Below are 576,716 nucleotides of genomic sequence, written 5' to 3' on the forward strand. Positions count from 1 at the left end.
GATAATTCTGACATCTCACACTTACTGTGAGATGGCTCTACTGCTGGCTGTGTCAGTCAAGAAAGTTTGAGGAAAAGTCCAGTCCTCACCCATAAAAGGACGCAGTTTTCATAAAGAACAGAATAAGAATTCCATTGCCATATTTTGTTGTAATGTTTTCTTGCTAAAAGGAATGCCATGAGAGAATGATATTGGAAAACCTGAGTTCAATAAAGTTAAACAGGTGTTTAGTTTTATTTGATGTGCTTTGGTTTGATTTTACTAGGGGGATCCTCAGAGCCTTTAATATGGAAATGCACTTAATGAAGCTACAAGAGAGTAGTGCTGTAATGAGACCTTTCCAGCACTTACTTCATGACAAGAGTCCATCCTATTTCATCTTTCTCTACACTTCCACATACTTTCCTTCATTCTTTCTAGGGGTGTTTGGGAGCTATGCAGTTATTGAGGATGTAAGTTTTCCAAGGATTGGCTCTACTACTAACAAGTAGCTTTGGGGAAAAAATCAATGTCATAGTGAGAAATTACTGATGCTTATTGTGAAAAATGAATAAAATGTTCAGAGAATAAAATACCCCAATGTAGATAATGACACAAATTGTGAAGAGCTACGTATACTAGTTTTTTTTTTTTTTCTTTTCAAATGGCCAGTAATAGTCCAGTTCCAATTCAGCCCAGTAGAAACCATGAATAGCCTAACACTGACTTGACAATCACTATAATCTTAAACATCTGAATAAACTCCAGCTTCTGGTTCTGACTCCAAAGAAAATTAATTTCAAATGAATTTGCAAAACAATAAAAACCTAAAATAAGGACGTGATTAAGAATATAGTAACTGAGAGGGTTACAGAAGTGGCTCGGCAGTTAAAGGAACTTGCTTGCAAAGTTAGAAGTCCTGAGTTTGATTTCCCAAGACCCATGTCAAAGCAAGAGGCCAGTTCTGGTATTCCCATTCTGTTTTCCATTTCATTCTCTCTGTCTCTTTCCTCTCTCTTTCCCTCCCTCTTTGCAAAAATATCTACAAAAAAAGAAAATAGAAATTGAAAAGTATTTGAATTTATAAATCAAAGGAACATCAAGTTGTGTTGAGGTGATTACTGCTATAAATCTTTTGAATGTTAATTGTAGTTTCCTTTTACTTTTCTAAACTATTAGATGTATGACTACAAACCTTAACTTGTTGATATTGTTTTCATCTGGTATCTTTATCAAAGCTTGTTATAGGTGTATTTAAAATAACTACTGACAGGCTACAGAGACAGCCTAGCAGTTAAAGCACTTGTTGCAAAGCCTAAAGATCCATGTTCCACACTTTAGATCCCATGTAAGCCAGATGCTCAAGGTGGCACACATATCTGGAGTTTGATTACAAAGGTTGAGGCCCTGGTGTACCAATTCTCTTTCTCTCCCTCTCTCTCTCCTGCATAAAAAAAAAAAAAAGCCAGTCTGTTGGGCTTGGATAAAAACTAAGTAAATAAATAAAATAACTACACACTCTGTCACTTTCCTCTGGACAGTGATTCAGCCAAAGTAGTATGTCAAAACATCAGGAAACTGATTTCAGTGTATGAAAATGTTTCTCCCACTCCCAGAGATTCTGTGTCATGGGTAGAACTCTGCATCAGTAAGTTTTAATTCCCTTGGTAAACAAGATATAAAACCATGGCTGAGACCTACTGACCTAAGAGTCCAAAAAATGTATTTCCCATTACTAAGAGGATAAAACTAAACATAAAGAATCAAGAATCACTAAAACTCACATGCACTAGTATAGTGAAAAATTTTTTCTTTATATCACAGTATGTAGTTTTTACATTGTTCATCTAAAAAGGGTAGAATATGGCAAATATAATCATGCTGAGACTTAAAAGGCTATCAGAAATAAAGACAGCTTCTTTCAAAGAGTCAACAGAATATGATCTATAAACAAAGTTCTAATAGAATTATCATGTCTGGGTACTTTGGTAGGTACTTTTTATGTTAAGATTGTACAGAAATCAAGGGAATAATGCCTTGGGACATTGCATCATCTTACCTATCTGAGATGGGATGGAAATGAGTGATCACATGTTAGTGTTCGGCATATAAAGTGAAAATAATACTGTATCCCAAGTAATCAACTCGTGAACTTAAGTATCATACACACATGATTTTTATTTTCACAGCCTTAATTTGATTGTAGTTATAAAACCAGGCACATTTATTTATCCACTAATTCATATATTCATCCATCTATTTATGTAGAAATGCACCTACAGAGTTATTGCAATTAAATCATACACTATTTCTCCCTTACCCTCCGGAACAACCCTCGTAGATATTATTGTTACCCACATTTTACAAATGAGACAAAGATCTGTGGTCATGAAGTCATACATATTGGTATCTTAGTGTATTTTATTAATGTACAGAATATAGAGATATCTAATAGCCTCTAAACAGAGTTTAAGTCTTTGATCTGCCCTTAAATTTTCTCGACAAAGCCCTCTGAGCAAATGTTCAAATATCTTCCACTCATCATTTAGCTATTTAGTTCTCAACCAAGGTAAATATTAAAATATAGATTGCAGGGTCCAACTCCAGACTTTCTGAATTAGAATTTCTTATAGTGAGGCATAAAATTTATGTATTAAAAAAACCTCAGGCAATGATCAAACAGATATGGATCTCTCTGTTCCTATTGGAGGTTTAATGAATATGGGTGTTACTGCTGCTCCAAAGAAAGAATAGACAAAAGTGTTCCTTGGACGAGTGCATATAGTCCTTCATAGAGGTTAGGAAGTAGCATAAGAGAACATGGTGACTCCAGTTCTGTGCTTTAAATTCAGGTAGAATTTCACTGAGTCCCAAGTTGCTTGGGGCCTTGAAAGACACATTTATTTCCTACCAATTGAGAATAGTGACAGTCTTTGTTTCATAGGCATGATATGGATTAAATAAAGTATCTTTCTGCGAATTACAATGCCTGACACCCTGAGAAACATAGGCCACATCTTACTTTATTGAGGAGAATTTTAGTGAGCAGGAAGGAAACAGAGAGCTTGCACCAGCAGAAACTATATTTTCTCAAGCTCATATACCTGTCTTTAAGGGTTTGATATTCTAGAATACTTTTCTCCTCCATCCAACCATTGCTAAGCTCTGAGTAATTTCATAGTTTTAATAATGCCCTTTTCTATGTCAAAAACAAATAAATCTTTTTTGTGGTGCTAAGGATTTAACCCAAGGTCTCAGGCCTGTAAGATAAATACCTCTACAACTGGACTACACCCTAAATTTTCCCCCAGTCTTTACAAATGCTCTCCCCCCCCCACAAAAAAAGTCTACTCGACTCTACCCCTGTACAATTATATAGTATGCAAGCTGATACTGTGTGTTATTTTTAAAATAAGAACTTTGCAAATGCATGATACAATTAGATTACATTTCTCATAATCATATAATATGCAATGCAAGGTACACTTCATAGGCTTGGTTTTAAATGTAATTGTAATAAGTAAACTGATTTGACCCTGCTGGGGAATCACTGAAACACTAATCCAATCTCATTGCAATCAAATGCAATGCCTGTCTATTTCCTTGATGCCTAATGATGAGCTAAATAATGTATATCTTTTTATTTACATATTTGACAGTACAAGGCTCCATTCAGTGAATGATGTTCTTCTGCCACTTGGTGGTGCCTGCCAGTTTCAGGACTTGTTTCTTGGTGGCACTGTAGCACTAAGTGCATAGTAAAAGGGACGGTGTCACAGCATTCTCATTGGAAAGCCTTTGGTTCAAACTGCTTAATAATTTAAATAACCTCTAAGGAAGCAACTGTATTTGTTAACCAGTCATCACCGGTAATTAACCCCTTTGGAGTCTAAAGTTACTTAGGGCGACATATCTAAAGAAGTGTACTTATTATTACAAATCGTGCCAAAATTTTACTTAGCAGCGAATTAAACAATTTTCTTTTGCCAATCGGCGCTGTAAAATTCTAGTTTATTGTCAAACCCTGAAAATCCTAGCAGGTGGATTGACTGTCATAATTACTACGTAAACACTTTGAGTGACTTTGACTTTAGTTCCAAGCATGACTTCTTTTCATAAGCCTGATTAGCTGCCACCCAAGCCTTGCAATGAAAAATGACAGGTTCTCACTCTGTAATATGGAGCTGTTAACGCTTGTTCTGCATTAGGCTTGTATTTATGTTGCCATCTCCACTGCAAGACATCTCTGATTTTGTTTTTGCAATATCATTTGGCAGGTCTATCTTCGGAACATTCGTTTTCCTTCAAGAATTCAGCTGCTCTGTCTAGAAGCTGATTTTCTGATGCCTCCAACGTCTGGTCAAATTGATCTGTTTTAATGGAGTCCTCGTCTGTAAGGAGCGAGAGCAATGACTGGAACTCTGGGATCTGCAGCCGCTAACTTGCCAGGAGGCAGAGAGATTCCGAAATCTTTTGAGGTGTGCAGGGGAGGGGAGGGGCCATCTCAGGACTAGGACTGAGGGGGGCGGGTGAGAAGACGACATGGGTCTCACATAAGGAGAGAGATTTCTTTGAGGCTTGGACGTGTTGCATGGTCATATCTCTCAAAGGAGAAGTTAAGAAGCAAGGAAGTGGGAGGAGGTTGGAGGTTGAAGTACTTAAAAGGATTGCTTTGGCACAATTTGTTCTGCTGGTGGTGTCTGCCAAGGATAGATAGTCCCCGTTTTCAAAGTATGTTGATGCCTCTTTTAAGTGTTTGGGAATGGACGCTAATTACTTGTTAGATGCCATCAAACAATGCTTAGTCGAAACACAGTAAGTACAGAAGGGGGGGGGGGGAAAGCAGGGAAATTTGAAGAAAAGAGGAGGCTATGAGCTCTTGAGAGGAGCAAGAGGAAGAGAAGAAGGCGGCCAGAGAGAGGAATAGAAAAGAATCGAGGTGCGGAGGAGAAAAAAAAAATCCTGAATCATTGAAACAGCATACATAGAAAACTCCTTCTTCTAGGGCATCCACAACTGTGACTGCAGTAGTGACCCAAGCCACTCCTCCCCATGCTTATCCCAGAAAGCTCTGGGATCCTAGGGACTAAAATATCATTAAGTCAAAGAGTGTGTCTAACTGCGTGGCCTGCAGCAGGAGGAAGGCGGGTCCCGCTGTGCCTTTTTGCCCAGGACTAGCTGGGAGCGAAAGAGAACCGCTCCGAGCCGCGAACTCGTGCCCAGTCAGACCTCCTCGCCTCTCCGGTCACTAGTGATGCGCAGCCTCTCGCTTCACGCGCCCGGGGCCGCAGCGGGCGCCACGAAGTGAGCCCTGGCTGGCAGGACGCCGCTTCCCCGGCTCGGAGTCGGGGTAAAGGGTGATGGGGAGAGGGATGAGCCTTTCTCCAGCCTTTTTCTATGCAGATGGGCCTTCCGCGGCCCCGCAGGCCACCTGCCCCGACCAAATCTGACCTTCCAAACACATTTGGCCGCACCTCCCAGGCAACCACACAACTAGGCTGCACCTAAGCGCCTGACGGGGAATGGGATTCAAACCTCCGCCGGCCGAGCGGGGTGAGAACTAGGGAAGGCCCAGCAGGGGAGAGGAGGAGCGCCCAGGAAGCTTAGCGAGCGCCCTCGGGGTGGAAGGAAGCGCCGGGGGCAGGAATGGGGGGGGGCATGCTGCGGCTTGCTGACCAGCCAGCGCCTGCTTTCTCGCGCTCTCAGCACCACCTCTCGCCCAGCACCCTCGGCTACCGCCCAGAGCTGCAGCGCAGGGTCCGCCACGTCCTGCCCAGCCTGGAGCCGCTTCCCTCTGCTCCCTCCCTGCGCGCTTCTCGCCTCCGCGGCTCCACGGCCACCGCCGCTCCCACCACCTCCAGCTCGGAGGCGACGCCATCCAGCCGCAGCCGCAGCCGCCGCCGGCGCGGGTGCTCGCAGCCCGGGGTCACGCGCCGCCGAGAGGCGCGGGTCCGGCCCCCGCGCACAGTAGGGGGCGGCCCAGAGCCGAGAGTGGAGCGAGTGGCGAGAACGAGCGTGGGGGGCGGTCGCCCTCCCTGAAGCCCGCGCTTCTCGCACGAGCCGTCCCCAGCCTAGCCCCACGCGCGCGGGAAGCCCAGCGAGCCGGTCCATCTGTGGCATCCGCGGCCGCCTCCTCCCGGCACCTCCTCGCCGACCCCTCCCTCCCGGGACCTGCATCCCGCTCCGCCAATCAGAGTCCGACTGCCGCTTCCCACGTGACCCCGGGCGGGCTAAGGACCTGCTGCTTCCCAAACGCCAGAGGGATGCGGGCGGCAGAGCGCGAGAGGCGGCTGTGGGGCTGCGGGGCGCAGTGACGGTCCCTCCACCCCGTGTCCCCCCGCGCTCGCGTCCAGGGCTCCCCGTCCCCTCCGGTGCCCTGCGTTTCCCAGAGCACGCTTCCTATGGCTAAAGCTTTCCACGCCTCCCGTGCGGCTCCTGGGCGGACGGCCGTGTGGTTAATGGGGCTGCGCCGGGTCACTGGATGTTGCTGAAACTCTGGAGATCATGCGCGGGCTTGGCTGCCGCTTCCCCGCAGGCTGTCCCTGCCGCCGCCGCCGCGTCCTCCGCCGCGGTGCGAGGGATGCTCAGTAGCCCGCCGCGTGGCCCCTGCGATCGCGCGTTCCCCCGAAGAAGCCGCTTGCTGCCGCCGCCGCCGCCGCCGCTCCCGCTGCTGCTGCTGCTGCTGCTGCTGCTGCTGCTGCAGAGTTGCGCGAACTAGTCATGGTGCTGTGGGAGTCCCCGCGGCAGTGCAGCAGCTGGACACTTTGCGAGGGCTTTTGCTGGCTGCTGCTGCTGCCCGTGATGCTTTTCATCGTAGCCCGTCCCGTGAAGCTCGCTGCTTTCCCTACCTCCTTAAGTGACTGCCAGACGCCCACCGGCTGGAACTGCTCTGGTGAGTCCAGCACCTCAGCCCTGCGCCTTTGCACCCTGCAGAAGAGCCCACCTACCCTCGCGCGTGTACCCAGGCCCCCGCGGGGTCACTGTCCCAAACCCGAGACCTCCCATCTCCATCCAGAGAAACGGGAACTGCTCCTGGCCAGGCGCTGTGCAAGGGTAGTGCTGGTGATGGTGGCGATGGTTCTGGAATCAAAAGAAAGTGCAGGCATAGGATCCCTATAAGTGTCTGCAGTTAGACAGTTTTCCGGGTTCACTGAAAAGAATTCCGATCCTAGAGCCTAGAGGAGACACTGACGGACTCTTCCCCATCATTAAAGAAAAAAGTCTAGCTAGGGTGAGCGAGAAATAACTTTATGAGATAGAACAAGAGGGAAAGCAGTACATTCTCTGGTGACCGCAGAACATTTGATTGCTGCCCAAAGTGCCTTGAGAGACTGAGTGCCTGAGAATCTATTCAGGATAAGGTCACATAGATTCTAAAGGAGGCAGGTTTCCCTCCCTCTCCCTCTCTTTCCCTCCCTCCCCCCTCTCTTTCTCTCTCTGTCTCTTCTCCTTCCATAATCCCCCTCCCTTCTTCCCTCCCTCAGCGTGTCTCCCTCTCTTCTTCCTAACCTCCCTCCAAGTCTTTCTCTCTCCCTCCTTCCCTCCCTCAACGTTTCTCCCTCCCTTGTTCCTAACCTCCCTCCAAGACTTTCTCTCTTCCTCCTTCCCTCCCTCAACGTGTCTCCCTCCCTTCTTCCTAACCTCCCTCCAAGTCTTTCTCTCTCCCTCCTTCCCTCCCTCAACGTGCCTCCCTCCCTTCTTCCTAACCTCCCTCCAAGTCTTTCTCTCTTCCTCCTTCCCTCCCTCAACGTGTCTCTCTCCCTTGTTCCTAACCTCCCTCCTAGTCGTTCTCCCTCCATCCCTCCATTCTTCCTTCCCTCCTTGCAAGTGTTTCACCCTCCCTCCCTTTATCCTTCCTTCATCCCCCTCCTTCGCTCCCTTCCTCATTCCCTATCTCAAAGTGTCTTCCTCTCTTCTTTCTCACCCCCCTCCAAGTCTTTCTCGTTCTCCCCCCCCCCCTTTCTCTATCTCTTTCCTTGGTTGCAATTGCTTTCGATTTTGATTTTTAATTCCCTTGATTTGTAGTCAAGAGGTTTCCATTCAAGGCTTCTCCAAGCTCTTAGATCGTGGTGGAGTTAAGTTGAAATAGAAACCCTCACAGATCACCCAGGCCATAATATGTATGGTCTATGCTGACAGGCTCACCAGGGCACACAGTAAATTGACCTATTGTTGTCAGTGAGCTCAGACTTCTCTTCTGTACAGGGTTGGCGGAGTGGCAGGCACTCCTCTTCAAAGTATGAATATCAGAGCTTGGCTGGCTAAAAACCTCTTAAGTGAATAGGGCCCAAGAACTGGAGTTTTTGCTTTCATACTAGCTGTATTCACGTTTCAGTATGACAGCTTCTGGTATACTGAGTGGAATTGTGGTGTGATTTCATTGGCATTTTAAACACCATTAACATGTCTGGGTATCATCCCCTAGGTCTGGTCTGTTTGGATTTTAGCAAGTGTGTTTGTAATTTTTCATCTTCTGTATACATAATTGTGCTACAATTAAATCTGACTCCTATTGAAGTGGCTTTCAAGAATGTATGTGAGCTGAAGGAAGTGAGTGTAACTTTTGAGAGGAGGGGATGACTAGGGCTAATTTACAGGTGAAAGTATATAATAGTATAAATTGAAGAGAAAAATTATTATGCATTATTGTAGTTCATCCTTTGTTAAGACAAGTGGAGAATGTGGCCCTATTGCATTTGGGTCAGTAGATTGACTTTGTTCTGCTTTTGGTAGTTTCTAAATTTGGCATTTTATAAAACTCAACATGTCTCTAACTTATTCTTGGTTCTTGCATGCATGTATGCTATTTTTGAAAGAATAAGTTCCACTTAGGAACATAACAGCTTTAAAAAAAATGATTATTTCTAATGTTGGTGATTTTGTAGTCCATTATGACTAGTTGGCTTCATCATTAACTAATACTGTTTTTGGAAATAACTAAGTAGGAGATTGCCATTGGCAATGAAGAAATTCATTATTAGTCAGATATCTTAAAGGCCGTGAACAAATTTGTGTGTGTGTGTGTGTGTGTGTGTGTTTGATTAAGAAAAAAATATGAACTGGGTTTCCAGCAGACTGTCAAGAACTTGGAAGTCCCCTCCCACCTCTGTTAACTTGCAGGTAATCCATCTTCATTTGAGCCAGACAGACCATCACAGAAAACACTGGGCCTGTTTGTCTTTATTATTGGGGCTTTGTTTCCTCTTTGTCTGAAAAAAATTCCAAAAAAGGATTGCTTCAGACTTTAAATCAAAGAAGCATTGAAGGTAGTGAAACAGTAAAATGGCATTCACATACCATCACCAGCTCTTTTCCCAAGTGCTGTGTTTGGGAGTCATAAATATCGCACCCATAATGAAAAAAAATAAGCTGAGGAGCTAGCAGCAAACTTTTATTCACCACTAAGCTAACATAAATAGCATGATCAAGACATGACATTGAGGGAGTTTGACTAGGAAATTATTGTGTAAAACATTAATTAATATTGACCACTTAAATAGATTTTGAAATGATCAGTAAAGAGCAACCTGGCAGGACATCTGTGACTGATGGCATTAAATAAGCAAATGTCAGGGAAATTCTGTTACTGGGATTAGATAGTGTGCTTTTTGTTCAAATCTATAACATTTTTAATGACTAGAGTGCTCTCTTTAAATTTGAGGTTATGATGACAGAGAAAATGATCTCTTCCTCTGTGACACCAACACCTGTAAATTTGATGGGGAATGTTTAAGAATCGGAGACACTGTGACTTGTGTCTGTCAGTTCAAGGTAAGACAACTTATATTTGCATCTTCTAATTCATTCATTAAAGAGACTACAAGGTAGAGTGTTACCTTTACAGTCTATCAGTTGGCAGTTGAGAACTATACAAGCTCAGAGGAAAGCTGGAACCAATCAAGAGTACAGATGAGAGAACCAGCTGATGTCAAGAAAACACATTTTCTTGATATTTGTATATACAATTAAGAGTGGCACTGGAGGTAGAAAGCTTCAGGTTGTGCTTTCCAGGTGTGGAAGGACAATTATGTCTTCCTGACCCTTGTAGCATTTTATAAGTAAATTGGCAGAGGATAGTTGTCAAAAGAGTCAATGGGTAGAAAATGTAGATCTGTACTTTCATTTTCTTGGACCATGGTTGTCATCCTTTGATCTTGTTGTCCTTTGTTTCAATGGGCTTGATTTTTATTACCCTGTCAATGTAATTAAAATTTTAAACTAACTTCTTATTAAGATGACTCCGAAACTACTGTTCTAACTTAGATATTAGGGACCATATTGACTTTTCATGAATACCACACTCAATGACAATTGCTGTAGGCACAAGCCATTTCATGAACACAAGAAAGATGGACTTTGCCTGTGTTATAAAAAATTTCAACAATTAAAGCAGAGTAAAAGGACTCAGAGTAGATTTTATCAAAACTAAGTTATTAGAATCAATTCAAAATAAAACTTCAAATGTTATTATAGTCATTTATCATGTACTGTTCTACTTTGTAAATTATGACCTTTCCTCTCACAATAATCACATAGTCATGTGTATCCACAAATACCACATATGTTGAACTAATACTCTATACTAACCTTTGAGTATGAAATTGATTACTTTAGGAAGAATACTTTGACATCTAACAAAAAACTTAATGAAGAAATTTGCATGTAAACAGAACTGAATGGGAGATCAAGAACATTTTCTAAGACTGTAAGAAAATTATGTTATACAACAAATAAAACATTAAACTGAAAGCCAGCAAAAAACATCAGATTTAATATGAACTATTCAGAATTGAAATTTAAATATTCTGGATTGAATTCAACATCATAGTGAGACAGAGACAGATAATGGAATTCACATTTTAATATGGCTTGAGTTACTTTTAGATTCACTAAAAGCTGCATGTGCATTATTCTCTCCTTTCTAAGAAACAGTGAGACCCCACTCCCTGTAGAGGTATTGCTGTGACTGTCTTTAAGACTATACTATACTGTTAGAACATATTTGTGAGATTTAATATGCAACCCACTTGCAGAGTCTCCACTGCACTGAACGTTGTAATTATGTTCTTTCAATGAACTACATGAGGGAGAATGGAGCATGAGAACTCCCAATTCATACTTCCCTCAAATGTTAACTAAAGACAAAATTCACAGGAAAGTCACTAATCAAAGGCACACAGGATTTTATAGATTTTATGTATGATTTACCTGAATTTATATTTTTTCTCACTCAGGGTAGTTATAAGGCGTGAACTCATAAACAGTATAAAATGAACCAGGAAGAATATTTCTCAAGTAAAAATCCATGTTTCTAAGATATCATCTATAGGAATAAAGGGGTTGATAGAACTTGATGAATGCTATGAAATGAAAATGTATTGTTTTCTTCTTAAAGGAACTGTTTTGACTTTTACTTGCAACATCCGCTTTTGAATTTTTTCTTATCAACCAAAACATTTGTTTTTCACACATTGGTCACCTAAGTATATCTGTTATTAATTTAAGTAATTGTTGTAGAGTAAGTTATGATGGAACACATGCAAGTTTGAATGGAAAACAAAAACAAAAATGTTTGTTTCCTAATGCTTGTAGCATTTTAAATCTAGTACTTGATTCCACTGCTATGAATGCATGCTTTGACATAGTCATTCTTGAAGGACAAAAATAAACATCTCCCTATTTGAATTTTGTGATTTAGGATATGTCAGTAACAAAGAGTGACTAAATTAAGGTGACAGATACAGAAAATTATAAAAGTTGTATGAAGAATGAAAGCTAAGATATCTTAAGACAAGATTTTCTTGATTTTTTCTAAATAATGCCACATAAATTTGAGTTTCTGGTTTTGCTTTTAATGTTTTTCCCTTCCATCTGATAAAAAAAAGAAGAGGTCCTAAAAATCTCTTTTATATACTACTCTAAATTTCTGTTTCTTGTGCATTTTAAGATAAAAGCATAAATTCATCTATACAAGTAGGATACAGATAGTCTTTTTTAGCTGTGAGATGAATTTCAAATGGAAAGGGGCATATTTATGGGCAATCGATACTATTTTACAATTTTAATTCTTACTAAAGCAGTAAAGAAAACAGATATTATCTTTTACTTCCCTAGATTTTAAAAATATATTTATTTATGTATTTGAGAGAGAGAGGGTAAGAAAGAGAAAGAGGCAAATAGATAGAGAGTGAGAGAGACAATGGGCATGCCAGGGCCTCTAGCCACTGCAAAGGAACTCTAGACTAATGTGCCACCTTGTGCATCAGGATTTACATGGGTACTGGGGAATTGAACCTTGGTCCTTTGGCTTTGCAGGCAAGAGCCCTAACTGCTAAGCTATCTCTCCAGCCAGATTTTTAAAAAAACTTATTTGTTTGAGTATACTGACTCATTTATGCCTTACAACTAGATTAGATAATATTTGTTTTCTTTCTTTCTGTCTTTCATTTGCATTTTCTTTTCAACCATGACTTTTTTCCATTCCTTTTCTTTTCATTCATTTTTCCTCAGCACTGAATATTGAATTTGGGACCTTGTCCATGATAGACAATTACTCTCCCACATTCTCAGGCCTTTCATTTCTTTCAAAAGATGTGGAGATTTCGACACATTAGTACAAATACTTTAGCCTACGTAGAGATCCTAGAGTAAGTACCTAGGAACTTTGATAACAATCATAGTATTTCCAAGATGTACATACAAATGAAAATACCACTAACACAGCAACAACATCCGCTTATTGTAGACAGTTCTCAATATCCAAAACAGTAGAATTCAAGCATCTGCAATCTGGGAATCCCACATGATGGTAAATCAGTATGAGATTTGGGAGCATTTTGGATTTGGGATTTTTGGAGTAGGGATGCTTAAAGGGAAAATCCTATGAGAATATTGTAAAATCCCCCATACAGTAAAATCTCAAATGGTTTTTTGTCTCAATCAATTTTTATAAAGGATACTCAGCCTTACAAATAATATGAACCCCAAAACTGACCTGCCATCTCATGTATTCCACTATAAACATACCAAGTGACTTGCTAGTCAATTTGATGAATCAGATGTGAGAACAGAAATATAGTGACAATTGATAGCTGAATTGATATATGAAAGAAGAAAGGGAGTTAGAATGATTAAAGGAATAAACACACATGTAGTTGTTCTTAATACTGGTCGAAGAATGGCCAATGTACATTTTATCAGTTTAAAGTCTTATGTTATCTATTTCTTAAGGTATTGCACAGTTCAAGTAGTAAACATTTTCACTTAATAAACCATGTTTTAGCATGTATAATGTTTCATTTACTAGGGTTGTAAAACACATTGCCCAAAATTTAGTTGTTAGACCATAAATGCTTATTTTGTTAATGAATCAGCACTTTGGGTGAGGCTGTTGTAAACTGCTCATCTCTCCTTAGCTAAGAGTGATGGGAGGGACCTAAGAGGCTTACTTCTATGATCAACTGAGGGCTCTAATTCGTGTTTTGACTACCAGCTAGGGGTCTTTGTTCTTTTGCATGTCCCTCTCTTTGTATGGGCTAGTTTGGTCTTCCTTGTAGCACAGCAACTGGGTTTCAAGAGCAAATACCCAGAACCAGAGACGGAGCCATATAAAACCTATATGTTTCAATAACCTAACATGGGAGGTCACACAGAACCACTTCCACTACAATTAAAGGGCTGCCCACTGTAGAAACCACAGAACTTTCTATCTAGGGAAAGTGATCCAGAGAAGTGAAAGTTACAGATGGATAATCAAACAACTGCAACATATGTAGGATATTTTTTATCATTTTCTTTTCTAGAAGAGAAATATGCTATACCCCAAGCCATTCTTCCTGCGCCTTTGACAACTGGGGATATAACAAAATTCACTTAACATCTGTTGAGAACATTCTACATGCCAGACTGTAGAAGGTGGCAGAAATCGAAAAAAATTATACATAACTTCTAGATAGTGAAATAACAGCTTAAAATCTTTATTAGCCAAACAAGGGATAAATCATATGAAAATGTCTAATGCCATTTTTATCTGTTGGTGCCATAAAATAAATTCTGTATATACCAGTGTGTCACAGTAAAGTATTGTTGATTACTTAATCAATGTAAAAATTTTGGAACAAAACTTTCTATTGAAGACACATATTCAGAAAATAAACTCAAGATTAACAAAAAAATAATAAAAGCTAGGAAAAATAGAATCACGTTTCTTCTTAGAAGTTGTACAACACTTACATTTATGAATTTAGCCACCTGGAATTTAGCCTTACTTTTTCTTTCCAAGCCAACTGTGTTGCCTTTAGTAAGTCACTTAATACCCAAGTTGCCCCTTCCTCAGATAGTGAACAGACAGTATTAGGATTATCACTAACATCCATTTATAATAATTTGGCATATTTTGATGCAGTCTTATCCTAATTTCTTACTGAGAGGTATCCTGGTTTTCTTTGTTTGAAAATTCTATAAATGCCATACTTTGCTTCCAATACTAGGTGTTGAGTCTTCTAGTTAAAATATGTCGAGTTTCAAATGATTTCCATTTCTCTTTATAAAGTTGTATTTCCAAAGGATCATGTGTTTTAAAGCATATATTTGTTAATTTTCCATATACACCCATTACCCATTTCAAATGGAGGTAATAAGCAAGAAATGATGAAAAATTCAACCATTGAATAATATACTCAGGACCTATTCAAGGACAATAAGGAAATAAGAAAACACTTGGTAATTCTTGCTCCCCTTGACCCTTGGTGATTTAGTACGTGCTTTTCCCCTGTGTTATTCATATTAATGTGTGAAAGTCATGGTCAAGGGCCAAAAACATTGTGGTGATAATCTACAGTTAAGCTCTTCCCAGCTCTCGACAAATCTCCCTTTTGGCATGTGCATGGAACTTGGCAGCTCTGTTTTAGCACTGTTCACATTTGGCTTCCCTCATCCCTCAGAAGTGACATATGAACACTTTATCAGTTTGTTCGGTATTTTAAGATGCATCAGCATTGTGTAATAGCACCTGACAGAGATAATAAATACTTCCTAGTCCCAGCTCAGTCCATTGTCTCTACATTTGACAAATATTCAGAAAAACATGAGAAGTATGAGGGGCACAGAAGAAAATATGGACCTAAATGATCTACACACCAAGTATTGCAACTCAGACTGAAGCTGGATAATAAAATGAAAACCAGGAGCAAGAATTCAGGGTCCAAGCCTGAGAAGTTAACTAGTTTCACTGTACACACTAATTTTAGCTCTCATATGTCTATTGAAATAGTGAGCAAATCTATTGCTCATTATGTTCCTGTCTCTTTCTTTCTGATCTTTCATCCATTGTAGATAATAATGAGCCCAATACAGCCCACCTACATTGTGCTGTCCCCGGTGCTGAATACTGCCCATTTAAGAACTTCATCTCTTCCTGGTCGGGAATGTGATAGGAACACCAGCCTTGTTTACTCTTCATGACTGCCCACTGGGAAATTTACCTCTTTACTGAAATTTTGCTATTGTCTTTTGTCTTTAGTAGAAATAAAACTTTTCTTTTTTATGGTAGTTAGTCTTCATGTTAACTAAATATATGAAAAGCTTGTGGATGACATCCCTTTCACAGTTTTTACCCAACCAGAAGGGAACTTCTTAATGAATTAGAGATCAGCAATGGATTGTCAAAAGTTTACAATCAAGTAAAGGTCTTATATAATTGTATAAATAGAGTGAGTCTAAGGACCAGCAGTATAACTGTGGAATAGAATTATTGAATAGGAACCTCCTAGGTTATCTATATGATCAACTGTGGAAATGGAGTGAACATATTTAAAGTGTAAATCACCCATTTAGCAATTGTTACCATCATAATATGAGGATACTACAACTTGGATTTGCTGTTAGGAAAAACGTAGATGACAATTAGCAGAGCAGAATTATTTAGGTTATCCAATGAAGATCAAAGGCAAGACATATAAGACTTTCATTTCAGAGAACGTTGATTTACATCAGGATGACTAAACTGTTATTACTTGAGGACATAGACCAAGAGGTAAATACTTGATAGAAAAATATATATTGTTGAAAAATACTTAGAGCATGAAATACATCTGAAGATTTTATTGATTTCTTACCTTATTAGCAGGTTTTTTTTAAAAATTATTTATTTATTTATTTGAGAGCGACAGACACAGAGAGAACGACAGATAGAGGGAGAGAGAGGGAATGGGCGTGCCAGGGCTTCCAGCCTCTGCAAATGAACTCCAGATGCGTGCGCCCCCTTGTGCATCTGGCTAACATGGGACCTGGGGAACCGAGCCTTGAATCGGGTCCTTAGGGTTCACAGGCAAGCGCTTAACCACTAAGCCATCTCTCCAGCCCCTTATTGGCAGGTTTTGCATCAATCCTGGTAGTAAACAAATTTATTAGCATTCATATTAATAATGCTTTAGTTTCCCTAATAAGTTGATAGTTTATTTTGTATTACAAATGTATAGTGTATCATAAGATAAAAAATTTTAATTAAAAATGAAAAAAGAGGGCTGGAGAGATAGTTTAGATGTTAATGTGCTTATCTATGGAGCTTAAGGACCCATGTTCGACTCTTCAGATTTCACATAAGCCAGACACACAAAGTGATATATGCATGCAAGATTGCACATGCACACAAAGTGGTACACGCATCTGGGGTTTGATTATAGTGGCTGGAGGTTCTAGCATGCCAGTTTTCTCTCTTTCTCATGCTCACATATAAAAGGGCTAGTCTGTTGGGCTTGCCTCAAAAAAATTGGAAAAGAGAAAGTGTTTTCACATATATCGTGTGTACATGATTTTCCTTATTCACTTTCTGGCCTAGGTAAGAGTTTATAAGTAATCATCTTGATCATTTCATTTGTTATAATTAACAATGAAATGCATCAGTAGTGATAATCATGAGATAATAACGTCCCAGTGTAATTATCAGGTATGGGACACAGCCAAGTATCTCTACTGCCTTGGAGTGTGACTGTGTTATGATGACGATACCCAGGAGGTTTCTTAACTTTGATTGTAAAAATGCATAGTTTTTGGTAATGAGTTTTTTTTAATAAACTTTTATGATTCTGTAATATACATTTACAGTGATACTTGAAATATTCAGAAAAGTGGACATTTGACACAGTATCTGTGAAAGTTTTTCTCTGTGTTCTTTAGTCATTTCTGGACTATATCAATATGCAAAGCTCTAAAGACATCTAAAGAGTAATTAGTAAATTAGTATCTTATCTGAATATGCCCTAATCCATAAAGATTAAAATTAAATAGGGAAAAATAACCAAGGACTAACTGGATTAAATTCATTAATTTTAGTGTAGCTTTGGCACTTCAGACAAGTACTTCTGCTCCAAACACAGATCAACATGAACCTTGTTGTGAATAGCTTGGACAGTGTGGTATGTTTGTTTTCCCATAGGAAGTCAGGTGTTATCAGAAAAAAATTAAATAGTAGTGTTATCAGAAAAAAAATATATAGTAGTGATACATTTGTTGTTATATGTTCTCTGTGCTGCTAATGGCTCAGTCTCTTCCTTGGAATTGCCTGATCAATTGAGATACTGTTTGTTGCCTCTGTGTAAATCAAATGACAAATTGGCTGACTTGACACTGCTTTTGTGTGCCTTTAAATGATGCACTTACAAGGTTAAAGACATACAGACTACAATGTGGGCCATTGTAAATGAAGGATGTGGTTTATTTATTTATTTTTTGGAAATGATTTCTTGTGTTTAAGATGTCAGAGAGATACAGACTCCAGTAATAACTTTGGTCATATCTCTTTGTTCCCCAGTGCAACAGTGACTATGTGCCTGTGTGTGGCTCCAATGGGGAGAGCTACCAGAATGAGTGCTACCTGCGCCAGGCTGCCTGCAAACAGCAGAGTGAGATTCTTGTGGTCTCTGAAGGATCCTGTGCCGCAGGTATGATTTCAGGGCTCCCTGTAAGCTAGTGGGTTTTCAGTCTAAAGGCTGTGGCTCCTCTTCTCCTCCAAAATATCAACAGATTACATACTGATTGATTATCTCACTTCCTTTTCTTCTGCACAAGGAATGCCTTTTTCTGTGTCTTTACATTTTAATCACTTTTGGAAGAATGTGGAAATGTATCATAAGGGAACTGGTAGATTTAAATACATATGTTGTTTAATGGCGTGTAGACAGTTGAATAAAAATATAATTAGAAATCTTGATGGACTGCCCAGATACCAAATTTATAGAAACCAAACTATGCATGGGTAAAGTTTTTGTTTGACTGACTGATTGATGCTTTGAAAAACATAATTATCTTCTAGAGTCTAGCTCTTTGAGATTCAGTTCTGCAGTTAAAAATCTGCAATTAGTGCCTCCACAGAATGCACTTCTACCATTTAGCAGATCTTACTGAAGAATGCAATCGTGTCTATGTGATGTATACTATCATCTGTCTTCAAACACATTGAATCTCAGATTCTGTTGTCCCCAGAATGCCATAAAGAAAGGGAAGAGGAAATGTACTTTCAACTTCTCCTTAGTTTTTCCAGTTCCCCCCTTTTGTGTAGAGGTTGTTATGCCTCAGCAATATTGACTGATGGTGGAGAAAGGGGGTTGGTTGGCACCTGCTTCAATAAAGCAATGCTTAATACAGAACTGGCCAAGGTCTCATCATTACTTATATTAAGGGAATATTGCTCTCTCATGATAGTTATCCTTAATGACAAATGACTTTCTATGAAGGTGTTCTGAGAATTTGAGTAACCTAATCATATTCAAGAAAACTAATGGTGTAATATGTAAAGTTTTTATTTTATTTTATTTATTTATTGAGAGTGAAAGAGGCAGAGAGAAGAAATGGGCATGCCAGGGCTTCCAGGCAGAAAGAAAGACAGAATGGGCTTTCCAGGGCTTTTAGCCACTGCAAACAAACTCCAGACACATGTGCCCCCATGGGCATCTGGTTTACATGGGGCCTGGAGAATCAAACCAGGATCCTTTGGCTTTGCAGGCAAATGTCTTAACCTCTAAGCCATCTCTCCACCCCCATATGTAAACTTTTTATGAACTTAACGAGAAAAATGATATCAGAAAAATAATATTTTATTTATGTCCCCTTGTATAGTAGATATTTTTATTTTAAGATACTATTTGAAAAGTATGTGTTTGGTAGCTGAGGTAGGGTTATAAATGAGCACAGAGAAAAGTCTCATGTTCCATAAAAGATTATCTTTAGCCTGTTGAAAGTGAGCAATGAATAGAATTCTGTGGTACACTGATGGCTACCAAAGTTTCTAAATAACAGAAGAGAATTGGTACCACTTCTCAGGGACAGTGATATAAGCTTTGTTGCTATTGTTTTTGTGTTGTTTGTTAAGCAGTCTTTTCTCCTAACTGATTCATTGCCTCAGGATATGAGGGACCTTTCTGGAAAATGGTCAGGAGGCAAGCTGGACTGTTGCTTCACTTCCTTAATTGGCAGAACATACAGGTCATTGCTGCTTGATCTTGTGCTGGGTAAAAGCAGCAGCAGCAGATGTGAGTCCACAGCAGTGATAGCAACTCACTGTGGCACTTTCAGAGTAGGGGCAGGAGAAGCAGAAAGAGTACCAAGCACAGATGATGAAAACCATTACCCAACCACACCAAAAGAACCAAAAAAGGAAGGAAGGATGAAAAGAAGGAATGGTGGAACAGAGGAAGAGAAAGGAGGAAGGAAGAAAGTAATGAAGGAAAGAAAAGGACATTAAGACAAATGGAATCTTTGGCTCTTTCAGGAAGGCTATAGGAAAACATCTCAGAGGCTGAAGGGAAGGGCTTGCTTACTCATCATCAAGGGGCCATAGCTGTGTTCCTTGCACATCACCTAGTGAAGACCCACAGCAGTAGTCATAACAAACAGACCAGGAGTTAGAGTTACAGCCAGTGATGTTAGATACCAAAATTTCTGTATTTCTGGCCTCCATGTTCTTGTCAGTACACACAATCATGCTCGCTGGATTCATTCAGTCTTTCATGCTAGTCCCTGATGCACTGGCATTACTATGAAAATAAATACTTAGCCAAGTAGAAAATTTAATCACAATTGAAGAAGCTGTCCTTACCTCATTTGCATGCTTAGATTTTGGCAGGATTTAATTAGTCAGGCAGTTTGGCTAAATACATCTTCTGTTGACTACTGAATCTAAAAGGGTTTTGATCTGAGCAGTGATGGAGAGACCAAGTGATTTTTGATTAACCAGGTCTGATTGTAAGTAAATTGGGGCTCTTTTTTCATATTTTTTCATAATTTTTAATTTTCTTTGTCAGTTAGTGGAGGTGGAAAACTGCTTTCAAGGAATAGAAAGACAGAAAATATATAGTTTATCATTATTCTATGCCACTGAGCTTACAAATCTGTTTTGTCCAGAATGTGGTTTCCTACTGTGCATGCTCCCCAATGGTCCCACTATCAGATTAACACCTTGTCTTGTCAGAACTGCATTAACAAAAACCAGGATTTGAGCCCGACGGCATCACTTCTTTCTCGGGTGTTTCTGTCTCATTTTATCTTTAGTAGGCTAGTCATTTCTGGTTTGCCAAGATGACTCATCCTATAATTGAGCAAACATTAAAGCTTCCCATAACTATTTTATAATGATGATATTGACTTCAGTGACCATTTTCCCATCTCTTGTTCCTTTCTTCCATAGCTATTTAATTTGGGTCAACTAAAACACTAATTGCATTAAGGACCACTTCTCTTGAAGTTTAAGAAACATGTGGTAAATGCAAGCCAAACTACTAGTACACAATTTCTTTTTCTGGTATTCCCCAGCTGTGTGTGGTTGTTGGAAAACATAAAGATGAATAGGCAAGAGGTTTTCTTAATATTTTAATCATTGTGTGCCAGGCAGAGCTTATAAGTGTAAAATAAGCTTCAACATAGCCCAATGGAGTTTGCATTACCACACACATTAGACAGGAAGTATCACCTTAGGAAGACTGAATGAGAATTCTTGTGTCATCTGTTGAACAGGTGTGTCACATAGAAATACAGAAGGATAGACCATACATTGTACTTGACTTCCAGTTTATGGTCTTTGTAGGAAAGGGAAATAAACTATACATTCAGCTAATATGTAGACAAGATGCATTCACTCTAAAATAGTGCATCCTGTGATTTAGTCCTTATGAATCAGATGATACTGAAATAAGCTTTCAAATTAATTCAAATACAGTCAAGTCAGACTGTTCTTGTGAAAGTACTTTAAGAGGAAACACTGAACATTAACTATTTAAATGCTGTTCTTTCCTAAAGAAACCATGTTGTGCTGTACCCTAACAGGGTAGGTTGAGTTGTCAGGAATATGATCTGATACAAGGCTGAGTGTTTCAGCCTTACTGGATATGTTTTTATTAAACTGCTAAATCATAGGATTATAATCCTTCGCTTATTTCTATGTGTGCTAAGCAGAGTTTTTACTATAAATTGTTTTTAATCCATTAGCTTGCCTTTAAGGAAAGAGTGTGCTGGTCCAAAGATACATCTCCAATCCAGTAGCACCCAATCAATGAATTGACATTCTGATATCTTCACAGTGTTAGACCCTATGAATTTAGTTATGTGAGTTACAACTAAGACTGGCAATTTAACTGCTGTTCCCTCATGATAGTGTTAATGCCATAACAAGAGGGGCCTTTGGGGAGGTTCCCATTTTCCTATGTATGTTGGCCCTCTGTTGATTTTCATATGCCAAACCACTCACTGTAGTCTCTTGGCAAAGTGTCATGGAAGTAGATAAGTAGAAGATATATTTTATACTAACTGGGCTAACATATCAAATGCAAATGCATACAGGTGGCATTTGATGTGTGTCCTGAACTTTGGATAAGGTTTAATTGTGGGATGAGAGCATACCTGATAGAGAATATACATATTGTCATATTTCCAGCACTAACTGAAATTCATATAATTAAATAGAAAGCAATGAAGTAGGAAGGCAGTGAGATGATAGTGTCTACATAGGAACTGATGGAATCTTAATGGTTTGACTCAAAGTAAGAAACTGAGTACTCTTAGAAACTTGAGTTCTCAGACATAGACAGTCTGACTAGGGGTAAGTGCATGGACAGGAGAGAGGGGGAAGTAGAGATTCCCAGAAAAGGGTGATGTTTTCTCTGTCATCATCTCTCACTGTGGAGCCAATTTTGAGCACAAGGGCAAAAGTTAGGCTTATTTTTTTACTCACTTAAAAACAAATACTTATTTAGTTGAATATACCATAACCCACAATTGTGGCATTTGTCAACCTATTATCCACTATATAAAGTGGATATTTTAAATGTAGTTTGCAAGAATATAAGTCTCAGTTATGAACTTGCCACTTGCATCATACTGTTTAATTTCTAAAACCTGATTGTTTAAAGCATTTCATTTTCAATTTTTTATCAAAATATACAAATTAAGCCTGATCAAAATTAAAAAGGACAAAAAAGAAATTAGAATGTGAGGAATGTTATATAGTCAAGTTTAAGAATTTTCAAAATTTGGATAATATCTGTGTCATAAAATTTAAGAATAGAAATAATATCTTGTTGTATTAATTATATTAATAGAAATTAGTTTGAATTTATACGGCTACATGTTATCAGATGAAATATTAGTAATTTTTAAAACCAATGATGTTTCAGTCCTAAGAAGATAAACAAGCTGTGTTTGGTGCTGCATGCCTATAATTCCAATTCTTGGGAAGTGGAGACAGGAGGATCAGGAGTGCACTGTCATCCTCCTGTAGGCAACTAGTTCCAGGCCAGCAGGATACAAGATTCCCTGTCTCAAAAGTCCAAACCAAACAAAAAAGAAACTAACCTTGATTGTTACAAAGTCATATTTTACCAGGCGTGGTGGTGCACGCCTTTAATGGCAGGATTTAGGAAGCAGAGGTAGGAGGATCACTGTGAGTTTGAGTCTACCCTGAGACTACATAGTGAACTTCAGGTCAGCCTGGGATCGAGTGAGACCCTACCTCAAGAAAAAAAAAAACAAACAAAAAATAAGTGAATATAAATTATTTTTTTCTCTTTCCAGATGCAGGATCGGGGTCTGGAGATGGAGGTAGGAATTGATTATTTTCTAAATTTGAAGATTAGAATGAATGTTTACTGATGCATCTTCCCTTATAGATATCTGAGACAAATTTACATTTTTAAGCTTAGAAAAGGACAAATAAAGGAGAAATTCTTTTCTCTTAATTAATCAACTAAATCAATATATAATGCAAATTATTTGGTCCAGTTGTATATTATACCATGTCCTCATGTAGTCTTTCTTGCTTGTTTATTTGTTTGTGTGTGAAGTAACTTTAAAATAGATATGCAAACTGCTCAAACTTCCTGATAGACGCTTACAAGTGTTTTAGCAGAACAGAAAGAATTCATTGGGACAGTGTTTAACTATGACAGTTGTAAAAGACATAATATTTCTCTCAATTACCAAGTACAAATATTAATAGTTACATGAATTTTATGTATCAGGATTTTAATTTTAATTCAAAGGCATGGTAGTTCATGGAAGCAAAAACTAAACATTGCTTACTTTGGGAAACATGAAAGGTTTATCAAGATGCTTCATGTAATGAAAGGGTTAATTGTAATAAGCTGTTCCTAGAGAACATAGAGCAGTCCACTGGCCCACATATTCTTCCACAAAGCTGAGCAGGGTTTGAAACTATAACATGCAACCTGATACCACATCACAGAACAGTGGGAAGCTCCTTCATGTTTTGACAGATGTCTCAGAAATTAACTTCTCTGGGTGATAAATATGATATTCTCAAGAAAACTTCCCCAGAGGCTTGAAAATAAGTAACTCTTGAAGCATAATACCAGGACAAGGAAATGCCTCAAGGGCATGTTTCATCATTGAAATATTAAGAAATTGGTCCATTTTGAAAATGTTGCTTTGTAGGAAGTAGTTTCTGTGCCAGGTCTGTTCAGTACCAGTCCTGAGGTGTGATATGTGGACTCATTTGGCAGGTGTTGTGTTGAGATTGAAATGTTCCACTGTTCACCCAACAAGGCTTGTTCATTTCCTGGCATCTTGTAAAAGGAAACAAAATAATTCTCAGAACATAGAATATCTTCATTTACATTTCTGTTAAATTTTCACCAGACACTTTTTCCTACTTGAGTCTCATATCATATCATGCATCATTTCTTCTTTTTGGAAATAATAACGTGTTTTCTGTTCAGATACTGTTACTGAGTTTTCATTCATTATCACATGCAAATGAAAGTGAAGTCATCCCCTTTTCTTGTCATATTTTATATTGAAATCTTTGGTTCATTATGCTCTGCTATGATCTGGATAGGGTTGTATTTTAAGGGGAATAATTTTCATCTCCTGAGTATGACATTTATAACTTACTTCATAACCAATAATGCATCACTGAAAACCACTTTCTTTTCCTTACATAAAAACATATATTTTTACTCTTCTGTTGTTGTTGCCATTGTTATTATTTTTAAATTTGTATTTATTTGAGAGAGAGAAAGGAGAAGGTAGAAAGAGAGAGAGAAAACAGGTACACTGAGGCCTCCAGCCACTGCAAACAAACTCCAGACTCATGCACCACCTTGTACATCTGGTTTACATGGGTCCTGGGGAATTGAACCTAGGTCCTTTGGCTTTGCAGGCAAGCACCTTAACTGCTAAGCCATCTCTCCAGCCCTGTTCTTATCCTTTTTGTGACTGGATCTCATTGTGGCCTTGAACTTGAAGCAAGCTACTGCTTCTGCCTCAGCCTCCCAAGTGATGGGATTGTAGGCCTGAGTCACTGCACCTGGAAAAAATACTTCTTTAAGAGACATTCACTTAAAAATATAGGACATATAATAAACTTTTGCATTCTGAGTTATATTATTTATTTAGTTTTCTGCAAAATTTAACAACATGCATAAACTTAAAAAATTATTTTAAGTATATTAGAAAAAAAGTTATACAGTTTTATCCCCTTACCCCTGCTCCCATTTCCCTGGGGGCCATCTGCAGTGGGATTATGGTGTTCACTGTAGGGTTAGGTTCATGAGGCCTCAGTCAGTTCCTGTGAGGTAGCAAGGGGAGGAGAGGCTGTGCCTCAGTTCTTCCTAGGCCCTCTGAGGCTCTTACAATCTTTTTGTCCTCTCTTCTACAATGATCCCTTAACCATGGCAGACCTGTTAGTAGTCTGATTTAGTGTTGAGTTCTCTGTAGTCTCTGGATTTCTGATTTCATAGGTTTTGATTGATCACCAATTCTGTCACTTTAAGGCTGGGTAGAAAGCGATATTCATGTTGCAACTTCCTCTGCATTTTTTCCTGGACCTGGGCAGATGTGTTATAGTAGGTGCATCTTGTGGTGGGCAGTCGGCTATCTTCTTCTCTTATAAGTGGGTCTCAGCTCTCCTCCGATTTCTCTGTCATCAGTAAAATAAAACAGATTCTCCTGACAAAAGCGAGAGAAGCTTGGGTTAAAGGCGGTATGCAAAGTTATTTGAGAGATTTTTTGGTGTGCAAGCCCACTCTTCATCACCAGAGAGCAATGGTAGCTTCTCTCTGAAATATGATTTTCCTAACTATGACAATCAACTTGTTTCCAGTACCAGATATAAATTGTTTCCCACTGTTCAGGCCACATGCCCAATGAATGAACAGTTAGTTACCTACAGAGGCTGTGTGTCACCATTGCAGAATTGTATATGTCTTGTCCATCTACTTGAGTTTGGAGTCTGCAGGGTCCCCTGCTTTTTCATGCTGTTGGTTACTGTTGTCCTCCAGTGACTCCCATAAGACTTTCCAGCATTATGAGGGCTAACCTGTCATTTCCAACATGGTATTCCAATGTCCTATGACTGCAGCTTGTGGTGTCTTCAGCAGTAGGTTCTCACCCTTTAGCTTTAGCAGGTAATCAAGTGTTTTGACAATTGCCTACATTGTTTTGGGGATCTCAAGGGATTTCCTGGTCAACAGCTTACTGTGGGAAGCAGCCCAATTCTGGGTTTGGGATACCAGCCAGAGTCAATGGTTTTAAGGCTAAGCTTTTCCCCCCTTCTGTCTGGACTGTCCTCTCTTACCCTGTATAGGTGGTTATATCTTGTAGAATGCTAGCCAGATGAGGGTTGCTATGAAACTCATTTGTGTTGTGTTAACTTTTGTGTAAGCACCCCCACAGAGCCTCCCTGCACCCATCCATCCAAGCCCTTCTCACCCCTAATATTCTGTCCCTCCACTAACCTGTCAGGTTACTTCTTCTCTCTCTTATCCCTATTTCTTCTCTCTCCTGGTCTCATTCTGGTTTTATGTCCATATTCCTGGTGCTCACTACTGTCTGCACTCATCTCCAGTTGATCCCAATTAGGAACTGCAGATGAGAGAGAACATGCAGGGCCTGTCTTTTTGTGCCTGTGCTACCTCATCTAGAGTGACTTTTTTCTAACTACATTTTCCTGAAATTTTCATTACTTCATTTTTTTTTACAACTGAGTAGAATTCCATTGTGTAAATCAACCACATTTTCATCATCACTTCATCAGTTGATGGTTATCTATCTGGGCTGATTCCAATTTCAAGCTATTGTGAATAGAGCAGCAACAAACATGGTTAACTAAGTAACTCTATAGTAAAGAATACAGTCTTAGTTAGGTGTGGTGGCACACGAATTTAATCCCAGCACTCAGGAGGCAGAGGTAGGAGGATTATTATGAGTTCAAGGCCAGCTTGAAACTACAGAATGAGTTCCAGATCAGCCTGGGCTAAAATAAGACCCTGCCATTAAAACATAAAATAAAATAAAATAAAATAAAATAAAATAAAATAAAATAAAATAAAATAAAATAAAATAAAAGGCAGGAGAGGTGGCTCAATTGCTGAAGATATTTGTTACCAAAGTCTCCCAGCCCTCATTTCAATTCTCTAGTGCCCATGTAAAGCCAGATGCATGAAGTGGCACATACATGTGGAGTCTGTAGCTACAAAAGTCCTTGGTATGCCCATTATTTCCCATCCTTCCCTCCTTCTGTCCCTCTCTTCCTCTCTCTGGTTGCATATGAATAAATAAAGTATTTTTAAAAAGAATACAGTCTTTAGGATATGTGCCTAGGAGTGGTATAACTGGATCAAGTGATAGACACAGCTTCATCTTTTTCTGCAGTCACCACACGGATTTCCACAGTGGTTGTACGAGTCTTCATTCCCACTAGCAGTGGATAAGGGTTCCTCTTTCCCTCAGCCTTTCCAACATTTGTTGTCATTTGATTTTTTTGTTTTTTATCAATGTCATCCTAACTGAAATGAGATGAAATCTCAGAGTTGGTTTGATTTGTGTTTCTCTGATGACTAAAGATATTGAACATCTCCTTAAGTGTATAATGTCATTTGTATTTCTACCTTTGAGAATTCTCTGTCCAAATCTATACCACATTTTTGATTGGGTGATTTGATTTTTTTAATTTACTTTTCTAGGTTCTTTGTAGATTCTAGATATTAGCCCTTGCCTGAGGAATAGCTGGTGAAGATTTTCTCCCCTTCTGTGGTATATCTATTGACTCTTTGATGGTTTGCTTCTCTGTACAGTAGCTTTTTCATTTCTTGAGGTTCCAGTGGTTGAGTGTTGATCTAATGGGGTCTTATTCAGGATGTTTTTTCCTATGCTTATATTGTAGTGTCCTCCATATATTTTTCTTGTTGTTTCAGAGTTTCAGATATTGTATTGAGATCCTTAATCATTTAGAGTTGATTTTAATGCAGGGTAAGAGAAGTGACTTTAATTTTATTACTCTATATGTGGTCATCTAATTTCTCCAGCAACATTTGTTGAAGAAGCTGTCTTTTTTCCACTGTGTATATTGGGCCCCTTGTTAAAGATCAGGTTGCTATAGTTGCTTGGATTTAGAGAAGGGTTTTATATTATTTTCCATTGATCAAAGTGGCTTTTTTTTTTTTTTTTGCCATTACCATGCTATTTAGTTAACCTGGCCTTGCAGCATGTCTAGAAATCACGTGTGGTGATACCTGCAGATGTATTTCTTTTGTTGAGGTTATTTTTGGCTATGCAAGGCCTTATGTTTTTTTCATATGCATTCTGAGACAATTTTTTCTATCTGTGTATTTTGTGGAATTTTCATTGGAATTAAATTACTTTTGATAGGATGGCTATTTTTTACAATGTTAGTTCTTATAATCCATGAGATTAAGAGGTCTTCCCATCTTCTTGTGACCACCTCAACTTCTTTCCTCAGTATTTGTATGTGTTCTTTGTACAGGTTTTTCACATCCTCAGTCATATTCCAAGGTATTTAATTTTTTGACTATAGAAAATGGGACAACATCATTTATCTCTTTCTACATATATTTATCTTTGGCATATAAGAAGGCTATTTATTTTTGTATATTGATTTTGTATCCTATTACTTTACTGAAAGAATTTATCACCTTTAGAAGATTTTTTGGTGGAGTCTTTTGGACCAGTTATATATAAAATAATGTCATCTACAAATAGGGCTAGTTTGAGTTCTTCCTTACCAGTTTGCATACCTTTTATTTATATATCTTGTCTTATCACTTGAGCTTAGATTTCAAGTACTATGTTCAAAATCAATGGTGAGAGTGGGCCTTCCTGTCTTGTTCCAGAACTTAATGGGAATGCTTTACATTTTAATCTATTTAGTGAGGACCTTAAGTACATTATAAATAGCCTTCATGATGAAATATCATCCCTTAATCCCTAGTCTCTCCAGTGTTTTAATCATGAAGGGATATTATAATATGTCAAAGTTCCTTTCTGCAAGCATCTGTTGAAATAATCATGTTGACTCCTGTGATTCAATTTATTTATGTGGTGAATTGCATTTATTGATTTCTGTATATTGAACGAGCCCTGCATCCCTGATATGAAACCTACTTGATCTAAGTGGATGATGCTTTTGATGTGTTCTTGAATTGAGTTTGCATGGATTTTATTGATAATTTGTATGTGTAAGTTCATTAGGAATATTGTTCTATGATTTTCTACTTTTGTTGCATCTATGTCTGGTTTAGGTATTAGAGTAATGCTGGATTCCTAGAAGGAATTTGGGAGTATTCCCTCTATTTCAGTGGTGCAAAATAATTTGAGAAGTGGTTTTAGTTTTTGACTGAAGGTTCTGTAGAACTCAGCACTGAATCTATCTGGGGCTGGTCTTTTTTTGTTGGGAGATTTTAAATTACTTTTTAAATTTCATTAGAAGTAATAGATTTGTTTAGGAAGTCTGTCTTTTCTGATTTTAGTTTTAGGAGGTTATATGAGTCAAGGAATTCATCCATTTCTTCCAAGTTTTCTAATTTTTAGAATATAGGTTTTTGAAATATGTCTTAATGCTTCTTAAGTTTTCACTGGTATCAGTTGTAATATCTCCATTTTCATTTCATTTTTGCTGGTTTGAGTCTTCTCTTTGTTTTCTTTGATTAATTTGGACAGTGGTTTATCAATCTTATAGTTTTGTTTGTTTGTTTGTTTGTTTTTTTGAAGTACCAGCTATTTGTTTCATTTTTTAATTGTTTCTTTATTTATAATTCATTGTTTATTGCTTTGATATTGATAATTTCTTTCTGTGTAGTACTTTTTTTAAATATAGTTTTAAATTTAATTTATTAGTTTTCTTTTCAGCAAATACAGGTAGTTTGGTACCATTGTTTAGGCTCATCCATGACCTACACCCTCCCAATGGCCCCTCCTTGTTGATGTAAATGGGTCATGCATTATGGAGTTAGCCCACAGTTATTGGTACGATAAATGTCTCTGCATATCATGACCCAACACGTGACCCTGACATTCTTTCCGCCCCCTCTTCCGCAAAATTTCCCTGAGCCATGTTGGGTTCATTTTTGGTCTGCTTCAGTGCTCAGGTATTGGGGGCCTCTGAGGCTCTGGTTCTCAGATTTGGTAGGAGTTGATTTTTCTCTGTTTTGGTCTCCTTCCCTTTTGTGTTAGTATCTGGTTCATCAGGAAAACAGGACCCTTGCTTGTTTCGTCAGTTTTCCTTAGTGTGGTAATTTTGGGCTTGGACTTTTCTTATCTTTCCTGTGCCTTCAAATGGCTATGTAAGTTATTTGTTTGAGATTTCTTTATTCTTATAATGTAAGCATTTAGTGCTATGTACTTCCCTTTTAGAGTTGTATTCAATATGTCCCATAAGTTTTGATATGTTATGTTTTCATTTGTCATTCAGATTGATAAATATATACCAACTTTTAAAATTAGGGACAGAATGGAAGATTGGCTGGATTTTCTTTATACCAGCACACCTGTAACTGTGCTAAAGAGTGCCACTAATTTTAATTTTATTTAAATTCTTTAAAATGTCAAAAATGTAGTAACTAAAATTAAATGGTATATACAAATTCAGTTCTTAGTTTCCTTGGGTTGTATGTAAAATATATTTAACTTTCTTGCCTCTATAGTTAGACAGAGATCCGATAACCAAGGGGGAAAAAGGTTCTAGGTTCAATTTTCTTTAATAATAATGAATGGTTGAATAAATTACATTGTAGGATTTTTAACTTTTTTTTTTTTGCCAACTGAACAGTTATAGCTGGCAATTTTTCTCAAAGATCTTCAGAGGACATATTGTCAATCACATGTTCATTAAGAATTGGGTCATCTTTGCAAATACTTTGGAAGGTTAATGATTATGTTTATTATTTCTTATTTAAGAGAAAGTAAATTTAATGCCCAAGTGGAATAGTGAAGTAAAGAAGAGTACTTAGAAAACATTTACCAAGGATAGCTATTATAGGTGAAATTATTAAAACCTCAAAGCTATGATTATTTAAAATTACAACAACATTGACCTTGGCCTATAATTTTTCAATGAATACTATAGTAGCAAAATTAAACATGATTATTTTAATTTAATTTTAATTTAAACCTAGCCCATTTACACAGGACTTATCTGTCATTTAGTGCATTAGACAATATTGTTTTTACTACAAGTAAAATGGATATAAGGGGCTTGGGTGGTTAAGGAAACTTGATGCACAAGCATGAAGGCCTGAGAGGGTCTGAGTCTGATTCCCTAGGATCCATGGTAGTAGTTGGGCATAGCCATGTAGATCTGTAAGCCTATTCTGGTAGATTGTCTACCCAGACAATAATTGGGGCTGGCTGACCAAAATATAAATGATTGAATGAATTAACAAAACAAGCAAATATGTAAATAAGTGAAGTGAAAACAGCCTCTCTTCATTCAGTGAATAAGGCACTGTAGCTCAATGAAATAAACAAATGAATGAAAAGAAGAGGACACAAAATGTTTTCATTTGGCCTCCACATGTATACACAGAGTGTGTACATACAGTACAGAACCACACATACACACCAAAAAGAAGGGGGATGGAGAGATTGCTCAGTGGGTAAGGTCCTTATCTGCAAAGCCTAATGACACAGGTATGGTTCTCCAGTAACCCACCTAAGCCAGATTCAGTTTGTTTGTAGTGGCTAGTGGCCCTGGCACACCCATTCTCTCTCTCTCTCTTTCTCTTCTCCTCTTCTCTCTCTCTCCCCCCCCCCCTTCTCCCTCTTTCTCTTTCTCTTCTCTCTCTCTATCTTTGTAAATAAATAAATAAATAAACCCTTTTTTAAAGACTCTTAAGGCTGGAGAGATGGCTTAGCAGTTAAGGCATTTTCCTATAAAGCCAAAGGATCCCAGTTTGATTCCCTAGAACCCACATAAGCCAGATGCACAAGGAGACACATGCATCTGGATTTTGTTTGCATTGGATGGAGGCCCTGACATGCCCATTTTCTCTCTCTCTCTCTCTTTCTTTCTCTCTCCCTCCCTGTTTCTTTCTCTCTCAAATAAATAAATAATAGGAAATATATTAAAAGAGTCTTAAAAGGTGTTTTATGAAGTACATTGGATACATTTTATAGGACGTTTTAATATTTTAAACTATTGAACTTTTCATTCAGATGAAACTTTTCAAGTTTACTGCGTCTCCATTATGATCTCCATGTGTGCGTTTGGTCCCGATCTGCAAAGTGATATGGAATAAGCATTGAATACCAGTGTTAAAGTTTGGCTTTTCCTACTTCGGTAACTGTATCTCCTTCTTTTGCTTCTAGGAAAACTTAAAAAATATATCTTTACAGTGTTCCTTTTGTATACGAGACCTTTTGTTTAGGGAATTTTGTGTGCAAATAAAAAGTGCTTGGTTGGAAATCCATCTAAATCAAGTTTGTTTTCTTATTAAGTAGAAGGTCTGTATGGACACATCATATGTGGGAAACATCATTCCCCTCCTCCCTGTCCCCACTCCACTGAGGGCCCTCCTTAGTGTGATTGCTGGTCTTCACCATGGAGTTGTGGGGAGAGTTGTGAGAGCAGCAGTCAGTCATGGAGAGTGCGAGGGGTGGTCAATGCCTCTGGATATTTCCTCCCTCCCGTGGCTCTTGAATTCTTTTTGTCCCCTCTTCTGTAAAATTCCCTGAGTCTTGGTGGATGTGCTTTAAGTCTTATTTAGTGTTGAGCTCTCGGCAGCTTCTGGATTTCTGCTTTGGTGAATTTTGAGTATTCTCAATGTCTGTCTCCATCATCCTGGCCTAGGCTGTCAGGCTCCGACTAAAAGTAAAACAATCAGTAAATCAAGATTTTTCATTGTCTCACACTTGTAACCAACTGTAATTAACTGTGATGTGTGCTGTAGGTGGGTGATAAATGGACCAAACTCCACAGAATTTGAAAAAGCAATAAAAAGAATAGGATTAGCAGCTCAAGTGCTTATATGTATGCCTATGGAGATTTAGAGTTGTAAATAAGAAAATGGTGTGTGGGGGGAAGGAATAATAACCTCCTGTCTGCTCATGGAGTTTCTTAAGCAACAAATACTGCAGGAAGAAAAAGAACTGAAGCCTCCTCTGAAGATCCTGGAGTGTGTGGGTGACTAAAAGATCTTTTAACCCTGGTTTTTCTGAGTCTTTTAGTCATATTATAAAGACAAAGATTATGACTGCTTTCCCCCTGTCCTTTTGAAAAATGTTTCTGAATTTTTTTTACATTTTGATTAGATTCTAAAATGTAGAAACAAGTATACAAATTTAAAGCCACATAGTAACTACTACGATATTTGTAGATGTGTTATCTTGTACTTGAGACAGAATCCACAATTAAATCTTAGTAACATCTTATGAGAGATGGTGTGACATTTATAGAGTAATACATATCTAAGTCACATAGCATGAACATTTTTTAGAAGGGATAATAGATCACTTAACCAATTTATACCATCTATACAATTACACATTTCTCAGAGAATTTTATTTTGTTGCTTTGAGACAGTGTCACAATATGTGGCTGGCCTCAAACTCATGGTCTTCCTGCCTCAGCCTCCCAAGTGCTGTAGTTACAGGTATATACTACCACTCAGCTTTTTAAGAGAATATCTTTAAAATATAGTTAATTTAATTTATATACTTATCTGAAAGAGAGATAGAAATAGGCAGGTAGAGAGAGAGAGAGAGAGAGAGAGAGGGAGGGAAGGAGAGAACAGGCACACCTGGGCCTCCAGGCACTGCAAAGGAACTCCAGATGCATGCACCCGCTTGTGCATCTGGCTTACATGGGTTCTAGGGAATCAAACCTGAGTCCTTTGGCTTTGCAGGTAAGTGCCGTAACTGCTAAGCCATCTCTCCAGCCCCAAGAGAACTTTTTAATAGATTAATTTCAGATATATGTAGCAAAACAGCTGAAATTTGTATTATTTGTATAAAGATTACCAAATTATTCAGGTTATTGGTATTATGAAAACTTTGGTACAGAAAGCCAGTTGATATATTTACTTTGTGAAAAAAAATCTTTGCAAATCATATTTCTTTAATGTTCCAGAGAATTCCACAATTAAAAGATTTACACTATACACATTTTGGACAGAATAAGAAAGGATCATATTACACCAAATTATAAATGTTCGTCTCTATCTCAAATCATGTAGATTGTTAAAACCTGGCAGACTATTATAAGAAGTTTGAGAACTTGAAATTCATTTTGTTAAAAATCTTTTACTTTATGATATGAATTGGTTGACAAAATATTTTATAACCTGGCTATAATGGCAACATTTTTGGAGCTATAATGCCAATTTAGACAGTGTTTTTTCTAAATATAAATTCTCTGCCTACAATGGTTAAAAAAAAAAATGTGATTCTAATATTGAAAATACCCTTTACAGCAATAAAATGTTAAATATACTGGAGATAAGAATAAATGGAACATTCATTCCCTAAATTTTTTTGTAAGGCACAGTAACTTTCATTTCATAATCCTGAACTCATCTACATCCTGACCAGGTTTTTGGTGGTACCTTTTCCACTTTCTTGTAGCAGTCAGGTTTTGGCAAACAATTTGTTTTTGTTGTCCTCCACTGGGTTCACCGTACAACCAAAGTCTGACAGACATCAGCAGTAGGTAGCTTCAGCTGAAATAGCAATTCAATAAAGAAATGCAATGGCATATGTGAAGTCTGAGGGTCTTCCAAGGTAATTCATGTAGGTAGCACTCAGAAACAATCCTCTTTTCCTTCTACCACATATGAGAGGTGATGTTCTGTCTGGAGATGAACTTGTAGTCATGAAATCTTCAGTTGAAATCTTATCTCAGCCTTTCATGAGTTGAAATCCACCTTTCCTTCTTTTTACTGGGAAGAGAAAAGATACTGAGACGTAATAAAGAAATAGAAGTAGAATGGATGAGGAGCATATAATGGATAACAAAATTGGGAAAAGTTAAGAAGCAAAGTGAAGGAGGAAAACAAGATCAGAATGATAGAAAAAGAAAGAGGAAAAGGAAGAATAAACACCATTTTACAAATAAAAATTATTTTCTACCTGACATAGTATTCTATGTAAGGTTTTTCTGAATGTCTATAAATTGCTTGAGAAAGTGAAACGGATGTCACGGGCTGTTATCTCTGTGTTAAAAACACAGGGTTGTAACAATCTGTACATATGTAGTGAGGTTGAGGTGGCTCTGGGTTGTGCACCAGGAGATTTGCATTCTAGACTTTTTAATTGGCTTGAAGGATATCTATTAAGAGTTTTAATCATAGTGTCCTCAGAAATTCATTCATCTTGTTTGCTAATCAGAATGTCTGCTTATGGGAAAGATTACCATCATTACTTAATGTCGAGAACCTTGAAATCTGAAAAATTAAAAGTAAAATTACAGAAAATCTTGTTACCTTTAACTCTTTTTTTCATTTTCTGTAAGAACAGAATTTCTATGAAAAGTTTAATTAGAAATTTGAATTACTGTATTAGCAATTTTAGAACTATGATTTACCACACTGATGTAGGGCCAGGTGTGGTGGTACAAGCCTGTCATCCCAATATGGAAACCTGAAATAATAGAATCAACACTTGGAGCCCTGACTGCATAGCAAGTTCTCAGCCAGCTTGGTCTACAAAGCAACTCTTATTTCAGGAAACAAAACAATAAAAATAGTAAAAATAAAGTAATGCTTGTAGGACAATAATAACTATGAATCCAGTGCAGTTTCCTATATTTAGAGGACACAGCCTGCTCTGTGTCTTCAAGGAAATTGAAATCATGGCATTGGTACACATTATTGAAGGGAAATGCATCCAGAGAAGTTATATTTACACATTATATGTAAATGAGAAGAAAAGTGTTTTAAATATCAAAACAACAAATAATCAATCTTAAAACTAAAGTAGCCAGCATATTGTCCCCAAAGAAGGCCCATGTGAAACCACAGAGGAACTGGGGAGATAAGCAAGAGTGCTACTACCATGGTGAGCCTGACAATCAGCACCAGGGGGGAAGGAGACAGATGCTTAAGATATTTAACACATATCAAAGCAGAAATACAGAGGATTCTAAGAGCTCATCACTGAAATTGACTAAAAAAATACCCACCAAACTCAGGAAATTTTTCAGAAGAGGGAGTGCAAAGACTGCAATAGCCATAGGTTGGGACATCATACCCTCTCCCCAATAACTAACTGACTGCTGGTCTTACAATGCATAACCCACAACCACATGGGGAATACCAGCATCCCAATTAGGGGCAGGGGGGAAGGAACATATGGTATCAACACATGATTTATCCATAAAAAGTATGTTCTTCGTAAAAGGAAAAGAAAAGAAAACCAACAAAGAAGACATGTGGTGTTTACAACATGGGTGGTTCCTGCTAGGAAGATTTTCCATCAAGGCTGTCTATGGTCATTGCAGTTTGATATGTGGTTCTGAGCTTTTCAGTAAAAGAAGATTTGAAGATAGATTTGAAGATTGTCCCACCATTCTGTTTCAGTGTCAGAATATGAACTAGGTAAATCTGTAAACATGCTTATACTCATGGAATTACTTTAAAAATAGATTATGGTTAAGAAATCACCACCACATTAATTTATTTGAGCACAGCAGCTTTTATATGAATAAGGAGCATCAGAAATGATGAATGTCTTTGCTATAATCACAAGAGCAGTAAGCATGGTAACTAAACCAGCCCTAAAACTTCCAGTAGGAAGGAAATGTGGACTGCAAAGGCCTCCTGCCTCTTCTGGTAGCTGTTTGAAATGGCTGTAATAAACTTTGGCTTCTGTGTTTGCATAAATTATCATTTTACCAAATATTCTATGGCATTTTACTATCATTGTATTTCTGAAAACATCTGTTCTGCTGAATTTAACACTCAAATCCAGTGCATTCATGTTATTATCTGCTAAGTTACTCATACTCCCCATTAGTCCTTAACAGCTAATCTCATCTGATATTTTCACTTTTTATCCCGTATCTAGAATCCCCATTTTTCCATGTTCTCACTCTGTAGTATTTGATGTGTTACAAATGTATGGTTGTGTGAGCAACATTGACAGGTCGCACACTCGCTGGATCTCTAGACTATGCGGACTTTGCCCCGGATCACTCACTGTTCACCAGCCATCTGACTCTGGGCAGGTGACTTAGACCTGACTGTAGTTTCTTCGTTTGTGAGGGTGGCAGCACTTAGTGCTAGGTAATTTGTGGTTGAAATTTGTGAACACAAAACGTGAAGCTGACATAAAAGCACTTTTTAAAGAAAGCTATTTTCTTCCTTTTAATTTTTTTTTTATTTTAATTATTTGCAAGAGGAGAGAGAAAGAGGGAGAAGAGAGAAAGAAAGAGAGAGAGGGAGTTAAGAGTAAGAATGAGAAAGGGCATGCCAGGGCCTCTAGCAGCTGCTAAAGAACTCCAAGATGTTTGTGCTACTTTTTGCATCTGGCTTTATGTGCATACTGGGGAATCTAAACTGGGTCCGTAGGCTTTGCAGGCCAACACCTTAACTTCTGAGCTATCTCTCCAGCCCCAGAATAGCATTTGTGGAAGGGAAGAAAGGAGGATTAGTAGGAGGAGGAATTTTGAAATGGTGCTATTGGAAACAGCCAAGGGAGTACCCATTTGGAGTTCTCAGAGGTCGTGACTCCTAGGAATTGTCCTCATTTGAATGATGGGATAGAGCCTATGCATCCCACCGCTGATCACTGTGCATGTGGACAGCTCACATAATAGCAAGATGGCTCTCTTACTACAGACTAGGTCTGGAATGGAAATCAGCTGTGAGTAATCTAGTGCAACGCTCCTGGGAGCAAAGGACAAGATGTGGATATTGCACCATGACATCTGATACCAACTGTAAAATGCACAATGAATAAAAATAAAATCATTGTGTAAAAGTCCTACAGAGTTAATAGACAACAAAAATGAGAGCTAAGTAGGAAGGGAAAGTGGGATAAGGAAAGTGACGAGTTTCTGATTAGGGATTGGTCAATTACCGAGGCTGAAGAAAGATAAGGAGAGCGTGAAGGAGCAAAGCTGGCAGATGACAAGGGAAGGACATTCAAGGCACTGAGAGCTACAAATACAAATTCTCTGAAGCAGATGCATATTTGATATACTCCAAGGAGATCAAGAATGTTAGCTGTCTTAATGTGAGAAGTTGCTTGGTCAATAATGAGGAAAGGGAGGAGAAGTCACTTAAAAGACTATCCCACAGGGTATACTTCTCTTGATGAGCTAGGCACCTTCTGAGAGTCTGGGACAGATTGGTGATTGCAAAAGGCCACTCTAGCTGCATCCACCAGCTGTGAAGGCACTATGTTGAGGTTAGGGAGGAAGTGGGTAAATTGAACAATTCTATTCTCTGGTTGTCATTCATTTTCAGGACATCATAGTATATTTTCTAGAAGATTCCATTTCTTTATTAGATTACAAATGCCCTATGATACTCATTTAAGTGATGTTGTCTGTGATTCTTATTGATTAAGTAGCTTAAGTTTACTGTAGACAAATTCGTTTTTATTCCTCTTAATGTGCTTTTGTATTGGAGGTTTTATTTAAGAAGTTGTGCTCCTGATATGATATTGTTTTTTTTAAAAAAAGCAGAAAATGTCCCTTGTCTCCAGACAGTTTTTAATGCATAAGAGGAATTTCTCTGCATGCTGCAATGCATGCCCAATTACACAGACTAGGTTTCAAATTTGGATGTGAAAATATAGCCATATAGTTTTTTTTTTTTTACTATACTCAATGTGCAGTACATATTATAGCATATAATTTTCAATGTGTACTTAGCAAAGAGCAATTTCATTTTCTCTGGTAAATTACATACTTGTTATAGCTTTGGGATTCTAAAAGAAATCCAGGAAAAAAAGTGAAAAACAATATGTTTAAATGATGTTAGCATCCTAGCTGAATAAGTCAAACCAAAATAATTATTCAGGAGCCTGTGGGTTATTAAACTGGTTCTGAAAAAAAAATCTTTTAATTGTGCATTTCTTGGTGATCCTGCTTAGGGAAGAATAAAAGGAGAATTTACTGGATTTTAACTAAATCTGTCCTGGTACTTCCAAGAAGCTGGGTTATAGATGGATCATTTAACCTTGGTCCATTCCTGATTATAAACTCATCTTTTCTTACTTTCAAGTTGCATCCTCACTCTTTTATCCTACAGTTTGCCTGACTGTGGTTATGATCTGTTATTACCTTCTCTTCTGTAAAGGCTACAGACAAAAGGCAGAGGTTATTAGAGTCAGTTAGAAAGGATATTCATTCCTATAACTGTATTTATACAAACTTTGTACTCTGCAGATATAGATTGGCCCTAGGTATATTGAGAAACCTTATGTGATCTTAAATGTAAATTTGATGTGATCTTATATGTGAGCACTGATAATTTGGCCTGAAAAGAAAATCATGACCTGTTGATAGAACACAGAAATTGAGTAGGCAGCTTAGTGGTAACACACCCGGAGGTAAGTGGCCATTTCCTGGCTAACTGCAGGAATTGCCCTTCAGTCAGCAGGAAAAAATCTAGGTCATTACACTTTACTACAGGTCATTACACTTTACTCCAGGTCAGAAACATCAGAAAGATCTGGCCTTTCCTTAACTTCTCACCCTTCACGGAAGGTAGTCTTTCCACTCCCTTTCTAGAGATTTCCAAGATTCCTGAACCCAGACTGCTGGCATCAGGAGTGAACTGGCTAAACCTGCCACCTACCCATGGGGTTCATAAAAACAGCCTGTGAACCTGGTACTCCTCACATAGCCACTCCCCATGGGAAAGTAATAAAAATAAAACAAGACCTGAGTCTCAAGGTGGGCTTCTCAAACCCGCTCTCGCCTTCCTCGGCCACAGCTCCACCTTGCTTCATTCTCTTATGTTCTGGGCTTCAGACCCCTTCTCTTCTTACTCCTTAAGTTTTAAGCTATAATGAAATTTTTCTAAACCTTATCCTCTGGTCCATGGATTTCATTCTTTGAATTCACAGGACAAGGGTCCAGGAACACCCCAAGTTATCAATGCATACAAGGGACCCAAAATTCCCATATTCCTTTGCCATTTGGGTTTCTGACACATGGACTAAAGTGCTAGTGGAGCTATGCAGCATCATCTTTATGGGTCCCTTTGAAACTTTCAAGGTCTAATCATTAAGAGTTGGAGAGTTTTACAATGTTAAGAATTTTATTTAGTTACTCAAAAACCAACCACAATAGCAGCTTGAATGTGGTTATTTTTGAAAGTAGGTGTTATTTTTAAATATAATCAAAGAGAAATAAATTTGGCAGTTTAAAGAAAAGAATCAGTTGTAGAATTGTTTTACTGTATCCTAAATAAAGGGCTGACACTAAATTCTTATGTTCTGGAAGTTCCATTTTCACACTTCCTTTGAGGTCCAGGCCTACCCACGTCCAGGCATTGATTCAGCAAACTCCCCTGGCCTTTCGCTAAGACTGCTCCCTTATGCCAGAATCTGCTTTGAAATCAGATGTGGCAGAGTGCTAAAGCAAGTTCAATATGATAAATCAGCACACTCTGTAGATTTTCTATGGTGACCACTTCTCAGGTCCATGTCTCTAGACTGTCTTTCAGCTCCTCGACATCACTTTTCTGATTCATAGTTACATGAGTTATCCATTGTGCCACTGGCCCCAAGACTGTACATCACTCTTCTATTACATGGGAAAGAGTCTCCTTACAGATGTGCCTGCTGCTAGTCTTAATCTTAAAAGTTATCTTACTTCAACTGTCAGAATATGTATAGAAAACAATTACCTATGCATGCCATTGCCACTGAAAAATCAGCAGCAGTGTCCATCCTCCTTAGAATAAAAGTCATTCTAACACCAGGAGACACAAAGCCCTCCAAAATCGGTCCAGTACTGGCCTCTCTATTCTCATCGTTCATCTTCTTTACCTGGAGTCATGACATGCCACTTTTCTTTTTCCCTCATGGGAGCCACTGTGCACTGACTGTATACTTTTGTGTCACGATGGTGTTCATCACCTGTCCTGCAATCCTCCGCCTTGTGTTTGCATACATATTATTCATCTTTCAAAACAAAATGGGGGGTCATAAGGATATCCGTGGTCTTTGTGACTTTTCTAATCAAGAGTATAGATTATTTTCCAGAGTTTCATGGGACTTTTAGAGGGATCCCTTTATACCCTAGGTTCCAGATTACTTTGGAGAACAGAAGCCAAATTGTTGGCTATCCTTTTTGTCTTATCTTCTGTGGCTTAGGCCTCCAACCTTTGATTGTTTTACACTCAGAAGGACAGTTGTACTAATACTGATGAGGACGTCACAGATTTTTGTTTTAACTTATTTAATATTTAGGCAAAGCTTACATTTAAAATATGGATTTGGAAATAAATTCTAAATATCTCTGCACAATTCTGCTTTGCATCCTCAGTCAGCTTCATTGACATAATCTCTGAGTATGTGCCTGGAGATAATTATTATTAACACTCCTTTATCAGATCATAAGACCTATAAAATCTCACTCTACATTTGCTTAATACGATCTCACTAAATATTTACCCAGCTGAACCAAAAGTATATTACTAACAACAAAAATGTAATATTTCTAAATATTTCCACTCATAGTTGATTGCTGTAGCTTAAGGTCTTTGACATTCTGTTTAAAAAAGTGTATCCAAAATGTTTATTACACTAAAATTTCTGCAGAATTATATGAATTTCATAGAACTATAAAAAGTCATCACCAGAAGTAAGAACATAAATAAAGCAAGCTCATTATACTCCCAAACCTAAGCTAGCCTCAAGAGTAAGCACCAGTGAACACATCCAGGACCTAAAGAATGCCAAGGAAGTCCCAGAAAAATCCTACAAAAAAATGCTACAAAAACTTAACCTGAGAGGCTTTTGCTTGCACTTATTTAGTTATTTGATTATTTATGTAATTTATATGGAATGTATTTTTATTAGATCATTTAAACTAGGACACAAAGGAAGAACTTCCTTACAACATTTTCATACTTTTTCCTGGCTGATCCTCCTCCACTTTTCTTCCCTGCTACGTTTCCTTTATTGTTTAAATGAATAGCACCTGCTGCCTGTGTATCAATTTTCCCCTTGTAATCTACCTTGTTTTCCTAAAAATGGTGTGTACAGAGTAAAAAGTTGAGGTGATTTTAGGATTTTAGTTAGTTTGTAAGTAATTGAGATAATTTTACCCTTTGTGAATGCTTTATTCAACATCCAAATTACTTATTAAAATACAAAATGACTTTGACCAGAGAATAGAATCATTTGGAAATCCATTTGATGCTTTCATTGACTTTAACATTGAACCCATAGTTGGTGAGGTTTGTCTTTTCTAATTTTCAAAGAATTTCAGTGATTACTTCCACATGAGTATACTTTGCCCAGCAAATACTACTATATGAAAAAGAAGGCTCTTACATGGAGAAAGACTTTTGACTTAATGAACGAATGGAATTGTGAGCTTCTGCTTTAACTCATGAAATAGGCAAAGATACATGGGGGAGAAAATGGAGCCTCTCTATGTGGACATGGAGATTCCAGAACAAGTGATTTTGTTTATGTATATACTAGCCTATATACATCCTATCACTCTAAGCATCTGCACTGGAAATAAAGGCTGTGTGAGGTGAGTTTGATATAACACTACCTTGCATAGAAAAGCACATGCCAACATAATGGATAAATGAAAGACCTAACAGAGCAAGCAATGATGTCGGTTAAAATGGATGTAACTAATTTATATATGCATGAACATAGAGACCATTCTCCTGCTTCTGAAAAATTGCTTATCAGGACTTGGAGTATGCGAAGAACGAGTACAGGAAATTCTATAGTGGACCCCATCTCTCAAGAAATCTTCAGATTCTATGCCATCCACTGACTTCAAGTCAGGCCTCTTACCCCATTCTTATGCTCTTCTTTCCCATGTACTTTCCTCCATAAATTAAGTGTGAGTTGGGCTTCAAGTCTGTGCTCAGTTATAGAAGATAGTTATGGAAGATTTAAAAAAAAAGATAATTTGGAGAAAAAAATATGGCTGATGAGACACACACACACACAAAAAAACACTTTTCAATGCAAAACTGTCCCGAGGTGAAAGCAGTGATGTACAATAGTTTGTAAAGACAGTGGTCAAATAAGAAGCAAAGCATGTAGAATTGTAAATAGTTTCAAAGTCGAGCATGCCGCATTGGCTTTATATATGTTTCCTCTTCATGCTTCATTCCTCATCAGCAATGTAATATTTACTATAATGTTATTTCTTCACTTGATTGTTTCTTTATCTGTAATGTCTATGTTTTGAGATGGAAAACAAAAAGCATGTTGTAAGTGTATACTTTACCTTATTTTGTTACCACACACATTTGTTTCTCACATACATGAAGTAGCATTTAAAATTGCCAGTGGGTATTTCATTAGAAAAACTAGATTTTATTCCTGCTAGATAAGATAAAGATTGAAATTGATGTTGTATTCTGCTGAGTAAATCCAGACAAGCTCTCTATACTCCAGAACATAAAAAAATAAAAAAAAGAAAATGAATCCTATGGAACACAAATGCCTCTGGATGGTATCTGCCAAACAGTGTCAAGATAAGTGAGGTTGAGAAATGTAGACATGTGCCTCCCTCTGTCACAGGTAGGGGACCAAGTAGTTAAAATTTGCCTGGATGTTTTTCTTCTTTTGATACTGAGTATCCTGCTCTAAGGAGATGTCAATCCTAGAAGAAATACAGTTGATTAGTTTATATGTTATCCACATGAATGGGACTCAAGTCTTTAAGGATAGGGAATGGCTCATTTTGACTAAATAATGTGCGTTAAAAATACCTGGACAAGAAGTATCTTCTCAGGCACGTATTTTTGAATTAATACTTTCATTTGCTTTTGATTTTTTTTTTGTATTACATTTTGATCAATTGTAATTCCCATTATCCTGTCCAGTCCAACAGCATTCCTTATCATTTACCAGTGGATTTGCCACAGAAGAAAATGACTCCTCCTCCTCTGGCAACCATCACCTGCAATTAGCTCATCAGGGAGTGGTTTGGGAGACTACTCCCAGGTCCATCACAGAATATTGAATACATCCACCATGAATGGTTATTGGAAGAAACTCATACCTGGTGTGTGTTTACTAATGCAATAGTCTTGTCATGACTGTTCAACAGAGTTCCACAGTACTGCCTCCCATCCTCCAGCCCTTATATTCTTTCTGTAACACTTTCCATGATGTTTGCTGAGCCTTATAAGATATGATGCATGTATGTCCCATGTAGCGTGGCAATCATCAATCATGTATTTCCAGTATGTGTCCAGTTAGTTATAATTCCCTGCATTAGCTGTCTCCAACTGGCAAAAAACAAAACCCACCAACAAACAAAATCATCAAGAACAAGTTTTTCTGATTAAGGCTGAAAGAAGAACTAATGCATAGGTATAAAGATAAATATTTAGGAGGTAATTTAACAACACATCTGTTTAGCAATATAACAATAGTAAGTTCTTGTCAACGACCTCTATTCTCTACAGCCATGGGCTTTTGACCTGGTTTTCAGTACCGGCCATGTTTTCCTTTCTGTGCAATAGGTCTCAAATCCAATTGCAAAGCAGTTAGTTACCTCTATAACAGTCATGCCACTGTTGTACCAGAGGGCACATCTACTTCCCTGGTGAATCAGTCTTGTAGAACAGTATCACTGGGTTGTATCATTGCTGACTTCTCTCTGCCAACAGCTGCATAGCACTTTCCAGCACTATGAAAACTAGCCAGCAGGAGGGAAATTAGGCAGTTGTTTTTAAGATCAAGAGAATTAATCTCAAATTAGAGGTACTTCAAACCTTAAGCTTGAAGCTTGATTTTTGTACAGAAAATATTCTATTACTTTGAAATAATAATTCTTTTTTTTTAACTTAAAAAATATTCACTTTATGTGAACCTGGGGAGAAATTCTAGAGAAAATAATTGTCTTAAGGGGAGCTCTATAAGATCTGTCTTTCATGTTTTGTTTTGTTTTTTTTTAATTTTGTTTCATATAATTCTGGATGACTCCTGAGTACATGTGGGACTATATACATATAACATTCAAAATCAAAAGTTATATGGTTATATGACAACTGTTGCAGATAGCTTCAATTATGGAAGAAGGGATATTTGTTTAAGCCTACAGATCCAGGGAAAGTTCCATAATGGCAGAAGAAGCTGGCCTGTTTTCATAGGTCCAAGCAGACAAGAGAGAGAAGCCACAAGCCAAAAGCCACACAGCACACTTCTGGGACTCCAGCTAGGCACAATTTGCATATCTTTAGATTGGAATTTCAAACCCACCATACACCAGTAACATCTCCAGCCACATTGCTGCAGATATGAAGTACAAACTAATAAAATGCTGAATATATTATGGACCATCTATTCAAACTACCGCATTCTGCCCCTGGCCCCCAATAGATTTAAAACCATCACACATTGTAAGTTGTGTTTGGTCTAATTTCAAAGGTCCCCACAGTCTTGACCAACTTAAGATAGTTCTACAGTCCCAAGTCTCCTCTGAGATTTTTTTTTAGCTATGAGTCTTGTCAAATCAAATAAGTTATATACTTTCAACATATAAAGGCATGGAGTAAACATTTTCAACTGGCATAGGTATAACAAGGAGAGACTAGTACAATGTAAACTCAACAACCATAAAACAAACATCATTTTTTTCAGTTTAAGTCTAATCCTAACTAGTGAATGACAATCAATTTCAACATACTATTTCTGACAATTCTAGTGCACAGTATCTACTGATAATGCTGAGATAGCATTCCTTTTGACAATATCTCTAATTTTTGTACCTTTGGGACAAGACCACACCAAAGAAAACTATAGTCATTGTTTAATACCCCCTATGGTTATCAGGGAGAAAGGAAGAATAGATGGGAAAGTGCTACAAATAGTGTACTAATTTTAAACATGTTGCCTTTAAAATTGGGCAATTATGAAAACACTGACACATACATTAATACAGATGTGTATATGTCTGTGTATGCATATGCATCACTAGAGATCACACAGGGTATCTTTTCCCGTAGTTGATAAGCTCAGTTAATAGTCTACAGAGTACTTTATATTGTCTTTATTAAGACATTTAATGAATGCCTACTATGTGTCTGATATTTTATAGCTATGTAATAAATCCTTGCAATCACTCTTCAGGAAATACTTGTTACCTCCATTTTTCAAAGATGAAAATAAGGGACAGAAACTTTGCTACTTGTTCATCATATAGTGTTAGTGACAAAGTCCAAAACTGTGAGCTCCAAAGTTTTTATTTTTTAAATTATTTCATAAGTAATGTGGTATCAGCTTAGCTTAGCATCAGGGATTTACAGCAGAAGATTGTCATCATTCCCACTAAACAGTGATTGATTAATTTGGCTGAGAGTAAGGCAATCCCATTAAGTAGAACTTTTACACATATTATGAAAGCATTCATGTGTAGCATTTTGTGTAATATGATTCTGGTACAAGTTTATACACATACACACATGCAAATACAAATCCATTTTTTTCCTTGAGAGCATTCACTTTGCTAGCATTTACTGAAAATGATTAACATTCTTACACCTGGTGATTTCTTCATATTAGCATGAGATAGTATCATTAACATTTGTGACAACTAGATTTTTGATGCAAATAAATTAGTACACTTCAGAAAGTGAAAATTACAAAACAAAACATTTGACTTTTTGGGAAGAGTGAGGTTTGCTGAAGCTTTAATATGAACTAATAAAGGTTGGTAAAGATGGAGAGGCAAGATGCTTGCTATGAAAGCCAAGGCCCTAAATAAGGCTTTAGTGCAATCTGCTGACAGAAACAAGGTGTGTAGAGTTAACATAGCAAGGAGGAGGAAGATGGTAGTTGAGGAGAGAAGTGACAAGATTAGAAGCAAATGCAGGAAACAAATTAGCACAGTGGAACAGGGCAAAATCATCCCGACCTGAGTAGGGAGGTGAAAGTGGAGCTTGTAAAATGGTGACAGATGATTGGTGACCCAAATCTATATTCCATTGCTTCTATAGTCATGGTAATGTGAACAAAAGTACTGTAAACTAAAAAAGTATACAGACATCTAGGGGTGGTGGAGATCAGGAGATCCGGAGTTGAAGACATTCCTTGGCTACATAGTGAGGTTCAGGTCAGCCTGGGCTACATGAGACACTATTTCAAACAATAACAACAAAAGTTTCTGAAAGGGAGAAAGAAGGGAGATAGTAATCCTGTCATGTCATCTTGTACAACTTACATTTTCCACAGATATTCATCATAAACCAGTGTCTAGGTTTAATTTGAAAACACACACGTTTTATAAAGAACATCATTTAAGAAAGCAAAGCCCGTGCATTGAGCCTATTATATTCATCTAAGGCAATTTCCTCAGACACTCAAGAGAGAAACAGATTAATATACTTTTAGAGTTTTCAACTGGTTGCTTTTCAATAAAGCCTGCATATATTGACATTTTTGTTTTTTATTTACTCTTTTAAATTTGTACAATTTAAGCATAACCACTGGTACAGCAGTAAAAGGTAAAATATAAAAATAGACAGCTCTATAATTTGGCTTTTAAATGGCTTTATATATTTATATGCTGTGTAGGGTATATAACAGATTGCAATAACAGAATCAGATATAATCAAATTGCAGCCTTACAAACCAAGCAAATATCATGAAGCAGCTTCCTTCTGCTGGTTCAGAGGATGGGAGCTCTGCGTCGTGGTTCAGTGCATTTTCTCCCTAACAACTTATCGCCACCAACACCTTCGCTGCATTCCTCCTGTGTTGTTAGTGTGAATGTCCCCACAATAGCACTTTTCCTACATTTGTCATTGATTCTCTCACATTGGATTTTCTGCTCTAGAGACAACCAATTTGAATGGTTTAAAGTGTAAAATTTATGGCTTATACCTTTGTGTGCCAGTTCACATGACTGTATAGAAGGAACTTCCTAAGGTAGAAAGCAATAAGGCCCTCAGTCTCTGTCCAAGCTCAGTGGTGCTACATAATTTATTTTATTTCTCTACACCTTAATGTGTTTTGCATGTGCTGTGGCGGGAGGAGGTGGTCCACTATAGATATATAAGCATCACTACCACGGAGCTCTGCAGGTTGTTCTATCTGAATGAGCATGAGGGTTTAAGAAAATCCTGAGAGTGGCAGTTGTTTGTTTTACTCTTGGAGGTAGAAGCATGGGGTTACAGGGCCACTCGAGTATTTGTCAACATGTCTTTTGCATTCTTACACAGAGATTATTTTAGAGGTTTAAAGGAGGTTGCTGTACTGTTTATTTTGAATTTCTGTTTGGTTTTAACAAATCTGTTTAACTTTTCTTCGTCTTTGAGTTTGAATTGAAATTCTTAGACCTCTCACCCATCCCGACACTTTTAATATTGCGTTCCTGGAATGGGAATCGTGTTGTACCAGTAGGGGGCGCTCATACCATGCCTATTGAAAGGGTTGACAAAAAGTTAATTTTGTGGGTTTGTGTACTTAAGGGTGGAGCTATTTTTACATTGAAGTCAATAGAGATTATGCTTTGGATTAGAAGTTATTTCCTCTTGTTGGAAAGTTAAACTATTCAAAGTTGTGAGACTCAAGAAAGAAAAAGTTTAAATGGCTTTGGTTAATGAATGTGTACACTGCGGTTGAAATTGACAAAAAGCTGACATGTGGAGGTTTTAAAGTATATTAAAAGATTTCATTGCTGAGATGTGTTGTCAGATTACTTCCCCCATGAATAGTGAGCACAGCACCAAGTCTTCAGGGGTTTTGTGTTTGTCTTAGGACTGTAGGTCCATGTAAACAAGGGAGGTATGATTAGAGCATCAGTGTAAATAATGTTGTCCTTATTTTTCTTATAAATGTCGTCCAAATATTTTTTTCTAAATTTGGGGCCATTTGTTTTTCTCAGTAACGTGGCATCAAATGTAGTCTCAAAGGCACTGGAGTCATAATTCACTATTTTACCCATATCAGGAAGTAGAAGTGGGGTGTCCTCTACATTTTCTTCTACTTAAAAAAATAATTATTTGATAGAGAGACAGAGCTGGACAGAAAGAGACTGTGTATGGGTGTGCCAGGATCTGATGCCACTGAAAATGAACTCCAGATGCCTGTGCCAATTTGTGCATCGAGCTTTACATGGGTGCTGGGCAGTTGAACCTGAGCCACAAGGCTTTGCAAGCAAGTGCCTTTAACTTCTAAGTCATTTCTGCCTGCTTTTTCTTCTCAAAGGTGGTTGTAACTCTTCCTTGAGATGCTAGCAAACAGAAAAATGGGGGGGGGGCACTACGCTGTACCATAGTTTTATACTTTTCTCCTCTCCCAGCATTTAATGTGTCTGCAGAAAACAAAAAGGAATGACTTATTTCTCTCTGCTCATTTCATTGAGCATTCTTCTAATGCCAAACACTGAGTGAAAAAAAAAATCGATTGAAAATAATAATAATAAGGAAAAAAGTTGTAGGCGACTCTACTCTGTCCACAACAGAGTTGGTAACTCACCGTTTATCACACTCAGAGAAGCATGGCTCCAAAGCCCGTTTTCTTCCTCAAAACAGAACACAGTCATCTCTGGACTGGCCCACATGGTTCACTTTCAGCTCACCGCTGACTCAGGCCAGCTGACTAATTGCTTACATTATGTCTAGCAAATTTGAAAGTCATTGAATTTTAAAGAGTGTGATGTCTGCATTTGGAGGGGCATTAATTCTAAAATCACTTATGTCATAGAATTTTCATCTGAATCACTGTGCTGTTTACATAGGTTGAATTTGTTCACAACTCTGGGTGTGGGAGTAGGAGGTAAAAAAGGGGGAAAGAATGGAAGGTGAAGTAGAAGAGGAGGGTGAGAGATGGTAAAGCTCCCGAGCATTTACTCTGTTTCCTCCGGGTGAGCTCCACAATTGTGTAGCAATTTTCTAGCAATAAAATAGCTATCCTGTGGTTGAGAAGCGTTTAGCATGACAGAGTGATGACCCTCAACTGGATCTTCAATTTTAATAGCTCTTTGGTTCCCACAGTGGGAAGCTCTTCTCTTCTTGCTTTCCTTAATATACATGCTCTTCCTTATCAGTGCTACTCCTAACTATGGCTCCACTTCACTGATTGCTGTGACATCATTGCTGCTGCAAATGCCCCTTTCTGTTTCCTTACGTTTTCTTTCCCATATATCTTCTTTTCCTTGGCTTGGATTTAAGTATAAGTCTGTTTTGTGGACATTCTCATTTTAACATAGTGACCACAGCACTGCGCAGTGTCTGTGACATCATGGAACGCCCATGGCTTCAACATTGGAGGCCGTCACCGTCACAGGCTCCTCGCCCAGGCCTTTATGCATGATTGTGCATTTATAATGGTTCCTTCCTTCCTTCCTTCCTTCCTTCCTTCCTTCCTTCCTTCCTTCCTTCCTTCCTTCCTTTCTTTTTTCTCTACGGAGAAAGTCTCCTAAATTGTATAAGCTTAGGTTCCATGGGAATTTAAATTTGCCTCTGCTATGAATTTAAGTATTCAGGTCTTTGATTCAATTACATTTGCTTTTCTTGTTGCTGTTGCTTTATGGTTCTGTAGGTAAATTGGTACCTTGCTTGTTCCTTCATTAATGAATAGTTTTAATATACTTGTTTTTCTCCCAGTCCAGGGTTGTACCACAAGTCACGCTACCTAGAAGACCTTAATGTATCTTTCAATGATTCTTATATAATGTGGTATCTTAAGCCTTTCACTAGTATAGATATCACAATATAGATATTACCAGAATATGCTTAACAAAATGAACAGTATTTGATTCAAAACATGATGTTACAGACTGATGCAGTCAGGTTTGCATTGCTGACAGAACTCACCCAACCCAGAGCGGCTTGAGGGACAAAAGGGTTTATTTTGGCTTACAGACTCAAGGGGAGAATGACAACATCATCAGAGAGTGGATATCATCCCCTTGCCAACATTAGGTGGACAACAGCAACAGAAGAGTGTGCCAAACACTGGCATGAGGAAACTGGCTATAACACCCAGAAGCCCATCCCCAACAATACACCATCTCCTGGAAGCTTTAATCTCCAATTGCCATTAGCTGGGGAGACTAGCATTCAGAATACCTAAATTTATGGGGGTCACCTGACTCAAACCACCACACAGACCATTGCTAAGATATTCTTATCAGCTCATGTCTAAGCCTCAGCTGACTTTGATTCCAAGCTCCATGACATCTATTGAGTAATTCTCTCAGTTTCACCTACATCTTGTCTCAAATACACACACTCCATTTCAGACATATAAGGCTCTCAGCATTTGGGAAGCCGTATGAACAAGAGTCTGGTTTTGAGCTTAGTGTGATGTCTCACATCTGTGATCTCAGCACTAAGAAGGTTGAGGCAGGAGGATTATATATTCAAAGCTAGCTTGAGCTGCCAGAAAGACCCGGCCTCAAAAGAAAACAAAGATTTTCCCCATTGTTTAGACAGTAATATCACTCTGGGAAATACCCTGTGACATTTAAGCCCCTGGAAGGCTTTAAAAGTCTGTTTATGGCATTGCTGATGGCAACTGGGACCTGGTACTATTGTCTCTTTACGTCTCTTAGTATGGTTTCAGACAAACATGAATTTAAGTTTTTGGTTCAGATTGGTAAGTCTCTAAAAATCAATGTGGGAAATGACTTTCAACAGTTTATATACCAGGAATATGCTTGGGTCCTCGGGATATGCATGTGAACAAAACAATAACTGTGTTAATATGGTCACGGAAGCAGTAAAACAGGACAGTGAGGTGAAAGATGTTGAGACATGGGGAAGACTACAACCACTTAGCTATCTACCTAAAGACAAATGCACAAAATGTCACTACCATGCAGTCAGGGTAGGCTATGTCCCAAAGAGAATGCTAATACAGTTGATTGTATTACCAGATTTCATTAGCTGTGGGGTCCATACAGGGGGCAAGTTATACGAATGGCAGCAAACTGAATATGAAGTCATTAAAAATTAAGTTTTATGTTATTCTTTTGGGTGTCATGAGCATAGCAAAACTAGCACATGCAGCTCCCAGAACCGCAGCTTCATCATAAAGATGAGTCATGTTGAACTAAAGGGACTGTATTTTAATGAACCAATCTGGTTATGGTAGCTCATCTATGCTCAGCAGCAGACTGCCTGGGGAGCAGGAGACAATCTATTTTTCAAATGAAAAATTAGTCCCTGATGCTATCCTTGGGTCTTGATTCCCCTCCCAGCTCTCTCTGCTCTGCTCCTTCTTACAGACACTCTTGCCTTGGTGTTTCCCTTAACTACAACTAGGAGTGGTAGCACAGGACAGTCACCACTGTGGTTGCAATTCCCCACTTGGCATTTGTCAACAAATAAGCACCACCAGATACTTCCTAGATATGTACTAGATATCTACACACTGGGATCAGAAAAGAATCTTTACTAATCTCTTGTTCTTGAGATATTTATACTCTTTTGGGAGAGTGAAACCCTGTGTGCATGGAATCTTCAGCCCAAAGGCGTGGTGGGCCCCTCATGAAGAAAGGTAAAAATGATTGCTGAAGGGGGCTGTAGGCAGTCAGGAGAACTTTACAAATGAGGAGGGCTATGAGATAAGCCGTAAAGGACAGTTTAGGTCTTGACTAATTTTGTATATTTAAAGAAAAGTTATTCTGTGTGTGTGTGTGTAAATCCCGGCACCACACACAGGCACCATTTTGTGTCTGGCTTTACATGAGTGTCTTGCTTATTTCCCCAATTCCTCTATGGTTTCAGCTGGGGCCCTGGTGACCTGCAATGGGTCATTTCTCTCCTCAGGTCCAGCTTCCATCCTGTCAGGGGCCCTTGGATTCAGATGTTCTCCCTAATGTCCTGTTCAGGGTTTTAGTCTGTCATCCAGGATACAGGATTCTATGGTACCAGTTCCATTTGGTTTCCTCTCTTATTGCTTTTAGGACTTTTTCTTTGCTTTTTTTGTTTAGAGTATGAATGATAATATCTTTTGGAGTGTTTCTCCTTTGGTCCAGTCTGTTTGGAGTTCTGCTGGCTTCTTGCATCTTGATGGGACTCTCTTTTGAGAGGGTGGGAAAGTTTTTTTCAATAATTTTTGTTGAATAACTGTGGTTATTGGAATAACGTGTCTTTGGTCTGATTTTCTTCCCCTTCTGGTATACCCATGATCTGAATATTGGGGCATTTAAGGGTATACTACAGTTCCCTTGTTTTCTATTCACAAAAATTTCTGAACTTATTCACGTTTTGGCATTCATGAACTGTTTCTTCTGTCTTCCAGTACTGAGGTTCTGTCCTCCAACTGACTGACTCTGTCCTCAAGGGCATCTAGAGAGGCTTGGGCTTGTTCAATGTGGTTTATATTTTCTATTGTCTTTTTCTGTATAGTGTCCATCCCTCTGTCGAGTTCCCACTTCAGGTCATTTTATAATTTTCTTTCTTTTGAATTTTAATCATCTTTTTACTAACAGCTTCCATAATTATGGACAATGGATGGCCCTTGGTAATTCCCTCCCCACCCCTTTTCTCCTTTGCAACTCCACTTTCGTTTTCCCATCTCAATCAGTCTCTGTTTTATTTTGATGTAATCATCTTTTCCTCCTATTATGATGGTCTTGGGTAGGTAGTGTCAGGGTCTGTGAGGTCATAGATATTCAGGCCATTTTGTGTCCAGAGGAGCCCATTGTAAGGAGTCCTACCCTTCCTTTGGCTCTTACAATCTTTCCACCACCTCTTCTGCAATGAACTCTAGGCCTTGGAAGGTGTTATAGAGATGTTTCAGTGCTGAGCACTCCTCTATTATTTCTTCTAAGCACTATAGTGCCTTCTGAGTCATCCTAAGGTCACTGCCATCTGAAAAGAGAAGCTTCTCTAATGAAAAGTGAGAGTAGCATTAATATATGGGTATGAACATTAAGAGAAGTGTTTACCAGGCAGATTGGTGAGCATAGTATCTACATTTAGCCAGACACCAGCAGACATTGCACCCCTAGGGCTCTTGACTACTCCTGACATAGGTTTTCAGTATCAGGCATACATTCCCTCTCATGGGGTGGGCCTCCATTTCAATTAGAGAGCAGTTGATTTCCCTAATAAGAAACATGCACTATTGTTCCCATTGTCTCACTTGGCCTGACTGGCCAAATTTAATGCTTGCAGTGTCCACTGTTGAGTATCTCCACTAGTGATTTCTCTCTCTCCCATCGAACTGCATGCAGTAGAGCTTTTTCCTGCTTTCTGTCAGCTGGTCGACATGGAGGAGGTTTTCAGCTCAGCTGATCTGGCAGCCCAAGTATGTGGAGCCTTCAGCAATAGGGCCTTACCATCTATTCCTGGTAGGAAACCAAGAACTGTGGCAATAGCTTGTAATATTTTGTGGGTACCTTTCCTTTACTCAGTCTCTTTCCCTGACCTCACTTAGGCCTTTTCACCTCCATTAATCTGTTCTTCTACTTACATGTATACAATACCATCCTATTAAGTCCCCCTGTCCCCCAACTTCTCTTTTTATTTCCTTTATATTCCCTTTGTAGCTTACTGACCTTTGCTACTGAGTTTTATTCCAACTCACATAGAAGTCCAATCATTTGTAGCTAGGATCCACATATGAGAGAGAACATGATTTTCCTAATGCTTCTTGGAATTCATCCTTGCACTTATTTATGTCTTCATTGAGCATATTATATTATTCAGGTCCTCTTTTTTGTTTTTCTATTAGGGCCAACCTAGTAAGGACATCATTCACACAATTTTTGGTCTTTTATTGATTTTATGCAAGTTTTGCTAATTGCTTGGTCAGAGTTGCATACCTTGTATCTTCATTTTGGTGTTCTGACCCTTTTGTCTCTTCTATGCTTTAATTAGACTTCCACTATGGGACTAGGCAACCTTATTGGGGTTCTTTCCAGTTGATGTTTCATCTTGTTCCTTTTGTACTGTGGTCAGCCCATCACAGTGTGGGAGTCTTTTAATATAGGAGGAAGCTGTAGTTTACCCTTGAAGTATCTTCAGTGATTGTTCCCTTTTAGGTTTGACTAGATTAGGCTTTTGATGACAAGGGGGCCTGTCTTGCTCAGGCAAGAGGAGTCCACCCTGGTGGGGACTGGAGACCTGTTGGAGGGGCAGGGAGAGGAGCCTGGGGACTGCACAGTCCTGTGTTGGGCAGGGGTATGGGACAGAGCTGACCCCTTGGTGGGTGCCAGGGTGGGGAATGAGAAAGCACAGACCTGGTGGTGTAGAAAGGGAGGAGGAAGAAAGGAAAGCTACAGGAGGGAAGGAAGAGTGAGAGCAGGTTGCTGCTGGAAAAGGTGAGAGGTGCCTGGCATGAATACACAGCTTGTAGGTAGCACAGAAGTGACCCTGGTCTGCAGCGCTAGTATTTTTAAAAATATGAAGGAAGGCTGCTTTTTAGTATTGTCAGTATAATCATGAGCACTTGTTATGGTTTGTAAATTCTGATATAAATATCTTAAAGTAGATTTGAGTAAATAATCATCTGCTGGGTATCATATGGTTTTGTTTTTTGGTGGTTTTGCAAGATAGAGTCTTGCTCTAGCCCAGACTGACCTTGAATTTACCATGTAGTCTCAAGGTGGCCTTGAATTCATGGTGATCCTTCTACCCCTGCCTCCCAAGTGCTGCGATTAAAGGTATATGCCACCATGTTTGGCTCATATAATATTTAAAAATATTTTTAATAATCAAAAAATATGAGTCAGGCAGTATGGTTGGCAAATACTAGCTTTGTTCAATTTTTATATTGAGAATTAAAAAAGAAAAATCTAGGTTAGCATTAACAAGACAAAATACAGTGGAGCTACAATACCAAAAATATTTTTTAAAGAAGTACTGGCCTTCATGAAACTATAATCACACTTGAAGAATAATGCCATCATTAAAAAGTTGTTTTTTTTAAAAAATCCGTGTTTCACTCTTAAAGACCCAGTGTATAATTATACATTTTTTTAATCTGTTATTGTTCAATGGGCATTTGAACAGATATGGAATTGCCTGCCTCGCAATCGCTTTCATTTTGTCACATAGCAAACATTTGCTTGGCTGTCACACCCTCAGCTTGCCAGGAAAGCAGAGTCATTGGGGCGTGGATGCTTCCTCTGAAGAAAGGACCAGGAGTACAGGGAGGCGAGCTGGAGTTTGGAAAGGACAGCCGACACAGAGGAAGTGACACAGAAAGACAAGGCAGTGGGGAGCAGCGTGGCATTTTCAGGGAACAACAGATGGTTTGGCATGACTAGACTGTAAAATGCAAGAGGAGGAAGAGTACAGATGATGCTGAAAAAGTTATTTTAAGACAAACAATGATGAATTTTTCTCATACCTACGAGCTCCTGTTATTGAAGGTTTTATTTTTGCGGATTGGTGGTGTTTTTTTGCATACTGGGTACTATAATTTTAGTTAGCTGTGTAATTTTCATTCAAGTGTACTTCTATGAAAATTTGAGAGAGCAGGACAGGAGGAGTACATAGTAGAAGCAAAAGCAATTGTCAGCGTGATTTCTACTATTTATAAGTTAATAGTTTTTCCTTTTCAGAAAAAATAAGAAAACCACATAGAGAACTGAAATGTATTTATTTTATTTAAGCTTTCATACATGTACATAATATATTTTAAGCACAATCTCCTCCCCTTACCTTTTTTTGTCTCTATATGTCTATCTCCCTCTACTAAAGCCCTACTTCTTTCTGAGTTTAATTTTGAACGTTTTACAGGTATGTTTTCATTACACAGTCCAGCTCAGCCTTCAACTTAAGATCTTCTTGCCTTGGCCTCTGCAGTGCTGGGACAATAGGCATAGATCACTACACCCAGCCTTTACATGTTTTTTTAATAATCAGGTTTTGGTGCGTTGTCATATTTAATGCATACAACCATCTAGTGCTTTTTAAATTAAGTTTTAGTACCTTATATATTTGATGCATACAAGAGTCCAAATAATAGGCATTTCTGTCTCTATCGTACAGCAGAGAAAACTGAGACTCTGAAGAACAAAACATACATGCAAACAAAAGCTAGCCCCAGATCTTCAGTTTACTAGGAGACAAAAATCAAGATTTACCCACTGGCGTGTTAAGCATCAAAGTGAGTGGCGTATACTATGACATCATCTTGGGATTTTCTCTTACTCAGGTGTCATGTATATCACATGTGGGTTTGAGAACCCTCAATTCTGAATGAACTTCTAAGTTTTCATCAAAACATCACAAGTTTTGGGTAGGTAGAGTTAATGCTGATTTCATCATATCCTAGTATTTATTCTAAATAATCTGAAGTCTACCATGGAAATATTTTGCAAGAACCATATCTACCACTTCCTATACAACCTGCATCTCAGTCCATTAATCCTCAAATTACATTAAAACTCAAATAGGGATATCATAAAGTCTGTAAGTGACACAAGGGTCTTAATCATTACCTTAGGAATATAAGTTAAGATCACTCAACTTTAATTCCTTCTTTCTGACATGAATAGCATAGACTAACAACTACAAGTGTCCCTGTGCATGCTTTTAAGGGTCTGGCTGTCTTTGAAGTAAAGAACACTTAATTCTATATATACACTATATGTTGGCTTAGAGGTGAGAGAACACTTGAAGTGTGATTATCTTATAACTGCCAAATTCAAAATCAGATTGAATAACTGTGATGTTTGTGTTATTTTGAAGAACTCTCATGGCCTGAATATTCCTGGAATATGTAGGATTTGTTACTGATGTGATATACCTAAGTCTGTAAACAGGAACATGTTCTTTAAAAACAAGGTGCCAGTGTGTTTAAGTTTTAAATCAATAGAAGCAACATAATAAGACTATCAACTGGACTGGGATGGTTAGTTATATGAAGAGGCAAGAGTCTGTGGGGACTAAAGGTGGAGACCCTGTGGGTTTGAAGCCACCACTTCTTCTTCCTCCAGTGTTTTGCAGAGCTGAACTGTATTCTAAAAGCCTCAGTTTTCACATCTGTAAAACATCTTTTGGGTCACAGATATTTTTTTAAGATTTTATCATTATTTCTTAGAGAGGAAGACAGGGTGAGAATGGGCACACCAGAGCCTTTAGCCACTGCAAACAAACTCCAGATGCATGTGCCACCATGTACATGTGGCTTATGTGGGACCTGGAGAATCGAACCAGGGTCCTTAGGCTTCACAGGCATGTGCCTTAACCACTAAGCCATCTCTCCAGCCCTTGAGTCATAGAATTTTTTTGAGGAATAAATTTGTTAATGTGTATACTACCTCTAACAGTTCTTGCATATGCATAAGTATTCATTGTTTTTGATATTTTGGCTAAGATACAATTCATTTGAATTAAAGCTACAGAATTAATGGATGCATTTAATTTTTAATGTTTGAAGAAGGTATCTGAGGGAAGGGGGCAAAGGGCAAAGGATTTTCTTTCTTTCACAGATGTGCCACCAGTGCTATCTATGTAAGTAAACAGCTTGAATTAGGTTGTCCGGTAGATATTTGTCAAATGAACGGGTGAAATGTCAATAAGGCTGAAAGTTCTATTATCTTGTTGTTTTTTTTTTCCAAAACATTGTTTATATTTTTATTACTTCTTACATCATGTAAGATAAATAGCAGCTCTAGTTTCCACTCCCATTCCACCTTTTCTGTGCTGTTAAGCAGAAATAGTTCACAATTTTAAATAATCTTTTGGGAACAAATGTAAGGTTGCATTATTTTTAGAGTAGAGACATCAGACTTCTACTTATCTGGATGTTTCGTGGGCCTTGGCAGTTCTCTTTGTTGCTGTGGCAGCTGTATTGATCCAGCTGTTGTTGTTGCTGTAGCTACTTGGGCAGCTGCTGGGCAACATTGCCAACTGACTCAGATGGGTTTAAACTGATTTCAGAAAGAAAAACCCACCCATGAATTCCAGAAATACTTACAAGCCTCCCTCCTCCTTTTGTCCACTTGCAAGCTGTGACCTAGAACCATGGGCCCCAAATCCACAAATTAATACCTATCTCAGACAGCTAAATTTTGAAGAACATTTCCTATTCAGTCTTGGATTTATAGAGAATGTTTTGGAATTAAAGCTATGTCACCCAAGTGTTTAGTGGGGTCTATGAGAGTGTGTGTGTGTGTGTGTGTGTGTGTATATATATATAATCTATCTGTCTATCAATCATCTATCATCTACCTATCTAGCTAGCTAGCTGATCTAATGACCATATATTGGAATTACAATTACAATTTCCTATATAGACACTATTCGCAAGTCTCTGTTGATGTTCCAGAGTGACAAAGACAGGTACATTATTACTGAAATTAAAGTGTTCCCAATAAGTACTAAATCAAAAATAGTGATGATATGTAAGGTGCCCATCTCAATCTTTATATCTTGTGTTTGCCTAAATGATTTTAATGGAAGCAGAACTGGAAAGACAAAAGAAGGTATATTATACAACACCAAACCCTTTTAGCTTTTGCCTGGGGATGCATTGAAAAATGAAAGGAAAATTATATATGACAGAAATAAAAATTAGTTCTCAATTTAAATTTCCTGAGAAAAGTTTAGGAAACTTGCCTCAAAGTCTCATGGACTTTCAAGAAGCAATAAAATAATAAACTCATCTAGACTATGTTTTCTGACCAAGATTCAACGTTACAGAGACCTTTTAGAGCTGAGGAAGAAGGCTTCCAACTACCAGGCAAGGAGAGCTTGGAAATCAGTTGTGTACAGATTGTGGCTGCAGTGTTCCCAGCCTCAGGAGGACATGTGTGTGTTTCATGACCACTGTGGAGATGAAATCCAATCAGAAATCAATCATGCCCTGGAGACTGCCCTGACAGTAGCAGATAAAACAGACAAAAGGGAAAACTGACAATAGAACATAACTGCTATTAATGGCATCATGCTCTTAAAGTTTAGAGGAGCTTTATTGGAAAAGAAATGCTACTTTATTTATTGCCCTCAAATAAATGAAATAAATGGCAAAGTTGATATAGGGGGGTCACAAAGTCCAATCTTTGACCCTCATAGGAGATACAGATATCAGGATAGTTTCTATAAAACCTTACTGCTGTTTGTCTGTGGAATTTCAGGAGTGGATGCCAGTGATATCCATGACAGAAATTTAAAGTAGTATGCTTACTGCCCTGATGAAATGTTCATGGTGAAGTGTTCACGGCATCGTGAAGTCCTTACATATGCCTGCTGTCAAGGGTAATGATTTCACATTCACATGAAGATCAGTAATCAAAGCTACAGTATCTACTATAGATAGCTGTATGTGGTGTTATATAATATTGGTCTCTTCAGCACTATACACATCATTTAGTAATTCTTATTTTTTATTTTTTTAATTTAGAGAGAGAGAGAGAGAGAGAGAGACAGACAGACAGAGAGAGAATTGGCGTGCCAGGGCCCCAGCCACTGAAATCGAATTCCAGACGCTTCTGCCACCTAGTGGGCATTTGTGACCTTGCTCTTGCCTTACCCTGTGCATCTGTTCTTACCTGGAACCTGGAGAGTTGAACATGAGTCCTTAGGCTTTGCTGAAAAGCACCTTAACGTCTATGCCATCTCTCCAACCCTGTACATATCATTTCTGGTGAATAAAGTCACAAGTCCTAGTTCCAAATACTGCAGCACAACACTGCCAAGTTAGGCCCATTTCTATCAGTCTCAGTCATAGCTTCCCAAGAAAATGAACAAAAATATATTCTCTGTTTTCAAAAGCCACCATATCCTTATGGACTAAAGGGATTAGTATTGTCTTGAATTTCCTCTGCCTTCAAGTTGAGATAACACCATTGCCTTGCATTCTCCTCACTATGGAAGAATAAAGCTGGTTTTAATAAAATTGTGTATTGACTGACAGACCTGTTTCATGTTGATTTACTCGTGGACTGTGGGCCAGCATTCCTGGGGAATTCTGAGTAGTCACCAGCCATTTCCTTGTGCATATTCGAAAAGTGGAACTACTTACATCTCCATTCCAGTGTACAAATTACAAACATTAGAATACACTGGTATCTGTGGTAGATCAGCATCTTTCTTTTTTTTTTTAAATTTAATTTATTAGTTTTCTTTTCAGTAAATACAGACAGTTTGGTACCATTATTTAGGCTCATCTGTGATCTACCCCCTCCTATTAGACCCTCCTTGTTAATGAAAATGGGTCGTGCATTGTGGAGTTAGCCCCCAGTTATTGGTATGATAAATGTCTCTGCAAATCATGACCCAACATGTAACTCTGACATTCTTTCCGCCCCCTCTTCCGCAAGATTTCCCTGAGCCATGTTGGGTTCATTTTTGGTCTGCTTCAGTGCTGAGGTGTTGGGGGCCTCTGAGGCTTTGGCTCTCTAATTTGGTAGGAGTTGATTTTTCTCTGCGTTGATCTCCTTCCCCTTTGTGCTGGTATCCGGTTCACAGGAAAACATCACCCTTGCTTATTTCGCCAGTTGTCCTTAGTTTCAGTTGGGCCCCTTTTGAGGTATGTTGGGGCAGCTCTCTTCTTAGGATCTGCATCTATCTGGAAAAGAGAAGCAGATTCTCTAACGGAGAGTAAGTTAGCACCCGGAAAATTGAGATAACACTTACTTTTTTGATAGACAGTTTGATAGGTGTAGGCCCTCTTATACCCCGTGATTGATGGTAGCTTGATGTTGTAGAGTGGGCTTGTGTTTGGGTATGGTTCTGACTTGTTTCCCAGCTCCAGCTAAGGGTCTAGTACCACTGAGTGGATCAGTTAGCCAAATCAAGAGCAATTGATTCCTCACCATGGCTGTGTACCACTATTGCACTTGTGTGGGCATCACATCCGGTTATTTGTTGCTAATTAGGTTAAACAATGTGTTGCTTGGACAGATCTTGGTCATTTCCCCCAGTCACCTATGTAGCACCTTCTGGCACTAGACATGCTGACTGTCTGGGGACTGACTCTCTTCTGGCTTCCAGCCATGTCATTCCATTTTACGCGTCAGCTGCGTATGGAGTCTTCAGCAATAGGGTCTTACCACTGGCCTTTGGTGGGTCATCAAGTACTCTGACAGAAGTCTGTCATTGTTTTGGGAAACCTTTTAGGTTTCTCTGATCAAAAGCTCATTGTGGATGGTAGGCTCAAGCTGGAAGTGGGGGTTACAGGTCAGTGTCCACTGTCTTTAAGCCAGTGTTTCACACTTTTCATTCCACCGGTGTTTATTTTCCCTCTTGGAAATATAGGAATTGTAGATCAACAGGTATTAGCTGTCATGAGTTATGTCAGGAAGTTGCATTTAAATAGTCTAACTACAATGTCACAGTGTGGGCAAAATGTGTGATAGTTCCTTGCTCACTAATTTTTGGTCTATCATGGATAGTATAGAATCAAGTGGTGCCTGATGGTTTGGCACACATTGGATACTGTGTGTAAAAGGGCAGTGAATTAACAAATATACGATGAGAAATTGGATATTAACCAAAAAATGCTGGTGTGAGAGTATAGATATCAAGAGAACGCAATGGGAAGTTGTAGGAAGAAGTCATCTGTACAAAGGATTTTAAATCTGTTAAATATTGTCATCATGCAGATATATCATACTGCATAAAATTAATTGAAATGATTCAACATATGATCCTAATCACTGTGGTTCAAGCTTATAATTCCAACTATTTGAGAAGTTTAGGCAGAAGGGTCACAAGTTCAGGTCTAGCTCGGGCAAATTAATGAGAATAGCTCAAAAAGGAAAATAGAAAAATCTTAAAAATAACTGAGCATAAAGTTCAGTAGAAAAGTGCTTGCCTAATATGTGTGAGGTCCTGTATACATTCTTCAGTAATGCAACCAAAGTATATTAATGTACAAGTTCCTTTATTTTATTTGCAAGCAGAGAGGGAGGAGAGAAACATGTTGGGGAGAAGGAAGGAGGGATGGAGGGAGACAGAAAGAAAGAGAAAGGGTATGCTAGGGCCTCTAGCCTCTAGAAATGAACTCCAAATGCATGTGCCACTTTGTGCATCTGGCTTTATGTGAGTACTGGGGATTAAACCTGGAAACTTGGGCTTTGCAGGCAAGCACATTAACCACTAAGCAATCTTTCCAGCACCAAGTTCTTTCTAACTCTATCTCGTTCTCATTTTTAAAATATATCTTAATAAAAGATCAATATAACTCTTTTTTATAGAAACATTCAGACCTCTTAAGACTTAGGCTTGGAACTTGTATTTTAAAATATCTTTTATTTTTATTTATTTGTTTATTTATTTGTTTATTTATGAGAGTGGCAGATAGATGGGGGGGTGCAGAGAATGGGCACATCAGGACCTGTAGCCACTGCAAATGAAGTCCAGACATATGCATCACCTTGTGCATCTGGCTTATAGGGTGTTACAGTAAGGTTCTCATTGCTGGCAGAAATCACCCAACCAAGATCAGCTTATGGGAAAAGGTTTATTTTGGCTTATAGACTCACGTAGAAGCTTCATGATGGCAGGAGAAAATGATGGCATGAGCAGAGAGTGGACAACACTTCCTGGCCAACATAAAGTGGATAATAGCAACAGGAGAGTATGCCAAACACTGGCAAGAGGAAACTGGGTACAATACCCATAAGACCTCTGTCAACAATACACGGCCTCCAAGAGGCATTAATTCCCAAATCTCCATCAGCTGGGAATCTAGCATTCAGAACATCTAAGTTTATTGGGGGTGGGGGGACCTGAATCAAACCACCATACATGGGTCCTGGAGAATCGAACCTCTGGCTTTGCAGGCAAGTTCCTTAACTTCTTCTTTTCTTAAAATCTTATTTTATTTTATTTTTCTCAAGTTTTAAAAACATTTTCCATGTTATAAAAAAATCCCATGGTAATACCCTCCCTCCCCCCACTGTGCTCTCTCTCCACCCCTAATATATCTCTTGAGCAATTAAGCTAATTCTTAGATTTATTAGTATTATCCAGAATAAGAGGGTTTAAATACTTCAGTGGAAGTTCTGCTCACTAATTTTCTAGTCTAGTTAGAAAACTTGCCCTTTTCCCAAGTGCTAGGATTCTGGCAGGAAGCCATGCCCACCCAGTAATATGTGGGTGGTGGGTCTCTCAACTCCAGTCCTCACTCTTTTTTGGCAAGCACTATATCTGCTGAGCCTTTCCCCAGCTATATTATCCGCTTTATTAGACATCAGATCAACTGCATCAGTCCCCCAATCTTAGTGTTCCAATTAAGGCTGACATATGACCGGTTTATCTTTACTTATACCTAGAGTTTTACTAACTCTGTACTAAGTATATTCATATTTGCTCTTAATAAATAGAAATAAACTTTCAGTATTTCAGAACCTCTAAAATATAAACAGTGGCCTATAGACAATTTCAATAGTTTTTTGTATGTATTAAATAAGTAACAATTGTTAATTGACATAAACCAGATGTCATTAATAGACAAAATGATTATGAGCTGATGCATAATTACCAGTGTCATAATTAGTAATCTACACTTTTGTTAAATTAGATAGCCATCCATGTAATACAGGTGGACATAACACAAAATACATGGCTGTCTAATATGTGCTGGCATAATGCTACTTAGTGCTTAAAAATTTGTTTTATACTTTTCACAGCAGTGAATGTGAAATTTTGTAATTGCTATAATTCTTTTCCCATTCATTGCTTGTGCAGTAGTATCAAATCCTTTTTGCATGGTGCTGTTGTTTTCCATAATGTCTTGTTTTCTGTCTTGCATAACTTACCTTCTGTGAGGTTAAAGTGATTACAATCACTATGATAACAGATAAAAAATAATCTAGAAGAATTTTTCTAATTTAGGGCTGATTTCAGTCCTTTAAAAATGGCGTAGCAATGGGCTGGAGAGATGGCTTAGCAGTTAAGCTCTTGCCTGTGAAGCCTAAGGACCCCGGTTCGAGGCTCGGTTCCCCAGGTCCCACGTTAGCCAGATGCACAAGGGGGCGCACGCGTCTGGAGTTCGTTTGCAGAGACTGGAGGTCCTGGCGCACCCATTCTCTCTCTCTCCCTCTATCTGTCTTTCTCTCTGTGTCTGTCGCTCTCAAATAAATAAATTTTAAAAAAAGAAAAGAAAAAAAAATGGTGTAGCAACAGAAATAAAAGAGTGTATGAGTGGTGTCTCAGGAAATTTTTTCCAGGGGCAATGCAAGCTCATGTCTGTTTATCCCAGATAGGGTTGAGTTGATGGACCAAGTATGATTGCACCAGAACCTGTTTAAGTTAACCAGTGAGTTTTCTGGGGTTACTTACAGAGTGGGAGAAGGGGTTGCTTACTTAAGCAATAGATGACTAAAAGGCAGCTGAAAAGCCCAACCCCAGCATAGGTGATGGCTCACAGAAGCTGTGTCCCTGGAGCGCACTGCGCAACGCACAAGCAGTGCATCTGGTTGGAGTCTCCTAAACGGTTGGTTTCCCTTCATATGATCTTAGGGCTGGGTCTTGCCACCTTTTTTTCAGCCTCGTTGACTCCCTGAGTTTCCTGAGCTTCCAGCCTCCCCTAAGGAGGGAAAATTTCAATTTGGAGGAAATTGCTATACAACAGATGGTTTTCTTGTCTGTATGAGAGCCTTGCATCTACTATTCACAATTGGAAAGGCAAATCTTTGCATTCCTATCCACCCCAGTGTTGGTCTGAGCCAGTCAATACAGATTCCTAAGGAAAGCATACAGTTAAAATAGCTGTTGTAGGACACGCAGGTTATGACTATGCATCGATATATTATTCTTTTGTGGGTAAGACATATATCTCCAAGTTGCTAACTGCTGATTCCTATTATGGAATCTGTAGCCTCTTCCCTCCCTAAATACACCTTTCTCATGTACTCTATAGAAACTCGTAAAGCTACAAGGCTCTTGGGCTGGAGAGATGGCTTAGCAGTTAAGGTGATTGCTTGCAAAGCCAAAGGACCCAGGTTCAATTCCACAGGACACATGTAAGCCACATGGACAAAGTGGTGCATATGTCTGGTGTTTGTTTGCAGTGGCTGGCAAGCCCATTCTCTTCCCACCCCTGCCTAATTTTCTGTCTCTCATGAATAAACAAATAAATAAATATGTTTTTTAAAAAAAGTTATAAGGCTCTGAACAATTATCCTCAGTCACTGGGGAGCACCTATCATTTTGCTCCTCTCTGGCCCAGTTTTCCCTCACTGATGCTACCATACATTATTATTCCCTCAGTCAAGCTGGGCAAACACCCCATCCCTAAAACCCTCTGAGGATGAAGAAACATTCTTTTTTTTTTTTTCCCCACTATGTATCTTCTTTAAAAGATATCAACTTCAAAAAGTATGTGACATCAACTTATCTTCTAGGTTTCTACTTACACTCTGGTATGGAAGACTAAACTTGGAAATTTGCCTCCTATCATTTTCATTATATTTTCCCATTCAAAACAAAAATATCAACAATAACACAAAACTTCAATTTTTGTCTAGAGTTCTTTAAAAAGCATGTTTTCTCCTAGTCTTGGGTGTAGAAATCTCAAATTTTACTTGTAAATGTGGAAATTGTGATTTTTAATACATGTTCTAATATAGGAACTACTATGATCATTTAAAATGTAATAGATACAGTGGTTCTAAAATGCTATTCAATATTGGAATCACTGAAAAAAAGTTTTTTTTTTAATAATTCTGGTATTCTTATCAAAGTAATGTATTATTTCTCAAAGGAAATACCATTGTGGAAACCATGTCATCCTCAACTTTCTAAACAGAATAAAAATGCAAACTTGGCATGCTGAATTCAGCTTTTTCTCCAAGGCTATGGAATAATGAGGATTTGTAACTCAAGACAATGAGATGCTGGCAGGAGACATCATAGGGAGGTTTTTGGCCACCACCCTCTGCTCATTCTCTAGGAGGTTGCCATGCGAGTTAACGTAAAAGTAGACTGAGGTATTCTTTGCTTGGGCCTTAGGTTTGTGATGTTTTAGGGAATGTGATTCAAACCAGAGGAGAACTGAGACTAAAGCACGCAGTGTGAGTGCTGGACACTGCTGCTCTGTGATTTGCTGGTGGATAATTGTGTACTGTGGAATATACCATCAACAAGCGTCAAGTGATGTCTTTTGTTAATGCTTCATAGATTTGATTCTTAAACATTGTAAATAGCCTTGCCTTTAACAGGACACTATTGGACTGAGCAGGTGAATATCCAGAGACGCTAGGTAAAGGCTTGAAACAAATGAACTCTTGTAGTTTCACCACTGGTTGGCATGTCAGTGTCATGACTGACTCTTGTCTACTTCAAGAGCTTTTATTCGTTCTTTGGTCATTGTAACCTTATGGTTTATTGTTAATGATATCAATTTCCATCATCACTCTCATGTTTATATGTTCTCGTGTATGTGTACATGTATGTGTGGATGTATGTAATGTGTTTGCGTATGGGCATGTGTGTGCCATAGCTCACATGTATCTGGACATTTGAGGACAACTCGGGATATTTGTGTACTCCTTCTGCATTACTTTAAGACAGGCTCTCCCCTGCTTCTGTGTTGGCCTTTTTGTGTGTCAGGCTAGCTGGCCGGTGAGTCTCCAGAGTCTCCTGGCTTCGCCTCCCACTGCACATAGGCTTTTTGGGATCACAGACACATACGGCTCTTTGCATCCTGCTTTACATAGGTGCTGTCAGGTTCACAAAAAGTGTGCCTTTCATTGAAAAGATATAATACTGAATTTCCATTTAGGGAAAAATATACATTGTTAAAATGTAAGAGAAAAATGTGGTTTTATTACTAGTTAATTTGTTAACTTTTTACATTATTTTGTCAACTACGTTTAGGTGAGCAGGACAACTATGAGGAGTGGCCTTGGTAACATCAGTTATTGGTAGTGACTGGCAGCACAACAGAGGTATCATAACTTCACATGAAATTATTCTGTAATGGTTTTCCTGGACCAGTAACAAGGTAAATTACACACCAAGCACAAGCTGAAAGTAGTTATTCCTGAGCTGCACAGTAGTTTGTTGTTCTATCATGTGTTAAACAATCGATGAGTCAACTGCTGATGATGTGAAAATATGTGGCAATGAGTTAAGGATAGAATTGTTATCATACTCTTCTGCCTTTGGTATCGGAGCTTCCAATATATTACAGCACAAATTATTCACTCTTGCTCAGGGACAATAGTATGCCCATTACTGTCACTACTGCAAGCAACAATTTAGTGTAAAATGTTCTGCTGTACAAGGAAAGAAATTCACAAATGAAACCCACACTATGAACGTAATGGTAAAGGCAATTTTTAAAATAAATGTCATCTTCTATTTCCTTTCCATCTTCTGAGTTTAAACTCCATTGCTTCAGATGTTACCCCCCCACGGCATATCTAAAGAATAGCCGACTGCCGTAGAAAAGACAGAGAGGGCTGTGAAGATTAGAGCAGACACAGGTTGAGCTTTTGCCTTTCTGCTTCCTTCCTCTGCTTGCTATGCTGGTCTCTCCTTGTATACATACCCACTTATATTTGATGGGGAAAAAAGAGCACTGCTTGCTTTTGTACAAATTAAATTGCAGAAGAAAAATATGTTGACACGAAACTGAAATATACTCTTCCAACTAAGCCGTGCTTTGGGTGAAAGCTTTCACTCAGAGCCATTGTGAGAGAGACACACCCTTCCCCTTGGAGCCCTTTACTGGAGCCCCTAGACCTGCCAACCATCCCCAAACCTATGAGACAATGAGCAGAAGTTGAATGCAAAATTAAAGGCCTGAAAACTAAGTCACTAAAAGACTGCTGTGATGTTATCCAGAGAAACAGGAAGAAAAATAAGCCATTTTCCGCCTTCCATGTATCCTCTTTGTGGTTTTCTTTTCATTCTCAAAAAGCTGGTAATATTGTGGGTCTTAGGGACCTCCTGGACACAGAAGATAGTCTAAAAATACATTTGTTTAGATGTTGTAAAAGCCATCCATTTTTTGAAAGCTTCTTTAGAGGTAATCTGTTACATGAAGCTGTGATAATTTGGCTTTCAGCAATAACAACTAGTTATGCCAAAAATGAATCATAAATAAAGTCTAGACAAATGCAGTGTTTTTATTTCAGAGGCAGCCAGCAGATGTTTTGTATAACCTGCACTCTTGCTGGCCAGATTAATTTTGTACCATGTTTTTACTCCATAATGCCTGGGAACAAAAAAATAAAAATTTAAATGCATCCTTTGGCCATTTGGATTTTCTAAGATCACTCTCAATAGCATTCTTAAATATTAACAAATAGTAAGCTGTCTTTTTAAAAGTCCTTCCGATTGTCTGTGACCTACCACACAGCTCTACAGAGGCAAGGTGACCACAGGCAGAGTGACAAACACTCCAGAGATGTTCTTCAATTGTCAGAATAACTTTACATGTTAAGTATAGGAAGCAGAACAAAGCAAAGAAATGCAGGCCTAAGGGAACAGAAGTCTTATCTGCCCATGGGCTGTCAATCAAGCATAAGATTACAATTTCTGATACCCCATTTCTACTTCACTGATACTCATACCATAGTGGAAATGGAAACCTTTTAGATACTTCCTTCTCTTCGGAATGCAGGTTGTCTGTGGACACACAACCTTGCTACTTTTCCAAAGGGAAGAGTAACAGGATCATATAAATCCATTTCTTTTTCTTCTTGTGTGGACCATTGCATTGCTGCTGAGGATAAAACAGAAAAGTTAGTGGAGCTTGTCCTTGGAATATGGCTCAAATTGACAGTCTGTGCAACCGAAATGTAACCTTGGCTGCAGTTACTGTGGGAAACATGTTTGAGCTTTCCACCCATTACTCAGCTCCACAGACAAGCTTTCTTTAACTGAGGAACAGGCGTCATCAATGAACTTGTATGTGTTCATTCATTCTAGAACTTTTCATCATAATGCAGTCAGTTTATTATATTAAAATGTGTATCACAAGCAAAGCAGTTTTGTAAAACATGCATTAATGCACTACTATACCTATTTATTTGTACCTTCGGGATGTAAAGGTAAAAGCAAACTTCATACTGCTTGAAAATTTATAGCCATCCAACAGCTAATGGCTTAGATATTGGAAGTCAGGGAAATGCTTTCACTGCACCCCATGCAGGTGATGGGGTTAGTTATAATAAGATGGAAGGGTTACTTGAAATTGAATCAAGATGTAGTACAAGTGGGTATGCTTTTCAAAGATGATTGAAAATAAAACACAATAAATAAAACACAAGCCTCTTAAACTACTGTGTGCTGTTGCTAGCTGACAAGGTCTAGCTAGATGGGTATGTGCTCAGTGTGATTGTGTTTTTTCCTAACTATTAGACACAAATCCCTATAGTAGTATATCTATGAGAGCTCCTGCTTATTTCTGTGAGTAAATTGTATCAATAATTCTAGAAAAAGAAGTCTTCAAAGCTATTTTAAGAATGGGATATGAGCCTCAGAAGCAGCAACCTAAAGTAGTCTAATCATGATCTCTTTATATACCCAGAGAATTACAGTGATGCCTCTTACTAAGTGACACTGGTTAAATACAAAACTATGTATGATATCTTAAAAGTTCACATTGAAATGCTTATGTTTTCATTATTGTAATTCAAGCTTTTCTTTGAACTTTCCAAAATAAAAGCCCCTACACAGCCTCATAGGGAAACATCTTTCCTTAGCTTTCAACAGCCCATAACGGGGAAATTATAATCAAGAGTAATCATCAAGCTGTTGATATAGCCACAGCATTCAGATGCAAGCTTCTCTGGCTAGTTTTTTTTTCAAGTATGGTTTGTTGAAAGAGTTTTGTTCTCTTTATATGTTTTTAAAGTGTTCGTATTTAATGTGAAATTTGAATATAATTTACAAATACATACACACATGCATGCACAAATTATAGAGTGTTGCTATGAGCCTCTATTAAGCTTTTAAATTCAGAAATAGGGTATTCATGTACTCTCAATGAATCAGAAATTCAGTGATCCACATGACTAATGTGATGACTAAGCAGACACTTGGGAGAAAAGTTTGCAAATTGGACTTTAGGGAAAATGCTGTCATTAGACTCAAGATGCTAAAATATCACTGAAAGAAAGTCAGTGTGAGAGATTAATTAAAATATCTTAAGCCAATAATTTTCTCCTCTCAAGACTCGTTCTGCCTCTATGTCTATCCCATATTATGTTCTACTATAGACCAACAGCAATGTGTGTGTGTGTATATATAAAGTCAGAGAAACTCTTTAAAAGCCAAACCTGTAGTATCCATTAGTTCTTTTTCCACAGTATTTTTATTGGACAGCAAACTCTTCTTCTGAGTTTGTTTACCTAGAAATATTAAACAGTTGCTCATCATTGACATAGGGATGGCACCCAGAACGGTGGCAGGATATCTGTTATATCATCTTGTTGTGATATTTGTGTTTTATGAAGACTTTTATGCTCATATTGTTATATCTTGCCTTATTTTGGAGGTACGGTTTCACTGAAGCTAAAGCTGACCTGGAATTCATTATGAAATCTCAGGGGAAGCCTTGACCTCACAGTGATTCTTCTACCTCTGTATGCGCCACCATGCCCAGCATGCTCTACATGTTTTATGATAGTAAATACAGAAGTGAATATGCTGAATTTCACTTACCTGCCATCATTTTGGTGTAGGATATGTTTAGCTACTCGGCTTTCTTTTCTTTCTTTCTTTCTTTCTTTTTTTTTGGTTCACTTTTATTTATTTATTTGTGAGTGACAGAGAGAGAGAGAGAGAGAGATTGAGAGAATGGGCACGCCAGGGCTTCCAGCCACAGCAAATGAACTCCAGACACATATACCCCCTTGTGCATCTGGCTAACGTGAGTTCTGGAGAATTGAGCCTCGAACTGGGGTCCTTATGCTTCACATGCAAGTGCTTAACTGCTAAGCCATCTCTCCAGCCCTTGGCTTTCTTAAGCAGCTAATGAGTAGCTGTGTAGTTTTTTTTTTTTTTTTCTTCTACCTTCAACAGGCATTGGTTTTCAGAAGCACCAATTTAACACGATAAAAATGCATTCTTATGTTCACTATTTTAAGTTCTATAACTAAAATAAAACTTTTACTCATTGTCATTGTGACAACCTTAAAATGTATAAATGAGAACTAAGGTGTGGAGAAATAACTTTCCCAAGACAGCTCATCAATAATTCAGTGTTTCTAACACTCAAAAGCAATGATGCAAATACAATCAGATAAACACATATATACGTGCACGCATACATACATGCATGCATGTTTTCATATTAATTTAGCCAATTCTGTGGCTCTCTACAAAAAGGGCAGAATCAAGTTTAAGTATGGAAAATAATCCAGTAAATATATTGTTGGAGGAGGAATAGGTCAACCAAAAGAGCTCAGCTCAGCTTCTCTTTCTGCTGTATTATTTTGAGACATAGAGGGCGGAATAAAGACAGAAAACAGAAGATGGTATAGGAAAAGAAGGCCATGGAATCAAAACCCTTAAAGCATCAGATGAGTCTGCTTGTCTAGTCTAGAAATCATGCCCTTTAAAATGTTAAAAAAAAAAAAACAATTTTTTCCTACTAAATCTTGAAAATGCAGAAAAGGCCTAAAAATCTTTCCAAGTGACAAATCAGAAAATGGGGCATTGGTGGCAATGGTAACAACTTGGCAAAGGAGATAAGTAAGTGTTCTCCTTCATATACTTGAACAGAAATTTCAAACAGTGGGAATCTCTAGGCTTATGATTTTGATAGCAACTGAGATTTAAAAATAACCTAATATTTGTACTAATATTTTTTATTAAAATTGTCTATGAAAATTCAAGGCTAATAAATGTCTGATTTGAATAACTAGAATCAAGTTGGGTCATGATATGCAGAGACATTTCTCCTAGTTATAACTGTGGGCCAACTCCAAAATGTATGATCCATATACATCAACAAAGAGGGGCCAGTGGGAGGGGGTAGTACATGGATGAACCTGACAGTCGTACCAACGTGAATGTAAAAAGCTAATTAATTAAAAATTAGTAAATAAAACAAAAGATTACACAAAGTAAATAGTTCTTTGTGCATACAGTTTTCATTATAAATTAAAACTAGTCATAAAGTATATTGCTAAGAATCTAAAGGTCTTACATCATTCAACAATACTACATGAAAAATGCAGAGAAGGCTACAGTAAAGTGCTTCTTCAACTCAGAAATTAACAAAAAGTGTGTGGTTGTCATGGAGATACTTAAATTACAGGAAGAAATAAGTCAGGAAATGATGAATGTAATTAATTTTTCTTGAAGTTCAACTGATGCAAGGTAAAAGCATATTTATTATGAGTGTCCAGCCATCCATGATATTCAAAAAATGAATTTGCAATATATGTAAATTAGGCAAATTTTGTTATTGATGTTCACTACAAATACAATAAGTATAGTTACTCACTGATGAATTTAATTTTCTCATATGATTTTACATAAGTGAATAAATACACACATAAAAATAGAAGGCTCACTTTTGTTATTTTTGCACATTTTAATAAAAAATATATCAAAGAGGATGTCATAACCCACCTACACAAGAAATAATCTAGTATGGGAAAATTCTATAATTATGATCATAATTATAAAACTTTAGGGTACAATTAACAGGCTGCAAATGCCTGTCTTTGCTTCTAATTCTAAATTACAGAAACAACAGCTAAAGATTATATTAGGGAAATAGGTGGAACAAATAAGTAAACAATAGGGGTTCTTGAAAAGTTCGAGAGTAGTGGGGATTGTCTGTGTTAAACTAAAGAACTAAGTGGGCAGCTATAATTTAATTTCATGAACAGTTGTCCTGTAGAAGTTTCAGTACACAAAAGCTAGCTCTTTTCATCAGAAGTTACACATCTAGGTTTTCTGTAACATCTAATGTTTGCATATGTGCAGATAATATAAAACTAATCCAGTAGGCTACAAAAAAGCTACTATAGGTAACTAGTGACCTCAGCATGGGTCTTCATGCCAAATTATCTAATATGTACACAAAAACTGATCTGCTTGCAGTTGAGTATGCCATTATTGCATGCCCTGTATCAATGTTGTGAGCATGAAGCTGCCCCCTGTGTTTGCAAGGGGTGATGTTAAATAAATGAGAGCCCTTCAGTCTGTAGAAGTCTAACTTTCATTAGCCAACCAGATCCCAAGATCATTGTTTGCATTCCAGACCATTTTTTAAATATAATCCTCAGGACTCAGTGTTTATGCAGCTTCCGGTAAGAAAATTTACTAATTGCTATTCCTCTACTTAACAATCTTCAGACAAAATTTGGGGCATAATAACAACAAGGAATTTGTTTATTTTGTGGCATAAATTAATGTATACACATTACTTCATGAGTTTAGAAAAAGTAAAAATAACAGGTGGCATCATTAATTTTGTGGAATACACTGATCTTCAAACCAACTGGCACTGTATTTACTCCATTGAGAACTAATTCATTTACCAATGACCTTCGTATGCAGGATTTAAGTCATCCCCTCTAGGCGAATCCAAGATTTCAATCTGTTTGCTACAATGGTTCACATTACATCATGCTAAAAATTTACAAATTCTGTTTTTGTTGATTGCATTGTGTATAACTATGATTAAAATGCACATAAAGCACTTCCCTTCACCTTTTGACTTCCCAAAGAGAGCTTTTGGAAATTGCCTCATGTACTGCTGTTTTATATTTCCTGGAAAGACTTTACCCTGAAAATTATAGGTGTGCACCTGGTCTACATTATCACAGTGTGATCAATACTTGATTCTATATCTTTTTAAGTTATATTTACTCATATAACCTAGAAGAATTATGGGAGATGTAACTTTTTAAAAATTCACCTAGTACCCTAGAACATAAAGAAAACTTTTTTTAAAATTTTTTTTTATTTATTTGAGAGCGACAGACACAGAGAGAAAGACAGATAGAGGGAGAGGGAGAATGGGTGCGCCAGGGCTTCTAGCCTCTGCAAACAAACTCCAGACGTGTGTGCCCCCTTGTGCATCTGGCTAACGTGGGACCTGGGGAACCGAGCCTCGAACCAGGGTCCTTAGGCTTCACAGGCAAGCGCTTAACTGCTAAGCCATCTCTCCAGCCCAAGAAAACTATTTTTAATTGCCACTATTATGGTCATCATCTTTTTAAATACATTTGTTTTATCAAATTTGTGTTATTATGCATTTTTCTAAAATGTCATGTGAATCATGGTAATTTCACATTGTCAATATATGCTATGAATTCTCTCTCCTGGTAGAAGATAGGACATAGCTTTGAGAAGACTCTCTGAAGAACCTGGCTGGGTGGCATATGACTTTAATCCCAGTACTCAAGACACTAAGTTAGGAGGATCAGTGTGAGTTTGGCGAATAGTGAGAGAGATCTTGCTTCAGAAAGGAAAAAAAAAAAAAAAAAAAAAGGAAAATCCTCTCTGAGGATGTTTTTCATTTTTGCTCCTTGACCATCATGCTGAATGCAAACTTACCAACCTGTGCTGAGCTCGTCTTAGCTTGGTTTCTACAGTATATTGTTCTCATTGACCTGTAATTGCTTGCTAAATCTTTCTGTCACCAGTTATATCTTTTAAATACACTCTACATATCTTTAGGGCCTAGTTTAGTGACATCATTCCATATTTCTAAGCCACCCCTTCTCTCCTTGAACCCTCTCTGTGCTCACAGCAGTCTTCTATAAACTTATGTCTCTAAACTAATGGAATTCACTAGCTCCATTATTTGATCACAAACATAATATTCACAAAGAAGGGAAAGTCGCTGGGTTCATTTACAGCCCTATACAAAATACCCAAGAGAAGCAACATAGGGGAGGAAAAATTTACTTTGGCACCTGCCTTTAAAATTCAGTTCATCCTAGTGTGGAGATTATGAAGGAGCAGAGAAGACAACATTGCACAGCAGACAAGAGACAGCAAGAGTCAATGCCTGTGCTGGCAGGCTTCTCTCCATTCCCCTTGTTTTCCATCAGTGAAACCAATCGATGGGATTGTGCTGCCCACATTCAGAGTAGGACATACCCCATACTTCGTTCTCTCACACACTCAGAAATGCACTTTGTAGCTCTCTTGGTAATTCTCAATCTAATCAAATTCACAGTTAAGATTAACCATGACAAATTGCCTGCCATGGAGTTAATGCTCAATGCATATTTGTGGAATTGACAAGGAGTAAACCATTGGTGCTTTCAAAACCAGCTTCCTACTAAATTAAAAAATTTCTTAGAGCTGGGCATAGAAACACTCATCTGAAAGCTCAGCCATCAAAATGAGGAGCATGAGTTCAATGTCAGCCTAATTACTTTGGAAGGGTCATCTAAAAATATAAGATGAGAGGGAGGGAGGGAGGGAGGGAGGGAGGGAGGGAGGGAGGGAGGGAGGGAGGAAGGGAGGGAGGGAGGGAGGGAGGGAAGGATTCCTTCTACTTTTTCTCCACTGTCCTGCTTCTGGCTGTAATTCTATGGAATCTCTTTGCTTCATGACAGTGATTTTTTCGTTTTGAAAAATATTTGAAAACTCTATAAACTAAAATATTTTCTCCATTATAGCCTCGTCTTACTTTTCTGTGTGGGATTTCAATATTAAAATTTGTGTCTTCCACACAACTTTCTAAATATTGACTATTGATGGGGCACTTACTGTTGCCATTTTCTTCTTATGGTAAACCTCACGCTCACATCCTGCAGCTCTTATTACAATGCTATTTCAGTCACTCTTCTTTTAAATTCTATTTATTTTGTCACTTTACTTCTGTCAGTGAAGCAACCAGAAATGGACAAAATGTGCTCTGAATGCTGTGTCTAGTCCACAGTAAAGGGAGACATTATTTCCTTTAATGTGGATACCCCATATTCCTATCGTAAGCCTATCATATATGCAGCCAAATCATATGCTTGGCTCAACCTGTAACTATTTGATGAGTGCCTCTTATCTGTCCAAAGACCATACATATATTGTTTATTAAAGCCACCAACTTCTTATCCCATAATTGTAGGCAAGGTAATATCTATATTTAATATGTGCAGTTGTTATCCTGACAAAAACAGGATTTTGCATTTATTTCAGTTAAATTTCATTGCATTGGCATTGTCTCACCCTTGTCCTAGTTAAATTCCAACATGTTGGCTTTGCTTCATCATTTTAGCATCAAGATCATTTTAAGTCTTGTGCCTGGAATCAAAGATAGTAGTCAGTATTTTTTTCAGCTTTAAGCCAACACCATAGTTGGTAAGGATGCCATTTAGTTTTCAGCTAAGACATTGCTAGAATTATGCTAAACTGGGTGGAATACAGCCAGTGATAGAAGCTACCCTTCCCAAACCCTTCCTACTGATTCATAATTAGAATGCCTTAGATGTGGTTTTTCTATAGACACAAATTCACCTGAATATGATGACAGATATATCATCAGATTGATTTTTCTTATTTAGATAATGATAGGCTCAATGACATTTGAGATCAGTTCACAAATTTCTTTTTTATTAGTGTAGCAAATATCTGACAAAAGCAACTTAAGGAAGGAAAGGTTTGTTTTGGTCTATAAATAATGACAAGCAAGGCATAGCAGCACAAACATGAAGCAGCTGATCATATTGAGTCCAGGAAGCGGAGAATGATAAATGCTTTTGTGCAGTTGCTTTCTCCTTTATAAGGAGTCTAGGAATCCAGCCATTTGAATGGTGCTACCCACACTTAGGTTAGCTGTTCCCACCTGGATTAACTTAATGTAGAAAATCTCTTACCAACATGCCCAGATTTTTGTCTGCTTGGCAATTCTAAATGTTACAAGTTGACACCTGAGATCAACCATCCTAGTTTGGCATGCTTTCATCCATCACATGCACTCTGATGTTTCTATGCCTATATTCAGTCTGGTTGTATGCTCATTACCTACTAGATAGTCAAACTAAAAGTTTCAGAAGACTTTATGAAATTTTTCAGGGTTTAATAACAAGTCTTTGAATTCTAGTTTTTCACTTTTATCTATTTTAATACTGTGTCTTTTGCATATCCCTAATCTTATGGGATTGTCTCTATTCAACACCATTTCTCAGTGATTACCTAGAATGATTTGTTTTACCTTTCAAGTGTAATTTATCTGTGTCTGGACTTGGACATTCATTTGCTGACTCTAATGCTCTCATAATCTTTGCTTTTATTTTGTGTTGCAATTACCTCTTGATGGTGTTATCCTTCCTAATGTGAAGATAATTTTCCCAGTGGAAATAGAAGCAAACTATTATTTTACTACATTTAACAGTGTATATGTTTTCCATAATAGTGATTACAGCTATCTTTTAAAAGATTTTTATGTATATAACAATTGTGGCATATATACACATATTTTTGTTGACATTACCACAAACCTTTTTAGTGTCCTCATTGAAGACAAAAGAATCAGAAAATGTCACCCTCTTGGTCTGATTTTTAAATATCTCTGCTTCTTGTTTGTATTCACCCTTACTTATATGTGCATGCCTTCATATTTTATATATTTTGTTCAAATCAGATATAATCAAAGAGAGCCCTAAGCATCCATGCTGGTTTCCTTGGATACTGATTCTGTTTTTCCTTATCACTATCATTTGTAACTATATTATCAGATTTTTAATTTTTACTCCTCACCCCCTGAACATTTGGCCATGAAATAAATCCCTATGGGGAATATTATAGCCACTTCTTCTTAAATTGTTTTCCAGTATACCTTCATAAATTCCAGGGTATACTTTCATAGCTTTTTACTGGCTACTAGATTCTTTCTCTAAAAGTTTCTGTTATTTAATGCTCAGGAATAAGCTTCTCTTTGCTCATAAAGATTAGATCAGAAGTAAAAAAAATAACTCCCTTATTATTTTTGTCTTCACCCTGAAAAAGGCTATTTATTAAAGATAGCCTAAAGATCTCAGATGTTCTCTTTAGGAGAAAAATCTCAGGTGTTTGAGTTTTTCCATAAATTAATTTTTGTAATGAAAAGTTAACATTACATGTGTTCTTATTTGAAATGTCATCTCAGGACCTCAAACACAGGACTGTGGGATTAACACTCTTATCAGTGTGTGCTTAAGAAGTTCTTTTAAGGTATTTCTTCTGCCCACCAGGGTTAGAGACATGCTTTTGCAAACCATTGTTCAGATCTTCAGACTGAGAAGCAATTACTCAGATATTTTCTGGTAAGAGTGCAGTTTCCAAAGCAGAAGTATGTGATCATATAGTAAAATATCTCCTGTTTTTCTTTTTTATTTATTTATTTTATGTATTGAAACTTTATATACATTACATTATTTTTAAGACAACTTCTCTTGCCAAGCTTTTACAAAAATGGTCACCTATGAGCAGTGTGTTCAGGTGCACCAATATCTGAGCCCTTGTATGACTACACATTCTAGATAATTTCTGGTTAAGAAGTGCATATCTGTCTCTGTATTATTGGTCTTTCCAGTGTGTCACGACTTGATACTGTTCTCCTTGCAAACAGACTCCTTATTTTCATCCTTTCTTCTGTGTATCAGCCTAAAATATAGCACTAATGATGTCATATTTTGTTGAGAAGCCTTGGTTGATTTTAACATCTTCCCTTGCAATTGAGGCTCTTTGTGACATCCCGTTGACTCATTTCATAGCTCGCAGCTTTGTGGTACACACTCCAGGTTGATGGGGTGGGACTTTGTGCTATTTGCTAGACTTTCCCAACAGAAGACTTTTATTCATACTATTCCTTCCTCTTAGCATGCTGGTTGCTTTCATTCTCTTTTTCAAAGTATTTCACTTCACATTTACCAGATACCCTGCCCTCTGAAATTGCTTCCTAGGTAATTTGGTTAGGTGTCAGCTTTCCCATGATCACCACCAACAGAAAACAGTGACTGAACTTCAGATGCCAGATAGCATGCTGCTGTTTGTAAAGTGTGGTAGATTTAGAGGCTCCCTTGAAGAAAGAACTTCTCATATATACTTCATCCTTAACTGTGTTTGTTGAATTGTAACATATATTAAGTTGTACAATCATTGTTTTTACCACTTCTAAAATTTTCTCAAATGATTCATCTCAGTGTCCCTAAAAAGAATCAAGGTTTGACTTCCAAATATTTCAATTTAATGATTTAGTGCAGGAAGGTGCAAAATATTAGTGTATAAAATTTGGTGTTGAAAAAATGACATCAATGTGTGTATGTGAATGCATGTAAGAGAGAAAGAGGAAGGGATAAGAGAAGGAAGGGCAAGAGAGAGAGAGAGAAAAAGAAGGTATTGACCAGGAATAATTAGTTGATATGAGCTTTCACAAGTCAAGTCTTTCAACTTTCTTCCTCTTGTGTCAATGAACCCACAATGCAGTTTAAGTGAAAGCATCAGTTACTTAATATAGAAGAGATTATTTATTTCAAGCTTTTATGCAAGCAAGTGTTACTTTAAGTTAAGAATAATAACTGAAGGAATCATGCATTTGGACAGTGCCTTATAGAGTAGGTATAACCGTTAGAGTAGGGAGGGTTTATGAATCATAAAAGGCAAGAGATAAGAAAGATGACTCTGAAAACATGGGGAAAGCTTAGCAATTAACCTCAGGATGAAGTAGCTTTTCTTTCATGCCATGATCAACTCATACTTAAGTCTTTAAATGGAAAATGACTTGTATTTAACCTTTATGATTCAGAAAGCCATTTAATTGTAATTATAGATAATCCAATTAAAGATAGATTATAATAATGGTTGAATTAATAGGTCATAAAACACTGAGCTTAGTTACCAGATTCCTATTTATTTTGTAAAAAAGAAAAATGCTCTTTTAAAGTATTGGATAATTGAAAAAATTAGTCTGAATCCAAAATGATGGACTTTAAGGTTATGAAAATGGAAAAAGCAATGGAGGGTGTTAGTAGCCACCTAGGAAGGAGGAATATAGCATCAAACTTGTGAAGATATGTAAGTTTTAATTTTATTTCTATTGGTTTTATCCTCATGATCTTGAAAGGAAAGTAGTACAGACATTTTTGTTTCTTCCCTGCAAAAATCAAAATTATTGTGACTGTATGTAATTTAAAGTACTAGTAGTAGAATTAAAAGAAATTTCTCTTTTACAAAATAAAAGAATCATAATTTGGCACAATCTGAATCACTTATAACCATTTTGCATCTTTTATGCATATTTAGTAAAACAATGCAGTTATAATTAATCAAGCCAAGTGACTAGTGTTAACATCAGATGAAATATTTTAACATCAGTGTTTTTTACCTCTATTTTTAGAAAATTCATGGAAACAAACATGAATAGGTGTTTTTAAGAACATAATAAATTGGCAACTAAATTGAAAGGCTAATGTGCACTCTGTAGTGTATAAGCTGATGAGAGATGTCCTCATATTTCCAGCTGCTCCCACGAGCACACCCAAGGACTTGCCCTCCCTTAATGCATACAGTAAGTCCAAGTCAGTCCTAAACAGAGAAATAATAGCAAACTCTTTGCCACAAATAGCAAATTTCATTAATTCTATGTTGCACATTTTTCATAGGTAATATTACAGAAATCAAGATACTTCTTTAAAAGTGAAACATAGGAATTCAGGTGAGGTCTTCAAACTCTTGTCTGACCCCATAGGGAATTTTTCTGGATGAATAAACCAAAGCACTAAAATGTTTTCTTATAAAAGTTTCTTTTCCTAGAACTATAGCCCAAGAACTATATGTATTACAACCAGAAGGCATTTCTCTGTTACCATTTCTGAAATATATTTCTGACATGCTAGTAAAAAAGTGTTAAAGTTTCTTCTATAAATTAATAAATGAGTTATACTTTCTTGTTTTTGATGTAGGGTCTCACTTTAGACCAGGGTGACCTGGAATCCACTACGTAGTGTCAGGGTGGCCTTGAACTCACAGTGCTCATCATACCTCTGCCTCCCGAGTGCTGGTATTAAAGGTGTGAACCAAGGTAACTAATACACTTTAAATGAGAGAAATGATAGGCATTCAAAGAAAAAGTGCTAACTAAATTCTAGAATATATGGTTAGAGAATTCTCAAGGAGGCAATTCAATGACATGTGGAGAGATCTGAGGATTCCTGGGATTTTTTTTTTTTTTTTCTCAGCTATAGCACACAGAGGTGCCCCCTGTATCTTCAAGATCTAATTTAGGAGGCCCCAGACCAGGCCAGGGTAAGATTCCTTTGTGCTCAACACTCAGATATGGGGAACTTAATAATGTCTCAATGGAAATATTTGCCTATTGAAAGATATACTATATATATCAGATCCACAAATCACCCAGAGCAGACCCTTTGTGGCACACACTAGAGAGTTCCACTCTCTCCAGGGATGCTGAAATGTGCTGCTGCTGCACTAGAAATGAAAGTGCATTCTCTGAGCAGCAGCCTGCTCTGGAGAAATTGCTTTCTCCTCTAGCATTCAGAAGCTGCTGAGCAACCCATAATCAAGACTTTCTTAATGTTGTTTTAAACAGACCCATTATCAGAACCACATCTCTCTGAGAGCTTCAGACTTCATTACACTATTAGAAAGAAATTAACATATTGTACCTGATAAGCTTCTGGGACCTTCAGAAACTTGCAGCCTCCTTAATGCTGACTATACGCAACACTTTCTTTAAGTTGCATAAAATTAAAATATGTGCTGTTTTTCTGCTTTCTTCTTGAGATAAAAAGGCAAAGGTGTGTTTGTTCTGACATTATTTTTCTATTTGAAAAATCAAGCAATTGTTTTAGCATATCTTCTGTCAAAATATTACATCTTGTGCAGGGGTTTATAAATGAAAATCATTTGGAGCTAGCTTATCACAAGTAACTTGAACAACAAATTTAAAGTTAGTGATTTATGAGAACATTATGATATTGTTCTAATGTTGTGTTGTTATATCATTTGTTAGTTCTTAAATGTCATCAAAATTGAGGGATTTGGAAAAAATGAAAATGAATATATGTACAGATTGAGTAAGAATAGCATTTTAAGATTGTTGAAAATGGTCTTTTTCTGTGGCAAATCAAAAAAATTTCATGACGAATGTAATTTATTTGAATTGAAGTTTAATCAGTAAAAGGCTAAACTTACAGAAGACTGAAAATTGCATGATCTGATACACAAGGTTGCATTGGTAATTCAAGTTTGGAAAAATTATTCATTACAATTTTCCAAAATATAGCTCTATAACTTTATGCTAAGGAATGATACAAAATATCCCAGAGCTACATATTTGAAAACTTTAACTTGATAGATTTCCAAATACCACATTAATGTTCACATCAGGAGCTGAGGAGATAGCTCACCATATGAGCATGATTGCTATTTAAACATAAGGGTATAAGAAGGCCTGACACAGTCCACGTTTGATTCCCCAGCACCCATGTAAAATACTAGGGGTGGCCACCCATGTCTGTAACTCCCATTCTGAGAGGAGCAGACACCAGAGAATTATTAAGATTGGATAACCAAACATGGCAGCTTCACACTGATGGAGATGCTCCACCATCAGAAAATGCATGAATTAGCAGTAAAGATGGGCTCTCAGCCTTCTACTCTGGTTTCCTAATGTGGGAATTTGTCTACTTCTGCATATCCAAGGGCATATGCCACACACACATCATACCACAGTACTCTATACTCACATACAAAGGAAAATCAAAGTTCAATTAAAAGCTATAAAAGTGCCAGTAGATACTGAGTACACTCAAAATGTATAAAAGCAGAACTACAGAAGTTGCTGAGAGCTAATGTAGGATTTTTGTAAACATTTTATTGACAGCTTCTATAAGCATATACAATAAAACCATAATTCCCTCCCACCACTCCCATCCCCCTGCTCTCAAATCCACCTGCCATTTACTCCTCTCCCCCTTCCAGTTAGTTTCTTATCTCAATGTTGTCATCTTTTCCTCCTATTATGAAGGTTTAGACTTTTAACAAGCCTGCCAAGGCTCAGGGAACAATGTGGAAGAGGGGTCAGAGAAACTGTAAAAACCGCAGGGTGGAAAGGAGTATCCAAAGGAATTGCCCCTCACAACTGACTGCTGCTCTCACAGCTCATGACCCATAATCCCACGGTGAATACCAGTGACCCCACTGAGGAGGGCCTTCAGTGGAATAGGGGTAGGGTTGATAGCAATGGCACCAACACATGATTTGCCTATACAAAGCTCCTACTTAATTAATACAAAAAACAAAAGCAAAGCACTGGACTGAGGAGATAGGTCAGTGGTTAAAGCTGCTTACTGTAAAGCCTACTGGCCCAGATTCAATTCCCCAGCACTCAGGTAAAGCCAGATGCAAAGTAGTGCATGCATCTGTGATCCCAGTATATCTACGTGGGAGATGGAGCAAGGAGAAAGTGAGCTTGCAGACTAGCTAGTCTGATGTTTTAGTTTGTTTACAATGGGAAGAGAACCTATTTCACGAAAAGTGGCACATAAGCACCTTGAAGTTGACCTCTGATCTTCACTCACATGCTGTGTCACATGTATACAAGCATAAACACATACAAATAAATATTCACATAAATAAATGTGATTTTATTTTATTTATTTATTTATTTTTATTTAGTTGAAAGAGAGAGGGGGGGAGGAGGGAATGGATACACCAAAGGCCTCCAGCCACTGCAGATGAACTCCAGACTCATGTGCTACCATAAACTTTTTTTTTTAAGCAGAAAAAAGGTGAGAGTTGTATTAGGTAGAAAATTTACCTAGTAATTTTAAGGATTTCTGCTAGTTCAAATTCACTGATTTAAAAAATAATGACAAAGAAAGAACATTGCTTAAAATGCTCAAGATGTATTGAACTCCCATATTTATGAATTTTTTTAAAAAAAACTATACCTTTCAATTAATGTAAAATAAAATTTTAAATATAAATTTGTTCATTTGCTCAAGTCCTGCCCTTTTAGACACATTCAACTCTGTTTTAGCCATGTCTTACCACAGCATTTCAACTTTGCCACAAGGAATTGTCCCAGGCCATCAAGTCATTCATTTCTCCAAAGAAGGGGGACTTCTAATCTAGTTTGAGTAAAACACAACTACACTGCTGATTTCCTAAGTTCCTCACACGCAGTCACTTTTATATCTTGGATTCGGAAAAGAGGGCAGCGCGCTGGAGAGCAGGTAGGGAAGGCATCACTCAGCAGACTGAGGGGTATGTGCTAGTGCTGTGGAGAAGTCATTGACGTTCCAGCCTCGGCTTCGTTGTCCCTTGATGTTTGATGAGCCCTCTATAATTTGCTTTATCATTAGTCAGCATTCAAAATTAGTTTAACATTTAATAATTATACATTCTCAAATAATAACATGGGGTGAGTTTTTCTTTCTCTTTGCTGATAGAGGCTCACTGGGAAAGGTTAGAGGCAATCTCCTGATCGTGCCATCGGTGCACCGCTGTCTTCTGAGAGAGAGCCTGCAGGAGGGAAGGGCCGCTTGGCACTGATGACCTCACACATGTACTGTCACAGCTGTCAGAGTGTTAGACTGCTTTTATGTTTACAGATAATTAAGTTTTTAGTGATTTACCAGAACAACAAAATTCCAAGCATTCACAGAAACGCACAGCTGTAAGTATAAATGAACAAATAAATGAATGAATGAATGGAATGACTTGAGAAGAGAATCTTTTAGAATAGCCAAAGCCAGTGTTTCTTTGTTGTTCAGAAATGAGAGTAGCTTTTGGAATTTAACCAAGATTACTTTTACTTCCTTGGAGGAAGCTATTTTGTCTTCCCGAGCCTCAGTTTCCCTGAAATGAAACTGTGAAGAGGGCAACAAGAATGTTAAATGTCCAACATCAGATTATCTAGTGCCAGTCTTTTCTGTGTTTCTCCGAGGGAGTTTTCCTTCATCCCAAATACAGGTCCTATAAAGTATCTACAGTGAATCAGACTCTTAAAAACCTGAAATATCCAGTTCATACATGAAGTTTAGAACTGGCAGTTCTTGTTGTTTTCTTTCATTGTTCAAACACAAATCTGAAGTATACCACAAAATAACTTCAAAAACTATTTTAGTATATTTGAGACAGCTGAATAATTTGTAGGACTTTCTGTTATCCAACTTGTCATCATATACACTTGGAAAATGAATTCACAATTGAGAACATTTTTATAGAAAAGAGATGGTAAATTATTCAGATTGTCCTTTTTCCTCAGCACCTCATTAATTAGCACAGTATATTAAGGGCCTGTTTCATGTATAATGTAATATGCAAGTGCATGTAATGAATGAAGGTAAAAATGGTTCAGAAAATAATTTTAACCATAGATTGAAGGGTTACTTTCTCATTACTGGTCTAACATACCCTCAGAGATACAGTATATGGAAGGAAAATGGTTGAATTTGGGTGACAATTTTGATGAACATTCATCTTGGCAGGGAAAGAATCACAGGGGCAGACAGCTGGTGGCACATAGTCATATCTAAAGGGAGGAAGTAGACAGCAGTGTATGCTGAATGCAAAGCTAAGTTTCTCCTTTTCATGTAGTTCAGGAACTCGCTCATGGGACAGTACCTCCCTGTTAGGTTGGGTCCTTTTACCACAACTAGAAGATCCCTCACAGATATGACAAAAATTTTATTTCCATGGTGGTTCTATATCCTGTCAAGTTGACAATCATCCCAAACATGGAGTATTGCTTTTTCTCAAATATCCAAATATCAATTGACTTTATCAATTTCACCTAGAAATATCTAGGTTTAGCAACAAATTTTAAGTGAATACTAAACATACTTTCTCAAATATTTTATTTTTGCCTGAACATAAATAAAATTAATGGTTAGTTTACCTTTAGATTTTAGTTTTGGTAAATTTAGAAATCAATCCTTTAAACACATTTATTATTGAATTAAAAATGAATCCTTTAAAGATGTCTAAATGGAAATGACCTAAATTCTTTTTTTTTCTTCTTTGTTAATAATGTGCATACTCAGTGTGTAAAGAGCCATATTCATCATTAGCCTCCTCCCTGTCCTCACACCTCTGACGGGTCCCTCCTCGTTGGGGGATTGTGAGTAGTGCATTGTGGGGAATAGCCATCAGTTATGAGGAAGAGGCAATGTCTCTGTGCATAATTTTCCAGCTTGTAGCTCTAACAATCTTTACACTCCCTCTTCTGCATGTTGGGTTCATTTTAGATGACAGAGCAAACATATTTTATCACTATAATCTTTAAATTTAAGAAATAATATAGACCTATTACAGTTTAACTAAGATTTGGTCCATTGTTCTATAGTATCTTAAAAATCACCTGCTTTACTTATTTGCCTATACTTTCTCTGTAGCATATATTTTATTTCTTATTGATCATTTCCCTTATTTATTTGCATATGTGTGGATGGTGGTGGAACAGGGTCTCTCACCACTGCCAATGAATATCCATCTCATTTTACATGGGTGACTGTGGAATAAAGTCAGGCTGTCAGGCTTTGTATGCAAGCACCTCCTCAGCCCTGTAATACGCATTTTAATACTTAACTTCTTTTGAAATATTTTAATTACTTAGTGTGAAAATATGGAGAAATATTTTATAAACCTAAGGCATGCCATAGTTTAAAAATGTTTCTTCTTCCCAAAGAAAAAAAAAACTATACAAATCTGTACCGTGTAATTTCATATGTGTGATATTGTTCAAGCAAGAATTGGTAATGGATATTTTGTGATATACATCCCCAACAAACTATAAGAACTGTGGTCATCATAGGTTTAAAAAAATATAAGACCTGGGCTGGAGAGATGGCTTAGTGGTTAAGCACTTGCCTGTGAAGCCTTAGGACCCTGGTTTGAGGCTTGATTCTCCAGGACCCACGTTAGCCAGATGCACAAGGGGGCACATACATCTGGAGTTCGTTTGCAGTGGCTGGAGGCCCAGGCACACCCATTCTGTCTGTCTCTCTATCTGCCTCTTTCTCTGTCTGCTGCTCTCAAATAAATAAAAATATGAACCAAAAAAATTAAAAAATATATAAGACCCTAATAATAAGTGGAGAAGAATTATTTCTGGATATACAATTGAGGAGAAATTAAAGACCAATCGACTATAATAGGTCAAACAGCCCTACAGAGTCATTAATATCCAGTCTTCCCAAAGGACATTTGAGAAACAATTAGGGTGGACTATGGAAAATGATGTAACCTTGCCTTACCTTGTGACAAATCTTGAGCTACTATAAGTCTGTATCTATTTCTCTTCTTAGCTTTATGATCAATATGAATAGCTCTTCTGTTTTCCCTTGCTTAAACTTAATTTGCCAGAAGTCACCAATGAAACCATAGCTTAACTCTAGCTGCTTATCCTGGTATTGGCATTGGGAAAGTTACAAGTGTTTCTCTGAGGATGTCCACATAAACTTGATATATTTGTTGGTCGTATCCATCTAGTGGACCCTGGCAGTTTCACAACTATTTGGGGGTCCAGACATTATTCTCAGGAGTCTTAATTTGACCTAGAGAAAGTACAAACCATTCAGATCCACAGAAAAATTGTGTGTGCCCCACTTCTACAGGCTTTGTGTCAGGCGAGCTATGTAGGTTCATTACTATGTCCTCTATAGGGAGAAGCTTGACAGCGTTCTTGGGTAAAGAAAAAGTGATGTGGTTTATAGCTGTTGAGATAGGAAAGATGAGAAAGAGATAGATAAATCAGTTCAAATGAAGTCATAAATAGACAGTAGCATGCATGCCTACCCCTATGGTCCTGCATCTCACAACCCCTCCAATTTGCAGACTACACATTTGTTTTCATAGTGATTTCATGCATGTTGATCTGAAAATGAGCAGAATCAGGTGATTCCATCAGGATGCTGCTAGGTACGCTGTGGAGCCCAGCAGCCCTGCAAGGCTCAGGCTGCCTCAGTGAGCAAAGAGTGAAAGGTGCATTCAGAGGAGCAGCTGACTGCTTCTTGGCAGGCAGAGTACTGCTGAAGTCACAATCCGCAATAGTTTTACACTCCTGTCAGTGCCAGTTGGCAAAATAATGGAAATGATGGAAGGAAAGAACAAAATGTCACAACAGAAAAGAGTGAGTCGAACATTGAGACATTTTCATATTTCCCATAATCCTGCTGAATCAAAATGTAATCAGTCTATGAAAGAACCACCTCGATATTGAACAAAAGGCAGCTATGTGCAGTTTTTGTTTTTTTTTTTTACAAGGAGGAAAATTGATGAGCATTCTCATGACCATTAGTTTGTTCAAAATATCCTCATGACTTGTAATAACTCAGAGAACTACTTTATACACAAGAATATTGATTTTAAGAAAGTAAGTTTTAGTTGAGAATTGTAGTAGATATCAACACTGAAGCCTTAAATTAAGGATCCCGCACAGTGAGTAGAACATCAGTGTCAAGGTATGAAGGTCAGTTTTAAAGGATTATTTTTCTAATAGCAGATATAGTACATCCCTTAAATATCATTCTAACACTCATCCTCTGGATTTACTGTATAATATTTCCAGACACTGCAGAGCTATGAAAACCAATTCTCTATTCTCATCAGAAGTCATGATTTTAACCTCAAAAATTTAATTTGTGTTGACTGCCCATGAGTCACTCATCTTAGTATCACAAGTTTTTGCTTTACTAAAAGAACCTTAAGGGCTGCAGAGATGACTTAGTGGTTAAGTGCTTGCCTGTGAAGCCTCAAGACCCCGGTTCGAGGCTCAATTCCCCAGGACCCACTTTAGCCAGATGCACAAGGGATGCATGCATCTGGAGTTCGTTTGCAGTGGCTGGAGGCCCTGGCGATCCCATTCTCCCTCTCTCTGTCTCTCTCTCTCTCTATCTGTCTTTCTCAAATAAATAAACAAACAAAAAATTTTTTTAAAAAAAGAACCTTAAATGTATTTATCAAACCAAATAAAAGAAAATCAAATTAGCACATCCCATCCTAAGTCCAGCATAGGATAACTAAATGTGGAGAGCAGATGATGCCAAAACATCACAAATATTGCTTCAGTAAGCACACCAAAGAGCAGGTCTTTTCTTCAGAGAACCACACAGCAGCAGCCATTAACACATCAAGAATAAACTACAAGTAACTTGCCCACGATTGAAAAGTAATTTTCTCCTTTATATGAGTTTAAAGTGCAGTGATGTGGTGGCTTATTCAGATTTCTCCCTCTGGGGGTATAGAAGAAGGTGTTTTAATATTCCCATGCAACAGAGATAAACAATTCTATTGCCTGGATTCTGTAAAGCTCAGAGTATAAGTTGCATGCCTTGTGCTATATGTATCTCCAAATTCTTTGCACTGATTGCATTTATTCCTGATTGCAATCTGATTTGTTAAACTTCATCCTAAACTTTGCTATCCTATCAAGTTTCTCCATGTGTAAATGATTCAATCACGTTGAAGAATGCAAAACTATAGGACTATCAATCTATTAGTACATAATGGTATTTTCAATAGCATTTAATATATGGTGATTATTTTCTGAGTGTTTTTTATATATATTTATCCTGTCAAAGTTATCATCTGGTTTCATTATTCTAGACAAAATTATCAATTGTAATGTCAAGAGCAAAGGATTCCATCCAGCTTGTGTCATTATCTATTGGTCACCATAAAAGCTATATAATAAAGTGCTATGTAGTATATTTTGTAGGACTATAGAAAATCATAGTCATTCGGCAGAACTAATCCACTCCAGAAGGAGAAATGCCTATTCCATTCTTAAGAACAGAAAATCTGCATGACTTCTCATCTGAATATTTTCAGAACCTTAAAATAAATCTTCCACGTTGGCAGAATCCAAATCCCTCTGACATCAGTTTTAGCAAACTGGAGGTTAGCTATGATATGCCAAAATATTTTTTTGTGTAAATTTCTTGTTGGAATAAGTCTGTTACTAAGTACTTTCTCTTTAGCATCAAATTTTGCTTTTGCTACTTTGCTTGAGAACAGAGGGGCTGGCATCGAGGGGTTGGCTGTTTGTTGAACATTTTTCTGGGGGTAGTTATTGCGACTTCAATCTCTTAACTACCAATGTGCATGATTGGCGTATTTACCTATAAAATGATTTAATATTTTTAGCATCACCATCCTTGCTCACTGCTTAGCTCTCAACACTTGCTTTGTGAGAAATTCTGTCAGTAATCCCTCCCTACTTTTCATTGGCTCCTCTGTGAAGTTCATACTCCTGAGAACTACAGCTTTCTCTCAGTAATTACAAATTTTGATTGTGTTACTGCTCTGTTAAAAAATGTAAACTGCATCTAATTCACTACAAGACAAGAACTTAAGCCCTCACAGTGATATGAAAACTTGCTATTCATACAGGATCTTCAAATCAGCTCTACTACATGTTATCTCATTCAAAATGCAGAAAAGAGGCTGTGTCCCAGACACTCTATCCATTTATCACTTTAAAAATATTGCTCAGAACTCGGGAGATAGCTTAGTCAGTAGTGTGCTTGTAGTTAAACTATGAGCACCTGAGTTCAATACTCACCCATGTCAGGCATAGTGGAGCAAACCTGTAATACTAGAGCTAGGCTGGCAGAGGCATGATGATCCTTCGGACTTGCTGCTCAGACAGTCTAGCCTCCTTGGTGAGCTTCAGGTAAATGAGAGACTCTGCCTCAATAAAGGTGGTCAAGGCCTGAAGAATGATGCCTTAGGTTATTTTCCAGCTTCCACAAGCACGTGCACACATGTGCATATCATCTGCATATAAACACACACATATACAAAAAACGATTAACCACAATATTTTGAACAATGTATATAACAAGAGATTCATGTCTAGAATATATAGTGACACCCTAAATTAATCACATAAAAAGAATTAGAATAAAATGCTACCAATAGACCTAACCAAACAATTCCCAAAGAAACATATATACATTCCCCAAAATTGCATATAAAATGCTTATATTCAACAGTAGGGAAATTAAAATCAAAACCACAATGACATGTTACCTCTATCTTATAATAGTAACTAATATCAAAACTACTAAAGAGAATTGCTGGCAAAGATGTGGAAAAAGAGGACGTTTGATAATATTGAACAGTATTGTACTACTGTTTGTTGGTGGCAGTAAACATTAGTAAAACCATTATGGAAAACAGTACGAAGGTTAACACATGAAAATAAAATTATTGTAGGATCCAACAATCCTACTACCTTGCGGAAGAGGTGGTGGAAAGAATGTAAGAGCCAAAAGAAGGGTAGAACTCCTTACAATGCACTTCTCCAGACACAAAATGTCCTCGATATTCATGACCATACAGTGCCTGACACTACCTACACAAGACCATCATAAATACACACACGCACACACACACATACACACATATATATATATATATATAATATATAATATATGTTTCTATATATGTACATATATAGAAAAGATGACAACATCAAAATTAAAGGGAGACTGATTGAGAGATGGAGAGAATATGATGGAGAGTGGAGTTGCAAAGGAGAAAGTGGAAGGAGGGAATTACCATGGTGTATTGTCTAGAATTACGGAAGTTGTCAATTCAAAAAAACCTTAAAATAAAAAAATAGAAAAAGACATTTGTGCTCCTATGCTGATAGCAGCACTGTTCACATTGACCAAGAAACAGTAGCAGCTTAAATGACTATCAGCTGACGAACAAGTGAAGACAATTGATGCTTATCAACCATGGAACAGTACTCAGCATGAAGAGAATGAAACTAGACAAGGCTGGAAAATATAACAAGTTCTCTCATCTTACTCCAGTCTCGTGGAATATAGAGATGTTGAGTATATTTGGAAGTACACTGGTGATTACCAGAGTATATACAGAGAAGAGAGGAGGAGTGAGGTAAGGCTTGTATGTGTGTGTGTGTGTGTGTCTGTGTGTTTCAGAAACCAGAAACCTAGAGAAAGGATTTTGTCATGAATTATGAAGAGATGGATTTATTTAACGTAACTCAAACATTACAATATATGTGTATGTATCTATGAATATGTATATGCATATGTATTGAAACAATATCCTTTTAAGGTTTTATTTATCAGTTAAAATAATTTCAATGAAACAGAATTCCAAAATTAATTTTAAAAATAATACTTCATAAGTGACTTGTTTTCTTCTTAGAGGGTTTGAAGCCCTATCTACAAAGGATGCCTCTCCATATGCATCCTTCTACCACCTCCTTCCCGGCTTCACTTGGCTCCTCCACTGCCCATCATTACTCTTGACTTTCAGTGACCTTTTCCTGCCTCCATATATCTATGTACAAAGGAACCCCATTGTCCAGAATTTTCTTTCCAGACTTCACTGAGAAATCCCCACATATATATCATGACAAGAATAAATACCTTGTCACATGACATTTATTTTCAATTAGTTGGTTTTATCATATTTATTTCTGTAGTACATTTACTTTTTTTGGCACTGCAAGATATCAGAATAACCTTCTAATATATCCCTTTTCCCTGCTAGATTGTCTTCACTTCTTCCCTGACAATTAGTAGTGTTCAAATGACGTAGATGGTCTTTAAATATTCATTAAATAAATCATGGAAAATGGACAATATAATGTATTTTTCTCAAGGCAGATAAAAACAATATAGCATTACCATAAGCCAACGTCACCAGTGCCTTCAGTATCCTCTAGTATAGTGACTCCCAAGTGACCCAAGACAAAGTGTAGTTCTCAGCGACTATGGTTTAGCAGTTAGCTTTAGAAATTACATTTGACTATAAGGTCGATAATCTAACATATAAATTACATCTAAAATTATAAGACAGATAGCACATATATACAAGAATTATACTATCACTGTCATTTCAAAGACAGCAGATATTATTTCAATGACAAATAATGCCACTCTTTCCAACAGTCCAAGTATTGTCAACATTAGAGCAGAAAGTGAGACCCACATCCCCACATTTACCTATTTTCTGACCTCAGGCCCCAGTCTAGTAGCAATTTCTGAAGTGCTAAGTAAGTGAAAGGAAATTTTTGTTTTTCAAAATGTATTCAATTATTCAGTTGAGGAGCTCCCAGCTTACAATTAAAAGGCATGTGACGGATTCGATTCTATACATTTCTGGTAAGTGACAAATATATACAATTCAAATCATTCTCCACATTTGTATCACTGTTTTGGCTACTTATGTTGAGGAAAAGACATGTTTAAAGTTATAATATGTGAAATCTTATTACAATAGAGTTTCAGTTATAGGGCACACTTAATTTGTAGCTCAGTTAAGCAACTTGTTATGTATACCCTCCAATGTTCCATTTTTACATTAGCAGATTTGTATTACACAAAACTATACTCTTTTTGTTGAATTTTGAGTTTTACCAATAAAAATCTTTGTGCAAGGTTTCTTTGTCTCTTGTCATCTAAGAACTTCCATTATATCTCTAATTTCTTGGTCCACATAACCTAAACTACCATTCATTATCATATAGAAAAACACTACTGACTTCTGCTCTCAGCAGAAAAACAGATTACACATTCAAAATGGGCTAACACATTAATTCTGAAAATAAAGTGAAGACTTCTTCAGCCATTTAGAAGTTATGATACATTATATCATAATGAAATATATCCTAAACAGTTTTGGTAAAAGGTTTAGCAACCTAAACTGGTATGTTTTAAAAATACACATTTGAAATATTTTCTAGAATCAGTCACCAGAACACAAAGTTTGGGAAAGCAAAGATAGGAAATGTTTTCAAATCTGGACAGTATAAATCTAGATCACATTTACTTAAAGCTACTACATAAAGAAAGCACCTTAGACTTCAGGGAAATTACTTTCTTTCAGATAGTAAATTGTCATAATTTTTTAAAAGCTGGAGATTGCTTTCATATGTAGAAGTGCTGAATGAGTTCGTGCCTGCCACAGCTTATGCAATTAAACCCAGCAAGAGCTCTTCACTGTTTATTCTGCATTTCTAGCATAACAGTGTTTCTGAACAAATACCCAGGGTTCTTCAGAATAGAAGAGGGAAGACGTTTTGTCTCACTTTGACTTGTATATATCCTTTTAAAAACAAGGCTCTTTTCTTTGTCAAAACTTTGTTTCTCTTGGAGCTATCATGGTGGAGTAGTTATGTCACTCCTAAAAGGTTTGCTATAAAGTGGCATCAATTAGAAACACAATCTTCAGACAAGTAGGTGCAAAGCTGGCAGCTGCTGGAGCTAGTCAATGGAGAGGATCAAATGCATCTGTTGGTGTATTGATCACATGTGAGATCTCTAGTCTAAAATTCTTCCTACTTTATTTGAAAGCCTTCTATTTTGATTAGACAATCAAGAAGGGGCCCTCACAGTTGAAATTGAAAGAAGTTCAGGAGCTTTAGGGATTAAAATCATAAAGGAGTAAAAGCCAACTTTTGTCCAGTTAATACTTTTGTCCCATTTTATCAGTAGAAATCAAGTTTTCCATTATCAAATGTATTTAGCTTTTTCTTTGTCCCAATTTTCCATGTGAATTCTTACCTTTCACTGAGTAAGTTGCTATTCTCTTCCCATCATACCCAAGAATTACTTACTCAATTTTGCACTTTACTTTTCACCACTATTTTTAGTTTTAATGTCAAATTTACTTGAGTGTATGAAAATATACCAAGATGATATTAAATAATTTACTCTATTTAAAACTGAATAGATTATAGGTCTCGAATAAATTTTAGCATCATGCAAAATTTATGAAAATTTAACTTAAATGTAGTTCTTTATAACACTGAGATAGCAATTTGTAATATTTATGAAATAGTCTTTTTAACTATCTCTGATTATTGCCATTACTGTATAGCCTCTGTTAGTAATCACATTTTAAAATCTCATTTGAAGAATATAGTTAAAAAGAACAACAAATATCAAACACCTACAATAAATATAGTGGAGTAGAGTTTACTAAGGTGGTACTGTTGGATAATGATGGAAGGAAAATAATCACTGTAATAAAATGATAAGAAATATCATTGTTTTGAATGACTATTGAGCTACAAATAATGTATCTATTACTTAAAATGTTTTCAAATTCTTGGCACCAATTATAACTAATGAAATGTGCTAAGATTTATTATCTTCTTGGTTTCATGTGGGAATTGATTTTCTCCCTTTCTTAGAACATGCCAAAAGAATTAGGTTTATACCAAAAGATTTCTAAAATACAATTCAAATATATAGATATAGATAGATAGATACACATATTATATTATATTATATTATATTATATTATATTATATATTATATTATATTATATTATATATATTATATATACATTATGTCAAACTTTGAAAATTGTTAATAAGAACTACAAAATCATGCCTTTATAGCTTTACCTGATCAACATATGCTACTTTTTGTTTCAACATCTTTAATTAGTTATTTATTTATGGGAGAAAGAGAGAGAATGGGCATGACAGGACCTCTTGAGGCTGCAAATTCCAGACATATGTACAGTTTTGTGAGTCTAGATTTGTATAGATACTGGGGAAGTAAACCAAGGCTGAGAAGCTTTGCAAGCAAATGCCTTTAACTGCTGAGCTCTCTGTCTAGATTAGATGCAGTATTGTTCTCAGGGAAAAAGTAATTCTAAGTAGAATACTTATCAGCTTCAGTTGTGTATGCTGTTAAAGCATTACATATACAGAGCTAAGTTATGAGCTAAGGGTGATTTGAGTTTGAATCCCTCCATTCTTATCAGGTGTATGGCCTTTATTGAGTTTCAGTTACCATCAGTGTAATGGTAATAGACACAGGTACTTATATCAATAGAATGGTATAGCTATACAAACTAGATGAAACCAGAATGGATACCAGGTACTAAGCAACCACTAGCTCCTTTTAATGTTGCCTGCTACTAAACAGCTGCCACATATGCTCTGTTCCAAGGGGAATCATTTTTCTACATATTTCTTTGTGCCATTTCTTTCTACCTGCTGTGTAGAATTCCATCATGAAGATATACCACATCTTGGTTATCCATCCAGTGATGGACGCCTAGGTTAATTAGCTATTATGAATTAGCTATTATGAATTGAGCAGCTATAAATATGGTGGAGCAAATTTCTGTGAACTGAGACATGGAACTCTTACAGTAAACTTCCAGTACAGGAAATACTGAGTCTACTGGTAATTCTATAGCCAACCTTTTTAGGAGTCTCCATGTTGCTTTGCATAGTGGTTGTAACAGCTTACATTCCCATCAACAGTGAATGGGGTTCTTATTTCTCCACATCCGCACCAACATTTGCTTTCATTTGATTTTTTAATGTTTGCTGTCCTTCCTGGGGTAAGGTAGAATCTCATAGTTGTTTTAATTTGGATTTCCCTGATGGTTAGGGATGTTGACAATTTTCTTAAGTGTGTGTCTGCCATTGGTATTTCTTCCTTTGAGAACTCCTCTCTCAGTTCTCTGTGTCACTTTTTGAGTGAGTTATTTTATTTTATTTTATTTTATTTTATTTTATTTTATTTTATTTTATTTTATTGTTTAGGTTTTTATATTCTTTGTAGATCCTAGAAATTAGGCCTTTCACAGTTGTAGAGCTGGCAAGCACTTTCTCCCATTCTGTGGGTAATCTACTGGCTCTGCTTATGGTATGTTTGTCTGTGAAAAATCTTTTCATCTTCATGAGATCCCAATGGTTGAGTGCTTGTTTAAGTTCCTGAGCTGCTGGGATTTTGTTCAGGAAGTTGTTCCCCACTCCTATGTCATAGAAAGTTCCTCATGATGTTTCTTCCAGTTGTAGAAGAGTTTCAGGTCTTGTATTGAGGTCTTTGATTCATTTTGTTGTATTAATTTTTATGAATTAGTTTCCTTACTTTTTACTTTTTCTTTATTTGTGTTGGTGAGTGTGCGCGTTTGTGTATCAGTGTGCCGGGGACTCTTGTTGCTATAAATGTAGGCTCATGTAACTTTATGTGGTAATGGAGGAAATCAACCAGGGCCAGCAAGCTTTAAAAGAAGGAGCCTTTACCTTCTGAACCCATCCCCAGGTTTCTTATTTTTTATAACAATATATATGATAACTCTTTCAAGAATATATGAAACAAATTCATCTTTTCTATGCAATACTGTATTTTACTTGTGTAAAAGCATAAATATGCATTTTTCTGTTTAGCCTGTGCAATCATAAACATTAATTGTGAGCACTCATTGAGAAAATGAATAGGCCTGACATAATGTTTTCTAACCTATACTATACTGTCAGCACTTTTAATGATATATTAGCCTAAACATTTAAAAATCAATAGTACCTTTAATAAATGGCAATACTAATTTTAAGAGCTAGTGTACAATGCCCCGCACTAAGATACATCAAATATGTAGATAACATATTTTCCAATTACCATGTAAAAATGTATTTATTCTGAAATATAACAGACAAAGTATCTTAAGATGATATTCATATATTAAAGAGACATAAGTAGTCATGAATGAGAAATTAATGATACTAAAGTGTATCCAATGAGGACAAGAAATCTTAAAATCCTGTGTTTATGACTAAGTGGTATGCAGTAAGCGATTACTTGATATGAAGAGGAAACAGGATGAAGTAGACAAAGATTTATTCCTCCAAGGTAAGGATGCCATTTAGACAGAAAGGAATCAATGCTTTATTTCATACAAAGTACATACCTAGTAAAGATCAAAAGATTCCCTGTATCTCTAAGAATAAGCACCCTGTTTCCTCCTGCCTCTTCTCTCATTGTAACTGCTTGTACTAGCTAATGCTCCACTTCACTTTCTCTCCCTTCTCAGCCACTTCAGATCATGCCCTAGAAACAGCCATACATGGAGTCATGAGTGACCTCTACAGTGTGAAATAAGTAGACAGCTCCAGATCCTCAGTGTGACCTTTCACAAGTCGCTGACTCTGTTGACCTCTTGCTTCTTGAAAACTGTCTGTTGCATAAACTTCCATGGCTTGCCTCATATAATTTCCTTGGCACAATTCCCTTTCTTGGCCTTGATATAAACTTCTCTATTCTTTTTAAAAAATATTTTATTATTTATTTATTTGACAGAGAAAGTGGGAGGGAGAGGGAGAGAGACAGAGAGAGAGAATTGGCTCATCAGGGCTTCCAGACACTGCAAACGAACTCCAGATGCATGCACCCCCTTTTGCATCTGTCTAACGTGGGTCCTGAGGAGTTGAACCTGGGTCCTTTGGCTTTGCAGGCAAATGCCTTAAGCACTAAGCCATCCCTCCTGCCCAGACCTTCTCTATTCTTTTAACTGTCTCTTTTTTGTCATCCACATGTTAAATATTAGAGATTCTCAAAAGACATACTACATGGTATGATTTTTTTATTCTATTTTAAATTCTAAATTTTCTCTATCACATGGACTCTCTCATATAGTTCTTGATACACTGTGTGAATATGTGTAACATAGAATTTTCCATTTATAAAATTTGTAGCAATAATTCAGTAGGATTAATTACATAAAATATTATGCAGCCATCACTAGTGTCCACTTTTAGACCTTTTTACCACATTAAGCAATAACTCCCTATTGGAAACCTTCAATCTACATTCTGAGTCTATGAGCTTGCCTATTCTAGGCATATCATGCAAGTGGAATTGTACAATGATTTTCCTTTTGTGTCTGCCTTATTTTTGTTTTAAATAATGTTTTAATTGTATCATATATCTGAATTTCATCACCTTTATTGTTACATGATATTCCATTTGTATGTACATATCATATTTTAGTTATTTAATCACTAATGTAAGGACATTTAGGCTGTGTCTACCTTTGGTGTCTTGAGAATAATGTTGCAATGAACTGTTTGAATCCTATCTTTCAATTCTTTTGATTGTACACTAAGGTGGGGAGTTTGTTGAATACATGAGAATTCTGTTAACCTTTTGAAGAATCACCAAACTGTTTTCTATAGCTTCAGTAGCATTTTCCATTCTCCTCATTGATATTTATCAGTGGTTGTAGTGCTTGATATTTGAAAATTACTATGAAATGTTAGCTACAAATTATTTACAAAGCTAAGTTAAAATATAAAATCTGAGTTATAAATTATATCACAATGTCCTGGAAAAGTTTCTTTGTCTATAGACTGCATGAGTCAATGTTAAATCATTGTACATAGATTCAGATGATACTAATAATCCAAATGTTAGTATTTTGTGGAGTCCTAGTTATCTTTGAGGTGATGAAGTTATTCTGACTTAAACATATACTTTGTGTTTTGCTTTGTCCCAACCCCATATGACAAAATGTATCCATTTTGAGCCCATTGTGCAGATTACTTATCTGTCTGGGGAAATGAACAGGCCAATGCTTACAACAACCCATTTTTAAAAACTGATCTATCTGGACTTGGAAGATCGTAGATCACACTATGGTGCACATATAATACATGACTGACAACCCACTTGCTTCTTGTTTCCATTTAGTACCAGAAAAAAGGGAATGTATTTAATTTGTAACCATTGCTCTTAGTACATTAAACAGGAATTATGCTTTCCAAGACAGAAGACAAATGGTTTATTACTTTGGTGGAGAATTAGAATGATTTACGAGGCATACATAGGATGAACAAGATGATCATTTAACTTCTCTTATTTCCATATGCACTCACACAAGCTGATGTGTACAGGTCACATGAATTATTGTATTAATGAGATTAACGTAGATGATATGCCTTCCGGAGACAGGATCACTAACTTGTGAATTCTTCATATCTTTAAGAAGCCATAATTCTTGTTCTGGTACTGTTTTGTTAGTATATGCTACAGTATAAATGGGCCACTCTTGTGTTAAGTAAGCTAGTTTTTTCTGACTGTAATATTTAATTTTCCACATAGGATTTTACCAAGTATAAGTGCTTGCTGTGGTATGCATATTAAAATTTAAACATGCATAGAACAATTTAGGTTAATTTTAAATCTTTTAAAAAGAGATTGTGGGGCTGGAGAAATGGCCTGCAAAGCCACAGGATCCCAATTCAATTCACTAGGACCCACATAAGCCAAATGTCCAAGGGGGTACATGCATCTGGAGTTCGATTGCAGTGGCTGGAGGCCAGGGAGTGCCTATTCTCTCCCTCTCTTTCTACCTCTTTCTTTCTCTCAAATAAATAAAAATATATTCTTTAAAAAAGACATGTGGCAGGAAGAATTTCCTAGGGACTCCAGTTGAAAGAAGAAAGTTCTGAAGATATTTTTTTTACTCCATCAATTTATCAAAAGTACTTACTTTTATACCACACTAAAATATTCAAATCCAAGGCTCAGTTGATCAGTATATGAGTTAGTAGTCCCTTGATCCTGTATATATTTAGCTCTCCATAAATAAAAATGAAGACAAACTACCTTAGCCATCTTTAATTTTTAAACAGTCGAATCTTTTTCAAGATTTCTCTTCCTCCCTCTCTCTCTCTCTCTCTCTTGTGCACACACACACACACACACACACACACACACACACACACGGACATGAATGTATTTTAGAGCTATTGGCATGTAGTAGTAACTTGCCCTTGACTTCTTTTAGTGCAATTTCCTTAGGTTCTTAGAAATAGGTTTTTAGAAGACCTAATAGTGCTATCCTTAAACACCTTAATTTTTATGTAACATGCATGCTCTAGAACATTTCTCAAAATTGAAATAATTTATAATCTTTACCTATTAGGAAGGTAAGTCCTTACTAAAATAGAAACAGTTTGATTAAACTTGTCATAACTTTCATACTCTTTCATGTTTTTGCCAATCTGAAAATACAGTGTTTTGGAGTTTGTTGTATTATGGTACACTCACTGAAATCTTGTAGCATATGATGAATCTGCTGCAAATTCAGAAATAGCAGCTGAACAAAAGAGGCATTCTAATTCTGGATTTACAATGCCTAGCACTTATGATATCTTAATGGGACACAACACACCCACCACTATTAGCTACCATTTCCTTAGTCACAAAGTAGAAGTCATCATGACACCTTCTTTGAGACATAGCTTATGAGGTCCAGATACAATCATGCACAAAAAATTCCCCAGTGTTTGTCCACAAGATCTCAAAAGGTAGGAGCTACAATTAATTCTATTTGAAAAAAAAAAAAAAACAGGTTCAGTTTATCATAGATATGTCCATCAAATGATTTTATTTATTGTCAAATACATTGTATTATGTGAGAGGGGGGACCATGCAAAAATAAATGTTGTGTACTTCACTTTAGGAAGGCTTCATGAAATATATATGTACATATGTGTGCATAATAATATATGTATATAGTCAACCTATCTCATGAATACTGAAATAATGTGGGGCAACAATGTCATTTAGGTCAAAAGAAAAGAGTGTTGTTTGATATTGCTACACCAATTAGACCTTGTATGCATATTTAAAGAATCGTGGTAATAATTCATGGTGTAAAATCCAAAAGCAACCTTTTCAATAAGTAAAAAGTATCCCAGTCAAATTGCTTCATGATATTCATACACATTTTCTTGTCTTGAGTTAACATGAGATAAGTCAGCATTAAAACCATCTTCAACTAACCTAAATAAATAATACAGGTAAAAAGAAAAGAGCTGCCTTTCATAACACCAATATAGAATTAAACTTTCAGTACTTGAAATATCCAATAAACTACAGGTATAGTAATTTTTTAAAATTCAAATAATTTTCTTTGAATATAATAGGAAATTAATGTATTGGTCAGAAAATTGTGACAATTAATTGCAGAGTGCTGAATTTTAATGAAAGTCTCCAAGGAAGTGGGGGAGTGGAGGAGTAATGGGATGAATATGCTACTTGCTTTTAAATCTTTTACAGTTGAATAATTTATGTTATATTTAATTCATCCATTTAAGTTATTCAAGGTGAAAACAATATAAAGAGGTTTAAAATTGTCAGGATTTTGCCTCAGAATGTTTGCCAGTAAACACTTTTGTTTTATAATTACTATTTTAATAGTTTAATATATTGAAATAGGAATTAGAAGACTAAGCTACAGCACACAGGGTAATGAGTTTGAAAGGCTATAAATATTTGACCTACATCTTTCCAAAATCGCACATAGGCATGTTATGTACTCACTCAAAGAAAACTTAACCTAATTGCCAATTACTCTTATATACTTCTAGTTTTGATCTACCCTGTTCTACCCATTTCTGCATCTAACAGCAATCTTCAGTTGTTATGTAAAAAAAAAACAAAAACTAGAGTTAACATTGGCAACTTATCTTGCATCCATAAGAAAATTCTGTATGAAGATACCATAAAATATAAATATATCCAGTATGCTTTTTAGGGGAAAAAAAAAACTTTATTGCCAACACCCTTTAGTAGCTATCATTATCTGTGTTTCTCTCATCCCCTCAGTTTAAAAGAGCATGTCAGTAGTTCTCTATGCTTTCGTCATTACTTTTCTCCATATTTTCCTAACACAGCATTCAGAATTCTCCTTTATGAATAAAAGTTAACATACTAGTCTTTTCAAAATTGCCAGTAGTTTTCCATCACACTCTGAGTAAAAGCCGAAGGTCTCATCATCAATGTCACAGCAGTATAATAAGCTTTTCCCCTGCTATTTCTATTATTTTATCTCCTACTATTCTTTTCGTTTCTCTCTGATATGTCTTCAAATACACCAAGCATGTTCTAACCTTAAGCCTACAAGAGGAATTTCTCCTATTCCTTTTCATTCTACTAATGACTACCATTACTTTGATTCTCAACCAAACACTAGGCTCTGGGATCCAACTCTGTATGTTAATAGAGTGGTTGCCTGACTGAATATTCTTAATACTTTGCAATTTATATGATATTCTACTAGGTTTTACCTGTAAAACATTTGAGTTGTCAAATATTTGACTAGAAAAAATTCCTTTTACAGACTGTAGTTGACATCTCAGTAATAAGACCTGTTCTCCTTTTTCTGGCGATGGCCAGAGAAACATCCCCCTTCCGATGCATCTGTCCTAAGGAACACTCCAGCCACAGCACACAGTGTCTCATTTTGAGTGGAGTAGCAGCTAAGCTGGAATCCAGGCTCTATAAAACGTTGGTCTCTCATTTTTTTTTTAAATTTAATTTATTAGTTTTCATTTCAGTGAATACAGGCAGTTTGGTACCATTATTTAGGCTCATCTGTGATCTACCCCCTCCCATTAGACCCTCCTTGTTAATGAAAATGGGTCGTGCATTGTGGAGATAGCCCCCAGTTATTAGTATGATAAATGTCTCTGCAAATCATGACCCAACATGTAACTCTGACATTCTTTCCGCCCCCTCTTCCGCAAGATTTCCCTGAGCCATGTTGGGTTCATTTTTGGTCTGCTTCAGTGCTGAGGTGTTGGGGACCTCTGAGGCTTTGGCTCTCTGATTTGGTAGGAGTTGATTTTTCTCTGCGTTGATCTCCTTCCCCTTTGTGCTGGTATCCAGTTCACAGGAAAACATCACCCTTGCTTATTTCACCAGTTGTCCTTAGTTTCAGTTGGGCCCCTTTTGAGGTATGTTGGGGCAGCTCTCTTCTTAGGATCTGCTTTTAAGGAAAACATAAAAGTAGGTACTAATGTGAATATGTACATGGAAAAGTAAAACAGAGCAATATGTACATTTTTGAGAGCTGAAAATATACACATAATAAATGCCTTAAAGTATGATAGTAGTATTGGTTTTGGGCCAATAAAAGTCTATAATGTATTTTAATTCACTTTTCATCTATTTTTGTTACATATTTTTTGTCATACTTGTGTATGTGTTCATGGTTGTTCATGTTCAAGCATGCAGGTGTGTGGGGAAATTGGAAGGCAACATCAAGTGTCACTCTTCAGGAACACAATCCACTTCCTATGAGACAGGATTTCTCGTTGATCTAGAGTTCACTGATTAGTCTGCTTTAGTCAGCAAATCTCAGAGATCTTCCTGTCTGTGCTTCACCAGCACTAGAATAACATACATGCCAGCTTGTCTGGAATTTTATGTGAGTCCTGAGACCCAAACTCAGGTCCCCATGTTTGTGCAACAAGTACTTTATTGACTGAATTATCTTCCCAGCCCCTGGTTGTACATTCTTTAATCTCCTTTTTACATAACTTCTGTATGGTAATGTCATTCATACAACTGTTTGCATGATAAAATCAACTTGGGCAGTATTCCCAGTATTGCCCTCTTCAAAGTTTATATGAAGGCTTCCAATCAAACTGAGGAGGCTAATTAAGCCATTTCAATCTTCTGTTTCAGAAACTAAGCTACTAAGGCCCAAAAACCATATTGTAGGGAATTACCATAAAGTCTTTCCATTCACAGTAAATGTAATGTCTACTGGGATGGAAATCCAGCTTGCAAGCCACTGTCCTGAGAGGACACGAAGTGCTAGTAGTCTGAGCTCTGCTCTGTGGTAAGAGCACAGTCATGAGAAAGCTGAGAAAGCTTTGCTCTATCAACAGCTAAGACATTTTATGTTCATAAGGGACTCTGTAACAATAAGTTGTTAAGTTCAGAAGGACACATATAAAGTGATATAAAGCTATAAATTTGTGAATGCTGATTAATTTCATCACCTTTAACTAATGCTTTACCTGAATGCTATGTTATTGTTTTTCTTGGGTAGTTGTAAATTTCAGAAGTGTACAATTTAGAATATACTACCTCTGAGAGGAGACAAGGTCATATTATTTTGCATGTCTGAGTGGAATCAAGGTTCCGCCTTCATCTGTAAGGAAGCCACTATTTTTGAAAGTGTTGGTTTACTGACCATCTCTTCAAGCAAGCAAAGATGGCTTTTGCTTTTTCATTATTGCATACAGTACTGATGTTCACCCACCCACCCATAACTTAATAAACCACCAGCTTAGGGTCACAGTAGACTACTCCCTACAGAACATCACAATAGAAATCACCAGTGGAAGCCATGCTACCCCAACTGCCTTTGTCCAGTAAGGTTAAGTGGTCAAGTGCAACACGCAGAAGGTGTTACAGAAGAAATGCCTTGCAAATGCACATGAGGATGGACGTGTGACTGAGGCTGGTTATAAGATCATAGTTGGAATCCAACTTCCCTGGAAGCCTGCGGACAAGTCAAGGCTGTCTATGTCAAAGTTTCCACCAGGACACAATTCTGACACAGAATCACATAGAAGATAAGTGTATAAGCCTTCGACCCAATCAAGGAATTACCTTGAAATGTGTACAGTATACATTTTATGTAGCATTAATCTCTGTAGGTACTCAAAATATGTTTGCTTAATGTAATTACATTTGACTTAAATTGGGTAAAGTTAGTTCCCTGGTACAAAACATGAAGAGAGTAAGTTTCCAACTTTATGGCTATATTAAGGCAATTATTAACTTTGATCATAAAAATGTGAGCAGGACTATAATTCATTATTAAGATAAGATTATTTCTTACTATGGGCATTATTCAATAACTTTTCTGGCCAAGAAAGAGAGTGATGTATTTATTTTTAATATCCTTGAGTAATGCACGTAAAAGCAGTTTGAAAAGCTAAAAGTTAGAAAAAAAACCCAGAAGTTGTGTTTTCTGTTGATCAATTTGTCAATCTATGTTGATTCAGAAGCATTATTGAACTAAAACAGATTGTCACCATTAGAGTGGGAACAATTGAATCATTATCACTGCTCTAGGGAGGCATAAGAATAGAAACAGGCCTTTACTTCCTATCCATGATTGATTTCTTCCTGAGGTTATGATCTTGAATTAAATATCTGGGGAAAATGGATTCCAAAGGACAGAATAGTCAGTGGAGTTAGAACTCCTTAAAGACATGGGAAAAGGGCTAGAGAGATGGCTTAGCTGTTAAGGTGCTTGCCTGTAAAGCTTAAGGTCCTAGGTACAATTCCTCAAGACCCACATTCATCAAATTTACAAAGTGGCACATGCATTTGACATTTGTCTGCAGTGGCTAGAGGCCCTGGAGCCCCCATTCTCTGTCTCTGCCTCCCTCTCTCTCTTTCTCACTCATAAATAAACGAGTAAAAAATTTTTTTGAGAAGTTAGAAAAATAACCCATAAAATGAATATACATTGTGGTCTGAGTGTAAGAGTTTTGAAAAGTAAAACATTTCCTACTGAAATAAATTTCAAACGCAATATTCACAAAAAATCAACATGCAAAAGTGTCTGGCTTGAATAAAAAATGAATTTGAAAGTTATCAGAGTTGCTAATCTCCTGAGCTCCTTATGTGAGTGTGTGGCTGTGTTTTAGATATGAACCTAGGTCCTTGTTTGTTCTGTGACTTAGGCACACACCTCACACCTCGTCCCTAAGCATCTTAAGAAATTAATTCCCAGATCCCTTATTGAGTGAAACCTACCTATATATTACACAGGTTTGCTAAGCAAGCAACTGAATGAATAAAAATAAATGTACTTATTGGTTACGAGAATTAACTAACGCATTATCCAAGCCTTTCTAGTCAGAAGAAATGATAAGGTTTTGTGCGCTATAAAAACTAAAATAATAACAACTAGAAAGGAAGGGAAAAGGGAAGGGAAACCAGATAAGAACTTATGTTGTTTCTCCCCAAAGTAAGATTACATGCCCTGGTCTGGTACCTGATTATTTTTGGAGAACACTAACCAAGTGATAAGACAGTTTTAGAAAACTGGCATTGTTTGGAATTTCAAAATACAATACTTCTGTTGTTTTGAAAACAGCTTGTTCATCACTATTTTATGTTTGGTTTATATAACCGAAACACTCTGAAACTATTATCCATCTTTCAAATATGTTTGAAATATTTAGTTACTTGCTTGAGAGAAAGAGGCAGAGAGGGAGTAGAGAGAATGAGAGAAGAAACTGGGCACACTAAGGCCTCCACCCACTGCAAATGAACTCCACATGTGTGTGCCCCTTGTGCATCTGGCTTACATGGGTCCGGGGGAATGGAACCTGGGTCCTTTGTCTTTGCAGGCAAGTACAATAACCATTAAGCAATCTATCCAACTCACTGTTTTCCAGTTTTTGAATAATTAACATAGAGCCTAACCAAAAACTATTCAATACTCTAAAATATTTTTGTATTGTTTACTCGGAAACACATAATGAACTGTGATGGTTGGCTGGCAGAATACCTGCTTCAAAGATTCCACTGCTTTTCACAGACCTGCTATTTGCTCAGTAAGAGAAATCTTTGGGGGTTGCAGGTTTACTGAACTCCCAAATTAGCTAATTTTAAAAATATATTTATTTTTAGTTATTTATTTGACAGAGAAAGAGTGAGAGAAAGAGAGAGAATGGGTGCACCAGGGCCTCCAGCCACTGCAACTGAACTCCAGACGCTGGTGTCCCCTTGTGCATCTGGCTAATGTGGGTCCTGGGGAATTGAACCTGGGTCCTTTGGCTTTGCAGGAAAATGCCTTAACAACTAAGCCATTTCTCCAGCCCAGCTAATTTTTATTTATTTTCATATTTGATGCTTGTCTTCCACTCAAGAGAAGAACAGCAGACAGTATCTGCCTCTAGTCCAACAGGTTAATGATAAATGAAACTGGAAAGCAATGGTACCCTGGCTTACTCTGCTCTACAATGTGCCACCTGATCAGGAAACAGCTATAGGGAATCCCACAGCATTTATCCTGATCCCTCAACACTTTGCCTGGTCTCAGTTTAGTAGCATGTTTTATCAGATGAGAAGAACTTTTGGAACAAATTATTTTCATTCTGAATGACAGAGAAGTTAAATACTTTGCAAACATTGATTTTTGTATGGACCAAGAATTTCAAAAACTAAACAGAAAACTCTTTTATACACAAGGAGGTAAAGATTCCATTCACAAATAAAGTTTGGATTCAGATTGTTTTGAGGGACAGAATGTGACCTTGCAATATACTCATTGAGGAAAATGTCACTTGTGTGTATTTTTTAAAAAGAAAATATTTTAATTTGAGCTTGATCCATTATTTCTAAAGTACTTAATAGCAATATATATATTTACATACATACATATATATATGTATATATATATGTGTGTATGTATGTATATACACACACACATATACTTGAAAACATAAATAAGCATATGTAGATATATATGCTTACATACATATATATAATAGCCATATATATATATATATATATATATATATATATATATATATAAAATAAAATGTTAAATAGCAATATTAGTGTGTGGGGGTGATTTTTGCATGGTGTGGTGTACATATGATATAATACACATGGGTGTACAGATACACACTTCTTGTGCATGCACATGGAGATCATAGGAGAGTGCTGAATGTCCTGCTCTACAGATAATCTACACATTTCTTTTACACAAATCTCTCTCTGTGCCTGGAGCTGCTGTCTTCAGAACCTAGCCAGCTGCAGCAATTCCCTTGTCTCTGCTCACCAACCATAGGATTGTGGTTACAGGTATATGTGGGCGTGGGGTGGTGGTGAATTGAACTCAGAGAGTGTCAGGCCCTTATGCTTATATGGAGAACCCCATTCATTGTTGAGTCTTCTCCCCAACTCCTGAAATGATATGTATTATTATGTAGCAGGCACAGATTTACATTTGTTTAAGAGACAAGAACTACCTTCAATGTAATGGACTTACTTTTAAGAGAGTTGGGATATCTCAAGTGCATTATTTATTATATCTTAAATCTCATTTCAAATGTTTGGGTAAATTATTTTCTATACAGATAACTGCTTACTTCCAAGCTAGCAAATGAAGATATTAAAGAATAAGTGCTCTTCATATGTATAAGTTAATCACAGAAAATATAATTGACATTGGCCAACAGTTGTGACCTTTCTTTTTTTCCCCTTTCCTTTCTTGAGCTGCAGTTTTTTTAAAAGTGTTATTCCTTAATGATATTTTGATCAAGTAGAAGTGAAATATAATGTGAATTATTTAAAATCCAAATGGTACACTTTCTTCAGTTCAGTTGCAAAAGTTTAGGCTAATAAGAGCTCTGAATATAAGTCCAGTTAAAACCAAAGGGCTGAGGATACAGCTCAGTAGTAGAACATTTACTAGCATGTACAGGGCTGGAGGCCATCCCTTACAGTAGAAATAAGAATGTAAAAACTAAGAAAAGGAGAGAGAAACGCAAAGAAGAAGAAAAGAGGAAAGAAGGAAAGAAAGTAGGGAGGGAGGAAATGAGTTTAAAAATATTAATAATAAAGGTTTCTTTACATAAAGAAGTTCAACTAAGACATCATCTTACTATACAACAAAAGCAAAGCATTGAAAAGTGTAATAAAAATTTACTTCACTGGGGTATTAGAACTGAGAAATTATTTCTTAAATGTAAAATAAGAGTATACCGGAGGTCAGTTGGAGGCACCTGTTGCACCTTTAAATTTATTTAAAATGTTTGAGTGAATTATTGTGTAAATTGACAGGTGGGTGATTATAAATATTTCTATCAGCTTAGCTGATAAGGAACTATGTTAAAGACTGAATGTATTTTAATAATTTTTGACTGAATATATAAGATGATGTTCTATCTGAAATAGGAAATAAATAAGCCAGAATTACAATGGAATCCACACAATTCTATTGTGAGATCTCCTTACTTGGAATATTTTGCAAATCGTACTAGGCACAGTTTGGCAAATATTTTTAGAATAAACAATTGAAGAACTTTTTCATAAAGAAAAATTCCCAGATAATTTTTTTAAATGAATTTCAAGAAATACCCATAGATGAAGTCCACATGGTTTCCTTGAGTATTTTTAAATGTGTGTGCCTAGAACTGCAATGCTCCCTGCAGGGTGCAGATAGAAATAAAAAATCTGATAATTTAATTCTCTTTCAAATATTTTGTTTATATATATATATATATATGCTGACATAACACAAAATGGATACAAAAGTGCATCTATCTTTCAGAATACTTTCATAAGCACGCAGACTTAAATATATACCCAAGATAATGTATTTTACTTATAATTTTCACAACAGTGGGTTAATTTATAAAAATTTAATTTGTAACTTTAGAAGATTAATTTGAAAGAAGTTAGTCATGCTAGGAATATTTTCTTATATGTAGAATGAGTAGTCATTTCTAAATGATAAAACAAATAAAACCTCTTTAAATAGCTCTCCATAAGGCATTACAATTTAAGTTAAAAAATACAGTCACATTCCTCTTGTTTTCTATGAATTATTCATCTACACCTACATAGATAAAACTTGTAACTTCAGTTGATAAATTAACATTACAGTGATTTCCCGTAACCGTAATGGACGACCACAACCTAGGCCTAGGCTGAGGGGAAAGGTAGTGTCAACGACTTTTTTCCAAGCTATAGAACACTCATCCAATTATGATTCCCCAACCCCCAGGTTTATTTTGCTAACCCTTGCCTTTGTAATTTTATCACTTCAATAAAATCTCTTAAAAAGAAAATGAGAATTGTATGCAGCCTTACCTGCCATTTTAAAACTCATGTTTGGTGGGGGAGATGGATCAATAGGTAAAGTGCCTCTGTGCGAGCAGGAGAAACTGAGTTCAGATCTCCAGCACTGATATCAAAGCTGGCTGTGGTAGCAGGTGCTGTAATCCCAGGACTGAGGAGACAAAGACAGGAGGATTGCTATGGCTTGCTGGCTAGCTAGTCTAGCTGAATCAGTAATCTCTAGATAGAGGAAGAGATGCCCTCTCAAAAAATAAGGTGGAGAGCTATTGTGAAAGACACTTAGTATCAACCTCTAGTATCCATGTATACATACACACATGTGCCCACGTTCATATAAGGATACAGGCACACATACATGCATACACAGTCGGTTTCCCTTTCTGTTTTCCATGATGCTGTTGTTTCAAAAGTACTTTCAGTCCTCACCACAATGCCATGTACAGGAGGTCATCATCAAGGAGCATCCACAGAAAAGCAAACAAATGGAAAGGTACATTGCAACCTCTGCCATTAACCAAGATCAGTTTGAACTGTCTCTGTTTACATATGAAAAATTCTTCACTGCTTCCAATAAATATGATGCCGAAATTGAATTCTGTTCCTTCTTATACTATTACTTAAAAATATAGAAACTTCTAGGCATTTTTGGTGCACTGAAAAAATATGTAGCAGGTCCTACACATAAACAATAAATATGTAAAGTCATCTGGTCCGTCTCTGGAATGTTCCTTGTAATATATTGTCAGATCAGAGCCAAGTCTCAAATTATGAACTACACAATGGCTGTAAGTATTTTGCCTCCCTGAAATATCCATTCAGCTCAATCATTATCAAATCAGAGGAAATAAACCTGACTCCCCTGTCTACAGGAAGGGAAAGGGGCTTATGAATGACTAGGAATGATATGGTAGGTAGACTATGTGAAGGGAGAGGACAAAAGGATAGCTAATCGATTTGCACCATAACAACGGTAAGAAAAGAATGACTGAGGAAGGAAATTGAGCATGGCTGTTGACGGATGGCTGTGGAGGACCATGAGCACTTGAGGAAAGTTCAATTCTGATATCTAAATTCAGCTTCTGAGATTCAAGGGGTGTACTTTCAAACATGTAAAAAGCCTGTCTTACCCAACTGGATTTGCTAAATGAGCTTTTAGACTATGAAAATGAACATAGTCTCAGATTTGATATAGATATAAGCCGTTATCAGGCAAGCCTTATTTGGTTTTTCAAGGTAGGATCTCATTCTATCCCAGGCTGGCCAGGAATTCACTATGTAGATATAGGGTGGCCTTGAACTCAAGGCAATCCTCCTACCTCAGCTTCCCAAATACTGGGATGAAAGGTGCTTGCCAACATGCCCAGCAACTTACTTTCTTTTAAAGAGGGTCATAATGTTTGCAACTTCATTGGATTTTAGAAGAAAATACATTCTTTCTGTTGCTAGTGAAATGGTAGAATACAACAATTTCCGATTTTATTTATTTAAAGCCAAAACTGCTAACATAATAGCAGCAAGTCTAAAACTTAATTATTGGCAGCTTAATTTTCCCATCTCTAATATATGCATTACCTAATGCCAACTGATGTCAACACAAATTATGAGCATGCAAGAAAAACTAATTGTTCCACATTATTTCACAGTTATTATTGATTACTGTGCCCTTTGCAAATCAAGACAGAAATAGAAAGTATAATTCTGAAGGGTGAATTTAACCATTACTAGAGGGGGATGGGTGGAAAACGATGTTCCAAAATATATTCTTAATCAAATATTAAAATCACAAGATGTATTTAAGGAGCTTTGAATACATATAAATAAAGTCTGACTAAGTAATCAAATTGTGCTGGTTTAGGAAGAAATTTCTCAAGTTTGAAAAGTATTTCTCTTTTGCAGTCACTGAGTGGTATCTTCTTTAGTCACAAATGGCTTAAAGGCAAAAATGAAAATGGAAGCCAGATGTTGTGGTGCATGCCTTTAATTTCAACATTCAGGATGCAGAGGTAGGAGGATTGCCATGAGTTTGAGGCCACCATGAGACTACACAGTGAGTTCTAGGTCAGCCTGAGCTACAGTGAGACCCTACCTTAAAAACCAAAAATAAATAAAAAAATAAATAAATAAAAAGGAAAACAGAGCCAGGCATACTGAAGACACATACATGCATATGTGCATGCACGTGCACACACACACATACACACAGAGACATACACACACACACACACACACATACACTTCTTACTACTATGAATGTCTGCCCTGAGGCTAAGTGGAATTTTATTTTAAATGGGTTACAATGACCACTTGAAATAGGTTTGGATTAGTCCCTAGTACTTAGCCATAAGTTTCATTAACTACAGTACAGATTGGTTAAAAGGCCATGTTACTCATTACAATAAGAACAAAAGCAAATAACATAACATGAAAAGTAGTATAATAAAAATTGCATATCTTGAATTGTTTCTTTGTCATAAGCCCCAGTCCCACTTGGCCCTCTCACTCTAAGCAGACATCTACCTAAGCTTCACCCAGGATAAAATCCCTCAGCATCCTTCCTTTCTAAGCATCTACTTATAAAGAGAGTAAACTCCTTTTCAGCCAAATGAATACATTCGTTCAAAAGGAACCACTTAGAATATCAAAGTTCATGCTATTGAAATAAGGGAATGTAGACCATTGCTGTGGCTTATGCTATTAAGATAAAACTGAAAGCAATCTAATAGCATGAAAAAATAAAACAATGACAAAACCTAGTGCTGGGGTTCACCTGTAATAACAAGCTTTCACCTTGGCTTTGAACTCTGAAAATGTGGCAGTTGGTCTGGAAGTGGTAGATAAGCTCTGACTGGGCCTACAAGGTCATCAGAGGATATAATTTGCCAGGAGGGTTCTGATGCACTCTCTCTTGACTTGTTCTCATACAATGCCTACCGAGGAAGAGGAAATGGTTTTGCAGTTGAGGCCTTGGAATTCAGATTTGGAACTTGCATCCAAATGATTTCTTGTATGATTTCCTACATGGTAAGCTGGGTAGTTCTGAGAGATGAGGAACATATAGCTTTCTAAAATCTGATGAAAGATGTTATGGTACTTAGAAATAGGAGGGTCTGTTTAGGAATAACAAATGAACCTTTATTGAGATGTGGACATGTTCAGTTGGTAGAGTGCTTTTCCAGCATGTAAAAAGCCCTGGGTTCAATATCCAAGCACCACGTAAAACTGGATATAGTGCCACACCCCTGTAATCCCATTCATGAGATAGAGGAAGGAGGATCAGAATTTCCAGGTCATTCTTCCTTGTCTCCGTAGTGAGTTTGATGCCAACCCTGGGAGGACATGAGGACCTGTCTCAAAAATAGATAAATAATAATCCTTTGTTATGGTGAAGAATTCACAATAACAACATAACAAACCAAGAAAGTATTTATTAATAACATCTGTATGAACAAGAGAATATGAGATATACTCTTGAAAAAAGTTAAGTGACATCAAATACTACCTCCAGATAAACAAATTAACCTAAGATGCCACTCTCCATCTCTGTGTCCGGATTTTCCTTAGCATTTATCATGACATCTATCAAGCCTGTCTTTTGTATAATGTCTGTTTTCTCCTGATCAAGCGAATAGTGCATGAGCGCACAGTCATGCAGCTGAGGAGAATGCCCATCTTTCAGAGAATGGCACAGTGTTGCGCACCTGTGCACCAGAGCTGCAGGAAAGATCAGAAGGAGCTTTACCAAGTAAACCCTGAGTAGAGGAGTCTGTATTGGTTTCCTGCAGTTGCTATGGCACATTCTCACAAACCTCATGGCTGACAGAGAGTACAGCTGTGTCATTTTATAGCTCTTCAGGTCAGAAGTCCCAAATGAATCTTTCAGAGCTAATGTCATGGTATGGAAAGGGCTATAGTCTCTTTTGAGGTGCCAAGGAAAAATCCATTTCCTTGAGGTTTCCAGCTTGAAAAGGCAATTCACATTCTGTAGTTACAGAGCTCTTCATCCCATAGCCTCACCCACCTCTGCTTCCACTGCCACACTATTTCTGAAACTTGACCCACTGCTGTCTCTCTCTTACAGGGTCCTAGCCCGGGATTTAAAGATAATCTTATCATTTCCAGGTCGTTATTCACCCCTGTAAAGATCCTTTTGTTGTGCAAGACATGTATTTGTAAGTTTAGGGGATTAGAAAATGGTCACCTTTTGGATCATTTTTCTATTATTCTGTGTTCTTCTACATCCTATAATAACCTCTTTTCTAGCCTAACCCCCAAAAATGAGAGCAAAAATATTGGTCATTAACAAGAACATTCTTGTCTTGATCATTTATATAGTCCCTAGATTGTTTCTGTGATAACAAATGTTATTTTCAATCATGCTTAAATCCCATACACTGAGTAAACATAAACTACCATCTAGTGATACAAAAGTATCCCATGCAACCAAAAATAAATATACAGAGTTACATATGAAATAAGTGGAAAATATTGAGCTTATGACTATCAGAGTAACATTCGTTATGAATGTTCTTTGTTAAGAACCCACTCAGAAGTAGGAGACAGTATAGCAACAGGTCGCACCATTTAGAACAAACACCCAGCCAGCCTTCGGGGAATATTATTTTATGTGTCCTAGCTTTCCCTTGAAGGGATGACTAGAAAACTGAAATGTTCTAATCTTGGGCAAGAACCTTTACTCCATTTGTTTACATTTCTTATCAAGAAGGCAAGCCATATGATTTGGAAACCTTCAAAAGGAAATAATCAAAATATCATGAAAAATAAATCATTCAGAAGAGGTAGTCATCCATAGCTGCTGGAAGGACAGAGTTTCAGCACTTCGATGTCACAGGACTTTGGAAATTGTATTTCCTTCTCTGCCCCCAGGTTTTAGATAATTTGGCATGAAAAGCACATAGCAGTTCATGGGTTTTAACGAGTTGGAGAATTACTTTGAAATTCAATACTGTGATAATAGCCTCCAAATTAATATTTTCTTTCAGATAAATTGCATTTGAAAAAAATCTAATCTTATTGCTCATAAAGTGACATAATAAAACCAGAATGCCAACTTTAGCATGTGAAGCTCTCCCAGCAAATGTTAGAGACAGTCCAGTGTTTGCTTTTCTGTTTAGCTATTAAAATAAGGTTTTAATTTGAATGCATGAATAAGCTGCTTACTTGATTACAGACAAGCAAAGGATTTTTATTTTCTTTCTCTCTCTTTTAGAAACCGAATGCCTCTTTTTCTTTCCTTCGTGCCATTACAGATTTACTAGGATAAGTGGGGATATGGAGCCAGAAGGTGTCGGCCTAGGAGGAGGGTGTGGAGCATAAATGTTCTACTGTCTTGATGATCTCAGTGGTTTCCCTGACATTTCCACACTATGTGACTTCTGCTTGGTTGGGATTTGTAACTCATTCAGGAATAGGTGTTTGATAGGAGCCATTAAAAACCCATCAAGGCATTAAACAGCTACACGCTCGGGAACCTACCACAAGTACTGCCATGAGCCGGCTGCGGATAACCCTTAAGTCTTGCAGCAGGTGTGATACTAGTTAGAGTCACAGTCTGGGGAGCAGGGAGTTGACAACAGTGTCCAAAGGACTGGAGTATAAAGCACACACAGCTCAAGCATGTGAGACAGATGCTGCCTTCATCATCTCCCACATGTAGTATTTCAACACATTAACAGAACATTGGAGTTCACAGCACACTGAGTGACAGGAATAGAACCATGAAATTGGTACTGTCTTGCCAGTTTTGAAATGTAGATGCAATGAAGTCTTTCTTATTCTATTAAAAAAAAAAAACAAACAACTGTGTATAACTAATGAGAAACATGGGTCGTAATACTTGCTCTACTCAACTTCTAGTTTGGTTGTTCAACTACCTGTGGCACTTTGACTTTGGTGATAGGTATTTTCAGAATTGATTAAGACTATAATAAATTAATATGCAAATGCCCATATCTGGGTTACATTACGAATGTAATGGACAAATGTGATACATCACTTTTTTCAAAATTAATCTTATTTTGTTTTATTTTATTTTATTTGAGAGACAGAGAAAAAGAGAGAGGGGGATAAAGCAAGAGAGAATGGGTACGTTAGGGCCTTTACTCACTGTAAACAAACTCCAGACACATGCACTACCATGTTCATCTGGCTTATGTGGATCCTGCGGAATTGAGCCTGGATCCTTTGGCTTCACATGCAAATGCCTTAACTGCTAAGCCATCACCTCAGATCAACATTCTGAGCAAGTTCTGGTCTTCCTACATCAAGGATGAGATTTCCTTGGTGTTTCATACAGGAAACATGTAAATTGGGCTATGTCACACGTATTGGAGGGGACACAAGGCATAGAGAGATGACAAGAAACCACCATTGTGACTGATTCAACAACTCTGGGATACTTGTAATAATAATAGATCGCATTTTATTTCTGAATTTGGCTCTGATGATATTTACTTACAAAAGATTAAAGACATGTCATGAAGCCACAAAAAATCCTTTATGAGTGGTCCAGTAGATTTTGCCACATTTAAAATTAGTAATCCTGAAAAGTAATTAACAATTCTGGAAAAGCTTAGCATACTATTTTTTTTAATTTTTTTTTTTTTGTCTTCCAGCATTTCCTTCAATAGTTAAGCCAATAAATACTTGTTTATTTTTTGTATGCTAGCCTAGGCAAAGTCTACAATTGAGAACTTGACCATGAAATATGACCCCATCTGAATCTCTGATTCAGAAATCAAAGTTATCACAAAGAAGCAAAAGGGAAGAACACAAAATAAACCATAGTTTCTAATTTTTGTGCTATATAAAGTAAATGACGATTACAGAAAAGAGAAACCTGTTGTAAACAGAATTAAACAGGACATTTTCATAATTAACTGGTTGATTTGAAAATTGCTTTAATGAAGAGCAAATGAAGACATCTTCTATAGGACCATCTATTCATGGAGGAAGGAAAGAATGTGATCATTCAGGCAACAGATAGGACAATTCTTAAGCTTCAGGGTTATTGTGTTCTAGTTCTTGGAACATTCAATGTAGAACCATTTCTAGAAAGGTTCCACAGAGTCACACATCAGAGAGCACAATAGCTTAGAGTCAAGCCCAGCCTATGCTTCCCAGTAGGGGTATGTATATGTTCCATCTATGGTGACAGAACCAGAAACTCAGAAGTGGATCCAAATTGAGGTTGCATTTCTCAGTGAAACTGCCCATCAGTGTCCAGTTATGAATAAAGGCAAGGCAATTGTCAAGAAGAGTCTACAAATAAGTCTTAAAGTCAGCCTTCTAAAGTTGGGTGCTAACCTGAAGATTCTTTTGTAAAGATAGAAGACAATATATTCTCTTAGAGCCTACTGTCATTGACATTGTAAAGGAATTTTAAGAGTAGGATTTTATGCCATGTATAGAACATTATTCAATCATTCTTACCTCAGGGAGAATGAAAACTGACGATTGTTGGTCCCCAGGCTGCTTACCTAATTCTTCTACCACGGTAACTAGGTCATATAGGAGATGTTTGGGTGGAGTTGAGGAGACAGCTTGTATCTGAGCCCAAAGGGATATAAAAAGAAAGGAGGTTAAGAAAGACTTTGCTGTAACACTAAGAGGAAAGGCTTTGTCTTGATACCCTACATTTAATAAAAAAAATGGAGCATTAGGCTGATTCAGTCCCCAAGTGGCACATTTGTCTCAGAGCTCAACAGTATTTTACCTAAACAAATATAAGTGAGGTGCCTGGTATGGTCATGGGACTAAAGGCTATGAACATGAGACAAAAATCCTATACTCAAATAGTTCATTGAGATCACACACACCCACAATTAATCCTATAACCAGAGAGAACATAGTTTATAGCCTGAGTTAGGAGCGCATATGTTGTTCCAAAGTTCAGAGGATAAAACTTCTCAAAGAAGAGGCAATAGCACATGGAAGACAAAGAGCAAAAAAAAAAAAAAGCTTCCAGAGTGGCACTTGAAATATATGATCATCTTTGTACATTCAGTGATGGAAAAAGGAAAGAAATCAATTTTAAACAAAAATAATTGCATGGATTATAAGATTAAAAGGTAGGAAAGCATGAAATAGGGATGTGGGAAATCTGAGTTACTTGGGTTTGCCTAAGCACATCATTGTTTTAGCAAAATTAGGTAACAGATTAGATGTGCACTGTTATCTGCCTACCTGTCATTTTCTCCAGAGTAGCTGGTACACGTACTAGCCATTACAGGGACGTCTCTAATACTGTCACGGCCAACTCACAGTGATCCAATTATTATTCACTGCTTTCCCCCACTCAGATGAAGTAAGATCCCTGTTTCACCGTAAATTCAACCATCAGGGATCTAGAAATAATCAGGGCATCCATCAGATACAAAAAAATCAATGGACCATATATTTCCATGGCTGTGGGAGTTACACTGCCTATTAGTAGCTGATATCTATAAAAGTATGATATTATTTTTCTCACCACACCAACCATAAGCCCTCCAAGTCCCTTTATGGATTTAGTCCTTTCTTACCTATGAGCACAACTTAACCTCCTTGGGTGTGTGTGTGTGTGTGTGTGTGTGTGTGTGTGTGTGTGTGTGTGTGTGATGTTCTTACTTTCTTTGAGTGACAAGAAATTTCTAGAAATGCTGGAATGGTTGTCCCTACACTTAAATGGTCTTCAATAGCCCTTACAAGGAATTATTTTCTCACTATTGAGTTATAGACAGGACACCTAACACTGAAGTATTGCAGTTCCTTAGCAAATTAGGTCACCAGAGGATATGAACCACACTTGAAGAAGTATGTCTTTTCTAAATAAGTGTTTTGCTCAAGGGACTACCTGTAGTAAACACTACCTCCTAGCTTTAAATTGTTTTTTGTTTCACCAACAAGAATTTCTTTTTTGTATTAAATGCATAGATGAAATACACAATGTAGAAAATAATGAATGATTAAAAATTATTTTATTGATGAAGATATCAACACCAAAAGTCAACAGGCATAATACTGACATCCAAGTCAGGAGGACATAAGGATCTCCCTCATAAACTGTGTTTGTCATCAGTACACATACTGTACATTAAACATATAGAGCAGGGTCTAATGTGATCTAGAATATAACTGATCAGCTCCCTCTTCATTTCTTCTTTAATTTCACTGTTGTAACATGCTCGAGTAAACTCAGACATGGTACATTTAACCAATTTGGCACTATGTCTTGGGTTTATTAAACAAACAAAGATTTGATGGGCTGTCTCTAAACTCTAGCCCTCAGGTAATTTCTGCATCTGCAAATACTACCCCAAAGGTAATTTTTCACTCAGCTGCTGTTGGGACTTGGGAAACTGGTTAAAAGTAGAAACCACACCCTTATGGACTGTGTGTGTGTGTGTGTGTGTGTGTGTGTGTGTGTGTAGTGTGGTGTGTGTGTGTATGTGTGTTGATTTTAATGTATATATTATTTGTACAAAATACTGGGCTCAGTTATGGCATTTTCATAAGTACATGCAGTGTTTTCCATCATAATCATCCCTGCATCACCATCTCTTATCTCCCTCCCCAGCACTGTTGATAAACTGTTCACCACAAATATACCTCCCAAAATGTGAATTCCACATATGAGATATATGATATTTGTCTTGCAAGTCTATCTTCTTTTACCAAACTTTATGGAGACAATGTTTATTCCCTAAATTTCTCTCTTCTTTTTAAATTCACTATTGTCTTCTCTCTACCTTATAATTTCTACAACCTTGGCCTTGGATCAAATAGAAATACAAGTTCTTTTTCAGGTATTCTGTATTCTTACTGGGAGGTATAATGATTAAGGGCTAAATATTTCACAAAATTAGGAAATATTGGATGGATCACTTTGCAGTTTTTCCCAATGAACAGATAAGATTCTCCTCTTAGGTTAATTACCTAGATATTTTTCCCTTGGAGTTTCTATTTGGAGTAGGAGTCAAATAAATGTACTTATTTATTATGAACATATTATTTATATAAATTAATATGTTTAAGAAAATATACATCAAATGCAAATATGTACAACCCTTCCTAGACTGAGAATTTAATTGTATTTCTGATGTAAAAAATTTTTACTGTGAAAAAGATTCATTCTTCAATTATTTTCTTCCAAGATACAATCTAGCAAATGATGTCTAATTTTTATTATACATGTTATATTGAAAACAACGTTGGTTTTGATATATTTTTCTACTGTTCCTAAATTACAACTGTATATTCTAGTGAAGTGAAAATACCTCAAGGAAACTGCCCTTAGAGATCCATGTAGTACAAAAGCAGTATGAGGTAATTCCCAAGAGGACTTAATATTTGTGGTTCCTTGGGTAAAACATAGTCTCCATTGTTAACAGTGAGGAACCTACCGGAATGTAGATACACCATTAAGTTTGATCATTACTATGAACATGTTTTAAACCCAAACTTACAATCCATGAACATCACTTCTCTCAACTAATATACACTTTCTCTTTTTTTTTTTTTTTTCTTGGAACTACAAAACACATGAATAGGACGAGAGTTAGAGTGACAAGATTTCATTAGCATCCAAATTGGAAGAACTTTTGCTATTAAGTGATATGAAATAAGCCAACATGAACCTTGACTCAAGACAAAAACCTAATCAGAAGGATTTTTATTTTGTCTAGAGAAAACAATATAAGATAATTGGAGCCACCTTGCTCACATGTGATTTTTAAAGAGAAGCAACTTTAAATGTACTTTTAAACAGCTTTCATGGGATTCCTGATATTGCTCAAGAGTTATGAAGGCAAGAGAATATAGACAAGTCAATCTACCCAATCATGAAAGGCCCTTGAATTGTGAATTACAGTCAATGAATCTTATAATTGACTATTTGTTAGCTATTCATTTTCCTATACTGTTAAGATTTTACTTAGTCAAAAAGGTAAATTTAATCAAAATAATAACTTTAATTTTTTAATGTAAATCCTTTGAACTTTACAGTGGCCTATAGAATTAGATGGTGGTGTACTTTCCCAGTGAGGAAATTAACATACAGAAAGATGTGACAATCTAGTAAACATCTCAGCAGCCGTTTCACAGTGTCTTTGCATCATATTTGAGAAGTGGATCCTACCTATCTAAATAAATCTTGAAATTCAGAGCTCTTACAAGTACAAATTGTGAAGGACCCAGTGGTAAAATGAGGACAAAAGTCTGTTCTTACAAGATTTGTGATGAGCTTTCTACATTTGCTCTCAGATACTATGCTTCTGTAATCCAACTTTGTTTCTTGGGTCTTGAAATTATCTCTGGGTTTTTCTTTCTGTTTTTATACTTTACCTTCCCTCTCTCTTGTAGACATGGATTTCCCTTTCAAATGCTAGACCTTATGAGGTATAAATAAATGAGATATAAATAAATGAGATATAAGTCCTAGACCTTATGAGATATAAACAACCCCACAGCTGAGAGGTCTGCACCAAACTGGTTCCCCTCTTCCAGCCACTGCCTGGAATGGGATTGCAGCTTGCTATCACTGGATCAATGCCTTTCACCATCAGATTCATTTAAACAACATAGCCCAGAGTGAATGATGTGCCAATGAAGTGCTGCTGTTTTATATTCAGAAAGTCTTAGTGTGCAGAGGAGAGCAAAGGCTGGGGCCTTGTTTATCTTCTTTCAGGCTCACTGAGTTGGTTTTCAGGGCTGTGCTGTCTCTCTCTAGCCTTCCATCTCAATTTGCTGAGGAGCTGTGAGCTCAAGTAACTCATCCAGAGTCACACATGAGTAGCTTACCAGAATTCATACCCCAGAACTGTCATGGTTCCTAAATCCTTTATTATGAGCATTATACCATACCATCTTCCAGGTCTCAGTATTAACATCATGTAAATTTATTCTCCAGCATGATTCATTAAAATGAAAATGGGCCATTTTCTCTGATTCTCCAAGCACTTCAGAAGAAACCTCACATTCTGCATACAGATTTCGTTTCTCAGAGGGAGACAAGAAAAGAAGTTAAACCTTTACTTGTATTGGATGGCGGTTCAACCTAGAAGAGGTTTTATTTCAGTTTTCACTTTAAGATATTTAAAGGAAACCCAAGCAGTATTATAGTTGAGAATAGCTGTGATTGCATTTTTTAGCAGCGGGTAAAGCAAGGAAGCTAAAATGCATCTGTAATTCAGATGCAGAGACCTAATGAATCCCCTCTGGATAAGAAGTTACTGTAAAACTAAATAAAAAGACCAGCCTGTGCTAGACACCCTTTAAAATACCTTCTGTTATCATAAAATACATAAGTATCAATTCTCTTTTAAGGTTGTCTCTTGCTGCTGTTTAACTGACAAATTAAAATGATAACAAAGCAACCACTTTTATATAGCTCTTAACACAAAATAATACATAAAGAAATAAAATACATTAAAATATATTTATAGCCAAGAAGTAAACACAAAAATTGAACAAATTATAACTTGGTACTGTCTTTCTCTTCCATGTCAATGGGATTCTTGTGTTGGCTCCCTGCTTAAAAAAAAAAAAAAAAAAAAAAAAAAAAAATTCACTTTTCTTTCACACAAGTGCTTACATTAAGAAACATCTCAGAGAAAATGCTTTGTAAGCACCTCCTATGTGTGGAGCATCAGGATTTTCACAGTTCGTATAATAAATGTTACCTGGTTATGGACATGAGTATATATATATATATATATATATATATATATATATATATATATATATACATATATATATATACAAGAATATCTGACATGTAAATGAGAAATTACTTTTAGAGTATAATATGGAACCTTCCAGATCACAGCAGCAGTATGGAACAGTAAAGGTTAAAGAAACAACTTTTTAGGATTCAATATTACTGTTTGCACATCCCATCTACCCCTCTATCAGCAACATAACATTACACATGACTCCTGAACATGTAAATGGGGTAACTATACTGACCCACACAGTTATTTTGTGCATGGATTTAGGAACTACACAAAACTACTCCAAAACCTATCACACAGTGGGTGCAATTCCAGGTGGCAAGACCTTGTAGTGATGGTAATGAAAACATCTATGAAAGTGATAGAGACAGTGCCTAGCATAGAAAAGGCCCTGAATGAATTAGATCCCATCCCTTAGCCCCCTTTTGTCCACATAACAATTTAACTCTTTCATTGCTTGAGTTGAATGAAACTTATGTCTAAATTGATGTTCAAGTTTAGCAGTGGAACAAATATTCTGTGCATTTATTAATTGGCATGATCAGAAACAAAATGTAGCAAATGAAACTACAATAAGGGCTGTCAAGGAACCATGCATATTCTGGACATGGAGAGGAGTGTTATGTGCATAATACCACCTCATGTTCCTTGACAGTAGATGCTTGGCTAAGTCCTGCTTATGGTAATGGCTGTACAGAGGAATTGATTGTATCACATAACTTTGAAATATTCTACATATTCAAGCCAAAGTAATATAGCAGAGGAAGAAATTCAAGCCAGTCAGTTCAGTAGGCATTTATAATTGCCACATGCCAGAAATGGACACTTTTCTTGGTCAACTTCTGCATTCCTCTTCAAAAGAAAATGCCAATACTATTAATATCCGCATTGCATTTTCTACTTAACCTGAAATGCCTAGAGGTTTGGGCTGTACCCTTTCCTAAAACCACGTATACTCTTCAGGAGAATTTCCCTTTGTACACTGAATTTAAATCTTGGTTCCAGCCTGCAGGTTGCCAAGTGGAAAGAGCTCCCAGCACACCAGGACAAAGGCGGTAAATTTAACAACAGGATAAAACGTAACATTTCATGACACTTTACCCTGTCATTCTACAACACTAACTACAAGTAAATTTGCCTTTTTTTCTACCTCTCAAGTGGAATTTTGAAACTTCTTTTTTACCCTGTGTGGTACTAAAAGTGGTTATTTTATTATTTGCATATGTAAATATTGCAATTTAGTATTTCATGTCCTTAAAACAACATCAACAAAAAAATAACATTCTAGTTGGTCAGTACTTCATCAGCATTGTGGAGAAATACGGCAAACCAGCTAAAAGACCTTGTTCAGAAAAATAAAGTCAACCCTTTTAAGAACCTTGTTAGTATAGACATGCTCTAAAGTAAAGGAAGTATAACTCATGAAATGAAATGATCTATTTAGACTTTTGACAATGTACATTCTCTTACATTTTCCTTAATGGAAAACATATTTCATGGCTGAAAATAAACTGCATTACTTATCAAGGGGATGAAAATGGCCTTTTAGGGATGTCTAGTACAATGCACCAAAATAAATCTCAAAACAAAGAATAAAAACAATAAAAATCTAACTTTAGAGGAAGGTCATGCCCCTATAGGATCAGTGAATAACTAGGCAAGTATTCTTAACAAAACCTCACTATAGAGTAAATAAAATTAGCAAACATGCACTAGAAAGACATTTGGCCTTACTACACACATTCTAAGAAATGTAAATACAATGCTGTATGATAAAGTAACCTATGGCTTGGTGGGATGACTCCATTGGAAAGTGCTTGCTATGCAAGCATGAAACCCTAAATTCAGACCCCCAGAAAGTATACACTTGTAATCTCAGTGCTGGGAAGGCAGTCAGGAGCTCCATGGGGCTTGCTAGCTACCTGGTCTATCCAAATTGATAAACTCCAAAGCAAGATGTTGTCTCAAAAAAATAATGTGGCAGACAATTGAGAATGGCATCTACTATTGACCTCAGGCCATCATACGGAGTGCACATACATGATTTTGCACCCATATACATATGTGTGCATGCACCACACACACACACACACACACACACACACACACACACACACACATACACACACATGATTAAAGGCTAAAATGATAGTGATAGGATGTTAGGAACATTGCAGTCTTGCTACATGCATTTGCTTTGGGTAGCATTGAAAATTGGAGGAGGATTATACAGAGGGTCACGGGTGAACTCTAGCAAATGGGTTATACTTAGCAGACTAACTCTTCCCATTCAACTGTGGTGATTGGAGCTTATCCTGCTAAGAACTCTAAACATGCCTGTGGTCTTAGCAGGAAAGAACACTAGACCAAAAAAGAAGAGTCTGGCATAAGTAAGAGAAAGACAGTAACAAGTAAAGATTTAGTCGGGCATGGTGGTGCATACCTTTAATCCCAGCACTCAGGAGGCAAAGGTAGGAGGATCATCATGAGTTTGAGGCCATCATTAGACTACATAGTGAATTCCAGGGCAGCTTGGGCTAGAGTGAGACTCTACCTAAAAAAAAAAGAAAAAGTAATAAAGATTTAAATTTTTCAAACTCACCCCTGAGCATGGTGGCTCATGCCTTAATCCCAGCACTCAGGAGGCAGAGGTAGAAGGATCACCATGAGTTCAAAGCCATCCTGAGACTACATAGTGAATTCCAGGACAGCCAGTGTTAGAGCAAGACCCTACCTCAAAAAATCAAAGGAGAAAATTAATTCTAATTCTTAGTGGATAAGAAGAAGATTCAATCTCAATGGTTAAGAGTACTTTCTGTGCAAGCATGAGGACCTGAGTTTGATTCCGTTACATCTACATAAACATGCAGGCATGGCTGTGCATGCCTGTAATCCCAGTGTTGAGGAGGGACACAGACATGAAGACTGCTGCAGCACCCTACTCAGCCAGGCTAACAGAAAGGAAGAAAAGAAAGTTAACTTCAGTTTCAGTGAGAGACACAATATATTAGAGAAATAAGGCAGAAGAATATTAGAGTACACCCATCCTCCTCCTCCAACCTCCACACATGTGTATCTCCACATATATGGGCATTCACCACACACATACCCCCCAAAAATTATTCCTTTAAGAAACTACCACTCCCAAACCCATGTTTCAAGGAAAAAACTTGCAAAATAGTATGTTTATACAGGTGTGCCTCATAGAATTAACTATAATTTCAAATAAAAGAGGCAACTTCAAAAACAAATATAATCCATTTTACCTTTGAAAGTATAAACTGAAAGCTTGTATAGAAGACTCAATATTTCCTTTGTTATGTTGTTCTGCACAACATGCCCAGAGTAGGTAAATGGTAAATAGCAACAGAATTGATTAAAAAGCACTGAGGCTTTTCTGCCTCTGAGATCAGTTTTGCATCACCCGATGCCCCTTGGCATCTTTATTGCAATAGTTATAATTCCCTGATCCTTTGAAAAGTCAAGTCAACTCTTTTCTCACAGTTAACTCAGGAGAAATTAAATTTTAGGCATGTGAATTTAATAAGTTGGCACAGCTTTTGCCTAATTTATTTTTCTTAATTGAGAATTAATGTGGATCGAGAGATGGCCCTTCCATTTGTGCCTCTTTATGGTGAAATTACTAATAAAACAAACTTCAACCTACTTAAGAATGAAATATATTTTCAGTCCTGTTTCCAAGCTTGGTATTCAAGTGGGCAAGCTTCTTAGCAAAGAAAAATTTCAGAGCACTTCCAGACTAAATTACAAAGCATCGTACATTTTCTGCAGATTTGTAGTAAGTCATGTACCACGCTGCTGGCTACAGACACAGGATCTCTTTACATTTTCTGTCATTTATGTATGTTTCAGTTTGGTGTGAGCAGCGTCTCTTAAAACAGCAATCATAGGATGTGTTTTCTTTGTTTGTCTCTGTCATAACAAAATTCTTTTCTTACAATATCCTAATGTCATCTTTCTAAATTCAAATGTAATGGATGCTGATTGTTTTATTTATTTACTTTTATACTTTTGGAAAGGGGCACAAACTAGTTCTTTATCAAGATTTATCTTGAGAGACCACACCTGTTTGATCAAATATTTTACAAAACATTATGTGTGATAATAGGTAGAATATAAGAATTTGGAAATCAAGTAAGGGATGAATCTATAAAGCAGCCCAAATGGTTCAAGTCCCTATTGAAGGCAAAGAACAAAATCACTTGACACCAAAACTCACCATTCAACTTGATATGTGTGTGCAGTTTCAGCACCCTTGGAAAAGCCACATTGTCTTGCTTCTGCTACCACAATACACTGTTTACAAAAGTCTCCATGAAATGTGGACTAGGTAAGTTCTTTAATGACTGACACTACTGATAAACCTCCATGAGTGCAAATGAATTTGTTGTAATGCAGTCTACTCCATGTTGTAATGTGGTCTACTCCATTTGGGTTAATATGTTCTAATTTCCATTTATAGTAGATTACTCTCTAGAGGATGCAATCACTGTTTAGCCACTTGTAAAAGTTTGTTTCTCCAGTCTCAACACTATCAATATTTTAATATATGTTTATAAGCTAAAGGTCAGTTCTGAGAATAATATTTAACTCTTTTAATTAAGAAAAGTTAATTCTTTTTATATCTGCCATGGTACTCAACTTTCCATATTCTTATGTCATTTTCTGTCATATCTGTACATGAGGTACAAGTTCCAAGCAATATGAATGTTATAGGCCATTTAAAAGCTAATAACAAAGTGAGGAATATATATATTAGAGGTCTAAAGAGCTAATAAACAAATGAAGAATTTCTCTTTTATTACGAAAGCTGCTCAAAGTCTAAAGAAATGACTTAGGCAGATAAAATTTTAATCTCTAACCACATATCTACTTGATCACCTAGATATTTCTTAGCCTGAGTCTATAGCTGAAAGAAATGCTCAGGTTTATTTTGACCTGCAGGATGGGACCACAGCTCTGCCTCACAAAATCATTCCAGATCCAGTGTTTTGGTACCTCTCATTTTTTTTGTGGGGGGGAGAAGGATTGAGATGGGCTTAGTATTATTATAGGTGTCAGTTAATACTCCTTTAATTAATAGATGTTAATACAAATGTACAACTATAAAAGGTGTATTTAGAGATGCAAGACAAAATGCAGACTATGAAAAGCCAGTAGGAAATCCTTAAAATATAATTCAGATTTTAAGCTTGAAAAAGGAAAGAGAAAGGAAGCAGGAAGGACTAATAAGACCAAACCTGTGCCTCATATATCACCTGGCAGAGATGGAGTGCCAGCAGCAGCACCTACTAGGAAAATATTACCCATGAGAAGTCTCATGTTGAACAGGAACAGCCAGCTCCTTAGACCCCCACTGCGCTCAGTCTTGGGTTATAACTGTCCTACAATAAGGTGCTTGGGTTTGAAGCCAGTGTTATCCCAAAGGCAATGACGACAGGCTCTTAGAATTATAAGGGTAGACTTGACAACAAAATGGTTTAAAAAAAGAGATGGAGCTGATATGGAAATCTTCAGAACTGCCTTATTATATAAGAATGAGAGCTGGATCTTTAGAGACCACCAACAGTAAATGTAAATGCATGCATGCATATACATATACATATACATATACATATACATATACATATACATATACATATACATATACATATACATATATATATATATATATATATATATATATATATATATATATATATCATTAGTAGAAACAGCATGTGAAGGAGTGCTGAATCATACCAAGCCTACAGGACAACCAGGTCATAGCAGTATGTGTCATGCCTACTCTGCCCAAGACATTCAAAGAACTTTTGTCACACCTGAATTTGTTGCTTATAGGTATGGTTTACTGAAAACTCAGTGATTTTGCTTTTAATTTTAAACTGACATTGCACAAAATATAATTTACTCATGTGTATAATGTAATATTTAGCTGAAAGATTGACAAGATCAAAAGATGTCTATACAAATAACCCACAACATAAAGATTGGTAGAGTTCAATTGTGGTGGCTACTGACTCACACCAAGTATCTCTCCAATGTATTTTAGATTCCCACTCTTTGCTGCCATCTAAATACAATAACTAGAATTAATTATACTGAAAAGAACACAAAAATTGGGTTCCACATTCAAGAAATTAGGATCTGGGAATTTTGTTCAGTGGTCAGTACCTGACTTTGATTGCCAGGAAAAAGAAAGACAAAAAAGGTTGCCAGTCTCCACCAGGTAAGCAAACAACAGTAATTTCTACAATTTATTAAGGTCCGACTATGTGAAAAATCAGGATCTTTGCATATGTTATATATAACCTTGGAACATCACCACATACATATTATTATCTGCATTTGCCAGATGATATGACTAAGCTCAGTAAAGTTTCAGTGACTTCTGAAGACACATGATTAAAACTGACACTGCCTGCTGTTCACTTCAAGCCCCATGATCCCAGCACCCAGTCATTTTTAGTGATGCATTTTCCTTCTGAAAGTGGGCAATCCTTTGGAGCATTCATTGTTACTGTGTCCATTTTATAAAGCAACTGGGTTAAATATTAAAAGCTTATCTGTTTCAGACATAATTTCTTTATTTTTTTTATTATTTATTTGAGAGAAAAAGAGGCAGAGAGAGAAAGAGAGAATGGGTATGTGTCAGCATCTCATGCCACTGCAAATGCACCCCAGATGCATATGTCACCTTGTGCATCTGGCTTTTTATGTGGGTACTAGGGAATGGAAACTTAGGTTTGCAGGCACATGTCTTAAATACTGAACCATTTCTCCAGCCATCAGACATAATTTCTAATTTTTTTTAGAGCATAGGAGAGATTTAGTCTAAAAAATGCTGTTAAAAATATAAGCATTCTTAAATCTATTACAAGAAATCAGCTGGATGTGGGGGTGCATGCCTTTAATCCCAGCACTTGGAAGACTGAAGTAGGAGCATTGCTGTGAGTTAGAGGCCAATCTAAGACCACATGGTGAATTCCAGATCAGCCTGGCCTAGAGCAAGACCTTACCTCAAAAAACCAATAAAAAGAAGAAGAAAACCGAAAGTTATGTCTATATATGAACGTATATGTACTTATGATTTAAATAAAATATATGCATATATATATCCATACATACATATATCTAAACAAACTTACTTAAATACACCAAGCTAAATATCCACTACAACTTATGTATCCTTTTGGCCAGTATTATATAATCAGTGTTCCTCATTCCTAGCCTAATTATTACCTGATCTAATGATCAAAAATTAGGAGAAAGACATCCTTGGAAGGTTAATAAGCCAACCAGAAAATTAGATTAGCATGATAAAATCATAATGATTATTGTTTCTCATTAGAATAGATCTCTTGAAAAGGTGGATGAAGAAAAAATAAATTGACATCATTGGGTGATTATCCTTGGAGTCTTTTACTGAAGATTTTGCAGATGATCACCAGTTATGAATTCTTTTCATATTAAAAACTGAAGATTTTTCATACATTATACCACCATTATTATGGTCATCTAAGTGAGTTTATTTGATCATCATCATAATGGAGTACTTGAGGCATTTTCTTCTTTGCTAATTGACAGTTGGTCAGTTAAGAGGTGCTTTGCACAAAATCTTCAATAGCCCTAAGGGTGTGAATTAGCTTGTAATAAATGCCCAAGAAGCTTCTCTGGTTTTTAAGTGCATTTGCTAAAATTCTCAACTGCTATTTTCCACCTTCTGGTCAGGAAATGCTTTTGATCTGCCAAGCAGCTGCCTCTCACAAGTTGCTATCTGTCTCTAACATCATAACCCTGTGGATCAGCACAATGACACATTACCATTTATATATCATCTTCTGATGCCAGAATTTTCTTTAAAAAATGACTAAATGCAGAGAATAGGAGAAGGGTCAAGCTGAACTTCAGAGTGCCTTATTGGAACAATTACAGGAGGTAGAATGCAGGTCATAAGATGGAGGCATGGACCAGGTTCTCACTACCACCTTAGTTGCACACCTAAGCAATTCCTGTGCAGACCTTTTGGCATGCTTGCTCTCCTACTTGTCCCTTTCCTGTCTGTGACCAGAGCACCCACAGCCCAAGCTCTACAATGTCAACCTGCAGTAAAGCAAAATTGCTTCCTTCAGTTTCACTCTGGCAATCACTTTCTAATTAAGTGGTCAGAGTTAGTGATGGTTTGGACAACTGGATCTGACTAAATGATCTTGCTGACTTTAACAGATTTCCAAGTATTCCAATATTCTTGAAATATTCCTCACAATACTCTAGGGTCTGTAATTCCAGAGTCTTTATCTAATATCACTTTTATCTTGATTCCATAGTAGCATGATATTTTCAGTAAGTAAATACTCATAAAGGTTTTTAATTCTTGTGAGAACTTCCAGATACCAGGAATCTGGCTGATTAATTTAAAATTATCTATTGATAACAGAAGAGAAAGAAAGAAAATAGGAGAGGGAGGTCCATCAGCTTCTCAAGTATAACAGAAAAGAATCTACCTGATAATGAAAACATCTCTAATATAACAGAGAAGAATCTTCCTAATATAAAACTTATCAAATATAACAGAGAATTCAATTTATGTAGAAATTTTTTCTAACATAAGAGAAGTATCTACTTGATTAAAAGAAATCTCTACCATGACAGAAAAAAATATCTACGTGATAAAACTTATCAGGACTTATTTTTTCTTATGTCAGACAAAAATTACTGTTTTATTCCTTTTTTTAATTCAATCCACATGTGCTAAGTCCCTGCTTTGTGCTAGGTACTGTGTGGATGCTAAGACATGGAGCTAAATCTTATAGTTCATTTCTGCAGTGACACCATGCAGGAAGCTCTCTTCTTTCTTTCCTTTATTCCATTTTATTCATTTGTTCCTTCTTTATTTCATTTCTTCTTTCCTTCCTTCCTTGTATATAGATCACATACTTTAAAGTATAAAAAAACAGCATATCACCCTTGGACCATATTAGACTGATCAAACTGGAAAAGTTAGCAATTGAAATCTCATTGCCAGCTGAGGTTATCTTCCTTCATGAGTGTGCAAATGTTCAAAATTAATATTTTGTAACTAGGGTGAAATATGTCAGTGACAGCTACAGAGGCTGAAGGCTTTTATTTGCTCAGTTACCCATTTTATCTCCAAAATCTCAAAGTAATGGCGTATTCCAAGCTTATCACTGCTTCTATATGTACACATATAATTAAATCTCGATATGCCTGTGTTTTGCTATAATATTTCTCCTCAAACTGCTAGTAATGAGAGGCCCATTGTTAAAACGTTAGAAGGTAATTCTTTTGGAGGAAGATTTGGCACCCAAAATGAAACCTGCCCTGTTACAAATAACATACTGCTTACGGCTCCATGTTGATGTCATTTAAACTCACATAGCTCAGTACATACATGCAAGAATTAGGCCTCTGTGCAAAGGCAACATTTTTGCAGGGATGTCTAATTTGTATATTAATGGTGCTGCCGTCTAGGCACAGTAATTAACCTCAACAGATAAGACAGGCTAGCTAATCCAGACTATGAATGTAGTTGCAAATGTACTGTCAGGGGCCAGGGTGAAAGGAACAAAAGGTCATGTTCATTCTTCTGGTGTGTAGTACATTGTTTCTAATCTGTTCAGCTCCAAGCCATGGTAATATCAATGGTTACCAACAAGATATTTAAGGAATCATTTAGAGGATAGCTATGGTCAAGCCCTCAGTTTAGGGTCAGAACATAAGTTTTTATCGGGCTTTTCCATTGTGTTCATTTATTAAACTGGGCATAATACATAGGGATACTTAATCACATCACAATATATGATCATTGTATTATAGTCTTTACCTCATGGAAAGATGAATATAACAATCATGCCATCTCTTATATGGGTTGAAGTACTCTAAAACAAAAATACTGAATTAGGGTGAAGAATCCTTGCATACTATTACATAGGAGGCTTACTTGAGGGGGGGGGGAGGATCCCTACATGATAAAATTAACTGTGTTGAAGGAAATATACAACATTCACCATGCCCAATAAAATAGCCAAAAGCCCGCAGGTCAGCTGAAATGTAGCTATCACAAGTTAGAATTACATTTTTATTTTTCTTTATTTTTATTTAATTTTAATTATTGCAAATTTAAATAGCTACAAGTGACTACTGACCTGTAGAGATTCCAGATGGACCTCTTGAGCACTGAAACATAGATGAATTATGGTGCTGAGTGACAAGACACCTTCAGAGATATTTAAGACTTCTTTTACCACTGGAAGTTGCATGTGTCTTGGAATAAACAACATTTTTATGTATGATACTTCTATCTAGATAGCTGTAGGAATATTTAGAAAATAAAGCACAGAATTAAGTCCATATTGACAAGAATCTACAAGCTGTAAAATGTTTACCAAGAAAATGTTAGACACCTTACTTTAAATTTTAATTTAATTTTGTTTCCCAAAGGTTGAAGGAATGGTTAATGTATTATACATTGGGAAGTCCATTAATCTTTTGATTAGCATTTGTTTTCCTGTGTTTTCCTTAGAGACAAACCAACAATTGAGGAATGTTCATAATTTGGTCTCTGGAGTAATCATAGATATGGATATTGTATCATTTAACAGATGCACTAAACAAATGATTGGTTTTTTAATATACATTTCTATACACCAAGAATGCAACTGGCTTCTTATTTTACTAAAGTTCTGAACTGGATTTTATTTCTAATTTTGAGTTAGCATTCTGGTCCTATATAGTCTTAGGTTTTTAAGTAGGCATTAAAATCCAGGTAATTTGTCTTTTTGTAAAAAGGTTGAAGTCCTTCTAAGCTGCATTAAACTGATATGAAACCTGCTTTTAGAAACAGGTACTATGCACGTGACATTTTTGGCTGTTATTTCCCACCCACCGTGTTCTTACAATATGCAGTGGTTTCCAGTAAGGAGACTTCATGGTTTACGATGCACTCACCTGTCCCTGGTACTTTGCCAGGTGTAGCTGATACAAAATAAAAGCTGTCCTTAAAATACATCTTTCCCATTTAGACACTCCTCACCTGAATATTTCCCCAATTTTTGCACTAGACCATCATCCACATACAATTCTTACCTCAGCTATCTGACTCCCCTCCAGAGTGAAGATAAGGTAGGTTTTGTTTTGCGAACCAATACCTGGTTGTTTTTTGTTTTTGGTGTTTTGCAAGCAAAGAAATATGGTTAATAACCTTTTTCTCTGAACTACTTAGCAGGGAGTATGGGAACTGAGAAGGAATGAAACTGTTGTCGGGAGAAAAAAAAAAAAAAAACAGCCCCTGATTCTGACATGGAATTTAACAACCCAAGCAGAGCCCTCTTTTTTCTAAGCACATATACTATCTTGCAAAACCTGTCTCTAAGTGGAGGTAGTTATTTTGAAAACTGAATATGACAGAGTGAAGATATGATTAGTCTCTATGTTCTATGATATATATCAAATTCCTTTTCATCCCCTTTTCTTCCATTTAAAAGCACTATCAAGGGCTGGAGGAATGGTTGAGTAGTTAAGTCATTTGCCTACTAAGCTAAAGGACCCAGGTTCGGTTCTCCAGGACCCACATTAGCCAGATGCACAAGGGGGTGCTTGCATATGGAGTTCGTTTGCAGTGACTGGAGGCCCTGACGCACCCATTCTCTCTGTCTCTCCCTCTCTCCCTGTCTCTCTCTCTCTCTCTCTCTCTCTCTGTGTCTCTCTCATTCTCCCTCCCTCTTTCTCTGTCAAATCAATGAATAAATAAAAAATAAAATATTTTTAAAAGCACTGTCAACAGAAGTGCTTTTGTATTCACATAATTTCATAACAGTTCTGTAGAGACATGAAGGAAAAGCAGCTCAGCAGAAAAACAAAATTAGCAGCTGTATATCAATGTTTCACAAAGCTTTAAGTATTTCATTTTATTAGCATTTTCTTTGAGTCAGACTACATTTCATGGAAAAAATTTCATATTTATTCTATCTGATCTAAAGCTTTGAATTTGCATTAAAGAAATCTAGACAACACCAGGGAAAAATAAAAGCAACAGCATATATTTGGGGAGAAAGTTGAATATGTTTTGAGATAGGAAAAAATATATATATATTTTTTTCCATTTGGGGCTGGCTAACATGAGCCAGCCACAATCTGATCTTTATGCCAAAGGGCTTAAAGAGCATTAAAAGTGTGCATATGAACGTGGCTTATAAAATGCAAATGACTGTTGAAAAAGGTTTCCTGCATTCTTTGTGAAAATAAAATTGGTCTGTTAAATGGTATAAGTAATGAATACATTCTTGCAAATTTTGATAGTGATGTAGTATTTGGGTTCAGAGAGGGCCTATGAACCCCAACTTTTGGGTCCTCATCTGGATTTAGCAAAGAATTGATAAAACAAACTCTGAGGTGGGTAAATTATGAATTATTTATTTTATTTAGAGAGAAATTATAAATTGTGAGTTCTATTCAGGGGAAACTGGTATCTAGGGAAATGTTGGAATAGTTACACATATTCACATGGAAGACAGGAACTGATATCCCATGCCAAAAGATTTAGGAGAAGCATACACAAATGCACACACATACAAACACACACACACACACACACACACACACACACACACACACACACACGGAAGGCAAAACATGAAAACCTGAGCTAGGGGTTGAGAGTTGGCTTAGTTTTTGAGGCATTTGCCTGCAAAGCCAAAGGTTCCCAGTTCAATTCTTCAGGACTCATGCAAGCCAGATGCACAAGGTGGCACATGCATCTGGACTTGCTTGGCAGTGGCTGGAGGCCCTGGTGCAACCATTCCTTCTCTCTCTCTCTCTTTCTCTCTCTCTCTCTCTCTCTCTCTCTCTCTTTCTCCCTCTTAAATAAATGAGTAAATAAAATCTTTTGAAAAAAAAAAAACTGATCCAGAAAATTTAGAAGGAACACACACACACACACACACACACACACACACACACACAAGCATGGGAGCAGAACATAAGAGCCCTGGCCCTTCTCCTTTACATTCACATTGGGGTCAATAAAAGCTAAGAAACAGGATACTGAAGAAAGGGCTCAGGGCTTAAAGAAGGATTACATATGTAACAAAGCAAGAAAATACCCAAAATCAAGTTAGGAGAGGCAGAAATAAATTATTTACCCTCTTCTTAACCAGGCAGGGAGGGGAGAAAGGGCTTCTAAAAGCAGGATAGGAGAGCCCAGTGCCTGGAAAATACGGTCAAGAGAGCCAAGGAGATTAGGTAGTACAGGGCCCAGAGTTTAAAGGCAAATCATACCTGTAACCGAGTGAAGAGACATCTGGAAACAAATTGCACGGGCACATCTGAGCTTTATCTCCTAACGTGCTCATTTTGTGCTCCATTGAGGCAGCATTATACAATAGTAACAAATACTTCCCACCCCAAACTTAGTGGCCTGAATATGCAAAGGTTTATTTCTTACTCTGATTCATGTAAGAAGCAAAGAGAAAAATACCCAGGCAGGTAGCAAAAGCCCTCCCCTCTTCCAGCCAGGCTGAAAAAAAGGAGGAAAACTTACACACTAGTATTGTGGCAACACAACCTTAGGTCCAGCTGTCAAAGTGGGATAAATTCACATGCATGATGATCCCTTTTTTATGACTCAGGTGTGTAAGGGAGAGACATGATCGGTTCACAGACTGGGAGGACAGTCGTAGAGAGACAAGCCTACCCAGGTGTGCTAGATTGAGGGAGCAGCAGGAGGCTCTATGAGAAATTAGTCATAGCCACCTTGGGTGACACTGGGTCAGATGCCAAGTTCTAGTTTTGTCAGGGCAAGCCAAGTGGCATCTCTTGGTGCCTTCTTTGGCTTCTTTGCCTAACTGGGGGAAAAAAAAAAAAACTGTATTAATCCTGTTTCTCCTTCAATCATTATTATTATTTTTTTTTAATTTTTTTTAATTTATTTATTTATTTGAGAGCGACAGACACAGAGAGAAAGACAGATAGAGGGAGAGAGAGAGAATGGGCGCGCCAGGGCTTCCAGCCTCTGCAAATGAACTCCAGACATGTGCGCCCCCTTGTGCATCTGGCTAACGTGGGACCTGGGGAACCGAGCCTCGAACTGGAGTCCTTAGGCTTCACAGGCAAGCGCTTAACCGCTAAGCCATCTCTCCAGCCCCAATCATTATTATTAATATAAGTGCAACTGAAAGACTAAGGTCAAATTATCTGAAATATCACATTTTCTTCTGTCTTTTCCCCCAATAAAGTACAACACCCCTTCAAGCCATCTCTACTCCTAGCCTTCTTTATCACACAAGAGGAGGAGAAAACTGTATCTTTTAAAAATATTTTTAATTCACTATCAATTCACTTCTTATACTAATACACTACCAATTCTTCTACTAATACCCAATAAATTGCTTTTGGGGTGGACTTTTAATTTGTCTTTTCTTTGAGACAGGGTCTCATACTGTAAGCCAGGGTGATCTTGAACTCAGTGATCTTCCTGCTTCAGCATCCCAAGTACCTGAATTGCAGATATGAATCTCCACAACCAATCTGTCTCTGTCAGAGCTCACTCTTTACTGTTGATCCTTCTTCACACAGGACACTGCACTCCACCTCATGACAGTTCTGCTCGGGATGCAGCAGTTACTCACTATCTTAATTTCCCCTTCTTGTAACCTTTGGGAGCTGGTGGAATTGGAGAATTACTGGTGAAAGTGAACCAACAAAACAAATTGCACCAGCACCTGTGAGCTTTGTCCCCTAACATGCTCAAGATGCGCTGTGTGATGTAGCATTATGCAGTTGTAACTAAGACTGCCCCCCAAAAGCTTAGTGGCCCAAATATGAAAGCTTTATTTCTTACTCTGATTACTCATTTGCTAAAGTTGTTTGGAAAAGGATCTAAATGAGAGTGGTTTCCAGTGCCTATTGCAGTCACTTAGGACTTGGGCAGATAGAACATTGACAGTTGACATATGTGTGTGAGCAACATTAGAAAGGTTTGCCAGTTTCTCCAAATGACAAGCAGTAGGCCATTGTTTACTGTCTCTCTGCTACAGCCACCTAACTTGTCTTCCTTTCTTGCCCCCTCCTCCTAGGTGCCCTTCACTTAGTAGGGAAGAGTGTTCTAGTGAGCCTCCAACCTGAAATTAAAGGCTATAGTTTGAAGTCTGACCTGCATTGCTCCCATTCAGTAATTTATAATCCTGTACTCTTTAGATAGGCCAGTCAGCTACAGGATATCTAGGAAATGCATTACTGCCTTGCTGCCCAGACAGTTAGAAGACAGTTATAGTAACTATCAGGTTGTGGAAGATGGTCATATTTTTTTTCACATCTCATTTCAAATGAGAATGCATTTTTTTATTGTTTGCTTTTGTTTCTCTGTTGATTGTAAATAGTGTATGTGAGGGCACTTGCCTCATTTGGCTTCCAAAAGAGCCAGTTCCAAGAGGGAGCAGTACCAGAGGAATCCTGGGTAGCTCTCGAGGGTAGACCAGAAGTTCAGCTTAGAAACCAGAACAGGAGGGATCTTTGTAAGCAGGAAGAGTAACGATAAAAGACACCAGAATCAAGCAACTGAAGCCAGTAGTAGCAGAAGTAAAGTTGTGGAAACAAAGTAGGGTCTCTCAATATAGAACAAGCAGGAGGTCATAGATCTAGTAGAAAACAGACTATCATAAACACTAAACTCTGGCCTCATAATCATAATGGAGTGGTTTGTGTTTCCAGTAACCAAGGGCTGAACCTTAAATAATGAAACAGGGAGGAAAATATTACAAGTAATTCAAAAATATTATTACTGTGTCTACCAATTCTATGAAATGCTATGACCTCCTAAAATTGGTTTATTTCTGACATTCTTTTATTTCTTTTGACTATTTATCCTAAGTAATACATTTTAATAAGCCTATATCTTTATCTACTTTATCTGCAAGTTTCATGTGGATTAGGAAATCAGACATAGATGAATTATGTTTCTTAGGTTTATAGTGAGGAAACAAGTGCCACAGGAGGTAACTGTAACAAGTAGATAAAGCTCTTAATTTCGTTCTTGTTTTCATCAGTAACAAAAGGGGTGAAATATCCCTATGGCATGCTTTGTTCCAAGGCCCAGTGTACTATTGTAAAGAGCCTGGCACTGTACACAGTCTCTAAGGACATCTCTCTGTTACCTGTTCCTCCCTCAGTCCTTTGAGTCTTTTTAGCAAGAAGTCAAAGATATTTTGGGGCAAGAGTTTATCTATAAATCTCATCTTTGTAATTTTTTTTTCCATTTTGTCATGTTACTTTAACATTCTTATTTTGCTGCTCCCACAATTTCTTTTTTTATTCCAGTATCATTATAAGTTCACTCCTAGGGCCAAGGACTCATGTTAGACACGGTAAGGCACGTTGGATTTTTTACAGACTCTTTCCTCCTTGCAATGAGAGAATGACTTTGCTTCGCCTTTAGCACTTTCTTAATGATGAGACCTTAAGGTGTCAAAGCAAGTTAGAGGGTGTTTAATACTCACACAAGTCTGTGAGCTAAGCAGAGTAGGCATGCAGCTTTACAAGTGACAGGCTTGGGCTACAGTAGGAATCAGGAGAGCAGTCACCAAGCTTTCCTAGCCCTGAGCCTGAAACTTGTCAAACAGGTCTGTATTCCAGTCTCCACATCATTTCATGGCATTTCCATTTTTAAGTTTCATGGTTGGATGTGAATTTCAGTAAGATGCAGAGGCTATATATCTAAAAAAAGTAAATTTGCAAATAAGGAGATCCACTACTTAGAAGGTTACTTTAAAAAATATTACAGGACTGGGGAGAAGACTCAATGAATATGGCACTTTCTGCTCAAGCTGGAGTACCTGAGTTCTATGCCCAGTCCTCATGTAGAAAAGGAAGAAGCCATGATAAATTTCTGGAGTCACAGCATGTTGACTCTCATAATGACACTGAGACAAGATGGGAGGAAAGATAGAATTTTCTAGAAGCTTAAATTGAGATGGTCAAGAACGACAGACCAAGAATGGAGAGCAAGCAACCTTGCCACAAATGGAGCAAACAGGATGAGAACTGACCCTCAGTTGTCCTCTGATGCTCACATCCATGCTGTGGTACAAGCTTCATAGCACTCACAATATACACGCGTAAACCAGCACAAAAATATTAAACATTTTAATTATTTGTAAGCAGAGAACAAGAGAGAAAGTATGGGCATATGAGAGACTCTTACCACTGCAAATGAACCCCAGATGCATGTGCCACTTTGTGCATATGGTTTTACATGAGTGCTGAGGATTTGAACCCAGGTTGGCCCACTTTGCAAGCAAGTGCCTTTAATTGTTGACCCAATAGGGGCTGAAGAGATTTCTCAGTGATTGAGGTACTTGTCTTGAAAGCCTACCAACCTGGGTTCCACTCCCCAGTACCCACATACACCAGATGCACAAAGTGCTGCACGCATCTAGAGTTCTTTTGCAGTGGTTAGAGGCCCTGGTATGTCCAATCTCTCTTTCTCCCTTGTTCTTCTCTGTCTCTCTCTGCCCCTCTGCTTGTAAATAAATAAATAAAATATTTTTAAGTGAAAACATTTATTGATGAAATCTGAGCTAATGCAATGGCAATGGCATAGAAAAACAAGACATCAGCACAATGCATTTCTTTCCATGAGATTATGAAGTCTCTACCAGAACAAACACTAAGTAGGTGAAAGGGAATATAATTGGCTACTTAGGCTTTATTTGATGATTCAAAGCAAACAACTATGTATTGCAAACTGTGTTTAAGTGGTTAACATCAATTGATGTAGGCTGCAGACCTACAAAGTGTAATAAAGATATGTCCGTATTCATCATATTCACTAATTAGAAAAATTTGGTGGCAAGCAACACATTAATTTTCCTGCAATATTTCACTTCATTTTTTCAACATAATATTTTAATCAACAAGGATCCTCAATAGACAGATAAGATCTATTTACTCTTCCCTTGCCATTAGCACTGCCTTCCCTCCTTCTCCAGAAGTTATGTTCCTACCTATAGGGCCAACTCTTGCACCTGTTACTCAACCCAGGAACCTTTCCAGAACCTTGCTTCTGTAGCTATCCCTTTTCTCCACTGCCAACACTTTTTCCCTACTCCCTCCCTCATTCCACTGAGCATAAATTGCTTCGCTATCACTTTTCTATAGAAATCCCTCTTGGGCAGAAATACTTATCTGCTTATTGCCTAATGCTCTGTTCTCCTCATCAGACATTCTAAAAAATGTCACCATATTCACTGTTTGCACCAAATGTTTATTGAATCTTTGCTCATCCTCCTCTAATTGTGATTTGGTATTCACCATGTCCTACAGCCCAAACCAGTGCCCATACCATGAATAAAAAATAAATTTCAGGACTAGAGAGAAGGCTCAACAGTTAAAGCATTTGTCTGTGAACTCTAAGGGCCCACTTCTATTTCTCCATTACCCATATATAAGTCAAATACAGAAGTTGGCACCTGCATCTGGAGTTCATTTGCAGGGGCTGGAGGCCCTGGTATGCCCATTCTTTGTCTCTCTCAACAAGTAAATAAATAAAATGTTTAAAACAAAATAAAATAAATTTCTCGCCTTTTATGTATTTAACAAGTAAAATTCAAATTATTCGTATGAATATGCACAGAATGGTTCATATTAATTATGCACTCAATAATTGAACTATTTTGCTTATAATTATCATATAATTGACATGATATCATTTTGTGAAGTGTGGCATAGCAAGTGGCTTGGAATAAACTCTCTGTGCATGTGTTTGCCTTTCTTGCTCTCTTCCTATGTTTCTCTCCTTTATTTCATTTATTTCCTCTTCCTTTTGCTCGTCTTTTTTTTTGTTTAAGTAACTATATTTAAGTAAGATTATATTTCTTTTAATTCAAAGAAAGTGAAGATGATGGATTCCCTCCCTAAAGTCTAAACACATACTAAAATGTGACATGTACACATATGAAGTATGAAACATGCTATTTTTGTGAATTGCAAACCAATATGCCACTTCTCTTAGTCTAGCATTCCTATAGTAGGTAGAAGTACAACATTTATTTATAAGACAATATTCCCACATTATAACTTGAGATAAAGAGGGGTTTTTTTGTTATTATTCCTTAAGGTCATATTGGGGTTTCTAGGGAGATATCAGTAAAAGTAAAAGATAACACACTATGGCTCAATACCAACCACTTAAAATATTTTAAACCTCTAGGAACTGTCAGCAGCTTATGTGTTTTAAATTTTATTATTTTCAAGCTGAGAGAAAGAAAAGACAGACAGACATAGAGAATGGGTGTGCCAGGCTTTGAGCCACTGCAAGCAAACGTGAGATGCATGTACCACTTTGTGCATCTGGCTTTATGTGGGTACTAGAAATTGAACCAGGCTCATTAGGCTTTGCAGGCAAATGTTTTAAACACTGAGCCATCTCTACTGAGCCATCTCTCCAGCCAAACTTCCATATTTTAAGTACAACTTACATGTGAGAAAATCAGTTGAGGGGCAAATGATCACACAAGAGGCAAAATTAGCAAGTTGGACAAGTTAAAGAAAAATTAGAGGGTTTTTATTTATAACTTTCTATTCTATAAGTAAAATCTGTTCTTTCTTGGGAGGTAAATCGGTTCATCTTTTCTGGTAAAAATGGCATTCTTATTTATGAAAATTAGGTAAAAATAAAATTACCATTTATAATTTGATAATGTAACTTTAGTTGCAAGAAATACATTGAATGAAATCATTCACCAACTCTTTATCAAAGTAAAAGAGAAGGAAGAAAATAGTCTACTAAGGATTGCTTTGTATCCCATCTATTTATGAAAGACATACTAAGCACCAGGATTGTAGTGATTATGAAAAAGAAGAGGAAAAATACTATGCCATAAATATTGAAAACAAATCAATTTAGTATATGCATAGATATGTTAAATGTTTTTTTTTTCCTTAGGTTTGTAGTTCTTTAAATGAGTTTTGAACCAGTATCTGTGAGTCACAGTTTAAATCCATAAATCTCATTATTTTTGTTGATCATTTGACACTTCCAGTGATCATTTACTTTACTTCACACCGGAAGCAATGAAAGTTTCTATGTGAAATATTTATGTCATGTTTAATGTTGATGTTTTCCTTAAAGTAAATGATGCATCATACTCATGGGTCAAATTGGACCTAAAGCTACATGGAGAAGAAAATTGAAACCTTATATTTATTGGAAAAGTTAGTTATCTTGGAATAAAAATGAAAATAACATAGAAAAAACATGTTTCAACTAGAGCACATGCAGGAATAGGAAGGAATTAAAAACTTTAAAGGCTGATTGGAGAAAATTAAAAGCAGGAATAAGGTCATGTAAATAAGTAAAGCAAGCAAAAGCCCGACATCAGAAAAAAATGCGAAAGTTTGTTCCCTCAGAATTTATTAATAACACTGACCCATGTTTTATTATTCAGCTTTCACTAGGTAAAGTGACAGTTACAAATTACTTCAGGATCTCAGAAGCTTACAGCATCCATGACATATTTCTTCCTCCTATAGCTGTGGCCAACTGTGGCTCTGCTCTATCTATCTTCTCATGCTGGAACTGGTTGAAAGAACAGCACATATTTTAGAATGTGTCTTTTTCATGCAGACAGAAAGAGCAAGAAAATACAAATCCACATGATTGCTTCTTCTCAGCTGCTATTCAGAACTCTCTCCATTACATTCATCTTTCAATGCCAAATCATGTCAGAAGAAAAAGTGTGACCTCATGGAACTTTAGGTCTGATGTCTGTGGTAAAAATAAAGCACAGAATCCTTACAAAGAGAATAATGGATAAAAATAATTCAATATGTGCTGTGATCTTCCAAACTTGTTGTCAGTGTAGAATGTATACTTTAGGCAAATCTTCTAAATGTGGATCAGAAGACAAATCATTTAGCAAAAATTGGCAAATGTTTTAGTGCTGAAATCTTTGTCCTTTTACTCCTGAACTTAATACAAAATTATTTAATAACCATTAAAGTAAGATAGATTTTGCTGATTTGCTTTCTTTTTGTTATTTTATTACTATTTCTACTGCTTTTTGAGACAAGGTATCAGATAGCCCAGGCTTGCCTTGAACTTGCTGACACTGGCATTGAACTCCTGATCGTCCTACCTTTACTTCTCAAGTGCTGAGATTACAGTTGTACACTTGTGTACCTTATTTTGAAAGGTAATTTTTAAAGAAAGTTTTGATCATGAAGACATATATAAAGCAGCGTTCACAAGAAAATTGGTAGAATAAGAAAAGTGTCTGAGTCAGTTTAACTGTTGTATTATAACAAACATATGAAAAAAATTATTCATTATTGGGTTCTGGAAAAATGGCTTTGTAGTTAAGGCACTTCCTTGTGAAGCCTAAGAACCCAGGTTTGATTCCCAGTACCCATGTAAGCCAGATGCACATACTGACACATACATCTGAACTACATTTGCTGTGGTTAGAGGCACTGGTGTGCCCATTCTCTGTTGGTATCTCTGTCTCTCTCTCTCTGTAATAAATAAAAATAAAAAAATTATTCATTGTCACAACAACTTTCACAAAGTAGAGAGAATGGCAACACTTCTGAGTTAATATGAAGCTATTGGAAATATGATAGTTAGACAAGCATGATACAAGAAAATAAAACTATGACTAGAGTATTACACTACCGTAGATAGAAAAAAATAAATCTAGGAATGTATTAAAATGTTAGTTTTCCAGGCCATATATTTGATTTTTTTCTAGAAGTATAAAATTAGTTTAAGATGTAAAAATTAATGCATTTTACCACAGTTGCAGTTAAAGAAAAATGTCACAGCACTTGTGGGGGGGGGGGAAGATTTGCAATCTTCACATCAAATACAAAATCCAATTTCAGGCGGATCATAAACCTGAATGTAAAACAAAATTTAAAAATTATGGAAATATAAACTGTAAGAATACATAGTATATTTTCTTGCTCTTTGAGCAGAAGACTACTTAGTCTGAACATAAAACATCACAGGGCTGGGGAGAGGTCTCATGGATGAAGCACCTGCTGGACAGGCAAGAATGCTTAGAGTCCTTTTCAGACCCCACATAAGAGCTGGAAGCTGTAGATGGCCCCTGTCATTCTAGTAAGATTATAACTGAGAAGGAAGACTGAAACCAGAGGACCTACCTAAAAGTTGTCCTCTGACCTCTGCAACATAAAAACTTTCACTCAGCAGGAAACAAAAGAAAAAAAAAATCTGAGAAAAAAACAAGACATAAGATCAAAAGCTCACATATAAAAATAGATTTAAAATTACTGAAAGTGGAAAATATAGCTGAAAATACTGTCATCAACAATAATTTTTTTTAAGACTCAATAATCCTACTCCTGCACCATAGTTATCCAGGAGAATCTCCAAATTATTCTGAGTAATAGGCCAGTATAAAACATATTGTAGAGTTTCATTAATGTAGTATTCCAGAAGAATTTGAGCTAACCTTTGGTGATGACCGATCTGCCCATGTGCAGATGGCAGAGTGGGAGTGATAGGAAAATGCCATCATAGGATAAGGAGCAGAAGGGAACTTGCTATGATGATAGCATTGTTCTCTATGTCTCCATATACATTCCTGAAAACTGAAAAATAGCTTTAATATCTGAATTCTTAACATGTGTGATATTGAATAACTGTGAGCATTTCATGTCTTTGGTTAAGAACATTACAGGTAGGGATTATGTAGACAGAGTGAGGCTCAGAACCCATGTCAGTGAATAGGACTGTTGTAAACACCTGTATGGGCCAGAGCAAAGTAGGTATGAAAGAACTTCACTAGAATTCAGATGGAGCCATGAGGGTAGGAAGATTGAAGAAAGAGGTAGTTATGGTCACTTTTTACAGCTCCCCAATTCCAACTCTTCCAAACAAGGAAGCTTGATGCTGTTCTGGGGTGGAACTCCCCTTTCCTTTGCCCCGTCATATTTCCTCCATCACTTACGAAAACCTAGTGTCTATTGAAACAAAATAACTGTTTCTTCACAACTCAAAACGAAGGGCTTTAAATGCAAATGCATGGTTAAGATAATGCTTTTTCAGGGTGGAGAGGTGGCTTAGCAATTAAAACACTTGCCTGCAAAGCCTAAGAACACGTTTGAATCTCCAGGATCCACATAAGCCAGGCGCATAGTGACACAAGCATGCAATGTCGCACATGTGCACAAGGTGGCACGCGTATCTGGGGTTAGTTCACAGAAGATAAAGGCCCTGGAACACCCATTCTCTCCCCTCCCCCACTCTTTTTCTGCCTCCTCTTTCTCTCTTAAAAAAATATAATACATTAGGATAAATGGCTTTTATTCCTATATAATCAGTGATTAATACAAATAATTAAGCACTTTTTGTTCCCTTCCTGTTTATAGTAATGTTGAAAGAAGGAAAAAAAAAAACAGTCCAATTTAATGTGCATTTACTGAGCTTATAACAGGTGCTAAATCAGTGGGTTTCAAGCTTGTGTGTCTGTGACCTTTAGTAAGAATTACAATGTATATTTCAGCCCTTTCTATATGTACAGATATATGATGAAAGCTTCATCATGTAACACGGCCTATCCTTGTACATAAGGCACACTCTGATATTGCATACTTGGTATAGTCTGTTCTATAGCTACAAAAATGTGGGTTGTGAGCCCCTTAGTTTCACCACCTACTAATACAGGTTGTGAGTTGCAGTTAGGAAGGCATTGTGCTTTTCTTTCTACTCAAACTGTGGCCTGAGGACCAACAGGTTCAACATCTTGGAACCTTTAAGAAATGTAGAACCTGAAGCCACACTTCCCAGCTATTGCTACTGGATCACAACCTCCATTTGAACAGCACTTCTAGGTGCTACTTGTGGATTTTTAGTGTCCTAAGCCTTGTGTTGGATAATGCTTAATGAGAGTGAACTGAAGAGCATTCTGAGCATGGCTTTAGAGAGTCTTTTTCAGGGGTGGCTTGCTTTTTTTTTAAGCCTATGCATATTATAAGATTCAAATTAATTCAGCCATTAATTCAGTATTTCCAAGGATAAACAAATAAACAAAATCTGTCAGAGCCTCTGACCTGACCCTGATCCTATTTAAGAAACCTAAGTTCATGGGGTTAATAGAAGTAGCTCTCAGGCTAGCAGAGGGAGCAGCACTCATGCTTAATCTGCCTCTTCTCCTTGAAAACTTTGCTGAGCCCTGGTGGGTGTGATAGAGATGACTCATCCAGTGTTAAGCACATGGCTTTCTCTTCTTGACATTTTGATGGCTCTATAGAGATGGTGGTACACACTGAGGATATACAAAACTCTGGGCTAGAGAGATGGCTTAGCACTTAAGGCACTTGCCTGAAAAGCCTAAAGGCATAGGCTCAAATCTACAGTACCCACATAAGCCAGATGCACAAGGTGGCACATGTATCTGTAGTTTGTTTGCAGTGGTTAGAGGCCCTGGTATGCCTGTTTTGTTTTTTTTTTTCTTTCTTCCTTGTTGTCTCTCAAATAAATATTTTTTATTAGTGACATACACAGTGTGTATGCAGCCATGTTGGTACCATCGTTAGCCTCCTCCCTGTCCTAACCTCTCCGAAGGGACCCTCCTTGTTGGAGAATGTGGGTCATGTATTGTGGGGGTAGCCATGGGCTATGGGGAAGAGACAATGTATCTGTGCATAATGTCCCAAGTTGTGGATGTAACAGTCTTCCTACCCCTTCTTCTGCAAATTTCTCTGAGCCATGTTGGGTTTGTTTTAGGTCTACTTTAGTGGTCAAGTCTTGGGAGCCTCTGTGTCTCTGAGTATCTGGTTTGGTAGGAGTTGACAGTTCTCTGTGTCTATCTCCTTCACCCGTGTGCTGATACCAGATTCATCAAGAAAGCAACACTCTTCTTCATTTCCCCAATTACTCTATGTTTTCAGCTGGGGACCTGGTGAGATCCGATGGGCTGATTCTGTCCTTCCTCAGGTTCTGCATCCATCTGACAAAGAGAAGCAAATTCTCCAATGGAGAGTGAAGTCAGCACTAGATAAATGGGATAACCATTATTATTTTAGAGAGAATTTAATAGGTATAGGCCCTTTTTGAGCCCATGATTGGTGAGAGCTTGATATTGGAGAGAGGGCTCATTTTTGGGGGTATGGTTCTGACTTGTTTCCAGTTCTAGCTATGGGTTCCATTCCACTGAGTGAGTTCATTAGCCAGTTCAAGGGCATTTGCTTATCCACCATAGCTGTGTGCCACTATTGTACTATGGATCACTATCCCCCTGAAACGAACCTGCTGGTGAAGTTATGATCCCACAGTAGTTAATGATACTTCCACTGAAGAGGTTTCTGAGTGGAATAAGGGGTGGGGGAGATGGGACGATATTGGATAACACAATGGGAATATGACCAATAGACAATATGTTCATATATTAATGTTCTCAAAAAATATTTAAAATGGAAGCTGTGGACTGATTTGCTTATGTGTTTAAAAGGTGAAAACTTATTCTTCAGGTATTATAGAAAGATTTTATTTTAGTTTCATTATGGATGACTTTATATAAAAGCATTTTGTTCCTAGGTTATTTATCAATAAAGATGCTGCTAGAGCTTTTTCCACATTACCTTTCCATATGGGAATAATTCCAAACATTTCCATTCTCCTAACAAATGCTCTTTGTAGAAATGTAATATGACATCAGGTAGAAATATCATTACTAGTCCTGTTGAGTTATGAAAATTCATCCTTAGATTACTTCCAGTAGATCCCTATCCAAGGATCTCAGCTGCTGGGGAGAATAGGGTTGCCCTTAAGTGGCTATCACTGGTCATTAAGGCCTTTTTCATTGTGTTAGCATGTTGGGATGTTTCCTGAATAATGGGAGGTTTTAGCCTGGAAGTTGATAATCTTGCTCACACTAAAAGGCCCTCTCCTGATAGCAGCTTCTGTGTTGCATTAATAATAAGAAAGTAGTAAAGAGACCAAACCCAGCTGTTCATTCTCCCCAGAGGTAAGCTTCCCTCTTTCCCCTTAGCATCATGGTTTACTCTAATAGTCTTGTCTGTAGTAGAGTGGATTATAATACAAATACTATCTCTTTTATCAGAGCTAAAATTTCTTCTTTTGGGGAAGGATCACTTTTTTAATTTTCCCCGACACCCAAATTAAAAGCACTATCCTCAACAGTGCTGCATCATAAGTTGACCTGATTAAATAATAACTTAAACACAAGTTAAGACCATAAAGCACAGAAAAAAATAAAAGGATAACAAGTAAATATCATCAAACAGTAAAAAAAAATATTGTTTTCCAATAAAATGAAATAAAATGTACACCTCTCCCACATCTACTGAAGAGCTGCAAAAGCTCTTAGAGGTGCCCTTGTGTCCTTGGTGTTTGCATACCAAATCACTTTCTCCCAAAGTAATACATTGAAATTACGAAGGAAAGACACTTTTGTAAATACTAAATCTCTGCTAACCAACACAGAATAACTGATGAGAAACTACCATTTTAAAACAAAAGAAGATCATATTTAACAGGCCCATTTAATAGGGTGCATGTTAATAAAGTATTTTTGTTAAAAATGTTCATAAAGTTCATAAAAAGAGGAGTTACTTATTCTCCTTTTCTATAGAAAACACATAGTCTTTTGTAGAAGTACATTTCTTAAAGACCTTTTAAAATTTAAATATCTATTTCAAAGCATATAGTCTGTCCATGGAATCTGATTATCTTTACAGCAATTAAATTGTTGCAATTTTTCATTTTCAAGTAAAGCTAATTTTTCTTTCAATTATATATACTTTAACTGAGTAAGTAGTAAAACATTACCTCACAAATGTTACTCATTCAATTCAAAATTCTCAGGTTTCTATCTAACTTACACCATGATGCTCTGCTTTACAAAAGCCAATTTGATAATTTGGCTGTATATTGTCTATCTACACTAATAAGAGGCATTACCAATGTCCATAGTCATCCTCAGTAGCTAAGTATATTTTTAAATAAAATTTATGCTCATCACTCAAAAAATATTTGTGATTAGTTCTGTTCAAGATTTATTCAAAACTTAAGAAATTTCTGTGAAAACTGAGAGTTGGTCTCTAAAGGAATATAACAATCATGCTTTTCTTTATAAGTAATTAATGGATTAAAGGGGTAATAAGCATATCCATTAATCCAGTATTTTAAAACTTGTATATTCCTTGAATGAAAAAAATCTAAAATTTAGTAAAAAGAATTTTTTTTGTAAAATAGAAACTTGGTTTTTTCCTCTATAGTCATATGGCAATCCAAATCCATTTAAATTAAATAGCTCTTCCATGTGGCCTACTTATTGGGAAGCAATTTTCATAAAATTAATTCACCCCTGTCTTTATGATTGTTTACGTGTAAAAAAAAAAAAAAAAACCAGAAGGGTTTCCTAAGTACTAAATAGTATCATAGTATTGTTAGTGTTATCCTTAAAGGAAGAAAAAAAAAATAGTTGAATATGGCATTCTCATGAAATCACAAAAGCACTCAAGCCTATTGGGGAGCAGTAGGTTTGCTATAGAATTCTCTGAGTTGCTGATATTGTACAAATTTTTCTGCATTGTCTTCATTCGTGTTTTTCTGTCCTGCAGTTCATGAGGGCTCTGGAGAAACCAGTCAAAAGGAGACATCCACCTGTGACATTTGCCAGTTTGGTGCGGAATGTGATGAAGATGCTGAAGATGTCTGGTAAGATGTTATTTTATCTTTTAATAAAATGATGCCAGTGATTATTTTCTCTTTATTCATCAACTATTCTTCCAGTAAGACAGCGTCACCATTTTCATCTTCTGACTTCCTACGTGAGAGGAAATGTGTGTTATAAAAGCAGCATGGGATTTTTGGAACCAGAATAAGAGGTGTGCCAGCAAGGCAGAGGACTTGATAAGAAACATTGAAATATGATGAAGACCTCAAGATAGTCAAAGCTAACATATAAAGGAGAAAAATCATATTTACTAGATGGTCTCTCAAGAAATATCATCAAGAAACAATGCATGATTTCTGTCTAGGCCTTTTCAAGCTGCTATAACTAAAACACCGGATAGTAGGTGTACTAGTTACTTCACTAACTAATGTTCCTAGACAAGAAACTGCTTAAGGAAGGAAGGGTTTATTAAGACTTCCAGTTCTCAGGGATGAATACTTCCAATTATGGCAAGAAAGGCACTGCAGGAAGGAGTGGGAAGGTGGCTGCTCACATTGCAATCATTCAGGAAGAGAGAGAGAGGGTTCAAGAAAGCAAGAAGTAAATCTGGGCTAATCAATGGAAAGCCTACTTAACATGTCCCACTTCCTCCAGCAAAGATCTGCCTCCTAAAGGTGCCTTCTCAAACAGTGACACCAGCTGGAGACAACACTTTGAAGTCCAAAGTCTCTTCTGAGATTTAAGGAAATCTTTCAACTAGGACCTCCTGTAAAATAAGAATTAAAAAAAAAAATAACATATTTCCAACATAAAATAACAGAGTAAATATTCCTATTCCAAAGGTAGAATTGGAGCCATAGCATAGCTACACCTAAGAAAGACCAGAATCCAGCAGAGCAAACACAAATCCTACAGCTCCATGTCACACAAGTCTGTCCTTTTTATAAGAATTTCCTTCCTCCTAGTCTCCTGTCTTTGGAGTATGATCATTTTAAGTTGATGTTGTTCTACTTTTCAGGCACAAATATTTGAGACATGTTATATCAGTTAAAAATTATTGGATGCTTACTATGTGCCCCATCATTTATATACTTTCCCCTTCATTTACCTTCTAATTAACCATAGGGTGTGCAAGTGATTATTATTTTATACTACAGAAGGACTCCAGGTTTTGATATGCTTCAGTGGCAGGACCAAGATAGGAGGTGAAATTAACTTGGAACTGCTGGCATGACCATTCAACCAGATTTGCATTAACATAAATTTCTTTCCTATCTTGTACAAAATAATGAGGTGGCCAGGGTGCATTCAGGGTGTACACAATGACTCCAGAGAACTGCAGATCAGAGCTGGTGACTAGGGAAACACCTTCAGTAGGCAGTGGAAAACCATCCAAGCCAGCCGTGTTACTGCTAGTATATCCTTATAAAAGCTAGGCTTTATGGTATGGATATAGTTCAAGGATTTATATGCCAAGCAAGTGGCATCCCAGAGCCTAACATTTGTCCATAGGGCTCCACCATGGCAATTGGACCTCAGAAAATAAATTTACTTATAAAGAACATAAGGATGATAAGACGGGACCTCCAGTAAAATGAATTAGAGACTGAACAAGAGGGAAAGGATGGATTTCCACTTAGTGTAACTGGCACAGAATGCCAAATCTTGGGAACTAGAACTGAGGGGAAACATAACCTCATTCTTGGTAATAAATTGCAAGGTCAAAGTGAAACCAACATGAAGGCTGAATGGAGGCTGGATCAGTTAGCTTTTGGCTAGGATAACTTGTATGCCTCAGCCTAGGGACAAGATTAGTTCCAAAATTCAGAATAAGCCTGAACCTCCAGATGGGGGCTAAGTAGCCATAGCTGTGAAGATTAGAAAGATGCAGAGGCAGGGAGCCAAGAAGATCATTATACTTCCCAGGCAAGAACAAAAAGTTGTTAATATTTATATAAAATGTATTTTAAATGTCCAATGTAAGCAATAAGGAACAGTGCTGAAGCAAGGCATTGATTTTCATTTGCATAAGTACCTTTGTATGTTAACATATTATATTTAGTTATGACTATGAAGGGCAGATTAGAAACTGGGGCTGGAAAGATGGCTTAGTGATTAAGTGCTTGCCTGGGAAGCCTAAGGACCCCGGTTTGAGGCTGGATTCCCCAGGACCCACGTTAGTCAGATGCACAAGGGGGCACATGCGTCTGGAGTTCCTTTGCAGTGACTGGAAGCCGTGGCATGCCCATTCTCTCTCTCGCTTTCTCCCTTTCTCCCCCCCCCTCAAATAAATAAAAATAAACAAAAAAATTTAAAAAAGGATAAAGTGATAAATGAAGTTAAATAGGCATGAAATGAGAGAAGCTATAAAGTATGATAGGGAACAGCCAGAGAGTGATCTCACTGTACTGGTCCACAGAATCTTTACTGGACCCAGGGAGCATTGGGCACCGCTGACCTAGAATGAAACCATGACCACATCCCATCACAAATATAAAGTGCTTAATGGTTTGTTTCAGTTTTTTCTTCTTTGACACTGACACATAAATTTCTTCCTACAAATGTTCTCAATCTTGAATAATAAAGTAATAATATATATAGTTAAATACATAAGAAAAATATTATGTTAGGGCTGGAGAGATGGCTTAGCAGTTAAGGGGCTTGCCTGCAAAATCAAAGGACCCATGTTCAATTCCCCAGGACCCACATAAGCCAGATGCACAAGGTGCCACATGTGTCTGGAGTTCTTTTGCACTGGTTGGATGCCCTGGCATGCCAACACTTTCTCCCTCTTTCTCCCTCTCAAATAAATATTATAAATAATATTATTTTTAAAAAGAAAAATTATTTTGTATCTATAATATACATTAAAAGTAAAGGATTAATTATTGATATTTCCTTACCACTTGCCTAAGAAATTAACATTTTACTTTTTGAGCCATGTGTAAATCTAGTTCCTCAGAGATATTCAGGTACCTCTTAAAGGAAAATATTTTGTTTGGATTAAAAAGCCAGTGTACAGTCAGATGATCAGGTTTTGACAGATGAGTTTTAGAGTTAAAGAGATAGTCACAATGGAAATGAAGCAAAACAAAAGTTACAGAAGGAGAGCTGAATAAGAGGAGGAAAATAATAATTAGAGGATGACATTGATAAGCCATGGTACTAATGATAAAAAATTTGGTGCTTGTATTTTGAGAAAACAGATGGCTTACAATCTAATAAAAGACCAAGTTTATATTTTGTGATTGTATTTCAAGATTTTCTCTTGCCTACTTCTTTAGCACATTAAGACTGCAAAAAGTCAGAAAATGCTCAGGTTTTCTCAATTTGACAGAGAGACCATTGCTAACAAAAGGTTCGTCAGCAATAGATATTTACTTCAGTATAGGAAAAGATTAAGGGTTCCAGAAAAGAGAGCTATCCTCACTCCAGAATATTCACTGTGCTAACAGAAAAATACTTTAGTAGGGACTTCAATAAAATAGAAATACCTGTGTCAATGAAGAGACTGTGTGCTTGTTCAGGAGAAAGGGTTAAAGGAACAGAAAAGGGAGGACTTAAAAGATTATTTCTTCCCTTTATATCTAAAATGAAAATAATCAAACCTAATGCATTTAAACATAAAAGCCATTCTCAAATACATCCTGCCAAATATAATTTATGTAGGAAAAGAATGGCTAATAAATAAGGCAAACATAATAAAATTGACTCATTGTAAAGTAATAAAGCCCCATCTGATAGCAGTGGGAATACCAACTTATGATTTCAGCAAATATTTTTAATATTTAGTTCATTTTAGAAACAGCTTTTTATTCCTTTAATTATTTTACCTGATAAATTATCTTGGTGAGTCCAAAGTAGGTCAGTAGTAATTCTTTGCACTGGGAACTATTCCTTAGAAGTAATTAGTCTGGAACTTTTTGTTGGTCCTGTCAGTCAAAAGTAGTTCAGAGCCCTGGGGTTGATACTTGATTTAATGTATTTTTTTAAATGAGTTGATAGCTGGGTCTAATAATAAGAATGGCTGTATATGAAATTGGCTGTGTGCTTAATATTTGCAGGGTATCAGAATAAATCAAGGAATTGAGCACAGGTGTAAGAGGAAATGCAGCAGGTTACAAATGACATGAAGGGACAACCTAAATGATGGTGTGTATTTGCTTTGAATACATGCTTTACAGCTCTTTACAACTGTTTTAACTTTGCCTCTGTGGTGTTCGCTTCATGCCATACAGCCTCCATTAGCAAATTATGTTGCCTTAAATGCTATTAATTTCACAATAGACATTCATTTTTGTCTGTGACAGCATGAACAGCATTTTTCAGCACAGTAGTAGCTCCATATGTGTGTCAGATACTGTCAATCCCTGCACTGGTAAGAAAGGACGGAGGCATAGCAGCCACAATAGGAGGAGTTCGTGAGACAGTAGGCATGTATTTATTTCTTTGTTTCCCTGATGTTCCATAATTGAAATGATATTTCAAGCTTGGCATCCTTTTGCAAGTGTCTCTCCCAAAGACAGTTTGGTTTGAAGTCTTTAACATCTAGCCCCTCCAATCTGAGGAGGCTCCTTGTCATGAGGAAGACTGTGTTGTTGGCTCGGTTCCCATCTTTAATGCACTTTGGACTGTGGAGACTCATGAATATTTGAAGTGGGGGCAATGACCACAGATGATCCTCAGCACTGGAGATCACAGTACACATAAGTAAATTAGACATTAGAGCCTGCTGACTTCAGTACATTTGGGTTGTGAGCTTGATAGGGGAAATTAAGACACCTCTGAGGAAACACAGAAAATGATTTCTTTGAAAACTACTCTTGGTTGAGAATTGAACAAAAAGACTTGCAAATGGAAAGTTCCCAGTTGTTTGTGTCTTGGTGAAAAGATAAGATAGAGATGTACATGGAATAGTCCAGAAGAGGGATGCTGGTTAGTCACAAGGTTTTAGTGGGTAAGTCTTCCCTCCGGTGTTCCTGTGTTTCCTTTTGATTCTTTTTTTTTTTTTTCCTCTCTCTCTGGCCTTAAAAATATGAATGTGGTGAACTGAAATGCAGACTCCATGCAAATTGACCACACCCCACTATTTTGAGACTAGGTCTCAGAATCTATCTGCTTGCCTCTGCCATACTAGTGCTGGGATTATGGACACACATCAGCAAGTTCAGTTTGAGATTGACTTCTCATAAAGACGAGGGACAGAGTTTGGAACAAACAGGATAAAAAGCAACAGGCCCAGTCTAGTAATTGAATAGTTTTTCTTCACTCTAGAATGGGGTCTAGAGAAGCTCACTTCAGTTCCCTGACCCTGTGATTGGAGTATCACCTACCTTAGTTGCTTCATTCTTACCAGAACATGAGTGTGCATCCCTTCTGAAAATTGCAAAAGCTTCCTATTCATATAGATGGATGAGAAAAGGTCAGAGATGCCACTTTTTCACTCAGTGCTTCCATTTTCCTAAGAAGACTTACCAGGGAGAGTGAGAAATCCCTTCCCACTCTTAAGAGGTTGGCACCTCTTAACCAAAGAAAATCTACATGGAAAAGTTGGAGTTGGGCCTTTATATTTCTTTTTTATGTATTTTCCTCCTATCGTTAGAAATAAAAATATAGTGTATAATTTCTCAAATTTCACACAATTAAATAAAATTAACAAGTGCAATGATTACTAATAGAGATCAATATCTCCAATATGGTCTGTTTGGTGACACACACAGAGTGACCTGTGTCAGCAGATACCCTTCCTGTGACCTAGACTTCCCCGTGCAGTGGCTGCCAGCAGTCACAGCTTCACACTAAAGCTAAAAGAATCAGATGTCACCCAGAAGATAGATTAGCAAGGGTGTATGCAATAGCTACTTAGCAGCAACCAGCTATCGTCCCACCTCTGACAGAAAAACTATGCTTTGTTTCAAAATAAAGATGAAGTTTTCAAATGAACCACTTTAAAACTAGCTAACCTTCTGCAAAAGGAATTGGGTGTTTCACTTAAGTTCTAGAGAGTCTCTGGAATTCTTCCCAGATTCTGCACTTTAGCTGTGCTAGCTATCAAACAGTGATTAATGACACTTAATTACAGTACGAGAGCTGCAACCTAGATCTAGTACAGGGTCTGAGAAGTACATAATAACAAATTCTAAACTTTAGCATAATGTAGATTATATATATATAATATATTATACCATATATATATATATGTATATATATATGATATATATATGTATATACACATATACATATATATACATATATGGCAGATAGAGAATGGGCATGTCAGTGCCTCTAGCCACTGCAAATGAACTCCAGATACATGTACCATCTTGTGCATCGGCTTTAGATGGGTACTGGGGAATCACACCTGAATCCTTTGCTGGCAAGCGCCTTAACCACTGAGCCATTTCTCCAGCCCTGTTTTATATATTTTAACAATATTTATTTTGGCCAGGAAATATAAATCACATACTTCTATGTTACATCAAAATAATGAAATTCTAAATGACAACATAACAAAGGAAGCAAAACTATGAATAATTAATATTCCCATTCTTTCTTTCCCTTTTCTGACTTTTTTCAAATAAGTGTTGTACACAGAATATTGCCTCACTTTTGTATGATCACCAAACAAGCTCTTGTGCTTGATGGCTCTTTGAGTTCTTTTTGGGGAGAGGTGTGGGGAGGAATCTCTGTTTTTATTATGAGTTAGTGATTTCTGACTCTACAATCAGGGAAAGTATGTTCTATGTTCTACTGTCTCAGCTCAATCTTAGACATAATAAAGATAAGACTCTCAATATAGTTGTTAAACTATCAGAGAACTTTCAAAAGTGTGATTTCTGTATGTTAGACTCCATACTAAGTATTTACATTTATGAAGTATTTCTACCTTCCCACTTTATGAAGTTAAATACATTTATAGTCCTAAAATTAAAAAAAAAAAGGGAAACCCAGAGCTAGAGAGATGACTTAGCAAATTAGGGTACATGCCTGCAAAGCCAAAGGTTCAATTCTCCAGTACCCACATAAGCTAGGTACACAAGGTGGTGCATGGATCTGGAGTTCATTTTCAATGACTGGAAGCCCTGGTATACCCATTCTCTGTCTGTCTGTCTCTTTCTCTCTCTCTGTCTCTCTCTCTCTCTGTGTCATAAACAAATAAAATGATATTTTGAAAAGGAAACTGAGGCACACATGTATAGGTTAGCCAAATTTCCCAACTTCCAACAAGGCAGAAGAACTATGATTTGAAGAAGTCAGGCTGACTTGAGAAACCATGATCTTTTTAAAAACTTTTTTATTGACAACTTCCAAAATTATAAACAATATCCCATAGTAATTCTCTCCCTCCCCCACTTTCCCCTTTGAAACTCCACTCTCCATCATATCCCCTCTCCCTTTCAATCAGTCTCTTTTATTTTGATGTCAGAGAAATCATGATCTTAATTACTGCTCAAGATTTTCTCAATAGTATACTTAATCAAATAAATACTGAGGAAATAAAGTATGCTGTACATAGAACCACACACACATATGGTATTCATCTTATAAAGGTTATATATTTAGTATAGAATTCAATACATTTTTTTTAATTTTTAATTCTTCAATTAGCATACAGAGTTTTAGGTATCATTATGGCATTTTCAAACATTTTGTTTTAGATGATTCTCCTTCTCCCAACACACTTCCACATCCCTATTTGTATTCTCTACCCTTTCTGCTTATAGGTCACCTGTGTTCTCTTGCCTTTCTTCATCCTTCTTTCTTGCCATCTCTTTATATCCACTATGAATCACCTTTCTATCTTTTAGGTTTCACCTACATTTGTGTGTGTGTGTGTGTGTGTGTGTGTGTGTACACACACACAGATATATATATGTCACAAGCTAGGACATACATTTCTAACATAGCCTGTTTGATGGCATATAATTATTTTCAGATTAACTCATTCTCCTGCAAACTTCATAATTTTTTTAGCTGCTGAGTAAAATTCCACTGCATATAAGCAACACACACTCCTTTTCTATTCATCTGCTGGTGGGCACCTATGTTGACTCTGTCTCCTTCTGTTGTGAATAGAACAGCGGTAAACATAGATGTGCTGGTAACGTAGTGGTAGAAAATGGAGGCCTTTATGCAAATGTGTAGGAGTAGAATAGCTGGGCCATAAGGCATTTCTTCTAAGGAAAATATAACAAGAGTTTATGCAACTCTTAGTGATAAAATTCACCACTAACACATCTACATTATCCGTGATATGGTTGAAGATTTTACTCCTAGGTATATAAACCTCATTTCTTGGCATTTTCACTCAAGGTTGTGCAATTTTCATCAGGTCGCACTTATTTTAGTAGAGGCACGGAAATTCTTATCCATAGACAATACGTGCATTGTGGTTATATATGTGTCATTCACATGAGGTTACTAACTGTAGAGGCTCCAAAGAGGCATGCCTTCACCAAAACCTCATTTTTAAAAATGTTCCTACTCAATTGGCCTGTTTTGCAGTGGTAATCACAATTCTGATTATAGGGCATGTTGAATCTAGTTTAATCTAGCATCAGGATTCAGATTATCTTTGTTCAGCAAAGAGGCATGTAACTAACACTTTAGAGGCTGGAAAAGATAACCTTCTCACTTCTGGAGTTCTGGAATACCACCCACATTAGTGTTTCATTGGACTATGCAAAGAGGAGAGCCTGGGGAACTCAGAGATCACATTTAGATGCATAACATGGCACATGTGTCTGAAGTTTGAAGTTTGTTTGCAGCAGCAAAAGGCCCTGGCAAAAACATGCATTCATCTCTCTCTCTCTCTCTCTCTCTCTCTCTCTCTCTCTCTCTCTCTCTCTCTCTAAAATAAATAAAAACTATAAAGATTTTTTTTATTGTAAATATCTTTTACTGTGAACATAAAAATCATATTAGTGGTAATAACTAGAAAAAGAAAGTAATAAACAAATAAGTGGAAAGTAAACATGACCCATTTGCTGATAAACTGTAATCCCCGTCCTACTGTCAATGTCTAGCCACATCTTTTTTTGTTAAGATTTATTTATTTATTTATTAGAGACAGAGAGAGAGAAAAAATAGATGTGTCAGAGACTCTACCACTGCAAACAAATTACAGATGCATGCATCACCATGTGCATCTGGCTTATGTTGCACCTAGAGACTCAAACCTGGGTCCTTGGGCTTCACAGGCATGTGCCTTAATTACTAAGCCATATCTCCAGCCCTCTAGCCACATCTTTGGCCTTAGTACCTAAAAATATAACACAAAGCTTTCTGATGCACTTATGTTACATATGTGTTGTGATTAAAATAAAAATTTTGTGACCAAAATTAGAGTTGTTCTTTCAAAATGTTCAGCAGTCCTCAAGAAAATTTGATTTGAGAGTACTAGTTTGATATTTATGATCTAAAAAAAAATTACCAGGAACCTTTATCTTTTCTAAATCTGTGTTAGAAAAATGTCTTGGATACTTTTACAAGACTGGACAGGATGTGCACTAAAACATTTCCATTGTCTGCATCCACAGTATCCATAATAAATAGTTTTCTAAGGTAACTGTATCATTTCTTGAGAAACTGTCCTCCCAAAAGTGCATTAAAAAACCTGTTGCTGGTCTTCAGCATTTGATGTCCAAATAGTAACATATTGTAGATGTTGGCTCATTTAAGCTACAAATTAGTAAGCTGTCTTCATCACCCCACATCAATCTATTCTAGACATGTTCTCCTGCAAACAGGATATGTAATAGCTAATAAGTGACTGAACAAACTGTAAAATTATATGCAACACATAATTGAAAAGTCAATACTGCTGAAGGTCTAAAACCTTAGTGTAGAGAGGGAAGGAAGAATGTATCTGATTTTTCTAGCCCCTCAATCGAAAATAAAATTAATTAGAAGTGACTGTATTCTTCCCCTATTCACTAAGCTATGAATGAAACATAAGAAATGAGGACAATACACTTGGGACAGATCATCATCAAAGGATTATGTACTGTGGTGCTTTTGTAAAAAAAAAAATCATTGCACCTTTTTCAATGTCTTTGAAATAATAATAATTCATAAGATTCTTTAATCTTTTCCAAAAAATGATCTTTTTCATTTGAACTTATTTTATCTAAAGTAATAAAAATAGTATTAGGTCCCAACTAGCCATAACAGCTTATAATTAGCCAATACCAAAAGAAGTATACTAGAAAGAAGGGAACAATATCTGGAAGGAAGTAAAAATGACAAAATATTAGATTTACATTAGAAAATGTTGATGCATTTTATTAAACACAGGTATCTGCATAAATGTGGAACTTTAGGACACTCAAATACAGCATCAAAGTAACGATCATAATAAAGAAATAAGAATTGTATCTTATAGTCATAGGCAATGTAATTCTAATTGAATATAATTTGCCTTAAGTATACAACATACTGAGATATGTACTAAGATATGTAAGAAGGTAATATAGAAGCACATCTAAAGGATCTTATGTCTTTTCCCATTGTAGAGTAGGAAGATGGAATTGACCACCCCACCCAGAACCATGATTATTCTTTCCTCTGCCTGTTGATTCAGAGGCATGAGGAGACTAATGAGGCCATGCAACAGTCATAATTTCCACTCAATGGAATCACTGATGTGTCTTAAGTACATTCTTTGTCTGTAAGCAAGACCTCCATGTCAACCAAATATAAAATTGCAAAGACAGACTGTAAGGGGGGAGGAGGAGGGGGTGCTACTAAGTCACAAGAGGGAAGAATGTCACTTTCATTTCAATCCTGTGATTCCTAAACCAATAATAATCCTGAATATTGAAGAATCTGCTGTGGATGCTTCACCTTTCCATGAGGCAACCAGTCTGCCACTGGGAACCAGGAAGTGATAGTATGTTGGAGATGCAGCAGTAGCCTCAGCTTCTGAGAGATTGGAAGTTCATGTTGCTGAATCCAGGCATTACAACCCTCTCTGTCACCTAGGTTGCTTTGTTTATCAGACCCAACGAAATGGTCACTAGACAAACAGGCTGACTGTTGAACAACAGTAGTTCCCTCCATAATTAAACTCTGCCTATGATAAAATCACCCTTTTGTGAGCATTCACATAATACCAAATTCTTTGGGGAAGGTGATATTGACAGAGATTTATTTGTATAACTCTTCTACCAAGTTCTCTTATCACCAAACTTCCTGTTATATTCCTCCCCCGCAAGTCTCTAAATGCCTAACCCAACATTTAACCCAAGACCATGAACTGTAATCACACAACCCTACCATTACTTCTTCCAATCAAAGCGAACAGTCAGGTGCATTGCTCAAAGTTCTGCCCACCATGAATGTTTTTCTCCATGACTTCATTCATTCAGAAATGTGACAGAAAGGGGCTAAAATGCTTCAGGTATCCACTTTCACATAGTAGCTGTGTAATATGCAAAATCATGTGCATATTAGGCCCAAATCTTCCTTTCCTCTATTAACTAATCATAGGAAATATCCCATGAAACCAAAGGTGCAACAGAAGTAGTAAAACTGGTCTGACTGAAGTGAACAGCATGGCATTTAGACCTTCCCCTGCAGCTCCTTTGTCTCTTCAGTGACTGATTTGATATGAACGACTTCCGTGTGATAATGGAGTGCTGTTGTGTGCACCTTACTGTACAGCCTGCTGACATTTGATTCATGATGGAAATCTCAGGTCGCATAATAACTTGGTAGCCTGTGGTCAATGAGTCAGTGTCTACTAAGGCCTCTATACTGGAGGTCAAGAGCTACTTCTCACAAGGAGTTTGGATAGTCACCTGTACAAATCCTAAGGGCATGCACTATGGTTCATCTATAATGGCCCGTGGACAACTCTGAACAGCATCCTCATGTACCACTAAGACTTCAGGCACCACTGGATCTGCTAAGTCATGTGGCTCAAATGACTGAAAAGTATGCATGGAAGCCTAGACCTGTTACAGAGCCTTTCTTATTCTAGGCCCCACTTAAAACTAGACTCCTTTAAGGCTTCCCAGTAAATGGACCAGGATAATAAGATCAGATAAGTAACATGTTGGTTCAAAAATCCAGAGAATTCAACAAGGTATCATGATAGTGTTTTGACTCCAAGACAGGCAACAGTAACCACGTATCTTTCATTGTGTAGGAGATAGTTCAACATGGCCCATACCAATTGATCTTGCAAGATTTTGGTGAATGTTTTCTGAATTTTTATCAGTTATTCTCCATCCCATGAAATACATGTATTTTTTGCCACTGAGTCTAGGGTAGCTGTATACTGGACGGCAGAGGATATGGTGGTTTTCTCAGGAAGTGAACCCACAGTTAGCACAGCAGCTATAATTGGAGTCATCACTACTTTAAGCTGATGATAATTCACTGTGCTTCTCCAAGATCCATCCATCTTCTTCCGTCTTCTGCACAGGCCAAACAGGAGAGCTTATTGGTGATATAGTAGGAATCACTATCCCCAAATCTGCCGGGTCCTGGACGGTAGCTGTGATCTCTGCATTCCTGCAATGAGCACTATTGCTTTAGGTTTAAGATTTTTCCAGATAGAGTTAATTCTAGCAGTTTTTGTTTGGCCTTTTCCACAAAATGAATCCTCACTTCTCAGGTCAGGAAACAAATGTGACATTGCTTATAGATGCTGAGTTTGACTTCTTCAATTATGAATTTCTGAATTGAGAAAATAACCTCAGGATGTGCCTAGGGATTCACTAGCCCCACTGTGAAATGGACTTAACCTAACAATCTAGTGGTTGTCTGACCTCCATAAGCCACCTCTCTGGTTGGAGAGCCACAGTGAGACCCTCAGTTGGCAGGACCTGTCACTTCAATAGTCCCTGAAAGTCTTGATCCTCAGTGCAAATAGATATAGGTCCCTCTGGGGAAGACTGGTAGAAAGATTAGCAGTCTAACTTTTTGGTACTTTACAGGGTCCTTCCTTATTGGAAACTGGCCTCCCCTTCATTCAAGGGACATAGTCTACAAATGGGCTGAAGTGTGAGAATTGATTAGAGATATAATTCTCTACTTCCATGAATTCCTGTTAGACTTTTATTTGCTTAGCTAAGAACTTGGCTACTTCTTGAAATCAAGTAAGGATTTATTTATCTTCCTATATATATCTCACTTCTAAGAACACCATGACCAACTAGCTAATGTCATGAGTCACAGATTCTAACTTCTTTGATTTTGGTGTCCTTCATGCCCTCATGGCTACTGGTGGTTAGTGCTGCCCATTGGCCCCTGGCATTGTAGGATACAGTTACTCACTTTGCATTTAGGTTTAATAGTCCAGTTATTGCAGCTCTCAAAGTTCTAACCTTCATGCAAGAGCAAACATAGAGCTTATCAAGGAAACTATGGTGCTTCTCATAAATTTATGTTTCCCTGCATGTCTCCTGCACCCTCCCACTGTGAGTAAGTAGTCTTAAATGACAAATATACTCTAATGTTGCAATCTCCTGAAGCCTTTTCTTCTCAGCCCCATGATTAAACCATGGCTGAAATGGCCTTTCTAGGCTCCCCCACTGTGGACCACCTTTGGGTCCATGTTTCAACCTACCAAATAAAAGCTGTCTTGTAACTGCTCAAGCTCAGTATTCAGTGCGAGTCTCTACTCAGTGAGCCCATACCAATCAATAAGTTCAACCTGACCCAAATACATATTTCACCACTGTTCTCCCACATCATTATTTTCTATTTTCACACATCTTCCCTGCATGTCTATACATACAGTTAGAAAATCAAGTCATTTCTGAATTTAACACACTTTCTCACAGGTCATATTATATCTCACTTTTTTGGTGCTTATAACACTTGAGTTCTGTTGTAAGTCTAGAAATGTATCAGCTACTATTCTTGTTGCTGTGAAAAAACACATGACAAAGCAACTTAAGGAAGGGTGAGGGCTGAGCATGTAGCCTATAAGTAGAGTACTTCTCTAGATGTGAGAAAGCCTGGATACAATCTCCAATGTTGAAGAAAAAAAGGAGAAGAAAAATTGATTTACTTGGTTTTGGCTCACAGTTTAAGGGTACTGTCCATCATGGTGAGGACAATGTGGCTACAAGAGTAGCTCTAGCTATAGTGGCAGCTCATCACATTGTGTTTTCAGTCAGGAAGCAGAGAGAAAATGAATGCTGGTACTCAGTTCTCTTTCTGCTTTTCTCCACTGTATTCAGTCCAGGACTTTTGTCTCTGGTCTGGTGCTACCTGTATTCAAGATGGGTCTTCCCTCCTCATTTAAGCCTCTCTGAAAACTCATTCACAGACAGGCAGAGTTCTGTGCCCTGGGTGATTCTAATTCCTGTAAAGTTGACAGTAAAGATTAACCATGAAAAGTAGCAAAACAGAATGATGGGAGGTGGGTCCTGAGGAGAGCTGGAATTCCCTAAAAAGACACCATTGCTGGTTCCTTCAGAAATGTGGGATTAACTCTTCCGGTAAAGATGTAAAGATAGTTCCTACTAAATGAAAAGGCCCATCAGAATAGATCAGCTCATATATCCTGGCTACATTAGCAACTCCCACATATCTGCGTTCTGATTTTCAGGATTGCATGTCTTCCCAAGCATGGTCTCTATATTCACTATGTAATCTCAGGGTGTCCTCGAACTCACAGCAATCCTCCTACCTTTGCCTCCTAAGTGCTGGGATTAAAGAAATGTGCCACCATGCCTGCAGTAGTTGATTAAAAATCTATAGTGGTAGCCAGGCAGAGGTAGGAGGATCGCTGTGAGTTTGAGGCCACCCTGAGATTACATAGTGAATTCCAGGTCAGCCTGGGCTACAGTGAAACCCTACCTCAAAAAATAATAATAAATAATAAAAAAAAAAAGAAAAAGAATTTCTAGTGGTGATTTCTTTTTTCTTTTTTTTTTTTTTTTTTTTTTTTTGCTATCTCTGTTATACCATGGAAAACCAGGGTTCAGGTTTTACTGGAAATGCAGAATAAATTCCAGAAAAACAGGCCTAACTGAAACATATTTGTCCCTTACATTCTCCTCCTCAAGAACTACTCTTTATACTTGTGTCATTCAGGGTAGACCAGGAAAACAACCAAAAGTGCATGAGGGAGGTTGAAGTTTTAGAGGAAAGAAGAAGGAGGGAATGAAAAGCAAGGAAGGGAGGATGGAATCAGGGAGAGAGGAAAGAAGGGAGAAAGGGAAGAAAGATGGAAAGACAGGAGGGAAGGAGAGAGGGAAGGAGAGAAAAATCTCTAGTCCTAGTCCCACTAAAATCCTTCTTTTTGCCAAGTTAATCACATTCTTTCTTTCATTATTATTTTTTTGTGACCCATTGAGTTAAAACTTTGATCAGGGTTGGGAGTTATTTATTTGAAGACAGTCAATTGAGGACTCCTTCACCAGTAACCATTAGCTTCTCTGGGAGGGGTAGAGTCTCAGGAGCTCCTCCACCATCCACAATACAGTGTTAAGGAGCCCAGTGTTGTTCAGGAAACTACCAGTATTATGAGTTCATGAGTTCAACAGCCATGTTGTGTCCAGAAAACAGAATTCCACAGTATTATTTTCCATCTTTCAGTTCTTACTTTTTTTTTTTTTTTGGCCCTTCTTCCTTGATGTTTTCTGAGACTTGGAAGGGATGATATAGAATCCTATTAAGGCTGAGCATACAATATACTCTAATTCTCAGCATGTTGGCCAAATTACATCTCTCTACATCAGCCACTGCCCACTGCACGAAGCAGTTTCTCTGATCAATGCTGAGATCAGCATTAATCTATGGGTAGAAGCATAAATATTTAGAAGGCAATTTAATAACATGTCCAAACTATAGTAGTACATTCCCCTCTAGAGTCTATGCCATCCCCAGCCATGGGAAATTTTTCTTTTTATTTAAAGAGACAGAGGCAGGTAGAGATAATAGGTGCACCAGGGCCTTTAGCCACTGCAAACAAACTACAGACACATGTGCCACCTTGTTTAACCAGGTTTACAGCATCAGGCATAAATTCCTTCCAGTGGATCAGCCACGAATCCAATCAGACAGGAGTTAGTTACCCTCTAGTGATCATGTCACTGTTGCACCAGTGAGCACATTGTGCCTGGTACTTGGGTTGTACAGCATGCAGAATTGGCAGCAAAGACTGTTTATTACTTTTCTGCCCCAGCAGCCTGTATAGAATCTTCAGGCTCTATGAAAGCTCACCAACACAGAGGGAGCTCCCAAATCAATTCCATCCTGATTTCTCTATGACATGCAACTAAATTAATCTTCTGCATGTGAATATCCAGTTGTTCTAGCACCAGTGTTTTTGTTGTTGTTGACAAAAAAAAAAAAAAAAAAAAAAAAAAACCTGTTCTTTCCTTGTTGCATTTTCTTAGACCTGTGTTAAAAGTAACCCTGTATATTGAGATTTTATTTCCAGTCCTGTTCTATTCCAGTGATGCATAGGTCTATACTTATGCTAGAAATGGGAACTGTTTCCATAGGTAATGTGTAGTAAATGAGGATGTTGGGTCATACGATTCCCATGGTTCCTTGGAGCTCCAATATTAATCGCAATGAGAGTGGAGCAATGTGAGCTGTAAAGCACTGCACCAGAAGCAGCCCAAGGGATCCCAGCAGCAGCATTCCTCTTCCCTTTGGGGTTAAAATTTCTTCTAACTCTTTCTAAATTAAAGAAAATGATCTATTGTGTTCAGAAGGTAGCACTTCTCACTCTGTACTTTAACCACACATTAGTTGAAATAAACTTTTCATCTTAGCTAGTCATCTCTTTAGAAAGCACAAAAAATGGGAAGCTCTTCAAAGCAGTTCTTTTAAAAGGTAAACATAATGAAGCTCTCCAAATAAGAGAAAACATTCAAGAAGGAACCAGTGAGAGGCAGGAGAGACAGTAATTTTTAAGAAAAGTCAAGGCTAAAAGAAGCTATTACAATTAACCAGGAAAAACTCATTTCTGAATGCCTTGCATTTGAGGTAAAGAAGAAAAGGAATAGTTCTTGTGTTTTAATTATGTGAATTTAGTAAGGTTTTGATTGAAGTAAAAGATACAGTCCTTGATTATCAAAAATTATTCATACTGGAAATTAATAGATTACTGATAAATTTCTAAAGTTGTAAAAATGACATCCTGTCTCTCTGCAAGGCCTTACTACTGATATCCAGGCTGAGTCTGTTCAGCATTGAAACAGAGGGATAGCCTATATGTTTCTTAGCCACCTGTTAATTATCAGTTATCCCAAATTGAGATTAGGTAGAACATCTGACATAACTGAGTCTTTAGAGCGGTAGTTCCCATTTCCACATAGCACTTACTGGGGCACAAATAATCTATATGCCACAGACTAGGGAAGAATTCTTAGGGCCCTGAAGTGCTCTAGGATGATTTGTCCTGAACTGTCCTCTGCTCTGTTCCAATCCATTTAAGAACGACCTACAAATCAGATGACCTGACTTGTGATGATAAAGTACCTCTTCCCTATGTAGTTTTCCCAAGATACTTCTGTTATTATTAACTAAGAAAAGTGATGGGTTTGTTATGTAAGTTTGTAACATGGGTTTATTATGTAAGTTGTGTAACATGAGAAACGTTTGATCTGATCCATCTTTATGATGAAGACTCGGAGAACCTACACAGGTGAAGGGAAGAAAGAAATGTTTATCAGGAAAAATGGAAAGAAATGTATGATTAAACCCATGGAAAGTCATATACACCCTCAGTGAATCTTATAATAAGTGATGAATTAGGTATTATTTTCTTCCATTTATGCAAAGGATGAACCTGTAGTTCAGAGAGACAAGGACATACAAGCAGTAAGTAGAACAGGCTTTGAATTCAACTTCAGTTTTGCCTAATCATAAGGCTCATGTCCTTTCTATGCATGATGCCAAAGGGTAGATGTCCAAGGTGGGAATTAAGTCAGTGAAGTTGTCTTTTCACCAGATAAAATAGTTTATGGTTGACAATGTGTGTGGTGCCTGAAGAGTAAAAGTATAGGTAGATGTCATTTGCAAATATGTAAGACTAAATGTTATAATAGGTAAATACTGAATTATAAGAGGTGCAACACACACACACACACTTACCTTTTGCTCTGGACTGAGACACAGTGACACAGTTCAGGATAGATAATTCCTAATCAGCTGCCTCAGTCTTTCAAGGCACGGGACACTTTCCATATCATGAGCTTGCCTTTTCTAAACTCCTCAGGGTTCTATTCATTCATTTAATAGAAAGAAAATGAGAAGAAATGATCCTACATGAAAGTTTTGGCTGTGAAGTGACATTCTGCATTACCATACACATTCCATTGCCCATAACATTCACTATATAGTGTAAGTGTCATTAAAGAGAAAATTCTGTAATGAGGTTCGGTAATGGTCCCTGAAAGAAAGATTAGAGTCTGGTAAGTTCTGTCTTGTCAGGAGGTATTTATTTAGTATATATGATAGACCACATTCTACACAGTGTAAAAACACAGACAATGCTCTGTCCTTTAAATAGCTTACATCTTAAGAGGAAGAGGAATAGGCAATAAAGAAATGAATAAAGATGTTTTGTGATAATGAGTGTTTTCCAAAGAAACAGTTCAGATAAACTGGGCCCCAGTAAAGGGGGATGCTACTTAAGATTTAGGAAATGCCTCTCTGAAGATTACTGCTTGAGAGGAATACAGGAGTCAGCTATGTCAAAACAGTATTCAGAGCAGAGAACATCAGGTCCAAAGGCCCAAAAGTGAAGATGAGCTTGATGTTGGAGAGAACTGAAAGAAGTTCAGTTCAACTCCAACCCAAATAATATGGAAGAGCTCTTTACATGAAGCTGAAAAGGTTATTGATCATGAAGTAGATCTCACTGAAGAAGTTCAAAAACCTCTAGTTGCTTGTCTCTGGAAGTAATATATATTATTTAACCATCTCCACTCCCACTTTCTCTTGAAGCTTTAAAGCCCATCCAGAAAGACTACCATGGCCTCTGTTTTTCATACCCCAGAGCATCTTCCTTTGCTTCAGGCATGTCAATATTTAGTTGCCTCACAGCATGGATATGTGATCTCCTTACATGGAGCATAAACTCCTGAGAGAACAGGCTTCTATTAAATGTGTGGCTTTCTTAGTGACAAGCACAATTTCAAGGAAGCCCTTAGGTTCTGAGTAGGTTCATAACTAAATGAATGATAATAAATAAATGAGTGATGAAAATAATCAAAGAAATAGAAAGCAATAAGCCCTGGTATTTAGACTCTGCAACATGCTTTCCCTATCACTATGTCACTAGATCCACATTGGCCTGCAGGACTTATGGGAAATTCATAGAATCTGTGTAACTGTGACAAACAAGAGATCAGAGTGAATCAAAGAGAAATGAAAACTTTGCATCTGAGCCCCGAGAAAGATAATGGAACAACTTTAGAAGTGAGATGAAGAGGTAGAGTCGATTTGGAATTGGGGAGGGAGTGGGTGAGAGAAAGTTTTGTTCTGAGTCAACAGATAAAAGACAGGACCAAGAGGAATGCCCAGTAGGCAAATAATTAAAGGTTAAGTTGTGTGATGCTGACAGAAAGGGCTGCAGGGGTTCAGAGAAATTGAATAAAGAAAATGGATCTGGGGCTGAGGAATGAGAATAGACGGGGAGGTAGCATAAAAAATACACTACTGGGTAAAATGACACAAAATATTTACTAAAAAAGAAGAATGGAATGTTATAGTGAATGGACAAAAATGTAATAGGGAATAGGAAGATGTCAGAATATATTAAGAGGTAAGACATTGAAATAAACCAAAAAAAGCAAACCTAAGGAAGGTTAGGAAGATGAGTCAGTGGATCAAGCCCTTGTTGAGCAAGTTGTGCATATCTGAGTTCAAAGCTCAGAACCCAAATAAGTGGGAGCATGGATAATCCCACTGTACATAGGGTGGGGGAGGGGCAGAGACAAGAGAAGCATCTGGAAGCTTGCAGTTCAGCTAACCTGGTGAGTGTGGCATTAAGCAACCCTGCCCCAAACAAGGTGTAAAACATGGAACCAAGATTCAAAACTGTCTTCCTATGCATTCCACGCATGGCACATGCACAATTGCAGCACATGCACGTGTACACAACACACTCACAAAAGAAAGCCTAAGGAACCACTAATGCCCATTGATTAGATGAAGGAATAAAAGCACTGCCTTGCTTCTGACTGTTTCCCATTCCCCATAACCAGAGGAGGAGATGGGCAGCTTTGTTATGGGATTCTTCTGCCTGGCTTCGTTGTGTGTGGGAACACTCCATTGCCTATGCCAAGACTGCAATCTTTGACTGAATATTTGATTTTTAACATAAGACATACTATGCCAGAGCATAGGAACCAACAGTCTTCCAGCAGTCAGCTGCTGTCACTCTGCAGTCTTGGATCCTTCAGTGATGTGCAGCATGAACAAGAAAAGAAACTTTGTTATATTAAGCCAAAGAGGCATTGGGAGTGCTTATGACTATGGCATAATGTCTTACCTTGACTGATGAAGCCAGAGTCAGTGTGAGAATGAATTTGGAATTAGATTCACTCCTGAGCTAGGAGACAGTAGACTATTGATCTTTAAGGATGGAAGAGACATAAAGTTGGCAGGTGATAACGACTAACCTTTAGCCGACTTATACCCAAAGGCTTTGCAGTGGAAGAGACCTGGAAACTCCACTACAGGTGTGTTACTCTAGCTATCTGTGCTCCCCCTACTGAAAAGTGGGACAGGCCTTCTTTTTTTGGAGGACTTATAGACCCCTCAGGTGGTCTGCTGTGTTTCCTCCTACCTCCCCTCCTCACAGCTGACATGAATTAGGTTGACTTGCCTGAAGATCACAACTAGAGAGAGAACAGGAGGTAGTCCTTCCAAATCTCTAGTGACACAATGCCTGCGACACGTCAGAAGAGAGAACCAGAAATAATCACAACCAAAAGGAAAAGTAGGACAATGATTTACCAATATGAGAGAGCAAAATGTTTGATTGGGTTCTAACAAGAAGGATATATTTAGGAAGCTAAAACCAAACTTACAAGAATAAAGCTGGAATTGATTTTCCCTATGGGGCCTACCAGTGTGGCGATTAGTAAAAAGAAATGAGTACACAAAAGAGGCAAATCTATTTTTTTGTTCAACAGGCACATTTGGACAGATGATGATAAAGGTGAATGAAAAGGAAAATGAGTATCTTTTTTTTTTTAGCTTTATGACAACTGGTTTAAACCTAGTTTGTGCTAGTATGACGTCTCTCCTTCACCTTGCGACTGTACTCTTGTCCTTTTATTAGCATACAAAGATTTGGTTTCACTATTCTTTTATTTCTAACAAATTCTTTATTTACCCCTTTCTACATTCTCTCTCCCTGGTATTTCCCTCCTAGCCACTTAACCTCCTTTCTACTTTCCTACTCCATGTCTGCTTATGTCTTTTTCCCATTTTCTTATCCCCTCTTCTTCCCCCCCTGGTGGCCTCCTATCTTGACTCATAGCCCATACTCAGTGTTGCACCCCATATTTCTTTTTTTTTTTATTTGATTTTTCGAGGTAGTGTCTCACTCTGGTCCAGGCTGACCTGGAACTCACTCCGTCATCTCAGGGTAGCCTTGAACTCATGGTGATCCTCCTACCTCTGCCTCCCAAGTGCTGGGATTAAAGGCGTGCACTATCACGCCCGGCAGCACCCCATATTTCATTACATGCAAAAACTAAAAGTCGGGATCTATATAGGAGAAAACACTCGTGGTTTTTTTTGGCCTTATGGTCTTGTGTTACTTCATTTGATATGATGCTTAAAACTGTATTTTGGGGGCTGGAGAGATGGCTTAGCGGTTAAGCGCTTGCCTGTGAAGCCTAAGGACCCCAGTTGGAGGCTCGGTTCCCCAGGTCCCACGTTAGCCAGATGCACAAAGGGGCACACACGTCTGGAGTTCGTTTGCAGAGGCTGGAAGCCCTGGCGTGCCCATTCTCTCTCTCTCCCTCTATCTGTCTTTCTCTCTGTCTGTTGCTCTCAAATAAATAAATAAATAAAAATTAAAAAAAAAAAAACAACAACTGTATTTTGGAACTGGGCATGGTGGTTCACATCTTTAATCCAGCACTTGGAAGGTTGAAGTAATAGGATCCCTGTGAGTGAGTTCTAGGTTAGCCTGGGCTAGAATGAGACCCTGTATATGAGACCATGTATGTATGTGTGTATTTATGTACACACACACACACGTAAAATTGCATATGAAGTAAATATTTTAAGTGGAATTTTAAGTTTTAGTATGAATGGTAAATAGGAAGTATGTTCATTAATACTTATATTTGCAACTGAAAATCATGTTTCCTTATCCGTAAAAACAAAACAGAAAGGCTGGGCATGGTGGCGCATGTCTTTAATCCCAGCACTGGGGAGGCAGTAGTAGTAGGATTGCCGTGAGTTTGAGGCCACCCTGAGACTGCATAGTGAATTTCTGGTCAGGCTGGGCTAGAGCGAGACCCTACCTTGAAAAACAAAAAAAAAAAAAAAAACCAGAAAGAATCACAAACTAGTAAAGCTTATGCACAGTATTGCATTTACAAGAAGACAAAGCTTTAGCCAAACAAAAACATTCTACCAAGGCAGACACTTTAATTCTAATTCTAACAGAGTTGTACCTAAGTCCCAGGAATGGAATGATCATACCAGGTCAGAGTTTAATTCTATAAATCTGCTCTGCTTTATTCATTGGCTAAGAACCAAGAGCTCATGTCCTGCTGGTCATATTTAATGGAGAAAGATATGCATGGATGGGCAAATGGACAGAGGGAGGGTTCAGACAGGTGGATGTGTGGGTCGATCTGTCTAACAAAGCAGTTTGGTGTCTCAGGAGAGCACAGGCTCTGTGTCAGACCCCGGCAAAAGAATGTGTACTGGAAGCAGTTTAATTAAGAGCTGCGAATCAGAAGGCTGCTTTGTACTCTTCCTTGTGTGGCTTTGTAAAATTTCTGTGACCTTCCTGAGACTCAAAGCTTCCATCCGTAGAAAGAGAATTTGAACATTTCTTTATGAGGTTAGGGGGAGGATAGATAAGAAGAACTATTACCATTGGTATCAGTTTTCAGTTTTTAATTTTTTTTGCTTTAAATATGAAATCTCAAATGGCCAAATATGCTTCTTTTTGTATATCTTTTTTGTGTCTGTGGCTTTGATTGGTGAAAAAGGCCAATTAGCGATAGTTTTTAACCTATCCTTTGCCTATAACGTAATCATTTCCTCTTTAGACTGTGGTTTGGAGGAATGTTATTTATGCTCTGGTTGTGTAGACTCTATGATGATGTCCTAGCCCATCACAGAAATGTCTCAGAAGTCTCCAAATCAGCCATATAAATAGGTCTTGAATCACCACATTTCTTCCACTGTGGACAGGAAGAGGAGAGGACTGAAAACAATTAAACTGATTGATTGAATTGTAAAAAGAAAATTAGTGCTTTGATTTATCATCACAAATAATATTGTCATTATAAGTTAAGTACTTGCAGCAAGAATGCCATTCTGAACTCTTAAGAAGGTTATTTTGTTGTTGGAAAAATATATTTTAAGTAATTGTTCATGCTACAGAGGTAATTTGCAATTTGCTTACTACTCAAAAGACCTTCTCAACTCTTCTACTTTCTTTTTGGTGAGGAAACTGAGCCAAAGGGCACCTAGGTGCCTCATGCCATGGGCTGTAACCTATGGGTGAAGAATGCAGGGGTAGCGGTCTGGTTCTAGAACCTAGACTCTTTGCTACCTTGCTGAATTACTTCCCACATGACCATAAGGTTAAAGCTCTCTGCATGGGACTTTGGAGATTATACCCTTTTGGCTCTTTGTATTACATTTGTATTACAAATGTGAAGCAGAAAATAGTTAACTAATCTGCCCAAGGTTATACATGTCCATCTTTCTCTTAACAGAACATGCTTGTTGATAGTCATTTCTAGGATTTGTGAAAACTAATGGCAATGTCATAACACTTTTCTAATTGAATGCCAAATAAAAGAATCATTTCATATTGATTTTTAATCTCATGTCCATGAGTAAAATGTGAAAAGTTGTTGCATGCCAGTGGGTCCTTAGCTTTACAAATAGCCTACGAAAACATAGACTGAAGAAAATCATACCTTAGGCTGGATCTGTTTTAAATAAAATGAGCATGTGGTCATTTGCTGTGTGAAGAGCGCCTCTGAGGCATTAAGGGAAAATGTGTCATGACTGACCTAAGTCATAAATCTTTAACTTATATCCAACACATAACTTCAAGAGAGGTATAACACTGCCCCCCGATATTGTCACATACTTTGTGGGTCCTCTAGGTCATATCACATTAGTTCCAGGTGGGGCTCACAGTACTGTGTCTTGTCAACAGACAATTTTAGTTTTAGCTGTTAGGAGTTTTGTTGCTCAATTCCACACAGTTGAAGAAATGCTTAAAGTATGTATATTATGGCAATGACCTAATTTCAAAACCAGAATTTCTTTTCTTGAAAGATTAAGGGTTCATTATTTTTCTTTCACAAAACCATAAAGCAAGAAAAATTCTGCATCATTGTCCATGAAACTATATATCACATCTGAGCATCATTTAATTTTTTTTTTCACTAAGTAACATCGTTGTGGCTAGTTCTACATAGAATGTGGTCCAGCTTCCCCACTGTTACATGTTCTTAGTTGACTTGTCTAGATTCTCTGGACTTCAGCTTCACTACAGTATATATACAGAATATATAACAGTACCTACCCATTGGATTGTTATAAGAGTCAAATTCTCAAATGTCTATAAACTACTTAGCATAGTCTTGGTGCTCAGTAAATTTCTAATCTTATGCATGTGAAATCAGTATTTAATTGCAGTGTGTTTATCTGCTTCAGATGCTTGAGTTTCCATCTTTAGGCATGTGATGGACAGATGCTTTTGCAGCCCAACTCTTATATTCTGAGTATTCAATCATTCATTTAATTCATAGCCACTGAACACATATTCAGTGTCAGTCGTCTTTCCCAGGCACTGATTTCAGAAGTGAGTGAAACATATTTAAAAAAATGTATTACTGACCATACTTTCTATCAGAAATGCGATAAATTAGTGAATATATGTAGTTTTGATTGAAATAAATGCTCAAGTAGATATAGTATGAAATTGCCATAGAACACATTAGGATTTCTGTGTCATACATACAATTTTAGGTACAGTAACTAAGGAAGACTACTAACAAAATTTTAGTAAAACACATCCAGGATATTAAGAAAGGAAGCCCTGCAGATGTCAGATCATCTCTGTCCTATCCCATGTGAGCATGTAGTGAGTAGTAGCCATGCATTATGTGTATGAGATTTATCCTTCTTCTCTGCATGGGTCCAAATAATCAATCCTCTCCAAACCTCCAAACGGATTGTATCTGTGGTATTTTTGGTGCCACCATTCTATTCTGTTGTCACCCAGGTAGGCAATTAACTATGACATGGCTTATGCTTGCTTTCATATGCCCTGGACACACACACTAGTATCCCTCTGCTCAGAGGCCAAGGCCTGCAAATTTTACCTCCACAGTTTTACCTCACATCTCGCTTCTGTCAATACCAGTGTAGTTGGGCACATCATACCATTGAGTGGTCTGTTTTAGTAACCCATTAGCAAGGGGCTAGTGTTCAGCCCAACTTAGTGGACATCAGAGTTCTGTCAGCTCACAGCCTCGACATCCTCAACAATATTGCCTCTGAAGCAAGATTACAAACAGAAGAGAGGCTGGGTAGCTTTGGGGCTTCGTCATTTAGTGAATCAACAATACCTGCACTCTAGCTCTCGCTGCTGTCAGATTCATCTGCATTCTCGTCGTTGACACAGAGAAGCCACCACAAGCTCCAGAGTTCACATGCAGGATGGAGTGTGCCTCTCTTTCAGGGAAAACATCAGGACTTCTCTCACCACCTGCCTCAGCAGGCTTCAATGCCATGGTAGTGCTACATGTGTGTGCTTGCTGACAACCATGGAGGAGACATTTCTATGCCATATGCCTTACATTAACAAGGAGCTCCCAGTATCTGAATAGAGTCAAACATTCCTTAGCAAAGAAGATAGGGAGCAGAAATGACCTTTGGATGGACATCAGGTAAAAGCTGTCCAATCCTGTACTGATTAAAGTGTTGAGCACATATGTGAGTCTTTGAGAGAACCTTATTTTACTTTCTATAAGTATGTTTCATCGCACTTGTGTTCAAAACTCCCTCATATCTATTCCCTAGATCAGTTGATCTCAAAAGTGTAGTCCAAGGGACTAAGATACTAATTTAGTTTTTCATTCTCGTTCTTATACAAATTCAAAGCTAAGTTTTCCAAAGGATACTTGATATGTACTATTCAGATTATTCAGTGTTTAAGGTGGCATTACAATCCAACTTTCTTCATTAAGCCAAACACTAAATACATTCTCAGAAATGTACACATTGCTATTCTTTTCACTAGATTTATTTTGTACAAACTATATCCATTTTATAGAAATATATAAGTCAACATATGAGGAATTATTACTATTGCTCAATGAATTGATAAAAACAAATTTTTAAATGTCTGTCTTTGTTTCTCACTTGATAAATAGTAATGCATATCATGTACTTAAATCAAAGTTCCTTGAGGTCATCAATAAGTTTTAAGATTACAAGGAGTTATGTAAGCAAACCATTTAAGTTTTGCCTTGGCTTAGACCACATAGTATCCTCTACTAGTAATGTCATTCTTATAACACTCAATACTTGTGAAGGAGTGCATCAGATAAATCTTCTACCATTCAGGAGTCCCACTGTGCTGGTTTTCTATCGCTGCTGCATAACAAATCATCCTACAATTGAGCATCTTCAAACCTAAAGTACATTACCTTAGAGTTTCTATAGATCAAGAATCTGGGCATGACAGCTTGCCTTTACCCCTTCTGTCTGACCCTGAGAAAGACTAGAAATGCTAGAGGAATGAGGGAGGGAAGAAGGAAGGAAGTGAGAGAGAGAGAGAGAGAGAGAGAGAGAGAGAGATTATAACTTGGTCTTGAAATGATATTACATCTTCATAGCTTATTTGTAGAATCTGCTGGGGAGGGAATACATAAAATGTCTAGTTCCAAAAGCAGGGAAAGAATGCTGTGAAATTCTTTCATTCTTTTGGTAATCTTTCTGTGGTGCTTTTTAATTACAAAGTTATTATAAAATAGAAAAATATTAAAAATTTTAAGTTATCAGCACAAACTGTAGTGTTTACTTTTATGTTATACTATGTCTAGCTTAATTGCAAATATGAGCATTTAATTTGGAAATGGAATCAGAAAATTACATAATTATATTGTAGCCTTTTATGCTTATATGCATTTTATGCTTGGCAGAAGAGTGGAAACTGAAGAAAAAAACAGTAGTTATTATATCACTTACTGGTAATTTTCCTCTCTCTCTCTCTCTCTCTCTCTCTCTCTCTCTCTCTCTCTCTTTCTCTCTCTGCCTTTGACTTCCTGGTGAGTAAGGAACAACATTCTTCCCTGTCTTTCCCTTTCTGTTTATGTCATAATTTTCAGCATAAGCAGCTTGCTAACCCAGGATAGGCATAACACATGAAATGTAGGCTCCTTGGTCATGTATTTCTTAGTACATAAGTGGCTACTCTTTATATTTCTAAGTACCTTCTGGATTGAACACAATAAGAATCTTAAAACTGTCCACACTCCACATAATCATGTATAGATATAACCCACTTACCTCGTCCTGGCACTTGTTTCAAGTCATGACACATTCCCATGACTAAGAGGACTACTGCAATTCTGTATGCTTGGGGCACTGAACACGGTGTACATGAATAACAAGACAAGAAAAAGAGGCAGGCGCCCACTGATCACATCTCTGCTGCTCCTGCTCAGGAGCCATTGTCTCACTTGACTGATACAACTTCAAGATATAATTGCTAACAATTCTAAGTTGATGGCAGTGTATTCAGGGCACTACATGAACAGTTCATGTGTTCTTGAGACCTACCTGCCCATCTAGGGCTAAAGAGATTACTCAGTGGTTGAGTCTATTCCTATGCACGCATGATGGAATGAGAAGGCCTGGGACCACCCTAGTTCAAACCTCCACATCCCACATAAGCAACCAGGCATGGTTATACATGTTCATAGTCTAGTCCATCAGAGAATCACTGGAGCCCAGCAAGTTCCAGAATTAGTAAAAGAGGCTCTGCCTCAAAGCAAGACCTGAGTCTTAAAGAATGATGGAGCTCTATATTCTGCTCAGGACGGTGTGCCCCCCTTATCAGGTAAGGTTATAAGACACACACACACACACACACAAACAAGCAAGAAAGCAATAAAAAAGAGTTACCAGGTCCAGCCCCACACTCAAAGTCAGTGAATTTTTTGAGGGAAGCAGCAACAAGAGGTAAAGCTCATCAATTGCTAGCTTGCCACCTCCAACACAGTTTTCCCTTTGAATGTACTGTTTTACTCCCTTGAACTGTAGAGTGACATATGTGCACATTATCATGTAGAGCAAACTAGATGACAATCTCCCCAAGGACAACATTCTGATAGACACATTCCAACACTCCATTGTTGTAGGTAATATACAAGGTGTTCTTAACAATGTACCTATGCTTTGGAATGAATAAATGGTACAATGGGACTTTGATATAAATTCTGAGTGGTTTTGTGAAAAGTAAGCAATGTGAAATATTGCCCTTGTTTTTTTCCTCAAATGTTGCATGATGAAGACTGACTGCTGCTATCATTAGAATCTTATTCTTTTCACAGGGCATGTGTACTGTCATCTCTCTCTCTCTCTCTCTCTTTCTGCCTTGTCATGGACTGCCCTCCTTCTAAGCATAGGGTCTTTCTGACCTGTGCAAAAATAATAATAATAATAATAAATGTTATTTAGGATTGTCATGGGTGAATTATTATACATGAAAAGAAAATTAATGATACAAGGGACAGCTGGAGCATATCTGGAAAACCCATCCCACTGGCATTTATATTTTTATTTTGGACTGCTTCAAAATGGCAGGGGCGCTACGCCCTTTTAATGGTTTGCACATGTGGTCAGGCATTGTGTGAGCAAATAATGCTTCCCAGTGTTTGTATTCAGTTTTCAGAGAAAGAAAATAGAAATGAGCAGAAGCCTTTGTAGATCTAAGCATTTTCTTTAGTTTTCTTCATTGGTCTCTCCCACAATGCATAAGCTTTCACTTCCAGATCCATTTCAAGGGTCTTTTATAATGACAGAAACTAAGTCTTTGTTTCCAAGGAGCAGAACACAAAATGCATCAGTGTGCCATTTAAGAAAAACTATTTTGTCAGTCTTGTTTATGCACTCAAAATAATAGTGTTTTTTTTTTTAAAGGCTGGACCCAGCCCCTGCCTGTTTATTCAATATAAACAGAAGCGTCCCTTTTGACGTTGTATGAACAGGATGTATGCTAATTTTCACCAAGTAAAAGCTACTGCACTTGCCCATATAAATCCTTGTCTGAAGCAACCTTGCTGCCTCACAATATTGTGAAAGTGTGCAGAAAGGATTATACGACGTTGCCCATTAAATATTAATGTGCATAGACACATACTTATCTACTAGAGCAGCAGAGTCCCACACTGAGCCACGGCAGGGTCACGCCTCCCTTCACCGTTGTCTCCACACTTCGGCTTTTTCCCTCCCCCGAGCCCCAGCAGAGCAGAGCACTGTGCACCCTTCCTCCCCGGGAAGGCCAGCAGCAGATCAACTGGTGTCCTCACAGTGCCTGTTTAGTTACAATAAAACGCCTATCGGGCTAATGTGATCAAGAGGGAACTGACATTTATTGTTTCAGGTTTATGATACTGTGAACTGAGCAAAAGTGAGAGCCCAGCAGGGCATAGTAGGAGTGGGAGGTAGAAGTTCACAAACCCGTGGATGGTGTTGGTTTTCTTACCAACTGCTTGCAGAGACCATAGCAATAAAGGCATTACGCTTTTATGGAGTTTTATGAACAGCCAAATGACAATTCAACTGTAGTCTAAAAATAAATGTATTGGTTAAATAGTTCAGTTGGGCATGTATTGTCCTCTGTGTGTTCAACTGCGAAAGCAGTAGCACTGGCTGTTTGCTGTATGCAGACGTTATCCTCCCTCTGTGTGCCTCCCTGCCTCCGGCCCGCACCCATCCCATATCCTGCTTCATTTCAGACTGTACTGCCACACCTAGAGGAAGGAAGCTCGAGAAATCTGCTTATGCAATTCTAATTCTTCCACGTTACAAAGATACATGCCAAAATTCAACAACTGACTTCCAGATAGAATTTTCTATTACTGTGGCATATCTACAGATCTCTTCCCATAAAAAAAAAAAAAATGCAAGTTCTGAAATTTATACCCATCATAATATGCTGAAGAAGTTTTGCTTTTTGTTGCACTGAAAAACATTTCTACCCTTCATAGCTGTTGTTGGAATGAGAGTTTCACCAACTCCTTATATTTAAATAGAACTCTTCTCCATGTCTTTCTATTGAGCTTTTTTTTTAAGAAGAAAAAGTGTATATTATTAAAACAGCTTTCCTCTGTGCTGAATTTCTGCCTCAGATAAGACCTTACCCAGCACTGACTTAACCAGTAACTTCACACTTGGTTGTAAGCACATCCCTCATCATTCCCTGATCAATAATTCAAAAGCTCGATAGAAATGCCTTAAATTGAAATTGAACACACCATTAACAGTCGTAGAAAGGTGGGCATCATTCATTCAAAGCAACCATAGGCACTCCACAGTCACCAACGAAATGCCCAATAAAGCTTGAAATCTGTATTTCTCGCTGACTGCCAATGCATTTCCTCCATATCAATTATTTAGTCCTGAGTGAGTAAACTTCTGATCACTTCCCTCAGTCTGGGCACTGGTCTGTTTCTCTTACAGTAGGCAGTGGTATACTCATTCATTTCCTCTTTGTTCAGGCCTCTGCTTTTCATTAAATTTCTACCAGTCAACCAGCCAGCTCCAGCCCCCTGTGGTTATAGGAAATTATCCATGCAATGAACTTAATTTAGAAAACTCTGCTGCATAAAGAAGTGGCAACATTCTCCTTAGCATCCAGGCTATACTGACGTTCACTTCAGCCTCTCACCAGTCACCAGCAGAGAAAGAGGAGCGTTTGTAAAAGGGTATTGCAAAAGACACTGGACAAGTGATAAGAAAGCTGAGGCTAGACTCCAAATGAAGTGCTTAAAAAGGTAAAACTTTCACATCCATCCTCCTTATCTCATAACCTGTAATACCAAGCATGAAATTGCAACCATATATGCTGGGAGTACAGCTATATTTTTAAATTTATGTTTTAATATTGGAAGATGCCTCTGCTGTCCACATTTTAAAAAGGTGAATTCTAACTTAAATTTTGAAATTTTACTTAAAAAAACAACTGTTTTAAAATTTTACTTAGTAGCTATCTATGTCCTCTCCATGCCTGCCACAACTCTCTGGTGCATGAAACTAATAGAAAAATGCATTATATTTAATGATAAATTTTAGAGCTTCACTTGGACATCACTCATGAAAAGAGAGGGGCCTACCATGTCAAAGACAAAATGAGAGGAACCAAGTACTGAAGGGCATTCCTGAATGTTTTTACAGGTCTCATGCTACATTTAAATTGAAATAATGTGCTGGCTTAATACCAATTCTGTTGACTTAATTCAGTTTATAGTAAAATGAAGAGTAGGAAGTATACATAAAATATAGTTCTACTCAGTACTTATGATAAATCAATTTTGGAAAGCCCTCGTGTATGTGAAACGCATTCAGAATTATCCCATGAATAAATATGGGAACGTTGTACTTTAACAATAATAAATATATGCATAAAAGATTTGTGACTGTCACAAAGTATATCTATGAGTTGATTATGTTTTCTTGCCAAAGCTCTCCCCTTTGCATTGTTCTTTGTTCTTTCACAGAATTTAAGAGAAAAGACTTTGTGTTAGTCTTTTTTCAAACCTGTTCTTTTTATTTTTATTTTTTGAGGCAAGCCCAACAGACTGGCATTCTTTATGATATTGCAAAAGAGAAAGAGAGAGAGAGAGAATTGGTGTGCCAGGACCTCCAGCCACAGTAATAAAACTCCAGATGCATGTGCCACTTTGTGAGCATGTGTAATCTTATGCATGTGCCACTTTGTAGGTCTGGCTTATGTGAGATCTGGGGAGTTGAACCTGGGTTCTAAAGCTTCACAGACAAGCACATGAACCAACAAGCCATCTCTCCAGCCCTCAAACTAGTCTTTTAATCTCTTGGAAAATTTGTGAGTCTCCTCAATGGAAGTTGCTCAGTCTACCTGTAAAAGTTGGTAAATATAGTCCATTCCACATCCAGATAATTTAAGGAAGCAGGCATAGAGATACTAGAAGAAACATATCCCAGATTAATATGGTGTCTGGCTACCCAATCAAATAGAATTTTCCAATAAAACAACCAGAAATGTAGATAGATGGTTGACTGACTGGCAGGCTTAATGATTGGTTAATTAATTAGTAGATAATAGAAAAATACTACCAAAATCTACAAATGTTTTTACTGACTAGTAAACTAATATGATGATATATAGTATCAGGTTAACAGGACCTAGGCCCACTTGTGAGTGATTATGTGGATTCATTAGCATTGTTGTATGTCTGTGAGGTTAATTAAGGTGGGAAGACTTACCTTAACTGTAGTTGGCAACACTCCGTGGGACTCTACTCTACACAAAGAGGAGATCAGGCTGAGATCAGTATTCACAGCTGCTTCCTCACTGTGCTCAATGTGGCCAGATGCCACAAACTCCTGCCACCATGATGGGTTGTACTGTAATGGTAAACTGAAATAAAGTCTTCCTTTCCTAAACTTATTTTTGCCAGGTATTTCTCCCAGCAAAAAGAAACTAAGACTACCAATAAACTATATTGAAAAACTACATTCAACATACTCTAATTCTTTGAATAAATAAAGACTGCTCACTCCAACCCCTAGTCCATTTTTTAAAAACTCAGGAAAAACCAGTTGGAAAGCTGTGTACCCTTTCCTGAAAGATCAATTCTGCTTTTAGAGAAAGCTACAATGTGTTGTCCTCCTCCCCCTACCTTGTTCCCATTATCGCCTCAATCTCTCTCCAAGAGCAAACAGAACAGAAACTACATTTCTTAAAATACTGTTAGGCATTAGGTGAGAAATTCCAGGTGTTGATGTATTTCCTCAAAGAAAAAAAAAAGGGCTGGAGAAATGGCTTAGCAGTTAAGCGCCTGCCTGTGAAGCCTAAGGACCCCGGTTCGAGGCTCGGTTCCCCAGGTCCCACGTTAGCCAGATGCACAAGGGGGCACACGCGTCTGGAGTTCGTTTGCAGTGGCTGGAAGCCCTGGCGCGCCCATTCTTTCTCTCTCCCACTATCTGTCTTTCTCCCTGTGTCTGTCACTCTCAAATAAATAAAGAAAGAATGAACAACAAAAAAAAAAAAATACTGTGGACAGAAAGGTATGGAGTATAGAGGCCTGGATGCTGGGAATATACATGATAGTAGATTTTTTAAATATTTTATTTTACTTTGATGTATTTACTTGCTAGAGGAAAAGAGTTAGAGAGAGAAAGAGAAAGTGGGCACACCAGGGATTCTAGCCACTGCAAACGAACTCCAGATACATGAGCCACCTCGTACAACTGGCTTACATGGGTCCTGGGGAATTGAACCTTGGTCCTTTGGCTTTGCAGGCAAGCACCTTAACCACTAAGCCATCTCTCCAGCCCAATAATAGTAGATATTTTGGTGCCCATTTTCTAGTCAAAGTTTCTTAGAAAATAGTTAGGGTTGAGAACTCATTTTAGATAAAAGACATTGGATAAGGAATTTATCCTTAAGCCTATTTCTCAGCTATAGACATGAAAATAGAATATGGTTAATAGTACATAAGCAGAAAGAGGTATATATTATAATCTGTCTTCCTGCAGTAAACTTAGGTAAATCAGGACTTACTCAAAATTGAATATGCAAGTCGACAGAACAACAACAACAAAAAATTTTGACAACTCTCACATTCTCTAAAATGTCATAGCACATAGTGATCCAACATAGAACTTAATATGACTCATTGCAAACATGTATTTTACAGCATTTCAATGAGATAAATATAATCCATGTAAATCATTTATTATAGACTTGGAAAAAATAAGGCTTCAATAAACAGTATTATTATTGATAACTAATCAGTATTAAAGAGATAATTTAGAAGCTACTTCCTTGAGCTTAAACAATCCAAAAAAAGTGCAGCTTAAAGAAAAAAAGACCCCTGAAAAATCATTGAATCAGAAAATAGAAACCCAGTTGTAGACATTTCTAAAAAGATGAAATTTTAACTTTTTGATCGGTGGTTTTCACACATAAACATTCTGGAATTCGATTCTGAAGATGTTCAAATCAGAGAAAAATAGAGAAAACTTACAAACATTCGCTTTATACATATAACCTATTTCCTCAGAAGAGCTTAATTTCAAAGGAAACACTGTGAGTATGATATCATTTATGAGAATAAGACCTATGCTTTTGAAAACTGATGGAATAATTAATAGAAATATCCTGCCTCTGTAGCTGGTAGGGATTCTTATAAAGGCACAGAAGAGTCAGTAGACAGGAAGGGAAACTAGAACTGTGGCTAGGAGGGCAGCAAGGACAAACTAGGATATATAAGAAAAAAAGCAGGACATAGATCTGTCTCAACCTGCTTCCCCAATGAGGAGGGTTGCCTGCACAAGATGACATCTCTTCTTATAATCCTGCATGCACACCTGGCCTCAGACTCAGAGAAGCTAATGAAGGATATCTACTCAGAGTATGGGGTGTTTAAACCCAAACCACTGCCCTATGCCAAAGGGGGGCAGGAACAGCTCAGCCACAACTATGTGACTTGTAACTGCCTATGGTCCTCCATGTACTCACAGATCTAATGGCTGGTGATCACTTGTAGCCAGTTTGGGGGTAGCTAGTACTAGGTCAGAAGCATAGAGGAAGAGATTTATGAAAAATACAACTCTAGCTCATGTGTCCAAAATGAACAAAACCGAGGATGACCTCAGTTTTCTTTTCTACAAATCTTAATTCTAGAAGACAATTAAGTAATGGGAACTAAATTATAAAAGAAGTAGTTTTAAGCTACCAACAGTTCCTGTACAGTTATGTTTTTAAATATTTATTTGAGAGAGTTCATGTTCAATAATATCTGACCTCTTCAGCTCACTCTGTTTCAAATTCCATTCATTGTAAACACCTTCATTTACTACCACTCTATGTTGTGTGTGTGGCGGGTGGGGGAGGAGAGTTTCTGTGTATACAAGTACATGTGCATGTACAATTGCACATGCAGGCCAGAGGACAATCTCAATTGCCCTTCCACATTAATATAGGCCTCACCATGCAGGAAAGACTGGCTTTCCTGTGAGTTCCTGGGATCTACCTGCCTATCTCCACCTCACCAGCACTGGGATAATGATATTATAAGAATGCACTACCATGCCAGGCTTTTTATACATGGGAATTGAACTCATGACCTCGCATTTGAGAGGCAAACACTTTACTTGATTGAGCTATTGAGCTATCTCCTCAGCCTGGACACTTCTTTCTATAATTTAAATCTTTCTCTAAAGCTCAGTGTAAGTGTACGTTGCATCTTATCACTTTTATCGGTGCCACATGGAGTCCTGAGTCTGATACTAACACACATTCTCTTTCTGTCTTCTATCTCAGGTCTAGCCATAGTCATCTTTTATACTGGTCTTTAAAATATTCTGTTAATTTTGTTTTTTCTTCACTTGGGGGCCATGCTATAGCACAAAAGTCACTACCTAAAAAGACAATCTTTATGTCATCCAAGCTGTGTTCATAGTTACCTCTACATTGATAGAACAAAACCTCTGCTCAGAAGGAGTTGACGGGAGGTAAGAGTTTATTATGGCCTTCAGTCTTGAAGGAACACTTCATGATGGCAGAGGAAGGCATGCTATCATATGAGGCTAGATATTACTTCTTGTGATAGCAAGTGAAAGATAGCAAGACAATAAGCCAATTTCTGGCAAGGCAGAAGGTCCACCCCCAGCAACACACCTCCTGCTAGAGACCAACCACCCAAAACACATGAGTTTATGGGGATAATCTAATTCAGATCACATTCTACCCCTGGCCTCCAAAGACTAAGGACCATCTCAAGAGGTGAAAATACATTCAGTCCAAATTCAAAAAATCACCATGGCTTTTGTCAGTCCCAACACTGCTGAAAAGTCCCAAGGCCAATATATCTCTAAGGCTCAATATAGGCTCCTCATACTAAGCCTGTAAAATGAAAACATAAGTGAAATATACTTCCTGACACACAATAAACATTCATACTGCAAAAAAAGGCATTGGGAATAGTAAGGAAAGATTGAACCAGTACAAGAATCTAAACCAAACAGAGCAAACTTCAAATCCTGTAGCTCCATATGTGGCATCTAAGATCCCTGGCAAAGTCTCTATGGTTGCAATTCAGCTCTTCCATCTGGTATGCTTATAGCCTGGGGAAAACTCCATCCTGACCCAACAACTCACCATAACAGCTGCCTCATATTCTGAAAACTCCAACATCCTGAGGTCTCCATTGCAACCCATGGTTCTATTTAAAAAAAAAAAATGTATTGCAAATCCTATGACCCTTTTGCCCATGTATTTGTTATATTTCATAATTCTAGATAGGCTGCCAAATTTATTAATCAGGGTGGAGGAATAAAGCTGACTTTGAAAAGCAGGGAAACTCCTTCAGCACTCTTCCAAGTATCCCAATACAGATCAGCTAGCCCAATCACAGTGGTAATCTCTCAGAAATTGAAGCAGAAGCAGGCTACAGTCAGTGGCTCAAAAGTTTCATTTCTTTCTCTGTCATATCCATCTGCTCACACAAGTCCCTTTCTCCTAAACTTAACCCTGCTCAACTTCTCAGGACATGGGAAGAGTACAGCTAGTCTCTCACACGAATTGCCTGAGTACAGTCTGGATATAGTCCTTTTTCCCTTCATAAACCAAACCTCACTGTCCTCAGCTTTTATTGGATTTAAGTCTTCTACTAAACTGCATTTCAAGACATCTCTTAATCCAAGTTTTCAAATTCTTCCATATTCCTCCCACAAATCAGATCCAAAATATCAAAAGCCACATAGGTTTCTCATAGGAACAACCCCACACCTCGGGTACCTCAATGTTGACTTTGCTCAATATTTTCTCATCTGATTTCCAGACTTTGTTTCTCAATATCAACATGTTCAGTCCACAGGCCTAGATACTATGATGTGCATATGTTTGTTTTGCTTTTGTGATTTGTCTTCATTAAATTCAGCAACTTAGTATATAAGTTCATTACCAGCTATCAGGAAGAAAACTCTACGGAGATGGTGATTGGTAAAGCACTTTTCTTGTGAGGACCTAAATTCAGATGCCCAGCACCTATGGGCATAGAAGCTTACTGGTAATCCCAGAGCTTAGAAGGTAAAGACAGGATCCCTAGAGCCAGCTAACTCTCTAGCCTAGCTGAATTGGTGAGCGTTAGTTCAAGTGAGAGAACTTATCTCAATGAATATAGTGGAGAGTGATAGAGGAACACACCTAGCTTCAACATTTGGCTCCACACACATGAACACACATGTGCATGCACATCCACACATATGCATATGTTCAAACACATACTAGTAGCACATGCCACTTGCATGATTAATATAAATATAGACACAAAGGAAAGAAAAATAGCAGATTAAGTGTCTCTTAACTGAGATGTATATTATAGTCAAGATACTCCTTATTTCTTTTAAAAAGTAAAGGAAAATAGTGTAAAATAAGTCTTTATGATTATTGTTTTACTGAAACCTTTATTTGTATCATTTTAGTGCTTGTTTATTTCTTTTGGGTGTCATTTGGGAGCTCTGTAGAAGTTCTTTTCATCAATGACTAAACAATTAAGGAAATTGACTAGTAGTTAAGTTAGCACCAAATTTTGTTTTTTTTTAATAATTTAAATTATAATTTTTACTGAAATGTAGAGCTGAAAGACAAATTGTATCCTACCTGATCATCCTGAAGTCCATACATCTTCCTATCTCATTGCTACTCATGGAGTTAACCCTACTCTCAACAAAAGAGTAATTGTTTCTTCCATAAGACAGATTTATCTGAGCATGCACCTAGAAACTCTCATTTAATCTTCTCTTCAAGACAACTTGAAAAAATACCACTGGGGAAAGAGGATGCAGGGTTTATTTGCTGACTGATCAACTGATGAAAGAGCATGAGAGACATGGCCTAAAAGTTGTGCCTTCTCTGGGGCATTATGTTTCGGCTTCTCTATTTTAGCCTTATAGCCTTTTGGCTTATCCTAGATGCTCTTATTTTTATTTATCTTTCAAATTCTATAGTCCTTTATTAATTTGTACACTTCTTCAAAGGAATAGAAAGTTTTGAAACTTTCAGTACTCAATACTGCTTGCCTTTATTTGGTCTCCTCCTTCAGCCTATTTACTCTCAGAGCCATGAGATCAGACCTCCTAAAAAAGGGTCTGGTAGAGGGGCTAGAGAGATGGCTCAGCAATTAAGGCGCTTGCCTGCAAAGCCTAACAACCCTGGTTTGATACCACAGTGCCAACATGAAGCCAGATGTTCATTTGCAGTAGCTGGAGGCCCCAGAATGCACAGATATTCATTCATTTCTTCCCCCTCCCTCCCTCCTTCTGTGTGTGTGTATGTGTGCGTGCGCATGTGTGCTCGCGCACACACATGTGCATGAGTGTCTTTTTTCTACCTACCTCTATTTGCAAATAAATAAATAAATAAAATCTTTAAGTGGCTGGTAGAATCAAAGGAAGCTAGGTAAGCAAGTGCCTGAGCCCCAGAGCATAATTAATGTGATCATGTAGGGAAGAAAGGCCACAGCTATGTTTGAAAACAGACAGTCCTCTTTTAAGATATGAGGAAACTTTTTAAAATTCCTAATGTTTTATCAAAACTATTTTTTAAAGTATAGTTGATTATTACACATTGGAGAGGTCACTTTAAAATGGAAGTAAAGCTAAAAGATAAAACAAGACATTTATTTTGCCCTTAAAGCATTGGCACACAATTTAATATGCTGTTCAGAGTACAGGGATGGTTGCAAGTCAAATGAAGGTTATATTATAATTGATACTTTGAATTGTTAAGGAGAAGCAAAGGTGAAATGGGATGCTTTTATTATTATTTTTGTTGAAATCTTATTAAAAACTTTTAATGGAATGCAAACTAGAGGCCACCTTCAAGGTCTCCAGTTAAATTAGCTATGAAGTCATTCATAGTATCACTTACTATAACGGTTGTTGGAAATTACTTTCCAAACACAGATATTGGCTAATGTATCTCTCACTTATTTGTATTCCCTATTCTAGATCAGAGAATTTCATAAGTCTGAATAGTGTAAGATCTAGACATCATACCTAATACTGATTCTGGCAAAAGAATTGAAAATATCTTGCAATTCACACTCAAAACTATCAGCTAATTAATATTATAATTCAGAAGCTTTCAATCATGTTGAAGTAACTGAAGAACTGAAATTCATGATAGTTATTGGGATTTTTGTAAAATAATGACATTTTAATGAAGTTAAAAGGGTTATAAGGAACTATGCCTACAGAACTATGCTGTCACGTGTATTTAAGTCTCCACACATAAAAAGTATGAATCATAACATATTTGAGAATTAACATGCACAAGGTTTCTCTTTCATTGCATGTTTTTGATCCATACATTTTGTCACTTTCAGCAGCACATGTCAGCACACAAATTGAAGAAATAATGATGGAATAGGAAGAGATAGAAGAAAAGCTTAAAACTCAAGAAAACAATTGTATTCTCTAGCATATTTTATTAGAGATTAGAAAACAACCTGTTATTACTTTACTTTTAGCAACAGAACATCTTGGGTTGAACAGTTTCCTGGAAGCAGAATATGAAAGCTATTATTTTATCGTGGAACTGCTTAGATACATGTCTAGATGACAACACTTTCTCTATAGAAGCAAAGAAAAATAGTACAATTACGCTAAATTTTTAATAGCATAGCATCTGCAGGCCTTTAAAAGAATTATCACGCAAAGCCAGATTTCTGATCATTTTACCAGAGTTTACATATTGTTGTCTCATTTAATTAAACTGTCTCTGCTGGTAAATCACCATCCACAACTTTTCATTGCCATTTAGCCATAATAATAAAACAGTACAAACTTAATATGGACAAAGCATCACAAAAAGCAAGCAAAACCCCAACACCCTGAAACAGACAAGCAAACAAACAAAGGCAGCATTTTAAAATGTAATATCTTCTGCACATTATAATCATCATCTCAGAGGAAGGAAGCAATTCTGAAGGCAAATTCCCAAAGCTATTTTTATATCAGCATTATTTTCTTTTTCTAAATGTGCACCATTATGGTAGAGTTATCTTTTCCTTCCTTAAGATCAGAAATAAGTCAAAGTTAATTTCCCGGTATGCAATGTGTCTTTGTTTTTATGTTACTTAAATTGTTTATCAAAAATCAAATTAGAATGGCAATTTATATGTGTGTATAAAGGCACAGTAAGCTGAAGGGACAAATCCCGTATAGTTTATTTAAGTCCTGATAGTTCAACAATGATTCTAATAAGATGAATTGACTCTTTTAGTACCGTATTTTATGTTTTATGAGTTCTAATGGTAAGTTTAAAAAGTTAAACTGTGGACTTTGACTTCTTACATAAGTTATCTATCTCTGGAGCCAAATAGTTGTTCTGGAAAGATTATTAGGAAGGAAAATTGGTATAATATTTTGAGATAGTATGAGTGACTGCATAATAACAAGCAAGAAAATATTAAGTAGATATTTATTACCTTTTGTTTTATGTATTTGTTTTGTGCACATTGGAATTTGAAAGAGGGAAGGAGAGATGGTTTAGGTTTAGTGGTTAAGACACTTGTTTGTGAAGCCTAAGGACCCAGGTTCAATTCCTCAGTACACATGACACATGTAAACCATATGCACATGGTGGTGCATGTACCTGGAGTTCATTTGCAGTGGCTGGAGGCCCTGGCATTCTCTGTCTGTCTCTCTGTCTGTCTGTCTCTCTCTCTCTCTCTCTCTCTCTCCCCCTCCCTCCTTCCCTCCCTCCCTCCCTCTCTCTCTCTCTCTCTCTCTCTCTTGTTCTCTCTGTAATAAATAGATAAATAAAATATTTTTCACAAAAATAAAGAAATGTAAGAGATATGAAATTATTTCCAAGAATGTTTTACATGCTAAGTGTTACAGTAGATATTATGTGAATATATGTAATAAAGAATAATAATGCTACATAATACTAATTTTTAGAGTTATAAAACAACAATAAGATCTTAGCCTATCCTGGCTACTTCAATACTGTTGCATAGTTACCTTGAAAAAGACCACAAGCAAAAAAAGAGAAAAAAAAAATATATATATATATATATATGTATGTATGTGTATATATATATATATATATATATATATATATATATATATATATATATATATCATAAACAGACACAAACACAATTTGCCTAAACTCAAGGAAAATGGAAAACGGTATTCTTGCCAATGAATGCATGAATCTTTCAAATCCATCCTTTAAACTCTACTTAAATATACTTTGCTCCCTTCAAATAAGCTGGGTCAAAGTTTGGGTCACATGTTTATCATCAGGAAATTGTGTAGGGCAGTGACAGAGAAGGACAGAGAGGGAAGTGATTTGGTGTCTCACCATTCCTAGCCAACTTCCAGCTGCAGGACTCCAATTCAAAAGGACAGTCAATGAAGTCTTCTTCTAAATAACAACTGAGGATATGAAATGAGGGGTTTAAAGACAAGCACACTAGATTAAATGCTCCCAGATGAGAGTGAATAAAGAAAAATATTTGCAAGTCTGGAGAGTCAGGAATCATTTATGATGTCTTAATGAGTGACGATAAAAAGAAACAGTATAATAAGGATAAACTCAGAGCAAAGGGAAAATATTGATCTGCTTTAACTTTTTGCTGAGTAAAAATTCTGACAGAGGTATGTAAAATTTTCCCCGTTAGCTATCCCAAAAGATTTTACCAATTAGAAAGAATATTTGTTTATGGATAGAGAATAGAAATCAGAGGCTGAGAAAGTTAAACTGCCTTTAATAGGGTTGGCAGTTTTATACTATCATAAAACTTATCCTCACAGAATCAGACTGCTTAAATCTTCCCCCCACATCTTGTCCCTTACTTTTAGTAAATAAGCCATGGGTAGGTTTAATAAGGTTGTCATCTTGAGTAGCAGTGAAGAAAAGCGAAGAGAGAGGGTTTAAAGTCTGCAGTGAAGTATGGGAGAGAGGAAGGAACAGGCCTGATTCACAGTCTTCTTACTTGCCTCCTTCATAAAACTTGATGCCAATTATTGAGGTCAGGAAACTGAAGTAGAAGCAGATTTCTAGGAAAAAAGAACAAGAGTTTAATTTTAAAACTCAGTTTATGGTACTTGTAAGATACCCAAGTAGATATATCAAATAGACAGTTGAACTCTAATGTATTCTGGCCTAGAAGAATCAATTTGGAATTGTCATACTGTGAATGGAAGTGATTACCTAGGACAAGAATGCAGGGAGACATACAAAGGGAGATGTGAATTGGGCTTTAAAGAATATGAACTTGTAGACTGTGAAAGACAAAAGAAATAACAAACAGTCAGAGAAAGGAGAGACAAAGGTACAAGGAAACCAGCAAACCAGCAAAGAATGGTAATATAGAGAAGAATGTCTATCTATGATGAATGCTATGAGCACATGTTTCAAGCTTTATTTCTCTCTGTGTTAAATGTGGATTTTGAACATCTCCTCCTTCTAGTCTCAGCTTTTCTATTCTTATTCTTCATGGGTGGGAGTTCTTGAGCAGGTATCTCTCCCTGGTGCTTCTGCTTCCATTCCTCAAAGCCATTGCTCCTTCATGGTCAGTAAAGTCCCATGTCCTTAGACGTTAGCTTGCAAATCTACCTCATCATCTGACTTACCCACCACCTCAGTCTCAGGATGCCCCTCCTGTGTGCATTGTGAGAATCTTCACCTCTACGGTGTCACCTATACTCTTTGAATAAAGGCCTCAGGCTTTTGTGCTTAGTCATAAGCTTGTCCCTCCAGCTGGAAGATATGTTTCTTACTTTTGTGTCCAAGCAACAACTACTCAACTTCCACGGGTCCTCTACTGAGCCTCAACACTCTACCAACCTCCAAGCAAAGCCTTACATTTACTTGTCTTATAGACACCGCTGTGCTTTTTCTTATTTTCTTCTTTTACTCTGGGGCAATAGTGGTTTCTTCATCTTGTGTCAAGAAATAAGTGATGCTAGGTCTTCAGCATAGATCTGCTGAACACATGACTAAATTAATAAAACAAACAAAAAAATCTTTGTAATTTTCTTCAGCATCTTTCTACATTGCTTCTTCTTTGCCTTATTGGAAAACATAATATTCGGTAATATGAGAAAAACACAATTTAACTGTCAATTCCTTACTCTAATTGGATGTGGATACTCATTTGCTGGCTGAAGTAGACGGATGTCCAGTTGTCTGGGCTTCTAGGAAGCACTTGAATGAACACGAGTGCAACGCGAAAAGCTGAGAGGTGGGTCTAAGTGTATTGCCTCAGTTGAAATGAGGGTCTGCTTTTGCCAGGTGTGAGCAGTGCTGCTTCACACTCCACGATGCAGCTGATGAGGCATGGGGTCCAAACAACATTAATCTTTTGGTCAAGGGTGTTGTGTAGGTAATTACTGAAAAGGTTTGGACATTCATGATCAAGCTGTAACACAAAAAGATTCTAAAATATATGGTCCTTGACCAACCAAATCTAATTAAGAAGTGTTAATAAACAGAGGGAGATATGTATTTACCAGTTAATTAGACAATGTTAAATGGAACTGAGAATCATCTAAATAACTTTGTGTATCCTGGTTTTTGTATTTATTTCTACTGGTTGTAACAGAATTAAGCTTATCTTGCCTCCATTTGCAAGATTCTGTCTTCTTTGGTCCATGTGTAAGTGCCTATGATCCAGTCTCCCCGCTCCCCCAAAAAAAGGCATGTTACATCATCACTCTCTAGTCTAAGCAGTCCTTAGAATTTATAGGTTAAAAAGAGTGAGTACCTTCCTATATCACTCATGGTATATATGTCAATTCATTTCTGTAAAGACACTCTACTTCATCAATACCCATGCTAAATGTTTTGTCCTTATTTCATTATCTATGCTGGGTTGACATCTATGGTTTGACATCAGGATTGCTTGAACTATCACACTTTGCTGTACTATTTGGAGATGGAGACAATACCAGCATTTGGTGGTATTGGTATTTTGCTTCAAGGAAAAGAGGATGGGACCTCCCTGCTTGAGAAGTCGACAGCTCTGGTTCCAATTTCTTGAATTAGATCCCAAATATAATAGCATTTACTTTCTCCTAGGAAGAAGCCTTCTAAATGTCACTTACTGTTTAAGTATCTAGAGCTGTTTACTGTGTTATCATCATTGTTTCTTTTATGTGCATTATTCTTTAGAAATAATAGAGCTGTATTTAGTGGGGATTATTTAAGTGTAAGCCCTTCAAACTGTGCTACTGTTAACAAGTTTGTGTTTATATCTATTTAGGAACATTATCAGTAGGATGATCACTGTTTAGCCACTGAATTTAAAATACATTCTAATCTGTGCAATTTAGCTACAGTTTCAGTCTTTAATCACAAATCCTTTTAAAGAGATATACATATTGCAGGATCTATAGCCAAGTGGACCATGTTAGAGTGACATCTAAGACCCAATAAGCATTTAATCCTTATCAACTTCACAAGAAAAGCCTCAGGAACACCCCCTAGAATACCATTGAACTACTTTAATGCTCTCTGCCAATAAAAATACACCAAGGAAAAAATCACAGCTATCATGTTTATATCCAATTTTCATAAATGATTTTTATCAGTAAAATATCCTACAAAAGCATATAGTCTAATGCCTGATATAAACTAGCCACAATCCTAACTACATTCTGTTTACCCAGAACCAATGTATGTGTGAGGAAGACACAGGAGCGCTGGTGCCTAAGAACTCTGAAGTGAAAAAAAACATTGACTGCTTTGCATTTGCTTGCCTTAGTAACTATGTTTTCTGCAGAGTATCACCCTCTAAGCAGTCATCTCCAGAAACTACAGTCAAAATAAAAACAATGCCTGTGGAAAAGGCAAAATCTTTCACTTCAAAGTGCTTATGCAAGATTTAACAAAACTTATGTTGCAATTCATGATTTGGCAATAGTTGCATAAAATACAAGCAATAAACTGATATACATTATTTTCTTTCCTACCCACATAATTGAACATATACAAAGTACTTTCAGCCAAATCAGGCCCAGGTTTACTCAGCTTTCAGTAGCTATCTCTACATCTGAAATGAAATAGCTTTGTTGGTATGTAGATCAGATCCCAGTAATCACTTGTTCAGATTACTTAAATCAGAAGACACATACTGAATTTCTCAAAGATGAAGAACTGACTGAAAAACACTTCTGAGCAGGCTGCAATCTTCAATCCTTCCCATCTCTTGGAAGTGAGCACTGAGTCCTGCTTTAAATGAAAAGTGAACTTAAATATTCTAACTAAGGTTATTACAAACTAATCATATAAAGAACTGGTCTTACCAAGTTTTGTTCAGAATAAGAAGGTTATGAATATAACAAGTCTAACCCATTTTGAGCATCACAGTCAAAGCCATTCAGATTACACAGTACTATTGTTGATATCAAGAATATAGAGAGCTTCTGATGCAAAGCTGGAAAAAGCCACACTGCTTGCTATTCAATGGGAGAGAGAGAAATCGCCAGTGAAGATACTCAGCAGTGGACACAGCAAGCCTTAAATTTGGCTAGCCAGGCCAAATGAGCCAATGGGTGTAATAGTGGCATGTCTGTTATGGGGGAAAACATCTGCTCTCTAATTGTACTGGAGGCCCACTCCATGGGAGGGAATACATCCCACATACTGAAAACCTACAACAGGGGCAGTCATTACCTTAAGGATATAATGCCTTCTGGTGTCTGGAAAAATGTATATACTGTGGACACCAAACTTCTCAGTAAGCACTTTTCTTAATGTTCATACCCAGATATTAATGCTACTCTCACTTTTGGTTAGAGAAGCTTCTCTTTTCAGATGGCAAGGTCCTTGAGATGACTCAAAAGGCACCATGGTGCTGAGAAGAAGTGACAGAGGAGTGCTCAGCGCTGAAATATCACTATCACTCCTTCCAAGGCTCAGGGTCTATTGCAGAAGAGGTGGCAGAAAGAATGTAAGAGCCAAAGGAAGGGTAGGACTCCTTACAACGTGCTCCTCCAGACACAAAATGGCCTGGATATCCACGACCTCACAGTGCCTGACATTACCTACATAAGACCATCATAATAGGAGGAGAAGATCATGACATCAAAATAAAAGACTGATTGAGAGGGGGAGGGGATACAATGGAGAGTGGAGTTTCAAAGGGCAAAGAAGGGGGAGGGAGAGAATTACGATGAGATATTTTTTGCAATTATGAAAGTTGTCAATAAAAAAATACACCGGCCATGGTGGCACACGCCTTTGATCCCAGCACTGGGGAGGCAGAGGTAGGAAGATTGCCATGAGTTCGAGGCTACACTGAGACTTCATAGTGAATTCATGGTCAGCCTGGGCTAGAGTGAGACCCTATCTTGAAAGCCTAAATAAATAAATAAATAATTTTTTTAAAAAAGAATATAGAGAGCTAAGAAAAGGGATGGACTAAGGTTGTCAAACTGTGAGCACCTTTCTCATTTACACTGACTATGGAAAACATATCCTTGGAATAAAGAATTCATCATATTTATTTGAAAGAGAGGTAGATAGAAAGGAGGAGAGAAGGGGGAGAAAATGGACACGACAGGACCTTCAGCCACCGTAAATAAACTCCAGACAAATGTGCCGCTGCAATGGTTTGATTCAGGTGTCCCCCATAAACTTAGGTGTTTTGAATGCTAGGTTCCCAACTGAGGGATATTTGGGAATTAATACCTTCTGGAGGCAGTGTATTGTTGGGGGCGGGCTTATGGATGTTAGAGCCAGCTTCTCCTTGCTAGTGTTTGGCACACTCTCCTGTTCCTGTTGTCTACCTATGTTGGCCATGGGGTGATGTCCACCCTCTGCTCATGTCATTGTTTTTCCTGCCATCGTGGAGCTTCCCCTTGAAGACTGTAAGCCAAAATAAGCCTCTTTTTTTCACATAAGCTGCTCTTGGTTGGGTGTTTACTACCAGCAATGCAAACCTGACTATAACAGCCACCAAGTACCTCTGGCTTATGTGGGTACTAGGGAATTGAACCTGGGTCTTTTGGCTTTAGAGGCAAATGCCTTAACTGCTAAGCCATCTCTCCAGGCCCCTGTCATCATATTTATTTTGTTGTTGTTTCTGTTGTTTGAGGTAGTGTCTCACTCTAGCTTAGGCTAACCTGGAATTCACTATGTAGTCTCAGGGTAGCCTTGAACTCTTGGCAATCCTTCTACCTCTGCTGCCCAAGTGCTGGGATTAAAGGAATGCGCCACCATGCCCAGCCTCAGTCATCATATTTAAAACAACCTATTTAACCTAATAAGGATAGTTAAATCAGATTTGGTAACAAAGTGATAAAATATCTAGTAGATTGTACAGGGAACCCTACTCAACAATGTTGCATATTCAGGGCTGGAGAGATTATTTAGGGGTTAAGGCACTCTCCTGCAAAGCCTAAGGACCCATGTTCAACTCTCCAGATCCCATGTAAGCCGGAAGCATAAGGTGATGCAAGTACACAAGGTCACACATGCACACAAGGTGGTGTGCGTATCTGGAGTTCTACTGTAGTGGCTAGCTGGAGGCCCTGGCATGCCAATTCTCTCTTTCTTGCTCTCTCATAAAAATCCGCAAAAAAAAAAAAAAAAAAAAAAAGTTGCACATTCACTATGAACTAAGCATTTAAAAATGAATGGAGCCGGGTGTGGTGGCACACACCTTTAATCCCAGCACTCGGGAGGCAGAGGTAGGAGGATCGCTGAGATTTTGAGGCCACCCTGAGACTGCATAGTGAATTCCAGGTCAGCCTTGACCAGAGATCCTACCTCAAAAAAAAAAAAAAAAAAAAGAGTGAATATTTTAAGTATGGCTGAAGAAATGTTTTTCTTTATAATGGAAGCAAAGCAACAAACATTGATCTAAATTAACTATATAACTCAAATCAAAACTTTAGGTCTAACACTGGAGACATAGCTCAGTCAGTAAATTGCTTGTGGTTGAAGCACGAACACATGAGATTGGATCCCCAGCACCCATATAAATGCTGGGTGGCCATGGCAGCCTGTCTGTAATCCCAGTACTCTGGAGGTAGAGATGTGATCCCCAGGGAAAGCTGGCTAGCTAGAATATCCAATCCGTGAGCTCTGGATTCACACAAGAGAACCTGTCATAATAAATAAGATGAAGAATGGTTGAGGAAAAGCACCTAATATCAACTTCTGGCCTCCACAGACACAAATGCACACATGTGCAAATACACAAGCACACATATGTACCCACAATCATGCAAACATGCATGCACAGCATCATACACACCATACACATGTACACTTGCAAATAAACCTTTTGCCCACATCAATGAAATACAAGCAAATTTTAATTCAGAAATGTATTCATTTCTTTATAAATATGACATACATTTATTGAGTTTCTATTGCATGCCAGACATTGTTTTGGACATGACAAAGATAACCATGAGCATGACAAAGAGCCTTTCTACATGCAGCATATATTCTATGGGAGGAAACCAACCAAAAAAAATATAATTTCAGGGTGCATGGACCAAAGTAATGCTGACTCAGAGCAGTTCAGGAAGGTTATCTGAGGAAGTGGTATTTAAGTCTTTAAGCATTGAAAGTAAGAATATTCTAAATGCAGGGAGCAGCAAGTGTAAAACTTTGTGGCAGAAGCAAAGGTGGCAGGTCAGAAGGACAGTAAAATGTCTGTTGTGGGCAGAGGCTGGAAAGAGTGTATAAAGTTGTGAATTGTGGAGGTGGGGCTGAGGATGTAGGTAGGTTGGTAGAGCACTTACTTGGAATGCAGGAAGCCTTGGGTTTACTCTCCAGTACCACACAACACTGGGTAGGTTGGCATATGCCTATAATCTCAACCCATATGGGGTGGAGTAAAGAAAATCCAGCCTGGACTACATAAGATTCTGTCACAAAAAGGGAATTAGAAATTATCAAGAGACAAATCAGACAGGGCCACATAATTCATTCTAAGAAATACAGGTTTTATTCTCAAGTGAATGGGAAGTCATTGGTAGATTTCTATGTCTCTCTCTCTGTGTCTCTCTGTCTCTCTCTTTCTCTCTCTCTCTCTCTCTCTCTCTCTCTCTCTCTCTCTCTCTCTCTCTCTCTCTCTGTGTGTGTGTGTGTGTGTATGTGTTTCTAATTATTCACATGTATATATACTCTTGTGTCACACCATATGCTCACCTGTAGGGGAATGTGCTTTCCTACAGCACAAGGTCTCGTGTTCTGCTCCATTATTCGTCTGTTCACTCTTGTTTGAGCCTGAGTCTCTTACTGTCCTGCAGTTTGTGATTTGTGTGTGTGTGTGTGTGTGTGTGTGTGTGTGTGTAGATAGCTCTGCTGCTTCTGCCAGGTCTTTGTTCCCCTATGGGATTGTGGTTACAAGCACACATAGCTGTGCTCAACTGCTTAATGTGGGCTCTTGAGATTTGAACTCAGTTGAACTCAGGCCCCCTAAAGCCCTCATGCTTGCATTTTAACTGCTAAGCCATATTTCCTGCCCCTTGGTGGGTTTTGGAAAGCAAATATGACCTGACTGAAGGGAACACAGAGTTGGACAGGGAGAGCAGGTTAGAAGCTATTTGATTTCCCTGGTAATTTATACATATAGACTCCCCTTTAGTTGCCTTTATATTCTGCATATTTTAATTCCTGATTCTAGAAAAGCCTCTAAATTTTTCAGTTATCAAAAAAAATTCAAAATTTGTGTTTGCTTATACAAGTCTTCAACTGTCTTTGCTTGCAAGATTATATACTGATAGATCTTACTATGTTCCATTTAAATTGTCATTCATACTGCTATGAACACAAAGCTAAAGTCATCACATTTCTTTGTAGATATTTTATGTGTTTTAAATTACATTACTTTTAGTTATAGCTTTACATTTAAAAAGTAATTTTCCCTAGCATGCAAAAACAAAATAATTTGTACTACTGGAAAATTTCCAAATTAGACCACAAACTTTTTACTCATTTAAGGCCAGCATTTTACCAAGGAAAACATAAGCTGAAACTCCAACACATATTGATGCAGCCCTGGCAGATTGAAAATATATATGTGTATGTATATATATGGAGAGAGAGAGAGAACTGGAGAGATGGCTTAGCTGTTAAGGTATTTGCCTGCAAAGCCAAAGGACCTCAGTTCGATCCCCAGTACCCACGTAAGCCAGATGCACAAGGTGGCACATCTAGAGTTCGTTTGCCATGGCTGGAAGCCCTTTCAAGTCTCTATAGCCCATATACAAGCAAAAGAATATGAATTATTGTTTTTACTTTGTGACTACCATATGAGAGCAACAACTTCAGGAATGCAGTATGTATTTTGGTTCAGAGGTTTGGCTCCTTGACTGGCTGGTAGAAGATCATGTTAGAAAAGCATGGTAGAGCAGAGTTGTGAAAGTCATGTCATGCTGGCCATCAAGGAAAAAAAGAGACAAACAGAAAGGACCCAGGACAAGATACAAGCCTAAAGGGCATGACTCACTGACCAAGTTCCTACAGCTAGACCACACCTACTGAATTTCCTAGCACCTGGCAAAATACCAGTACAAGCTGTGGAACAAGGCATCCATGCAGGAGCCTGTGGGGCATAGTTCATCTTCCAACTTAAATAGATTCCAAAGAAATTGTAATTTACCTTACTTAAGATAGAATAATACCTATGCCTGAAAGAATGACTATCATGTGTACAGATGAATCAGCTTTACCTTATATACTATATATGTAATAGATGTATAATCACCAAACTGTTAAAATAGTGAAATGTCACCAACTTTTAGATAATAATTATGATAACTCTGAATATGTAATAGTCAATAACTTATATTACTTGTTACAATGAGTTCCTATTAAAAGTAGCGCAAAGGATAGAGAGATTGCTTAGTGGTTAAGTCACTGGCCCATGAAGCCTAAGGACCCAGGTTCCATTCCTCAGTACTCACGTAAGCCAGATCCACAAGGTGGTACATGCATCTGGAATTCGTGTGCAGTAAGTACCTAGAGGCCCAAGTATATCTACTATCTCTTTCTCCCTCCCTCCCTCCCTCCTCTCTCTCCTCTCTCTCTCTCTCTCTCTCTCTCTCTCTCTCTCTCTCTCACACACACACACACACACACACACACACACACACACATATATATATTCTTATTATTCAAAACACTTTTAGAAAAGCATTGTCTTCCTGTAATTCCACTTACTGTACCTAGAAGAAAAATTTGATTATGTAGCTTACAATGTCTTCTGAGATGAAGCCAAGAGCGGGAACATTTGCACAGACATGCTTAAGAGTAGAAATGCAGACATTTTAATTAGAATAAAAAGAATAGCACCATTAGCAAATAACTCTAGCATGAAAAAAATAAATGAGAGAAAAGGAATTCCCTATTACCTTGCGCATGTTGCCCTTTTTATCTAAAATCTATAAATTGAGTTTTTCTAATATGTTCATAAGTATAAGTTAGATTCATCTAATTCACTTTATTTAATTGAATACATATATTTTATACAACATATTTTCCTTGTAGACAATGCATAACAATCTTTTTTCTATATTAATATAAGCAATATTTAATTGTTTTATAAGTCTTTATGCCAAAGGTTGAGCTTCATGAATGACAGAAAAAATTTGCCCTAAGTACTTAGGCAATTCATACATACCTATACATATATACATATATACATATGCATATTTAGAAGGAAAATATGTAGGGTAGGAAAGAAAGAAAGGGGGAAAGGAAGAGAGGGAAAAGATCAAATAGCAATGGCTGCAAAAAGGTAGTAGTGAGACTGATTTTTGTTTTGTTCTGTTTTGTTTTGTTTTGTAAGGTAGGTTCTCACTCTAGCCCAGGCTAATATGGAATTCACTATGTATTCTCAATGTGGCCTCAAACTCATGACGATTCTGCCTCCCAAGTGCTAGGATGAAAGGAATGCGCAACCACGCCTAGCTGAGACTGGCTTATTTTTAACATTACTCAGAACAATAATATTCTATGATTTCACAAGAATTTGTATTTCTAGAAAATTAGATTAATAAACCACTGGTCTTTATATTTTAAAAGATGCACAGATGGCCTGGACAGATGACTCTGCTATTAAGGTGCTTTCCTGCAAAACCTCACAACCTAGATTCGACTCCCCAGTACTCATGTAAAGCCAGATTCACAAAGTGCCACATGTATCTACAGTTTATTTGCAGCAGCTAGAGGACCTAGGACACCCATTCTCTCTCTGTCTCTCTTTTCTTACAAATAAGTAAATAATGTATAAAATTTATATAAACATCCAATATTCTTTTAGAAAAGGACATATAGAAAAACTAAGAACTGGTGTCAAGTTTCTCATCTATAAAATACAGTGGAGATGCTGTCTAAAACATAAGTAGCTAAAATGAAAAACCCGTAGTATTCTTGTACTATCAAATATGGCAAGGAAACCTTCAACTTATACATAGGTTTTAGATTAATATGCATGGTGAATAGGTTTTTCTAATACAGTTTAGGTCAAAGATTATTTGCAGTTGATCAGTCAGGAGGAACAGGAAGAAGGGTTGCTTATGGCCAGTGTAGAAGGAGCTAACCCCACTTAATGAAAGGTGAAGAATGAGCTCTCACAGGAGCAGAAAAGGAAGAGAAACCACTGTGCACAGAACATTGCATAAAGTTATCTCCATTTCTTTTTTTCTCCCCTTGTCTCATCAGAACAACCTTTTGAGTTATGCCATGGGCACTGTTTACCATGTTTCATCCATGAATTTCGTGGCTCGTAGAATTGGGATATTTAACTCAATGGTAATATTGACTTGCCAAGCATTTTTCCAGTTGCCAATAATGGGCTAAGGCCCTAATTACAAGATCTACAGCTCATGTGTTTCTCATTTAACTGTGAAGTTAGGTGAACAAGCACACTGGAGATTAAGTAAATAAGCCTACAGACAGTGAAGGAGAGGCAGCTAAATAGAGGATCTCCAGCCCAGAAAGGAAGCATTCCAGATGACAAAAACTGCTGGACCCTGCACTGTTGGGAAAACTGTGTAAGCCATTGGTTGGGGGAGGCTACTAAGAAATATTGGAAAATTAAACAGGAAAGCTCATTGGTTGTATTCTATGTAGGATAACTGTTATGTAGTAGCCACTGTGCTGAGGGGTGGGAGAAGGCAGAGGAAGAGGCTAAACTCAGCAATTAGAGGCCTCAGCAGAAGCATCACCAAAGACTCTGAGGAAGGTCAGGAGACAAGGATGGGCTGAATACATAGAAGTCATTGGTTTTAGGAGCACAAAGTAACCAAGGACAGTGTTTGCAAGCTGGTCACCCAAGTCACCACCTTACATGTTGTCGCTGTGGCCAGAAATCCAGCAGCTAGAATGTGAATCTTCCAATGTGAAAAGTTCTTTAACAATCTGGCCTGATGTCGCTGATCTCCAAACAGGATACTTTTGGTGCCATTTCCAATAGGAAACATGAAGTAGGAGTTTCACAAAAGATGCTTTAATCTTTTAGATACTGGACAAGTGGACACACAAAGTTCAATAGAGGGAGGAGAGCAAGAAATAGCATCGCTAGGTGGATAATAGGATGTAGAAGCCTTTTTGTTAGAAGCCACCAAGGAAACAACTGTTGAAATCGTATCCTTCACTATTTTAATGGAAGCAGACCATCCTCTGGGAAGCCTTTCACCACTTTCCCAGTGTAGCTTTTACCACCCAGTGTGATCTTACCAAACATTCTTCACAACAAAATGCAGCCTTGATAAAATGTGCTTTATGGTTAATTGTTGATGTCATCATGTGATCTTTGTTTCCAGGTGACATCACAAGGGGCATCTTTATAAATCTCATATTCTGCCCAGAACAATACCTTGTACTAAATAGGTGCTCAATACACTTATAGGATTGATCTCTATGAAGGAAGATTCATGGCAACTGAAAATGAGTGTGCCCAGAAGGAGGAGAAAAGAAAATAAGCAGCAGTAATCATTGTAGTCCTCCAAGCATCTCAGACAAGAGGCCTGCCTGGGTTTCCATGAGGAAGGGACTCCTAGATCACTTCACTACTTTGAAAGCTGAATATTAAAAAAAAAAAAAAAAAAAAAACCTCACAAGACGTTTTTTCTTAATCTCAAAGCAAAATGTTCAAGCATTTCTGCTTAAAGTCCTTTATACCAAGGATTTTGGAATACCTCGCAACTGTTTCTGGCCAACAGCATAGCCATACATCCTTGTTTTAGAGCAAACAAAACTCACCAGTAGTACTGCAGGGAATTACTGACAAATGGCTGGGTTGAGCCAGTTAACTAAAATGCCTCCATGTGTTCATGCATAAAGCATTTCAGGGGGCAAACACGGGAGATGAAGAGGAAGAGAGAGAGGGAAGAGGGAAATTTGGTTCTTGATATAATAAATACTGTTGAAAGTGATTTTTATATCTTAAATAATTAAATGCAAAGAGACATTATCTCCTTCTACTGGAATCCCTTCGCGCACATGTTTCTTTTTCGAGTTTTGTTTGAACAGCTTTGAAGTAAGCCATCCAATTCAAAACCAATGCAAAAAGTATCAACAAAGATTGGCAAGTTCATCATCAGAAAAATGTCAAAACTAGTGTTTTATTTGTAATGATGAAATATTTTGACCATCTTATAATCTACATGTGCATCTACTTCTGATATTAACACATCCAAATGTTTAGCACATTTGCTTTTGATCTTAAAAAATCATAGCATTATAAATATTGCCAAGGATCCTACTACTTTAATTATGTTTCTTACCTTTCCTTCCCAGGTTTGGGTTATGGCACCCCAAATATTTAGTTATATCTTAAGTGATGAAAGTTATTATCTTGTTATATATTAGATATCATTTTAAAATCAAATTAAATCACCCTCAATAAGGAAACTTTAAACAATTATGTGATTGTAAAAGAAAACCATTTGATGTGAGCACTAATGAAGTTAGTGAATGCCAACATAATTTTAGTTGATGGCTTATTTTTATACTCAATTACAGCAGCATAAACTTTTGTGAATATAAGTAAGGAAATGACATGTCACAAGAGCATGAAGACGTGATGCCAAGAGTATTTTTGACATGTAGACAATCGCTGCCTTGTCTCCATCTTTGAATCATCAGAACGACAAAATCTATTGACTTTTTGTCGTCAGTGTTTTCTTGTTGTTATATACTAGTCATTCTCCTTACACATAACTGTGTACACAGAGGCAGACGCATGCTTACTTAGTCACTGCCTATCTCAGATCTCCCTAAGAGGCAAGGTATACAACAAAACAAAGTCCTACAGCTCTCTCTGTTTTGCACGCAAGTGTGTATGTGACTGTGCATGTGCATGATGCTAAGGTGGAACTCAGGGCCTATGGCATGTTCAGCAAGTACACTGTGCTACAACCCTAGCTCTCTATTACTTTTTTTTTAAAGAAATTCTTGTTCTTTTCTTTAAAAAAAAAAATTATTTATTTATTTATTTGAGAGAGCAAAGAGAGAGAGAGGATGGGCATGCCAGGGCCTCCAGCCACTGCAAACGAATTCCAGATGCATGTGCCATTTTGTGCCTCTGGCTTACGTGGGCCCTGGAGAATCAAACTGGGATCCTTTGGCTTTGCAAGCAAATGCCTTAACCACTAAGCCATCTCTCCAGCCTGCTGCCCACACTCTGTTAATTTTATTTTTTTTTGTTTATTTTTATTTATTTATTTTGATAGTGACAGACAGAGAGAGAAAGAGGCAGTTAGAGAGATAGACGGTGTGCCAGGGCTCCAGCCAGCAAATGAACTCCAGATGCATGCGCCCCCTTGTGCATCTGGCTAACGTGGGTCCTGGGGAATCGAGCGTAAAACCGGGGTCCTTAGTAGCTTCACAGGCAAGCGTTTAACTGCTAAGCCATCTCTCCAGCCCTGTTAATTTTACTTTGAGATGGAATCTCTCTAAGTTATCCAGGCCAGTCTCATATTCACTTTGTAGCCCAGACAGGCCTTGAACTCAAGATCTTCCTACCTCTGCCTCTGCCTCTGCCTCTGCCTCTTGTAGCTGGGATTTTAGACCTGAACCACCAGTCTGGCTATATCAACGGTTTCTAAAAAACGCAGATATGTCATCTGAGGATATTATTTGTTTTCTGTAAACAGAATGATCATGGATGTCCTTATAGACAAAGAAATAAAAGTTAATCAGATAAATGAAAACAATCTGATCAATATAATGAACAGTATTTTCAAATTAAAAAAATTAACAACAGGCAGGGCTATAATTCATCTATGGATTGTTATTTCTTATGGATGAAATCCTTGGCCATGATATGAAGATAATTTTGTGAGAAATCTATGCTGTGATGATATTCTACACATTTGCTCCTGAAAGCCTTTGGTAAGATTCAAACATGCCAGGAGCAGTTTAAAAAGATAACCAGGAGCCCATGCCGCTGGCTGCAGTGGGTGGGAGAACCCCAGAGCTCTTCCTGAAGAGTCATGATAGGGATTTAGTCTATCACATTATTAAAATTTCGTAGGATTTCAATAATTGTTTTCCTTCTAATTTTTTTTTTTATTCCAGACTTTTTATGCCTTCTGACTGGTGTGTCCTAAGACTGATCCAGTGAGGGCCACCACGCACCTCAGTCATCAGTCACCCTTGGTGATTGAGTATGTTTTCCAACTCAATGAACAAGAACATACATGAGATGCTAATGAGGCAAGATATTTTTAAAAATGAAAAAAAGGAATTGTTTACTTTAATTATTTTATGTCAATGCAGCTACTTCAAAAAAGGAAAAATAACAATGCTCAGGAAAAAGCAACTGTGCTCTATCAGATCAAGAATTAACTTTAGATTTAGCTGTAGGTTACCCACTGAGGAGGGACAGAAGACCACAGTCTGCCTTTGAAGAAGTCTGCTCTGCTCACTAAGACAGAGTCATTAAGAAGCTGCCCCTGGGGTTCAGTTTCAGCCTTCCCAAATTGCTCCAAGTACCAGGCAGTGTGCACATTAATATAGAGAATGATTCTTCTTAAACTCTAGGCCACTGTGATAGAACTCAGTTTGTCCCTGTCCAGTAGCAACTGCATGAGGAAAGGAAGCTTTCCTGAGTCACACACATAAGCACACACTCAGCCGCCTCTCTGAGCCTAGCTGTTCCTCTCCGTTTCCAATGTGGATCACAATGCCAAGCAGACGAGAAAGAAGGACCAGGCATTATCGTCACATCACATTTGTGCCTTAGTGCTTCTGAAGTAGTAAGCCACTGAGCCCTATTGATTCTTTGTATTCTTCCTAGTAACAAATGCCTCATTGCCCAGCTTTCTGTCCTTGTGCCTATACCTTACAGCACCTCCAGCTACCTTGGCACTCTGTTCAGACTCTATCACTGGCCTAACCCTTTGGAAGCAGGCTTTGATCATGCTGGCCTGCTCCTCACCTGGAACTCAAAGGCTTTCAAGGATTTACCCCTGCCCAAAAGATATAGGCCTCCTTGGCCTAGGATTTAATTTTTCAGAGTCTGGCTAGAGTTCTGGGCTTTACCTTAGATGGGAAAAGCTCTTTCGAGTGAGAAGGATGCTGCCTGGATCTCTGTGCACTCCTCCTAGTATGTGATACGCTGTCCCTATGCACATGTTCCAATGTCATTTGACCAGACCTCTCCATCTAAATCCTGCCCATCTTTCCAGGCTCTTCTCTTTCCACCTTTTCCTCTCCACCTTGGGAGGACTGAGAGTTAGAGGGGAGTTGGAGCAAGGTGCCAGCCACAGGAGAACACCTCTCCCTCTGCGAACCACAGTTTCCCTGCCTTTCTCATGAGTTGGTGTTTGTCTTGGTTTTATTTGGTTTGTCAATTATTCTGAATGCTCCACTACTGAAGTTTTATAACCAGTGCAATTAATCCCCTACCCCTATCACCTGACATCACATACACATTGCCTGAAGGATGCAACATATGGAGCAAAGCCTTTGACAGTATGTCATTGAATAGTGGGCACTAAACAACAATGATAACTTCCATACAGTAGAATGAAGGGGAAAGAAAAAGCTATGTCTAGCCAGCTGCAGCTCAGATTTCTCCATGGTGACAGCCATATGGTTGAACAATGAAGGCCCTTCCTTCAAATAATGATTTCTGAGCCCCACTCCAAACCTGTTGCATCAGAATGGCTAATGATAAATCGTGAAGATGCTAACTTTGGAAAATCTCTTAGGTAGTCTTAGAAAGTATAAAAGAGGGCTGGAGTGATTGCTTAGGGGCTAAGGCACTTGCCTGCAAAATCTAATGACCTGAGTTCAGTTCCCCAGCACCCATGAAAGCCAGATACAGAAAGTGATGCATGTATCTGGAGTTCATTTGCAGCAGGAGGGCCCTGGCACATTCATTGTCTCTGTTGGTCTCTCTTCTTTCTATCCTTTTCTGCTTGCAAATAAATAAATATTTTTTTAAAAGGAAAAAAAAAAAAAAGAGTACCTGAAAGTCTGCTCATCAGAATCACCTATAGCAGTTTTGACTTTAGTTCCCTGGATCTCATACCAGACCAGTGAGAATATTTGGCCTAGGACCCAAGCATCTGGGCTTTTGAATTATTCTATTTAAAGGCTTTCATCTTCACCAGGTTTAGATAACTTACCAAGTTTTGAGTTAATGAGTAAATCAGAATGCTAATTAGAAAGAAGGCAATAATGACAACTACTTATTGTAAAATGATAATTTGTTAGAATCTTTATTGCATAGTACATGTCAATTGCTCCATGAAGTCCCCACAATCCTAAGTTACCTCCACTTCCACCCTGTGGCTTCTTCTGAGGCAGGAAGAAGCGAAGGAGTTTGGCTGGTGCCACACTGATAGCAAGGTTAGATTTGACATAGACCTATTGCACACCAAATCCCAAGCTCCAGTCACATTCTCCATCTCCCTTTAGTATAATGGATATTATCTCCATGTGTCATCTGTCTATACCAGAAGAGTCTGATTTTGCAAGCTCTGGAAGTAACCATGGGAAGGATTTCTCAGCTCCATTTTCCTTTGACTATTTGAGATCATAGCTCTTTTCCAATCAATGAGTCTGAATATTCCAAAATTTGTACATAGTAGGCCAACTTCTGTGCTTTGTCTTTTATAAAGATCAGTGTTGGGCTGGAGCGACGACCTAGAGGTTAAGGCTTTTGCCTGCAAAGCCAAAGGATCCAGGTCCAATTCCCCAGGACCCACATAAGCCAATTGCACAAGGTGGTGCATGTGTCTGGAGTTTGTTTGCAGTGCCTGGAAGACCTGGTTCATCCATTCTCTCTATCTGTCTACATGCCTCTTTCTTTCTCTCTCTCTCTCTCTCTCTCTCTCTCTCTCAAGTAAATAAAAATAAAATATTTTTAAAAAGAAAGGTCAGAACAGACCCAGTTATTCCCTTACTGGGCATCTACCCTAAAACCTTCAAACCATAGGCCAGAGAGATTTGCTCAACCATGTTTATAGTGGATCAATTTGTAATAGCTAAGAGCTGGTATCAACCCAGATGTCCATCACTAGAAGAATGGATAACTAAGATGGATAACAATGGAATTCTATACAGCAGTAAGAAGAAAAGATACAATGATATTTGAGGAAAAATGGTTGAAACTAGAACAGATCATTCTCAGTGAACTTACCCAATCACAGAAAAAAAAAAAAAATCACCACATAGTCTCACTCATCTACAGCACCTAACCTGAATCTACCCAAGATGCCTTACATACCCAGCAAGCATCTCGTGGACTAGACAATAGAATGGGTGGGGAGGGAGGGGAGGCCCACAGAGGGGAAGGAAGCACAAATATAGACCCAAATGGCAAGGGTACTATAAAATTCTACTTCCTAAAAGGCAGACCAAATGGCTGAACCTTCACTAGGCCCTTAGAGGGAACACCTTAACCACAAGACACTGGAGAGGGTATGATGAAGACTAACCTTAATCTTCTACAGCTTCCTTCCCTCCCTCTCCCTCTCTCTCTTCTCTCTAACTCTTGTATGTTAGTTATCTTTTTCCTCCTTTTCTTCATTGGCACTGACCTGTAACTCCCAGTACCAGCATGTGGCTATCATCCACAATGAGCTTTTGATCAGAGAGACCTACAGGGTTTCCCAAAAGAAAGACAGATTTCTGTCTGAGTACTTGAAGACCCACTAAAGGTTAGTGGTAAGACCCTACTGCTGAAGACACCATATGTGGTTGACACGTAAAATGGAATGGCATGTCTGGAAGCTGGAAAAGAGTCATCCCCAAATAGTCAGCACATCTAGTGCCAGAAGGTGCTACATGGGTGACTGGGGGAAAATGACCAATATCTGTCCCAGAAACTCATGGTATAACCTACTTAGCAGCAAATAACCTGTTGTGATGCCCACACAAGTGCAATAGTGGCACACAGCCATGCTGGGGAACCAACTGCTCTTGATTTGGCTAACTGATCCCCTCTGTGGTCGGGAACCATAGCTGGAGCTTGGAAACAAGTCAGAACCATATCCAAACATAAGCCCACTCCCCATTATCAAGCTACTATTAATCGTGGGCTACAAGAGTGCCAACACCTATTAAACTCTCTATATAAAAAAAGGAAGGGTTGTCTCTTTGTGCTGGTGCTAACTTACTCTCCATTGGAGAACCTGCTTCTCTTTTTCAGATAGATGTAGATCCTAAGAAGAAAGCTACTCCATTATACCTCAAAAGGGCCCTGGCTGAAACTAAGAAAGCTTGGCAAAACAAGCAAGGGTTCTGATTTCCTGGTGAACCAGGTACCAGCACAAGGGGGAAGGAGATCAACACAGAGAAAAACCAGAGAGCCAGAGGCCCCCAATACCTCATCACTGAAGCAGACCAAAAATGCACCCAACATGGCTCAGGGAAATTTTGTGGAAGAGGGGGCAGAAAGAACATCAGAGCCCCATGTTGGGTCATGATATGCAGAGACATTTATCCTACCCATAACTGTGGGCTAACTCCACAATGCATGGCCCATATACCTCCACAAGGAGGGGCCAAGGGGAGGGGGTAGGTCATGGATGAGCCTAATAATGGTACCAAAGTGACTGTATTTGCTAAATACAAAACTAGTGAATAAAAATTTTAAAAAAAGAAAAGAAAGGTCAGGGCTGGAGAGATTGCTTAGCAGTTCAGGCAGTTGCCTGCGAAGCTTAAGGATCCAAGTTCCATTCTCCCACATAAGCCACACACACATGGTGTCACATGCATCTGGAGTTTGTTTGCAGCGGCTAGAGGCCGTGTCACAACCATTCTCCCCCCACACACACACCTCTTTCTAATAAATAAAATAAACATCAAGAAAAGAAAGATCAGCATTAATGGAAACTAAGCTTTTTCCACATATAAGAGCCACTGGACATCACAGAGAAACTTCAGTGCAGTCTGTGTAATGTTTTGGAGAGGGGCATTTTTCCTTCCTCTTAGTTTTCAAAACTCAAAATTTTACATTATAATGTGGACAAATAGATGTTACTTGAGTATGCACTAGTCATGTCATTTAGTCAGTGTTTATTTTTCGACCCTTCATATGACTTATTTTTCTAGTACATTTTCACATTTCTTACCTCATTTTCCCCCTTCATAACTTGCAGTCATTCTTGGACTAAAGTTTTCTTACAGATGATGTACTTATAATCAAGTTCCATCAGAAGGAATAAGGAGACTTAATGAGGGCTGGAGACATGGCTCAGCAGTTAAGCACTTGCCTGTGAAGCCTAAGGGCCCCGGTTTGAGGCTCGATTCTCCAGGACCCACGTTAGCCAGATGCACAAGGGGGCGCACGCATCTGGAGTTCGTTTGCAGTGGCTGGAAGCCCTGGAGTGCCCATTCTTTCTGTCTCTCTCTGCCTCTTTCTCTCTGTGTCACTCTCAAAGAAATAAATAAAAATGAACAAAAATTTTTTTAAAAAAAGGAGACTTAATGAGTAAATGAGTTAAAGTATCAGAAGAGGCTTGAATGAAGGGTACATGCTGTTTTTACTGTTATTGATATAGTGCAGCTCATCCATTACAGTAAGCTCAGACAGTGTCTCTAGCCTCACTTACTGGCTCAAAAGAAACAAACAACGCTCGAGCTCCAAGACAACCTAGAAAGCCAGTCTTGGTGCCTGCCATGCAACTGGGTGCTTTCAGTGCACCAGGAATGGTATAGATATGACTTGGATACCAAGTCAAGGACCTTGAGGAAGAAATAAGTAACAGCCATGTTTGATAGATGAACTAGAACTTAGTGAAATTTGAGGGCAGCCACAAGCCAGACACATGAATAAGCCATTTGTGAGCTGACAGGAGGGCTTGCTTGCTTCGTCACGCTCAGGAAGAGGACAAGCATTCCAAAATGCACAGGAAAAGATCATTTAACTCACTGCAGATTGTCCTCAGCAATGCCATTTCAACTGAGGCAGAGCACTAAGTTAATGTTAAGCCTCCCCACTTAATAATAAATGAGAATTGTTTTAGGTGCCACCTTTGCTTCCTATATTTAGGTTTATTACTACCTCAACAGGTGTTTTAAGATTAGTTCACATTTCTGTGATTTAAGAGCTAAGGTTTTCAGTCAGTGTTAATTGTCAATAAAGATTTTCAGGAATAGTATTTCCACAAAGAGAGCCCTGAAATAATTATTTTCAAGCAAGGCTGATTTTTTTTTTTTTTTTTTTTTTTTTAGCTTAGAAGAAAAGAGATCTATGTAATCGCAGTGTCAAAATGTCAAAAGACTGAGACAGGTTGAGGGGAAAAAAAGAAGAAAGGGAAAAAAAGCACAAAGAAAAATCTTGAAGGCATGCATGCAGTTCTAGGCTTTCCAAGTCCTTGGCTTGCCTAAAACACTTGTGACATGCTGTAATTAACTAGTTACTCCTCTTAGAGTGAATAATAATGCAGTTATTTGCCAAAAGCAGTAAGGAAGGGATAGCTTCTGTTCTAAACTGTGCCTTTCACTTCTGTAAAAGAAAAACCCTGAATTCATTTACATAAGCTGCTTAAGTGGAGTGACCTGCAATTGCACCATTATTCTATATTGTAATTCTACCTCCTTTTTATCAGTCTTAAGTTTTCCAGAGGTTTGATCTAACATAAAGCTAAGCTGCTATCATGTCAAACAATATTGCTGCCCAAAACTGTGTCCAAATGTCACAGAGAATGAACAGTGCCTGACAGATGAAGGCATCTCCTGTCACAGTTGGACAAAGTTGTCATTGAGATCATGAAGAGTTAGTGCTATTTCCTTTGTCTGTGGAGAGACAGAGGAAAAGAGAAATCAGCCTAAGTTGTTGGGCAACCTTTTTCAGTGGCCTCACCATCACAGTTAGGTGAGTGTTTTCATGAAGGTATCATTGGTTACTTGCTCTAGGTGTTGTTAAGCCAAAACCATCAAAACAGACAATATAGGAAAAACAAGGCCCTGGGATATATTCTCACTATAACCAGCCACAAAGTCAGGGAGCATCTGGGACTATGGGAACCCAGGATTGTTCCTATAGGACATGGGAGGGGAAGGAGTGAGTTGTTGATATTGAATTTGTATTGCTTACAGATGAAAGACGTGGGATAGCTTCAGCCTGGGACACTGTTGGAATGGTGGGAAGCCCATCAGCAGGGTACCTGACACTTTGCAATTAGTCGAAATTGGTTATTGGAAAGTTCTTTTTATGAACTGGTTACAGTGGTGCCTTCCATTTGGCAAGCTGTGACATAAGTCAGTTTTGCATACATTTCCATGTTTCTATGCTGGATTACCTTCCCCTGTCTCCTCTCCTCTCCTCTCCCTCTTCCTTGCCTTTTAATTTAAGACATCTCAGAATATCTCTCATCAGTATTAACAGATAGCCACAATCACTGTATTCTTGAGGACCCTCCATGTCCATATAACCATTCTGTCAGTAACTCATTTGAAAAGTATTTATTGAAGATTTCTATAATATACTATGTCTAAAGGAATTGAAAGATAGATAGAATACTTTGATCTTGAAAAGGTTAAAAAAGTATGAATATAAACTAGTAATAAAGCACATTAGCAACATAGTAAATATTACTAAGAGCTGAGCTATCTATACTCAAATTCATTCACTGATGTTAACACAGATATCTTCCTTATGAATATAAACTGTCAAAACTTCCATTTTAAAAGTTTTGAAGAAAAACTTCAGAGGAGGGCTAGAGAAATGACTCAGTTGTTATAGGCTTATTAGTATGTTAGCATCTTGAGCAGATTTAGGTTAGGAGCCACCGATGAGTGAGACCATATGACGATTATCTTTCTGTGATTGGATGAGTTTGCTGAAAATCATCTATTCCAAGTTCGACCATTTTTCTTCATATTGTGTCATTTTCCTTACTACTGTGTAGAATTCCATGATGTAGATAAGCATATCTTGGTTACCCATTTGTCCAATGATGGACACCTGGGTTGTTTCCAGATCTTAGCTATTATGAATTGAGCAGCTATAAACATGGTTAAGCAGATATCTCTGAACTGAGGCATGGAGCATTTAGGGTAAATGTCCAGTAAGGGAATAACTGGGTCTGCTGGTAACTCTATAGTCAACCTTTTAAGGAGTCTCCATATTGTTTTCCAAAGTGATTGTACCATCTTACATTCCCACCAACAGTGAATGAGAGTTCTTATTTCTCCACATCCTCACCAGCATTTTTTTTCATTTGATTGTTTACAGTTTGCTATCCTTACTGGGGTAAGGTAGAATTTCATAGTTGTTTGTTTACATTTCCCTGACACTTAGGGATATTGAACATTCTCTTAAGTGTGTGTTTGCCATTTGTATTTATTCCTCTGAGAACTCCCTGTACAGTTCCCTGCCCCATTTTGTGAGTGGGTTGTTTGATTTTTTTTTTTTATTGTTTAGATTTTTGAGTTCTTTATAGATTCTAGAAATTAGGCCTCTGTCAGTTGTACAGCTGGCAAAAATTTTCTCCCATTCTATGGATAATCTATTGGCTCTACATATATAGGTTTGTCTGATTCAGATTCATGAGATTCCAATGGTTGAGTGATTGTTTAAGTTCCTAAACCACTGGGGTTTTGTTCAGGAAGTCTTTTCCTATTCCTATATCATGGAAAGTTCCTCCTGTTTTTTTCTTCCAGTAGCAGCAGAGTTACTGGTCTTATATTTAGGTCTTTGATCCATCTGGACTTGATTTTTGTGCATGGCGAGATGTATGGATCAAGTTTCACTTTCCTGCATATGGTTATCCAGTTTGTTCAGCACCATTTATTGAATGTGTTGTCTTTTTTCCAGCCTACATAATTAGGGTCTTTGTCAATTATAAAGTAGATGTAGTTACTTGACCCAAAGTTTGGGTTCTCAATTCTGTTCCATTGGTCTGTAGTCCTGTTTTTATGCCAGTACCATGTTGTTTTTTTATTACTATGACTTTGTAATAATAGCTTTAGATCAGGTATGGTGATGCCTCCAGAGGTGTTTCTTTTGCTGAGAATATGCTTGGAAATCCAAGGTCTTCTGCCATTCTGTATGAATTTTGAGATCATTTTTTCTATGTCTGCGAAGAAAAATGTTTGAATTTTTATTGGTTTTTCATTAAATCTGTATGTTGCCATTGGTAAGATTGCCATGTTCACAATGTTAATTCTGCCTATCCAAAAGCATGAAAAGTCTTTCCATTTTCTCAAGTCCTCCTCAATTTCTTTCTTGAGGTTTTTTTTTTTTTTTTTTTTTTTGTGTGTGTGTGTGTGTGTGTGTTTTCATTGTATAGGTCTTTCACATCCTTGGTTATTGTTATTTTGTAAAAAAACAAAACAAAACAAAAAAACAAACCTCAGCAAACATCCATTGCTAAAGCCCTCCAATTTTATACTAATTTCATGAGTTCATTGTGCTATGTGTTTTTATATGATGTACTTGTACACATGTATAAATGTGTGTTTTTGTGTTTGGCACAATTTATGCATAGAATTTTAAGGATAAAAACTTCTGAGGAACTGATGCTTTAAGTAGTGAGGGTTAATTTAGTTCCCATAAGTTTAGTTAAATAATTCTAATGCCAAATGTTAGTTCACAGTGTCTTAAAACTAACATTAGGGCTGGACAGATACTTTAGTGTTTCAGGCACTGGCCTGCTAAGCCTGAGGACCCATGTTTGACTCTCTATGTCCCAAGTTAGCCAGACACAAGGTAACACAAGTGTGCAAGGCCACATACACTGGGTGGTGCATGTGTCTGAAGTTTGATTACAGCAGTTGGAGATCCTGGTGTGCCAATTCTATCTGTCTCTCTTTCTCAGTCTTGCATTAAAAAAATAAAAAACTAACATTAACTAATATATACAAATAACTATAAAAAAAGAAAAGAAAAAATACCTAGCTCAGATTATATATTTGGGAAGACAGAGATTAAGAGTCAATGTAAATGTAAAATCATTATAATTATTCCAGGAGTAGACAGTAGACAAAGCATTGTTTTGCAAGTTCTGTTCATATGTAGTTTTCCTGTAATCAGCTAATGATATGAATGCATATTTGTCTTGGTTTTCCTTGAACTTTCTGCTTATAGAGTAGTGCAGGCTCTGGCGTCAGACTGCCTGGATTTGACATTAGGCTCTTCCACTTACAAGCTACGTTACTTCTGCAAGACTTAATTTTCTTATCTACAAGATGGAGACAGAAGTAGTGACTGTCTTCTCTGAGAGTAGAATTATTACTCCATTCACTTCATTTAGTTATCTTTCAGTGTGTAGTTGCTGAAAGTTTAGTATGTGCAAAGTACTCAGTAAAATGAAGAAGACAACAGTAATTCAGTTATTATTAATGAAGATCCAGATACAATTTCAGTGTTAGAACTCTGCCTCCTTTTCTTACTTATAAAACTCGTAGACTCAACTATGCAAAAGTACATCATCATGTCAAAGTTAAACTTCACTGGTCTAATGAAAACAGAAATCATAGGTCCTGATATCTCAGTCACATTCCTCTTATCATCCAAACTACAAAATTTTCAAACCATTTTAGCAAATTTCTTGCAGCTTCTTCCACTTACTTAAATAATGAAAATTGTTCTTCATAGAGTTCTGGCCTTCAGCAAATCCCCATGTTAACAAGATATCTTTATAAATTGGTGTTTTATTAATATATAAGTTCTGAGAGTAGGAGGAATGAAAGCATAGAGTAGAGGAAAAGACCAATATATTACCTGCTCTCATGAAGATTATACCTCAGAAATTGAGCACATCTTACTTTCACCTCAAGGAATCTATGTCTTCTTCTGAAGTGCGAACAAAATTGTCAAATGTGTGTATGTTTGTCTTAGCCATTCTCTGAAAGGCTTTACTTGAGGCAGCGACACTGAGCTCCTGTAGAGAAGGGAGGAGCGCATCTGGAAAGCAAGCCCTGAACAAAGCGTTGCCAACAGTGGGAAAGAGGGAAGATGCCAGCAGCAGGAGATGTGGGGACCAAGTTAAATCAGTCCCATGGGGTAGAGGGAGGAGAAATTAATTAATTGGAAAAGGAGGACCCTGTGAAATATTCTAAACAATTGCTCAATTTTGTGCTGTGGCTTAATTAATCTAATTTTTTCACTGAAACAAACACTCATCCTGGTGAACTCAATGTAACCAAAATTTTCTTCCTGCTTTGATTCTCGTTTTATCATTTTGTTATGATTTTTAAATGGACTTGATATATGCAAATTATTTTAGCAGATATACAGGGTGTTCATTCCTGAATTTCTTTGGGTTAATTTTGGAGATATTTCCTTAGTCTTGGGTATCTTAATTTGCCATTTAGATAGGCAAATGAGACACCATGCTTTTTATTTTGTTCTTCTGTTTCTATAATTGATGAATAGTCAAAGCTTAATCTGGAGTGAAGGCATAAAGAGTGAGCACACAAAGCCAGCCACCCTGCTCCTTCTGTAATACAAAATGTTAAGACAAACCTCACTTACAAAGTCACTTCTCCAAATCCACTCTGAGAAAGATGCAAAGCTCCTTGAAGATGCAGGCAGCTCCAGATCTCAGAGTTTTGAAGATGAGAATCAACAGAGGCAGTGTTGTTGCCATTCTCATCATCATGGCTGAGGTAGAAACACCAATCCTCGCTGATAAGGACATCTGTGCTAACTTGTCCTAGCTAATAATTCCTTAGTAGGTGAACATAAAAACCATGGAAAACAACAATAACATGCAACTTTTTAAGCACCTTAGTATATTTCCTGCCAGTATTTTTAAGTGTGATCTACATAATTCTGACACAGATGGTCTAAAGCCTACACCGTGAGAGTTGCTGGTGTGTAGACAAACCCTCTTGCGATCAAAGTGATCCAGTAGTGCTTCTACTGCAGGGGGCGGGGGAAGGATTCAAGACTCATCAAAGTTATGAGCAGAAGTGATAATTAAGTGCTCCTCACCAAATTACACGTGTTTATGACACTTGCTAACATTACAGGTGATATTACGGAAGAGGTAATGGAAGGAATATAAGAGCCAGAAGACAGGGAGTGAACAGTGCTTTAGAACACGATCTTCTGGACATGAAGTGGCCATTGCATTCCTGACCTCACAGAGGCTGATGTTACCTGCAGAATACTTTATTCACAAACAACTTCTCATGGATGATGGAGGAAGGAAAAATTAAAAAAAAAAAACAAACTCAAACTAGAAGAACTGATTGGAAAAGAAGAAGGGGATAAAAGGAAGGAGTATAGGGACACAAAAGAAAATCATGGAAGAGGATTATTATCAAAATATTATGAACATGTATGCAAATTGACAATGAAAAGAATACACAGTCCAAGGCTCTACATTATATTCCCAGGAGCTCAGGAATGTGCTTGTGAATCTGTACATTTAAAAGTTGATGCCTAGCAGTTATGGTGTTTCCCTGTGAAGCGTAATAGCCCAGGTTCAATTCCCCATTAGCTATGTAAGTCAGATGCACATGGTGGAGCATTCATATGGAGTTCATTTGCAATAGCTTGAGGTTCTGGCATGCCCATTCTCTATCTGTCTGCCTCTTATTTTTCCTCTCTCTCTTAAATACACAAACAAATAAATAAAATATTTAAAAGTTTTCTGGCAGATCATAATTTTCAGCCTGTGTTATTAAAGGATCTTGTGAATCACCACATCTTGTGAACATGTCTTTGTTCTGAAGTTCACTAGCTTTCTCATGATATCTTTGTCTGTGAACTGGCTGTTGTGAAGGTTAAATAAAGCATTAGTTGGTTATTATTATCACTACATTTTATGCCCAGTTCTAAATAAGATAATAAGTAGAAATAAAACTGATTTCCCAACTTCAAGGACCATAGAGAAAAATAATATAAATATTAATTAAAATTTTAAATGAGGACTTCTGTTTATTTCTGTGGCAGTCACAGATGTGCATCTGTACCAAAATGCAATGACCTAAATAACCAAGGATAATATAAAGAATTATAAGAACATTGAAAATTATATAACATTATTTCTAAATGTTTAATTGATGAGAATTTAGCCTAACAAAAAATATTAAAGCTATAACTAACAATCAACTTTTACTTGGCATTTTATGAATTAAAACAAGGGGCAGAAAATAAAAACAGTGTATATCTTCAAAAGGAATTTATGGAATGTGCCTTAAAACATCCTAAGACTATGACATAGTCTCACTCATCTACAACACCTAACCTGAATCTACCCAAGATACCTTACATACCCAGCAAGCACCTCATGGACTAGACAATAGGATGGATGGGGAGGGCGGGGAGGGCATCGAAGGGTGGAAAAACAGTAATAAAAAAAAAAATCCTAAGAATCCCCTGAAATTTTGTGTACATGGTTGTTTATATGAATATTTCTGAGAAAGCTTCTATACTTTCATTTGATTCTCAAAGGACATGGTAAAACCCAGAAATGTTAAGGACCACTGAAAATTCCTATTTAGCACATTTTATGCATGTTCTTATCCATGCCAAGGAAGTTTCTCTCCTGGTGGCATTCCAAATGATTTATGTTTGCTTTCTGTTAACTGACCCTTGAAACTTTTTCTCAAGCTAGAACCACCCAATGTCCCTTAAAAAGAGAGGGGGGGGGGGAGGAAGAATGCATCCTGGGAAACCTAAAGTAGTTTCAGGACTACCTCAGCCTACTCAGTTCTTCAGGCAGCCCCACGGAAACTGGTGCACATGTTATACCAGTTCCAGGGCGCAGACTTAGGATCATTTGCTGAAGTTTGCCCTTCTCATTTTTTTTTTTTTTTTTTTACCCATTTGCTCAGTCTTTTGAATTATTTTCCACTACTTCTATGTTTCTTTTCATCTCAGATAGGAAAGAGAAAGAACTTCCCTGGAAGAATATGATTTGATTTTGTTACATTTGCCAACCTAGCATTTCTTACATTGGTATTTTATTTATAATGTGGAAATAGCACTATTGATGCTGCATACTTTATTTCTCTCTTCTTTTAGGTGTGTCTGCAACATTGACTGTTCTCAAACCAACTTCAATCCCCTCTGTGCTTCTGATGGGAAATCTTATGATAATGCATGTCAAATCAAAGAAGCATCGTGTCAGAAACAGGAGAAAATTGAAGTCATGTCTTTGGGTCGATGTCAAGGTAATGATCACACAAAAATTCATTTTAAAGAATGTTTTTAGTCTCTATGAAGAAATGGAAAGTGAAGATAACTCTTTATTAGGCAGCTATTTCATTTCTGAAAGACGGTTCTGATTTACAATGGATAGCATAGCCTGACTGTAGAATCTGTGTTGATTATAGGTGTTTGCAGGCCTATCGGCAATGGTCCATGTCTTTTTCTCCATAATAGGACTGTATTGTCACAGTGCCATGAACACAGAAGCCAATAGCTAGAAGATAGCAGGCATTCTCTTTGCAAAGGGTAAAAAGAGAGTCTAACAATGAATCTAAGAATGTACTAGAAACCTTGAGACTAAAAGCAAATCACTCCCTTTTTTGTAGTATTGATTCAGTGGAAACATTTGAAGTGCATTCTTAGGAACAAAAAGTACTAGTATATTGCTTTTTTGTTTGGAGTCAAATGTTTCTGGGGCTTTGACTTGTTATTCTTTTACTCAGCTTATCTCAGTGACAGCGATGAGTCTTGTCCTTGTGCCAGACTGTAGGAAAGTGCCACCATTCTCTTAGTCACTCAAACAGAAATACAGTGAAAGTCCGTCATTACATATGGGTGGTTCAGGTTAATAACCACTTTTTTAAGTAATGAAGATAATTTGGAAGAGATAATTTGACTGATATTTCAGAAATGGTTAACCAGTCTTTGTTGTTAATTTTCTTAACACAGACAACACAACTACAACTACTAAATCTGAAGATGGGCATTATGCGAGAACGGATTACGCAGGTACTTAAAATTTTCTGCTGCAAAATGTGAACCTTTCTATAAGCTAGTCTTGAGGAACACTTTGCCATTCATCCTAAGTTGAGTCTGGCAGGCCTCTGATGTTGCCTGATCTTTTCTTAGTGTAGTCTTTCACAAGCAAGAGCAAATTTTTGTTGAAGCAAATAAGACTCACTTTTTCTTATCAGAGTTAAAGCAATTGTCAAAGATGTCAGTAAGATATAATTAACTTGTTTTGACAGTGCAAATGGTAGAAATGACAAAACATTTATCAAATTAATGGGCATCAATGGAAATTAATGCAGCTTTGGCAGTATATTGTAATAAATGCATATGTGCTTATTTGAATTTCCATAAAAGTCAACAATAAAAAGTTTGCTAGTCTCTGACAAACTAGAGAGGAAGGACAACCACACATAGTCATATAAGCTATCTCTATTTAGATGGAAAGTTTAAAATGAACATACAATTTGTTTTAAAAAATAACTACTTCCTTTAACTTACTTAGATTGTAGAATGCAGCTTCTCAGATATGTGAAGTAAAAAGAAATTTTATATGAAAACATATATTTGTTTGATAACTATAGAATTTATTACGAGGAATAAATTATGCTACCTAATACCATTTTCCGAGAGTAAAAAATAATTTATGAGAATGCAATTGGACTTTCTTCAGATACCTACAATGATAACAATTATGAACAAAATTTTAAAAGTGAAATTGTTGCAGTTTTTAATGGTATATAAGGTTATTTTAAATGGAATTTTCCAGTTAGTTACTAAGTAATTGTAATTAGTTTTATAGCTAATAGTCAAACACAAATATGTGAACTTCTTATCTTTCAAAATATGCACTGCCATGTACTATCATTAATTATTTTATTCTGTAATTCCATTTCTGTCATTATGTTTGTACATATAATAAATCCATAAGAAACTTTCAAAAATTACTCAAATATATTAGGAGATAAGAATAAAAGGAGATTTTGTTAAGTTTTTTTTTTTCCATAGTTTATCTTAGTGTTTTAATTCACTGATAAAACCTTTCATATTTTAATGGCTTAAAATTATTACAATGTCATACACAATAACATCTATATATACTAGGTTCCCAAACACCCAGGAGAGATATTAATAGATGTACCTTGAGAAGTGTATGAGTTACTTTCTTGTTGATAAAGTAAAATGCCCAACCAGAAGAACCATATGGAAAGAGTATCCAGAGTAAGTGTCCGCCTTGGAAGGGAAAGCAGGCAGGAACAGACAGAAGGTGCACATCTTGACAACAAGGAAGAAGTAAGGAGTTCCAAAGTACCAAGAATGGCTGGATTTGACTTCTCACTGTCCATCCTTAGTGACACACATCCCCCAGCAAGGCTCCACAAACTTCCCAAACAGCAGCACCAAGTGGGGCTTTCATATTCAAACCACCACAAGGATAGTCTAGTGGTGAGTTTAGGAAGTGTTGCAATAAACAAATGGATCTTTGATTCAGAACTCCTCTTCTCCTGTTTTAAAAATAAGTACCTTTATGTATTTCTCAGGTGATTGGTTTCAGAACCCCCTCCAAAATGTAAAAAACATTTAAGTCCCTTACATAAAATGAATAATATTTGCATATAGCCTATACATATATTCTTATATATTTAAGTGATCTCTAGATTATTTATAATACCCTAATGAAGTGTAAAGTCTATGAAAATATTTGTTATACTGTGTTGCTTAAATTATAGCAACAAATAAACAAAAGCCTCCATACATATTCTCTAAGATGCAACTATTTGTCAAACATTCTTTGATCCATAATTAAATCCATGATGCAGAAACCATGGATATGGTGATCCATAACATTTTACTTTCATATGTGTAAAATTTCTAAAACATGCAAAATCCACACAAATTTAGGATATATAACATCATGAATCCTTATGGAAAGACCATTGTAAAACAATAACATCAAAGCATAGCTAACAGCTCCATCCCCACTCCCATCTTGTCTTCTTAGCTCAATAATATGTGGAACTAAATTCCAGAAATTGTAAGTTTTCCTTCATAAATAATTTAGCATAGTACTTAAGAATAGCAACTCTTTTTTAAAAAAATAACCATACCATAGTCATCCCTTAAATACTTATGAGTAATAGCCATAGCACACAGCTTTCTTCAAAATTATTTGAAGTATAACAAATTGTTGTATATTTTACAGGATTGGTATTTCCCAAAATGAACATAGAGAAATTATTAAAAACAATAAAGGCTGAAGCTGATAAAATTTTAAATTTTAAATAAGAGCAATATAAATTTAATATTTGATTATAACTAACTATCTTGACAATAGTATAAGCAATTGTTACTAATTGCACATCCCAACAACTTTTTACCTCTATTTTAAACTCATTCATTTGGAAAATTCTTTTAGAATGTTACTTTCTATAAATAGTTCTCCACTGAATTATCCATCATTGGGTATATAAGAAAATCAATCCATTACTGGAGAATATTATTCCCAAAATAAAGAACTCTTCAAGTTAATCTGAACGGTGGGTAATACTTGTACATATAAATAAAATGGTACCAATAAATATAGTAGAGTTTGTCAGCTTCTCATATTGAATATCACAGTTCACTTATAAAGAGATTTTAGAATTAAACTCTAATTACAAATAAGCTCGTATTTGGTTCTTGTTTCTAGCAGATCATCTGTGATGTTGAATACCACTGTTTTTAGTTCACTTTTCTGTCTATTTTGTCTATTTACTAGACATGGAAAGATTGGAGCATACAAGAAAAGGATCTAGTCATTCTCTGTTGTCTGGATTTTTCTATTTTAGCATAAGATTTACGATTTACCTACTTCACCTCGAAGAAAAACATTTAAGATGAAAGTAAAGTTAGAAAATGCATGCTTGTTGAAACAATCAAACTTCAAGACAATAATAATGATAATGTTAATTGCAGTTCCCAACTACACACTGACTGCCTACTTAAAAATATCCTAAAATTTATTCTAGATATCTTATTTGCATACATGGTTTGACTTAAAATGACAGCATATACCCTCTTTAGAAATTATTTAAATAGTAATGTTCCTCAACATTTCCAGCTTTTCTTTTTTTTTAATTTTTTTTAAATTTATTTATTTGAGAGCGACAGACACAGAGAAAGTCAGATAGAGGGAGAGAGAGAGAATGGGCGCGCCAGGGCTTCCAGCCTCTGCAAACGAACTCCAGACACGTGCGCCCTTTTGTGCATCTGGCTAACGTGGGACCTGGGGAACCGAGCCTTGAACTGGGGTCTTTAGGCTTCACAGGCAAGCGCTTAACCGCTAAGCCATCTCTCCAGCCCCATTTCCAGCTTTTCAATAGCACTTGGATTTTTCCAAATTTTAAAGCACAAACTTTGGAAAAGAACCAAAAGGAATCCATTACAAAATGTGTGTGTTATTGTCCTCTTAATGTGTATTTCACATGTTATAAACTGTCTAAGGAGGAAAACAGGAACTATATGACTCACATTTCTAGAAGTTTGCTCCATGCTCACAATTCTCTTATGTCACAGTCACTTCCCTTGTTTAACAAATATTTGTGGACCCTCCCACCAGAGGGAATGAACAATCGTAACTCACTCACTTTTTCCTTATTTTAGAAGCCCTTACCAATCCCGCTTTCATTCCTTTGGGACTAATTTAAAAGTTATTAATACAAGAACATGTGCTTCTAATTATAAAAGCAGCTATCTTCTCTAAAGAATGCCTAAATTTTAAAATACATTTATTAAACTTCCTTTTTTTAGTATCATTTAAAAGCAAAAGATTCCAACAAAAATAAAAAGGGCCTGAATTACATTTAAAATGAAAACTAAGACAGCCATGCCTAAAATAAAGATAATGTATATAGTAGACTATATACATTATATATATATATATATATATATATATACATATACATATACATATACATATACTATACATATACATATACATATACATATACATATACATATACATATACATATACATATACATATACTATTTATATATGAATATATATATGTATGTATGTATGTATGTATGTATGTTCACTGTCTAACTTGCACAGAAACATGAATTCCATGATCTACACAGGCACATAAAATGTAATGGGCACCAGGAAGCCAAAGAATTTGCCAGCTCATCCCTGCCAGTGTTACTTTGTGATTGTGCTGACTTGAATTGCTATTCTGTCCTCTCCCATTTAATGAGACCCAAGGCATTACTGGGTCTTGAATCAAGGGGTTTGTATTGCTGTTTCTAGTCCTAGTGGCAAGATCCCTGCTACACAAGCTAAATGGACAATTTAATACTATTCTCCCTTCATCAATGTGAGGCTTGGGCTTAGAGTCAGGTCTGTCTTCATTGCAGATAGATTTAGAGACCACAGGTTGATAAACCCACAAAACTCAAGCCTTATGGTCTTTCTATTGTTGTGAATGCTAATATTAAACTTTCCCTTCTGACATTTAAAATAGTAAATGTTTTATCCCTTTTAAAACTTCCAACATTTAAAATATATATATGCATTTACTAATCCTCATCAAATCTTATAATAAAAAGAAAAGTTAAACATTGTTATTTCTCTTTATCTATGTCTCTCTGTCTCTCTGTCTCTCTCTGTCTCTGTCTCTGTCTCTCTCTCTATATATATATATAGATAGATAGATAGATAGATAGATAGATAGATAGATAGATAGATTATAATATTTATTTCCTGATTATGCTTTTGTCTACAATTCTCATCATGCTTCAGAAAACATGGCTACATATTTGTCCCATAAAAATGTACTTAATTTTATGAGTTGCTAGATGTTTAAAAAATGAAATTCAACTAGTTTGTTTTTTATCATTCTGAAAGTAAAATATATTTTATTTTATGACATCCTATATTAGTTTTCAAAATGGATTTTCAATGTCTTGTAATTAAAATAAACTCAATGGAAGTGTTTAAGCAGAGATTGAAAACATAAAAGCAGAACTGTTAAGAAAAATAAATATACCAGGAACATAGACACTGCATTTAGCTCTAAACTTCCTTGCAACCAATATAAAAAAAAAAAGAAATTGTAGCTGAGTCAATTTATTCCACAAAATATCTATAGAATCCTTGTTATGTGTGAGCACTGTCCCAGGCTTCCGAAAAGGGAACAAAAACCTCTGTCTCTATGAAAATGGAACCTGGGTTTTCATTGTCTGATAAAAATAAATTTAAAAGAATAAGTTCAGAGACCAAAGAGAAAGTTTCTCTATGCTAAATTTTATGGACATATTTAGCACTTAGCTTTTTATGAGGCATCACTGGAAAACATTGAATTCAACAGTGAATTTTAAAAAATAAGCCAAGAGGCCACCCTGAGACTACACAGTGAATTCCAGGTCAGCCTGGACTAGAGTGAAACCCAACCTTGAAAAACAAACAAAAACAAAAACAAAACACAACAAAAAGCCAAGAGGCTCTCTGTATGGCTGGAATGTTTTGAATCAACTTTTGATAAAATGCTAGCACATAAAATACGTATAATTCAATGAGAGTGTGTCTATGGCAGGTTAATGAGTTCCATTTATGTATATCTTCAAATTGGAAATAATAAATAAATACCACATTATAATATCATACACTCATTGCCTCTCAGGCAAGAATGCCTAGCTGATTCTCCTCATATCTCTCTAGGATAACTAGAATCTGAATAATAGAATAATCAGAAAACCCCAGTAAGATCAAAAACATGAGATGAGAGCACATGCATGATAGAAAGTAAGTCCCCTAGTTTTTACTGTGGATCAATGAGAAAGAAAAGTCCTAGGTCTCTGGATCCTCAGAGTAAGCTGGGTTTCCCTAGCTCTGAATCTGGCTACAGACATAACTGTCGTGTCTCCATGTGCCAAGTCACTGTCTCTTGTCACATGTAGGAAAGCTTACTTATAAGAAAACTTTCTCTTCAGAAGTGCCTTTATCTTTTAGCAATAATTGAAATATTAAGCCCAAGTCTGGAACATGGACAAAAGAAGCCAGAACATATAAACCAATTTCTATCCATACTATTAGTATTCCATCAGCTATTTCCCACACAAGGCAGAAAATGACATCTCAAAAGGGCATCTACATTGTCTAAGTGAACTTTTAAAGGAATATGTTCTTTATAGAAATATTGCAAAATTACAAAGCTTTCCTTCATATCTTGCTTCATTCAGCCTTCACAAGAGAAATGTGAAGAAGATACTATAAGCATTTGACAGATGAGAAATGGAGGTTCAGGGAGATTAAATGAAAAAGAGTGAGTGACAGAGCTAAAGTTTAGGACATCACTGCTAATTCTAGATTCCAGCAAGTGTGAAAAGTAAGGAACCCCAGGGAAGAAGTTTAAATGCCACATATCCTTAGGTGCTTGAGAACTGACACTGTGCCCTGAACACGAATCCCGTGGGCATTCCATAATCAAAACAGCTTTGTCATAATATCTGTGCTGCTGTGAGATACTCGAAAAGAGTTACTCTTTTCTTTAGCGTGCCTCTGTAGATTCTAAGCATCCTATACTTGCCATTGTGTTTGGTTTTAAAACTCTCCTGCTGTTTCCTATTTCACAGAGAAGCTAAACAGAATACCATTTGCTACCCAGAAATCCCACATTAATAGAAGAGAACGGATCACCAACTTCTTCACAATACTTTGCAGTTCACAAGTATTTATCCATATGACCTCACTTGTTTTCATATCAAACCAGTGTAACAGGGTTACAGCCATGAAGGGGGCAAAAACGAAGGCTCCAAGAAACTAGGAGACTGGCCTGTAACTTGTCACAGTGCATTCATACTGTGACCACACCCGTATAAATGGCCCATTTGCTTGATTTGCTGAATATTTGCTTTGATGGCCCCTCTACTGTGCAGATACAGCTATGAATATCAAGTGGTTTCATATCATATTTAAAGGACGAGTTAATTCAGTCATGGCTTAAAAATCTACATTTAAAATGGAAGCGTTTTGCATTTGCTCATGAACACAAGAAGCACTTCCCCAGAAAACACGTTATGTCTGGGCCAATAATTTGATCTGTGGGAAATAAATAAATAGCAGTAAATGCAGGCAGCAGCTTGTAGCTCAAATATTGGTATCAGCAGTGAAATAAATAAAATGTTTGCCCAGGCTATTACAGTGCCACTAGACTAGCCTAGAATATTTTAGTCCAGGAAATGAATTAAGTTGTCAAGACTTCTGAGGAACAGTGTCTCCATTCAAGTATTTCACCCTCTGGGATTTTTATTAGGAGTGTTGCAAAATTCGTAAAGCCTTCTGTGGACACCAACTCCCAATTTTTTGTGCTTTCTTGAATGTCTGTGCTTTCATTGTTTTCTCCCCACAATCATGAAGCCGGTCATCTGTAATATGATGTTATGTGCATGGTTATAGATGATTACAGAGATGGTGTTTGCAATACAGATGAAGGCTTGCTGTTGAAGATTTGCCTTGGGCCCTAGTAGACACTCTGTATAACTTTATGTTTATGCCCCAGTTCCTAAATGCATTCTACATCATTTATGTGCACTTTCTCCTGTTTGAAATGCTCCTTTCTGAAACAATTTATTCACCTGGAGGTGTGACTTAGCTACTTACCTTTTCCTTCTAGAAATGTGTGGCAGCTGGTTTTTTAACCTTGGGCCAATTTTCTGACCTTCCTGAACCTCAGTTGCTTTGTCTGCTCAAAGAAATCAATAAGCCTAATTCCAAAACATAGAATTTAATATTTAAAGTCATCATGCAAGGCATTAACAAGCAACTAGAGATAACTAGTCTTGCTTCTTTTGTTTTGTTACTTTTGTTTTGGTCAGAAAACTAAAAAGAAATCATTTTTATGGAAAATACAACCCATGATCTGTCCATGTTGTTTTCAGAGGATTTTTATATATAGTACCATTTATGGACCCAAGTACAGTAGATTTGCATGAATGTTTCCTATCAAGGCATATAACATTTTTTAAATTAATTCATATGGTCATATTTACTGAGAACATATTTATATTATTTTAGCACATTGACATGTCTAAGTTTTCACAGTGTCATTAATTTTCATTTTCCCACAATCATCATAATTTCATGTATGGTTTACTTTAATCACTAGATAATATAATCATCAAACTGCTACTGCATGTGATAAATAAAATTTTGGTGGGAAGATATAAGCATATAACAGAACTGCAAATGACATCAGTTTGACCTTTCAAGTTAGTCTTTATACTCTGGGGTACATGTTTGAAAGACCAAATATTTATGTTTTTTTTAACATATTTAATAAGTGACCAAGCAAAAGTAAAAGGAATGAGGGGCTGGAGAGGTTGCTCAGGGGTTAATGGTGCTTCCTTGTAAAGCCTGACTCCCTGGGCTCGGCTGCCCAGCATCCATGGAAAGCTCGATGTACAAAGCGGCACAAGCATGTGAAGTTCAGATGTGGTGACAAGAAGCCCTGGCATGTTTTCTTTCCCTCTCTCTCTCAATATCTCTCTGTCTCTCCGAGTATATATAGGAATTTACTTCTGTTTACGTAAAACTTCATTTTCACTTGGAAATGACAGTGTTCACATTTGATAATTAACACACACAAACACATCCATCTAATGTGAAAATAGGGCTGGAAAGATGGCCTAGCAGTTAAGGCACTTGCCAGTGAAGCATAAGGTCTTATGTTCAACTCTCCAGGTCCCACGTTAGCCATGTGTGCAAAGGTGAGACCAAGTATAAGGTTGCATATGCCCACTAGGTGGCACAAGCATTTGGAGTTCGGTTTCAGTGGCTGAGGCCCTAAAGTACCAGTCCTCTCTCATTCCATTTCTCCCTCCCTCCCTCCCTCCCTCCCTCCCTCCCTCCCTCCCTCCCTCCCTCCCTCCCTCCGTCCCTCCCTCTCTCTCTCTCTCTCTCTCTCTCTCTCTCTCTCTCTCTCTCTCTCTTTCTCAAAGAAAATACAAAATAAAATGAAAAAAATATTTTAAACAAAATCTGATCATCCTGTTTGGCATAGGAGGCAAAGAAGGAAAAGCTGTTTGAACTAAAACACCCCGATATTTTTAGGGAAAATGCCTGTACTCTTTCTGCATTCACCTGTTCATCTTCATCCCAAGCATATTATTTGTATTTCTAGAAAGAGCAGTAAGGGTCTGGAGGGATGGCTTCATGGTTAAGGCATTTGCCTGCAAATTCAAAGGACCCAAGTTTGATTCCTCAGGACCCACATTAGCCAGATGCACAAGGGAGATCACATGTCTGGAGTTCATTTGCAGTGGCTGGATGCTCTGGCATGCCCACTGTCTGTCTGTCTCTCTCTTTCTCTACCTCCCTCCCTCCCTCCCTTCTTCTCTTTTTCTCTCTCCTTCTTTCTCTGCCAAATAAATAAATTTTTTAAAAAGAGGAATAGGGAAAACAATGTATATAGAATGTATGAAACTGAATGAAAGTGGATTTCATTCAATGCTCTATATAATTTCAGAGCAAATGTTTTCTATTACATTAGTAAATAAAATTCAAGCAATCTAAATGCTCGGGGCCTCAAACCCCTAACATATGAACCCACATTATCTGGTGAAATTTCATTTCAGACATCTTGATGCTTTGAGACTGTTCAGAAATAGTCATCAAAGCAGACCAAAAATGAACCCAACATGGCTCAGGGAAATTTTGCGGAAGAGGGGGCAGAAAGAATGTCAGAGCCACATGTTGGGTCAAGATATGCAGAGACATTTATCGTACCAATAACTGTGAGCTAACTCCACAATGCATGACCCATATACCTCAACAAGGAAGGGCCAATGGGGAGGGGGTAGGTCACGGATGAGCCTAATAATGGTACCAAACTGCCCGTATTTGCTGAGTAGAAAACTAATTTTAAAAAAGCAAAAAAAAAAAAATTGTAAATAGATATAATACTAAAACTCTCACAGAAATTGCAAACATTGTTTCATGAATATAGCTTATTTCCTCCAGTTCATTTGGAAAGCACACTTTTTTAGTCTGAATTTCAATGTGTTCAAGAAGAATCCAACTTATTATCCAAACTCTAGCATAGAAAAATGTGTGGAAGTCAGTGGTAAATTGGGGAAAATGTTATAGTAATCTGAAAATAGAAATAAGGGCAAAAGAGTATAGAAATCTAAGAGTACTGAAGTCCAGAGGAGGAGGGTCAGAAATGTGTGGAGCATCATGTAGGTGAGCTTTGGAAAGTGTTGGGCTGTTAGGGCCAGAAAGACAGACTTCATGAAGGACAGATACTGACTGGGATCTGATTTCCTGGAAGATGGATAACTGGGTCAAGCTAGTGACTAAGTTCATAGTAGACAAACAGCTAGGGCTCTCAGACTTGCAGACTCAGAAATCTAAACTCTGATTTCACCAAAAATAAACTGTCCTTCAGTGGGGAACTCACATTAATCAAACTAAAGACCTGAGTATTGATTTTTCAATGAAAAAAAAAGTTGCCTAGAGAACTTCCATCCTCCAACCAATATGTTCTTTTGCTAGAATTGAATTATATGAAAAGCCCAGTTAAAATGTGATTACACAGTGAGATTTTAAATGTGCAAAATATCAAGCTGAGAGGCCTGATGAAAACATTTACAAAGTAGAGTTATTCCTGCCCTCCAATCCATGTGAATAAGACTTGACCTTGGTCAGAACTCTTCTCCATGGTCAGAATTGTACTAACACATTTGGATCCTGTGACTCTTTTATCTGAGTTTCCATTAACAGGTAGTGTCTTATCAAATCCACCTATTATTTGATGTGGAAAGCTTAATCAGAGTACAATAGGCTTGTTCTCCCAAAAGCCATTTTAAGACTGTCATTTCAAACTTTTGAATGAGAATGGAGCCAATATGTGCTCCTCTGCAATCTCTCCCCTCAACATCCCCCAAGAGGCCAAGAGGGCTGTTAGCTTGGCTCAGTGGTAGAGTGCTTGCCTAATATGCCCGAAAGCTTGATCTCCAGCACCAGGGGAGAAAAGAAAGAAAAAATTGCACACACACCCCCCCCCGCCGGAAACAGTAGTGAGAGTATATGAATCAAATCGTACTAGATTCGTCATGAAGATCTTCTTATATTATAAAACTTGCAAAAGTTTTTATACAGGATTAATGGTGAAAGCCACAACTTTTTTAAACAAATAGTCTAAAGGGTTTTGACTAATAACAAAGCACACTGAATAATTTTTAGAAAGCAAGTTGAATATTTTGGGATTTTCCTTAAGCAACTCTTGACACTTATATTAATGCATGCCCTCATTTCCTAGATGGTGAAATTGTAAATGTCTGATTTCATAAAACATAAACAGAATGGCATCTATCAATTATACCATGGAGACTGAGATGGAGGGCTCTGCAGAAAGCTGTACTGTAGTATCAATATTTAATAGGGTTATATAACATTCCTATAAAATATATGACAGATTTTTTTTTTAATTCTATACTTTTAGGCTTTCTTTAACACATTTTCTGAGGACCAAAACTATGTATCATATATTTTAAAACCCCATCCTAAAAGTATGTCATTGTTTTTTCTTCCAGTAACACAAATAAGCATTTGTTTTCCTACAAAAGTTTAGTTTTTAAGTCATTCATAAAATGAAGACTCATAAATGTTTCATTTTTCCTCCTGAAACTTAAGTACTCCAGAAAGATCATGCTATTAATTTATGAAGTTTGAACCAATAGGTGATTAGTGTTTTGTCAGGGAGTACCTCATCCAAGTTCACTTCCGAAGTCTAACTGTCCATGCCCTGTCACAGTTATTCTACCAGTCTCACATCACTGGCTTCTGTCCTACTTATTTTTTATGGTATTTAAAACATTCTGTAAAGTTGGTTTCCAATTGTTGCAAATAGTATCTGAACAAATTTTACTCCTGTCCCCATACCCCTGGATGCTCTCTGCCCCACACTTGCACATTCTCATTTGTTAATGTTTTCTACTTTTTAATGAAACATGTCTGCAGAGACATGAGAGAGACTAAGGAAATTATCTTTCAGGTTTTAATAAATTGTCCATTGACCTTAACACGTAGAGCCATCAATAGTAAGCAATGGCAATCATCCCACCCATTCCAGACAACCATTAACTCTTACTTATGTAAGTGCAATGGCAGACCTGTGTTCTAGTACTGAAACTGGATTCTTCCTCCAACTTAGTGCATTTCTGTGTGCTTCACCTGGGCTGTAAGTTGATCTGTGCTCAGGAAACAAGCTCATAGTACTGTGATCCTAAGAAAACCACTATCATCTTCACCAGAAGCATAGCTATCATCATCATCAGGGAAAATACCACTGAAATAGACTCCCTTAATTTATTCCAAAAAAACTAGAAATTATATGTTATCTGTAGTTTTAGACTCTAGAAAAGACTGGTCTCTGATGATGTGGCTAATCATATTACTTCTTAATTTTATTTGGATTATAGAGCAAATGACTTACAAACCACATTTTGTAGGGGAAAGAACCTGGCATCACTATATAGGAACTTTGAGTTTCCAAATTTTAGTTTCAAAATGGCTTTGGTTTATAAATAGTGCTCAGGTTTAGAAATCCTGCCTGATGGTACTAGAAATTATGAGAAAATACATATTATATGAAATCTAGAGGTGATCTCGAAGTGGAGTCCAGGCTGGGCTCCCTCTTCAGTTATTAATCCTCATGTTATCAGAGAGATACAATCAAAGGTCAAACACCAATTGCTCAGCAAGTTTCTATGCATCTTCCTGCAAAACACATACATGTTATATCTTTTTAACCTAATAGTTGACTCATAACAGAAATGTAAGGTTTCACAAATGAAGGGGAATATCTGTCTCTGAAAGACTTATTAGAATGATGAAGCTACATCTACCTAGACAAGGGGTTGTACTTCAATGATAGTAAGTTACTGTGGACTCTCCTAGTGCTGATTGGATCTCTTATCTTACTCTATGTTCCAACTGTGTTCTTACAACTTGGGCCCCCATTTTGCTTCTGTTCAAAGCTGTGTCATATTTTTGCTCACATTAGATGTTTCTTTTTACAGATTTTGACTAAATTGCTGAACCAAACACTGTGTATTTGAAAGCTTCTTTTAATGATGTTCTTTAAGTAGGCAATAACAACCCCTTCAAAGCTTCTTTTTGTTATCTGGGCCCTTCCTCATTATAAGTTTTGTAAGCATTGCTTCACAGAAATGCATTTAAAATCAACCGGCTAAATTCTATTGAAACATTCAACGGAAATTCTTAAAATTGAAATTGCTGCATTGCTTATGAAACAAACTGTGTAATGTTAAATGTAAAATATTAAAACTCAGAAACTTTCCTAGCCAAAGAAGGGGACTCTTAAAGAAAAGTCTCTTACATGTGACTTTAATACTCAACTACCTTGATCTATCAGATCTTGAGAGAAGGACACACATGTGCAACCCTAGTAGGTGCTTCCCAGGGACAGACCCTTCTTGGAATTGGAAATGAACCTTGCTGCATCTGTATCTTGTCTTACTTCTTGAAATAAAGTTATTGGTTTTGCAGAAAGGATAATGAGGATATTTGTTTAAACAGACAACTTGAAAAAAATCAAAAAGACAACAGTAAATGATAAATGAGCGAGTCTTTGCTACAGTAATTACCTGAGCATTGCAACAAATGAATAACTTTCACAGCAATGCTATTTTCTGTCAGGGATGATCCGGCTACCTGTTCATTCATGGTGTGCTCTGCTGCCCTTGTTACAGCAGAAAAATAGCTAAACAGGAAGAGTTGGTAAATAAATTATCTGAGGAATTTGCTAATGTTTTGAAAAACTTATGATTTCCTTTGTTGAATTAGTCTGTTTCTGAAAGGTGGAATTTTTTTGTTTGTTTTGTTTTGTTTTCATCTGCTGGTTTAATGCAAAATGATAAATCATTTTAATAAAAATTGAAGACTTTTCCAGCACAGACATGTGAAGTAAGTTATAATCACCTATAATCTATATAGTAAATTTTATTCTTTATGTGACTTGCTGATATCTGTTGAGGCATCTAATTTTCTTATGCAAAACACATAGGGCAAATTATCAAAAGCCACAAATTTGAAACCTAGATGCTCAATTCAAAATATTAATAATCTAGGGAAGTATCCTAATCTCTCCAAGAATTTTTTCAATGAAGATTACATATTTTATGCCTTTTCCATATGTTCTAGACATGAATGTCCTTTTGAAATGTTACTCATTCTGCAGTCATCAGGAATTATTGACAGAAATTTAGGATATGGATACACTTTATTATAGGATTTTTTTCCATGTCCTCATCACATTGTTGATTGGTTTCCAGATAGAAGAAGTGATTTAAGTTGGGCAGAAAAATTGGATCTAATTTTAGTGCCATCCATACTGAAGACTGTCAGATTCTGAATTCTCATTTGTGTGTATCAGTTCATTAGTCAGGGGATGTAAACAAATGGATGAACAGCTGTATCCACCCACATAAGGGACCTTCATGCCAATACTTTTCAAAAAGTAATATTTATGGCTGGAGAGATGAATTAGTGGTTAAGACACTTGCCTGCAAAGCCTAAGGACTCATGTTCAACTCTCCAGGCCCCATGTAAGCCAAACCCACAAGGTGACATAAGTGCTCAAGGTCACACATGCACACAAGGGGGCTCACACATCCTGAGCTCAATTTCAGTGACTGTAGGCTCTGGCATGCCAATTCTCTTCCCCGACCTCTCACATAAGAAAGGCCAGTCTGTTGGGCTTGTCTCAAAAACAAAAAGAAAAAATAATATTTAAATTTTCTTACCAAGTTGTAGGCTGCATCCTTATAACCCATTCATCATTTGAACATCTAGGACGATTCCATTTCCTAGCTATTGTTACCTGCAAAGCCTAAGGACGATTCCATTTCCTAGCTATTGTTGCCTGCAAAGCCTAAGGACTCATGTTCAACTCTCCAGGCCCCATGTAAGCCAAACCCACAAGGTGACATAAGTGCTCAAGGTCACACATGCACACAAGGGGGCTTTACAGCAGTAAATGTGGTAATCTATACATACATAAACCTTTCCAGTTTTCTTTTATTTAATTTTTTTGTTTATTTTTTATTTATTTGAGAACAACAGACAGAAAGAGACAGATATATATAAAGAGAGAATAGGCATGCCAGGGCCTCCATCCACTGCAGACGAACTCCAGATGCGTGCACCCCCTTGTGCATTTGGCTAACGTGGGTCCTGGGGAGTTGAGCCTTAAATCGGGGTCCTTAGGCTTCATAGGCAAGTGCTTAATCACTAAACCATCTCTCCAGCCCTCCAGTTTTCTTAAAAAGTATTAAATTGTAGTTCTTTCATTTGGCAAACAGGAAATAAAGAAATAGTCTAGTTTCTGGTATTCACAAAGATTATATGATAACTCCCTTCCATCATATAAATGCGCATTTATACTATATTAAATTTCTTTGAAGGAATAGATTTGCTGAGTTTTTGCCTTCATCTAACCCAATAGTTAATAATCCTTGGTTATAAAAAATAAAATATTTTTGCTTAATACTTTTTTCCATTGTGACTTGATTTCCAAGAGTTCCCTTCGTTTCTTTAAAATTTAAAGAAAAAAAAAAGAGCTAGGCATGGTGGTGCACACACCTTTAATCCCAGTACTTGGGAGGCAGAGGTAGGAGGATTGCTAAGAGTTCAAGGCCACCCTGAGACTACATAGTGAATACCAGGTCAGCCTGGACTACAGTGAGACCCTACCTTGGGGAAAAAAAAATTAAATTAAAAGTAAATATAAAGAAACATCAATAGATTACCTCCATATCTTATATTCCCTTTACCATAATATTTCAGTAGATGAGCTGCCCAGGGCTTAGCAGAATATATTTTTAAAGTATGATAAGACTTTGGATTTAATTTTGAGCCTTGAAATAGCATATAGTTCATTCACTTCTCTATGTGACATTTTAAAAATCCAAGTAAACAGTATTATTCTTGGGAAAGAAAAGCCCTTTCTCGCTAGATTCAGCATTTAGAAACAATATTGAATTGATTTGAATCAGAAAATTGTCTCTGAAAATCTGAAATGAATATAAACATTAGGCAGATGATCTCACCTCTGGTTTCCTCCCTTAGTCTTCTTCCATTTCCTTTGGTCCTTATTATTCATTCAAACTTTGTATGAATGTCAGATACATCCCAAAGCCACAGGGTGTACTTGCTCCTGTCAGAACCAGGCCAGGCTGCACTCTATAGGGCAGAATGTGCAAGCCGTCTCTGCCCTGGGGTGGGACCTTCTTAATAAGAAGCATGTTCTGTGTCCTAATCAGCCCACCAGGCAGGCACTGCCATCTCATGTGTCAAGATCACTTGTATCTTTTACTGTAGTTTTTCTCACCCACAAAACAAAATGGTGCTTTTAGGTGAATAAAGCTCTCCTGCCTTACCCTCCAGGCAGTATTCTTACATTCCTTGCCATGACAAAGGTTCATATCCTTTTTTGCCCTAGGAAGAAAAAAAAAGACTAAGATGCATCATTAATCATGCAAACTGTCTACTGCAACACTGCCAAGAAAATGATCATCCTCATATCACCCATCAATATTCCTGACACCTGTCTAAAAACTCAGGTCATGCATATCCATCTGCCTTTAGAGAAGTGTCAATGTGCAAACATTCCTTCACTATTTTTAGGGTCATGTTAACACTATTCATCACCTGCCTGTCAGTTCATCCAATTTGTCATATTATGCTGATCTCCCAGGGTCTAGTACTGGTCATTCCCCCACTCTGTATTTTGTTTTTAGAGCATTAGAGGGTAAAAATGTTCAGAAATTGTCAAATGTATACGAGGCAATGGGCTCCTATGATAGGCCAAAAGTTTCCACCAATAAATTATTATGCCAGTGCCTGCTCACATTTAAGCAGATGCTCGGGTCCCTGTGGCTTCTGCACATTCTGCCTCAGACTGATTTCTTGTGACTTCTGTTTCTAATGAATTCTGGAATAAAACCTGCAATATTTTTGCCTTGGGAAGTGATTGTGAAAGGGTTAAAATCATGACTTACAAATAAAACAATCCTTCAAAAAGTAAAATTTGAGGAAAAGCTATTTTGATAACATTATCAACATTCACATGTCTAGAAATATTACATTATATGCTAAACTAATAATATAATGGTAACATGTTGTGGTATGGGAAACTCATGATGGTGAGTCATGCTGTCCAAAATCAGCTTGGCTAGTCAGTCAGATTTGCCCCAAGTATCAATACACTTTACACTATTCTCTAACAAATATGATTTTAAAACTATTTTAACTCTCTTGGCCCTATGTGCTGCTTCTTTTCTCTTTTGTTTTCCTATCTTCAAGGTGGTCTGTTAACATCTGTGAAGTGGGTCTAAGGATCTCTGAGCAGAGACATTTCCCTGCATGTGGAAATATGGTAGAACTACAATTTAACACATGCTGAATTCCAATGGCTGCCCTATAGCTATCTTCAAATATCCTATATTCTGTTCTGACTTTAACACGAACTTCCATGAGTCTCAGTTCAGATTTCAATAATCTCCATGGTGTGTGTCAGATGTGTCTGCCTTCCCACCTATCTGCATAGTAACAGCACACAAGCCTCGGCTGCATTGCTCTGTCCTAGCTACATAATGACCTTCTCTAAAATTTGCATGAAGATGTTGGAACATGAAAATTATTATTCACACAATCTTGTTTCTGTTATCAACATTGCTGTTTTGTATTAATCACAAAGTAAGTTCTCAGCTTAGTACCAGCTATTTTATGACACTATCAAATGACATGAGTTTGAATGTTATGGCATGAAGTCAACTTTCCTGCTTCTTAAGGTTTCTGAAAGCCAGGACTTTGCAGATACAGCAAAAGCAATATGAACACCACAAATTCTACTCATGTGAAAGATACAATACCATAGAGAAATTCAGATTTTGTTAGCCATTTGATTCAGTATTTCCATTAGTGGATTTATTTTTCAAGCCAGGATTTGGGTTTAAATTCAAGCCCTTGTGCATACTAGGCAAGGGCTCAACCATTTAGAGCAACCTCAGCTTCTCATTGGGGAATTTCTTAAAAGGATTGATTAATTTATCATTAAAACTGGCAAATTTGTTTTGAATTTATGCATTTAAGAAAACACAAGGATAAATGACACCCAAGCCTCTGTCTACCTGTCTCATGTTATACTAATAAACATTCTAATACTGAATTCTAATTATCCAAATGACATTTATGACCAACCGAAAGTAAACCATTAAAGAAATAGAACAATAGAATATCACATTTGTTTTTTGTCATGTATTATATACATGATGACATGCTCTCCATCTCTTCAGAATATACCCAGAGTTCATATCAGGGAAGCTTTATTAGGCATGAGGAAAGTATGGCTCTGAGACACTGATGCAATAGACCAGAGTTCACGTCTATGGAATAACTGTGTCTGGCCCATGAGGAAGATGAAACGTGTTACAAAGAAGGTGTGTGGACATAGGTTTTACCTGGCATATATGAGGAAACAGCATTGAAAACACAGGAAATAAGGTTTGAAAGACAGGAGGCTTTGTTGACCCCTAGGGTTAAAGACAGCAGAGGGTTAATCAGGCTGAAGAAGTAGGTGAAAATGGTAACAAGTAGCAGAATGGGAGTAATGGCTGTAGGCTTAATCATGCTTCCTTCCTCATTTGCAGTTAAAGTTGAAATTTATCCTCTGTTCCATAGGTGGCCATTGAAGTATTATTTAAATAGTGTATTTATTTTTCTTCTTTACTTGAACAAAGGAAACCCTGAAAACAGAAGGAACAATAGGCTGGACAGGAAAGGAACATAAGGAAAGATGAATTAGGAGAGCTGAGCAGTAATAATGAAGGATGAATACTGCTGATGGTGGTAGTGGAGAAGAAGAAACATACTTGAGGTAGATTTAGAAGGCATTCTCTTACCAGATTTGCTAACTGACAATATAAATGTCAAGAGGACTAGAGAGTCAGAAAAAATAAACAGGTCCTTTGCTTGTTTGCATGGATAGTTGCATTCCTTAAGATACAGAAAATTACACAAGGAAGAGCTGATTTAAGGGCAAAATAATGCATGTGGTTTGCTATGTTTTATTTGAGGATATTCACATAGAAATAAACCCGTGGGTCCAGAGAGAAATGGAAAAGAGTATGTGATGATCCACAAGTAGGGGATGGGCCTGGAGGTACCAGAGAGTTCAGGAAGAAGATAAAGGCAATATGACCAAGAATGAATACTTGGGGACTGATGGGTGGGTGTAAGAAGGCCATGGAAACTGGAAGCTCTCAGAAACTTCTCAGTTTGGCTTTCTCCTTCTTCCTTCATTTTTCTCCCAGCCAAAGTTAAAGAAATGCTTATTTCACTTTGAGAACTGTATCTAAAACTACCCTGCTCTGAAACTTACTTCTCTGTAAAATTATGTCTAGAGCATATTATTTACCCCAGCTGAAACCAAAGACGATGGCCTTCAGCTTCCTTCTCATCCTCCCTTCATGCTATTCAAGTATGGTCTGTGGTACCTCTCCCCTTACTGTCGGCCTACCATTCTCACTGACAATATTTAGTTTAATTTTTCTCATGGTTTAAAGTCAACAGAGTTTTATTTGTGCACTTATAGTTGTAGCACTTTATTTCTTGTCTTCTTTTGCTATCATATAAACTCTGTCAGGACAAGAGAATCTTACTGCTCCTCTGTATATTCAATACCTAAAAAATGCCTGGCCTGACACATTGTAGATACTCAGTAATAATTTGAATAAGAGTTATAGTCATGGCCTTAGAAACCAAAACATGTGAGTTTTTAAATGTCTCCATATCAAAGTGATAATTCTTTGTTTTCTTAAGAAAAGTTACCCGTGTTAATATTACTTTACACATTTTTAGTGCAAAGCTATTCAAATAAAACGTGTATATGTGTGTGTACATGCATATTACAAGTTACGGTTAAGTTTTCAGTCCTAAAAGAAAACTAATGCATTCCAGTTTGGAAGTTTAATTTTTCATTTCTACTGGACATTTAAAAAAACATTTTAAGGATGAGTTTTTATAGAAAACATAATTCCTAACATTGCTTTGGAAGTAATAGGGAAGACTGTTTACTGAAAGGAGAAGAAAGAGACCTTCATATGCAAATGCATGGCATTTGAAAATGTCATATAGCTACATCTACATATAAATAAGCTGCTCTCTGAATTCCAGGGAAGGGAGACTTTGTATAGCATTAGCCAATTTCTATATCAAAGTAAAGTAAACTAATAGAGTAGCAGTGAGAAAAGACATGGAAGAGCAAAGTTTCTCTACCTCCTAATATAGTTGCCGCCCTGCAGGTCAAAGATCATCTGGACTGAATCCAAGCCAGATTGAAATCAAGTCTCACCATGCTTAGATGATAATGCAATGAGCCAGATAGAATGAAGGACGCTCACAGATAAACAATACAACTCCCTTATCAACTGTCTGCTTCCCTTCTCTTCCCTTCTAAACATTGACAAGGAGATCAAAGGCCTCCATAGGTCTCCTACATTAAATCACTATGACTGGAACTCTTTTTCTTATATCAAGTTCTAAAGGTTGAACAAAAAAAATAGTTTTTACCTATTTCCTATTTCCCGTTTGTTCCATTGCCTTGGTACAAAATGGTCACTCTGGGAAAATTTCTCCAGTAAAACATCATCTGTAAACTACAGGGTAGGGTCAAACAACTCCCATGCATTAAATGAATCGTCCTTACAGGACACCAGGATACTGTTCTATAAATTATATGTCTCCAACTATGTGATGGCTCTCACCTTCTGAGGAAGCCACAGAGAAAAAAATTAATAAATTATTTTATGCAGCCGCTTCAGGAAATCCAGGTGAGACTTGATTTCCCTCCCAATAAGAATGGACAGGCTGCTGTCAACAGTGCCAATATGACATTTCCTCTTAGGTACTAAAAAGCTTAAGAAAGTCTGTCCTGCCCCTTACATAGCATGCTCAAATAAGAGTTGATGCTAAGAGAATAAGCTTCCAGAATAGTAACTAAAGGCAAACATTTGAGTTTTTAAAAAGTAAAAGTGTGGGGCTAGAGAGATGGCTTAGTGGTTAAGACACTTGCCTATGAAGCCTAAAGACCCAAGTTTGATTCCCCAGAACCCATGTAAGCCACCTGGAGTTAGTTTGCAGTGGCTAGAGGCACTGACATGCCCATTCTCTCCCTCCTCCCCTCCCTCCCTCTCCTTCTCTCTCTCACTCTCTCTCTCTCTAACAAATGAAAATTAAAATGTTAAAAAATAAAACATTAATAAGCTTAAGGTATCAATAGGGAAGAAAATGGAATATCCAGTTGTCCTTGGACACCAGCAAATAAACCAGTTTCTAAATTGACACATATAATTGGTACATTTTATTGAATACAGTTGACAGCTCAGCAATTTATTAGTGCTTCTCTTTGCAATGTTCTTTCAATAAAAGAATTCACCATTGGAAATATTTGGAAATTTAGAATTAGCAGGTTTAAGCACTTTAGCCCAGATCATCCTGCTGTTTCAGAAGCTGAGAGGATGTGTGGTAGAAAGTGATCTTTTGACCTCAAAGTTGGCTGGCCTCTTTCCTTTACTCCTGTCTGCCTGTTGACATATAGAATAACAGCTAAAAGGTAGCAAGATGCACACTGGGCGCATCTGAAAATATGCAGTCCCTTGCGGCAGATATTAAAGGAACCGAAGCAAATCCCTAATGAGGATTAAAAATATCAAATCAAAGAACATGTTCAGAAAACTAAAAAAAGTAAAAAGAAGTAGGGAAAATTTTGTTGACTTTCTGCTAAAATGTGCTGACATGTGGGGATATTTATGTTTTTCTGAACATCTGGTGGATATTAGTATGTTTTTATTCACAATCTTCTATTATTAATGATAAAGGAAAGCTGGATAATTATGATATACTGCCACAATGAATGAATATCATGCACATTTTTTCCCTCAATGTATTACAGAATCTCATCATCCTATCAAGCATAAAAACATAAAGTTATTTTTAAACAGACAAATCTGGACATTATCTTAGTATAATAAACTTGTTCCTATCAGAATAGACCACATTAAGTCAGCAACACTTGTATCTGAGAGATGAGAATACATCTCAAGTCTTGATTATTGCTAATAGACTTCAAATTATACTTTACATATTACCCAAAGTTTAAAGAATGGCTTAAACTTGATATTTATTTATTTTGCTAAGATGTGATTCTCTTTCTTTTTGTAAGACTTCATGGAGCAGAAATTATCTTATTAGGTAAAGAGACACCATGGCTTTTGTCTCCTTTGTACATAATCAAAATGAAAGATATCTTTCCTGACTTTGTAGACTTTGTCCAAACCCCAGTTCCTTCAAAGTGTTGTTTCAAAGACTTAGGGCTGTTGAAAGAATCCATTCCTAAGTGTAGCTGAATCCCTTCCATAAAGTGCCAATGATTCTTATTCAAATAATATAAAAGGCTAACACAAAAAATACAGACAGCTCTCACCTCAAAGGGGATAAGAGATGGAGTGACCATGGCCCTGGAATAGATTTAGGTTATTCCAATTCCATGTTACAATGTGTTATCAGTTTCATAAAGGTTTATAGTTACGGAGCAAAGAAAGTCATAAAACAAGGCACTTTTCAAATAAACTAAGGATCAGGTAGGTGGGTTATAACAAAGTGAGGAAATCTCCACCATAGGTTATAGAAGCTATCTGATGATATTCTGAGCCCTTGGGTTGCTGGAAGCTGATGGTCTGTCAGTACATTCCAAAAAGGTTGCACCTGTTCACCTGATTTCATAAAGATGTTAAAAATGGACAACAAATGGCTATCTATTACAGGCCTAAAGGTAGCCCAAGGTAAATGGACTCCGATCTTGCAATATTCCATCTCTGTGTGACATTTTTTCACATCATTTAGCCTTATTGAAGGGGTGCAGCCGATGCAGCACCTTTTGGGGAACTTTATTTCACACAAGCCTGGCATAGACCTGATAGTCCTAGTGACGTGGCACTACACATTGTGTGTCCTGCTTTTAACGTGTCCCACTCCTGAACTCATACACTACCATTATCTCTTTCATTTTCCAATGTCCCACATGTAGCAGGTACCCTCACAGGTCATGCTACATCTCCAATCTAGCATTGTATATGGATTATACTCCTATCAAGTATTCTTATTTTTTATTCATTTGACAAATTCTTTTTAAAATATTTTTATTTGTTTGAGAGAGAGAGAGAGAGAGAAAGAGGCAGATAGAGAACGGGTGTGCCAGGGCATCTAGTCATTGCAGATGAACTGCAGATACATGTGCAACCTTGTGCATCTGGTTTACGTGAGTCCTGGGGAATCAAACCTGGGTTATTTGGCTTTGCCGGCAAGCACTTAGATGCCAAGCCCTCTCTCCAGCCCTTATTTGCCAAATTCTTATTCCTACTTCATGCACTAGCTTAAACATCTCTGCTCTGGAATAACAATGATTAGACCAACCTCTTTCACTTACTGGACACTTATTGTATATAATGCATTGCCCTGAATAACTTACATTTAAAATTGCATGTCCATTCATTTCACATGGTAGTTATAAATAGCCATAATGTGCTGAATGCTTACTATGTGTGCCATACATTGTTGTAAATTGAATAAACATGCATAATAGTTAATAACACCTCTGTGGTCATAGAGTTAGGAAAAAAGGAAGTCAAAACAAAACAAGGTTTCAACCCATACAATCAAACTACTAAACTTTATTACCTCACAAATATTTACAGATAGATTGGTTTTTATTTCTATTTTTGCAGTTAGCACGCAAATAGGTTCCATTATTTTCAAAGGTATGTGTCATTTATTCCCTTCCTCCACTGCCTCCCCCCCCACCACCATTCCATTCCCTCTGCAGCCTGGATGGTTCCCTTCCCTAACAGTCCTCCCTTCTTTCCTGTCACATGTATTCCATCACATGCTCGCTTCCCCTTTTTCTTATGATCTCTTTCTTTCCTCTTGTGGTCTTCTTTCTTGTTTCATATCTACATACACACACACACACACACACACATAAATATGCACACATATCTGCCCACATATGCACATATATGTGTGTACATATATATGTATATATATATATATATAATTTTAAATCTCTGTTCCACATATAAAAGAAAACATGGTATTTGTCTTTCAGAGTTAGTTTATTTCACTCAGCACACTGCTTTACAGTGCTATTCGTTTTCTTGAAGATGCCGTTATTTCTTTTGACTTCATAGCTGCCCAAAATGCCATGTATATGTACCAGATTTTCTTTGTCCTGCTAGGCCGGTCCTATTTCCTATTCATTGTGAATAATGTGGTAAATAATGCTTTTTAATCCACTCTAAATGGACGCCTTTTATTCCTCACTTTCACCTCGGAGTCTTAGCAAGTATCCTTCTGTGATCAACATGAGTCTTCTATCTCTAGCTTACAGATAAGGAGACATCTACACAAGGATCCATGAATTGCTTCAGGTCTCACTAGTACTGAGTACTGACAGGAGCTTTGAAATTCAGACCATCTGACACAATAACTCTTGTGCTAAATGAAATTATATTACTTTCAGTGTTGGAAAACACACTGTCACTTATCATACTGTCCCAAGTTACAAAAGGTATTAACTGTGTATTGCAAGACTAACAGCAAACATTCCTGATGTGTAGTAGCTCTTAAGCAATACTACAGAATACTCAGAAAATAAGATAAAGGCTTCTGCTACCTGAAGATCTCCTTCCTTGAGCTGTACTCCTGATTTCTATACAACACCATAGCTTGAACAGACGATAAGGAGCATATGTGGGTCCAACTTGGTGTGGTAGAAAGGCAGATGGGAGGTGAGACTGTAAAGGTGTTCCCACACTAGCCTTAATTTTTCTTCTCTATATGAAACTAAACTTTAACTGGTGTGGGAGATCCATTGTTCAAAACTGCAGATAAAGTAGGACTTGGTGGCACATGCCTTTAATCCCAGCACTCAGGAGGCAGAGGTAGGAAAACCTCTGTGAGTTTGAGGCCAGCATGAGACGACATAATGAATTCTAGGTCAGCCTCAGACAGAGTGAGACTCTACCTTGAAAGTCAAAAAGAATAAAATTAAAATAAAATAAAATAAAATAAAATAAAATAAAATAAAATAAAATAAAATAAAGTAAAGTATGTAAAGTAAAGTAAAGTAAAGTAAAGTAAAGTAAAGTAAAGTAAAAAATTTTAAAAAAAAACCTGCAGATGAAAATCCTGAGGTTTAATGTCATTAACCCTGAACAGACAATCAGGTCATCTCAGGGCATAGTCAGGACCGATAACATTTGTTTACAATGACCCAAGATCAAAAGAAAAAGGATGGAAAAATTTATGACTCTCAAAGTAATCAGCCCACTCCCAGATCTGCCATCTAAAACAGAAAAGATGATCAGTCTTTTAGACGAAACACACAAGTTCATATTTAGAACTAGAGAAATTGTTCTGAAGGAATAGTATAGACACCAAAGGCAACTGATGGATATTTGAGTATAGAAAACACAGAGGGAAGAGATCGTATTTCTATTATGAGGTTGTTAATAACTAAGGAAAATCTCTGAATCTACTACATTTATACATAAGAAAAACTTTTCACTCATTGTATATTATTTATGATAAAATCATGTTTATTATAGTAAACCGTCTTTAACTCATTGTCAAATTTTGATGACTTCTTTAGTTTTTTTCATATTTTCCACTTGATATATGTATTTTTAACATATATATATATATATATATATATATATATATATATATATAATCTACACACACACATACACATATGTAATGTGTATATATATATATATATACATGAGATACAATAAATGTGTAAATTATATATAATGAGAGAGAGACTGAATGAGAAAGACTTCTGCATAATCCAAAGTAAGCAGATCCACAAGGTCCATGTAGTCAAAAGACCAGAAATAAAAAAATCTGTGGCAGTTCTCTTTAGGCTCTAAGGTTTGGTACTTTCTTTTGTTCCTTTACTCTCTATGCTTTCTCTTTCCTTACTTTTTTCTTTTTTTTTTTCTTTCTCTCTTTTTTTTTACTATTCTCAACTCAATGTGAATTGTTTTTATAATGAAAAATATCTAGCATACTTTATTTTTAAGAAAAAAAATATAGAACTAAGCAATTTTGCCCTCTCCAAAGAACCACATTCTTCGTGTTGAATGAGACAGTTTCTTTCAGTAAGTGAAACACCTATGGTCATGAGTCTGCTGACAGACTCAAGTGGAGGAAGAAGCACTCATAAGGACCTCTCCGGCAAAAAGAGAATTTCTGCCGCAATTATCGATACATTTCAGACAAAATTGTTTTTTGGCCTGGAATTATCCAGATGACTGCTTTTTTCATTTCCCCCCTAACTCTGCATGTACAACTCAAAAGACAATTTGTTACCACTGAAACGCTGAGAAGGAAACACCAGATTAAACATAAGAACACATAGAAAAATTAGATGTGAGACTATGAGAATTCTCTCACTATCTTTAACCTTCTTATTTTAAAATAGATTTTGAAAGTTAGGCATACATGGCATCTGGAACAGATTCTCTGCTTTCAACCTTCTTTAAAATGGAATTTACTGAATGTTTCTGGCTTTGCCCTCTTAATTTATCAAAGAATACATGTGTATATATAGATATATATTTATCAAAGAATACATGTATATATGTCTATATACATGTCTATATGTATATATATATACATACAGAAAACGGTATATATATACACACATACATATATATGTATGTGTATATATATGTGTATATATATATATATATATATATATATATATATACACACACACAGTTTTCTATACACATACACTTATACACATATTTGTGTGTGTGTGTGTGTATATATATATATATATATATATATATATATATATGCATTCATACTTACATTAACACTTCTTTGGAATTACAGTCAAAGAGAGACCCACAAACACCTTAAAACCATTAAATTATCATAATACTTTGACCAATAAAAGACCTGTGTTATATAATACAAATTGACAAAAGCAATGCTGAAAACCTCTTGTCTTTAATGAACTCTCATTTCTTTTGATATATTTTTCAAAAAGAAAGAAATGCTTTACTAAAAAGCATCCCTCCATGGTGTTCTTCATAGTCTAAATTCCCCCTCATTTCAGAATATTTTTTTTATTTTTTATTTATTTATTTTGTTTTGTTTTGTTTTATTGTTTCAAGGTAGGGTCTCACTCTAGCCCAGGCTGACCTGGAATTCACTATGTAGCCTCAGGGTGGCCTTGAACTCACAGCAGTCCTCCTAGCTCTGCCTCCCAAGTGCTGGGATTAAAGGTGTGCACCACCACACCCAGCTCAGAATAATTCTTAACTTGCCTTTAAACTGCCCTCCACAATGTTGTCTACACCATTATAGTCCTTCCTTCTGCTTCAGACAATTCATAGGTATTGGTTTGCATTCTATAATCACAAATATTTTTAACATTTTTTAGTGGACATTTTATCCTCTAATATTTTTCTACCAAACTACAAACTCTTTCCAGTTTACATAATTCTACTGTAGACATACTGAATCACAAATATATAATTTGAAATGTTTTCTCAAAAAATTCATAATAAACAGTTTCTTAGATTTGTATATTGAAGCTAAAAGTAATTCTCCTCATAAACTCCATACTATGAGAGGTCACCATTTAGATACTTAAGGTAAAATCTAGTCCTTTGAGAGACTGGAGGGATGACTTAGTGGATAAAGAGTTTACAGCACAATATTTAGGCCACAATTTGGATCCCAGAATCCACATAACTGTTGGTCTGTCAGTCATCCCAGCACATGGGTAGCAAAAACAGAGGATCCCAGGGCAAGCTCTGGATTGAAGAAAGAGACCTAGCCAAGTGTGGTGGTGCACACCTCTAATCCCAGCCCTAGGGAGGCAGAGGTGTTAGGATCGCTGAGAGTTCAAAGCCATCCTGACGCTACATAGTAAATTCCAGGAAATTCCAGGTCAGCCAGAAAGAAAGAGAGGAAGGAAGGAATGGAAGGAGAGAGGGAGGAAGTAAGAAAAGAGAGAGAGAAAGAAAAGAAGGAAAGAAAGAGGAAGGGAAGGAAAGGGGAAGGAAAAGGGAAAGAAACCTACCTCAGTAAATAAGGTGAAAAAGCTATCAAAGAAGACTCTCAACATTATCTCCTGGTCTCCACATACATGCACATACATCTGTGCCATACACACACACACACACACTCTCTCTCTCTCTCTCTCTCTCTCTCACACACACACACACACACACACACACACACACACTCACATGAATGCATATATACCACAAACATACACATGGGGAAATGACAAAAAAGTATCTAGTTATTGGAGTTTCTCCTCATCTTATTTTTTCTTGGAGACCAGGTCTCATTGAATAGCACAGACTGGCTTCAAATTCATGATCCTCCTGACTCAACATGCAAAGTACTGGAATTGCACGTATTATTATCATGCCTTGCAGTCCCTCCCACTTTTGAATACATAAAAAGTCATATCCAATCCATCTTGAAGCTATATGTGGAATAAGAGTATTTTTTTCTCCCTACCCAAATCCAAGACTTGATGTCTTTCACCTGCACTGTTGTACTGATGACCTGTCCATTTTGTCTGCTTCCTTTGTGTACTCTTGTTGATCCATTTTGCATATAATAAGATATGCTATGGCTGGAGAAATGGGTTTGTGGTGAAGACACATGTCATTGAAGTATAAGGGCCCAGGTTCAATTCCCTAGTATCCACATAAGCCAGCTGCACATGGTGGAGCATGAGTCTGGAGTTTGTTTGCAGTGGCTAGAGGCCCTGGCATTCCCATTTTGTCTCTTTCTCTACCTATCAAATAAATAAATAAAAGTAAAGTATTTAATATATATACACATATATATGTATGTATGTATATCTATACACGTATATATAATATATATTATATATTACATATATTATATATTATGTATGTATATGTATATAATATATATTATATAGCATACATATATATTATATATATACATATATACATGCATACATTTATATATATACATATATATGTATATATATGTATGTATGTATATATGTGTGTGTATATATATATATGTGTATGTATATATATATATATATATATATATATATATATATGCATACATACACACACACAATGATAGAAACTATCCAAATTATTTTCCAGTGCCTTTGAAATTAAAGCAGTATTTCTTAGCCTCGCACAATGTTCTGCATAGAAAGGACTTGTTGGCCTTTCAGTATTCTTTGTGTTTCTCTCCTCTTCCACCTGGCTTCTCTGATATCTGTAGTACATCTTGCCCACAGTAGTCATCCTCTGCTCTGTTCAATCAAGGATTCCCCCTGAGATTTTTCACCTGACCAGCTCTTTCCTTGTTTTAAATTTAATTTAACTTAGATATATATACATGTTATACTTTTTTATCACCCCTGCTCCTGTCACTCAGGGGGGTCCTCAGCAGGGGGGTTATGTTATTCACTGTGTGGTCCTGAAAGCCTTGGTCAGTGCCTATGGAATAATGAGTAGGAGACCGTGCCTCAGGGTATTCCTATCGACTCTGTGGCTCTTACAATTTTTCCACCCCCTCTTCAGCAATGTTCCCTGAGCCACAACAGGCCTGTTATCTAGTGGTGAGCTCTGTGTAGGATTTCTGCTTTGATAGGTGTTCCTTGATCACAGCATCTGTCACCATTGCCCTGGAACTGGTCATTATCACCTGACCAGCTCTTTCTTATGCTTTCTTCTTCAGTGCACTTTTCTTGCCTCTCATAATAGGTCTGCCATCTCGCTGTTCTGAAACAGAACATCCTTTGTCCCCCTATAATATTTCTAATTTAGAAGGTAGGGATTTTTTTTATTCGTTTGCTTTTTTTTTTTTTTTGCTTATTGCTTAACTCACTCTCTAATATATGTGCCCTTTAGGAGAGAAACTCCATATGACATCACTTACACTAAACTGTTATTTGCTACATAGGCGGAAACAAGTCATTATTTTTAAGATATTGAATCAATTTATGAGTTAGATCAGACATATTGATGAGCTAATAGATTTGATAGCTGTGGTGGCTTAATTCAGGTGTCCCTCAAAATCGTAAATGCTCTGAATGCTAGGGATTTGGGAATTAATATGTTCTGTTTGGGGCAGACTTATGGGTGTTACAGACAGTTTCCCCTTGCCAGTGTTTGGAACACTCTCCTATTCCTGTTGGCCAGAGGTGCTGTCCACCCTTGGCCCATGCCATTATTTTCCCTACCATCATGGAGCTTCCCCTCGAATCTATAGACCAAAATAAACCCTTTTTCCCATAAGCTGCTCTTGATTGGTTAGTTTCTGCCAGCTTGGGAACCTGAGTGAAACAATAATGTTGTTGCCAACAGTGGGGTCATTTGCTGCTAGATACCTGACTGCAGAGTCTTTTGGAGGGGTCTGAGTGCTCAAGGAGTGTCCTGTTCTTCAAAGTCTGCTTTATTCCCTCCTGGATTCACAAATTGGCACCCCATGTGGTATTATGGAGTATAAGAAATGCAAGAAAGAGAGGGTCATTCAGTTTGCAACACAGTCTTGTGTTTTGGGAATGGTTATGGACAGTGTGAAGCAGGTTTGCTGGCTGCCTACGTGGAGACACAATGGAGCTGTGAGGATGAACCATGGATTGCAGTAGAGACTCAGTGGAGATGCTGGAATCACGAGATGGCTGCTGGCCCTGGATGAAGTTTTCCAGGAGTGTGAGTAGCCCAGCTGGAGGGGCAGAATTGGAATACCAGAGACTTGTTGCTGGTTAGAATTATCAGACTTGGAGATTGTCACTGACTAAAGTTGTTGTACTACAGAGCTTGATGTTTTCCCTGCTTTTTGTTGTTTTCTTTTTAATCTTGTATTGGTTGAATATTTCTTTACTATGCCTAGTGTCATCTTTACGGTGTGAATGTTTATTCTGTGTCATTATGGTTTTGGGGGGGGGGGATTTTGGTATTATAGCTCAGTTAAAAGACCTTGGCTTATGGGGATGTTTGAACAACATTGGGATTGATTAAAAAAAAAAAACAAAAAAACTACGGAGACTTTTAAGGATGGACTGAATGCACTGCATTTTAAATCATGGATGGTTATCAGTTTATGGGGCTAGTGGCAGAAAGTGGTAGTTTGACTCAGGTGTCCCCCATAAACTTAGGTGTTCTAAATGCTAGGGTCCCAGCTGATGGAGATTTGCGAATTAAAGCCTCTTGGATACAGTGTATTATTGGGAGTGGGCTTATGGGTGTTATAGCCAATTTCCCCATGCCAGTGTTTGGCACACTCTCCTGTTTCTGTTGTCTACCTGACATTGCCCAGGAGGTGAGTTCCACCCTTTGCTTATGCCATCCTTTTCCCCTACCATCATGGAGCTTCCCTTCGAGTCTGTGAGCCAAAATAAACCTTTTTTTTTTTCCTACAAGCTGATCTTAGTTGAGTAATTTCTGCCTATTTTTTGCTAACCTGACTGCAACAATAGCTCATGAAGGAAAATGTGTTTCTTACCTATTTAGGATTCAGAAGGCTACATGGTCATATGCCAAAAGCCAAAGGTTGTGGGTTGACATTATCAATATCAATTGAATCAAAAGCAAAGAGTTTTTAAATTATATCTCAGTCTTATCTCTACATATATTCATTTTGTGCTTTTTCTAAGTAAATAGTTCTATAGAAGCCCCAATTATAAATCTCAGCTGTTCTATTTCTATAAACAAATCAATGTTTTACTTTCTCCAAATTCAAATTTTTACATGATTCATAACCCTTATTGATTTCTTAAGTGGCTAACCATGTACTTGGAGAGTGTAATTTATATCTGGGAGTGGGTCAGATATATGAAAAGGTAAGTAAACACTTGGACCACAAAGTACCATCTGGTCAGTAACTAATTTCAAACTGTAAATGTTACCCAAGTAGAAAGGACTTATTTATAACCACACAACATCCTTAACTATTTTAGAGTAGGTCTTTTTTTTTTTGCAAAGTCATCACTGACTACAAGTTAAAGACATTTCAGATTCATAACAGTTATTTAAAACTGGAAATTAATAGAAAGTACATAGTTATTAAAAATGCTTGGAGATTATCCTTGATTTTAAAAAAATATACAGAAAGATCACAATCCTGATATAACCTAGAATCTTTTTTTGTCAAAAGTTTATGAATGTCAGTTTGTTTCCTGATCATTTTTTCTTTCAATAAAAATAAAATGTCACAGCATTTGTTTTGTGACAGAATGAATAGTGTAAACTGGCCTCCTTTGAGAAAGGTTTCTATGTCTCAAAACTTCTTTAGTTATCAGAATTAACACATTCAAGTCATAATTTTCTATTTTGCAGAAGTAATAAACCACAAGTGTTTTAACATAAGAAGAAACCAAAACTTGTCATCTTACTCACCCAACCTAGGACTCTTTTGAGAGTCTAACAGGACTCTATTAATAATCATTCTGGGAAATTTAGACTTAGGTTGTATGCTAGCTAAGCCAATCTTTTAGCTAACTTTCATTGATTCTATATGGACTATTGAAAGTGACCTCATCAGTGTGTTCATTTGCAAGGGCTACCATAACAAATTGCTACAAACTTCAATGATCTAACAGGAATTGATTTATCTTACATTCTATTTGGAAGTCTGAAATTAGGTAGGGGCAAGGCCATACTTCCATCAAAACTTAAAATGCAGGATCTTTCTTTACATCTTCCAGGTCTTTGTCCCTCTTCTTGTGCTAGTGTGTAGCAGCAAAACGCCAATTTCTACCTTCATCTTCATTAGCCTTCTACTTTTGGAGTACTTGATTTAACCCAGTACAGAAGCAAACAAATATTTGTTTTTTGTTACTAATCTATAGGTGTATATAAGAAGATACTGATAATTTTGAAATGATTTTTTTGGCTTGGTTGGTAGTGTGTTTGTGTGCCTAGAATGCATGAATTCCTGCATATAATTGGGTATGTGGACCATACCTGTATACCCAGAACTGAAGAGATAGAGGCAGAAGGATCAGAAATTTAAGGTCAACTTCAGTTTACTTGACCAGCGTAGGCTACATGAGACAGTATTTCAAAAGAATACAAATATATATCTTTAAATATTTTAGTTTATTATTTATTTGCAGGAGAGAGAGAGAGAGAGAGAGAGAGAGAGAGAGAATGAGCATGCTAGGGCCTCCTGCTACTGCAAACAATGTGTAGACACATGCCCCACATTGTGCTTCTTGAGTTATTTGGGTTCTGGGGAGTTGAACCTAAGCTTTCAGGCTTTGTAAGCAAACACTATTTTTTTTTAATTTTTTTTAATTTTTATTTATTTATTTATTTGAGAGTGACAGACACAGAGAGAAAGACAGATAGAGGGAGAGAGAGAGAATGGGCGCGCCAGGGCTTCCAGCCTCTGCGCCCCCTTGTGCATCTGGCTAACGTGGGACCTGGGGAACCCAGCCTTGAACCGGGGTCCTTAGGCTTCACAGGCAAGCGCTTAACCACTAAGCCACCTCTCCAGCCCAAAGCAAACACTTTTAATTACTGAGCCATCTCTCCAGCCCATAAGTATTTTAAAAAGACTTTCCATTGATATCTTGCCTCTATAGCAGGCTAAGTGGAGGAAAGATGTGCTAGAAACTTATAACATTATAAGTTTTGTTTCAGAAAATCACAGTGCCACCTTCAACAATAGTCCCATTGGCTTGAATACAAGGATATTTGACTAACTAGTATGTACCAAAAGAACTAGCATAAAAACAAAATAATTTCTCAACATCATTAAACTGTTCAGCGGCATGCAGTTCAAAGGTTAGTTCTTAACAAAACTTCAAAATTATGTCTTATAGTTGACTCCATGAGTTTTGAAAAATCAGTTTTATCTATAATTCTAGTTGTAAGTAGAAAATTATCCCTCAAAAATATGAACAATCAGCAATATTTGCCTCATAAAATTATTCTGCTTTATTCTAGAATATTAGGAGAGGGTATCTTCTAGTCTTTTAAATGAAAACCACTCATATTAATTTGCTCAGATCCCATCATGTGGCAGTACTCCAAATTCGTAAATGAATCCAAATATACACTATAAATTCTCTTACTGCCCTTTCTTAGCCATGATATCATATGGAAGAAATATGCAAACCCATCAACATTTGCTTATACTAAATCTCTCAATTCATTTATAGATATCCTCCTTATAACTTAAAATTAGCAGCATATTTTTGCTCCTCATGTTTATTTTGCCTTTCACTTTTGAAAATGTCAGGTCACAGTCAATGTAAGCACAAACCTATGCACCTAGTACTCTCTTAATGACTGTAAATTTTATTGAGCACAAAACTCCACCATCTTGCCCCTTGAAATTGAGATTGGCTGTGCCTTTAAGGACACATTGAATCACTAAAGTACAGTTATATCTTTGAGACAAACATCCAAAAGACATCAGTTTTTCCAAAGCCCCCACTCAGAGTAAAGGTAACTGACAAATACGTCATCTATGCCTACAATTACCATTCATCTATTAGTTAATAACTACCTTGTGCCACTCCATGTTCTAGACCCCAGGGATAATACAGTAACAGAGCAGTCTCATCCAAAAGAGAGTGTAGTCTAGTGCAAAGCTTTCTAATGTGGTTTGAATCTATAACAACTTTGTTAATCCATTGATCCATCTTGGCCCTTAGGGTGACTTGGGTGCCTAGAGCCCTAAAGCTAGTTGTTTTCCCCTTTTAGCCAAGAACTAAATACTATTTTGTAATGTGTGGTATGGGAAAATATTTGGAGATGTAGCTTAGCATAGTGTTCCCTGCATGTAGTCTAATGTTCCTATTCAATATTCCTCATCAAAAGAGGGTGTGACAGTCCCGGTGGCTCAATCCTTTTGTGCTAAGTACTTGAGATGCTAAGGAAGGATGATAACAAGTTCAAGTCCTGTCTGGGCTATAGAACTTAAGAAAAGCCTGATCAACTTAATGAGAACCTGTATCAGAATAAACAATAAAAAGAGGACTGAGGCTGTAGTTAATTGGTAGAAATCTTGCCAGTGGCAGGGAAGAAAAAAGAAGTAGGAGTGGGAGGAGAAGGGAGGCTCCATAAGCAAGTTAAAGAATTCCACATAGTACATAGAATTCTCAGCTTTCATAGAGAAAGTTGGCCTTTGAAGGGCTTTGAAGAAACTAGCAATACACAATCTCTATCACTATGCTTAATTTCCTCCTTCCCACATGTATTTTACTACAGAACCCTCTCTTTTTCCACTCAGCCCATTCTAAAAGTAACAGCATACGCACATAGCTCCCCTTAGGAAATTCTGACCAAGTGCATGCCCCATGCCTTTAAGGCCTGCAGCATAGAATCACAAGTGGCTTCATTGCCTGTACCAGGAAACCAAGGAGTTGAAGAAATGTTTCCCACCCCTACTGTTCTCTCTGTTCTGCTGACAATAATTGCTATTTGTTTCAAATGATAATTTGCCTTCCATTTATTTTCCCCATTTGTCTTTGTTCCTACCCTTGTTGCCACTCTTGAGGCTTTATCTTTCTCACAGACTAGCTGAACTTCGGTAGGTATCAGCAGTGGAAATTGAAGCAGCCATAAGCTTTGTTACAATCTGCACCTCTTCTCAGCTGTGTTACTTATTCCTATTTCAAGAGGATGCTTCATTTTTTGTCCACACAGGGATTTCTTGTCATGCTTTTGTTAGTTATCTAACAAAGTCATTAAAGAAGCCCAAATGTTTGGAAAATGTTTCTGAGATTCAACAGAATTTTAAAAAGTCTCTCACAGACATTAGCAATGGTGACAAGCACATAGACTATTCTTTGGAGATCTTGTTTCTCAAAAGAGACAAAGACATTCAAAATTCACTCATTTTAGCTCAGTACATATGGTACAGAAGTCTGAATAAGCTGAAGGTGGGCTAGAGAAATGGCTTAGTGGTTAAGGCACTTGCCTGCAAAGCCTAAAGACCCACTTTCAACTCTGCAGATCCCATGTTAGCCACATGCACAAAGGTGAGGCAAGGTCAAGGTGTTATATGCCCACTAGGGGGCACAAGCATCTGGCATTCAATTGTAGTGGGTGAGGCCCTGGTGTGCCAATTCTCTCTCCATTGCCATCTCTCTCCCTTGCTCTCTCTAAAAATAAATTTAAAAAAATACATGAATAAGCTGAAGGTCTGTGAGGTCTTCCTATGACATGAGGAAAGCAGGGGGCAATCCATTGCTCACACATGCTCACAGACCATGGCCAAGAATGGCCCTTGATATCACAGGATCTCAGGAGCTGACATTGGAACCAAAAGGGTAGATCATGCACAGGGTCAGGGGTAAAGGAAAGGATGGTACCAACACATGATGTATCCATACTGCTTATGTTTAAAATAAAAAGTAAATGAATAAAATACAATGAAGAGCATTAGCATAAAAAGATTTGGTGTTTTTCATATATCAAAATAAAATAGTGTTAGATATGAGGATAAATGAAGAATTATACACAGAAACAGAAAATGAAAGCAAATTGCTTTATCAATATATATTCCTAGATTCTATTTTGAAATGTACTTGCCTATTTTGTGTGTGTGTGTGTGTGTGTGTGTGTGTGTGTGTGTGTGCTTTACTAAGTTTCCTTCCGTGTTGTCATGAGAAAGTTCACAACTTCTTACTGGTGAAAAATACCATAGACAAAAGTGTGATTGAAGCAACCTTCCACAGAGAAAAAAGGAAATCAGCATTAGCCAAAATTTGATGTACAAAGTACTAGGAATGAGGAGTAGTTTTAGGTAGAAGGGACAGTGAGTCCAGATTGAGGGAACAGGGAAGAACATCACAAAAGTTTCTTAGAGGAAGATTGTCCATGATGAGCCCTGAACAATGAATAAAATTCTGGCAGATAAAAAGAGAGATGAGTATTACAAGCAAAGGTAACAGCATGTGGAGATTTCAACCAAAAGAAAGACATTTCATCTTCTGAGGGTAGGAGGGTACAAGAAAATTACAAATGATGAGACTGAAGAAGTAATACTGCAATTCAATTCATTGAAGGAATAATGATTAGTAACTTGAGAACTGTTTCCTAGGCAACTAGGATGCACTCATATTTTTCTTCTTAAAATTTTGCTGTGTTGGGAAAATTGATATATGAGAGAGTAAGACTGGAATTAAGACGGGTGAGTCACTGGATAATGATCTAATTTAAGTGAGTAATAGTAGAAATATTGAGAAATAGACAAATTTGGGCAATAGTTAGGAATTAGAAATCACAAAATTTGGTGATTTACTCCATTCTAATTGAAAGTGAAACTTCATTTCTAATTTGAATCAACTGAGATGAATATACCTGGGAGAAGCTTGAGAAGGAAGTTCTCCTATAATATGATGAATTTGATGCCTATAAAATAGTATCCTAGCTGCCTAGTCACTGTTTGGAAATAAGAAGCATTTAGGTGGTGAGGAAAGACATGGGGGAGAGATCTCAAAGAAAAATTTTAAAGAGTAAGAAGAGAAGAGATTAAGAAAGCATCAGACTTTATACAATCAGTGGGAGAACAGGCACCTGCAAAATAGACTATGAAGGAATATACATTGAGATTGAGGGGGAGAAGAGGGAAAGGGTAGGGAGGACAGAAAAAAGGAGGGAAGAGAGAAAGCAGGGGAGGGGAGAAGAGACAAGGGAAGGGGAAGGGGAAGGGGAAGGAGGACATGAGCAATTGTATCAAATATTACACAGATCTTGAGACAATTCAGTCAGAAAAATGAGAGACTGCTCAGACACAAAGATGATTCTATACTCCCTGTTCTATAGCCAAGGGGCAGAATGCACAAGATTTGAAGTCAGTATAGGATATGAAGACACAGCAGTGGCAACACCTTTTAAACGTTTAGCTATAAAGGGAGAAGAGGGGCAAGAGATTTCCAAAACAACATCGTTTGAAAGATATTTTTAATTCTATTTTTACCAAAAAATAGGTATTTTAACATGCCTAAATGCTGATTAGAAAGAACAGAATGAGGAAGAGTTAAAGATATAAGGAAAAATGGAGAAAAATGATTGAGAGAGCCCCTAAGGAAGATAAAAGGAGTGGGATTCATAATGAGGTATCTCTCCTGGGGTGAAAAGAAGAAAACACAAAGGAATTGTTTTCCAGAATGAGACAAAAAAAAAAAAATCAGTCATCATAAGGGAAAAACAATAATCAACATATGAGGTGGGATATTGTCTTTTGTTTTCCGTATCTTAACTACATAGTCGGCATCACACTGCAATGAGCCCCTGACATTTACCTCAGTTCAATTTACCAGTATGCAAATTCCTAAAACAAGTAATTTAAACCAATTGAGCTTCTGTGTACTAATTTATGCACAGTGAAAATTTTATAAAGCTACCTTGTGGGCTATTACAAGGAACACATTTTTATTAAGTTATATATTAACACAATGATAGCCCTGTTATGGTTCTTAGGTAGTTGTGGGTACTGTGTTCTCTTCAGAATCTGTTGCTTGGTTGTATGGAGAAGAAACCAAGCAAAATCACTGGGAGATAATAAGCAAATATCCACACAGCATAGTACATACAGAACATAACAGTGTTGGGCACATACTCATATAATACATTAGTGAAATTCTTGGTACTTGTGTGTTTGGGTTGGCATTGTATTTTGGTTGCCCTGTGTTATTAAAGCCTTTGCTCTCACTGTGCTCCAGAAAATGCTGCAGTCTTAGTCCTCACAGGTTCTCCACTTCAAGTTACAAAGGGGAAAAAATGTGTCGCCTGATAAGGCTTATCTTCACTATCCATTTTCTTGCATGTGGCTTAAGAAGAAAATAGCTTCATATAGCTCAGACAGTTCAAATAGATGGGACCTCACAGTTCATAGCTTTGTTTTGTCATCACTTTCAGAATTGTCATTTTCAGAATTGCACCAAAGAAGTCTACTGAGAAGGGATGCTGAGATTAGCCACAAGGCATATAAATTTGGCAAGAAAGGAATAAATTTAGGCAACAGAATGGAAGTTCTCTTGGCTTAAAATATCTCCATGTAAGTTTTTATTTCTTTCAAGTTTATAGCAAACTGCCTTCTGAGAGCAGCTTGACAGTAAGAAGAGATGGTGTAGCAGCTGTGGGGAGGTGTCACAAATGCCCCCATAAGCCCAAGGCAATGCCAGCCTTGGACTCCCAGCAGGATCATGAACCATAGGTCCCTACTCATTCCAAGGCTTGATATTTATGACAATGTTGTCAAAGCTGTCCAGAGCTCCATAAAACATTGTGTTTTTAAAAGGTCATCAAGCTAAATCCTCTAAACCTGTAAGAGTTACCCACTTGCTGAAAGCTAATAGGCTCTTGACTGAATGGTGAAGTTCACATAGGAGTACTAGTGACAGAACACAACTTCTAATAGCCTGACTCTAGCTTCACTGTTCAAAAAATTCTTCTTGGTCTGACTCAACAAAAACAAAGAACTAAGAATTTTCATCTTTTGCACTTAATCATAAATAAAACATAATTTCTTTTTTCTTAGGTGTCTAGGGTTTCTAATTAAATGCAAATAAGCTTCATTAGGCCAAATCCTTGAGTCATAATGATTATATCTGGATGCCAAAGGTTAAAATATTATATTCAAATCCCCCCCCCCCCCAGGATTTTGTAGGTTTCTCAGTTTGGCCATGTAAATGTGTTACCTTGACAAATGGAAATAGTAAAAGACCATGCAAATAACTGCCCAGTATTGTTTTGTTTCAGTTATCCCAATCCCCAAATTACTACATATACTTCAGCTTTTGCTATTTTTCCCAAATGAAATTCAAATAATTCCTGAAAAAACCATCAAGGCCTTGCTTGCTTAAGAGTATAACAACATGAAAATTAGTTTTCTTCCACTTTGATTTTATGTCAACTAAGAATGTTTACACGTATAATGTGGATAATCTCTCCCTACTATCTACCAGTACTTAATAAATGGTGAATTGAGAAGGAATGTTTTGACATTCCCCTCCTGCTCCTAGCTCTTGTCACTGCTAACTAGTAAATTTTCATATCTAAGTAGTTTAAATTATTTTTCTTAAAAAGTAAGTCAATGTTCAACTTACAGGGAAAAAAAAACCTGTTTATAGCATTTTAAGGCATTTGTCTGAGTCGTTTCTCTAAATCATTCATAGAGATTAAATACTAAGGAGTGTTGTAACTAGGAATCTACTCCTGACAACCTGAGAGTTGATTGTGTACCTAAATACTTCTGCCCCCTGTGCTCAGCTGGCACTTTCACTTGCCATCCTTTGAGCCTGTGTTCTATAGACTGGTTATGGTCTCAGTGTAAAATGTACCCCCACACACATGGGCTCGTGTACTTGAGTATTTGGTCCCCAGTGTGGGAAGCTGAGGAACATTATGGAGGTGGAGTCTTGTGCAGGAGGTGGGTGAATGGAGATGGGGCTTGAAATTTTACAGCCCAGCCCTATTTTATATTTGCACTCTGCTTCCAGCCTATTGATGTGACCAGCCAGCTTCATGCTGTTGCCACCATGACTTGCCCACCATGAAATTTCTTCTTGAAACTTGAAGCTGAAAATAAACCCTTCTCTTTCTTAAGTTGCTTCTGGTTGGGTATCTGTTCACAGCAACAAGAGAGTAACATAAGACTACTTTTATCTACTTATCTATCTATGCTTTGAAGACACTATGTCAGTATGTAAGGCTATTATCAAATTTGTTGTGCTCATATTGCATTATATTTAGAACCTACTCAATAAGAATGCATTTCTGCTCTTAAAAAAAAAAAAAAACTTCAGTTGCAATTCAAGAAAAATCTGAAGTTTTACTGCCACCTCTTATGCTTATGCATGATAAGGACAGGAAATAAAAATTGTATATCTTCTCTGTGACCAATTCTAGTTCACATCAGGGACAATCATGAGTTTACTTCAGATTCATAATTTATTTCTGTCCCAGGCATAATATAAATATAAGGGAGAGTTAGATATTTTTCTTTTTTATTGGTCAAATAACATTATTTGCAAATTGCTTTAGAGAGATGGCAGTAAGTATGGAAAGAATAAAACCCTCTCAATATGAAATTACAGTGCTAGAGTTTGCCCATACTATCATCAAATTTGAAAATAGCTTTATTATATAAATATATTCAATTTTGAAAAGTTAGTTTTTTAGAAAAATATAGTACATTTTATGCCCACAGGACAAGATAGGTGATGAAATAATAACTCACACTGTGATATTCACATGTGTGTGATTTTCAAGATAATATGTAATACTAAAGAATAATGATATTAATTGAACTAGTACTACAAAATATATTGGTCCCCAAAAGGAAGGAATAAAATGTACCATATTTTTCTAGAAAACCACATTTTTTCAAATGCAAATATATTTATATGATACTGCTGGTTTTCATACTTGATACTAAAATATGGACCAATTCTAGCACTGAAATAGTCAAATTATAATTCTTGAATTTTGCCTGTGCCTACTTACTTGCAGAATACATAATAAACATAACGTTATGCTAGAACATGTTGATTTTAGACATATCCAAAACTAGAGATGATTTATACCCCTTTATGACATGTACTGTTGTGCTGGACATGACTTAGCAATTAAACATGTTTGCTTGCAAAGTCTGCCAGGCCTGGTTCAGTTCCCCAGCACCCATGTAAGGCCAAGTGCAATCTTTAAGTGTCAAGAGACACTGATATACACACATACACACACGCATGCGTGCACACACACACACACACACACACACACACACACTTATACAAATAAAAAAATAAATAATTTAAAGAGTTGTGTCCTCATAATGAAGGCAAAATGACTTATTTTGTTTAAATATGTACTGCTGTTATTGTACCTATTTACTCATGTCTTCTTTGTTTTAATTTTTTTGTTTATTTTTACTTATTTGAGGGCGACACAGAGAGAGAGAAAGAGGCAGATAGAGAGAGAGAATGGGCGCACCAGGGCCTCCAGCCACTGCAAACTGAACTCCAGATACATGTGCCCCTTGTGCATCTGGCTAACATGGGTCTTGGAGGATAGAGCTTTGAACCAGGGTCCTCAGGCTTCACAGGCAAGCCCTTAACCACTAAGCCATCTCTCCAGCCCTCATGTCTTCTTTTTAGGATATCAAAAGTAATAGTTTAGAGTCTGGTGTGATGGTGCATGCCTTTAATTCTAGCACTCAGGAGGCAGAGGTAGGAAGTTCACTGTGAATTTGAAGTCACCCTGAGACTAAATAGTGAATTCCAGGTCAGCCTGGGCTAGAGTAAGACCCTACCTCAAATAACAAAAAAAAAGTATAGTTTATAGTAAATATTAGCAAATATCAGTAATTTAATATAAATAAATATTAACAATAAAATAATATTTTTAAAATTCAAATAATTAAAATTTATGAAAAACTCAATCTACTACCCAGTAACAACACACAACATCTCTGAGAAATGGAAATAGTTTCTTTTTCTTAAGATCTCTCAAAACTCACTGCTTTATTCAGCAACACATTTATCTATTAATTAGCTCTAGTTGCTAAAGTGAGAGTGGAAAACTGCCTCCCATTAGGATACTTTAGATTTTACTAAATTCTTTTTTTCTTCTTTTTTTTTTAATTAACAACTTCCATGATTATAAACAATATCCCATGGTAATGCCTTCCCTCCACCCACTTTCCCCTTTGAAACTCCACTCTCCATCATATCCCCTCCCCATCTCAATCAGTCTCTCTTTTATTTTGATGTCATCATCTTTTCCTCCTGTTATGATGGTCTTATGTAGGTAGTGTCAGGCACTGTGTCACTAAATTCTTGAAGCTACTGTTTCATCAGAATCCTCTCAGCTTTCTCTAACACACACAGAATCAGTCCTCTCTTTAAGTGGGATAGTGTGTGTGTGTGTGTGTGTGTGTGTGTGTGTGTGTGTGTGTGTGTGTGTGTTTCATCTGATCAGATGCTGCATTCTTCCCTCAAAGATCTATGAACTGTAATGCAAAGTGAGTGAGTATGATCTTCCACCCTTTATGACAGTAAATCTATTTTGTGTATTTGATCTAACAAAGCTCCACATATGAGAGAAGGAAGCTTGTGCCCCTCCTAAAGGAATAAATACAGAAATTTAGAACCAGCCTAGTCAAATGAAATCAATTTCAAATGAATTGTGATACACATACTGTACTGGATTGTCTATGAAGTTACTTATAGCAGACCTCTCTCTGTAACTGTTGGTTCAAGTTGACTTTTCAGGAAACACAACCCTGGAGAGAATGTGAATAAATTATATGACTTGATTTTTGCAACATCATTGGCCAAACTCTAACCTTACCCAAAGGAAAACACTCTTCCCTTAGAAATATAAAACCCACTCAAAATTCACACTACCATGCTTCTGCATTGAACCACATGTTACTTTGACAGGCTAATTATGTGAATTGGGAAGGTGAGAGTAAGGACACACACACACACACACACACACACACACACACACACACACACACAACACTGAACTGAATTGATTGAAGTCTAACCCGCTAAGCTTGTCTCAGTTTCCTTTCTACTTATAATTGGCTTGCAGTGTGCTAAGGCTGTACCATGCACTATTTACTCAGGCAGCTTTGGTTTTTCCTGTCTGTATTTTCCCCTGCAAACCCCAGGATAGAAATTGTATATGGGTGTGTGTAGCTATGCTGTAGAGCAACCCACTTCAACAGCTCTTCACCAGTGTTGACTAGCAATGGGTATGTGAACCTATTAGCTCTGGTGTAAATAACTCAAGTTATACAGGTTGTCTCTTAAAAGGATCAAGACCTCTTTCTGAACAAGCCATTTATAAACATTTAAACAGGAAACTGGTTGAGGTTTTTAAACAGGGACATGAAGAGTTTCTACTATCACTATTAACTCTCTTAGAGGAGAAAGCACAACCCTTACATTAAACCTTTTTAAATGGAAGAAAGAGAAATCAATGTGTAAGCCATCAGCCACCAGAGAAAATGTGCACGCTTCCATATAATCATTTTACATCATTTAAAATCTTTAAATTCTTTATTGTTGCTTAGATATCCACTATACATAAACTTCAGGACCACAAATATTCACCATGGCTCTTACATATATTTGTTTTAGATATTAGATTTCTGTGTTTCTGCTCTTCTTAATATACTTAAATCTCATTTCTACAGTATGTCTATTGCATTACTAGAAGTGGTTGTATATTCAGGTTTTCAATCAACTGGTTTACTTGGTTAGATTGACTATAAATTTGTTGACATATATTGATGATTTCTCATTTTCTTTCCCAGGGATCATTTCTTCTACTCATTTATTTTCAATCTCTCTACTTTCTGATTTGACAGTATCCTATGAGCAGCAAAATAGATCTCACAAGGAATGGTATAAACTAATTAGCAAATTTTATGTTGGAAACTATTCCTTTCTCACATGATGATTCTGACTAGATAATAAACTTAATGAAAATATGTAGCTCTTTCCATACTAAGGCAATAGCCTCATTCAAATAAGCTCTTATTTAGCCCTTGGACTTGAGTTCATAATTTTGGATATGATTTAAATACAGCAACAAGCTTTCAGTATGGAGGACGAGGTATAGTGTACAAAATAAAACAGTCTAAAGAATGGATTTTGAGTTGAGAAAATTCTTGATCTTCATTTTCAGCTAACGGGGAAAAAAAATAGTTTTTAAATAAGATGTGTTTAAAAAATACTGTAACTAAAAAGGCGGTGTATAACTGAAATGTAGGGAAGTCAGAGAAAATTTCCCTGCAAGCAGGTATGGACAAGCATTGAAGGATTACTAATGAACCCTAAATAGAAGTGTTGAATCATTTGTTACATGAAGAAGATCCAGAAATAAAAGTAAAAAAAAAAAAAAAAAAACAGTGCTGGTTGATTTCATCCATGTGGCAATGACAAACCCTACTGCTAAAATTTCCTTGACACAGCAGGTGCCTGGTTTGACCATTCTAGCTTATTGCCTCCTGGCCCTAGCAGAGAATGAGTCTATTCTTCTCCATGCCTTTGTGAATGACCAGGGCATTGCAAGGCACATATAAATACCATGGCTGGCCTCTTTCTGTTTTCATAGGATCCTTCTATGTTTGAAATTTTATCTAACATCATCTACTTTGGCTTTGTTGTGTTGACTTACCATGCTTACAGTCAGCTACCAAAACACCATGCACAATTTTGAAAATTAACTTAAAAGAATGGGGAATAGCCAAAAATAATTTTCTATATACTCACTGTCATTTTTATTTTTTAATATTTAATTTATTTATTGGAGAGAAAGAGGCAGGTAGAGAATGGACACACCAGGGCCTCTAACCACAAACAAACTCCAGATGCATGCTTTTCTTGGTTGCTGAGGAATTGAAGTTGGGTCTGTTTGGCTTTGTTGGCAGGCATCTTAACCACTAAGCCATCACTCCAGCCCCCTCATTGTCTTTTCTATGGAAGCAGTTTGTGAACTTTAATTATAGTTATTAATATAGAAATATTATAATGCAAAAAAATAATCACACAAGCCTTCATAGCTTAAGAGATTGCAACATAAAACAAATGAATGACTGAAATGACATCTTCAACAGCTCGACCATGGCTGTGAATTTAGGTTTATAACATGAAATATTACCATCATAGCAATAGACATAAATATTGTTATGAAAGGAAGCACTAAACGTTTTAACAATTTCCTTCAAACTTTAATGATTTGCAGATGGCATCTAGATCTTAAAATGTATAGATATTTTACAGCATTGCCTAAACATAAATAATACATTTGACTGATTCATAAATGCCAGAGGCATGTTTTTTCTCCTGATGAATATTCTCACCACCCATGACTGCCAGTGAAAATTATAACAGTAAATTGTAAAAAAAAACTTTGCCTCTCTATGCGGAAATAATAGGAAGGCATCCCTTCCACAAAAATCATAATTAACTTGCAGTGTCTCATTACTGCTTACCAAACACTGTGGTCCTGAATAGTACTTATAGAATGACTCTTTAGATTGAGGTCAATGAAGTTATATTTCTCACATTTTGGGGACAGAAATTTTCAAGGATATTTTATTTCAGATTAGAAAAGAGAAAATAAATATGAAACTTATTATTAAAAAAATACACATATAATTAATCAAACAAAATGGTATTACAAATGCAAAATAAAAACATTTGGACACACAAACATCAGAAAATTATTTGTATATATTTATAAACACACAAGAAAACTCTTGTTCTTATGTGGAAGAAGTACCTTTTGGAATATAAGTTGTTTTCTTTATCATAAGTTTAATTATCACAAAGCATTGTTAATACCAGCCAAATAGCATGCATGCATTAAAATACACTTACAGCATTCACTATGTACTGTGTGAATATCTACATAAGTAATTCTAAAATAACATTTGCTCCTTCGGTATTTTTATTTTGGCAATAAAAATGTATGGATGCTAGTAAAAAAAAAAAAAATCATGTTCACAGTAGATTAGGAAAAAAGGCCTGACAGAATATATTTGTTGAAATTTGCATTTGGTTTGGAAACTGTCTGCTTAACAATTGAACAGCTATATTTTAACTTTTAAGCTCCCATGGTGAGAAAGTATCAAGGTATTTCAGCAATTTCTCTTAGAGACATTATGCTGGGCTTTGAAATTCAAAAAGTAGAATATTTCTTCTGGGATTAGTTCATGATCAATATACCATCTCTGTGCAAGGAAAATTAAAGCTGTCGGACAACTCATAGACACATCACTGGCTGTTAAAGATGTAGGAAATTGCATAAGAGCATGAAAAGCCCTGGGTAATTTTGCAGTTTCATCTCTAAACACAATTGTAAAGACGTCTGTCTTTCAATTCTTTCTTGCTCTTTCTTCTGAAGGCCTTTTAGTTCTTGCTCTTTTTAAGTAGCTTTCCCTATCGTAGTAGTTTTGCTTGTTAATGTACTGGTTGATCTTCCTAGGCTAAAAAGGTATTTATAGGAGGTTCTTACTTTTATCTGTATTTACAGAGAATGCTAACAAGTTAGAAGAAAGTGCCAGAGAACACCACATACCTTGTCCAGAGCATTACAATGGTTTCTGCATGCATGGGAAGTGTGAACATTCCATCAATATGCAGGAGCCGTCTTGCAGGTAACATTTTCACTCATCAACTTTTAAAATACCTAGAGTAAAATTGTAGAGACTGGATAGGAAATGCTTTTGAAGAATTAGTTGACATTCTGCTAGAATGAGTGATCAGCTGCAAAATCTCTCTTCCTCTTGTACACACACACACACACACACACACACACACACACACACATACCAACAAACCATAAGATGTGTGTGCTCATGCACTCAAGTACTACTTAGAATATCACTCAATATACTCTTCTAGTAGAATTTACAACTGTACTCTATGCACAAAATCCTTAAAAGAACAGGCTACTCCTTAATATTCATTATTCTTTCCTCTGAAGAGAGAACAGTGCTTGGCACTTTTCATTACAAGTACTAATTTTTGGAGGTCATCATTTCCAAAGTCATATTTTCTACAATAACTGTCATTGGATTTGCTTTGCTGGGCATTCACTCTTCTGTGAAACTTTTCTCAATAGAGTCCTGCACAGTAACATGATTAGCTGTACATCACAGTTTAAAACTCAGTAGAGAAAAAGAAATTCCATGTCCAGACTTAGTTTACAAAAATCCACTGAATATCCATATTTATAACCTACAGTCATTATTTCCAAGATGGCAAAGCCAAAATGATAAAAGAAAATATGTATTTATATTTAAATGATTGTATTACTGTATTATGATATATACATATGCAATAGCAGTACTTTACATCCCCTCCTTCTCTCCCCTCATCTACCAGTGTCTGCCTTTCTCATTTTCTTTCACAGAACAGACCAGTGTTTGTCCTCTCCTGAATCTAGGCACAGTGAGCATCCCAGAGAAAATCCCTGCTCCCATTCCCTCAGTATTAAACCCTGCTCATTCAGAGAGGGACGACCTTAAGATGTTGTTGCAAGGGAATCAAAGCCAACTCCTAAAGTAGTTCCACAAAAGCAATGATAGGTTTATCTCATTTAGCATATTTTTATATCAAATGTTAATGTCAGCATGCAGGTGGTCTACCTAGACTTGATTGGAAATCAGGTGGGTGAGATGCCCATTCCTTATCAGAGGAATCCCACATCTGTCTGTTTTGCCAACACATGTTCCCTATATCATAACTTTCCTAGCAAAATGTATCTCTCCAACATGAACCAATGGCTTAATGACCAGAAATCTTAAGGAACAACACTTACTAACCTCCAGCCCAAACATTTTTTTAAACAAATTTTATGACAATAACATAGAGGGCATTTTGTTTAAAAAAAATAAATAGTCTTTTTTGTATTTTATCATTAAATAAGTAAAAATGTTGGCTTATGTTGACTAAGAAAAAAAAACTAAAACAAAAGAATTCTGAGCTTCAATTAAATGGACTTTGTAATTTCTTCCAGATGTGATGCTGGTTATACTGGGCAGCACTGTGAAAAAAAAGACTACAGTGTTCTGTATGTTGTTCCCGGTCCTGTACGATTTCAGTATGTCTTAATAGCCGCTGTGATTGGAACAATTCAGATTGCCGTCATCTGCGTGGTAGTCCTCTGCATCACAAGGTCAGTCATTGTACAGGTCAGCTCCAAACAAGGGGAAGTGCTGGGCCTCCTTTCTTCAGTTGAGTCCCTGAATTTGAGCCCCTTAATATACTGTAACCATCATTTCTCCATCAGAGCCATTCCTCACCAAAGGAAATTTGAAAACACAAATGGAAAGGTATGGGTTTTCATGTAGGACTAGTACAAATTGTTCTCCTTATTTTCATGGTATAAAGAGGATTGTTTCATAAGCAAAGACCTTTTTTCCAATATGTGACCCTGTTTGTTTAAATATGTTTCTGTCTTTAAACTATATGTTTAAAAAATCAGTCTTCATTTGGACTATGAATAGCCTGTTTAAATAACCAACCTATTCTTACCAGTTTGAACCAGTATACCAAATAAAACCAAAATAACTTTATATAAGGCCTAGAAGTGTCTGAATTATAGCTTTTGTTTATAAAACATGTTTGCAAATAGAACCCTCAGATATAATAATTTTAATGTAACTATACTATAATGTAGCAAATGGTTTTTATCTTAAGATAAGGTAAAATCTAACAATTAAATTTTTAAGGTTATAATGAGAAAGAATATGTTATATGAAAATTTTTGAAACAATGAAACAAATAGCAATTAATAGCAAACTCCCAATCTGATAAAAGGTAATCTTCTTAGAGAACAAGATTAAAGTAAAAGAAAAATAAACACTTCATCCAGTTTCAATAAGAAAACAATCCATGACTGATTCATGTTGTCTAATGCTAAGTTTGAGTAGAGAAAGGAGGACTCAGACTTGCTTGACTTCACCTTGTTTGCTAAGCCTAAGTAGAGAAAAATTGATTCTAAACCATGTGTTTCATTCATGCCCCCTGTGGCAAGAAAAGTTATTGGGGTTACTTTTTTCTGTCCTTATTTCACTCTCCTTTAAAAAGTTCAAAGGAAGTTCTTTAAGGTTAACACCAAGTCCATGAACATTTCCACTTTTATTCGTTTGTAAAGTTCTGTAGTAAATCAGAATGTTTCCCAAAGAAATTATTTCCTAAAAACAAGAAAATAAAAGAAGCCTTCTTATTTTTAGAAAATAAAGGCTTCAATGTGTCTCAGTATCTGTATTGCCCTACCTTCTTTGAAGTCAAATGTGGCATTTGCTCTTGAAAAGACAAAATAAGGTTCATAAATCCTTACCTGGCTGAACGGCTTAAGGGAAGATCATCGAATAGAGCCTTCTGCTATTCTAAGCCAAGTTGAGTTCACCAACTCGACTATCATGTTTAGATGCCAAGTGAGTCCATGGGTTATATTAAAATAATTCAGGGAACTGAAAGATAACTTGAGAAACCAAAAACAGTGAACATAAAAAGAAAAGATGGAAAATAATTAAAAGCACAGTAAACTATGCCATACTCCTCTGAGGATCTTGATGTTTCTATGATCTAGGAAATAATAGCACATGAAAAAATTAGCTCATATTTAACAGCCTATGCCATAACAATTCAACTGTAACTTCAGATCCTGTTTGCTGCTATTCTGTTAATCACCATTTCATCTTCATATAAAACAGAAAAATTAAAGTATAGTGACTTTACCTTATTTCACAAATGTGCTATGTTCATGTTATATATTTATATATTCACTCATTTATGTACACAAATGTACATATCTACACATTCTATGCCATCAAGCATTAACAATTATCCTGATACATAGTTATCAAATTGCTGAGTTCACACATCTGAGTCATGAGAGAAAAAATGATGGTCAGGCTGTTGGGATTCAGAGCCTTCATGCCTGGTCTTTGCTCCTGCCGCACCTAGATGACTGTGACTTTGTGTGTCTTAATGCCGTGCTAAGTGCTCCACTAAACTGCAAATCACAGTAAGCTGTATTTTCAAGCTATATAGACTTTTATCATTTTTTTCATGTTAAAACTCTACAAGTAATATCCTCAGTTTATTTTAGAGGAAGATTAAATAACACATCAACTAAATTAGCATTACTATAATGTATTGTATGAATCTTCACTTTGACCATCAAACTTTCCAAAGACTTTCCAAGAAACATAGTACTCAAAGCACTGCACCAGTTCCCAGGGTAGAGCCATTCCATCCATCCAAACACATTCTGCTTACAAACCTGACATTCCACCAATCCTCAGGAAAACATGCTTTCCTGATAACCTGGTCACACTTACTTCTCAGGATCTATCCCAAAACACCCCAGTGCCAAAATATTTACCAAGTTAACACCAACATGGATCCCTTTGTTCTCTTCAGTTTTCTTTTCATCTTCCTCACCTGGTCTCCAGTCTAATGTCCTGTCTTCTCTTTCTCTTATCTTCTTCCTCTGATTACTACCTCTTTTGTTTATATTTTAGTCAACCATTTGCCTTTCTATTAACAATATGTGACAAAAAATTTAAGTGTCTAGAGATATGTTCCAAAATGAAAACAAGTTGTTCTGTTGCTAAATTTGATTTTCAATCCTTTTATCTTCTTCTCCTACCTGCCGGGAATGTGATTTTGAGTTCTGTTATAATTTTTGACAGATATCTCACCAAAATAAGCATACAGACAGATAGACAAATGGACACACATGCTCCTATTATCTATGTGTATGCTTATGTGTATATATTCATATGTTTTTCAGTATTTCCCCCAGCTTGTTGTAATAGAATTGTATGTTAATTTTATGATTTTTATTTGCATGACAATATAATAAGCAATCTCTCATTATAAGAGAAAAACACTAGATCAGATTTTCAGATAACTTTCCTATTAGCTTTTCATAGCAGCTATCTAATTGGTACTAAGTTATGTCTAGCTTATAGTATGAATACACAAGAATACTAGGTTACACTAAACCAAGTTTTTTTCCATTTACATATTGGATATTATCAGTTGGTTTGGGTATGTTAGAATTTTAACTTGTAGCATTGAAATGTTGATAAGTATAACATTTACCCTCCTGCCATTTAGAACATAAAATTGTTGATGTCCTTTCAAGTGAGGCAGAACATGCACATGACTCACTTGTTTTAGATGTGTTGAGTCTGCTCATTGAGCCTTGATGAATGAGCAGTGGGGGACAAGGTAAATATATTTCTTTTCAGCTTCCATTTCTGTTCTCCAAATCACTACAGAAAGCTAAAGGTAACTGCAAAAATGAACCAAAATGTAACCTAACAGAATCTAGAATTCTACTCATACTCAGTTCTTTCATCTGAAATTTGATAAATTTGCTTAATCCACAACTTCACTCTCTGACCAAACTTCCGGTAATCACATTGGACTAAGATTTGTAAACTTTCCAACCTTCTAGGAAATGCCCCCGAAGCAACAGAATTCACAGGCAGAAGCAAAATACAGGGCACTACAGTTCAGACAACACAACAAGAGCATCCACGAGGCTAATCTAAAGGGAGCATGTTGCACAGTGGCCGGACTACCGACAGTGTGGACTACATAATTCAGTATTATAGACAAAAAAGTAAGACGAGATCTACACATGTTGCCTTGCATTTGTGGTAATCTACACCAATGAAAACATGTACTACAGCTATATTTGATTATGTATGGATATATTTGAAATAGTATACATTGTCTTGATGTTTTTCTGTAATGTAAATAAACTATTTATATCACACAATATAGTTTTTTCTTTCCCATGTATTTGTTATATATAATAAATACTCAGTGATGAGAAAAAGTGGCATTCTTAAATTTGCGGTACTTCATAACTGTAAATATAGTCCAACCAGTACAATCTATATAGGTTCCAATATTTCATCTTTATTCACATCTGTAGACAGCACATTAGTTTGTGCAGGACTCAGTGGCTAGGTTTTGAGTGATTCCAAGATCAAGGGAAATGATGGTTATTGGAAAAGAGAAAAAATAATTTACTTTATATTGAGTGAAGATAAAATATTTTAGATCTTTGAATCATCTCTATTTCATCTGCTTCCTTCCCTGCCTTCCATTTTCATTCCCAGGACAGAAAAATCTCTGGCACATAAATTAAGTCAAAGAAGAAAGGGAGGGAAAGTGTTTCATAACTCAAAATAGAAAGGCAAAAGAGATATTGGTTTTTATTAAGGAAGCAACCCAGAATCTCTACTAAGGGCTTATATTCAAAGGGTTCTGTATAAGATATAAACACAGTAGTATAATCTGTTATGATTAGGTGAGTGGAAGTAACAGCTAGGGGAATATATTAATAACATCATTAAATAATTGTGACCTCTTAGAAGAACATTGCTATAGTTATAATTCTTGAAAAGTAGTTAGATTCCCAAACAAATACCTCATGAAGAGCTTTGTGGATGTGAAATGCCATTATTTGAAATCTAACTAAGATAATGACAACACTTCATGAAAACAGAGAAATGTATTTTGAGCATACTTACGTGGCAAGAAAGAAAATGGATCCCTAGAATTTGTCTGAAGGACCTTTGGTGGAAAGCTGTTGTCAATTTTTGTCAGATATGAGTATACAAACAGGCATAGCCACTTTGCCTAGGAAAAATAAATCACGAAATTCTCAAAGAATAAGATGAAATACCAAGTCAAATAATTTCCTTAAAATCATTTATCTTTGAGTAGCTTCTGTGGCTCACATGGGTAATTTAAATAAAGCTTTGTCTCCTATGAGCAACTTCTGTGTGGAATGAAATAGCATGTCCCTCCTCTGTCAAAAAAGACACAAATATCATATCAAAGTATTTTGAGTATAAAATATTCAGTGAACAATAAAATTTTGAGTTAAAATTTAGGCCATTTGTTAATATAAATAAAGGTGACAACCAAAACAAGACTGAGGACTTTGAAAAATGTGGTTTTCTAGATTAGTCATAAATTTGTAAAGTGTGAATCTATTGGCACAGCCATCACTCAAGCATCCCTGTGAGTCAGTCTCTGATACTTGTATATGACATATTCTTCTTAAACACCTGCAAGAAAATGTAGTTTAACATGCAGAAATGTAAGTAGCCAAATAGCCCTGGTCTCTGTATGACAGGATGGTAGCTATGTGTGTGGGGGGGGGGGGGGGGTGGAGGAGCTCTTCCTCATCTTAAAAGAAGATAAAAAGTATAAATTCAACAAAGATATGTAAGTTCACCAAACACTCCACAGACCTTTGCTTGTGAGAATATGAAATGACTTGCTTTGCTATTTGTTCATGCATTATAACATGTCGTGTTTAGAGGTGCTTGTTTGCTAAGCCTGCTGGCCCTGGATCAATTCCAAAAGACCCACATAAAGCCAGACACACAAAGTGGCACATGCATCATGAGTTTGTTTGCAATGGCAAAAGGCCCTGGTGTACCCATAGGCTCTCTCGCTCTCTCACACACTCTCTCTCTATTCTTCTCTATCACTTTATCTCTTGAATGAAAGTAAATAAATATTTTTATTTATTTATTTATTTGAGACCGACAGACACAGAGAGAAAGACAGATAGAGGGAGAGAGAGAGAATGGGCGCGCCAGGGCTTCCAGCCTCTGTAAACGAACTCCAGACGCGTGCGCCCCCTTGTGCATCTGGCTAACGTGGGACCTGGGGAACCGAGCCTCGAACTAGGGTCCTTAGGCTTCACAGGCAAGCGCTTAACCGCTAAACCATCTCTCCAGCCCCAATAAATATTTTTTTAAAAGAGCATAAATTTAAGTGCTGAAAAAGTCCTCAGTACTTTTCTGCCAACCTCCATAATCATCCATCCCAAGAGGGCATCACTTTTGAAAACTGCATAATGAATCTTAAGTGAGCTGGTACTGTGTGTCAGGTGCTATCCAAAGCCCTACAAACACTACATGGTCTCGAAGCTAAAGGAACTCACATTCTAATACTGACAGATAAGCACCCAGACTGTACTTGCACATTTCTTGTCATTTGCATTTTCATTCTTGGACAATTTTAACTACCCAAACAAATCTTTCACATGAGTTAAAATAGCCTTCTCTGTGGTTGGTCTCCTTAGCTCCCATTTTTCTTCTCTAGAACAAAGGACCATTGACTGGTGCATTTTAAATATAAAGACAGAAATCTTGATTTTCTGCTCACTCTGGAACCTTCCACAAGTATTTTCTTCACTGAGTGAAGCATCCTGAATTTTCCATTTATGTGGAATGATTCCCACATGCTCCAAGCATTGGGATCATTCGGTCCTGACGCTGCTTTGCCAATAGACCTGTTAAGTGCAGAGCCCAAATTACATGGCTACCATTGATGAAACTGCACCAGCCACTAATGCTGTTGGGCTGATCAGCTCAGTGCACACAACCACAACTTGCAGAAAGCAAAGTTAAGATCCATGTTACCTGCCCTGCTCAAGTCCTATTTTGACCACAAATTTGCTGAGGATCCATGAGCATGTCATCTCACATCTTAGAGTATAGTTCCCTCATCCATAAGATCACTTTCTGGCTATAATGCTAAGCTTACACATATTCAGAAGAAAAAGCACTATAGTTTTATTGCTATCAAAGATCACATTAACTAGTATGGTTACTTGCCCTAGACATCAGTTTGAAATTTCTAAATAAATTTATAATCCATTTCATTTCTTTATTCAGTATTTACTCACAACATATTATACATGTACTAAGATGTATAAGATGACAGTGAGAAATAAGACAATCATCCTTAAAAGTAACTTACTCCCAGGCTCCGGGTTCCTTTCACCAAAGTTTACACAGTCTGGGGAGGAAGACTGGGAGGTCAATAAAGCAGTATACAAAAAGTAACAAAGGCTATGCTAGTACTTGCCTTGGAGTACTATGGGAATCTCAAGGGAGACTGTCTGCTGAACAGGCATACCTCTTCAAAGTGAGGTACACAGAATGATTTTGTTATCACACACACACAGAAACACACACACACAGATATCTTCTTTCCAAGAGTTTGGAGAATTTCAATGTTCTCTCCACAACCTTCTTGTCACATTATTCAGAGCAAGTAACAGCTTTCCAGCAAGGCTCCTATGACTCTCCTACCATCTCCTAATTCTATGATGGGATTTTTCATGTTGTTCCAAAATTGTTCCTGCAAGTTCATCGCTTAGCCTGGAAGCAATATGAAACCAGAAAATTAATGGCTTGCAAATTTTTTCCACTTCTTCAGCAAACATTTATTAGGTACATACAGTAGGCCAGACACAATTTTTGTGCTGTGGTGCAGTAGTGAGGGGGACAGATCTCTGCCCAGGTCACATTACAGCAGAGAGGTGAAAGTGGGTGACAAGCAGGGATTTATCAAGCAATAAAATTGGAAAAATTATAGTTCTCCTCAGAGACTCAAAGAATGATGTATTTCAAGGTGCCATCAGATTAGTAAGGATTGAGTGCCCCAAAATGAGTATAATATTTGATATTTGTACTCTGGAATGAAGCAGATGTGGTTCCACTTGACGATATACTTCATCTTGGTCAGTTTGCCTGTGTCTATTCTGCTTCACATTTGAAATGGAAAGGAAAAGCTGGGCGTGGCCTGGTACGCCTTTAATCCCAGCAATTAGGAGGCAGAGGTAGGAGGATCACCATGAATTTGAGGCCACCCTGAAAATACAGAGTGAATTCCAGGTTAGCCTGAGCTAGAGTGAGACCCTAGCTTAAAAAAAAAGGGGGGGGGGGAAGGCAGCCTCTTCCTGCACACAACATGACTGGTGTGAGAAATAAAGAGGCGGGGACTGGGAGATGGCACGGTGGTTTAGCACAATGACCTCAGTTCATATCCCCAGCATATATAAATGTCAGGTATCATGGAACATGCCTGTAAACCCAGCACTAGAGATGCAAAAACAGGGAGTTCCACGAGGCTCATTGATTGCCTAGACTAGTCAAATCAGTGAGCTCCAGCTTCAGTGAGAAACCCTGTCTCAAAAACTAAGGTGAATGGGTTGGAGAGATTGGTTAGTTGGTTAAGGCACTTCCCTGCAAAACCTAAGGACCCAGATTTGATTCTCCAGGCCCCACATAAGCCAGATGCACAAGGTAGCACATGTGTCTGGAGTTCATTTACAGTGGCTAGAGGCCCTGGCACCCATTCTCTCTCCTCTTTCTCTCCCTCTGTCTTTCCCTCTCTCACTGTCTCAAATAAAAATAAATTTAAAAAACCTAAGGTGGAAAACAATTGAGGAAGACACCTGATGTCAACTTCTGGCTTCCACAAGCTCCTGTGCACACACACACATACGAAGAAAAGAAAAAAATATAAGACAAAACTTGGGCTCAAAACAATGGTATGCACAAATAAAATATTCAGTAAATGAAAATGTTGTGTAGGGATAAAATAAATAACTATTGCAACAATAAATATTAATAACAAACCATATTTTACCAACCAAGAGGTGCATGATGGCCATCACATTATCAGAGTTAGATGAAGCTGAGTAACCATGGTCACTCACAAGAGTGTTTCCTGTGCCTTTTGAGATAAGAAAGCTGCTTATCATTCTCAGAAAATAAGTCATATTGAGGTAAATAAGAATCCAGTTACTGTCATTTTTTTTCCAAATTTGTCTACTGGTAATTTTTCTGAAGAAGAAGGAGATCATTTTTTGCTGCAGCATGTGCTATGGAGCCCCTGGTGCTCCAGATGCAGGAAGAGGAGGCAGGGCTGCAGCGGCTTTGCAGGACCACAATCTTTAATGAGCGCATCCTTCAGAAGTCAGCGCAGGCTAGTGAAGTATTACAGAGCTTATCTCAAGGTCACATTAGACTCTGCTAATGTTTATTCACAGATGCTGTTTCCCTTGGCCAAAGTCAAGCCATAGCTGTACCAAGTACTCTTCTTCAATTACAGTAGCCATATCACTTATATAATTAATCATCTGGATATCAATAATGAAAGATTTTTTTCATTGAATTAATTGATATCTTTATATGAGTATCCACAGGAAGCTCATATAAAAGATAAAGGAAGGATAAAAGATGATATGAAGTAATGGGATTGGTTTTATAACCAACGCATAAATCTATGAATGAATATGGCCCTTTGAAATCATCACCAGGAAAGTGTATAAGATATGCTGCCCATCCCATTTCATTCAGGCCTCCTGCCAGCCTTACCGTGGTCAGAAACCTCCTTCACTGGTTTGTCTATTCCAGAGAGATGATGTGGGAATAGAAAATGAACTAACTTAACTATTCTGTAACTTCTAACTTTTCAAGTAATTGTCACTATTTCTATTGCATCAGATAAGACTAGAAAGTGGTCTTGCCTTTGTTTTTCCAATCTTGGCAGGACAAGATCTTACTTAAGTCAGAGCTAATCAGTCAAAAATCAGGTGTTATGTGGAAAACAGAGAGAGGGGCAAAAGTAAGACTTGGCCCTTTATTTCTAGCTGCCTCGTGCCCTAAATAAACATCCCTGTCTTCCTGACCATCAAAGACACTCCCTCCACACGAGGCTTGGCCACAGCATCATTCTGAAGCAGCAGCTCACAGGCCACACATTCAAACCCATTCTTTGGGGTATATTTGGAGAAGGGTCAATGCCCTTCTTCCCTGTGGATGCCTCCTCTTGCTGAGCTTCCTCCCATTCTCAAAATGCTAACCACCTTTCTTTTCTTCACTGCTGGAAACATCCATCCTTTGTTATAGCTCTTCTCTACCACAGGCCAGCTTAATTCTCCTCCACAGACTTAGTCCTTGAAAACAGGGGTCTCCTATATCAGTCCAGCTTTTCATGAACACAAAGCACAGATCAATGTCCCAGACTGTCATCCTGGTGTATCAAAATATTAATAAAATTGTCAATAAAAGATATTTCATTAACAAAATTAGAAAATATAGATAAGCCAAAAAGGATAATCACACAAAGAGAAAACACAATGGTATTTGTGTATGATTTCAGATCATTTCTGTGAATACACGTTCAAACTTAAATATAAAAGTGAATAAATCAAAATGAAGATATTACATTGCTTAAATAAAGGAATACAGAAATAGCTTGTCACCCATTACCTGACCTGAAGTTGGTAAATAGAAAATGACATTGAATTGCACTGGATGAACTGGTCCAATACAGGCAGGCAGCTTATTCTGCTTAACATGCTTTTATTACATGTTATTTTAAGAAGAAGTCTTTTTATAAGAAGAAAGAAGAGAAAATGTTCTGGTCACTAAGGAGCACACTCATCACCTTACCGTGTGTGGGGTGAGGGGAAATGTGCCTTCATTTGTTCACATCCATACCCTCGAGAACCTCCAGATGAGGGCTTGCAGTATAAACACCGCCGGAGTGAGCGATGGCAACAGGGGCTCAGAGAAGAAGGTGAATAAGGAAGCAGGGCGCAATACGGAGGCCCTGGGAAGGTGAGAGGGGCAGAGAGGAAAAACAACTGGATTGTCAGGAGGGAGACAATCTTAGAAGTTTAAGATCCAGCTTATTCAAATAACCCTTCTAGTGATAGCATCACTTAGAACGTGATGGGGTTCATTTTCTCTGTCGATTAAAGATTCAAAGGACAGGAAAGAATTTAAAAGAATAAAGTTATTTTAAGGTAAAGAAGGCAGAGCGAATACAGACTCGTGGAAGAGCAGACTCCAGAGCTGGAAGGAAGCAGAGAGTACATGATTGGTCAGTTCAGACAAAGACTTAGGCTCTCCTAGGTCCCTGATGCGTTCCCCATTTGCGCAGGTCCCAAGCCAACCCGCAAATGGGAACATTCTCTTTGGCCAGAAAGGAGGAAGAATTGACAAACCTCTTCGCTATGTTTAGTACCAAAGGCCCCTTTTCCCTATCTGTCTACCTAGTCAAGGAATTCCTCTAGCTCCTACAGTGTCTCAGTAGCAGGAAGGGCTCTAAAGCATTTAACCAGGGTTTCAGAACTGTGGAATGGCAGCCAGAAGGCGGAAGCAGAAAAGCGACAGGCTGGGAGGCCTCCTGCCCTGAGGTCTAGGGAGCTCACCCGCAGGGCTCACAAGCGAGAGGTAGGCTTGGCAAGCTGGGCAGAATGAGGCCAAGGCGCGATTCCAAAAATGATTTTTCAGGCCTCCGGGTGAGGACTAGAAATGTGTTTAAAATAAACGTTCTGTCCTGTGCATATTTTCTTGCTCACAAATCTTGACCTCCAGATATGCAGATTAGACTCTTCATATTCTTCAGGGCAAGCTTGTCTCAAAGCACCAGATCTGCTCTGCAGATAAAGAGGAAAGGAAGGGTGCATGGTGCACACTGCTGCGAACCCAGGCCAGCAACCCTCTTGGGGCTGAGCAGGAGTGGAGGCAATCACACGCACCCGCCCACTGGCTGGCATCAGATCTGGCTGCTCTTGGAAAACAAAATCCAGGGATCATGAAACCGCCCTGAGTAGCATTAGAAGGAGAAGCTTAAAAAAAGGAAGCTGACTAGTCCCTGCTTCCAGAAGACAAATCCATCTACAGTCTGGCTGGGGATATATGGGTCAGGACTGCCAAGCGAAGCAAACCATGGGAAAGTATTGTTTAGGTTTGAAAAGATGAGTAGAAAGAGAAAAATGTCTGATCTGTAAGTTTAAGTAAGTAGAGAAATGGTAAGGGAAGCCTGGCTGCTGCTCTGCTGTCTGCCTTTCAGAAGGCCCATGGCTCGGTCTTCACAGGACAGTGCCAGGCAGAGCCCAGGACTTGTAATTAGGCTCACAGACTAGAGTGAGGCTTGTAAACAGCTAGTGATGTTGCTGACTTCCCCCCAGAGGGCGGAGACTTTGCAGCACTAGCATCCACATAATAACATTATATTTCACTTTTAAATAAGATGTGCATGAATGTGCACTTGCGTCCAATTACAGTAATGCATGATTTACATAAAATTAACTCTCCAGCTTAATTACAGTCACACAGGGAGTAAGGAGAAAGGCTTTTATTTTGTAAACAGTATCTGCTCTAGCACTTAGCTTCCCCCACCTTCATGAAATATACCAGGTCCAACCACAAAGGAGAAGTTCTTCAGACACTGGATCTTGCCAGTTAGCTTTCCTTCTTTCTGTCTTGTTATATCTGAGCTACATCATTCCTGTCATCTGCTACATGAGCAAAGGGGCCCAATTCTTCTGAAATGAGAATATATAAGCCAGGTCACTTTGTAGCAAAGATCTGGAATCAGAAGTTTTGTGTTTAGGTTGGAGTTGAGGTCCCTGGGTAAGGAATTTGCAAGAAAAAAAAAAAAATGAGCCTGAGTTTGCTAGAGGCAGCTGAGAAAAATGGTTTCTGTAAAGGGCTATACACAACTTCTTGGACACCACAATGATTAACAGCTGCCTCATGTCTCATCTCACATCTGTCACTTTTCTGCATCCTCTTTTTTCTTTACCACAAACATGAGGACAGCTTTTCTCTGGGATTTCAGTTTACACATTAATAAGGAATTAAAAGTGAAGTTTCTGCAACACACACCAAAAGAATTTTGTTTGTTGGTTTGTTTTCTTGTTTTTCTCTCCCTCTTCCTCTGCCAGACCTGCTGACTGGAGCAGAAGAAATCTATTGATCTGCTAGAAGAAAATGATTGAAGGCAACAGGGATTGACACTTCATCATTATCAGTTCACTGAGGACATGGAAATGCTAAAGCTACGCACACACACACGTGCACACATGCGCGTGCATGCAAACACACACACACACACACACACACACACACACACACACACTACTTCAAAGACACCAAATACTCATCGCATTGGCTGGCCACAAAAGAGGTTGATCTCATTTGGCCACATCCCCAACACTCTTTTCTATCAATACATGGAAGAGCTGGATAGTTGGGGAAAAGAAAGATAAGAAGGTGCAGCCTCCTAGGAAAACTATGGAAGAGCAAGACCTACTCAGAACAGATTGCATTCAGGAAAAAGGACTACAAATTAGAGTCACTGAAAATATGGGATCTTATTTTCAGAACATCAAAAAATAAAACAAAGAATCACATTTCTAACTCGGAGTGCTTGACTTCTAAACACTCTTGCTGTAGCATGCCAAATGCTTTTTTTTTTTTAAATAAGAGGATCATTAATGAAAGATATAAGCAAAGATTTACATTTAATATGAAGAGGCATGCTATATGAAGCAAAATTATTTTCCTTCATAATCCTTGCAATGTCCTCTGCAACAAAACTTAGAGTGAAGTTACTCATTCAATTCAGGTCATGAAGGCTTCATTGGGGAAGATTTTCAAAGATGGCTTTGGAAAATCTAGAGATGGTGCAAATATACTCTGGGGTAGTTTGGGGAAAAATTGGTGCAGTCATCTGGGTTTTACTTCTTTCTGTTCATTATTGCAAATTTCCCTGTCCGAACTGAAGACAAATCAGTGACATTCCATTTTTTTGAGTTTTATTTGTTTGTCTGTTTGATTTTCCTTCTTTGGAATCAAGGCCTTTCTGTTCTCTCAATTTATCCTCTTCCTGGCACTAGCTGCTTCCTCTTCTGCCAGATTCTGTAAGACGCCTTCACTCTAAAATGCTTGGATCAACCTTGAGGTTCTCGTCCTTTTATCATTCATTGACTTGGTGCTTCACAATATCAAAAGCTCAGACTTAAAGAGTGGCCACATTCAAAGGAGCGCTGTGTCGATCTTGATGGTGAACAGACAAAAATCAAACCTGATTTCGTGTCAGACACAAACCTGTATTGAGCTGTGAGTAATGGAGTGAAAATGTCCTAAAGACAGACTTTGTCTTCCTAGGTATCTCTGCAAATGCTAAGGTATTGGTACCGTGGTTAGTTGATTGTATAATGTATGCTATATAAAAATTACAATTTATCAATACGGACAAAAGAGCAGCTACAGGTGTTGACTTCCTGCTCATCTTTCAAAGGAGAGGTATTGTTTGGGGCCTACATGAATATTATTTCACCTGTTTCTTACAAATCCTTGAGATATGTTATATCAGTTTTATGTTGTCATAATGTAAACTCACCAATAAATTTGTGAATAACCAGCTACCCATCATCACAGAGCTAGGAGTTGTGATTGCCAAAATTGGAGCCCAGATCCAACTACAGTCTATTTTGCTCCATTGTAATATGCTTGTGTGTGTTGACTTGTACTTCATGTGAGCATATGAGAAATCAGGCATCTTTATAGTTACCTCTTGGCAAACAAATACTTATCCCAGTGAGGCTACAATTGTGCTGTTATTCAAAAGTTTGCTACAGAAATTTTCCTGAGAGAAAATAGACCAACCATATCAAAATATCTGCTTGAACATACAATGATGCTGTGTTTACCTTCCCTTTCTCCCCTCTCACCTATTCTCCCAATTTGAATGATCTCAGCTATACATCTAGCTCTTTCTAACTAAAGTATAATGTCATTAAACAATACAGTTAGGGTAGTTTCAACTGAAAGAACAGCAGAATTATCTTATTCATATCTGTGTTCATATATTTGCTTGTTTTTTCCTATCTCTTTCCAACTCTACCTCAAGGAATGCGAAATCTCATTAGATCAAGAAGCCTGTCACCTTGACATGATGCAGTGCTGATTTAGAACAGTTCTTGGCATGGCATTGTAGGTGCTCAATTAATGTTGGCTGAATGAATGAATGGTTGATTGAATGAATGAGTGAGTGAATGAATGAATTAATCCCTGAACTTCTTCCAAGCATCCTGAAGAAATTGCTCTGTGCAAGTCAGGAATATTTCTATCTTTTATAGTACAAATCAGCAAAAGTTGACAAAGATATGCTCATTTTGATATTTATAGTCTCTACAGAGAGTCCCCAATGTCTACCCTGACTGTGCACAGGCTCCTAAAAGGACCTGCAGATCCTTTCTCCTTTCTTTGTTCCAACCTTGCATCAGGCACACTAGCTTCTAGGCAGCCCCCTGGTGGGGCAACGGGTATGGAGCTGGTGTGCTATAAATTATAGTGATTACAACATGACAGCAGCCCCCAGCCGAGGTCTCTAACTCATTGCTATGAGAGCTTCAAGGGCATTCACTTTCATAAATGTTTAGGAAAGTTAAATGTCTTTTGCAACCCACCAAGCTTTTTAACTTCCCAGAGACTGACACTTGTTGGACGAATTTTACTCCCCATCAATTTAATTAGGAACTATCAGATTAAAAATGATTTGTTGGCTCTGAGAGGAACTTGAATGCAAAGATGCAATTACAAAACTGTTCTTTCCTTTGTCTCCCATGCTATCCTTCCTGTTGCAAACAGCATGGCAAGCAATGCACTGTGACCAACTGCATCTAGAAGGAAAATCACACCAGGGAGCTTATAAAAAAAAAAAAAAAAGATGGGGAAAGAGTGGCTATAGTCCTTCTTAGTATCGTTAGGTATCGCATATATACCCTTTGAAAGAGCAAGATGAAAATATGACCTTATTTTGTTTCTTATTAATATTGCTTATTTCTGACCTTTTCTGCAAACAAAATGGAAAGCTTTTTCACTGGGGAACTGAGATGAGAATAAAGCTCAAATACAAATAAATCCAGCTAGGTGTAAAGGAACAAGAGGAACTCATTCCAATACTCACTTTTAAAATATGAGCCCTCACTCTATTGTGAGCCAATCACATGAGGGGACACTAGTAAAAAAGAAAACTGTCATCTGCTAAGATCAGTACTTCAGAGGCTACTGAGGAAGAAACTGTAAAATGAATTTTATTGCCATGAGGCCAGCCATAAATGGAAGAGATGCATCCAGAATAAATAAACCCCACAGTAGAAAGTAGAAAGCCCTTCTTGGTGAAGAAAGCCAACCACTATGGGTATCACCTGCCAAGCTGGCATGCCATATGGAGGAGTTGAGGGGGAAAGCAAGGAAAAGCCATTTACAATGACCTCTTTCTAAGAATCTGCACTGCAAAACCTGACTTTTAAATTTTCAGATCAAAAGAGCCATTTGGTTAATAGTTAATAAAAAATGATTAGTGGATAGAAGACCCTAAACCTAGCAGATACAAATTGTGTTAAAGAAAAAAGATCCTGTAGAGCGTGGTGACACACACCTTTAATTTGGGAGGTCGAGGTAGGAGGAGTGCTGTGAGTTTGAGGCCACCCTGAGACTATGTAGTGAATTCCTGTTGAGCCTGGGCTAGAGTGAAACCCTACCTCAAAAGAACAAACAAAAAAGAAAAAAGAGAAAAGATCTAGGACTGGAGAGATGGCTTAGCAGTTAAGGCACTTGCTTGTGAAGCCTAAGAACTCATGTTTGACTCAAGCCAGACACACAAAGGTGAGGAAAGCGCATGGTCACACATGCCCACTAGGAGTTTGATTATAGTAGCTGAGGCCCTGGCATGCCAATTCTCCTCCCACCTCCTTCCCTCTCTCTCTCTCTCTCTCTCTCTCTCTCTCCATATATATACATATATATCACTCTCTCTAAAATAAAAAAAAAGAAAAAATCTATATAAGATATTCTAGGAGATCAAACTGCTTTTACTTGCAGATATTACTATTACATGTTTGTAATTTATTGTGAGAATTTGATTACTCTTTTCATCCTTAGTATAAGATAAGCAAACTAAAGGTTCTAGTGGTATTTACCTGTGTTGTGTTTGCTATCCAATTGGACCCATTCAAATCTGTCTTGGGCCCCAGTGAACTATTTCAAAAGGAGGCACAACTATATTAGGAATAGCAAATTGAGTGTAAAGACAGCCTTAGCTAACCATAAAGGGATTTAAACTATGAGAAATCCCACATTGAATTCATGGGAAAGCAAGCAGAGTGCTAGCCATGTACTTTTAATTCCTGAATAGATACTTGCTGTAAAACAAATTGCAGGATCTAAAAAGTCAATCAAACTATGACTTGTGATCACTAGTACTAGTGTGTGATATCACCATGATTGTCCAGTGAAATGAAAATCTCAGGATAATTTCTAATATATTGTGAAAATCTACCATTTAGCTTTTCCTTTTATTTTCCATTCTTGGTAATATTCTTGAGATTTTTGGGGGGATGGGTGCTGATGGTTCACAACTAACAGTGAGAATACCAGGCTTAACAAAGTGGCTCTTTCTTGTGACATTTAAGAAGGCTTCTCTGGGCACAGGGGTTGCCTGGGATAATAAGGTCAGGAAATGTTGAAATCGTGTCCACAGACTGTTGTGGTAATGGGAAAACATGCTGTGTACAACACACTCTTGTTCTGTGGTGTATTTCAGAAATACTGAATATCATAATGACTTTGGATGTCACGATATGGTCCAGTAACAGAGATCTAAGGGACTGTATAAAAACAGTAGTTCTCACCAATTCATGGAGGTGATGGAAGCAAATTACTGAGTGTTTTGGATCATGTTTACATTTCCTGAGAGAACTGGCCATTTTGTGAATTACTCTTACAACAATCTAATTCTGTTTGACTCTGAATCTATGAGCCCTAAATAGTGCAAACTTTTTGAAACCAAGATCGCCTACTGCCATATGTCTCATTAAAGGCCCAGCAATCAGCAGGATGAGATTTACTGACCATCCTGATGTACACTTGAGTAGAAAAGAAGTAAAGAGTTCTCCCTAAGGAATCCCTTTACAAAACCATTTACAGTACTTTTATGGTCTTCCCCAGGGTGGGCAAAGAAACATTTCCTCCATGATGTCTTGATTTTATGAAATGCTGTTCAGGTATAGCTTGCATTGAAAAAATATCCTATTCTCCCTATTCAGGATTAAGATAGCATTTATTTAGTTTATCCATCTCATTAAAATGCATCAATATAGCAACACAGTTACTGTCAACATTATTATTGTGCATGTGTATATGTGAGTATGTGTATGTCTTTGACCAACCAGGCCCTACAGCTGTTAAAATGCTTGGTTGGTTCAAATTAATATAAATGTCTCTTGATAGCTACTTCCAAAAGTGAAATACTTACAAAATTGAAGAATTGTTCAGCTCTGAAAAATTAAAGTAACAAATGAAGTTCAATATGAGAGTTCAATAGGAGTAAATACAAAAATTCAAGAAGGTTATTTCAGATTTTAACTTTCCTATCATTATTAATTTAATTTCCAGTCATTATGATAATGCCAAGCATTTAGAATGCATTTGGTGTTTATGTAAATGGAATTACTTCTCAAAATTACAATTTTGAATTAAAATGCTATTAAAAATGTCACTAGAAAGTGCTTTTATTATTCTGCCAGTGAAATAACAGTTCCCTATTTCTTTTTACAAATAAACTTTCAGCATTTTTTCATCTTCCTTCGATTTTGAAAACTGTAATGTTTCTGTTTAAGAATTCTCCTTATGCTACATTAGTGCCTTGTTCTTTGACAGCATAAAAATATGCAAATATAGCCTTTTAATGGTGATTTTTCATTTTGTTACTGTCACTTCACTAAAAAACAACTGAGGTTGTTTCAGCTTATCACTTACAACAGAAAAGTAACTGAATTGATATTTTTGTTCAGAGCAGATGACATACAGAAACAAATATGTTTAAAATACCATCTGCCCCACATCGATTTCTTCAAGGCGTCATAATGTTTTTGGTGTTCTACCTGAAAGGGAAACCCAGGGCTGGTGGGACAGCGATAGCACCCTGCTACCTAGGAAAAGATGAGCATATAGTTTGGGTACATTTGGAGATGGGTGGTAGGAGAGGAGTGGGCCATGTGAAAACTGCCCTGCCTAGGAATCTTTCCATATTGGCATCCAAAGCTGCCTCCCTGATATTTGGACCTTTGTTTCCCAGACTGCACAGTTGGTTCCCGGTCTCACTGTCCACCTCTCAGACTTACAGACTCTACACAGTGTTACACAACTTCTCCATCTGTTGCTAGTTGTCAACCTGATGCTTAGGAAACCCCCAGAATGCTGTGAGCTGAATGACGTGGGCGTGGCACCTTTCAAGGCTGTTGGAGCTCAATAAGGCAGGCAGCTGGGTGGGAGGAAAGTTGGATGGCAGAGCCTTGCTATAGCAACATGCCATGCCTGGCAAGGCTGCTTCTCAAAGGAGAGCTGAGAGCCTCGCTTGAAGAGTTGCTAAGGATGTAATGCAGGAAGCACTCTACCATTCCTAAGAGAAGAACTCCTGTTAGTGGGTCAGTGTGTAGAGTATTGTATTGAATGTTTTCTCTTCGCTTAACCAAGGTAAATGATGCTGGGCAATGACATAAGCTCCACTCTGCCTGAATTTCCTAATGGAAGGATCCTCACATTCAAACTCCACAGGTAGAAAGCAGGTTATTTTGAGATCCCTCCCTACACTCAAAACGTTATAACCCAGCTTATCAACATTCATAGATCCCATTAGCAGGCAATAGTAATTGCCATAAGAGTTAACATTAATTGAATACTTACTCTTTGACATAATTGGTGTTAGATACTTTACTTGCTATGGTGAATGATTTTCAGCTGCCCTCAAAGCCATTTTCTCTGCGTCCTGAGCCTGCCCCGTGGCTCTCTCTGTGCTTTGGCATTTGACCTCTCTGGACTACACTTTGAGACTCCCTTGCTTTCTGTCTTCTGTATGGGTTCAGCTTACAAGTACTTCGTTTCAATTAGATTAGACAAAGGAATGGGGAGGAAAACAAAGTTCAGGTGCCATGCTTTCTGCCCTAGCACAGTAAGACAGTTACATCCTGATATCAAAGCTCCTAATCAACAACAGATACTGATTTGCTCACAGGTCTAGATGAGGTAACTGTTCTGTGCCACAATTCCTTGTTCTTTCCCATAACCTACCTAAACCTTTATAAACATTGCCTTTATTGACCCTTCTCAATCATTCTGCCTAGACATTCTCATCGACTGTATAAGATAGGAGTGAAAAGTAGAAGTTTAGGGGCTGGAGAGATGGCTCAGCAGTTAAAGGCACTTACTTTCAGATCCTGACAGCCCTGGTTGGATTCCCCTGTAAAGCTGGCTACACAAAGTGATGTATGCTTCTGGGGTTCTTTTTCAGTGGCAGGAGGTCCTGATGCATCCATACCCACTCTCTCTGTGTCTGCCTCTTTCTGTCGTTCTCTCTCTCAAAAAAAAAATTTAAAAGGTACATACACCCACACAATATATACATACACAAACACACACACACACACACACACACACACACACACACACACACACATGTATATAGTAAAACTTTCCCCAAGTCACATATCTTAATAAACCCAATAGCCAAAGTGTAAGCCCATTTTTCTAACTCTGGACTACTATCCAGTATTCCTAAGATGATCAATGCTAACTTCATTATATGTATTATAGTCTGTCTCTTGCCCTTATAAATGTAAAACCTAAACTTTTTGTTAGACTATTGAAGTTCTATCATATTAGGGAAGAGTTACTTAATTTTATAAAACAAAATAATTAATTCCACATAAGAAAATGAAAAGACATCTAAAGTAGTTGTAGTAGACGGTCTCAAAGAGTCCCTTAATTTCTTCTTCCTGTATTTCTGCTTTGGATAATCCCCTCCCTTGGATGTTAACTGCACATCTTGCTTTCTAATGAACAAAATATGTATGAAAAGATAGCATATCAAATCAAAATTGTGTTTTAAAAAACCATGGCTTCAGTATTGAGTACCATACAGTCCCTCCTCTGAGGAAAGACAAGACTATAACCCTGAGACATCCCTATGATAAATTCCATGTAGCATCTAAGGCCTCTGTGTAGCCACACAAGTAAGCGTGATATATATCCTTCCCCAATGGTCCTACAAATGAGTACATCCTTAGCCAATACTTTATTTTTGCCTTTTCTTTTTCTTTTTTCTTTCTTTCTTTCTTCCTTCCTTCCTTTCTTTCTTTAGTAGTTCTTCCCATTTTACCTTTACTTTCTTATATTAAGTAGTATTTGATTAGGGCTTGCTTTTTTCAGGTTCCTTATATGACTGCTTTTATTTCTCCTCAGCATGGAGGGTCCTTTCAAGTATTTTCTGTAGAGCTGGTTTTGTCTTCAAATATTCCTTTAGCCTGCTTTGTTGTGGAATGTCCTTATTTCTCTGTCTATTTGAATGGATAGCTTTGCAAGATAAAGCAATCTTGGTTGACAGTTGTTATCTTTCAGAACCTGGAATATATCACTCCAAGCCATTCTGGCTTTTAAAGTTTGTGTTGAGTAATCTGCTGTGATCCTGATGGGCTTGCCTTTGTAGGTAACTTGATTTTTCCCTCTAACTGCTTTCAGTATTTTTTCTTTGGTTTGTATGTTTGGTAGTTTGATTATAATATGGTGAGGAAAGGTTCTTTCCAGGTTTTGTCTGGTTGGTGTTCTAAAGGATTCCTGTATCTTCATTGGCACCTCTTTCCCAATTTGGGGGAAGTTTTCTTCTATGGTTTTGTTGAGGACGTCTACTATGCCTTTGGAATGAAGTTCTTCTCCTTCTACTATACACTGAATTCTTATGTTTAATCTTTTCATAGTATCCCAAATATCTTAAAATTCCCATTCATACTTTCCTATTAGTTTGTCTTTCTCTTTGTTAGACTGTATTATATCTGCCACCTTGTCTTCTACTTTATTCTGTCCTCTCCATCCATTATACTGGTGAGATTTTCTACAAAGATTATTATTTCATTAACTGTGTTTTTCATTGCTAGTAATTCTGACTGTTTTTTCTTTATTATTTATATTTCCTTATTTATGTCTTGTATTGGCCTCTTTATTTCATTAAATTGGTATCCCATGTCTTCTTTCATTCCTTTAACTTCCTCCTTCATTCCTTTTATTTCTTCTTTGAGCATATTTATGATCATTCTTTTGAAATCTTTCTCAGGCATTTCCTCTAATTCTCACTGGAGGTCATTTCTGGTGCATTAATACTTTTTGGTGGATTTATATTGTCTTGATTTTTGATGTTTCTTGTGTTATAATGTACATATTTTTTCATCTTGGATTAATTTAATGATTGGATTTTCTAGTTAGCTGCCGTATTATTAGATGTATCAATCAATCTGATGTTTTATATCTTCACGGTAGGAGTTTAAGGTTTTAGGTGTGGCTCTTAAGGCTCTCAGAGCATCTACAAAAGTGACCCTAGGTGTTGGGTTTGCCTGCTGTGAGAGTATTCAAGTAAGCTGAGTGGAACAAAATATAGGCAGATTCTAGAATTTAACTAAACAATGTACATGTGCAATGAAAAATAGCACAGAATATTTATGCAAGAGTAGATATTATGACAACCAGATCCTCTGACAATATCACTTGTTCCTTAGGGTGTGTGGTGCCCTACACCCTTAATCTTGCCAACAAGGAGTTTAAGATTTCTGTTCTGTTGAGGGTTCGAAGTCAGCTTGTGACCAAGTGAGACTCTTCCCTAATGTACAACAGAAGAGGAAGCAAAGCCACTATAAATCAAAAAGCAACAAATAACAAGCCCAAAATATAGCTTATTGAAGAATGACAAATCTGACCATCTATTAGATTTAACATATAATTTATTCTGATATGGAAGGTGCAATTAGCACTTCCTATCTACCAGGCTTATTTGGTGGGTACTGACCTGATGTAATCCCAGTTACCTTTTGGGATGATTCTGGTCTCAGTTATGCTGCACTCCTGCTTGGGTCCCTCTTTGGTTCACTGTGGGTTCAAGTAGGCTGGTTGGGTCGTTGGATTGCTGCTCTGGCCTCTGGTGCTTGGTGCTGTGAGCTCCCTTCAGCTGGTCTCTGGTGCTTGCTGGCACTTGCACTGGCAGTGGGGAAGGGGAGGCTGCAGATGGTGGACTAGTTCTCCTGCTGGTCCCTGTGATCCTCTACCTTGTGATCTGCTCTTCCATTGTTCGCTGAGGCTCTCCACATTTCTTGAGTTTGCAAAGAGCTATGGTATAAGTGGAAAATCTCTCACCTGGCTTCTCCTGCAGCTCAAGCCAAACCTTGCAGCTGTGGCCCCATGGACCTGATGCCACCTATGCTGGAGCTGCTTCTGCCTGCCTGTGTGGGCTCTGGATGCTCTGAATCTCTCCTACTTCTCTGCTGCCATTGGTAATTTCTTATACACCTCACTTTTTAGTAGAAGAGTGTATTTTGCTGGGGGTTTTTGACTTTTTCTCCCCTGGGCTGCTTTGGCATGGTTCCTATGTGGCCATCTTAACTAGAAGTTCCTCAGCCAATACTTTGATGGCAACTTGTAGCAAGCATTGAGCTAGAATCACACCACCACTGCTGCCAGCTAAGTAACTGCCAGATTTTTGATGTACAGAAATTATAAATTCATAAATTTGTGTTATTTTCACCTACTAAGTTTTGGGACACTGTGCTTGAAAACAATAGGTAACATATAGAGTTGGAACATAAGATCCATTGCAGAGAACAGAAACTTCAGGATAAATTCTCTGGATGAGTTCTTTGAGTCTCATATGAAAGTTGGGCAGTAAAAACAAGCAGCTCCCACTTTGTCTTCACCTGCAGCCCTCACTGACATGAGGCAGCGGCCAGGCTGCTATAGTTCCTGCACCAGGTGTATGTTCATTTCATGTAAATTCTATGAATAAACCATCTATCCAGATCCTACAATTGTGAAGGTCAAATATCTTCCATTTAAAAATTCAAGAAAGAGTTAATAAAAATCTTAGGAAAGTGAGAAGTAAGAGTAATCTGCTGCAAAAAGTAGGTGAACGTCTCTTTAATTCTACCATAAACCTAATGAAAGTCCACCTTCTTCCCTTCTCAGGTCTCCTGATCCAAACTTCTATGTTCTTATGAAATACGATTGATTGAGGATTGGTTAGCTATCCTCTCCTTGAACAACCAACTGGTAGCAGGGAGTATTATGTGATAGAAAATGCATAAACTTATACTTTATGAAGAAAAGTGCAAGGCCACTAGCCCAACTGACCACTGGCTTACTATAACCATTCTTTTCCCCTAATTCTAACCACTGAGGTTATGAATTCTTACCATTAATCAAGGCTTGTCAGATTGACAAAAGTATAATTTAAAGTTCAGATAAAACCAAGTGTGGGCCAAAATCCAGATCTAATGGGCATCAAGCAAGTACTTGTTGACCCCCATGTATGATGTGTAGTAGTTATCACATTGGCCTTTTGGTTTGCTTATGGATGTCAAAATATAGACTTCATCCTATAGATGGCTTACTTTTTCTCAAGCACACACGTGTCACCATACATTGCCCTAGAACCATAACGAGAAAGACTACATGGGAATATTTTCTGACATAGTAGAAAGAATACAACTTTTCCCTTTAAGAAGAATTTCATCTTTTTGTTACAAGTGTATATATACTCAGTAAGTAACTACCTCTGAAGAATAAGTTATGACACCCAAGTTACACTCTTATCAAATGACTACGAGAATAGTTGTAGTAGTAAGGAAGTCTGACCTTGGCAGGTACTGCATATCTGATTTTTAGCTCAGTCAGTAGGTACACAAATAGAAAAGCTACATTTATTTAAATATATTCAATAGGCTCAGAAAGTTTTGCAAAATGAGTATGTACCATTCTTGTCTTTTGCTTAACATTTGACAGATATCTCAAAACTTTTAAATTATACAAAGAGGTCTGGGAATGTAGCTAGATAGAACATTTTCCTAGAATGCAAGAGGACCTGTGATCAATCTCAGCACTGCAAAATTAATTAATTAATTATTTAAAATAAAGAGATTAGGGAACTGGAGTAATGGATACTGATTATTTACTTGCATAAGAATCAGTTGAGGAGGTTTTTTCTGATAAAAGGCCTGTCCATAGATTCAGAGACAGTTGATGCAAAATGAACTTGAGAATTAAAATATTTGGGGCTTCCAGGTTAAGATGGCTGCATAGGTACCACGCCAAAGCAGCCTAGGGGGGAAAAGACCAAAAAAAACTAAGCCAAATACACATTTTTACTAAAAAGTGAGGTGTATAGGAAATTGAAACAGCAGGGGAGAAGTAGAGGAGATCCGGAGCATCCAGAGCCCTCAGAGGCCAGTGAAAGCGGCCCCGGCAGGTCCACCAACCACAGTGGCAGCAGCGTACCAGAAAGCCACCAGGCTAGGCTCGAGCCACAGGAAAAGCCAGGTGAGGGGAGCGTCCATTCACACCAGAGTTCTCTGCAATTCAAGAAATGTGAAGGGAGAGCGGCAGAGAACAACTGAGGAGCAGACCACGAGGTAGAAGAACATGTGGAACAGTGAGAGAACTAGAGCAGCTGCGGCTCCCTCCCCTCCCCCACAGCCTGAACCCAGTTCCAGCAATCAGAGCAGTGGTCCTGGGACCCAGCCACGCAAACTTGACACGACAGCAGGACCCAAGCAGGAGCAGGGTCAGGCAGCAACATCAGCGGCTCTGGCACAGGCAATAATGGCCCCAGCAGTGGCAGATCCAGGAGCAAGAGCTTCAGAGGCAGCAGCGGCAGATCCAGCAGCAGCAGCTTCAGAGGCAGCAGCGGCAGATCCAGCAGCGGCAGCTTCAGAGGCAGCAATGGCAGATCCAGCAGCAGCAGCTTCAGAGGCAGCAGTGGCAGAACCAGCAGTGGCAGCTTTAGCAGCAGCGGCAGCAGACCCAGCAATGGCAGCTTCTTCAGCAACAGTAGCAGTTCCAGCAGCGGGGGTGCTGATCTGCAGGGCCACAGTTGCCAACCCAAGTTTGCCCCACAGGAAAAGCCAGTGCCCAGCTCCAGAAATCAGAACAGCTGCCCAACGACCCAGCCAGCAACTTGACTGAGACCAAAATCATCCAAAAAGGTAACTGTGATTGATTGCACCAGGGAAGGGTCTCACTTGGTCACAAGCTGAATTGGATCCCTCAACAGAACAGAAATCTTAACCTCTTTGTTGATAGAGGATCTGGTTGTTATAATAACTATTCTTGCATAAATATTTGGTGCTGATTTTGATTTAATGTGTACAGTGTTTAGTTCAATTCTAGAATCTACCTGTATTTTATTCCACTTAGCCTACTTGAATACTCCCATAGCAGGGAAACTCAACCCCTAGGAACATCTTTGTAGATACTCTGAGAGCCTTAAGAGCCACACCTAACACCTTAAGCTCCTATCCTGAAAATATATAACATCAAATCAATAGATACAGCTAAAAATACCTAGCTAGCTAGAAAATCCAAGCATTAATTTAATCCAAGATGCAAAAATATATACATTATAACACAAGAAACACTAAAAAGCAAGACAATATAAATCCACCTAACAGTATTAATGCATCAGAAATGACCTACAGTGAGAACTAGTTAGAAGAAATGCCTGAGAAAGATTTCAAAAGAATTATTGTAAACATGTTCAAAGAAGTCAGAGAACAAATCAAAGGAGTCAAAGAGGAAATCAAAGGAATGAAAGAAGATGCAGGACACAAATTTCATGAAATAAAGAAGGCAATACAAGACATAAATAAGGAAATATAAATAATAAAGAAAAACCAGTCAGAATTACTAGCAATGAAGAACACAGTTAATGAAATAAAAAACTCTGAAGAAAATCTCACCAGTAGAATGGACGAAGGAGAGGACAGAATATCTAAGCTAGAAGACCAGGTGGCAGATCTAATACAGGCTAACAAAGAGAAAGACAAACTTATAGAAAAGTATCAGTGGTAATTTCAAGATATTTGGGACACTACGAAAAGATCAAATATAAGAATTCAGGGCATAGTACAAGGAGAAGAATTCCACTCCAAAGGCATAGTAGGCATCTTCAACAAAATCATAGAAAAAAATTTCCCCCAAATTAGGAAAAGAGGTGCCAATGCAGATACAGGAAGCCTTTAGAACACCAGTAAGACAAAACTTGGAAAGAACCTCTCCTCGTCATATTATAATCAAACTTCCAAACACACAAACCAAAGAAAAAATATTGAAAGCAGTTAGAGAGAAAACTCAAGTTACCTACAAAGGCAAGCCCATCAAGATTACAGCAGATTATTCACCAAAAACTTTAAAAGCCAAAGGGCTTGGAGTGATGTATTCCAGGTTCTGAAAGATAACAACTGTCAACCAAGGTTACTTTATCCTGCAAAGTTATCCATTCAAATAGATGGAGAAATAAGGACATTCCATGACAAAAGCAGGTTAAAAGAGTATGTGAAGACAAAACCAGCTCTCCAGAAAATAATTGATAGAATCCTCCATGCTGAAGAAAAGGGAAAGCACACCTATAAGGAACCTAGAAAAAAACAAGCAATACTCAAATACTAGTTAACACAAGAGAGCAAAGGTAGAACCGGAACCACAAAAAAAAAAAAAGGCAAACATAAATACACACCTTTCAATAATATCTTTTACTATCAACGGCCTCAATGCCCCAACCAAAAGACAAAGGTTTGCAGACTGGGTTAAAAAGCAGGATCCTACAATTTGTTGTCTCCAAGAAAGTCACCTTTCTACAAAGGATGGATATTATCTTAGGGTGAAAGGTTGGAAGACGGTGTTTCAAGCTAATGGTCCTAGAAAACAAGCAGGGGTTGCTATCCTAATATCTGACAAGGTAGACTTCAGTCCAGTGTTAGTCAGAAGGGCACACTCCAACAGGAGGATATTACAATCCTAAACATATATGCACCTAACATGGGGGCTCCCAAATTCATCAAACAAACACTATTAGAACTGAGGTCACAGATAACACCAAACACAGTGGTAGTGGGTGACTTTAACATACCACTCTCATCAATTGACAGGTTATCCTGAGAAAAAATAAACAGAGAGGCATCTAGACTAAATGAGGTCATAGAAGGAATGAACCTAATAGATATATACAGGACATTTCATCCAAATACTGCAGAATATACATTCTTTTCAGCAGCACATGGAACATTCTCTAAAATAGACCATATATTAGCATACAAAGCAAATCTTAACAAATTCAGGAAAATTGAAATAATTCCTTGAATTCTACCTGACCACAATGGAATTAAACTACAAATCAATAGCAAGAAAGGCTACAGAGCATATACAAAATCATGGAAACTAAACAATACACTACTAAATGATGAATGGGTCAATGAAGAAATCAAGAAGGAAATCAAAAAATTTATAGAGTCAAATGAGAACACAACATACCAAAATCTCTGGGACACAATGAAGGCAGTACTAAGAGGTAAATTTATAGCCTTAAGTGCCTATATTAAGAAGTTAGAAAGGTCGCAAGTAAACGACCTAATGCTTCACTTTAAAGCCTTGGAAAAAGAAGAACAAGGCAAACCAAAAATCAGTAGATGGGAAGAAATAATAAACATTAGGGAAGAATTTAATGAAATAGAAACAAACAAACAAACAAAAAACACTCCAAAGAATTAATGAAACAAAGAGTTGGTTCTTTGAAAGGATAAACAAGCTTGATAAACCCTTAGCAAATCTGACCAAAAGAAAGAGAGAAGAGACACAAATTAATAAAATCAGAGATGAAAAAGGTAACATCACAACAGATTCCAGAGAAATTGAAAAAATCATAGGGACATACTATAAAAGCATATACTCCACAAAGTATGAAAATCTGAAAGAAAGGGATGCTTTCCTTGATTTATATGACCTACCTAAATTAAATGAAAATGAGATTAATCACTTAAATAGACCTATAACAAACATGGAGATCCGAACAGTTATCAATATTTTCCCAACTAAAAAAAGCCCAGGCCCAGATGGATTCACTGCTGAATTTTACCAGACCTTTTAGGAAGAGCTAACACCATTGCTTATTAAGCTTTTCTAGGAAATGGATATAGATAAAGAAGGAATTTTACCAAACTCCTTCTATGAGGCCAGCATCACCCTGATACCAAAACCAGGCAAAGATAGAACAAAAAAAGAAAATTACAGACCAATCTCCCTCATGAACATAGATGCAAAAATTCTCAACAAAATATTGGCAAACAGAATACAAGAGTATATCAAAAAGATCATTCACCCTGACCAAGTAGGCTTTATCCCAGAGATGCAGGGATGGTTCAATATATGCAAATCTATAAATGTAATACATTACATAAACGAGTTGAAGGACAAAAATCACATGATCATCTCATTGGATGCAGAGAAAGCATTTGACAAAATCCAACATCCCTTCATGATAAAAGTCCTACAGAGACTGGAAATAGAAGGAACATATCTCAATATAATAAAAGCTACTTATGACAAGCCTACAGCCAACATATTACTAAATGGGGAAAAACTGGAAGCTTTCCCACTAAAATCTGGAACAAGACAAGGGTGTCCACTGTCCCCACTTTTATTTAATATAGTTTTGGAAGTTTTAGCCATAGCAATAAGGCAAGAGACACACATAAAAGGGATACAAATTGGAAAGGAAGAGATCAAGTTATCATTATTTGCAGATGACATGATTGGATTGGAAGAATCAATATTGTGAAAATGGCAATCTTACCTAAAGCAATCTACACATTTAATGCAATCCCTATCAAAATTCCAAAGGCATTCTTCATGGAAATAGAAAAAACAATCCAAAAATTCATTTGGAATAACAAAAAAACTAGAATATCTAAAATAATACTGAGCAGTAAAAGTAAGGCTGGTGGTATCACCATACCTGATTTTGACCTGTACTACAGAGCCATAGTAACAAAAACAGACATGTAGATCACTAGAACAGAATAGTGGACCCAGATGTAAGTCCAGGTAGCTATAGCCACCTGATATTCAATAAAAGTGCCAAAAATACTCACTGGAAAAAAGACAGCCTCTTTAGCAAATGGTGTTGGGAAAACTAGATATATATCTGCAGAAGGATGAAAACAGATTTTTCTCTCTCTCCATGCACAAGAATTAAGTCCAAATGGATTAAAGACCATAACATCAGACCTGAAACTCTGAAACTGCTAGAGGAAAAAGTAGGGGAAACCCTTCAACATATTGGTCTTGGCAAAGACTTTCTGAATACAACCCCAATTGCTCAGGCAATAAAACCACAGATTAATCAGTGGGACCTCATGAAATTACAAAGATTTTGCACTGCAAAGGACACAGTGAAAAAAGCAAAGAGGCAACCTACAGAATGGGAAAAAATCTTCGCCAGCTATATATCTGATAGAAGATTGATATCTAGGATATACAAAGAACTCAAAAGTTAAATAATAAGGGATAAAACAAGCCAATCAAAAAATGGGCTATGGAGCTAAATAGAGCATTCTCAAATGAAGAAATACAAATGGCATATAAGCATCTAAAAAGATGTTCTATGTCACTAGTCATCAGGGAAATGCAGATTAAAACTACATTGAGATTCCATCTCACTCCTGTCAGATTGGCAACCATCATGAAAACAAATGATCATCAATGTTGGCGGGGATGTGGAAAAAGAGGAACCCTTCTACACTGCTGGTGTGAATGCAATCTGGTCCAGCCATTGTGGAAATCATTGTGGAGGTTCCTAAAACAGCTAAAGATTGATCTTCCATATGAGCCAGCTATAGCACCCCTAGGCATATATCCTATGGACTCATCTCATTTCCTTAGAAGTATGTGCTCAACCATGTTTATTACTACTCTATTTATAATAGCTGGGAAATGGAACCAGCCTAGATGTCCCTCAACAGATGAGTGGATAATGAAGATGTGGCACATATATACAATGGAGTTCTACTCAGCGATAAAGAAAAATGAAGTTATGAAATTTGCAGAAAAATGGATGGACCTGGAAAGGATTATACTAAGTCAGGTAACCCAGGCCCAGAAAGCCAAGTGCCACATGTTCTCCCTTATATGTGGATCCTAGCTACAGATGATTGGGCTTCTTCATGAGAAGGAAAATACTTAGTAGCAGAGGCCAGTAAGTTAAAAAGGAGGTATAAAGGGAAGAGAAAGGAAGGGAGGAGGGTATTTAATAGGTTGGTATTGTATATATGTAAGTACAATGATTGAAATGGGGAGGTAATATGATGAAGAATGGAATTTCAAAGGGGAAAGTGTGGGGGTGGGGGAGGTATTACCTTGGGATATTTTCATAATTATGTAAAATATTAATAAAAATTGTGAAAATAAATAAATAAAGTAAAAAATGAAATAAAATATTTGGTAACACCTCCAGGAAATTCAGATAAAGGACATCAACCTGTCCATACTGTACAATATTCTTGTTAGCCCAGGATTTAAACCAGTCAGTTTTAACTGACTAAACACAAAACCCTCTAACTCTCATGAACCCAATCACATCACAAAGTCTTCTTGTAGCCCAAAAGGAATTACTTCTGACCTGAAGGATTTCAGTGAGTTAAACAGGTAAATCAACCAAAAGTTTAAACAAGCAAAAAGAAATCCAGGAGAAACAAAAGTCAGTATATGGATGCACACCCTTCCAGCTGGTTCTCTGGGAATCTATATAATAAGCCATCAGAGGTCCCATGATGAACCAAAGAAAAATGTTCTAGATGATAGTTAGATGCAATAAAACATTTTGTTTGAAGGAACAGTTATCATTTAAAATGTTTGGAAAATTAGACCATAAAAGCATTCTTTTATTGCTACCAATGCTACAAATTTGGTTGCTTTGAGAATTATGTTATTAAGCAACTCCCCATGAGACCTGCAGCCTATTGCTGAAGCTATTTGTCCAGCATGTTTAACCTTATTTTCTTGGCAGAAATATTTCTGTGAGATGTTGTGGTCATCAGCCATCACTTCCTCTCTTTGTTCTTCCATACCTGTAGATATAAGGTGTTTAAAAATATTTGAAATAACTGAGTGTGGTGGCACATGCCTGTAATCCCAGCAAAAGTAAGAGGATCGCTGTGAGTTTGAGTCCACCCTGAGACTACATAGTGAATTCCAGATCAGCCTGGGCTAGAGAGAGACTCTACTTCAAAAACATTCTTTTAATTAATTAAATCTTTGAAGGTAGTACAATTAACCTGTATTTCTTATGCACACCATGAAAAAAGAGGGGCTTTCAATGACTGTGTAGGTTTCAATGATGGGATGACAGAGAATGCTAAAATAAATCTGGTTATAATGAATGGAAGATGTAGGTTAAACTGACCCAGATTTCTTGTAAATGAAAAAGGGTGGGAATCCAAGATTCAGCTAGAAGACAAAAGGACAAGACTTGCATGTGTTTAGGAACACATCCAAGGAACCAAGAATCCAACAATAAGGAAACAGGCCATTGGAATAAGTTTGAATTCTCCTTCCACAGGAGATAATTTAAGAAAGAAATGAATAGTCATATAGGCAGAAAGTGAAATTCTAGGGGAGTTGAAAAGATAACAAGAAAAAAACCTAGCTCTCTAGGTTGCCCAGCTGCTAGAGTTCAGGAATCAGGACAAGAGTCTTTGGGTTTTCTGCTGATCTTGGCAATTTCCCAAAGTGAGGTCTTTGCATTGCTGACTTCACATCATCTCAAGGATTGGTTTTAAAAGCAGATTCATTTGACTCCATCAAGAAGTACTGAATTAAATTCTCTAAGAATGGGGTTGAACTCCCCACAGCTGTTTCTATGTTTATCCACTAAAGCTGGAGCCCCACTGTGTAAGTGGCTCTTCCAATATGTTTCATTCAACTCTCCTCCCCATCTTCCTATCTCATTTGATACAATTAGATGTGAGTGTCTTCATCTCAGGACTCTCATCTATTTTCTTTGAAAAGGCTTATTGCATCTATCAGAATGTTGGCTCCTAGGAGGCTACAGGCTGATCACTAAATGACTCTTAGAGACCCAGTTACCTCAAAAATTGGTATGTCTATGGTTGCATCACATTTAGGAAGAAAATGCTTACCTGAGATAATCCCAAAGAATACAGCTTATTTTCCAGGGCAGACAGATATGACCGTATTGGCCTCTTGGATTAATGTAGCAACTTCTCCGTAATGAGCTCTGAGCTGTACCATTAGAATAGCTATAAAAGTAAGACAAGAGACAGTAACTTCAAGTTAACCAAAGTGGGCATCAACCTCTAAAAAAGGAAGAAATCTTGTTCTCCTAACCCTCAGTAGACTATTGCACTATGTACTCAAAATAAAGTATAGAGAATTAGATCAAAACACTCAGTGGAGGTCTGGAAAAATGAATTAGAGGTGAAGGAGCTTCCCTGAATTTCATTTGCAGCAGCTGAAGGTCCCGGCATGCGCCCCCCCCTCTCTCTCTCTCTCTCTCCATATATATATATGTGTGTGTGTGTGTGTGTGTGTGCCTTTCTTTCTCTCTCAAATAAATAAAAATAAAAATAATATTAAAAAACAGTCAATGAAGCTGGGCATGGTGGTACACAACTTTAATCCCAGCACTCAAAAGGCAGAGGTAGGTAGATCGCTGAGAGTTAAAGGCCACCCTGAGACTATATAGTGAATTCCTGGTCAGCCTGACCTAGAGTGAGACCTGCCTCAAAAAACTTTTTAAAAAAGTCAATGAAACATCCCAATGTTGTTTTCTATAAACTAAATAGAAAATTCAGCAATATGGACAACAAAATAGTACTTCCTGTTGACTCATAGAGCACATATTGGACAGGCATGAACAAGTGCATGGATATACACAACATGATGTGAAAGAAGGAGAAAAATTAACAATTACATTTTCCACAAAACACATGGGTCTGTTCCCAACTTACGCACACATGGTTCTGATCAGGAGCAGCACAAGTCACATGCTGGCACTACAATCAAGAGCAAGTCTTGGAAAACACCGTTAACCCACAGTCCCTTTTTTTTTTGCTCATACACAACCCACAAGTGTAGCATTTGAATCTTGTGGCATAATAAACAAAACTTTGGGCATTCTACCATCAAAGAATTTAATATACCCTCAGAATCATGGAGAACTGTGAGTGCTCATGGAGAACTGTAAGTGCTTCCAAGTTAAAGTAACCTTGCAAGTCTTATAATTCTGTCATTCTTTAAGGACTACCTATTAAGACTTAAATGCTTCAAAGATTAAAAGGGTGTATTAATGTTATTAGAGACTTCAGATAAAATGCCATGTCTTGCAGGGTATCTGCGCACTTAATGAAAACATTTTCATCACATTTCTAGTCTATCGTACCACATATTCATTTCATAAGTTGTAAGATAATCTTATTTTAATTAGGAGAGATATATGAAGTATGTTAAAGTAATACAGTTAAGAATATTCAACTTTCCTCTTGTCAGTTAAAATGCCTCCTCCAGAGTTTGTTATTTTAATGTGCTACCACAGGTGTAAATAAAATTTTGTGCATATATATATATATATATATATACATATATATATATATATATACACATACATATTCTGAATGACTTCTAGGGACTTACGTAACTATGTGATTTATTTTCTAATGAGATTTTATTTAGCCACACAAAGGATAACACTGTTCAATATGGTAGCCATTGTCAATTTCTGTAAGTATCCAGTATACACTATATTTTAAAGTTTTAATATAAAATATTTCATTAGTGAATAATTTCATGTTGAAATAAGTACACTATCTACTTGAATTAAATAACTATATTATTTTTTTATTTTTATTAATTTTTTTTTTTGAGGCAAAGATGGGAGCATTTATTCAGGGGAGAAAAACATGAGCTGCTAGGACTGACTCTCAAGAGCAGAACAGTCAATTTGGGATTACAGATAGAGGGCTTTATAGGCTCTTCAGTTGGGGGAAGGTGAGGAAGGGAAGGAACTCCTTTGTTCTTTACATTAGCCATAGGGTGAGAGACCAGAACAGTGACCTGACCTGAGAGATAAGGGGGTAGAGAACTTAGACCTGGGGCATTGTTAGGCAAGGAAGGGATAAGGGCTATGGCTCCCTTGAGGAAAATGGATGACCCACATCCTGATGTCTCTGTTGCCCTCCTGCTATCCTCAGTGACTCCATTTTGTCCTGACCTAACATTCTAGCCTTTTGTTAATGATAAGAGATGAAGGTTATTTTTTTTTCATGCTCACATAAGGGTGTTGAGTTCTTATGGGGGAGGCTGCATAATGCAGTCGTGGGTCTCTCTTCAAGGCAGGTGATGAGGAGGCAGTTTCATGGTGGCTAGAGGTGGCAGAGCGGTGAGATCAATAGCACCTGTGTAGCGCGTTGTTATGACTTGGTCCTGAGTGAAGCATAGTCTTCTCTCATACCATCCCTGTATTGAACTGGCTTCAGGACAGTCGCTGGCAGACACCTGTTATAGAGAAGGTGAGGGAGATGGGCTCTGTGTACCCTTTTGGTAGAAAATCTTCTCTTTGCAGATGGCAGTGACCTTGGGACAACTCAGAAGGTATCATGCTGCAGAGCCTGGAAGTTCAGAAGCCAGAAAAGAGGAATAACTATATTATTAAAATTGCTGTCATGAGATGATCTTTACACTTTTTAACATGGCAACCTGAAATTTTAATTTTGTTGTGTAATTATAGCATTTACCTTCCCAATGTATGGGACAAAACTCCTTATTTAAAACAGCTAATGATAGGAAAGGGTTCATTTCAGTTTGCAGTCCTATTTGGAAGCTTTATCATGGCAGGAAAACATGACAGAACACAGGCTGGGCATTGCATCTTGCCACAACAGCTATGAGGGAACAACAAGTGTAAGCTAGCTCTGACAAAGGGGGCATAAGCTATAATACCCCAATGCCCACTCCAAGTGACACCTTCCCCAGAAACACTCTCGATCCCAAATCGCCACCATTTAGGGACTAAGGTTGAGGCTTAGTAGCAAACACATGAAACTACGGGGAACTTTTCACATTCCAACTATCACTAAAATATACCTGAAAATTCATTTTCTTTCTTTTTTGCTTATATGTGTGTGCAATGTGGTGTGCATGTATAAGAAGGAGATTGGTGTGTTATATGTAAGTCCCTGTACAGAAACCCAAACACACACCTGCAGTGGGGTGCACTGACCTTGCCTGTGGTGGCCACAGAGGAATGTCAGGTATGATTCTATGCCCATTCTCATTTGAGCCAGAGACTCTTACTGACTTACTGATGTTGGAGCTTATGGTTTTTTTTTTTTTGTTTTTTTTTTTTCATGAGCTCCTGTAATTCTTAGGTCTCAGACCACTTTGTGACTGGGTTTATAGACATGTAGCCATGCCCATCTGTTTATATGAGTCCTAGGGATTGAACTCTTGTGGTCATTCTGGCCTCCTCAGGCCCTCATGCTTCACCTCTGACCCATCTCTCCAGCCTTGCACATAATACTTTTATTGGTCACTGCTGTTCTGTATCATTCAATTACTATATAAAGACAGGCTTTGATTATTTGTGGCATACTTTCTCTGTTATAAGCAATCAACATAAATTGAAAAATGATAATTCAAAAATTGGATCATCCTAAATTCAAAATTCTTACCTTTTCCCACTAACTATCAGTTAAATAGAAGAATGGAAAAGTTTTTCTAAAAAGCAATGATGCAGGTCTGTGGCTATTGTTGTGAAAGGAAATTAGACAGAACCTCCCAAAAGACAAGACAAGATATGGATCACAGGGTTCACAGAAATGGGTTGTGTAATGAAGCCAGAAGTATATTGTTAGAAAATTTTTTATATATGTATTTTAAAAATATTTATTTATTTATTAGGGAGTGAGAGAGAGAGAAGCAGAGAGAACAAGAGAATAGGTGTGCCAAGACCTGCAGCCTCTGCAAGCAAACTCCAGACACATGCTCCTCCTTGTGCATCTGGCTTACATAGGTCCTGAGGAATTGAACATGGGTCCTTTGATTTTACAGGCAAGCACCTTAATCACTACGCTATCTCTCCAGATGCAAAAAAAAAAAAAATCAATCTTTAGTATCAACTACTCTTATGATCCAGATAATCAAGAAACACAGGGAAGATTCCATGTTGTAGTGTTGTAATTCTTGAAAGAGAAAAATAAAATAAATGAAAAGATAGATGGGTTAGAAAAATTTGTTTGTTTTTTTAAGAAACATTTGTGAGGCTAGGGAAACTATGTGTGACAACCCAAGCAGACCTCACTTACACAAATGCACAGCTACCAAATTGGTGACATAAAGGGGCCATACAAATTGTTTACATGTAAAATTTGCTTCTCTCAAAGAACAGAAATGTACAGCAGGTCAGAGGCAAACTAAGAACAAATGGTCCATGAGAAAATCAATAGAGCACCTCATAAGTGCCAGGGAAGCAGAAAGCACAAACGGCTTTACCTTCAACAAAGTCAAGACGTCAGCTTGAAGATGCAAAGGTCAGGGTGGAGAGGTGATGTAGGAAGAATCAGTGAATTATCTGCTTCAGTCTTCACTGAAGGAGACTCTAGAAAGAGTATCACCCCTATCTTTCTTTAAAGCAGACAGGTCAAGGTATTAAAATAAATGGCAGAAAATAAAGGATTTTCCTAGACCTACCTGACAAGCTAAATGTAAATAAAAATCACCAGGACCAGATGGCATCCAACCAAGACTTGTAAATGAACTCAAGGATGAAATATGGAACTGTTGTCCCAAATGTACAACCTGTTGGTTTTAACCACCATGATGTGAGAAGACTGGCAGACTGCCAATGTTACTCACGTATAAGGATGCCAGAGATAATGGAAATAACATTTACTGTCTTATTTTTTTTCTATTGAAATGCTAGTATTTAATTTTTAATGAAATTTTTGAGTCTAAGTATATATGCATATATATGTATATAAATCAAATATGTATATATGTGTCTGTGTGTGTGTGTATGTATGTGTGTGTGTCCATGTCCCAGAGTATGATCAAATTTTCCATGTAACTCAAGCTGCCTCTAAATTTGCTGTATCACCCAGATTGGCCTATAATTAAAAATATTCCTTTTCTTCAGAAAATTTAATTTAATTAATTTATTTTTAACATAATGCATTTGGTCATATTCCCATAAGGTGGAACTCATATCCTCTGCCTCTATTCCACTGAGGGCCTTTCTCAGTGGAGTTAGTGGTACTCACTGTGTGGTCGTGAATGCACTAGTCAGTTGCAGTACAAGGACAGTGCCTCAGGATACTTCTTCCCAAGCTGTGCCTCTTACATTCTTTATGCTTGCCCCTTCTTCTGCTATGTTCCCTGAATCTTGGAAGACATGTTATAGTTCTCCTTTAGTGCTGAGCTCTCAGCAGCCTCTAGTTGTCTGTTTTGATGTGTTTTAACTCTCCTCAGTTCCTACTTCCATCCCCTTGAAGGAGGTTCTTTGGGTAGCAGTGAAAGCAATACTTGTGCTTAATCTGCACCTTCCTCTATAGTGTTTCCTGGGCCCTGAAGCTGTGATAGAGATGGCTCTTCTTGCACTAAGCAGTCAGCTTTCTTTTCTTGTCATATTTATGGGTCTTGGATCTCCCAGTTTTCAGTGCCACCAGTAAAAATCAGATTCTCTAACTGAGAGTGAGAGCACCATGGATAAAAGGGTATAAGCATAGATATTAAAAAGAATTTTAATGGCCATGATTTTTTTTGAAGTCAAAGAGTAGTCAAAGCTTCCCCCTATGCTCTATGAATTTCCAAGCCATAGGCTTCTGATTGGCTTTCAGTACCAGATATGAATTCCCACCAACTGTGCAGGTCTGAGGCCCAATCATAGAGTGGTTGATTATCCCCATGGCCTGTGTACCATTTTGCATAGGTGTGTATATCTTGTCTGCCTGGTTGATTTCAGAACTTATAGAACAATCTTTATTCATCTTCTTGGTGATCTTTTCCCCCCAGCAGCTTATATAACACTTTACAGCACCATGAGTGCTAGCCAGCAGAGAGCTGGCTCCCATCTCAGTTCCAGCATGATATCTTGATGCCCTGTGACCACAGTCTATGGTGTCTTCAGCAGCAGGGTCTTACCATTTAGGTCTGGGGGATAAACAAGTGCTTTGGTAATGGCCTGTATTGTTTTGCGAGCCTCCTGAGTCCCCCTGACCAACAGTTCATTGTGAAAGGTAACCCATTTCTGCCACTGAGATTTACCAACAAGATCCTATGGTTTTAGGATAAAGCCTTTATTCCCCCTGCAGGGTACTTCTGCCTAGACTATTGTCCCCCTCTCTTTTTTTTTAAATTTTTTTTTAATTTATTTTATTTATTTGAGAGCAACAGACACAGAGAGAAAGACAGATAGAGGGAGAGAGAGAGAATGGGCGTGCCAGGGCTTCCAGCCTCTGCAAACGAACTCCAGACGCGTGCGCCCCCTTGTGCATCTGGCTAACGTGGGACCTGGGAAACCGAGCCTCGAACCGGGGTCCTTAGGCTTCACAGGCAAGCGCTTAACCGCTAAGCCATCTCTCCAGCCCCCCCCCCCTTATTAAGAGTTACATATTTTAATTAGCTAACCAAGAGGACCATTTCTCTGGTACTTATTGATACTGTCATTAGTTTTATGTATTTCTCTGCTCCCATCCTCCCTTACCCCATTCCCTACAAGACTTCTATACTCTATATTCTATCCCTCCACTTGTCTGTCAAGTATCCTCTCCTCTCACCCCTCTCTGCTTCCAATCTCTCCAAGCCTAGTTCTTGTTCCTTGCCACTACTACTGATACTTACTACAACTTATAAACAAACCAAACTATTCCATGTTAGGAACCACATATGAAAGAGAAGATGCAGTGTTTGTCTTTCTGAGCCTGTGTAACTTCATGTACTATGATAATCTTCCTTTATTGACTCAGTATATGAGTGTTACAATTATAGATATGTACCACTATGACTGATTAAATTAATTATTTTGTGATGATACATAACTACTTAATTTTATGCATATCATGGGGTACCATGTGATGTTTTGATGTATGTGTACAGTGAAGAACATTTAAATCAGATTAAACATATTTATCTCCTTGACCATTTATCTTTTCATTATGGTGAAAATATTTTAAATCCTTTATTCAAACTTTGGGACCATACAGTACTCTATATCATAAATCCCAGCTATTCTTCTATGACAGAGCCCACCAAAACTCTTTACTCATATGTCACCATAACTTATTACTCATTATCAATGTCTTCCCTTATTTCCAGCCTCCTGATTCTCATGAGCTTCACAGAAGCACCACCCTACTTTCAACTTCTATGAGATCATTTTTTTTTTATATTATACTAGTGAGACCATATAGTTCTAGCTTATTTCACTTGACACAATGATGCCATGTTCAATTCATGTGTCCCAGGAATATAAAGATGGTTCAACATGCACAGATCAGTAAACATGACACATGATATCTAGATAACGAAAGTGCTAAAACCATATACCCAACTAAATAGGTATAGAAAAGACATTTCATAAAATTCAGCATCCCTTCATGATAAAAATCCCAAACAAGATAGATATAAAATACTCCCATGTTAGCATAATAAAGGCTATATGTAATGAGTCAATGGCTAGCATTGGCTAAATGGAAAGAAGCTGGAAGTTTCTAGAATCTTAAAGAAGACAAGGACAGCCATTTTCACCACTTTTGTTCACTATAGTACTGGAAGTCCTTGCCAAAGCAACTAAATAAGAAAAAGAAATAGCCAGGTGTGGTGGAATATGCCTTTAATCCCAGCATTTGGGAGGCAGAGGTAAGAGGATCACCATGACTTTGAGGCCACCCTGAGAATACAGAAAGAATTCCAAGTCATCCTGAACTAGAGGGATACCTTACCTCAAAATGAATAAATAAATAAAGGAAAACAAAATTGGAAAGGGGGAAATAAAATTGTTAATAATTTTGGAGGTTATAATGTTATATGTAGAAAATCTCAAATACTACACTGGAAATCTGTAAGAACTTACAAATCAATTCAGTAAAGTTTTAGGCTGCAAAACCAATATGTAAAACTCAGTGACATTGCAATATACCAACAGTGAATTATATGATATAGAAAATCAAAAAAGCTACACTTACAGTAGAAACAAAATGCCTACAAATAAATTTCACTGAAGAGATGAAAACCATAAGACACTGATAAAAGAAATTAATGAGGACACAGAAAAATGGAAAGACATAGTATGCTTACAGGTTGGAAGAAATAATATTGTTAAATATCTATGCTACCTAAAATGATCTACAGATTCAATGGAATATCTATCAAAATACTAATAGTATACTTCTCAAAATACCCTCCCTCCCAAAAAAAAAAAAAAAAGAAGCCTAATGTGTTTTGGGAGCCACTAACTATAAAAAAAGAGCAACCAGGTATCTAGAAAAACAAATAAAAAAGAACAAAATAGGAGGCAATATACTACCTTACTTCAAAAGATACTACAAAGCTGTGGGAATCAAAACAGCATTGCATTAAAAAAAAAAATACACAGAACAATGAAATAAAAGGTCCCAGGAGTAAACTTACATACTTATAGCCAACTGACTTTTAATTGAGATGCTAAAAGCACATAGTGGAAAAGGAATAGACTTTTCAATAAATGTCCCTGAGAAAATAAAATATCCACATGTTAAAGAATGAAGCTAAATGCTGATCTTTTACCAATTACAAAATTAATTCAAAATGAATTTCTGCCTGCATGTGTGTGTGTGTATGTGTGTGTGTCCTACTTCTTCATACCTCTGTCCATTCATATTTAAGCCAAAGTTTCTTACTTATCCTTTCCATTTTTGTTGAGATCCACAGATTCTGAGGTTTCTTGCCATTTTTGGTGAGATCCACAGATTATGAGGTCTCTGATCCCCTATGGGACTGGGTTACCAAATGTACACAACGGCTATGCCTGGCTGTTTATATGGGTCCTGGGGTTGAACTTGAGGAGTTAGTCAGGCTGTTTCAGTGCACCATGAAGAGCATCACAAGTTGTTTCTAACCACTGAAGTATCTTTCCAGACCCTTAAAATGAATTCTTAAATTTAAGAACTAAAACTAGGAAACTGGCAAAGGAAATCATAGGGAAGGTGTTTTAGTATAGCAAGGGTGTTTTAGACAAGGCCTCAAAAATCAAAGGACATAAACTGGATTATATTAAATTAAAAGTTTATATATGGACTGCTGACAGACTGTGTAAAAATGTTCTAGAAATACATTTCCAAAACTAGATATGTTTAAAGTGTCAAAGTATTGATAGTTTCTGGCAAAGCTGAATGCAGGCTAGACAACATATACAGTCAGTTAGAAGACTGAGTAGACTACTGAAAGAGACTCCAACAACTAAAATGTTTAAATTTAGAAACAAAGCTTGAATGATATAGTAAATAAATACTGATTAATACAGAATGCTTACCAAATAAAAGCATAAAATGGCTGAAGACAACTTGATTCGCCAGTTCTTAGAACTATGAACTATTTTTGGAATTGATGCACGTTTAGCTGTCCAACAAACAAAACTGGTAAGAGTGAACTTTGAAAATATATTACCTTCTGAGAAAGACTTGAAAGCAAAAATATAAGTGGGTAAAAGAGAATTCTAGATAAATTCACACCAGTTTAATGGTAATCATTGATGGAAGCATAGAAAATAAATCAACTCTTTTGGTAAAGAAGAAATTAAGAAAAGCAGAGAAAAAACTTCAATATCTCTTGATATCATTCAGTATTCAATAGTAGACAATATGGAGACCCATACAAGTTTCATTGGATTAATTTTATCTTTAATACATTGGTATCACTTTTCTCCTCTATTATAATTTAACATTAACTATAATGATACTAGCCATTCAGTTAGATAATCCAATATCACAAACCTTAACTTCATTAATTATGAAGGACTGTAGTCTACAAACCATATATAAAAACATACTCATTAAGAATTTCAAACATTTAAGTTATCATTTGTTATTATATTGTTTAATTCATCAGTGATTAGAAAATTATCATTTGTAAATTACTTTCCTTAGTTACTTATCAAAATCTTTGCTAATTTCATAAATATTATTAGATTAACTTCTTTTTCCATTCTTAAATGTATTTTATATCCCTATAAAAATTATGTTTCCATGTATTGCTCATGGATTGTTCTCTAAATCCCCAAAAAGCTCAATGAGAGAAATATAAGTCATTTTCTCAAATAACCCAGAACAGTAATGTAACACTCAAGAGCACTCATCCAAAATGGAGTTTAGATGGCAACAGAAACGCAGTCTACCAAGACACCTACTTATTGTGGGTTGCTGTGAAGTAATAATGGTGTATCCCAATTCTGTTGTGGTCTACATGAAAAGATAATGATATTTCCAGAGCAAATTTTTCATGATATGTATTTGAAAGGACTATATAGTTTCTAAATTTCTTTTAACTCTGCTTATTAATTCATTATAGTTTAGATACCTGAAACTTTAATTTTTTAACATATAGATTGTAAGATCAGAAATAAGATTCAAGTGAAAATTACTGTTTCCTGGAGCAGATATTGGTGACAGTTTTACTTCTCACTGCACAATACATTGAAGGAAATTTGTTATCAAGCCAACCCCACATGCAGCCAGCTTGCCACAATGCCCCGTCTCTGCTTCCAGCTCATTCTTTGTGCTATCTTGTAGATTTCAGATAAATAACAAGAACACAAAGCCCCACAGTTATGAATATATTAACCTTGCCTAATAACAATGTTTTTGCACATGATGTTCTAAGAAGAAAATTATTCCATTAAAATAGCTAATTAGCCACAGTCGTAATAGAGGTGACTACTGGTTAATAGTTTTACTGGTGGTTTTGTTTTAATTCCTTTAAAAAGATTAATTGATTTATAATTGGGAAAAACATAAAAATATTTTAAATGGGTATCACAAATTCACACTAATATAACTTAAAAGGAATATTTAGAGACAATAATATCTCACTGGCAAAAAGTTTTCAAATCTGGTATTTTATATAATGACTTCTTATTTGCTCTAAAATAAAAAAAAATGCAATTAATTTCCATCCAAATGGAAGTTAGGAATTAAAATCCTTTATAAGAAAAACAGACTAAAAAGATTTATGGAGCACTGTTTTAATTTTTGATGAACTCATATCATCACTACCTACCATCCCTTATATCTGAGTGAAACAGTGTTAGAGATTGGATATCACAGCACACAGAATACCATTATTCCAGTATGCAAGTGACTGATGTATTCTGAATTACAAGAGGAGTCTGACATTTTGGAGCAAAATGCCACAGAATCTCAAAAGAGAACTATGAGAACTCTGAATGTACATATAAATATGTGTGTATAAGTGTGCATTTATATGTATACACAGACATTTATATCTGTGTGTGAGAGTGTGTGTGTGTCCAAGGGAACTAAGTAGGAATTCCATTTCATCTCATTCACTTAAGGAATCTTAATCAGTCGTTCCCCAAATAGCAAGGTACAGACTCAGCAGAAGGTCCCAAGAATTATATCACACATTGTTTATGGCTGAGTGAGCTTACAGAGAGCTGGTATATGCTGAGCACACAGCTATTTGTCATGAAGCCATCAATCAAATTCAGTTGATAATAGAAATCCCTAAATAAATGAATTACAGAAATCAATGAGTCTGCTATTCTTTCAGAGTTTAAAATCCTCTGAAAAATTTACCATGGATTTAGGAGGCAATTAAATGTTGGAGCATCAATATTCCCTTATTCATTTCTCAACTCATTCAGGCCTAACTGCTCTGTTTATCAGAGACCCAAAGAGATTGCTAAAGACAGGCTCTGCTGGGTCATTCCAAGAATAAAGGGGAAACAAAGGCAATGGGCAAGTTGAATTACCTAACCACAAAATAAAGTGGAATTCCTACACAGTCACATGTACCACAGAACACCCAGATCTCACTGGTCCTTAGTTGGCAAATTCAGTCCAATGTTGTGCTAAAGGAGAACATGCGCACCTCAGCAACAGTGAAGCTTAATGTCCTTAATGTATTGCTAACAATAAGTGCCTCACAATACGATGCATTGTGCAAAGGCTGCCTTCTATGCCATCACTGTGTTGGGCATTGAGAGCATGAAGGTGAACAACCCATGGGGTTTTTCCCACAACCGGTTGAAAATAAAGAGGTAAGCCAATCTGTATGCAGTTTGAAAAGAACAACAATGTGTAAAGCAAACCTCAGACAATTATTTGCATTTTGTGGGGTTGGTGCCAGAAAGGGCTCCGAGGAGGTGATAAAGTAGGTATTGGTGGCTTTGAAGAAGAAATAAAATATAGCCAATAATTTGTGTAAAGTTTATAGCTTGAACAAAGATAGTGTATAGGATGTTTTTGTCTGTTAGGAACTGTAAACCAGTTAGCAGGGCTGAAATGTAGACAGGGCTGTAATGAGATCCCCACATACTAAGTGCAAAAATCACCCATCCCTGCATCAAGTAAAGACAATTTTCAGAGATGAGTATGTTGGGTTTCCCTTGAATTATGGTATACATTGAAAACTTGAACATAACCCCACGTTGACCTTTGCTGTAATCTTGGCCATTAACATCTATGTTGTACCATTGACTTTCTCTGTTATAATCTGAGTTCACTTTTGCTAGTATAAACACTCAAAGGAGAAACCAAAGGAATTGATGTGATTTATGGATTTGCAATTACTATGAGAGCTTTTTGCTGAAAATACAAAGTATGTTCTTTATTTTCTCCCTTATTTCTGTCATCCTCCTCCATGTCCAGCCACACATGAAAGTTTTGGTATGTGGCCAAAATATAGCTCATCCCTTTGAAGACCCTTTGATGATAGGAACTGTGTCATCTTTATCACTGCTCCTAGGTAGTTGTCAGAAAGGCCTTCCTATAAGTTATTGATGAGCAGAGCAATCAATCAATAAGTTCATATGACTGTTGCATTGGAGGTAAATGTGGAAGCAAATGTTTCGTAGAGCCACACAATTGAAGCAAAGGATAGTATTATCCATTATCTGTAATGTTGGTGACCAAAGAGACCAAAGCATGTTAGAAATCTAAACATTCGACTTTGTATAAATCTCATTAAAAATGATGTCAATGGGACAAGACAATTTACTGCCTGTACAATAAGGAAAATGTCATATCTCACATAAGAACCCCAATTTCAGGATTGACTAATTCAGCCACTCAACAATGACATCTTTTATCTTTTGAATTTATGTTTCTATTGCAGCTTGCCTGAGCATCACATGATTCCACAATAACACAGCACTACACGGGAAGAGTAAGGCACATACCATTCTCCTGATACCCTCGTATCTCTTTGACCAGAATTGCAACCATGGCCATTCCTAAGCCAACGATAAACAAGACACTGAAATCACTACAAATGGCTCAGCCGTAGACCAATCATGATGACCGCTGCTGTGGGGCTCAGATGATTCCGTTTCCTTCAGTAACATGACCAAGATAAGGGCTCTGAAGCGAGAATACAGAATAGGAGGCAGAGGCAAGATATGTTGTTAAATGAGCAGCCAGCAATGTTCACAAAAGCCAAAGACCTATTTACTTTTATTTCACTGAATGCATTAAATTTCCAGAGGGTCATATAAGTATTAGGTCAAATAATATTTTTAAAAGGAGATGACAATTGTATTTACTTTGAAGAAAGAATAAACAAGTAATACAACAAGAAAATAAGCATAAGGAAGAAGAAAAACAAAATGACAACATGAAGTGTTTGAAGTACTGTGATCTTTAAGTGAAAAATGAATTGTTGTGTTCTATTATTGTGGATTGTCTTTCCAAGGTAAGTACTGGAATTTCAGTGCTGCATCAGATACAGTCAGTCAAGCTTCCTTCATGTATCTCTTATGTTGACATTCAAGATTGCAAACTGATCATGTTTAATACAAGAAACAATAGACTCAAATAAAAACAGCCTGAGAGTCAATTTCAACTACAAGCCTTATAATTACATTTGCTATGTCTGTAATATCCTTTACCAGAAATGTGCAGGTACTCACTGTCTGTGAGGATAAGGCTAATTAATTTGTTAATTTATTTGAAAGTTATTTTGGTGGTCAGAATAATTTAACTCTAAACACAAGTTAATACAGTTCTGAGAAACCTTTCTAGAATTCAATGTCTGTCACACATTTAGTGTTAATACTGTGTTGCAAAATTTAAGAGTTTATTAACTTAAAGTATTTCAAGATATACATTTTACAATTAATCACCAACTAAATTGAATATTACACCCATTAAGCATACCCTTTAGGGACTGAATATTGGGCATAAAAATCACCACTGGTTGCCTAGCAACCTCAGTACCTGCACTTGCAGTAAGTTTATCCTAAACATTAATGCAAGATCAGTGAGGAATGCATACATCCATTTAAAGCCTCTATTTACAAGAAAAGATGTACTTTTTGCTATTAATGATCCTGCATTTTGGTGTTTGGAAGAAGTGAGTTTTAATAACATGGCTGGGAAGGTGGTACCCAGGTCATTAAGGTACCACCTGCTCTCAACAAGCAGAACTAAGACTGGCATCCAGTTATTAAAGTTGTGATACCAATCACTGCCCATCCTGTTTAAAACTACATTAATAGGGATGGAGAAATGGCTTAGTGGTTAAGCGCTTGCCTGTGAAGCCTAAGGACCCTGGTTTGAGGTTCAATTCCCCAGGACCCATGTTAGCCAGATGAACAAGGTGACACATGCATCTGGAGTTTATTTGCAGTGGCTGAAGGCCCTGGCACATCCATTCTCTCTCTCTCTCTCTCTCTCTCTCTCTCTAAAATAAATAAAAATAAACAAAAACTTTAAAAATAAAATAAATTAAATTACATTAGTGTCAGGTGACTATATGAAGTCATCTTTTTTTAAAATTTCCATGTGGAAAATATGCCTTTCTTCCATACGTTCTAATTTCCAACAGACTATAAGATTAGTTTATGAGTGCCTTGGGGCATTCCCAGGGCTATAGGATTCTTTAAAATGCCTCAGGTAGACCCTATAGTCAAAAAATGTCACTTCTCATCTTATTTTCTACTGCTGGAGTATATCATAACAAACAATCTTCCTAATCCTGCATGCATTCCCACGTCTGCACATTTACATCGCTGGAATCTCTGGTGCCACAATTGCCAAGCAGCACTCTGAAGCAGTGCAGCTGTGCTCTGCCAACTGCATTTGGCTGCCTGGCTCCTTCTGGGCTCCCAATGCAGGCAAGCTAATATGCTAATAGAATTCATTAGCCTGGGCTTTGACAGACAGTTAAAACAGGACTCCACATCAGCACTCCAGCACCGCACAACCATTATGCCATTTCAGGAGGCGCAGCTAATTCAAAGAAGATGATGACAGGGTTTGCAATCAGGGAACATTAGAGTGCTGGGCAATGGAGAGGCTGAGCATGCTAGGCAGGCAATACTGCCAGCAACCCTGATTTGATTTCTGGCAGCACTGGCGAGGTTGGCAAATAAATAAATAAATAAATAAATAAATAAATAAATAAATAAAGAGAGGTAATGAGATAAACTGAAATACCAGGCACTAGGACGGGTCTTTGAAGTAATTATTCTCTGGGGTAACAAGGAACAAGATGAAAAAGCTTTCAGGGACAAGCAGTGGGCACCCAGGGGACCCAGTTTCCATTACAGCATGACACTCTCCTGAGCAGCTCTCTCCACTTGGGAAAGCAGAGTACTAAATAGGCTGTCAAAGGGGAGGGGACACTGGGAAAGAGTTTGTGAAAGGGAATGAAGCTAAAGGAAAATAGAAGCAAGAGAGAAACTGTCAGAGGCCTGCAAAAGCAGTGACTGATGCAAGCTGCTCCAGAATCTCTGTTAGGAGTGATGATCACTTATCACCTTGCATCAATTAGTCTCTGCAATCATTACATTGTGGCGGACAAGAAAAGGACACAACAAAGCCACAGAATTCCCCAAAGAAGTAAAATTCCTTAATATGTTGGTGAAAACATATAAGCCTTTGGCTCCTCCCCTTGGGAGTTCTTGGTTCCGTCAGGTTGGGGGCCTAAGCAGAATGATGAAGAGAGCACTTTCGGCAAGTGTGAGTCTCTAAATATAATCGTACTCACCCAGGCAGTTCTTCACGGAGGAACAGGCCCAAGGCTAGCATGGAACCAGAAATGAATCATTTCTCATTTTGCAGCGACTTCTACTTCTGAATCAAGTTGGAGGTCACTGGCTATACAAACTGGGAAGTATGGATGCTACAAACCCAGAGAGTGACTTCCTGCACAGGAACAGAGAGCTTGAGTTGTTCTGTTTGTTTTGATCTTTACGAGGGACAACAATCCCCAGCTGAGAATAAACACCATGCCAGAGCTGACAGCTGAGAACACGAACAAATTATGTCACCCTTTGTCCTGCTGGGTGTACAAAATGGGAACCAGGATACAATTTTCACCACATTATTACCCCAATGTGCCTGTGCATGCACACACACAAAACACATACATGATTGTGATTCCAGAAAGGCTGTATAGTTCTCTTTTCTGTATGTTTATTTAATTTTTATTTTTGACCCTTTCATATATGCATATCATGCATGTTGTTTCCCTCCCCCATTGTCCTCTCTCATTCTCCTCCCCTCACACTAAGACCCTTCTTCTGATTTAATCTCCATCAAACATTCCTGCCTTGTTTTTGTGAGGTCGTTTTGGCTGACCAAGTTAAATGATGCTTGCATGATGATGGGCAGGAAGTTATTTACTAAGGAACGGACAGCCCACCAGTGGATCCACCCCTGGAGAACACGACTTCTTTTCTCCCAGCAGCCATCATCAGCTGCTACTACCAGTTTTGGGAAGTGTGGATTCTCATGAACTCCCTCCCCATCCATGATGAAATAGCAACAGGCTCAATCCTGTGCAGGACAATCCAGCTGCTGTGCATTCATGAGTGGCCATGTCATACCCAAAAGACAGCATTCCCCAGCCCCATCCTCCTGCTCTTGCATTTTTCTGCCTCTCTTTTGTGAGCTCCCGGAGCTTTGGAAAGGATGAGTTAGATGCCTTATTTAGGTCTGAGCACACACCAATTTCTTATTCTTGCAATTTTTCCAGCTATGCATCTCTGCATTAACCTCTGTCCTTTCCATAAAGAATCTTCTGTGATCAAGGCTGTGAACAGTTCCAAGCTATAGGAACAAACATAGATGTTTATGAGGTAGCATGGCATGCAGTCTGTTTATCATAACCACAGTAGTACATTCTCTCCGAAGGCCTATGTCCCTAGTCACAGACTTGGCCAGATTTATAGTACCAGGCACGATTTCCCTCCTGTGAAGTGGGCTTCGAATCCAATCAGAAGACAGTAACACCTATAACTTCCATGCCCTTATTGTGCCAGTGGAACTATGTTGCCTGGCAGATCAGTTGTGGAATACAAAGTCTCCACAGTTGAGTAGGATTGTTGATGGCTTTCTCTCCCCTAGCACCTTGCTAAGTGCCTTCAGGCCAGCCAGCAACTAGCCCGCTTGCAAGGAGGAATCTTCTAGCTAAGTTCCAGCTTGGTTTCTTTATGTCCTACAACCAAAGTGTATGCTGTCTTGTTCTGGTGGACAACCAAGAACAATGGCAGAATCTTATGTTGTGTTAGGGATATCTATAGACTCCTGGGCCAACAATACATTGTAGTATGTCTCATCCATGGCATTAGAGCTTTGGAGTTATACCTTATAGCTTCTAGAAGCAGTTTTATCTACCATATGGGAGACCTTCAGTTAAACCCTTTTAAAAAAAAAAAAAAAAATTATATGTTGAATTTTCTTACCAAGTAGTAAATTTCCATATGGCTTATTCATATGCCCCTAGTTTTGGTTAATCCTCCCACCACCCCCTTCTCTTCCTCCTCTCTCCCTCATAACCTCCACCCTTATCGCTGCTTAAACCTTCCCTCTCATCAACAGCCCCTCTCTTTTCATGCCCTATATGTTCTCCTTCCCTCCCTCCCCAATAAAACCTCCTCCTATGGCCTCTTTCTAGCTCCCTGGCCTCTACACGCACTTATTTTGACACTTGAAGACCTCCAATGCTTATGGATTGAAAGTATTAATATGGTGAAAGTGGCCATTCTGACAAAAGCAATCTACAAATTCAATGCAGTTCCACTCAAATTCCCAGCACCATTCTTCACGTAAATAGAGAAACATCCCCAAACTTCTATGGAAGTACAAAAGATCCCAGATAGACTAAGCAATTTTGAGCAGATGAATATTGCTGGAGATATCACATACCTGATTTCAAGTTTTGCTACAGAGAGGCCAGGACCCACATTAGCCAGATACACAAGGGGGCGCACACATCTGGAGTTCATTTGCAGGGGCTGGAGGCCCTGGCATGCCAGTTCTCTCTCTCTCTCTCTCTCTCTCTCTCTCTCTCTCTCTCTCTCTCTCTCTCTCCCTCTCTCTCTCCCTCTTTCTCTGTCAAATAAATAATATATATATATTTTTAAAAAAAAAACAGCATGGTACTGGCATAAAGGAGATATATAGACCAATAGTATAGAATAAAGGACTCATCTGTCAGTCCATGTAACTACAAAAACTTGATTTTTACACATATGCCAAAAATACACAGTGGGAAAGAGGCAGAAACTTCTACAAATGGAGATGGGCAAACCAGATATCTATATGTAAAAGAAAAAAAAAAAAAAAGACCTTCATCTGTCACACTGCACAAAAATCCACTGCGAATGGATCAAAGACTTCAATGTAGTACCCAGAACTATAAAAAAGTTTAAAAGGAAAATATAGGGAGTATACTATTAGGCCTCGGGAAGGCTTTGCTGAATAGGACTCCAGTACATAGCACTTGTGCTTTCTATGGTGTATTTATTTATGTATTAAAGAGAGAGAGTGTGGCAGATCAAAAATGGGCACACCAGGGCCTCTTTCTGCTGCAAACAAATTCCAGATGCATGCACCACCTTCTGCATCTGGCTTATGTCAGTCCTAGGGAATTAAACCTGGTTCCTTTAGCTTTGCAGGCAAGCACCTTAACCACTAAGCAATCTTTTGAGCCCTCAGTCTTTTATTTTAATAGCAATTTTTTCTGTGTGTACGTGCTTGTGTAATTGTATCTTCACATGTTCATATGTTTGTGGGTACATGTGATTATGCAGGTGACAGGGCATCCTACAGTATCATTCTCAGGAGCTCTGTCCCTCTTTTTTTTATGAGAGAGTATTTCTCACTGGCCTTGAACTTACCAAATTGGCTAGACTGGCTGGAAAATGGTTGTCAGGAATCCCCCTGTTTCTACCTCTCTCCTGCCATCACTGGGATTTCAGGCACATGCTGTAACATCTGGGATTTTACTTGGCTACTGGGAAGCAAATTCAATGCTTCATGCTTGTAAAGCAGACACTTTACTGACTGGGCCGTCTGTCTATCACACATTTGTCTGCTTTTTATTTATACACATAGAAAAGACTGCACTGGATGCTTATTAGCTACATATCTATGTCTCCTGATTTTTCTCCAAAGATTATTCTTCTCTCCTTTCTTCCTTTCATACTTGAGTGAGGCAGTTCCACCACACCAGCCATTTCAACTAACTCTTTAACAGTGTATCTTATTGATTCCTGTAATTTTAACTATAACCACTTGGGAAACCAAGTTATAATATTTTTTAAGACTTTTCTTTTTTTAAATTTATTTGACAGAGAAAGAGGGAGGGAGAAAGAATGGGCACATCTGGGCTTCCAGCCACTGCAAACAAACTCCAGATGCTTGTGCCCCCTTGTGCATCTGGCTAATGTGGGTCCTGGGGAATTGAACCAAGGTCCTTTATCTTTGCAGGCAAACACCTTAACTGCTAAGACATCCCTCCAGCTCTGGAAACCCAGTTATATACCAACCACAGGTCCAAATTTTCACTGGCCTATTGGAGAACATCAGTGATATACACTGAACTGGCAAACAGCCTGCTTTGGCTCACTGCCACCAACTCAAATTCCATGTGTCCAAATTCCTCCTCCTATGACCTTGTTCCCATGAATAACAATATGATCTCAGAATTCATCTGGCACAAAATCTTGGAATCAGCTTTTTCTCTTGTCTCCCACATCCAATACAATGAAAACTTTGTAGATTAACTATCTCATGTCTCTTGCACTGATCTCACTTGCCATTATCACCATATGTTTCTAATTTAGGAAGCATATTATGAATTAATGTTTTATGGACAAAACATGAATATTATATAAGCAGAAAAATACATTCTGTCCTCCGCCTTGAATTTAAATCCAGTCAGTTCCCAGTCTTGGAACTGTACTGCCATATCCCTCATATTTATTAGTTCTAGATAGGGTTTTCCTGGTCTCCTAATTTCTACCTTTAAAACTCTTTCTAGGGCATTTCAAGAGCCTCCTAAATAGGCTTTGCTATAGACATTGCTGGAAAAAATAGCTTTTGAAAACTTGGATGCAATTGTGTCATGCCCCACTCAAAAGCTCTTCTGTATTTCTATGTAAACAACAGATGTGACATGGAAGGGGCCCATGACTCCAACTCTCTTCTTCCCATACTTATCTGAATATTTCAAGTTTGCTTTCTCTTGTTCATGAAATTTTTTTATAACAAACTAATATCCCAACTATAAATGCCTTCCTTTTATACTGTACTCATTCTCAAGACTGCTCAAATCGCACAAGAAGCACTCCCAGTACCTGCTGAGACGTGATTCTTACGAGGTCAGCTAACAGCTCGATGTTACTTGACATTAATAAGGCTTTCCAGTCTTCTCTGTCCTTGAAAGTAAGAAAAGATTTGTCTCTGTTAAGAAAATTATGGTCATTAGTGATGTGGCCACTGGTAAGTTGCCCATTCCACAGTAAATAACCTTCCACCCATGATCAAGCAAGCAATCCTAATTCAAGTCAATGGGTTAAAAAAAAAAAATAAAAGTGCTCACTTCGGCAGCACATATACTAAAATTGGAACGATACAGAGAAGATTATCATGGCCCCTGCGCAAGGATGACACGCAAATTCGTGAAGTGTTCCATATTTTTTAAAAGAAAAAAAAAATAATAATAATAATAAAAGTAAGGTGGGGATTAGTGGAAAAGAAGAAGGCTGTTGGTGGGAGGGAAGATAAGAGATGATAATTTGAGGGAATAAAATTCAAATACAATATATACATGTATAAAAAGGAAAAAAAAATAAGATGTTTTAATATATGTAACACACATGTAATCATGAGTCTTCACTATGCTAATGTCAGCATCTTCATAGTATCTTGATATTGAGGTTAGGAAACAAATTCAGTTACCTGGGAGAAAAGACTGCCATGGATGGTTAAGTCTAAGCATTCTCGAAAGGAAATTCCACCCTGGTAATAGTACACCATCTCAGGGTTCACCAGAACTATCTCGAGGGGAAGATGAGTTTAAAAGTGACATTTCCACAATGTCTCTCGCTCCTGACACCTCGACCTGTACTGTGAAGAAAGCTAGCTGAGTCTCTTAAGCTTCTTCAATTGATATTTATAGGACTCCTCACTGATCAAAGAGGGATCTTAGGAATAATTTACAATGGGAAGATGTCAAGGAGAGCATGTTTCTTATTTGAAAATGAAGCTAACTCCCTCCACAGATTTTCAACATGCATTCTAGAGAGGAGAGAAAGCCTCCCATTGAGGACCATATACATCCTAGATATAATTTTTAATTTGAGGGCAGAGTGTCACTTGGATATCTTGAAAAAGAAAAAAGAAATGTTTCCAGAACCTCTATTTTGGGTCATGTTAAAAACTACATCATCTATATCACAGGGTTCTTATGAAGATAAAGATGGTATCAAACACAAAGAAACTTTAACTATGACAGTTTTAGGTGACCTAAATCTGTGTTACCAACTATGGAATAATTTATTGCTGATAATCTGTCACTTTGTGTGTGCCATCACATCATATACTGATCTATATGGTTTTTCTTCCACATTAAATTTAGAAAATGCAATGGGAACTGACTCATGCAGGCAAATATATATAGATATAGATGATATAGATATAGGTATAGATATAGATATAGATATAGATATAGATATAGATATAGATATAGATATAGATATAGATATAGATATAGATATAGATATAGATATAGATATAGATAGATATGTGTGTGTGTGTGTGTGTGTGTATATGTATATGTATGTATATGTATATTCACCTGGCTTCTTTCCCTTTATCATGTTAACTAATTACTTTCATCTCTCCACTTCATTCTGAGTTTCATGGAAGTGGAATTGTGTCCTTTTTGTTAGAGACATTAAAACATGTTCACAGAGAACATAATTGAAACCATCGAACTTTAGAGCTAAGGAAGACCAGAGACCTCATAACTGAGACTCAAATTTATTGGGGAAATATAATTTTATTTTTCCCTTTTGTGGGTTAAACAGCCAACACAATGTGCTCCAGTTGGCTGTGTCCCTTCTCAAAAGTAAAAGAATTCTTTCCTCCTTGCACATATTTTAAATGGTAGTTACTAGTACTTTTTCTGATGGCTTTGTTTGGTTTTTGTTGCCCATTCCTGACCAGCAATCCAGTTTGGCATCCATACTTTTCAGTGAATTCCAATTACAATATGTCCCTTTTTCCAGCTGACTTTGGGATGAGTGAAACAGCGCCACAGAAAGCGGCCCCACAGAGATCAGCGCTGATAACAAAACTCTGGTCACATGATGAAAGAAAAAAGTCCTTGTCCAAGCATAGCCAAAGCCTTCAGAGAAGCCAGCGTTTCTTTCCTATGGTTTTGATGCTAGATAAATGCAATTAGATCAACGGTGGCAGTATAGTTGCAATCACAACAGGAAAGAAATAAGAAGAAATAGATTCTAATCCCAACTGTACAAGTGGTATGAACATGAATTTAATCAGATAATGTAGGTGGAAGTAATTTGGAAATTGTTTTTGTAGAAGTCTGAGGCAGGAAAGTGCTTTTAATCACCTTGTGCTATGTGCATCTACATTCAATTATTATCCGCCCCATCAGCCTGTAAACCATGGATGACAAAAAAATGAAACAAAACAAAACTTTTTTTTTAAGACAGCAGGGGCAATTAGCATACACACTGTCTTGTACATAAAAATGCTTAATAGATGTGTTTAGAAGAAAAGAATCCATGAATAAAAAATATAAGAATGATAGGATCATTAAGTGATTGAATAAAATAAATCTTAAAGGAAAGTAGAGAACAATCATAAATGGACCATAAATGCCATAATAGGTGATGCTGCTGCATTGCATGCTAATGTGATGCACAGAACGCTCTCTCTTTTTAGTAAACACAAAGGTTGTTCATCTAAGGTGTCGCTCATCCTGGTTCCAGAGGAATAACATTTCAAAACACTGTCACTTTCCAGGTTTTCTTTTCGGATAAGGACAAGCCAGAAGACACCACACTGGATGGAAATTATCAGGGCTATTCATTCCCAAGCATCAGGACATAAACTGATCACCAGCTGGGATCAGGAAGACATGATGGAGGCTCCTAAAACTTCCTCCAGAGCACACTGTGGTGCTCGCAGCTGGTGCCATAATACCAATACTAACACAAAGCCCTGCTGCTATTTTATTATTATTATTATTGAATAGAAACTGTGATCGTTTTCAAAATGAGAAGAGAACACAGCAAAGAATTCAGTTCAAACTGCACCACCACCTCTCGTGTTCTGGCTTCCAGAAGAAATGCAGGCAGGCAGTGGTTGTGAAAGAAAAGAAAACTGGCATTGTTGGTCTAAAATCCAAAGCCCTTCTGCCCAAGTGCAGGGCCATCAGATTTTGCTGAAGGCTCAGGAAAATAGCACAACTTTTTCCTGAGAAAATACACAGCATGCAGAGGCAAATATTTCATCTTTAAAGTCAACAACTCTGACACCATAGGTTTTCTCATTGAAAAGCTACTTGGGAAGAAGGAAAGCAAGGCTCTATTCAAACATGGGGCTTTTCAGGCAGACTGGAAATTTTATTAAGTTAAAACATTTTTGTGAATTTATTCCACCTAAGACAATGAACAGGATGTGTAAGAAGAGACAGAGCCTCCTCTCAAGGACACAGCGTTAGCCCAAGAGAGACAGCCATGGTGGCCAAGCCATTGGGCTTTGTTTAAAGGTGGGGGGGGGAAGGCAATCGTCAGATATTGCTTCCAGTACCAGGGCTCCCAGGCATCCTGGATGGAATTTTTCAAAACAAGCCTTGATCTTTAGCAGTTCTGTGTGCTTCTCAGATGCAGAACTCAGGTACTGTTGCCTGAGCACATTAGCAAAAGCCAATGAAGCCCTTAACTCCATCCAAGCTCTTGGCTCCAACACAGAACAGCTTGAGGCTTTGTGTGGTGCCCAGAGTCAAAAGTTGATTCCATCTTGGGAACATTGGCAGCCATGTCACCTGAAGAGAATTGCACCACGGTCTGCAAAGTCAAGTGTTTTGCTAGATCCTTACTGTTCTGCCTCAGACGTCAATGAGAATGCTGTGAGCAGAATGCCAGCCAGATGAGCTATACCTGCTTCCAAATTAATAGTGTCCTGAAATGATAACTATGGTATATATCACACACTGAGATTTTGATGGTGCCAAGCTATTTAAAGAAAAGATGAACACATTTGACTTCAGTGAGCTCTCCTGGAATTGGTAAACTCATGTGCATAATAAATATTTGTTGAGGGCTTATTCTGTGTGTGGGTGATAGAAATATAATGGTGAACAAGCTTTGGTCCTTGTCCATCATATATTGAAATAAAGAATTCAATAAATAAAGTCTTCTACTTTCAAGTTTTCCCTAGCTCTCAACCGCCTTTGCGGTGCCAGTGATTGAACCTAGGATCTGAAGCATACTAGGCAGGAGCTCTACCACTGAGCTAGACTGCCAGCCCTTTTTCACTTTTTGAGAGGGAACTGCTAAGTTTCCCAGATTTGCTTTGAACTTGCAATCCTCCTGTCTCAGTCTCCACAGTAGCTGGGATTATATACCTGTGCTAACCATGCACTCTTAAACTGTATAGTATAGTTTAAGTATATAGTAGGGAAATGTAAAAAAAATGTTACTTAAACCAAATTTGACTATATAAAATTCTACTTTTCAAGAAGTCAAGGTAGGGGTGGGACAGTGTTCAGGTCACTTTATAAGATAGAAAGGAAAATGGGCAAAGAAAGAACCTGGATGGACTGGTCAGTGCATTGCTAACAGAGAATTATGGTGAGAAACACATGCAAAGCAATCTCAGAAGAGCCTATGGGAGGGAGTGAAGGGATGGAGAATGCTCAGCACAAGTAAGAACGAAAAGATATTTCAGAATGGCTAAAGGCAGCACAGAGACAAATCCGGAAGGGGGCCAGAAAAAAAATCAAAGCATTCTTCTAGCATTTATGTTGGGAGAAATGGCTGAGGGACTTTTTAAGGGCCAAAGTTTTCATTCTCAATTATCTAACTACGGAGTTTCCTATAACCTCTCTCACAATTACCCATTTCTTGAGTACCATGCAACTATACACAGCTCATTCCCAGAATGACATTGTGAGAATGTGCGGGAAGGAATCATGGAAAAGCAATGGTGTCCTGTGTCAGAGTCAGAGCCTGAGCAGTGATCAAGGAACAGCCATGAGACATAAAACTAAACAAGAAAAGCCAGTGTCAATAAACATCAGAGCCCAAGATGAGTAGATGAAGCATAATTCCCTGGACATTTGCAAATCTCCTAGGGTAGGTATTGGATTTCCCTGAAGACATGAGAAACATGTTCTTAGGAGCAGCAGGTGGTGTGTGGATCACACTTCTGAAGGGCAGGCCAGTGTCTTTGTCTTTGTGTATCACATGGCGCCTCTGCGGGCACCAGAACAAACCTCCCAGGAAGAACTTATGAATGTCGGCTGAATAATTTATAACAGTGAGATGAAATCTCAGTGCCTAACTGCCAAACAGGGAACCAGGCACTTCCCAGGGGCCTTCAAGTCTGAAATGGAAGAACTGCTCTGTTTGTAGGGGATGAGTAATGACACCTAGACCATGTCTGAAGAGCTCTCACCAAAAAACTCCTTCCTTACCAGAAAGCCCTTGGTTGAAAATCCCATCGTTAGGGATCTTACAATAGATTCAGTAACTACCCATGCCTTCACACCTGCTTCTCATAACCTCACACTAAAGAAGTTTTTCATATTCCAAAAGTGTTTTAAAAGTCTTAGATGATGCAGTACCTCACTTTTGTTACCTGAATTTACAAACAGTAGGAATAAAGCAATTATTCTTTAAGTCTGAGCAGTATTTATATCATCAGAATCATAAAAGCAGAAGAAATAATAAACAAATGTGGTTTTAAAATAGATAAAACAGGTTGGAGAGAAGGCTCAGCAGTTAAAGCACTTGCCTGAAAAGTCTAAGAACCTGGGTTTGATTACCCCAGTATCCACAAAAAGCCATTTGCACAAGGTGGTGCTTTCATCTGGGGTTCATTTGCAATGGCTAGAGGCCCTGGCATGTCCATTCATTCTCTGTCTCACTCTATCTTTTTTTTTTTTCTCTCTCCCTCCGTCTTTCTCTCTCAGAAATAAATAAAATATACAAAGCACATAAATTGACTATTATTCTTCTGTGCTTGTGGGATGTTACCTTTATTTTTTTTCATTTTTTTATTGTTTTATTTGAGAGCGACAGACACAGAGAGAAAGACAGCTAGAGGGAGAGAGAGAGAATGGGCGTGCCAGGGCTTCCAGCCTCTGCAAACGAACTCCAGACGCGTGCGCCCCCTTGTGCATCTGGCTAACGTGGGATCTGGGGAACCGAGCCTTGAACCAGGGTCCTTAGGCTTCACAGGCAAGCGCTTAACCGCTAAGCCATGTCTCCAGCCCAGAATGTTACCTTTAAAAAAAAAAAAAAAACTGTGTCCTGACTTTTAGTCAGTCAGTCAGTGATTTACTAAGCACATGCTATGCCATGCAGAGAAGGCAAAAGTGAAAATTGCAGACAAAGTAAAACTTGACCCTAGCTTCATGAACATGGCATTATACTGAGATACATCTAATAAAGAGGAATTTATGTAACAGAACAGCCAGTGTATGTAAGAGAATACAGTGTGCAAAGAGAGTGCAAAAGGAATGGCCAGCCCATCAGAAATGTTGGACTATGGGAGAATAAGGCTCATTGATAAGGCAATAGTGATAATTCACAAGATTGTTCTAGAGAAGCAGTACAGATGTCTCAGCAGTTACAGGTGCTTGCTTACAAAGTCAGGCAGCCTGGGTTCAGTTCCCTAGTAACCACCTAGAACCAGATGCACAAAAATGGTGCATGTAGCTGAGTTTGTTTGCTGTACTAGGAGACCTTGCATGGTGTGGTGGTTTGATTCAGGTGTCCCCCATAAACTTAGGTGTTCTGAATGCTAGGTTCCCAGCTGATGGATATTTGGGAATTAATGCCTCCTGGAGGGAGTGTATTGTTGGGGGTGGGCTTATGGGCTTTATAGCCAGTTTCCCCATCCCAGTGTTTGGCACACCCTCCTGTTGCTGTGGTCCATCTTCTGTTGGCCAGGGGGTGATGTCCACCCTCTGCTCATGCCATCGTTTTCCCCTACCATCATGGAGCATCCCCTCGAGCCTATAAGCGAAAATAAATCTCTTTTTCCCAGAAGCTGCTCTTGGTTGGGTGATTTCTACCAGCAATGCGGACCGGACTGCAACACATGGCCATTATGTATCTAGTTCTCTCTCACTCTCTCACTCTGTCTTTTCCTTTCTGCCTCTTTCTTTCAGGTAAGTAAAATATTCTAAAAGAATGTTTTAGAAGGAGGAAAAGTATTGATTGATTGCAGTGCCCCAAACCCCATAAGCTCATGTGATTGAACATTTTGTGACATTATTTTGGAAGGTTGTGGAACCTGTCGGAGACGGAGACTTGCTAGAGGAAGTGTGTTACTGGGACAGGCCTTGAAGTGTTACAGCCTGGCCCTACTTGCTGTTTCTCTCTCTCTCTCTCTCTCTCTCTCTCTCTCTCTCTCCACTTCCTCATTGCTGATATAACAATATGACCCTGACTTCCTGTTCCTGCTGAAACTGTAAGCTGAAATAAATATTTCACTTCCCTAAGTTTGTTTGTGTTGGGTGTTTTGTCCAAGCAAGGAAAAGGTAACTGATACATTAGGTAAAATGATAATAATAATAATAATAAAACAATACACTCAAAGAAAACATGGAACCAATACAAGATGAGAGCAACAGAATTTCTTTTTTTAATATAGCATTTTATAAAAGAAAGATAAAAGTAGCAATTATGGATGTGCAGGATTATTTATTTTTTTATTAAAATATACTTGTCTGGAATTGTCATGATTTTGAATCAAAGTAGCATCCTTAAATCTTTTCAGTTCCTAAGGAAAGTGTTGTTATTGATAGAAGGTAATAGTTAACTGTTGTGTATTATTCTGCGTCATACACAATAATTCCATTATCATCCCATATGATAAACTGGAATAATTAAGACTGAATAGTGCATATTGCTATTAAGGGAACAGGCCATGTAAGTTTCATGAGCTTCCTAACCCTTTAAGTGGGTGTAACTTCCTGAGCCTTATGAGTCTCCCTGCACCCTCCAGGAGGAAGAGCTTCAATTCAGGGGAAATAGATACACCCCACTCATACCTTGCTCTGGCTCTTAACATTCTTGCTACCCCTGTTTCTCCAATGTACCCTGAGCCATAGAGGGGGTGATATATGCCTGATTATTTTCTTTCATTTCTACTTCAACATTGGGCTAGCATGCCACAGCAATAGACACTTATCCTAGAGTCACTGTAGTAAATGAAGTTTCTCATGATATAGGTTGACAATGCCAAGAATGCATAGGCATAAAAATAAATGTTTAGAAGAAAATTTGGCAGAAACAACACATCAATTTAACAAAACAATAGCAGTTGTTTTCCCTCTTAAATCATATGACTTCTCCAGCCACAGAATTTTGCCCTTGCTTCTAATACCAGATATGAGCTCTCCGCTGTGTAGCTGGCCTTGAATCCAATCAGAAAACAATTAGTTGCACCCAAAAGAGTCATGCCACTGTTGCACCAACAGAAACATTTTGCCTGGTATATTGCTAGTGTAGCGCACAGGGTTTATATCTGACTATTGGTGACAATTCTCCCAAAGTAGATAGCCTATATGGCACCTTGTAGTGCTATGAAAGCCAGCAAAGAGAGAAGAGGATCCCAATTCAGTCCCAGCCTGCTATCTCTATGTGTCATAGCCAAAAGGTGTGGTATCTTTAGCAATAGGATTTCTTAAATTTATTTTATCTTATTTATTTATTTATTTTGCAAGCAGAAAGAAACAGAGAGAGAGAAAGAAAGAGAGAGAGAGAGAGAGAGAGAGAGAGAGAGAGAGAGAGAGAGAGAGAAAGAAAGAAAGAAAGAAAGAAAGAAAGAAAGAAAGAAAGAAAGAAAGAAAGGGACAAAGACTAGGGTCACCAAGGCCTCCAGCCACTGCAAATGAACTCCAGTGGCATGTGCCACCTTGGGCATCTGGCTTTATGTGGGTACTCGGAAAGCAAATTCAGGTCTTTAGGCTTTGCAGACAAGCGTCTTAACTGCTGAGCCAACTTTCCAGCCCAACAGAAGGGTTTTTACCTCTAGTTTTGGCATGCAACCAACAGCAGTGTCAACAGCCTGTATCACAGACAGGCAGGGAGGATTCCCTCGAGCCCAACTGACCAACAACTCATAGAACGCAGTCCATTCCACACTAGAATTATGGCCACTGAGAGAGATTTTTCCACTGCATATAGCACCTTTGTTTAAACTCCCCAGAAGCTGCTTTTACAACCCTTCTAGATGCTCTACCAAATCTGTGAGACACCCAAGGGTTACCATAGTATAATGAGACCTTTTTTACAGAGTCTTTCGTGGTTCACTGCTGTTCACTCCAAGCAAGGGTCAATTATTTTTGGACCAGCAAGAGGTACTAAAAGGAAACGCAAGTTACATCCAATACAACATGGAAAGATCACAGTACTTCTATCGATTGTTTCATCAAAAGAGCAATATTGAGCACAGCAACATGGGTAGGGTCTACTACCCCATTTAGGCCTTTATAATTCATAGTAATCTTCCCTGAACCATTCAGTCTCCTCATGCTAGGGTGCTGCTGCTACTGCATGAGGCCACTGAGTATCTTCACATCCAGTCTCATGGGAACAGTTTATGCTACTCAGCCTGGCTCAGGCCCAAGGGAGAGCAGGGTCACACTCTAGCATATTATTCCCACAGCCAGAACCAGTGCCTCAGCTAGGACAGGCTCAGGGACTGCACTGCCGTCATTGCCTTTCTATCAGCCACACCTGGCTGCTGAAAAAGGTCTGGGTTTGGGGAACAATCTCCACTCACAGGATATTATCCTGCAGAGGAGAAATGTACAACATACTCTGGGGTGATAATCACCCACTTGTAGTGCAATCTTAATCTTTCTCATTTGCACCTTTATCACTATGTCTCCCAGGAGCAGTTGCTCAGGCTCTAAAGTCTTCCAGAAGCACTTGCACAACTTGGATTTCTGTTGATTCTCCCCACCACCACTGGGGGCGCTCTGTCTGAACACAACCTTGCCACATTGACCTTTGAGTGACCCAAGCAGACCCATTTGTTTGCTTTGTCGTCCTCTCATGTCAGTCTAAGTCATCTAGGTCTAACCCTCCCTCCTAAAGATCAGATTCCACCATGGGGATCAGTGAAGCACTCAAAGCCTATGCCAGTTGCAAGGCTTCTGCTAAATAAACTTCCTCTTCTCTCCTTGAAGTGCAGCACTATCCATCCCAGTGGACTGAGCATCAAGCACCACCATTCTCTGACTCAGCAACCACAGCTACCTTCCCGTTCCTGGTAGTCATGGGGATCTCAGGTGATGAGAACCAAGTGTTCCTAACTATTCATGTGAGCCAGCCTATTAGTCTTCATATTACCTCAGACTATGCAGTCTTTGTCTCTACAAGGGTGGGTGGTTATACTACACAGTTCCACTTTCATGACACTCAGATAGATCCCATCCACACCCAGGTTGTACAGCCTCATGAGCCAAGCTGTGAGAGGCTTTTTCTTGTCTTATGAAAAGCCTTCTCCCATTCAAGCAGCTCAGATGCACAGCATTCCCTGATTATCATACTTTCCTATGCTGCTCCATTATTAAGAACCCTGGCCTCACATGCTGAATTGTGGGTTTTCTGCATCAAATGGGAGACTTGAAGGATATCTCTTGTTACCTTTACCTCACCTTCTTCCTCTTCGCTGCCCCACTCTTCCCATGGGTTTCAAGTTTCTGGATCCCAGTAAAGGCTCTTTAGCACGGATCTAATTTGCTTACTGTCTCTTTGTTTTGTATCCTGACAGCTTTAAGAAATGGAAAGCTAGCATTTCCATCTTATCCTCTTCCTTTTTCCACTTTCCTTGCCAAACTAGAGGCTAATCAAAAGATAGACTCCACATGTCTTTTTTCCATTGTAATTCCTCATTACACAGGCAGGTTTTTTCTGGGAATACAATTGAGCCTTAGTTGTATGCCTTGTCTCTCATACCAAAGACCAAAGACCAAATAACAGCCAGTACAACCTGCTTAAAATCTCAGTTTTACATGGTATTAGGTATTACAATATGTTCTCCAGTACTTTAGTTGTTTGGGGGAAGAAATCCCTGTACTTGCAAAGTGGACCCCTATGTATCAAAGGGGCATATCACCCCATACCACATAGAGGAAAATAGCTATCCTGGGGTTAATCCCCAAGGACATTCCACTCTGATGACTGAACCTTGTATATCACATCACCTATAGCAGAAAACATGCAACCTCACTACAGCAAGGAAACAGACCATTCCATACCACACCAGACAAATAAACCTCAATTGCCTGTCTGATCTCCCCTCACAGGGGTAATGCAGCTATTTTCCTCAACTTATCTGTGGTTCTGTCAGTTCATGTTCAGGTGTCAGTTGTACTGGTGACTTTTCCTGGGAGATGGACAAATGTCTATTCGTCCCAAGCAGAGTACTAATGACAAACCACAGAAATGATTCTAATGAGCTAGGTAAACTGATGAGCTAACTAGTGGTCCCCACAGCAGCATGGGAGCTTCATCACTGAAAATCCCAACCTAGGCTGGCTGAAGGCTCACAAAAGCTATATCTCTGTACTGTCTCACACAATTTACCGTCAGCTCCACTAAAGAGACTCTCCTCTCTCTAGCAACTGTTACTGCTGATATAACTGTGTGGAGGGATCTTATGAATCTTGTACCCTTCATGAGCTTCCCTAATTTTCTAAGTTTTGTGAGCTTCCTAAATCTCATGAGCCTCCCTCTTCCCTCAGAGAGGGAATGTTTCAGTTTAGAGGAAATAGCTGCACAACATGTGTCTTCTAATTCATTGTGGGATATGTGATACAAATAAATTAATTTAAAAACCAACATAGTCTCATGGGTAATTTTAAACACTTTGACTTCTCAAAGAACATGTGTGTTTTCATAATAAGTAATAAATCTATATAAACTATATAATTTGGTTTAAAATCTTGAGCCTACATTGGGAAAAAAAATTACCTTGACAAGTTCTCACACTATAAACGGAACTGTGTCAGATCTACTATCTGGAATACCAAACTCCTATTAAACTCCAAAACCATGCACAAAGAAAATAAACAAGAATGTGATTCATTGATGTTTTAGAAAATGTAGAGACATGATTTTTGTTACCCACATTGTTTCTTGTCCATTTGACCTGTTTTCATAAAGTGGCATGCTTACTTTTTTGAGGATAATTGCAGTTCTGTTTTCTCAGTGGTTTTTATTCTTCTGAGTGATTTGTTTTCCTCTGCAAATACCCTTCATTGTCTCATGTTCTTTTCTAAGAGCCAGCCTCTGGTAGTGAGAGTTGACACACATCTGGTACCTTTAAGAGCAGCATCTGCATCACCTACAATAATTAGCATCTTGCTATATGATGCTTCCTGCTTTGCATTTAAACTGCTCCCAGAATCAAATAGCTTTAAGACCCCCAAATTAGTTCATCTACACAACACAGCTTTCTTGCCTAATATTGCACAAAGATTTGAAGAAGTTGTATTCAAATTTAACCTAGAAAATGGTTGAAAGTGGAATTAGGGAAGAAGGCAGTAAAACAAGCCCAGAATAAGAACACCTGAAGATGAAAAACCTGCAACTATGTCTCTAGGCCAGACTAGTTCCCTAAGAACTCCTGAGTGCTAATGAAAGCACAATTAGCATTCTCACAGCCTGCCTGAACCCAAGTTTTCTGTGGTGGACTTTCAATGGCCCAAGTGTCTTCTTTGTGATGGTATTAGAATAAAGCAAAGATAATTTGCAAGACAATAAGTCAGCCATCCTGTCATCCTAGAGTTTTCCTCAGCATCACAGGCATTTGAAAAATCATTACAGAATTCTACCTTGTTTTCTTGACACACATAGTAGATTAATTAAAAGCAACTTTATAATTGACTTCTAGAGGTTATAAGTTATTTTATTTTGCCTTTGTCAAAAGTACAACTTTTTTCATAATACCCATGCACTGTGGAGTGCAAAAAGAACATATAATTTCTGACCTTCTCAATACAGATGGGCTTTAGTAACTTGCTTTACTAAGACATAGGACCAGTTATAGATTTGGCCAGAGTCCATTGTGATTCTTCAATCTCATTAGCTTCTCTATGATACAAGGCTGTTGTGATGCATTTTAGAAACTTCACTGTTTATGCAGTGATTCACAACTTGAATCAATGAGTTGTTGCATTGTCACCCCCCCCCCACCAAGGTTGACACTGTGCCTTTATCATGTACAAAATTCCCATTACATTTGAAGTCTACTTATAAACTTCCTACTTACTTCTCTGATCAATCAATTTATGCCCTGGTAGAACTCTGCACTAAATCCTAGAGCTCTATAATAGGTTTAATATACAGTATTCTTAGTCCCCTTTCAGTGTTAATTTTCAAAATTTTACTGCTACTGATAATTATTGTTTTTATGCATTCCTTCGTATCAGCATGAATATTTCAAAAATGATATTAATATTTTATTGGAATGCCAATTTATAATTAGCTTAAGGAGGAGAATATCTTTACTGACTATTCCTATCAAAAATATATCTTTCAGTTTGCTCAGTTTTATTAGTGACTTCCAAGAGCATTCTAAACTTTTCTTTGTGTAGATCATTCACATACTTTATGAAGCTATAATATTCCTAGATATTTTTATGCTGCTGCTGGATATGAGGTCTCCTCTTCTATTAGCTCTTATACCGGGTTGTTATTTGTAGATGAAAGCTATTGATTTTTATATATAAAATCGTTATCATAGTATCTTTTAAAATCTCTTATTGTTTTAATATTTTTTTTCTTTTTGTCAGCTTAATCTCTTGGATTTTCCAGGTTTACAACCATATCATTTATACACAATAAATTTTGGTCTTATTTAAAATGGATATACATCTTTTTTTTTCTTTATATGGACTATTCTCTCATACAAGTTCAAAAACAAGTGTCAATATGGGAATATGTCATACTCTTTTCACTAGTGGGTTCCACCTAGAAAAAAATTGGATGTACAATTTACACCTTATGCTAGCTTGTCTGCTCTCTCCTGAGTTTCCCACCCATAATGAAACATCCTGCAAGTCTGTAACTAGAAATAAACCCTTTCTTCCCATCAGATTCTTCTTCTGCTGTTTTGGGCCAGACGAGAAAGTAACTGCTACATACTTAAAAAGCACTGTATGGTGCATCCTTTGTATTTAAACTGAAAATAGGGAAATAAGAACTAGCATACATATGTACATAGGTAGTTGTATATGCACAATGTGGTGGTTTTAATGTAAACGTATGAACCCCATAGCATTAGGAATGATTGATAAAGGCTAAGTTTGCAACTCGTGTCTCCAGCAGCCTGCTGGAGGAGGTGTCACTGAAGGACAAATCTTTTAGTCTAGCCCTAAGGTGTGTAATGAGCCAGTCTGAGCTCTGGCTACTGGTGCTTGTGGGAGCTGGTTTTTCTCTCTCTCTCTCTCCCCCTCTCTCTCTTTTCGCCCCTGTGGATGCTGAAGTGATCCAGCTTCCTCCTCCATTGATGGTATTTCTCCTATAATCTGCAAGCCTGAACTATATCCTTTCCTCCCATAAGTTATTTCTGGTTGAATGTTTGTCCTAGCAATGAGAAGGTAACAACAACAGAAAGATTGATACCAAGAGTGTGATCTTTGCTGCAATAAATCTGACTATGTGGGTTTTGGTCATTTGGAAGGCATTTGTGGTAGAAATGTGGAAGAATTTTGGTACTTTGGACTGGAGAAGACTTACAGTGCTACATGCAGAGCTTAATGGGTCATTCTAGTGAGAGTTTGAAAATGCTAAAAGCATATAGAATTATGGACCATGGAGGCTTGGCTTATGAATCTTCAGAGGAGAGAGAACTTTGTTGGAACTGGGCTACTGGCATAAAGGCTGGCTATGTTGATTAAGGTTAAATTTAAAAGTCATGGAGTAGGACTGGAGAGATGGCTTAGCAGTTAAGGTGTTTGCCTGCAAAGCCTAAAGACCCATGTTCTAGTATCCAGATGCCACCTTAGCAAGACACACAGAGGTGAGGCAAGCATAACGTCACACATGCCACTAGGTGGTACAGCATCTGGAATTCAATTTCAGAGGCTGAGGCCCTAGCATGCCAATTTTCTCTCTCTCTTCCTCTCCCCTTTTTCTCTCTCTCTCTAAAAATTACATTAAATAAATTTAATGGGCTAATGTGCTTGGTGAAAGATATAAAAGATGCACTGAAAGTTTCAAGCAAGCTTGAAGTTACTGGTGCAGAGACTGGTTTTAGGTTACTTAAACTTCAATTATTTAAGTTGATTCAGACCAGTAAGAATGTGCCAAGTGCTTTGCATTGGAACAATGGAAATTATGCCCTGAGTGTGAGTCATGGAAGGGTCAAATAAGGAGGATATAAATTATTTTGCAAGGAGAAGGCTTGAAGGAAGAATTGTAAGAGAAGGTCTTGCCCTTCAAGGTCCACTTCTATTCCTCCCTGGATTAACAAATCTGGCAACCTACCTGGTACCACAGAGTATAACTAATGCTGCAAAGAAAGGGACAGTAGATTGCAACACAGTGGGTTTTCTTTTGTTGTTTTTGTTTTTTTGTTATTTCATTTGGGTTTTGGAAATTGCCCACAGGCAAGTGAAGCAGGATTGAAATTCCTGTGTGAGGCCAAGTAGGGCCACTGTATGAAGGTGAGCTAGTTCCAATAGCCACTGAGATGTGGAATGTCAAGGAGGGTTGTTGGAATCCCTTTGTGGAGACACAGTAAAGTCACTATAAAATATGGATCTGTTTCAGGAGCTGAAGAGGGTGGCAATGGGAAACAGGGTTGAAATCCCTACATGAAAGCCAAGTAAGGCCATTGTATGAAACAGTGAAGATGAACTGTGGTTTTCATGGTATAAGAAATGATGTTTTATATATACCAGAACTGTGGAAGAGCTGCCATGGAGTGCTGCAGGATCAGATTGATATTTTCCTTGGGCTACTCAGCCCAGCTGGGCATACAGAATTGGAATCCAGAGACTTTTGTCACTGGTTACAGATTTCATGCTTTTTTTTTTTTTTTTTTTTCCTCCCCAAGGTAGGGTTTCACTCTAGCTCAGGGTGACCTGGAATTCACTATGTAGTCTCAGGGTGGCCTCAAACTCATGGCAGTCTTCCTACATCTGCCTCCCCAGTACTGGGACTAAAGGCATATGCCACTACGCCCAGCAGATTTCATACTTTTAACTACAAATATTTGATGTTTTCCTATTGCTTATTGGTTTTGCAATGGTAAAGTCTCTCCTTGTTATGCTTTTTTGCAATGGGAATGTTTATTCTGTGCCATTCTGTGTTGGAAATACGTAACTTGTATTTTGATTTAACTGGGCTTATAGTTAACAGTCTTGAATCTTAGATGAGACTTTGGGCTTTTGAACAGTTAAAGTTGGTAAGGATTATGGGGACCTTTGAAGTTGGACTGAATGTGATATGTATTATGAAATAATCATGAGTCTAAGGGGGCCAGGGGTGGAATATGGTGATTTGTATGTGAATGTATGAACCCCAAAGATTTTTTATTAAAGTTATACTTGCAATTTAAGTCTCCAGCAGCCTGCTGGAGGAGGCATCACTGGTGACAGATCTTTTAGTCCAACCCTCAAGTATGTGAATGGCCAGTTTGAGCTCTTGCTATTGGTGCTTGTGGGTGTTAGCTTCCTCTCTCTCTCTCTCTCTCTTTCTGTCTTTCTCTCTTTCTTCAGTCGATACTGAAATGAGCCAGCTTCCTCTATCACTGATGGTGTTTTCCCTGCAATATGGAAGCCTGAAATAAGCCCTTTCCTCCCATAAGCTGTTTCTAGTTGATGTTTTAGCTAGCAATGAGAAGGTAACTGCAACACATAACAAATAATAGAACAAAACATAAACTGTTAACAGTAGTTAACTGTCAGCTATGTGAAACTTGGCAAACTGAAGTCATGAATGACAGAAAAACATTTCACTATTTCTTTCCTTCCTGTTAGGTGTTTTTACTTAACATTTTTATTTTTTCTCTTTTTTTGAGGTAGGCTCTCACTCTAGCTCAGGCTGACCTGGAATTCACTCTGTAGTCTCAGGCTGGCCTTGAACTCACAGTGACCCTCCTACCTCTGCCTCCCTAGTGCTGGCATTAAAGGTGTGTACCACCACGCCCAGCTACACCTTTTTATTTTTAAAATAGAGAAGTTATTTCTCAGAAAGGTGAAAATAGTAAAGTAGGGTCAAAACTACTCTTTAATTCCAGCTGAAAAATCAACAAATTCTATTGAGGAATTTGTCTCAAAGATGGCACCATCAGAACAAGACTGAAACAAGTCACAAAGTGCTAACAGATGATTTATTTTCCCATAAAGCATAGTTCACAAACTCACCTCAAGAAGTGCAGGCAACTCACAGCCCATGCCAAATTTTGCTGCATATTAAATCTATGTAGCTACTCAAAGAGGACTTCAGTCTTCAGACAGGGCAAATATGCCAAGATTCCATGATCTTTACTCAGTGTGACCATCCCCTGAGCAGACGTAGCCCTGCTGGAGGTCACATTGCTTGGAGACACATGCAAACTCTAGCTCCCTTGGGTAAGAGAGTATGGACTGAAAAGATTTATCCACTATTCAGAGTTGGGAAAAAAAACAGAAGCAAAGAAAAAAAAATAGAAACAACTCTACTTAAAACTCTGGAACCAGTGCCCTGTGAGTAAGCCAGGAAAGACAGAAAATGAGGTAAGCATTACTGCTGATCTCAATCTCCTGTTGTAAATTATCTTATGTCAATGTGATGGGAATGCTTTCTTGAATTTATTAGGATATTTTCCTTTAAAAAATGAAGCCTATTGAGAAGGAGTAAAGGGAAAAAGAAGGGAGGAAAGAAAGAGTAGAGGGAAGATGGAGAGAGAGGGAACTATAGAAAAAATGTGAATTCATGAACTCAGAGTCAATTTTAATAGAATATACCACAACAAACAAAACCCACCTGCATAGGACACTGAGGCAGAAACAGTGTCCTGAGGAATGACATGCTGCCAAACCACAGGAAGTTACAGGCATGCAGCTTCCCACCCAGTGACATTTACCCTGACTCAGAGAAATTTTCCTCACAAAAGAACATTTGCCCAGATTGGCAGACATACAACAAAGAAACATCATGTACCTAAAAGAAATCATGGGGTGAAAGGGAAACTTCAATCTGGAATCTTGTCACATCTTCAAATATAAGAAGCCCAGTTTCCTTATGCTTCTCTTGGGACTGTCCACACCTCAATTTTCTCTCCATCCCTAGCTGTCTGCCTAATAACCGAGATATTAACATAAGTCTATATGATCTCTTTTTATCATAAAAATATAAAAGGAGGCAAGGGATTTGCAAACTTAACAGTGAATAGATCCAAAATCTGTACCATGTTAATTTTTATTCAAGTAACAGATCAAAATAGACCTGCCTTCTATCAACGATAAAAGCACACAAAATAAACTATGTAAAGTCCCTTGAAAAGTTTTGGCAAGAAGATCAAAATAGCATGATAAAACTGAAAGAGTGTATTTTTACGAAGATTTTTTTCCAAGAAACAAACATTTTAGAACATCACTTTCTTAGTATTAAAAAATAAAAATGCAATAAGAGATAAGATACAAAGAAATATTTCTGAAAGGAAGTGGACTGCCTATTAGATAACCAATAATGCTGTGATGATATATAAAATATCTCTCAAAGCCACAAAGAGCTAAGTTGTCCCTGTAGGACTTTAAGCCTGGGGTGGGGGAGAAAGATTTGACACACTCTTTCATAACACAAAAGCAAAAGCAAAAGAAATGAAAAAGTCAAAGGAAAGGGGTAGAGTAGAAGAGCAAGTGGCAGAATCTGACATCTGGATAATTGATCTTCCTTGAAGAGAAAATAGAACTGCCCAGTCCAAAGTCATTTAAGAAATAGGGTTTTACACTGACGGCCAGCATTCTGTGGTTTACTTTGCTAGAAACAGTGCTACTTCAAAGGTCCAATTCATTGATTCCTTGTCTGGGTTATAGGATGTATTCCTCAGAAGCTAAATATGACAAGTGCAACCCAAGTTCCTTATCTTTTTTTAAAAAAAGTGTAGATTGGACAAAAGCAAGAGAGACATAGCTATAAAATATATAAAACTCACTTAGCGGTTGGCCAGTACCAGCAGTTGACCATTGTTAGCAATAATCATAAGCACAACTTTTGTATGCCAGATATTTCCTGAGTATCATGAGCTATGCAAAGCATTATCTGCTTGGACGATCATTAGCAATGTTATCAAGGAGATGTTCTATTGTCCTTACTGCACCAACGAGTAAGGAGGGCTCTCGGGCAAGCTTGAATAATTAGCCAATGCTTACAGAGTTCAGAGGCTGGCAGTGATTTGAGTCTATCTTTCTCAGACCTCAATCACTAGATATTGTCATGTGACACCAGCATTATCCTGGACAACGGTGTTAATTCCCAGGGTTTTTCTTGGTGGTGGCTTCCCTGGATAGTCTTTCAAGTGCTGCCAAAGAGACAGGGTCTTGAATACAAGTAAATCAACCTGCAGGTACTTTGCTGGGTGCCTTTTTCATTTCTACAATATATAGAAATTTGCAACCCATTGTTGGCCACAATCCAGAGCTCTGTTAATCACTGAATGAAGCCCAGAACCGCTTGAAGGGAAACCCTGAATTGTTCCAAATGGAGCTTAGATAACACTAGCGAGATGGGGAGGGAGAAGCAGAAAGTAGACAATAGATTGAAAGCAAAGGCTGCATTCTTGTCAACCAAGCAGATCCCACAAGATCTGCTTTGTCTCCCTCCCATGTCAGTGACATCATCCCATGTCCAGAGGAGAGATGTTTGACCTTACTGTGGATGTATGCTTCATAATCCATGACTGCGGTTAAAAGGACCTGTTGCTCTATATGTAAAATGTTCTGTGAACTCATTAAGTCAATTTGTAACTTGAAAGAAAAAAACTAGCTTTACCAGATTCATATAATAGAACAGAAAAAAAAATGTTATTAATATAATACAAAACCAAAACCACTAATTGGAAGAAATAAAAAAAAAATCAAAAACAATAGGATCTACCTACATGCAAACAAAACTTATTAGCATGACCATCCTAGTAGAATATTGAGTTTCAACCATGAGAGACCTACAAGTACATAGGTAGAAAAAGAAGGTGACCTAGAACAAATAACAGCAACAGCAAAAAAAAAAAAAAAAAAAAAAAAAAAAAAAAAAAAAAAAAACAAAAAAAACAGGCTATCCTTAGTCTTCACCCTTCCACAATTGGACTTTGGGAAGCACAAAGCAGGGTGTACTCCCTTGGCAATAGTCCTCCTCTGAAGGCGCAGAGCACACCTGAACACACAGAGTTCCTGCAAAGTCCCGTGGTGCAAGTGAAAACGAACAATAGCGCACATTCCGGCTGACTTCTAGCTGCCATAGAATATAATATTACCATTATGCTCCTTTTACAGAAGAGGACATTAAAACACAGGGAATTTCATAAACTATCTGAGATTACCTGTCTAGAATGTGACAGCTGTTGGTATTCAAATTCACTCCTGTGGCTCCACAATCTCTACTTTTTCTGTCATATTGTTGAAAACAAATGAATATACTAAGTGCAAGGTGATAAATATACAGGTACAGTATCAAACAAGACAGTGTGCAGTCTGGAGGGATGACTCCAGCAGTTAAAGGTGCTTGCTTACAAAGCCTGATGACCCAGGCTTGATTTCCCAGTACCCATGTAAAGTGAAATGCACAAAGTAGCACACTTATCTGGAATTTGTTTCAAGCAGAAAGAGACCCTGGTGTGCCCACATTCACCTAATTCACCTATTCATTCATTCATGTTCCCTCTCTCTCTTTCTGTCTCTTTCTCTCTGTTTCTTTCAAATAAACACATTTACTAATAAAACATAGTTTAAAGAACATGACAGTGTAACAACAAGTGCATTTTGTGTATCTCATAACTATACAAATTTTAGATTAAATGTCATTCCATTAAAAAAAAAAAACCTTTCCTGTGCTCTCTTCTAGACCACCGTCTGTCAATCAGTATAACCAGAAAGTGAAAGTGTTCTATCTATTTCTCAAAAATATTTAATCCTGGGAACTAAAAGATGAGCAAGGTTAAGAGGCAGGTGGAGAAGGAAAGCAAACACTGGCTTCACCTCTTTTCCAATCTCCTGTTTGTACCTCGTTAGCTGAGCCTATCCGAGAAGCATGGAACAAAGGAATTTGGGTCACACTGTGTACACTGACAAACATCAGAGCAGGGAAGAATGGTAAGGTAGATAGACTCTCCTTGCTTTACCATCAGAATGTCCCTATAGTATCCTTACTGTTATAGTTTCTTCAGTGTTTGCCTTGCTCACAGTGCCAGAAGTGGCAACCTACACTTTAGATGACCTAGTAGGAAAGAGCCTATGCAGTTAGCTGACAGCCTCCAGCTCTTTAGCACAATGTTCACTTCCAAACCAGACTCTCAAGTGTGCTCTGAGCCAGTAAGGAGTCACAGCAGATGTGTGTGGGCGGGGCTAGGCCTGGCCATCATGGAGTTCCTCTAATGAGTTCAGGACTCCCATTAATCTGCTGAGACTTACTCAGGACTACACTATAATCTTGGGTTCTTTTTCCGTATTTGCCTTCCAGCCTTTCTTTCTACAACACTGTAGCATTTACATTCTGGTCATGGGCTCACCCTATGCACTCCCACTACTTCCTTTTGCTGATATCCTTCATGTGCATTTCCTCTATCAGGCCCTCTTTGTCTCTGTCTCTGTCTCTGTCTCTCTCTCTCTCTCTCTCTCTCTCTCTCTCTCTCTCTCTCTCTCTTATCCCTCTCTTACTCTCCTTTCCCTCTCTGCCTCTCTCTCTTCTCTCTCTATCTTTCTAACAGAGCTTCTAGCCCAGGCTGTCCTGGAACTGCCTATGTAGCTGAGGAAGACTCTCCTAATGCTGCCTGTGCCTCCCTATTGGTGAGATGACAAGCTCCCATCTATGGGGCTTTCTGCATATTCAGCACTTGGCCAACTGAGCTACGTGCCCAGCCCCACCAGTTAGTCTTTTGCACTAGTGAGTCTGTCTTGGCTATTGTTTTCCTGTTCTGGAGAGAAGAGACTACATAGCTCTTGTTCATTGCCGCAGTGCTATGAACCAAGGTAGTAGCTGACATATAGAAGGAGCTCAATATGTGCTTGGCAAATGGTTTGAGGGAACTAATGGATTCTATGCAGTAAGACTAGAAACAAGTTTTAATCACAAATAGATTTAAGAGCAGTAGAACTAGCCTTCAGATGGAGGTTCATTGTGAGTCACCTTGCATCTGTGGCTTTCTTACACACAAAAGAATTCTGTATTACTCATTAAACTGAATAAGAGCCAAACATTCCTGGACTTGACATTGAAGAGAACTTCTACAGTTCTTCCTCAGTTTCCAAGCAAAATAGTAATAATAATAACCTTTAAGGTAGCATTTCAAACCTTTCAAGTTTTAGTATTCATTGAAATACATGTGTATTCAAGAGATAGTGAATAAAAGCATCCAAACCACATAGGGTCAGAAGAAAGGATAATACCAGGATTATTCTTGTTGTCAAGGAACTGAACTTTATAGAATTCAGTTTAGGGGCTGGAGAGATGACTTACCAGTTAAGCACTTGCCTGTGAAGCCTAAGGACCCCAGTTTGAGGTTCGATTCTCCAGGACCCACATTAGCCAAATGCACAAGGGGGCACACACGCCTGGAGTTTGTTTACAGTGGCTGGAAGCCCTGGTGCTCCCATTCTCTCTCTCTCTCTATCTGCCTCTTTCTCTTATTGTTACTCTCAAATAAATAAATAAATAAAAATGAACAAAAATTTTTAAAAAATAGAATTCAACTTAATTGCCCCCCTCCCTGTTTGGCTCTTATTTGAATCTCGCTTTTTAAAAAAAAGTTCTTCATAGAAGAAACCATTTAAAATATCTTAAAGAGAAAGAGAGATTACTAAAACCACACAGCCATGACCATGAAGTGTTAACAATTTTTTTTCATCTTACTCCACAAAACCATAGCACAATAAGAAGACAGGATGCTGAAAGAAATAATAGGCATGGTGCTAACTGTTAACCTTTCTTAAAAGCTGTCTTTGCCATTGAACTTCTTCATAAGACAAAAATCAGAATTAGGCAGATATGTGTATTCTTTTCTGTAAAATTTCTGGAGAAACCTGGGCTTCCTTTGCACTATGAGCATGAATTCATTCAGAGTTTCTGAAACTATTACATTTTCAGAATCATTAAACACAGTCATTGTTTCTCTTTTCCTGTGTTTCTTGTGAGTTGCTATTTAAGTTCACAGGTTTAATGTGATTCAAGTTTTATTCTTTCTTCACATGGCTACTTCAGAGGTGCTGTTGGGAAGATCTACTGGAAGGCACATGGTGCCTGAGTGTCTTCCATGGTGCTCAGCTCAACCGACTCAGCAGGAGTCACAAAATGCTACTACATTTATTTTCTTCATTTATTCACCACAACATTTTATAAAGAGAATCCAGCTCTTATTTGCAATGTGAATGCCTTAGGTATAGTTAATAAAACTTCAGAAAAACTACAGAGAATTCTTTCAACTTGCTTAGTTTCTGTCAGCTTCCTTAGTGTTTTTTAGTCCTGGACCCTGAGTATCCTCAACCTCCTGAGCAGGTCTCCTCTGGGTTGACTTTTCATTTTAGTGTTGCTATGAACTCACTCTTTTAAATAAATTTTCTGTGTCTTAATAAATGACAACTATCATCCTTCCTGTTGCACAAATCAGTCCTCATATTTGGCTAGGGGTAAGCTGCTCAAATTTGCTACTCAGTCCTTTCAAGGCAGCCCCAGCAGGCTTTGATTCTAGCTTTGCTTTCAAATATGACAAGATTTCCTTGCTTATCTTGTGCAGGTCCTTGTTCCAGATCTGAAATCAACCTCTTCTCCAAGAAGCCCTGCTTAAACTTGTTGGAAGTGGGCCTTACAGGCAGAGAACAATGGGTCAGTGATGCTCATTGGCTGTTGTCATGCATGGTGTTCCAGACCACACACAGGAAGCATGTAATAGGGCAATGGATAAAATATATCACAGTGATACTTACTGGACTTTTTACTATCCTTTTGAAGTATTGCATTACGCAGTATAGACATGTATTTAAAAAATAAAATTTGGCTTGAGAGATGGCTTAGCAGTTAAGGTGCTTGCCTGCAAAGCCCAAGGATCCTGGTTTGATTCCCCAGTACCCATGTAACCCAGATGCACATGGTGGCGTGTGTGTCTAGAGTTCATTTACAGTGGCTAGAGGCCCTAGTGTGATCATTCTCTTTCTCTCTCCCTCTCTCTCCCTCTCTCTCTCTCTCTCTCTCTTTCATAAATAAAAATAAATGTAAAACAAATAGTCTACCAATAGAGGTATTCCCCTACAAAGTGAAAACGAAGTCAATGCTGTGATTGGGAAAAAAAACAGGTTTTTCTAGGGTGTCTACCTCTATCATTTCTTTGATGTATGACCTAAGATGAGTTACTCAACCTTTTTGGCTTTCAATATCCAAAACAAAACAAAACAAAACAAAAGAATACCACATACAATCATGTGTCATTTCTTTTGAAAACATACCTACCTGTGAGCAATTTGTATAAAGGAAAAGACAACAATGCTAAATTATTTAACCCATACTTACTTAAAATAGAGTGCTACTTTGAGCTTTACAGCAACTGAAATTATATGAATGTACTTTAGAATGCTAATTTTTAACATTTTGTTTATATTAAAATGTAGAATTAATAATAGTAGCCATCTTACATACTTGTTATAAGGATTAAGTGATTAAAAATGTTATGACCTGAAGTAATTTGTGTCCTTTAAGTATAATTATTATTATGCCAAAAGAAGAAGATTGTGTAATGCAGGCTGGACAGGCAAAATCAATAGATGCCTTCTACTACATACCACAGTGAGCTGCAAGTATCTTCACCTCTGTATCGCCATCTCAACGCCTGGTTGTCAACTGTGCATGGTAGATGGTGACACTGACCCTCAGTAGATATTGCTGACAGGGTAGTCCCTGGATGAAGACAGAGAGTGAAACTCAGCACAACTTGACTAGGTTAGATGTGGTAGGAAAAACAGGTGGGTCCTCAGCAGATCAAAGAACCAAAGAGAATGAGAAGAGAAAACCAAGACAGAAACACTCTTTTAAGTTCCACACATAAGACCTTACAATTAGAAACTAGACATCCTTTTAAACCAAGTTCTGAGCAGAAGATAGACAATGTATTCTATGTACATGTATATCAATTAGACTACCTTTTTTGTGGGGGAGGGGTTGAGGTATCACTCTAGTACAAGCTGACATGGAATTCACTATGTAGTCTCAGGGTGGCCTCAAACTCATAGCAATCCTCCTACCTCTGCCTCCTGAGTGCTGGGATTGAAGGTGTGCACCACCATGCCCAGCTTCAGTTAGACTATTTCTTAATTGATTACTTGAATTTATACAGTTATTTGTACATGGAAGCTTTAACTTTGAGACACAGCTACACACAATGTGAGATATTGTCAATAGGGACTCTAGTTTTCTTTCCATTTTGTGTGCAGTGAACTATTGATCACATATTGATCTAGTTGATACATCCTTGCACATCTCTGTCAGTCATATCTTTTCCATACATGAAGGGCAGAGATATTTTGCCATTGCTATTAAAAATTACCATATATTACAGGGGAAAACAGACATTTTAATGAAATTGATAATGTTATATGAACAATTATATAAAGCATATGTCAGTAACAACCATTTCAAAATCAACATTATGGTCCACTAGTATAAATCTGAATTATGTGGAAGCCTGCATTGATAAAATCTACTTTTAAATGCAGATAAATTCAGCAAAAATTGCATACAGAAGTAAATATGAAGTTTCATATTCCATTTGTGCAAATTATGGTTATATACAATACAATAAAATAATCTGCTACAAAATATATATGAAAAATAAGTCGCAGCAAGCAAGTCTAGATTCCAGGATAAATATCAATAAAAATGCTAGCTAACTCTAAAACAACTAAAGCATATGTTCCAGTTATAAACATGGTCCTATTCAAACACTAAAGAATGATTGTAATTCTCACTCACTGGCTTTTTCTGGAGAGTTAGGGATACTTCTGGATTTTTCTAGTTGTTTTCATTCTTCTGCAAATATGTCTAAGCAGCTATTAAATCAAAGCTGTCTCATAATGTCCTTCTAAACATATAAAGGCACTGTTGGCACTAGCACCCATGTTCCAAAAGAACATTCTTTCCCTGCTCATTGTATTTTGTTTGAAAAATGGCTTCATGATCTCTGTTAAGAGGAATCCTAAATGTCATTTTTCCAATTCAAATCAGTCTTGCATAGGAACAAATGATTCTTAGGAAAGAGACAAAGAAAGGAGAAAGTCTACCACACTCAATATGCTCAGGAAATATTCACGGAACTGCGTCAAGGATCCCAATGTGAACTTACGATGTCACTACTTCTCAGAAAACTGTCTGGTGCTGCAGAGATAGCTTAGCCGTTAAGGGGCTTGCCTACACAGCCTAAGAACTGATGTTTGAACCGCAGGTTCCATGAAGCCAGACACACAATGATGAAAGCATGGTGATGTCATACATGAGCACAATGGGGTACACACATCTGGAGTTCATTCACAAGGGCTGAAGGCCCTGATGTGCCCTTTCTCTCGTTCCTTCTCTTTCTTTAACTCTCTCTCTTTGTCTCAAAAAAAAATTTTTTTTCTGTTTTGGTTTTTTGAAGTAGGGTCTCACTCTAGCCCAGGCTGACCTGGAATTCACTATGTAGTCTCAGGGTGGCCTTGAACTCATGGCCATCCTCCTACCTCTGCCACCCGAGTGCTGGGATTAAAGGTGTGTGCAACCACGCCCAGGAAAAAATAGATATATTTTTAAAAAAAGAAAATTTGGGCTGGAGAGATGGCTTAGCAGTTAAGCCTTTGCCTGTGAAGCCTAAGGACCCCAGTTCACGGCTTACTTTTCTAGAACCCACCTTAGCCAGATGCACAAGGGGGCACATGCGTCTGGAGTTCATTTGCAGTGGCTGGAGGCCCTGGAGTACTCATTCTCTCTCTCTCTCTCTCTCTCTCTCTCTCTCTCTCTCTCTCTCTCTCTCTGCCTTTCTTGCTCTGTCTGTCGCTCTCAAATAAATAAATAAATAAATAATGAACAAAAAAAATTTTTAAAAAAAGGAAATTCTCTCTGGACATGTTAGGCAAACTGGTAAGGAAGATCTGACAGAAGTTTGTTTGCTTCAGGTGATGAAAAACTTTTTGGAGAAAGCCAGCCTAAAGTAATAAAATGCCCATAAGAATAGAGAGAGCAGTAGGTGCGAATTATGATTATGGTATATTATTTATATTTATGGAAGTTGTCAATAAAATGAAAGTTTTTTTTTTTTTAAATCATGAGAAGAATATACCAAGCAAATGGAAACCATTAAAAATGCCCCTAAAGGGCTGGAGAAATGGCTTAGCAGTTAAGTGTTTGCCTGTGAAGCCTAAGGACCCAGGTTCAAGGCTCGATTCCCCAGGACCCACGTTAGCCAGATGTACAAGGGGGCGCACGTGTCTGGAGTTCATTTGCAGTGGCTGGAAGCCCTGGCGCACCCATTCTCTCTCTCTCTCTCTGTCTGTGGCTCTCAAATAAATAAATATATATATATTTTTTTTTTTAAAAATGCCCCTAAAACAGGACACAGGCTGGCAATAACCTGATCCCATTCTTTCCTTCTAAATAGAGAGACTTTCAGGTAAACAGAGGATTTCAAATGACTATTTCATACATCTCCCCCCAAAGATAGAGGCACCACTGCACCATGTTAATGTACCCTAAAAAAGCACCGAGAAGACTCCCCATGCTCTCCGCTTTGCCAAGCACCTGTATGCCCTCTAGGAGATGGACAGACATGATGGGGAAGGTACAGTAACCATGCAGTGACGAATGGACACCTCACAAGTAAATGGAGAGTCCTTAAAATTATCATTTTGGGGCTATTATATATGGCTTGGGCAGGTGTCAGTGTGAGGCTATAAAATACAGGACATTAACTGACCACCCACAGATTAGGGAACCTGAGTGGATTCAAGGAGAAAATGAAAGGCCCCAGTCATTTTAAAACACTTTGCCCTTCCTAAGATGTGCTTCAGTCAAATTTGGAAGTCTGTGATGTCACTGAAGACAAGCAACCAAGTAGGAAAGATATGGGGTTATCCTGCACAATGGTCTGTGAATATCATGATTTTATCATTGGTGTCTTGGCTACAGGATCCAAGCAATCCCTGAGCTATTAAAGATCTGCTTGATTTTTTTAAAATATGCATTCAGAATGACTTCTTTCAAATGCTTTAATGTCATCTTGTCCCATCATATCTGATAAGCAAAAAATTAACTCAGGTTGACATCCTCCCTACCAGAGACATGGAGATATTGAATTATCTAAGGATGGCTCTAAATACCATCCTTTAAATGATAGCTGATCTGCAAAGAGCAAGTATTGTTTCTGACATGTCATGTCACATTTCTAACTCTTCATTCTGCATTGTGCTACACCACACAATGTCAGCTAACGTGGAGAGCAGCCGTACACAACATGACAGGGTATCTTAAAATGGAATGAAAGCTACTATTCAGCCTGAGTATCCATTTTATGCCATCCATTAGGAAAAAATATAAGGGCAAAGAATGAAAGGTTATTTTCAACCATTTTTTAAAATATGCTGGGCTTCCTTGAACACTTACATTAAGTGTATCTCTCTTCTCTGTAGCATCACTACATGATTCATTATTGGGAAAGCCAATTTATAAAAGTAAATCCTATGTCATTTTGCTAATCAACTTGCACTTATACAGGCTGTCAGCTCAATCTACAATACTGTTTTTGGCTTTAAGTCATGGGCTTTTTAAAAATTCTAGAGTTGGAAAGGACCTAGGAGATAATATAGGTCAACTCATTTACTGAACTGATGAGGAAACAGCGCCAAGAAGCAAAAAGATTTGTCCAAAGTCACATTGCTAATTAGTAGCAAAGCTCCTGCTAGAACCTGCATTCCTTTTCAGTCAATGCCTTTCAGCTTCACTGCATGGGGCGATAGCTGCTATGAGGAAATGCAGGCAGCTGAGGGCACCTTCAGATTATTTATCCTGGTGTAAACAGAAGACAATTGGACCTAACCTGCTCTGATTGAATTTCTGCTATATTCTCATTTCTTGTCACATTTCAGTGATTTAAGAGAGTTTGCTATTTATTTCAAGTAGTCAAGGAACAAAATGCCTGTGAATCTGATAAAATAAGCTATGTTACAGGCCAAAAAAAAAATCAAATTCATGGCAAGTCCAAGGAAAGCAAAAGAATGGTAATCTGTGAGAAGCACACCAGTGGCTGGCTAGGTAGATGTTGGTCATAGAAGAGAGAAGGAAGGATCAGAGCCAATCGCATATTTAAGCTCCCCAGGAAGCAAATATTTATATCTTTTCCCGGCTTTTTTTTCCAACAAAGAGTTGCTAACTAGACCTTTCAGCTCTGCTTTATACTCGAAATAACCTTTCCTCCAAGTTCATCAGCTCGTTAAGTTGTGAGAGATGACAGAAGGAAAGATGGACACATGCGCAGTCATATCCTAGAAACGCTTTCTAAAGACCAGCTGTGTGAGAGAGGGTTGAAGATCCCTCCCGAGAGGAATATCAAGAAGGCCATAAATCTCACCTCTCATCTATCTCCAGGACCAACAAGAAACACTGAGCTGCTGTGTTGTGTTAGAAGCAGCCATTTTTCTTTGTGTATAGATTGTCTTTACTGCTATTATGCACATCCCCTTCCACAGTGTCCTCATGAACACATTTAATTGAATTCAGGGAGGGTTTTGCTCAGATTCCCTCAGCTCTCTGACCTTCTTCCATGGCTGTAGTACTTATTCCCAAATTTGCTTCCTTTTTAAGTATGCCCAGAACATTCATTAAATCATATAGCATTTCTTTTAGAAAATGGGAAAACATCCTCATTTGGATACCCTAACACTTTCCCCTATTGTCTCTTACCCACAGTGATTCATGTCTCCCTAGGAACTAGACATCGGTGTCTAGACCGCAAAACCTGATCAAAGCTCCTTGATGCTCTTTTTTACATACCATGGCCTTCCAGTTCTCTAACCAATTGTTCTTCTACCCTTCCTAGTCTTAAAAGCCTTCTGCCTAATGCAGGAGACAGATGCGAAAGAAGATTCAGAGTAGTAGCATTTTATTGCTGTCCCCTGCCTTAGACTGCCACTCCAAGCACCATGCACTGACTACGACTTTAAAGCTTCTTGCCCTCTGGGGTATTTCTCAAAAGTCTCTCCATTCTTTCTGACTCTTAACCTTTCTTATTTTCTCATGCAGTTTCCTACATCTAATTCACACATATAGCAAGTCATCTGCTCAGGGTTCCATCAGGACAGCTTTTTTTAAGTGGAGATAGCCAAAGTAGTTAGTCCTTAACCCAACCTTAGAGCTTCAGAGACTTCACACTTTGTATTTCTCAGGAGAAAAGAAAACAATTCAGAATTTTCCTGTCAGAATTACTTTGGAGAGCCTGAGTTATCTTGCTTAGGCACATTCCTGAAAGGCAGGGAACACAAGGACAGAAAGGAGAAGAAATATATACAAGAGAGCTATTGTCCCTTTCTTAACAGACTAAAGTGATTAAGCCAGAGGTTGATTTTTCCATCTGATTTTTACATCAAATGCAAGCTGAGGAGATTTTCCACATTAGCCCTAATCATAATGAAAGTGATATTAGGGTTTCTTCTTTCTTCTGTTGTGTGGCCATTTTGTTCCCTTACAGAGACATCTAAGAGTTCTCAGAAACAGTAATTGTTATTATTTCTGATTGAAGCCACTGTTGGAAGCACTGGTGGCTCACAGAGGACTTGATGCGCCTGTCCTGCAGATCTTACTGGTCATGAGCTCCTTTGTCACAAATCACAGAGTGACTTATAATAAAGGCTTATCCTAGGACAAGTGCAGCTCATCTCGCTTGGGCAACACTCACATTTTTGTATCTGCCATGGATGGAGGCTGCAAGTGCACTCAAGTTTGCTCCAAGTCCAAGCCCCAGTGACTCACTGTAGATTGTAAGATGTGCCAGGTAAGCAACAGTGCCCTGAACACTCTCTGCCCACCTGTGATTCATACCTTCTGTCATCAGGCATCATGTGTCCTCTACTCACTGACTCACCATTGCCAGTAGTGGAGGTGCCAGTACAGACAGGTGTTCCTGCTGCTCCTTTTGATGTCACAGTGCTCCCATGAATACCGTCAAGCACCAGTGCCTGAGTAACATGACTGTTTCCCTCCACCCCAACTTTCTCCCTCCCAGAGTCCCTTTTCTTTCTGTAAACTTGGAAGGATCTCAGCATTCTCTGGAGAGGCTGCTCAATATGACATTCATCACACTATTAGACATAACTTCAGAAAGATACTTGCAATCTCACAAAAGAAAGGAGCCACAGTACAAATTCCCTGGTCTCTTAATACTCGGCAACTAAGAATGTAGGAGCAAGACTAGAAACATTGTTTTCACTATCATCAGAGTGTCCCACTGTCTTCTACCTAGTTGCTTCTGAAACATTGCTAATCCTAGTCCTTGGATGGGCAGGCCTGTCTCAATTTGCCTTGCTGTTCCTAAAAGATGAAATCCAAAAGATACACATATGTTCCAACATGGCTGCGATTTTAGCTGTTCAGAGAACACAGCAAGATAAATAGCCATGCCATGAGAAATTACAGCATTATGTACTACAATAAATATGACAAATGATAGGCCAGATATTCATTGGCTCATAACAGTTGGCGGGCATAACCATCTGTGGATGCAAAGTTCAAACTATTTGTTCTCTTTCCTACAGCTGCTTTGATATTTCCCCTCCTCGGCAGGAACCTCTGGCCTATAAGGTAGCCTGGAAAACTTTGTAAAAGCTTTGACCTTAATAGGTTTTCATTAACAAATGTAGATTATAGCAACAAAAGGGCTGAGTTGTATTAGAGAGAGAGAGTGAGACTAAGAACAAGAGATTTGATGTCCCTTTCTTCATGTAGAGGGCTTTTTACTTGCAAAGAATCGAAAAGCAGGAGAGGCAAATGCAAGGATAATTAAGAAAAATGATGGTGTTCGTTGCCTCAGAAGACATAAATCTTCTGCATGTCACCTTTATTTATTGATTAAACAAGGAACCCTACAATGGATTTAAGTTCCTGCTATTGTCCCTAGAAAGGTATTGCTGAAGTCCATTATTTCATTATGTGAGATACTAATCTATATTTCTCATTTAGAATCTAAACCCTCTGCTTGGTAGAAATCTCACAGCTTAGAACACTGAGAAGAGAAACTCTAATGAGTCCCAATGTCTCCACAGCAAAGCTTCCCAATTAGACTAGCTCTCTACACATGCAAACCTTGTGAGCTTCCGCAGCGCGATCTTGACAGACAGGAATTGAAATACCCATGCTACAAAAAGTCAAGGCTTTAAACACGTGTCCTTCTAAGCTTGGTTACTCCCTTTCCTGATTCTCCACACTAGGCTGCAGGAAGTATTTCAACCAAAATGTGGGGGGAAATACTCTGCTTTATTTTTGTCAGGCAGTGAAAAATATACTAGTAACCATCTTCCCAGTTAGTAACTCACTGGACTGTGAGAAGTGGGGCAAGGCAATGGATGTTCTGATTATTGCGTAATCTATCTTCTTTATGGCTGCTTCTCTTTCAGACCTTATTAAATAAAGCAAAGTGAACACCCCCTGAACAACTTTTTCTATTCCTCCCTCATCACACAAAACATCAGGCCCAGACATCATCAGCACCATATTGTGTAAAAGAAACTGTGGAATTAAAGAGTACTGCAACTATTTCTTATCGAGGTAGCAAGCACACTATTAGATCAACACTGTCACAGTAAATTAGTCAGATTTGTTGATCAAATTTTCATTGAACACTGTCTATGTATAAAGCAATAAGTATCAATGGGAAAGGATTCAGGGCTAAAGATAAATCAGGTACAGCCCCAACTTTTACAGCTCCCAGTCCATGGAGACAAATAATGCTATAATTCATGCTATAAAACAGAGACATGAGGGACACTGACAGTGCTGGAAAGTCAAGAGATGTGTTTGGCTTGAGAATAGTACAATGCAAGGTTTCTTGTAAACAGGGATGCCCCCGGCAAAGGAAGAAATCCAGATAAAATGCAGAAAGTGCTTAGAAGCCAAGTGGAATGAGAAAACAAGTAGATTATCGCACATGCAACAAAGCATTGAAAGTCATTTATTCACAAAAATCTACTGATAATTTTTCTTAGTATATTTCTGGCATTCTTCAAGGTACTGAGTGTAAGGATCGGGAGTGGCCAAGACCATGAAAACCACTCTGAGTCAAAGATGAAAGCCTTTTTTATTATTATTAGTTATCTATTCAGCAAATACAGGCAGTTTGGTAACATTATTAGGCTCATCCGTGACCTACCTCCTCCCCACTGGCCCCTCCTTGTTGAGGTATATGTGTCATGCATTGTGGAGTTAGCCCACAGTAATTGGTACAATAAATGTCTCTGTATATCCTGACCGAACATGTGGCTCTGACATTCTTTCCACCCCCTCTTCCACAAAATTTCCCTGAGCTATGTTGGATTCATTTTTGGTCTGCTTCAGTGCTGAGGTGTTGGGGGCCTCTGAGGCTCTGGCTCTCTGATTTGGTAGGAGTCGATTTTTCTCTGTGTTAGTCTCCTTCCCCTTTGTGCTGGTATCTGGTTCATCAGGAAAACAGCACCCTTGCTTGTTTCGCCAATTTTCCTTAGTTTCAGCTGGGGCCCTTTTGAGGTATGATGGGGTGGCTCTCTCCTTAGGATCTGCATCTATCTGAAAAAGAGAAGCAGATTCTCCAACAGAGAGTAAGTTAGCTCCAGGACAAATGAAATAACCCTTACTTTTTTTTAATAGAGAGTTTAATAAGTGTAGGCCCTCTTGTAGCCCATGATTGAAGGTAGCTTGATATTGGAGAGAGGGCTTATGTTTGGATATGATTCTGACTTGTTTCCCAGCTCCAGCTATGGGTCCCATACCACTGAAGGGAACAGTTAGCCAAATCAAGAGCAGTTGGTTCCCCACCGTGGCTGTGTGCCACTATTGCCCTTGTGTAGGCATCACAACCGGTTATTTGTTGCTAAGTAGGTTGGACCATGAGTTGCTTGTACAGATATTGGTCATTTCCCCCCAGTTGCCCATGTAGCACCTTCTGGCATTAGATACGCTGACTGTCTGGGGACTGACTCTCTCCTGCCTTCCAGCCATGTAGTTCCATTTTACGTGTCAGCTGCATATAGTGTCTTCACAATAGGGTCTTACCACTAACCTTTGGTGGGTCATCAAGTACTCTGACAGAAATCTGTCATTCCTTTAGGAAACCTTGTAGGTTTCTCTGATCAAAAGCTCATTGTGGATGATAGCCCCATGCTGGTACTGGGAGTTACAGGTCAGTGCCCACTAAGAGAATGCAGAAAAATTTAACTAATGTATAAGAGTTGGGTGGGGGAGAGGGAGGGAGGGAAAATGAAGAAGGTTTAGGTTAGACTTGATCCTACCCTGTCCAGTGTCTTGTGGTTCAGATGTTTCCTCTAAGGGCCTGGTGAAGCTTCAACCATTTGGTCTGCCTTTTAGGAAGAAGATTTTTATGGTACCATTGCCTTTTGGGTCTAGATTAGTGTTTCCCACCCTTTCAATGCCCTCCCCTTCCTCCCCGTCCATCCTAGTGTCTAGTCCATGAGATGCTTGCTGGGTATGTAAGGTATCTTGGATAGATTCAGTTAAGGTACTGTAGATGAGAGACTATGTGGCTATTTTGTTTCTGTGATTGGGTAAGTTCACTGAGAATGATCTGTTCCAGGTTCAACCATTTTTCCTCAAATTTATTTGTGTCGTTTTTTTCTTATTGCTGTGTAGAATTCCATTGTGTAGATATACCACATCTTAGTTATCCATTCTTCTAGTGATGGACATCTGGATTGATTCCAGCTCTTAGCTATTACGAATTGAGCTGCTACAAACATGGTTGAGCAAATCTCTCTGGCCTGTGGTTTGAAGGTTTTAGGGTAGATGCCCAGTAAGGAAATACCTGGGTCTGTTGGCATCTTTATAGTCAGCTTTTCCAGGAGTCTCCATATTGCTTTCCAAAGTGGTTGTACCGTCCTACATTCCCACCAACAGTGGATGAGTGTTCCTACTTCTCCACATCCTCACCAGCATTTATTTTCATTTGATTTTTTGATGTTTGCTATCCTTATTGGGGTAAGGTGGAATCTCGCAAACTGAATCCAACAACACATCAAAGGCATTATCCACCTTGACCAAGTGGGATTTACCCCAGGAACACAAGGGTGGTTCAACATATGAAACTCTGTCAATATAATACACCACATAAACAAGATTAAACATAAAAGCCACATGATCATTTTGATAGAAGCAGAAAAGGCCTTTGACAAGATACAACATTACTTCATGATCAAAACATTGGAGAGAATTTGTATGGTTGGTTCATATCTTAACATAATAAAGGCAATATACAAAGCTCCAAAGGCCCAAATAATACTTAATGGAGAGAGACTGGAGGAATTCCCATTAACATCAGGAACAAGATAGGGTTGTCCTCTCTCACCTCTGCTTTGTCTTCCACCCCTTTACCCTGAGGAGGTGTCTGTCTTTAGTGGTAAGGTGGGTTTCTTGAAGGCATCAGATTGAGGGGTCTAACTTTTTGATCCATCAGTTAGCTTGTATCTCTTGGTGGGTGAATTAAGGCCATTAATATTTAGGGTTATGACTGTGAGATTTTATTTGATCCCTGCCATATTATAGTGGTAGATGTATGTTGGTGTTTTCATGGGCTTTGGAGTTTTTGTGCCTACTTGGGTTTTGGTTGTTGTGATCTGCTTCTTGTAGGCATTTGAGTTTGGTTTTTTGTTTCTTCTTGGTGGAAAATTTCCTGAAATACTCTGTGTTGGTTTGGTTTTGTGTTCATATAATTGTAAAGCTGAGTTTTGTCATGGAATGTTTTTCTTTCACCATCTATTATGAGGGATACTCTTGCCGGGTAGAGTAGTTTGGGTTGGAATCCATAGGTTCTTAGATTTTGGAGAGTTTCACTCCAGACCCTTCTAGCTTTCAGCGTTTCCATTGAGAAATCTGAAGTAATTCTGTTGGGGTTACCTCTGAAAGTGGTGTGCTGTTTTTCCTTAGCTGCTTTTAGGATTTTCTCTTTGGTATCAATGTTTAGAGTCTTAATGATAATATGTCTTGGAGAGTTTCTTCTTTGGTCCAGTCTGTTTGGAGTTCTGTTGGCTTCTTGTATCTTGATGGGCCTTTCTTTTAAGTGACTGGGGAAGTTTTCTTCAATTATTTTGTTAAATAAATTCTCCATGCCTTTGGTCTGAAATTCTTCTCCTTCTGGTATTCCAATGATTCTAATATTAGGACATTTAAGTGTATCCCATAATTCCCTCATGTTCTGTTTGCAGGAACTTTTGTACTTACTGAAATTTTTGAACTCTCAAACTGTTTCTTCCATCTTGTCTTCCAGATCAGAGTTTCTACCCTCCACTTCACTGCCTCTATTCTTGAGAGCCTCTAGAGAGTTTTGGACTTGTTCAATTAAGTTTGCATTTTCTACTACTTTTCTATGTATCATTTCCATTGCTCTGTTAAGCTCCCTTTTCACATCATTTTCTGATTTTCTTGATGATTCTTGGAATTCATCCTTGCATTTCTTTATGTCTTCATTTAGTATGGCCAGCTGATTTTTAAGGTCCTCTTTTTTTTCACTCTCCTTCCAATCTCTTATCAAATTATTCTAGCTTAGTGATGGTAGCATCCACACAATTATCAGTCCTTTGTTGCTTTCCTGCAAGTTCTACCAGTAGGTTGGTCAGGGTTGCATTGCTCATAGCTTCAATTTGATGTTCTGATCCTAATAAGTCTTCTATGTTTTGGTTCGATGCATTCATTGTAAGACTGGGTGGTCTAACTGGGTTTTCTTACATTTGATTTTTCATGCTATTTCTTTTGAGCTATGGTCTGCCCATGACAGTGCATGGGCAGGTGGTGGGTGGATCAGCCTGGGTTCTAGCACACTGGGAATCTGAGGCAACATGGGTCAGGTGCCAAGCAGCCTGGTCTTTGGCTCCCACTTGCTAAAGCCACCTATCTACTGCCTTATAGGGGCACCAAAGTTGCCTGAATTCTCAAGCGGTAAGATAATGCACCAAAGCTGCCTGAGTTCAAGCTTGGAGGGGGACTGAGGTACCAAGCCCTGAAGCAGCCCAAAGTCTGGCTGGGAACAGTGGGACCCAGAAACAGTCTGCACTACCCTGCCACAGGAGAATGTGGGATGGCAGGCATGGCAGACAGGTATGGAAGGGCACCTGAGCTGGCGCAAGTGAGAGACACAGTCTGGGCTTGTGTGGCAGTTGCTGTGGGACTGGGCTCGCTGAACAGTAATGTGGGCAAGTGTACAGAGCAGTTTAAGCTTCTGCAAGCAGGGGTCAGCATGCGATCAGAGTGCAGAGGTGGGCACTGAGGCAGGCATGGCAGCGGGGCGCAGGGCTGCGTTGGCGGGGTGCAGGGCCACGGCAGCTGGCCGTGATGACTATTTGGTGTTAGGGGTGGTCTACCCGCCCATGAGGGGATCCACGATTCCCTGTTCCCCCCATACACACACCACCATGCCCTCCCACTGATAAGAAGACCCAGAAAACCCTTAATGTCTTGCCTTTCCTTCCCCGGGATTTGCAGCACAGCTAGGCAGTTGTCATCTTGCCCTGAAGTCGAGATGAAAGCTTTCATTCTGTAAAAGCACAAGCTTCCAGGACTGACTCTCAAGAGCAGCTACTAACAGCCCTGGAAAACTTCATCTGGGGTCAGCAGCTTTCCTTAGCAGTCATCTCATGGTCCTAATATCTCCACTGGATCTATACTGCAATCCACAGTTCATCCTCATGGTTCCTTCTGGTCTCCATGCAGGCATCCAGCACACCTGCTTCACACTGCCCATGGCCACTTCCAAAACACAAGATCATGTCACAAACTCAATGACTCTCTCTGTCCTGCATTTCTTATACTCCACAATCCCAGGTATGGTGCCAATTTGTTAATCTAGGGAAATAAAGCAGACTTTGAAGAACAGGACCCTCCGTGAGCACTCAGTTCCCTTCAAAAGAGTCTACATTCTTCTTGCTATACCCATGCAGGTCAGCTGGCCCAATCTCAAAGGTTATAATTTCTCAATTGCAGCTAAATGGACAGCAGTTCACCCAAAGATTTTATTTATTCTGTGCAATATCCTTCTGCTCACACCAGTCTGTTTCTACACAAAGCAACCCCACACAACTTCTCAGGACACGGGCATAACCGCAAGCCGCTCACACAAACTGCATCTAGCCCAGTCCAAACAAAGCTCCTTTTCACTTTTATAAGCCAATCCTCATAGTCCATACTTCTTACTGCATTCAGGTCTTGCACCTCTGCCCAGAATAGTGCATCAAGCTGTACTTAACAGCACTGCAAGGCATTACTTAGCCCAAGGTTTCAAATCTTTCCAAATTCCTCTTAAAATCAGCTCCAAAAGGCCAAAGCCACAAAGTCAGGTATGCAGCAGCAACACCACTCTCAGTACCAACATTACTGTTGCAGACAGGTTCACATAAAAAAGAGGTTTATTTTGGCTTACAGAGCCAAGGGAAAGCTCCATCATGGAACACACACACACAAATAAATAAAACCAATAAGGGTAAAAAGGAAATTTTTTAAAGAAAGAAAAATTGGAAAGCACTCTCATAAGGTACTTATTTCTAGTCTGAATTGGGCAAATACTTCTCTATTTATAAAATTTATACTACACGGTTACAAATTAACTTAACCCTGACATGTGATTATATTATTCTAATGTATGAGTAACAAAGTTATTTACAGTGACTCAGAAATTTCACAGACACCATCAGCCTCACCATGCAAGAAAAAGAGTAAGCAGTGATAGCATAACTAACAGCCTTACTGACAACATCCCAGAGGATGTTTCCACCTAAAGTTTTGGGAGTCCAATTCTCTCCATTCACACACTAAAGGGTGCTACTTTTAAAGCCCACTGTCACTCTTTACTTCTTGAGCTATGATCTATTAAAAAGAATAATAAGGAGTTTGTATGTAAGAGCCACATCTTGACTTCTTTCCTGGAAAATCTTCTTTGAGACAATAGAAGGAAATGTGCTGTAGCAGATGTTGTTGATACTTTCAGACTGCCACAAAGGAACAGGGAGTGACTGACAGCCATTTTCCCCCATCACTAGCTCTGACTAAAGGTGTCTGCTCCATGTCCTTTTGCATGACTTGGGGGCTACAACTCTCTTCACCTTCACCCCTCTCCCTCATTCTTTGAGAACACCACTCTTATTGATACCTTTCCCATGAATCGTCAATTACAGCTTCATTTTATTAACACGTCATGAGGGGGAGGTGCTTACTTGATGACTTTGGTATCTCAAGTCACATGATTGGTAAGCTCTGAAAATCACCCAGGCAAGGATTTCCACAGCAGACAGTTCAAGTCCAACAGAAGAGACAAGGAAGAGCATATTTCCAAATGCCTGCAGCAAGCTCTAGGTCAGTTTCCTTGTCCAACACACACACACACACACACACACACACACACACACACACACAAGCTGAAAGGAATTCACCAGCATAATGTGATGAGTAACTCAAGGTAATATGTCAAAAATAACAATGCAGGTCAAGCATGTGGCATTTGTTGTTACTGAGAGTGATGGGCTGCTAGTCCTCCCATATAGCGGCTTTTGCTCCTCCAGGAGAAATGATTTCGTGTCAGCCATTATCTCTCCAAAACAATAGACCATGAGCATGCTTCCCATTGTGAGATGGTAGCTGTATCTCAAAATTAAGATGATCTCTACTCTTGGTATGTGATATTAGTTCTGGAATAAAACAGATACCCACATTATTTGCATCCAAAATGTTCTTGAAAGCAGTATCTTTCAAACTTTAACAGACAAGCCAACTTCCTAAATCTTGCTTTAGATTGGTTCAAAGGATCTGTGGTAGGAGGGCTAATATTCTACATTTGTAACAAGTTCCCAGATAAAAGCCAGTGCTTGAGGTCTTCCAATCACATTCTCTCCATTAAGACAGTAAACAATATCTTCAGCATTTTGCTTTTGCTTTCTTTTGATCTCATTTTGCTTCTGAGAGCATGGCACTTCCTACTAGATACAGTTTTGTCCAGAATCCTTCCTCTCCTAGCAGATAGAAGTTCTCTGATCATTGTTTTTGAATATCCCAAATTTGGTGATTATTATGCTCAGCCACATGTGACTGCTCCAGGTGAGGTGGCTCCATCCTCAGCTCAGTTAGGGTTCATGCTCTGCATGTTATGATTAATATGTAAATCACTTGACTGATCCATTGAAGCAGGGAAACTTTCTTAACTCTTTAGAAATTAATTAAATCCTTGAAATCTAGTAAGCTGTTTGAGAAATACTTTTATCTCTGAGGAAAATATAAAGGCTCAAATAATCACCTTTCTAGAAAACAAAAGATAAGGTGATAAAATGCTGTTTTAACAACTGTACATGTTCCTTGGTAGAGGGAGAGCTATAGATAATCATGTAAGGAAACAATCAAAATAATGTCACTCATCATTTTGATTCAGATCTGGTTATTTCAAAGAAAGCCTTTGAAGATATATTGATTTTTATTTTGTTTTGTTTTGTTTTGTTTTGTTTTGTTTTGTTTTGTTTTGTTTTGTTTTGTTTTTGAGGTAGGGTCTCACTGTAGCTCAGGCTGATCTGGAACTATGTAGTCTCAGGCTGGCCTTAAATTCACAGCTATCCTCCCATCTTGGACACCCAAGTGCAGGGGTTAAAGGCATGTATACCATGCCTGGCATAGATCAGATTTTGATACTCTCCTTCATCCTTCTTTACATGTGGAGCCAATGAGGAGAAAACAGACTATCACCTGCTATGGAACTTGGATGTGAAACAGAAGCAATACCTTTACATTTTAAACTTCAGTGTGTTTGAAAGTGAGTGGGTGAGATGCTGGGAGCTTTGGCTTCATTGATGCACACAGAGAAGGAACACCATTTGTTGTGTCCAAGGGGAAATTTGGATCCGATTGGCTAAACTAGTGGCTCTATCTGGAACCTCTCTTAAGTGGAATCTGATGATAGAGCCTGTTTACTTTGCAGATAAACATAAAGCTAGTCATTGAGATGATTCCATTTCCTTAAAACCTATGCCAATTTTAAGATCATTGATTTATTTTCACATTGTAGACTTGGGATAGTACTTGGGTATGCAGGGAGATATACTGTTCAATTGTCATTTAACCATGCATAAATTAAGTGTCTTCATAAAAAGGAATGCATTTTACAATTTTTAAATTGATGAAAGTTTTATGGGGAATGTAATGAGGATAAGAATGTATTTTACACAGAAAGGAATATTGTCTGGCATGAAGAACTATAGAGGAGGATTTAGGAGTCTATGAGTGAATTGGTACCATCACAAAAGATACCTTAAGGCACAGATGCCTCCAAGGTAGGTCAAAAGAGCATCAACAGAATCATAAATATTCCTTGCTTTCTATAAAACCTTCAAGAAGCTCTGATCCCAGAATGCTAGGAAAAGGCAGATCACTTCATATGTAGCTGTGTAAACATAGACACATTATAGAAAGGAGCACAGAACAAAGCAGGGTGGGGGGAAACATGGTGGCCAGAAGCTTGGACTGCCCAGCCAGAATGCCCAATTCTGAATCCACTTACTAGCTTTGTGAACATAGGCAGGCTTATGCCTCTGCTTCTTTTTGCAAAATGAAAATAATAATAGCAGGGCTAAAGAGATGCCCAATCAGTGAAGTGTTTGTCTCACAAGCATAAGAACCTAAGTTCGATCCCCACACACATGTAAAAGAAAGTCAGGTATGGCAGTACATGTGTGGAATCTCAGCACTAGAGAGGAGGAATGGATTCCTAGGGCGGGCTGGCCAGCTAGTGCGGCCTGACTGGTGAGCTCCAGGCAAGAAGGGCCTAGTCTCAAATGAGGAGGATAGCATTCCTGGGGATGACACCCAAGGTTGTCCTCTGGCCTCTGCAAGCATGTGTGCACATGTACACAATCACATGTGAAAACACATGTGTACCTGCACACAAATGCTCACACACATAAAAAATTTACAAATAGTAGCAATATACCATAGGGTTATATAAGCATTACATGAGTAACATTTGTGTAGTGTTCAGATCAGCCCACATGCAAGTGTGAGTACTCTGCTGTTTGTTAAAGGAATGACTAATAAAGCAAAATGGCTTGGATGCACATTCTGTAGACCCACGCTGCTTAGTTTCGAATGCTGGCTATGCCACGCCACTGGGCAAGTTACTGTCTATCTGAAGGTAAGATTGCCCACATAATACTAACCACTATTAAGCTAGCAAACTTTGGCAAGTCACACACCCATTGGAGGCAGTTTACTCATGTAGCAGAGTATGTCCAATGCTAATATATGTTAGCTACCTCCCCTATAGTACTGTTATCATTAAGTTGATAAGTAGGCTTTAACTCTGAAAAATCATGTACCCAAGAAAAGGGCAAAGTAACAAAACAAAGCAGAAAGCCCGGTAGCATTCCTCCAGCAGTATTCTTCCAGGTTAGCACCCACACATTAATCAACCTTCCTGGGCGCAGTCATTCATCAGTTATGACTCCACTTCACCGTGCTGTCATGCAGCCCATTTTTGACTATTTAGTCCACAAAAATAATCTCTTTTTACTGCATGTGTTTTAGCACACAGTACATGATGATAACACCTTTCATTTATATAGGGTATTAATGTCTTGCAAAGCCTTTAACATCCATTATTTTATTTAACTAGACATCTTGTAAGAGGCTCATTTGTCTTTGAAGAGACAGCTTTGAAGAAATTTCTAAATTTGATTTTAAAGCATACTTTCCCAGCTACCCAGAGTCATCACTGAAAACAGAGTTTCTGCCCATGACTGCTTTTAGGCTGTCGTCATCGCATCTCTGAATGTTTGCTACCGAGGGCAAGGCAACCTTGACCTTGAGGTAGACCTCATGTGCTCTCCTTTCCCCCTTGCTTCTCTCCAAGCCCATATTACCCACTACGCTGAAAATATTTCCATTTAAGTTAAATTTTATTCTTTTTCACATTCAAAATTCCCATGCACTTACCTGTACTGTTAGCTTACATCTACCTATCTTTCCTTGAGCTCAGTACCACACAAGACTGTGGCTCGCCATCCCTACTTCAGTCAGTGCAATTGAAGGGTCAGAGGTTCCCAGCATCGCTCCATTCATGCTCATTTCAGTGGCTCAAAGATTGCTTTGCCTGGAGTGTGCCATTTTTTATTTATTCATTACTTGGACTCCTTCTTTCCTTTGCTTATTAGGGAACAGTGCCTAGTTGCCAAAGAACTCTGAGGTGTCATGAAAGCACGTGAGCCATGAGGGGAAGCACAAAGGAAATGTGATGGTCTCCTGAGGTTTCTGCTTGCAGATCCTTGGTTTGGTGTCTACCTTCTCACCAACATTCTACATGTACTAATAGATCACTTCACTCAGAATTGGAGGCTTTATGTCAGTCCATGAAGGAAATGTAAACTCTGATTGTGGCTGGCATGGGCATCTGAAGACCATTGTTTTGTTTAGTTTTTCCTACTTTCACAGGCCATAGTCTTTCATTTCAGGCCTGTTTAGGTCTCTGGAAACTCCTTGACTTTGGTTCCTCCTTTCCTGTCTTTCTTAAGAAGTTTATCCACTTAACAAACATTTAAAAAGTACATTACACTGATTAGTTCATTAATCCTAATGACAATGCTCACTGATGTAAGTTTTAATATATTTCCCATATTTATTGGTGATTTTCACATGTGTACATAAAGTATTTCAATCATAATCCCCTCCCATTATCTTCTCATGGTCCCATCCACCTTCTGCTGAACCCCTTCCTCTTCCCAACTAGTCCCCCTTCCATATTTTTTCAGTGGTCATGACTTGCTTTATGGGTTTGAAATAAAGACTACACTTGTACTGCAAAATCAAAAACCAAACAAACTCTGTCATATATCTAAACTTTCAGAAGCGTTCCTGTTTATACAAGTCTGAAGTCAGTTTCCTAACTCTTAGTATTTCCAAACTGTCCTAGGCAGAGTGGGTGTCATACTTATTATGCTAATTATGCGTGTTTTGTGCTCAAGAATTATTCATCTCCAAATCAGTCCAAAAGCAACTATGGGCTCATTGCAGACCTAAGACTTCCCAGATCAAATTCCCAAACAAACCATCATTCTGCCAGTTGAATAGTTTCACATAAACACATGCTTAAATTGAGTTGGAATGCCTCCATTGCATTCTTTACTCCTTTTTTTGATTAGAACACAAAGAATTGGCTTTCATTATGCTGTATCCTACCATAGAGACACTTGCACATCCATACTCATTGCCTCTTTAGTCACAATAGCTAGAAAATCAACCTAAATGTCCATCAGCTGATGACTGGATATAGAAAATGTGGTTCATGTACACAATGGGGTTTTATTCAGCTGTAACGAAAAATGAAATCACAAAAATGGCAGGAAAATAAATGGAATTGAAAAGAAATATATAACTAAAGTAACCCAAGCCTAGAAAGACCAAAAAAAAAAAAAATCACATCTCTCATGTGTGGATCCTAACTTTTAATGTCCATCTTAAACATGTGGTTGTGAGTCTGAGTGTGGGCTATGAGTCAAGATAGAGGACCGTGCCAGAGGAACAAGAGGCAATGAGAATCTGGAAAAGACAGGAAGAAACAAGTAGTATGAACACAGAAAGGAGGCTAGGTTGGCAGGAGTACAAAGGGGGAAGGTGAAAAATGCCTGATGTAATTTTTACTCATTTTATAAGTGAAGAAAGCAAACTAGAGAGGATAAGTAACATACACCACTGTCCCGACCACCTCGACCAGCAAGAATGACGCGACCCAGAGCTCTTCTTTAAGCAGTTTATTCAGGAACCTTGAACAATCTTCTGACCCCGGGGAGAGCCGACCCACAAGCTAAGTAGTCCTGCGCTAGCCAACCCTAGCGAGCCACGTGGCCCATGCAGATAGGTCCACGATTAAGGAAGCAGAATCAGTTAAGCAGCCTCAGCCAAATAAGGACTTGTATATCCCAGAGAGCACTTGCTATCCGGCTAGCAGAAGGCGGAAGCCGATGCCATCTTTAGGGCGTGGCACATCGCAGCTCTCCACACACCACCTCAAGCTGAGTGGCCCAGCAAGGCCAGGAACCACCAGGGTCTGAAGCCCACATTCTCATTCTGCTCTACTCTGCCTCCCTGTTCTGCCTCCATGGAGCAAGTACTTCCTCAAAGGCACGAGCATCCCACCTGAGCTTGCCACCCGGGCATGGGACTTACAACCCAACACTGCAACAAAGTCATGTGGAAGGGAAGTTACACACATCATCGTCTTCAAAAGATTTTGGAAATATATTCCCTTTAAAGACATGCCATGTGATGCTTACTGGTATCCCAGTGCTCCTGAAGTCCAAGGGCATGCCATTCTTCCGTTCCAATCACCCCTTAAGCCTTTGTAACATTGGCTTCAGCAGCTAGTGACTGGGAAGTATTTAAAAGAAAGAAATAATGTGAACTCATTGAGAATACATTCCACAGACCTTAGTATTCCTGTATTCTGCTCAGAATGTGATTTTTGCATTGATCCTCATGAGCAGCACATGAACTCAAGGGGAGAATGCATTGTCTATATTTGGAAGAAAGTAGAGATGAAATAGAATAAAAGAAACTTACATATCACACTTATGGCAAAACAAAGTATTTCTGAGATTTTCCTTTTAGGAGAAAAAAGAAACCTCATAGAAAAAATATAAAAGGGGCTGGAGAGATGGCTTAGCAGTTAAGGTGCTCTCATGCAAAGCCTAAGGACCCAGATTTGATTCCCTAGTATCCATGTAAGCCAGATATACAAGGTGGTACATGCATGTGGAGTTCATTTGCAGTGGCTAGAGGCCCTAACACACCCTTTAGCTCTCCCTCATAAATAAATAAATAATTAATATATGAGAAGGAAACTTAAAAATAAATAAAATACACCACTCTACCACGTCCTTCATATCCATAAACCTTCAGTAGTAAAAGCCGAGGACAGCCCTGACCTTAAATGGACCCTCCATTGCATCAGCGTGTTTTCATCTCTACACATTTGCATTGTTTCCATTATTTCTCATTCCCTAATAAATATCTAGTAATGTGCTACCTTAAAATCTTTATTACCGAGAGTTGTACCACATGGTCAGTAAAGGGTGGCAAATTTCTGTCAAAATAACTCACACCCATTGATTTTACATGAAACCAGGCTTTGCATTTTATTAAGTGACTCTGAAGGAGAGAAGAAAAAACGTAAAAAAATCCAATCCTTTTCTATTTCCCTATTCCTCCCTGCCAGTGTCACCACCTCCATCCATTACACAAAGAATACATTGTGCTTCTCCAGGATCAGCCCTTTCTCCACATGGGATGCACCTTGCTATTGAAGCTTGTTACTTAGCATCAGAAAAATATGGCTTTTTGGTTCCTAAAAATTCAACAAGTTGAAAAGTTTTCTAAAATGAAAGACTGGCTAAAATCACTAGTATATTTTATCATGTAAATACCTCCTTATGTTTGGAAAATATTTTTGTTAAGACTCTGAAGCACATGCTAGAGTTATAATAAGTACCATGTAATTTTATTCCTTCTTAAAAATACATAAAAATTCACATTTTTAATATATCTTGCCAAGTCCTTAAGAGATGATCATCATTTAGTTATAGCCTATACCCAAGATTTGCCACTCAGAAATAAATTTTTGAGGAGCAGAAATACTTCAAACACTACCTTTTGCTGGGCATGGTGATGTAAACCTTTAACACCAGCACTCAGGAGGCAGAGGTAGGAGGATTGCTGTGAGTTCAAGTCCATCTTAACACTACATAGTGGGGCTGGAGAGATTGCTTAGTGGTTAAGGCCTTTGCCTACAAGGCCAAAGGATCCCACATCTATTCTCTAGGACCCACATAAGCCAGATGCACAAGAGGCGCATGCATCTGGAGTTCGTTTGCAGTGGCTAGAGGCCCTGGCACACCCATTCTCTTTTTCTCTCTCCCTCTCTCCCTCTCTCTCTCTCTCTCAAATAAATAAATAAATAACATATATTTTAAGAGACTACATAGTGACTTCCACGTCAGTCTGGTCTAGATCAAGACCCTACCTCAAAACACCAAAAACAAAAAAGAAAGAAAGAAAGAAAAACAACAACAACAAAAAACCCACTACCTTTTATAATCATTCTAATTAGTGTATGACAAAGAAAGCACCAAAATGCAGTAAGAAATAGAAATGGGCTACTTAGAAATTAAATTGTCCTTCTCTGGGTGATATATCAAAATATATTTAGATATATAGATCTAAAATTAAATATTAAAAAACAAAATCCTGATAAAATGTAATGAATATTGAACACTCCGAGTAGGCAATAATTCCTAAAGAATAGAAAGCATCTAGATAATGGTTATTTATCTTTGCTAGGTAATTTGTAATTTCCAAATATCTAAAAATAGTAGCAGCCTAGTCTTAAAACTATTATTGAAGACATATTTCGCAATATTTTAGCATACCAAATGTTACCTAAAGGTTTTTGGAACACTGATACTTAGTAAGAAAAATCCTAAAACGTTACAACAATAATGGGCAAAGAGAATGAACAGATTGCAAAACAAATATAAATGATCAACCAACTTGCAATACAAAGGTTTGCATCCACAATTTAGTCAATTTTGTATTAAAAATATTAATTTTAAAAATTGTGTTTGCATAAAACATGTCCATCAAACCATTCATCCTAATAGCATTTGTAACAAAATTGTTAACACTGATGGGCTGGAGAAATGGCTTAGCGGTTAAGCGCTTGCCTGTGAAGCCTAAGCACCCTGGTTTGAGGCTCGATTCCCCAGGACCCAGTTTATCCAGATGCACAAGGGGCACACACATCTAGAGTTCATTTGCAGTGGCTGGAGGCCCTGGTGTGCCCATTCTTTCTCTCTCTCTCTTTCCCTCTTTCTCTGTCTGTCACTCTCAAATAAATAAATAAAAATGAACCCCCAAATTTTTTTTTAAATTGTTAACACTGAAATCATACTGTTAACAACTAGCAGATCCATGATAGAATATTATACAATTATTGTAAAAAAATCAAAATTTAAAGGAACAATTCATATCTTCTGTAATGCTTTCAATTTGTAAAAAAATAATAAAGACTATCATGGTACATAAGTGTATAATATTATCTCAATTTAAATGAAAAAGTATTTTTATTAAGGTATTTTTTAATTCAGCATTTTAATAGAGATTATGCGTAGGCAATAACATTGTAATGGTTTCCATATTTTTCTTCATACTTTGTGACATTTTTCTATAATGATCATGTATTTCTCTTATTTCCAGAGAGGAAATAAAAAGACAAGATCTTAATTAGTTATTTATTGATAGAAATATGTTTAAAGTAGAAAGACTAGCTTTCTGTGGTAAGTGGAAAACCGAAGCTATACTCTCTAAAGAGTACATAATGGTAAGACTAAAAGTTTACAAAAAATTAATTATCACAATGATATCTCTTATCCTTCTTACTTGTCTGCAGTTGTTAGAGGACAATTACCTACTGATGCCTCATATTTCTGTGTCTTCATTCTTCATTAGTGTGTTTAGTTAATGGACAGGCTTGGAATAATGAATGTCTCCCTCTAAAGCAAAAGACTGGTCAGACATACTCATTGCTCAGGTTAAAAGATATGAGTTTGGCCGGGCGTGGTGTCGCACACCTTTAATCCCAGCACTTGGGAGGCAGAGGTAGGAGGATCACTGTGAGTTTGAGGCCACCCTGAGACACCATAGTGAATTCCAGGTCATCCTGGACTAGAGTGAGACCCTACCTCGAAAAATCAAAAAAAAAAAAAAAAAAGTTTGCACTTGAATTTTTTGCCCATCTCTTGTAACAACACAACCCTTGGCATGTGGTATCTTCTGACCCTTTTCCTATCACCCTGTGAAGATTAGGACCAGCATCTTCCTCCTAACATTACTGTGAGTAATAAAACATACACTAACTCTTACTCAGAAGTCTCATATCTTCTTCAAACATTTAGGAAGTTGTGACAAGCCAGAGGACAAGCAGGATAAAGTCTGAAATCCCTCACTATGCCCAACGATTATGCTCACAGATATGTTGCTTTGACTGTAAAACTTTGTTTTCTAATACATGATTTTACAGTTAGGAGAAATAGTACCTAAGCTTTATCAACCATTTAAACTGTTATGTAATAGAACTTAAAAAATTCTTTGTTATAAACAAGTTTAGATATGGGAAGAATAACAACCTTAACAGCAGAGTAAGTTAATATGTACTCTTACACATAAAAATGGGGATATAGTCTTTTGAAATGGAAGTGGAGAGAAACAGACACACAGTGAATAGAATAACCATGAAATTTGTCATTGTTTTTGGAATATGAAATGGTGTCCCCGAACAAGAAGAAACAAACAACATAGACTTCCAGGATACAACGCATGGTAAAAACCACCATAACAAGGGCAAGTCAGCCACTCTCTGCTCTCCAGAACTATTCAGTTCTTTCATGTTTTCTATCTGGAGCTTCTAACCTTACCCAAACCAGCATCTGTAATAATGTAACAACCTGCAATGAGCCCATTCACATCCACTGTGGGAATTCCAGATAGAAAACCCTGGGAAAAAATTGTCTGTTTTCATATTCTTTAGATATTTTATATTTTGATATTCAGGATGTTTTGATGTTGAGCATAGTTTGAATTTTTAAAGAGAAAATAATGAGGCTTTGAGCAAAATATTTCCCCCAGTAGAAAAATTTACAAAGACAGAAGTGGGGTCCACTTGCAAGCAAATTCAGTCTCATTCTGCTTTGAGGAATTAGATAAGTCCATTGCACACTGCTTCCACCCGTGGAGTCCACACCATGACAACTTGCAGCTTGACATAAACCAAGACACGGTGTTGGATGTGATCTCAATTAATGTTCTTGCAGTCACCTCTGATCTATGAATGGGTTCTAGTGAAGTTGTCTACAATAGGAAAAAAAAATCAATACGTGGATTAAATTCATTATCCTCAAAAGTTCCTCAAAAGTAAGACTTAAGGGCTAGAGTGATGGCTTAGCAGTTAATGTTGCTTGCTTGCAAAGACTGATGGCCTGGGTTTGATTCTCCAATACCCACATAAAGCAGATGCATAAGCTTGCATGTGCATCTAGAGTTTATTTGCAGTGGCTGAAGACTCTAGCATGCCAATTCTCCTTTTCTCCTCCTCCTCCTCCTTCTCTTCTCTTCTCTTTCCTTACAAATAAATAAATAAAAACATTTTAAAACTAAGACTTATATAGTGAGTTTTTTTAAGTACCTGACTTAAAGTCTCTGTGTTGTAATCATATTATTAAAATGGTAACAAGTTAAAAGAAAAGGTAATAATACATTTGAATACTTGCAATCATCAGTCCTTGAAAACTTCACAAGTAGTTCACCTCTCTATAATCTCCAAATTGGGGAATATATGACCACTACTCCTAAGAAGTACTGTACTTCCAAATTCTGTACTTCCAAAAAAATAAAAAGTCAAAATCAACTTTAATCTTAAAGACAACCTCCATTTAGATAGGAAAATATCAGCTCATGGAACCAGAGTCAATGGAGGCATAATGAAAATATCATTGTACTTGGTTCATATTGTTTTAAATATAGGGAATTAAGCTTTAAAAATACCTTTTATGATATTAGAATACCCCCAACTCATACTCATATTAGTTAGCTCCATTCTCTCTTCTCTGCTTAAAGAAAAAAAATAAAACAAGAAAAGCTCCTGGACTCTTACATGGTATGTGAATTCACTTAACACAATTATAATGCCCAATTAATCTTAGTAACATGAGTGATAAATCATTTCTCTGGGTATCTCCTTGAAAGAGATTCCATTTAGCTCCAGCATTTAAGTATTCTTTTAAACCAACTGTAATTGTGCCAGATTAATGGGGAAGCAAATAATTGCACCCAAATCTATATTCAAAATCATTCTCTCTTCAGGCACCAGCATAACATCACCCTGCCTATACTGGATACCAATTTTTCTTGGTAGTACAAGGAATGGTGACCAAATACCATTATTTGTGTCTCCTTTTGTACTTGATTTTATGGTTTCTCCTGCCATCTACTGATAGGTAGAAAAGATAAAGACAACTTTTTTGAATCATATTGGCATCAAACCACAGATAATCAATTGCCAACTTTTCTTTGAATATGAAAAATCATCTAATACATCAGGATATTCACATCAAGAAACTAGCAATATATTTGCTTCCAGTAGAAAGGCTTTGATTGTACTCACAACATTTTACTCTGGAAAACACCATTGGTATAGGAAAAATAGCACTGGCTTCAGAGTCAGACTAGGTTCTTGTGCCAGCTCTCATCCAAGTCACAGAATCTTATTCTCAGTTTAGTTTTCTTATTCTAACATAAAAAGCATTGGGTATGGGGCAGACTTCTTCCCACCAACAAGATGTTCTAAGTGTTATTGGGCATTTGAGTCCTTGATAACACAGCTCCAAAGGACAGGTCATTTATAGCCATACAGATAGCTCAATTAAAACCCCAGTGCCACCCTTTAGTCATAGTCAAATTTCTCATTGCCCTCCACAGAAGGATCCTCCCCAAGTTGTCTGTGATAGACAAACACTTCATAGGCAATCTGTCTCCGTACGCAGCATCTTTGAGAACCTTCTGCTGATGCTCATGTTGACACGGCCATCTTCACTGTAAAACACTGTGCAGTCACACAAAAGTAGCATGGGGTGGTGATTAAGCTGTTGAATGTAAATGTCTTTGCCAGCTCCCGCTAAAGCTGACCCCAACTCCCAATTGAGCTATAGATATATTTGATTCGTTCTCTAACCTTTGAAGAACGGTCAGTCCAATGACTCTTTACTTATACGAGGGTCACTTATCTGGCAACTTCAAATGTCTAGGACACCACTGAGAGCCAAAGATGGACAAGAAAAGGCCTCAGAGAAATGTTTCTAAAGGTCTCCAAAAAGCAAAAATGCATGTCACCCAGCTCATTCACTAAAGTTCAAGCACATGCCTTCAAAGACTTTTATTGACCCCTTCACCAGACATAACTCATCAATATAAATAAATTCAAAGTGTACCTATGCTGAAGTTTTAGGCGTTACCATTTAGAGGGAAGATTCTATTAGAGGCCAGTGGCAGCCCCGGGAAGTAACAGCTGAGCTTCTGACAGTAAATAGAGAAATGAAAATGTATGTCATCCTAACTAAATCTTTTAGGAAATCAGACAGTGTGCCTCACTTTTAAAAGATTAGGATTTCAATTTGTGAAAGTAAAAAGCGGTCAGAGGTGCTAAAGTTTTAGATAAGAAAAATCACTGTGTAGACTTTTTCAATTCTACATGATTTTATGATGGTGGCATAGAGCTATAACACAAGGAAAAGTTGGGCTAGCACAACTGGGCACTTCCTTAACTGGAGTTTCTCCCTGTCTCCACAGTGCCAGGCAGGTGCTAGAGAGACAACCTTGTGCATACTACCACTGAGCTACATACATCACAAGCTCTTGGTTTTCTTGAGATATGGGCCTTATTTTCGACCTCATCTCGGCCTCAAACTCACCATTCTCCTGCCTCCTCCAGAGTGCTGGGATTAACCACTATGTGCCACCATACTTGGCTGGCCAAAATTTCCAAAGGCCAAATACTTGAAGTTAAAATAACTGATTGCTCAGCCAACTTTCTCCCTTTACTCCTTTATACCACCACCACAATTATGAATGCTTCAGAATATAGATTTTGCAACATCAAGATTTCCTAGGAGTTCAAGATAGTGTCCTTTTGCAGGCAGGCAGTTAGGGATACAGGCCCCATGATAACATAGATGTCAACAAGTATGGGCACGACTAGAAGTGAACTCCAGTCTGAGTTAATATGGCCATCAGGAACTACTTCCTGATACTTCAGTTAAGAAAGCTTCCATGGGCCTTTTCCAAGCTCATGCTGATCCCTCTGGCCCACCAGCTAATCAAGTTCCCTCATATACATTTAATCTTGACAGTGAAGTGCATCCCAAATCGATGCCTAATTTACATCTCCAAGGCTATGAGACAACCAGGACCCTTCTTGGCTTCTCAGCTTGAGAGCTTTTCTGATCTTTCTTGACTCCCTCTTAAAATGATTTTTTCATAATTTACCCTTCTTGTCTACGCTTACAATTCTTGGTTAACCCTAAAACAAGAATTTGAAAGGCACTGACTTGGGAGTCCTAAGCCCACCCAGAATCCATGAGACTTTATCACTCCAACCCTGTAGAAAAAACCATGTGCTTTCAGACTGGCAGAGTTGTAGAATTGTATGGCTTTCTACACAATGTACCCTTGTTAGAACTGCTGTTGCTATATTTTTTAATAATTTTATTTATTTATTTGTGTGAAAGAGAAAAAAAAATCAGGTGAAGTCGAGAGAGAGTGGGCACACCAGGACCACCAGCCACTGCAAACAAGCTTCAGTTGTATGTGCTACCTTGTGCATCTGGCTTACTTGGGTACTGGGGAATTGAACCTGGGTTCTTAGGCTTCCCAAGCACGCACCTTAACCGCTAAGCCATCTCTATTGCCTTATTGCTATATTTTTACCAGTTTTTTTCTGCTTTATCACATCAAGTTTAAGCTTACTAAATAACTGAACCTTGCCCAGCAAGTGAAATATTTGTCTATATCCTCAGCAAAGCCCTGCCTCTTTCTCTATTCTGCTGATTCTAGGAGGGTTCTAGGTGTGAACAGTCATGCCAGGAAAACCAGGTAGTCTCTCTCAGCCGTCTTAGTTTTCTGTATTAGTATTATCCTATGAAGTAAAATAACAGATTGCATGAAAAAATAAGAACTATGTTCTGTCTCCGTGGGATTTGCCCTTTTACTGTCATGCTCCTGGTGTGAAGAAGCCCAGCTCGGGAGAAATTTGGCCTACTCTGCAAAGGTCATAAAAGTTTCCAACAGAAAGTGATGACTCATGCTACATACATCCTGATATTTCGGAGTGTTCAGGAAAGAATGTAATGGACTCCTACACACCCTGTCTTTCCATCACCTTTTTGCCAGTTTGCAGTACTTGTGAGTTTCACTACAAAGGGAAGTCCAACAGCTAAGGTGAGGGAAGTTGCTAATGTGAACAAAAGTTCAACAGCAGGGCAACAGGACACAGGCCTCTCTGAGCCTTGTGGTTACCAAAGAAGCAGATTTCACACAAACACACAGATCGTCCTCATACAAATATGCAGCCCTGTGTCTTGGCATCTTTCAAAGCAAAGTTTCAGAGGCTGCCTGTCCTCCTGAGGCTGTACACACATATGCACGCACCACACAAACACCAGCTTTGAAATCGCCTGGTATTGTCTCAGAACTTGAAACACATCCAGCATCTGACCTTAACTTTCCAACACTTCAGGAAGCAGGAATTCTCACACCCTAAGGCCACTAGTTAAATAAGCCCATGGAAATCTCTTCCCCAAAGCTGCTTAATTGTACATACTTCATTCATATCATTTTCCTTTCTCACTGAAAAAAAAATGCAAGGTCACAAATTCCAGATCTTGATGAAAATCTCTGACCTAATAATCAAGCAATATGCCTACTTAACAGACATATATAACATGCCAGCTGCATGTTAATCTTGTAAACATATACTAAAAGGCAATCCTTTTGCAGAGTCACAGGAAAACAATCAGCTCAGACCTTTCTTTGTCCCTGTATCATAGCACTCAACATTCAAATTCCAAGATAGAATGGCATTGGACAAATTTCATTCAGTCCTCACTCTTCTACCTGGGAGAGGCAAGATGTCTTATCAGGAGGACATGCAGCGAGAAAGGTGTTGAGATCTCAAGGAAAAAAGAGAGAGAGAGAGAGATGCTTTAACCAGAGGAAACAGGCCGGCATTCCGAGTAGATAGAACCCACAGATTAGCGCTAAAGTAAGCAGATGGAATAATGCCAAAGTTCAGTTACGTCTTAGGAGACTGGTCAGGCTATTAACAGAAGCATGAACATTTAGCTGATATTGTAAACTTTCCTTCATATAGGGTTATGTGTACCAAAACAGAAAATAAAAACCATAGATACAAGCCCAACTATGTTAAGGACATAGGATAACTTATTTGGCTCAGTTACATTATCCTATTAAGGGACATAAGAAGAATAAAAAGAGAGGGATTTCAAGCCTCTTATCAATCCTTTAACAAAATGAAAATTAAGCAAGAAACTTCCAATTTAAAAAAATGATAGGAGTTAGAGGTAGAACTCAGTAGTCGAGCACTTACTAGCATGCAGGAGGCCCCAGGGGTTATTGATTCACAGGACTGAAAATAATTATAGGAGATTTTAATTGGGAGGACTCTTTATAAATACTTAGTGCAGGAATTCTCTGCATCTGAGAAGGTGTTGTGACTTTTCTGCACACATCTATTCATCATTGCGCAACTCTAGTAAGCAGAGTGATCTTCTTCACATAGAATAAAAGCCCATTTGCCCTTGTACCTCACATACTGATTCCAGGTCTGCTGTTGCAATGACATGGAAAGAGAAAATTAATTTGCATTTTCATCAACAGCCTTTCAAGCATATTAATCAAGGATACTATCCTCTTCAAAAACTATCAACAACAATAATAATAATCAAGCCCTCTGCGCTGAGAATCTCATCTCTGTAGATGGTTTCTGATGGGATTTTACTGTTGTATCCCCACCCTTTCAGCCTTCTTCTCTACAGATACCAGTTACACAGGCACTAATGTAATTAGATTTTTTTTTCTACTACCTTGTTCCAGAAAAGATTCCCAGTGTCTGAGTTCCAGTTTGTCAATGCCTCTTTAAGAAATATGATGCCCAAAATGAAACGCAGCACTGCAGAGTCAGACAGCAAATGTACTGCATCCAGCACACTTCGCAGATAGGCTACCATATGTCACTAAGTGTTTCGGGATCTGCCGTCATTGAGGAGGAAGTACAAGACTGCAGGGGAGTCAAGACAGAGTCCTCGGTTGTGTTCCAGTATCCTTCAGTGTGAAATAGGCCCTAAATAAGGAAACCAGCAGATGCAGCGGGCAGCTTCTCAAACAAAACTCTCCCAACAAGGGAATGTGTCTTATCATAGTCACAATCTAGCGTTGCCTCACACCCCCTAGGGGATATTCCCCAGGGATGTGTTAGGAGAGGAAACTGTCTTAAAAGAAATGTTTCAGGCACATTAGAGCTGACAGATATCAGTTCTGATGTCAGGACTGGATATGTGGGAACTCTAATAAGAAACATAGAACAGGTGTGTTCCAGAGCATGACAGCCCATGCTGAAAACCACATCCAGAGGCTTCTGGATCCAGGGCTTTACTCACCTCTCATGTGGGAATAAGATGGGGAAATGAAGGCGGATGGTAGGCGTTTGTAATTCAGGCAAGTTTGGATAACAAGATACCAAAAGCACATTTGGCAAGTCCGGTAGATTCCCCATGCCTGCTAGAACAAACGACATCCCAGAGCCTCCTTTGATTTGCTGTTGGTTGAACGCTGTCTGCCTCCCTGTGATTTTACAAGGGTTTCAGCTAATTCAGAGATTTAAAAGCCCAGCCCAGGGAGCATCTTATGCATTTCTGAAGCATGTGAAAGATTACTGGCACTGAAGCCAGGGAATACTTTACATTCTCCCTACACACAGCTCGCAGTCCTCTCTATTCCTAGGATGCATATAGACATGTTCACACAGGACACAAGGCAGCATGCATTGTGTGTGTAACAGTCTGTTTTAATCCAAGAATAATTATTTACTTTCCAAATCTCCTAGGCAGTGGCAATCAATTCTCCCTAGTTTGTCTACAGCCTACTCCTAAAACTCCCTGTTCTTGTTATTGAACATAATGATATGCTGTTTGTAAAACTGGGACCACGAAGTGTGTTTTTCCTTGGTTTGTTTATTTGCTCTGTTTTATTTCCATAGCTGCTTTTGAAACATGTCTTGTCAAAAGAAAAATAAATGAACCTATGGCATAGCGACTCTGACAAGGCACATGTTGCGCTTGCAAACTGGAAGTGGGATGGTAGCTACGCCATGGGTGGCAGGCACAGCCAAGCTCCAGATGAAAGGTGTGTCACCCTGGGATTCTGTAGTCATAGACGGTATCTCCCATGTAAATTTTAAGAGAAGCCTGCCAAAGCCTCTCCTGTGTGAAAAGCCAGCCTGTGACATAAAGTTCACTTTCTTCAGTGGGAGTGCTATGCTCCCTAGATAGAAAAGGCTTTCATCCCAAAGGCAAATGCCTGGCTCTCTGTAGTTTACAGGTAAACACAGAAATTCACTTGTATTTTGTGCAAATATGCTGAAGCACACATGCCATAGGATAGGGCTGGTTGCTGTTGGTTTGTCTTTTATTTTGCTTTTTTCCCCCCTTTGTCATGTTTACCAAGTTATCCCAAGTGCCTAAACAGTGCCTAGCACATGCTTAGTGAAGAATTGATATACTTGAGACTCACAGATGTAAGTTCAAATCTGAGAAATCATTATTCCTGAACCCTACTAATTATACATGTGTTAGGTAGAAAACAACCTTATGAGGGCAGATAATATCACACAGGATAATGAAGTGTTGGGTATCACATAAAGAACCTCAGTAGAAAATAATATTTAGATTGGTGTATATATGAAAGAATGTATTTTTGTGCTCTACTGCCCAAGAAATCATTTAATGTCTTTTTATATTATATCAAAGGAGTTCACAAAGAAAAGGATAGTGGTACCATGTGCTTATTTCCTTGTGTTCGCAGGGAATGTAACACCTTAATAACCTTTACTACAAGGTGCCATGCTGGTGTGGCGTGCCTCTTGTCTGGAACAGAGAGGTGACAGCAGCGGAACTTGCATGGTGTTGAAGGGCTAGGACAGAAGAGTTGAGTCCTGACAGTGACACAAATCTCACAACTGTGAGGCCAGGAAGTTGACATGCTAAGGACCCAGCACCACCAGGGATGGGAGACTGAAGCTAAAGGAAAAAGAAATATCATCAGGACAGAGGGCTGCAAGCAGGGGCTATGGCAAAAGGGGCATAGTCCAGAGGAAGAGCCCACCAGTTTCTGCATCTCCTACCTAGAAGGGCAGAAGGAAGAAAATGCAGGATCTCTTGGTGGGTGTACTTGTCCTCCCTGCGGTTCTCTTAATCGTTCATTTCGTCATATGCCCACAGTTAGACAACAGCGCAGCTGGTGGATGGATGAACCAGGACTTCTCTCATGAAAACCCTACAAATAGAAATTATTATGAGAGGGTCGTGGATGTGGCTGAATGGTAGAGCACTTGTATAGCATGTGTGGGGCCCTGGGATCCCCGGTAACCCCCACCCTCAAATCTAGTGTACATAGTCACAGAATATTAGCAACATTATTTCTGATAGATACAGTAATGATAACAATAATAATGACAAGGTAGTCAAAACCTCCAAGAATACAAATGACACTTTTCCTGTAGGAATTTCTAGTGCTTCTTATTATTTCTACATAAGTAAAAACTATAGGTTGAATAATATAGTGAGGGGCTGGGGAGACGGTTAAGTTGGTGAAGTGTTTTCCATGCAAGATTGAGGACCTGGGTTTGGCTCTCCTGCACCAACATAAAAGCTGGGGACAATGGTATATGCCTACAATTCCAAGGCTGGAAAGGAAGAAATAGCAGAATCCCTGCAGTTGATATCTAGTTATTTTAGCCAAATTGGAGAGCTCTAGGTTCAGTGTAATGCCATTTCAAAAAGTAAGGAGAAGAAAGACTAAGCAAGATACCCCATGTAGATTTTGCCTTCCCGTGCGTGTGGAGCTGCATGCCCAGGTGTGCCCCCACATACCTATGGACATGTGCACACACACACACACACACACACACACACACACATACAATTAATGATAATAATCATTAATAATTTAGTGATGTTTATTATAGCTAGTAGCAGAGTCTATACATGTGAAGATTCTATTAGACTGCTACATAGCTTGTTTTAATGGGTTCACAAAGACATCTATAATCGTATTTGAAAAAATAGGAAATTTTTGGTAGAGGCTTGGATTTTTTTTAATTCAGGTTGAAATTTAGAGTCCTGAATAAAATACCATTTATTTTTCTTGCTGTATTAATTTTGAGGGCTAGACTATTTGGATCCAATAACAACCATTTTTGACTGCCAAGCATGATGAGTTAGTCAGAAGAAATGTGGTGAATCAATGAAAAAATAAGTTCAAGTACATCATAGTCAACATTATCTGTACTTGGAAAGTGTTAAAACCAGCTCTGAGGCACGGAGCTCTGCCAGAGCAAGATAACATGGGGAGATTCTCATGCACGCGGAGCTGTGAGGGGAGTGGAGCAGAGCCAGCATCTCTTGTCCAGTACACATTTTCAAGGGGCAGATCAGAGCCCCCTGGGACTGACTCCTCAGACCTTTCCCAGGAAAACCTTATGTCCCTAACAGAGTCCAAACACATGGGAACTTGGGAATCACTCCCAAAGGAGATTACATTGAAACCTCTTCATTCCTAAGTTATCATTTTGTCCAAAATGAATTAAGAAATGAAGCTTTCCAATTAGAAAAACCCACAAATGTCAGCTTGCTGGTTTCCTAGTTGTAGCTTTTAACTTCATAGACCTTCACCCCATTAGAAGTATATAATAATGAAAAAGGTTTCAATCAAATCAAACCAGCTATTTAGGCTATTGTAATCACCATAGAGTAAGTGCTAGGGATAAAGATAATAACATTACACCATCATCCCCTTCAGGGATATGAACACTGTGAAAGGAGTACACCAGGCTGCCTGGATAGAGCTGTGGGAAGAGCAGAAACAGGGGTCAGGAGGTCCTTCTCTGGCCCAGCTTCCCAGCAAACGAGTCTTTCAGTGCAACAAAGCTTCTAACAGTTTCTTGCCTGTTTCCTCATCTGTGAAATAATAATGATGGTGACAATAAAAACAAAGGATGGGATAATAATAACTTGAAGAATTTGATAGTTGTCATCTAGCTCTTTCAACACTTTATGACTTAAAATATAATTGCCATCTTTATTTCACAGTTGAGAAAACTGGGGCTCAGGGAGGTTTTATAAACATGGATGTGTATATATGTATAAATAAGTATGGCAAGCAGAGGTAAACTTATTGGAACATTAATTATGCTTAAGCTTCATAGCTCCTATTTGAATGGGCATCCTTTCAGGGCCCAAAGAAATTGGCTCTGCCCCTATACAAGCAACAGGTAGAGCAATTCAAGCACAGAAGCTGCAAATCCAAGCCTCAAAGCTTTCCTCAGCCTGACACCCATTGAAGGCTTCCTGTGTTTTCCTAACATTCCAGTCTCACTGATGGGCAGAAATGTGTCACCTCAAAATTCATAACCCTCAAAGTGATCTATTTGAAGATGAGACATACAAGAAATAATTATGGTGAAATGAAGTCCTAATCATCTACCATGAAGATGGAGCCCTAAGCTAATAGAAAAAGCAGAGCTGCCTCCACATGCATCTACCTAGAAAAGGCCCTGGAGAGCATAGTGAGAAAGTGGCTGCTTGCAAATTGGCGTGGGACCCCTCACTAGAAACAGAATTTGCCGCCATCTTGACCATGGACTTTCAGCCTCCTAGATCCGTGACAAGCTCTATCTCCCTGTTGTTGAAACTGCCCAATCTGTCACAGTTTGCTATGGCAGCTGGCATAGAAATACACACATCTCTCTAGCTGTGCCTCAATGTTACAGTTTCTTACACCTCAAATAACAGGATTGTCTGCATGTTCTGTAGAGGGTCATCTAACAAGTAGCATCTTAGCTTTGATCAGAATACCTTTCTGAGCCTAATCTTATATCATTTCTTTTAGAAATCAAATATCTTCTTTTTATTTTGTGGATATGTTTGGATTTTTAAGTACTCGATAATAGAAAAAAAATATCAAGTTCTAACCTCAATTATTCTTGACTTTCTGATGATAAGATGGGTTACTATGTGCATGCCATTCTAGCACCCTAGACTTAACACTTTCATCTACATTGAGCATTCTCATTTGGAGGCAGAATAATTAATCAAGACTATGCTGTAGAATTTTTTTCTAATACAATGCAACAAATACAGGGATTCCCCTTTGTATTGTATTGTATAGTCATCACAAGTCTTCCATAAGGACAATGGACCCAATTATAAGATTATTTTGAGCTCAATATAGAAAACTCAATATATGTTTGAACATATAATTAATAACTCTTCTCACATAGCACTGATTACTTAATTATTTCACTATTACTAATTCATTATCTCACAATACCTTAAAGGTATGACAATATATACATAGAAATATAAACAGTTCCTAGGATTCCTATCACTAGTATGCCTGCCCATTATAATCCCTTTCCCTTAAGTGAGGTCACCTGAGACTATCATGGGATGTCACTCCTGTGTCTCAGTTGTATTATATAGCAATGGTGTAAAGATTTCACACCTGTAGCCAGCATCTCCACCAGTTCTCTTTGAGTTCATCCAAAGCTTATCTTGGGTGGGGTTGGCCTAATCAGGTGAATGCTCAATAGAGTATCTAGACATCAATGACTCTCCCACAGGAGAAGAAATAGAAACCTCTGTTGTGAGAAAATGTCTTGGGTAGAACCCTGCATCGTCTCTAGCACCTAGAGCACCCCATTTCCCAGCTGCTTCATCCCCCAGGTGAAAGCTAAAACCTTGTGCTACAATCACAAGAAGCTTAAATCTACCAACAACGTGAAAGATCCAAATCTCAGATTGAAGTTTGACCAATACCACCTCTATTTCTGTTATAGTACTCCAAGCTAGGGCTGGAGAGGTGGCTTAGCCTAAGGACCCATATTTGACTCCCCAGACCCCTCACATAAGCCAGACACAAGGAAACACATGCACAAGGTTGCACATGCACACAAGGTGGCACACATGTCTGGAGTTCGATTATAGTGGCTAGAGGCCCTGACATGCCAATTATCTCTCCTAAAAAATGGTCAGTCTTTTGGGCTTACTTCCAAAAAAAAAAAAAAAGCTCCAAGCTACCCCTGAAGCTTGATTGAACAAGCTATTCTGTGCCTTGATTCCTAACCCAGGACCACTGGGAGATAATAAATGTGTGTTGTTTTAAACTACTAAGGTCATGGTAACTTGTCACACATAATAGAAAGGTAATAAAGGTAGTGAATAATACAAACAAGGTACCTGCCTTCAAGGAACTTTAACTTACGGAGCATATAAGCAATAAATAGGTCATGGATTAACAGTATAGTTTCAACTAATACTATGGGCAACAAAAGCATATATAAGCCTCTGCTAAGAGACACAGTGAGGGTGGGTGGAGTGGCCAGGAAGAACTATGCTGAAAAATAAAACAAACGTTAGTTATACGAGAATAAATGGATAGAATGTTCCAGGCAAAGAAAATAGTAAGAGAGAAAGCCCTTAGTGCCAGTGGCCATGTCATTACAGAATTAACTCCAAGAGCCACATGGAGACACTGCGACATAAGCTCATTCATTCAGCCAACGTTTAATCTAATATAAATGTATAACTGCCTAAAAAATATGCTTCAGTAGAGTGGGTCCTATTGGACATTAATCAGTTTAAGTGCCATTAGCAAAAGTTCTAATTATAGTAGCCTTTTAAATTCAGCTTTTCTTCAACCTTTGCCAGGCGGAAATGTTCCTTAAAGAACACAGTACTTAGCACATAATGGGAAATGCAAAGGGACAGTTATTGAGTTGGAGAGAATGTCTCAACTTTATTTAGTTTCATGTTGGTGTGACTCTTTTGGTTCAGAATGCCATTCCCTGTTAGGAAAACTTAGTCATGAAGAACAATAAAATCGAGTTCCACCCAAGACCTTTGCTAGATAAGACAAGATCTCAGTTACCAGCTATTTAATAAGAGGACTGTAATAAGTTAATAAATGCAATCCAAAGTGAGGTAGCTTTGGCAGTATTAGCTAGCTTGATAGCATTTATAGAGCTCTATACAAAGGTACTGTATGAAGTGTTAAATGACATGATAATATTATTATTATCCGCTTTTAATAAAGGAATTGATGCTTAAGAAAATTAAGCCATTTTCTCAAAATTATATGGATAAGAAAGAAATATGGGACATGAATCCAAGTGAATGATTTTAAGCTCCGGGCTATAAGCAGCTAGTTACATGATAGTGCAATAACAATTGAAATGAACTGAGTGTTTGCCACATGCCAGGCATTGAGCTGAGCATGTGACATATATGAACTAATTTAATTTAATCCACAAAGCAACCTTATGAAACAGCAACTATTATGTTTTTCACTTTAGTACTAAGTCTAGAACCATGTTCCAGAGAGGTTAAGAAGCTTGCCACAGGTCATATAACTTCTCTGGGGCTCGGTCTCCTCATGCTATAATGAGACCCTGGACAGCCTAACACTAGAACCCACAATGTGAGCTGTCACATGGCCCTGCTGCATTGGTGGATGCCCTTTGATCAAAAAGAAAATCATAATTGCTACAAAATGTACCTAGCATATATTCTTTTTCTTCATTACTCTGGCAAGTTTGCATAGCAAAATTAATTATATTTGGACATTTTAACTCATCCATCATGAATCTCTTTAATTGGGTTGTGCTGCCTTTTCTCCTTTCGGCTGGACTCTAATTTTCTTGCATAGCTTGGTCAGTGTTCAAGGGCTGGGGCAATGTGTGCCCTCCTGACCCTCTACAAATTCCAACTTTGAGTTGTAACTAAAATGTCATGCTTCACAATTGAAGCTAATAGAATCAATTAAATGAAGTGTGGATCACTAGCCTGAAAAATAACCTATTAAAAAATATTTTGTAAGTGTGGATCTAATGAGACCAATGGGCCTCCTCTTTTTGCAAAAAGACAAAAGAGACCTCTAAATCCAAGTGAAATTCAGTATTTCTCAACCTCAGCAAGGTGGTCTGAGTATATCCAAAGGGCAGAATTATGGCCAACATAAAGACACTTCCTCATTTAATCAGTTATGTTGTAACTATCCATAGCAGCGAGTCTGTGATGGAGAGGGATGTGCTGTGTGTGGAATGGTGAAAAGACTCCAAAAGGAAACATCTGTCAGTGTTTACTCAGCTTTGTCCTGAAAAGAGAGAACCCCTGGTCTTCCTTCCTCAGTATTTTCCTAATTGTGGGCTATGATCCATTACTAGGTCATGAAATCCAATTAGCAGATAACAACTGAGATGTTAACAAGACAATGGATCAGTCTATTGCATGACACAAGATTTAGTATAATTTTGTGAAGCTTTAGTTTCTGTTGCACGTATCTAAATATACATTTATGTTCATGTTACTAAAGCATAGTATTGGGGTGATAATACATTTTTCTCTGGGATCTGTTTGAAAGTCATTAAAATACTAATCTTGAGTTTTCTAGGTCAGTGGTTCTAGGAGTTGGGGATTTTACAGAACCATAAATCACCCTCAAAATATGAAAAGTTAAGAATTAAAGTAACCAATATTTTTACTCTGCCAAAAATGTATATATATGCATATATATGATAATTATATTCTAATTGCTCAACCTACATTACCAGCACTTTGGAGGCACAGATAGGAGGATCAGGAATACAGGGTCAGCTTTGGCTACATAATACCTTGTCACAAACAAACAGAAAAATAACATTGACACGATCATGAAGTACATTCTTTAAAAAAACATGAGTTTTTTTTTTTTAATTTTTTTGTTCATTTTTTATTTATTTATTTGAGAGCGACAGACATAGAGAGAAAGACAGAGGGAGAGAGAGAGAATGGGCGCGCCAGGGCCTCCAGCCACTGCAAACGAACTCCAGATGCATGCGCCCCCTTGTGCATCTGGCTAACGTGGGACCTGGGGAACCGAGCCTCGAACCGGGGTCCTTAGGCTTCACAGGCAAGCGCTTAACCACTATGCCATCTCTCCAGCCCAAACATGAGTTTTTTTAAAGATTAATTTTATTTTTTTTATTAGAGACAGAGAGAGGGAGAATGGGCATGCCAGGGCCTCTAGCTATTGCAAACAACTCCAGATGCATGCACCACCATGTGCATCTGGCTTACGTGGGACCTGGATAATTGAACCTGGGTCTTTAGGCTTCTCAATCAAGCGTCTTAACTGCTAAGCCATCTCTCCAGCCTGAAACACACTCTTTTAAATAAATATTATGCTTTTGGCTTTACACTAGGCACACTGCATTGTTCTTTTTTCCCTCCATTTCACTACAGGTTCACAACCCCCCCCACCACCATACCATTGGAGAACAAATGGAACATACACCCAAAACATGAGCAATTCACGCAGGTACCTCAACAACATGTTTTTGAAGGGAGACCTGATTTGGCATTATTACAAGACCTGATAAGCTTCTCATATGTAATTCGGTACTGGAGGAGGTACAACCTCTAGGACAGTGAACAGAACAGAGGAAGTGGCCTCTGTGGTTTGCTATCCCAGATGGTGACACATGGGTTCATAAATAGTTCCCTTGTGAGTCTGAATAACTCAAATCAACTTTCCCCAAATCTTATCACCTTGTGATCTAAAAGTAAGTAGGTAAGATTACATTTCTGGATCCAAAAACCTAAAGAATTAGATATTTTAGACAGGGTTTCTCTGAAGGGCAATCAAAGGTGAGCTTGCGACAATTCCTGCTGTTTTCATGCCTATATAACTAGGTTCCAAATCTGACCCTAAAATATCATTCCATGCTTCCTGAGCTTCAAGTGATCCTCATCATAACCATCGCAGCTCCCAGCCAGCGACTGCTGCTCCTGCATCCAGACTTCTTCCCCTTACAGGATGCGTTTTGTACCTTGACACCTCAGCCACTCCTCAGCTCTTGCTTGAGTCAGATCTCCTTCGTACCCGAATAGCAGTCATGCTCCAGCAGTCTTTGAGGAGCCTTCCCAGACACTTTGTTTCCCTTCCATCTTCCACCAGGCATCAGTGTACTTGTGACTAAGAAGAGTTTCTGGAAGTTCATCAGTCATGCCTCTAACCATGAAATGACAGCCAGCCTGAAGTAGCCAGCTGGCTTCCCTCTGTGATATCTCTTTTAATGACTTCTGTTTAGGTCAAGCATTCCAGATCCAACTATAAGAAAGCTGTATCATGTCTTATAGACAAAAGCCAGAGTGAGAGCATTCACTGTGACCTCTCTAATTTGCAAACTTGTGACAAACTAGAATCAGAGTAGACTAAAGTTTACCTCTGAACTACTTATATGAAAACAAAAATCACTAATATTAATATGGACAATATCTAAGGAACTTGGTTAGTCTTTTCACTTTAAACACATTTACATATAAATTATATGCTCTGCCTTCAGAAACTTGGTCCTGATGAATCAGAACTTGTCAATACAGGAAATGAAGGTTCCACAGCACTTAAACTGAGAAGTGCTTCTCTAGCAATTAGTTCAAATTACCATGTACCCTGAAAATGATATCATTGCATTTCTTTAAAAAGCATCCTATAATTCAGAAAATATTTTTCTCTAAGTAAGATCAGGTTTTCTTCATTTAAGTTAAATTGGTTCAATCTTATATTAGGGATATTTACACTAGTTTCTTCTACCAGCTTCATTACCCTCGCTCTGCCCTGATTCTTTTAAATGTCAACCCCTGAACTGCAAAAACTCTATCTTCCCATGTTTTCATTTCTCTTACACCTTGCAGAAGAGTGAAATTAGCAGAGAGAGATGGACAAGCCGAATCACCACAGTAGACTGTGGTTCAAAGTAGCTGCTGCAATGAACTACATGTATTTATCACACCATCCAAGACTCAGGCCAAGCACATCTTTCCTTGAGGAGCCCTTGAGCCAGAGGTGAGCATCGTCATTCATAACACTGACAGCTCAGAAACTCATCTTTTGTATTTTAGTTTGTGGTTTCACTTGAATTTTGATTTTTAAAATATTTTATTCATTTGTAAGCAGAGAGATACAGACACACACACACATACACATGAGAGTGTATGGGTGTGCCAGGGTCTCTAGCCACTGCAAATGAGTTCCAGATGCATGCACCACTTTGTGCATAGGGTTTTAGGTAGGTGTTATGGATGCAAACCCAGGTTGTTCAACTTTGCAGACAAATGCCCTAGCTGCTGAGCCATCTCTCCATTACTGCTGAGTTTTTTGTTTTTTTTTTTTTAATCTAGTAGAGTGCTTAATTCTGTCCTGTTGTTTCCTGTATTTGGCTTTCATATCTCCCATGTATGCTAGTGCCTTTCTCAGTTCCACCCTCCTGTCCCACCAAAGGTTCTTAAACACAGAAAGGAATTCATAAATGTTTGTGAAATTGAGTTAGATCACACAGTCAGACACTTCACATCATGAATGAGGAATCCTAGGCCCCACAAAGCCGAGTGCCCAGGCCATCCAGATAGAGTTAGAGCTGAAAAGTCAGGGTTAAGTCATTTGATTCTCTCAGCCCTCTCAACCACCCAGATGGCCAAACCAATGTGTCTTGGGGAAGTGGTCAAACCCAGAGATCAAAGAACATGTTATTGCTGGTTCAACTTGTTTTTAGAGTTAAGAATTTCAGACAACCGTAACAAAGTTACATACAAAAATATGTTAAAATATTCATTAAATTATAAAGCGGCCACCCTAGAAAAGGTTTTAGAGATACAATGCACTAGTTTTAAAAATGATGAAAGAGGGCTAGAGAGATAGTGTTTAAGGAGCTTGTCTGTAAAGATAAAGGATCCAGGCTCATTTCCCAGGACCCACATAAATCAGATTCACAAAGTGGCACATGTATCTGGAGTTCATTTGCAGCAGCTAAAGACACTGATGCATCCATTCTCTCTCTCTTGCAAATAAATAAATAAAAATAATATATATACTTATATTGTTTTATTTTTATTTATTAGAGACAGAGAGAGAAGAAAGCAGAGTGAGAAAGTGGGCCTCTGGTCACTGCAAACGAACTCTAGACACATGCATCATGTTGCACATCTGGCTTATGTGGGACCTAGAGAATCGAAACTGGTTCCTCACAGGTAAGTACCTTCACCGCGAAGCCATCTCTCCAGCCATAGTTTATTTTATTTATTTTTAATTATGAAAGAGGGCTGGAGGCATGGCTTAGCAATTAAGGCATTTGCCTGCCAAGCCAAGGAACCCAGGTTCAATTCCCCAGGACCCACATTAGCCAGATACACAAGGGGGTGCAAGCAACTGGAGTTCATTTGCAGTGGCTGGAAACCCTGGAGCATCCATTCTCTTTCCCTCTCTCTCTCTCTCTCTCTCTCTCTTTCCCTCTCTCTCTCTCTCTGTCAAAACAAAATAAATAAATAAATAAATAAATAAATAAATAAATAAATAAATAAATAAATAAAATAAATTATGAGAGAACTGGGAGTGGTGGCATATGCCTTTAATTCCAGCACTGGAGAAGTTGAGGTAGGAGGATCACTGTGAGTTTGAGGCCAGCCTGAGACTACAAAGTAAATTCCAGGTCAGGATGGGCTAGAATGAAACCTTACCTCAAAGACAAAAACAAAAACAAAAAGATAAAGAAAATACCTGAAAACTCTAAGTTCCTTTTGTATCTTTTTTTTTTATTTTTTTTTTGTTCATTTTTAATTTATTTATTTGAGAGCGACAGACATAGAGAGAAAGACAGATAGAGGGAGAGAGAGAGAATGGGCGTGCCAGGGTTTCCAGCACTGCAAATGAACTCCAGACGCGTGCGCCCCCTTGTGCATCTGGCTAACGTGGGACCTGGGGAACCGAGCCTCGAACCGGGGTCCTTAGGCTTTACAGGCAAGCGCTTAACCGCTAAGCCATCTCTCCAGCCCTCCTTTTGTATCTTAATACATCCCATCCAGTCTTCTAACAACTGGACCTGGTATGGTGACTATGTTCATATAATAGCTCAAAATTGCTTTAGAAAGAGAAGCTCACGTGTGTTTTAATACAGCACTCATGCCCATGAGAACAGCTCACCACACCCTCCTCCTCTTGTCACCTGTGCTTGTTACCTGAATTTCTGGCTTGCTCAATATTTTTTTTTTTCAACTGGAATAGTGCCACAGCTTCCACTAAGACAACAGTTCTTTGAAGGCAACACATGGAGCCCAGAGGGAGAGGTATTTGGAGCTGCACATTTTTAGCATTCAGAGATAATTCAAGATAGCTCAAGTACTTTCTGGGTGTAAATCATCAGACACTGCTCTTGCTGCCCCAGTGTTTGCTTTCAAAAAAATGTTTCGTTGCTAGAACATGTTGTATTGCCAAAATATTTTTGATAAAAAGGCATTGGCAGCAGTGAGTTTTATACAGACATGGCTGCACTTTAATCACAGACGCTACATCTCATTGTGAAGATGGAGAAATTAGAGAAGGGTGATTAATAGGTAATTTATAGAAATCCATTATGTGGATGTTCATTAACTCAGAAAACAGAGCAGCATAAGAGGAAATAGTTTCATATTGCTATGATGAGAACTTGAATTATCTATGAAGGAGAACTTCCTGACAAATATCAAACTGGGTCACCAAAATGGCTTTGGAATTTCCTTTCCAAAGCTTTCAAATTAATACAACTTCCTTTTAGGACAGTGTGAGAAGGTTTCATTGTTGTTGATGTGGATTTTGTTGCCAATGTTTGTTTGCTCCTTTGAAATACAGTACAAAATTGTATCTCCTGATGGTCATTTGTCATGAAACTCCACAGAACAAACTCACAAAACAAACCCCAAAATTAACAATTTCAAAATAAGGCTTACTAAACTCTGAAACATGTGACCAAATGAGTCTCTAGGATTTCCTTTATGGAAGAGCTTTCAGATTCCTTCAACAGCAGCAGGGAGCCAATGGAGGGGTGAGGGACACAAGAAGGAGGAAAAGATCTGTTCCTTTAGTGAAAAAAAAACTAATATATTAGTATGCCCATCTGATGGTACAATCCAGAGAACTGTGCTTCTCCAAACAGATGTTTGATCATGAAAAAACTGGACTGCCCACCTACTTCCTGAAGTTATTGGGTTTTTTTTCAAGGTTTTACAATATTTTGAGGCAACAGCTATTAAAACACTGTATTATATAAATACATGCATAGATATATTCCATTACTAATTTTATTTTATTTATTATTTTATTATTTGTTTTAATTTAAAGCTCTTTGCCTCAGTTCCTGTTTGTTTCAGTGTTGTACAGTGAGGAAAGCTCAGGGTTATTGTGATAAGGGCCTTCCTGAGACTGATAAGGAACAACTTAACACTTCATTAGGCATTGCCTAGTATTGTCTTCTAATTGCTTCTCCTGCGTAAATCTTGCTTTTCCCAAAAGACTCAACCTCTTCAGCATGATGACCTAGACTTATATTTCTGTCATATTACCCAAGAGTCTAAGTCTATGCTGAGCCCACAACAACTTAAAGTGTCTGATTACTAACTCAAAGTATCTGCAAATAAAAGTGAGGCCCTTATATATTTTTCTGAAGTCTGTCACACGGTAGTCTGTGAATGAGCAAGGCTGAAAGGAGTGGCAAAGCAGGTATAAGTTTTGAATAGGCAATCCAAGACAGCAACATGCTTTTTGCATGTGTATGTTTGTGGTGTGTAGGAGTGTTATGCTTGTCTGTAATAGGAACACATGTGTTAATGTAGGTGCTCCTGCACATGTATGCACATGCATGTGGAGGCCAGATGTCAATGTAAGGTTATTCAATTGCTCTTCTGTTTTGTTTATTTATTTTTTTGAGATAGGCTCTCTCACCTAACCCAAGATTCATTAATCTCCACTGTGCTAGCTAGCCAGCAAGCCCCAGAGATCCTCCTATCTCCACCTCTCCAGTTTGGGATTATAGGCAGGTGCTCCATTTTTATGTGGGTACAAGGGATCTAACTCAGGTCCTTGTGCTTGCAAGCAAGCAGGTTACCCATGGAGCTGTCTTCTCAGCTCTCAGCATGTTTTTAAAACTGAAATCACATCTTCCAAGCCAAGACACTTTTGTTCATTTAAATAGTTAACACACATACTGTTTGCTATGCTCCAGGCGCTCATCCAAACATTGCACAAATATTAACTCAATCCTCATTGCAAGTCATAGCAATAAGAATTATTATTATCCCATTTTATAATAAGAACCTGGGGCCTAGAATAGAACAGTAATTTGTCTAAAATTCTTGATAGAATTTGAGCCTCTTAAGTCTAGCTGGAAAGTTCATGATCTGAACTATCGTTCTGTTTTCTATGAGAAGAGAGAATAAGAGAACAGGAGAGCTGCTATCCTCAGTCTTCAATGGTTTCCATTTCTGTGTTCAAAGTTAGTTCTCATCACATCCTAAGAAAAATATGTACAAAAGACGGTGGCTATCAGTGTGCATAGGAGCAGACAGAAACGTCCTTTCTGCCTGAAGCAAGTCTCAGAAGGTGTGCTAGGTGAACTGACGATAGACAGACCGTATATGAGAAAAGACATACAGATTCAACCACATGTGCTATGGGAAAAAAACACTGGAATGTAATTTCTTGTTTGTTCAAAATGGTTTTAAAACTTTCAGAGAACAAGGAGAATGGTAAATAAAGGCAACTTTTACCTTTAGAAGAAGAGTAAATGATTTTTATGGCAAGTCAATGGGCTTGGTGAGCATACAGTGGCATGGGACAAAGTCTATACAACACCCACAGATAATAGATTGCGAACGAGGGCAATGGTGTGTGAAAAATCTACCAGGTATGTTGACAGACTTCAGTCACTCTTCCCTTTCAATATTAGTTGTCTTCTCTACTTCAGGAAATTTTTTTTTAACATTTTTTTTAAATTTTTTATTTATTTATTTGAGAGCGACAGACACAGAGAGAAAGACAGATAGAGGGAGAGAGAGAGAATGGGAGCGCCAGGGCCTCCAGCCTCTGCAAACGAACTCCAGACGCGTGCGCCCCCTTGTGCATCTGGCTAACGTGGGACCTGGGGAACCGAGCCTCGAACCGGGGTCCTTAGGCTTCACAGGCAAGCGCCTAACCGCTAAGCCATCTCTCCAGCCCTACTTCAGGAAATTTCAGCAAGAAGAAGAATTGTCTTCTGTAGGTCCAACAGATAGAGAATCTTGCAGCAAACTCTTCCCTGTGCTGGGAGGGGCAAGAACAAGACAAAGTCAGTGAGACATTGATTCTGAGGTTAGTGAAAAGACATCTCAGCATGTCAAAATGCCAAGTTTGGGGGTATTCTTCTCTAAGCCCTAGTAGGGTCATATATTTAATCTTTTGAAGGGGAGTATTTGGAAGTACCCTGTGTCATTTCTAGCATTCTCTAAATAGAAATTGATGGAATTCAAAAAACAAAGCCTGAAAAGGGTAGTCTTCAGGTCCAGCTAAAGCCAGGCTATGTTAAAACACACTTTGCCTCAGAAGTCCCTCTCATCTGCAGCCCTGCAATATCAGCTTCTTTGGCTGTGGCCTGCACAGGACTTCCTTGGCCACCCTATCTAACGGCACCCTAGTCACTCTGTGGGGTTCATCCTGCTTTATTTTTCTCCCTAGTACTTATCATTGTCTGCCACTACATGGCATTCTTATTTATTATCTCTGTGCAGTTCCACCCTTCAGGATACATGCTTCAGAAGAATGGGACTATGCACTCTTGTTTACTGATACTTTCCAAGCATCTAACAGTCACTTAATTCTAATTGTGTGATGAATGAATAAATTAATAAATGATGGATGAACAATGTTTTGACTTGTCTCATCTAGCATCAGAATTTCTTCTTAGGAAAGAAAGAAACTGTCTTTCATGATAAAAACCATAGCTTTAGACCAGGCGTGGTGGTGCACGCCTTTAATCCCAGCACTCGGGAGGTAGAGGTAGGAGGATAGCTGTGAGTTCCAGGCCACCCTGAGACTACATAGTGAATTCCAGATCAGTCTGGGTCCATGTGCGGGGGGTGGGGGGAAGACAGGGCGGAGGCTAACAATGGTACCAACTTGACTGTACTCACTGAGTACAAAAGTAATAAAAAAATAAAAAATTGTGAGAAATTGTCCTAACTGACCTTATAATTTTACTGACATCTACTACACTAGTGAATATTCTGTGCATGCATTGTGAGATGCTTAATGAAGGGCTTTGGGTTTAAAACTGAGCAGGTAGGTACATGGGGAAATGCGTACACACATGGGCATTAAGAATGAAAGCCCTGAGCTGGGCATGGTGGTGCACGCCTTTAATCCCGGCACTCAGGAGGCAAAGGTAGGAGAATCACCATGAGTTCAAGGCCACCCTAAGACTACATAGTGAGACCCTACCTCAACTCCCCACCCCGCAAATAAAGAATGAAAGCCCTGCTTACAATTCCTAAAGTTCATGGAGTTTCCTAAGTGTCATCTCATGGGGAGTGGGTAGATCTACCTGATATGTCAAAACAATGTATTATTTATGTCTCATCACTCATATAGGATTTCCTTATGAATTATTCCATGAACATCATTGATAGGTTATTGCAGGGACATTGGTTGAGGGATTAGACTTGTAGCATCATGTGCTTTTCATCTTCATTTCTCACAAAAATGGCTGTTTCCTCTCCATGGCCTGAGCTGAAGATAAAGGGAATGCAGGCCCTTTGCAAGCTGTGGGCTCCTTATCTGTGCCCTCTTTCGGAATACCACTAGTACGGGATGCAGGACGCATCTGGTTCATCCAGATACAGTCAGATGATCCCCTGACTACCTTCCTTGATCTTAGTTCACTTGATCTTAGTAATCTACATTTACACCATTGCCTTCAGCATTAAGCCCAGAGTTAATTTTTTCTTAATAATAATTATACAAAATCCTGTGTTTTACAATGTTGCCTTAGAAGTTAGGTTTTCAGAACAGGAATATACATAAAAAATAATAAAAGGAGGGATTCTGGTAAAAATCTAGACTGCTTATATTGATGCTTTAAGGAATTATTTCATTGCAAACTACATGGTGCCAGGATTCTACTGTTAGGGGTAAACCACCTCAGAATTTAGTGTTACAAAACATGTGGATGTGTCATCATGTTGTTTATCTGCTCTTCCTCACTACTTTAATGCAAGTAGATTTGTGGGCAACTGAAGGGAGAGTTCAGATGGTCAGAATTACATCAAATTCTAATTCATGATTAGATTGGTGATATGGTTCCCATTACATAGTTCATAATTGTCCTCATGGTTATAAAGTTGCACAATTCCAACAGTATTACAATATGAAATTTTCACTAATGAATTGATTATTTTTAATTATAATGTCCAAAGGTTATACTCAATATCTACAAAATTATAACCTCTAACAAGAGAGGAAAGAAAATGGACTGGAACTTGTTTTAGTCAGGTTCGCATTAGTCTCAGAAATCACCCAACCAAGAGCAGCTTGCGGGGGGTGGGGGAGGCTTATTTTGGCCTACAGACTCGAGGGGAAGCTCCTTGATGGCAAAGGAAAATTATGGTATAAGCAGAGGGTGAACATCACCTCCAGGCCAACTTCAGGTGGACAATGGCAACAGGAGATGCTGCCAAACACTGACATGGGTAAACTGGCTGTAATACCCATAAGCCACTGCCTCTGGGAAGCATTAATTGCCAAATCTCCATCAGCTGGAAACCTAGCATTCTGAACACCTAAGTTGATGGGGAACACCTGTATCAAACCACCACAGAACTGGTAATCAAAGTCTTTGTTTTTTATCTGCAATAGCCTTTACTTTTTTTAAAAAAAAAATTATTTATTTAGGGCTGGAGAGATGGCTTAGCGGTTAAGCACTTGCCTATGAAGCCTAAGGACCCTGGTTCAAGGCTCGATTCCCCAGGACCCACATTAGCCAGATGCACAAGGGGGCGCACACGTCGGGAGTTCGTTTGCAGTGGCTGAAAACCCTGGTGCACCCATTCTCTGTCTCTCTCTCCCTCTACCTCCTGTCTGTCACTCTCAAATAAATAAAGAAAAAAATTTTTAAAAAAATTTATTTATTTGCAAGCAAAAAGAGAGGGAGAGGAAGAGAATGGGTGTTCCAGGGCCTCTTACCACTATAAATAAACTCCAAAAGCATGCTTCACTTTGTGCATCTGCCTTTATGTGGGTACCGGGGAATGGAACCTAGGCCAGCAGTCTTTGCAAGCAAGAATCTTTAACCACTGACCCATCTACCCATCCTCTGCAACACCTTTGTATAGAATGAATGTGCACCTTAGTGGATTGCTTGCAAAGATGGCTACAACAATCTCTCCCATGCTGCTGCCCACAGCCACAGGATATTGCTGTTTTTCCATAAATGGAAGACTCTGTTTCCCATCCCCTTGAATCTAAGGTTGGAGTGCTACCTGCTTGGATGATTGAATAATGTTGGAAGCAACAAGCGGGTGAGTTCCAGAGCCTCAGCTTAAGAGGCCCTATAGCTTTTGCTTCTGCTGTTCCTTTACTCTGATACACCATATAAAGGAGTTTGGTTCTCCTACTGGAGATCAGACAGAAAGATTGTGGGGGCTAAAAGTCTGGGGTGATAGAAATTTTGGCATTGTACTTAACCCATGGAGACACCATTCATGTGAATGAGACCATCTTGGATTGTTCAGTGCAAATTATAGCAGAATGAGCAGGCACAGCAAAAATGACCCATCCCAGTGGAGCCCTGCCCAGAAATCTGCAGAATCATGGATACATAAATGTTGTTAACCACTGAGTCTTGGGATGGTTTGTCACAAAACCATAGGTTACTGTTATATTGTGTGTTATTCACAGTTGCTTAAAAAAAAAAAAAAAACACTCAGAGCCAGGCATGGTGGGCCATGAGATCAAGGCCAGCCTGGGCTACATAGTGAATTATAAGCCTACCTATACTATAGATTGAAACCCTGTCTCAAATAAATGAATACAACCATGTATATACCTTCTTACTTAACAACGAGCCTCTTTCCCTTCCTACCTCACACCCCCATCCCTCTAATGTCCCTATTCATCTAACTGATTATACAACATCCAACAATGCAATGCAAAATTGGTACAAATCAATGTGAAATCAGGGTGAAGTGATTATAATGTGGAATTGCAAATCTTTCAAAATGGGAAATCATGGAGTTGATGAAGGTAATGTTTGAGCAGCCCTTGAATCACGGGCAACTCCTCTGACAAATGAGAATCTGCAGCTGGAACAGTTAACATTTCGAACAAGAAGCCCACATGAATGATAGCACAATAAGTGCTTCAAAGGGGAATGATTTGAATGTCAAAATTTAAGAGAGGCTCTTGGAAAATTGATGAAGCCCTCCAATATTTTTGAAATAATGACACTCTATGATTTGCCCACAAAAGTCAAATGTAAAAGGACATGGCATCATGAAACCATATAATTTTCTTAGAAAATTAGACTTACCCAAATCAGCACTAGATTTATCTTTTGTTCTACTACTGAACACATCATCATCCAACTCAAATTCATTAAATATAAGTTAATTTCAATAATTTCTTGCTTTTTTAAAAAAAAGTCAAAACCTTAACCAAGTCTCCTTTCCACATTTTTTTTTTTTGTTTTAGTTTCTATTTCTGAAGAGTTCACATTAAGTGGGACTTATGGGTACCAATTATCTGGGCAAACAGAGGCTTCTCCAAATATCTGTACTCATATTCCTGCTGAACCCATAGAGTAGGTGAAGGCAGGGTCCTGGCTCATCCTCTGTACATAGACATGAAAAGAGAATCACCGAATATGACAAGTGACCACTGTTTTGTGGGCTTCCCTGTAGATGTTGCCCTTGAAGCATGGCATTGTCCCAGGATCAACCCTTACCCAGTGTGAGCTGGCGTTTGTTCTCAAATTGCTCACAGACAACCTACTGAAAACACTTTTAAGGTATGGATTCATTGAAAACCAATTCAAGCATGTAAGGTCATTTTATGAAATAGGTGCCACATCCTAAGGGCCCAGCTAAGGAGGGCCACATTTGAGAACACGTACGCCACTTGGCTGAGCAGGGATTTGGAAATGTCAAGTCATAGAGCCTTTCCCACTCAAGCTGGCTGGCATCACACTTCTGGGCCTGTGTCAATAAGTGCCTTGCAGCCATGGGGCTTTGAGAAACTCCCAGCATGAATTCAAAATGAGTTTAAATAAATCAGCACCTTACCTTAGTTGTTTTATTTTTCATTTTTGGAAAGTGTGTGTTTGGTATGTGTGCATGTGCATTCGCGTGTGGGCACACATGCATGCATCTGTGTGTGGGGGCCAAAGGTTGGCATCGGGTGTCTTCCTCAATCACTGTCCACTTTGTGTTTTGACAGGGTCTCTCACTGAACCTGGAGCTCATCCGCTCATTGATGCTAACTAGGAAGCATGCTCCAGGGACCTCCTACCTCTGCCACCTGGTTTTTATATTTTATGCGGGCATTGGGGTTCTGAACTCAGTTTCTCGTGCTTGTGAGGCAACATTGAGTGACAGCCATCTCTTCACCCCAACACCTTAGCTTTTTCAAAAGAGATCTTTGGGGAAGGGTTCCTCTCTCAATCTTCTCAAAAAAAAAAAAAAAAAAAAAAAAAAAAACTGATTTTAGTGTTCATTCAAAAGGTTCCCATCTCTTATATAACAGTAGTTCACTCATAACATTACTTGTATTAACATCCCTGAAGTCCAGTCTCTTGAGGTTGGGTTGTATCTCCTATTGAAGAGTAATAGTAAATCACCTGTTTTCCTTGTCATTATGAGCGTTAATTTCCACTCCTTTGCAAATGAGAAGAACACCACAAACTTGGCTGCACAAATCCTTTAAACTTCACCCCTCCCAGTCAGGCACCGGGTGCTCTGCGCCCTATCAGTTAGTTCTGTGGCAAATCCAAACAATACTTTCTGTTACAATAACTTGTATCCAGGAAAAAAAAACAGGCGCTTTGTAGCATAGCAGCCAGAGGAAAGTTTACTAGCTTTAGCCAATCACAGGCTGTGGAGCTCGGCCAAGTTAACATGTTTTCCTCCGCCTCTAAATGAAGTCATGATTGAAATATGGCCTTGAACTTGCTTTAAAAGGGGACAGAGAATAGGAAAGAAAGGCTGAACCTGCTGCAGCCTAGAGAGCTCCAGGCTGCGGAGAAGGCAGTTAGGAAGTGTGTGCGTGTTTGTGAACTCTGAGTAGTGTTCAGTTCTGTGACCTTCGCCTCCCACTGGGTGGAGTAGGGGCTCTAAGAGCAGCTGGAATGCAGTCGTCCTGATCTGCTCAGCCAGTGGTTGCCTGTTAGAACCTCTGCTAGGCCAGGAGAGAGGTGCTCAGAGCTCAAACGGCCTGCCTCCCTCTGCCCTCACCGCTGCCTCTGATCGCCTGAGCAGGAAGCTTCCAGCAAGGGAGTAGATTCCCACCTGTCCAGCCATGGGAGAGGACGCTGCCCAGGCAGAGAAATCCCGGCACCCAAATGCTGAAATGCGCCAGGAAAAGCCATCGAGCCCTAGCCCGATGCCATCATCCACACCAAGCCTGAGCCTGAACCTGGGGTCCACGGATGAGGCCATCAGGGACAACTCGCAGGTGAATGCCGTCACTGTGCACACGCTTCTGGACAAGCTGGTGAACATGCTGGACGCCGTGAAGGAGAACCAGCACAGCATGGAACAGCGGCAGATCAGCCTGGAAGGGTCCGTGAAGGGCATCCAGAACGACCTCACCAAGCTCTCCAAGTACCAGGCTTCCACCAGCAACACCGTGAGCAAGCTACTAGAGAAGTCCCGCAAGGTCAGCGCGCACACGCGCGCCGTCAAGGAACGCATGGACAGGCAGTGCGCGCAGGTGAAACGGCTGGAGCACAACCACGCCCAGCTCCTGCGAAGGAACCACTTCAAAGTGCTCATCTTCCAGGTCAGTGTCCCCAAAGCCTCCTCAAGAGCGGCCCAGGCACCCCTCAACATTCAAGAGCTCTCTGTCCTTCTGCCTCGCACAGTCTTGCCTCGCATCTGTCCTGCCAGTCAGGGATCACACACACAAGGCATTGTCCTATCTGTCTCCAGCAACAAATGTGAAATCTACGCATGGGGTGGCAGTTTCCCAGGTCCTTCAGCCCAAACCCAGGGCAGGTGCCCACGGGGTTGGCAGACTGGGGTCATTTGTCAGTGAACACCTGGATATATCTAGACAGGTTAGGAAGCTGTGTGGGTACACGCACCAGCCCTAGTCAAATTTACTTGTCTCTTTGCATTAGAAACTCCCGGCTGTGGCTGCAGCTGTTAGCTGGATATAGCAAATTAATTCAGTGGCTGTTTATTAACTCTTTGAAGGAATGTAGTGGTCATGCGAGGGTTTTGTTTGCTTTTGCTTTGACCAAGAAGTCACATACAGAACTGTTAAATGATCTTTTTTTTTTTTTCTTTCTTTCTTTGAAAGGCCGCCAGTGTTTTAGAGACTAACTAAATGGAGAGTGAATCCTACTGAGGTTGAACTAGCCTTGTTCTTTAAAGACATTTTTGGCAAGGAAATCTTGAGATCTTTTTTAGCAAATGGTGCACTAAAAATGAAAAGTATAGCTCTTTCCAAATACACCAGATATTTCTCTCACTGCTCAGAGAGACACAACTGTAAAGTAAAATAAGAGTGCTATCAGTGATGGCCACAAAGACAAGCCTTGAATATTTTCTCTTTCAAATGGTTGCCTTAGAATGAAAAGGCCACTTAATTTTTTTTAATAGATCAATGATGCAATTAATGTTGCAAAGGCTATTTGGGGACAGGGCAACTGCATGAAGCTGTTGTCCAGCCAAGTGGTGGGTACTTGTGAATCCAAGGACAGCCCTGCCTAATGCTGGAAGCCCTTCCTCTACATGGCACCCAGCCAGCCCAGGCCCCAGGAAGCCTTGCTGTCCTGCCTCAAGGGCTGTCTCCTTGGGACCCTGTGAATAGGAGAGAATTTCAAAGCCATGGAGGGGAGAGGCTATAACCAACAGTTTGATTGTGAAAGACACAAGGGAGAGCCTTCATCTCCCAAAAAGGTTTAGAAATTTGGGAATTAAACCAAAGGGCCTTCTTTCCTTAATGAATCCATTCTGCCAAGTTAGAACCTCAGCCTTCCTACTCCCACAAAAGGAAAGATTGATCTAGCTGCCTATTTTGTCTTCCCCAAATTGCACTTGACTTTTAAGGTTTAGGAAGCTGGTGTCCTCATGTATTTTGCAAGCTTTTGTAGCCAAGACACTTTTTAGCTTTTAATGTAAATGCAATAGTTTTACATGTACTCATCGAACTGAATATAGATATGGCATGCCACCTGAGATCCTTACTTTATAGGCCTAAGAGATATTAGAAACCTAAGCACTCAAGGCATTACTAAATCAAAAAATGATCTCTAAATTGTGCAGATCTGTTTAAATCTGAGTGGCCACACGAAACTTTCCTCCCTCGAGTATGAATCTGGAAATTATCTCTCATATCACCATTCAGTTAAGGAACAGGGCAGTCAGCGGGGGGATGGTTGCATTTCTCTAGTAAAGAAAAGTCACAATCTGTCAGGGTCGGTTTCTGTTCTGTTTTACTATGATGTTCCAGGATATTGGGAGCAGAAATACGTGAATATAAATTAAAGAGATCTGTGAATGTATATTTTTTAAAAAGTACTGCTGGGGAATTTAAAGGCACATATTGTTGATGAAATGATCACCTATTTTGTCACATTGGATTGACAGGTGAGAAACTGGAACCAGAAATAGAAGTAATTTTCCACATAGTGAGAAAAGGTGAAAACAGAAATGCCAAGGCAAGAAAAGCCAAGGCAAATTGTCCAGACTCCATCCTAGGCCCCATAGACAGGTATACAGAGAAATTTAGGGGCAGGAAACATCAGGCAAATGACTGAACTGGTGTACAGAGTTTGGCAGGTAGGGCACTTTAGGCAAATGACTACATTTTCCTTAGACAGGGAACCTCTGCTCTTAGCCTAAGAGGAATTACAAAGCCTCACCTCTCTGGACACTGCAAAATGGTTATTTGGAAAACCAAATGTAACTATAGTCCCTTGGTGGAAAGTTTGCTCTATCTGCTGTTCTTTCTGAAAGTGGGGCTTTCTCCATAGGGTACCAAGTATGCTAATGGACGACAATAATTTGCACTAAAGAATAGCATAGAGATTGAGACAAGTGTCACCCAGGCAGTGGCTTAAGTTCTAGTTTTATCACTTGCCAATTATATGATCTTAGACACAAACCTATTTCCTCATGGATATGCCAAAGATATTAATAAAATCAAAAAGTATAAAATATGAATAAGTTCTGTCTTTGTTGTTTAGTGAACAAGTGGTAAAAACTGGGATATAAACCTATGGTCTAACTGATCCCAGAACATATATTTTCAAACACTAATGCTTCCTCCCTCATATCTCTATCATAAAGTTTGGACTCAAGAAAAGAACAAATTTGAAATGATTAACACAGACTGACATGGCAAAAGTGTTCAATGAACAGAAACATTACTGAGTGGATTGGAAACTCATTTGCTCAGATGAGGGGATACACTTGTACTTGGTTAGAAATATGGCTTGTGGGCCAAAACCGTCCCCACCTTTCCAAGGACATTGGAATAGCTTTGCTTATTTTAGTTGGGACTTGTTAACGCATACAAATGCACACCATTGTGCTACCCTCCAGTCAAATCAGTATTACATATAACTCATGAAAGCAAAGGGCTCTTCTCAAAAGACCTACTCTAAATAGGCCCTCCTAGTAACAGTACATACTTCACAGTGTAGCAGAAGGAGCTATCCCAGACTTGTAGGGAATGCAGAGTCCAAATAGTATACCACATATTATGTTGTGTCTCTCAGTACTTTGTCACTTTCAATACACTTGAACCCCATGCTACACTTCCCCTTATTGATCCATTAATTTTCTGGATTAAGGCAAAAATAATGTGAAAATACAAGGAGAGTTAACAAAGAAAATCTGTCCACTAATGGGTATATTTTATACTGTAGTGTTGCAATTTGTTTAGTTTATGGAATCCTGTCATGTCCTCACAAGTCCACTATCCATCTGTCTCTCTGTCTGTCTTCCTTTCCCTCCTTGTGTTGGTTGATTTACAAAATGCCTACACATTTAGAAGTTTCATTCTAAACTTTGTTCTTAATCTATTTACTTAAAACACGTCATTGATTTATTGAAATCTGTGCTGAACCCTTCAACATTGTTGTGGCTGTTAAGAACCTAAATTCTTAGTTCCTTAGTAATTACTTCACATAGCCAGAAGTATGTAAAACTAGAGAAATACCCATCCCTCTTGAATGATAAACTAGATTTGGAAATCTTAGTTAAACTTAGCAATTTTTCATTTTAAGTTTTTTGTGACAACCTAATATCAATATTTGAATTCAAAATATTATGACATGACCCAGCATAAATGAAATAAGAATTGTAAGCATTGCTGATCAGAAATCTAATGCTAAGGAAATGCAAAGATTAATGCTTTGCCTGCAAGCATGGTTATCTTTTACTAAAAACAGAATTTTTTATTTACACATAAGAGGAAGGTTTTTTTGCTGGCTAAAGAGGCTAGAATTTTACAAGTAACACCCTGAACATGTGGTATCCACTTATGTCCTCTGAAGGTTCTAGTAATGATTATTTGAAAATGCAGTTAGGGAATAATTTCAAAGCCAGGGAACAAAATGAGAGTGCTCATGGACAGCTTACACTTTCATCCACATGAAATTGTGAAATTGGGTGAAAAAAGCAGAGAGGTTAGATATTTTCAGTGGATACATTTCTGGAGTATTGAGCCTATAAATTTGCTTAAATATTTATCATTTAGGGTCCTTCTATGAAGTCAGAATTTTAGAAACATGATAAAAGTATAATATATTTAGAATATTTTTAATTGATTATTTTAAAGCTAGCACTTTATCCAGGCTATTGCTCTAGAAGCCGTTCAGTTAGTATAGACTTTTCAAAACTGGAAATATGAAAAACAAGGTGCCTTATGTGACAGCCCTCTATACTTATATCACCTCAAATAATATAATGGAATATTGGTTTTGCTGACTTACATATTCAGTGCCCTTTTATATAAGATAAACAAACTAGTTCCTATTGCTATTATTTATACTTATTGAATGTCAGCATTACCCCAGGCACTTTAAGTAATATTTCTTTGAAAAAAATCATTACATTCTCCTATATAGAACAAAACTAGACTCTATGTCACATGGAGCCTTTCCACAGCTTTCATTGTTGTTTTTTAAATCTATATCTGTTTGAAATGAATGATTGAAAATATCATTCAATGCAATTCAGGTCCAGTAGTTCTGATTCTATATAAAACTAAACACACTTGATATGAAGGGTATACTAAGGAATTATTTCTGGGAATTGTTAACTTTTTGTAGGGTGTAGTTTATGCTCCTGAATAATCATTTAATTTTATTTTATGTCAAATAAACAGAACACCTGAGAAATGAAATAAGTGGCAAGCTTTCTTTTTTTTTTTTTTTTTTTTTTTTTTTACTACTAGAAATTACAGAATGAAACTGTGAAATGAATAAACACAGACACCATAATACCACTGTGGTAAAGTTCATGTTTACTGGGTGTTTTACATGAGCTTTTAAATAATTTAATGTGATTTGTTTTTGTGTGTATTATATTTTTATATGTAACAAAGAACACCTAACCAGTGTGATCTTAAAAACAAAATTGAACCCTTGATAGCACTGAAAATAATGAAACTTTTAAATCCCCAAAAACGTGGAAGACTGTTCAGGGTTTATAACTAATGCATTTTATTCTTATGACTTGCTGATTCCACAGACAGCTGCCCTGGGGGTGCAGTTCTAATCGATGGCCTTATCCACTTGGCAATCTATACCTCAGAAACACAAATTGGAGAAAACCATCAATGTGTAAAAGAGACCTATAAATCAGAATGTCAGGCGAGCATAGTTTCATTTTAGTAACTAGTATTTAAAGATTATTGGATAAAATATTCCAGGGACACAAATTGAGGGTCTTCATATCCCCCCAGGAGGCTACCAAACCCCTGTAGGAGTATGACAGCCTTTGCTATTTTCGCCTAACAACAGGAGTGATGAGGGAGTGACAGGACAGCACACTGCAGATTCTCTTTCTTTAGTCAAGTCTTTAAATGACATCATGTTGGTTTCATTTCCTAATACAACTCAGTCTTTATTTTTTAAGTTTGCATATCTGCATATATGCAGAGAAGATTTGTTATCATGAGCTTCAACTGAAGAAGTGTCCAGCATGTTGGCAGTTTCCTCTGCAGTGATATTTACTTTCACGACTGGGAATATTTGTTCACAAGAATCAACATAAATAGCAAATGAGTTAAAAAGCTAGGAAAAATGCTACTTCTCAAGAGCTTAGTCCATTCCTTCTCTATTTTATGCTACAAGCATATCCATCATATATGTTTGAAGTTCAGCACTTAATTTCCCCCTCTTTGCAAGCCTCCTAAGGGTGCTTGTGAAAGGTCAGCTCCAGGAACACCTGCTTCAGTGGAAGCTGAGGACCTTTACGAAAACAAAGGACAAACAACCAGCTGGCCCTAAGGACTTCTACCAGGTAGAACTGCCCTAGGAAACAATGCATCCCACAGGGATTCTTCATGCCATTTCAGGAGCCACAAAGCCAAGCCGGGGTAGATAAATGAGCAGGTCACATAGGTGAGCAGCCGCAGAGTTAAGGATGTGTGCTTGAACTTTAGTGAAACAGCTGTCAGTTTTGGAGTCTGTAAAAAAAAAAAAAGAAAGAAAGAAAGAAAAAAGCAGGTCAAAAACATTCTAACTGGAGGCTGAAAGCAGAAATGTCACCTCACTGGTAGGCATGGGAAGGATTAGTATGAGTATGAGGTGTGCATGACAGGGTTGCACACAGGCCAGGCATATTGGCAAGGGCAGATGCCTCAGGGAGGGGGCAGTTTCAGAGAACTCTAAACCTAAAGTTCATGTTGAGTCTTCAACCTCCCAAGTCAGACGCCTTGCACACGTCTCATAAAGGGTTAGGACTTTAAAGATTATCAGGTTTTGTTTTTCTCTTTCTAAATAAAGATGACATGTGCTTGGAAGTTCACAAATTCCTGTGTAAAAGGAACAGATGCCATAAGCCACAAAATAAACACTGTCCAGTAGACGGAACATAAAATACTGCCTAAGTAATTACAATGACAGCAGAGGCATAGCAGCCAGCCAAGAAGACATCTCTCACTGGTTTTCAGTTGCAGAAAGACGCATCCAACTCTTTCTGGATTATGTCTGTTCCTACTGGGTTAGTTTCCATAGTTGGCATCAAAGAGCTCTCGTATAACTTTCCTTGGCATTTTACAAAAGAGTTGAAGTAGGTTTCTACCTTCCTTCAGTATATCCTCCATCACCCATGTGCACCCTCTCTTTACCACAGATGTTTTGATTCACTTTCTAATGTGCTTTAGTCAAAGCTGTCCTTGAAGGATTTATAATGAGAGAAAAAAGATCTTAAGGCTGAAGAGCAACTATGTTGTGGTAATAATAAAGTTTACATTTAAAGAAAACTGAAATATAGCATAATTGTTTGGGAAGTAGAGTTAATATACCACTTTTGTTAGGACTGAAGAAAGAAAAGTTATTCAATTTACAACTTTTGATTACCCAGAGAGATTATACAATACAAAATGTACCTCAAGTCTTATTTTTCCAGTTTTCTGTCTGAATCTCTGGTTTCCTTACTGATAGCTTTTGATAACATTTCACTGAAGTCTTGATTTCTTCCTTTCCTGCAAGCAACATCTGTCAAACCTTCCCAACCCTCTTGTAAAACCCCAGGAGAAATTTTGCTTCAGGACTAAACATCAGAGCACTAGCTTCTTCCATAGTCTACCCACTCTCTGTAATATTCATCCACTGAGAACAAAATCCTTCCTTTGAAAGGAAGACCATGGTTCCCCTCAGGCCTAGGCTTTTTCTGGTTTCCCTAGTGCCACTAACATTCAGCAAACTTCCCTCTAGACATAGAACTAACTAAAACTCTTCTCTTATTATTCTCCAGCCCCCACGCATAGGGGCATTCTGCACTCCAGCTACTCAGAAAGCTACCTTATCCCAGCAAGCTCATTTAACAAGCAGCTAAGTTGAGACACAGTAAAGAAAAAGAGAGAAGAATGCACATGGGAAGCACGCGCTAATGAAACAGAAACAAACCCTACTGGAAGCATGAGAAGTGCTCTTCAGCCACCCACATGATACACAACTCCTGGGAACCACACTCCACACATGTCCACGTTGTCTTTCCTACTGTGTGAACACATTCCATGGCACTCAAAATGGGAGGGTGTGAGGAGCACTTTGGAAAACTGAAGATAGAATAAGTTCATTCTAACAAGGGTTCAGCTTAGCCAGACTTCCTGGATTGTACCTCTATTCAACACTTTCTCCTTGGTTTCTAATCAATTGACACAAAGGGTCCTGCTTGAGAGAGTATAGAAGAGTGTGATATAGGGGTCATATCTCTTTAAAACCAATCATAATTTTGCCATTTAGTCACTTTTTAGGCTTTAAGACTTTATTTGGTTCATTTTGCCTTTGTATTGAGAAGTTAAAAATGCACAGTCATACTTTTACTTTTGAGAATGATTTTAATCATAGCCCAATTTTATTAACTAATACAAATTGCAAAATAAAAAGGGAAACTCTTACAGTTAGCATGAATTTTGCATAAAGTTTAGATCCTAACAGGCTTTTGAACCCATAGACAACAGTTATTTTTTAACTTAAAAGTGTACTGGTTAGGCCAAGATGTAATCAGATCACGTTGAGGTTGTAGGTACAGCAAATGCTGCAAGGGGTTCTGGGATGCTGACCCCTCTTGCACTCTTGCAGAACCCCTGGTGGCCTGGGAGAACATTTTGAAAGCTGCTAATCTAGGTCAAAACCTCTGGTTCATATCTGGAAGAAACAGAGAGCCAAGGAGATTAGGTTGTTTGCTCAAGCCGCATCACCATTTAGCAGAGCAGCAGAGACAGAGAGGGGCCTCCTACCACACCTTCCACCTTGCTCTAGTGCTTACACTGTAAACCTGCACACACTGTGCTGATGGCCTCTCGTTTCCTAAGGTTCAGAAATAACATAAACGTCAAAACCTTCCTATGCTCTATGGCCTAAGTCTGTCTAGATTCAAATCTTTCAGTGAGTAATGTTCTAACTGGAAGGCACATTCTCCAGTTGTGCTCCGGAGACTCCACGAGGAGCCACATTTGCCTGTAGGAGAAGCTGAAGGAGAGATGTGCTGGGAATTAGAAGGGGGACAGTAACCTAAGCTTCGTTCCTCACTGGTAGCTGCAGGTGGAGGTCAGAGTGGTCTTGCTCAGGGAAGCTATTTAGTCATAGAGGTTTCAGCTACTGGTAGTATATTTTCTCCTCCTATCTCGCCCCCTTACTAATTCCCACAAAGGACATCCTGAGCCTCAGGGCTTTGTAAACATGCTCTAGGAAGGCTGCCCCTTGTTTGTGTCACTCGAAAATTATGCCATCAGCAAAATATATGTGTCTTTTTGGTCCACCAAACCTTCCCCTGTGGTGTCCATTCCAGGAGGGAGAGGGAACCTGATTAATGCGTCCATGATGTTCTGCATTTAAGAACTCGTCACTTCTCTCTCCCGCCTGAATGTTTTTATCCTCCAACCTGACCTCGGGGCATTTTTGCAGTGGGGTTGTGGAAAAGGTTTAGCCCTATGTCCAGGAAGGAGGGTAGGAGAGAAAGGGCCTCTGGGATTACATAGCAACAATTTACTTTAGCTCCTTATATCCAGGCAGCTCGCTGGTATATCTGAGTCAGGGCTACTTCCCCCTGCCTGTCACTGATAGAGCCTTTGCCAGCTAACTCATGATATTCCCACCAGGCAGGCCTGGGACTGACCCAGCCTGAGCAGAATGATTGGACCGAATTAGAACCTGTGCTTCCTATTCTAGAAACCCAAAGCCACACTTATTTTGTTGCCATCAATCCCATTCCCTAGAGCACAGACACAAATTGCAGCAGTACAGGGCTGTTTGTGAAGTACGCCATTAACATAAAGCCTACACTGTCCATCTTTCCAGGAAGAAAATGAGATCCCTTCCAGTGTGTTTGTAAAAGAGCCGCTTTCCAGCCCCGCGGAGGGAAAGGGGGATCTTGCGGACGAGAACAGGTCCCTGGAGGAAACGCTGCACACCGTGGACCTCTCCTCGGACGACGAGCTGCCCCGCGGCGAGGACGCCCCGGAAGAGAGCGCAGATGAGCGCATGGAAGAAAGCAGGGCGGAGAAGATAAAGAGGTCCAGCCTCAAGAAAGTGGATAGCCTCAAGAAAGCGTTTTCTCGCCAGAACATCGAGAAAAAAATGAACAAGCTGGGGACAAAGATCGTGTCTGTTGAGAGGAGAGAAAAGATTAAGAAGTCGTTCACGTCCAATCACCAGAAGCCATCCTCAGGGTCCTCGGGGAAAAGTTCCCCCTTCAAGGTTTCTCCCCTCAGTTTCGGTCGGAAGAAAGTTCGAGATGGAGAGAGCCCCGCGGAGAATGAGACCAAGTCAGAAGACATAGCTGGCAGTGACCAGATGCTGAATGACCACGACCACGAGAACCCGTTCGCTGAGGATATGGCTGAAGACGATGGAGGAGGAGATGCAGAGCAGGTGGCGTTGAAAGGGGGCAACTCGGGGAAAGACAGCAATGTCGACTTGACCATCGCGGAAGACGAGGAAGAGGCGTCGGTGGTCCTGGAACAGGCACAGCAGGTGCGCTACGAGGGCGGCTACGAGAGGGAGCAGCAAGCTGGTGGGGAAGCTGCACAGCCAGCGGTGCTACGGGTCGACCAGATGGCCTGAGCGCACAGCCCGAGCCTGGAGCCAGTTCCCCGCTTCCCTGGCCAGCACTGCCCACTCCCCACCATGATGCCCAGGACATAAGCACAGGTCACACAGTAGCATCAAATCTATGTGACATGGAGGAAGCACCTGCCAGCAGCTCCACTTTTAATTTCCTTTTAGGTTCTGATTCTGTTGAATGTCTCCAAGGCTGCCAGGAGGAAGAAATCAAACAGTCAAAAACCACTGACCTATTTGGCTTAGTCGTAAAACCTTAGAGGATATTTAAGATACTGGTCATGAAATGTGATTTAATTTTTGGTCATCCTATCAGCTTGCTGAGTGGTGTACCAGTAATATAGTGAATTTATACAGTAGTGTGAATTCTTATGCTTTAAGTGTGTGATTTATAATATACATGAGTACATAAGCTAAACACATAACTATATATTTAAGAAGACAACATTTACAAAAGGTGAAGAATGTTAAGATAGTTACTTATTTAAAAGAAGCCATTATTTTATTGAAAGTGAAGGATAAAAATGAAACACTATGATAGCTAATGACATGAGGTATAGTGTAAAGTCAGGGCTGTTAGAAAACTAAGATGAAAAAAGTTGGAAAGTGAGAGAAATGGAAGCAAAAAAAGATGCCAAAAAGAATTAAGAAAGGGAGAAAAAAGTATGTGCATAAAAGTGAATTTCACACTATTAATCATGACAGTTTTCCTTTTAAAATAACAATATTAAAGAAGTTCATGTATCATACAATATATAGTACCTTTTTTCTGAGACAGGGTCTCAAGTAGCTCAGGCTGACCTTTATAGCAGAGGTTCACCTTGAATCCTGATCCTGTTGCCTCCGCCTTCTGTGTGCTGGGATTACAAGTGTGAACTACCTGGCCCAGCTTCAGAAACAGCATCTTCACAATAATTTTATTGTCCAACATTTTCAAATAATATAACAAATCTGGTTTGGTGTTAAAGCTGTATTTCTTCTTAATGAGTAAAATGTATTACAAAAATATGTTGTCTTTTTAACACCTGCAAAAACTAATTAATATGTATTGTCTTTTATTTGAAGATAGATCACACTAATATTTTCCAAGTTTGAAATAATCCCTGCACTTCAAGTAGTATGATGTGGGTTTGTAAGATGTTAAAAATCTACATGTTTGAGAAGGGAAGAGATGCTCTGTTTGGGGTTTTTTTTTTTTTGTAAATAACGATACTTTCATTCCAGGTCATATTTTATTTATACATTAATTTCACAGAATATTAATTTTTTGTACTTCTTAAAGCATGCTACTGTTTTATGCTATGCACATTCATTCAAATAGTAATTTTTATGGCTGCCTAACATACTAGGACTTGCTTTATCTAGTTTTTATTAAAAATTCTAATGATTTATTAAATTATAGTTTAGACATAGTGGAGCCAGGGATCAAATTCTCTACCTTTAGTACTAGAGGTAATTTTACAAATATAGGTAGTCCAAGCTAAACTGTGTCTTTAATAAAAGGGATGGCATTAACATAATGTACTGATGGTATAACCTATTCAGTTATGTCCTTGTTTTGCAATAAATGTAACCCCAAATATTGGATTGTTGAACTAACAATGCCTGTGTTAAAGAAGATTAAATAAACCAAAAAATAACAAGTATATAACAATGTCAGGTTTTTTTGGCAGAACAATTTTACAACAAGCAGAAGAAATTGATTTTTAAACATTCCTCCAAAGGCAGCAGTAATGTTGATTGTTTCCGCCTTGATTTCCCCTATTAATTCTGCTTTCTTTTCTCCCTAATCTCACTTATAAACCCAACTCTCATTCTTCAAGTTTAACTTTCTTGACATCACCTTGCCAGGTCTGAGAACATCTGAATGTATTGAAGCAGCTTGATGAATTTGATGGCTCCATCTGCATTTTTATTGTATTGTGCCAGACCTTCTAATACCTTAAAGAGTACTGCAAACATGAATTGGCTGAAAAGTACATTATTTTTATTCACTCAGATAAGCCTCTGTCTTCTGGGGGGCTGTAGACAGCACAGAAGTCTGATTTTTGCATAGGGCCTGAAGCTCATTTGTCTCGCCTTCATGGAGTGACCATCAAAACTTGTAGCTGAAAAAAAAGAAAAAGAAAAAAAAAAAACTTGTAGCTGAAGAGATAGGAAATACAAAGCCAATGTGATGTTTAGCACCCCCCAACACACATACCTTTTCCAAAATGCTTTTGCCATTTATTCCTACACACTAGCTGCTAGGCAGTGGAAAAATACACCCACTCATCATTTTCAAGTTTGACTGACAATCACATTCATTCTATGGGCCACATTTGAAACATTAAAGTCCTAAGCAAGAAAACAGAGAATTAGGTAATTGTTGGGAAACACATAGTACAAGGATTAGAGAGCAGCAGTTGTGAGATGGAAGCTACCTATTCTGTATTATTGTGGAATTATTTACATACTGGTGAGGCCTTCAAGTCCCCAACTTAAATGTCTTCCTCTTACACAACCAACAAACCATTCCGACCTTCATATGTCTGGAGCTCAAGAACTCAATTACCGTTCACTAAATATCAGTTATACATTAATAAGGACTGAGATCCATATCTTGGAAACATAATTCAGGAATAAGAAGTATCTATTACATGGACCAAAAATCTCACAGAAATATAGCAAACATGTCATAGTTATATAAGATTTATTTTTTCTTAGATACATAGATATATATTTCAACTAGAATGCTTTCCTCCTTCTACTTAGGAATCCAGTTTATGGCTGAAATGCTATTTCTTTTTTATACATGAAAATAAAAAAGATGGGTGCTAAGACCAGTTCTGCACAAACCCAAGATTTTTGATACTTTATTTTATGATGAAAGCCCACTGCTTTTAGCAGTGCCAATTCAGAAGAGCAAAGTTTTAACCTCATGTGATTCTGCCCACTAACAGAATACCAAGGGCTTGTTCAACATAGCCAAGCTGCCAGTGTTAAGTAAAGGTTATAATGAAAGTCATTCCCTACATTAAGACACTAATGCCTGAGCCTAGTTAATTCCTGCTTGAAGTTTGTTTACTGCCCTACAGCCCAAATCTAAGTGATTTTACATTGGAGATTGGAAGTATGAAGAAGCGAGGTACAGGCAGCAATCATTATTAACAGTTCCATAGCAACCACAAGTCTTTTCCTGAAACCCAAGACTCTGGCACTGCAAAGCAAGTTGCACATGAAATTGGCATTGTGACCTTTGTATTCTGTTTGATCTGGGTGTCCAGATAAAGGCTTCTACAGCCAGGCACTCATTCCTAAAGGGAACAGGCAGAAAACTCGTGGTGTGAGAGATTTTTCTTTTGTTCTACCCATTGCATTATCCTGCAGTGTTTTAAACTCCAAAATTATTTTTAACTGTGCACACAAACTGCCCCAATTAAGAAGTCGCACCTTTAGTAAAACAGCTTGATGTTCACATATTTATATACTTTCCCCTGTTCAGATCAATTTTTAAAATATTTATGGAGCAAAGCAACCTTTTTAGTAGCTTCCATTTGCTAAGCTTCTTAGTGCTCAAAGCAGCAAGATACAAACATGACAGAAAGGGGGCCAATAATTTTAGTTTCCTTGACCCAGGGATGAACACTCTGATGCTTAACAATTCTATATACTTAATCACAGACATTATGCCATCTCCCAGAGCCTTATTAGGAAGGTATTATTTTTGTTTCCATCTTAATAAGACCCTGAGAATACTGTAGTTGATCTACTCAACTGAAAATGTGGAGGGGAGAGACTCAAAGATTTTAATCACTCATCAAGTTCAAACTTAAATACACAGATACTGTGACTCTTGGTATCTATTTAAATTTGGTTCCAGACATCCCATGCTGTGGACACAAAAATATAAAAATATTTTGCTTTCTTATCAAATGGTATACTATTTGCATGTAGTCTGCTTTAAATGACTTCTAGACCACTGTTACCTAAAACAATGCATACACTTTATAGAAGCAATTAGAACATTTTTTTTTTTTTTTGGTTTTTTTTGAGGTAGTGTTTCACTCTAGCTCAGGCTGAACTAGAACTCAAAGTGATCCTCCTTCCTCTGCCTCCCCAAGTGCTGGGATAAAAGGAGTGTATCATCACACTTGGCTCAAACAAATGCATTTTTCCTGATTGCTTTCAATCCATGTTTGGAGGTTGAACCCACAGAACAAGAAGCATGAATACAAAGAGATGACTATGTCTAGTTTTTTTGTTGTTGCTGTTTTGTTTTTTGTTTTTACTGTGAGGGTTATGCTTAAATGATTTGCCTAAGCTCACAAAAAAAAAAAAAAAAAAAAAAACTAAGTGGTGCTGTGCTGTTCAATACCAATCTGAAACTCCTTTTGCAAAAACTGACTCATAATTATCACTCAATTGTGCTTGCCTATTAATCACTTCTGATGTCCTCAGATGGCACAAGATCAACCTCAGTTCATTGCTCCCTACACAGCATCCCTTACAGCTGCACTTCATAAATGATTCCGGTGATTGTCATTCTAATGCTCAAAAGAAAAAAAAATCATGGATTTTGGAGAAACACAGAAGAAGCTATTTTTCAGGTCTGTGAAGGTCACATAGGGGCTGCTTAGCTTCTTGGTATCATCCATTATCAGGGGCTCCAGGGTTCACTTTGGGGCAGGGTTTAATAAGAGCAAGCTGTCAACAGAGATAGATCCTGGAATCTGTTCATTCAAAGATGGCTCATGAGGTCTGCCTCAAACTCTTTATGTTATATGAACCTCTGTCACTCCAGAGAAATTGCTATATTCTATTTGGACTCTTCATTGCATCAGCAGAAAGTAAGAGAAGATGGAGGTTGAGAGATTTGCTAAAACATAAACATGTGAAGCCCTTCCTAAAAATATAATTTTAGCAAAATTTTGAAGCTTTCATCTTGGGAAAAATAGGGACTAGGTCAAAAATGCCTGTGCCCCCATCTCTAAAGGCAGGAAATCAAAGAACCCCTCTAGGCCAACCATTGCTCATCAGCATGCACACTACAGGCAGTACTACCCCCAAAGGCTTGGACAGTGTCACAAACTCAGAGGTCTGAAGGGCTCAGATATTAGTAAAATAGCTTGAGCAGGTGTTGGCAATTGTGACAAAGCTCTTTATGTATGGGATTTTTGATGGGACACCTTCACAATGTATATGCCCAGAGGCAGGCCTTTTCCTAATTTCCTCACAGGGAAGGTATGTCCCTGGAGCCACGAATACTACCCAACTTCAATTAATTTGTGGGAAACCAGGCCCAGTGTTGCCTAAATTTAGACTTCTTTTAGAAAAAGCCAAAATCCAGGTTTCATTTTAACATGAAAATCCCCTTGCTTTTAATTTTTGGCAACTACTTCAAAATGCTGTGAAGGGTTTGCATGTGGTGCAAGCCAGGTATCAATGTTTGTTGGCTGGATGCAGTCCAAAATCAGAGCATCCACTTGTGACCTCCAGTTTCTAGAGATGAAGGTTCTGGGGTTCTCCTTGGCCTCCTGGAGGCATAGGCACAAGAATAGGAAGCTGGTAATATAAGCAGATTTGCCTTGAGGACAAAAATCTTCTCAGGGAACAAAGAATGCTAACATGCTCCTGCCAGCACTTTGCCTCTTGTTGCTTCCCGGATTTATTAAAGGACTATAGTTATTGCTGCAGCAGTGGTACAATGCGGTCGCAGCAGCCAATCACAGTGAACGTGATTAGATGCTCATTAATGAGAAAGTTCACACCTTGCCACCTGTAGGTTCCCCATAGCACCCTGGATGTCAAAGGGATTATGTGTATTCTTGGTTCACTATACATATGAAGTGGCTCTCCCATTTCGGTGTTTTAGTTAAAATATATCTGCTTTTGTCAATAACTTAGAGGCCCTACAGATGACAAAAAACAAGTCTGTATTCTGCTCTGTCATACATCATGGCAAAACTGCCAGCCAACACTCTTGTTCTCTGATTCTTCATGGTTGATAATGAGGTACAAAAGGGAAAGAACATGGCTCAATTTTTTTAGATGCTAAATTGAACCTTCAGAACTCAGAGTTTGGGAAAGAAACTGAGACAGATTTAGTACAGGGTCGCAATGCTCTTTGTTAAGGAGAAACTTTTCATGCTTACCTCCACATATAGTTTTAAGGAGGTACAAGGACAAGTTGCATCTCTCTGGTTCACCACATGCTAATTGTCTTCATGACACTCAGACCATGCAGGCAAATGTTGCATATTTGTGTGAATGAGTTCCTTATTTGGAAATCTTAATTTCCTAGGGACTTTATAGCAATCATTTTAAGTCTCTGCATAGAAAAAGGAAGCTTCCAGCACTAAGGTAGAAAATCAATATTGAAGCTTTGGGGATTACCCTTGAAATTAACCAGGGAAGTGGGAACTGATGTGCCTTGAGTATAATTTCACAACAATATTTAGTTTACTGCTATAGTTTGAATATGAAATGTCCCTAAAGGTTCATGTGTTTCAGGCCTGGATGGCAATTGGTGGCATCATTTTGAGAGCTGATAGAAACTGCAGGACATGGGCCTTCTTCAAGAAAATAAGTCAGTGAGGGTGTCCCATAGAGACTACAGCTGGTCCCCAGTTTCTTCATCTATTTGCTTCCTTTGCTAAAGGCTCCTGCACCATTATGTTTCCCAGCTGGGGTCAAGCATCAGCAAGTCCAAGGGCCATGGACCCAAACCTCTGAAACCCTAAACCAAAGTAAATAATTGCCCCCATGCTATGGCAAGCACTTTCTAACAACAATAAAAGCAGAATGCATTCATCCTCTTATTTCTTTCTTTTTTCTTTTCTTTTTTTTTTTTTTTTTGGTTTTTGTTTTTGTTTTTGTTTTTAGAGGTAGGGTTTCATTCTAGACCAGGCTGAATTGGAATTCACTCTGTATTCTCAGAGTGGCCTCGAACTCATGGTGATTCTCCTACCTCTGCCTCCTGAGTGCTGGGATTAAAGGCAAACATCACCACGCCTAGCTCATCCTCCTATTTCTTTCAGTCATCCTTCTCACTGTCAGATACTGAAATATTCTTTCCAACTGCCTTGTAGCTGGGCTTCATAGAAATTAAATAAAATTAGTTAGGCATGAATTATCTTATAACCACAGAGAATGTTTATCTGTAAGAAACATAACATTTCCTTACTGTAAAAATTCATTTTGTTTTATGAACATTAATTTTCCTTATCAGACATCTGTGCCAAGACCTGTGCTGGGCATGCATAGAAAACAGAACAATGAGTCTTTGCCCTGTATGTTAGTATAAATGGGAAATAGCTGAGAATTCCTTATATAATGAACTTGAACTAATAATACCAGAGCAAGAGTGCATCCAAAACTTGAAAGAAAAATAATCTTCAGCCTTATGGGATTTATGTGCAAATAGTCACTTAAGACCATAACATGGAAACACTATAACATAGCTCCATGTGGGACTGCCCTTGTCTGTTAGGCTGCTATAACAAAAAAAATATCATAAGCCAGGCAGCTTACAGGCAACAGAAATTTATTTCTCATAGTTCTAAAGGGTGAAAAGTTCATGGTCAAGGTGTCAGCAGAGTCAGAGACTTGAGGACTTCACTTCTGGCCATGCCCTTTTATAATAGAGGAGGCAAACATCTATCTAAGATCTTAGCCTTGAGGCCTAAGGAGCTCTCAAGGCCTAATAACCTCCCAAGGGCTCCACCACCTAATGCCATTCCACTGGGGAATAGGTTTCCACTTTATAAAGTGTGGTGGTCACAAACATTGACAGATAGCATGTATGTTCAGGATGAGAAACTAAAGTAGGGACTCTGTAGGTGATATGATTTTGAATAAATCTATGCCAGAAAGAGTAGGAAGTTTCTTTGCTCTAAGTTAGAAACAAAAAAGATGGAAGAGACTGAGTGGAAGAAAACCTATGAAGCCTTTAAAGGGCAATGCTGATAGCAAGTACATTCATTTGTCTCAGCTGACAGAGAAGCATTGAGCACACATTCCGTGTGAACACCCAAGAGAGGTTATAGGTTCATAGGGGAGAGGAGAGCAAACCAAACTAACATGATCTTCCTGACCTTGGGTCCCAGCAACCCTGAAATATACCAGCGGCTTATTTGCTCCCTTGCAGAAAGACTTCTGTTTAATTTTAGTTTAGTTTGAAATTTGAAATATGAAATTTAAAGTTTAATTTTAACTTTTGGTTTGTTTAATGGAAATTTTCCCTCACAAAAATGTACAGCTGATTTATGTTTTATAATCTTGTGCTAGGATCAGATAGTAGTAAACAAATGAAAATATAAAATGGAAATCAGTGACAAAATGAGTCCTTTAGGTGCAGGCACTCTACATCAACATTTGGCAGGGTGCGTTCTCCTTCTAGTAAGCTCTTCTCATTGTTGGGTTTTAAAATTACATTTGTTAAGGTTTTGTATTTAATTAAAAGATATTTAGTAGGGAGAAAAACCCATAATTTCACTTCCTGTATAATCCCTACTACAATTGTTGATTTCCTTAAATGCTGATTTTATAGAAAACTAGTGACATTAAACAACTCTTTTTTATTAGCTCAATTTAGAGGGGGTCAGACATCTATCATAATGTGGCTGTGAAATGTTAACTCCTAGAGGCCACGCATATTCATAACTGTCATTTCATCACCTTTTATAATTGACCAGAGGGGTAAAACCTATATTCTTCAGTGATAACCAGTTAACAGTTTTCTTATACATCCTACCAGTATAATATATATGTATATGATGCATATATGTCCCCATATTTCTCTTTAAATTTAAATGATCAATAAAATCATATCTCTCTTTAAAAAAATCTCTTTCCTCAGTGACAAATAGGAAAACTTTTTCATAGCTACACAGAAGCAGGTTTTTATTTTGTTAATCATTGCCTAATAGTAAGCAAAGATAGTAGCAACCCCTAAAATAGAGACTGATTATTTGTTGTTTCTCAAAGAGCTTTTAATTATGAGCAGAACTTGCATCAAACCCATTGTTTACCCTGAAAATTCTACTTCTCTTAGAACAGATGGATTATCTGGGAGTCTCTATTTTGGAGAGAAGGTCAATTAATTTTACTGTAAAGCAGGTTTAAATAACAACTTCTGAAGGAAGTGATCTGTTTGGACACAACAGGATTCTAACAGGATTTAGAAGAGTGCCACAAAGAACAAGGAGAAGGAAAAAGGAAAAGTAAAAGAAATGAAAGAGGAGGGTATTGACAAGAAAATAGAAAAGGAAATTAGATTCCACTGAAGCCCAGAGTTTGCTTCAGAACAGGATAACATTCCACCCTTTGATCGTTACCACATCTTTTCTCCATAGCAACACAGAAGAAATAAGCATTTTTTTTTTCACAAAAGATGCAGGTCTTTCTAATTATTGTCATTCTAAAATTCTTAAACCACAATGTTTGATCTATGGCTTTAGAATACCAGTTTTTCATATCTGTTTCTTGTAAGAACAAAAAGACAATGAGACAGACAAAATTTTCATTGTTCTTTGAATGAGACTAGACATTTAAAAATAGGTTTACATTACTAGTCATAACTCATGATTCTTAATGCTCCCACAAAACTCCCAGATTCAATTTTTTTCTACTGAAGTGACAAGTTGCTCTACTCTCATCAATTCAAATGAGAACACGATAAGCAATGATCAGGCTCACAACTTCCATGAGCATTTTCTCAGTTCAGAGTCCATGAGCTGAATACTTCTCAGTGCTCGGTCTGCTCTTCTAAGGTGGAGAGAGCACACATACAACAATACTTCTTAATTTTCATAAATGCCTTAAGAATGTGGCCTTCCCTCCAAAAGCCTCAGTATTCCTCACTTTTGTTGCAAAGAGCCTAAAGCTACATGTCTGAAGGCTGCCTACTGTGACATCAAAGTGGGGCCATTAGTAGTGACTCAGCAGCAGCTTAAGAATCATCCCAGGATTGTGTAAAACAATCGGCAGTGAGAAGAACAGCAAAAGAAAAGCTACCTCACAGACCAAATGGCTTATAACACATTTGCAAAGTGCCGCTTTTGGTGCCAGGGACCAGACAGACAACTCGGAGAAGCCAGAGAAGAAAAACTCTGCTGACCAGAGTGAATGAGTTTGGGTCTCTGCAATGGAGCTCACAAGCTGGTTTGGGGTTATTCTCATTTCTCAGGGCCTCAGGACAAATTCAGAGTTCCAGTGTTCCCTGGTCTTGAGCCATACATAAAGGCTAATATAATAGCTTTTTAGACTGCAGTGACACCTCTAGTCTGTAGCTCCAATGGACAAAGGCTGTAGCTGATGTCCTTTATCTAGAGTTGTCATGAGACCCTCTTCCTCAGACTGCATACCTATGTCAGTCTATATAATGAGGGTGGCCTTGCCCATCCTCCTCTACAAGCTTTCAAGACCTTTGGGCTCTATGCCCAGGGACATTTTAAATTCATCCAGTCTCTTGCTTTACTCTATGTGCTGATGTTGAACCTTGCTGGTCGGGTCGTAAGCCATTCTGGATGAGGATGGGCATTTCTTATACAAGTGGAACTAACTCTCTTATCTTTACTGAGTGCTTCACCTAGCTTTTCTCTAACACAAGTGGTGGAAGGCCAATACACAGGCAACAAGAAGGAGGCAGCACTCCAAGAATGCAGAAATTGCCACCTAAATAGGTCAGGGGAGGATATAGTTGAAAATTGTATCATTCCATGTTTACACTCTAAAATTTCAAACAGTAAATTTAGCATGACCAGCCACATAACTTGTCATTTATATTTTCCTGCATATGCTAGATAAGATGTCATTTATGGTCATCAGCAACAAAGCACAGTAACCACCTTTGAGATAGTCACATGAAACCAGTATTCATGGATGGCATGGTGAATGATACGTCCTTGTGAGTGATGGTGTGTACAGCCAGTGTCAAATAAATGGGATTAGAAGACTATAAAGGTAAGAAGATTTATAATGTTTAGATACAAATAGGATCTGAAGAGCCAAAGCATTGTGAATAATAACAGCATTCCTACCTGTTTTTCAAATGGTAGGAGGTATGGAAATAGCCAAGACATGCAGTGAAGAATAAAGAATAAGACACAGTGCATTGCTCTTTTTATCTGCAATGGTTAAATGATAAACAAATGTATAAGTAGCTCTACTTTAGTATTCTGAAGCTTTATTGAAAATTATGATACCTTGCATAGGCCCTTGAACTTTGCAATACTTGTTAACTCAAATAACTCAAATTGATTACATGGGCAGGGTCCCTAGAAAAAGAGATTTTCTGAAGGCCTTGCATGTCCTAGGGATGGCCCTGAGGAAAACTCCTGAGGACGGTTAGCATGGAACTTTCCAACATACAATTATATCCTTTTACAGCACATCTTCAGTAGATCAGCAGATTTCACATTATCCTTTGGGATCTTATGACTTAATTTAGCAATTATTTTATACATTTATTCAAATAATTCCCATTATGTTGTCAAAAAACTCATGGTAGCCAAGCATTGTTGGCACATGCCTTTAATCCCAGGACTTGGGAGGCAGAGGTAGGAGAATTGCTGTGAGTTTGAGGCCACCCTGAGACTACATAGTTAATTCCAGGTCAACCTGGGCCAGAGTGAAACTCTGCCTCAAAAAGCCAAAAAAAAACCTTATGGGTTGGAGGGATGGCTTAGTGGTTAACGTGTTTGCCAGCAAAGTCAAAGGACCCTGGCTTGATTACCCAAGACCCACATTAGCCACATTCACAAAGGGGCGCACATGTCTGGAGTTTGTTTGCAGTGGCTGGAGACCCTGGCATGCCCATTCATTCTCTCTCTCTCTCTCTCTCTCTCTCTCTCTCTCTCTCTCTCTCTCTTTCTCTGTCAAAAAAATAAATAAAGATAAAATAAGAGCCAGGCATGGTGTTGCAGTCTGGTTCACATTGCTGGTAGAAATCACCCAACCAAGAGCAGCTTCTGGGAAAAAGAGATTTATTTTGGCTTACAGGCTCGAGGGGAAGCTCGATGATGGCAGGGGAAAACGATGGCATGAGGCGAGGGTGGACATCACCCCCTGGCCAACAGAAGGTGGACCACAGCAACAGGACGGTGTGCCAAACACTGGCATGGGGAAACTGGCTATAAAGCCCTTAAGCCCACCCCCAACAATACACTCCCTCCAGGAGGCATTAATTCCAAAATATCCATCAGCTGGGAACCTAGCATTCAGAACACCTAAGTTTATGGGGGACACCTGAATCAAACCACCACACATGTTGGCATGTACCTTTAAAAAAAAAAAAAATTATCAATTGAGGACTTTCTCATTTTTTTCTTTTTTCTTATTTTCAATGACTACTTCACCTCACTTCTCTCTAGTAGAAGTAGTGGTAGGTATCTCATTGCTCCATTCTTTTCTTTTAACAAGAATTCAGAATTATCCAGCTGTGGTTTATTCATTGAATTCATTAAGCCAATGTCTATTTCTAGACTGACCTCCAACATGCAGAGTATTTCTGGATGGCATCCCTGTGTATGAGTTGGTGAAAACTCAGAGAAAGCAAGTGATGTCTACCTAAACATTTTCATTATAGATAGAAACTTTCTCTAAGGTAATATAAATGCATGTCAATAACAGGTCATTTCTCATGCATCTCTTGGAGGATCTTTGTTTTTTTATGAACATGGGTAATTATAGTCTAACTGCATAGGAAGGCTTCTATGATTCTAAGGGTTATTTTACCATTTATCACCCACATTTATATCCACAAAAGTATTCATAAGTGATTAATCTGCTCGATGACTCAAACTGTTAATTTGATCATATGATTATTAGGCCAAACAACAAAGAGAGGTTAAGGCTATAAGAAGAACTGTACTTCCAGCTCCAAGTCATAGAACCATGGCTTATTTCTATGAGCAAATGGGCATTGGGAAGGACTGGGGAGAGAGCCCAGTGAGAAAAGCAGTTGCCATGAGGACCTGAGTTCAGATCCCCAGAGCCCACATAAAATGCCAAACAGGCTAATGCGCTCCTTTATTCAAAGTGTTGGGGAGGCGAAGACAGGCAGGTCCCTAGGGCTCACAGGATAGGTGATTCCTGTCTCACAAAATACAAGGTGGAGAGTGACTGAGAACACATATCAGCCTCTATCTTCTACATACAGGAGCCTCCCACACACACACAAATAAACAAATGCCAAAGCGGGCGGGGAACTGGGGAAAGAAAATCAAAGAAAAGCACAGAACTTTTAAACCAATATCTTAAACTAGCTCATAGACATGGCATAACTACTTTATAAGCACATACAAATGGCCTTGAGGAATTCATCATGGTCACTGATCTTTATGCCCTTCTAAGATTTGAATTCTTTCGTAAATGCTCTCAAAGATCCTTTAGGAAATCAACATCAAAATTTTATTCTTGTAGGATTTTATATTTCCAAATTCCACTAAGGTTCCACTCAATGGAACCTACAAATATAAGAGGACAAAATACTTTCATGATAGTACATTAAGGGGCTGGAGAGCTGGCTCAGCAGTTATTTAAATATAAAGCCAGATGCACAAATTGGCACATGCTTCTGGAGTTCATTTGAAGGGGCAAGAGAAGCTTGCATACCTATTTATATTCATTCTTTCTTTCCCTTTGGCAATAAAACGAAATTCAAAGATAACCATATTGGCAGTGCCATCTCTATGGCTAAAGACAATTATAAGATGCATTAGGATTGGGGTGAAACAAGTGGAAAGTACTTCAGGTTTTCTGAAGATTGTGTGAGGATTTTGTTATTGTTATTTTGGTCACCATGTATTGTTTTCTTTATATCTAATAGCAGTAGATAGGACTTAGATTTCAGAGACACTTTTAATCTAACCTACTATGTGGCTTGAATATGAAGTGTTGCTGACAGATTTATTGCTTAAGGTTTCCCCAGCTGGTGATACTATTTTAGGAAGTTCAAGAAATTATATGAAGCCAGGCATGGTGATGCACATCTTTAATCCAAGCATTTGGGAGGCAGAGGCAGGAGGATCACTGTGAATTTGAGGCCACTCTGAAACTACATAGTGAATTCCATGTCAGCCTGGACTAGAATGAAACCCTACCTACCTTGAAATAAAAATTAAAAAAAAAAAGAAAGAGAGAGAGAGAGAGAAAGAGAGGAAGGGAGGCAGGGAGGGAGGGAGGGAGGGAGGAAGAAAGAAAGAGAGAGAGAGAGAGAGAGAAAGAAAGAAAGAAAGAAAGAAAGAAAGAAAGAAAGAAAGAAAGAAAGAAAGAAAGAAAAGAAGGAAGAAAGAAAGAAAGAGAGAAAGAAAAAGAAAGAAAGAAAGGAAGGAAGAAAGAAAGAAAAGAAAGAAACCATATGAGGTGGGACTTAGCTGGAAGAAAGATATTGCTGGCAATACACCCTCTCTCTCTCTCTCTCTCTCTCTCCCTCCCACACTCTCCCCTTCTTATCCCCGACACCTCTGCCACACACTCACACAACTATAGTGTTCTACTGCACCACTGACCCAAAAGCAATCGATCTAAGGAAAATAGACTGAAACCTCCAAAATTGTGAGCCAAAATAACACTTAACTTTCAGTTTTTTCTCAGGTATTTGACACTTCAACAGAAAAAGCAGCTAACACACTACCCCATTCAAGTACTTTGATAATCATGTGGCAGTGGGGAAAGACCAAGACATTAGCAAGTAGCAGAGTTACCTCTACTTTCTTAGTAATAAATGGCAAGTTTCAAGCTGTTTTGTTTAGAAATTCAATAACAACAAAAAGGATTCCTCTCCCCTTCAAAGGCAGAGGCCATTTTTCAACAGAATCCCTGGAAAAATAGTCTTAGAATATGAAATTCTGTAACTTTCTCAAATAAGCCATAAATTATATAAAATTAACAGCAATTTTCTGACTTTTCAGCACTGACCTTCAAATGGATGCATACCATTCAAAGATCAAATACTAACAACATCACATGTGACAGCTCCAACAAAAATCATTTATAAACATGAAGAAATTGAACCAAAATGAACATCAAATATCTAAATAGAAAACAGGAAGCACCTGCTTGCCTTTAAAGGAACGTTTTAGAATTAATTAGAAGGTATTGATTATAAATAAGCAATAACACGGTAGAAACAGCCAATTCCATTGGACTGAAATATAGTGTTGAGAATCAGTCATATCCACATGGGTGCTTCATGTAGGGATATTATGCTTGGTACAAAGCACACTCTTGAAGTGTACAAATAGCTCCAAGTCTTCCAATGTGTAGTTATGGCTCCTAAACTGCCCCACCCCCACCAAGAGAACTAATCATGCCTTTTCAATATGTCTGGTGTCCTTTTCCATCACTTCTCTGATCTGCTTTTCTGAACAGTGGGTCAACCTGACATTTCCTGAAGGACTGCTCCTGTCAGCTGGAATCACTATTCTTCCAGCTGCTGAATCAGCCCACCCCCGTACCACTCGCTGGTAGCAGTACAAGGAGACCTTCGTATTCTGCAAATTTTGTGTCCAGATTAGAACAGGCTCTAGGCCAATTTCTTTAAAACAGAACAGATTTTCAGACATTTCTACAATCACATTTCTAATTACAGAGGGCCCAGAAAATACATATCATTTCAGACTTGGATGGATTGTTTGATTCCAAGGGAAAATCTTTTACTGTGTCATCCAGATGACTATCATATACGAAGGCCATGATAATTACTCCTATTGTGGCAGCACATCCTTCTAACTTGTAGAGCCAAGCTTTTAAGAAGACTCCTATAAATAGAGTCAAGTCCTCAACAAACTAACAAAACTGGATTGGAAAAGCAGGAATCAGTCATAGAGCTTAAGTTTCCAACCTTTGTGACTTTGACTCTTTGCCGGACATGCTTGTTCAGTGTCAGCTGATGGATAAAGGCTGCATAGAGAATAGTATGGAAGCAAAGGAGCTTTTCTCTTTCAAAGGCTTATTAATGATTGTTAAAACAGACTTTAACAATTTGGAAAGCATAGCATACTGTGTTCTAGTCAAATGCTGGGTAATAATGATATTATGTTATTAAATTCACCAGAACAAAATAAGTTAAATATGGGAAAACTTGCTAAGTTATATCTTGGCATCTGAAAGTCAGAAGTCAACACAGTTCTGGTTCATGAGACATATAGAAAGGATGCTCTTAAGGGAAACTTAGAAAGGAGGAGGGGAGTTATAAAGCAGGAAAGAGTAAATGCTGAATAAGGATGTGGTCCTACATAGAGGCTGGTATTGGCATGATCCGTGATTTCATATGTTAAAATTAATTATTGGTGTCCTAATCCAGGGGGGCCATTGGTGGCCCCATGTCCATCAATCATTTGGTGCACTTCATTAGGGAGAGGATAACCTCCTGGGAGATGTAGGCCAGCTGTGGCTCTTAAACATCAGCACTCACAGCTGATGAAGGGCACATAGGCCTTGGTAAGAGATCCATACTGAGCAGCCTTAGTATCCATCACACTTGCTAATTGCAACTTAGAAATTAGAAAAGCCCCAGAGTTCTGTCAAATTTTAGGAAGACTGGAAAGTCATCATCAGGTGAAGTCTCTGGGATGGAATTGCTAGCAATCTTAGCCAACTCTTCTTAATTGTATTATGCCTTATGATTTGTGCTTCCTTTACTTGTAAACAATCTATAGCCCCTGATATAATGTTTCCTTAACCTACTTTGGTGCTCTTAATTCAGAATTATTCCTTCTTCCTACATTACAAAGAAAGCTGCCAGTTTTGGGAATAACCCTAAAGTTAAGGGCACAAGGCAAGATGTTAACATTCAATTTAAGAAAAAAAAAAGAATTAGAGCCGGGTGTGGTGGCGCACGCCTTTAATCCCAGCACTTGGGAGGCAGAGGTAGGAAGATCTCCGAGAGTTCGAGACCACCCTGAGACTACATAGTGAATTCCAGGTCAGCCTGAGCCAGAGTGAGACCCTACCTCGAAAAACCAAAAAAAAAAAAAAAAAAAAAAGAATTAGACTGTATAAATCGCAAAGTGCAATTCTTTTTTTATTTTTTCTTTATTAGTTACATACATACTCAGTGTGTCATGTTGGTACCATTGTTAATCCCCTCCCTGTCATCCCCTCTCTGAAGGTACCCTTCTCATTGGGGATTATTGGTCATGCATTGTCAGGGTAGCCATAAGTTATGGGTAACAGACAATGTCTCTGTGCATAATGTCCAAACTTGTGGCTGTAACAATCTTTCTACCCACTCTTCTGCAAATTTCCATGAGCCATCTTGGGTTCATTTGAGGTCTACTTCGGTGATGAGGTCTTGGGAGCCTCTGTGTCTCTGGATATCTGGTTTTATAGGAGTTGAGTGTTCTCTGTGTCTATCTCCTTCACCCTAGTGCTGGTACCAGGTTCACTAAGAAAGCAGCACTCTTGCTCATTTCTGCAATTACTCTATGGCTTCCCTGGTGAGGTGAAATGGGTTGATTGTGTGCTCACATTCTGTGTCCATCTGAAAAAAAAAGCAGATTCTCCAAAGGAAAGTGAAGTCAGCACCAGATAAATGGGATAACCTTTATTATTTCAGAGAGAATTTAATAGGTGTAGACAAAGATTGGTGGGAGCTTGATATTGGAAATCGGCTAATTTTTTGGATATGGTCCTGACTTATTACCCAGTTCCAGCTATGGGCCTGTTCCACTGAGAAGATCTGTTAGCCAAACCAAGAGCTGTTGGTTGCCCACCATGGGGTGTGCCACTATTGCATTCAGATGAGCATCCGTCAGGTTGTTTGCTGCTGAGTAGCTTAGACCACCAGATGCTTGGACGGATGTTGGACATTTTCCCCCAGTCACACATGTAGCACCTTCTGGCACTAGATAAGCTAACTTTCTGGGAACTAACTCTCTTCCAGATTCAAGCCAGGTCACTCCATGTTCCACACCAACAGCATATGGTGTCTACAGCAGTTGAGTCTTACCATTAAGGTGGGTCATTAAGTGCTCTGATAGAAATCTGTCTTCTACACCTTATGCAGTTGACACATAAAATGGAAGGGCATGGCTAGAAGCTGGAAGAGAGTCAGTCCCAAGACAGTCAGCGTGTCTAGTGCCAGAAGGTGCTACATGGACAACTGGGGGGAAATGACCAATATCTGTCCAAGCAACTCATGGTCCAACCTACTTAGCAACAAATAACCAGTTGTGATGCCCACACAAGTGCAATAGTGGCACACAGCCATGGTGGGGAACCAACTGCTCTTGATTTGGCTAACTGATGCCCTGAGTGGTATGGGACCCATAGCTGGAGCTGGGAAACAAGTCAGAACCATATCCAAATATAATCCCACTCTCCATTATCAAACTACCACAAATCGTGGGCTACAAGAGTGCCTATACCTATTAAATTCTCTATAAAAAAGTAAGGGTTATCTCATTTGTCTGGTGCTAACTTACTCTCCATTGGAGAATCTGCTTCTCTTTTTCAGATAGATGTAGATCCCAAGGAGAGAGCCACCTCATCATACCTCCAAAGGGCCCAGCTGAAACTAAGAACAACTGGTGAAACAAGCAAAGTTGCTGTTTTCTTGTTGAACTGGGTACCAGCACAAGGGGAAAGGAGATCAATACAGAGAAAAATTAACTCCTACCAAGTCAGAGATCCAGAGACCCAGAGGCCCCAACACCTTATCACTGAAGCAGACCAAAAATGAACTCAACATGGCACAGGGAAATTTTGTGGATGATGGGGCAGAAAGAATGTCAGAGCCACATGTTGGGTCATGATATGCAGAGACATTTATCCTACCCATAACTGTGGGCTAACTCCAGAATGCATGACACATATACCTCAACAAGGAGGGGCCAAGGGGAGGAGGTAGGTCACAGATGACCCTAATAATGGTACCAAACTGACTATATTTGCTGAATGCAAAACTAATAGGTTGATATTGTATATATGTAATTGCAGTGATTGTAATGGGGAGGTAATATGATGGAGAACGGAAGTTCAAAGGGGAAAGTGCGGGGTGGGGAGGGAGGGAATTACCATGGGATATATTTTATAATCATGGAAAATGTTAATAAAAATTTTAAAAAAAATTGAAAAAAAAAAAGAAATCTGTCTTCTTTTGGGAAACAGTGTAGGTCTCTGATGAACAGCTCATTGTGGATGTTAACTCCTTACTGGTAATGGGAATTATAGGTCAGCACCAAGAGAAAAGAAGAAAGCAAAAGGTAATATTAAAAAGAAAGAGAGAAGAGAGAAACAAGGGAAGATTAAGGTTAATTTTTATCATATCCTTTCCAGGGCCCTTTGATTCAGGTATTCCCTTTAAGGACCTGATGAAGGTTCAACCTTTTAGCCTATCTTTCAGAATATAGGATTTTATGTCACCATTTCCATTTGGGCCCAGTTTTGTGTCCCCATCTTACCCTCCCCTCCCACCCCACCCTCCCTATTGTCTGGTCCTCAAGATGCCTATTAGGTATGTCAGCATCTCAGGAAGATTCAGATTAGGAGCCACAGATGAGTGAGACCATACAATGATTGTCTTTCTGTAATTGGGTGAGTTCACTGAGAATGATCTGTTCCAAGTTCAATCATTTTTCTTCAAATTTCATTGTGTCATACAAAGTGCAATTCTTAATGGAAAAAATGGAGTTTCCAATTGAGAGATTTGAAAGCATAGAAAAAATTACTTTGCTAAGGTACAAATTTTAACTGTGTTGATTAGACTGTCCCATAGATATCCTTCATCCAGTGAGTAATATACACCTGTGCTATGCTGTGACCCTCCCCATTTCTCATTTGTGGGCACTAGAAATTCTAAACATACTATCAGTTATTGTTTTTCACTTTGCTCCTCCCAGACTGTGCTGGAGTGATATGTATTTTCATTGTTGCTCTGCAGTATTCCAAGGCAATCAAAACAAATCTAAGACTATATTACCCAACAGGTAGATGGAAAATAAGAATCCAAAAGGCTAGAGAGTAATAAATGTGGTGGTGCATTACCCAAATGGATGCTTTGATCACACACACACACACACACACACACACACACACGAATGAACAAAAAAAAACACCTTCGACAGGTCATTTTACACTTTCATCTTTCCTCCTCTCTATTTTGAGGTGATTAATTTCATCTGGATATCTACAGAGCAGTCGGTTTTATATTTGAATTCATTATAAAAACAAAAGGAGAAAGAAAAGATTTGCCTATCTCTATAGGAAAGTCTATTTCTTTCTTTTTTGTCCTAATCAATGAGAAGGTATTAAATATAATGGCATCCAAATCTTAACTAGAAATGTTAGTTTGATAACAAAAGACTTTGTTAAAAGGGCATGTAGGAATCTGTGGAGAGAGTCACCGTTACAGTATTCCACCAGGTCCACATGGTTCCAAGAGCTCAGAGACCAGATATTTGTCCTGGATTCTGCAGCCAGCCCAAGGCAGTGGGAGACGTTTCTTTTCTGAAGCAAACAAATCTCTCTGCTTCATACTGATCCAACCTAATTCTAGCCACACAGCCTACACATTATATATTTCCTATTTTGAGAAAAACATTCCTGGAACAGGGAGTGGGCAGTGGACTCAATTCTATTTTCCACTAAATTGAGACACCTTAAAGATAAGAAAAGCCATATTCTCAAGAAGCAGAATGCTTGCCAAAGTGAAAAATCACCAACCAGAGAGCAGAGGATAAAAGGAGAAGGGCGAATTGACTTCTGGTTATAGGACAGCTCTGAGCTCTCATAAGGCTCAATCTGGCATTCTCTTCTTACTCCTCAGTTCTAGCCCACATTCTTAAAGAAATAGTTTTCCCCCAAGGAGATTGGTCTAGGAGCAGATTCAGCTTTGCAGGGGTTTCTAACCTTGGCCTCATGCAATCAACACAAGACCTTAGGATATAATTAGCTTTCCTTGACCCTTCAGTCCTTCAGCTTGTGTGGCCAGCTCACTGCTATTTAACACCTGGGCTCAGTGGTGGGTCTCGTGGTCACAATTGTCTTTTGACCTTCTCTAGGGAAGATATGAAGGGTCAGTACAATTTTGTTCGTATTTTGATAGTTACTACATCATCTTCAGGGAATAGAACTCTGGTTTGAAAGCATGAATGGCAGCTTTTTAAAATTTTATTATTGCTACAAGAAAGTAATGCTTTATTTATTTATTTATTTATTTATTTATTTATTTATTTATTTATATTTGATGGGAGAAATCATTGAATACCTTTAAGAATGCCAGTAAGGAGAGAGAAGGCACAAAGAAAGAGATGGAGGAAAACTTCTTACTAAAATATTGCAAGAGTTCACAGAAATCCAAGGTTAGAACTAGTTCTCTAAATCAGCACTAATATAAATTTACCTCTTTCATGAACATGAGATTAGTCTCCTAGCAGAGATTTTCACCTCTTTATACTGCAACCAGGGAAAATGAAAGCTAGATAGACAAAAGTTCTGAAGCCAGAGGCACTGCCTCCTTGCTAATAGGATTAGCTGACATTTATTTTGTTTTTACAGGTGCCAGGCACTGTTAGGATTTGAAATATAAGAGTATGATCACTTTCAGAACAGGAGTTCTCAAGTAGAGGGTAGGGAATGAAGCTAAGCTGGAACATTTCCTAGCTATGTAACCTTCCAATGTATATTTCATTTCTACATGTTTGTTTTTGTCATTTGTGAATGGGCATTAAAAATAGTTCCCAACTCATTTTAATCCAAGGGAAGAAGAGATGCCTGTACTCCTATGTCCCATGCAACATGATTGTCTACTGGTGAATAAATAAGATTTTGTTTAATGTTGTATACATATACAATGAGAAATGATTAGTCCTGGGAGAGAATAAAATGAGTTATGATAAAACTGGATGAACCCGAAGACATTGTGCTAAGTGAAAAAAGCCACTCACAGAGCAACAAATGTGGTATGATTCCTCTTGTTCCTTATAGACTTATAGAAACAGAGACTAGAATAATAGTGATCAAGGTCTAGGAAGGGGGAGAAGTAGAGAGTTGTTGTTCAACTAGTATTTATTTTGCATTATGTAAGATGAAGAAGTTCTTGGGGGTTATTGAGTAACATTGTGCCTATAGTTAACAATACTGTGCTGTGTGCATTTATTGAGAGGGCAGATCTCATGTTAAATCATGTTACATCAATAGAAAATAAAACAGCAATAAAATGCTCACCTGACAGGATGTTGTACAGTTAAAGGAATGAACACATGTTGTTGCAGTCTGGTTCACATTGCTGGTAGAAATCACCCAACCCAACCAAGAGCAGCTTGTGGGAAAAAGGGGTATATTTTGGCTTACAGACTAAAGGGGGAAGTTCATGATGGCAGGGAAAATGATGGCATGAGCAGAGGGTGGACATCACCCCCTGGCCACGATAAGGTAGACAATAGCAACGGGAGAGTGTGTCAAACACTGGCATGGGGAAACTGACTATAATACCCATAAGCCCACCCCCAACAATACACTCCCTCAAGGAGGTGTTAATTCCCATATCTCTATCAGCTGGGAATCTAGCATTCAGAACACCTAAGTTTATGGAGGACACCTGAATCAACCCACCACATTCTGCCCTTGGCCCCCATAAACTGATATCCACATATGATATAAAATAAAATATATTCAGTCTAACTTTAAAAGTCCCCATAGTTTTTATCAATTCCAATGATCTTCATACACCCCCATAATCTATGGTCTTTTAACTAATCCATAACACCAAAAAATAACCTCAAAAAAATCATAATGGTACAGAATAAACAAACATCCACATGGCAAAAGATGGCATTGGGCATAACAAAGAAATATTCAACCAATACAAGATTTAAAAGAACCAGGACAAACATCAAACTCTAGAGGTCCAAGTCCAACAACTCTACTCAATGACAAGTCTCCAAGTCCAGTAATTCTAACCAGCAATAAATCTCTGGCATTCCAAATCCTCCCCTCCAGCTAGGCTACTCACAGTCTTGGGAAACTTCATCAGGGTCAGCAGCTCTCCTTGGCAGCCACCTCATGGTTCTGGCATTTCCAATGGGTCTCCACTGCAATCCATGGTTCAGCCTCAGGCCCCATGGGGTCTCCATACAGGCACCCGGAAAACCTGCTTCACGCTGCCCATGGCCACTTCCAAAACACAAGAACATATTGCAAACTCAGTGACCCTCTCTTTCCTACATTTATTATATTCCACAATATCAGGTAGGGTGCCAATTTGTTAATCCAGGGGGAATAAAGCAGACTCTGAAGAACAGGACACTCCTTGAGTACTCAGGCCCCTTCAAAAGAGTCTATGTTCTTCCTGTTGCCCCAGTGCAGATCAGCTGGCCCAATCTCAAAGGTTGTAATCTCTCAATTGCAGGTAAATGGGCAGCAGTTCACCCAAAGATTTTTTTTTCTGTGCCATATCCCTCTGCTCACACCAGTTCATTTCTATGTGAAGCAACCCTGCACAACTTCTCAGGACCCAAGCATAACAGCAAGCTTCTCACACAAACTGCTAGCCCAGTCCAGGCAAAGCTCTTTCTCACCCTCATAAGCCAAATGTCATAGTCTACAGTTCTTACTGAATGCAGGTCTTTCAACTCTGACCAGAATAGTCTATCAAGCTGTACCTATAGAACTGCAAGGCATCTCCTAAGCCAGGGTTTCAAATCCTTCCACATTCCTCTTGAAAATCAGCTCCAAAAGGCCAAAGTCACACAGTCAGGTGTCTAGCAGCAACACCATTCCTTGGTACCACTTTACTGTTACAGTCGGGTTCACACTGCTGGTAGAAATCACCAAACCAAGAGTAGCTTGTGGGGAAAAAAAAAGAGGTTTATTTTTTGACTTACAGATTTAAGGGGGAAGCTCCATGATGGTAAGGAAAATGATGGCATGATCAGAGGGTGGACATCACCCCCTGGCCAACATAAGGTGGACAATAGCAACAGAAGAGTGTGCCAAACACTGGCAAGGGGAAACTGACTATAACACCCATAAGCTCACCCCCAACAATACACTCCCTCCAGGAGGTGTTAATTCCCAAATCTCCATCAACTGGGAACCTAGCATTTGGAACACCTAAATTTATGGGGGACACCTGAATCAAACCATCACACTGTATAGCATGGAATGGAGAAGCTGGAATGTGGAAGGAGCTTAGCACATGTAGCCAATTGTTATTATACACTTACTAAAGATGAAACATGAAGGTTTTGAAGGTTAAGTAACTTTCCCAAGGCCACAGGGGAATAATGGGTAAAGTTGGGATTTGAATGCATGATACCTGTGTCCAACATCCACAGGCTTAAGTGGCAGATACCTCCCTAAGGAGCCCCTGTGATTTGACTCACAATACCTGACATGGCAGGAGATAAACAGCAACAGCATGCCAGTGAATTCTTTTCGTCCAATAACTGTGTCACACTGTGAAGCTCAGGACAGAATTATGAACTCCTGTGAGGCTTGTGGTACTACAAATTTGAAGGCAAAACCCAATCTTTGAGGGGAAGAGCTAAGGTGGCAGAAATTGTGAGCGGAAACTAGATTTCTCTCATGTCACTCAAGCCTGCTTCATTTGGTTGTTCTCCTCCTCCTTCTTTCTTCTCGTCTTCCTCCACCTCCTCCTCTTCATCTCTTCATTCTTGTAATGATAACAATTGAATTTAGACCCTCAAACATGCTAGGCAAGTGCTGTAACATTGAGATACATCCCCAGCCCTCTTTAGGCACTCTCTGAGATAGGGCTTCCCTAAGTCACTCTGTAGCCCAGGCAGTCCTTCAACATGCAATCCTCTTGCCTTATCCTCAAAAGTAGCTGGGATTATAACCCTATACCAGCAGGCCTAGTTCCATGATGTGTTTAAATGATGAATTCATAGCTTTAGTAAAAGCACATTTCACTTAAAACAAGACAAAAATGACTTTTTGTGAAGAAGTATGTGCAAGTTCCCCATATATTTACTTTATACACACACTGGGCCAGATATTTTATTATACTATATCTCTCTTGATTCCTATCAAAGCATTATTTTGTGGGTAAGCAGAGAAGTTAAATGACAAGGTTACAAAATTACAGACCTGAAATTTGAACCCATATTTATCTGAATTCTAAACTCATTATGTTAACTAGGAAACAAATGTGGCCTTATTTCTTGTGTTGAGAGACCATGTTTTGTACAAGAACTGTACCTAAAGAATACTTAGATAGAACTCTCTTCTCACGGACAGTATTAGTTAGCCCTGCTTGTCACACATGGAAACAGCTGAAAAATGTGGTTTTTCCCTCTAACCATACTTGTAACATACTCTGTAATTTTCAATACTTGTATCTCTTCTATGCAATAAAACTAGAGGAGCTAAAGAAGGAATTATTACTCTCACTTTAGCAGATGGAAATTCTGACACTTCTAGAGAGTGACTTGCTCTAGTTACAAAATTCTTAAGCACTTTAGGCTTAGTTAATCCTAGTTTTACACTATCTTCAGCAATGCTTTCTAGAACAGGTGAGTAGAAAAAACAATAATATAGTAAGCTTTTTACAAATATAAATGATTTATGTCTAAGTACTAATACTTTGGATGTCCACACATTATACCATAGAGACAAGTTATGAACATAAACTGATGAGGTTACCAAAATTGATCCAGAATTCTGGGTCCAATTATACTAGATAGGTTACAAATATCACACAGTGTACAAGCTGAGGGGAGCTAGATGACAAAAATTATCAGCAATCTGTCAGAGGGGTTGGGAGAACCCAAGCAAGAAGAGAGGAGCAGAAGTGTTGGAGGCAGGGGGTGTGATGGTCAGGAAGGTGTGTTGGGCTAGCAAGGAGATAAAAGCTGAAAATAAAAACATCAAGTGCAACCAAATATCTGTCAAGATCACTTTAGCACTGACAGTCACTTATGTTTAACTCAGCTTTAGCCTGGGGTGGAGTGTTCAAGACTCAAAAGTATCCATATGCCTTGGTTCCTCCCTCCTGCTACAGGGAGTACAGGGGAAAACAAACTGGAAAGAAGGAAAGAAAGAAAGGAAGGAGACAGGGAGGGGGGAGAGCCTGCCTCATTTCTCTGCTCATATTCATGAAGAAGGAAATGTCTCTACTACCATGTCTAAATGTAGGCACACGCGGTGCCAGTTGAGAATTCAGGTCTCATAATGGGCACTCAAGAAATGCTTATTGGATGAGGAGCCTGGGGCTCTCACAGGGATGGGGATGACATCAGTCCTTCCCTGAAGGGACTTGCAATTGAAAACTCCTGACACTAACCCAGACAAAACTTGTCAGACTCTCTGGATAATGCATTGAGAACTTGGAGCAATCAAATAAGTACACTGTTGTATATTCTTTTAACATTGCTTATGTTATAATCACAGACTGCTCAATTCCCAACCATCTTATGGGCAACCTGAGTTCACAGACTATTAAGATGAAGTCACAATATATTTTATAAACAACCTTAAGCAACATAAATATGAAGCCATTTTGACCGGAGATGAGCAGAATGTTTTGAAGGCATTTTGTGTGTGAATTGTGTGTGTATAAAAATTTCCTCTCAATTCTTCTGAAAGGTAAGTAAAATCAGCAGCTAAACCAGTCTCCACTTGGACATAGATTTAATTATTCTGGCTAGCTCAGACGGGATCTAATGATTCTAATGGATTCTTAAACTGCCGTAAGTGGTTCTCCACACTTGGCTGTGTCCACAGACACAATGGACTGAATTATATGCATCAGGAAAAGAAGACAAGTGGGAGGGGCACCCCAAAGGGCCATGTCTGACAATACTGCTTCAGGACTTCCCAAGTTCTGCCACACAGCCAATGCCACTCCCTAATGTGCCTTTATGTCCCCTTCAATTAATTCCCCTTAATTTCTCATTCTTCGTCTATAGTATTTCCATCATGCTTCTCCATGGAAACCCACTGCACAGTCATGCAGGACTATGTTCCATTGTCTGAAACTCTTCTCGTGGAAGTCTTCTGGGACTGCTCCACAGCCCACTTACATCTCAGTAAAGAGCTCTAAAACATAAAGAGGAAAGAAATGAGCTTGTAAATGTAGTCTGGAGAGGTCAGACTAAATATTTTGTTAAAGACGGTCTCAGGAGTAATATTTGTTCATGAGGCAGCATGAACATTTCCGCTAAGAATCAATAGTGGGCCCATTTGCACTGTGCTTAGTGTTCAAAGCGTTTCTGTGCATTTATCCCACCTTGAGCGCTTTCTCTCTACAAATAAGTTTCAGAGGCTGCCTGTGTCTCAAAACGCTGCTGCCAGTTGTGTTGTTATTCTTGCCTGAGAGTAGAGTTGAAAAGACTAGTGCATTGCTATCCATCTTCTATACCCTGTATTCGGGTAAAGATTTTCCTGGCATAGCAGTTCTAACTGTGCTTTTCTGCTCTGCCCGGGACTCCACAGGCAGAACAGACTCTGAAGCCTTGGCCCAGAATAAGCCATCCCCTGTTCTAGCCAGTGAACCCGTGCTACAGCAAACAGTGTCTCTAAAGACAGGGAGCACAGCATAATGAAAACAGCACAGACAGATCTTGGTTTCATTTCTAACTTGACCATTTGGTAAGAAAATTATTCAACCTCTAAACTTCAACTATTACCCATAAACAGAGAATACCGACGTCCGGTTTGAATGAGCATTACAAGACCAAACGATGCTGGAAAGGGGCTCTGGATATGGCTTAGTAGTACAGTGCTTGTCATGCAAGCGTAAGACCTGAGTTTGGATACCCATATAAAAAGTAGGCTGCGGTGGCCTGCTCCTATAATGCCAGTGTTGGGGAGGCAAAGACAGGGGCTTGCTGGCTGGCTGGTGTAATTGAATCTGTGGACTCTGGGATCATTGTTTCAAAAAATAAGATAGAGGGCTGGGGAGAATGCTCAGTGGTTAAAGGTATTTCTTGCAAAGCCTAATGGACAGGGTTCAGTTCTCCAGTACCCATGTAAAGCCAGATTCACATGGTAACACATGCACCTGGAGGTCTTTGTAGCAGCAAGAAGCCCTGGCACATGCTTATTCTCATTCATTCTCTCTCCCCCCTCCTCCCCTTGCAAATAAATGAAGAAAAATATTTTTAAAAAATAAGGTAGAAAGCAATTGGGAAGATACCCAACATCCACTTCTACATGTGCACACACCTTACACATGTACATACACATATACCACATGCAAGCACACCACATATACATAAAAGCATAAAATAATAATACCTGAAAATAACCTTGTCCATATTGGACATGCTATAAGGTAGATATTGTTATTAATGCTAACAAAATCCAGTAAGTGGGCTGGAGAGATGGCTTAGCAGTTAAGGTGCTTGCCTGACAAGCCAAAAAATCCAGGTTTGATTCCCCAGGACCCACATAAGCAGATGCATAAGGTGAGGCATGCATCTGGAAATCCTTTGCAGTGGCTGGAAGTTCTGACAAGCCCATTCTCAATCTCTCTCTCTCTCTTCTCTCTCTCTCTCTCTCTCTCCTTCTCTCTCTCTCTCTCCTTCTCCCTCCCTCCCTCTCTCTCTCTCTCTCTCTCTCTCTCTCTCTCTCTCTCTCTCTCTCCCTCTCTCCTTCCCTCCACTCTTTCTCTCAAATAAATAAATAAAAATAAAGTATTTACTTTTTATAGGTAATGGGCATGCTAGAGCTTCTAGCCAGTGCAAACAAACTCCAGATGCATATACCACCTTATGCATCTGGCTTACATGGGTTCTGTGGAAGCAAACCTGGGTCCTTAGGCTTCACAGGCAAGTGCATTAATGGCTAAGCCATGTCTCCAGCTCCTTTGCCCTCTTCTATAGAGATTTTTGTTTGGTTAGTTGATGTTTTGTTTTAAGACAGGGCCTCATATTGTTTTGGAGCTCACTATGTATCCCAGACTGACCTGGAAATTACAGTAATCCTCCTAGCTCAGCCTCCTGAATGTTTAAAAAATAACCCAGGGAATTCAAGGAGCAGACATGCTATTACTTACAAAACTAGAGTAGCCAATCTTCAAAACAAGGGGATTCTAGCTTGGAGCTTGAACCCTTACATACTCATTCCACCAAATACTTGAGCAATATCCTGACCTTTTTTTTTTTTACTGACTTTTGGGATTTCTCCCTGTCTCTCAGTACATCCACGGATAGTGTGCCAGCTAGCAGCAGAATTCAGCAACAGATTTACGACAGTGTGCTGCTGATGGAAATCCTTGACTGGGGCAAGCTGGAATATGACCCCTTTCTCCTTCAAGTTTATCATCAATCAATGGTGCCCTGCCAACTCTATAAAGAGTATCCTAATCTCTTTTTGCCCTTACACTTCAAGAAATGATTAGGCAGCAATCAGAAGTGTCTGCCCAAGAAATTTGAAAGAACATTTTAGCACAATGACAAGCACCCAGTAGGCACTCAGGTTGGAACATCAGCCCTAAGGAAAAATCATAGGAAATGCTGATGATTTTTGTCCCAAGGAAGAGTTTCCTGGGAATCAGTAAGGACTTGTGGGTCCTTGAATCCCTCTGGCCGTTCTCGTGTATTTAAACACAGCTCTATAAGGTAATATTAGGATTCATGCAGCCCCATTTCACTCCATTGATAGTAAGTCAGTATCAATACCTGTGTAAATGTCAAGATAGTCAAATTTCAAACTACATGGTGGCCTGTGTGGCATGCCTTCTCTTCCTTGCCTGAGCTCCTCCAAGACTGGCCAAGGAGAGCCCACACTCACCCTCCCACATTTATACTGCGTTCCCCATGTGCCTGGAAGGAATGATTCCTGATCTCAGTCATAAATTGGAAAGCTGCGTAACTGACAAGATGATCCCCAAAGGCAGCTGAAATATGGGGTAGATTGAAACCGACAGTTAATTTGTAGCAGTAAAAAATAATGATATCATCATAAAACAAGTTTAAGATTAGACTAGGCTCAAAAACTGTGCACCCACAGGATACAGAGATGAGTATTGTCGAGCTTAAATAACAAAGCAAAACAAAACTGAGCCCCCCGCTTTACCCTTTGCCTCATTGCTTTTCTATGGTACACTACCACCATCTGCTGGCTGGAGCCAATAAAATGCCAGTGTTCTTTCTAAGTCCTGGAATATTCCACTCTGCAGATCCTGATGTTAATTACTATGCACAAGGAAACATATTTTTAACCTGGCTATATCATTGAAATGGTATAAATAAGTCGGAGCTTCCTAGAATATCAAACAAATGAAAGAACCCACTAGGCGAGATTGCCAAAAGCCCCCACCCTGTTCTGCCTACCTAAAAGCTACCCTTGCTTTCCAGCACATTGTCTGCCCAGTTCTGAGCTCTCCCTGAGAGCACAGTCCCTTTGGGCCTTCCTCCTCTCCAGCTGCCTTCTCTCCCAGGCATCCTACGTGGCACTTCAGCGCTAGGCAAAGCAGCAACTCTCTGCTAAAAACAGCCTCCTCCGACAGATCATAAGGAAGAGAGCAATTGACACTTGTCTTTTTTAAGGAAAGCAAAAGTCCCCATTACATTAAGTGAGAAAAGAAGTTGTTGGTTGCAGTAGTTGTTGGAGCAGTATTTTCATGATTTCCTCGAGGTTTACCTTGCAATGTCTTGGATTCTCTAACTTGGCAACAAGTGTTCTTTGGAGGACAACAAAAAGGATGGAAGCTTTATAAGCAAATAAAATCTAGCTACTATAAAACCCTATTCATTTTAGAGCATGTGTTTAATCTTACCAGTTCAGACCCTCTGTTACTAACACTGCATGCCAAGGACTTGCCAACCATGCCAGCTAAAAAGAGACGTTTAGAAAATGACCTTTATCACCATGATGTGTGAGTTGCTTTGTGGGGTTTTTAAATATATTTTTAATTTTTATGTACTTATTTGCAAGCAGAGAGAGACAGAGAGAGTAGGCATGCCAGGGCCTCCAGCCTCTACTAACAAACTCCAGATGGATGTGCCACTTTGTGCAGCTGGCTTTACGTGAGTTCTGGGGAACCATACCTGGGACTTTAGGCTTTACAGGCAAGTGCCTTAACCACCAAGCCATCTCTTCAGCCCTGCTTTGTGCTTTCTAATCACCTAGAATTTGAGATTTGCTCAATTGGCATGTGATAGTTGTGTAATATAATAATTTTTTTAAAAAATCTTTTACATATTTACCTATTTAGAAAGTTTTCTAATTTCACATCTATCATTACATAGGTTTGTTTCAGACAAAATATTTTGTAGTGATGTAAATACATCATGCAATGCTCTCTCTGGAGAGCAATGTAGTTGAATGCAGTAGAAACAGACCACATGGTTCTAGGGAAATGGCTGACACCAAAGATGCATGCCAATCTTATTGGCCTGGTTTGATTCCCCAGTATTCCCCAGTATGCATATAAAGCCATATAAAGTGGTACATGCATCTGGAATTCATTTGCAAGATGCCCTGGCACACCCACACTTCCTCTTTATCTCCAATCCCATTTGCTTGTAAGTAAATAATTTAAAAAAAAAAAAACAGGCCACATGTTACAGTTCAGTCACATACCTATGACTGATCAAGAGCTCTCATGATGATTCTATGACTCAATGTCAAACACACTGAGCTAACACCCTCCTGTATCCACCTAGACCACTAGCTCCTTGCCTAAGCATTCTGAGATGTAAACTGTACTTCAGAAATATTCCACCTTTGTCTCCTGGTGCTATAATACCAGAACTTTCCAAGTTAAGTGACTTCCATACAATAATGTAAAACCCACTGAGCAATAGATCCTTGAATAAAATTTCCATTTAAATTACATTGACATATTAAGTACAGTTAACATATTTGTATCAATGTCATTAAAATAACCAAGATGAAATTACTGTAAAATAAGAGATATCTTTCTTATAAAAAACCAAAGTATTTTTAATAAACAGTGATACTTTTTTATCAAAGGACAGGAAAAGGTAGCATATGCATTGCTTAAATGATGGTAATTTGGAGCAACTCTTTCAGAGAGTAAGTTGGCATTATCTATCAAAAAAATTTTGAAACAGGGTCTTATGTAGCTCAGGCTGCCACAGACTAGCAATGTAGCTGAGGAGGATGACCTTGAACTTTGATCCACCTCAGCAGTGCCGGGGTTAGAAGCAGGCACCAGCATACCACTTTGTTATTTCTTGGAAGCAGAGTCTCACTCTAGCCAAGGCTCACCTAGAACTCACTCTGTAGTCTAGCCTGGCCTCAAACTCACCATGGGACTAAAGGTATGAGCCATCACACTCAACTACAAAAAATATTTTCAATGTACATATTCTGTAGTTTATATATACCAATACTAGAAATCTATTCTGAAGAATCACAGCCAATGAATCCCACAATACATATCCTCACTATCTTGTTTACAATAAGGGCAAGTTTCAGTATTCAAGTATGGCAGGCTGAATAGTGGCCATTCCAAAGATGGCATTGTCCTTAACCCTGGACCCTACATGTTACTTTACATGATACAGATGACTTTGCAGATGTGAGTAAGTTAAAGATGATTGGATGGCTAGCATGGTCTGTTTTAGTGGGCCTAATGTAGTCAGAAAAGTCCTTACAAGAGGAAGGCAAATAGTTCAAGATCTACAAGGTCAATAGAAGCAGAGGAAGCATTTTCTGGGCAAAGGAAAGGGGGCAGCCTCTGGAGACTGGAAAAGCAAACAGATTTCGCTTTAAAAAGGGTCATGCCTATACTAATACTTGATTTTTTTAGGACTCTTTTGTAAATATATTTTATTAAGTAGGAACTTTGTATGGACATGTCATGTCTACTATCATTCCCCTCCTCCCTGCCCCCACTCCACTGAGGGCCCTCCTTAGTGGGGTTGCTTGTATTCACCATGGGGTTGTGGGTTATGAGTTGTAAAAGCAGCAATTGGTCATTTTGGGGAAGGCCACTGTTTCTGGATATTCCCTCTTGCCTAGGGGCTCTTACCTTCTTCTTGCCCCCCTTCCACAAACTTCCCTGAGCCATGGTGGATGTGCTTTAAGTCTACTTTAGTGATGAGCTCTCAGTAGCTTCTGGATTTCTGCTTTGGTATGTTTTGAGTATCCTCAGTGTCTGTCTCCATCACCCCACCTCTGGTTGTCAGGCTCAGCTTGAAAGCTGAATTCTTGCTCATCTTGCCAATTCCTCTGTGTTTTCACCTGGGCCCAGGCTGCTGTCCAAGGAGTGATTTATCACCTGACTGGGGGTCAGCTATCTTTTCATGTTGATAAATTTTGGTGGTAGGACTTCTTTCTTCCAGAATGTAAAATAAACTTGTGTGGTTTTATGCCTCTGACATATGAGAATGTATTGTACTTTCAATACATTACATGAACATATCAAATATCAAGAAATAGGGGGGAAAAAAGAAATAGGGAATCTGGGCTGAAGGGATGGCTTAACGAATAATGCACATGCCTGCGAAGCCTAAGGCCCAGATTTCTTTCTCCAGGTCAAACATAAACCAGATGTACATGGTGGCACATGCATCTGGAGTTCATTTGCAGTGGCTGGAGGCCCTGGCATGCCCATTCTCTCCCTCTCTGTCTCTCTCTCTCTCATAAATAAATTTTTAAAAAATCTTTAAAACAAAAAGAAAGAAAGAAAGAAGGGGCTGGAGAAGGAATAGTGCTTAAGGCACATGCCTGTGATGCCTAAGGATCCGGGTTAGATTCTCCAGGTTCCATATAATACAGATGCACAAAGTGGCGCATGCTTCTGGAGTTCGTTTGTAGTTGCTAGAGGCCATGGCGTTCCTATTCTCTTTCTCTCTCTCTCTCGCTCTCTCTTGCTCTCCCTTTCTCTGTCTCTAATAAATAAATAAATAAAATAAATCATTTTTAAAAGAGAAAGAAATAGGGAATCTGTCAATTCAGAACTCCAAAAGCCTTATACTTGTGGGTCTGAGATGTTTGTTAAAAAGGTTTAAATGGGTGTTTTCTGATGATAATCTTTTTAAAATGTCAATGTAATGATGTTGTGGACTAAGAGCCCACTTTGTTGTAGTTGTGCTATGATTTCACTGCCCAGGTTTGTGTTTCTAATGACAATAGTGTGAAGGAAAGACCCCAGTAGCCTAAGAACAGAGGTAATGGCACTTTCAACATAAGGAAGGACTGAGTTATCACCTGGCAAATAGCCATCAATGTCACATTTACACTGGGAGTATCTAGTATCTAGTATCATGTATCTAGTGATAATAGGTTTAGTAGGAAATAATGCTCAAAGTTTCATTGCTGGTCTATTTTGAATTGTTCCATTAAACTGATCAACCCATGAAAATAATAAACCAGTGACTTAAAAATGAGTTCATTATTTGAAGGTATAGTAATGACAATCATGCAAATAATATTCCACCAGGATCAAAATCAAGTAATTCCTGTCAGGAAGAAAATACATATCATCTATTATCAGACATCAATTATCACTTTAAATGGCTGTTGGCATTTTAATTATACTGACTTTATATCTAAATTCAAATGTAAATTTGCCTTCATTTTAGAGATGTTAGAGCATCATGAAGAATTTTTATCCTATCTTTGTACTTCTGTATAGAGGGTAACAACATAATAAAATAATATGCCAACCTTGAAGAAAACATAACCATGTAAAAATTTGTCTCTCTATTGCAGAGGACCCATATGTACTCAATCTATAGAATATATACTTTCTTAATTATGCCCTCTAAAGCAACAGCATTCAATCATTAAAAATAATGTTGCAGGGCTAGAGAGAAGGCTTAGTAGTTAAGGCGCTTGCCAGCAAAGCCAAAGGACCTAGGTTCAATTCTACAGTACTCACTTAAAGCCAGATGCAAAAGGTGGCAAACGTGTCTGGAGTTCATTTACAATAGCTAGGGGCCCTGGTGCACCCATTCTCTCTCTTTCTCTCACTCACTTACTCTTTCTGTCTCTCAAATAAATAAATGAAATAAGAAAATATTTTAACAAATGAAATAATGTTGCAGAAAACATTTAATAAGGTGATGTGATGATAATGAAGGATGGATAAAATTAAAGGTAGTTATGAGCTGCTATAAGATGCTATCATTGAAAAGGAAGAAATAACATGTATACATAGGAAATGAATGGAAAGATATTCAATGAGGAACTGGGAGATGGCTCAGAGGTTAAAGGCACTTGCCTCACAAGCCTGTCAACCGCATAGCCAGAAACAAAGTGGCACACTATAATTTCAATGCACCTCTAGCAATAGAAGGTAAAGTCAGGAGAACCTTGAAACTCATGGGCCTGGTAGACTGACCTTCTCAGTGCAAATCAAGAGACCCTGTCTCAATGAGGTGGCATGAGAGGACCAACACTCCAAGATTGTGCCCCGACCTCCACATGCACATCCATAAGCACATATGTGCACATATGCACACACATGCAAACACACAGGGAGAGAGAGAAGATATACAACTAAACATTGATACAATGCTAGCTTTACTTTTCTTATACATTTGACATTTTCAAAAACCTTTATAACAAACATTACCTTTATAGTGAGAAAATAGATCTCTGTGTAATAATTCAGGGATCAAAGTTTTAATTTCTCTTGGATGTGGTTCTAAAGTATGTCTAAAAATCAGAATAACAAATTTGTTTCTCTACCTCTGAAGGACCACCTTCCTGAACAAGATTGCCTTCACGCTTTATAAAAGAGGAGCACGGTGTCAGTGGGGACAATGAACATTGTGGGGACACAAGTTGTCCCCAGGACAATTTCAAGACATTTGCATGTATTCATGGGTATATAAAATCAGTCTCCAGAAACCCTGCTTGCTTAATGGTTAAATTGTTTCATTCACACTGTCATTTCCAACTGAGGTTTAGAGGACTACTTGCTATTCACAGGTTGTTGCATTTCTTTTATCCTCCCCAGCCAAGATATCAAATCCATGATCTTTTGAAAAATCCTGATTTCTCAAATTCTTTAAGTTGAGCTTCCAAAATTTTGCTTTAACTTTAAATTTTTCAAAGAATGTGTTTATTGGCATGTTTCATGTGGATATATTCTCTTTAAACATGTCAAAGCTTCAGAGCTAAAGATGCCATTCATGAAATCTACAGAAACTGTCACAGTACTAATTGGCAAAGCTTATCTTCACTGTCAGCTAAATCCAACTTACTTTCTAACAGAGAACATCTGGCCCCCTTGTTTAGTTTTTATTTATATTTTTATATTATATTTTATATTATATTTTAATTTATTTGAGAGAGACAGAAAGAAAGGTACACAGAAAAAGTAAGTGGGTGACACAGGGATTCCTGCTCCTGCAGACTCCTGAATCATGTGCAACTTTGTGCATCTGGCTTTACATAAGTACAGTGGAATCAAACCCAGACTGTCAAGCTATGCCAGCAAGCTCCTTGAACAATCAAGCTATACCTCCATGCCCACCCCTTGTTTGCTTTAAATAAATAAATCCAAATCTATTGTTAGGCTGAGGCAGAAAGACATGACATGATAATGAAAAAGACGTTTATCACACTGGAACAATTCTTACCTAGGCTTTCTCCACTTGCCTCTTACAGGAGTGCTATGGTCTGTAATGCTATCACTGCACCATAATAAGATTAGTGATGGGTGAGGGGAATGATTTTCTTATAGAGAATAAAAAGTAGTGATTGTGAAGGGGGGCTAAGGAAGGAAAGCTCACCCCCATAGTCATTCTCTCTGGTATATTAGTTTCTGGAAAGCATACAAACTGTTTTAGTCCATTCGTGTGACTACAACAAAGACTGGTTTTTGTTTTTGTTTTTTATGACGCTCAGACACAGTTATCACAGTTCTTGAGGCTAGAAGTCCAAAGTCAAGGCTTCATCAGGTTTGGTTTTCTGGTTGGACTGTATCCTCCAGAGTAGAGAAACACTGTATCCTCACAGGGAACCAATAAGAAGAGCAAGTTAACCAAATGTATGGCAGCTACTTTCATCTGGGCCTTAATTCCATTAATGAAGAAGGAGCTCTTATGGCCTAATCACCTGTTAGAGTTTCAGCTATTAATACTTCCATAGGCCACACCTGATTTTCAAAGACATACTTAGTCTATAATACACATGAGAGTTGAAAATGTCATTGTAGATCTCCTTGAAGTTGTCCACGACAACACAACTCCTTGGGTGCCTGTATTTATCCCCCAGGGTTGAACTTTTATTGGAAAACTACTGCTTTATACCTAACAGTATAAAGAAAAATATCTCATCCAACTAAAATTAGAAGTGAATTGATTAAGTCAGCATACTAGCTTTGATAACAGAGCTTAGAATATAAGACACTCAAAAGCATATAGGATAACTCACCTTTCCCAACTCATTGGAAGTCTCAAATAAGATCACCTTTTGAAAATATAGCATTCAGACAAGATCCTCCTAATCATAGGAACTATTGCTTTTTGTCATGAGAAAATGACTCTGAATTGTAACTCATTTTAATGAATTTTTTTAATCCAAGAAATTAGTCATTAGGTCATTGGGAGGCATAGGTAAATTATTCAGTTATTATCTTCTTTTATATTCCTCTATTGGATTTCCATCACATACATAGACACACACAAAAAAAGATTGCAGGCTACTGGGTAATAATTATTACATTGAACTTAATCAATGAGCAATTTTTTAGTGTATACTTCAGGCAGGCACTGTGTTACATGGTAAGAAATGTGTTATCAAATTGCTCCTTCATGCCCACAAAACAGAGAAAATGATTGGATATAGAAGAACTCCTATGTATATAGGACATTGGTGTTTCATAGCAGTGTCTTACTGTGCTTGAATGTGGAATGTCATGAGAACTCCCATCAAGTAATGCACTCACTGTTTTAAAAATGCATATGCTGTTGTCTTACCCTGTTTTCTAGAGCAGAAGTAGAGATCATATCACTGTGCTTCCTGGAAATCCCCAGCAGCTCAGCTGGCATGCAGATTGAAAGGGAATTAGTGAGGTAACCAGTTAGGTTGAAACAAGAAGATGTAACACCTCCTGCATGCTCCAGCACAACCAGGACTCAGCGTCTAATCCAGTCTGATCCAATCAGCACTCGCTTGCTCTCTCTTTCCCTCTCTTCCTCTCTCTCTCTCTCTCTCTCTCTCTCTCTTTCTCAATCTCTCTCTCCTCCTACTCAAGTGTGCTGATCTCTTCCTGAACCAGGCCCCTGAGTCCAGACCACTCAGTGCTCTCTAAGGCTCACCTTGGCATGAGAGTAAGACCCTCTCAATAAGATTATAAATAGATCCTTACCAGGTAGGAAAAACCTGTTTTGACTCTTCATCTCTCCTGAACTCCAGGACTCTCCAGGTCTCTGCTGTAGTAACCCCTCCTCATCCCAACCCTGGCTAAGATGGGTGTTGGGCCTCTACTCCCACATGGGCTCTCTACCCTCTCCTTGTCTTTCCTTAATCTAATAAAGTCTCTTTAGGTCTTACCCTCTAGTCTATGGATTTAAATTCTTTAAATTTATAAGTCCTGGGTACCCTAAATTTATTGGTACATTGGCATTGACAAGGAGCTCCAAACTCCCATTATATGAGGATGTTCTTTCATGGTATCTGCCTTCCCTGACTAGAATCCTGACCCTTTCACAAACATTGTCTAGATTTTAACCATAATGGCTGTCTTCCTCCCTTACCCCCAGGAACTCCCGTAAACTAGCTTCTTTTTGTCTTTCCATCCCATTTCCTAATAACCTCACTCCCCTTCACACTGTAGCACAGTATGAAAGACTCCTGTCTGTGCTCTTGCAAAGCCTTATATTGGTCATGGTTCATAATGAGATCATTGTTGCTTGCATTATCTGACTTTTGTCTGTCTCTCCCACTAACACCCATGATCCCGGAGGGCAGGGTCTGTGAAGCCTCCATCACCACTGCATTCTTATATCAGGAATCTGGAAGAAGCTAAGTAACTTTTATGAGCAATCTCTGGGGTCCACCTATTAGAGGAACACCAGAGCTAGATCATCAGCCATAGCATTCTTAGAAAGACAATGCTGACTGTAGTCTGAAGTTCCAAACCTTATCTGGCAATATCTAAGGAACCTTTCAGTTAAGCAATGTGTCAAAAGACTTTATAGGAAAGTTCCCTGGTTACTATGGAGCCAGTTAGGTAGAAACTGTGCCATATGTTTCCCTCAAAGTCAATATTGCAACTGTACTTTTCGGGTCTTCAGACCCTTCAATGATCTTTTCTCTGGCTCCTTTCCACGGAGCCTGAGTTACCTGCTTTATTCACTCCTGAGTCACCATTCCATAACAAATCACCTGCCATCTATAAAGTACTCAATAGATATTTATTGAATAAATCAACCCTTTACCCAAGCCTCCCTGTAATACAAATCTCTTGAATCTGCCCAGTAGAAGAAATGTTTGGCACCTGTGCACTATTTGACATCTTTCCACATTAATCTTACTCTCCTTTTCTTAATCACCACTTATTTTTTTCTCCCTGACTCATTACTTTCTACATACAAACTGCCATTTCCCTCCAAGATGTTGGCAGCAACATAATTTAAGTTGACCAAAAGAACTTTTTTTTCTTATGACCCCTCAAAAAGATGAAAGTCCAACTCTTTTCTTAACCAAATGTGACTTTAAAGATTTGATTTTTGAGCTAAAAATCTAATTTAATTATCTAGACAATTCCACAAGTACAAAATACCATATTTACATATGCAAAGCAAGGATGAGGAATTTGAATACTTAATTATTCATATAATTGAATGTTGAAACAACTACAAATTCAGACCTTTTTTTTTGCAAATTTATACCTCCAAAGTAGCCTTGCAATAAATATTACTCTTGACATAGTATCATGGTCCTCAAAATCTTATCCTCAAACAATTGACACTTTAAGAATTTAAGTTTTATGTAAATATTTGGTATATGTTTTCAAACTTTGGTTCTATGAGTAAGGTTGTTAACTTGTAGACTTCTTTTAAAATAAGGTCTGGTTTGCAAGCATTTTCTTCTAATACCTATGGAAGGAAGGGGGTACACTGATTGCTTAATAGCTTTTTGCTTCTGAGGTAGACTCATTCAGAATGAAAGTGATTATTGAGAAATCTATTTCATTCTAAGCAAATGTCTTTACCCTGTGAAAATAAAACAAAGCTACTCTGGCTAGCTCCTAAGCAGTTGCCTTTTTATTTTGTTCTTCCTTATTATTCCCAATCATTTAAATACATAACTACAACAGTCCCCATCTTCCTTATTGCACCATACTAAAACCTAGCCCATTCCGAAAGTGCATTCTCATGAAATGATAACCTTTCTTTAGTCTTTCAGGGTCAATGCTTAATGCACTCCTTTTCTAATTTTATACCAGTTCACAGTGGAGTTAAAGGTTCAGCTCTGTCCTGGAATGACACATTGTCGCCATAGCTGTCTTGCTGTTTAATGATGAGCATCATTCCTGTGGGGATGTCTCCCATGAGGTCAATTCCCAGCACATAAAGTCCTCTAAGAAGCATTGCTACATATCCTGATCTACCTTCACCTGTCATGTGAAATTAAATTACCTGGAAAGTAAGATAAAGAGATTATGAAGTGTTTGCTGAGAACCTCTAAATAAATAAAAAATTAAAATACAGTAAGTAAACTAGACTTGGACCTTTGAGTTCTTTTCCCAAGTTTTACATTTTTTTTCTAGATAGCTAAGAATCAAAGCTTCTGCATTTCACTAAGATTGGCTTAAAAGTTTAAAAGTTCCCTTCTATGAGTTATCTAGGGGATTTTAGAAGTAGCTAATTGAAATACTTCATATCATTTATTTCCCCTCAACTGGTCATATCATTTTATCCTTGCTCAAGGTCTAGACTGTAAATGTACAAAGTTTAAGGCATGACCATGTTGTGTAGCAAGCCAGCCAAAGATGTTCAATATGGGAGTGAGAGAAGAGACAGGCTGAGGTATTGTTGTCTGGTCTGCACACTTAGGATACACGACTTCTGATGCAATTGTCAATGTGACAACTTTGTCATATATCTCTCTATAAAAATATCTGAGAGGCTCATTGTTATAACCATTTAGGACAATAACAGAAAGATTTATTGGGAACCACTAAACCTGCCCTGTAGAGTAAGATTTATAGGTGAATTACAATGCAGCTCATTATAAGTAATGTATTAAAAATGATATATTTGGTTTCAACATTGATTTTAAATTCTCCCTAACATGGGATTAGCAAATTCCACAGACACAATAGCAGTGAGGCACCACTACCCTACTCAGCATACCCCTGATATTCTGAAGATTGTCTTGGTCACCCTCGAAGATTGCCGTCCTGGTGGTGGTCACCGTCACAGGACCCGTGGGCTGCATGAAGTTGTACTCTAACTGAATTTGAAAGAGATTGCTTTGCTGTAACAAACTGCTAAATTCTGGACCGTAGCCAGGTAGCGCAGTCCAATGAGATCATCCCACAGCTTTCTCCACCAGAACCACATTCTCCCCTGCATCTTCAGTTTTATCTCCTTAGGCAACTGAGTGTGGTGGGAGAGGCAGACAGGACTTTTTTTTTTACTCACCCCTTTTGAATGAGTTTGGTAAAAGCTGAAAACATCCTGCATAAATTAGATATATGAATCTATAACCTTCCTCCTGACCCATAACAAATCTTTGTGCCCTAAAAGGAAATGTCCCTGCCTTTCCACAAATAATTCTCTTTGTGAATCTAACCTAAGAAAATATTACAAAACATACAAAAAGGCTTATGCACAAAGATAGTATCATATGAACAACAACAACAAAAAGAATTCTAAATAGACAATGACAAAAGAATGCTTAGCAGACAAGTATCCATTGCACATTCAATTTGCAAAAGGTATTGCATATGTGGCTACATATGATGCAACTTTATAGATTAAAAATTATGTATAATGACTAGTTTTTCCATAACTACTATAAAATAATTAGCATAAAATTATTAAATTAAATAATGCAAATTTATTATTTCATAGTTCTGAAGGTAAGAAGGCTGAAATCATGTCCCTGAGCTAAATTCAAGGTGACAACTGGACTCATTCTCCTTAAAGTCCTATGACCCAACTTCTTTAAAAAAATCTTACCTATTTATTTATTAGAGAGAGAATGGACATGCTAGGGACCCTAGCCGTTGCAAATTCTTTTATGTATGTCTCTTGCCTTATTGCTATGGCTAAGACTTCCAAAACTATATTAAATAAAAGTGGGGACAGTGGACACCCTTGTCTTGTTCCTGATTTTAGTGGAAAAGCTTCCAGTTTTTCCCCATTTAGTAATATGTTGGCTGCAGGCTTATCATAAATCACTTTAATTATATTGAGATATGTTCCTTCTATTCCCAGTCTCTGTAGTACTTTTATCATGAAGGGATGTTAGATTTTGTCAAATGCTTTCTCTGCAACTAATGATATGATCATGTGATTTTTGTCCTTCAACCCATTTATATAATGTATTACATTTATAGATTTGTGTATATTGAACCATCTCTGAATCTCTGGGATAAACCCTACTGGTCAGGGTGAATGATCTTTTTGATATATTCTTGTATTCTGTTTGCCAATATTTTGTTGAGAATTTTTACATCTATGTTCATGAGGGAGATTGGTCTATAATTTTCTTTTTATGTTCTATCTTTGCCTGGTTTTGGTATCAGGGTGATGCTGGCCTCATAGAAGGAGTTTGGTAGAATTCCTTCTTTTTCTATTTCTATTTCCTGGACAAGCTTAAGAAGCAATGGTGTTAGCTCTTCCTTAAAGGTCTGGTAAAATTCAGCAATGAATCCATCCGGGCCTGGGCTTTTTTTAGTTGGGAGATTATTGATAACTGTTCGGATCTCCATGTTTTTTATAGGTCTATTTAAGTGATAAATCTCATTTTGATTTAATTTAGGTAGGTCATATAAATCAAGGAAATCATCTATTTCTTTCATATTTTCATACTTTGTGGAGTATATGCTTTTATAGTATGTCCCTGTGATTTTTTGAATCTGTTGTGATGTTACCTTTTTCATCTCTGATTTTATTAATTTGTGTCTCTTCTCTCTTTCTTTTGGTCAGATTTGCTAAGGGTTTATCAAGCTTGTTTATCCTTTCAAAGAACCAACTCTTTGTTTCATTAATTCTTTGGATTTTTTTTTTTTGTTTCTATTTCATTAATTTCTTCCCTAATCTTTATTATTTCTTCCCGCCTACTGATTTTTGGTTTGCCTTGTTCTTCTTTTTCCAAGGCTTTAAGGTGAAGCATTAGGTCATTTACTTGTGACCTTTCTAATTTCTTAATATAGGCACTTAAGGCTATAAATTTACCTCTTAGAACTGCCTTCATTGTGTCCCAGAGATTTTTGTATGTTGTGTTCTCAATATCATTTGACTCTATAAATTTTTTGATTTTCTTTTTGATTTCTTCATTGACCCATTCATCATTTAATAGTGTATTGTTTAGTTTCCATGATTTTGTCTATGCTCTATAGCCTTTCTTGCTACTGATTTGTAGTTTAATTCCATTGTGGTCAGATAGAATGCAAGGAATTATTTCAATTTTCCTGAATTTGTTAAGATTTGCTTTGTGTCCTAATATATGGTCTATTTTAGAGAATGTTCATGTGCTGCTGAAGAGAATGTATATTCTGCAGCCTTTGGATGAAATTTCCTGTATATACCTGTTAGGTGCATTCCTTCTATGACTTCATTTAGTCCAGATGCCTCTTTGTTTATTTTTTCCCGGGATGACTGGTCAATTGATGAGAGTGGGGTGTTAAAGTCACCCACCACCACTGTGTTTGGTGTTATCTGTGACCTTAGTTCTAATAGTGTTTGATGAATTTGGGAGCCCCCATGTTAGGTGCATATATGTTTAGGATTGTAATGTCCTCCTGTTGGAGTGTGCCCTTAATCAATATAAAGTGACCTTACTTATCTTTCTTGACCAACATTGGACTGAAGTCTACCTTATCAGATGTTAGGATAGCAACCCCTGCTTGTTTTCTAGGACCATTTGCTTGAAACACCGTCTTCCAACCTTTCACCCTAAGATAATGTCTATCCTTTGTAGAAAGGTGAGTTTCTTGGAGACAACAAATTGTAGGATCCTGCTTTTTAACCCAGTCTGCAAACCTATGTCTTTTGGTTGAGGCATTGAGGCTGTTGATATTAAGAGATATTATTAAAAGGTGTGTATTTATGTTTCCTTTTTGTATGTGTGTGGCTCCGGTTCTACCTTTGCTTTCTTGTGTTAACTAGTATTTGAGTATTGCTTGTTTTTTCCAGGTTCCTTATGTGTGTGCTTTTCCTTTTCTTCAGCATGGAGTATCCTATCAAGTATTTTCTGCAGAGCTGGTTTTGTCTTCAAATACTCCTTTAACCTGCTTTTGTCATGGAATGTCCTTATTTCTCCATCTATTTGAATGGATAGCTTTGCAGGCTAAAGTAACCTTGGTTGATAGTTGTTACCTTTCAGAACTTGGAATACATCACTCCAAGCCTTTCTGGCTTTTAAAGTTTGTGTTGAATAATCTGCTGTAATCCTGATGGGCTTGCTTTTGTAGGTAACTTGATTTTTCTCTCTAACTGCTTTCAATATTTTTTCCTTGTTTTGTGTGTTTGGTAGTTTGATTATAATATAACAAGGAGAGATTCTTTCCAGGTTTTGTCTGGCTGGGGTTCTAAAGGCTTCCTGTATTTGCATTGGCAACTCTTTCCCAATTTGGGGCAAGTTTTGTTCTATGATTTTTTGCAGACATCTACTATGCCTTTGGAGTGGAATTCTTCTCCTTTTACTGTGCCCTAAATTCTTATATTTGATCTTTTCATAGTGTTCTGAATATCTTGAAATTCCCACTCATACTTTTCTATAAGTTTGTCTTTCTCTTTGTTGGACTGTATTAAATCTGCCACCTGGTCTTCCAGCTTAGATATTCTATCCTCTCCTTCATCCATTCTACTGGTGAGACTTTCTACAGAGTTTTTTTATTTCATTAACTGTGTTGTTCATTGCTAGTAATTCTGACTGGTTTTTCTTTATTATTTCTATTTCCTTATTTATGTCTTATATTGCCTTCTTTATTTCATTAAATTGGTGTCCTGTATCATCTTTGATTTCCTCTTTGATTCCTTTGATCTCCTATTTTATTTCCTCTTTGATTTCTTCTTTGATTCCTTTGATTTGTTCTTTGACTTCTTTGAACATGTTTATAATCATTCTTTTGAAATCTTTCTCAAGCATTTCCTCTAACTCGTTCTCACTGGAGGTCATTTCTGATGCATTAATCCTTTTTAGGTGGATTTATATTGTCTTGCTTTTTAGTGTTTCTTGTGTTATAATGTATATATTTTTGCATCTTGGATTAAGTTAATGCTTCAGTTTTCTAACTAGCTGGGTATTCTTAGCTGTATCAATTGATTTGATGTTATATATCTTCAGGGTAGGAGCTTAAGGTGTTAGGTGTGGCTTTTAAGGCTCTCAGAGTATCTACAAAGGTGTCCCTAGGGGTTGAGTTTCCCTGCTATGGGGATGTTCAAGTAGGCTGAGTGGAATAAAATACAGGTAGATTATAAAACTGAACTAAACACTGTACACATTAAATCAAAAACAGCACCGAGTATTTATGCAAGAGTAGTTATTATAACAACCAGATCCTCTATCAACAAAGAGGTTTAAGATTTCTCATCTGTTGAGGGATCCAAGTCAGCTTGTGACCAAGTAAGAACCTTCCCTGGTGCAATCCCAGTCACCTTTTTGGATGATTTTGGTCTCAGTCAAGTTGCTGGCTGGGTCGTTGAGCTGCTGTTCTGATTTCCAGAGCTGGGCACTGGCTTTTCCTGCAGGGCAAACTGAGCCTGGCAACTGTGGCCCTGCAGATTGGCACCCCTGCTGCTGGAACCGCCACTGCTGCTCCTGAAGCTGCCGCTGCTGGATCTGTCGCCACTGCTGGGTACACCGCTGCTGCTGCCGCTGCTGCTGTTGCTTTAGCTGCCACTGCTGGGTCCTCCACTGCTGCTGCTGAATCTGCAACTGCTGCCTCTGAAGCTGCTGCTGCTGGATCTGCCGCTGCTGGGACCGCTGCTGCTGGTGCTGGAGCCGCTGATGTTGCTGCCAGACTCTGTTCCTACTTGGGTCCTGCTGTTGGCTCAAGTTGGCGTGGCCAGTCCCGGGACCACTGCTCTGTTCGCTGGAGCTGGGCACAGGTGGTGGGGGAGGGGAGGGAGCCACAGCTGCTCTGGTTCTCTCGCTGTTCCACGTGTTCTTCTACCTTGTGATCTGATCCTCCATTGCCACTCTCCCTTCACGTTTCTTGATTTGCGGAGAGCCCCAGTGTGAGTGGAAACTCCCATCACCTGGCTTTTCCTGTGGCTCTAGCCAAGCCTGGTGGCTTTCTGGTGTGCTGCTGCCGCCGCGGGTGGCAGACCTGCTGGGGCCACTTTAGCTGGCCTGTGTGAGCTCTGTATCTCTTCTACTTCTCCACTGCCATTTCAATTTCCTATACACCTCACTTTTTAGTAAAAGTATGATTTTGCTGAGTTTTTTTGGTCTTTTTCCCCCCTAGGCTGCTTTGTCATGATACCTAAGCCACCATCTTAACCAGAAGTTGCAAATAAACTCTAGAAGCATTCACCACCATATACATCTGGCTTTATGGGTACTGAGGAATCAAACCTAGGTCCTCAGGCTTCACAGGCTAGGGTCTTAACTGCTAAGCCTTCCTTTCAGACCCCAGATTCTTAAACTGTGGGCCATGACTCAATATGAATTACATAACTGATTGTGGAAGCTATAAAAAAATCGCAGCAGTAAAAACTTCCTGAAGACACAATAACAAAATTTAACATACAACACATAATAAATCTGGCATGTTTCTGGCAGCACTCACCTGAGTTGCATCGTGTGATGTAACTACAGCCTTGGTTCTGAACACATAGCACTGTATATGCCTTCACACCACACTTCTTCAATGAATACTGCCTGAAACACCTCCCATATTCAAGCATGCTATGAACTGCAGCGTGTTTACTGCACATGCAAAGTCTTCTGTTCTTAGAGAAACATAATGATTTATTTACAGAAGACAAAGACTTTTAATATTTTTCTGCTGATATTCCTCAGCATGTAAGTATCAAATTAGTAAATCTTTGATTGTATTGTGTTAGAATAATTGACTTTAAAAGTTGCTATCTTCCAGGCATGGTGGTTCATACCTTTAATCTCAGCACTCATAAGGAAGAGGTAGGAGAATCACTGTGAGTATGAGGCCACTCTGATACTGCATAGTAAATTCTGGGTCCGCATGAACTAGAGTGAGACCCAACCTCAAAGAAACAATGAATATATATGCTGTCTGAATTTCCAACTTGAGTTTCATTTTTAAAAAATGTTACATGAGGGCTGAAGAGATGGCTTAATGGTTAAGGTGCTTGTGTGTGAAGCCTAAGGACCCAAGTTTGATTCCCCAGGTCCCAAGTAAGCCAGATGCACAAAATGGTACATGCATCTGGAGTTTGTTTGAGGTGGCTAGAGGCCCTGGTGTGCCTATTCTCTCTTTCTCTATGCCTCTCTCTCTGTCTCAAATAAAAAATTAAAAATAAATGTTAAATGAATTTTGGCCTGGGATTAAGACAGAATTAAAAATAATTTCTGAAATTACCGTAAACATATTTCTATCATTTATGTGAATTGGAATTCTCACCAATGACAGTAATCAACCAAAATATTAATCAACTCTGTAAAACATTGAAAATGTTATAAATCTTGCAACAGAAACATTTGATATTTAATGCACAGAAGTATCAAATATTTAATACACAAAGATTTAATTCTTTATGTAAAATCAACAAGGACATCCATCTCATACTAGTATGCAAATTTGTTTTCATGTTAAATAAATGGCAAAACTATATGAATTCCAAAGAATTGTTTTAAAATAAATTCTTCATGTTTTATAATATTTGATTTGCACACCTGTTTTACATTCCTATATTCCCAGGATTAGGTAAAAATTTCTCACACAAAAGGTGACCAAGAGTGGAGAAGAGTGAAGCTGGCTCCTCACTCTTTGAGCTTCTGGAGGCTACTTACTTTCCTTAGCCAGTAGACCTTGCTCCAGGTATGCAGTGATCCTCATGTTGCCACTTCTCAGGCCCTCTCTCCTTCCTTTTCTAAATTTACACTTGATTTTAGCCAAAAATTCTAAAACTGATGATGCTCTTGTTCACTTTTAAACATTTTTTGTGGGCTGGAGAGACAGCCTGCAAAGCTAAAGGACCCAGGTTCGATTTCCCAGTACCCATGTAAAGCTGAATGCACAAAGTGGTATGTGCACCCAGGCTCTCTATCTGCCTCTCCCCCCCCACCTCTCTCTCAAATGAGTAAATAATAAATAAAATATTTTTAAAAGAAGATTTTTTAAAGTCAGGGTTTTTTTTGTAAGTCAGTTTGCAAGTATCAAAAAAATAATTTGGGGCTGAAAAGATGGCTTAGCAGTTAAGGCTCTTGCCTGCGAAGCCTAAGGAGTCATGTTTAACTCTCCAAGTCCTACATAAGCCAGCCATACAAGATGCCACACACATCTTGCGTTCAACTGCAGTGGCTAGAAGCCCTGGCATGCCAATCCTCTCCCCCCCCCCTCTCTCTCATAAAAGTAATTTGTATTAGTTGGAAAATAATAAATCATGGAAAATCATAAAACTTGGAAACCATAGAATAGGGAAGGAAAAAATAAGCTATAGCTTCAGTAAGTAATCCAAACATTTTGTCATATTTTCACCCAGATTTTGTGAGTCTTGTTGATGATCTTTCTTTTAGTTTTGCTTGTTTCTTGCCAGCAAGCACCATAACCACTAAGACATCTCTCTATGCCAAAAATGACTTTCTAAATCTCCCTCCTTTTTTTTCTGAGGGAAGGTCTCTCTCTAGCCCAGGTTGACCTGGAATTCACTATGTAGTCTCGGGGTTACCTTGAACTCACAGCAATTCTCCTACCTCTGCCTGCCAAGTGTTAGGATTAAAGGCATGTGCCACCACGCCTGGCCAAAAATGACTTTTTCAATCCCCATGACTATAGTGGCCTAAAATTTTACTCTTATATTTTTTTCATGTGAATTCTTACTTGTAGGTAATCAACTAGAGGAATAAAAGACTAAACAGTCAATGGCTACTGACTAGCACAACTCCTCTTGAAAATATGTAATTATGCCAACTTATTGACTGAAAGCTCAGAACTGAATGTCAACTTTTAGTCATGTCTTATCTCCCCAATTAAAAAAGCAGACTTTAAAAGCAAGTATGTCATGTTTTAAAATTATCAAATTGTTGAAGGGAATGTTGTAAAAAGAGTAATCAACACCCTTATACAAATATAAAATGAACACATGTCAAAAATTTTACATAGCTTAATAATTAAAGAGGGAAGCAGAATGATCTTTAAAGGGACCTTGGCATACCTCACAAATGAACAGATAAGAAATTCTGAGGTAAATTTCTAACTAGATGCCCACATGGGTCTATTCATAGGTCTGTAATCAATTTCATTCTACCAGAAACAATTAATTTACATTTTTACACACAAACATTATTTGCCTTTTTATTAATTTTATACATAAAATAGTTAAAGGACAATGGAAATCAGAACACTGGAGATTCATATTCTTTTGCTCTCTCATTCTCTCTGTCTCTCTCTCTTGTCCAACTCTCAACTCATTACAATTTTTCACAATCTTGCCTGACAATGAGGTACCTCCTATAGCACCTTGAATGTAGTTGGCATTCAATAATTTTGAAGCTTGAATAATTAGATCAATTCTGTGATAGAAATAGCAAACTGCCATTTTGGAAACAGTATTGATTGTTTGAAGTAAGAATCCAATGGATGCTAACAGTAGGAGTGGAAAGAATGATTAATAAGAAGATATTTACCTAATGTCAAAGTACTTTCCTACAAGCTCTGATTTAAAAGGGGCAAATTGTAACTTTGCACCGCCCTGACTAATAACTCTACAACTGGTGGAACAATAGGAAAAATGGTATCATACATCTCCTAGCAAGAGAAGCAGGACCTTATTCTGGGTGATTCCTGACAAAAAAAAAAAAAAAAAAAGTGTGACCTAATTCAAAGCCTGAGAAAACACAGGACCAGTGTTGCAGTCCGGTTCGCATTGCTGGTAGAAATCACCCAACCAAGAGTAGCTTCTGGGAAAAAGAGGTTTATTTTGGCTCACAGGCTTGAGGGGAAGCTTCACGATGGCAGGGGAAAACGATGGCATGAGCAGAGGGTGAACATCACCCCCTGGCAAACATAAGATGGACCACAGCAACAGAAGGGTGTGCCAAACACTGGCATGGGGAAACTGGCTATAAAGCCCATAAGCCCGCCCCCAACAATACACTCCCTCCAGGAGGCATTAATTCCCACATATCCATCAGCTGGGAACCTAGCATTCAGAACACCTAAGTTTATGGGGGACACCTGAATCAAACCACCACATTCCGCCCCTGGCCCCCATAAACTGATATCCATGCATGATGTAAAATACAATGCATTCAGTCTGACTTCAAAAGTCCCCATAGTTTTTATCAATCTCAATGATGTTCATACATCCCCATAGTTCAAGATCTTTTAACTGAGCCATAATACCAAAATATAACCTCAAAAAACCCAGAATGGCACAGAATAAATATTCACACTGCAATAGATGGCATTGGGCATAGCAAAGAAACATTCAACCAATACAAGATTTAAAACAACCAGGGCAAACATCAAACTCTGTAGCTTCAAGTCCAGCAACTCAAACCAGTGACAAATCTTCAAGTCCGATAATTCTAACCAGCAACGAGTCTCTGGCATTCCAATTCCACCCCTCCAGCTAGGCTACTCACAGTCCTGGAAAACTTCATGGGGACCAGCAGCTCCTCGGCAGCCATCTCATGGTCCCAGCATCTCCACTGGGTCTCCACTGCAAGCCACGGTTCATCCTCATGGCCCCATGGGGTCTCTATGCAGGCAACCAGCAAACCTGCTTCACACTGCCCATGGCCATTTTCAAAACACAAGACCGTGTTGCAAACTCAATGACCCTCTTTCCAGCATTTTATACTCCACGATACCAGGTAGGTGCCAATTTGTTAATCCAGGGGGGAATAAAGCAGACTTTGAAGAACAGGGCACTCCTTGAGCACCCAGACCCCTTCAAAAGAGCTGACATTCTTCCTGTTGCCCCAGCGCAGGTCAGCTAGCCCAGTCTCAAAGGTTGTTATCTCTCAGTTGCAGCTGAACGGGCAGCAGTTCACCCAAAGATTTTTCTTTCTGTGCCATATCCCTCTGCACACACCAGTTCATTTCTATGCAAAGCAACCCTGCACAACTTCTCAGGACACGGGCATAAGAGCAAGCTTCTCACACAAACTGCTAGCCCAGTCCAGGCAAAGCTCTATCTCACCCTCATGAGCCAAACCTCACAGTCCATAGTTCTTACCGCACTCAGGTCTTTCAGCTCTGACCAGAACTGTCCATCAAGCTGTACTTACAGCACTGCAAGGCATCTCTTAGGCCAAGGTTTCAACTCTTTCCACATTCCTCTTGAAAATCAGCTACAAAAGGCTGAAGCCACATAATCAGATGTCTAGCAGCAATCCCACTCCTCGGTACCACTTTACTGTTGCAGTCCGGTTCGCATTGCTGGTAGAAATCACCCAACCAAGAGTAGCTTCTGGGAAAAAGAGGTTTATTTTGGCTCACAGGCTTGAGGGGAAGCTTCACGATGGCAGGGGAAAACGATGGCATGAGCAGAGGGTGAACATCACCCCCTGGCAAACATAAGATGGACCACAGCAACAGAAGGGTGTGCCAAACACTGGCATGGGGAAACTGGCTATAAAGCCCATAAGCCCGCCCCCAACAATACACTCCCTCCAGGAGGCATTAATTCCCACATATCCATCAGCTGGGAACCTAGCATTCAGAACACCTAAGTTTATGGGGGACACCTGAATCAAACCACCACAACCAGCAAATGAAGAGACATGCTACAGAACAACTGACCAGTGTGTGTCACAAATACCACAGCATGGAAGACAGGGAGAAAGTGAGAAAAGCCCCAGAGTGAAGGACACTGGGGTGCATGAGTGTTACATGCAGCATCGTCCCCACAGCAGCCATCATGAGCATGGTGGCTACACCAGGTCACAGTTCCTGCATTCCTCAGTGGCCTAATGGCCCATGTCAATTTCCTGGTTTGATTGTTATTCTACTATTGTAATCTGTCAACATTTGGGAAGCTAGGTAAAGATACATGGGAAAACTGTGTCATATTTGCAACTTACTCTAAGTATGAATTTACTTCAAAATGAAAAATTTAAAACAACCTTAGAGCAAGAGAAAAGGATTGTCACATAACACTGATTATATCTGGAGTGTCTATTATCTTATCCTTTCTCTTTGTCTGCAGCTCTTCGTTCCCTGTGATCTTCCAGACCTATGCTTAACTTGTAAGGACAGAACTGTTCTGGCTTCCTGGCTCAGAAGGACTCGGAAGGGAAGAGCCTGACTCAGAAATAGAAAGTTGATTTGGAGCAATTACCATAAATGACCTAAAACTCATGAGAGTGAAGGTGGTGTACACTGCCCTGGGGATCTACAGAGCCTAAAACACAATCCAGAGATAACCAGGGAGCTTTATGTTTTCAGAAAGTTCACAGATTTTCTTTAAAAAATAATAATAACCATTTTTTTAAGAAACCATTTGCTGGGTGTGGTAACAAAGTTTTGTTACCCAGAACTGGGGTTGGGGGGTGGGGAGATTAAAAATTTAAGACCTGCCTGAATCACAGAATGAGTTCAAGGCCAGTCTGAGAAACTTATTAAAAAAAAAAAAAAGGCTGGCGATACAGCTCAGTGGTGAAGTGCCTGTCTAGCACATGTGAGACGCTGCATCCAGTCTTCAACACAGAGGCAAAAAAAAAAAAAAATCATTCCCATAACTTCTTCAGAAAATAGTTAATGTATTTTTATGTCTCCTTAGAGAACTAGAGAAATTAAATAGCTAAAAAAACCCTCTTTGTCTAAGGTCATGATATTTTCCAGATGGGTAATGAGTCAGAAATTAAGTACAATTTGAATTTCAAAGTCATCAAAATATGAACACTAAATGAAAATAAAAATCTTTTAAGGATTCATTTAGTCACTCAACAAATTCTTTAAAAGTACTTATTTTTCCAGAAACTTGTGCATAGATAAATAAAGGCAATTCGTGTGTGTGTATGTGTAATATGGTGTGGTGTGGTGTACTGTGGCGTGGCTTGTGTGGTAGGTATGTGTGCCTCATAAGCTCAGCTGCCTATGACAGGATGCACTCATCTGCAGTAGCTAGAGGGGAACATCAGCTGTCCTCCTCCATCACTATTCTGCCTTTTCTTACCTTAGCTGGAGTTTTTTATTGATCCTGGAGCTTGCGATTTGTGGGGTGAGGGGGTGTTCCAGGGATACTCTGGTCTCTACTCACCACAGGACTGGGTTGCAGACTGCATGGGAATGCGCAGCTGTTTATGTGGGTCCTGGGGATTGAACTTGAGACGTCTCTCAGGACTCCTCAGGTTCCCTCACACCTGCGCAGGAAGTGCTCTAAACCGCTGAGCTGTCTCTCCAACCACATAAAAGCAATTCTGTAATGGCTACCAGAAACAGTCCTTCCTAGTTCCTTGGCTGCACAGAAAACCCGATCAAGCAAACAAGACAAGATGCTACACATTTTCACCATTGAAATTCTGAACAATTTGAAGTGCAGGATGATAGAGCCACATTTAAAAAAAAAAAAATGATTCCATGGTCATTTGTAATTGCCCCCTCAACCAAAGAAACCTTGTGATTTGAAAGAGCTCTACTGAGAGAAGGCTTGGCACTATACCAAGAGCTAATGTCTTGGCACCCATTCAGAGAGTATCTGGCACTACAGTTGCGGTAATTCTTGTCATGGAGTTTGCATGCACGTACATAAGATTCAGGTGCATTTACAAGGTTCCCTGAAGCATCAAAGAGATCTACTTAATGGTTGTCTTAAGGGGTGTAGGACCCAGCTTTTGAGATCCAGAACAGCCTTCCAGATGAGCCAGCCTCAGTATTATTCCCATTCCATAACCTGATAAGTTTATGTGAGACATTTTAAACTTTTGATTTTTGTCTGTTGCCTGACTTTAATTCCAGGTGAATCTTAACACATAGATCAGGAAGAAGAAATATCACACAGTCTTTTTAAATGAGATCCGTCTTGTTGAGGACCAAGGCACCCTTGGCACAAAGGCAGCATATCTCCATGTTCCCTTAGAGGGATGCCCACTTAACACACTAACTGCAGTGTCTGCTGGGCATTTGAGCTTTTTCTCTTCCTACAAACCTACAGTTTCCAGGTGCACTTCAAACAGACTGGGGAAGATAGCCCCTTGACTGCTTGCTTTTTAAGCCTATCCTTCTCAAAGGATCTAAGCAGGTGCCACATGAAACAGGACCCCCATGGGTCAAAATCTGAGCTGAGAGGGAAAAGGTAACAAGCCGACCTGAGCCAGGGGTAATTTATGATTAAGTTAATGAAATTCTAATTAGGCTTATAAAGTCCTGAAGGATTTCCCGCAATGGCGTGTCATGAAGCCTTTACTCAGGGAAAACCAGAGTACTTTGGATGTGGGTCATGTAGTATATTGTCTCATAGACTCACATTGCTATTCCCTCTCTTACAGTCAAGCACACTTGTCAGGGCGGAAAGGTAATATGAAGCACTACAACAAAAACTAAACAAACAACAATCTGTTTAGACTTAATGTGATACTTGCTCAGGGTACCTCTGGGTAATCATTCAGTTTCTTCTGATTTATAAAAAAACTGATGATTATCAGCCTAAACAGTGCCTAATAAATTCCCCCAAATCATTTCCAGTCTCCTGCCCAAGATGTTGTAAGAGTGGGTTTGTCTCAGCATTCAGAACATCTCAGAATTTAAAAATAGCATGTTATTAAAAGTAAGGGTGGCTGCTTAATTAAGTGTGCCCACTCAGTGGCACTGAGCAGTGCCCTCTGCAGAGCAGTGTGGGAGAAGAAGACCTCTCAGCCAGTTGCCTGTGTGACTGTGAGCGAGGCTCCATTAATTCAGAGGTGTGTGGATAGGCCGCACCTGCAAGAGGAGGAGTGGCGTGTAAATGGAGGTGGCCGCAGCAATCTATTCTGAAGTGTTCTAGCTGGGAAACTCATCTCGAGAGAGCAGCATGGAAAGTACTGTGCCTGTCTGAAAAAAATGAGACAAGAATCAAAGACAGGTCCATGTTCAGACTCACTTTCACACTTTTAGACTTAATTAGCTTATTAAGATAAAAATCTCATTCAAGAGGCAGCAGCTTTAGAAAACCTTTGGGGTCTTGCTTTCACAATCATATCACTGCAATGTGGATCTTCCTTGACTCAATGGGCTGCCATCCTGTTGCCACTGTAATTATGAAAACAGCTTCTGCCTGACACTAAGCCAGGCCACAGGCGCTGACACCTGTTCCCCCTGGCTCCCACCCTCTCCATGTGGGTCCACAGCCAGCTCCTTTCTCTGAGCCTCATGCTGTTGAAAACGATCTCTGGGGTTGCTTGCTTCTTCTTCTCTCTCCTATCCTGCCAAAGGGTCTTTCAATCATGAAACATCAACTAACCTTGCAAATGAAATTATTTCATTGATGATACTGGTGTTTCTTTCTCAGGAGCATTACAACAAATGGAACTAGATCTGCTGGATTATCTCATTACTTCTTTAAATGCCCTTTGAGGGAAATAAAGTACTGTTTCATATCTCCATTTTAAGGATAAGAAAACTAAGGCTTAGAGATATTGATAATTTTTCAGGGCAATCTAATAGGTCCTAAACTTAAAGCACTATCTCACTGATAGGAAAGAACTGTTTAGAACTCCTTCATTGAGACAACATGATTCACTCTGCCTGTCTCTCAATTTTCAATACATTTGGTATGTCTACTTAACTGATGAACAATAAGTAATTTTTACAAACTCTGATCCCCAAAATGCACAGGACCCACCTTCCCTCTATTCTTTTTTTTAATATATTTTATTTATTTATTTATTTGAGAGAGAGAGAGGGGGGGAGAGAATGGGCATGCCAGGGCCTCCAGCCACTGCAAATGAACTCCAGATGCAGGGGCCACATTGTGCATCTGGCTTATGTAGGTCCTGGAGAATTGAACCAGGATCCTTTAGCTTTGCAGGCAAATGCCTTAACCACTAAGCCATCTCTCCAGCCCCTCACCCCTGTGTTCTTAATATATTAATAATGTGAGGATGACAAATGATGGAATGCAGACTTTCTCGGAAAGAACAAATTGTTCTCAACTGCAGGATTCATCAGCCAGCATGATTAAACTGTCCTCACTTAAAATAATGCTTTTCACTGCCTCTTTGTCATGCCCCCTTGTTCCCAACTGCTACAAGCATCCAAAGAAAGAAATTCTGGCTTAACATACTCACAGTTCCCCTAGAAGAAAATGTCCTATAAAAAAAATCATTACAGAAATTGAAGCAAAGATCCACTATATTTTTAGGCCCACAATGAGTCTATTTTAAGTCAGATTGTACATATTCATCTGAGTTGTCAAAGTATCTTAAAAAATTAAGGAAAAGATAAGTATAAAGAAAGTTAAAATAATATAAAATAGAGATGTGTACTATTTCAATTGTGATGACAAATTAAAGCCATTGCTAATCATTAATCATCTAAATTACATTGATGCTTGGTATCAGATTACCTTGATTCAGGCTAAGAAATCTAGAGTATATTCAGGTTGAGGCTTTAATTTATTTTGCACTTCAGTGTTTTTCATAAAGTGGGGAGAATTATTGATTAATTTCTTTGTTAAACATTTTTATCTATTTATTTATTTGCAAGGAGAAAGAGAGAATGGGCAGACTAGGGCCTCTAGCCACTGCAAACAAACTCCAGATTCCTTGCCCGCTTTGTGCATTTGGCTTTATGTGGGTACTGGGGAATTGCACCCAGGTCACCCAGGTCATTAGGCTTTGCAGGCAAGCACTGTAACTGTTAAGCCATCTCTCCAGCTCTTATTGATTAATTTCCATGTAACTAATGAAAAAGGGCTTTCCCCCTAATACTTCTGGATATTTTACATCCCAACTGGATGTCCTTGACAATCTCTTGAGACACTCATTACTCAGCTCATTTTAAAGAAGGAACTCAGGTGCCAATTGTTCAGTTCAGTGAAGGCAGGAAGGGTTGCAGTTCTGCTCTCTTGTATGTCACCTTTGACCCTTATAGCATTTCTCCCAACAGAGATCACTATGTCCTCTGCCCATCTTTTACTCACTATGGCATTGCATCCTCACTGGAAAATATTGTAAATCAAAATGATTTAATTTAATGTGCTAGTAGTAAGTGTCACAGCTTAGCTTAGCAAGTCGTTTATCCTGCGGTCATCTGGTCAGCATGGAATGGAGGTCTGCCACTGCATGGCACTACTACATGCAGTTGGCTAGCCTTGATAAGATCAAAACCCAAACGTCACAGTATGGCTTCTGTGTTTTGTGTGTGTTTTGCAGTACCCATGATAGAACACAGGGCTTCATACATGCTAGGCAAGTACTCTACAGTCAGTACCATGCCAACCCTCAAAATATGCTTTCTACCAAAAACATATTCCTTTTGCATTTAGATTGAAGCCAAAAACTCCTTTTTCAACCTGTCATAAATTAGGAGACTACTTATGTTTAATAGGTGATTAATCATGACTCAAATGTTGAGCCTTTTCTGGATCCCTCTGCTTGGATTGAGTACCTCTTATATTTGCTCCCACAGCGCTTGGAGTATTCCACTTACTTATCATGCTATAACATTGTTACCTAATGTGATGGCTAATATTGATTGTCAACTTGACAGGACCCAACATCACCTGTGTGGGAATACCAGCAAAAGATTACCCAAGTTGGGTTATCTGAAGTGGGAAGACCACTTGCAAGTGGGCAGTACAATTCTATGGGCTAGGGTCCTGGACAGAATGAAAAGCAGAAAGCAACTTTAGCACCAGCATTTATTGTGCGCTAATTCCTGACTGGGGATGCAGCTTGCCCAGCTCCGCGTCATGCTCCTGCCACCATGTCTGCCTTGCTCTGACGGAGTGTATTCCCTTGACGCTGAAACATAACACAGTTGTAAACCCTTCCTTCCTCAAACTAATCGTTGTCAGGTGTTTTTGCCCAGAAAGGAGAAAGGTAACTAATATAACTGTCTTCTTTAGGTCCTTCCCATTCACCCCAACCACTGACTATAAGTGTCTCAATTCATAAGGACTCTGGCTGTTTAGCATTCTCTTCCTAGGGTATAACACAGTGCCTAACCCATCAAACACACTGCATTGTCTCCTGGACAATAAAACTAATGATTCAATGAAAGGATGGAGATCCCAAACCTCACACGTCCTGCTGACTTGGATTAAATGGTGTCTCAGCCTACAGAAAGCTGCCTTTCAGATCAAGTGCTGAACATGAGACCCAACAGGACATCAGCATTCCATCAGCACTTCCGATAGTCAGACCCAGGTAGAGTCCTTGAGGGTGTGAGGTAATTATTTCAGAGAAGGGCATGAGCTTCCTCATATTTCAAATCAATTGAGACTTTGTCAATGGCACAGCAGTTTATCTCTAGTATTGAAAACACAATTATTTCCTCATCATTTAAAGAGAGGAAAAGAGTGAACTGTATGCCACCTACTTAGCAGAACCACAACTAAAGCACTACTTTATAACATTTCACTGCATCTCGACACATGAGAATAAGGTGTCCTGTCCTTTAAAGAAATTCATGTGCTGCAAGGCTGCAGGTAAGGAAAAGAAAGGAAATGAAAGCAGTTCAGTTTTTGCCTTCAGAAATGCCACTACAACAAGCACTGGTTGATAAGGCATCGAGAATAGTGAAAAAGTGGAGAGGAAAACCCAATGAGAATCGACACTGATACCTGCAAAGAGAAAGGGGAAGAGGACACGGGGAAAGATAACAGAAAATGAAGCTGGCAAGTCTTGCTTTGTAATGCTCTGCCCTTCTCTCTTTACTCATGTTCCCTTGGACATAGCAAAGGGTAAATCCAATTGTTATCTCTATGTAAATGCTTCCCATGATAGGCAGACTAATATCCCCCCTGGAAAAAATGCCCATGTTTTATTGCCTGGACCCTGAGGGCAAAAATGGCTGTCTGGACTTTGCCTGTGCAGATTTTCAGGCAGGACCAATGTACAAAGACCCATGTACATGTAAAGGAGGCAGGGGAGCAACAAACAGGGACAATGTGGAGACACTAAGCCACGTACTCTGAAAACAGAAATAGAAAACACAGAGCTGGAGAGATGGCTTAGTGGTTAGGTGCTTGCCTGTGAAGCCTAAGGACCCTGGTTCGAGGCTCAATTCCCCAGAACCCACATTAGCCAGATGCACAAGGGGGCACACACATCTGGAGTTCATTTGCAGTGGCTGGAGGCCCTGATGCACACATTCTCTCTCTCTCTCTCTCTCTCTCTCTCTCTCTCTCTCTCTCTCTCTCTTGCTCTCGCTCTTAAATAAAGAAATAAATAAAATTTTTTTTGAAAAGAAAAACACAAGCCAAGGAATGAAGGTGGTTCCTGGAAATAGAAAAGGCAAGAAGATGAGGTCTCTAGGTGTGCCAGAAGGATCATAGCTCTGCTAACGCCTTAATTTTAGCACAGTGTCAACTGTTTCAGATTCAAGAATTCTGGAACTATAAGGGAAGGCATAGGTATTCTTTGAAGAAATTAGGTTTGTGACAATTTTGTTACTATTTAGAGAAGCTATAGGAAACCAATATACTTCCCTCAGCTTGGTGAACCTGAGCCCTTAACTTCAGGCTGCTTCTGCCTGTACTTCAGATTTCCCATGACAACTCCAACTGAACACATATAGAACATATCCTTGCTCCAGGATGGCTCTGTGATTGCTAATCTTCGATGTCAATTTGGTGGGATGAGAATGGGGAAGTACAGCACACCTCTGGGTGTATCTGTGAAGATGTTTCAAGAAAGGAATAAGAGGCAAGACACACTATGCATGTGGACAGCAACATCCGGTATGCCAGGAACCTAGATATGAGGAAAGAGGAAAGAGGAGAAAGAAGTCCAAGGAACACTGGATGTTCCCTCTCCTCTTCCACATGGTTCTGCTGGGCTCTGCCACACCCTCCCTGACACCATGAGGTGAAACCTCTGAAACTCTGGGCAAAAATAAACATCTCTTCTGTTGAGTTAACTTTCTCAGATCACAGTCACAAATAGGAAGCAGTACCAGATTCAGTCCAAAGCTTCCCTGCACAGTCTGCTATCCAGCCACTCCTCCAGGTTGAGGCTAAATAATCATGACTCTCCCAGTCTGTTATGTCTACCCATTAACACTGTTTTTAACTTCCATTGTTGTAATCCTAAAAATAATTCTAAATCTTTGAAGAATTAAATTCTAAAAAGAATTTAAGATGTCTTACATAGGAGAGGAAATAATCAAAGCAGACCAGTCAAGAGAAGAGAAAAGAGGAAGGAAGCCTTTACAGCCCTGACTGAATAATTAGGCAAGAAGGAAGGGGATTTCCAGTAGGTAGTGAGCCTTCGTCGGATCGGCTAATCTAAGGAGCTTTCAGATCTGAAAAGATGCGGTTTCTATGGTTACAGAAAGTGAGAAAGATGGGTAGAGAAATGAAGCAAAATGATTTTTCCAAAAATATTCTAAAAGTGCTGTTCTACTTCCGTGTGCCTCCAGCTTTTACCTGTCACACGTGTTACTATGGTACCTGTGAGGGTCCTCCATCACTCTTTAACAGGAAGAACTGGGTTCCAATATTCCTGCTATTCCCCCAAAAAGACAAAGTGAGACTTGGTTCATGGGTGGTCCAGCTGACCTAGTTATAATACTTCATCCTGTTTAAGTTGTTAAGAGAATAAAATATGTCACCAAAAGCTCAGTTTGATAGAGAAACTCTCTGTAAGGCCAAACTCTTAGAAACCAATAAGGAAAATCACTTCACTTCCCAGTGACAGCTTGTCACTTTCCCAGAGAAATGTCTCTGCCTAGGCAGTCTCAGGATACCAGATACTGACTCTGTCCTGACATGCCCTACAACTCTGAAGTCACTCAGCTCCAGGTTTTGGAAAACTGTATTTGGAGAGACACATATTCTATTTGATCTCTGTGATGTTTTGTGCTGTTTCTTAAGACAAATGAAAACAGCTGTTCCTCCCCCAAATTGTCAATCCTCAATATAAGCCATTGAAATGGACATCTTACTGTCTCCAGGTGGGACAGGGTTGAGGGGCAGTCACTGTGTTAGCAAGCTTTACATTGTTGTGACCAAAATATGGGAGAACACAAGTTAAAGGGAGAAATTCAGTATGCTCACAGTTTCATAGATTTCAACCTATCACAGTAGGGATTGTCCAGGGAAGAAGGACGACACACTGTGGTGCCCAGGAAGGAGAAATAAGATTTGCACTTGGAGCCTCTCCCCTTTTACCTCTATTATTCCACCTGACCCAGCACATGGAATGAGGGTCACATCCACATTCAGAGTTTGGCTCCCCTCCCTAAGTTAACCTTAATCCTCGTAGGAAATGCCTTCCAATCAAGTTGACTAACAATAAAGTTTAACCATCTCTGGAGCTGGGAAGATGGCTCAGTGGGTCAAGTGTTTGCTGTGCAAACATGAGGACCTGAGTTTAGATTACCCAGAACTCACATAAAGCTAGATGCCATGGCACACTTCGGTAACCCCAGCATTCCTACTGTGAGATGGAAGGTAGAGATGGCAAGCAACAAAGAGACCGTACCTCAAACGAGACGGAAAGTGAGGACTGGCACGGCAGTTGTCCTCTGACCTCCACACATATACCACAGCGCGCGCGCACGCACACACACACACACACACACACACACACACACACACACACACACGATTAACCATAGAATTCACCAGTGGTGCGTTACAGTTACTGGGTCCCAGTGGCAGTAAATAGCAGTGTGTTAACCCTCAGGGGAGAACCTGATTGGGACTGACCCACCAGAGTCTGACCTATATTATATTCTGACTTGGGCTTGTCAGCAGTGAGAGGACTAAGACCCAGCTCCACACTGTCACCCTCAGCAGTGTGAAGAGCTTCCCAGACTTTTAGGGGACCTCAACTCAGACTAAACCCAGGATTCATGGCTTTGATGCAAGAAAGAATTCCACAGAGAGCAGCTATGAAGCAAATTTGGATATTACATTAAAGATATGTTCTAGCAGGGACTGTAGAGATGGCTTAGCAGTTAAGGTGTTTGCCTGCAAGGCCAAAGAATCCTGGTTCGATTCTCTAGGACCCACGTTAGCCAGATGCACAAGGTGGCGCAAGGTCTGGAGTTCGTTTGCAGTGGCTGGAGGCCCTGGTGTGTCTGTTCTCTCTCTGTGTCTTTCTCAAATACATAAAATATATTTTTAAAAAATAGAAAAAAAAAAGATATGTTCTAACAGGCTTAGGCACAAGGGTTAGGAGAAAGAAAGGGTACTCTGAGAATTAAAGCACACCCAAAGCATGGGGTTTGGGATCCTCTAAAAGACAGAATGACTCGGGAAAAGAATAAGGCATACCCAAGTGTGGGCATGGCAGTTTCAAGGGAAAGTCATAGACAAGTGTCCTGATGGTAGCTACATGTAAGTTTCAAGAAGCCTTTTGGGATGTCATTGTGCAATGGGTCCCTAGGTGTCCCCCTCCCCTTTGTCTCTGTTCTCCTCTTTGATAATTTCAATAATGTGGTGTCTCCAGAGGTTCCGCCAGAATCTGATAAGATAAAACCGGGAGCCACTGGATTTACACAAGGGATATGGGACATGGCTTTTACTGTAAATAGGCTTCTGGTGGGATTCCTGGAAAATTGTAAGTTTACAGCAGGGAAAGGGAGGAATTCCTTAGACAGCTGCTAAGTGTGGTGGAATATTTATTTCTCTCTGGTGAGAAGCTTCAACCATACTCCCCTCTCATGCCCCAAAGGTTTCCCTATCTTTCTGCCTCACGCCCTCTTTTCTTGCCAGGCTATCTCCAGTGTCATGCACTTCCTCATGTTAAGCAGTAGTGTATCTTTTTGGCTTTTTTATTTTATTTTTTTTCCTCGCTCTAGCCCAGGCTGACCTGAATTCACTCTTTAGCCTCAGGGTGGCCTGGAACTCACAGCAATCCTCCTACCTCTGCCTCCTAAATGCTGGGATTAAAGGTGTGTGCCAGCACACCCAGCTTTCTTGATTGTTTTTTGACATACATGTTTTATTACTTTTATAATTTTATTTTTGACAATTTCATTCATGTATATAATGTATTTTGATCATATTCATCCCACTGCATTATCATCTCTGTTCCACTCCCACTCCCACTAAACCCTTCCTTCTCAACTATTCCCTTTCCTACTTTCTTCTTTCTTCTTCTTCTTTTTATGATCCATTAACTTAAATCAGGGTGGTTTGCATGAGCATGAGTGGACAGTTGTTAGGGAATATGGGCGACTTACCAGTGGCTACAACACTGAAGAATAGGACCCCCTACCCCAGCGACTACTGATTATGTCAGCTCCTCTGGGAGCTTAGGGCCTCACGAGGCCCCTCCCTTCTCCACAATGGAGTGTTAATGGACTCAATCTTTGCACAAGAAACCACAATAAATGGTGTCTTTGTTTTTGTTTTTTGTTTTGAGCTTGAGTTTCATGTTAGTTTTAGCTCGGCTTTAAAAATTCAACCATGGGAAATACATGTAAATTAGTGCTTTAAACAGGAAGATACCAGTGTTTTTCCTCCTCCTTGTTCCCTTTCCTTCATGCTCTCTGTTATGAATAGACTACAAATTTGGTCAAATTATGCTTGTCCCTCTGCAACCCAGAAAGAGTTTAAAGTGAGCTCATACATCAGCAGACCAGCGAAATCAGCATCCAAGGTTTTCAGGCTCCTTTCCGCTGAAGCAGAGGTCCACTCGCCCTGTGTGCCACTCTCCCCAGTTCTTTCAGGAAAACGGCATCAAGAAATCACAGCACTGATGGAGAATGCTGCTGACATTTTATGAGTCACATCCAGTCACATGTGAAAGACAAGATCCACCCTTATCACAGGAACTATAGGAAAACTCCCTCCTTTTAAGAAAATTAAAACCACCCCCCAATATATATATTTCATTAGCTGCATCTCATTCAGGAGAGGATTTTTTTTTTTTTTTTTACAGTATACTTTTGATTGCTTCAATCTCAATCTCAAAACTAATTGTTGAGATTAAAGCCTTGGGGGGAAAAAAGCACAGCAAAAATTATCATTTCCAAAACATCATGTTCCCTTATAGATAAGATGTCTGAAACTAGGGCATGGAGTTTGCTATAAAACAGGAGCAGATACAGCAATCAGGCTGAAGCAGACAGAATACAGAAATCCCCCAGGATTCACACTATACCTTCAGTGGATTATATTCACACAGGCTCAGTTAAAGTGCTCAAAAATGAGTTGTAAAATGTGCACCTACAGACATTGCCTCCAAAAATCCTGATTCTCAATATTGGCTTCTACAAATGGGTCATAGAGAATTAAAGAGGTATAAAATGCAATGGTTTAACTTGTCATAGAATATTCCTTTAAATTCTGAGATGTTTCTCCAGAAAATTGTCCTAGTCTTCCATGAATTTCCAGTTTTAAAGCTATGTTGGATACCAGCATTGTTTAATCTCATCACTCCAGTTTTATCCCCTAAATGTGACATGGTGCAAACACTGTTATTTTTTTTAAATTAAAGTCATATAAAATTCAGTTTATTTTGAGAATTAAGGGAAATATTCAGAGTATCTTTTAAAAAAATAAACTAGAAATTTTGTATGGAGACACCATGTGTCGATACCATCATTTCCTCCCTTCCTTCCTGTCCCCATTCCGCTTAGGGCTCAACTTAATGGGATTGCTGGTATTCACCATGGGGTTGTGGGTTATGAGTGGTGAGAGCAGCAGTCAGTCATTTCTGGTGGCGGGGGTGGGGGGGTGGCGGGGAAGCAATGGCTCTGGATACGCCCTCCCACTTTATATCTCTTACAATCTTTCTACCCCCTCTTCCATAAATTCCCTCAGTCATAGTGGGTGTGTTTTAAGTCTACTTCAGTGTTGAGCTCTCAGAAGTTTCTGGGCTTCTGCTTTATAGAGTATGATTTTTGACAATCTGCTTTAATTTTTAAAATAAGTAAGGCCTGATGGTACAGGTCTGTAATCATTATTGGTGGGGCTGAGGCAGGAAGATTATGAGTTCAAGGCTTAAGTAAACTACAGCATAAGTTCATGGTCAGCCTGAGCAACTTAGACACTCTCAAGCAAATGAAAAACAGGGCTAGGGCTCAATGACAGAGCACTTGCCTACTGTGTATGAGGCCTAGAGTTTCATTCCCAACACCATAAAAAAATAATAAATAAGGATGGAGCTGGAAGGAGCTCAGCCAGTAAAAGCAGTTTTCTCATAAACATGAGGACCTGATGGTGATAGATACCTGCCATCCCAGCGCTAGAAAGGCAGGGACAATAGGATCACTGGAGCTTGCTGGTCAGCTAGTCTAACCTACTTGCTAAGTTCCAATGAGAGACCCTGTCTCAAGGTGAGGTGGATCCTGTACCTAAGGAATGACATTTGTGGTGTTCCTGTGACCTCCACACATGTGTACATTCACCAACACACACATACCCACATACATATAAATGTTCATACACACAAGCACAGGCAGTATGCACAATAAAATTTAAAAAGAAAATAGGGCTGGAGAGATTGCTTAGTGGTTAAGGCTTTAGTCTGCAAAGCCTAAGGACCCAGGTTCAATTCCATGGTACTCACATAAGCGAGATGCACAAGGTGGCACATGCATCTGGAGTTTGTTTGCAGTGGCTGGAGGCCCTGGTGCACACATTCTCTGTCTCTCTGTCAATCTCTCTCTCTCTCATAAGTAAAGAAAGAAAAAGTAAAAAAAAAAAAAAAAAAAAGTATAAAAAACAAGGGGATAAAAGAAAAACATGTTCAATCTAACCAGAAGTATTGACTTTTTAAAAGTAGAATTAACTTAGAGAGATGTATCCCATACAACTTTGTATAACTGATGAGTAGTGTTTGTCCTTCCCAGAATTCCCATCTGAAATTAGACAGATAAGTCCAGCATAACAGGATTGTCGTTAGTCTATAATTATAGGCAGAAAGTAAGTGTACAACTCATATAACTATACTCAGGGCCAGTAAGCATGTCTCCACATACATGTAATCATATTGGAAATGGGAAATATAGAGCATTACTGCATGGTGAGCCAGATTCCTTTCAGAGTAGCTCTGGAGTATATTAATGTGCTTGGAAGAGCCCAGGCAAAAAATGCTTTTGATAGACCACAGTAATGTTTCCCAAGCCTTTCTCCAAAGAGTGACAGTCTCTCAGAAGCATTACAGATTTTCTTTAAAATTTCATCTCAGTAAACATAAAAGCTTAGGAAATCCTCACTTTATTATAGAACTTTGTTATGGTGATATGTGTTGGAACTTTCTCTTAGAAAGAATCATATGTACTCTCCAGGCTAATCTGACCAGAGCAATTATTCCATTAGCATCTCCTGGGGTCTCTCGTGCTTCAAGGAACACAGATTAGAAAGGAATGCATTTGTTTAGTATGGAAAAGCCTGTGGATTAATAGTCACAAAAACCAGAACCAAGGGCCCATCAACAGTCTTTTCCTGTCACATTGCCATCTAATCCCCAGCAATGGCATCAACTATTTTCTTCACCAAGTCTCATACTTCTGGCTGTCATCAGAAGAGGCAGATTCGAGCCAAGTGACAAACAATTGTATTCACTAACATCATTCGGGAGCATTCTCGAGATCCCTCCATGGCCTGTTCCTCAAATTTTATGCAATTGTACACTTTTGGTGCCAGGACTATCTGGCTGTACACTTCATTTTCCGTTTTGGTTCAGAGCCTGTCATTTCATCCATAGGAGCTAGTCCATTTGCTAAAATTCTGACAAATCCAGCTGCTTTGTCACTTCTAATCAATTTCTTTAATGTTTCCAGGTTCGGTTTCAATTAGCAGCCTATTCATTGCACTGTGTGATGGCTTGATACTACCTACTATGTGCCGATTAAAAAATAAAATTACAAATTGCTTTGTCCTTAACATTTTTTAAAAAATCTTTTGTTCTTTACCAAATCATTTCTACTTAGCACATTTACCCCTCTTAAGTTAAATTGCACTCTAGCACACTGTGACGGAAGAGGTTCAATTGTCATACAAAGAAAGGATCCATACTGGGACATTCCTCTTGACATTCTCTTAATCCTCATGCCCTCATTCAGAATTCAATCTTCTTTCACTGGAATCTTTCCATTGTTGCGAATGTTTTCAGCACCTTATGTGAAACACCTACTTGAAGTGCTATTTGCTTGGCCATAATCCCTAACTCATTTTACTTAATTCAACAGACACAATGCCTATATTAGCTATTTTTTACAATTCTTGACTCAAATGGTTCAAGAGGAGCCCATTAGATAGTCCTCCTTGTTGTTATCAAGCACACGTGAGCAACTATGAAATAGGTATTTGAATACTATGTTTCATGTAGATCAGTGCCTCTTACTGGCCTTTCTTCTCTTTGAAAAGCATTCTATGCTTCCCTATTTTAATTACATAAAATTGTAGAGATTTTTATTTTTGTAACAAAATACAGAAATAGCATAGCATTCTGACTGTCCTTTCCCATGCTTTGTGTCACGACTGACAGCATGACACTTTAGTAGCCTAAAGCAGTACAGTGACAGTGCTGAGGGTCATATTTTAACTCTAATGGCAATCTGTAATTGCCTGCAGCCTGCCTCACTTCTGGTCTTGCTGATTTCTTGAGGACTGTGATAATACAGCTCCAACTTGGCCATCTCATCTGGCTTCTGGCTTCTGCCTTCCTTTATGTGGTTGGTTGTTTTTTTTTTTTTTTTTTCTTTTCGTTTTTAATGCATTTTTTTCAAGGCTATCAGGTCTTGCAGTAAAGTGGTCAGAGTCTACCTTCTTCAGGGCATTCCAAAGAATTAGAATTTCTTTCTAGCTGGCAAGCTCTTACAACTGTCTCCCTTTTCCTGTGTCTGGGAGTGGTGATGGGTGAATAGAGGTGGCTTTGCTTCAAATTGAACTGCCAGTTGCCAGCCTCAAGATCCCTTTTAGCTTTGATCTTTTTTAGACATTTGAAATGATCAAAACATTTCCTGTCAGGGGAAGTTCCCCTTTTCTTCAATATTGCAGGATCCTATGTGGACTGCACTTAAAGATGGTACAGTCACTCCATTTTTCTTATTAAGTACTACAGTGAATATGCATGTGCTCATTTGTGTGTGGGTGTGTGCAGCATGTGTGCCTCCATGCATGCCCTTATGTGTATGGGTACTTATACATAGGTGCACATAGGTATGGAGTCCTCTGGCACTGTCCACATGATTCGTGGAGACAGGATCACCCACTGAATCTGGAGTTCACTGACTCAGTTACTCTAGCTAGCTAGTGAGCCCCAGGGACTCCAGGCCTCTGCACCCCCAGAGCTGGGATTATAGGCACGAAGCACCACATGCAGCATTTTACATGGGCACTGAGGGTTCAAGCCCAGGTCAGCATGCTTATGTGGCAAGCACTTTACCCCCGATCCATTTCCCAATCCCTACATGTACCCATTCATCCTTCCAATGTTTAGGAAGCACCAACTATATGTTCCACTTCTCATTGCTGTGGCAAAATACCTGGCAAAACTAAATTAAGAGTACTTCCTGGTAAGGTGGCAGCATAGTAGCCCCACCAAAGGAGGGAGGGAAATAAGCAGAAAAACAGCAAAATATACTCTTCTACCCAAAAGTGAAGGCATATAAGGAATTATCAACCACAGCAGAAAAGCAGGGGAGACTCAGAGCTTCTAGCAAGCAGGAAACCAGCCAGTATCCCGCTGACACCCTGGTGGCCCTAATCTGTGTGCACCTACCCAGCCTGGTGCAGAGCTGCAGGAGGAAAGGCCAGGTGAAAGGATTTTCCATTCACAACAGCCTCCTCACAAAGTCAAGAAACCCAAAGGGGAAGACAACAGGGACCACCTGAGCAGCTATTGAAGAAGAACATAAATGGGATGAGCTGAGCAGCTCCATTTTAACTCCAGGCACCCTTCTTTCCCCCAGCTGCCAGTGCTGCAAACCACCTGAGAACTCATCCACCTGCATGTGCACAGCATCCAGCAAGGCCAATCAGAAACGAGACCCAGCAACCCAAGCAGCCTAAGGGAGTCTACAGTGCAACAGAGAGGGCTTGAGGTGGGCACTCAGCATAGGTGAGATTGAAAGCCATCCCAAAAGGTAACAGGGCCTACATACACAAAGCCAGGAACATTGGCTTGCACTGGAAGTGCTAATCTCACCTTCATGTCAGGGTAGGTAATGTGTTAGATTTGAATGTTGTATCCTAGGTTGGCTTTACCATTCTCAATAAGCAGTATTGGGGTGTTGACTACTGTTATTTAACATTTCCCAATTTATAGGGCCTTTGTCTTTTTTTCTTCTGGCATTAATGGGGCAGAGTCTCACTCAGCCCTAGGCAGACCTGGAACCCATTTCAGACCAGAAATCTCAACCTTCCAGTTGACAGGATTAAGGGTATGGGGCAACACACACCCTTAGGGACTTTGACTTTATTAGATTATCTGTTTGTTTTAATCCCCACTCTTGCATAAATACTCCATGCTGGTTTGATTGAATGTTAATATTTTCAGTTAAATTTTAGAATTTGCCAGTAATTTGCTCCACCCAGCCTACTAGAATACTTGCATAGCAGGCAAACTCAACACCTAGTGTCACTTCTGCTGTTACTCTGGGAGTATAATATAAGAGACACACCTGGCACCTTAGACTTCTACCCTGAAGATAAATTAAGTTGGATTTATGTGTCTAAGTATTCTGAAGATTATTAGAAAACACAAGGATCAAATTAACTCAAGATGCAAAAATCTCTGCATTGTAATACAAGAAACACAAAAGATCAAGACAATACAATTCTACCAAAAATTATAAATGCATCAGCAATGACCTCCAGTGGAACTGATTTATATGAATGCCTAAAAAAGATTTTTTAAAAAAGATCAAAAGGATCAAATAATAAAAGAAACTATTGAAGGAATCCTAAGAGTACACAAGAAACCAACTCAATGAAATAAGAAGGTCAACATATGACATGAGTAAAGAAATAGAAATAATAAGAATTTAAAAAACTATCAGAAATACTAGAAATGCAAAACAGAGTAAGTCAAATCTAAAACTCTGTAGAAAGTCTCATCAGTAGAATGAATCAAGGAGAGAACAGAATATCTAAACTAGAAGACCAGGTGGTAAGATCTAATACAGTCCAACAAAGAGATAGATAAAATAATAGAAAGGCATAAATGGGAATTTCAAGATACTTGGGACACTATGAAGAGATCAAACATAAGAATTCAGAGTATAGTAGAAGGAGAATATCATTCTAAACAAAATCACCAAAGAAAATTTCCCACAAATAGGGAAAATGATGCCAATACACATACAGAAAGCCTTTAGAATGCCAAATAGACAAAATCAGGAAAGAACCTCTCACTGCCATATTACATATGAACTACAAACCATGCCAACCAAAGAAATATACTGAAAGCAGTTAGAGAAGAATCAAGTTATATATAAAGGCAAGCCCATCTGTATTATAACAGATTACTCAAGACAAACTTTAAAAATCAGAAGAGCTAAAAGACAACAAATATTAACCAAGATTACTTTATCAAGCAAAGATATCCATACAAATTGATGGAGAAATAAGGACACTGCAAAACAAAAAGCAGGCTAAAGGAATATATAACCACTAAACCAGTGATACAAAAAATATTTGACGGGATCCTTCATGCTTAAGAGAAAGAAAAGCACATAGCAAACAGGAAAAAATAAACCATACTCAAATAACAATTAATGCAAAAGAGTAAAGGAAAAACAGGAAGCACTACAAAACAAGAAGAATGACAAGAATGCATGCACACCTTTCAATAACTACTCAAAACTAATGGCTGAATGCCCCAACCAAAAGACACAGGCTTAAAGACTGGGATTTAAAAAAAAAAAAAAAAAAAACAGGATCCTCTTAATTGTTGCCTCCAAGAAACTCATCTTTCTATAAAAGACAAACACTATTTTAGGGAGAGAGAATGGAAGATGGTATTTCAAGCAATGGGCCAAGGAAACAAGCAAATGTTGTTATCCTAATGTCTGACAGAACAGACTTCAAATCAACATTAATTAGTAAAGATAAAGAAGGTCACTTTATACTGATTATCCAAAAGGAAGATATTACAACTCTAAACATATATGCACCTAACATGGGGGCTCCCAATTGAATTAAACAAACATTATTAGACTTAAGGTCAGAGATAACACCAAACAGAATTGTAGTCGGTGACTTTAATACCCCACTTTCATCAACTGACAGGCCATCCTGGCAAAATATAAAGAGAGAAGCATCTGGATTAAATGAGCTCATTCAACAAATGGACATAACAGATATCTACAGAACATTCCATCCAAATGCTACATAATAAGCAATCTTTTCAGCAGCACATGAAACATTCTCTAAAATAGACCATATATTAGGACACAAGCAAATCTAAACAAATATAAGAAGACTGAAATAATTCCTTGCACTCTATCTGATCACAATGGGATTAAACTACAAATCAACAGGAAGAAAAGGTATAGAGCATACACAAAATCATAGAAACTAAACAGTACACTAAGAAATGATAAATGGGTCAATGAAGAAATCCAGAAGGAAATTTTTAAAAAATCATAGAATCAAATTATGAGAACACAACATACCAAAACTTTTGGGACACAATAAATGCAGCCCTAAGAGGGAAAACCATAGCTGTAAGTACCTATATTAAGAAATTAGAAACATCACAAGTAAACAACTTAATGTTTCACTATAAGGTCTTGGAAAAAGAAGAACAAAGCAAACCAAAAATCAGTAGACAGGAAAAATTTTTTTAAAAAAGATTAGGGTAGGCCCCACATAGTGGCACACACCTTTAATCTCAGCACTAGGGAGGCAGAGGTAAGAGGGTTGCCATGAGTTTGAGGCCACCCTGAGGCTACATACCTGAGACTACATAGTTAATTCTAGGTCAGCCTGGGCCAGAGTGAGACCTTACCTCAAAAAACCAAAAAAAAAAAAAAAAAAAAAAAGATTAGGGAAGAAATTAATGAAATAGAAACAAAACCTCACGCAGAACCAATGAAACAAAGAGTTGGTTCCTTGAAATAATAAACAAGATTGATAAACCCTTGACAAATCTGACTAAAATAAAGACAAAAGAGACAAAATCAATAAAATTAGATGAAAAAGGCACCATTAAAACAGACACTGATGAAATTCAAAAAATCATGAGTACATGCCTTAAGAACAAGTTTGAAAATCTGAAAGAAATGAATGATTTCACTGATTCATATGACCTACCAAAATTAAATCAAGCCAGGCATGGTACCACAGCACTTGGGAGGCAGAGGTAGGAGTATCACTGTGAGTTTGAGGACAGCCTGACTATATAGTGAATTCCAGGTCAGCTTGGACAAGAGTGAGACCCTACCTTGTAAAAAAAAAAAAAAAATTACATATATATTCAAGATACGATAAAGCATTTAAACAGATCTATAATAAGCAAAGATCAAAACAGTTATATGTTAAAAAAAAAAAAAAACTCCCAATTAAAAAAGTCCAGGGCCAGATGGATTTTACCAGGTGAATTTTACCAGACCTTCATGTAAGAACTGACACCAGTGCTTCACCAATGCTTCTCAAACTTTTCCATAAAGTATAAAAGAAAGGTCAACTACCACACTCCTTCTACAAAGATAGCATTACCCTGATATCAAAACCAGACAAAGAAAGAAGAAAAAAGAAAATTACAAGCTAACCTCCCCCATGAACACAATGGAAAAATTCTCAACAAAGTACTAGCAAATAGATTATCAGTATATACCTGTATTAGTCAGGGTTCTTTAGAAGAACAGAACTGCTAGAATGAATTATTTTAAAAGGGGGATTTATTGGATCAGCTTACAGTAGTCCAATAGCAGTTGCAGGCCCAAGAATCACTGAACCTGGTAGGGACCTAGTGATTCATGGGGGCGAAGAGAGCCCTAACCTGAAATAAGATGGGTGAGAGAGAGGAAGAGACTCAAGCAAATGTACACTTGTCAAGAGTCCCATTTTATTGAGCCACAGCGGCCTTTTTAAGGGTTAGGGTTAGGGTTAGGGTTTTGGGTGAGGGGGGGGGCTGGAGGAGGCAGGTAGTGGAAAGTTACAGAATCTTCTTGGCCTTTGGCCTAGGACAGTTTGCGGTTATTCCAAAAATTCACGGTACAGTTCTCACGTCTCTGCAGTTGCCAGGCAGGGTGTTAATTAGGTGTGGCAGGGTGGGGGGATAGAATCAGTTAGGTATGGCAGGGTGGGGGGATGAGGAAAGGTCAGAAGTTGCTCAGGGCAGAAATTGCTCAGGACAGAGGTTATCTCAGGGCAAAGGTCTGTTCAGGGCTCATCTCCTTGTCTCCAACACTGGTAGCTGCTCAGTCCACGTGGCCAGATGCCTCAGCAGTCCTGACCTGGCACTGCAGATGGTGCCGGAAAGCCTGGAGGCTTTCTGAGGAGCCGCTGGGTTTCAATCCACAAAAGTCTTCAGTTGATGCTGGTCTTCAGTCCACACTGGTCTTCAATCCATGCAGGAAGGCAGTGAGCACCTCCGGCAGCCAAGTAGAAGGGAGGAAGGAAAGGAACTCTTTTTACCCAGAGCTTCCTTATATCATGTCCCCACTCTGAGGGAACGGCTCACCCTGGGGGAAAGACTTCCTCTTTTAGTTTATCCTTCCTAGAAGCAACCTGTGGATTACTAAACAGATCAAGTGACAACACCTTAACTATCACAAGTCCACCCCTTGTCAACTTGGCATCAAATCATGTCTCCTTACATCATACTTAATTTCCAAATGAAAACAGTAACAAGCTCATAATTCCACCTAACATCACATAACTATCCCATGTACAACCAGAATTGCAAAATCTTCCCCCCAACACAAAGCTTAGTCTCTAATATAATGGGTCTAATATGAATTCAACAGTTAGCTAATGATATAATTATAATATTCGTGTAGATACATACAAACACCCTGTTATCAAGGCAGGACAGAAACATTGCAATCACAGTCCTCGTTTCTGTAACTGGTCACGTGGCCTTAGCTGGTATTTGTAACTGCCTTCTTCTACTACCCATCCTGTATTTCCTCCACCTTCAGCAAGCACCTCTGCACGTCTTGGTTCTTTACCTGGAGGGGTGGCCCATACCTTCATTCCTGAAGGATCTGGGCCATTTATCACACTACTTCTATTAGGTTGTTGCAGTCATCCATTGACTTTGACAACAGGACATGGTAACACTAACAGATGCCCTAAATGATCTCCTGCACTCCAGGCATACTCTTCCTTACCTCCATTGTGGAGGAGCAGTCCAATTTCCCCTTGGTAATCTGGATCAATCACCCCTGATATCACTGTAACTCTTTTCTCAGCCTGTTCACTCAAGGGCATTAGGAGCCCAAAGTGACCAGGGAGAAGTCTTAGCTTCCAGTTCAATGGAATGTTCTTTGCGTCTCCTGGAAAAAGCACTCCCCCCTCTGGGACCAAGACTTGTCATCCAGCAGAGCGTAAAGTTGCAGGAACAGGAAGCAAAAATCTAGCTAACAGGTCACTTGGGGTGATGGTAAGTGGGACCATTCCCATTTCCACCCCTTGATTCCTGAACCCATGAATCCGGGCTATAGGAGAAACAGTACCATATATAGGACGCTGATTCAGAGCATATACAGCCTGCTGGAGGACACTCCCCCAGCCCTCCAAGCTGTTGCCACCTAGTTGGCGCTGTAGCTGTTTCTTCAAAAGGCCATTCCACCATTCTATCAAGCCAGCTGCTTCAGGATGGTGGGGCACATGGCAAGACCAGTGAATTCCATGATCATGAGCCCACTGTTGTACTTCCTTGGCAGTGAAATGAGTTCCTTGGTCAGAAGCAATGCTGTGTAGAATGCCATGACAGTGAATAAGGCATTCTTTAAGCCCACGGATGGTAGTTTTGGCAGATGCACTACATGCAAGAAAGGCAAATGCATACCCAGAATAAGTGTCTATTCCAGTAAGGACAAAACACTGCCCTTTCTATGATGGAAGAGGTCCAATGTAGTCAACCTACCACCAGGTTGCTGGCTGGTCACCCCAAGGAGTGCTCCCCATATCAGGTGCTCAGAGTTGTTCTCTGCTGCTGGCAAATTTGGCACTCAGCAATAGCTGTAGTCAGGTCAGCCTTAGTGAAAGTCCATTCGTTGGGCCCATGCATAGCCTGCATGTCTGCCACCATGGCCACTTTGTTCATGGGTACACAGTTCTACCTGTGGTAGCAGTAGTGTGAGACAGCTGGTCACATTGTGTGCACAGTAAGGAAGCAGAGAGATGAATATTGGTGCTCAGCTCCCCTTTCCCTTTATTCCCTTCTGTATTTATTCTAGGAACGGCAGAATTCACATTCAGGGCATTGATTCCCTCCTCAGCTAAACTGCTCTGGGCCTGCCCTTACAGATGCACCCAGAGACTTATCTCCTAGGTGATTCCAAATCCAGTCAGGTTGAAGAGGAAGAAGAACCAGCATATCATGTATGTGCTGAATGTTGTCCTAGAATGAAGGAGAAGTCAACAAGGAACAAAGCAGACAATATTTCCTGAAGTTGGTAACACTCAGATGCAAGTGCACTGTACAAGGGTTAATGAGATAGACATGATTGCTAAGGAGAGAAGGGCCCATGTAGTCATTAAACAAGGAATAAAGTAGGGGATGAAACAGTGCAGTGGAAGAGTAGATTGGGTAGATCAAGTTCTGATCCAGCTTTTATTAGCTGTCATCTTGGGTATGTCACTCAACTTCCCTATGCTTCATCTGGGCACAACCACACATTAGAGATACTACTAAAATCATAAAAGTTTGGTGAGATCAAATAACTGAGTGTTGTAAATCCCATAAAATATTATCCAGCATTGAAAATTGCTATGGGAATACTTGTAATATTAAAGTCAAAAGCAAGGCTGGAAAGATGGCTTAGTGTTTAAAGCATTTGCCTGTATAGCCGAAGCACCCAGGTTCAATTCCCCCAGTACCCACATAGGCCAGATACATAAGGTGGGGCATGCATCTGGAGTTCATTTGCAGTGGCTAGAGGCCCTGGTGTGCCCATTCTCTCTCTCCATCTGCTTCTTTCTCTTCCCCCTTTTCTTTCTCTTTATCTCTCAAAACAAATAAATAACATTTATCAATAACATTAATCAAAAACAGATAGAAGAGAGCTAATATCTGGGATGTATTGATCAGGCAGTTTATAGCTAGTGTGGGGAAAGTCACAGACATCTTAAACCGTAGACTGAGAAAGGACTGAAGGAGCTACTTCGTAGTGAAAGAAAAGGGGGTACAGTAGTTTCTACATAGCTGGACCCTAAAATAACCATAAAGGCAAGTGAAAGCACCATCGCAACAGTGAGGACCAACCTGAAGTGTTTGGACTTTAAAATACTACAATGCCAGAGGTGCAGAATGGCTATTTTGAGTCAGGAATTATGTCTTGTGCCTATAATCCCAACATAGAGAGGCTGATTTTGCATTCAAGGCCAAACTGGAGTATGTAGTAAGAACCTATCTCCAGAAAAATAGCCCAATTATAGACACAGGTAAGTTCTCTTTCCTAGCTATTGTGAATAGAGCAGCAATGTACGTGGATGTGCAAGTGCCTCTATTGTGGGATAGAGGTCTTTGGGTGTGACTGGATAATGAAACTATGGTACATGTATACAATGGGAAATGGAAATTGTGAATTGCCAGAGAATATATAGAACTTAGAAATATCATACTAAGTGAGGTCATACAGGCCCAGAAAGATAGACAAAACTCGTATTTTCTCTCTCACTGAGTATCCTAACTTTGAATGATTGTGTGTACATAAATAAGAAGATGTGAGAATGGTTATAGGCTATGAAAAGAGACAAAAGACAAAGAGAGGGGGGAAAACAGGTTGAGAAAGAAAAGAGGGGGGCAAAAGGACACATATGGCATGAAAGTAGAATTAAGACTATGGTGGGAAGACGGCACAGGTGGGAGGAGTGGGGGAAGGAAAACAATAAGAACATATGTTGTTTGAAAACACCACAATGAAACCTAATTCCATATCCTGATAACCACAGTCCAAATATAAGGCCGGTTGTATTTTTAAGAAAATTATAAACATCACGGATAAATATCCTAGAGATTAAGATTCAGGAATTCCTATAGATTTTTGTAAAAGAAAAGCCAGAGCCAATAACTGTTGTTCTTTCCTATGGACAAGTTTAGGATGCAAATGAGCAGCAAGGTAACTCAGGTTCAAAATAAAAGTCAGATGCTTGAAAAACCCATCCACGATCTTCTGGGGGTGGCATGCATACCTTGAAAGCAGCTGCCACCCCCTTCGTCACCCTTAATCCCACTCCTAGTCCCCTCCCTCAGTGCAAAGGGAAAAGCTTCATTCTTAGGACCTCAGCTCTTCCTTCAGGACAGCTCTGCAGGTGCCAGGAGAGATCATACAGCCCAGGGTTTGCGCCTTCTGCAGACACTAGGTCCTTACAAATGGCATTGGCTTCAGTGTTCCTTTTCCAATTACTGATCAAAAGTTGGCTTCATGTTTTGCCCCAGAGTATTATTCTATTCCAGCTAGGTTTAATCCTTAAAAAAAAAAAAAAAAAAAAAAAGTCATTTTGTCAGTACAAAATTATTGGTTTCTAGCATTCTCATGTGGTTAACCCTATGATATGTTATGGGAAACATGCAGTTTGTTGTGATGGTTTCTGCTTGAAGACAAACCACAAGGATGACAAGTCATCACTCAAACTTTTTGTTCATTTATGGTTTGTGGGTTTTTTTTTTGTTTGTTTGTTTCCTGAGGTAGAGTCTCACTCTAGCTCAGGCTAACCTGGAATTCACTATGAAGTCTCAGGATGGCCTCAAACTCATAGTAATCCTCCTACCTCTGCCTCCCAGGCAGAGGTAGGAGGCGTGTGCCACCATGCCCAGCTGGTTTGTGTTTTTAAGACAACATCTAATGTATCCCTGGCTGGCCTCAAACTCCTAATCCTAATACCTCCACCTCCCAGTTACAGGCTTGCCCTTTCAGTGATCAGCTGGATAACAAATCATTGATATCGTTTTAGTAAATGTCTGTCTATGCAAGCAAATACTCCAATGTTGAAAAATGTGTCTCCTCATAGAGACCTTTATAAATTCTTCCTGATAGTACCAGTTCTTTTCTCTGAAGCTACCTAGAACAAGTTCTGTTCCTTTCACCAGAGAGGACTGGACATCCCACATATTCTGGCCTTACCAGCAAGAAGTTATCAGCAAACTTAATGAGCAGGTCTCCCTCTCTTTAACTCCAATCCATTATCTCAGCTTAAGTACTATTGGGTATATTATTAAGATAAATTATCTCAGCACAGGACGATTCAACCTATACACAAAAATGTTCAGTATGTGCAGCTTTCTCTAACTTCTTAGAATTGGGGTATCATGTATCCCAAGATGTGACATGCTTATCAGAAAAAGTTAGTTGGTACTATGTTAAAGGAAGGCACTATTGTGTTACTGTCACAGTTCTGTGATATGATCTATGTCACTATTCCATTGTGTAGATGACAGCAAGGTAGTTTGGGAGGAGAATGTCACTGAATTTGTGCTGAATGCTTTGGCTACAACCAACAGAAAACCAGACATAAGACCCACAGAAACAGGTGGATGCAGAGATCTACCCCTTCAGATATGGGATAGCATCTCTGAATTCACTTGAGTCAAGGCAGCTGCAGGAGTTCTAACTGTTTCATTAAATGATGGCCTAATCTGAAAGAAATGGATGATTTCCTTGATCTATATGACCTACCTAAATTAAATCAAAATGAGATTAATCACTTAAATAGACCTATAACAAACATGGAGATCCGAACAGTTATCAATAATCTCCCAACTAAAAAAAGCCCAGGCCCGGATGGATTCACTGCTGAATTTTATCAGACTTTTAAGGAAGAGCTAACACCATTGCTTCTTAAGCTTTTCCAGGAAATAGAAAAAGAAGGAATTCTACCAAACTCCTTCTATGAGGCCAGTATCACCCTGATACCAAAACCAGGCAAAGATAGAACAAAAAAAGAAAATTACAGACCAATCTCCCTCATGAACATAGATGCAAAAATTCTCAACAAAATATTGGCAAACAGAATACAAGAGTATATCAAAAAGATCATTCACCCTGACCAAGTAGGCTTTATCCCAGAGATGCAGGGATGGTTCAACATACGCAAATCTATAAATGTAATACATTACATAAACGGGTTGGAGGACAAAAATCACATGATCATCTCATTAGATGCAGAGAAAGCATTTGACAAAATCCAACATCCCTTCATGATAAAAGTCCTACAGAGACTGGGAATAGAAGGAACATATCTCAATATAATAAAGGCTATTTATGACAAGCCTACAGCCAACATATTACTAAATGGGGAAAACTGGAAGCTTTTCCACTAAAATCAGGAACAAGACAAGGGTGTCCACTGTCCCCACTTTTATTTAATATAGTTTTGGAAGTCTTAGCCATAGCAATAAGGCAAGAGACACACATAAAAGGGATACAAATTGGAAAGGAAGAAATCAAGTTATCATTATTTGCAGATGACATGATTCTATACATAAAGGACCCTAGAGACTCTACTAGCAAGCTGTTAGAGCTGATCAAAACCTACAGCAATGTAGCAGGATACAAAATAAATACACAGAAATCAGTAGCCTTCATATATGCTAACAACAAACACACAGAGGATGAAATCAGAGAATCACTCCCATTCAAAATTGCATCAAAAAAAATAAAATACCTTGGAATAAACCTAACCAAGGAAGTAAAGAATCTATACAATGAGAACTTTAAAACACTCAAGCGAGAAATTGCAGAAGACACTAGAAAGTGGAGAAACATCCCTTGTTCCTGGATTGGAAGAATCAATATCGTGAAAATGGCAATATTACCTAAAGCAATCTACACATTTAATGCAATCCCTATCAAAATTCCAAAGGCTTTCTTCATGGAAATAGAAAAAACAATCCAAAAATTCATTTGGAATCACAAAAAACCTCGAATATCTAAAATAATACTGAGCAACAAAAAAGAGGCTGGTGGTATCACCATACCTGATTTTAACCTATACTACAGAGCCATAGTAACAAAAACAGCATGGTACTGGCACAAAAACAGACATGTAGATCAGTGGAACAGAATAGAGGACCCAGATGTAAGCCCAAGTAGCTATAGCCACCTGATATTCGATAAAAATGCCAAAAATACTCATTGGAGAAGAGACAGCCTCTTCAGCAAATGGTGTTTTGAAAACTGGATAAATATCTGAAGAAGGATGAAAATAGATTCTTCTCTCTCACCATGCACAAGAATTAAGTCCAAATGGATTAAAGACCTTAACATCAGACCGGAACTTTGAAACTGCTAGAGGAAAAAGTAGGGGAAACCCTTCAACATATTGGTCTTGGCAAAGACTTTCTGAATACAACCCCAATTGCTCAGGCAATAAAACCACAGATGAACCACTGGGACCTAATGAAATTACAAAGATTTTGCACCGCAAAGGACACAGTGAAAAAAGCAAAGAGGCAACCTACAGAATGGGAAAAAATCTTCGCCAGCTATATATCTGATAGAGGATTAATATCTAGGATATACAAAGAACTCAAAAAGTTAAATAATAAGGAATCAAACAAGCCAATCAAAAAAATGGGCTATGGAGCTAAATAGAGAGTTCTCAAAGGAAGAAATACGAATGGCATATAAGCATCTAAAAAAATGTTCTACGTCACTAGTCATCAGGGAAATGCAGATTAAAACTACATTGAGATTCCATCTCACTCCTGTCAGATTGGCCACCATCATGAAAACAAATGTTCATAAATGTTGGCGGGGATGTGGAAAAAAAGGAACCCTTCTTTACTGATGGTGGGAATGCAATCTGGTCCAGCCATTGTGGAAAACAGTGTGGAGGTTCCTAAAACAGCTAGAGATTGATTTACCATATGACCCAGCTATAGCGCTCCTAGGCATATATCCAAAGGACTCATCTCATTTCCTTAGAAGTACATACTCAACCATGTTTATTGCTGCTCAATTTATAATAGCTGGGAAATGGAACCAGCCTAGATGTCCCTCAACAGATGAGTGGATAATGAAGATGTGGTACATTTATACAATGGAGTTCTACTCAGCGGTAAAGAAAAATGAAGTTATGAAATTTGCAGAAAAATGGATGGACCTGGAAAGTATTATACTAAGTCAGGTAACCCAGGCCCAGAAAGCCAAGTGCCACATGTTCTCTCTCATATGTGGATCCTAGCTACAGATGACTGGGCTTCTGCGTGAGAATGAAAATACTTAGTAGCAGAGGCCAGTAAGTTGAAAAGGAGACATAAAGGGTGGAGAAAGGAAGGGAGGAGGATACTTAATAGGTTGATATTGTATATATGTAATTACAATGATTGTAATGGGGAGGTAATATGATGGAGAATGGAATTTCAAATGGGAAAGTGTGGGGGTGGGGAGGAAGGGAATTACCATGGGATATATTTTATAATCATGAAAAATGTTAATAAAAATTTAAAAAAAAAATGATGGCCTGGTAGTGGTTTAAATGTGTGGCCTCACTGACTAAGGCTAGAATCTTGAGTCTCCAGGGGCCAGAGCCCTACAGGGAAGGAGGTGTTACTTGGGGAGTGAATCTTGTAGCCCAGCCCTAAGGTGTGGGAGAGCGCTCTGGAGATTTGTGATGCTGGCTGTTGAGGAAGTCTCTCTGCTTGGGTGTATAGAAGTGATCCAGCTTCTTTTACTATTGGTGGTGCTTCCCTGGAATTTGCAAGCCTAAAATTAAACACTTTCCTCCCATAAACTGCTTCTGGTTGGATGTTTGTCCCAGCAAAAAGGAGCTGATTGTGTCATGGCCTTCCAAGCAGGACACAAGGGGATGGAACCAATGAGGGAAAAAATGATTCCTTTATTATATGGTGCCTTCTATTTTTAATATTTATTTATTTGCAAGCAGAGAGAGATAAAGAGAAGAGAGACAGAGAATGCACATGCCAAGGCTGCCAACCACTGCAAATCAACTACAGACACATGTGCTTTTTTTTTTTTTCTTTTTTTTTGGTTTTTCAAGGTAGGGTCTCACTCGGGTCCAGGCTGACCTGGAATTAACTCTGTAGTCTCAGGGTGGCCTTGAACTCATGGTGATCCTCCTACCTCTGCCTCCCGAGTGCTGGGATTAAAGGCGTGCGCCACCACGCCCGGCCATATGTGCTATTTTGTGCATCTAGCTTTAATATGGATACTAGGCAATCAAACCCAGGTTCTTAGGCTTTGCAGGCAAGTTCCTTTAACCACTAAGCCATCTCTCCAGCCCCTTCTTTTTTATTTTTATTTTTATTTATTTATTTATTTCTGGTTTTTCAAGGTAGGGTCACACTCTAGTTCAGACTGACCTAGAATTCACTCTGTATTCTCAGAATGGCCTCAAACTCTCAGAGATCCTCCTACCTCCGCCTCCCAAGTGCTGGGATTAAAGGTGTGTGCCACCGCACCTGGCTCTTTCTTTTTTTTTTTTTTACATATATATTTATATAAGTATTTTTCTACACAGTTTATTGTCTTATATCCCCTCAACCATGGACCCCATTTCCCTGAGGGTCTTCTTCAGTGGGGTTCTTGGTGTTCACTGTGGGGTAATTAGGGCCTCTGTTGGTTTCTGGGGTGCTTTATCTCCAGTTATTTCTACCCACCCTGTAACATAGAGCCTAATCTTATAGAAAGGATGTTCTTTGACAGATTTCTCTTACAGCTCATTGACCAAAATTAATCACAAGCACAGACTCTGCTCTCATGGTTCCCAGGTCAATGAGCACCAGCCTCTCTCCTGAGGGCTTGTTAAAAATGCAAACTCTAGGGGCTGGAGAGATGGTTTAGTGGTAAAGGCACATGCCTGCAAAGCCTAAGGACCCCAGTTCAATTCCCCAGGACCCACATGAACCAGATGCACATTGTGGCACATGTGTCTGGAGCTCGTTTGCAGTGGCTAGAGGTTCTGGCGTGCCCATTTTCACTCTTTTGCTCTGTTTCCCTCTCTCTCTACCTCAAATTAATAAATAAATGCAAACTCTAGCTGGGTGTGGTGGCTCATTCCTTTAATCTGAGCACTCAGAAGACAGAGGTAGGAGGACTGTTGTGAGTTTGAGGCCACCCTGAAACTACATGGTGCATTCCAGGTCAGCCTGGACTAGAGTGAGAGCCTATCTCTTAAAAACAAAACAAAACAACAAAATTTCAAACTCTCAGTCAGACCAACTTAATCAGAAACAGAGTTAGAGCCTGGGATTCTGGATTTTAACAAGTTTCCAATGTGCTAAGTTTTAAGATCATCTGTCCTAGTCACTTTGCTAGGCAAAGTCGGTTTACAACACCTGGATGAGACTAGTCACTATTCATCTACTCAACGTGGGGACATGATGGTCTAAGTTAAATGAATAGACCTTTTGATTGTCAGAAAAATGGAGCAGGAGAAAAAGGAGGAGGCGGGATAGCAGCAACAAGAGAGAGAGTCCAAATCATCATGGGAATGGAAATGAGAAGTAGATCTCAATTCTGAAATTATCGATTTTTGCAGACTGGAAGAAGCCAATACAGCTAATGAAAAGCTGGAGGAAATCAGTGTTCTAATGAAAAATAGACTTGATTATTCTACTTCAAATGTAATTTAAGAGTGTGGTAAGTACCATATCATGACACATTTACTGAAAAGTGATACACACTGCAAAAATCAGTAGCTAATTAGAACTTCAGGAAAGTGCCAGATTTCATAAAAAGAGTGAGGGGGTAAAGAATGCTATTTATTAAGATGCAAATTAGTGATTTCGCATCTCTTCCTCCTGATGTGCTGATTTCTTACTATTCTTTTTTTCCTTCCTTCTTCCTTCCCTTGTTTTATGAGATTGGATCTCCCTACATAGCCCAGGCTAACCTAGAACTCTCAATGCTTTTGCCTCCCGAGTTCTGGAATAATAAGTGGAGCAATAACACACTATTAGAGCACACACATGTTTTGTTTCCAGACATCTACACCACCAAGCATAGGAAGATACTGAGCCTCTGAAATATAACTGGTATGAACTGAGATATGCTATAAATATAAAAACACACTGAGCTTCAGATATAGTATAAAATAATGCATGATATGTCACAAACAATTCTATGTTGAGAATCTTTTAAAATAATATTGTGATATTTAGAGCTACATAAAAATATATTATTAAGACCTTTTCCTTTTCCTTTTGACCTTTATAGTATAGCTTCCATAACCTTTTAAATCACATATGTGATTTGTACTATATTTCCATTAAATACAGCTGTGTTTTATATCTTTGATTCACTAAGTTTACTTCAGTTGAATTCATGAAACATTTCCCCACAACAACATGGCAAGTGAAAATAAAATAAAGACAGGTGGAATTGGTAGTCACTTGGATGCCTATGACATAAAATCTAAAAGATTTTGGTGGAAGATAAACACTCCATCCACAAGTTCTTTATTAACCCTAAGAGTTGATCTTTGACCATGTGACTCTCTTTCCTCTATGTCTAATTTTTATTTCTACGATGCTAGAGATTGAACCCAGTGCGTTGGGGCTAGAGAAGCACTCTCCTATTGAGCTATATCTCCCATCTCCAAGTTTCGGTTCTTGATATATATAAATGAACTTATGACAAAGCTAATATATTTAAGTAAATATTCCCTTTCCATAAAACAAAAAGTTCATCTGTCAGTCAAGTTCTGAGTCTCAGGTTTCCATTTTTCCTTTTGTGTTTAATTCTCAAGCATCTTTTAAAAAAATACATACTTCTTGTCCTTCATGAATATTGCAGTGGTATACTCTAGGCATGGCTTTGGAGGCATAGCTCCTAATGGTCAAGTTGCTGTTCATGTTGAGAAAGAGAATAGCTCAATACATAGAGAAGAAACATTTTGGTAAATTGTTCAAGTATTTTATTTTCCTTGAAAGAAAATTTAAATAAGAATCTAGTCTTCCACTGATCAGTTATTTTTAAATGTCTTTAAGTAGACATAACTAAGGAATGATTTTGTAATATAATTCAGAAAAGGTTCAAAAAACTTGAGTGACGTTGTCATAGCAATATTCTTTTTAATTCCAATCTCTATGTGAACAAATTTTGTGAGAATTTGCATCTATAAAAATGAAAATAAGATATTACTAATGCTAAAGCATTTATCATGTTATCACTATTGAAAGTATTAATCTAACCAATTTCTTTAAAGTCACATAGTTTCATATTTAAATGTATTGAAAATTAAATTAAACTTTTTATAATTATTAGTGATCAAAATCTGCCATAAATTTGTGACAAGTCCATAATAATAGTATATTTAGTGACAACTGGCTTTGAAACTCAATAGGGGAATATACTGTATATTTTAACTTGGAGCCTTATGGAAACTTCTCTAAATATTAAAATTCAATTAAAAACATGATTTTCAAAGACAATGTGATGAAGTGAGAAGTCACCCTAAAATTATATAAGAGAAAGGGGTTGGAAGGTAGAGTTAAAGAAGGAAAGGGACTAGACATGCTCAACAGTGGAAGAAAGGTCTATCTGTGCATCTCTTAAATGATTCATGGTAGGGAGATAGCAAATCTCTTGGTCTCTGGTTTCATGGGGCTTACCTTATAATCTATTTTAAAGTATGAAGAATTGTACCAAAAATTACATTACTTAGAACTGCTTAGACACACATTGCATCATTTTTTTTATTAGTTATGGACATATTCATTCTGTAAACAGCATTTGTTGGTACCATCCTTACTCTCATTCCTGCCCCACACACACACAAAGGGAGCCTCCTATTGGGGATGCTGGTTACCCCCATGGGGATTGTGTGTCATGTATTGTCGGGGCAGCCAAGCCATCAGTTCTGGGGAAGAGGCAATGTCTCTGTGCAAAATGTCCCAACTTGTGGCTCTAACAATCTTTCTGCCCCTCTTCCATGAAATTCCTTGAGCCATTTTGGGTTAGTTTTAAGTCTACTCAGTGATAGGCTCTTAGGAGCCTCTGGAATTCTGGTTTGGTAGGAGTTAGGTGTTCTCAGTGTCTATCTCCTTCACCCTTGTGCTGATATCAAGTTCACAGAGAAAGCAACATTGCATCATTTGATGTTGACTTTAAAATACGCAAAATGAAACAAAGAAAAAGACAAAAATAAGCAAAGAGAAGCAGAATCATTCTGCATTATATTAGGGTACCTGTAAGGGGGAAATTTGAAAACCCTTTCCTTGTCCATATTGCCAGAATCTGAGCCAAGAATGGCCAGACCCCACTCTGGAGAAAAACCATCAGTCTTGTGGGAAGGCTCCACTCACCCTGTAGTTGGAGAATCACATGAGACTATAGGGTGAATTTAATCTCTCACAACATTCCAACACAGAAGGTATATAAGCAGCAGACAGGTGTAGGGCAAAAGGTGGAAAGCTGGAAGAGGACAAAGAAGCAGAGAAAAAAACATGGAAAGAATAAAGGGCTTGAAAACCCATCACAACTTTGCCTGTAGTCAAATAATGATTTAGTTATCACAGTGAGTCCTGAAAAGTGCATTTATCCTCTCTCTTTTTTTAAATTATTGTTGTGTTTTACAAAGTAAATGTTCAATAGAAGACATTTGAATGAATTAATTCCTGTTGTTTTGCTGATAATAAGACATTTTATCTAATGAATATTGATTATCATTTTATGCCAGTTTCTCTTCTACAATCTACTCAATATTCCACTGGGAAGTGTCTCATTCCTATTTTGGGTTTAACACCACCAACACCAAAGACTCAAGAATCAATCATTTTCTGTCCTGCTAGAAGATGCTATTACTTTGCTACAGTGTATTTCATACTAGGGGTCCTACAGGATGCGGCTCACATGTATTTTACATAAGGGGCCTCCAGGAAACCTCTCACATGTGCATTCCTTCATTTCTCCTCCTTTTTAACCACCTCACGAGTGGTAACTTGGAGACTTTTCTTTTCTGACATCACTGAGCTCTGAAATGTCATACGTAGTTGGCCTTATGCCTTGTCTATTGACATTTGTGGTAATTCTTTTAAATAGTAACTCACCTATAGGTAATATATAATTTTGCATAACCTCTGAAGGCTGTTGTGGTGGTTTGATTCAGGTGTCCCCCGTAAACTTAGGTGTGCTGAAGCTAGGTTTCCAGCTGATGGAGATGTGAGAATTAATGCCTCCTGGAGGGAGTATATTGTTGGGGGTGGGCTTATGGGTGTTATAGCCAGTTTCCCCTTGCCAGTGTTTGGCACACTCTCCTGTTCCTGTTGTCCATCTTAAGTGGGACAGAGGATGATGTCCACCCTCTGCTCATGCCATCGTTTTCTCCTGCCATCATGGAGCTTCCCCTTGAGCCTGTAAGCCAAAATAAACCTCTTTTTCCCACAAGCTGCTCTTAGTTGGGTGATTTCTAACAGCAATGCGAACCAGACTGCAATAGCTGTCAAAGGGGACTTACTTGAAATTTTATCATTTCACAAAAAAATGCAAAAACCTTTGTAAAGTCACAGGCTTCCTTAGATTTACCATGTTGGAATCCATTCTCAAGTTGACAACCTACAATATACATTTACTGTGAGTGTTTCTATTTTTTTCCATTTCATATAAGCACAATGTTGATGACAGCAGCCAAAATATTTCCTCACCAAAAAAGAACAGTTTACTGTGAACTTCTTTTACTGATTTTTTTTTCAAAAATTTTCAAGTCAGGACAAAAACAGGAAACCCTTATTGCAGATAACATGCTCCTCCTCATCATCACAATCATCAAGGAAAAAGGCTTCAAAAATCTGTTGAACTTGTTGTCATATTGAAGGCAGCCCTGAATCAGTAAGAAAAACCTCTGAGGCATAGCTGATACTTTTACCTCTTCTCTGACAAATTTGGCAGGAGTTGCTGTGTTCGGTAGCCCCTAATCTTTTGTTTAGAACCCTTCATCTTCCATGAGAGAGATTCCCACGTTCAAGCCTCTCCCCCTGCAAAAGTTTGCAGCAGATGCAATAATTTAAGGATAATATCCAGCTGTTGACTTTGTCCAGCTTATGATTTTGAAGACTAACATTTCATGGAGGATCTCATCAACAGGAGGGAAATGTGTTTTAATAACATAGAAGTAGCAAAGTGGCTAAAAAGTTTTTAAGAAATCTGAATTTGAAAGGTGACTCCAACTCCATGTCTCTTTCATTAAGCATTCTCTCCATATAGATGTTGCCAAACAGAATTGAATCTATTTCTCTGTTCTACTCCCACAGCCTCTACCTTTCAATCCAGGCTTTGCCCTTTCTCTTACATGTTTGTGATAACAGATGACAAGTCTTCTTGCCTTGGGCTTTTATTCTCTGTAATTTGTTCCCCTCCACACTGTTGTTAGTGTTATCTTCAGAAAGCACAGTTATGATCACATAATTTCCTTTATCAAACTCAAGCTTCCTTACCTGGCCTTCAAACTGTGTAGCTGGCTCTCTCACTTACCCGGTTCAACATGAAAAGGCCTCATTTTCCAAGCACCACTATAAACACCAAGGCTACAAAAAGTAACAGGCATATTAAGTACTTCTAGGTACAAAGGGAAGAAGAGAATCAAATATGATTTCACCCCAGGAGCAGTGCTCCTTTAGCTGGGCACTGAACAGGTAAATAGCGGGGCCTTGATACAAGAAGGATATCACGTGAAGTTGGAAGAGTGTGGGTCCCTGGATCCTTGGAGCTGTGGTTCCCTGAAGGCATCCAAGCAACCATAGAGAGCAGGGTCTTGAGTGGCTGTGAGCGCCAGGAAAGAGCCACTTTTGGGAGACAGTCTCTGTCTGGGAACAGCTCCTATATTTGTTAGGGAAATGGGTTTATAAGCAGTTGAAAGCAGGAAGAGGGTCCTAAGGAGATTGGTGTGTTCAAAGGTTGCTAGCCAATGCCTAGGTTCATTCCAGCACATAGGGAGAGTCAGGTGATTTACATAGTGGCGGGAAGAGGGTCACAGGGGGATGGGCTGCGTGAAGGTGCTGACTGATAAGGAGTTTCCCGGGCAACTGGCCAAAGGTCACAGGGCTATGCGCAAAGCCTAAATTCAGGTGTGCTGGGCTTGGAGAGGGAGTGGCCTCCTATGGGGGAGGGAGTCCTTAGCTGATCCTGGCAGCTCAGGCCCATCTCCTGAAGGCTGTAGCCTGTGCCTGGCAGTGCCCAACCAAAGAGCACCATGTACATGAACTGAAGCATAGATTACTTCTCCTCTAGTCCTTACTGCTACATTCATGGTCCACCATACTCAGAAATCCTCTCAAGCCAGTTAGGTTAATCGAGTGTGACTGTTTATCTCTGGTTATCAACTCAACAGGATAGAAAATCACTGTGAAAACAAATCTCTGCGAGGGAATTTCTAGATTGGATTAGTTGAAGTGGGAGGACCCGCCCTGACTGTGGGCAGCCCCACGCCATGGGCGAGGGCACTGGCCTGAGTAAGAAGGGGAAAGCTAGCTGAGCGTTCGGGGCTCACCGGTCTCCTCTGACTCCTCACTGCAGACTGAATGTGCCCGGCTGCTTCACGTGCTGCCACCAAGGCTTCCCACCATGATGGGCACTAGCCTTCAACTGAAGTCACAGCAAACCCTTCCTTCCTTCAGTTGCTTCTGGCCACTATTTTGGCCTTAGCATTGAGAAAGCAACAAAGGCATCCACTATCTCTAGCACTCACTTTGCTTGTCGTCTGGTCCTCTATCTGGAAGCCTGCTGCTTCCATGTCCTTCCCATGAGCTGCCCTCTCACTCCATCCAGCCCTGATCAAACCTTATAATTCCATGAGGCTCTCTGATTCCTCCAACTGGAGTATTTGTTCTGTTTCTTCACTGCTTACTTAGTGTTTTTAAAAACCATACCGTGGGCAGGCATGGTAGCACATGCCTTTCTTTAATCCCAGCGCTTTAGAGGCAGAGGTGGAAGGATCGCCATGAGTTCAATGACTACATAGTGACTTTCAGGTCACCCTGGGCTAGACTCTACCTCAAAAAAAAAATCATACTGTGGTAATAATATCACTATTTACGTAGGGAATCATTTTTCCTGTTAAAATTTGAAGACCTTGAGAGTAGGGATCATATTTTTCCCCCCTTTATGCCTCCCAAGATGCCCAGAGGCTTGTGCACAAATAACAGTAGGAAATGCTTCACAAAGGGACCTTGCCAGCACAGCTGATGTTCTGCCTTGGTTCAGACTCTTCATCTTCATGTTTGATGTCACAGAAAAATTTTAATTCCAAATACTATAGTTTTATATATACATATATATATATTCAATTATATTAATTATATATGTGAGCATATTAGCTACTTTTCTCATTATTATGAAAAATTACCTGACAAAAAGCAACCTAAGAGAGGAAAAGAGGAAAGGCCTGTTCTGGCTCACAGTTTTAGGTTGCAGTGCATCACAGCGCAGACAGCATGGCGCAGGAGCTTGAAGCAGCTTGCCACACTGTAAGGCACAGAGCAGTGACTGCCCATAGTCAGCTTTCTTCTTCTTCTTCTTCTTCTTTTTTTTTTTTTTTTTTTTTTTTTTTTTGAGAAAACAGTGAAAAAGTTGTCCAAGGGGAGAGGGCAAACTTACAAAGTGAAGGGAGAAAGATTACACATTTTGAATTAAAGCTCAAAAAAGCAAGCAGACTCACAGTGCAAATCTGCAAGCAACTTCCATATTTCTCATTTCTATTCAGTCAGAGACACCAGCCCATTGGGTAGAGCTGCCCACAGGTGGGGCAGATCTTACCCCCTCAGTGAGCCTAATCTAGAAACTCTCTCAGACATGTCCACAGATTTATCTCATAGATAATTCTAGATCCACTCAGGTTGACAAACTGAGTCTACAATAGAGGTTAACCATTACAATTATATATATATTCTTTTTTAACCAGACTGCAAGGCAGTTTTATCATGTGGGAGGAAAAAAAAAAGGCTATTGTTTTTCTTTGTATTCTGCAACTGAAGATTTCTTGGCTTCCTGAAAATATCTTTGTTCCAAATAGCCATGCTGTATCCTCTGGGGATGCAAAACAGTCACAATTGTAGAGATTGATTAGAACAAAAGAAAAGTCTTCAAATACTTCCTAACTAAATACATTGGTTGAATTCCAGGTTTTTGAACTACTACCATCTTCTTTCTGCTTTGGATAGAGGTATTGGGCTGAACCATGCCTGGTCAATGATTAGCCATCAATTAAAAATGTAATATTTAATCCCAGCACTTAGGAGGCAGAGGTAGGGATCACTGTGAGTTTAAGGTCACCCTGAGACTACATAGTCAATTACATGTCAGCCTGAGCTATAGTGAGACCCAACCTCAAAAACTAAAAAGAAAAAAAATCTAATCTCACTCCAGCAAGGAAGAATAGGGACATGAAAGAGGTTTTGAACTAATGTAGACAATGTTGTTAGCTATCTGATTTTCTGCTTTCATCTCAATTTTGTGTTGCAGATAAGAGATGTTTGAATGATACCTACAAGGTATAAAGGCACTACACTAAACTCTGGTGAATATAAGAATTATCAACTCAGAACTTCAGTTTTCACAATTATCATATATATATATATATGTGTGTGTGTGTGTGTGTGTGTGTGTGTGTGTGTGTGTGTGTGTACATGTACATATATGTGTGTTTGTGTGTGTATATATATATATATATACATAAAGATATGACAAATACATGAAAACCAAGTTAATTCATGGGTGTCAAATTTCCAAACAGTATTATGATATTGATTGGTTTCTAAATGTTTCCCACACTCAAGGCTGTGCTTCCAGCTGGCAGGAAAACCACTAATAATTGGTGTGTCAAATAGTACAAGCAATATAGCCAAGTATAACTTAAGCCTAACAGAGGAAGCAAGTTTAAGGAATGCTTTTGTAAAGGTGAAATAAATAAATTTATCTTTTAACTCTGCAAAAAGGAAGTTCCTGATTCTAGTCATCTAAATCATCATCAAAATTTTATAACCTCCAGGCTGGAGAGATAGCTTAGCAGTTAAGGTATTTACCCACAAAGCCAAAGGAACTAGGTTTGACTCCTCAGGACCCACATAAGCCAGATGCACAAGGGGGCGCATATGTCTGAAGTTCATTTGCAGTGGCTGGAGGCCCTGCTGCTCTCTCTCTCCCTCTCTCTTCCTATTTCTGTATCTCTCTCTCTCAAATAAATAAAAGTAAAATATTTTTTAATTCTATAACCTCTTATACTTACCTGTAGTGTTCAGTATTTAAACAAATACATAGGCATAGTCTGTTACCAGAAACAAAGGTGTCAGATCATTGCAAACCCTCAGGGGATCCAGATGGTGTGTAGAACATTTCCTTATTTTTCTTCTCCTGTTATCCTATGACCAAACTCTCCACCTCAGAGAGGAACATCCTTTGTCTAGTCATCACTCATCCTCCTCAAGACTCCCTTAGTCTCTATGCCTGGGAGCCCTCCTCTGGGTCTACATGGTTACCGTACTGAGCTTTGTTTCTGACTATCATAGATCCACCAAAGCAGAGCCCTCTTCATTTCAGACATTCTAAAGTGGTAGTCATCAGGATGAAACTACCTTACCAACATAGTTTGCTTTAACCCACACAGTACATTAATGTTTTAAATTAACAGCCATCTTTAAAAGTTAAGGACTTTCCAGTTTTTTTCTCTAATAAAAAATAGAACATCCACTGGATACCAGCACAAAGGGGAAGGAGATCAATGCAGAGAAAAATCAACTCCTACCAAATCAGAGAGCCAGAGCCTCAGAGGCCCCCAACACCTCAGCACTGAAGCAGACCAAAAATGAACCCAACATGGCTCAGGGAAATCTTGCGGAAGAGGGGGGCGGAAAGAATGTCAGAGTTACATGTTGGGTCATGATTTTCAGAGACATTTATCATACTAATAACCGGGGGCTAACTCCACAATGCACGACCCATTTTCAATAACAAGTAGGGTCTAATGGGAGGGGGTAGATCACAGATGAGCCTAAATAATGGTACCAAACTGCCTGTATTTACTGAAAAGAAAACTAATAAATTAAATTAAAAAAAAAATAGAACATCTAAAGATACTGCTCACTTCTAGGTGGTGTGTTAGTCAGGTTTCTGTCACTTCACAAAATGCATGAAGGAATCAACTTGCCAAGAGAGATGGTTCATTCTCACTCATGGCTTTGAAGTTGTTGTCTTTGCTTTCCAAATGTGGCCAAGACATGACTTATTATTTAGTAAAATGTGTGATATATTTCAGTATCCAGTGTCTTATCCCCACCTCACTACAGGCAACTCAATTATCTTTGTATCCTTAGCACCTCAGACACTGGCTTGCCCTACACTAAGTAGACACTTAACACAGCCTTTTTGTTTTGTTTTGTTTTTGAGGTAGGATCTCACTCTAGCCCAGGCTGACAGAGAATTCACTATGTAGCCTCAAATTGGCCTCAAATCCATGGTGATCCTCCTACCTCAGCTTTCCAAGAGCTTGGATTAAAGGCATTTGCCACTATGCCTGGCTTCTAACAGAGCCTTTCTGATCAATTGGATGAGTAGATAATAGATCTATGAATTTCAACCTCTAAAGACATAACCCTATGGGAAATGAAAGATGTACCCAAACGTCAAGATCCTTTTCAAAAAACAAGAAGTCTCCATCAATTTCATGGACAACTGAGAATATAAACAATTCTTTGCAATTTTTCTGTCACTGACATTAGCTATCTCATTCATAATTATGAATACCTTGAAAGCCAATAAGTTTTTGTGTTAAAATTTACAAATTCTAAATTTTGTAATTTTCAATTTTTGTGAAATTCTTTTAAAAAAATTAGCAAATGACACAGAAAAACATCATTGGTTTTAAAAAGGTGGGCTGAAGAGATGGCTTATAGATAAGGTACTTGCCTGTGAAACCTAGGATCCAACTCTGATTCTCCAGGACCCATGCAAGCCAGATGGACAAAGTGATGCATACATTTGGAGTTTGGCTGCAATTGCTAGGGGCCTGGTATGCCAGTTCTATCCCTCTCTCTCTCTCTCTCTCTGTCTCTCTCTCATAAATAAATAAATAAGTAAAGACTTGCAGAGCTGCTTCTATGCTTAGGGCCAACAATAACTTATTAAACTGAATTAATTGAACTTTAATGAAGCAGTTAATAAAAAAATCTTCATTTTGCTGTGTGTGGTGGCACAAACCTTTAATCCCAGCCCTTGGTAGGAAGGAAGAGGTAGGAGGGTTTCCATGAGTTCAAGGCCACCCTGAGACTACATAAAAATACCAGGTAAGCCTGGGCTATAGCAAGACTCTATGTCAAAAAAACAAAAAGAGGGGAAAAAAAGATCTTTTTTTATTTTTTAATCTTGGCACAAGAACAAAAGTATGAAACACAATATCCAGATGGAAAGTAAAAAATATCATTGTCATTTTCAAAGTAGAAAAAGTATAATTTGGTTTTGACAGCAATAAGGGAACTATTGAAGGCAGAATTCTTTATAAGACAGTTGGTCTCAAACCATAAACCACTTGTTACAGAAAACCTAAAATATAGGGTCAGTCTTTGGCATTTTTAAATTCACAACTTAGTAATAACACAGCTCACTTACAAAGTATTTCATACATGTCAGACACAATTATAAGTCACTTTTCTAGTATAATTACTATTATTATTTTATTAGTATAATAGAATACACTGTGAACCAGATTATCATCTCTATTTAATAGATTAAAATATGAGACACAGAAAGGATTAGCCTTTGGCCAAGATTTTCCAGCTGGTTGGTGGGTAGCTCTGGGCTATGAATCAGTCATTTTACCACTAGCATCCACACCCTAACCATTTCACCATCCTTCCTCTCCAGTTTACTCCTTAACACATTCAAAATGCCTCATTTATCTTAAGCAAACCTAGCTGATCTCATAGGATATCAGTTGTGTTAAACTCTGAGAAGAAAGTTCATTGCAAATTTCCACCAGTGATAGAGAACTTCTCGATGCATGACCTGTAAGAACTACACTGACAGTAAGCCTCAGAATGCTGGTTCACCTCCAAACCAAAGGAGCAGTGTGCATCTGCCCCGGATTTCCCATCCTCTCATCCTGACCAGCTTCTCAACACATAGGAGGAGTCTGCCTAAGTCTGGACAGGCCCAATACAGTCATTCTTTTCTGTGAGGACTGTTTCTAAACTGGAGAACAAAATGAAACCAAAGAAAGCTTTTCTGAGAAAAAAAAAAAAGAAAAGAAAGAAAGAAAAAAAAAGGAGTGTTATCTTGAAGAGGAACTGCATTTCTACTTGAAGAAAGCCTGTTTCTGTGGGAGCTGCAGACACTGCTGTGTTACCTCTATCCTGGCTTCATTCTCACCTGCAGAGGGGGTGGCGGTATAAACCTGGGGCCTTCAGAGGCTCTTGTTCACAAAACAATAGTACTCCAGCTTCATGGGCTCCTGTAGACTCTCCTGCTAGGTCCCTTCTTTTTCAGCCATTCTTCATTTCATCTAGGCACCCATACACTTTAATCTTTGCACTCGCCTTCCTGCTTAGGAACCTGATTTCCAAGCACCCTCTCATTATTTTCAGCACCATCCTTGAGCTTGTTCCCCACCTTCCTCAGGATAAGCAAGGGCAAGGGTTTTTAATCACTCCTTGACATCTACATTTTTATTTTCTCTCATCAGAAAAAAAAAAATGGCTTTGTTCTCTGTTTCTCCTGGGGCTTTCTAACCTCCCCCTTATTAATAAAAGAGAAGAGAGAAGCAGTCTATGTAGCTAAGGCTTCCCCTACAGTCTCCAACCATATATAAATCACCACTCTAAGAAATATTATCTTAAACTTAAAGGTTTAATAAAATATAAATAGCTACCTTGAACTTTAAATTTTATTATGCTGGAGCAGTATGCAAATTCCAAGTAACAACTCAAGAGAAAAGGAAAATGAAAAAGGCCACTGGTTTTTCAATTATTCCAAAGAACCTTATATCAAAGTCACTTTGATTTAGAAACTTCAAAGACACACAGATTCCACTTATGGAAAGGCCACACAGGTAGCAGTATTGATAAAACTACCCAGTTATTTTTTTCGGAGCAGATTAGCCCTGAATCTTAACCACCCCGCAGCTTGTTAGCATGGTCTTGGTGGTCCTACTTGACACCAGTAGTCGGTTCTTTTGTTCTTGCACACTATATGCTGTTACATTCAATAGGACGTTGGCACCGTCCTGAAAATTCTGTTCTGAGACTAGACCATATCTGATACTTACCACTCTAACTTCTGCCAAGGTAGCTATATTTTGTTCTACCAGACTAATGCAGTTTGGTATGTAATGTCTTTCAGTAAAAAAAAAAAAAAAAAGACTAAAATCTACTCTTGTACTTAAATTATTTTCTCCATATAGTTTCTATCTTCCTTTCTCTTCATGTCTTCAAACATAAGCTAATGCTGGGATGGAGGAATGACTTAATGGTTAAGGCATTTGCTTACAAAGCCCAAGGACCCAGGTTCAATTCCTCAGGACCCACATAAGCCAGATGCACAAGGTGGCACGTGAGTCTGAAGTTTGTTTCCAGTGGCTGGAGGCCCTAGCACACATGAATCCTTTAATTTCTCTCCTAGACTTCTAGAATGTCAGTGTAACATCTTGGTTGGGTGGGGAACATTGGATACTCAGATCTTCATTTAGCAAGCTGACTCATTGAGTTTGTAAAAGAACTCGGAAAATGCCTTAAGGTAAGTATAGTGATTTGAATGTAAAATTTTCCCTACAGCTTCATGTCTTTGTGATTAAGCTTCATATTTAATCTTCAACTGGTAGAGCCTTTGGAATGTGGACCCCTGCTAGACAGTGTATCACCACTGAGGGTGGATTTATAATCTAATCCCACTTGCTAGTGCTAGCTAGCACACTCTTGCTGCTTCCTCTCTGCTGGTGTAAAAAGGTGTGACACCCAGCTCCCTGTCATACTTTCCTTACCATGATGAAACTTCCCCTCAAAACCATAAGTGGGAAATAAACCCATTCCTTCCTAAAGCAGTTTCTGTCCCAACAATGAGAAGATAATTGCTACAATGAGGAAATTTGCTTAGAGGAAATAATATAAAAGAAACTGAATAATTTAGCAAAGGACCTCCAAAACTGATCCCAAGTGGCTAGTTTTATGGGTGAGTCTTTTCAACTCTTCATGAAATATAATCATTAGGGCTGGAGAAATTACTTAGTGGTTAAGGTACTTGCCTGCAAAGCCAAAGGACCCAGGTTTGATTCCCCAGTACCCACGTTAGCCAGATGTACAAGGGTTGCATGCATCTGGAGAACATTTGCAGTGGCTAGAGGCCCTGGAGGGCCCATTTTCTCTCTGTCTGTCTCCTCCTCCCCCCTCCCCTTGCAAATAAATAAACACAATATTTTTTAAAAAGAAATATCTTTAGGAAACAGGAAAACATATAAAAACATAAATCATATTTTGGGAACCTCAACAATTCCCCAGGCCAAACTTTAATAGAGAGGAAATTATAAAAACTATAACCTTATCTCATCTGTAAATTAGATTCAGTAATACCCAAAAAAATAAAACAATCAAGATGACAAAGTTCTATAATATACTTTAAAGAGTATCTAATAACCAAAATAGAGTTCATGCTGGACAAACAATTCAGTTTATCATTCAGAAAGCAAATGATATATTAATTCAATTATAAACAAAGAAAAAATGAAAACCCAATTTTAATCCATGCTTTGAACTTGAAAATTAATTCTTTAACATGGCAAATAGGCCTTTATTTGTTTTGTTTTGTTTTGTTTTTGGAGGTAGGGTCTCACTCTTGCCTAGGCTGACCTGGAATTCAGAATGTAGTCTCAGGGTGGCCTTGAACTCACAGCAATCCTCTTCCCTCTGTCTTGAGTGCTGAGATTAAAGGTGTGCACCAAATAAGACCTTCCTTAAACCAGTACTATTTTAAATATGCCATGTTATATGTTGATATCTAAAGTATTATGACAACATGCCATATGACTATTAATATTCAACATAGTTCTAGAAAATCTGTCTAATAGTTTAACATTTTGAAATCAAAGAGGAGATAAACTTTTAGGATAAGCTGAATAAAATGACCATCAATTGTGTGTGTTATAAGAATCAACTGGAAACTCATAATTACAACATTTAACTAAACAAAATATATATCCAAAAATAGAAAACTTTTCCCCATGTAGCATTCAAAATTAGAAAAATTCATGCAAAACATTCTACTATAAATAGCAACAAAACTTGTAAAATGCCTAAAATTAATCTTACTCAATAACAGCTCAAATTATATAAGATGAGAACTGTGTACACAAACAAATTCTATAAATAAAAAAATAGCTCTAGCTGTTTCACAGTTTCAAGTTTTACACTAATGTCTTGGATTTTGAATTAATTTATGTGCAAGGTGAGAGGTGTGTACATAGTTTCATTATTCTACATAGAGATTACATAGAGATGTGCAGTTTTCCCAGCACGATTTATTATTGTGTGTGTGTGTGTGTGTGTGTGTGTGTGTGTGTGTGTAGTTTGTTTGTTTTGTTTTTTCAAGGTAGGGTCTTGCTTTAGCCCAGGCTGATCTGGAATTCACCATGTAGGCTCAGGGTGGCTTCAAACTCACTGTGATCCTCCTACATCTGCCTCCTGAGTGCTGGGATTAAAAGTGTACATCACCATGCCTGCCCTCTAATAAATAATAATAAATATATATATATATATATATATATATATATATATATATATATACACATACATACATACATACACACACACATATGTGTGTGTGTGTGTGTATTTTTGTTTTGCTTTGTTTTGTTTTGTTTTGTTTTGTTTTGTTTTGTTTTGTTTTGTTTTGTTTTGTTTTGTTTTTGAGGTAGGGTCTCATGTTAGCTCTGGCTGACCTGGAATTCACTATGTAGTTTCAAGGTGGCCTCAAATTTACTGCAACCCTCCTACATCAGCCTCCTTCATGCTGGTATTAAAGGCATGCGTCACCACCATGCCTGGCAATTTTTAAACAAAATAGGCCAGTGCATTTTAATGTGCCTGCCTATGAAAGATTTTTGAGTATATGTTTTTGACAGCCTTGTGTGTGTTTGTGTTTGCTTCTGAGTCCTCTATTTTATTCCATTGGTCTTCATGTCTGTTCTTGTGCCAGTAACATGCATTTTTATTTGTTTACTATGCCTCACTATCCATGGTAAATAACTTGACACCCGGTATTGCGATGCTACCAGCATCGCTCTTTCTGCTTGGGACTGCTTTTGCTATTGGAGAGCTTATGCGCTTCCACCTGTATTTTAGGATGTTTTATCTAGTTCTGGAATTTTAATGAGGATTGTACTCAATCTGTCCAACACTTTTGGTATTATAGCCATTTTCACAATATGAATTCTACCAATCCATGGGTGTGGGAGGGCTTTCCATATTGTAGTGAATTCTTCCATTTCTTTCTTCCATGCTTCAAAGTTTTTATTGGAGAGGTCTTTCACTTATTTAGTTAAATTTATTTCTAGGGTTATTATGGAAATTATTATGGTTGGTAGTTTTCTCCTAATTTCTTTCTGATCAAGTTCATTATTTGGGCACAGTAAAATCTACTCACAGTTGTATGTTTATTTTGTGTTCTACCTTGCTGAAAATGTTTATCAGATCTGTTTTCTGGTAGGGTTTTCATAGTCATTTAATTGTCAGATCATGTTGTTGACAAATAGGAATTATTTGACTTCTTCCTTTACTATTATTTATATCCCTTTTATTCCATTTTCTTGTCTTAATACTGTAGCTAAGACCTTTTCTTAGCTTTTTTTTTTTTTTGTAGTAGTAGGGTTTCACTCTAGTCTAGGCTGACCTGGAATTCACTATGTAATCTCAGGGTAGCCTCAAATTCATGGCAATCCTCCTACCACTGCCTTCCAAGTGCTGGGATTAAAGGTGTGCACCACCACACCTGGATATAGCTAAGACATTAATCACTATATCAAATAACAGTAGATACAATAAGCACTTTTGTCTCATTACTGATTTTAAAGGATACACTTTCAGTTTTTCCTCATTTAGTATAATGTTGGCTATAGGTTTGGCATATATAGCCTTTATTATGTTAAGATATGTCCTTTCTATTTCTACTTTGTTCGGGTCTTTTATCATAAAGGGATGTTGAACTATGCAAAAGGAATTTTCTACATCAATTGAGAAGACTATGTGTTCATGTCTTAATTCTATTTATGTGCTATGCTATATTTATTGATTTGTCTGTGTTGACTTATCTTTGCTTCTGTGGAACAAAACCAACTTATCATGGTATGTGAACTTGAATTTGGTTTTCAAGAACTTTATTGAGAATTTTTTATCTTTGTTTATCTGGAAAAGTAGTTTATACTTTTAGTTATCATTATGTACTTATCTGACTTTGGTATGAGGAGAATGTTGGCTTTATAGAATGATTTGGTAGTGCTCCTTCCCTTTCTATTTTATGGAATAGGTTAGGGAGCACTGATGTCAGCTCTTCTTCAAAAGTTCGCAAAATTCATCAGTGAATCCATCAGGGCCTGGACCTAAATGTGAATATACATAGATGCATGTGTGTATATAGGACATGAAAGTAAAAAGGATTATGAAAGGGGAGACTTAAGAGGTCTAAGGGAACAAGAGAGAGCAATGGAATACATACAGCATGAAAGCAGAAAAGAGTGGGAGGAAGGGAACCAGGAAGATGGAAGAAATGGAGGAAGCAAATGGAGGCAAACAAGAACAAAGTATGATGATCCAAATTGTGGAAATGCCACAATAAAACCTATTACTTTGTATGTTGACCAAAAATATAAATTACAAGAATATTTTATCCTTCCCCAATGAAAGTTGATTATAAAAGGATGCCACTCTTTGCAAAGTAATGTACAGATTAATTGTAAATTTCAAATTCAAATTAAAATGAAGTTTTTCAAGTAGTCTAAATGATTTTAAGATTCATCTAGAAAGATAAAACATCAACACTGGCTTTAAAATGTTTTTAGAAAAGAGTAATGAATGTGGACTTGGCCTACAAGACATAAAAACTTTTATGAAACTATAAAAATTAGGATGATGTGATAATAGCACTGGGTTTGACAGATTAATGGGACAGACTAGATAGCACTGAAATAGGACTAAAATATATAAAAACTTAATGAACAATGATAAATGAAAAATTGCATACCATAAAAATGCTAGAAGTAACTTTAGTGAATATAAAACTGATTTAAAAGCAATAGAATCCATCACCAAGGAAAGATACATCGATTTGAATACATAATTTTTTCAAATTTGTATGGCATTAAAATAAACTTTAATGTAACATAAATAATACTTCAAAAGGTAACAACAAAACTCTGTGTCAGGAAATACCATAAAAACATTTAAAAGCAAGCTACAACCTTGGAAAAATATTTGCAGCATATATGACAAGTTAATAACTATTTAAAAAGTTATTTACATATCAATAAGAAAAATAAGAACACACATTTATTTCTTATTACTTCTGTAATAAATTACCACAAGTTTGTGGCTTAAAACTATGCACTATTTCCTTACATTTCTGGAGGTCAGAAATCAGTCCCACTCGGTTCAAGTCAAGCTGTCCACAAAGATTGTTCATTAAACCCAGGGTTTTGTGCATGCTAAGCAAGTACTCTACCACTGTGCTGCACCTCTAACCCACATCTGTTCATTCTGGATGTTGTAAAACAGGTCCTTTCCAGGACTTCCAAGCTTCTAGAAGCCATCTCCCAATATTTCTTGCCTTAAAGCCCTATCCCTAGTCTTCAAAGCTAGCTGATATTAGCCAGTCTATTCTGACCTCTGCTTCCATTTCATAACTTCTGCACTGACTCAACTCTCGTGTCTCCTTCCTTCCTGTAATTACCACTCCTGAGTAATCCAGAAGAATCTCCTCATCTTGTGTCTTTTAAACCTAGCCTCATCTGCAAATTCTTTTTTTTTCCATGTAAAGTTAAAGAAAAAAGAAAAACAAGCTTTTGAGTGAGATAGCATCATAGGAGTCATGCCAAACCAGCCTAGGGAGGGGTTTAAGCAAAACCACAAGCAAAATATACTCTTCTTCTGAAAAGTAAAAGTGAATAGATTATTATTGGCCACAGTAGAGAAGCAGGAGAGACCAAGATCTTCCAGAATGGAGGAAAGTGGCAGGAATCCTGCCAAAGCAGCTGTAGCCCTGGTCCATACAGATCTGTGCACCTGCCCAGCAGGGTCCCAAGAGTCAGGAGCAGAAACCAAGGGAGGGGATTTGCCACTCACATCAGCCTCCTTAGAAAGTCAAGAAACCTGAAGGGGAAGATAGCAGGGGCTACTGGAGGAGCTACTGAAAGAGATACAGGCGGGACCAGCTGAGCAGTTCCAGTACAACTCCAGGCTTCCTGACTCTCCCATCCCCCAACCCTCAGGGCCATGAACTTCCACAGAACTCATGCAGCCTCCAGAGACAGGGCCTCCAGCACAGCTGATCAGAACACCAGATCCACAGCACAACAGGGAGGGGTTGAGGTGGGCACTCAGCATTGCTGAGATTGGAAGCCACCCCAAAAGGTAACATGACCAACTGATTAAAATAATAATAATAATAATAATAATAATAATAATAATAATAATAATAACTGGTACATAGGCCTGCACTGGAAGTGCTAATCTCACTTTCTGTATCAGGGCAGGTTATAGGTTACATATTTTTGATTGTCTTTTCCGTTCTCAATTAAATTGTACTTAGGGGTTGGCTATTGTTGCCTTGGATGCTTTCAGACTTATAGGGCCTATATCTTTTGCTTCCGTCATTATTGGGGGCAGGGTCTGATTCAGAATGACTTGAAACCCACTTCAGAACAGAAATCTCAACATCCCAGCTGACAGGGTTAAGGGTGTAGAGCAACATACACACCTAGGGACTTTGACTTTATAAGGTTATCTGTTTATTTTAATCCCCACACTTGCGTACTTTGTGCTGTTTTTTATCGAATGTGTGTATTGCTCAGTTGAATTTTAGAATTTCCCAATAAATTGTTCTACCCAGCCTACTAGAATGCTCGAATAGCAAGCAGACTCAACACCTGGGACTACTTTTGCTGTTGTCTTGAGTACAAGAGCTGCACTTGACTCCTTAAACTCCTTCCCTGAAGGTATATGAAGTTGGATTTTAGTGGCAAAGAACACTGCAGATAATTAGAAAACTCAAGCATCAAATTAACTCAGCATGTAAAACTCTCTACATTATAATACAAGAAACACAAAGGAACAAGACAATACAGTCCCACAAAAAATTATTAATCCATCAGACATGACCCCCATGAGAATGTTTTAGATGAAATGCCTGACAATGATTTCAAAAAAAAAAATATTTTTTCTATACTCAAAGAAATCAAAGAAAAAAAACAAAGTCCAGAAAGAGAACACAGGAAACCAGTTTAATAAAATAAGGAGTTCACTATAAGACATGAGTAAGGAAATAGAAATACTGAAGAAAAATCAGGCAGAAATGCTAGTACTGAAGGACACAGTAAGTCAAGTAAAAAACTCTGTGGAAAGTCTCACCAGTAGAATGGATGAAGGAGAGAACAGAATATCTAAACTTGAAGACCAGGGGCCAGATCTCATACAGTCTAACAAAGAGAAATACAAGCTAATAGGAAGGTATGAATGGGTATTTCAAGATATTCAGGACACTATGAAAAGGTCAAACATAAGAATTCAGGGTATAGTAGAATAATTTCATTCCAAAGGCATAGTAGGCATTTTCAACAAATCACAGAAGAAATTTTTCACCAAATTGGGAAAGAAATGACAATGCAGATATAGGAAGCTTTTAGAACACCAAACATACAAAACCTGGAAAGAACCTCTCCTTGCTACGCTATAATGAAACTTCTAAACATGCAAACCAAAGAAAATATATTGAAAGGAGTAAGAGAGAAAAAGCAAGTCACTTATAAAGGCAAGCCCATCAGGATAACAGCAGATTACTCAACACAAAATTTAAAAGCCAGAAGGGCTTGGAATGATGTATTCCAAGTTCTGAAAGATCACAATTGTCAACCAAGATTACTTTATCCTGCAAAGCTATATATCAAAATTGATGGAGAAATAAGGACATTCCACAACAAAAGCAGGCTAAAGGGATTTATGACAACTAAGCCAGCTCTACAGAAAATACTTGAAGGAATCCTTCATGCTGAAGAGAAAGCAAAGCAACACATGAGGAAACAGGAAAAAATAAATCATACTCAAATAACACTTAAAACAAGAGGGTAAAGGGAAAACACTACAAAATAAGAAGAATAGCTAGAATAAATACATATGTTTCAATAATAACTCTTAATATCAGTGGCCTCAGTGCCCCAGCAAAAGACACAGGCTTGCAGACTGGATTAAAGGGCAGGATCCTGCTGTTTCTTGTCCCCAGGAAACTCATCTCTCAATGGAAGATAGATACTGTCTTAGGGTGAAAGGATGGAAAATGGTATTTCAAGAAAATAGGCCTAGGAAACAAGCAGGTGTTGCTATTCTAATATCTGAAAGGATAGACAAACCAACATCAGTAAGGAAAGATAAAGATCACTTTACCTTGATAAAAGTAACACTCCAACAGGAGGACATTACAATCTTAAAGATATATATACCTAACATGGGGGCTTCCAATTTCATCACACAATTGTAGTGGGTGACTTCAATATACCACTCTCATCAATTTACAGGTCATTTAATTGCAAAATTGACAACAAAATATAAATAGAGAGATATCTGGATTAAATCATGTCATGGAACAAATGGACTTAATAGATATCTACAGAATATTCCATCCAAATGCTGCAGAACCCACATTTTTCTCAGCACCATGTGGTTATTCTCTAAAATAGACCATATATTAGGACACAAAGCAAATCTTAACAAATACAGGAAAGTTAAAATAATTCCTTGTACTCTCTCTGATCACAATGGGATTCAACTACAAATCAGCATTAAGAAAAACTACACAGCATGAACAAACATAAAATTGCAAAGCTTTTGTACAGCAAAGGACACTGTGAATAGAGCAAAGAGTCAACCTACAAAAATGGGAGAAAATCTTTGCCAGCTATACATCTTACAGAGGATTAATATCTAGGATATACAAAGAACTCAGAAAACTAAATAATATGAAGTCAAATAACCCAATTACAAAGGGGGCTATTGAACTAAATAGTTCTCAAAAGAAGAAATACAAATAACATATAAACATCTAAAAAATGCTCTATATCATTAGCAAAAAGGGAAATGCAAATTAAAACTACTTTGAGATTCCATCTCACTCCTGTTAGAATGGCTATCATCAAGAAAACAAATGACAATAAATGTTGGCAAGGGTGTTAGCAAAGCGGAACCCTATTACTGTTGGTGGGAATGTAATCTGGTACAAACACTGTGGAAATCAGTGTGGAAGTTCCTGAGACAGCTAAAAATAGATTTGCCATATGACCCAGCTATACCACTCCTAGGCATACATCCTAAGGACTCTTCTCACTACCTTAGAGATATTTGCACAACCATGTTTATTGCTGCTCTATTCATAATAGCTGTGAAATGGAACCAGTCTAGATGTCCATCAACTGATGAATGGATAAGTAAGATGTGGTATATTTATATAATAGAATTCTATTCAGCAGTTTAAAAATGAAATTATGAAACTTGCAGGGAAATGGATGGATCTGTAAAGGATTATAGTAAACAAGGTAACCCAGACCCAGAAAGCCAAACATTGCATTTCTCTCATATGTGGATACTAGTTTTATATGTTCAGACTTGTGTGTGAGTTGGAGTAAAAATTGATAGTAGAGGCCAGTAAACTAGAAAAGGGCAGTAAGAGGGGAAGAAAGGAAAAAAGGGGTGCATTTAAGTGGATGGTACTATATATGTATATACGTGTGTGTGTGCGTGTGTGTGTGTGTGTGTGCATGCACGCAGGCAAACAGATTACTGTGGGTTGAATGACCTAAGCACCAAGGCCAAAGGAAGAGACTGAGTAAAATAAATGTGGGGGAAGGGTTAATCAAAACTCAGGATATTGTGAATAAGCCATATGATAACCTACTCTTTGGATAAGGGACACCCAGAAGCCATAGACTGTTAGTAGAAAACTTTCAGTGCCAGGGATGGGATACCTTTCAATGAATTTTTGGCTAGGGAGGTCCCTGATGTCCCCAAAACATTATAGGCTAGTTCCAAGGCTCTTGATTTCCCACCAGGAATATCTGGTAAGACTCTATTGTTGAAGACTCCACATGCCTGGGCTGCAAGGTCATCAGGAAATCAAACTGGGGCTGAGCTGAAAACCTCCTCCCTATAGACCAGCTGACAGAAAGCTGGAGAAAGCTGCACTGCATGAGGCCTTATGGGAGACAGAAGCCATCAGTGATGAAAACAGTGGACACTGTAAGCCTCAATTATGGCCAGACAGGCCAAATGAGGCAATGGGTGCAAAAGTAGCACATCTGTTGTGGGAGAAACCAACTGCTCTCTAATTGGACTGGAGACCTGCTTTATGGGAAGGTATGCATGCCTGGTACTGAAAACCTAATCAAAAGCCTATGGTGGGGGAGGTTCTGAGCATTAGGATCCTAATGCCTGGTCTTGTCTGGCTAAATACATACATTATGCCCACCAAACTGTCCTGCCAGCACTTTAGTTGATGTTCATACCCATATATTAATGCTACCCTCACTTTTGGTTAAACAGGTTTCTTTTTTCAGATGGCGGTGAACATTGGGATGACCCAAAAGGCACTATAGTACTGACACAGATGAATGTTCAGCACTGAAACATCTCTATCACACCTTCCAAGGCTCAGGACCCATTGTGGAAAAGGTAGCAGAAAGCATGTAAGAGCAAAAGGAAGGGTAGGACTGATTACAATGAAACTGTCCAGGCAGAAACTGGCCTTGAAATCCACAAGCTCACCGTGCTCAGCACCACCTTCACAAGACCCTTAGAAAACGAGGAAAAGATGATGACATCAAAATTAAACAGAGACTAATGGAGAGAGAGGGAGGATATTATGGAGTGTGGATTCCTGAAGGGAAAAGTGGGGAAGTGTAGGGAACTATCATGGTTTATTGTCTATAAATATGGAAGCTGTCAATAAATAAAATTTAAAAATTTTTAAACATACTTTGGAGATACAGTTATGCTGTTCTCTGAGGGGTTATTATTTACCCTGCCACACATCAACCAACAAAACAATAATTAAAACACAAAACAAAACAAAGAAACTATAAATGTCCATAAACCCATAAGGCTCATATTCAGCCTCAATGTAATTTTAACAACTGGGAAATAGAACAATAGTGACATACTTACTTTGTCTGATGAGTTGACAAAGAATTCTAGAGCATAATTAGGTAACATATGTCAGTAACTGTAGACTGCTTGATGTTTAATCCAATAAATTTATATCATTTATTTAAAATAAATAAACTGTCTTGAAATGTTTTTCTTAAAATATTTTCAAAAATATTTGAGGTACATAAAATGACTACTGCCTATATAACTTTTAAAGACTAGTAAATTAGAAACTATTTCCAATAACAAAGAACTGGTAAAATAAGTTTTACAAAAACAAATGATCAAATATTATACAGCCATTAAAATTAGTTCTTCAGGGCTGCAGGGATAACGTAGAAATTAAAGTGCTTGCCTTCAAAGCCAAAGGACCCAAGTTCCATCCCCCATTACCCTTAAAAGCCAGATGCACAAAGTGGCACATGCATCTGGACTTCATTTGCGGTGACTGGGGGCTCTGGCATGCCTATTCTCTCTATCTCACTCTCTGTCTCTCTATCTATCCCCCTCCCTCTTTCTTTCTCTCTCAAATAAATAAGTAAATAGTTCTTCAAAGCCTTCTAATAGTCAAACCTATTCTCAAACCACACTGTGGTGACTAAAACCAAGGATACAAAACTGCACGTGTTATAGGATATATGCAAACAGGAGGCTGACAATGGCTAACAGTCTTGGGATTATGGGTTATTTTTATTTTCTTCAATATCCTTTTTATATTCTCTAAAATTTTAGTAATAAATGTGATTACTGTTACAATAATTTTTAAAAGGTAACTGAGAAATTCTAAAGCAAAGGATGACAGATGTTGGCCATTGAGCCTTAGAATTCTAAGCAGGATGGAAAATAGAGTGTTATACACCCCCAAATGGCAGCTCCCACACACTCTTCAGAGACCAGTCATGCACATTATTGCTGTTAGAAGCAAAGCCAGGCAGTGTCCCGTGCAAACCAGATTCACAGTTCTGCACCACACGATTGCCAAGAAGGGAGCAGCACAGAACAGAACCAGGCACTGACTCCAAGCTAAAGGATGTTTTCCTCCCTGTGTTTGGGCCTAGAAAGGATTATGGACATATTACTGATCTCTCCAGGGTCAGAAGCAATAGAGCTTTAATTAAATTCTACCATAGGAAGAAGAAGCTAATTGGAATCAATGAAGAATATTCCAAATAAGCACATCACACATAGCATAGTTCGCAATGCAACTTTCTTTTCTTCCTCACCAAATAAACAAAGACTGAAATTTTTGACTCAAGTGTGAATTAGGACTTCCTGATGCTATTTGTTAATAAATTAATAGGATGTATTTATGATAATAGGGTTTGTTTTGTCTGTGTTTGGGTTTGGATTTTTTTTGTTTTCTTTTGGAATTTGTTCTCTTTATTGGTGTATGTTAGTTGCCTAAAATGGTGTCTAGTATTTTTAAGTATTCAATTAGGAAATTAAGGATGGATCCACAGAATTGCAATAAACCTTTAGCTTTTTTCATGTTAATTGGCTTATCATTTTTACAGAATTTGAACTTGTGACCAGTCACAGACATATTGTTCAATACCTGTCACAACACCAGCCAAAGTACCAAGTACAGAAACAACCCAAAGGAAAAAAATTATTTCACTCATAGTTTCAGAGGGTTCCATCTATGGTCACTTGGCTCCATATTTTGGGCTTATAATGTGGCAAAACACCATGGTGGCAGAAGTATGAGACAGAAAACTAGCTACTCACTTACTGGCAGACTGGAAGTACGAAAGGGAACACAGGAAGGACCAAGGCAAGCTATAATCCCCAAGGACATGCCGTCTAGTGACCTGCTTCTTTCATTTGGGTCCTGATTTCTCCTTCTTCTCAAGAATATATTGTTCTATGAAGCCATCAAGGGATTGGTCCCTTCATTAGGTCACAGCCACCATAATCTAACCATCTTTGGAAGGTCCATCACAGACACACCCAGAAGTGTGCTTTACAAATCTCTAAGGCATTTCTCAATCCAATCCTGTTGACAATTAACTCCCACAGCCAGCATGAAAAAGAGATCACATTAAGGAAAATTGTGTATCAGAGGACTTCAAATTCACACTTGCCTTGTTAACATGAAAGAACTAATGTCTCAGAGTCCAAAGTTAATTATCCAAGGACATACCTCTAATCAGCAACAAGCTGAAGTCATTACCATTCAATGGAGGGCTCTTTTCCTTTGCCTTACTGTGTTGGTCAGCTTTGAATTGCCAAAACAGAAAAGTGAAATAACTGATTCAATTACAGAAAAGGTTCCTTTTGGCTCACTGTTTCAGAGACTTCCATCCGTGTTTATCTGTCCTTGCTGCTTTGGTCCTGTCATAATGGGCCACATCACTGTACGAGTACACAGCGGAGGAAGCATGTGCACATCATAGCAGATTGGGGAAAATGAGAAAGAGGCAGCAGAAGTTCCAACGTGACTTAAAATCATCCCACCAGCCTTCCACCTCCTAAAGGCTCTCCACTTTCACAGTGAGGCCATAGGCTCAAGACCCAGCCTTTAGAACATGGGCCTTTGGGGACATTCAAGATCCAAACTATAACACTTCCCCCATACCATCTGAAAGAGTCAGATGCTTCCAGATGTGTGACTTGGCAGAAGGAAACCTACTTCATTGAACCAGCTCTATGGTACTCACCTGTTTCTCCTCACAAAACAGGACCACCACATCACCTCCCCTTCTCTGCCTAGCACCTGCTGTTTTGGTATTGCTAGCTCAACTGTTTTCCAAAAGTAATGACAAAGATCCTTTTCCAAGTCCATTGCTAACTGATTTGGAAATCAGCTCAGGAAAGACCTCTCTGAAGGTTCTCAACACTGCAAGCCAAGTAGATGTCTTGCTCCTTGTAATTGTGTTGTTCATCCTTGAAGTCTCTGCATTTGACATTTTGCCATTTTTGGCTCATTAAATAAACTATTTATTAAAATAAAAGAGCATCCTGCAGTAAGTGCATGGCCTGCTGACATCAAACTGAAGAATGATGCCAGTAGGTACTTCGTGTTGTCTGATTGCACCACATTGGTTTATTTGTGGTACCCAGCCCTGAAGCAGCTTCTACAGAGACTCTGGACATACAGATATTGGGGGCACCAGATACATGGCAAAGGCACCGCTGCTTACAATGAAGGAAGATGCTTCTACAAATTGAGGGCCAAAAAGCAAATATTATGCCACTGTGGACCACTTACTATTCTTAATATAAATCTGTAATTTAGAACTGATTTCCTTTCTTAGGGCTGGGGTGATGACTCAGTCAAGAAAAGCGCTTGCTACACAAGCATGAGGGCCTGATTCACCCCGAGTTTGATTTCCAGCATATACATAAACCGCTTGTTACCTCAGTCCCAAGGTGAGCAGAGAGAATAAATGTGACTTTCTGGGCAGCCAGTCTGTCCAAAAATGGCAGCCCATTTTCAGTTCAATGAGAGATTGTCTCAGGAAACAACCCCCAGGGAATCGCAACGGTAGAAGGCACTCAATATCCTCCTCTAGCCTCAGAAGTACACATGCTCAAGGTGAGCACATCTGCACGTACACATATCCACCACCACAGAAATACATACCACACACAAAATAATAATGTTATTATTAGTATTGCTATCTTTAAAACATTCAAGAAAATGGCCTAGACAGATAAATTGCCAAGGTCTCTCAACAGAGATGGGGACAACACCATCACAGACAAATGTTTTTGAAGGACTCAAACTCCCCTCTCACCTCAATTTTGTTTACAAAACTAAATTCAAGCAACAAACAGTACTTGAAATCAGGCTCCTCAATGCCTTTCTCTTTCTTACCACATTTTTTCTGGAACAAAAAGACAGCAAATGTGGCTGTCTGTGATGCTGGGCAAGGAAATTTGAAGCAGATAAGTTCTTAGCTGAGCTGAGAATATGATAACTATTTTCATGGACTGCTGAGTCTCACTAATTGGATACTTTAATGAATCCTGAGGTTTCTCTTCCTAGCTTCTAACACACTTTTAGCCTTTACAACTTGTATTGGTCATTTTTTTTTTAAGCAGAAGAAAGTATGATCTAGGAGAATCTACTTTTTATTTGCTATCAGAAGATCTAATAGTAAATTCATAATGGCTCCTGGTAGAGATAAGATCATTGCTTTTTTTCCAGAAAAACTAATGAACAGAATTTCTTTCCAGTGTTCAGTTAAGTGAAAATTAACATTAATTGAACAGTAAGTACTAAGGAACACCCACTAGCTCTTTCTCACTTCCCCCTCACCAGTCATGCTACCATTTCCTCCGCTAGCATACTAGGAAGAAAGATGTCTCTTCCTATTGTACCTAAGCAAATCAGTGTACAGGGAAGTGATTTATCATTCATGAAAAGCAATCAGATTGCTTAGGGCTGACAGCTGTTCCTAAAATGCAGCTGAGAAACAGACCTTTGGCAAACTGTGAAATTTGGAACAAAATTATATTACTGTACTTCAGCTGGCAATAAGAGAGGCTGACAGTGAGTTTAATAAACAAAATACCGCACCACCTAAAATGTATCCAATAATCTACAGTTATGAATAGAAATGGTCATTTTCCTCATCTTTTCTAAGTTACTTTTGGTAAAACCAAATACCTAGAAAAGGTAAAATATTCTCTTTAGGATTCTTTTGGATTCTTTAGGATTTCTTTTGTTTAAGTCTCAGGCAAAATTGGTACACTTTTCCCCCACAGAATTAATTATAGGAAATGGACCAGAAGAGGGAAAAATGATAAATCACATAAAAGGGTTTTAAAGGAACACAGCTCTTATCAGAAAAGGAAAAATTAGAATATATTCTACTCTTCAGGCTATACTTCATTTCACTTACCTTCCCATGTTAGGAATGCTTTCTCATATTCCTCTACTTGTCTGAAATCTAACCAACCTTTCAAAGAAAATGCCGATCCTCAGTGAACCTCCAGTGATTTTCCTGATTGCCTTGGCCCTCAACAATCTTGCCTTCCTGTGAACTCTTGTAGAATTCCTTCTAGTTAAGTTCCTCATCACACCTTGTGTTCCTTCATCAGCACTAACTTATTTCTTCTTCTCCCCAACTTTATTCAATTACATTGAACCTTTGTCCTCTGTCCATAGCAAAATGTTTTTCCCACATGTCATGTGACTTTGAACATGGAATCCTTGGCAAAGAGATGCTTCCCACCTCTTCTCCATGGCCAATCATGTTCAGTCATTGAAAGCCAATCCTTGTCTGTTTCTTCTTTCAGAAATACTTAGTTAGATTCCTAGAGAGATGGCTTAGCAGTTAAGTGCTTGCCTGTGAAACCTAAGGACCCCAACTCGAGGCTCGATTCCCCAGGACCCATGTTAGCCAGATGCACAAGGGGGCATGTTCCTCTGCAGTGCCTGGAAGCCCTGGCCCACCCATATTCATTCTCTCTCTGTCTGTCACTCTCAAATAAATAAACAAAAACTTTAAAAAAAAGAAAAAACATTTAGAGCCAGGGGTGGTGGTGCGTGCCTTTAATCCCAGCACTCAGAAGGCAGAGGTAGGAGTATCTCAATGAGTTCGAGGCCACCCTGAGACTACAGAGTGAATTTCAGGTCAGCCTGAGCTACAGCAAGACCCTACCTCGAAAAACCACAAAAGAAAAATAAATAAATAAATATTTGGTTAGTTTGAGGTAATTACTCCCCTGTGGTTGGAGACCATGGGAAGATACTGCTCCCTTCATAAAGACATCCAAATATTCTTAGCACTAAACATCCAAATGCTTAGCTGGAAATCACATGTTATAACTAGTGACTATTTTGGCAGCCTGATCATCAAGCTTCTCGTGTAATTCCTGGATCTCCAACCACACCAATATTCTCTCCTTTTAAACCTCCCATCATCCCTCCCACCTATGGACTTCTATCCCATTTCCTCTGACCAAGTGGGTATCTCTGATTGGCTAACTCTATTTCATTTCCTCTGACCAAGTGTGTGTTTCTGGTTGGCTAACTCTATCCCATTTCCTCTGACCAAGTATGTGTTTCTGATTGGCTAACTGTATCCCGTTTCCTCTGACCAAGTGCATGTTTCTGATTGGCTAACTCCCACTCTGCTTCACCTCATTCTCAGAAACATCTTCTTCAGACTACTTGTATAAGGTCCAGTTCTCTTGCTAAGTTCTGTCATGAGGGCCAACCATTTAAGTTTTCAGAAGATAAAAATGAAAGTTTTCATTTTACAGTTGGTTATTGACTGCATTTATTTAATTTATGCATCATTCATAAACCTAAAAGCTGCATATTCCATAAGCTTTATGTCAGCCTACCAATAAATCTTTGAGACCTCTAATCATATCTATTTACAGTAATATCCAAAATCAACAACAAAAAGAATGTATGAGGTGAAAAAAAAGTTCAGTAGTCAGATAGCAAACTTTGATAGCAGTAGTGTACATGATAGATGGAGCTGTGTATGTGATACAGGTCTCCTCAGTGGAGCCTGACTTAATAGAGACTGCTAACAACCCTCATGAAAACTATTTCCTCTGAACTTTAGACTGCAAAGTCAGATAGAAACTGGCCCAAGTGTGACAGGGAAGTGAAATAATGAAGACAATAACTGAGGACTCTCTGTTCAAGCAGTTTTCCTGTAGGGTGGCCAGAGTAAAAACCCAGGGTGGAGAAAACTAATTTCTTTCCCCCCATTTTCCCATTTCTTTTTACTTATTATTATTCAGAACATATTTTGCATGGATACATTGTGTGTTGGTACCCTCTTTCCCCTCGTCCCTGGTCAACTAATTTTTTAATGAAAACCTAAAGAATATGCATTTACCAATGGAGAGTTAGAGAAATGAAGAGATTGGATAGTCAGCATCTCTGGGTCTCTGAAAATACAGAGAACAGGGGTGCTATAATGAGGTTGTGGTAAGAGGAATTAGCCTTAGCAGGAAGCAAGATCTCTTTTATTACAGGGGAAAAGAATGTTCAAAATGTACAAGATAAAAAAAAAATGTTCAAGTGTAAGTTTCACTCAGCAAATACGTATTGAGAATGCATTGAGTGTCTGATGTTTCTCTGGGTTCTTGGATTATACCGCTAAAGAATCAAAGATCTCCACCCTCCTGAAAAAGCACAGCTCACATATGATGCACGGCAGCAAATCCTACACTGTATCATAATGTGGTGCTCACCATAGAACTGTGTGTGGAGGGACAGGAATTACTGAATGGTGACAATTAAGCAAAGACATGCCTTGCATACCTGTGGGAGAATGGGCCAGGTGACGAGAACAGCTGATTCTATGGCACAGGAGCACAACTGACATTGAGCAGGAAGGTCAGGTTGCAAATAGTTCGGAAGTGGTGTTTGTGAAGCAAAGGGAGGTATAACCTGATGGCACAGGGGCTGAGGTTGACTTGAGAAAAATAACAAAGTTTCTATTAGCTGAGAGCATGTCAGTCTTTCTCGGGCTGAGAGTAGAACAAGAGCATTTGTGACTTTGGGCAGCACTAATGATGGAAGGACAGAATGTGGAGTACACATTTTTGCACCAACAACATCACCAAATGATACTTCAGTCTTTGGAGTTACAAAGACAAGGAGTGAACCCATTCCAAGAAAGGGCAAAGTCTCAAGAAATTGGTATGACAGGTTTTTTTTTTTTTTCCTTTGACAGTCTACAGAGCTAGAAAATAAAGCAAACAGAAGAGATGAACTTGAGTAAAATGGAGCAGCTCTTCTTACTTTTACTAATCTCTCAAACAGCTAGTCACTCACACTTGTACATAGCAGGCTCCATTACATCAATTTCCATATTAACTTGTTTATATTTGATTTATCTTCATATGTTAACATATCTTATTTTTCTGTGATCTCCCCCATGGTTTTTAACCAATTCCTAATTAAGAGTGGGCACTTAGAATGCATATTTTTAATTGTTTTTCGAGATAGGGGCTCACTCTAGTTTAGACTGACTTGGAATTAACTATGTAGTCTCAGGGTGGACTCAAACTCATGGCAATCCTCCTGCCCCTGCCTCACAAATGCTAGGGTGCCACCATGTCCACCTTAGAATGCATCTTTGACTTAAATTAAATCATATGGCATTCATGTGTTTCTTTAAACAGTTCTTCCATTTTCCATTTATGTGATCTATTCTTCCTACTACAATATTCTGTAAAGAGCAAAAATTATGTCTGTGCTTTTATGTTTCCATAGGAGTGTGCCCTAAAAAAAATAGGAAAAACTCAGTCATCCCCTGTTATTATTGTTAAAAGAAAGAAAATGACTAAAGTAGTGAAGTGAGGTCAATTTCTAGAGTTTCTCTCCCTGAAGCAGTCACAATCTTATAGTTCAATAATTGTAAAGTTTTGAGACTAAGGCAAAAAAAAAGTAATCAGAACTGCTGTGACAAGTGTTGAAAAGGATGACCCTAAAGATAAGTGGCTCCTTGTGTCTTCAACATCACCAAGTACTTTTAGAAAATTATTTCCCAGGATAGCACCATCCCTGGGGTTAAGAAGGACATTTTACAAAGTTATCATAGCATGATGGAACTACCCTTTGGGACAATGATTCTCCAATTTTGGCATGAGTATCCTGAGGGAAATTTAAGGTGATGATTCTGAAGATGTGAGAAGAACCAGAGTAAACATGGTGTATTTTTAAAATGCCATTTCATGTCAAATTCATGTCAATAATATCAAAGGACTGCATGTATATTATGAGATAGAATTTAAATTTTCAGTGGACTTCAGAAATTAAAAGTAAACTATGTATAAGGTATCCGATTTTTCCTTTAGTCATGGACTTAGTAATTGATATAGAGATCAAAGGTGGGAGGGCAGGAGATGGCACTGACTTCCATTAACTAGTCTAGCACTTGGTGAACTTGGAAAGCATAATGTTATGGTCACTAAGTCCTTGCTATCTAATTAAAAATTAAACAGCTTCTTAATTCAATGGAATTGTTAGCAGGTCTTACCACTGAAAATCACAGGCAGAAAGTGCTCAATGAATAAAACTATTCCCACTCCAAGCATATCCTTTACAATCGATGCATAAAGTATCTTTGAGATATAATACATGCTCATGTGAGTACAGGCAGTGAAAATCAAATAAACACAAAACAATTCATTTGCCCTTGAACAAAATGTTAGTTCCATTTTTATGAATCTTCTCAAAAGCTTTAAGAGAAATGTTCACCTTTTTGACCACATATGGGTACAGGTTTACATTCACAACTTCACCTCATTGGAAAAGAATGGCTAGATTTCATGCTTCCACATAAATATTGCAATGGTATTCACCCACATTATTGATAGGCTTTCCCTTTCCTTCTCCCTTGCACATTGATTTCCTAGTGCTATAATCATGGTTTTACATGTGTTCTCCATTACAAATTTAGTTGCCCCTCATAGTAGGAATAATACAAAATATATTTAAAACACAACTTTAAAAGTTTAATCTTTTTGTGTTGAATCTTTTGAGGTGCAAAATAAAAGGTAACATGGACAAGTCTCTTCACAAATTCATGTTCTGTCATAATTACCATCTAAAATACTTCCACTCTTAGCACTAGGAAAGGACGACTCAACAAGAAGGAGGGTACATTCTAAAGCACTGTGGTCTGCTTAGAGGAAAAAACATTTAAAGAATCATTAAATAGACAGATTTGCAATGTTATTTTTCATGTAATGTTCAAGCCAAAGCCAACAGTAAAACCAAATAGCACCTGGTGACAATTTCTTAGAAACTTATTATTAATGTGTCATATTTATACTCAAACTCCTATTTCCCCCTAAAATTGCTTAGGTAGCTAAAATACAATATTCATATATATATATATGGATTTTATACAAAGTAAATTAAATTTAGATGTATTTGAATTTATGTTTCTTTAATCCACTTGTATATTTATTATTTGATCAGATCTTTAGCTAATGATTACTAAGGTTTTAATTGTACTAGTAGGCTTTTATGAAATTCATGACATTTTGCTTTTAGTATTTTATTTGAATGTTACTCATTTTAATCAAATTACCCTACTCCACTAGTCAAACGAGCCATTTTCATAGAAGAGCTGAAATGTATTCAAAAGAAACCACAATAATCTTAAAAATTATTTTCATTTGGCCTTAATGTAGGTACAGTTTGAAGTCAATTTAGTGGACCTATTAGGTATTTTTCAACCAGCAGGATAAACTAAATTATTCAACAATAAATACACAGAAAGTTTTCTCTCTATACAAATACCCAGGCACACAGTCCCAAAGACCGCCTAGAGGTTTACACACAGTCCCAGAGATCTCCTATCCAACTTGCACTCAGGTTTGACTCCTGAAAGGCACTTTCTTCATGCTTTTCCTCTCTCAAAAACCCACAGCACCTTTCTCAAGGATTTTCATAGCCATCTCCCTTTCTTATTCTTAGAGCCCACTTCTTTCAGGAGTACTCACTAGTATTTTCTCAATCATCTTTCCCTATCTCACACTTACCTAGAGGGTTTACTACTAGTTATCCTCCTACTTCAACAATTACAACAGAATCTTAAGGGCTCTCCCAGGGGTCTAGCGAGGCTGTGTGGAAGGAGCTTGTGTGTATGCAATGTAATCTAAGCTGCAGTCTTTGGCTTTCACTCTCAGCTCTATGGGAGACCCCAAACACAAACAGACAGGCAGAAAGAACATCCACCTGAGATAATCTTCACTATGTAATTTCACTTGAATTATTTCAAACTGAATTTCTATTTTAGCATGTATTTGAGTATTCATGACTGGACCCAAAAGTCAGTAATCTTAACTGCCTTTGTACTCCCTTTACTCATCAAGGAAAAGGTAAAAATAAAACTATATTTTTATACAGATGAGTTTATTTGTGCTTATTATACATAATCAGAAGTGGATATGAGATAATCCCCAATTTTCAGGAATGTATACAGGCTAGCTTCTATTTGTAAGGAAGATAAGCAATACAACACACACAGTTAAAATCTCACTATCCCTATCCTGCCTTTAGGCTCTGGTCAATAGTGTCTAGAGGAAAGTGATTGTCTCCTTTCTTCTATCATGTTCATTATGAAAACTGGCCACAGAACTCTTTAAGGCAGCATGGTTCAAAAAGTGCACAAAACTGAAGAACCAAGTAAAAAAGTATACAGAGATAAAGAGGGTTTTTTTTGTTTTGGTGTTCCTTCATTTCTCCTTTTCTACACTGATACATACAACCACTATGCCTTGCACTTAAGAGGTGTTCAGTAAATGTTGAATTATCAAAACAAGCATGTACGCAAAACAGAACAATGTTTGGGCCCAGATAAAAAAGGACTGGTTTTGAGTCAGCTGAGTGTGGAAGCTGCCAACCAGAGCTGGTTTCCATTCTGAGGCGGCTACCTGGGAGGGGACAGACCAGACGAAGGTCAGCAGTGATCAGGTGACCAGCTTGGATTCTACTCACACCCATCTTGCAAGCCCCTCCAAAAACCATTATCTAAAGAAGGGCTAAAACAGAACACAACAGTTTATTGTCCCCAGCATTCAGCACGAGCTTGGCATGGATCAACTTCCAAAAACACAGGCAAGAAGTAAATCTGGAAGAAAAGTGCTCACTTGGTCACCAGGGAAGACAGGCCTCCCAAAGTCTTGCCCAGAATTTTCAGGAGGCAGCACACACAAAGTAGATCCTGCTCAGGCTCAAGTGCACCCACCCCAACCTAGTGGGATAACCTTCAATACCACACCCACCTAGATCAACTGAGACCAGGCCACCCAACACAGACTACACAAAAGCTGCTGTTGCTGCATCCTCAGTGAGACAACTGATCTTGAGATGGGCAGACCCTAACACAAAACCAACAACGCACAACACCTAGCAAAGGGATCCATACCAATATTACCTAGACCCACAATGGAAGCTTCCGATGAAATATTAAAGGAAACTCAAGACATAGGAGCCCAAAATGAAATTTCAGCAAGCATTTTAAATGAACTTAATAAGGCCACAAACAAATGGATTTTGGAATGGGGAGAAAATGGTCATAGAGTCATCAAGAAGCCGGGAATAGTGGCTTACATCTTTAATCCCAGCCCTTGGAAGGCAGAGGTAGGAGGATTGCAGTGAGTTCAAGGCCACCCTAAGACTACCTAGCAAACTCCAAGTCATTCTGGGCTAGAGTGAAACCCTACCTTGACAAAAAAAAAAAAAAAAAAAGTAATCAAACAGGAATGGCTGAAGAAAATGGAAGAAAAATGGCAAAAAGAATTCAAATTACAAATCAAAGTTTAGCTTAGTGAGTTGGAACAAAGGCAACAAAAAAAAAACTCAAAGGATGGATAAAAAATGGAAAATAATCAACAAAACAACTCAATCAATGGCTGATGGAAACCAAAGAGAATCAGGAAACAGTACTCTATAGACAGCTTAATAAAATTGAAGACAATCAAAAAGAGACCAAAAGAAAACTAAAGGAAATTGAGGAGAATCAGCAAATAAACAAACTCATGGTCCAATGAAAAAGCTAACGAGGACATATCCAAATACAGGACTGATCCCCAAAAGACAATAGAAAGGTCAAATCAAAAAATAAAAATTGGGGCTGGAGAAATGGCTTAGCATTTAAGGTACATGCCTGTGAAGACTAAAGACCCTGGTTGGATTCTCTAGGTCCCATGTAAGCCAGATGCACATGGTGGTGCATGCATCTGGAGTTTGTTCTCTCTCTCTCTCTCTCCCTTTGTCCCTAAATAAATAAATAAATATCTTTTAAAAAATCAAATAAAAATGGAATTTAAGCAAAAGATGGAAATGTTGAAGAAAAACATAACAGAAAATAAAAATGTGCAATAACCCTCTTAGAAGGATCCCAAGAAAGTATCACCCAACAGACTAGACCATATGGAGGACAGATTTTGAAACAAGGAAAAGACAGAGAATTTGAACCATATTCCAAAAACAGGGTTGATTTAAAAAAAAAAAAAAAAAAAAAAGGTCCGAAAAAACATGAGCAAACTTTGGGATACCTTCAAAAGACCAAATATTTGCATCATAGGCACATGGGAAGGGGAAAAAGTAAAGGCCAAGGGTATAGAGAATATCATCAACAAAACCATAGAAGAAAATTCTTCTAACCACACAAAACAGAGACCTATTCAGGTACAGTTGGTGTACAGAACACCAAATGGACAGGACCAGCAAAGAGACACCCCACATCACTTAATAATCAAAACACTAAATACAGAAAACAAGGATAGAATAGCTATAAAAGAAACACAGCTCATTACACACAGAGGTAAGCCCATCAGAATTACCTCAAAATTTCAATAAAAACTATTAAAGCCAAAAGAACCTGGAATGGAGTATTTCAAAAGTTAAATGTCCATGGCTGCCAACCCAAACTATTGTACCCAGCAAAATTATCCCTCATAGTAGAAAGTAGAGGAAAAACTTTCATGATGTAAACCAGCTGTATGATTAAATGAGCCCTACAGAGATAACTATATCGAACACTCCACACTCAGGAGAGAAACCAACATGCACATGAGGAGAGAAAAAGAAACATTCAAAACTACAATGGACATAAAAGCACACAAAGACCAAGAAAAGAGCAATCTCCAAAAAACCTTCAACATGACAGCGATTAACTCACACCTCACAATTATAATGCTGAACAGTAATGGGCTCAACTCTTCAATAAAAAGATACAGGCTAACTGGCTGTATCAGAAAGCTGGACCCATCCATTTACTGTGAACAAGAAACACACCTTACAATTAAAGAAAAACACCATCTAAGGGTAAAAAGATGGAAAAAAGGTATTCTAAGAAAATGGAAAAAAAGAAACAAGCAGGAGAAGCTGTACCGATTTCTGACATAATTTACTTTAAACCAAAAGTAATCAAAAGAGATAAATAAAGCCACCTCATACTCATTAAAGGTACAATACAAGAGAATATTACAATCACAAACTTACATGCACGAACACAGGGGCACCTAATTTTATAAAGCACAATTTACTAGACAATAAAATGGATATAAATCCCAACCCAATAATAGTAGGAGACTTTAATATACTACTGTCATCAATAGATTTTCCAAGCAGAAAACGAGAAACAATGGAGCTAAACACTGCCATAGATCAGATGGACTTAACAGACATATACAGAATATTCCACCCTATGTCTACCAATTACACATTCTTCTCATCAGTCCATGGAATTTTCTCCAAAATAGACCATATATTAGGGCACAAAGCATGCCTCCACAAATTCAGAATAGCTGACATAATCCCCCCTGCTGTATTTCTGACCACAGTGCATTAAACCTAGAAATTAACAACAGTAACAACACAAAACACACCAACTCCTGGAGACTGAACAACTCACTATTAAATAATTAATGGGTTGTGGAAGAAATAACAAAAGAAATTCATATACTTATTGAACTTAGTGACAATAAAAATACAACATACCAAAAGTTATGGGACACAATGAAGACAATTCTAAGAATTATATATACTAAATGCCTACATTACTAAAACAGAAACATCTCAAATAAATAACTTAAACATCCATTTCAAGGCACTGAAAAGACAAGAACAATCCAAGCCCCAAAGTACCAGATGAAAAAAAATTATCAAATCAAAGCAGAAATCCATGAATTGGAAGTAAAGAAAACAATTTTTAAAATGATGTAACAAAGAGCTGGATTGACATACCACTGGCCAAACTGACCAAAACAAACAAACAAACAAAATCGATAAGGCACAAATCAACAAGATTAGAAATGAAAACAGAGGGCTGGAGAGATGGCTTAGCGGTTAAGCGCTTGCCTGTGAAGCCTAAGGACCCCGGTTAGAAATGAAAACAGAGACATCTTAACTGGTATCAGCGAAATTAGAAAACCTGGAAGAAATGGATGAATTTCTTGACTCAAATTACCTTCCAAGACCAAATCCAGAACAGACAGACTTCCTAAACAAGCCCATTAATTCTAACGAAATTGAGAAAATAGTTTAAAATCCCCCAACAACAACAAAAATGTCTGGAACAAGATGGATTCACCATTGAGTTCTACCAAACCTTCATTCAAGAACTAAAACAACTTCTCTTCAAACAATTTTGCACAGTGGAAAAGGGGGGAATACTCCCAAATTCCTTCTATGAAACCCACATACTCTAATACCTAAACCAGAGACCCAGCAAAAACAGAAAATCATATACCAATATCCCTAATGAACTTAGACACAAAAATCATAATAAAATCCTCACAAACCAAATTCAAGAACACTCATCATCCACTTCAAAAAAGTAGATATCCTCCAGGGAAAGCAGAGATGATTCAACATATATAAATCAATAAATGTAATTCACCACATAAATAAACTTAAACATAACAATCACATAACTATTTCAATAGGTGCAGGAAAGGTCTTTAACAAAATACAATATCACTCCATGATCAAAATACTGGAGAGACTAGGGATAGAGTGAACATAACTCAACATCATAAAGGCTATTTGTAATGCAAGTTATAATAAATACTTGAAACATTCCCATTTAGCTCTAGAACAAGATGGGGTGCCCATTCTCACAACTGCTTTTCAAAATAGTTCTTGAAGTCTTAGCTCAAGCAATAAGTCAAGAGAAACAAATAAAAGATACAAATTGGTAAGGAAGAACTCAAAGTAGCCCTATTTTCAGATGACATGATTTTATTTATAAGTGACTTAAAATACTCCTCAAACCAAAAGAACTTCTAAAGGTGATAAAGTCTTTCAGTAAAGTGGCAGGATACACAACAATAAGTAGTCTTCATATACGTCAAAGATAAGCACATTGATAAAGAGATAAGTGGTGCTGTCCCATTTTCAATAGCCTCAAAAAATTTAAATATCTTGGGATAACATGAACCAATGAAGTAAAATACCCACACAAAGAAAACATTTAAACACTAGAGGAAGAAATTGAGATGATACAAGAATATGTAAAGACCTCCCTTGTCCATGGATTAGAAAAAATAAGACTGTGAAAATGACCATGCTACTAAAAGCATTATATAGATTTAATGCAATTCCAATAAAAATTCTAGCAACATTCTTCACAGATATAGAAAAAAGTAGTCTCAAAATTCATATGGAAGAATATAAGGCCTTGAATAGCCAAAAATATCCTCAGTGAAAGAAAGACATCTGGCGCTAGAGATATTGCTTAGTGGTTAAGGTGCTTGCCTGCTAAGACTAAGGACCCATGTTAGAGATATATGTATAATGGCATTTGTATCTAGAGTTTGTTTGCAGTGACTGGAGGCCCTAGTGTACCCATACTCTAAAAATAAAATAAACGCATCTGAATGTATCACCCATACAAGATTTCCAGATATAATACAAAGCTATTATATCTTAAACAACATGATACTAGCATAAAAACAGACACACGGATCAATAGAATAGAATAGAAGACCCATCTCTAAATTTAAGCAACTATAGCTACCTTATCTTTGACAAGGGGGCCAAAACTACACACTGGGGAAAAGGCAGCATCTTTAATTAATGTTGCTGGAGAAATTGGACAAACATCTGTAGGAGAATGAAATTTGATCCACTTCTCTCACCCTGCACAAAAGTCAACTCAAAATGGATTAAGAACCACAATATAAGGCCTGAAAATTCTAGAATAATAAAACAGGAAGAACACTTCATGATATAGACATAGGAAAAGAGTTCCTGAATAAGACCCAGGGACCCAGGAAATTAGATCAACACTCAACCACTGGGACCTCATGAAACTAAAAAGCTACTGTACAGACAAGCAAATCATCAACAGAGCCAATAGACATTCCACAGAATGGGAGAAAATTTTCACCAGCTATACTCCTGACAAAGGTCTAATAACTAGAATCTACAAAGAACTCAAAACACTAAACAATAAAAAAACAAACTAATCAAAAAATGGGGTACAAAATTGAACAAAAAATTCTCAAAAGAAGAAATCCAAATGGCTATTACATACGTAAGACGTTCAAAATTAGTCATCAGACAAATGCAAATGACTCTGAGATTTCACTTCACTCCAGTAAGGATGGAATACTTCAAAAAATTGGATGATGGCCTGGAGAGATGACTTAGAAGTTAATATGCTTGCCTATGAAACCTAAGGACCCATGTTCAACTCTCCAGGTCCCATGTAAGCCAGATGTACTAGATGTCATAAGCATGCAAGGTTGCACATGCACACAAGGTGGTATATATATCTGGAGTTCAATTGCAGTGGCTGGATGTTCTAATGCACCAGTTTTCTCTCTTTCTCTCTCTCTTACACACACACATTCATAACAAAATTTTAAAACAAAATCAAATTACAAATGCTGATGAGGCTGTGGGGAAATAGAAACCCTTACCCACTGCTGGTGGAAGTGTAAACTGGTATAACCACTATGTAATTAGTGTGGAAACACCTGGAAAATATGAAAACAAATCTAGCATTGGACCCAGATATCCCATTCCTAGGCATATACCCTAAGTACTTCACTGTGTACTACAGAGATACTTGGTCAACCATGCTTGCTGCAGCTCTATTCACAATAGTTAGGAACTGGGATCGGCACAGATGCCCATCAGCTGATGAATGGATAATACAGATGTTGTAAGATACACAGTGTAAGTCTACACAGCAGTAAGGAAAAACTGAAATGATGAAATTTTCAGGAAAATGGATGGAGTTGCAAAAAAAAAAAAATCATTCTAAGCTAGGTCATGCAGGCATAAAAAGACAAACACTGCATGTATTCTCTCATATGAGGTTCCTAAGTGGGATCAAGTGGAAATCAGTTAACACACCAGGAAAATGGGCATAAAACTAGAGTGAGACCAGGAAAGAGAAGAAATGGAGTGGGAAGAGAGGAGGGGTTTCTCGGAGGGTTAGGGGAGGGGCAAAATGTTAGGGGTGAGAGGGGATTTGAGAGGTACCGGGAGGGTGGGCAGGCAATTACACAAAAATTAAGATAGCATTTTATAAGTTACAATCACCAATAAAGGGGGGAAAGTATGGAAAGAAAGTGGAAAAAGCTTAACCTTACAACATGAATTCTTCCTGTAAACCTAAGGCCCAGAAGTAGGTTACCCCCCCACAATGAGCTGTTAGCCAGGGGGACCCATGAAGTCCCCCAAACAATGTAGGCTATTGCCAAAGTGCCTGATTACTTGCCAGAGCTTAAAGTTAAGACCCTGTTGCTTAAGACACCACAGGCTGTGGCCATAGGACATCAAAATACCATGCTGTAACCAAGATCCCTCCTGGCTAGGCCTTGTAGTACTTCAGAGCCCTGGTGGAGCTGCTGGAGAACAATGGTCACCAGTAGCATGAATGAGCAAGGGATCCTGCAGACTACAAAACCAGCTAGCCAGACAAGAAGTACACATTTGTGCCATAGTGGCTTGCAGCCTTTACAGGTAACCAACTGCTTTTGGACTGGACATTGGCCTCACTCAGTGAGAGAGAACTTCTCTCTGGTGCTGGAAACCAAGTCTGAATCCCATGGTCAGGAAAGAGTGGGTGGCTGGCACACCAAAATCTCCTAAACAATGTTGCATACTCCCTTTAACCCAAACTGCTCTCATATTTGGTTGGACAATCTGTTTTATGTTACAGATGGCAGATAAAATGGAAGAGAGCCTAGATTCATCAGTAAGACAAAAAATGTATCTGACTAATCATCGTGAGACTCACCACCTCTACTACATCTGCCAGGGCCCAGGAGAGATTGCAGAGGAAGTGAAATCATGAATACCACTTTTATTGCTAGCCTGACAATCAGCCCCAGGGTGATTGTGACAGACACAAAGATTAGTGAAAGCCTATGAAAGAAGAAATCCAGAGACCACAAAGAACTCAACACTAAATCAGACCACCAACTGGCAGTTGGGCATGGGCATAAAAGTATATAACCTGTATATATATTTTTTAATTAAAAAATGTCAGCCAGGGGCTGGAGAGATGGCTTAGCAGTTAAGTGCTTGCCTGTGAAGCCTAAGGACCCGGGTTTGAGGCTCGGTTCCCCAGGTCCCGCGTTAGCCAGATGCACAAGGGGGCGCACGCGTCTGGAGTTCGTTTGCAGAGGCTGGAAGCCCTGGCGCGCCCATTCTCTCTCTCTCCCTCTATCTGTCTTTCTCTCTGTGTCTGTCGCTCTCAAATAAATAAATAAATAAATAAATAAATAAATAAATAAATAAATAAATAAATAAATAAAATGTCAGCCAGAAAAAAAGGACTCGAGAATAGTACTCTGAGGCACATTTCCCCCACTACCCCACAAGGACTGACTTGAGGCATTCATGACCCCACAGTGAATACCATAACCCCTCTGAGCAGGGCTCCAAGGAAACAGGAGCAGCAGCGTGGGGATAAAAGAGTATAACTGTGTGTGTGTGTGTGTGTGTGTGTGTGTGTGTGTGTGTGTGTGTGTGTGTGTAAGTAGCTTTTTTTTTAAAAGGACTCAAAATGTACAGGATGCTCTGTTCCCCTATAACTACATCCCTTCTCTTGGGGCCAGTGGAATGAACATAACCACCATGTTGACTGTGCTCAGGAACAGAGGATCATAAATGGACCTGAGCCATATCTAGGTCCTACCCAATCCTCTTCTTTGTCTCCATCCTCCCAAGGGCTAGCCAAGCTAATACGCACTCTTTCAGGAAGCCCCACAAGGCAGCTATATGGCAGGGTGAGGGTAATGGGCAGAGCTTGTTCCTGTGAGCCTCTCTGCATAGTTAGAGAAGCCAGAAGCAAGGGAAGGAAGCAGCTGAGGCCAAGCACCAGTATAGCCTAGCTCAACATTCTGAGGATCTCAAGAATTCTAAATATGAGCCTAGCTTTTGGCTCATTACAAGGGTATATTTGTCAAGGTAGGAGGAAAGAACATACTTTATTTAACAGTTTGTAAGCTTGTTTTATAACTTTAAAATACTTAGACATATAGCAAGTGGGCCCTCATTTTTATTCTCGCCCCAGGGCTCACAAATGTTAGAGACAGGTTTGTGTGGGAGGGAAGAGAGCGAGGAAGAAGAATGGAAAGAAAAAGTGAAACAAGTAACACTGGGATGCTTACTTGACAAGGATTAGATATATCTTTGGTGAGTTTTTGTTTTTATTTTTTTATTTCTATTGTTCTGTTGGTTTGTTGATGTGTTTGCTTGCTTTGTTGTGGGGTTTTATTTATTTATTTTGGTGCTCTTGAGGTAGTTTCACTGTAGCCCACGCTGGCCTTGAACTCACAGCAGTCCTCCTACCTCTACTTCCTGAGTGCTGAGATTAAAGGTCTGTGTCAACACACCTAGCAGGTTTTACATTTTTAAGACAGGGTCTCTCTAGGTAATCCAGGTTGGCCTCCAATTCCTTTCTTCTGCCTCCACCTGCAAAATGCTAGGACTACAGATGTATTAGTCACGTTCCTTATTGCTGTGACAAAAAAAAAAAAAAGGCAAGAAGTAACTTAAGGGAGTAAGGGATTATCTAGTTCCACAGTTCAAGGGGATGTAGTCCTTCAGGATGGGGAAGGCATGGCAGGCGGGAGTATGACATAGCTGGTCACATTCAGCCTGTAGTCATGAAGCAGAGAGGGATGAATGCTCATGATTCTCAGCTTACTATCACGTTCTTATGCAGTCTAGGACCCCAGCCCATGCAATTGTGCTGCCCACAGTTAGAGTAAATGTTCCTGCCTCACTGAACCTAATCTAGATACTCTCTCACAGACATGATCACAGATTTGTCTTCTAGGTGATTCTAGAGCCTTTAAAGTTGACAATTAAGCAAAAAATAAAAGTAAAATAATAAAGTTGACAATATTAATCATCACAAGTCCACCCCTTGTTAACTTTATATCCAAGTATATCACATTTGAGCCATACAACCTCCGTCTGCATAAGATCATGGCCTTTTCATAACACAAAGTCTATTTAGTCCAACTTCAAAAGTCCTGATACTCTTTAATGGTCCCAACACTGTTAAAAGTTTAGTCTTGGGATAGAGAGATGACTTAGCAGTTAAGGCACTTACCTGCAAAGCCAAAGAACCCAGGTTCAATTCCCGAGTACCCACGTAAGCCACATGCGCAAGGTGGTACATGCATCTGGAGTTCATGTGCATCAACTGAAGGTCCTGGTGCACCCATTCTCTCTATCTCTCTCTCTCTCTTTCTCTCTCTCTCTCATTCTCTCTCTCTCTCTATCTCTCTCTCTTTCCCTCTTTCTATCTGCCTCTCTCTCTAAAGTAAAATAAATTTTTTAAAATTTTTTAAAGTTTAGTTTCTTCTGAGACTCAAAGCAATTGTTTAACTGAGAGACCCTATAAAAGTTAATAAACAGGTTACATCCAATATTCAATTGGGTAGAATAAACATTCCTATTCCATATAGAAGTAATGAAGGCAGGACAAGGAAAACTCAGACCCCAAATCAGGATCAAAAGCTATCAGGGCACACAACAAATCTGAGGACTCCATATCCAGCATCTGGGGCTCATGATGGAATCATCCGAGCTCCAAAGGGCTATGGCATCCTCTCTCCTCCAGGTCTTCTACCTGCAGTGCACATTACCTCTCTCGTGGGCCAGCTCCATTCCCTGGCCACAGCTTTCCTCAGACATCCCATGCTTCTTGAATCTCCAACATCCTCATGTCCCTTTTGCAATTCAGGCTTCACCTCTATAGCTTAACTCAGTGGCCTCTTAGAACCTATTTGCAGGGTTTCTGACCCTACAGAACTTTGCTTAGCCTTATCAGCTCTCTGGAACAATGGCATAAGATATCATGAACCCAATCCCACATCTTTAATGCCTGAAAAGCCAATATGATATGGATGTTGTTTCCAAGTTCTGCTACCAGCTTGGGATGGAGTATGGCCCCTTTGGTCCACGGTTGTGTCAGCTTCCACATACCCTCCAAACTTACTTGGGAAAATGCTTCCTTGGGCAGATGGTTTTGAGCAAGGAGCTTTGAGCAGGAACCCCTTCAACAGTGTTCTCAGTATGGGCTCTCTCCCATTTGTATTTTCATAAAATGTAAATTTCAATGGAGTCTTGACCTATAAGCACCTTTCCTGAGTTCCCAGTGCACAGCATTGGATTCTGTTTAATGTTGTTAATCTGTTTAACAATGATAGCTTATTTCAAGCCTGACTTTAAATGCTCTAACACTCTTCCTTGCCAGCTGCATATTTTCATCCTAATTCTCTCTCTCTCTCTCTCTCTCTCTATCTATCTATCTAGCTATCTATCTATCTATCTATCTCTATCTCTATCTCTATCTCTCTATCTCTCTCATACTATATGTGGTGGTTTGATTCAGGTGCCTCTCATAAACCTAGGTGTTCCCAGCTGATGGAGATTTGAGAATTAATGCCTTTTGGAGGCAGGGTATTGTTGGTGGGCTTATGGGTATTGTAGCCAGTGTACCCTTGCCAGTGTTTGTCACACTCTCCTATTGCTATTGTCCACCTTATGTTGGTCAGGGGGTGATGTCCATGCTCTGCTCATTTTCCCCTGCCATCATGGAGATTTCCCTCAAGTCTGTAAGCCAAAACAAACCCTTTTATCCACAAGTTGCTCTTGGTTGGGTGATTTCTGCCAGAAATGCGCACCTGGCTATAACACTGTAGATCTGGATCAGAACAATGAGCAGTATCAACGACACAGCCTAAATGTTATCCTATCTTGAGACTTCCTTCACCAAACAAATTAATTCATTACTTTGTAATCCAGCCTCATTCTAGTTCTTGGGACACAGGAAAAATGCAGACAGATTCTTTGTAAGACTATAACACAAACTACCTCTGGCCCATTCCATCTCCCAATAGAATCCTTCTTTCCCTCTTAAGCTATGTGATCTGACCCTCAACTGCCTGAATTTCTCTTGATTTCTTATCTTCTAGCATCATACCAGGATAGTTCATTGACCTTGACTTACAGCATTCTAGAGTTTTCCTGGACCAAAGTTTCAAATTTTTACATATTCCTCCCACAAACCAATTCCAATGGTCTACAAATCACATGATCAGTTTATTCCACTTCTTAGTAACAAACTTCTGTGTTAGTTATTTTTCTTATCACTATGACAAAGATACTTGGCCAGAAGCAACATAAGGAAGGAAGGGTTTACCTCAGCCTCCAGCTCAAGGGGACAGAGTCCATCATAGTAAGGAAGGCATGGTGGCAACAGCATGAAGCACTGATCATGTTCAATCCACAGTCAGGAAATAAATACTATGTTCAGTTTGCTTTCTCCTTTTTATTCAGTCCATGTCTCAGTCCAGGGCATGAGTTGATATTGACCACGGTTAAGTTGATGTCTTCCCACCCCAATTAACATAATCTAGAAACTCACTTACAGACATGCCCAGAAATTTGTCTGTTAAGTAATTGTAGATCATATCAGGTTGATACAATAGTAGCCATCACAACAGGCATGCATCACCATTCCCAGATAGATATGATATCTTGGTATACTGCACTCTGTCAAGTAAGATGCCTAGGCTATTTCAGATGTCTAATATAAATTTGTCAAATGGTCCAGTTTCAGTAACACGGAAGCCAGGCAGTTTTGCTACAGATATAAACAAACTAAAGATTCCAAAATCTTACAATGTGACATTCCAATTCTTGTAAGTACCTGATCATTATGTCAAGTATGCAAAAAAACAAAATTAGTGGTTCATTCATAGAATCCTCCTGACAGGTCAATGGAATAAGTTGACTCCCAGGAAATATACTCACATCTTGGGCTCCCACATGATGAAATAATTAATGCAGAAGTAGGAAGACAGCTCTGGGGCTAAAATTGCAGATATAATATTAAAACTTTAAATTTGTATAGATGAATGTAGTTTGAAGACAAAAAGTTCAGAAGTGTATAGGAGTATTTCAAAGGAAGAATCAACTTAGCTGCCTAAATATGGTTGGAAACATCTTTAATTCTGGTGTCCTTGATTACATCTATTTTTAAATAGTATTTTGTTTTTGTACAAAGACAGGATGGAGTAAGGAAGCATGCTCATCTCTCTCCTCTTCCCCACTTCTTACACTCTACCTTTATTTACATACACCATAGTTCTCAATCATGATTCCCAAACTTAGAATTATATACAGAATTTATTTTAACACAGCTTATTCCTTTATTTGATTTAAAAGTGCAAAACCCCAGATTTCTGTAATCTTGAGTGAACTATTTTGAGATATGCCTGGGAATCAGCGTGTTTTTAATACTGTTTCAGGATACTCTAATGTGGGTGATAGGCTTGAAAATATAGAGCCTGGGAAGATATCGGCTCCAGGTAACCTGGAAAGTCCTCATCAAAGGCTCAAAGGAATAATGGCTACAAGACCATACGGTTTTCATTTCTAAGTGGAACTCCTTACTTTCACCATCAAAATTCATTCTGACTTTTGGACAACTCACTACCAAATTTTTCAAAATTCATAATTTCTTCTTTAAATGTTTCAGTTACCTTCATATCTCTAGGATCAAACACCAGACCAAAAGCAGCCAATAGGAGAAAAGGCTTACAGTCTTGAGGATAAACTTTATCATGTCAGGGAAAATGGCAGAGCAGAGGCTGAACATCACCTGTACAAGGTGAAAAACAAGCACCAAGGCATTGGACCAGGTTCTGGCAAGGAAGAGCTTGCTGTAACACCCTACACCCACCCCCACAATATATCTCCTCCAGCAAGGTTCCATCTCCAAAATTTGCCTTCATCTGGGGATCAAGCATTCAAAGCACACACATGGTAGACATCTGAGTCCAATCACCACAAATGTTCTAGAATAATATCTTTGTCCTCAAATTTAGAGCCTTCTTGGTGTTTGTTGATAGTCTCCATTCTTTAAGCCATATTTTCAATGATAATGTCTATTAGATAAGGAATGATGCCATGATTTTTTACAGGTCTTGAAATTTAATACACTTTTGAGTTCTCCAACATATGTGATGAAAGTTGAATTCTGAACTTTCTTAAAGCTTCCATTCTGTTAGCTTGCAAAAGGCTAAGGATTTGTGTGAGTCACAATTTCTTTAGATGATTCTGCTACTGATGTTTAGGTAGCAATTCTCTGGAGAAATTCAGCTTTCAGGGCGCCTGGTTCTAGGAGTAGTCACCAGATACAGAGTAATTCTTCATCTTCTGAACACTGGCATTTTGTAAAGGACCCGGCTATTCTAATTTTATCAGTTATAGGAAATTGATTACAAATCATTCAAATACCAGTTTCTGAGTCTGTAGTGTATTCAAATCACCTCTTAGTAATCCCTGGTAAAACTGATCAAACATTTTATAAAATCCTTGAGCTGATTGCTTATCTCATTATCACTCTGTAACGCAGAGCATACAACACAGTGTATCACTAGCTAAAGAATGATAATCACACACAATAAACCAAACATAAGCAACACTGGAAGTTTCCAAAAATTCAGCTTACATAGATAGCTTAAAAGTTATGTAAGATTTCAAGCTGGGCGTGATGGAACACGCCTTTAATCCCAGCACTTGGGAGGCAGAGATAGGAGGATCACCATGAGTTGAGGCCACCCTGAGACTATGTAGTGAATTCCAGGTCAGCCTGGGCTAGAGTAAAACTGTACCTCAAAAAAACAAACAAAAAAAAAATGTAAGATTTCTCCTGTGGTTTCCTTATTTAGGGTTGGTTGCGCCTCAATTATAAAGGGTAATAAAGTCATTAAGACACCATTTTATCTTCAAGCCATATGGATTGCTTCCCAATTTCTTGGTTCTTTTAAACTGGTACTAATTAATTGATGGATGATTTCTCCTACTGCATCATCATGTATCACTGTAAGCTGGTGCGCAGCTTGCTATCATGCAGAAAATTGTCCTTCATGACTTCTCAAAAGCAAAGCTAGACAGCTGTTCAATCACATCTGCAATTATTAGACACTAGAGTTCAAATAACCCTTCATGATTTGTTTCATTTGCTGTGTACAGCAATCCTACAAAAGAAGTCAAATCAAGCCCATTTTGCAGGTATAGAGAACAAGGTTCAGATGACTTCTTTGCTGAGATCACCTCAGTAAGCTGAGCTGAGAATAAAACTTGGTTGTGCTGAATATTCATCTGTTGGGCATTGCCAGGCACAGACTACAGCCTTCAGGAGAGGGGCCTGAGCTTCCAGGCACAGCTAAGGACACCCCCCCACACACACCAGGCTACAGGTGTGTGCCTCTCCAAGCCCAGCCCACCTAAACTTAGGATCTGCCCATAGCCCTGTAACCTTTGGCCAGTTGCCTAGGAAACTCCTTATCAGCCTTCACACAGCCCATCCTCTTGAAACCCTAGATCATCTGACACCCCTCCTCCATAGCCTATCTGCTAGAATGAATGTTCCCATAGGAACCTTGTAAATCCAATCCTTTTAGGATTAGATGCTTGTAAACCCATTTCCCTGACAATAAACCAAGAGAGCTGTTTAACTATCTCCCGGGAGTTATTCTTTGCCCCATCACGGGCTCACCCACCCCGGTTGCCTGGGCCCCTTTGGAGGGACCACGACCGGGCCCCTGGAGCAAGAACCCAGGAACCCACATTCATCCAGTTCTCTTTCCTTTGTATTACTCTGCTAGTTCTATGGTTCTACTAGCCTGTGTCCAGGTAGTAAGGTACTCTTTAATTACTTCTTTCACCATCCTAGTTGGCTTTCCAATCCCCCAACAGCTGAGATTTGTTCTAGCCAAATGATCACATATGAGCATTTCTATAAAAGACAGAAGTGAAGGCTACTGTCACAGTGTCTGCCATCTCCCTGTCCTCTGTGTCACACTGTCCTTTCCTTCCTATCAAGAGATATTTACTGATGACCATCTTTGTCTATTTTATGTGTTATGTCCAAATATTAGTTGGCCACAACTATGTAGTTGGATTCATATTAGATCTATTGTTGTCACACAGCAAAATGACAGTCTTAGACTGTCAAGTTTCCACTGACTATGGCTGATAAATTGGAGGGGAAGTAGACGTGGGCAGAAGAGAAGTGAAGATTAACTCAAATCAGTGTGTGCCTTGACAAGGACCAGGTGCATGAAGGGCTGGTGGGAGGTGGAGGGAGGCGATTCCTCCACCCCATTTATAAAGCCTGACTGCTACTTTATGTCCATCCCTGAGAAGGGATGGACACTCACCAAGGTGATTCCTACACATGCTGCTGCTCGGAAGCCCTCCGTGATGACCACTAACATTGTCACTCACTCTAAGCATCTTAAGGACAGCCCTTTCAGCATTGCCCAAACTTCCTTGAAATTGCTCTGCCTCTGACTTCACCAGCTTTTCCCATGTCACCACCACTGGTATTAATGTTGACCACATGTTGAGCATATGTCCAAATGTCAAAATTCATTTGTGGCAATTATTCCATTGTCATGGTTTACTCACAAGGGTTCTCTAAAAGCTGTTTGTTGAAGGTTGGGTCCTCCAGCAGGTGACATCATGGAAAGGTAATCTAAACTTTCAGAGGAAGGTCTTAACTGGAGGAAGGCAGGCATGGCAGCACACACGTGAATATTCTATTGGGACTGCCCCCTCTCCCTCCCTCTCCATTTTTCTAGATTCCATGCAATTAATAGCTTTGCTCTGCCACTTGTTCTACACCATGGTGCTGTGCTATGACACAGACCCAAAGTGATGGGGCCAACTAACTATGGGCAGAAAGGCCAAAATAAATTTTGCCTCTTCTTAAGTTCTTTTCCTCAGGTTTTATGTCACACTAATAGAAGTCTAACATGTCAACATTTGAGGTCAACTAAAATATTGGCCAGTATAAATTATTCAATTACTCAACAAATAGTTATTATATATCCATAGAGCATGTGGGTGGAAATCATTGTGCCCAAGGCTAAAGGAACAGATGACAAGGCACAGATGTTTTTTGCCCTGTTGTAAATGATCTTCTAGCTATCTTGATATGCCAGCTATCATCTGCAGAGCCCCTTTCACATGAACAGTCAGTCCATTTCTCCTCAATGTGCAATGTGAAATGATTCAGTGAAGTAACATGAAAGCTTTAGTTTAATACAATAATGTCCAGAACCCAAGGAGTCTGTGTGTATTGAGTGAGAGGGACTATATTTTAAAATGGCCTCAAATAACTAACTGAATATATTCCAGGGGTTGAGAACAAGCTCTGTATTTGTCTAAGGTTCTTCCTGCCCCTGACAGGTTAAAGAATAATGTGGGGATACTATTAAACCTGGGCTCCATGTCCACGACATCAGAATGAAAAAATTGAAAATCTGTATTTTAACTAGCAGTTTAATAATGTTTATAATCAATCTAACTTGAGATACAATGGATTTTGTCAAAAAAATTAAGAAATTTTTATTTTAATATTTATTAATTGATTGATTGATTAATTTGAGAGAGAGAGGGGGCATGCCAGAGCCTCTACTCATTGCAAACAAACTCCAGATGCATACGACACCTCTGACTTACATGGGTACTGGGGAATCGAACCTGGGTCCCTAAGCTTCCCATGCAAGCATCTTAACTGCTAAGCCATCTCTCCAGCCCAATAAATTTATTAAAAGAAATATAACAAATTTATAGCAAATTCTGATTTTGTTATAGATTTCAAAATATAAGATCTGGTTCTCTCTCTCTCTTTCTTGGTTTTTGTAAGGTAGGGTCTCATTCTAACCCAGACTAACTTGGAACCCACTCTGTAGTACCAGGCTCACCTGGAACTCATAGTGTTCCTCCCACCTCTGCCTCCCCAGTGCTGGGATTAAAGGCATTTGCCACCACACATGGCATCAGTTTTTCACTTTTAATAGTCGAAAATCATATGTATAATAAATAATAAGCCTATAGTTTTATGAAATATAAAGAAACATGGAATTAAAATTAATATGGCCTTTTGTATTGCTGGCCTTTAAACGACCAGATATTTTTAGTGAAGTTTACTCAAGGAGCATCAACATAGTTACAAATCAATTTGTTAAAATACTGAACAAGTTAAATGTTATTGAAATGTAATTCCATGTTTAGATTCAGAATATCTGACTTCTTGTTCACAAACTAATCTAACAATCTCTTGCAATATGAATTTAGTCATGACTTAAAATATTTGAAGAAAATCTGTCATCCAGAAAATTGAGGTCAACCAAAATGAGGCAGCATCTGTAAAATGGGGCGTTGACTCTTCTGTTATGCCAAGTAAGAAAATAAAATCAATCTGTTAAAAGATGATCCTTCTGTAAGGTATATGTCGCCTTTTGGAATGCATTTTAAAGAAGAAAAACCTTTGAAATAGAACTGGACCAGTCACATTTCATAGGAAAACTTCTATTATTTGAAAATAAAGTTCTAGGAAGCAACATCAGGGAAGGAAATAGTTTCATGCCACATATCAGTCTTCTTGGGAATGACATTCTACATTTCCATTCCTATTCATTAGAAGACAAGCATGTCCTTATTATCATGTCTATGGAAGGAAGAACTTTATCTTTCAGCTCAGTACTACTTTTGGAGAACTTCCCAATTACATTTTATAAGGAAGAGAAAAAGTTCTCAAGGCTCAGGTGGCCAATGTGCCACAGCACCGGGAAGGTTTGAGAGCATAAACACAACAAGCCAGGAAACCAAACAATATTGATGAAAACAGAGGCCAGGGGATATCAGAGGAGGCAAGGCTATTAGTTACGTCACTGTTTCTGGGACTAAGTAGCTGACAAGAAACAGATTAAGGAAGAAAAAGAGTTTGCTCTGATTTACAGGTCAAGGGCATAAATTCCATCATGGCAGGGAAGACAAAGCAGCAGAAGCAGGAATCAGGCCGATCATGTTGCACTTATACAAGAAATATAGAGAAATAGGAAATGCAGCCAGGCTATCCCACCTCAACCTCAAAGACCGCCACAGTGACCCACCTTCCCCTGTCAAAAGGTCCAACAACCCTCCAAGACAGCACCACCAGCTGGGGACCAAGTGTTCACGTGTGAGCCTATGGGGGACATTTCAAGCAAATCATAAGACAAGGGGTAGCTGTGGTAGAATTTTGTCTTCATTCATTTCCAGGACATCCATCTAGCTTCCAGATATAATAAGCAACTCAGAATTTTTCATCTGAAAACAGTGAAAGCCTCTTTCTAAGGCACTGAAATGAGAAAACCATGAATAAAGATGAAGAAACAAGTATTTTCATTTTGATTGGAGCTAAGTAGTTTAAAAAATGGTAATGGGATTGAAAATGTATTTAATACAAATTATGCTATGAATAATAAGCCAGGTATTATAATTCTGTCACTAAATCATTTACTAGAACATCTTAGTTTTCTCACTAGAATGACTTCAAAATGAAAGCTAGAAAATACATTAAACAATTTCCTCCTCTGACATTTTTCTTCTTTGTTAAAAAAAAACAAAAGGGAGAATCATTCCCTAAACTGATATATTTAAACTGATACTATCTTATGTATAAGATAGCATAAAGTTTTAGATGAAAGTTTATATGACTATTTTGTGCTTTATAAATTAATACTTTATAAAACATTACTAAATTTCTTTGTAAAATATAGCAAAATGCTATAAAAGAAGGTATGCCCTTATCCTGCCTTTGAATGGCTTTACCCACCCTGGGGTCTATGGTGAAGAACTTATGTATTTCATGATCATTTATGTTCCTAGGAATAATTTTGTCTTTTCTTAACTTGTTATACCATTTGTTCCAATCATCTGATTTCCAAGTTATTGAATACATGATTCACAGTATGGATTTATTCCAATATAACTTGTTCTCAAACCACATTTGCTAATTCCTTATTGAAATCTAATTACATACTCATGTTATTAAATAAAATAATGATTTACAAAGTTTATTCTTTGTTCCTCTGTATTTATTAATTTTCTTCAATGAATATGACTTCCTATTTTAATTTTTTGTATTAATTTACTTGCTGATTGATGAATTTGTAGAATATGACTTATGCCACATGGCAGTGTCTTATTCATGGTGAAAAAAGATAAAATTGACAGCCAAGATTATCACAGCAAATTGTATTCAAATGAAGTATTTTTAAGTCAAAAGAAGACAGCAAAAATGGAGTTAGAATTATCATGACGACTCAATTAAGTCTTGTGCCCTGTGCTCACTTACCACAGGAGGTTGGTTCCCTGGCTTCCTCCCACAGGTTCGAGAGTAGCTAGTGTCTTTTAGGCTGTGTACTGTGTAGGCCCGTAGACATCTGAGAGCCCACCAACAAAAGCAAACTAAATTGAAGCCCCAGTCACTCAGAACTAAAAGAAGCCATGTATGCTCACAAACAACCATAAAAACAATGTAGATTAAAAACATTTTAAGGACAAAACCATGGTTGCAGGTATTAAGAGCAACAGAGCCTTTCTCAGCTCGGGTAGACAGAACTAGGTACCAGAATAATGGACACTCAAATGCCACAAGCCAGTGGCTCTTGAGTTCTTTGTTTTTCAGTCCCATAGAATGGTGAACAAGGACAGAAAAGCATGCAAAGAGGAGTATGTAAACAAGAGTCATTCAAGAGAGATAGAACAAAGCTCTCCACAGGGAGGGGGCGGGGTCCTGAGAAGAACTGATGCTGGCACTCGGGATTTCAGTGGATTTTATAGGTCCGAAACAGTCCCAGTGAGGCTTCATAGGGAAATTAAGTATTGGACAGGTACATATCATGATGGGTCTACATAAATACATCCACACATCTCCGGGTAAGAGGTAAAGTGAGATTGTGTGGGCTCAAGGTAAGATCACCAAAGTTAATTCTAAGTTGTGGGTGCTAGACATGGGGAGAACAATGGGCAAAAGTGGGTGGTGAGGCAGTGTTCTGGTGAGTCAGTGGGAAGTTGAGGCCAGTGGAGGCTTCTCTCCTTGAGGGCCTGACTAAACCGCCTAAAGCACAAGATGCCTGGCAACAAATCTACGATGCTACAAAGTTTACAAGCCGTTTTTGTGCGTGGTTGGTTGCATTCCCAATCCTCTCCACCTTCATGTTTGCATTGTCTCTTGCTTATTTTCACACTCAGTTGAACACCTTCTCTAGTTTCATCCCATTATCTCCATTCTTTCACAATGAATTTGTTTTTCTTGTCTCAAAGATTCATATCAAATGCCACATTATCATATTCATTGCTGACATGGCTTGGAACTGCCCTTTCTTAATTTAGGTCTCTACTTAGAACTTCAATTAACTGCTGTGCCTATATACCACTACAGCGAACCTGAGCCTTCGATACCTCTGAAGAGCCAGTAAGGACCCTACTTCCAGCCTCTAGCTCTTAGCCATTAATTTCTCCAAGGAAACTGCCTAAAGCAAAGCGCACAGTACAAGAAGTATTGAGGAAAGTGTTACATATACAAGAGAGGTTGGTAGCAACCAATCCTTCTTGTGCAAGGTCTAAGCTCTAAATCTGTATTATATTTAATCTGAGTCTATTTGACAGCTAAAAATATTTACATATCCACCATCTTTCTCTGCCAATTTCAGGAGATGGCTCATTTGCTGCTCATTTCCAGAGCCTTCCTTATGCTGTCCTGGCATAGCGAGTGAACAGAAAAGAACCAAGAGGGCAGAGCTGCCACCTACAGAATGGAAAGGATTTGACCACATAGAGGAGGATCAGGGGGAAGGTGGAATTTCTGGTAAGCCTGGGAGAAAGGGAGATCAGTCTGACCTTTTAAAAAACAGGATAGAGAGTTAGGGGTGGGCCACATGGTGGCCACGTATACTATGACCCTGCCATGTGTCCTGCGAAACTCTCCTTTGGCATCTCCTCAAAGAACTGCACAAAAAGGCATTTTAAAGACATTACATAGTTTATTGGGGCTTCTTTTCAATCTAACAGACTCAAAAAGACCTAGATCTATTCAGATTTTGGTAATGTGAGATGTCAGAATTCATAAAGGGTATGACAGGAGAGAACAGGCAAGAAAGAAAGATACACAGCAAATGAATGGTACCAGGATAGACAAACATAATTCAGCCCTGTAGTCTCCAAAGTTCTAAAAGTATTCTTTATTTAGGAAGCATGCTCTTATTTTTGCTAGATACTTCTTGTAGCCAGTTTTTCTCACTAAAAAGAAATATTGTGTCACACTAAACTATTTTAAGACCAGAGAACCAGGGAACCATCAAAATCTGCACAAAATTCTCATGCCCATTTGAAATAAACAGAAATGTGCACAAAGTTGCCTTTTTTTTTTTTTCTTATTTCTGCAAAGCTTGAGACTAAAGGGGAAGCAACAACTGTTTCATTAGTGGGGATCAGTCTCTCCTAACCAAGTTTGTTTTACCATGCTAGCACATCTATTTGGGGGAAGAAATCTATCAGTAGGCCACAATTCTAAATTCCAAAATATTAATGTATATTTTAAAAATATTATCACATATAAAAAATAAGTTCATCTGGGATTTAGAAATTATAGGAATTTGGAGCCAGGCATAGTGGTGCATGCCTTTAATCCCAGCACTCAGGAGACAGAGGTAAAAGGATGGCCTTGAGTATGAGACCACCCTGAGATTACACTGTGAATTCCAGGTCAGCCTGAGCTAGACTGAAACTCCTACCTCAAAAAAAAGAAAGAAAGAAAGAAAGAAAGAAAGAAAGAAAGAAAGAAAGAAAGAAAGAAAGAGAGAAAGAGAGAAAGAAAGAAAGAAAGTGAGAGAGAAATTATAGGAATTCAAAGTAAACCTGAGAGAGTAATGATTTTCAAAACTGATATCATGAATTATTTGATTTTTTTCTTACTTGCTATAGAATTTTGTCATATTTTTGATTTTTGATTTTTGTCATATATTTGATTTTTCTCTGATCAGTCATACTACACAGCCAATCTGACTCAGTTGTACTTTGTAGTGTCCTAAGGCAACAGTAATACTTGATTTTAATAACACATTTCCTGTGCATATGCAGCTGAAGTTTTGATTTTCTCTGAATCATTAAGCTCATTTGTTCCCAGATTTTGACTTCACGAATCCAGAACTTTCACTATCTCTTGCCAAAGGAATTCATATGGACACCAATCTGCCCAGTATCTCCTCTACAGGAAATGTGTTCAAAACACCCTCTGTGCATGCTAAAGCTTTTCTCCCCAGGAAACTGAAGGTATTCTGACTCATGAGAACATCTGCTCAGTGACCTTCCCTGGAGGAACTTCCTTCTAGATGCCCATCATTTCTAAACAGATAAGCCCACACACTCCTAATTCCCTGATAGTTCAGTCTTAATCACCCGGCTCCCTGAATTACATCTATTTAAGTTGACAATAAACTTCTGTTGCAGTCAGCTTCTCTTGCTGAGACAAACATCCAAGCAGACACAGCTTATAGGATGAGAAGGGTTTATATTAGACATTCCAGGGAACATCATCAGTGGTGGAAGAAGCTGGCTCACTTCCATGTATCTAAGCAGACAGACACTATCAAATGGCCAACACCACAAAAAACAGGAACAGCCAGAGCTCAAACTGTTCTCAACACACCTAGTAGGGCTGGATTAAAGATTCACCCCAAACCTTAGGGCTGGACTCCAAGAATAGCCCCCAGAGATACTGGCCTTCTGCAGTAGGGCTCTGCCCACTGGAGACTCAAATTTCAAGCTGAGTCTGCCTGGCCGTGCATTTAAACTATCACATTCAAGCTAACACACCTTCTCTCACTAAATTCAGGATCTCTAATAACCGTAGGAAAGAGAGAAGTATAAACAGACAAGGTGCTACTTTGCTGAGGAAAGAATTCTCATGAGGTAAACCTGTCTACTTTATATAAGTGGAAAAATTATCATTGTGTTATTTCTTTTTTCATGCCTGTCAAGCCTTGAAAATCAAAGATAAAATTGACTCCTTACTTTTCATTTAAATGGCCACTTACTGTCCAAGATCTATCATCAAGCACAAGATTGGATTGTGAGATTGGAGTTAATTCAGGGAACAAGAGAAAAGGCAAAACTTGAGCTTAGTCAACTGAGCAGTGCCAGACAAGGTACATGAGGGGGCTAGAGATGTTCATGGATGAACCTCAGATTTGTATAAACCTCACAGTCCTCCAAAGACAGGTGTGTACAGTTTCCCTCTTTCTTGGCTTATCTGCCAGCTGAGAATTGCTTACTGTTTACTCACCCTAAACACCTCCACATGGTCTCCCTTCCCAGGTGTATAGAATGGTGTGGGGACAGAATTGGTATGGGGCTTGGGACCAAGGGTTCCTAAACTGAGCAACAGAATCCAAAACATCAGCTTCTTGGTTAGTATGCAAAAAGCCCAACCAACTGGCAGCAGGATATGGGGTTGTTACCTGAGAACCAGCAATGAAAATGAAAATCCAAATGAAGTGGGAACCACAGAGGCCTGATGCCAGGAGCAGCATGTAAGTGGGTGAAAGACAAGAGAGTTCTCAAGAATCAAAATGTGACAAAGCCTCTACTCTTAGTGTCCTGAAAGCAAACATATTAAGGTGGGAAAATCTTTCCTTCGGGAGCTAATTTTCTCCCACCTTTCTTGGGAGTTCCATGCTCTATACATGCCCATCAGGAAGCACTTTTGTCCACACAAGTGACAACTTGGAGTACTGGGCAGATCCTTACAGCCTTTACAAGCTATAAGATAGCCCCTCCTGCCTGGATCATATAAAGCTTGAACAGGTCTTCGCTGGCTGCAACAATGTCCTGGAATAGTGGCTTAAATGTGTGGCCCCATAGACTCAGACTTAAATCTCAAGTCTCCAGTGGGTTGGAGCCCTTAAAGAAATGGATGGTTCACCCAATGGAAGAGGTTTGATATTGCAGGCGGATCTTGGAGTCCAGCCCTAAAGTGTGTGGAGAACAGCTGGGGATGTGTTTGTTCATGCTTTGGTATGATGCTGGCTGTTGGTGGTGTCTCTCTGCATGGATCTGTGGAAGTGAGCAGCTTCTTCCACCACTGAGGGTGTTCCCCTGGACTTTGTAAGCTTCAAATGAACCCTTTACTCCCATAAGCTGTGTCTGGTCAGATGTTTGTCCCAACAATGAGGAGCTGACTGCAACACCTAGGTTTTCTAATTTTTCAAACCTATTTATTACCATCTTTACCCAAATGTTAATATGGTCACATTAATAGTAGACTTGACTATTACGGATAAGTTTTACCTCTTTTCCTCCCAACTGTTTATATTTATGAACACCTATAGAATTATATTCATGATCATCATTAACCTAAAGTCACGACTGCTACTGAGCCATGCAACAAATGTCTGCTGCTGAGGGTACAGGATGCTCTAAATTCAGAACTCAGAGACTGTAAAGCTCTGATCTAGGTGGTGCTATTTTGCACTGAATGACATTGATGACTGATTCAATTACTATAAAAAATTTCTGCAAGGTGTTTCATATTTATGAAATACTTTTACAATAGTTGTATCATTTGAACCAGTCAATTTCCTAAAGTGGTAGCTAACAAATTCTTGTTTTGTTTTTTCCTATTCACAAGTGAGGAAATTGAAACTCCCAGTGTTTAGGTGACTTGCTCAGGCTCAACAAGCTTTAAATGTCAGAGCACAAGCCCAGAACCAGGACATGTGACTTCAAGTCAGATCCTCCTCCATCACTATATCATGGTGGCCTTTTCCTTCAGCCTGCATTAGAATTAAAGTTTGAAAGTAAAGGGGAAAAAAAAAAAAAAAGAAAGAAAGTAAAGGGCACTCACCATCTCACTGGCATTACAGAGCATCTGAATGTCAGTGTTAGCACTTCCCGTCTGTGTCTTTATAGTTGTTTCACAACTTCCTGGTCTTTACATCCCCTAAATGCCTTTCATATATAATCAATGTTAGAAACAGTGCTTGATCATTGCCATTTCACTTCTTATTGGTTTGATAAAGAATTACAAGCTGCCTGTGCGCAGTGTGGTCAGAGGTCAGCTTGGAGCAGTGAATCACTGTAAAGATAAGCATTTAGCCATTATCTTCATTCATTTAAGGCAAGGATGCTACTTATCATTTCCAGTTGTTTTTTTCTTTGAAGCTCTTAAAGAAATAGATGGTTCTCTCAATGGTTAATTATCTTGACAGAGGGAGATGCAATCTCTTTACTGGAATCAGAACTATGGCTTTGTTGGAGAAGCCAGGGATAAACTACCTACTCTACAAGTCCCAATTAGGTCCTTAGGCCAAACTCCTTCCATGCTTATGTAAATTAAGACTAATTAGAGTCCAACCTAAGATTCAAATAGTTTTATATCAAACATGGGCATGCAGGACTCAGAACAACTCTGACCTTTTCCAGTTCAAAACAAAATTAAAAGTCGGGCACGGTGCTGCATGCCTTTAATCCCAGCACTCAGAAGGCAGAGGTAGGAGGGTCACTGTGTGTTCAAGCCCACCCTGAGACTACATAGTGAATTCCAGGTCAGCCTGAGCTAGAGTGAGACCCTACCTCGAAAAACCAAAAAACAAAACCAAAACAACAACAAAAAAAGATATTCACTGTGCCATTCTCCATTAACCATGCTCATTTTGACACAGGTCTTCAGGCTTATAAGACTTCTTTCCTCCAGACTATAGAAGGGACTATCTATTTTTTTCATAGAAAGATATACCATTTATATCAATATTTTAAAAAGATACCAGGCTCTCACAAGACAACCATTGTCAGTTCGTTATCTGTTGAATAACAACAAAAAATGCATAAATATAGCCGGATGTGGTGACACATGCCTTTAATCCCAGCACTCAGGAGGCAGAGGTGGGAGGATCACTGTGAGTTTGAGACAACCCTGAGACTACATAGTGGATTCCAGGTCAGCCTGGGCTACAGTGAGATCCTGCCTTGAAAAACCAAGAAAAGAAAAAATGGATAAACATTCAGAGAATGCAATACTATAAATTTCAATGCTGTGACTATGATACTATGTTCAAAAATAAAACTTTGGGTTCTATTCATCATATTATCAGTAACTTTTCTTTTGGAAAAAAAAGAAGGTAGAATATATGTGCAAGACATATTTATGTTTGGTCTACATATGTATTCCCTGCCATCCTCCCACCACACATCCTCTCTCCCTTGATTCACAAGCTAGAATCAGCTATCTGGGCTTTTGGCTTCTCCAACTGTTTGTCTAAGTAATTGTGAGAGCCAGGCTCCTTGGTGCAGAGGTCAGCCTTGAGGGAATGCCTGACAACGGTGTCTTCCTTGTGAGGTTCCACTTGTCCTTTTATCCAAAATCTATTTTAGTTTTTAAAATTAGTATACAATTTACATTGGGCTTTGTTATGGAATTCTCTACATTCTCTGTTCTGTCCTCCTCTGCCTATCCCAGTGCTCATGATGAGTCTCCTTCCTCCCCCATACCTGCTTTAGACTTTCAAGTCACATGTAGTCTATTTGCTGCCGTTACCTTTGCATTGCTGGAATGAAGCCATGGACTGAAAGCAGCTGATGAGAGGAATTTTTCTTTTTCTTTTTCTTTTTCTTTTTTTTTTTTTTTGGTTTAAAGTCAAACAAGAGGAAGCTTCTTGATGGCAGAGGAAAGCATGGCATGAGCAGAAGTTGGACATCACCTCTGCCAATGCAGGTGGAAAACAACAGCAAGAGTGTGAGCTCAACTCTAGCAAGGGTGAGCTGACTGTATCACCCCTGATCCCACCCCAACCACATATCTCCTCCAGCAAGGTTACTCTCCTAAACTGCTGGTAGCTGGGGACTAGCATCCAGAACACATGTATTGAAGGGGCACGCCTGACTCAAACCACCACACAACTCCCTTCTGTATTTTTTCTTTGTCTCCCCTTGAGGCCTCTTCTACCCTTTTGTGGTCCCGGTGGCAGTTTGAATGGATGCTTTCCAATTATTTCAGGTTTTTTTGTTTTTCCAGTTTTTACCAATGCAGTGTCTTGCTGTAGCCCAGTCTATCCTGGAATTTACTATGTAGTCTCAGGGTGGCCTCAAACCCACTGTGATCCTCCTACCTCTGCCTTCTGAGTGCTGGGATTAAAGATGTATGCCACATGCCTGGATTTAATTTGGGAACTTGATTCAAGCTTGTCACTTGATGTCACTGGATGAAACTTAGGGTTCAGCCCTAAGGTATGGGTGTGGATCTAAAAATCCAGCCTAAAGATATGCAACATGCTTGAGCTTTGCCTGGAGTTCCTAAAGTGTGCTTGCTTGCATTTTGGTGATAGTTTTTTTTTTTTTTTCTCTGCCTAGATCTGTGGGTGTGGGGCCAACTTCTGCCACCCCTTCCTAGTTTCATGGTTTACTCACAGCTTTTCTTGAGCACTTGCTTTTCAGTTTAGCTCAGATGATTTGGAGGGATGTTCCTAGCCACAGATGCTCAAAATGGCACTCGTCAGACTGTATACATTTCCTGAGCAATGTAGATATCATAGCATTTAAATTTCCCTGACAAAAATAGCACTTGAGGCTTGAGAGATGGCTTAATGGTTAAGGAATTTGTCTGAAAAGCCAAAGAACCCAGGTTGAATTCCCCAGGACCCACGTTAGCCAGATGCACAAGGGGGCACATGTGTCTGGAGTTTGTCTGTAGTGGCTGAAGGCCCTGGTGCACCCATTCTCCCTCTCTCTCTCTCTCTCTCTCTCTCTCTCAAATAAATAAATAGCACTTGAATGTGTAGCTTCTTCTCAATGCTATGCAGGAGTCACCTGAGGGACTTTTTAAAGCTATTAATGCCTTGGTCTCACTCCAAAGAAAAGGAAACGCCAGACACTACTGTTTTTGTTCTAGTTATTTTATTTTTTTACTTTAATTAAAGATTTCCAGGTGACCTAATACCTTGCTAGAAGCACTGATTTCTCAGTATTTTGAAAGGACTTAAAGAGAAGAAAGGCAACAGGCGATTGTAGAGAAATGGTCCTGAAGGTGAGCATGCCCTGGAATGTGACCAACAAAGCACAAAGGAGTATGTCCTGAAAGTAAACCACTTTGTTGTCATAGCTCCACTCTCAACTTGTGGCCTCTCTCTTATTCTGGCCATTTTACTTTGAATTTTTCTACCCAAAACTCTCTTCCTTTGGTTGACCCCCAATTTTCTCACTCATTTAACTAGTGCTAATATTTAGAATAAGATGCTAAGCAAAGTTCTAACTTTCTAACTGATATGAAAGGGATAAAACAATGAATTTAGAGGCAATTTTGTAGCTGCTATTGTAATCTTCCTTTGAGTCACTGGCATTTTCCAGGCTCTTGATATCTATCAATGGCTCTGGAACTGGACTTTTTCATTGTTATTATGAGAATGTCTCCTACTGGGCTTTTAAAGGGCTACTTTACAGTTATGACTAACTTCCATACCACAGTCAAAAAATCATGCTACTTTGGTATCAAAATGTTTCTGCCTACAGGCCAGATTAAGAATGAGGCCAGGATCTTAAGTTAAAGAACACAAAATCAATTCTAACTCAGCTGTACTATTTGTACAACCTCAGACTAGAGTACCCAACTCTTCAGGTCTCCAGGTTTTTAATTTGTGAAATGGGAATAACAAGAAAATCAAGGGTTGCCCAGCAGCCAAGAACTAAGGCCACTGTTTCTAGACCTCCTACCTCTTTCATCATAGGCGAAGAAACCCCAGACATATGCCCTCTGCACCATCATCTGTCTTGATAGATAGTTCATTTTTCCATTGATTCTTGTTGAGGTCAACTATTACAAAACCTCCAAACTCCCTCCTTCCTCTCACGCTCTGATCTCTGATCCCCTTACAGCTCTCCATAGACCATGTCCTGTTGCCTTCTTCCATCCATTAGTCCTGAAACATACCTCTTATGCCTTCTGAAATCCATAACCATGACTTAAAATAAATTGTATTAGTTGTCAATGACGTCTTGCAGTTATTAACAGATTTACTATATAGAAAATAGCTACAAATGTATGGCTTACATCAAAAACATTTGTATGTTATATAGTATCCTTTTCACAAACTGAAAATTAAGTAAAGCTTGACTAGACAAATTTGGCATGCAGTCCCTCCTGAGATAGCAGCCAGAGGTCAAAAGAGCTTCAGGAATCTGACATGTTTGACTGTGCATAAGTGACCCACTTCTAACACAGTTCACCCCCATCCTGACAGTCAGTGCTAGTGGTTGAGAGGGGACCACTCTTCCCCGCAACAGAACTTCTCCTCCGGGTAACTTCAGAATTTTTCATGGGCTGGGGACTGATTCACCAAGAACCAGCAACCTTAAAAAACGAGGCATATACAAACATTCACACCTACACATATAGGTACATCTACATACACACACACACACACACACACAAAAGGCAGAAGCTACAGAACCTTTTGGTTACATTGTCTCAAAGTACCCATCACCATCTCACTATTGCAATCCTCTGTGGGTCACGCCAGTCAGCCCTGAGTCAATAAGTGACAGGACTTAACAAGAAGTTTATCTGCTAGGAGATAAGGATGAATGGGTATCACCCTGGCAAGTGACCACTGCACCCCTATTTTTTCATTCTTTTTAAATTTTAATTATCATATATTCATTGTACAAAATGGTGGGTTTCATCATGACATTTTCATATATATATAACATACTTTTCTTATATATACCTCACTATTTCTCTCTCTCTCTCTCTCTCTCTCTCTCTCTCTCTCTCTCTCCCCCTCACCCCTGCCCACTGTATTGGTCCTCTTTTTATCCCCAAATAGTCCCACTTATAATTTTGTGTCATATTTTTATCTAGGTTCCACATTCAAGAGAAAATATGACATTTTCATTCTGAGCCTGGCTTATTTGAATTAACATACTGCTCTCTAATCCTATCCATTTCCCCAAAAATGACATAAATTCCTTCTTTTGGCTGAACAAAACATATATATGATTATATAGATATATGAATATAAACACATTATTATATACATAAGTCACATTTTCTGGGGCTGGGGATATGGCGTAGTGGTTAAGACGCTTGCCTACAAAGCCAAAGGATCCCAGTTTGACTCTCCAGGCCCCATGTTAGCCAGATGCACAAGGGGGTACATGCACTTGGAATTTGTTTGCAGTGGCTGGAGGCCCTGGCATGCCTATTCTTTCTCTTTCTCTCTCCCTCTTTCTCTCTCTCTCTCTCTCTCTCTCTCCCTCCCTCTTTCCCTCTTTCAAATAAATAAATAAAATATACTTGAAAAAAATCACATTTTCTTTATTCATTTGTTGGTGGGCATCTAGGCTGGTTCCATATTTTGACTATTGTGAATAGTGCCACAATAAACATGGATGCATCTGTGTTTCTAACATGTTCACTTAGATTCCTTCAGAGCTAGATACCCAGGAGAGGCATCACTGGATGTTATGCTAGTTTTATTTTCCATTTGAGGAATGTCCATACTGATTTCCACAGTGGCTACACTAATTCCCATTCCCACCAGCAGTATATAATGATTCCTTCATGTGCTACATTTCCATCATCATTAGCTATTTGTTTTCTGACAGGTGAGAAGGAATCACAATGTAGTTTTGATTTGTATTTCCACTATGGATAAGAGCATTGAACAGGTCTTTATCTATTTATTGGCCATTTGTACTTCTTTTGAAAACTGTGTTTTCAATTCATTTGCCCATCTATTGATTGGAGCATTCAGGGTTTCTCCTTTCAGATGTACAGCTGACACATTTTCTTTCATCCTATACTGTCTTTTTTTTTTTTTTCATTCTATTGATCATTTCCTATGCAGTCAGGTTATTTAATTTCATTATTCCCTGGGCAGTTAGAGTTCTTTACAGAAAATCCTTACCTGCACCTGTATCTTGAAGAGTTTTCCCTAAATTTTCCTCTGGCAATTTCAAAGTTTCAGGTCTTTCATTAAGGACTTTGGCCCATTTTCAATTGATTGTTGCACAGTTAATTCACCCTTATTTTCACAAACCACTCTATGAACATTTCCCTTGCCGTTGTCTGCTCATCAAAACCTAACTTTCCCTGAGGATATCCTGTCATCCTTCCAGCTGGATACCAATAGAGATAGGTGTGTGTCATCTTTGCTCCTTATAGTCAGATATGTTTCTCTACCCATTCCCTAAAACTGCCAGCTTTGAATCTTACATCATCAGATGAAGTCACAGTAGAATTTCTTGGTCTTACCCCTCATGCTTCTGGATTGGTTTCTAGCTCTGGGTCTGAGTCGCCATGCCTGCAGCTAGGCATCTCAGTTCTTTGAACTTCTCTTCTCCATGGATCATGTCACATTCCCCACAACCTTTACTCCTGCGGCCAGAGCCTTACGCCATGCCACTCGCAATAAATGCAACCTTTCCTATGTTAACTTAGTGTTTTCACCATCTGGCCATTACCTCCAATCTGTTCTGCTCATTCCTTCTACTCTTGAACCCCCAATAATCTTTCAACATTATTGAGGTTGATTCCACTGCCCCTTGCCACTGATGCTATCAACTCTACTTATGGAGCTGAAGTTCTATGACCAACTCTAAGATTATTCCTTAAAATAGCTCTAGATGTTTTCCTGTCTTTTGGCTTTCATGTCACTTAGAAGACCACAAACTAGTTCAAATCAAATTCTCTAAGTTGTACTAGACACACAACTGGAGGTGACAGGGAAGAAGAGTTCAATCGGTCTCAGTTTCAATCTATGAAGAAATAAATCCTTCTATAAACACTCAATACTGCCAGGATGTCATACTTAATGACATTCACTTCCTGTTCCTCTGCACAACTTTTTATGCTTTCACTGTTCTTGCATATCCTAACTCTTCACCTGGTTTCACATTCTTACTTCATTGAGAAAAATTAAAGCAATCAGAAGACAGCTTCCACAGACTTCCACCGCCATACTTATCAGCATCTACCTATTACTGTTGGTGATCCAATCCAAATCCAACTCTGCCCCCCTGTTATGAAATAAATTTCATCCCCATAAGAGACTCAAAGACATTATTCTTGATCACCAGCAACTCACCCGCTTCTTTCATGCTGGTTTGGACCATTTCCATTCACATACAATTAACATAATGTTAACTTTTCCCATTTCTCAAAAAGGTAAGTAGGGCTGGAGAGATGACTTAGTGGTTAAAGTGCTTGTCTACAAAGCCAAAGGACCCAGGTTCAGCTCCCCAGGACCCATGTAAGCCAGATCCACAAGGGAGCACATGCACCTGGAGTTCATTTGCAGCAGCTGGAGCCCCTGGTATGCCCATTCTCTCTCTCTCTCTCCCTCTCTCTCTCTCTCTCTCTCTCTCTCTCTCTCTCTCTCCACCTATTTCTATCTCTATCTCTCTCTAATAAATAAATAAAAGTTTCATTAGAATTTTAAAGGTAAGTAAATACAACAATAATTTCTGTGAGCTACACTTATCTCCCTGCTTAGTATATCCTTTATTTTCTCCTTAACTAAGAATTACTCCAGAAAGTTATTGACACTTCTGTCTGTCTTTTGCAACATTCTCTACTAAAAATGGTTCAGGTTTTTTGCCTCACCCCTCCATAAAACCACTCTGGGCAATGTGTACAACATACACCAAGAAGGGCTGGATCTCCCCTAACTTTAGTTAGGTAAGTGATTATTAGCACAGACAAACATTTTCCACACTTCTTTGCTGAATTAACTGTGGATTGATGATGTATTTTGTACCTCAAAAAAAAAAAAAAAAAAAAAACCTGCTTGGAGGCATTGCTTTCTTAAACTTCTTTACTTTCTTTTTACTGCCATTACCAACACTAACAGATGATTTCTTTTATAGCCAATTATACACACAAAACACAAAGTTTTTATCACTTCAGGAACACTAACTTGCATGAGAATGAGGACAGAACAGCAAAGCTACGTTTAAGTTCAGAAGCTGTTATTGGGCCCCTCTTTGCTTGTTAGTCATTCTAGCACATGCAGTATTGCAGAGCCTGCAACTAAAGTCATTCCTCAGCAAAACTGCAAATCACTATATATTAACTTGTTTTAAAATAGTCAGAACTACAAATATTTACTTAAGCTTCAAATTCCAATAATATGTTGCATTTAGGCTTAATCATTACAAGAAATATCATGAAGTGGTGGGGAGAACACAAATAAAAAAGAAAAATTAAGATGTGAGGGCGATCTGGCTGCAACATCTGTGGCCCCATTGATCGTCAGGGCTGATTCGGCTGATCTGGCTGGCTAGGCGGGTGTCCCCTTCCTCCCTCACCGCTCCAGGTGCGTCCCTCCCGAAGCTGCATGCTCGGTGGAAGAGGAGGACCGGTCTTCCATCAAGGGTGTATGAGTAGCTGCAGTGCCCTGCTAGAACCTCCAAACAAGCTCTCAAGAAGAAAAATTATACGAATACAAATCATTAAGGCCGCCAATATTTGGAGTGTTTTTTTTTGTTGTTTTTTTTTTAACTCTGCTTTGGACGACCATCTATTCTTCCAGATAGAGGCAGTACGTAAGTAGAAAGGATCATGAAACTATCAAAGCAAAAATAAAAGTGTTCCATATTATAACTGTGAACTGTATAAACATAAAATATATTAAAAATGTGTACACCTCATGAATGAGGAACCAGCAAGATGGGGAAGCTGTCCCTGAGGATTTGGAGAGGTGAGAAGCTACAGAAACTGAAGGAAGAATGTTCGAATAAAGGCTTCAAAGATGGCTTAGCATTTAAGGCGCTTGCCTGCAAAACCTAATGACCCAAGTTTTATTCACCAGTACCCACATAAAAAGCCCAATGCACAAAATGACACATGTATCTGGTGTTCATGTGCAGTGGCTAGAGGACCTGGTGTCCTATTTTCTCTGTTTCTCTATTTCTCTCTTCTTGCAAGTAAATAAATAAATTCTTAAAAGAATGTTGGAATAAGATTGCTAGGTGAGACACAAAACTGGCTGATAGCCCCTCTACTGTAATAAAACCGTAACCTCTGTGGTAATATCTTCTACTCAACAGCAATCACTTGCATTTCCACCAAGCAAAATTATGTTGAGTCCTAAGCAAAAGATACTTCCCACAAATGAAGTAAATCTTGGGTAGTCTGTTAGTTCATTTTAGTCACTTTTCTTGTTTCTATGATATAACACCTGCCATAAGCAACTTAAGAGAGGAAAGGTTTATTTTAGTTCATGATTTTTAAAAACTTTTTTATTGAAAACGTCTCTAATTATAGACAATAAACCATGATCATTCTTTCCCCTCTCCCACTTCCCCTTCACAAATCCACTTTCTATCATATCCCCTCCCTCTCACAATTAGCATCTCTTTTATTTTGATGTCATCATCTTTTCCTCCTGTTATGAGGGTCTTATGTAGGTAGTACTAGGCATTGCTAGGTCATGGATATCGGGGCCAACTTGTGTCCACAAGATTGCACTGTAAGCAGTCCTACCTTCCTTGGCTCTTACATTCTTTCCACCAACTCTTCCGCAACGGACCCTGAGCCTTGGAAGGTATGATAGAGATGTTTCAGTACTGAATACTCCTCTGTCACTTCTCAGCACTACTGTGCCTTTTGGGTCATCCTAGTGGTCACTGCCATCTGAAAAGAAAAGCTTCTCTAATCAGAAGTGAGAATAGTATTAATATATGGGTATGAACATTAAGAAAAGTGCTTACTGGGCAGCTTGGTAAGCATAATGCATGCATTTAGCCAGACAAGAGCAGGCATTACACTCCTAGGGCTCATGATCTCCCCTACTTTAGGCTTTTGATTAGGCTTTCCATACCAGGCATGTATTCCCTCCCATGGAGCCAGTTTTCAGTCCAATTAGAGAGCAGTTGGTTTCCCCCATAACATACATGCCACTATTGCACCCATTCAGTCAGTTGGCCTCACTGGCCAAACTTGAAGCTTGCTGTGTCCACTATTTTCACCACTGATGACTTCTGTCTCCCATAGGTCTGCATGCAGTGCAGCTTTTTCCAGCATTCTGTCAGCTGGTCTGCATGGAGGAGGTTTTCAGCTCAGCCCCAGGCATGTGGAGTCTCCAGCAATAGGGTTTTGCCATCTATTTCTGGTGGAAAACCAAGAGCCTTGGTAATATAGGATACCTTTTATTGCCCTTTGATAAAAGTAGTATCACTGTTTGTTAAAAATACTTTGGTATTTGAAAAGAAGGATAATCTCTTTTTTTATAGTAAATTCATCTTGGTTATTTTAATAACATTGATATAAATATGTTAAGCATAGTTAGTATGTCAATGTAATTTTACTGGAAATTTTATCCAAGGATCCAATGTTCAGTAGGAAATCAAGAGTGGCTCATGTTTTTTAAAGGGATCACAGACAATTACAGTGGGGAAGCATGGTGGAGTGGCTCCACCATGGTGGGAATGTTGTGGAGGCTCTTCGCATGGTGGTGGATCAGGAAGTAGAAAGCACAAGCTGGACCCAAAGGTAGCTATCATTTCCCAATGCCTTCCCCTAGTGACCTAGTTCTGCCAGCCAGGCCTCACCTCCTAAAGACTCCACCACGTTCAAAATAAAGCCACAAACTGGAGACCAACTGAAGGGAACATTTCAGATTCATACTATAACCATATTACAGTTTGATGCAGAAAAGACACATTGCCATCTCTTTGCTATATTTAAACTTTTTTAAAAATAGAAGTAGGGGAATGTTATGTTTGAGTGATACTTATACAGAAATGTTGTGTTCCATTACAATGGAAGATGCCTAGTCTCTTGGGAAAGACTAATCTCTCCTAGGTCAGCAAAGATCCCTTTATGCTATAGCCTATTCTAGTGATCTTTTTTTTTTACATACATAACATATTTCTTCCATAAAACAAGAACACATTTAATTAATTAATTATTAAATGAATGGATTCCATATTTCAGTCTCATTCATAAATTCACTGAATCAAAGCATTCATCAACTATATGTGAGAAAATAAAATCCTCTTAGTGAAGAATCTTGGAGTAAAGTGATATCCAAAAAGGTTAATCAGTTTACTCAAGGCCACATTGTGTGTCAGAAACTCAATTTACAGAGTGATTTCAAGTTAATTGTACAAAAATTCCAACTTCCTGACATTGGTATATGGGCAACCATGATCTCATAGCCCTTGGGGAATGTGCTTGGCCAGAATCCAGGCCATGTAGCAAGGATCTCAGGGTTAAGGATCATGAGAGAATGTTTGACTATTAATACTGTAGAGAGAGGAATTGGGGAGATTTTCTCAGTGGTTAAAGCCATTTGCTTAGAAAGCCTATGATTCCCCAGTGCCCAGGTAAAGCCAGATGCACAAAGTGGCAGATGTACCCGAAACTCATTTACAATGGCAAGAAGCCCTTGGGGTACCCATCCCCCCAATCAATCAATCTCTCTCTCTCTCTCTCTCTCCTTGCAAATAAAGAAATAAAAATAATGAAAACAAAAGAGCCAGGCATGGTGGCGCACACCTTTAATCCTAGCACTTGAGATACAGAGGTAGGTGGGTCACTGCAAGACTACATAATGAATTCCAGATCAAACTGGACTAGAGCAAAACCCTACCTTGAAAAAAAAAAAAAAAAAACAAGGGCTGGAGAGATGGCTTAGTGGTTAAGTGCTTGCCTGTGAAGCCTAAGAACCCTGGTATGAGGCTCCATTCTCCAGTACCCACGTAAGCAAAATGCACAAGGTGGTGCATGCATCTGGAGTTTGTTTGTTTGCAGTAATTGGATGCCCTGGTGATCCCATTTTCTCTCTCTCTCTCCCTCTCCCTCTCTCTCTCTCTCTCTCTAATAAATAAATAAATAAATAATAAAACAAAACAAAAGAAATAGTGTAGGGAGAAAAGGTATTCCTCACTCACTCATAAGGTTCATGGATGGCACCCTGTAACAAATTATAGATAACAGATTGACAAGAGAAAAACATAACAAAGTCTTCTAATATATTTTAGGTTGATGGAAGACTTAAGAAATGAAGATGCAAGACCTAGGAAAAACTGCATTCATATGTTTTAATTATTGAAAAGTGGGTAATCATATAAAAGAAAGATGAATCAAAGGAGATATGACCTACTGATAATATACTGGGGTCTGGAGAGAGCTTAGCAAGGCATGTTTTTATTTATTTATGTGTATAATTATTAACAACATATATTGTATGGATACATCATGTGTTGGTGCCCTCTTTTCTCTTGTCCCTGCCCCTCATTCCACTCCCTTTGAGGTTGTGGTTTATGCATTGTGGGAGCTGCAATCAGCTATTTTGTGGTGGGGGGGAGGGAATGCTTCTGGGCATGAAGTCTCAACCCATGGCTGTTACAATCTTTCCACCCCCTCTTCTGCAAAATCCCTTGAGCCATGGTGGATGAGATTTTTTTTTTTATTTTGTTTGTTTTTCGAAGTGGGGTCTTGTTCTAGTCCAAGCTGACCTGGAATTCACTATGTATTCTTAGGGTGGCCTTGAACTCACAGCAATCCACTACTTGGCCTCCCAAGTGCTGGGATTAAAGGCATGCACCACCATGCCTGGCTCATGGTGGATGAGTGTTAAGTCTACTTCAGTGATGGGCTCTTAGGAGCCTCTGGATCTCTGCTTTGGTAGGTGTTAAGTACCCTCAGGTTATGTCTCCTTCACCCTGCACTGATTCTCAGGCTCAGCATGGAAGCAGCACTCATGTTCGTCTCCCCATTCCTCTGTGGTTTCAGCTGTAGCTTAGCTGAAGTGTGAGGGGTAGTTTACCTCCTCTGGACTTGCTACCTTCTGAAAAAGAAGGACAGATTCTCCAACAGAGAGTGAAGTTAGTGTAGTTTAAATGGGATGTGCATTATTAATTTAGGTAGAATTTGATGTATATAACCCCTGTTTTAGCAAAAGACCAGTGAGAGCTTGACACTGGAGAACATAATCTTTGTCTCCATAGGCTTCTGATCTGGTTCCCAATTCCAGATATGGGTCCTTTTACACTGAGTATCTCTTAGCCAGTCAGAAAGCTATGGGTTACCCACCAGGGCTGTGTGCCACTATTGCACTGCTGTAGACATCCTGTCATGGTTTTGCTTGGCTTTGTTTTCAGTTTGTTTGGGGTTTTTTTTTTGAGGTAGGGTCTCCCTCTATCCCAAGCTGACCTGTCACTCACTATGTTGTCTCAGGGTAGCCTTGAACTCATGGTAATCCTCCTATCTCTGCTGCCCAAGTGCCGGAATTAAAGGTGTGAGCCACCACGCCTGGCTACCCTGTCAGGGTTTTTGCTCCTGAGTAGCTTAGAATTCTGACCACTTTCCCCAGTAGCTATTGCAGCACTTTCTGGCACTAGACAAGCCAACTGACTCGGGACTGGCTTTCTTCTGCATCCCAGCCAGGTCTCTCCATGCTCTGTGTCAGCAACACACGGTGTCTTCAGCAATAGAGTCCTTGCCTTTTAAGGCATATTTTAAAACAATTCTTTTGGACTTCTCAGTGTTTTTATTCATTTACTCTGGAATAAAGCAAGACACCTGCCATAGGTGACCACAAGGCCCTCTCATGGAGAAGAAGGGTCAGAGAGTGACTTCCCTGCCTCTATGACTATTTGGTTTCTGCTAGCTTACAATATTCAGTATGCCATGGTGCCATACTTTGAGACACCACGTTATGGGTCCCATTGATAATTTTCTCCAATACAATGTTCAGCAAAAGAAGTAGGTTGATGCAACTACAGGGATAAAGAAGAAGAAACAAGAGGAGGAAAAGGAGGAGGTAGAATAAAACCAAGATGAGAAAAACTATTATAAATTAGAAATAATGTTATTTAAAATGTCTATGTTGAAATTATTTCATTTTTATAACTTTATTTTCATTGTTCATGATATTTTTCTTCCTGGTTTATTTTTCCCAAACAGAAATTTGCCTCCTTAAGAAAAAGAAATTCTTTCCTTAGAGAAAATAAATAAAACAAGTCTGTGTTGTTAAAATAATACAGTTTAGAAGATGTAACGTACATTGTGAAGCAACAAAAGAAATTTAACCACTGAATAACTTTTGACAGCAAATTAGAATTCATGTCACTTCATCCCTTTACTTCTTCTTATCTACAAATTGAATTTTGAATCCAGAAGGGGATGACGGTATTGGAAGAGAGTTTTGTTACTTATGTTAAAGTATTTATGTCAGTCATAGTAATTATGCTTGGACAATGGTAATCTTCCACAATGAATTTGTGAATTTGTAGAATACTGATTCTTAGAAAAGCACCTCATTTAAAGCCCTTAAACTGGGAATGTGGCACTGGAAAAGCAGGCTCAATGAATGTTCAAAATCAGTTGCTAATTGCCACCTTGATTCTGCATTCCTAAAATATTTCTGAATAATAGACTTCACATAATTTTAAATTAATTCAAATCTACATTAATTTAAAATATATGCACATGCCACATGGCACTTTCATATTGAAGGAGACAGAGAAAAGCTGTCAGAAAAACTGGATAAATCAAAGTAGAATTGCAAAATTCTAAAAGCCTGGGAGTAGTTGTAATATTAAAAATACATTTTTTTCAATTATATTTCATGTTTTAAGCTCACATTATCCTGTAATTATCTTAAATCCTAAGGGTAGGCTTAATATTCACTGAGTAACCTGGAGTATTCAAAATGCATTGTTTATCAAAATATTCTGAATATTTTATTCAGACAGTGAATAAAAAAACTAAATAGAAGCTGATGATGGCCATTAGCTCCCTCACTTTCTCGTAACTGTTGATAAATATTCACCTTCTAAAATAAATGGGTATATTCAAATGCTGAGCAGATGCTTTAATGACACTTGGACAGATGAAGCTATCCAAAAACATATTTCCTAGTAGCTTTCTTGATATATTCAAATGGGTTTATTACTTTTTCACTTTGGATTAACACAAGTTAAGAAGTGTTGGTCTGGGGAGATGGCTCAGTGGTTAAAAGCACTTGTCCTACAAGCCTGACAGCCAGGGTTCAGAGCCTCATGAACTACATAAATCCAGGCACACAGTGGCATAGACATCTGGAATCCTAATGTGCCCGCTGCAAAGGAAAGGATCAACAACCCAAGGCTCTTCTCTGACCACCATACACTGCTCTGGCGCATACATGCCCCATGCTTCCCCACCCCCCACACACAAGAAGTTTTATTGGTTTGACTCCAGTAAGTGACCACAGTTGGGGAGCTTTGTGACTTCCCAAGGCCAGATTGCCCAAGCCCCCCCTAAAACAACAACCCTGTATTCTATGAATAGGTAGTTAATAAGAAGATGATTTTCAATTTACAGTTTTCATACATGTGCACAATGTATTTTGAGCATAATCCCCTCACATTACTTGCTTTTGTCTGCCCCCATCCCTCTTACTCTATCTAGTCAATAAGGAGATTTTAATTACTTCCTGCCATCCCAAGAGGTAAAAATAGCTAGTCTCTAATAGCTAGTTACTAATCAACTTTTTTTTTTAATTTAATTTATTAGTTTTCTTTTCAGTAAATACAGGCAGTTTGGTACCATTATTTAGGCTCATCTGTGATCTACCCCTTCCCATTAGACCCTCCTTGTTAATGAAAATGGGTCGTGCATTGTGGAGTTAGCCCCCAGTTATTAGTATGATAAATGTCTCTGCAAATCATGACCCAACATGTGACTCTGACATGCTTTCCGCCCCCTCTTCCGCAAAATTTCCCTGAGCCATGTTGGGTTCATTTTTGGTCTGCTTCAGTGCTGAGGTGTTGGGGGCCTCTGAGGCTCTGGCTCTCTGCTTTGGTAGGAGTTGATTTTTCTCTGCATTGATCTCCTTCCCCTTTGTGCTGGTATCCGGTTCACAGGAAAACATCACCCTTGCTTATTTCGCCAGTTGTCCTTAGTTTCAGTTGGGCCCCTTTTGAGGTATGTTGGGGCAGCTCTCTTCTTAGGATCTGCATCTATCTGGAAAAGAGAAGCAGATTCTCCAACGGAGAGTAAGTTAGCACCCGGAAAATTGAGATAACACTTACTTTTTTGATAGACAGTTTGATAGGTGTAGGCCCTCTTTTACCCCGTGATTGATGGTAGCTTGATATTGAAGAGTGGGCTTGTGTTTGGGTATGGTTCTGACTTGTTTCCCAGCTCCAGCTATGGGTCTAGTACCACTGAGTGGATCAGTTAGCCAAATCAAGAGCAATTGGTTCCTCACCATGGCTGTGTGCCACTATTGCACTTGTGTGGGCATCACATCTGGTTATTTGTTGCTAATTAGGTTAAACAATGTGTTGCTTGGACAGATCTTGGTCATTTCCCCCAGTCGCCTATGTAGCGCCTTCTGGCACTAGACACGCTGACTGTCTGGGGACTGACTCTCTCCTGGCTTCCGGCCATGTCATTCCATTTTACACGTCAGCTGTGTATGGAGTCTTCAGCAATAGGGTCTTATCACTGGCCTTTGGTGGGTCATCAAGTACTCTGACAGAAGTCTGTCATTGTTTTGGGAAACCTTGTAGGTTTCTCTGATCAAAAGCTCATTGTGGATGGCAGGCCCAAGCTGGAACTGGGGGTTACAGGTCAGTGTCCACTAAGAAATTGAGGAAAAATATAACTAATATACAAGAGTTAGAGAGGATAGAGATAGAGGGGTGAAGGGGAGAGGGAGGGAGGGAAGATGTAGAAGATTTAGGTCAGTTTAGATCCTACCCTCTCCAGTGTCTTGTAGTTCAGGTGTTTCCTGTAAGGGTCTAGTGAAGGTTCAGCCATTTGGTCTGTCTTTTAGGAAGTAGAATTTTATGGTACCATTGCCGTTTGGGTCCAGATTACTGTTTTCCACCCTTTGATTCCCTCCCCGCCCTCCCCATCCATCCTATTTTCTAGTCCATGAGGTGCTTGCTGGGTATGTAAGGTATCTTGGGTAGATTCAGGTTAGGTGTTGCAGATGAGTGAGACTATGTGTCGATTTTTTTTCAGTGATTGGGTAAGTTCGCTGAGAATGATCTGTTCCAGGTTCAACCATTTTTCCTCAAATTTCTTTATGTCGTTTTTTCTTACTGCTGTATAGAATTCCATTGTGTAGATATACCACATCTTTGTTATCCATTCTTCTAATGATGGACATCTGGGTTGGTTCCAGCTTTTAGCTATTATGAATTGAGCCACTACAAACATGGTTGAGCAAATCTCTCTGGCTTTTGGTTTGAATGTTTTAGGGTAGATGCCCAGTAATGGTATAACTGGGTCTGTTGGTATTTCTATAGCCAGCTTTTTCAGGAGTCTCCATATTGCTTTCCAAAGTGGTTGTACCATCCTGCATTCCCACCAACAGTGAATAAGTGTCCCTGCTTCTCCACATCCTCGCCAGCATTTATTTTCATTTGACCTTTTGATGTTGGCTATCCTTATTGGGGTAAGGTGGAATCTCATAGTTGTTTTAATTTGCATTTCTCTGATGATTAGGGATGATGAACATTTTCTTAGGTGTGTGTTTGCCATTTGTATCTCTTCCTCTGTGAATTGCCTGTTTAACTCTGTGCCCCATTTTGTGAGTGGGGTATTTGTCTTCTTATTGTTTAGACTTTTGAGTTCTTTGTAAATTCTAGAGATAAGGCCTCTATCAGTTGGATAACCTGCAAATATTTTCTCCCATTCTGTGGGTATTCTATTGGCTTTGCTTATTATATGCTTGTCTATAAAGAAACTCTTTAGCTTCATATGATCCCAATGGTTGAGTGACTGTTTAAGAACTTGAGCCACTGGGGTTTTATTCAGGAAGTCTTTTTCTATTCCTATATCATGGAAAGAACTTCCTAAATTTTCTTCCAGTAGTTTTCAAGTTTCTGGTCTT

At 38.4% G+C, this 576,716-nt stretch overlaps 2 protein-coding genes and 1 non-coding gene across 3 annotated transcripts; all 3 read left to right on the forward strand.

The window, feature by feature from the left end:
- Positions 1 to 6,601: 6,601 nt before the first annotated feature.
- Tmeff2 (transmembrane protein with EGF like and two follistatin like domains 2) lies at positions 6,602 to 275,711 on the forward strand. Its single transcript, XM_004660244.2, has 10 exons — positions 6,602 to 6,871; positions 9,641 to 9,750; positions 17,789 to 17,918; positions 23,038 to 23,064; positions 151,459 to 151,555; positions 222,359 to 222,507; positions 223,214 to 223,273; positions 270,438 to 270,561; positions 271,926 to 272,084; positions 275,385 to 275,711. The coding sequence occupies exons 1-10, from the start codon at positions 6,700 to 6,702 to the stop codon at positions 275,479 to 275,481; spliced, it is 1,125 nt and encodes a 374-aa protein (XP_004660301.1). The 5' UTR covers positions 6,602 to 6,699; the 3' UTR covers positions 275,482 to 275,711.
- A 49,817-nt stretch (positions 275,712 to 325,528) lies between these two features.
- On the forward strand, positions 325,529 to 325,635 carry LOC123460352. Its single transcript, XR_006636917.1, has one exon. It is a non-coding gene; the product is annotated as a U6 spliceosomal RNA (small nuclear RNA).
- Positions 325,636 to 403,594: 77,959 nt separating this feature from the next.
- Positions 403,595 to 416,008, forward strand: Cavin2 (caveolae associated protein 2). The gene is made up of 2 exons (XM_004660209.2): positions 403,595 to 404,395; positions 413,601 to 416,008. The coding sequence occupies exons 1-2, from the start codon at positions 403,913 to 403,915 to the stop codon at positions 414,363 to 414,365; spliced, it is 1,248 nt and encodes a 415-aa protein (XP_004660266.1). The 5' UTR covers positions 403,595 to 403,912; the 3' UTR covers positions 414,366 to 416,008.
- Positions 416,009 to 576,716: the final 160,708 nt, after the last annotated feature.

The sequence above is a fragment of the Jaculus jaculus genome, chromosome 4 (assembly GCF_020740685.1).
Source record: "Jaculus jaculus isolate mJacJac1 chromosome 4, mJacJac1.mat.Y.cur, whole genome shotgun sequence".
In the NCBI taxonomy this organism is placed as follows: Eukaryota; Metazoa; Chordata; class Mammalia; order Rodentia; family Dipodidae; genus Jaculus; species Jaculus jaculus.

Coding starts and splice junctions, on each gene's coding strand:
- Cavin2 (XM_004660209.2), top strand. CDS start 403,913: ATGGGAGAGGACGCTGCCCAGGCAGAGAAATCCCGGCACCCAAATGCT. Junction 404,396..413,600: donor TCAAAGTGCTCATCTTCCAG/GTCAGTGTCCCC, acceptor CCATCTTTCCAG/GAAGAAAATGAGATCCCTTC.
- Tmeff2 (XM_004660244.2), top strand. CDS start 6,700: ATGGTGCTGTGGGAGTCCCCGCGGCAGTGCAGCAGCTGGACACTTTGC. Junction 17,919..23,037: donor TGAAGGATCCTGTGCCGCAG/GTATGATTTCAG, acceptor TTCTCTTTCCAG/ATGCAGGATCGGGGTCTGGA. Junction 151,556..222,358: donor GAAGATGCTGAAGATGTCTG/GTAAGATGTTAT, acceptor CTCTTCTTTTAG/GTGTGTCTGCAACATTGACT.